The following is a 576716-nucleotide window of genomic DNA, read 5'->3' on the forward strand; positions in this document are numbered from 1 at the left end:
TCTTTGAAACAAGTACAGAGCGTAATCACTCTGACAATTGCAACCATAATCAATCATTCGCTCTCAGGAGGATTGGTTCCATATGGGGCAAAACAAGCTGTGATAAAAACAATCCTAAAAAATAAAACTGGTAGAATTGACGATTGGGACAACTATTGTCCAATATCCAATTTATCTTTTCTCTCGAAAATCCTTGAAAAAGCTGTGTTACCCCAACTGGTAAACCATTTGGAAGACCATGATATTCTATACCCAAACCAATTTGGATTTAGAAAAAAATCGCTCAACTGAGACTTTACTCATCTCTTTAATGGACTCTGTACTACGTGGGTTTGATGATGATGATGAATCTTATTTTCTTGTACTAATTAACAGCCGTCTTCGAAACTGTGGACCATACCCTATTATGTCATCAACTGAGCAAAACTGGTATTGGTGGGAGTGTTCTCAAATGGTTCTCTTCCAAGTCAAACTGGGCAACCACATATCCAATACCTTTCATATTGATACAGGTGTCCCTCAAGGTTCTGCACTCTCAGCAACACTGTTCAATATTTATGTGCTCCTTCTGTGTAAATTACTGGCGGATTTAGGAATCATCTTCTTCTTATATGCTGATGACATACAGTTTTATATCCCAGTTGCCAAATCATTTGAAAAAACAGCATCGACATTCTCAACGTACATGAACGCAATACAGCAAGAACTATCTTAACTTAAACTAGCATTGAACAGTAAAAAAACTGAAATCATTTGGCTAAGCAGAAATTCTTCCATATTTAAATCCCCGCCTATAGACCTGGGTAATAGTCACATTACTCCCACAGATCAAGTATGGGTCTTAGGTATACAGATTGATGAAAACCTTACAATGAAAAAGCACATAAATAAATTAATTATGCAGGCTATGCCAAGATGCACATTTTACATTGGTTAAAACCTTTACTAACTTTCGAGGACTTCCGCACTGTTACAAACACTAATTTTATCAAACATAGAACTACTGTAACTCCATATTACTCAGCCTTCTGAAAGGGCTTTTAAAACCATTACAGTTATTACAAAATGCATCAGCAAGACTTTTATTAGGAACAAGGAAATTTGATCAAATCACACCCTTGCTGATATTACTACACTGGCTGCCAGTACAATCCAGAATCTATTATAAAGTATTAATACTAATATTTAATATCATCCACTCCAGTAACCCCAGTCTGATAGGTGTGACACTACAACCATACACACAACAGCAAATACTAACATCTCAAAATAAAAGTCTATTGATTGTGCCTACAATACGGAGTACACATCTGACGCAAATAAAAGATTGTATGTTTTCCATAGTGGGCCCAAAACTGTGGAATTATCTACTTGAGACGTTACATTTGATACCAGAAAGAAAGAGATTTAAACGTGAGCTGAAAAATTAGCTATTCAAAAATCCATATAACCTAACTTAAAAATATCAGAATGCAGAGAACTACAATATCAAGGACAAAGATAATAACTGAAGAAAGAGCAATAAGTAACCAGAGATTTTAAGTATCTTAAGACAATTCAGGGACTATTCTGTGAAAACTGTTGAAATAGATCTGCTGTAGTACAAACCTGCTGTCCTAGACCTTTAGTTAAAATGCAGTAGAAAATCACAGTAGATTTATATTAACACCTGTAGTGTTGATCTATAGTATGAATGTTACTTTTGTAAATTCTTGTGATCTTCATTTGGAACAGCAGTATATAAAATGTATAAATAAATAAATATCCCGAATTGTAATGTGTAAGAAAAGGAGGGAAAAGACCTCAGAAATATCACATGACATACTTGCCCAAGCTTAAAGTCATGATTTGTTCAATCATTGATCTAAAAACCTCCACCCATCCACACTTATAAACGTTAATCAAAAAATTATTTTACATATTTTCTTCTGCTTTTATACTTTTCATGTTATTTTCTCAAAATAAAAACTGATCTTGACACTGTAATTATGTCTAATTCTTGTTCTTGGACAGAGGTTTTTAGACCAATGATTGAGTAGCCTAGTGGTTAGAGCAGTGGGCTATGGACCAGGGTTCAAGTCCTGCTGTCGCTCCTTGTGACCTTGGGAAAGCCACTTTATCCTCCATTGCCTCAGGTACAAACTTAGGGCTGGATTTTCCAACGGCGCAAGGCTCTGAATTTGGCGGTGGCGGGCGGGCGGGCCTGTGAAAGCCGGTGCTATCGCTGCCGGTTTTTGCACCCAATAGCGCCATCGTAAAAGGTGGTGCTATTGGGTGTGCTACTGCCGGCAATAAGAGGCCTTACCTTTTTGCCGTTAGTGATGTTTCCACGGCGTCCGTCCTGACACCGCCCCGACTCCTCCTCTTCCGGTGCTGACGCCGCCCCGATCTAGGTATCGCACGCGAAAAGTCCCTTTTTGCATGCGATAGGGTTAGAAAATAACCCCCTTAGATTGTAAGCCTGCTGGGGATAGGGAAATACCTACAGTACCTGAATGTAATCCACTTTGAAGCACTGAAAAAAGTGCAAAAAGCGGAATATAAATAAATCATGACATTAAGCTTGGGCAAGTATGTCGTGATATTTTTTAGGTCTTTTTCCTCCTTTTCTTACACATTAGAATTCAGGATAATTTTTACAGGAGATTGTTGTGGAAGATTTTTGGGGGATTATAAACAATTTTCTTTCACTAGCCTGACACAGATTTTTTTCTTTTAAATAAATAAATAAACAAATGCATAAATAAATGTTACATGTTACATTGTAACCCTCTGCAAATGCTGGATGTGTGCTGACTATAAATATTTTCAAATAAATACTTTCACCACCAGTTTAACACATGCCGGTGTGCCCTCAGTCCTTCTGGTTGTGTTAGCAACCTGCTCTTCACAGGCCTCCCAATGAACCATCTCTTCCGACTACAGTCTATTCAAAATTCAGCTGACTTATCTTCCTCCAGTGTCGCTGTGACTAGGCAATTGTTCTTTTCAAGTCATTTTGTTCCTATGCTCATCATCTGTTTTCACATTCAGGTCAAGCTTCTCCTACTCACCTGCAAGTGCCTTCACCCTACAGCTCCTCATGACCTCCCTGCTTTTCTCTCTCCTTACAGCTAGCCTCACAAACTCCATTCACTGGGCAAGCTTCCTTCCTCCATTGCCAATGTCCAACTTTGGGCTTTCCACCTTGCTGCACTATTGTGTTGGAAACAGGATACTTGGGCTCGATGGACCCTTGGTGTGACCCAGTATAGCAAGCCTTATGTTCTTGTGTTCCCTCTCCTCCCCGTGCTCCACTAGCTAATCCATACACTGACACTCTCAGCCCCCCCCCACCCCCATTTCCTCACTTCAGGGTTGACCCCCCCAGCACTCTTCGCCTGTCCCCCCTCCCTGACTGCAGCAACCTTTCCCCCCATCCCACAAGTCATAAACAGCTGCCCCACTCTGCCCTCAACGGAGTCCCAAGGGCTGGAATCGGAGACAGCTGCAGGTTGAGCAGCCCCTCCCCCTTTCTCCTTATAGGCCGCCTATTCAGCCGGGAGGGAAGGGACCAGACTGCAGCACCACAGAGCGAAAACAATTGCGCTGCTCTCCGCGCCGGGCCCTCCCCTTCTGCTGCCCACAGAGAAATGAGGGGAGGGGCTGGAGCAGTAAACAGAGGGCCCTGCTCGGCTTTCTAGGAGCGCAGGTATTTGCTACGAGTCCCCGGGGCGCAATCGGGAGAAGTTCCTGGATATGCCGCGCCGGTTTTAACCGGAGCAGGGAGAGAGGCGCTGCCAGTGCACCTGTCGTTCCCCCCCCCCCCCTCCCCAACGCGGTGACTTCCGGCTGGGAGTGAACTGCTCGGCGCGAGGATGGCGGAGAAGGACCTGAGTCAGGAGACCAACCTGGGGGCTTACTCGCCGGTGGATTACATGAGCATCACCAGTTTCCCCCGGCTGCCCGAGGAGGACGCGCTGGCCGCAGAGCCCGGGCTGCGCTGCAGAAAGGAAGAGGACGCCTTCCTGGGAGAGCAGGATGCTGGTGAGTGCGAGCCGCGCCAGCGCCATTCCTCGCAGTCGCCGCCTGCAGAGGAAGCCCGCCCTGTCATTCATTCACTGCGCCTGCAGACCCCCCCCCCCCCCCCCCCCCCCCTCCCACCCGTGTATGTGCAGACTCCTGCCCGGACTGTAGTGCACGCACCCACAGGGCATCCCATTTCTTTCGTTCGCTCCCTGTACCTGAAAAGGATGTCAGCCATCATGCAGTCCTGGCTGCCTCTGAGTAAAATTGCTCCCTCCCCTGCACAGAAATCCCCACGTTGGTTATCTGTAAAGAAAGCTACCCCATGGTTTGCTTCCTCCACTTGTAAATATCCCCACTTCTGCCTGCGTTCCCCCCTTAGCTGTGAAGACTCCCAGCCCAGTTTGCATTCTCTGTAGATCCCCGAGGTTTTATTTGCCACGAAGACCCCCTTTTTAGCGCTGGCTTATATAGAGCATTTCTTGTACTGAAAAAGAAACCCTTCCAGGCTTCGCTCATTTGGAAAGCAAAGAAAGGCACCTCTGCGTGTTCTTCTTGCACTTGCAGAGAAACTCTTGCCTGTGCAATGACCCTCTGGTCCCTGCATGTGAGCCGCTCCATCTTTGCTATCCCCCTGTACCATCTGTCATCTCCCATTTCTCTGTCCCAGACACACATGGAGACTGGGCAGCAAAACCATTTGCTGATACACTTAGGGGTTTCTGCACTAAAGTGAAACATGCACAGTAATAGGCCCATCTAATAAAAGCTAATTTTTGGCATGCATTTTCTTTTACTCGTGCTCCAAAAAAATGTGTTAACACAGAATGCAGTAAGCTAAAGGCATGCAAATGGACCATGATTAAAAAAGGAAGCTAAAAACGTTAGTAAAAGTGAAAAGTCACACTAAAAACATGAGTAATATAGAAAACACAATAAAAAAACAAGCATAATTGGAGCAGGTGCTAGAAACTGTACCTTTTCCTGTATTAGTTGGAAAGTGTGACCCACTGTAGGTGCTCACCCAAGAGAGCTTATACTTTCATCTTACTTGCCATGTGTTGCCAAAATGGTCTTGCATGTGAGATTGTGCTCAAGTTGGGATGCACAGCGCCAAAGTGCATACTGTGCCTGCCCAAGAAAGCTTATGCTTTTATTCCTTCCCCAAGTCCTGACGAATACCCGTAAAGCCGACCACATTACCCCCATTCTTAAGGAACTGCATTTGCTCCCTATCCCTGCCCGTATTATACACAAAACCCTCACCATTATTCACAAATCCTTCTACAACCATAATCTCGCCTGGCTTGACGATGCCCCCTGTTTCCACTCATCCAACCGGCCATCCAGATCAGTTCATCAAGGAACCCTCTTCACCCCCTCACTCAAAACCACACACCTCTCTTCCACTAGGGAACGAGCCATCTCCACAGCAGGCCCATCCCTCTGGAATTCTATGCCCCTTGAGCTTAGATTGGAAGTCTGTACAAAAAAATTCAAGAAAGGTTTGAAAACTTAGCTCTTCAATCAAACCTACCCGGACCTGAACCCCTCCTAGCCTCTTGTAAATTGCTACAATATTCAATTGCCTACTCTGTACACTGTATGATGCCTACTGTAAATTTGTAAATAATGCTCTTTTGTTAGCCCTTGGACAATTGTTCTCTTGTTATCTCTGTCCTTTTTTCCTCTCTTCCCTTTCTCAGAATTCTCGTTTCCCCCTGTCCCCTTCCCCCATCCCTGTTTTATTGTATTTCTCATCAGTTTTATGTAAACCGTTATGATGTCCATTTGAATAACGGTATAAAAAAAGTTAATAAATACATAAATAAGTTCCAACAATCCTAAGGCCACCACTGATGACCTGTAGTAACACAATGTTCCTCCTAACAGCAGAATTAAGCACTTATCTGGGTCAGGAGAAAGATGTCTTATTGTTTAAAGTGACCACACAGCAGCAGATATCAACAGTCAGGCTGGTGGAGTCCACTTGGTTTTCACTGCTGTCTCAGAGCTTGTCGTGGTGACTGTAGATGCCTGCCCCATAGAGATTACATTTTAATTTAACTTAAATGTTTCCTGTTACTGTATGGCTAGAGAGTGGGGGATGAGAGCAACATGGTTGCAGTCAATCATGCCCATTATGTTTGGTATTTTGGCTATATCATAAAAAGCATGCTTCATCTCCTGCCACTGTATGTACTGCTGGGAATACATCCCTGATCCTGAGGTTCATGACTGAACTGCCTTAAAACCATGACCGGTCAATTCTACCTATTACAGCCACTGTATTTTGGAAGGAACCAGTGGCAAGAACTTGCAAGGCACAGAGCAACTTGACCAAGCCTGGTATGGCATATCCATTCTCAATTAGAGGATCAATGTAATTTCTAATTGCTTTGTAGAGAGACAGAATTGCCCTGGAGCTTGCTCTATGCCTTTGGACCACATCTTTCTCTGGTAACCCCAGCAGTGTTGTTCTTTGGCAAAATATACACTGTCTGTCTGCTTGCTCCTCCTGCCTCCATTCCCCCTCTCCCAGCATCCAACATCTGCTTCTTATCTTCCTCTCCTGCCCTCCTCACCCCAGCAACCCTCCTCCTCTAACATCTGCCCCTGCTTCCTTCCCCCAGCATCCCCTCTCCTTTCTCTTAAACCCATCTCTAGCATCTTCTCTCTATCTCTTTCGTCCCCCATCCCCACTATCCAATCCCTTGTCTCTTAAACCCCTCCCGTATCTGCAGCATCTACCTCCCGCCTCTGCCATCCTCCCTTCCATCATCTCCCCCTTGCCTCCCCCACCCTTCTGCTGCCACCACATCTGCCTTTTGCTCCTGCCTTCTTTCCGGGCAAAATACCTTTTTAGTGGCAGGTACCATTCTTTCTAGTCTGAGCTGGCCATAAGAGCATGTTGATCTTGTGATACGCTGATAGGAAGGAACAGTGACAGCGGTGGCACAGGCTCCCACAGCCCTCCCACTCTCCTGTTGGGGGCCAGCCTAAGATGTGGCATGCGCAGGTGCTTAAGGAACCTTGCTTGGCCACACGTGCATGTACCACAGGGAACAGTATTGTTGGTGACCCTGGGTTGTCAGCCCCATGTTACACGGCGCCCTGGGCAAATGCCCTGCTCACCCTACCCATAAGTTGACCCTGGGCAGGAACAGCGAAAGAGAGCAAGGAAACAAGCATGATGCTGGATCTTTGCACTTTTTTCCTATGGATGCCCTTTTAAGAAGGTAATTTTGTAACATTACAGATAACTTATGTGGCACCTATATACATAAATTACACCGGTTGTTGGCTTTGAAAATTATGTGGAAGTATGCACACAAACTCCCCCACTCAAAGTTGTACCCACTCATTGCAGGACATAACTAGTGTATGTGAATGTCCACACATACTTTTGAAAATCAAAAGTAGGTGTGCAAATCCAAACTCTGCTCCCAGAACACCTCTGTTTTGTTTGCATAGAAGTATGCGCGAAATCAGGTTACATGTGTTACAAGCCCAAATCCTGTCCAGTTTTATAACAAATCCTAAACAAAACTTTTGATAGTAAGTCTTTAACTTTTTTTTACCTACTTACTACCAGATTTAGGTACATCTGTATAGATTTGGACTGTTTTTGTGTGATTGTGCCAATTTTATAATGAGCCATGTTTTATGCATATAAATGTCCTTGAACATTACCTCTTAATGTCACGATATTGATGTTTAATGAATTTTATTGACCTAGGGGGTGACTCTGAGACTACTGATATCTGATACTTTTCTTTTCCAAATGTGTTCCTTTGCTGCTAGACCTTCTTTTTGTGAGGCTCTCCCAAACAGCATGCTCAAGGGGTAATATTCAGCTTGCAGAGTTAGCCAGATGTTCAGCGGCATAGCTGCACCATTGAATATACACTACTTTCTTAAAGTTAGCTGGATAACTTTATCCAGCTAACTTTAGGACTGTTCTACATCATTACCATAGTTAGATTGATAAGTTATCCGGCTAACTCTGAATATTGGAGGTAGCTGGATAACTTATCCAGGTAACTTATCTCCACTCTGAAATGCCCTTGGAACACCACTACGTTATCGGCCTAAATTTTAGCTGGATAATTAATTCTTATTCCAGTTGTTTTCTTTGGATTTCTTGGTGATCCAATATTTGGTAGCATTCCTTGGTATAGGAGATTGAGTATTGTGATAGCTGATGTTTTGTTATGACATATATCCAGATGTGTCCAGATTTGGTGCATATAGAAACAGAGACAAAATAATACAAAAAAAGAGGTGTAACTCAATAAATACTACACAAGAGTATATGTAACATTCAGTATCAGATATTAATATGTGCTAAACAGGTGTAATTCACTGTCTCTCACCCACAATGGGCACCAAGTAGTTGTCAGACACAGTCATCAAAGTCACATCATCTACCAGATCCCCAACATAAATTTCTTAGAAAAATCTTTTCAATGCACATAAAAAATGTTGTAAAAAAAACTTGCACTTATCTTAACCAATGCCTGACGATTAAACTAGTGAAAAGCTCATAATCTTCTTGAGAAGGAACTGTATATATAAGCATCCAACACTGCCAGTGTTTCGACAGAATAGGCTGTCTTCTTCAGGGGTCAAAAAATAAATTCCTAAAAGCAAAATAAAACATTATCAAATGCCATATTAAATCTTTCACAAACGTTTAAGACTAAAGTAAATAAATAGCTCTTCTCACTCACATGGTCATGAACAGCTCAACCTTACCTTAAAATGGCAAGACATTAAAAATACTGCAGATATCTCATTTTTACATACCCACAAGCATATCGTAAAACACACTCAAATCACCAATCAAATTGCAACCTTATTGAATGTGATAGAAAACTGACCAATGGAGAAACTGCATATGTAACAAACCAATGAAAGAACATCAAAGCCATGTGTCACAAATTTAAAGGGCAAAAAAACAAAAGTTGTTATCCCAATGAATGTGAATCAATGAAAAATCTCCCACGCAATTTCTTTATTTAATCCAAAAGGATGAATGGGTTGAAGTTTAAAAATCCAATGTTTGTGTTGTCGTAACAATAAATCAAAATCACCACCATAGGTTTTTCTAGAACTGCAAATTACAAATTCTCAAAAGTGTGTTGTTAATGAGACTGTGTTCAACTACTGGAGCCTCTCGTCTTTGCAGGATATTGAACTTCTATGCTCAATCATACAAGTTCTCAACATTCTTTTAGTCTTTCCAATGTACATTAAATTACAGTAACACCACATAATATTATGTATATTACACCTGAAGACGCACAGGTAGTTCTTTGATGGAACTGAAAATCAGGCAAAAATTCAAAGGGGAAACTGTGATTGCTCTGAATTAAATCTGTGCAAACTTGCAGTCAATAAGCTGTAGTGCTACTTTAGAAACTTTGAAACTGCCTTTAACTTTCTAAATCACATAAACAATTGTTAAATCAATTAATTATATTTTAATTGATGGAACTCAATAAAATATCTGTTAGACACAAAAAAAAGGGGGAAAACTATCTCCACTAAAAGACTGCACACAAACACTACATGCATCATAGGGTTAATGCCCCACATTGCCATCTAGTGAAATTAACTACAAAATGACATATATTGCACCCTTTGCCTAGGGAAAATACAGGTAGATCTTGAAAAACTGGATGTAACTGCAATACAGACCAATGTTTTTGTATACTTTTTTTGAACTCTGAACACTTATGATAAATAGGGCAAGTTGTAATTGTGATTCCTTTTTACGAGGTTGTAATAACAATGTATGACAGGCCCACCGTTCTCTTTTTTTGATGGCTCACTTAAGGCTATATTCTGGATACCCTCTCTCCAAAAAAGTTTCATTTCAAGTGCTTTGCTCTTATATTCTTGTAACGAAGAATACAAACGGCAGAGCCGCAAAAAATGTCCACAAGGTAAATTATTACACAAAAGCAAAGGATGACAGCTAGAGTACTGCACCATTGTATTTCTATCCATTTGCTTTTTAAAAATAGAAAATGGAAACCCAGTACTGGTTAGCATAATATTATGACAAAACAACAGTACTGAAAGAAAAAGTAAATTGCAGATTCTGGTCACATTGGTTCAACCATGTGACAGAATCCTTAAACAGTGATTCTGAGCCAGACCAAAGAATGAAAATATCATCAATATAATGGCGCCACAGTACAATATAAGATCGAAAAGGACATTGTGACAGCCATATTGATTCAAAGTGGCAGTAGTTGATTTCAACATATAACTTGGCCACATCTAGTGCCATGGAAGCTTCCATGGCAACACTTTTGTTTATAGAACACACTGTTTAAACAAGAAAAAATGTTCTTTCATTGCAAGACTTACCAATGCTAATATAAATGAGTTGGGAATCTGCTCCAACCCTACGTGTGGTTCGAGAGTTTGTTGTATAATATCCAATGAGGCATCTTGTGGAACATTAGTATACGATTCAATATCTGTAGTGGACATGGATAAGGTCGTAAATGGCCCATCGTAATGTTCTAATACAATAATCAGGTCAGCAGAATCATGGTCATACGATGATATAGGAGAAACTGCTGGTCGAAAGAACTTATCAACAAAACCTGACAATGGCTCAAATAACGACTCCTTGACTGAAATAACTGGTTTGCCAGGCAGATTAATGAGAGTCTTGTGAATTTTAGGTAACATAATATATATCACAGGAGCATCGGGAAAATCAACACATACACAAAAAAATAATTTGGTTTTTTAATTCATTGTTTTTGTACAGCTTCTTCTAGCAAAAAATCAATATGTTCTTTTAAGTTCAACACCAGGGTCTCCAATAAATAATGTTTGGCCAGTTGTGAGGAGGTCCTGCGACTGGCTGCAATCCCCTCAGGACGCCACCAGTCGGCCCCAATGACATGCTTCGTGGTGCGAATGCTGTTGCTTCTGTGCATGCACATAATGGCCCTCTGGGCCATTTAAACCCTGCAGGAACCCTGTATCCTTGCCTCAGCAACATGTCCTCCTGCTCTGCAGTGCATGTTGCTATTCCCTGTTGTTGCAATCTACATCCTCCTAGTATGCAAATATATCTCATGTTTATTCAGAAGGAGATCCTGTGGAAACCAGACCTGTTTACCTACTCCTGAACCAGTACAACTGGCAGGGTTTAACTCAATGATTTAGAAGTTAAAAAAAAAATTCATGTCCTCAGACTTGGAAATGTTCCAATATATTCTGAACTGAACAATGATAATTTTCCAGTTCGTAAAAGAAAAATATTGTGAAGGTTAGTTACTTCTACATTTTTATTTTTTGGTGGTTTTGGGAGTTTAAAACTATCACACTGACTTAGATATGGGGTTGGAATGGACCCCAGAGGTCATCTAGGGCCATCCCACTGCAACATTTCACTGAATTCTCTTTTTAATTTACATTTCTACTTGCCAATTTACTCTTTGTCCCTATGTGTGCTGCTACTGGATTACTATCTAACACAGACCCTACCCCATCTGCTGTTTTATTTAACATCTATTTGTACCCATTGAGGAAGCTCATTGATTCATGTGGTATTCAATGTAAAATGTATGCAGATAATATACAACTTTATATATCTGTAGGAGCTATTTCCCAAGTCACATTATCACGATTTGCAGAGTACATTATTGTGGTAGAGAAATGGATGCACTTTAACAAAATGGCTCTCAATGTCAAAAAAATGGAAGTAGTGTGGGTCAGCTGGGATATCAGGCCTGAAAACCTGCAGGATCTGCAATTGTTAGTGTGAAAGTTGGGCTGATTGATGGTATATTACGCCACAGTCTTGTAAAAGCAAAACTTAGTTTACTAAATATGGTAAAAATTGGTAGAAAATTGTATAGTTAGGAAAGATAAACAACATCAAAGTGAATATCAGTAATAAGCAAACAATATCACAATAAGCATTACACAGATTAATCAAGGCAAAAGGTTATTTCAATAACAAAGATAGAAATAATGAAAAGAGTCTATACAGGAAATACTTTCCTCATAGGCCTTCTCTTTCTTTGAGGCAGTATCTTCTTGAAAACGAAAAGCTGTATGAGCTTGGGAATTTCACAAACCAGCTGCTCACTCTTTGTCTGTGGGCCATTCAAAGAACACTGTTAAATGCAGTTTCTTATATTCTCATTTTCTCTGGCTTTAATCCAGCACATGCAAGTGTTTTTTTGACTTACACTCATAACTTTGAAATAGCCAGCCATAGCTCATTAAGCTATGACTAATTAAAACTCACAGTTGCAATAAGTTTTATGGCCCGGCTATGGCTGTTAGGGAGACATCCTGTGCTAGACCTTGAATACTGGCTTTCACCAGCCTTATCTCTTAGAAAAACATATGTTTAAAAGAACAGAATCTCCCACTTATCTTAAGTTCATTAGTACCAAGCAGTCTAAAAAGAAAAGCAAAAGACCATGCTACAGTTTCAGGCATTCCTTATGCTTAAGCTATGTGCAATGTACATATATTGATCCACATTTATCAATTATTGGTGATTGTTTTGATCCACTCTTGACCCCACCTTTGCCTACAATAATCTTCTGGAAAACTAAGAATAACTACCTAAAATAATTCTAACATATAGATTTTTCATTTCAGAACAAGGTTTGCAGCCTAGGCTTCATTTTTGACACACCACGCTTTCTGCAGCTTCAGTTCTGTTTTAAAGTCTGTTTTTTATAATCGTTGCCTGGTGCAACATCTCAGATGTTTTTTCTACCAAAGCTTGAATTTTGCACTGTCTTATGAGAATTGGAATTAAGTACCTTGGACTACTGAAACATGATATATGAAGGTTTACCTAAATATTAGTTTCAATTTTTGCAATTAATTCAAAACAGTGCACTGCGATTGAATACTGGTTGTCGGCGTAGGGAGCATATCACACCTCTCTTAAGAGCCTATTATTATTTAAACATTTATATTCCACTCTATGCAGTAATAGTTCTAAGACAGATAAAAATAACATAATAAAAATATGATATACTACTCGGACAAAAACACAGGTAATGATAAAATGCAAATCAAATCATAAAAAGATACTTTAAAATTATGAGAAAAATATTTCTAAACAAGCAATGTGGAAACCAGCACAAGAATGCTTCCTAATTAGAAAAAGAATTCCAGATAAAATAGATTAGTTTTCACAATCTTCCTGAACTGTAATGCTTCCTCTTAAAACAAGCGGGAAGGTATTCCAAAGTATGAAAGCCAGCACGAAAAACACTCTTTTCTGGGTACCTTGCCTTCTCACTTTAAATTGATGGTGTTTTGATTTTTAAGTCATTGCAAGAAGATAGATCACTGTATTTAAAGGAGGTCCTTCAACCTTATCTTCCTCCTTGGGCCCTGTGTTCAACAGGGAAATCCCTGCTAACTATCCCTTCCTTTAAGGATATGGAATAGCTGGATACCCATAGGCGGGCTTTCTCAGTTCCACTAGAATGCTTGGTATTGGAACTTAAGGAGGAGACTGATGGAGCAGTCTTTAGAAAAAGACTGAAGACCTATTTATTTAGGCAGGCTGTTCCCTAAACTGGGTAATTAAATTGCTTTCATTAGGCCATTTTATATGAAACGTTTATGGGAAATGATCTTTGAGGTCTAAAAATTAAGATAGGCTATGTTCTTCTATTCACCTTTTTTTTTTTTTTTCTCTTTTCTCTGATTTTATTAATTCTTGTGCATTATATCTGTTTTAAATGTTTGACTATGAATGCTTACATTCAGTTGCATTCCACCTAGAGCAGCACCTAGTCAAATAAGGTGATATATAAATTTTGAAATAAATAAATAATGGGGCCTCACAGCTGTAGGTCTTTCTATATTTCTATAGGCCTGCCCTGTCTTTGACTTGCATTTACCATATACAGATCTGTATTCTGTAAGCTCACCTCACTGCCTCGGCCTAGTGATAGTTAAATAAGAAACTTTCATAGCATGTCTAGGCTAATTATCATTTCGCCTGTCTTTACATAGGTCATGCGATTTTTTTTTTTTTTTTTTTTTTTTTTCGGGTTTATGCATACAAATCATTTTTGTGCGCGTATCTTTTATGCACACAAAACATTTTTGTGCAGAAGTCATTTCCAAGAGACTCAACCCCCCCCCCCCCCCCCGAGTTAAAACGTGCATCCAATATGTGCTGAGGGCACATTGCACCTTGGGTTTCTGTGCACATTTTTTACTCCCGCTGCATTATCTTACTGTGATGGCAGTTTACATTTTTTTAGTGTGTGCAAAAGAAACTGTGCGCTGAATGTCAGCAGGGCTTGTTACACCTGTCCCTGAGTACACTGTGACCCGCTAGACCCAGTTTTCATTTTCCTACCTTTTTCGCATGTGTTGTTGCATTGAAGATTAAACTGCTGTGTTTTGGGTGTGGCTACTAGTATAAGAGTAGCGGTATGCATACGCCTGATGTAAGTTGCCTAGGAGTTCAAACATTGATGGAGATAAAGGGAGATGTTGGCACCTAGGGCCTGAATTATTCAAGGTTTATTTCTCATTCACTCTTCATTTAAAGTGTGTTTGCCTTGTTAGTCTACTTACGTGCAAGTAAAAGTAAAGGCTAACAAATAAGTAGCTGATACCTTTTTTTTTTTTTTTTTTTAATTAAACAAATACATTTGTGACTAACTTTCTTCTTAGTTATTTTATTTTGCACCAACCTGATGACGGGTCTAGAATTCTCAAAAGCTAGTCACAAGCGTTTTACAATAAATTACCCAATGAAACTTCAACTTGTCGAGCTTCATTTGTATGTTTTCAAAACTGTAAGGAGTTATAAAGTTTTTGTGAGGAGGTGGGGGATGATTTGGTAAGAGAGGTGAAAAAAGTGAGGGAGACAAATGGCAGAATGTGCGATTGTGGGGATCAATGTCTGTTAATTCCAGTCGCATGAAGCTGCACAGGTAACTAACTTAGTTAGATTCATGAAAATGCTATATTTATCATGTGAATAACGTGCATGATGAACAAAAGGGACGTGTGTATTCAAATGGGTAGCCTGCTGCCTCACCCAGAAAAAATATCTCACGCAGTGGTGCGTCTTCGCAGTGCATGTTGCGACATTATGGTGCGCGTTGTCATCGCGCAGTTCGTTGTTTTTCCCCCCATTATAAATACAGACTTCCTGCACCTCTTTCTTTGAGGGTGTGTCGGGCATTGGAGTGGGAGGAGTTTAATGCTGTGGTGTAGTTTTTTTGCGATTTCTGATTGAGTTATGCTGTTTTGTGTTGTCATCTGTTTCCCTTTAACTTTATCTTTTGTGATATTTGTTGGAGTGAAAGTGAGTAAGTCCATTTCGTCTTTTTGTGTGGAGTGGAGGAGGAGCGGAGGAGTGAGAGCAGGGGTTTGAGGAGGAGCGGAGGAGAAGTGTGTGTGTGTGTGTGTATGAGCAGTGAGAAGTGTGTTAATACTGGAGAGGTGTGTGTGTATGTGCTAAGAGCATGGAGTGTGATAGGTCTGGGAAGAGAGGAGAGAAGAGGTGTGAGGATGAGTGGGAGGAGGAGGGCAGGAGTGTCAGGGGAAGGAGGAGTAAGAGTAGGGACGGGGGAGAAGTAGAGAGAGGCAGGAAGGGATTGGAGGGTGGGGGAAGGAGTTAGGCAGGAAAAAGTGGTGGGAGGAGTAGGGCAGCATAGGCATTAGAGAGAGAGAGAGGGCAGAGAGGAATGGAGTTGGTAGGCCAGGGTGAGGTGGGGAGGGGGAGGAGGGGAGAGGAGAGCGGGATGGAGCGTGAGGGCAGGGAGGCCACCTCTCTGGGAGAGGAAGTGGCACCCCCTTCAGGCATGGTAATCACAAAGTGAGAGAGTACAAGCTCCCTACTCATCACATCACAACATACATAGGGAACCCTATGAGTTCATTTTTATAGCATTGACAGTCACAATTTACTATAATCTCATAACAATGTTGTTATGAGATTATAGTAAATTGTGACTGTCAATGCTATAAAAATGAACTCATAGGGACCCCCTTCAGGCAGCCAGACAGACAGCACCACAGCAGAGACATCTGGCCATAAAGCTCAATGTGTGGCAGAGAACGAGCTTCTCATCACTGGTGTCCTGCAGCACTATGCCATGTTATCTGGAAACTGCGCAGCCAAGATCTCAAAGGCAGCGAAAGGGCAAATATGGCGAAACATTGCCCAGGCCATCAGCCGCCACAGTGGAGTGCAGAGAAGCAGGGAGTAGGTCACCCATCGGTACCGGGGCGTGAAAGCCCAGCTAAAGGCCAAGCTTGCAGCAAGATTGGAGGAGGGGACCTCTGTCCCACTGTAGTCACCGAGAATGGAGCAGTGACTGTTCGAAAGGTTGGGACTGGACGTGTTCGAGGGCATGGATGAGCGGCTAGGACCACCTGAGCCACCGGCGGTAAGTTCACCCCACACATAAATGGGCAGACAGCAACGGGTGTAGACATGGGAGAGGCTTTTATTAGGTGTTTTTGCCATAGAAACAGAATGGGAAAAACTATTTAGTAAATAGGCCCCAGAAATTGGCATTAGACGATCACTTTGCAAAGAACCAAAGTGCACCTCTGATGCCAAAGAAATAAACCATTCTTGCTGGTGTATGTACTTATGTCTTCTTTTTTGTTTGTTCTCTGTTGCTACAGCTCTTGAACAGCAAGCTGCCAGTCCCAGCCAGGAATGCCCAGGGACCAGCTGCCCAATAGCTGTGTTCAAGAGGTCATTACAGATTGATGCAGAGACACAGTGAGAGGAGGAGGAGCAGCAGCAGCAGCAGCAGGTCGAGCAGTCACAGCCGATGTTCTTGCTCCAGCACCTAGGCTCCAGAAGCCCGCTTAATGTGGACCTTGATCTGGGCACATTAATGGAGGCAGGCAATTTGGGAGTGGCGACCTTCTGACGAGCAGTTAGGAGGAAACAGCACGTCATGGCAGCCTGCAGACTCACCATCAAGAGGCCACAGGGTGGGAATAAGCCCACCTAGAGCCCTGAGACACCACCAGCATATTCAGCACAGGCACCAACACCGCCACCATCACAGCTACTGCCAGCAGCACCGATACTGCTGCCAGGGCCAGAACCAGCAGCAGCACCAGCACCTGCAGCAGCCATCTGTAGAGGAGAAGTCAGGCAGTTGCGGGCAGAGATAAAGGTCCTGAGAAGATCTGTTCAGCGACAAAACAGGATCTTGCAGCAAAGTATGGCAGCCAGCACGCAAAATGCCAGCACAATAGCTGCAGCCATCAGCAACCTAACAAATGTAATGATGCAAATCCTTCAGGGGATGCCGGACCTTCCATCAGAATGATTTAACTTGTGTATGTATTTTGTTCACTGCCTAGGCCTTTTTAAGTGTTAGGCGGTCTATAAATTTTAATAAATGTAAAAATCCTCAGCTACATCTGTTCACTCGACACCCTGCAGCAATCCTGGAGATTCACAGCGCTTCAGGGGTAGGCCCCCCCCCCCCCCCCCCCCCCCACACACACACACAATCCATGCACCTGGTTCTCAGTACATGCAGCATGGACAACTCCATGATAGTAAGCACTCATCAGAATCTGCCCAATAGGCATAGCACTACCTACTCCTTTACAGTGCCTGTTCCATGCATCACAGCATTCACACAATCACTGGGCAGTTTCTAAAGCAGCACAACCTCCCTCTATAACTTTCCAAGGGTCTGTGCCCGGCCTAGTAGGGGGTAGGCAGCACCTCCCGTAATAACTGCATAATTCGGCCTACTCCAAATCGTTGGTGGTAAAACCTCGGTGTGGGGGGCAGGGCATGGTGAGAACAGCAGTCAAATGTTAAGTACAACATTCAAGTTGTACACCATACTAGATGTGTCACCATGCCCACCTGCACACCTTAGCACCCCTGTGAACACTACATATAAACTGTCAGTGTACTTGGGGAGAATGAGCTCTTCAAGGAGTAAGACCATTCCTAATGCTGTGCATATGCTGCCTTGTGAGAGCCACACCTTTTCCAGAGGGCAACCACTCCATAAAAGGTATGCTAAAGGTGTCAGTGCTCTATTTAGCAACACATAATCCCACTAAGGGGTATTGCAACGCAAGCCCAAGGAAGCAACCTGCGAATGCTACAGCACCCTCACACAGTGAGTGAGCAAGGCACATATAGCACGTGAGGCACGGGGGCACACGCTCACTTATGTTAGCAGTAGGGAATACATGCTGCAGTTCCTCCATGTACACATGTGCAAGGCCTATGTTGCAGCTATGTTTGCCATTAAACAACATAGAGGTGTGTGGCAGCTTGCTATAACAGCTAATGAGTCTGTGTGAGTCCTTCTTCCACAAACATGGCTGCCCACAGGTAACACATCTGTGGCAGGCATATATCACCCCTGCTTAGTGCAAGATTCTGACATGGGCCCCTGATGGGCTTAGATGGCACAAAATGCCTGTTTGTCAAAATGGCTACAACTTAAAAGTCAATCATACATTACAATGGGAATCATGAAAAACCATCATCTATATATCAACCCCACAGGTTTCAACCCACAATATACAATTATTACCAAAACATTTTTTCCCAAAAAATGTTTAAAAAAAACCAAAACAAACCCTTTTAACCACATACATCATATGTTTTTGCAAAATACAGTATCAAATTTATTGCACTTCCACCATTGTAAACATCACATATACTATTTACAAAAAATATCATTACATACATTTCATATCCAAATGATCATCACAAAATTTATTTCACACACATTAACTTAATAATGCATACCAATCAAATCTAGAGTGGATATGTCAATGTAATCATTACATAATGATTCAACACATTATATTAAACACATTGTTTTAAAAAGACTACTGGACATGTCTTAATCCATTACCCCGTACATACTACCCACATTCATACCTCATACACACTCTTAAAAAAACTAATCCTATATCTTTAACGATGTACACCCCTTCTTTAACAATGTTCATCCCTTCATTAGCTCTTTGATAATGTTCACCCCAACAAGGTGAATACAGGGAGTCGCATGATGTGTTGGTGGTAGAGATATTGACGGCTGGTGAGCTGGAATTAACCTGATGTGGAGACAGTTTTTTGTCCTGAGGGTTATCCACTAGTGAATATCTTCAACGTAAAGGAATTGTTCAACAGCTCCCCTGGTAGCTGAGATGTACGATAGTAGATGAAACATTTAGTGCCCTGGAATCGCTCTGTGAGTGGATATTGAGAAAACTAGCAAACGAATGGTGTGGACATGTTGCTGGGACTGTTTAGTTAACCTCACTCGTAGGCGAACACTTAATACTGTGATATTCAGGAGGTGGTTAGAGCTCCCCTGACAAAGCCCTGAGCGGGTGAAACAAGGCACCTTGTTGGGGTTAACATTATCAAAGAGCTAATGAAGGGGTGAACATTGTTAAAGAAGGGATGTACATCGTTAAAGATATAGGATTAGGTTTTTAAGAGTGTATATGAGATATGAATGTGGGTAGTATGTATGGGGTAATGGATTAAGACATGTCCAGTAGTCTTTTTAAAACAATGTGTTTAATATAATGTGTTGAATCATTATGTAATGATTACATTGACATATCCACTCTAGATTTGATTGGTATGCATTATTGAGTTAATGTGTGTGAAATAAATTTAGTGATGCTCATTTTGGATATGAAATGTATGTAATGATATTTTTTGTAACAAGTATATGTGATGTTTATAATGGTGGAAGTGCAATAAATTTGATACATCACATGTTTTTGCAAAATACAGTATGTGGTTAAAAGGTGGGGGTTTTTTTTGTTTTGGGAAAAAAAATGTTTTGGTAATAATTGTATATTGTGGGTTGAAACCTGTGGGGTTGATATATAGGTGATGGTTTTTCATGATTCCTATTGTGATGTATGATTGATAGTATAACTAGGGGATCTAATATTTTCTCTCTTGGTTTGGTACCATACAAATTAAAGTCATCACCAATCATGACATCTGTGGGAGTAGTAGGCCTATACAATGAGCACCTTGTGGCGGTTACTGTACAGGCAGCCAATATGCTCATAATCTGTTCAGCTGAGGACAGTAGGTGAACACAGAATGTAATACACAGAGGAGTACATGGACTGTGAATGACCACAGCAGGCCACCTCCGAAATAACAGTAGAAGTGTGTAACAACCACTTATTGCAGAGGCTACAGCATAGCAGCTGTTCAGCAGACCATGCACGTACATCAGCAATGCCCTGCAAGCATGGAAGCAGGCAAATGTGTGCACTGATGTTCCTAATGGTACTATATGCAAAGTGTTTTGGATAGGAGTGCTCAACCAATGTAATGTAAAGGGCCTCTGAGATCACACCTGCAGTGTTACAGGTGTAGGTAAACGGTGAAGAATGTGCATATGTTGAGGGTACAGACATATGTGCATACTGCTGCATCACATTAGTATCTATGATGCATAACACTGTATGCCCTTCCAGCAACCTGTCATCTGCAGATGAGTGAGCCTAGATGGGACACAGCAGTTAAAGCATGTAAATCCTTGTGAACATTTAATGAGGATAGATGTGGCTGCGGTTAGAGGACTTATAACTATACTGTGATGGTGACATGTTTGAGATCATTGGAAATTATAAGTGAAGAGTGGACAGTAGCAGATTCACAATCCTGCCTTCAGTCACCTCCAAGTGCATCCTTCCGTTGGTTTCCTAATAAGGTGACGCCACCTACATGACATCACGACAGGCAAGATTTTGCCTTTTGCACCTTATTTGTGATACATTTCCTAGCTTGCTGTAGTAGGGTGCATGCGTGTAGGGGTGCATGCAGTGTGAAAGCGGATGCTACCTTTGAAGGAGCTGTGTACATACAGCAAAATGCACCAGGCAGCACCGTCGCTTTTAGTCAGGCTGTCATGGAAGGTGATGTGTGCAGTATTGTGGACAGCTGTCCTGAATATGAAGTATGGACATGCTGCCATTTCATGACATCTCCCTAAAGGTAAAGGAAGCAACAGCAAGACTCTCTATACCTGCAGGCATGGCAGTTAGACGATGGCTAGATGTACATAGGCTGCAACGTGGTATGCTGTTATAAGTCCTACCGTTACCTCGCTCTTTAAGTGATCAAGCACTGGTGTCAGATTGGTCTGGGAATGTCCTTGTGACATAAAGCACACCCATTACAGAGGTATTACTTCACCTGCACACCTTTAACCACTTCCAAACGAGAGTGTAACAATTGCTATCTGCCAGTACAACATTTAAGTGTGCCCTTCTTACTTTGCCATGCACATTGCACCTTCAGTGTTATTTCACATTTATTGCATTACTATAGCTGTCACTCTCCAGGGTCCATGACCATATGGGCCACCAGCACATTTATGACACTATGGCATCCATATGCGAGGGGGAGAATGAGGTGCACTGGTGATGGCTCTCACCATGCTAGGTAGGCCACCAAATGCAATACCACTCGTGCATCATTTTCTGTCACTAACAAGCAGAACACATGGTGGTGGCCACATGTCTATCATGTAATGGTTACAATGAAAACTTTATTTCAAGTACACTGTTATGGTCCATCACCAACACAAAATCTGAGCAATCATTTGTGTTTCTATGCTAAACAGTGATCTACTCAGCCAAGAAGTGATAGAAAGAAAAGGGATCATGAGTAGAGAAGCAGCTAACAGGCTTCAGGCGGACCTCTCCTGGAAGGGGAATTGGTACGTAAGCCCTATCAGCCAAAGTGTGTTCAAATAAGTTTTTGCCAAATCTGGCTGCCACTCAGCGTGGTCTCCTGGGCTCATGCAGGGAGACATGAGGGATCCCATGGGAGATCTGGACTTAGGTCCATTGGTAGTCCATGACGTACAACCACATTATGGAAAATGCAGCACAGCAAGATAATATTTGCAGCTTTGGTTGGGCATATATTAAAGCTCCACCTGTCTTGTCCAAACAATGAAAGCGACTTCAGAACGCCGAAGGTGCGTTCTATAACAGAGTGGGTAGCATATAAGGCCTTGTTATATCTCACCTCTGCTGGGGTGTTTGGCATGTATGTATGGGGGTGAGAAGCCAGGGCCTGCAACCATATCCTGAGTCTCCTGCAGCAATGACAGAAGAAAGGCATGAATGTTGGCATTGTTTCTGATAGATGTGACTGGCTAACTACAACATCCAGTAAGACTGTGTAAGGTAGCCTGTACCTTTGCTGAGCCTTCAAACCTGATTAGTGTTGCCTGAGAGTGTTTAACATTGTTGTTGGCTGCTATATGTGCAGGTAAGCTGTAGCCAAAAGGAGCAGATCTGTTTATTGCTACAGCATCTGATATGCCTATTGGAAGTATTGCATGACAGGCCTTCGCAACCCAGAAAAGGCTACTGGTGTGTAGCTGCCTGCCAACCTTCGAGACGTACATAAGAGGTGAGACAACTGTGGTAGCAGCAAATGCCATACCTCATGCTGTGCAGGCAAATGTCCATGGCAGCTGTGCAGTATGTCCTGCACAGAAACCCATTAGTGAGCCCACACCTAGGGAATACGGCAGGTGTGCAACATGCTCTGCAGGCTGCTCATGGTACAGGTATGTGAGGCTGTACAGAAACTGTAGGTGACTATCTTCCTGATGCCTCAATAACGGCCCACGCATGAAGGTGCCATGCCAGCAGTGTGCGCAGTGCACGGTTCGGATTAACCTGAGACATTGTAAGAGCTCCCAAGGGGAGGATAGGAATGGAGCCTTTTAGGTTATAAATACGTGCCTCATATATACTGGATCCTTACTTTAGGTCCTGTGCCTTGTTTGCACGCACTACTTTGGCAGGCCTCTGAAACATGGGTGGAAAAAGGCATGCCCTAGGCCGATGACCTGCACAAGCCAGTTGTAATGCCACCGATTGTGTCCTCCCCCCTATTTGGGTCCCATTAACCACATACCCATAGGCAGAGATAGAATTGTGAAAGAAAAGTGTGTCTTACCTATGAGCCAAGCATCACCGTACAGGCCAGCCTCAAAATTGTCAAAGAGGCCCAATTGCCTAAGTATAAAGGAATCGTGCGCAGCTCTCGGGTACCTGGCCACCACATCTAGGATGATCATTCAAGTGTCACAGACTACTTGCACATTGAGGGAGTGCAAGAGCTTTCTGTTGCGGTATGTCTCCTCCCTCTTATGGGGTAGAATGATGGCCATGTGAGTGCAGTCGATAGCTCTGATGACATTGGGGAAAGTGTGCAAAGGCTTTGAAACCTCTCTTCAAGTCCATCAATGCCTGACAGTCGCGAGGAAATTTTATGTATCGATTAATGCTGTCAGTGACAGCTTTGATGACCTGGTCCAGACAGCGTGAGAATGTGGTTTTGGACATTTCCCTCACGACCCATACTGTGGTTTTGGAAGGAGCAGCTTGCCGTGAAATGGAGGGCAGCCAAAAGTTTGGTGAGGCCAGGGAAGGCGCGGGACCTTGTGGTGACGGGATACAGATTCCCTTGGATGTCTTCATATAATTCCAGGATAACCCGAGAGCTGAAGCGATACCTGCTAACCACAAAGTCCTCAGGCATGCCCAGCAAGGATGTTCGTGGAGGAAAGTTACACTCCTTGTATCTCCTGGCCTGTGGCAGGCCGTGTGCCCGCTGCTGGGCCAGGCCCTGAGCATGCAGCTGTGGAACCCCTGCCTGTGCGGCTGGTACTTCCTTCGGACGTCTTGGAAGTGGCCTTGGCTGTTGTTCTGGTTGTCCTCCTTCCACGTGTTGTCGTCTGCAGTGAGCCTGGTGAGGCGTGAAGTACGCTTCTACAAGTACACTTGACAGTGATAAAATGGTGTTAGGAAGATTGACCTGATAAAATCAGGCGTTTTTATTGGTCCAGGAATGCTTGGTAGGTGGTGGGGATTGTTTGTAGTGTTTATCGCGTGTGATACGCGCCGCGATAATACCGTGGACCGCAATACCTCCCGTGATCGGACCATACTGCCAAGAAAAAAGGTGTAGCTATTACCCGTGTTACTGGCCCACGATAACGTGCGATACCTATCGCATGCTGCGCTACCACCCTCTACTTTACATTAATCCTGCCCCAACTCCTTCCACTTGAATTTCCGTTTTTCTATTTGTATATGCAAATTGTGATAGGCCGTTTTAGTGCGGTTTGCGGTAGTATTGCATGCAATACCTCCTTTCCGCGCGCGCGATACCACCCTATCGCAATTTGATGAACAACCCTATTAGCTGGCTGCTCGCACCACACTGGCTTCTTCCCTCTCATGCATGTATATAGAGGGAGCTGGTATGTTGTGATGGGTTTATGTGTATCTTCGCCCCTCTCTCCTTTTGTTTTAAAATTTGTGAGAGAGACTGAAGGGCTTTCAGTGCTTCCCTAGCTCTTCTTTTGACTGTATGAGTCCTCTCTATGTCCATACTGCCTGCTCCGTGGAGGTTGGAGTGCCACACAACAATTTTGTTAAATGTAGGTGTGCCGTGGGCATGAAAAGAGTTGGGAAACACTGCTATACCCTGTGTAGCTGCAGGACAGGGATCAACTTTTTAGACTCCCTAAGTCTGATGCAGCAGTAGCAACAGTAACAAAGAAGACAGTTCTAACTGAAGTAGGAGTGGCCCTAAGAGATTCACAGGATAGGAAAGTGGAGCTTGCCCTTAAGAGATTATTCAAAGTGGCTAGTTTATCTCTCCAAGCAGTGATCAATGGGGGATTTGTGGTGCCGAGCTGGAAACTTCACAGGCCAGCGGGTCGGACATGGTAACCTTCGTGGCAGACACTGTATATGAACTGGTTAGGTCAACAGCCAAGCACATAGCAGTGATGGTGTTGGTCAGTTGTTTTGGCTGTAAAACTGGGTGGCAGACTTCATATCCAAGGCCAGGCTGAACTGGAGAAGTTGGTTAAAGACTGAGGGGAATGAAAACCCCAGAGATTGCCAGAGGTCAAAAGCAGATTGTCCATCTGAGGAGTTTTTGGTAAGATCCAGCTTAAGGACAGTAGGCAAGATGGACCAGGTAGATCTTTCAGCATACAGAAATCCAGACCACTGAGCCACATGCACTCCTTTCAAGGAAGCAGGCGAGGAGCTGGAGATAAGGATGCTAGAGGCCAGTCAACAAACAAAGGCCCATAGTGACAGTGGGCAGGGACACTCCCTGGTCCCATCAGTAGGAAGAAGCTTACAGCAGTTTTACAGGAAGTGGGTCCACATTACCCAGGGACCAGTGGGTTCTAGAAGTCATTCACTGGGGATATTATTTAGAGCTGAAATCGCTAATAAGAGATGACTTTCCACCCTTCTCCATGCAAGTTACACAAAAAGGAAGCAGTACAGGCAACAGACAGGTTACTTTGTCTGCAGGCGGTGGTGCTGGTTTCAGAAGAGGAGCGGAGAAAAGTAAGATATTCAGTCTCCTTTGTAGTTCCAAAAAAGGAAGGTACATTTTGACTGGTTTTGGATCTGAAAGGGATGAACCAGTCGCTGAGGGTTCCACACTTTCGTATGGAGACTTTGAAGAAGGTGATAGTAATAATAAGAAAAGGAGAGTATCTGACAGCCTTGATCCTATCAGCGACATACCGCCACATCCCAATCAGAAGTCAACATCAAGCTACCTACGCTTTGCAATACTGGGAAAACATTATCAGTTCAAGGCCTTGCCCTTTGGATTAGCCACTGATCTCAGGACCTTGCTGAATGCGGTGTCAAGATTCCATCTGAAACAGGTAATCTCATTGCCAGGATTCAGGTAGGAAAAATGCCAAGGTCAAAGGAGGGACCTCGGGTTTGTGTGGAGTTTTCTCTTGAGGTACCTGGAAGTTGCAAATGATTTCCAGAAGTCAGATGCTTGTGTTATTTTCAGGGGCCTGCAAAGGGGAAGTGACCTTGAAGGCTTTGATTGCATGATGGATTAAAGAAATAATAGTGACAGCATACATACTAGAAGAGAAGCAGGTACCAACAGGTTGTAAGGTACCTCAGGCAGCATCCTGGGCAGAACACAGGCTGGTGATGACAGCAGAAATCTGCAGAGCAGCTACATGGGCATCTCTGCAATTGTTTACAACACATTACAGATTGAACCTTCAGGAGAAGGACACAGCCTTTGCCATGGGAATCCTGGAAGCAGCTCTAGAGTACTCCCTCCTAGAATTGGTATTGCTTAGGTATATTCCACTTGTCTGGCAGAATGATGAGGAAGGTTCAGTTAAGTTCTTACCTGTTAATTGTCTTTCCTTGAGTCCTGACACACCAGTCCAGAGCCCACCCGAAGAAAAAGATAGTGGTTATATTAAAAAAAAAAAAAAAAGGAAGAGAGAGAAAATATATACAGAATATAGTCTGTTATGAAACGAAGGAAAGTAAGGGCCCTTTTTTTCCAGAAAGGAAATGCAGCCAAGGGAGAAGTGAGCAGAGATAATGCTCAATCTTGCAGTTTCTTTGACTATTATCAAAAAAACATTTTTTTTCTTTTTAATTTTTCTTTCCTTCGTTTCTTTTGCTAGATACTACATTTCGTTTCAGTTCCGGGAAAATCTTTCTTCTGCTGCTTTCCCTGCTGCATATAGGGAGGGCGTCATCCAAAATCAGTTTGTCTAGACTGGTCTGTCAGGACTCAAGGAAAGACAATTAGCAGTTAAATGGACCATAATCAAACAATTTGAACCAAATATATGTCCAAGAATGGCTGAATGTCTTACGTTAGAGCTACACAATAAGCTTTATCAGAGATAGGGCTGGGATGGTGATATTGTGTCCAGTTAGGCTATATGTGTTCTATGTCCATGCCATGAGTTATAAGTGGGGAAAACATGCCAACAGCTATGGACTCAGAGGGTTGAACCCCAGAGCTGTTTCAAAAAGAAAATGAATATTACTTTTTTAGTAGAACATTTTGTTGAGTGGAATTGATTTTTTTTTCCTTTTTTTGGGGGGCGGGGAAGGGGGTGGGGTGGGGTGGGATTGAACAGGGTGCTATTGGCCCTAGCAAGAGACACAGATGAGTTGTTAAAACAGCATGAACACAGATGGAACTCACTGCTTTTATACCAGAGAGACCAAATAGTAAGCCAGATCTCACTTTTTTTGTAAAGGTTGATAATGTGTGAAATTGACCTTCTGAGGTAGATTATTTTGAATGTAAGATCGGAACCCCTTCTCCATGGTTTGAGCATCTGCACTCAATTACTTTTGTTCTAGTTTTGTTCTGTATGCTAATGCTTGTTTATGATGGGCTCCAAGTGAATGGATGATGTTTCATGTCTATCTTTGAATCAGTGTTTCCGAGCACAGGAAGACCTGTGGGTGTCGTAGTGGCGCTCAGCCTATCATGGTCCGAAGAGAACAGGCAGGGGCAGCGGTGAAGCTCATCCCACCACTGCCTGAATTTAATCCTTATTAGTTTTAATTATTGGGTGTAATTTGATGTTTCTGTTTTGAAATATTTTGTTTTTGTTGGAAAATATTAGAACATATTTTTCATTATTGATTCTTGCTGTGAAAATGATGGCACATTATCACTGGCTTTTACAGCATTATGGTCTCATCTCTTCCTCATTTCGATTTTAAAGAGAAGTTTGCTTTTTATTAATTTCGTCAGAGACAGGATATGGGGGGTTTGATGGACCTTTGGTCTGACCCAGCATGGCATTTCTTATGTTCTTATGGAAACCTAGGTTTTAATGCTGGGCCTGACTTCTGTTCCTCAGGCCAGTCGGCACAGCATTCACAGTCCTAGGAATGTGTCTGTCATCCCCCAGTGGTGATGCTGGAGTACACCCTGGCAAGTAAGTCATGAAGAAATTGTTTGAATCCTATACATTTTATATGCTTTAGCTAGGACTTACATGTGTGAATTCGGGACTTACCTGTAATTTTGAAAAGTATGTGTGCAATTTTTCTTCGAAAAACTACCTGCTGGTAGTTTTCCTCAATTTTCAAAGTGAAAGTACATATGAAATTACCCCATGGGGGCAATTTTTGGATTGGTCACAGGGCTTGCAGAACCACTAGCTCATTTTCAAACCCTTTGAAAACTGGGCTGGCTGCAGGAACAGGGCTCAATTTTCAGCGTGTACATTTGCTTCCGCTTTGAAGTTCATACTTTGTCTTCTGCTACTGCACTCCTCTCCACCCTTCCCCTACACACACGGCCCACCCCCACAGAGCAACTACAAGACAGATGCACACATCCGAAGCCTCTGGAACGCACACATGCAAGCGTAATTTGCTTAGCGAGACTTCTGCTGTTAAATGAGCATAGGTAAAAAAATCAATAAAGCAGGTCACGGACTCATAAAACATGCTTTGTGAAGATTTGCCATGCAGTTCTAGATTTGATTTGTTTATTTTTTCTTTTTTTTCTTTTTGTCTTTGTTCTCACTTTAGCCTCTCTGCCCTCCACCCCCCCTATCTCCCTCAAGCCTCATTGCCTCTCTCCATGGCTCGGGCAGGGCATGACAGTAGTAGTAGTAGTAGTAGTAGTGTCTTTCGCTTGTCCCAGGCTTGGATGCAATAGTGGTAGTAGTGTCTGATATGGGTGCTGGATATCTTGCATGCTTATCTTCCCAAGAAGGTAGGCCTGGATTGGCCACTGTTGGAAACAGGATGCTGAGTTTGATGGACCCTCGGTCTGACTCAGTATGACAACTTATGTTCTTATGAGTGCAAAGATGAAAGAGATCAAATAGTGTCTTAGATAAGGAATGATATCCTACAGTGTTCACACTAGGATATATGGAAAGGAATAACTAGACAGACTGGATGGGACAGTTTTATCTTTTTCTGCCGCCATCTGTTATATTTCGCCAGTGCTGGGTCAGCCGCAGTAGCAGCCTCTCTCCTCTGAGTCTAGGCTGGTAGTGGCAGAACCTGTTGGGGTCAGGATAGCTTCAGACCACAAATTTTAGGCTTCTAGGTAATCTAGCAGCTGGGATTTTCCCAACTCTGACAGACTGCCCTCTCCTGGGACCTGCCAGCATACCTGGGAATGTTTTGAGTTTTCTGCAATATTTCCAAGTAACTTGCATGGACTTGATAATCATAGAGGGTGACATTTCAGAAGATACATCTGTATGCTTAACCTGTAAAATATATTTGAAGTCCAAGGGAGAAATTAGACCCCATTTCATTACCGTTCTGAAACGTCTTCCCTGTCACAGAGCCAGTCCCTTAAAAGACCTCATCAAACTGGCCATATTGTAAAATATAATCTTGGGAAATCTTAAATCCTTGGCTCCTCTTTAGGTACTATTAATTTTCCTAGAGTGAATCTTGCATTTTTACCATTGCAAATAAATTTAGAGCACAAAGAATAGGCCAGCCTGATATCCTTCTTAAGTAAGAGCAATGGCAGCATTTGCAGAACATATAATAATTTTCGGAGCAAGATCATTTTTATCAATACCACTCTCCCCGTGAGAAAAACTGGAAATAACATCCAGCTTTGCAGTCTTTTCTCACATTTAAATGATACCAAAGAGAGGGGTTTCTATGAATTTGTAAACCTAAATGCCTATAGAATCAGCTGCCCATTTTAGTGGAAATTAATTCAGTCCTGTTGCAGTTTTCCTTGAAGATCTGATTTTTGTCAAATTCAATTTAAAACCAGAAAAACTACTGAAATAGTTGAAGAACAAGTGGGAAATCACGTTTAAGCCCTGTTATAAATAACAGTATAACATCTGCAAGAAGAAAGGATTTAAAAATGATTGTGCTAGAGGATTCTTAGAGTTTTCTAAATCCTTTTCCAATTTAATTATTAACGGTTCTAAAGTGATTAAAAAAGATAAGGGAGATAGTGGACAACTTTGTCTTGCCCTCCATTGCAGATGAAAAAGATGCAGAAAGAATACCACTCACCCACACAGGGGCTGCGGATTAGAATATAAAACTTTATTTGCTTTTGTGTTTTAATCATTATTATGTGTAATGTTTTGCCGGTTGTGGGACGGTCCCTTGACTAGCAGCATTCACCCCCAAGATGCCATCTGCTGATGGCTGCCATCTATGGCCTGTCTTAGGCGCGTGGTCACACATCGGGCTGCATCTTAAAGGCCATGCGGAGGGAAAGCTGGAGTGGCACCTGCTGATGATGTCAGCACTGCCGGGGATATAAGCCTGACTCATGTTCCAGCCGGTGCCTCAGCAACAGGTCCTCTGCGCTGCAGTATGTGTTGCTATTCACTGTGCCCCTGCCTTTCATCGCTTTCTTGCCTCTCTTCCTTGTTGCCTCCTTGGCTTGCCTCATTGTCTCTTTGCCTTGCCGTACCCTGTCCTACCTTGCCTTGTCTGTCCACCCTACCTGTGTCTTGGTCCTCTTTGTCTTGACTGATCCGTCCATCTCTTGCCTGCCTCCTGGTATTGACCTCTGCTATGGACCTCAACCCTCTCTTGCCTGCCACCTGGTATTGATTGACCTCTGCTATGGACCTCGACCCTCTCTTGCCTGCCTCCTGGTATTGACCTCTGCTATGGACCTCGACCCTCTCTTGCCTGCCACCTGGTATTGATTGACCTCTGCTATGGACCTCGACCCTCTCTTGCCTGCCACCTGGTATTGATTGACCTCTGCTATGGACCTCGACCCTCTCTTGCCTGCCACCTGCCCCGATTTCAGATGGCACCTGGACCCTGCTTCTTTGCTGCCAGCCCTGACTACTGCTTGTTCCTGGACTCCCTCTGGCCCCCCTTCTTGGGAACCTTGCCCAAGTCCTGCTGGCCCCCGGAAACCATAGGCTCAACCTGTGGGGAAAGGGGCTGGTAAAGGTGAAGCCCAGCTCCAGTCTACAAAGGACCAGGAAAGGCTTTCTCTGTATCATTGTTTATTAGCAAGGGATCTTCCAGTAAACCACCTACGGATATTCATACTTGACTGTCTCCCCTTAACATATCCAGCCTGCCCACGAGATACCAATGAAGGTATAATATCTTTAAAGCAATTAGCCAGAATTTTTGCAAAAATCTTAATGTCTTGTTTTAAAAGGGAGCTCAGGCAATAGGAACCGCAAGACAATAAGGTCCACTCCGATTTAGGGAACAATATTATATTAGCTAATTTAAAGGTGTTTGTCACCTTCCCAGCAGTCACCGAGGAGTTAAAAGGCAAACAAAGACTCTCCATAATATGGGACCTAAGCATTTTGTAAAAGCAGGTATTCGACCTCTCTGTTCCTAGTGTTTTAAAATGTTGGAGCTCTGAAATAGCGCATTCACTAATTCCAGCTGTGAACAAGACATCAGCCATAAATCTATCTCTTTTGTCTAAATCTTCCTCAGCAGAGTACAGCTCCTGAAAGAATTGTCTAAAATTATCACAAATTATTCTATTTATTTATTTGTTTGTTTGTTTATTTGTTTGTCGGTTTTTATATACCGTTGTTTGGAACAAACCTTCACAACGGTTTACAGACGTAACAACTTATTACATATAACAGAGCAAAAATTGAATACATTATAACAAATAACTTAGGTGAGGGGGGAGGGAGGAATTTTTCACAACTGTTAACTGGTATTATAACTGATTACATAAAAACAGAACATAACAGGGAACATTGTAACAAAAAATCTTGGGGATGATTTTTGGGATGATGGGATGATTTTGGGATGATGTAGTGACCATACCATGTTTTCTTGCAAGGCAAGAATGAATTTTGAACACAAATGATTTTTAACTAGCTTTGCAAGCAGTCTGCCAGCTTTATATCTAAATAACAAGAAAACAAACAAAAAACCTATGTTTAAGCAAAGCCATGGAAATTGTAACTCTCTGTTGTAATTTGTTATTCAATAGTTTCTGGATATGTACAAAGTTATAAGTCATTTTTAGTGTTTGATCCAGGCATCCCTTTTTTAAATATTTTAAATGTATTACTCAGTTGCAATATATCTGCATCCAATTCCCATTTTTTAGCTATAACATATCTAATAATGTCTCCCCTCCAGAACCTTTTTTGCGGTTTCCCAGGGCTAGACTGATGTTGCATATTAATGGATTCATAATCTGACCATTTTCTTTCCAAATACTCTTTGAAATCCTTATCCTGAATAAGCCAAACTGGCATTCACCATTAACCAACTGATTGCCCCTGCATCTCCGTGCCAAATGTGCATGTCACCGGACAGTGATCAGAAGCAACTATAGATTCTATACATGCAGATTGCACCTTTATAGAAACATAGAAATGACGGCAGAAGAAGACCAAACAGCCCATCCAGTCTGCCCAGCAAGCTTTCACACTTTTTTTTTTTCTCATACTTATCTGTTACTCTTGGTCCCCATCAGCAACCCCATGGTTCCAGTTTCCCTACACCCCCGATGCAGAGAGCAGCGCTGGAGATGCATCCAAGCAAAGCATCCAGCTCAATTGGACAGGGGTAGCAACTGCTGCAGTAAGAAAGTTACTCCCACACTTATTTGTTTACCCAGCCTGTGCCATTCAGTCCCTGTTGTTGTCTGAATATAATTCCTCTTCTCTTTATTCCCCCTGCCATTGAAGCAGTGCGCTGCGCTAGATATGTATTCCCAGTGAAGTATCAGGCTCAGTTGATTCAGGGTAGTAACCGCCATATCAAGCAAGCTACTCCCATAATTATTTGTTTGCCCAGACTATGTAATTCATTTCTTATTGGTTATTGCCTGAATATAAATCCTCTTTTCCTCTTTCCCCCCTGCCATTGAAGCAGAGAGCTATGCTGGATATGCACTGAAAGTGAAATATCAGTCTTTCCCCCCTGCCGTTGAAGCAGAGAGCTATGCTAGATATGCATTGAAGTGAAGTATCAGACTTATTTGGTTTGGGTAGTAACCGCCGCAACAAGCAAGCTACTCCCTAGTTGTTTTGTGAATGCAAATCTTTTTTTTCCACATTTCCTCTTGCCGTTGAAGCATTTTATTTTATTTATTTAGTACTTTTTTATACCGACATTCATGATACAGATCATATCATATTGGTTTACAAAGAACAGGGGTTATAACATTAACCTTAACATATACGATATTGCAAAAGTTACAATAAAACAAGGGTAATGGAACTGGGGAAAAGAAGAAGCCAGAAGTAGGAAGGTAACTCAGTAACTATTGCAAAACAATTACAATGTCTGAGATGTCGTGAACTGAATAGAAGGCCTTAGAATGTGCATCTGTGGACTAGCTGAGGCAGGCCTAGTCCACAGAGCAATGCTGGAGTCGCATTGACAGTGAGTATGTTTATTGAAAAAGGGTATTAATCTCCAGGTAGTAGCCGTAACTCCCGCAAACTACCCCCATGCCTCTTCTCTTCATTCACATCCTTTAGACTTTATGGATCCACAGTATTTATCCCACGCCCCTTTGAAGTCCTTCACAGTTTTGGTCTTCACCACTTCCTCCGGAAGGGCGTTCCAGGCATCCACCACCCTCTCAGTGAAGAAATACTTCCTGACATTGGTTCTGAGTCTTCCTCCCTGGAGTTTCAAATCGTGACCCCTGGTTCTGCTGATTTTTTTTTCCAATGGAAGAGGTTTGTCATTGTCTTTAGATCATTAAAACCTTTCAAGTATCTGAAAGTCTGAATCATATCACCTCTGCTCCTCCTTTCCTCCAGGGGATACATATTTAGATTCTTCAATCTCTCCTCGTAAGTCATTCGATGAAGGCCCTCCACCTTTTTGGTCGCCCTTCTCTGGACTGCCTCCATCCTGTCTCTGTCCCTTCGGAGATACGGTCTCCAGAACTGAGCACAGTACTCCAGGTGAGGCCTTACCAATGACCTGCACAAGGGGACAATCACTTCCCTTTCCTTACTTGATATTCCTCTCTCTATGCAGCCCAGCATTCTTCTGGTTTTAGCTATCACCTTATCACATTGTTTTGCTGACTACAGATCGTTAGACACTATCACCCCAAGGTCTCTCTCCTGCTCCGTGCACACCAGCCCTTCCCCCCCCCCCCCCCCCCCCCATCGAATACTGTTCCTTCGGATTTCCACACCCCAAATGCATGACTCTGCACTTCTTGGCATTGAATGTCAGCTGCCATATCTTCGACCACTCTTCCAGCTTCCTTAAATCCCGTCTCATTCTCTCCACTCCTTCCGGCGTGTCCACTCTGTTGCAGATCTTAGTGTCATCCGCAAAAGGACACACCTTACCTTCTATCCCTTCCGCAATGTCACGCACAAAGATATTGAACAGGACCGGTCCCAACACTGATCCTTGCGGCACTCCACTTAACACTGCTCTCTTTAGAGTAAGTTCCATTTACCATCACACATTGTCATCTGTCCATCAACCAGTTTGCAATCCAGGCCACCACCTTGGCACTCACGCCTAAGCTTCTCATTTTATTCACCAGCCTCCTGTACGGGACCGTATCAAAAGCTTTGCTAAAATCCAAGTAGATGACATCGAGCGCTCTTCCTTGATCCAATTCCTTAGTCACCCAATCAAAAAAGTCGATCAGATTTGTCTGACAGGACCTTCCCTTGGTTAAACCATGCTGCCTCTGGTCCATCAATTCTGCTGCTTGTACATAGTTCACAATTCTTTCCTTCAGCAGTGACTCCAATATCTTTCCTACCACCGAGGTGAGGCTAACCGGCCTGTAGTTTCCAGCCTCTTGTCTACTCCCGCTCTTGTGAAGTGGGACCACCGTCATTCTTCTCCAATCACTCGGCACCACTCCCGTTTCGAGGGAGCTATTGAACAGGTCACACAGCAGAGCCGCCAGCACATCTCTGAGCTCCCTCAGTATCCTGCGATGAACCTCATCAGGCCCCATGGCTTTGTCCACCTTCAGTTTTCCTAGCTCTTCCCATACATTCTCTTCTGTAAACTGAGTTTCTTCCATTCCGCTTCCCTCCAGTTTCTTGTTGACTTGTGTCGGTCCTTCTCCGGGGTCTTCTTTAGTGAATACCGAACTGAAGTATTTGTTTAATAATTCTGCCATTTCTTCATCTGTCTCCACCCATTGATCCTTTTCACCTTTCAATTTCAGTATACCACTTTGGACTTTTCTCCTTTCACTGATGTGTCTGAAAAATGTTTTGTCACCTTGCTTTACTTCTTTGGCAATCCTTTCTTCTGTTTGAATTTTCACTTTCTTGATTGCTTTCTTCGTCTCCCTCAGTTCCACTAGATATTCTTCCTTGTGTTCTTCTCTTTGGTATCCTTTATATTTCTTAAATGCTGTACTTTTAGCTTTTATTTTGACAGCCACATCCTTTGAGAACCAGATAGGTCTAATTTTTCTCTTGCTTTTCTTTACTTTTCTAACATATAGATTAGTTGCCTTGGTAATTGCTCCTTTTAGTTTGGTCCACTGTTCCACATCTCTCTCTTTCTCCCAGCCTTCCAGTTCTTCCTCCAGGTACTTCCCCATTTCATCAAAGTCCGTGTTTTTGAACTGTAAAACTTGAGTCTTCGTGCTACTTCTCCGATTCCTATTTGTAATATGAAACCATACTGTATGATGATCACTGGTGCTGAGGTGGGCACCCACCTGGACATTAGAGACATTATCTCCATTAGTGAGCACTAAGTCGAGTATAGCTCCCTCCCTCGTGAGTTCCATTACCATTTGTTTGAACAGAGCCCCTTGCAGGGCATCCACTATCTCTCTACTTCTGTTAGATTCTGCAGAAGGGATTCTCCAGTCTACATCTGGCAGATTAAAATCTCCAACAATCACCACTTCCCCCTTCTTTCCCATCTTTTGTATGTCTTCAGCTAGAGTTTTGTCAAGCTCTTCCATTTGATTTGGAAAGAAAGAGTCAGAAATCCGCACAAAATGTGTTCTGGTTTTAGTTTCTTTAGCTTTGGAATAGTGAGTGAAATCTCTAGGGCTTAATTTGTAGTCAAATAGGAAGTGGAACTCTGGAGGGGGGTGGGCGGGGCCGGGGCCAGGAGTGAGCACTCTCTCATACAGACACATATACCCGAATCAACGCCATACGGCTGCCCTCGTCTCAGGGTAAGCAGCTCCAACACTCTCTGTTCTCTGCTTTTTCCAGGGGCTGGGCGGCCATAAATAATCCATGCAACTACTGGCTCTTTCTGTTTCCTGTTCTGCTCCCCTTTCTCAGGTCCCAGAAAAAAGGTGGCAGAACACCACTCTGGGTTGTTTTGTCAAAAACTAAGTCTTCGGGGCTGAATTAGCACAAGTTTAAAAGTTATGAGCAGCAGTGCCATTCATCAAGCTTTGACAACTGGCACTCCTACTCACAAGTTTCAAACTTGTGCTGACTCAAACCTTTTTTGTGTGTCATTTCTTTGCTCTGCAGCAGCACCTGCTTCAATATCACCCCTTCCCCTTCTGTTCTCTGCCCTAGGGAAGGAGAGCTGGGTGGGGGGGGGGGGGGGAGACAGTGGATTGGGGAGCAGGGTAAGGCTCTTTTCTTTTCTTTTTGCTCCAGGCTTCCACCCTCCCTTTCTCTTCCTTGCAGCCTGGAGGGGAGAAGCTGGAGCAGAATATCTTGCTGCTCTGCCTCTTAAGCCTAAAAAGTGCCGGAACTGCGTTCCAAGCCATTCCTCCAAAACTTAAGCCCTGGAAATCTCTATCTGAAGTACGTAAAGTTCTCCATGTGCCAGTGAGATGAAAAGATATTCCTTTAGTACCACCTAGTGGCTTAACCATCACTGAAGAATGCCTATCCATTAATGGGCCTACTACACAATTTAGATCTCTCCCGAAACTAATCAGCATTGGACCCTAAGAAATAACTTGGGCTGCCACTTTTGTGAAAAGGAATGATCATATTGGTTCAGGGCATAAACTGAAGCCAAAATGATTGACTTGCCAAATAGTTTCCCCAAAACAATAACATATCTCCCCACAGAGTCTTCTATTTCTTTTTCCAACTGAAATGAAACATTCAACTATTAAAAGTACCTGAAGCTGCATATACCTGTGCTACCCATTTTTGCCTCAACTTAGTGTGTTCTCTTGTATTCATATGCATTTCTTGTAAAAATACCATATTAGTACGAAGTCTCTTTAAATGTACCAAAACTTTTCCCCTCTTGATGGGAGTACGCAAACCACTACACTCCGCGTAGCACATTTAATGCGGGTCCCCATCCCATATGTCATGAGCATAAAAGAATAAATGTGTACCCCATAATCGCAGGGAACCACCCAGCACAAGTAGTGGCCTCCGCTTTACTCAAGTGCCTGTGGACCAAAGATTAACTTGCCGGCAAAATGATTTCTCCCACCTCCAAGTTGCCACTTGAATATTACCAGAACCCTTCACTTTACCCCCCTCAATCCCAACAACCCCAAAACACGTGAACATAAAATTAAAAGGCATGTTACGGCCCCGGTCGCCGCGTTGGCAACCGGGTCCTTACCTCCTCAGCGGGGTCCGGGGTCCTGCCGCGGGATCCGGGGCCGGCCTGGCCGCATGGCGACGGTCTTGCCTCGTGGGAGACGCCGAGTCCCGCAGATGACTCCTCCCCCGGAGGGGAACGCGCGCGCGAGGGCCGGCCTTTTGACAGTCCAGCACCTGGATGTGCTGAACCGCCCCCTGGATGATGTCAGCACAGGCGGGGAATTTAAGTCGGCCCCAGCCCTTCCTGCTTTGCCTTGCAACGAGGTCACTTCTGTGAGTTAGTTGCTGTTCCAGGTTCTCCTGTTCCTGCTTGCCAGTTTCAGCGTTCCTGTTCTGATTCCTGCTGCTTGCCTCGACCACGGATTGTCCCTCGCTTCTGATTCCTGCTGCCTGCCTCGACCACGGATTGACTCTCGCTTCTGATTCCTGCTGCCTGCCTCGACCACGGATTGACTCTCGCTTCTGATTCCTGCTGCCTGCCTCGACCACGGATTGACTCTCGCTTCTGATTCCAGCTGCCTGCCTTGATCACGGTTTGTCTTCACCTTCTCTCCTGCCTTCACTCCTGTTCCAGTTCCGGTCCGGGTTTCCTTCCACGCCAGCCTCTCTCCTAAGTCCCAGCGGTCCGGGTCCCTACGGGCTCCTCCTGGGGGGACCTCGGACTTCCAGGGTGAAGTCACCTAAGTCCTAGCGACCCGGGCGTTCACAGCTCCTCTGGGGGCGTCACGGGTTTCCAGGCGAAGCTCTTTCCACGGCTGTGCGTGTCTGCCTCCCGACCGCTTCCCAACGACGGTCGGCCTAAGGATCCACTTCCGGATTATAACAGGCAAGTTTAATAAGTTCAGTCATTTGGATGGATAACTGAAGGCCCTCACTAAAGGGCATGGGTCAAGGAATTATACCTTCGGGTGCCACCCCCCATTATTCAACAATGTCCGTAGTCCCTATTGCATGCCGGTTAACTGTGTACAAAGAGATCATTTGTACTGGAATACTGTCTTTAGAACTGTGGTGAACAGAAACATTTTATTCTCCAAAAATACCTCCCTGAAAAAAACAAAAGATTCAGATTTATCGGGTATGGTGCAAAAGTGATTTCGAAAACAAATACCCGAACTGAGATCAGAAAGAGACAAAATAACGAGAAAAAGTTTAGGAAGCCAACATGATTTTTCTCAACAGTCCGACAAGTCCATAAAAGTGAACTGCAGAGATATGTGTCCGATTCTGGCAGCAAATAAAATAGAGTCTCCGCCGCCATCATGAGTGTAGGCTGGTGTTAACATGCAAGTGTAACAAATTTATGCCAGAACAAGGAGCAGTGCGCCATCTTAATAATAGGTTCCTCTGCAGACAAAACCATCTTCAGTGCTGAAAAAAGAAAAAAAAACCCAAATAAACCAACTACTGGAATAAAGCAAACCGGCGCAGTGAGGCATCACCATTTTGTGACTGTTCCAGGAAATTCTTAACCGCCGCCAGTCTCAAAAGATGTTGTGCCAAATCCACACTCTGGCTGGGTATTGTAAAACAAATTGAATATTCATTTTTGCCAATGCAGAGCACACTGGTGCAAATCCTTTGAGCAACGCTTAAGCTTTAGTAGAAAAGTCATGATGCTGAATTTCTCTTTTCTTGCAGTATGCCTGCAAAATCCACTGCCTTATAAGCAAAATTTAACAGTTTGGCGATGACTACTTGTGGTCTTGATCAAGTATCTGATTTGGATCCAAGCCAGTGGGCACATTCAATCATTATTTTCCCTGCAAATCGGATAGGCCCAGTTCATTAAATAACCAGGATTTCAAAAGACGTCTTAGATCCTGGTCTGCCACATTCTCAGTTATTGCCTGGAAAGCAGAGATTGCTCCACAATGAGCGATTTTCTAAGTCATCTACTTTTGCGTTACGCTCATTTGTAGCTTTCTCCAGCAAGTGAATTCTGTCAGATAGCAATTTACATTCATCTTCTGCTACACTTATACACAATTCAGCACTTTCCAGTTGGTTCCCAGTCAGAGTTTGTATTGTTAATGTCCGCTACTTGATAAGAGATACGATCAAACCTCCTTTCCAAGGCCTCGACTACAGCTTGCTTTTGTCAAATCTACCACTGCCGCCTCATCCAAGACTCATGCAGGCCCTTCCTCTGCTGTGTCGGCCCTCTTGTTATTCACCATCTTGTTCTTGTCTCTGTCTTTTTGTTGTGATTTGGTGGACATAACATCACTATTTTCTAATACAAACTTGTCCATAGACTGTACTTACAGAAGTGTTCAGCCACAAAAATATAAGATACTATCGAAAAAAAGTCAGTGGAGTAATTAGATATTCCAAGGAGTGGCACTCAGAGCTCAGAAGCTTACATCTTCCTTAGCTTATCACATCTTTTTAGTTTTGCTTAAATATGAGTTTGTTAGGGAATGGAAGGGGAGTTTGTTAGTGTTTTCTGCAACGAGGTGGTGCTAAAAGTCATTAGACACTGGCGCTTCTTATCTGATAGAGACAACCACTACCAAGGCAGGGGGTTCAAAATTGCCATAAACCTGCTGCTTTGGCAGGTCTGTTCAGTTTTTCTTATTATCCTGTGGGTAAAGAGCATTTGTGGCTACAGTGTGATTTCTAGCACTTTCATGTCCACCAAAGAATGCTGAGTGAAGCCACTAGGACCACACTTTAACTATTATTGCTATAGTTCATTTCCTTTTACATGTATAAAAGATACTAATTTAAGGGGCTGAAAGCATAAGTTCAGTCATTTGGATGGATATCAGATAATTTTATTTATTTAATTATTTTATATACTGTCGTTCCAAGTGAAGATCACAGCAGTTTACAAAAGTAACTTCGTCTTTGGGTCATTACATGAATTGGTGTAACACAATTTGGTGTAGCAATTTGGAGTAACACAATTTGATAAAACACATACATTGGTACTATACAATATAGTATATATCTACCTTGACATGAAACATATTTGGTAAGATGTATACATTGCAGTCTACAGTTCTTTTACTTCTCGACTGAGGAGGGCTACAAGGGTTACTAGGGTTGGGATTTTGTTTGGTCGAAGGAGTAGTCAAAAGCTGCTTAGTTCTCTCATTACTTGGTATTGATTTTGTTGTTGATACTGTTGCTTCTTCAGTCAGTTAGCATTTAAGTTAGATTATAAGAGTTTTGAAACAGCCATGTTTTTCATTCACGTTTGAATGTCTTGTTTTCTGGGATCAGTCGAATTGTCTCCGGTAGTGAGTTCCATAGTTTAGGTCCTGCTATGGAAAACCTGCGATCAGTTATTTGCTGTAGGTGTGTGCTCCAGGATGTAGGTACAGTTAATAGTCCTTTGTTTTGTGACCTAAGGGTTTATTGCAGTGCATATGTTTGAAGCTTCATGCCAATTAGTCCTGTGTTATTGTTGTAGATGATATTAAAGATTAAGGTTAAAACCTTGAAATAGATTCGGTATTGTATCGGCAGCCAGTGCAGTGCTATAAGCAAGGGTGTGATGTGATCAGATTTCCTGGATCCAATTAAGGGTCTTGCTGCTGCATTTTGTAGTAGTTGCAGTTTTTTTTATTAGATAGGTTGGGAGTCCTAGTAGTAGGGAGTTACAGTAATCTATATTTGAGAAAATTAGAGATTGTAGACCTGTACGGAAATCTTTGGTAGGTAGTTATGGTTTTAGTCTACGTAGGATGCGCATTTTTGCATATCCTGCTGTGATTTTTTTATTTATGTGTCTATTCACAGTAACATTTTTGTCTATCTGGATTCCTAAGTCCCGAACTTGATCCAAGTGTGTGATATTAAAATTATCAAGGTTTATAGACTGAGGATTAACTATGGAGGAGTTTCTCCTTAACCAGATAACATAGGGTTTTGTTTTTTTTTTGTGTTTAGTGTTAGTATTAGATTAGAGAGTTCTGGCTGTATTGTCTTCATGTGTTTTGAGAGTGTTGATGTTGTATTTTAAAATGATGAGTCAAATGGAATGTAGAACTGAATGTCGTCAGTGTATAGGAAGAAGGTTAATCCTAGATCTGTCAGTAATGTGCACAGTGGGAGCATGTATATGTTGAATAGGGTTGCAGATAGTGCTGATCCCTGGGGAACATCTGTATTGATGGGGAAATGAGTCAGATATGTTGTTTCCCAATTTTATTGAAATGTCCTGTTAGGAATGAAGAGAACCATTTGTGAACTCTGCCGTCAATTCCAGTTTTCCTTAGTTGGTGGCATAGAAGGGTGTGATCTACAGTGTCAAAGGCTGCTGTTAGGTCTATTAGCACCAGGATATAGGATTCATTGTCATTAAACCCATGTAGGACAGGGTCAGTTAATGATAAGACTAAGATCTCGGTTGAGCGATTTCTTTTTTTTCTGAAACTGAATTGGTTTGGATGTAGAATATCATGGTCTTTAAGTGGTTTTCCAGTTGGTATAATACTGCTTTTTCGAGGATTTTAGAGAGGAAAGATAGGTTGGATATTGGGCAATAATTGTCCCAATCATCTGTTCTACCAGATTTATTTATTTATGATTTCAATTTTAGCATGTCATGTTGTGATATTTGAAAATATGCTCGATTTTTCATATGTCAATTTCATAGATGCATTTCTGTAGATTTACACATTTTTTTGCAGCCTTTTGAAAATGTGGCTCTTTGTGCAGGTCTTGGACCTTCCCCTTTGGTGGTACTGTTGCTTCAGATCTAAAACTTTAGGACAAATCATTTCCTTATAGGAAGCATAAGGTATGCAGTTCATCCACATTTGGGATTTAGAAACATGTCTAGGAGAGAAAAATTTTCCGAGTTTTGTGAATAAAAGTAATTGTATCCTATATTTAAATACTTGCAGCTTGGAGGAGCTGCATATCTTGAACGGATTGCTTAAACACCCTCTAAGTGGCATTTTAGGATGACCCCTGCTCCACTGTGCAATACATTCTTATTTCATGAGCCCCATTTCAACATGCATCCTTTCCAGATTAATTGAAGGCTTTACCAGTAAACACAGGAAAGATGACAGTAACAGGATGATTTAACATAGTTACAGCAGGGGGAATATTACAGAGTAATGGAGGGTTTTAGGGGGAAAGGTTCAGGGGGAGATGTATTGCAGGAGGTAGTTCGAGCATATTTACAGAGGGGTTTTGACATGTTGATATTTGCAAGCTTAATTGCAAAGGAGAATTGACAAGAGGGTGAATTTCAGCAGAGAGAGGAGGTGCAAGCACTGGGAGGAGGGAGCATAGACTGCTTAGTTCAGGTGAAGGCTTGTTTAAAAAGTCAGGTCTTGAGGTTCTGTTTGAATTTTTTTGGACATGGTTCCTGGCGAAGGCTGGAAGCCAGTCTCCTATCTCATGCTGCTAGAAAGAGGATGAGGGTGACAGAAGGAAATTGGAATGTCATCCCCCATATCTCAAAGAAATGAGTGAAGGGGATAACAAAAGCTGAATAAGGCACCAAAAAAGTCCAAGAAGAGCAGTAACCTGAAGGAGAAAGCTGGAAAGCTATGAGCACAAATGCTCGTAGTCTGGGAACTAAAATCTCAGACCTGCAGGCTCTAATGATGGAAGCAGATTTAGACATTGCTGCTGTTACAGAAACATGGTTTACAGAGTCACATGACTTGGATATAGCCATCCCTGGCGATAACTTACTAAGGGGCCAATGCAATAAAGGCTCGTAGAAAGCGGGTGCTGAACAGTCAGTTTTCGTGACCGCCGTATGGGTCAGGGAAACTGACGCCGATAAACCAGGCGTTCGTCTCACCATGTCCTACTACCAGACCTGGGAGGAGTTCACGCGGGCCGCCGAGAGAAGCTGTACCAGACGGACCCCATGAAGGTGAGGGGGCAGATGTGAAGCCAAAGCCCCGAAACCTGCTCTTTCCTCCTCCCCCCCCCCCCCCCTGCGCTTTCCTGCCCGGCACAGGTCTTTCCATTCTAGCCTTCACACCTTGAATTATTTTTGCTGTTAGCCCTCTTCCCTTCTCCAGAAACTGTCAAGAGAAGACATAGAGGGCAGGCACTGCTGCTCTGGAAGGAGCGAGGTAGGAGGAAGTGACGATTGGGCCCATCACAAAAACTGACGTCGAGTTTATCAGTGTCGGTTTTCCTTAGCAGCGGTCAGCCACAAAAACCAATGCTGATAAACTTGGCGTCTGTTTTTGTGATGGGCCTAATCGTCAAATTTTTTTTTATTTTATTTTTCTTCTTTTTTCGATGCGCACATCTATTAACGCCTGCTCCTGACAGGTGTTAATAGATGACAGTTAAATGTGCATCAGAGACGCACATTTTTCTTTTTGCATCGGGAGTGAATGCCTAATAGCCTCATTCACATGTATTTGCATGTGAAGAGCACTATTGCATTTACTCCGTGTTAGACGCATGTTAAATAGGCGCTAATCCCCTTATTGCATTAAGGGATTGATTAGCTCCTATTTTACCCACGTCTAACTTCACGTTAACAGTGCCCTGGGCTCAGTGCACCATATTGCATCGGCCCCTAAGGAAGGACAGAGAGGCCAGGAAATCGGGAGGAGTAGCGCTTTATGTCAGAAGCAATATCCAAGCAATTGAAATGAAGGGGAGGGTAAGGAAGAAGCATTATGGACTAGCATAAAAAAAAGATGAGGATTCCAGTTACATTGGAGTGGTCTATAGGAATACATTTCAGACAGAAGAGCTGGACAGAGATCTGATCAAAGACATCATAAAAGATTGGAAAGAAGGGAGAAGTGTTGCTTGTTGAAGATTTTAATCTGCTGGATGGAGTATCTCTTCGGTGGAATCTACGAGAAGTAGAGAGATATTGGATGCACTCCAAGGGGCCATGCTCAAACAAAAGGTAATGGATTCCACGAAGGACGGTGTAATCCTGGACCTAGTGCTCATAAATGGGGATAAGGTCTTTAATGTCTGAACAGGTGCGCACCTGAGTACAAGTGATCATCAGACGATATGGTTTGACATTGCAAATAAGATACCAAGAAGTAACATGAAGATGCAAGTTTTGAATTTCAAATATACGGACTTTGACAAAATAGAGATGTACCTTGAAGATGAACTATAAGACTGGGAGAAAATGGGAGAGGTGGAACAACAGTCGGCTAAATTAAAAGGAGCTATTACAAAGGCCACAAATTTATATGTTAGAAAAGTAAACAAAGTTCAAGGAAAAAGAAACCAATTTGGTTCTCAAAGGACGTGGCTGCAAAAATAAAGGCAAAAAGATCAGCATTCAAGAAGTGTAAAGGATCCCAAAAAGTGGAACACAGGGATCAATAATTAGTAGAAATAAGGAAAACGAAGAAAGAAATCAGAAAAGCAAAAGATCAAGTGGAAGAAAAGATTGTTCAGGAGTTAAAGAGAGGTGACAAAATATTTTTCGGATATATAAGAGAAAGAAGGAAAGCCCAAAGTGGTATAGTGAACTTGAAAGGTGACGAGGAGTAATATGCCGAGACAAATAAGGAAATGGCAGAAATATTAAACAAATTCTTCATTCTGTGTTCAATAAAGAAGACCCTGGAGAAGGACCATTGCTGGTTGACAAGACCGTAAAAGGGAATGGGCTAGATACACCTCCTTTTACAGAGGAGAAAGTATGGGAAGAGCTAGGAAAACTGAAAATGGACAAGGCCATAGAGCCAGATGACATTCATCCCAGCATACTGAGGGAGCTCAGAGATGTGCTGGTAGGTCTGCCGCACAACCTGTTCAATAGATCCCTGGAAATGGAAGTAGTGCCGAGTGATTGGAGAAGAGCGGTGGTGGTCCCGCTTCACAAGAGTGGTAGCAGAGAGGAAGCTGGAAACTACAGGCTGGTTTGCCTCACTTCAGTGGTGGGAAAATAAATGGAGACCCTGCTGAAGGAAAGGATAGTGAACTATCTACAGTTGGGAGGATTGCTGGTCCCAAGGCAACATGGATTCATTAGGGGGAGGTCCTGTCAGACAAACCTGATTGATTTTTTTGATTGAGTGACTAAAGAATTGGATCGAGGAAAAGCGCTCAATGTCATCTACTTGGATTTCAGCAAAGCTTTTGATACAGTCCCGCATAGAAGGCTTGTGAATAAAATGAGAAGCTAGGAAGAGAGTGCCAAGGTGGTGGCGTGGATCACAAACTGGTTGATGAATAGAAGACAATGTATGATGGTAAATGGAACCTTCTCTGAAGAGAGAATGGTGCTAAGCGGAGTGCCACAAGGATCAGTGTTGGGATCGGTTCGGTTCAATATCTTTGTGAGCGACATTGCAGAAGGGATAGAAGGAAAAGTTTGTGTTGGGAATCCCAGCTGCAGGCGGCCACGGCCAGGTCCCCCCTTACCTTCAGGCTCACTTCCCTCACCGCGACCTGTTCTGACCTGGCTCGGGCCGCGTCGGGGCCTTCTCACGGTGTCCTCCCCACGAGAGGGACACCGCGGGCATCTTCGGGCTGCTCCACCCCCCCTAGGTGCATGTGCACCTGTCTGGGATTTAAAGGGGCTGTGGCGGGAAACCTCGGCTCGGCCCCAAATCCCATGTCATCACCAGAGGCCTATTTAAGGCTGCCTCAGACCTTGGCAACAGGTCGACTCCTTTAGTAGTTAGATGCTGATCCTGCTTGTTCCTGCCTCCGTTCCAGTGTCCTGCTTGTTCCTGTCTCCGTTCCAGTATCCTGCTTGTTCCTGACTCTGTTCCAGCCTTCCTGCCTGCTCCAGTTCCATTCCTGCTCCCGTGTTCCGGTTCCTGTAAGAGCCAAAGATGATGTTGCTCATTCCCAAAGTGAAAAACTTAACAAGCTTAACTGTATTCAAGGTGTGAGGCTGCTAGGTGCATACTTGTATGATGTGTCTAAATTAACAGGATTAATGGGCCTGCTCCCTGGAATTCATGCTGATGGCTTAGTAAAAGGTATCCTTCCTTCTGGGTCATGACTGAACTAATGCTCCAGCATTGTAAGGGGTCTCTATATGCACAATTTTCAAACAAAGCTGAGTGCCCAACCTAGGTGTCTCAAGTTAGAAATTGTTTTAGCCAAATTTAGGAGCCTATCTATTTTGGCTGAAAATTTGTCTGTATATCTCCCACTGCCTCAAGAATTATTTAGATTGTAAGATATTTGCGGCAGAGGCTTGCACCTGTATAAAATATGTTGTACAGTGCCTGGTTCAAGGTATTATATAAATGCTGAAATTTAACAAAACAGAACTTAAATGTGAACAACCAGTATGGTAAATCTCTAAGAGGCATTACATAAGGTTTTTTGTTTCAAGCACCTCTGGAATAGGAATATTCTTATTCGGCCTTCCATCCCTGGCCAATCAGACAGGACTGATTTGACCGAGCTGCTTGCAATAATGTTGGTGCCATCTCAGAGACCTCCAGCCAGTTGCCCGGACCAGTTAGATTCAGAGGGTGTGTTTTAAAATATCTTTCAAAACAATATAGTGTTTGCTAATGACATTAGCCATGTTAATATTAATAGAAATCCCTTCTCTCATTTATGATCTCCCTCACCTTTATTTCATGTGCAGCTGTTGTATATTATCTGCTTATTGTTTTTATTTCCTTGATAGGGTTATGTTCTTACGTCAAGAGTTAGTAGCAAAGCCAGGTCAATAGGTGGCTCATAAGAACAAGTGACTCAGGCAGTGGTGGAATTTTTCTGTGTGATTAAGCAAATAATATTAGCCAATCACCTAGCACCTTCCCAAGACAATAATGTGTCATTCTAAACCCAGGGTAAACTGAGAAGGCAAAATGAGAGATTAAGAGCTAATATCAAACAAAATCCAAAGCACATTATAATTTTCTTCTAAACTGTTAAGCCTAAGGAAATAGAATATCCCAGATTGTGACCCTTTTGGGCTTCTTACAAGGGCAAAAAGGAGATGTATTTTAAAAGAGAGAGCATGCAAAGAAGTCACTAGAAATCAAACTGTGACACACAACAGACCGCATCTGCTACTCCTGTGGAGACAATAATCTGGAACTGGTACTGGGGATAACGCTCGTATTGTACTTCCCTGGAAGAAAAGGCAGCACAAGTTTGTGCAATCTTTAAAGTGTTGTCTTTTCTTTCTCCTCCCTCCTGCGTTTGGATGAAGATCCCGATTCCTTCCTGAAGTCTGCTCGTCTCCAGCGCCTGCCGTCATCCTCATCAGAGATGGGGAGTCAGGATGTATCGCCATTGAGGGAGACCACCAAGGATCCTTTCACGGCTGATTGCAGCTGCCGTCAAGATGGCCTCACAGTCATCATCACTGCATGTTTGACTTTTGCGACGGGGGTCACTATAGCTCTGATTATGCAAGTGTATTTTGGGGACCCACAGGTAAGAGCTGTTGGATTGTATTTAATTTCTGGAAATTAGGTTGTTTGTTTTTTTTAATATAGTAAAAAAGGACTTTCTTCCAGTGTCCCCTGCTTCCTGGAGTTCCTTATACAGATTTTAGGTGGTCATTGTCCCATGTGGTCCTTTGACAAATTCAGGGATACCTTAGCTCTCGAGGCCTATAGGCTGATGCTGGGAGGTCCTGGTTTCTAGAGACCATGGCTCCCAATATATCTGTCAGGACTCGTTTCTCAGGCAGATCTGTAGAGAAATATCGGGCCTTTGTCAATAAAGATGTTTTTCCATTGGCACAGAATGATATAATGTTCTTTCTGAATAAGATTCAATGTGAGGTCATGGCTATGAGGGGAATAATATGAGGTCATAGTTTTCAGGGAGGGTTTGTAGAAGGGCAACATGGCATCCTGTATCCCAAAGGGATCTAATGAAAGATGTTTTTAGGTCACAGTACCTAGGGACTCTGTAGAATGATTGCATGAAGTTTAATTTCCCAGGGCTCTGTACAGAGACACTGTGACATCATGGGATTCAGTAGACAGGTTCTAGAGGTCTTTATATGTGCATTCAAAGGAATCAACAATGAAGACGTATCAGCAGAGTAAGAAAGCAAGTTTTTTGTGGCATTTGATTTTTTTCCCTTGATGTTCTCTGTTTAAAAAAAAAAAAGCCTTAAAAAGGTTATACTGGGAAAACTAGCAAGTGTGATGAGGTTTTTATAGAGCTGTACTTTTAACAGGGAAAAATAAATGGTCAAAACACAATTTACACATTTTTAACTAACAATACTTTATGAAATTTTTGGTATGTATCTTCTCATTGCTCTACTTCAGGTAGCTTTTATAGTTTTCAATATTTTTGGAATACTTAGGGGCGGATTTTCAGAGCCCTGCTCGCGTAAATCCGCCCAAAACCGGGCGGATTTACGCGAGCAGGGCCCTGCGCGCCGGGAAGCCTATTTTACATAGGCCTCCCGGCGCGCGCAGAGCCCCGGGACTCGCGTACGTCCCGGGGTTTTCGGAGGGGGGCGTGTCGGGGGGCGGGCCCGGTCGACGCGGCGTTTCGGGGGCGTGTCGGCCGCGTTTTGGGGGCGGGTACGGGGCGTGGCTACGGCCCGGGGGCGTGGCCGCGCCCTCCGTACCCGCCCCCAGGTCGCGGCCCGGCGCGCAGCAGGCCCGCTGGCGCGCGGGGATTTACGTCTCCCTCCGGGAGGCGTAAATCCCCCGACAACGGTAAGGGGGGGGTGTAGACAGGGCCGGGTGGGTGGGTTAGGTAGGGGAAGGGAGGGTAAGGTGAGGGGAGGGCAAAGGAAAGTTCCCTCCGAGGCCGCTCCGATTTCGGAGCGGCCTTGGAGGGAACGGGGGGAGGCAGCGCGGCTCGGCGCGCGCAGGCTATACAAAATCGATAGCCTTGCGCGCGCCGATCCAGGATTTTAGTGGATACGCGCGGCTCCGCGCGTATCTACTAAAATCCAGCGTACTTTTGCTTGAGTCTGATGCGCAAGCAAAAGTAGGCTGTTCGCGCGCCTCTTAAAATCTACCCCATATAGAATAATAAAAGACTTATTTACCACACTTACCTTATTTTAGACTCCTTGCTTTGCCATTTATAAAACCATTTCTCTACTGCTCATCTTAAACCAAAAGAAGCCTTTTGATTTCCTTTCAATATTTGTATTCTCCTAGATCTTCCATCAAGGTGCCGTGGTCACGGAGTCCTCACATTGTACTGCGCTGGGTATTGAAGTGCTCAACAAACAGGGCTCCTCTGTAGATGCAGCCATTGTATCGACCCTCTGCTTAGGTATTCTGAATCCTCACACATCAGGCATTGGAGGGTAAGTAGCCACATTTCCTGCCCCAAGCTGAGCAATGCACAGTATTGCAGCCCGTTTTCCTATCTGGAGAAATTGGGAGTCAAACTTGAAGCCTTCATGCCTCAAGGCAAGGATTCTTATCTCTGAGCTAAGGAAGTAGTTCTGCTATTTAGCTTGTAGAATGGAAGTGTGCAGCCAGAATATTTTTCTTTTATCTTTTTATGTTCAGTTTTGGGTTTTTTGCATTCGTTTTGTCTGATTTTTAAATTTTCATTTCTATATAGGGTGCACTATCTAAGATTTAGTGTGCAGTAAAAAAAATCTGAATGCATATCCCTATGGCAGAAGATTCCTGTCTGCATTAGTTTGATTGTTCTTTTCTGTCTCTGCTTAAGAGAAAATAACTTTCCAGGGTTTACTGTTAGTTTATACTCTGGCTAGGGTCAAATTCATGATCCTTCCACTATCCCAAGATGGGTTAGTTTATCCCTGTGATAGGCAGCTTTGGTCCTGGAATATCATAAACAGATCTGTTTTTTAGGATATCCACAATGAATATGCATTACATATATTTGCATGCAATGGTGGCAGTGCATGCAAATCCTCCTCATACTGCTTGCCTGACACAGTGCTATTTCAGGGACTGATATAATAAGCCCTGCTTTAAGACTGTATGCTGAAAATTCAGTGCAGAGTTTCTTAACACATGCACTAAAAACACGTAACTGCTGATGCAGTGTGAGCAGATGGTATGCTAATGCATGGGGAGTTTAAAAAAAAATCACACAAATCCGAGTTAAAATGTGTGCTCAGTCTTTTGCACAGGCTAAATGCACATTTCAGATGTGGCGGGGAAAAAGGAGTCTGTTAGATTCCTGATTTATGAGCAGAACGCATGCTTGGTGCTTGTTCTGTGCACATAAATCATGAGGCAGGAGAAAGAAGGAAGCACAGAGACCACGGGATGGAGATTGCGAGGATGCACAACTCAAGGCCCTGTAGGGTTGCTTCTACTTAAACATTGCAGGCAGCTTCCTCCTGAAAAGTAGGATTTCTCCCCAGTCCTGTCCAATGAAGGCCTTGTTCTTATTTAGACGGGGGATCCCTGATGTCACTGCCCATTTTGGGAGGAAGCTGAGGCTGGAATCTTTTTTTTTTTTTTGAAGATGATAGGGAAAGAGAGGCTGAAATTATTTGGAAGGTGGGAGAAGAGAGAGTAGCCACAGGGGAGGGGACATTTTACAAATGTTTATGGCGAGAGGGAGAGGAAAGAAAGATTTAAGCATGGAAATCATGTTTTGTCTGCATATTTATTTATTTTATTTATTTATAGGTTTTTATATACCGACAACCGTTTGCACATCATGTCGGTTTACAGATAACTTAAAACTTTTTGGCAGTGTATATATCTGGCATTTGACACAATAGAACAAACAATCAACTGTGTAATTATGATGTATGTAGTAATACTTAGTACAGAAAGAACATCATAAATAATAGCTGTTTTTTTAGATTGTGATACTTCATAAGGTGTGGAGCCTCTCTATATTTGTCAGAGGGTGCTCGCTTCAGAAAAAGTCAAATATCAAACGTTAACCATAATTCACAAGTTTGGTTTAACGCCATAAGACTTTTTTTGTGTATAATCACTGGTATCAACAATCGGATTTTTTTAAAGGTGCTTTGCAAGTTTTTTACATTTTTGTGAAAATTGAGATGGATATAACAGATCACTTATCATTATGTGCTTGGCGTGAAGAGGTGACAGCTTTTTAAACACCGGCTTGAAAGCCGGTGTTTAAATCTGTTATATCTGTTATATCCATCTGTTATATCCATCTCAATTTTCACAAAAATGTAAAAAACTTGCAAAGCACCTTTAAAAAAATCCTATTGTTGATACCAGTGATTATACACAAAAAAAAGTCTTATGGCGTTAAACCAAACTTGTGAATTATGGTTAACGTTTGATATTTGACTTTTTCTGAAGCGAGCACCCTCTGACAAATATAGAGAGGCTCCACACCTTATGAGGTATCACAATCTAAAAAAACAGCTATTATTTATGATGTTCTTTCTGTACTAAGTATATCTGGCATTTGGCATATATCTGGAGTACAGGTCCCCTGCAGCAAAACTCCTGATCAGCCCCACACTAACATTAGCGCCAGAAGCTTTAAATCATGGCTGACCAGGGCTAAAACCTCCAGAAAGAACAGAGCACAAGTTAAGCCATTGCGGGGAGGGGGTAATAATTTATGCCACCGTTAACATGAGATTTGCAATGAGAGGGCGCTAACCTGTACGCACATTGGGGTAGATTTTCAAATACCGTGAATAGGCATACTTTTGTTGGCGCTCCAGGCGCCAACAAAAGTACGCTGGATTTTAGTAGATATGCGCGGAGCCGCGCGTATCCGCTAAAATCCGGGATCGGCGCGCGCAAGGCTATCGATTTTGTATAGCCGGCGCGCGCCGAGCCGCGCAGCCTACCCCCGTTCCCTCCGAGGCCGCTCCGAAATCGGAGCGGCCTCGGAGGGAATCCTCTAACGCCCTCCCCTCACCTTCCCCTCCCTTCCTCTACCTAACCCACCTGCCCCGCCCTGTCTACACCCCCCCTTACCTTTCTCCAGGGATTTACGCCTCCCGGAGGGAGAAGTAAATTCCCGCGCGCCAGCTGGCCTGTTGCGCGCCGGGACGCGACCTGGGGGCGGGTACAGAGGGCGCGGCCACGCCCCCGGACCGCCCCGGGCCGTAGCCACGCCCCCGTACCCGCCCCCAAAACGCTGCCGACACGCCCCCTAAACGCCGCGATGACCGGGCCCGCCCCCGACACGCCCCCCCTCGGAGAACCCCGGGACTTACGCGAGTCCCGGGGCTCTGCGCGCGCCGGTAGGCCTATGTAAAATAGGCTCACTGGCGCGCAGGGCCCAGCTCGCCTAAATCCGCCCGGTTTTGGGCGGATTTAGGCGAGCAGGGCTCTGAAAATCCGCCCCATTGTTGTGAGCATATATGTTTGTGTGCAAAAAACTCCTTCCTGCATCGGCTGTAAAATCTGGACCCGAAAAATACACATTAAACCATGCGCTCTGCCGAGCACCCCGTATTACATCAGCCCCTCAGTGTATCTTACACCTGGAAATAAGGTGTGGCACATCCATTAGAGGGGAAACAAAACTAACTAAATTTGGATGATGTCACTGAAAAATCGCCTTTTGCATGGTCTTTCTAGTGCATGTTGCAGTCAGTGAGAAAGTAAGACATTGTGTGCATGGCCACCTCCTTCCACCTTCTGCATTGTCATATTGGATGAGAGCTTATGTATGTCACGGTTTGTTACATAACCTTAATAGCTGGTGAATAGATCAGGTTTAGTTTGGTGAAAGTCCCTTCCCAAGATGACACAAATACCATTAGCTAGGTATGTAGGCTGTAAAAAAAAAACCACCCATGTACTATTCAAACAGGCTTTCAAAATCTCATAATATTTTGCTCTCCAATGTTAAAGTATCAAATAAACAAACCATTTAAATACAGAATGCAGTAAATAGACTTGTACAGTCAGCCCATTTTACCTTCAAAACTGCTTTGTTACTTAAGTACCACCTAGGATACTGACAGATTATCTCTTTGGCAAAGGTAGCCAAAGAAAGATTAAAATGGATTGCTCTCCCCTAGAGATCTCCGCCTGGGTGCTTCATGCTCTTAATAAGATTTGTCTAATCTCTCTTATTCCTTACAATCTTGGCATACAAGAAGCGGATTGTTGTTACTGAGTTGTACTGCCAGTTCCCGTCTTGCATTGTATCTGAGTGTTCCTCTTGATGCTGTGGAGTGGGTAAGATATGTCGTTATGGACTTCCTTCACCACCACCAGGCTGGTCTTTCGGGACCTTTTGGGTCCTTACAACACTTTGGCTGTCCATTAGGGATGTGAATCGTCAGATAATTTTAAAATCGTCCAAAATCGTTAGAGTGCACGATACAATACAAATGCCGAGAAATCTCTCCCCGAGGCCCCCCTGGATCTCTCCTCTCCCCGAGGCCCCCCTGGATCTCTCCCCGAGGCCCCCCTGGACCACCAGGTAATTTTAAAAGATTTTGGGGGGGGTCGGGAGGGGGGGGGTCGATTTAACGGGTCGGGTGGTTTTTTGGGTTTTTTTAGCGGCGCGGGCCTCCCTAGCGATGTGAATTGGAATCGGAAACGATTCCAATTCACATATCTTAACGATCAGATTCCCCCACCCCCCCAGCCGAATCTGATCGTTAAGACGATCTGGCACACGATTCACATCTCTACTGTCCATTATCTTACTGTGCCTCTTGCCTACATGCATCCAAAAGAATAATGGGCTTCCTAATCCTCCTTTTTTTCTATTGAAAAAATAAAAAATACCATTAGGAATTAAAACTAGGATTGGGTAAAATTATTTAGGTGGCCATTTTGATATTATTGTTCTTCCAGGAGTGTTGATGCTGTACACAGCATCGTTAAAGAAAATGACTATTTCAAATGGACACAATCCAAGTATTTCATTCATTTTTCCTCCTTTCTACCCTCCCTTTCTGTCTCTCAAACAGGCCGATAAAATAAAGTGCGCGCAAAAAAACGTGCATCCAAACTGGGCGCCCGTTTTCATGCATGTTCACCTCTCTTGGGCACCCGATGCAATATGTAAATGAGCTGCCACGCTGAAACGGACACGCTAGAGATAAAATGTGCATCCCTAGCGCATCCTTGGCTGTATGCGGGTTACCAAAATGGATGCTTAATTTACAAGCATCCATTTTATCCCGCAGCAGCGAATTTGCCGGCACAATATACATGCACAGTATACACGGCCTGGAGCATGTATATTGTGCATGTTAATTGCATGCCCGGAATTTTTATTTTTTCCATCAAGCCTTTTTATTTTTTCAGGATGCTGCTTTCTGTGGTTCTTCCTACTTGTGTTACAATGGTACTAGGCAATTTTGTTTGCATCACAGAATAATAGCTAATAGCCTCATCTACATACCATTTACATATGGGTAAGTGCTATTAGCAACACCTTTGTTTGGACATGCATTTTGGAGACGCTGATCCCCTTACTGCATTGGGAGTTATGGATGTGCATTCAAAACTCGCGTCCAACTGCTTGTTAACCTGTGTGCCAGGCTGGGTGCATTTTATTGCATAGTTTCCTCCCTATAGGTATAAAATAGTACTGCAGATTCAGTCTTTTCAAAGCTACTTCCATTATATTTTCTGGCCAGGCACTACATAAGACCAATGTTTGAATTTCTTTCCACTCCAAGAGCTATGAGTGCCACTTCAGCAGCACCCCCAACCCCACCCATCCCAAGCAACAGGAGTCCCAGCTGATATTAAACCTCCCGCAAAGCAGGCTGGCACACCAAGAGAGTCCAGTCCATCTCACATTTCACTTCCTCCAAGGGATTTTTTTAAATCAGGGCCTTGGAGTGAATGATACAATGGAATTAAAATTCCTTATCCTGGACTCTTTTTTGTTTGTTTGTTTTTTTGTGTGCTGGTCTGCTTTTTCAATAGGACTTTATATTTTGCACTATTTATACCATTGCCTTTGTGGGTTTAGGGCCATGGAATGATAGTGGTTAATGTGCTGGACATTTAAACTGTGGTTATGAGGCGCAGTACAGAGCACATATCTCACTAGGCCTCATTCTGAGAGTAAGATGGCCACGTGTTTTTCCCTCCACAGAGGCGGAGTCATGCTGATCCACAACATCAGGAACAACCAGAGTCATGTAATCGATTTCCGTGAAACAGCACCTTCTGGAATCCTGGAGGAGAGCCTGAGAAAGGACTGGGAGACTCAGGTCAGGGAACCTGCTGTGGTGTTTTTGTTATAAAATGTCTTTCTGATTCTTGCCCTTCTGTCTTTTGGCATAGCCAGCATCCAAATTCTGTTCCACCAAGATGTTTTGGCGCATACGTGGGGAGAGGAGGGGCATATTGTAAAGCCCCAGTAAATGTTCTAGACTGGATGATAAATGTAATCCAAAAAATGAGGACCTTCCTTTTCAATTCAGATCATTCAAACATTGTATTTCCCTTTCAGAGTTTCTGTGATGAAAGAAGGATCCATTGCTATCAATCTGTGGACCATCCATAACTCCCTTCCCTCTAGAATGATATTCCTTCTTTGTTGTATTCTTTGCCTATGTTATTTGGCTCCATAGACTTTAATGGCATAATCCTTGTCAATATCAGAGGACTAAATGTTTATTTGTAAAGGCGGTATGCAAACATTTTTAAATAAATAAATGTAATAAAACATGTATGAAAAATATGCACTAAACTTCAGCACTCATTTTCTTTACTCCTGATGCACTAAAGCTAATGAATGCCAATGCATCATGAGTTAAAAAAATGTGCTAACCTGAAATGTGCATCAAAAAAAATGCTTAGTGCGCAGAAAAACATGGTTTATGTGCACAAATAATGTTTTCTGTGCATCAAATATGATTTGTGTGTACAAAAACATTTTTCTGCACATGAATCCTGAGAACAGGATCTCAGCTCCATAGACTGACACTGGCTGCAGGAACTTTACGCCACTTCTGAGCAGGAGTTAAGTTTCCAGTGCTAAGAAAGCACAAGTTAGGCCTATGTGCTTCTCTGCATTGGCGGGAGGGAGTAGGTTGTAGCTAAAGCCTTCATTAGCATGGAATTTCCATGCGAGAGCACTAACCAATATGTGCATTTGTACGCTCATATCTTGTGTGCATAAAACTCTGTGCACATTATTACATTGGACTCAGAGTTAGCTCCTCTGTGACCATCAAACATGATTTTTTTTTTTTACTAAAAATATCACAAGACCCACACTGTGTTGAATCAGCTGGATGGTAAAGAGTAAGTCTTCAACACTTGTGATTACAGTTTATCTTCAGAATGATCTTATTTATTTATTTATTTATTTATTTATTTATTTATTTATTTAAAAGCTTTTTTTATACCGGCAATCACATCATGCTGGTTGTTTACAGGAAACAGTGGGAGTGATAACTTTGAACAATAAACAGGTGTTGAGAGGCAAAGAAGAAAGTTACAATAAAACAGGGGAAGTTGGAACTAGGAGAAGAAGAAGAGTAGACGGGATAGTTTGGGCAGTAACAATGAGAGGAATAAATTATTTACATAGTGTTGACAGGAAACTTACAAGTGGTTGTAGTCTTTCTGGTGAGAAAGTTAGGCGAATCAGTTGTGATCAGGAAAGGCTTGTCTAAAAAACCATGTCTTTAGCCTTTTTCTGAATGTTGGTAAGCAAACGTACAACATCTTCATGTTGTACGTTTGATAGAACTGATTTGTTATTAAACTTACTAAGAACATAAGAACCTAAGAACATGCCATATTGGGTCAGACCAAGGGTCCATCAAGCCCAGCTTCCTGTTTCCAAATGTGGCCAATCCAGGCCATAAGAACCTGGCAAGTACCCAAAAACTAAGTCTATTCCATGTTACTGTTGCTAGTAATAGCAGTGGCTATTTTCTAAGTCAACTTAATTAATAGCAGGTAATGGAGTTCTCCTCCAAGAACTTATCCAAACCTTTTTTAAACACAGCTATACTAACTGCACTAACCACATCCTCTGGCAAAAAATTTGAGTTTAATTGTGCGTTGAGTAAAAAAGAACTTTCTCCGATTAGTTTTAAATGTGCCCCATGCTAACTTCATGGAGTGCCCCCTAGTCTTTCTATTATCTGAAAGAATAAATAACCGATTCACATCTACCCGTTCTAGACCTCTCATGATTTTAAACACCTCTATCATCTCCCCCCTCAGCCGTCTCTTCTCCAAGCTGAAAAGTCCTAACCTCTTTAGTCTTTCCTCACAGGGGAGCTGTTCCATTCTCCTTAACATTTTGGTAGCCCTTCTCTGTTCCTTCTCCATCGCAATTATATCTTTTTTGAGATGCGGCGACCAAAATTGTACACAGTATTCAAGGTGCGATCTCACCATGGAGCGATACAGAGGCATTATGACATTTTCCGTTTTATTCACCTTCACGGAGCGGAAGGATGGAGGGCTGTCATCTCCCAATTAAATAAATAATAAAAAAACCCAGGGATGGGATCCATCAGTTCTAGAGGACGCATATAAAGAGCAGGTAGTAAAACACTGCATGGAGCGGCAGTAGCCACAGAGGCATTAACGGAGCGGGATGCCAGTGGCCGGTGGTAGGTGTCCACCTTCACAGAGTAGAAGGATGAAGGGCATCCATCTCCCAATTAAAAAAAGAAAAGAAAAAAAGAAAAAAAACAGGGATGGGTTCATGGGCTTATAGGTATTACCAATTATTAGGCTTTTCAATATTTGATGATAGTTAATGTGACTTTCAAGGCATTCTTCACTTTCGGTGCATGTCCGGCATGACTCCTTGCTTCAATGACAGGGGAAAAGAAAAACTGATACTTCACACATTTCCAGCATTGCCCTCTGCTTCATGGCAGAGAGCTATGCTGCCGCTTACCCAACTAATCAAACTTAATATTTCACTTGGAAGCAGCTCCAGCACTGCTCTCTACATTAATGGTGGGGGTGAAAAGGGAATTAGAACATAAGGTTACTAAGAGCCAAGAGAAACAGTTAAGTATGAGAACAAATGTGTGAAGCTTGCTGGGCAGACTGGATGGACCGGTTGGTCTTCTTCTGCCGTCATTTCTATGTTTCTATGTTTCTATATTCACCATTCCCTTTCTAATAATTCCCAACATTCTGTTTGCTTTTTTGACTGCCGCAGCACACTGAACCAACGATTTCAATGTGTTATCCACTATGACGCCTAGTTCTCTTTCTTGGGTTGTAGCACCTAATATGGAACCTAACATTGTGTAACTATAGCATGGGTTATTTTTCCCTATATGCATCACCTTGCACTTATCCACATTAAATTTCATCTGCCATTTGGATGCCCAATTTTCCAGTCTCACAAGGTCTTCCTGCAATTTATCACAATCTGCTTGTGATTTAACTACTCTGAACAATTTTGTATCATCTGCAAATTTGATTATCTCACTCGTCGTATTTCTTTCCAGATCATTTATCCCAATACAGATCCCTGAGGCCCTCCACTGCCCACTCCCTTCCACTGAGAAAACTGTCCATTTAATCCCACTGTCTGTTTCCTGTCTTTTAGCCAGTTTGCAATCCACGAAAGCACATTGCCACCTATCCCATGACTTTTTACTTTTCCTAGAAGCCTCTCATGAGGAACTTTGTCAAATGCTTTCTGAAAATCCAAGTCCACTACATCTACTGGTTCACCTTTATCCACCTGTGTATATTAACTCCTTCAAACAAGTGAAGCAGATTTGTGAGGCAAGTCTTGCCTTGGGTAAAGCCATGCTGACTTTGTTCCATTAAACTAGTCTTTCTATATGTTCTGTGATTTTGATATTTAGAACACTTTCCACTATTTTTCTGGCACTGAAGTCAGGCTAACCGGTCTGTAGTTTCCAGGATCGCCCCTGGATCCATTTTTAAATATTGGGGTTACATTAGCTATCCTCCAGTCTTCAGGTACAATGGATGATTTTAATGATAGGTTACAAATTTTTACTAATAGGTCTGAAATTTCATTTTTTAGCTCCTTCAGAACTCTGGGGTGTATACCATCCGGTCCAGGTGATTTACTACTCTTCAGTTTGTCAATCAGGCCTACCACATCTTCTAGGTTCACCATGATTTGATTCAGTCCATCTGAATCATTACCCATGAAAACCTTCTCCAGTACGGGTACCTCCCCAACATCCTCTTCAGTAAACACCGAAGCAAAGAAATCATTTAATCTTTCCACGATGGCCTTATCTTCTCTAAGTGCCCCTTTAACCCCTCGATCATCTAACAGTCCAACTGATTCCCTCACAGGCCTTCTGCTTCGGATATATTTTTAAAAGTTTTTACTGTGAGTTTTTGCCTCTACGGCCAACTTCTTTTCAAATTCTCTCTTAGCCTGTCTTATCAATGTCTTACATTTAACTTGCCAAGGTTTATGCATTATCCTATTTTCTTCTGTTGGATCCTTCTTCCAATTTTTGAATGAAGATCTTTTGGCTAAAATAGCTTCTTTCACCTCCCCTTTAACTAGGCAGAAAGATACTTTGAGATCAGTTTTCAAAACAAAGATGAGGCCGATACAGTACAGTGCAGGTTACCAGTGCGCTCCGATGGAGCGCACTGGTAACCTGCCATTGGACGCGCGTTTTCCCTTACCCCTTATTCAGTAAGGGGCGGAAAACGTGCATCCAACCCGCCGAACCTAAAAGCGCCCTCAACATGCAAATGCTTGTTGATGGCCCTATTAGGTATTCGCGCGCGATTCGGAAAGTAAAATGTGCAGCCAAGCCGCACATTTTACTTTCAGAAATTAGCGCCTACCCAAAGGTAGGCGCTAATTTCTTCCGGCACCTGGAAAGTGCACAGAAAAGCAGTAAAAACTGCTTTTCTGTGCACCCTCCGATTTAATATCATGGCGATATTAAGTCGGAGGTCCCGAAGAGTAAAAAAAAAGTTTAAAAAAATTAATTAATTAATTAAAAAATTGAAGTCAGCCAGCAGCTGTCGGGTCGAAAACCGGACGCTCAATTTTGCCGGCGTCCGGTTTCCGAGCCCGTGGCTGTCAGCGGCCTCGAGAACCGACGCCGGCAAAATTGAGCGTCGGCTGTCAAACCCGCTGACAGCTGCCGCTCCTGTCAAAAAGGAGGCGCTAGGGACGCGCTAGTGTCCCTAGCGCCTCCTTTTGTTCGTTTCTACCGCCGGGCCTCATTTGAATACTGTATCGCACGCACAGGCGAGTGGCCTGTGCGCTCTCCCGCGGACTTTACTGAATCGGCCTGTAAGTCAGCCAAATTAAGCTGATTTTCAGTTGACTCTAGCCAGCTTAGATTATCCTGAAAGTCAGCCCAGATCTAGCAGGCTGAAAGACAGCTGGCTAGAAATTGAGTACACTGCCTAAAGTTAGCCATTTTTCACTGACAATCAGCGCTAATGGGCAAAGTCCTTTTAACCAGTCCCCCTAAGCCTCTCTCCCACCCAATGACCCAACTGACAGCAGTCTCGAATCTCCTGTATCCCTCTTCCTCCTTCCCATTTGATCAGTGACAGCAGGCCAAGACCCCTCCCCTTCGCATCCCCTTCTTCCTACCAGCGGGGCCCGACTTCCACTTCCAATCTCCAAAACTTTCCCAAGTCATTTGCCCCAATCCTATAACTCCTGCCTAAGTTTCCCCAGTGCTGAGCTGGCAGAAGGATGCACCCTTACATCCTGCTGGCTCTTTGATTTCTTTGGGGGGAGGAGCTTCTGGAGAATGGTGGTAGGGGTTTCAAAAAAGCTGTTGCTGCTATGGGTTCTCTAGGCTTTGGGAGAAAGGGATGGAGGAGCTGTTGCCAGTCAGTGCTGAATTTTGGGCCCAATGTAATTATAAGCTGCAATCTTACTGTATGAGGACATTAGTATTACTACTCCCTGAGGATGTGAACAGTAGAAACTGGCTTGCATGTCACATAACACATCTCAGCCAGCCAGTGGCCAGGAAATAAAGCAATCATGTAATTACAGTGGCAGTACTGTGAGGAATTTAGAGAGCAGAGCAACTCTATCACTGTAGGGCATTAAATGCCAGCAAATGCCCTCGCTGATCGTTATTATTAAATTTCGAGTGGTTACTTTTTACTGTACATGACTCTGTTCCTCAGATGTATGTGTGACTATTGTCTCCTTGGACCTTTATGAAAAAAGCTGCCAAATCTTCCACCGTGATCCCATGAAGTCAGCAGAAAGCTCCGAGTCGTTACTTGCACGTTAAAGGGCATTCCTCATTTTCAAAAGAACATTTTTGTTATCTGTAGTGTACTTGACCTTATGAGTGGGCAAATATACATGTAACCTTAGACCTCTGACCATCTCTTCAGTCTTAGTTTTTGGGTACTTATAGCTTGGATTGGCCACTGTTGAAAACAGGATGCTGGGCTTGATGGACCCTTGGTCTGACCCAGTATGGCATGTTCTTATGTTCTTAACTCTGCTGTCTCACTGTTATTACAAAGAAATCATTAATTCTGAATTGTGTAACCAGTGGGTACATTACTGAAAGGATTTCTGCCTTGCTTTTTGTGTCTTGTGACCAGTCTGGCCTGTTGGTTGGGATCCCTGGGATGCTGCGAGGGATGCACCAGGCACATCAACTGCATGGCAGGTAGGAAAATCTTGTTGGCTTGAGCCCTTCCTGCAAGCATTTTTCTCTGAAAGCCGCAAAAAGAAAAAAATAAAGTAATTTCAATCACATTGTTAACAAATGCTTTAGTGCTGTATTCTGTTTCCCCCTATGACAAAGGAGCTTCAGGCACTATATTTAGTGTCAAAGACTCTGCTTGTGAAAAATACTGTGTATGAGACTATTCAGAAATGAACAGCACTATAATATCACAGGGTAAGGTTTTTCACAGTATCCCTTCCTGCTAGGCCATGACCAGGAGGCCTGTGGATGGTGCAGCAGCACAAGGCCCAGGCATAGGCTGTGTTACCAGGCACTGTATGCAGAATTGCTCATGCTGCCCACTTCGTGAAAAGGGGTGGGGGGGGGGACCCTTCCCACTTTTTCCGCACAGGGTGCTTTCTCTAGATAAGGCACTGCCTTAGCACCTGAGTGGAGAAACTCAGCATTGGCTTTTCACCAGACTTTTCAGGAAGTAAGGCCTGGACCCCTGCGCTGCTGCCTTTCACTACCAAGCACAGAGAGTATTGAGGGCACACTGTGGGACGGTCACCTCCACTCCGCGGCGCAGGTAGGGAGGGTGTTGAGAGCGAGGTGCTACCGACGTCCTGCACTGAATGAGTGAAGAAGCAAACCAAAGCCCTATGTGACTGAAGCCCCAGTTTTGAGGAATGCAGTGCAGGCACGGTGTCTGCATTAGTCACAGGGTAAGATAAATAAGGATCACTGGTTTGCCTTACAAAAAGAAGGCCACCATAATTTTCCTACATTTTCTCACGGTTTGCTCTCCTTCTACCACTTAGTCAAGAGCCAGAAGAGAAACTTAATCATTCAAAGTCGCCTTCAGTGAGCAGTGGTTGCTGCTGCAGTGTGTGGCAGTTGTCTTTCCTTCCCCTCCCTTCAATACCTTAGTGCAGGAGTCCCCAAACTAGGTCCACAGGCTACATCTGGCTCACTAGGCAACTTTTTCCAACCCACTAAACTTTCCCTGCCTGTGGCCGAATCAGCTTGCGAAGCAACTCCTATCTTATTTTATTTTTTGTGCTCATGCTCAGCGACGAAGGCTTCATTACTAATGGGATTCCCAACGCTCCCCAGCAGAAGATGAGTTCCATGCAGTGAAGCCCAGAAGTCCCGTGTGGCAGTGCGGTGAAGGCCGCAATGCTAGCAGGGTCTCCAATCCCTGCCAGCAGAAGAGGAAAGTGTGAGTGAGAGGGAAGGGAGTGAGTGAGGGGAAAGAAGGGGAAGGCAGTGTGGGTGAGAAGGGGAGGGGAAGAGGATGAGAAAGGGAATGTATGGAGGAGAGGAGAGAAAGAGAATATAAATGAGAGGAGAGGGTGTAAGTGAGAGAAGAGTGAGAGGAAAAGAGGGGAAAATAGAGGGGATGGAGGAAAAAGGTGAGAAACAGGAAGACAGCAGAAAGATAGCAAAACTGAAGAGAGGGTGCGAGTGGGAGAGAGACCACCAGAAATACACCCATCCCCACTCCCCCAGTGGGAAGATGCTGAGAAAGAGGGGAGGCAGGTGGTAGGGTTTCTGGGGGTGGGGAAGAATTGCCTGCTTGTTCAGAATAGTTTCACTTTCACCCTATCTGCCATACCCCTGTGGGAATCCTGACCCCTGCCTCCCTACTTCTCCAGCATTTCAAACTTCAGCATTTCAGACTACCAAAAGGATTCCTCTTGGTTATCAAAACTCTAAGGGGGGACGGGACTCCCTGCCTCCAGCCTTCTTTGAAATGTCCCATGTGGCCCTTTGCTTAAAAAGTTTGGGAGCCCTTCCTTGGTGCCTGCCACTTAATGTGAACCTGAATCCCGAATCCTGATAAACAAGATCAGGCAGCACCTCACACACCAATACTGTCCAGTGATTGGCCAGGCTGGGATTACCGTGTTGTCTTGTTTGTCCTTCATTGTATGAGGTCATGGAGTAGACTCCAAGGCTGTAGCTTTTGTTGTTCCATGGTAATTAGTGAAGTACAGTGATTGCTAACTGCTGAGAAGGCTGGCTTGCTGTCTCAGGGTGAAACAAGTAGTGAGTTTAAATGCTTTCCTCTGAATGGCAATTAGCTTTTACTGTAACCTGTTGATAACACCCTGGAGGCAGTAAATCATGCTGAGGCCTGAGATTTTGTGGCCAAACAGACAAATGCAATGTCATTTTTACATAAGACAGAACAATGTTATTTCAGTAAAAAACAATGGACGCTTTCCTTGCTGCATGTATTGCAGAAGTACATTCTTTCCCCCTGCCCCAATGCTGAAGGTGGATATAGCCAGAGGACCCCAGGTCATGAAGGCCAACCTGAGCCACTCCTGACTTTATTCCACTGCATGAAGGTCCTTATTTATTTATTTATTTATTTAGTTCATTCAAACTTCTGTTCTTGTACTTCCTCAATGTTCAAAAGTGGATTACATAACACACACACACACACTTATTAAAACAGAACAATAAAAACATAAAGAAAGCATAAAGAATAATACAATGCACTAAATTATAAAGAAGCTATTCATTTCGGAGGACGTTAATCAAACAGAAAATACCTGTGCAAATAGTCTTGCCTTCAATTGTTCCCTGAAGCGCCAATATTCATGCTCATTGCAGAGCGATAAAGGAAGGGAATTCCATAAATAAAAGCAGCAGTGTTAAAAATGTTTTTCCTTGGTTATAGATTTTACCCTAGAAAAGCAAGACTATAAGTCTATTTACGCGATGGCGGCTTAACTAGAAATGGTTCCGTCTTTCACGGACAACCCAACGTTATCTATGGGGAGGGGATGGCCTGGTTAGTAAGAGTAGTGGGCTGGGAACCTTGAGACCAGGATTCAAATCTTTGCTTCTGCTACTGACACTTTTCATGCCCTTGGCCAAGTCATTTTATTTCCCATTGCCTCAGGTAAGATCTTTGGGGGTGGGAACTTATTGTACCTATAGGCGATTTTGTTGTACAGCAAAATAACAAATATTTATTTATTTAAAGATTCTTGTATACCGTCGTTCATAATATACATCACAACGGTTTACATGTTACAAAATCATAAAATCATACTAACATATCTAAAAGGTACAATAAAATATGATAGAAAATAAAATTGTTAATCAATTATTAATAAAAGAACATAAAACAAAAGTAAAAATACTGTTTCTTTAAACCAATTAGTCCTTTTTTTCAAGATAATCAATATAAGCCTGTTCGAAAAGCCATGTTTTTAGAGCTTTTTTTAAAAGCTTTAAACTCTGACTCTAAACGCAATGCTACAGGCATAGTGTTCCAAATGCATGGACCGGCAATCGAAATGGATTGCTCTCGGATTAATATAAGATGGGCAGAGTTCACAGATGGAATTTGAAGCAGTCCTTTATTTGCCAATCTTAAGGATCTCTGCGGGACATGTAACCGGATTAGGAAATTCAGCCAGTCTGTTTTTTGTCCATAAATTGCTTTGTGTAGTATACAACAAGTTTTGTACTGTATTCTTTGTGTTATTGGCAGCCAATGCAGATTGATTAAAACAGGGGTGATATGTTCACATTTTTTACAATTTGTTAAAACCCTTGCTGCAGAGTTCTGAAGCACCTGTAAAGGGCGCAAAGTAGATTGTGGAAGGCCTAAGAGAAGGGAATTACAATAGTCTAAGGATGAAAATATCAAAGCTTGCAGCACCAATCGGAAATCATTAACATCTAAAAGCAGTTTCAACTTTCGCAACACCAACAATTTATAATATCCTTCTCGTAATTTAAGAGAAATATGTTTTTTAAAATTTAGCTGACAATCGATGGTAATTCCTAAGTCTTTGACTGATTCAGATAATACTAGTTTAATATTATTGGGTAATAAATGTTGCAGTTGGGTGCTGCAGGCAGGATAGTGGACCCTTGGGCCGGTCTACGCAGGGTGACAGGGTAGGCCGGGAGGCGGAGCCACAGGCCGGTGGTGTTCACCCGGGAACCAGGAGCCCCCCAGGAGGAGCTCGTAGGGTCCTGGAACCTTGGGACTTGGGATATCAGCTCAGAGTCAAATAGCAGATAAAGCCTGGGCAGGGAGTGTAGTAAGAAAAGTCCAAAGAGTGAAAGATAGTCTGTAGGCCGGCAGTGCAGGTCAGGGGCCAGCTGATGACAGGACAGCGGGCGGCAGCGGTACCTGTAGTAAGCTGGACCGTGAGGCAGGGTTTGGAGAATACTGGACCGGGAACAGGCTGAAGGCTGAGGTAGAATCGATAGCAGGCTGTGAACTGGAGCAGGCTGTAGCCTGGAATGGAGTCTGTAGCTGGCTGTGGATAGGAGCAGGCTGTAGCCTGGAATGGAGTCTGTAGCTGGCTGTGAACTGGAGCAGGCTGTAGACTGGAATGGAGTCTGTAGCTGGCTGTAGAACTGGAGCAGGCTGTAGACTGGAACGGAGTCTGTAGCTGGCTGTGGATAGGAGCAGGCTGTAGCCTGGAATGGAGTCTGTAGCTGGCTGTGGATAGGAGCAGGCTGTAGCCTGGAACGGAGTCTGTAGCTGGCTGTGAACTGGAGCAGGCTGTAGACTGGAATGGAGTCTGTGGCTGGCTGTAGAACTGGAGCAGGCTGTAGACTGGAACGGAGTCTGTAGCTGGCTGTGAACTGAAGCAGGCTGTAGCGGAGTCGGGAACGGACCAAGGTCGGAGGCAGGCGGCAGGCAAAAGCGAAGTCAGGAATGGACCAAGGTTGGAGGCAGACGGCAGGCAGAAGCGAAGTCAAAGGCAATCCAAAGGTCAAGTCAGGAACGAGGAACAGATGAAGCGCAACTCAGAACTACAAGGCAGTAGTGAACCTCGTTGCAAGGCAAAGAGAAGGCGTCCGGACGCCGGTTATATCAGGCTTAGGGCGTGACGTCATTAGCATAGGCGGGGCCAGACTTCCGGGAGCTGTGCGCACATAGTGTGCGTCCTCATGCGCGCACGAGGCAGCGGGGAGACGGGCAAGCAATGGCGGCCGCCACGTGGAACCGGCAGAGCCGCAGGAGTCCCGGGCATGCGGAACGCAGCGTTTCCAGCAGTGGAGGTGAGCCCCGTTCAGAGCTAAAGAAGGGGAAGCGGTGGAGACCGCAACAATAAAAGGGTATTATTTGTACTAGCGAAGCTATCTTTTATTTTTCTGTCAAGGAGAATCATTTCCGTTTTTTCCATATTTAGGGCTAATTTCATATGGCATCGTAATTGGTTGAGGGCTCCGAGATAGATGTTTGTTAATAAACCCTATCAAGAGCTGCATACCTCCTAGTCCATACAGAATAGCCAAAATAATCTGTTGTGAACTGTGTTGCTGAATAACAGCCTGGCTGGTGTGTGTGAATAATTATTTATTTAAAATATTTATTACTCACACCCTCCAAAGTTCACGGTGGGGAAGAAAATGTACATACTCCATAAAACATAAAAAAAAAAGAATATCATAAATTCACTTCACTTTCAAATCACCATACTTTTAAACGCAACCGATTTGAAAGTGAAGCGCACAATAATCTTTAAGACGAATGCCGTAGAATACGGATTCTAGATCGCGAGCACAGTAAACAACAAGCTTTAAGGAAATGCCGTATAACATGGACTCCGGACTGTGAGCTCATGTATGAATACAATCAAAAATTTGTAAACATAAGTCCCTGAGGAAGCCCCTAACAATAGGGGCGAAACGAAGATATCTTTTGTCGGACCCAGTGAACATATGATCTTGATCAAATGAACGTGGATACATTATAGACAGTGTGATGATTGATAATCATGACACATGTAATTAAGGGAAATGATATGTATTGATAATTGTGTATGTGATAGTTTATAAGGTTTACACTTTGTATTGTTGAACAATTTGGTTAATAAGTGTATTTATTACGAAAAGAAGACATGACAATTTCAATTTAACATCTCAAACTACATGTGGTGTTTTTACTTTGGTGTATGAATGTGTGAATGTGCTAGCTTAGTTTTAAATGTCTATGTAGGGATATACGTGGGTATTTCAAATAAATAAAATATTGGTTAAAATTGGTGTCTCTCTAAAATTTGTGGTTTTGTTTATGACAGTGAGATAGGGAGTGGTACCCTAAAGATTACCCTTTGTGTTGTAATACCTAGATGTTTTCCTATATGACATTGGCTGCTGTGGAATTGTTTGTTATATGTTAAACTCAATCAACATTAAGTTTTAAAAAAAAAGGTTAGCAATAAAAATAGGAAAGGTCTATAAGTAAAAATGTTTAGCAGGAGCTAGCAACTCTGCAAATACCCACTCATACAAACTAGCAAGGATTTACAAAGTGCCTTTCATACAAACTAGTTCACAGAGCATTTTATATTTTGGGGTAATTTTGTAACATTGCACATAAAAAGAAAATTGGCAAATATGTGCATGAGTGACACCAATTTTCAAAGCAGACGTACATGCATAAGTCTGGTTTGAAAATTATCCTGCCAGATCTGCAGGGTGCACACAGTACACCCACTAAATCATCCCCACCAATTTTTCATGAAAATTGAGGTGCATAATTTTAAAATTCAAAAGTAGGCATACAAGTCCAAACCTCTCCCCCAGTCCTGCCCCCAGGAATGCCTCCGATCACTCCAGGTAAATTTACATGTGAATGTGATGTAGCTGCTTAAGCTTTCACGCAATTTTGTAAAAGGTAATTTCTGCAGGTAAAACACCGCTTTACCTGCAGAAATCCCTTTTGAAAAATGACCCTGCCTATACAAAAAAAAACCCCCCCACACACAGTCAGATCTGAGGTAAAGATGGTTTGGAAACATTTCTGGTGCCTGGATTGTGTAACAGCTTCTAAAGGAGAGGGGCAACAATAACAATTGATTGCTCAGTTGCAATTGGGTAAACTTAAGTACATGGAGATAAATAGCTTGTCCAAGGTCACTCAAAGAGAATCCTGGTGACAAGAATTTGAACTTGGATACCCAGAGATCTCATGACTCGTAGTTCTTGCTCCAACCTGTACACAGCACCTCCTCCCCCAGTGCAGCAAGGCATTGACCCGAGGACGAAATGGACATATTTGTCTATGCTGTTGTTTCTTCTTCCTCAGACTACCATGGGCAAAGATGATGGCTTTGGTTGCGGATGTTGCCCGGAATGGATTCAATGTCACACACAGCTTGGGTGAGTATAGGACTCCTACACTACCTAACAACACCCTTTTTGTAGAAGGTGTACGAGAAGCCATGCTTCTGTGCTACATAGCTGGATCAAGCTTCTGAGGCAAGGAGGGCGATCTGTTATGAAACAACTCAAACTACATAATCATGCAGCTGTCATTTCTGCACCATATATTGTTCGTAAAGGCTAATCAGAGTGAGAAGAAGAAAGAGCTGACCACTGCCCTTCATTAGCAGGGAGAGGGCCTCACTTTGCAGAAAAATGCGTCATTTTTCCACAGTGTCCTTTCTCTACTCCTGTTCCTTCCAGTTGGAGGTTAATGTTTATCCCTCAAGCAACATATGTCTCATCAGTCACTCTGAGACAAAATGGACCAGAAGATAGAAGCAGTATTTGCAGCAATATGGCAGACACAAGAGCTTTAGACAGGGAGCAGCATAGTGGTTTGAATAACTTAACTGAGAATCAGCAGATAGGAGTTCAAGTCCTGCTTCTGACACTTACTTTTTTCCTCTTGTCTTAGGTATTCATTTGGGGGTAATTTTCAAACTCTCTGCTTACTTGCAGAGTACTTTCCCTTTTTGAAACTGTTCACAGGCACAAAGAACATGCAGCCTTTGCACCTGATTTTTGTGTGGGTGAAATTTCAATAATAAAAAATAACATGTACAGATTTGAAAATGCAATCTACACACAGAGGATAACTTTCAAGCAAATGCATGCAGTGGCATCTACGCGAGCAGATCTACGCTACTATTTTATAACCTGAGCGTATCATCTTTGTGTATTTCATAACATACGTGACCATCTTTACCCCACAACATATGCGGGTATATAGGCTTACGCATGAATATATGCAGTGCATTGAAAGAACATATATCATGGGTGGCCAGCTCCAGTCCTTGAGAGACACAAACAGGCCTGGTTTTCAGAATATCCACAATGAGTATGCATGAGAGAGATTAGCATATAATGAAGGCACTGCATGCAAATCTATCTCATGTATATTCATTGTGGACATCCTGAAAACCTGACCTGTTTGTGGCTTTTGAGGACTGGAGTTGGCTGATGTATATCAATGTATTGAATGCGTGTACTTTTCCTACATATTTAAATGTACGTGCATATATTTTATGCATGAAAATAAAGTAGGACTTAGGTAAATCAGGATTTACACATGGAAGTTGGTGCATTTTACAACATGCACACATCATGGAAATTGCCAGTTTTTCCAATTAGTCCACCAGTTTGCCCAGTCTTTCTCCAGGTCATCAAGACCCAGACCGCCCACCCAGTCAGAAGTACACAGTAAACCCGTGTAATATCACTTACACCAGATAATAAGCAGGTGTAAAATGACATGAATAAGCTAGCAAATCCACTTGCGTAAGTGTCTTTAAAAATAACAACTTATACGCGTATATGTTGGCCCTGATGCAGAACACCCTTGGCTACCTTTTTTAATGCAAATATATCTGCACTTGAAAGTTAAAATAAATGCATATTTTGGACTTTTATAAAAATGCAGACTACATGAGTAGAGGCTACGAACATGTGTACATGCTAATTTTTATGCGCGCAATGTTTTAAAACTCACCCCACATTATTGCCCCAGGAATGGCTCTCCTAAATGTGGGTAAAATCCTGTGCAAGGTGAAATGATGCATGTCCTTTCAGCCAGGTTGAGGGAGAGCAATTTTCAGCCAGGCCAGTTCACTCAGGGTTGCCCTTTTAGACTGCTAACCTTTCAGGACAGGGGTTCATTGTACTGTATGTAATCTGCTTTAAAGTGCCATAAATTGTCCTTTAGAGGAAGTTAAAGGCAATGAGATCATTATGCAAAAGATTTGTCCAGCTAACTTTGGGAGTTAACCAGACAAATCTTAGATTTTCAATTTCATTGTACGCACAAAATTTAGCTGGATAAAAAAGAGGCATGCTGGGGTCTTTCCTAGTGCACAGTTTAACTTTAGCTGGCCACTGTTACCTGACTAACTCTAGCCAGCCAGATAACTTTATCCAGACATATTCAGATGGATAACTTTTATCTGGATCAATGCCATTGGATATCCAGATAACTTTATCCGGATATATTATCCACTCAGCAGGTTATGGACTTCAGTGTTTATTTGAAGAACTAGTACATCCTATCTTACTTTAATTTGGCTGATGTGATTGGGGGGAAGGGGAAGACACAATCAAGGAATGAGTCTTGTAAATTGTAGACTGAATACTGCACATTTTGATAAAAATTTAATTTTCTACCTTTAAAGGTTTATGTAGACCTGCTACATTATTTAGTATCTAGTAGCTCTCTAGATTCACTGTAGGGCACTTTAAGAAGCAAAACCTTTGTCCAACACCAGTTCTTTTGAACTGCTGCTTTCGGTTATAGTTGCAGAGCCTTTATACTACAATAGGTAAAAATGGGCTGAGAAATATTCAAGGTGATATGGAGCAAATATTAATGTTTAGTGACCATGCGGACTTCTAGATGACCTTAGATTTTCATAATACTGTCCCTATATATACTGGTTTTTAGCTCAGGCTATTGATGAAGTCAAGGACCAGAATATGTCAGACAAGTTCCGAGAGACATTTCTTCCAGACGGTCAACCACTGTCAGCAGGAAAGTATGTAAGACGCCTGGACCTGGCAGCCATCTTTGAGTCTGTTGGCTTAGAAGGGATTTCAGCTTTTTACAACAGTAACCTGACGCAGGAGATGATATCAGAGGTGAGAAATGTCTTTATTGTTCTCTTTTCTGATGTTCAATAGGACTAGCAGTATGGTATGTGGGCTGGGCACAAATAGACAGGTCGATCCAGTAAGGCCGCGGTAGAAACAGTGCGGTAGTGTCAGGTGCACCCTTCCTCCCCGCACGCACAGTTCTCTTCACTAACTCCCCGATACTCTCCTCTAATCGCATGCAAATGCATGCCGCGGCTTTAAAGCGGTAGGGAAGGGTTATGGCCGCGTAACCCATTTTACTGTATAGGTGCTTAATACAGCGCCTATACAGTAACCAGGGTGCGCTGGTACCTGTCATTTCAAATGACATTTGAAATGACAGGTACCAGGAAGTGTAAAAATCAAAATTTTTAAATACCTGTCGGAGGGCCGCGTGGGTCCAGGCGGCCGGGGGGGCCGGTGGTCGCGTGTTAAATCTAGGCCGCGGGCGGGTGGGCGCCTGTTCCGGGCGGCGGGGGGTGGACGCGCGTTAGTTTCAGACGGCCGCGTGGGTCCAGGCGGCCGGCGGCGGCAGGAGCCGGGTGGTCGCGTGTTAAATCTAGGCCGCGGGCGGGTGGGTGCCTGTTCCGGGCGGCGGCAGCGGCGGCGGGGGGACACGCGTTAGTTTGAGACGGCCGGCGGGTGGTCGCGTGTTAAATCTAGGCCGGGTCCGCACAGGCGCGCATTCACTGCCGGTGGGGGCTGCCTCTCCCGGCAGTGAATGAATTCATTCATCCAGGCGGAGGAGCCGGTGGCGAAAGCAGCCGGCTCCTCCGCCTGGATGAATGAATTCATTCACTGCCGGTGGGGGCTGCCTCTCCCGGCAGCCCCCACCGGCAGTGAATGAATGCGCGCCTGTGCGACCCCTGCGATTCGGCGCTCAAGGCAGTCACATGCCGTGACGTCACGCCTTGAGCGCCGAATCGCAGGGGTTGCACAGGCGCGCATTCATTCATCCAGGCGGAGGAGCCGGTGGCGAAAGCAGCCGGCTCCTCCGCCTGGATGAATGAATTCATTCACTGCCGGTGGGGGCTGCCTCTCCCGGCAGCCCCCACCGGCAGTGAATGAATGCGCGCCTGTGCGACCCCTGCGATTCGGCGCTCAAGGCAGTCACATGCCGTGACGTCACGCCTTGAGCGCCCAATCGCAGGGGTCGCACAGGCGCGCATTCATTCATTCACTGCCGGTGGGGGCTGCCGGGAGAGGCAGCCCCCACCGGCAGTGAATGCGCGCCTGTGCGGACCCGGCCTAGATTTAACACGCGATCGCCCGCCGGCCGTCTCGAACTAACGCATGTCCCCCCGCTGCCGCCGCCGCCCAGAACAGGCGCCCACCCGCCCGCGGCCTAGATTTAACACGCGACCACCCGGCTCCCGCCGCCTGGACCCACGTCGGCCGCCTGGACCCACGCGGCCCTCCGACAGGTATTTAAAAATTTTTATTTTTTCTTCTGACAGGTTTTATGTGTCCCATCATTACATTTTCTCGATCATCTCTGTATCGCTTTTTTTTTAAATTGTGTTTTATTGTTTTTGAGTATCTTAAGCGGTGTCGATGGATTTATTACTAGACTCACAGTCCTAACTCCTACTAGGGGGAGGCGGTAAACTAACACGTTACGGCCGCGGCAAAACAGTGCGTTACTAATGAGAGAACCTGAGCGCGCGTTACGGTATCGGAGGGGAATAGCTAATTCCTTCATTATACAGCTAATTCGTTCATTTACATGCCGGGTGCGGGAAGGGTTACGCGTCTGTTTTAAGAAGCACTACGGATGCGCAAAATTGGAGACTGTATCGCTGGTTTGCCTTACGCGTCCGAATTGTGCGCAGCGAGCTCGTTACAGACGAGAAATCTTCAACTGAACTTTACTGGATCGAGCTGAGAGTGACCAGCTGGTTCCATTGTTTCAGGACAGGTTAATCTGGTCCTGGTTTTGTCTAGCTGCATACATGAATTTGTAATTTCTGCTTTTCTTATGGAAATCAGAGCTATAAGTTCATGCATGCAGTGAAGATAAAACCAGGACTGGATCAATCTGACATGAAAAAAATGAAGCCAGAATTATTTGTAGTATCCATAATGCTGTCAGTTGGCCAGGAGAAATAGAAAACTACAAAACTTTGTGAAGTCTGGTGCTCTTGGAAGCCATTGTGCTATTCTCATGTGGTCTGATATTTGATTGGTTACAGAGATCATGTGACCAGCAATCAGACTCTTCAGAATATGTGTTGAGGAAAGTGGCACAAAAGCATTTATCGAAATGTCTGAAGACTTCCAAATGCAGCACTCCTATTCTCTAACAAACCATATTCAAGCAAACTGCAAAGTAGTATTTAAATAGTTAAAATCTAAGCTGTGTAAGAAATACTAAGTGCTGTATCCTAGTAGATGTCCTATTGCTTTTGCTTTCCACTCCCTCAACACCATCCCTCCCTGCTAATCTATGGAAGAAATAAAAAGATGCAGCTCCAAATACAGGATTGATGTTAATTATAGGATTGGTTCCCTCAGGGCACTGAATAACAAAGTGGACAGCTTAAACCTAATCATAAAATTGTTCCTTATGTCTGGAAGACTTTTGTATAAATGGAACAAATGTCATTTGATATTACATGTGTACAGTATTTTCTACCTGATCCCATTTATTGAAAGCCTGATCATGAGAACTGCTGAGGACAGAGCAGGATGGCCAGGACCCATAATATAGAAACATAGAAATGACGGCAGAAGAAGACCAAACGGCCCATCCAGTCTGCCCAGCAAGCTTTCGCACTTTTTTTCTTTCACATACTTATCTGTTTCTCTTGGCTCTTAGTAACTTTTTTATTCTATTTCCCTTCCACCCCCGCCATTAATGTAGAGAGCAGTGTTGGACCTGCATCTAAGTAAAATAGCTTAATTTAGTTAGGGGTATTAACCACCGCAATAAGCAAGCTACACCCATGCTTATCTGTTTATTCAGACTATGTAATTCAGTCCTTGTTGATTGTTGCCTGAATATAGATCCACCTTTCTTCATTCCCTCCTGCCGTTGAAGCAGAGAGCCATGCTGGCTATGCATTGAAAGTGAAGTATCAGTCTTGCTCCCCTGCCGTTGAAGCAGAGGGCTATGCTGGATATGCGTGAATTGTCAAACTTCCTCTCCTGCTGTTGAAGCAGAGAGCTATGCTGGCTTTGCTTTGAAAGTGAAATATCAGACTTGCTCCCCTGCCATTGAAGCAGAGGGCTAAGCTGGATATGCGTGAATTGACAGAATTTCCTCCCCTGCCATTGAAGCAGAGGGCTATGCTGGATATGCGTGAATTATCAAAATTTTCTCCCCTGCCGTTGAAGCAGAGGGCTATGCTGGATATGCGTAAATTGACAAATTTCCTCCCCTGCCGTTGAAGCAGAGGGCTATGCTGGATATGCGTGAATTGACAAAAATGTTGCCATAAGACTGACAACATTCCCTGCCCCCTCCTCCCTACCCCATCAGGGCCATAAGAGAGAGCAAAGCAGGAAGGAGGTGAAATAGAGAGCGTCTGGAATCCAGATACCTCCTTTAACAGGAGAGCAGTTGAAAAGGAAGTGATAATTCTGGAGATGTTGACTCTCAGAGTCCTAGAAAGGATTTCCTAATAGCACTGGCTGGGAGAGGGGAACCAGAAGCTTTCTTGATTGAGTTCTGCTGAATTTTGGGTGGAAAATTAAATTAAAAAAAAATATTGCCTTAATCGCAGTTCATGGCAGTTTGCTGGTATATTCTTTATCATTGAGAGGGGGGTCTATGAATGTAGGAGAAGAACAGGATGGGGATTATTATACCTGTGGGATGCATTCTGTTAGCCCTAGATATGCCTACAGCTGCAACCAATCAAACTATTCCAGGCACAATATTTTTGGGGGAAATGGTGTTGGTGAAAATGTTCTTTATTTAGAAGCGGAAAGAAACTGGTAAGTGGGGGGAGGGGGAGGGGCAAAAGTCAAACTGCCTGCATTGGTGCAAATACTGCATATACTTTTTGTACTAAAATCAAAGCAAAAGTGCATGCATAGCTGTGCTTTGACTATTGCTGTGAGTACGAAGTATGTGCAGTTATTTGCACTTGATTTCTCTGTGGGAAGAATTTGGCTGGAAAATTACGTTCGTAAACTTTAAAAATGTAATTTACTTGCCCCTGAGAACTCCTCCACTCAAAGTGGGTAAAGCAGGGTTTCTCAACCCAGTCCTTTGGCTATCCACAATGAATATGCATGAGATAGATTTGCATACAATGGAAGCAGTGCATGCAAATCTACCTCATGCATATTCATTGTGGATATGCTGAAAACCTGACTGGGAAGGTGTGTCCCGAGGACAGGGTTGAGAATCCCGGTTATAATGACTTTGTTTTATTATGATCTGTGTTTTATAATCTCACTAGGTCCAGTTTGATATATTGTTGTTTACTTACATAATTTGTAATTTTTTAAATGTAGTACTATGCTCAGAGATTAATTTAGTAGTGTGCAATAAAGTAAACTCTTAAAAAAAAAACACCAAACTGTTGAATATGTTCCAGTATTAGTTTGTTGAGCGTCTGATGTAAGATTTAATGAATAAACAAAAAGTTAAGTCTTCCCATACTTCTGCCGACTTTATACTCTTTTTTTTTTTTTTTTCCCTTTCCCAGGTTCATGGCTATGGAGGGGTGTTAACTGAAGAAGATTTCAGCAACTACAGTGTCCTGGTAGAGAAGCCGCTTGAAGGAGTATATCAAGGTAAGGCAGAGTGTCTGCCATGCAGCTCTAGCTCTGCCTGCCCAAGGCCCCCACCAGATTGCTTTTCTTTGCTGGGGGAATGCCATCTGCAAAACTGTTTCACCAGCCACAAGACTCTGCCTTATGGGGGTAATTTCAAACAGCCTGGGCAGCACCAGCAAAGAGGAGTGGAGATTCGAATCCCCAGTCCTCTTTGCTGCTGCCGCTCGCACCTTCTAATGGTCGGCACCTTAGGCCCAGGCCTAGCTCACCTAGTGCTTCCACCGGCCCTGTCCACACACCAGACGTCTGCGCAGAAGTTGCACCCTGCTCGGTATAACTTTATCCTGCGCGTGAAAAAAACGGGGGTTACGCGCGTGGCCGGGCCTTGCGTGCGCCACGCGCATCGTCAAAGCAGCCCGGCCACGCTTGTAACTGCCGTTACGCACCAAAGTGCCGAGCCCAGATAAAGGGGCGGTCCGGAGGGGTGGGGAGGGACTGTCTGGGGGGGCGGGGAGGGGTGGGGCTGGAGGCGGCTGGTACAGCGGCTATTTGCCACTGTACTGGGAAAGGGACTGCCGGCGCGCACAAGTCGCTACTGCTCCAATGGAGCAGTAAGAAACGAAATAAAATTAAAAAAAGGTAGGAGAAAGGGTTTAGGGGGTGGGAAGGGAAGGGAAGGGAGGTTAGGGCAGGGGTAGGGAAGTTCCCTTTTAGTCCGCTCCTTAATTGGAGCAGACTGCGAGGGAATGCGGGAAGACCGGGATGGGTTGCCGTGTGAAATTTGCTTAAGTCTACCCCACCTTGTATGCACCGCCGCCCGCACATATGCACGCGGATTACAAAATCTGGTATGCATGTGTGCGCGCGCATGTTTTAAAATTGGCGCGTCCTTTTCTTTAAAAATCTACCTCTAAATGTGTAGATTTAGGTGCACACTTTTCAAAATCAAAAGTAGGCTCGTAGATCCTTTCCTCACTCTGTCCCCTCTCCCCTACTTGCCGTGTGGGTAAAAGTATGTATGAAATGGCATTCCCGGCATATGTGACCGGTCTCACAAGGAACCCTTTTGTTTTTTTCACCGAGAAGACCCCTGGAGAGGATTATCTGGGGTGGGGAGACTCTTCTGTTTGGATGCTAGTGTTAATTTTTGTGGAATGAAGGAGGTGTGGACAATAATGTAGCAGAGCAGAAGCTATCGGTTACATCTTAGTCACTGTTATGCAAAGAGTGGTATCCTGAATAGCCACGAGAGCATCATATATATGGGAAAATTATATTACCGGTGTGCATGTGGACTAAGGAAAATATGAGAAGAGGGTCATTTGCCTCTATGGAGAGAGAGCCTCTAGGAGGAGTGTACTAGGACTATGAAAGTCTGAGTTCAAGGTTTGGTGGGAGAAATTGGAGCAGGGTTTCCTCAGCTTTTATCCAATCTGACCCCATATTAACCCTTGAAAATTCACATGACCCAGACCAAAACAAATTAGCAGGGGTGCAGTCTCCTTACCACAGTCACTCTACTCTTACCCTCCCTATACACCAGCTGAACCCCTTCTCAACCTCCATCCCCTCCAGAGGACCTCCTCTCTAACCCTCCTCCCCTCCAGCTGAACCCCCTCCTGTCTCCCAGCTATTCTCACCTTCCCAGATCATCCCCTCTCTCTCTCATCCCCTCTAGTCCTTTTTGTATCCTCTCAGTTGGTCCTTTCTCATTTTCAACTCCCAATTGAACCTCTGTCTTCCCCTCCCTTTCACCTTAACTCCCAGCTTCACTTTTACATCCCCCAGTTGATCTGCTATTTCACTCCATTCACTCCCCCACACCTTCTCTCTTCAGCCGATCCAGCCCTCAAATCCATGCTGCATTTTATGCCCCCCTTCAAACAGCCCCTCTTACAAACATTCCTCTGGCCAGGATCAGTGGCAACATTTTCTGTTGGGTCCCAGGCCAAAGTTACTGGAGAAATTACTTAACTGATAATTTTGTTTTCCTTAGTGTAGAGAGATGGACTCAGGACCAGTGGGTTTATGCTCCCCTGCCAGCAGATGGAGATTGAGCAATCTGATGTCTCAGTATACATAACCCTATAGTGACCCCAGCCTGCCAGTATTCTATTCAAAAGCAACTCTGGACAGACTAGCAAAAAACTTGATTAAAACCATGATTAAAAACAGGTAACCAGAACTGTACTCAATCAACCATAAACACTGAACTCATATAAGATTCTAGGTACCCCAAGCTAGGGACTGGATGAACACTTACCAGTAATCCCTTGGGACCCAGAGCTTCACAGGAGGACTATTGACACACTCATGCGGCAGCTGAGGGTGGGAAGCTGAGTCCATCTGTCTACACTAAGGAAAACAAAATTATCAGGTAAGTAATTTCTCTTATTTCCTAGTGGTAGACAGATGGATTCAGGACCAGTGGGATGTACCAAAGCTACTCCCTAACAGGGTGGGAGGCTGCCCGCGGTCCAGTCAAAACTGCATGTGCAAAGGCTGCATCCTCCCGGGCCTGCACATCCAGACGATAAAACCTGGAAAAAGTGTGTAAGGAGGACCACGTCGCAGCTCAGCAGATATCGACAGGAGACAACAGACTAACCTCCGCCCATGACACTGCCTGAGCCCTAGTGGAATGAGCCCTAACCTGAGTAGGCAACAGCTTTCCAGCATCCACATACACGGCTGTTACCACCTCCTTAATCCAACGAACTATGATAGCCCGCGAAGCTGGAGTGCCCTGCTTACTGCCATGCTTAGTGCCCTGCCATGGAAAACATCCATCTTTCGAAAAGACTTGGAGACCTCCAGATACCGCACAACAAGACGCTTAACATCCAGGGAGCGCAAAAGGCGAAACTCATGCACATCCCTGACCTTATCCAGGGATGGCAAAGAGATGGAATGATTCAAATGAAAGTCCGAGACTACCTTGGGCAAGAAGGATGGAACAGTAAGCAGCTGTAACACCCCCGAAGTCACCTGAAGGAGCGGCTCCCGGCAAGACAATGCCTCAGCTCAGACTCACAGAACATATAGCCACCAGGAACACAGTCTTCACAGTCAACAACCGTAAGGAAAGGCTACCCAGTGGCTGGAACGTAGGGCCCACCAAAAAGTCCAGCACCAAATTAAGTCACCACAATGGAACTGGTAACCTCAAAAGAGGGCTAAAGTGCTTCACTCCCTTCAAAAAACGGGCCACATCAGGATGAGATGTCAAGGAGACAACATTCACCAGGCCTCTGAAACAGGCAAGTGCTGCAACCTGCACCTTCAAGGAACCAAGGACCAAGCCTTTATTCAGTCCATCCTGCAAAAAATCCAGAATGAGAGGGATCTTAACTGAATGAGTGTTATGACTTTGATGGAAATTGTGAACCCTGGGCCGAGATGAGAGATGTCTCCGCTCACAGGGAGGAGCCCTGTGAGCCTCACCATCGGTGGGCATGGTCTCCGCGACGAAGGACACAGCTGTAAAAGAGCTTTTATTAGGGAGAAAAGATAATGCATAACCCGAGGAGCGGGTTATGCATTATCTGTTGTAGATACCTCTGAGTGCAAATCTGGTAGTGGCCCGCAGAGTGGGGTATGCCAAGGATAGCTGTACAGTAGGTGACAAAGTAGCAGAGGTCCGGAGATACAGGAACCAGGTAGAGGATCACGAGTCGTGGTAACGATACCCTGTAGCTCAGGTTGGTAGAAAGGATATGCTGAAGAATGGTAGTGGCCCGAGGAACGGGGCACACCGTGGAAAACTCCAGCAATGAAGACAGCGTAGGAAGCTGAAGTAGATACTCACATAAGGAAGTTCCAGGAGAGAAATCCAAGGGTTGGGTTAGGAGAAGTCTAAGGCAGAAAGGCCCTCCAAGGAGCGGATAGCCAAGACGCGGAAGGGCCCCTGAGGAGCGGGTACCCAGAGCATCCCTAATGCTATGAGTAGATACTGGAACAGAAGATCCCAATGTGGAGCGGATTTAACAACGAGAGAATTCCTTGCTAACTCGCCTTAGCAGTGGGCCGGTCAGCTTAAGTACACCAGCAGGTTGATGTCATTGGAAGGGGATGCCCCCGAATTTCCCGCCATGACGTAGACAAAAAGAGACCCTGCACATGCGCGCCTAGGTGATTCCAGAAGTAAGATGGCAGTCAGTAGCACCCACGCCATCCCGTGGATGGCGTGGGTGCTACTGACTGCCATCTTACTGCCTACTGGAGGTTGGTGTTGGTTGGCGGAGGTCGCCACTCTTCCAATGATTGATGGTGCAGGGAAAAAAGAGGTGAGCATGAGAGGTCACAGCCATCTGCGACCGGGCGCAACAATGAGGAAGAACACCCTGCTCCTCACACCAGGCCTCAAAAACTCTCCAAACCAACACATAAGCCAAGGAAGTGGAGAACTTGCGAGCGCAGAGTAAAGTGGCAATCACCACAGAAGCATAATTATACTTTAATAGGCGAGCCCTCTCAAGGGCCAAACCATAAAACAGAATCGAGTTGGATCCTCGTGAAGTACCGGTCCCTGCTGAAACAGATCCATGTGCGGCAGAAGACAAGGGGCGGGGGGGGGGGAGGCTTCCACCAGGAGTTGTTGCAAATCCGCTTACCATGGACGCCTGGGCCAGTCCAGTACCACCAGCGGTACTAACCCCCTGTGGCCTTCGATCTTGCAAATTATCCTGCCCAGCAAGGGCCACGGAGGAAAGGCATAAAGTAATATGTCTTCCGGCCAGACCTGTACAAAAGCGTCTATTCCCTGGGACCATGGATCTCTCCTGCGATTGTAGAAGCGAGGAACTGTCGCATTTTGAGAAGTCGCCAGCAGGTCTAGGAATGGAAGGCACTAGCGATCCACAATCAACTGAAATGCCTTAGCTGACAACACCCTCTTTCCTGGGGTCAGACCCTCCTTGCTTAGAAAGTCTGCTTTTACATTGTCTTTTCCTGCAATGTGAGAGGCTGAGATCATCTGCAGATGACCTTCCACCCATTCCATCATCTGGTCTATTTCCTGCAACACTTGCTGGCTCTTGTTTCCTCCCTGGTGATTGATATAGGCCACCATCACTGCGTTGTCCAGCATCACATGAATTACTTGATTCCGCAGCCTATAGCTGAATTGCAAGCATGCCAGCTGTACTGCTCTGGCCTCTAGGTGACTGATGTTCCAGCTGGACTCTTCGGCATTCCAGCACCCTTGGGCTGTTTACTCCAGACAGTGAGCCCCCTCAACAGTGGAGACTTGCATCTGTTGTGCGTACCAACCAGGTCGGAGAGGACAAGGGTACTCCCTTTCTCATATGATCCTCATGCAATCACCACTGGAGGCGGGAGCAGATTTCCATCGGCCAATGGAGCTGAACTACATAATCCAGAGACTGCAGGTTCCAATGAGATAGCAGAGAGCACTGAAGAGGATGCATATGCATCCTTGCCCAAGGCACCACTTCCAGGGTAGCTGACAACAAACCGAGTACTTGTAGGTAGGACCACACCATCGGGCATATGGTATTCATCAGCTGATGTGCTTGAAACATCAATCTCTGGATCCAAAGTTCCGGTAGGAAATTCTGTTCTGTCCCATATCGAACCGGATCCCCAGATACTCCAACAACTGGGATGGTTGAAGATCGCTCTTGGCAGGTTCATCACCCAACCTAGCCAACACAAATAGGAAGACGCTTAGACTTCTTGCTTACTGACACCATCGCTGTGGTAAACGTGCATCGGAACTGCTCACTCTCAAAAATGAAATGCGCCCAAAAAATAAACGCCTAGAAGAAGTGTGGCAAGGCACATGCACAGCTTAAGCGCATAAAAAAGTTTGTGTGAGTAAAAAGCACGCCCAAAAACTGAGCACACAACGCATGCGCAGAGCTGACACACTGCGCACACCGATGGCCTATAGAGGGCAGAAGAACACGCACAAGAGCATACGAAAACGGCCGCCGTGGTCTACTATGCAGCGTGCAAGAAAAAATCCTAAATGCAGGGCCTAGCCCACTGGGGGCCGCTCAACCCACCAGGCTGCCTAGTTCCCCAATCCCAACAGTAGCGGTAAAAAAACGCCTGCACTGTGTGCCGAGATTGGAGACCAGAGGAAGTCCTGAAACCCCTCTAACTGTCTTTGATCCAGGTAAAACTTTCTCCTTTTTTTTTTAAACCTTACCTAAGCTTAGCACTTAGTGGCTGAGTAGAGTTGGTTTCCAGTTGCGGGGGGAGAGGGCATCTGCCATCACCACCACACTTGGTCTCCTGCACCTGCTGCCTTTCAGCTGACCTAGCAACTAAGTCTGTGCCAGGAAACCCAGCTACCCAAGGTACACCTCTGAGGGACCACAGAAATCGCCTTAGGAATTCTTAACTGGGGGAGGGACCTTTAGGTATCACTGCAGGAGAGCATGGCTTTCTTTTCCTGAATTTAGAATTTCAAATTTCTCCTTTCAAAAAGCTCAAAGCAATCCCCATAGGGAGATGCATGTCCACCATCTGCTGGAGACGGAGAATACTGGCAGGCTGGGGTCACTGCAGGGTTAAGTATACTGTGATGTTAGCTTGCTCCGTCTCTATCTGCTGGCAGGGGAGCATAAACCTACTGGTCCTGAGTCCATCTGTCTACACGCTAGGAATTTATTTATTTATATTATTTCCATACTGTCATTCTGTGACCAACCATAATGGTTTACAAAGAAATAAAATAAAAATAAAAAAACAATAAATCACCAGTATAAATTAATATTAATACATTAACAGATAAAATAGCTCTAATATAAAATTTATAACATTAATTAAAAAAACCTCCCATAAGCATAAAAATAAAATAAAATATTGCCTTAAATTGATCCTACAGAGGCCTGATTTCAAGGGTTTTTTTTTAAAGCCAGAAAATCTCTTTGTAACCTTAAATCTGGGAGTAGAGAGTTCCACAGTTTAGGTCCGGCAATAGAAATAGCTCTCACTCTAACCTCACTCAGATGGGCAGTTCACACTGAAGGGATCACTAAAAGGCCTTTATTAGTGGATGTAAGATTTCTTTGGGGAGTAAACAGATGTAAAGCTGCATTAAGCCATTCGGATTTATCATTGTTAATGATTTTGTGCAATAAACAGAGAACCTTGAAATCAATTCTAAATTTTACTGGAAGCCAATATAAGGCGCGCACACATGGACGAGCTGAAGTAAGTTGTGCATGTCAGCAGCCGGGTCTTTGGGACAGCAAACAATGGCGCTGTCCCGGCCTGCCCCTTCGAAGAAGCCCGGCACCTGTGCACGTACCAGGCTTTACATGCATGGCCGGGTCCGCCACGCGCATAAAGCCCGGATTTTATGCACACAGGGCGTTTAAAATCCGGGCTTTATTGTGCTTGCAGATAAGCCAAGTAGGAGTGCATTGCGATTGTCCAAATTTGAGAAAATCAATGTTTGCAGAACTGTACAAAAATCTTCATAATTTAGGAGAGGTTTTAGGTGCTTGAAAATGTGTAATTTATTGTAGCCTTCTCTGATTTTATGATTAATATGTTTCTTCATGCTAAGCTCACTATCAATTATTACTCCCAAATCTCAGGCATTACAGATCAGTTCAATACAGATCAGTCTGTTTTAAGGTAAATTGGCTTGGTTGGTGATAACTTTCTATTTAATAGTATAATTTCATTTTTTGATGATTTAACACCAGTTTCATATGTCTCAATAACTGTTGAATTGCTGAGAAATACATCTGAACCAATGTCAGAGTATTTTCTATTGAATCCTTAATAGGAACTAAAAGTTGTACATCATCTGCATGTATGTAGTGTGTGATACTTTATCCAGAAAGTACAGGCATAAAGGTAACATACAGATGTTAACAAGTGTAGCAGAGAGGGAAGATCCCTGTGGGACCCCAGCATCCAGATTCATTTTCTCAGATAAGGAATGGCCAGTCCTTACCTGGAAATAATTATTTGTTAAATACGAGGTAAACCATCGGAACACACATCTAATGCTAATAAGAGACCGAATGTTTGCAACAGCAGGCCCTGAGCTGTGGAACTCTGTTCCAGAGGCATTACGTCATATAACGGGAAAAAAACCTTCAAGCGTGAACTGAAAACATGGCTGTTTAGAAAGGCTTACGATTTAATGTAAACATCTATACTGCTATTAATCAAGTTGACTTAGAAAATAGCCACTGCTATTACTAGCATCAGTAGCTGTGGGATGTATTTAGTTTTGGGGTACTTGCCAGGTTCTTATGGCCTGGATTGGCCACTGTTGGAAACAGGATGCTGGGCTTGATGGACCCTTGATCTGACCCAGTATGGCAATTTCTTATGCTCTTATGCTGATAATTGCATTAACAATACAAGAGACAATGCTAGTTGAGCAATCATTATATAGTAAATGACATAAAGGGATTACCAGTAGGATTAGAATCTATTTTCATTGCTATGTAGACCTAGAATGAATGAATATGAACTACATTAGATAGGAACTACTGGGATAGCCATGATGATGTGTAATTATGAACTAGAATATGTATTCTCTGTGGTGTTGAATTCAAAAAATGAACATTAACATAAAGCATATGATTGTTGACCTTGAATAAGAACCCTAATAATATAAACCGTTGTGAACTTCTTTTTTGGAATGATGGTATATAAAATACTTAAATAAATAATAGACCCAATGCCAATTTCAGATAAAATCACGTGATCTACAGTATCAGATGATGCTGATAGATCAAGAAGGACCAATATGTATGACTGGCCAGAGTCAAATCCCCTTAACACAGTGTCTGTTAAAGCCAGCAATAAAGATTCTCTGTTAAAAAAAAAATTCCTAAAACCGAATTGAGATGGGAAGAGAATATTATTTGCATCTAGATGCTCTACCAGTTGCTTTTGTACTATTTTTTCAATTATTTTAGCAATCAGTGGTAGATTAGAGATAGGTCTAAAATTATTTAAAATATTAATATCTGACTTTTTGTCTTTTAAAATTGGTCTTATTGAAGCACATTTTAAAGGGAATGGAGTCTTTTCTTCAGCTTATGACAATTTCACAATATTAGAAATTGGAGTGGAAGTTAGGTGAGTGACGGATTTTAATGATTTTACAGGAATTACATCTAAAGGATGCGTTGCCAAATTCATATTTTTTAAAACAGATTCAATTTCTAGGGTGGATGTGCTCTCAAAAGAAGTCCAAGGGTTTACATCACATGAATTTAATGTTATTTCTTGGCCTGGAAAAATGGAGAAAGTATTTAGCAGATTTTGAATCTTTTCCTTGAAGAAAAAGCAAACTTATTGCATTTATTCTCTGACATTTCAGTAATTACTTCTGCATTTCCTACAGTTGATGACGACTGGTGGGAAGAGAGGGCAGGCTGATGACAGGGGCAACATTTTTTTCTTGGGTAGCTTCAGTGTTGGGTGAGGAAAGAGAGGAGTAGAGGTCACCTCACTGACCCATTCACTCTCAGCCCACACATCCCGTTATGGCTGATCCAAAGCCCATCGGTGATCTGCAAGTGTCCATAGCATTAATGATGCAAGTCAGTGCGTAGCTTCTTAGCCAGTGCAAGCTCACAAGGCCTGCAGCAGCTCTGATCCTTCCTTGCATAGAGCTTCTTCTTTACTGCATACATTCAGCAAAGGCAGTATCACCTTAGGGTCTTATGAGCATGTGCTGATTCACATGTCCCATGCTGACTTCCATTGCTGATGCTGTTGCCTAAAGAGCACTGCTCTTTGAGGCACTTGTGACCTCAGCAGAATGTTATGTGGCTCTGTTTAGGGTTGTCAGGATCAATGGGATTTGAACCTGCGGGCTTGGGGATTCCAAGCTGCAGACCTGCTGCAGAGTTGTGGAGGTTGCTGGCTCTCCAAGAAGTCATGGCATTTGTATCTTGCGTTCCTGGGAGAGTCAGACATGCCTTTGCAACATTCTGCTTGGACTAACACTAGATGTGTCCCAAATTGATGTCATTATATAAGGCATATTCAGAAGGCACACAGTGCTGGGCAAAAGACTTCTCAACATCTGCCCCTCAGAAGTGCTATGTTTCCAGCCTCTGATTTCCTTTCCATGTTCCTTTCATGTAATTGTGTTCCAGTGATCCTGTCTAGTAATCCTGCTTTAGCATTCCTGCCTTGTAATCGTGCTCCAGTATTCCTGTTGTATAAACTTCCTGTCTTACTGTCCAGTGTTCTGCTGTGTGTCCAGTTCCAGTACTCCTGCTCCTCATATTCCCCTGGCTCTTCTCCAGCCCCTGAGCTCCACCAATGTATCTTGGCTTTGCATCTCCAGGCATGCACCTTCCCTCTGGGGCTGCCCTGATTGCCAAGCCCAGATCTCTCTGACAGGGGTCCCAAACTTCAATTTGGGAATCCACTTAGAGAATAAGGTGGCCCAGTCAGAGTGCCTCTCCAAAGGGAGAGGGCTCAGCAGGGGCTTTTCCCTCTCAAGAGGAAAGGCCCAAGCCTGGAAGGTATTTTCTGTCACCGGAAAATAACCAAAGGAGCTCATCCAGGGTCCTAAAGGAGAAGAAGCAGTGGAAGATCTCACCAGCGGTGGAATATCAGGGAAGGAGGAGGTCCAGCAGAGTCTTGCAGTTGGGGAATCAGGCGAAAACACCTTCCAAGGTTTGAAAGAATATGTCTGCAGCTGTCCTGGTAAGAAAGGAGTCCCCAGGCTAATAAGAGGAGGTTATCTGTGGGTCCAGGAAAAGGGTATTAAGGTGCTCACTAAGGGAAATTGTGATGTTGTTTTCATCAGGGAATAGCATGGAGTAATGGGAGGAGTGGTACTGGTAACACTGTGTGCAGCACTATTATTTGGAAGTTAAATTGAGAAGGGTGAAATACATCAACCTATTGGGTTGAGAGCTAAAGTTGTTGCCACCTGGCTGCAAAAGCCTGAGAACTCCTGAGACCGTTTGTGAATTCTGAGCTCATTTGTGACATTTGACTGCTGGTAACCCCAGACAATTAAAAGGCTGTTTGATTATCCTTTGGAACGAATACCTGCTTTTTATCTACTTGTGTGAATTTCTAGGGAACAGGAGTTGAAGGAGCAGTCAGAAGGAGTCATAGAGGAGAGACCTAGCCAAGAAAAACGAAAATGCCATTTTTTTGTATCTGGGCCTGGGTTCACTATTTTTATTTATTTATTTATTTTAAAAGGTTTGCAACCTGTGCCCTCCAAAGATTGGGGTGAGGTACATTTAAACGTACATAAGAACTCAAACAATACAACATTAATCCAAATTGTAATAGAACCCTACCGAGAGACTGGTAGTAGGGTTACACACGCAACCCCTGGTTGATTTTCAAAGCATCACTAATGCAGAGGAAACGGTTTTTATGCACGTAAAGAGCTTTGAAAACTTGTCCAAGCTGCTAGCAGAATGTGAACATGTTAACTGATGGGTGCACAGGGAGTGTGCCGAAAAGAAAAAGGCCTTTGGTCTCTTTCAAAGTGCACCATTGGGCCTCTTTTTTTTCCCCTTTTTGCTTCTGGAAAAAGAGAGGCTACAGCAGGGAGAGGCATACTTTGAGACAGGGTTATTAATGGCTTTCTCCCATACGGGTCTCAAACTTCAGTCCTCAAGAGCTGCATACAGGCCAGGATTTTAGGACGATCAAAATAAGCAAGCTGCTCATAAACTAGAACCACTATATGTGAATAAATATTATGAATATTCATTGAGGATATGCTGATAAGTAGGCCTGTTTGTGACCTGGGACAAAAATATATCACCTTTCCTTCTAAGCGACACCTTGTACATTGCTTTGATTTGAGAACCAGGAAGCTGGAATTCTCATGACTTGGGATCAGTGGGAGCACCCTCATCAGCTGGCAAGAGAAGGTCTCACCTGTCTCCATTCATATTTTCTAACTGAGGGAAAAGTAAAAGTGAAGCAAAAATGTCAATGGTTTGAGAATTTAGACATTTTTCCCATCGTTCACATCAGACAGCAAAATCTATGTCTTGACATGGGCAACAACTAAGGTATTTTTTATTTCAAAAATAGTTTATTAATTTAATTGTTATACTCTATAATTATTTGATGTTTTGTGAACCATTTTGGTCAATATTCATTGTGAAAGACTGTATAGAAATGCTTTTAAATAAATAAACAAAAATAAATAAATAAGTATCTGATTGACTGATGACTTTCTTATGCTTTGATTTTATTTATTTATTTACAATAATTTATATTCTGCCTATTGCCAGAGCCTGTTCTAGGCGGATTAAATAAGATAAAACATAAAAACACAACAAAATAATACAATGTATTAAAACAAAGGCATACAATACTTCAAATAAAATCAAATTCAAACATCAAGGCATCATTAGTCATGATGTTATAAAGGTGGATCATAAGTTTTGAAATAATTACATTTAAATTCAAACATTTAAATTTACATTTAAATTTAAACTCAACAGTCTAAATCTTGTGCTCAATGCTTCGAAAACAGAATTCCTGCTCATATCACCGGAAAACAATAACATACTTCCAAAACCACCCTCACTCCTTCAAACAGCCCATGTAAGAGATCTAGGAGCCATACTAGACAATCGTCTCAACCTCAAACCATTCATTAATCAAACCACAAAGGATTGCTTCTACAAATTGCATATTCTGAAAAGAATTAAACCACTCTTCCACGCTCAGGACTTTAGAACAATCTTGCAAGCAATAATCTTTTCCAAACTAGATTATTGCAACTCGTTACTACTAGGCCTCCCAGCCTCTCATACTAAACCTCTACAAATGGTTCAGAACTCTGCAGCCAGAGTCCTCACAAATTCCAGGAAAATCGACCACATTTCCCCTATCCTCAAAAACCTCTATTGGCTACCAATCCATTATAGAATCATGTACAAAACCATCAATATCATATACAAAACTATCAACCAACACACGCAAATCGACCTACAAATACCACTTAAAAAATACACTTCCGTCAGACCCATCAGGGAATACTACAAAGAGTCACTCCAAATTCCAAAGGCCAAAACCTTCCAACATAAATCCTTGAGTCTCAGAGCCTTCTCTTCAGCAGGTCCAGCTCTCTGGAACTCTATCCCACCAGATTTGAGACAGGAGCCATGCTCTCTAACATTTAGGAAAAGACTAAAAACTTGGCTTTTCAAAAAAGCATTTCCAAGCCCTGAATAAAACCTTCACGCAACAGCACAATTGGATCTAAATTCTGTGTCATATTTATTCATATTCTGTGTCATACTTAACCTTCTGGTTACGTATGTTCCATCTCACAGTGATGTACAGCCACATTTATTCGCATAGTCTTATTTACTCATCTTGTTACTTTTTTACTTTAATTGGCTGAAATGTAAATATTGCTCTGTTCTTTTCTCTCCCCTCTTCCAGTTCCAAGTTAATTTTTCCCTGTTTTATTGTAACTTTCTCACATCCTTTTTCTGATTCCCTGTATTTAAAGTTCAAGGTTTTTATTGAGAATATTGTTTACTACGCTACGTTATGCTTTCACACTTTGTTAATTGTAAACCGGGTTGATGTGATGCCTGTCATGAAACTCGGTATAACAAAAACAATAAATAAATAAATAAATAAATAAATAAATAAATAAAATTCCTCACAGTACATTGGAAAATACATGTGAGAACTGTGTAGCTCTTTACCTATGGATCTAATGAGGTAATATCTCTTTTTTGTTCTCCCCTCTGCCTTCCATTTCCTTCAGGTCACCTTGTCTTCACTCCCCCGCCTCCACACGCAGGCCCTGCACTAATTGCAGCTCTCAACATCCTGGAGGGGTTTAACATCACCAGCCAGCTCTCCCGGGAAAGCCTCCACTGGATAACCGAGGTGAGGTGGGTGGAGATCCTCCTGGACCAGTTAGAAAGAGACCAAATTGGCACACTCAATACCGGGACTAAGTGTCTAGTATAAATTTCTAATCCCCAGTTGAAAGGCCCTCTGTAGTGGGGAAGGGCCCTTCAACTTGCTTCTTGAGTCTGGAGTAATCCCAGAGGACTGGAAAAGGGCGCAACCCTTTGAAAATGTACCCCATAATTTCCCTAACTTACTTTTGTAATTTTACACTTGCAAATTATCTGGCATAAGTGATATTCAATTATTTATTGTGTAGTACTGACTGGGTGGGAGGACTGGGTGAACTGGGGGCAATTCAAGCTGAAGAACCAGTCAAGTCTTGATGACCTGAAGAAAGACTGAACAAATTGCTGTTTAAAATTGGCTGACATATGTGCGTAAATCCTACTTTAATATTTTGTATAAAATATACACAAGTATATTTTTAAAATAGGAAAATTTCATGCATTCAATGCACTGATATACGTTCTTTCAATGCATTGCATATATTTGTGCGTAAGCATACAACATATACATGCACATGTATGTTGCAGGATACAAATAATCATATTTATTCATTTTATTTAACTTGACTTTTAACCTGCTCAATCCAATGTATTTGGAAGGTTACAGTAAAAACATTTAGAAATATATATAAAAATAGCAGCAAAATAAATAAATAACAGATTAACTCACTACCATAAAAAGATTCAACCAAATAAAATCTTAAAACAAAATCATAAAAGATAAAATAATAGTAAAATAAAAGCTCAGTTAAAACAGAGAATAAAGCACCATTTTACCCCAGATGTTCCTTTGAAAATTTCTGTTAAGTTTTACACATACATAGAAACATAGAAATGACGGCAGAAGAAGACCAAATGGCCCATCCAGTCTACCCAGCAAGCTATGTACTTTTTTTTTTTTTTCCACATACTTGTTATTCTTGGCTTTTAGTACCCTTTAGTTCCATTTCCCCTCCACCCCACCACCAATGCAGAGAGCACTGCTGGAACTGCATCCAAGTGAATATCCAGCTTAATTAGGGGTAGTAACCGCCGCAATAAGCAAGCTACACCCATGCCTCTGTCCACCCAGACCATGCAATTCGGACCTTGTTGGCTGTTGTCCATATACAGATCCTCCTCTCTACACTCCCCCTGCCGTTGTATCAGAGAGCTATGCGTTGAAAGAGAAGTGTTAGACTTTCTCCCCTGCCGTTGAAGCAGAGTGCCATGCTGGATATGTATTGAAAGCAAAGTATCGGCTTATGTGGTTTTGGGGAAGCAACCGCCGTAACAAGCAAGCCACATCTCGCTTGCTTGTTACTTCATGAGGGTAATTTTATAGCTCATTTTGGCGGGTAAAACAGTATTAATGGTCTTTAGAAAATTTCCCACCCTATATGCAGGATAAAGTACACCTAGAAGTCCACTATGTGCACACTTTTACCTGCAGTAGGGGGAGGCATTCCTGGTGGTGGGGTTTACACTTATGCATGCACTTTTGAATTTACAATGGTATGCGCAGAATTTTCTTAGGAAAATAATCTGCACAAAGTAACAGGCGTAAACGTGTGCAAGTAGTTTTCCAGGGATAATTGTCAAAGAGAAATTAGATGCACAATGTCACTTTGAAAATAAGTGTAAAGTAGTCCACGAGTTAAAGATACCTGCAGACTTTGCAGCAATGCAGGCAGTTGGAGGATTCCGCTCCCCACCCCCACCTCCAACTGGGTAGACTGAAACACAGACAAGTAGTACAGCTCATTTGGGAGCCCCATAAAGGGGCTGATTCACCGAGGGTTTTCTGTGCAGCAGGCCCAGACTGAAGTTAAAAATGAAGTTTAAAATCTCCTTAATACACCTGCTGGTGGCTATCTTGCTAGCTTTTCTGTTAAAAGGCTATTTGAGGGGGGGTTCTTGTCAAGTTCCTTCTGTGTGTTTTGTCGTTGCATTGTTTAGACCCTGAAAATAGCACTATCTATGGCGAGCAGCCTCGGGGATCCCATCTTCAACTCAACAGTGTCTGACTCTGTGGAGACAATGCTGAGGTAAGTTTGAGGAGTCATCAGAGAGTTAATCGTCTGTGCATGAGGAAAGCAAGGATGGGATGGGAGTGCGATAGAAAATGGCAAGTGTTTGACAGGCTTTCATAGTGTGCAGAAGGTGAAATCTTCCATGGTCAGGACATTCAAGGCTTATGATATAAAGTTGTAGGGAGGAAAGCACAGTTGCTGAAATAGGGTGTTGGTTGCCTGGATTAGCTTACTGGCAGAGGCAGTGACAAGTGAAACCATGGTAAAAGCAGGTAACTGACAATACAGGGGTGTGTGGGGGGGGAGAAATGAAGGAGAGGGCTTGAGTGTTTTCTCAGGCATAGAAATGTGGAGGGCCAAAGAAGAGAAAACATAGGCCAATGGTCTGAGAGTGGAGGTGCAAATACATCAGACTTGGTTTAACCCTAACAGCTGTGGTAGAGCTGAATGAGGCTACCTTGGTTAACCCTAACTAAGCTAGGGTAGCCTGCACAGAATGGAGGTTACAACTCTAACATTAGAACATGCCATACTGGGTCAGACCAAGGGTCCATCAAGCCCAGCATCCTGTTTCCAACAGTGGCCAATCTAGGCCATAAGAACCTGGCAAGTACCCAAAACAGTGGTGGTATGGCTGCATCAGGCTCCCAAGAAGACTGCAGGAAGAGACCATGGTCAGAGCATGGGGGGGATCAGTCGTTTTTGGAGAATGACCTCGCAAGTTTTGATGGTGGTATGGATGTTGCAGAACTTGGTGGTAAAAAATGGACCTGGATGTTGAATTATATATTAGACTTCTAAGAATCAAAAAGAAAGATGACAAAGCCTGGAAGAGCCTTCCAGCAGAGGTGGTGGAAGCCAGCATTTGGTTACAGAAAGTTTTTTTTTGACCCAGCAGTTTCCTCCTGCTTCTGTGGGATTCCAGCTCAGTTGGAACCAGGAGCCTTCATTCTCAACTACCCAAGGATTTTTTTTTTCCTGTTTTTATTTTGCTTCCCACCTTAATCCAGTCATTGCAGTAACAATCCTCAGCCAGGCATCATGCACCAGGGTTCCTTCCAGAGCGCTGCATTGATGGTCATCATTGCGATATTCCATTGGCTATGAATACTGCCTCTGGAGCATCCACAGCCTCAGCTGACCCAGAGAGCAGAAAACTTGAACTGGGAATCAAACCCAAGTCTCTGCATCACTGAACCACTGGGCTGGCCCCAGGTCAATACCTGGAACTGAATTTGAACATGCTTGGGTCAGATATGAAAGGCAGTGTTAGGTACAAGGTTTAGAGTTCAAGTGAACCTAGGGTCATAGCATGGAGTGGCTGAGTTGGCATTGGCAGGCTAAAACACTCCAGAAACTAAACATGTCCCCGGGGAATTATTACAGATCCCATGAAGTTAGGAATGCCCTGTTCTGCTTAAAAACTATTCTGAATTCAAAGGTTAGTCCAGTGGCAAGTGCAGTGCACTGCTATGTGGAAGGTCTGCCATTTGATTCCTGAATCAAGGCTTTCTCTCCCCAGGTCAATTCAGGATGCTGTGGTGGGAGTCATGATGACTGACCTGGTCATTTGTGTTTAGAATTATGGAAACATTTTGGTTCTCAAACCAATTTATCAACTGAATTAGACTCCCAGTCAGGATTTCTACCAATCCCCCCCAGGTCAACCAAACAAGCTGATCCAGTTCTGGGTTTGTCCTGTGGATGTAAGGATTTGTAGTTCTGATTTTCTTAGGGAAATCAATGGACAAATCAGAACTACAAAATTCATGCATCTAAATGCTGCTCTGTGCAGGTTACTCCACTTAACACAAGTTACCCCTTTACTCCATTTCTATCCTTTAGCTACTACAGATCTTCTGTGTTTATCTCATGCCCTTTTGAATTCCATTACTGTTCTTGTCTTCACCATCTTTTCTGGGAGGGCATTCAATGCATCCATCATCCTTTCCGTGAAGAAATATTTCCTGACATTGTTCCTGAGTCTACCCCTAAGAGTTGTATATCATGACCTCTAATTCTACAACTTTCTTTCCATTCTTGTGTCTGTTTTCATATCTCTCCTGTCTATCCTCTCCTCCAGGGTTTACATATTTATGGTCCTTCAGTCTTATCTCATAAGTTCTCCATTGCAGACCCTACACCATTTTCATTGCCTTTCTCTAAACCGCTTCCATCCTGTATCTGTATTTTTTAAGATATGGTCTCCAGAAATGAAAACAGTACTTCTGGTGGAAACTTTTGCAGTGCTGCACAGTATTAGACAGATGGATGGGGAGAACAAAACTAATAATCCAGTGCTGTGATCCACTAAAAAGATTTGTCCAGAAGTACACAGAGCAAAAAGATCTGTCAGTAGCAGCACTAATCTGGAAGAATCCAAGTCTGAAAATAAATGGTAAAAGTTTCTTTTGGAAAGTGTGGGATCAATTGGGAATCTGTTATATCCATCAGCTTTTTCAGGAAAAGGTCCTGAAATCATTTTTGGCGTGGCAAACAGAGTATAGCCTACGTAAAAACAATTGTTGGAAGTATTTACAATTTAAGAGATTATTTTGAGACACAGAGGCCTATTGTCTGGGGATATTTGGAGGAAAACTGAATTGGATAAATTTACATCCTATGAGAAGATATCTTGGTCTAATGCCACTGGAGGCCATGGTATCTTGAGGAATGCTATGCCAATTAATTTAAATATTTTATGGGAAAAATAGGAAAAAGTTTGAGGTTAGGGCTGTTCAGCTTGGAGAAGAGATATGATGGGGGTCACAAAATCATGAGAGGACTAGAATGGGTAAATGGAAATCGGTTATTTACTCTTTCAGATAATAGCAGGACTAGGGGGCACGCCATGAAGTTAGTAATTAGCACATTCAAAACAAATCGGAGAAAATTCTTTTCACTCAATGCACAGTTAAGCTCTGCAATTCATTGCCAGAGGATGTGGTTAGGAAGTTAGTGTAGCTAGGTTTAAAAAAGGTTTGGATAAATTCCTGGAGGAGAAGTTCATATACCGCTATTAATTAAATTGACTTAGAGAATAGCCACTTGTATTACTGGCATTAGTAGCATGGGATCTATTTAATATTTGGGTACTTGCCAGGTACTTGTAACCTGGATTGGCCACTGTTGGAAACAGGATGCTGGGCTTGATGAACCCTCGGTCTGACCCAGTATGGCAACTTCTTATGTTCTTAGCTTCTTAAGATCAAGTGATTCCCTTATCAGATGAGTCTTGGGGGAAAGTCTGTATTATATGGGGAAAAAAAACACTTGGAGATTCAGATATCAGAGAAATTCTCTAGTTTTCTACATATAATTTATTGGAACCCAATTCAACTTTGTAAAATAATAAGATGAAGAATTCTTGACTTTTCTTGGAGAGATTGTAAACAGAGGCACACTTTTTTCTCATGATTTGACTCTGCCCTCCTGTGCAAAGTTTCTAGCAAAGATTTTGGAGTTTGTGATTCAGATGGTAGAATTTCAGTGTCATAGAGAGCCCTGTTGGGTTTTATTAGGTATAGACGAGATTCAGTTCAGGCTCTATCCATGGAGCAAAATTGTGTGTTAAGAGTCATCTTAGAAAAACGAGAAGATGTTTAAGGATTAGATGGATCTGATGTCTTATGTCATATGAAGAGTCGACTGCCAAATTTCAGGAGACATCCACAAATTTTCACAAAGTACGGGGCAGATTTTAAGGGGTTGATATTCAGCTGCTGAGCACCTAGTTAAGTTAGCTGGATACACCTCTCTGGCTAACATAACCAGGATATTCAGCATCATGGTTGCACTGCTGAATATACCCAGGAATTTTAAAGTTAGCTGGCTAGGTATATCCGGCTAATTTTAGACTTGCCCTACAGCATGGCCAAAGTTAGCTGCTAATTCTGCTCTTCCTAGAAATGCCTATTGCTCGCCCTTGGAACGCCCCTGACTTACCTGGCTATATTCTAGCTGGATAACTTGTAATTTGGCTAGAGTATAGCCGGGTAAGAGTTTTAAATTTGCAGGTTGGCCTTGTAGACGGATAACTAAAACGTTTTCACTTATCCATCTAAATGGCTTTTGAATATCTACCCCTAAATGTTTTAGAAAGGTTAGAGTTTCCTTGGTGTTATGGAGGTAATAATGAAGGTACATATGTCAAGATAGGTTAATCAATGTTACAATAAAAGGGTTTTCCCTGAAGGTTGGGTAGGTAAACGGAAAGGGGGGGGGGGAGAGAGAGAGGGTTTAAAAAATGAAAAAAGAGATTTCCTCTATTAATTGAAGCCTGGTGGCTGAATTCTGGACCCATGATTTCAGGGTTCTGTCCCCCAGCTGAGAGCTCACTGTAGTCACCAGACTGGATACTTTGGGGGGAGGGAGAAAAAAAAATCCTTGACACCAGGGACTGAGCTGGAAGAACAAAGGAGCAGGAGGTAACTGCTGGGTCATAATAACATTCAGATATAAGGTTTATTGATTTTCAACAACAATAAACATTGTTAAACTTGATACAATGTTTTGATTCTTACACGCCATATCAAAAACAAAGTTATATGTAAATGGTCTTTGTGTAACAATCCTATCTGGCCAACTCCCCCAGAGCATAACAAAACCTGCGTCCACTCATCTTCATCTAACAATGTATGAAAATCAGCAACATAAGAGGGTGCCAAACCCAGCCAAAGATCATTCAAAATCTGGATTCTCATTCTGTGAGATAAGGAGTCCAGATATGTAAAGTCATGTTTTTTCTTTAAAGAGTTCATGTAAATTGTGTAGATTTGTGATAAGCAGTATAGAAACTAAACCAAATAAAAATAAATAAATGAATGCTAGTGCCCAACTTCTCCATAATGAGATGATGTAATGCATTCCTCCTTCTGTCCAAAAATGTAAAATAGTCTTCTTCCCAAGTAAAAAAAAAAAATCTTTTTTCAACCAAAGTTCAATATATTCATTACCAAGGGGCAGAGAAGAAAGATCTCCAAAATAGTCATAGGATTACAAGGTATGTCAAAGTCCACAATTCGTAGAGCATAACAACCATTTAATTATTGTAGAAGACCAAAAAAGAATGCCCCCACTTCAGTTTAACATTTTACACAAGTCTCATGATATGCTCACTAAAAAGTAGATTTAAAAAAAAAAAATGTGCATGCGTCCATGTGCGAGTGATTCCCAGCGTGCGCACATGGTCATGGCTATTTTATAACATGTGCATGTCAGTGTGTGCATGTTATAAAACACAGGTCCTGCGCGCACATGTGTACCGGATTTTCATGTCCGCATGTGCGGGTGGATGGCCTGCTCCATGCGCAGGAGGAGGGATTTTAGAAAAATACATGTGGCGATGCAATCAGGCCTCCCCCAGTTCCCTCCCAGTCCGCTCCAATTAAGGAGCGGCCTGGGAGAGAACTTTCCTATCTCTAACCCTACCCTTCCTACCGCTTCCCCATTTCTTTTATTTTTATACTTACTGCTCCTCGGGAGCAGAAGTAAACTCCACGTGCCTGCCGGCTGCCGGCGCATGCTTTTCCAAGACAGTGGCTAATGGCCCTGTCCCAGCTTGCCCCTCCCCGCTCTTGGCTTGCCCTGTTGCAGAGCCCAGCACTTCTGTGCGTAATGGGGACTACATGTGTGGCCGGGCCTCTTCTAAAATGTGCGCGGTGCGTGCAAGACTCAACCACACACGTAACCTCCCATTTTTACGCGTGTGGCCCTTTTAAAATCGGGCCTTTAGCTAAGAAGGCCCTGTGCTGTGAAATATAAAAATGAACCAAAAATTTATATTCAACCTCTTGCAGAATTATATTATTAGAAATAGAATTAATTATCATAAAGCAATGAGAAAATTGCTTAACCATTAAAGGCAAATGCAAATCCTATTTCCATTTATTTAATAAAGATTGAAAATCCACCGAAGAATCAGTTTACTCTGGTTCAACCAGATCCAAAAACTGTAAAACTGGTGACCATTTTTACATAGTAAGAGGAAGCATCCCTGCCTCGAATATAGTGTCTAATTTGCAAATAGGCATAAAAGTTTCTCTGACCCAATCCAAAAGACCTTTGCATTTCCTGAGGAGAGAATTTTACCATAAGAGACAGAAATTGAAATATCATTGAAAAACCTTTCTGATGTCACAGAATAATCCAGGAAGAAAGTCCTGATTATCCAATAAAGACAAAAAGGGAGATTGCATACAAGGAAGGCAAAGATGTTCATAGAGCCATGTCCCAATATAGGTTGGACTAAAATACTATCTTTAAACTGATCCAGCAATTTCTGGGATGCAGGGCGAAATGCAAATTCAAAGGAAGTATCAAAGATATCTCTATAATCAATGATAATAAAGTAGTTATTAGACATAAGCCAGTTGCTCACAAGGCTCAAATTAGCTTCCAAATTATAATACTATAAATTAGGTAGCTCTAGGCATTCTTGAGAACAAGGTTTCATTGTAAAATGTAAGGGTATTTGTACTTTCCTGCCAGACCAAAGATACTTCCTCTATAGTCTGTTGACAAATAGTTCAACTGATCTCACTAAATACACTGGAAGCAAACTAAACATATATATCCATTTAGGGAATAAAATAATTTGAATAACTGGATTTTCCTGTTACATCCAGCGGTCGCAGACGGCTGCGACCTCTCATGCTCACCTCTTTTTTCCCCGCACCGTCAATCCTAGGATGAATGGCGGCCTCTGCTAACCACCGCCGACTTCCCCGGTGTTCCCGGGACAGCATGGGCGCTGCCGATCGCCATCTTGTTTCCGGAATCACCTAGGCACGCGCGCAAGAGCCTCCTTTGTATACGTTATGGCGGGAACCTCGGGGGTGTCCTCTCCCGAAGACATCAACCCGCTGCTGTACTTAAGCTGACCGGCCCTCTGCTACTACGAGTTAGCAAGGACTTTTCTCTTGTTGCTGAATCCGCTCCATTCTTGGATCTCCAGTTCCAATGTCTCCTCTTGGTGTTCAGACGCTCTGGATACCCGCTCTTCAGGGGCCCTTCCGCATTCCCGGCTATCCGCTCCTCGGAGGGCCTTTCTGCCTGGAACTTCCTCTTGTGAGTACCTTCTACGATATCAGCCTTACTGAAGCTTACTACGGTGTACAGCGTGACTCGGGCCACTACCGCTCCTCTTCAGTAATCATTATTTCCAGCATATCCTGTGCTGCTGGGTATTGCTGCATTTACAAGATCCACATCCGGGTTCCTACACCTCAGACCTCAACACCTTCATCATCAGTACAGTCATCCTCGGCGTACCCCGCGCTGCGGGCCACTACTGGATCTACACTTCTGAGGTATTTCCACCCGTCTGTAGGAATCTCCTGGTGTACCCCGCGCTGCGGGCCACTACCAGACCTTCACCCCAGCGGTACCACCCTGGTCATAACCTATTGCTCAAGAACTGTGTTTATTTACATTCCCCGCTCTGCGGGCTATGCCTTGTCTTTCCTCTCAATAAAATCTCTACTGCAGCTGTGTCCTATGTCGCTGAGACCACGCCCACCAATGGTGAGGCTCACGGGGCTCCTCCCTGTGGGTAGAGACATCTCTCATCTCGGCCCAGGGTTCACATTCTCACAAAACCATAACATTTCCCAGTTAAAGGAAAGGAAAGCCAATCTTCCAAAGCCTTTTCTGATGCACCCAGCAGATAAGCCACATTGTCTTGCAATAAGTTTAGGTTCCTAATCACCTCTACATATTTGAAAGAATCTCCTGCCCATTTAAGAGGAAATGGCCCCATCCATTTCTGTGGAGTAAATAACCCAATTGAATGACTTCAGATTTGTACAAATTTAATTTTACTCCTGACAACTCCAAGTCTGTGGGCTCTTTCAAGCCTCAAGGGGCCATGTTTATCGAATAGAGGCACTGTTTTTGGAAAGTCAGTTTTCCAAAATCTTCCGAATTTTTTCTTCTGCAAAGGAATCTGGAAATCCTACAAAAGGAAGATTATTTTGCATGTAGTGATTCTCTAGGTCTCCCAGTTTGTCTGACACAGCAACTTTAAACTTTTGCAATTTAGTGAGTTCCGATTCAGATTTACTCACGATATCCTGTGTCCCTGATATTCTGTGTTCAACTTTCTAAAGTTGCCTCTTGATATCGGTGAGTTGCATCATTATGTTTACATTTCTTTTTATTAATTTTCAGCAATATCACAAGAAGAATATACACATACAAAATATGACCGGGTGCACTGGTTGGCTCTTCCCAGTGCCCTGTATGTATTGTATGTGTGTGGTATTGTGCATTGCCACAAAAACAATTCCCATCTCAGCAGATCCCCTCTATCCCCCTCCCCTCCTTCCCCTAGAGCACATTGTGCCATGAAGTTTGTATGTATTCCCCATCATTTTGACAATAGTCATTCAAAATTAAACTTCTCACCCTATGATGCGGCAAAGATTGAATATATGGATATCAGACCTGTAAAAAAAAAATCTCCTTTTCCTATTCAGATCGGTTTGTTCCACATATTTCTCACACAGACACATATTATGAATCTGATTCCTCCATTGTGTAATTGTCAGTGGGTTTTCTCTCAACCAACATTGCAATCTAACCTTTTTTTTTTTTTTTTTTTTGCCACTACCAAGACCTTATGTATCCAAAGTTTTATAAAATTTTTATCTAATTGCTATTCCATGCAGGTTATCAACAAGGAGCACCTTAGGCTGGAAGGGTAATATCACATTCATTATCTGTTAAATATAACTGACAATAGACTTCCAGTATTGACATATCTCAGGACATACCCAAAATTAATGATCACGGGGTTCCTGGCATTGGATTATATTTAGTACAGATATCTGACAGTGTTATTTTCATAACAATAGCCAATTTTTGAGGGAAGTAATATTGCTTGAGAAATTTATATTGTACCTCACGCAGTTCTATATTACATATTCTTTTGAAACATTATGCATATTGATGTTCGGTCAAATCTAGTTCAGGTTCTGATTTCCAAGCTCGCAGAGTCTTCTCATACTCTGTATTGGGCTTTTTTCTCATCAAAGTGTGATAAAGAGAAGATACAGTGTTACGGACTGGATTTTCCACATCAAACATATCCAAAAGAAATTCCCTGCTTTCACTTGCCCAATCTTGTACCTTAAGGGATTGAATGTAGTGCTTAAGTGGCAAATATGCATAAAAATGTTTTTTATCTTAATCAAACTCTGTGGACATATCTTGGAAAGATTTTACAGTTCCCTCCTCATTCAGAAATTGAGATATCACTCTGAAACCCTGATGAGCCCATTCTGCAAAAATCTGATTTTGGATCCCAGGCTTAAATTAGTCATTGCCTCTTATCGGCAACAGCTGTGAAATAGAGCTCTTTAAATGAAGCAGTGAACATAAATATCTCCAAGCACAGATCAATGGATTTAACAATAGACTACCTGTCCGATTACTAGACAGAGTCTCTGGCGAGGAATGTAAGATATAACTGAGATCGAAAGAAGTAAAGAAGCTGTTTCATTTTTATGGGAGTATGAAATTGGGTTTCAAGTAGCCAATGAGGTACATGCTTCAAATTACATGCCACATTATACATCTTCAGGACTTCCATTCCCACAATCCCCCCCCCAACCCCAGTTTTGGGTCTATTTAGCCAATGCTATACTTGGTTTTGCCTGTTTCCACAAATAGCTATGCAGCAGTCTTTGAAACTGGCCTATATCCCTTCTAGACATAAAGCACAGAATCATCTGAAGCATATAATGCCATTTTGGCAACATAATCATCTGAAAGAGATTTACTCCAATAGCCAAAGATAAAGGGAAATCTCCCCAATTTCATAATGTCTTTTTTGTTAACTCCATCAACATCTGAAAATTTACTTTGTATAATTGTGCAGGATCGACATGTGTTAGTGTTTGGGTAATTGCCAGGTTCTTGTGGCCTGGTTCAGCCTCTGTTGGAAACAGGATGCTGGGCTTGATGGACCCAGCATGGCAATTTCTTATGTTCTTAAGGTTATCCCCAAATATGTAAATGAATCACTCACCCACCTCATTGGAAATCCCTTCCCACATTCTTCTCTTACTTGATTCAAAGTAGGTAGTGCTTACTGCTTCGCATTTATTCATACTGAATTAAAATCCCGCTAGCTTACCATAAATAGCAAATTCACTTAGGAGAAACTTTAAAGAATCTCTTGGGTCCACCATATGTAACAAAATATCATCCGGAAAACCCACCAGTTTAAAAACGTGCGTCACACTTTCCCCTTTCCGAATACCCAAAATTGATGTATTCCCCAAAATGTTCAAAAGAAGTGGCTCAAAAGATAAAATAAATAACAATGCAGACAACGGGCACACCTGTCTGTTGCCTCTACTCAAATGTATATCTGAGTTGTAACCATTGATCATGACATAGGTGTGTGGGTCTGAACAAAAAAACCTGAATATCAAATGCTTGTAGCGCTTGAAACATAAAAGTCCATTCCAGCCTATCAAATCCTTTTTCTGCATCAAGCCTTAGCAACAAAGATGGTATCTGCTGCCATTTGCTTCTTTCCAAAGAGGCTAGAATCTTACGAATATTCACTATCGAATGACGACCCTGAACAAAGCCTACTTGGTCATCTCCGATAATAGCCAGCAACACCTTCGCCAAATGGTTCACCATTATCTTTGGCAATAACTTGATATCAAAATTTAATAACGATATTGGATGGTACAATGCTGGAGAAGTTGAGTCTTTACCTACTTTTGGCAGCACCGTAATCACTGTTCTATTGGGCGCCAGAGGGACATATCCTAATTTAATTAATTGCTCAAATATTTTTCTCATTGGGACTATGATTTGCTGGGTTGTTAATTTGTAGAATTTGGTAGAAAAACTGTCTGGACCTGTGGCCTTCAATAATTTAGCCTCCTTAATTCCTTGCATGATCTCCTGCAATGGCACTGGTTAGTTTAAAGACATTAATTGGTCTTCCATGATTTGAGGGAGGTGAGCTAAATTAAGCTAGCTTTTTATATCTTGGAGTGGCCATGTACAGGGATGATAATGCTCTCTAAAAACCAAGCTAATATCCTTTCCCGACTTCACCAGATACCCTGCTCCATTTCGCAGCGCTGTAACTACCTAGTACATTCCCAATTTTTTGTGATATTAGCAAGGGATTTACAAAATTTATTACCAAGCTGGTAGAACTTAACACTTATAATACATAATTCCTTTTTCTCCCTCTGATGAAGCAGCTTGTTTAAAGCCAACTGCATAGCAATAAATGTATTCTTATTTGTTCTGCTTGGATCTTGTTCATATCTTCCTTTATCTGAATACAATTTTTTTCCAAGATTTACTATATTTGTTGTCATAGCCTTCCTCCTGGCTACAGTGAAAGAGATTATATCCCCTCGTAGCATCACCTTGGCAGTTTTCCAAAACAGTATTGATGAATCTTGAAGTGCACAGTTATTAACCACAAAATTATGTCACCGCTTAATTAAATAGTCCCGAAACGCCTGATTATTATAAAATGCTTTGGGAACCACCAAGCCGGACCAGAACTAGTAGGACAGAAACCCTCCAGATCCATCCACACTGGCATATATTCTGAAATGATAAGAGGACCAATTTTTGAAGCCATTACATTTCACAAGAAGATAATAAAAATTATTTGACATTAAATTCGGGACTGTGTATTGTGGACTGTTACAAGTGTAAACCCTTTTTGTAAAGGATGAAGTGTCCGCCATGCATCCATTAGGTCTAAATTGTGGCACAAATAGTTTGCTTTCTTCCTGGCAGATCTCAGTGGGCCGACAGTTGTGGTAGAACGATCCAGCTGATTATTCAAGATATAATTAAAATCTCCTCCCACCGGTATGGTATCATTGCTATAAGATATAAGTAGCTTGGCCAAATGTACAAAAATGGAATGCTCATCGTTATTTGGGACATAAACATTACAAAACAGTATGGACTTCCCAAATAAAATACCTTCCACCATGAGATATCGCCCCTCATTGTAGGCAATTACCTTCGTGTCCCGAAAAGGCACCGCTTTCCCCATGAGAAGAGCCATTCCTGCCTTTCTTGTGCCTGACTGCAACAAATACACTTTCCCTACCCACTATGACGGTAATTTTAAAACAGCCGCGCGGGCATATGCTGGCTTGCACCCTTGGATGCGGCCATTTTATTTATTATTATTCAACCAAGCTTTCCCATAACATCAACTTGCGGAATATCCCTGCCAATGATCCCCTCCGTGGTAACACGCTAGAGAACTATATAGACCTTCTCTAGAAATTCACATTTTCTTTGGCAGTCTAATATCTAATAACATTATACTACCACCTGTTTATCTAGACTACATTAGGCACCGTATCTTTTAATTATGTTATTAACCCCATATATCTTAATCCAAGTTAATTCGACCTGTTCATTGTAAGACATTTACTTGTCATTGTTATTGTTATTGTTTAGAATGTAAACCGAATTGATCAATAATTCTGTTATTGGAAAGTCGGTATAGAAAAATGCTAAATAAATAAATAAATAAATGTATATGTGCGCATCTTTTAAAATTGCCTGGATGCGCGTAAATGTGCGCACCATTTTATATGGCTGCGCGCATGTGCCGCTTCTACCACGTAAGTGAGGGAATTAGACCTACATAAATTATATATGTGGTATATAAAAGATTTTAAATAAATAAAATAATAAATAACGCATTTTAATATACATGCTCACCGATGCAATTACCAGTTAAACCTGTTTGTTCCCACTTTGACAAGTTACAGGATAAGACTTCATAACCCCCCCTAGCTAACTAACCTCTCTTTTACCCTACCTGCCCTGACTAACCTAGTTTTTTTGTTTTATAATTTACACGCCATCTATAGCAGAAGTAAAGTTACGCAGTAGGGGACCCCGGCGCACGCTTCTGCACGTAAATACTTACGCGCTGGATTCCATTTAAATTCCTGGAATCCCCATGCCCGTGCCCTGCCCAGATCATGTCCATGCCTCCTTTTTTGGATTTTTTCTTTTGTGCGCATACTGGGAGATATGCACCTCCATGGACGCTTCTTAAAAAATGCACCCTGTGCACCGGCCTGAGAGATGTGCGTATCTCCCTGACTTGGCACATGTAGGGCTTTTAAAATCTATTCCATCTTTGCAATTTCTGTTGTTCATCTGCATCTAAGTGTCTCCTCCAACTGCACCTCCCATCTTTGCAAAGCTTGTAAAACTTTATATCATTTAGTTACTGAACCAATACTCCCCACATTCCAAGTCACAAATCTGACGCTAGCCAAAATCCCTGGCCCATTGCTTAACAAAATGCATCAAGTACCTTCCACATACCATAAATTATGGCCTCCCAACCTAGACCTCAACCTCTTGAATGGACCAGTTCTCTGGTGAAATTTAAACTGTTTATATACCAACTTCCTTACTATGAAATTTTTCCCCTGGTGCTCCCCAAACCTATGCTTTCCCCCCTTCCTACCCCTTTCCCTCCAACCCCCTCGCTCCCTGACCCTATTTCCAACAAAGTCATTTACACTTGCTCAGACATGAGCTAAAGAATGCGAGCTTCGTTTGTGTTGGAGCCCCACACCCCGCCATCATCCGCACTCCCATCTGAAGCACAGAACAGAATATCACTTCCCTGTTGGCAACAATTAAGGCTGATACATGGACTAACTCTTGCCAGCCTTTAGCCACACTGTACTTGTTTATAAGAGAAAGAAAGAGAAAGAAAAAAACCTCTCACAGTCATAAGAGTCAAGCTGTTAAAAGGTACTTCAGCGCATGAAACAGAAATGACTTCCTGACTTGGACACTGCATCCATCTTAGTGTTCTCGCTTCAGTGCCTTTACATGGCTTCCTGTCCAAGCCATGGTTTACCTTTCTTGTGCTTGTAGGTGTGCATTCAAAATTTCCTGCGCTTCCGTCACTGTTTCAAAAAGACAAGTAATGTTATTATATGTTACCTTCAATCTTGCCAGAAACTGAAGCACAAATCGCACCTGACGCTGCACAGGCAAAAGCTTTTCACCTGGCAGAAACTGCAGCTGAATAATCAGCAAACATCAAGATCTTCTATCCCCTCATTTTCCAATGATCTAGTTTGCTGGTAGTACCTTAAGATTTCTTCTTTGTAGCAAAAATGTTTAAATTTCACAATCACTGATCTGTCTCCCTGGCCAGTGCTGTGCATTCCCAAATGATGTGCCCTTTCTATTTTAAGGACGCCAAGTGTTTCAGTAAGGACAATTGCTATTGGCAGCCAGGATTCCAGTGTCTCCCGCAGGTCACGGTTGCTGATGCTTTCTGGGAAACCTGTGAATCTCATATTGCTCCTACACGAGCAGTTCTCTAGGTCTCCTAAATTTAGCTCAGTCTTCGCTACCTCTGCTTGAACTGCCGCCATGTCCCATTCTAGGGCCTGCACTAACTCATCCACCTCTGACAGGTGCATCTCAGCCTCTGTTAAACACTCTGAGTTATCTTTTAGCAGAATATGCAATTCATCAAAGTGGGAATGTATTTTTTTCTAATTTAACATCCATCACATTAAGAATTAGAGACGCTACCTCTCCTGTTCCTCCCCGTCTGTTGCCGATGATGGAGGATTGCTGAGATTATCCGCCATCTTGTTTACCACTGCCTTGCTCTTCTCTTTGCGAATTGCTTTGCTGCCATCGAGACTTCCAACACTGCCCAAGATCACTCCATATAAGTCTCTTCCACTTTACTGCCAACAGAGATATTTATAATCCTGTCCTTTACAGCCTGAAGGTCAGATGTGCTGTGATACAGGCAGTGGGGCCCCAGAGCGACTGAGGTTCACGTCCTCGTGCTCTCACCACATCGCATGACCTCCGTGTTGCATCATTAATGTTTCAGTCTTTTGGTACCAATTGTCATATTTTTCTTCCAATGCAGTCTCTACCACCGCAGCAACCTCACCAACCTCTGAGTCGCTCACTCCAGAAATAAGGCCCTCCTCAGCCGCGTTGGTCATCTTGCCTGAGAGGGTGCTAACCTTATCCTTTCTCGTCATTTTAGGTGGCATCCTGGCATACACAGAATGAGCGAAGAAAAACTGAAGGAAAGTCCACAAAACAATAGAAATGAGCAGAGAGCATTTTCCCAAAAAAACAGCATTGTTTATTTTAAAGTGGGGAAAAGAGGCCTCCAAAGAGACTAAAAACGTGACTAGCCTTCACATTGCACCACATGACCTCCTTTCCTGTTCTTTTAAAATTGAAACATTTCCTGGTTGAAATCCCTTTTAGTGCACTCCTGCCAGCCAGCACAAGGACACAGGTGGGAGAGAGACTGTCAGCGAGTAAGTGAGCAGACAGAAGGAAGCTGTGCGTGGCAGGGGGTTTAAGATGTGAATGGCCACACTTGCAGGGGGCATAGCAGGAACATTGTCCGTGATGGAGCTCAGCGGTATGAGAAGAGGTCTGCTTGTAACAGAGCGCCTTGAGTTGGTAAAGTTTCTTCTTGTACTTGCAGTAAATCGGAGGCCAGCTTCCTACGTCAACTGATCAATGACTCTCAGTCCTTCACTTCCGGTCGCTATCTGCCCTTCTATTCCCTGGAGAACGGCCCTGCGGCCAGCCAGGTTCTCGTTATGGGGCCCGATGACTTCCTGGTTGCAGTCGTAAGGTAAAGGGACGCTCCAGTTTGTTGTAGCAGGTGGGGAAAGAGAAGACAGGAGATGCGTTTCAGGGAAGGCAGAGAGAGCATGGAGCTCAGAGCTGGGAGAAACTGTGCAATAAGAAATTTAAACATTAAAGAATGGCTCGGGGGTGCCCACCCATCCCCACCCTCCCTCCACACTGGCACTCCTGCATCCACCCTACCAGCCCCCTGGCCCTCCTCAAACCCCTCAGGCCAGTAGTGTCTGTACTGTGCTCCCAGCGGCGACCTCCATTGCTCTAACAGTGCAGCGCACGCTTTAACACACTTACTAAACGTATATTCTAACTCTCAATGCAGGAAGCTAATGGTATGCTAAGGCATCAGGAGTTTAAAAGTGTGTGCTAACCAGTACAAAGTGCCCACAAACCAGAGTTAAAATGTGCGCTCCGCCTTTAGCACAGGCGGAGCGCACTTTACACCGAGTAGAATCTCCACAGTGCACACAAGTTTAAAATTAAACAAGCACAAATCATGTTTCGTGCGCATAAGAATCTTTGTGCAAATTTTGTACCACCTGGAAGGGCACCGGCAAGCTGACACATGGAGGGGGGGGCCAGCAAAGATGACCACAAGATGTGGCTGCAAGTCACAGAAGAGCCTCAATCAGGCAACCTGTGGCTTTTGAATTTTACAGTGGCTTTTATGGCTAGAGGCACCCGCCTGAAGGATGGCCCAGCCCTTACATATAACGCCTTCAGTACTGTCATGGGGCTCAGAGCTTTGTGCACCCAGCACCTCACCACGCTGCTATCTTGCGCACGTGGCGTGCCAGGAGTCCAGTCACAGTTAATTTTATTGCTTTGTGTGTATTTATTTACCTGCTTCGCTTTGGTGCCCAGAACAGTCTTCTCCTATCAGGGTGGTTTCTTAACCGTTTGGGGATTGTATGCTGTGCTGCGACGAGAAATGAGCAACAGGTTGGAAGTGCAGTTCCAGTAATGTTTGTATCTCTTTGTAGCTCCTTGAATCGCCCCTTTGGGAGCGGAATAATAACACCCTTGGGTGTCCTCCTGAACAGTCAGATGATGGACTTTTCTTGGCCAAATAAAACCAACCACTCTGTTCCTTGTCCAGTAAGTCCCTTTCTTATCAACCAGCATGACAAGAACATCAACCAGGCTGATCCTTTTCTTAGCTTGCCTGTGAACCTTTCTTATTTTATGGGGAGATATTAAGAGTATTGTTTGTGTCCTGCATATACTGCCTTTTTTTTTTATAAAGATTTGAGAGGATGGAGTTATTGACAACTTTCCAAATGTAGTTTATAGAACGATGTAAGGAAGTTGGGGCTGTCTAAGAAGGAGATAATGCCATATGATGATTTTTCTTTGTCTTTATTGTAATTATAATAACGTATTTTAGACTAATTTAACTGATCACAGCAAAAGAGATCATCTGCTCTGTTTTTAACAGTTTATTAACTGGTGTAGGTTTTAGCTTGGCTCCAGTTGCCCAAAAGAGGGCTCATGGCCACCTGCACTGGTGTTTGAGATGTTTGCTTGTTTGTTTGTTTATTTATCATTTTATTTTATGTTCTTATATTTGTAAAACCACTTATCTCGTCCGAAGCTCCAGATGAGCTACACCACACTAATAATTGCTTTCCTGGAGCATGCACCTATACGCTTCCTGTCCCAGTCTCTGCTTTCTCTATGGCTATAGCTCAGGATAAGGAACTACACCCCCCGATTTTGGGGTACCTGAGTGTATAGCTGAAGGCTTTGCTCTACCTGAGGACAGAATCCTGCCTCTTATGTCTGGACCAGTCTACCTGAACAGCTATAAACACATTTCTGGATAGCAGCCCCTCCAATTTGGGCCCTCGGATTAACCAAGATCCTATTTGTGAGCTCTTGTGAGGCCATTATATTATGCTAGGTATCTTATTTGAAGTTTATTTTATATTTTTATTTTGTACTGGCTATATGCCATGCTCTGAGATTTATTTAGTAGTGGGTAATAAAATAAACTGTTAATTAAATGTAGCATATTGTCCAGACGGCAGGCAAGGTTTGGAATAGGGCAGACCTGTTCTGGTTAAAGGAGTCCTTTGCTTGGGGGAGATGCTCATTTGGACTTGGAAGTTGAATGTGTTGGTCTGCTGACGATTGTACTCTCTCGCCTCTCATTACAGAGGAACAACATCCAGCCTGGGAAGAGGCCCATGTCCTTCCTGCTGCCCACCATCGTACGACCAGCGCAAGGGCTGTGCGGGACCTACCTCTCCCTGGGGGGCTCCAGTGGAGACAGAGCCTTGAGCAGTATCACACAGGTCAGGCATAGGATGTGACAGTGCCGATGCCTACGTTGACAGCCCGTATTCCTTTAGGAAATCCCAGTTCCTAATCATTTTAATGAGGCTTTTTGGATAACTTTGGTTAACCAGAAATGAGAAGTGTGTGTTTCTCAGAAGGCTGCTATTAATGTATGGTACCAAACTTATGGTTTAGCTAAAAAGGATGACATAGTAAAATTATCCAGATAGAAGAAAGTTATTTTATGTAAAAATGCTGTGCTGTGTCTGTATTGTGCAGTGCTACACAGTCTGTACCCTGCTCTGATTACAAATGTTAGTGCCAGCTCATTATTCTTTCATGCACAACCATCTGGGAATTTTTTTACCTTGTTTTATAATCCCTCTTCCCTGTACCTTCCAACATGCCTAGTCTTGTCATTGCAGTGATAGTCCTTTTCCAAGGGCCATGCACCAGTGCATCCTCTAATCTAGAACCCCTTAATCTTGGGCCCAGAATTTGGCCACTAGGTGTCACCCTCGAGCGATGACTGCAGCTCTCCCTCCACCCTCGCTAGGTGCTGTGACATAGCATTGTCATTGAGCCAACATACTTAGTATGTCAGAAATTGTCATGTACACTGATCTCTTGTTGGTTCATGTACTGTGTAATAACAGGGCCCCCAGATTTCTGTTGCAGCCGGAAGGTCAATTATGTGATCTATATGCAGTGTAAATAGAGTACATATACTGCCATCAAGATAATGAAAAATCACTTTAGATAGATGGAAAATCTCTTAGTAATTTAGCCCCCCTCCCGTGTCCCTGAAGCAATAAGGAAGGTCACTGCAGAGCTCTTGGGGTCCAAAGCAACCCAGTGCAGCTCCCAGGTTTGTTCTGATCATGGGGGAAGAACTCCCTTCAAGATCCTTGGGCATGTGATATAAGAAATTACCATACTGGATCAGACGAAGGGTCCATCAAGCCCAGCATCCTGTTTCCTGCTAACAGTCCCAAATAAGCGCTGCAGTGAGTGGTTTTCCAACAGAGAAATATATTTACTGAAAATAAAAGTCCTTCATACTGACTAGTCAGTGCAAAGTACACCTCCTGTAAATCCTCTGTTCAGATACAAGGTAGCAATTGTTCTTAGGTATTGCTTGGGAGACTCAATCCTGTCAACGGAAATGTTTGTTGTCATGACCTCAGGTTCTCGCTGTGGGTGCCACTTTTCTGTTCTGTTATCCCTGTAAGTGCATTGTAAATTACCAGCAGAAAGTTTTTGGGTTTTTTGTTTCAGCCAGACCAGTTGCTGATTTTGTGAATAATCGTAGCAAAGGTCTAGGGAGAGCTGTTTGGATCTTTATCATTTTTAGAAGACTGAGCATTTTCCTTTATATTTTTTTATACTCTGGTTTGCCATACTGGCATTTTTCCTAGGTTCCTTTTTTTTTTTTTTTCCCTTTTAATTTTGCATCTTGGGTCCCTTACATGATGGATTTAATTTGCTGAAAATAACGCAATACTTGTTTCTACTGCTTTCTTTTTCTCTTGCTTTTTGTTTTCTTATGCAAATTTTAATATAATATATAAAACGCTTAATACAAAAAAAATGTAGCAATCACCCTTACCATTTGCAAAGTCCCTTCCTCTGGTTCAGTCCTTGGTACCTGTACTCCAAAGGTAATGATCTGGCTGTCCTTTTTCTATCCCCCTTGGTGTACCTGAAGGACACTCTCCTTCCTGACCTCCTCGACTATTCTTGCTATCAGTACTATCTCATCTGACTCTCAAAAATGATTTCTGGCACTTGGTACAAGAAAGAACTGAATTAGATTTTGTAAAACTCCTTCTCGTTCACAAAAATTCTCCAGTAAGGCCCTGTGGTTTCCAAACGCTGCTATGGAAAACTTACCCCAGCCAAAATTGTAAAGTACAAAGGTGAAGAGGAAAAATGGAATTGGAAGCTTCTGACTCACTTCCCAACTCTAGATCTGTCACAGCAGGGACTAGAGAGTCCAAAACCTGTAAGCCTTGAGTCTGCAGGCCCTGCCCAACACTCAGCAATGCCATTCTGCTGGTGTGCTCTCCACTCTCCCCCAAAGTCTTCTCTGTGGGCTAGTATATTAAAACCCCAAAATGCACCACTATAGCGCACCCTGTGGGGTATGCTTTGAATATGTATCTTCCCATTGCCTACTCTACAAGATTTTACAGCTACAGCTTGAAAGCAGGAAATAGTTCTGGTTAAACATCTGACGAGGCAGATCACCACTGATTCTGGGAAGGGCAATATCGCCTCTGACTTGTCCCATAGGGGGTCATTTTCCAAAGCGATCGCACGCGAATAGGGGTTTTTCGCACGCGATCACTAAATGGGGGCGGAGTCGGGGCGGCGTCAAGACCGGAACAGGAGGAGTCGGGGTGGCACCGGGGCGGACGCCGCAAAGACATCGCGGACAGCGAAAAGTTAAGAACTCTTTTCGCTGCCTATTTCGCGCCCAATAGCACCACCTTTTATGATTGCACCGCAGAGGTGCGATCACTGCCAGCTTTTGCAGGCCCGCCACCCACTTCACCCCCCCCCCCCCCCGCCCCCCTGTACCGCGCGATTCAAAGAGCCCGGCGGTATTAGAGAATCCCGGCCATAGTGCCAAGACTTGACAGCACCACCATTATTTTCTTACCTGATTGGGCAGCTGGTGGGAGCCCCCCTTTATGGTTGTTCAGGGCCCCTTAGAGGCCTGCTTTCCTGTTTGCTCATCCCTGAATTAGACATTAAAAACACCCTATATATCAAACACACAAATATATCAAATATTTGTATTTATTTATTTATTTTTTTACTAAAGATGGTTCAGAAAATCATAACCTTGATGTAAATCCAAGCTCCACCTGTAATTCAGTATGCTCCATTGGCATCAAATTCAAAATTCTTAAAAAGTTTGAATATAAAGAACTAAGGGGGTCATTTATCAAAGTGCTTTATGGTGTTTTTGCATGTGTTAAGCACCTTTAATGCATGCGAAAATGCCTTAATGCATGGTGTGATGCAAATCAGAGAAAGGGGAGGAGTTTGGGGCAGGCTTCATAATTTTGTGAAGCCATATTGCACGGCTTTAACTACACCTTTTTCATTTGCATTGAACTGTGTGATATGGCTCTATCACACTTTGTGATGTTTTTGCAAATAGTATTTTAAGCTGCTGGAGAGACAGTGTAGCTATTAGAGAGAGAGCCTAGCCATAATGCCCTCATACTAGGTAGGTATTTATACCTCTATATGAGGCCCACCTTAGTTACTCGCAGTGAGGTTTAGGTATTAGTGTAGGGGATAGGGGCCACTTTGACATTCAGAGTGAGACATACGAACAGAACAGTGCTCTCTTGTGAAGATTTAATGACCTTCAGAGTGAGGAAACTCACCCAAAGATGAGATTTGTGCAGTGTTCTCTCAACCTAGCTTGATGGATTCTCTACCTGGGTAACATCAAGCTAGGTTGAGAGAACATTGCACAAATCTCATCTTTGGATGAGTTTCCTCACTCCGAAGGTCATCAAATCTTCACAAGAGCCCCCAGTGGTTCTAGGTTGGAATTACAACAATTCTGACACAGCAAAGTGCGAAAAAGTTATTGCAATTTGCGGTAATACATAGGCGAAACGCTAAGATAGCGCACTTTGCGATAAACGGCCTATTACCAAAAAACACACCCCTTTTCCTATCGCATGTGATATTTAGTGCATTTTGATAAATCCAGGCCTATGCTTCTGATACAGTCAATCTAAAAAGAAAATAATCTTACTGTTTTACACTACTGGTTACATATTATTTCTAAGGAGGGAATGTAACCCTACCCTGAGAATGGTCCATTATCTCTTAAGCATTTGATCAGGGGTTTAAGGACTCACGGGCCTTGCTTTTCTCATTAAGAGTTCTTGCTTAGATGTTGAAATATGAAGAGACTTTGTTTGTGTTTTCTTAGGTTTTAATGAATATTTTAACATTTAACAAGAACCTGAATGACAGTCTGTCCCTGGGTCGGCTGCATCCTGAGCTTGAGTCGAACATTCTGCAAGTGGACAGTAAGTATAGAGAACACCAGTCACGAAGGCTTTCTGGGCAGGGTAATGTTCTGCCAGGACACAGTAATGCCAGTTAAATATCTGCAGCAACCTGTAAGTATAGCGAGGGCGGGGGTGGAAAGGGAGCTGCACGCAGGTAGAAGGCGAGAAGAGGGTGTTATTTGAAATGTCTGCTATTTCTGTAAACTTAAGAATTTTTACAAGGAGGATAGTGGTAGTGGTGGAAAAGGGAGTGTGTGTGTGGGAGGCAACAGAAATGTATTGGCCCCCAGGTGCCAGAGACCCTTGCTATGTCACTGCTGCACATTTACCCCACGCATGCCTGTTTCTTCTCAATGATTGGGATCGAAGCCAATGCAGTTTCAGTTGATCTCCATTTGAAAATATTTTACTTTCTCCAAAAATATGTAAGAACTTCAGAACGAGCTGGACAGGATCTTAACATTTATGTACCTTTTGTGTGTTGTGTTTTATTTGTAGGAAACTAATAAAGATTACATATTTAAATTAAAAGCAAAAAACATGTAAAAGGGTACAACCAGACCGACTTTGGTTGACTCAGCGCTGGCTGCGTGGCAGAAATTTGGTAGTTTTCATGAGTGAACTTTCATGGAAAGACATTCACACTGCATAGGCCTGTTGGAAGGAGCAAGTGAGGTGGGTGACTGCCCAGGGCATCAAGCATGTGGGGTGCTGATGTGCCTTCGACAGGATGCCATTGCTCCATAACTACGCTGTAATGGAAGTAGTTTTTCTGAAGTCTTTTGTAGCCACTAGTTTGCACCTACATCATGTGAGGGGAACCTGGCCCTCCCCCTTTACCATGACCAGCTCCACCACCCTGGACTGCCCAGAACACCGGTTGGCCTGGTGACAGGCCTGACCTTGCCAGTTTTGATCCAGCAGACCCTGGCCCAATGTTTTAATTCTTCCTGGGGAAAACATGTGGAAAGTTTCCTCTTTTCAGCATGTTCTCTGGTCAACATGCTTCCACCACACTGGCCCAGAGTGCATGCACTCGCATACCATAGGACCATCCAGCAGTAGAGGGACAGAACAAAGAGAGAGAATCTTTTTTTCTGGAGGCACTGTAAGATGAGGCTTTTGCCCTCCCATCCTGAAGATCACTGGCTGCCTCTATTTCTATTTAACATTTTACACTGCCCTTTCAATCCCCAAGGATTGCCCAGAGCATCTTACATATGTAACCCCTCCTTAGGGTACAAGTTGTGTATGGAGGAGGGCATAAAGTTATTTGTAAGTTCTTTGGGGCAGGGACCCTGGCTAGCTTTTACTTCTCCTCCCATCCCAAAGTGTAGGTCCTTCGGACTAGGGGTGGAAAGGAGCCCTCTCCGGTCCCAGTATGAGGCGACTAGTGAGCTGTGATGGAGCTCCCTCGTTCTGCTGTGAGCTGTGTGCCAAACAAACCACACTCAAACCACGTAGACAGTATCCAAAATAATGCTTTACTGATACAGTTTCATTGAGTAGCACAATGAATTACAGATCTTTTCTCCTCTATCTGTGCATTAGTCTTTATTGGACCAGGAATCCATCTCCACTCCTGGATTAGGTTGTGCAGTAGTCCCCTTGGGCTAGGCCCGCTTTGATGGTTAGGAAACCCCTCCCAGAGGGCACAAAAATCTATCTTGGCACAGAGTTAATGCCTCTATCCCTCCGGGCTCCTTGAATGTAGATCTTTTACTCACAGTTAGTAGATGAATCTTCTGGTGGGATCCCTGGTGGTAGGAATCCTTGTGGACTGCAGTTCTTGCCAGTCCCCTTGATGGGCAGGAAGAGGGGCAGATAAACACTTCCTTCCAGATGTTGGAAAACAAATCTTCTTCCCCACCTTAAATAACTGCAAGAATCTGCTGCAATGGGTCACCACCTTTGTTGAGCAGATCGTCCATAAACTTTGGGCGTCTTCAGCCCAGGGGTCCCCATTCCCTGGGCTTCGGAAAGGCCTAGGCCTTCAGCAGGGCTCCTCTAAATGAACATTCAAAATCTCAAAATTAGTCCCAGAACAGCCACTCTGCACCTCATATGCAGAGTACAGCAGTGGATCCTAGAAGGGTCTCGGAGGATTTCTGAGGCTCCAGATAGGACCAAAATCCAACTTAGGAAAATGCAACCTTTTACTCTCACCTTAGAGTGACTCCAGAGCCTATTGCAGAGCTCTGCTATAAAACCTCAGGACCAAGGGAATCCATTACAGCTCCGCCAGTGGGAGGGCTGTCTGTGAATGGAGACTCCCTAATTATTTCCCTAACTGCACTAGACTGTGGCACGACCTATTAGTAACCCAAAAAGTGGTCTTGATTACACATAAATATAAACTACAATGCAGTTCATAAAATACAATTCATACAAATAAGAAACAGTAAATTCAGAACTGACGGGTTGTGCATGTGTCTCATGCAGCCATGCTGTGTAAGGAGTGATTAAAAAGAAAAAAAAAGATTTAAAAATGTATCTCTTTATATAACTGTAAAACCATTATTTATACAATAATTTAGGTAGTTTCCATTGTAAATTCCCTAAAAACTTTAAGGAATAGACATGTTAGTGGAGGAGTGGCCTAGTGGTTAGAGCAGCAGGCTGAGAACCAGGATTGAAATCCTAGTGATGCTTCTTGTGACCGTGGGCAAGTCACTTTGCCCTCCATCGCCTCAGATTATGGTGAATTTTCAAAGGAGTTATGCATGTAAAGGTATCATACTATCATAGCAAATTTCAAAAGCCACTTACTCATGTTAAGAATACTTAACACAGGTAAAGCCTATTGACAAATCAATGGCATATATTATAGCAATTTTCAAAAGTTCACTTGCATGGGTAGAGTATATTTACATGGGTAAAACCTAGTTTTAAGCATGTAAATGCTTTTGAAAATCAGGACCTTACAGTGCAAGCTTGCTGGGGCAGGGAAATACATAACTGTACTTGAATGTAGCCAAGGCCAGTCAAGGGTATTAGGCGCCCTAGATGAAATTTATAGCCTTACGCCTGCCCTCTTCCTGTCTCTATCGTCCCCCTAGTCTTCTCAAAACACATTTTAATTAATTAATTAATTGATTCATTAATTTATTTGTTTTTAAAAAATTGTTAATCCACACTCATCATTTTAGCCAAGGCAGCTTACATAATTAAAAACTTACATAATACGGGAGCAAACAAACAAATATGAGGTTATACATCATGATAAAGAAAGAGAATAATTATAAATTATGCATTTATAATAATAGATTTTACATGAAAAGGGATATTCAAAGTACAGTCTTCTGAGGTAAAAATCACTTACAACAACATGCATATTATATCTAAATGTGCTGCTGTTCTGCCAGCAAGAAAACCCTGCAAAAAGCAAAAAAGAAAACCATATGGCATTAAGGCTATTGCAATGCATGTTGGGTGTAGGGTTGCCACTTGGCTCAATGTCCTAAGCAACAGGCTAATCCAGTCTTGGTTTCAGGGCCAGTTCTAGGGCAAATGATGCCCTGGGTGAAAATTGTTGATGGTGCTCCCCTCTTCCATAGATTTTCTCTCTCCTCTGAAAATAAGCAAAGCATTTGAATGCGGAGGTATCCTCGGAGATGTTGGCCTGATCGCAAGTCATTTTGAATGTTGCAGGGTAAAAATACATGTTTAGTAGGAGAGAGAATATGTGAAGTAATCCCATCTAAGGACTTTCCTTTTTGACGTCCTTTGAAAATAAACTCCTATGAAGGACAATTGTTCTGCTTTTTGGAGCAATTTTGGCAGAGATATGTGCAGTTTTTGAAAAATTTGAAATGTATTCACCAGCATTTTTTTATATATATATATATGTGTGAAGCATATATATAAAAATAAAGCAGAGTTGCTTACCTGTAACAGGAATTCTCCGAGGACTGCAGGATGTTAGTCCTCACACATGGGTGACACCATCAGATGGAGCCTGGCATGGAAAACGTTTTAGAAACTTTGACCAGCACACTGAGAATGCCCAGCATGCCACCGTTCACACGTGCACGCGGGTCCCTTCTTCAGTCTTACAACATAGAATTTGCAAAAAAATAAAATAACAAACCTAAGAGAAACCAACTCTGCGGGGTGGCGGATACATTTTGTGAGGACTACCATCCTGCTGTCCTAGCAGAACACCACCTGTTATAGGTAAGCAACTCTCCTTTCTCCTAGGACAAACAGGATGGTAGTCCTCACACATGGGTGTTATAGTTAGTGAGGTTTGGGTGGACACTTGGACACTGTGGCAGCTGACCACGCCCATGGGGGGATGTCCCGTGAGGGGCCACAGGTCAGGCTCTGCTCTGGACACACAAACACAGATAGTTCTTTATTTAGACAGTTTGAGAAAGCACCAGAGGTGGCAGTAGTGAGTAGAAGATGTAGCCCGACTGGGCTAGTATTCCCCAAGGCGCTGGAACAGCGGTTTCTCCGGTAGCAGTGCTGTAGTGGAGAGAACTGAGAAAGTGAGTACAATAGAACATTCACAGAGTCCCAAATATGGAGGAGCCCCGAGATAGGGAGAGCTGGCCCTCGAGGAGCGAGTACCAGATCCCTGGGAGCAGAGAGATTTGTTGACAAAGTACTCACACAGCAGTTCCACGTAAGAGATGGCACTGGCGCTGGAACGGAGGCAGGCCCTCGAGGAGCGAGTACCTGGTTCCAGGGAGATAGCTCTGAGGAGTGGATGATAGTAGTACTCACTGATGGTGTCTGTAGCGAATTCTTCCAAGTAGAAGAGGAGATAGATGCAGGCAGCAGGTCAGGGAACATGGGTCCTCGAGGAGCGCGTACCGGTTACCTGATAGCGACCTGAAAGAAGCAAAGAGGCCCCCGAGGAGCGGGTACCCCGTTAGCAGAAAGAGTCCAATGGAAGTTGGAAAGCAGAGTAGCTGGGTACGGAGAGTGAATCCCATCCATAAGAACACCCTTGCTAACTCAACGGCTAGCAATAAACAGTAGGCTTAAATATCCAGGCAGCATGACGTCATCACAGGGGGACACCCCTGAGGTACATGCCAATGAGGAAATAAGAATGAGGGCCACGCGGCGTGCACACCCTAAGGTACCTGAAGAGCATGGCGGGAGGCACTGCCCAAGCTGGTCCGGGGACGCCGGACAGGGCAGCAGGCAGACGCTGCGGCAGCCAGGCATCTATGAAGAGCAGGAGGAGTCGCAAAAAAGGAAAGGTAGGCGCAGTGAAGCCATCGGGGAGCGACAGTCGCAACAATGGGTGAATACATAGCTACAGGTTGCTCCCGAACAACAAACAAGACTGACAGGCATCCAGCCAGGTGCCAACGGGCACAACAAGCCCAGTGCTGTCGGCAACAGAGGGAGACAGCCTGAACCTGAAAATAGGGCCCAAGGTAGGGAAAATTGGTTTTCACAACTGAAAAAGATAACGGAGGACCGACTGACCGAAACTGCTGTCACATCGACCATCTTTGTTTAGACAGTAATGTGAGACGAAGGTGTGGATGGAACTCCAAGTCGCCGTTCTGCAGATCTCATCCACGGGTACCTCATGCAAGTGAGCCACCGAAGTTGACATGGCTTGTACAGAATGAGCTTTGACATGGCCCTCGAGCTGCAGTGCCGCCTGCGTATAGCAGAATGAAATATAATCTGCCAGCCATTTTGACAAGGTCTGTTTGGACACTGTGACTCCCAATCTGTTCTTATCAAAAGAGAAAAAGAGTTACGTGGACTGCCTATGGGCCACTGTTCGATCCAGGTAAAAGGCTAGGGTATGCAGGACTTGTTCACCCTGGTGGGAATATGGCCGTGGAAAGAAGGTGGGAAGGACAATAGACTGATTGAGATGGAATTCCGTCACCACCTTCGGCAGGAACTTAGGATGCGTGCACAAAACCAACTGACCCTGCATGTTGAGGTGACCGCAACTAGGAAGATGACCTTCCAGTATAGGTTCTTCAGGTCACAAGATCTCAGGGGCTCAAATGGGGCCCTCATGAGATGGGCCAAGACCACGTTGAGGTCCCAGGATACTGCTGGGGGTCGGATCGGAGACTTGAGCTGGAGCAAGCCCTGCATGAAAGGTTGGGTTGAAATGGAAGAGCCATCCACCCCCTGGTGATATGCTCCAATGGCATTGAGGTGAGTTGGTCTTCAAGCCAGTCTTGGACAGATGCAACAGGTAGTCCAGAAGTCTCAGGGTGGAGCAGGAGAATGGATCCAAACCATGTTTCTCGCATCAGGCCGAGAACCTCTTCCACTTGAGATTGTAAAACTTCGAAGTTGAATGCTTCCTGGACTCCAGCAGGACCCGATTACATGCTCTCCAAGAGGCCCAGAGTCTGCAGGGTTATCCGGTCAATATCCACGCCATGAGGGACAAGGTCTGGAGGTTGGGATGGCGCAGCCTGCCTTGATCCTGCGTGATCAGGTCCAGAGAGGTCCCCAGACAGATCAGAGCCCCTGAGGATAGATCCTGCAGAAACGGGAACCAGATCTGCCATGGCCAGTAAGGCGCGATCAGAATTATGGTCCATCGGTCCTGTTGAAGCTTCAGGAGAGTCCTCAACACTAGTGGAGGCGAAGGGTATGCATATAGGAGGCCGGTGCCCAAGTGATGAGCGAAGGCATCTGAAACTGGCTGGCCATCCACCCTGACTAGGGAGCAGAACTGATCGATTTTCCTGTTGCACAGGGAGGCAAATAGATCTATGTCTGGGGTACCCCAAAGGCAGAAGATCTGATCTGCAACCTCTTGTTTCAGGGACCATTCATGGGGGCGGAAGGCCTGATTCATAGCATCCACCGTCATATTTTCGGTCCCTGACAGTACAATCCCGTTCTCCCCTGCTTGTTCAGGTACTACATTGCCACTTGGTTATCGGTTTGCACCAGAACTACCTTGTTGGGTAGGGGATCTGAAATGCCCATAGAGCGCACTGGATCACCTGGAGCTCCAGAAACTTGATCTGAAGGCGCTGCTTCTGTGAGGACCATTGACCCTGGGTGCTGAGGCCCGCAATATGGGCTCCCCAACCCATGTGGGACGCATCCATAGTGAGAATAACTTGAGGTAGAGAAACCTGGAAAGGCATTCCCACCTCTAGTTTGGACAGGGTCTCCCACCACAAAAGGGGACTACAGGAGTGACGTGGTGACTACGATGCAAGCCCAAAGGTCCTGGGTGCCCTGACACCACTGAGAGCGCAATGTCCACTGCACTCTGCACATGTGCAGTTGAGCAAAAGGCGTGACATGAACCTTCACCACCATGTGCCCCAAGAGATGCAGGATCTTGTGTGCAGAGGCCCGATGGCTGCAAGAGATTGACCTTGCTAGGGTTAGCGCTTGTTCTGTGGAAAAAAAGCCTTCCCCTGGACTGTATTGAACTTGACCCCTATGAAATTCAGTTGTAGCGATGGGACTAGCCGTGACTTAGGGTAGTTGATTAGGATGGTGTAATGGATAGACTGTAATGCTCCCTGCCTAGTGTCGCTCTTGACGAACTCATTGTCTAGGTAGGGGAAGACATGCACGAATTGTTTCCTGAGATAAGCTCCCACTACCACCAGACATTTTGTGAAAACACAGGGTGCGAATGCGAGGCTGAAAGGCAGCACCCGATACTGGTAGTGCTTCTCTCCCACCAGAAAACAGAGGTATTTCTGATGGCTGGGAGAGATCGCAAGCATAGGCATCTTTGAGATTGAGGGAGCAAAGCCTGTCCCCAGTCCTTAGAAGAGGAATTAGGACACCCAATGAAACCATTTTGAACTTTTCTCTTATGAGAAGCCTGTTCAGTGCCCTTAGGTCTATGATAGGATGAAGGCCTCCAGTTTTCTTGGGAATCAGGAAATACCTGGAGTAAAACCCGTCCCTCTGCTGATTTAGTGGAACAGGCTCGATTGCTCGAGCCATTAAGAGGGCGGAGAGCTCCATTTGAAGTATTTGTTGGTTCGCTGCAAACCTCCATGAGGGACATGGAGGAGAGTGGGGAGAGGGTTGTTGGAAGTTCAGTCTGTACCCCTGCCGAATGATGGATAGGACCCATTGGTCCAAGGTGACTGAGAGCTACCAGTCGGCAAAGATTTGTAGACGGTCCCCCACTGGAGGGTCATTCTGCGGGGGAACAGACTGCTAGCTTAAACTCCCTTGCAGCCAGTCAAAACCCCATGGAGGGGCTCTGCTACGGGGCTGGTTGCAGTCGAGGGGCATGAGGCTGCCTTATTTCTGTCCTAGCTGGCATCTGTTAAGGCTTTGCCCTACCAACTGGAGGATAATACTTCCAGGCCGGTAGAAGGGGTGCCTTGAGGTTTGCCATAATGACTTTTTGCCAGAGGACTGAGGGTCCGAGGTGCTGGCAGACAGATGCTGGAGGGTTTCATGGTAGTCCTTCAGCTGTGCTACCGCTTTCTTGATCTTATCACCAAAGAGATTTTCCTTGCTACAGAGCAAGTTCCCAAGATGCTCTTGTATTTGGGCCGGAGGTCCGAAGCCCAAAGCCAGGCCATGCGCTGAGCCCCAGTGCCTGCCGCAGCCACCCTCACCACTGTTTCAAAAACATCATAAGCTGACCAGACCTTATGCTTGTCACATTCCAGGCCTGGTTGGATCACCTTCAGGAAATCCTCTTGAAATTGCTGTGGGAGGCGCTCCACCAGATCCTGAACTTGTTTCCAGAGGTTTCTGCAGTATTGACTCATATAGAGCTGGTAAAATGCAATCCAGGCTACCAACATGGACTCCTGGAAGATTCTCCTTCCCAGAGTATCCAGGGCCCTGTGTTCACCTGGAGGAGCCGAAGCAAGGTTCTGCGACCTCTTTGCTTTCTTTAAGGCAGATTCCACCTCTACTGACTGGTGTGGAAGCTGGCGGCGTTCAAACTCCGTGGTGGGCTGTACTAGATAGACCGCATCAGTCTTTTGGTTTACTGGTGAGATGGAAATGGGATGCTCTCATAGCTGAACTAACAGATTTTTTAAAATGTTGGCTATTGGCACTGTGACTACCTCTTTCGGAGTGTCTACAAATTGCAGGACTTCTAGCATCTTATGCCTGGAATCCTGCTTAGTCAGGAACTGAAAAGACAGATTTTGCCAGCCCTCACAAAGCTGGCAAAAGTTAAGTCTTCCGGTGGAGACTAATACCACTCCTCAGGAGGAAAGGGCTTGAAGGATAAGTCCTTGGAGTCGTCTGTCGAGAACGGAGAAGCCTCACCTTCCCAAGGATCATAGGGGGCATCCTCCTCACTCTGTGCCAGGGGACACCCGAGGTAGAACCCCTAGTGAACTTTTATGCCGAGACCCCGACAGTCTCAGGAACACCAGAGGCACCAGTGCGGGCACTGAGGGCCCCACTAGAACCGGAGGATGCACTGACACTGAAGGCCCTGCAAGCACCAAGAGCACCGAGGGAATTGGCAGATCCAGAGTCACCAACCCCAAAGAACCCAGGAGGGGTAACAGCAGTCGGGATGCCTTACGCGAGAGCTGCGCCATCAACCCTGACAGTTTTTCCTTGTCGGAGGAATCACTCACTGGGATAGTCACCAGTGGAGGCCACACTGACATCCCCTGTGTGTGCAAGGAGGCCGGGGCATCAGGATAGACTGTGTCAGCAAGACACCGAGTAGTAGGTCCAGCTGCTCTAGTAAAGGTGCAAGCACCAAATGAGTGAGCTCCAGTGGCGGCAGAGGTCCCAGTGGGACCGATGGCTCGATGCCCTGCAGGGCCCAGCTGATCGCCAGCCGCACACGGCGCTCCAGCTCCTCTTCGAATGATTATGAGGACAGGACAGCTTGAGGAGGCAAAACCAGATCCCCCACAGAACCGCCAGGGTGATCGGTGCCTTCCACTGGAATCGGTGGGAAGCACCGCGGTCCCTCAGGTTCAACGGAAGGCGAAGCTTCCTTGGCCTGGGGCTGCTTTGGGAGCAGCACGACCAGTTCCAGTGCCCTCCTGAGGTCAGAGGTATGCGACGATGAGGATCGATGGCAGTGCTGTCTTAATTTCCCTCGATGCTTGGCCCGGTCTTTTCCCAGAGCCGAGGGAGATGGCGAGGAACCAAACCTGGAATGAGAAGAAACCAACATTGGATGGTCCCTGCTCCCAGCTCCCAGCTCTTCCCATGGGGATCTGTGATGGACATGGTCTGGGGGCACTGGGGGCCACAGTGGAAGCCGGATGACGCCATGAGAGAGAGAGCGTGGTGCACGGTTGATGTCTGGCAGCTGCTGGGAAGTGGCACTATCTGTAATCAACCGCGATCAATGAATGACTTACCACAGTGCCTGATAACTAACCCCCAAAGCACAGAGAGACCTGATGGGACTTGTACAGAACAAAACAGTTTTCCACCAAAAAAGAGCGCAAGCTCCACAGTCATGAGGCACTAGCATCACAGAAAAAGAGAGACTGAAGAGGGAGCCTTGGACGTGTGGATGGTGGCTGGCTGGGCATGTTCAGTGTGCCGATCAAAGTCTCTAGAAAAGTTTTCTGTGCCAGGCTCTATTTGATGATGTCACCCATTGAGAGGACTACCATCCTGCTTGTCCAAGGAGAAGCTATAGTATGCAAAACATGTTGCAGGAAGATTTTTTATTTTTTTTATCTGAGAAAGATTTTGTGTATGTGTGGTGGTTTTATGAGTTTAATGTGCATTTTTTATAATTGTTGGAACTTTGGTTGGCTGATACAATTTTGTAGGTAGATATATTTGATATCTTTGATATTTTGTATGAATAAAATTTTATGTAAGTTATTTCATGTATATCAGTTTTTTGTATATGCTAGAGTTATATGATAAACAATGTATTTATTGTCATTTTTTTAACATATTCTTATGACATGTAGTCAAGTGGCAACCCTAGGCCTTAGCCTTCAGAAAGCCATAGGTAGGCTGAATTACAATAATAATACAGTCAACCTCCCATACCAAAACAGCACTAACTGCCAGCACTCAAAAAATAACAGCCTTCTCTATGAAAAGGCAACACTGAAAATATTATACCAGGCCCTAAAACACCAATACAACTCCTATTAAGCAAGCAGAACAAGCCTGGCTGCAATAGATCCCTACATAGAACTACACCCTGTTAAAATCCTCACTTCTGTCACACATGCAGAAAATGGACAGACCCTCACCAAATAGCAGAATAAAAAAAACATAAAGTATGAGTTGACATCCTCTTATGGCCTTGCTCAGGCAGGGAGATGAAGGAGACGCAATCATTGAGGACCTGCTACTGCCACACTGCCCCCAAAACTGTGGCACTCCAGGTGGCTGCCTAGCCCACCTAGTGCTTCCACAGGCCCTGAATGTAACTCATTTTGAGTTACCAATGAAAATGGGTGAGCTAAGATAAAATTAAATAAGTAAAATAGTGAGTTCACAAATTATTTCATAATCACTGGATTTGATTGGACTATACTGGCTGTGATCTCACAAATACACTGCCTGAGCCATTCAAGTACCATTCTACATGAGGTAACGTATGACCATGTTCCAAACATGGCTGCTGACAGTGACTCAGAAATTTGCAAACTGTAATCTCTTTCTACATAAAAACATAGAAGTGATGGCAGAAAAGGACCAATGGTCCATCCAATCTGCCCAGCAAGCTTCCCACGCGCCGTACAGGTTACCCCCATGTATCGGTCAGTTTTGCTTGATGTGCTTTCTTATGGACTTAGCCGTAGAAGCAGTCCTGAGTTTTTTTCATTACTATCTGAGCATCAGTACCCCAGACTGTAAAAAAGTTCTAATGTTAATAACAACGTGAGCTTTATGTTTCTGTCATTTCTCTGAGGGGAAGGTGTTTATAAGGAACTGCATATTATGGAAAACAGACACTAACCAGGCATTGTAATGTTATGTCATCATATAGGTAAGTTCCTTGCTGAAGACATTCAATTCCTTGAATCCAGAGGTCACCTAGTAAAAAAAGTAGATGTACTTTCATTGGTCCATGGAGCACGGAGAAGCAACGACCTCATTATTGGAGTCAAAGATCCAAGAAGCCCTGATGCAGCTGCTTTAACCATATTATAGCATTTCACAGTTCCAATGTGTTCACCGAATAATGCTTACCACAAAATAGAGAGATGTATGATTTACCTGTTCACAACAGCACTTTCTAGTCAAGAGTGTGCAAGCAGTGGGTGCTGTGACTGTATTGCACCTCTCGCTTGTGGCTGTCCCCATTTGATGTTCAAAAGCAACAACAATGCAAACTTTCTAAAAGAAAGACATACATTTAGTGGCTACAGGTGAGGCAACTGCACAAGCTAGAGATAAGCTGAGTTCAAAACGAGGGAGAACAGCATTGTACATTGTGTTCAGATGGAAACAGCAAGGGGGCACTGCATGTAGATTCTATATAGTGTACACGTTAGTGTTTTACTGACATTTCAATTGTCATTAATACAACCAGCATAGTTGCCTGGACTCGAGGCATCTGTGGACCTTTTCTGTAAGCAACTTTTTTTGATAACTGATTACAAGCATGGATGGATGATTCTGCTTTCTTTACTCAGACACTGGCGCAAGGATGGAATTTTCTCAGGGTGGTTTGACATCAAAATACAGTGGGTGGGGGGAGTCTGGACTGTGTCGGGTCTTCGGCACCCTGAGTCAGACGAGACTGGAGCTGTTGCAGACTGCAGAGGTAACATTCACAGCCCTTGGTGGGAGGGGAGTCCTCTTCATTGGTGGGAGGGGAGTCCTCTTCATTGGTAAGGATTTAGAGCCTGTAATACAGAGTTCTGGAATGGGCATGGTGGGAGGGGAGTCCTCTTCATTGGTGGGAGGGGAGTCCTCTTCATTGGTAAGGATTTAGAGCCTGTAATACAGAGTTCTGGAATGGGCATGGCTCTCGACCTCAGGACCATTACCAAAATGACCAGACTGGAAACAGTGGAAGGATGGATCTATTTAAAATAGGAGAAAAATCCCTGGGCTGATGTGAATGAAGGCTCATGGCATCAGAATCTCAGTACTGGTTCTGAGTGAGGTGGAAGAAAAGGAGCAAGGAGGAACGACTGGGCCAAAATAAAATTTATACAATGGGAATGTTTTGTATAAAAATCATAGGGGGGAAAAAAAGACAATTTTAGAACCTTTAAAAGAACATTTACTGTGAGAAGCAGGTAGAACTCTTTGGAAAACAGTAGGGATCATTTTATTCCAGTTTATGTATGTTTTGAGCTTAGGCACGTCTCAATAGTAAAAATCAAGAGCTTTGCTGATTAAGCACAGAAGAGAGGCTGGGATGGTTCAAACAGGAACCTTAAAATATGAAATCACACAAACCAGTTTAGAGCAAATGGATTTTAATGATGGTATCCCATAGAGCATCTCACACATTGGATGTTAATCTCTGTGCTAAACATTTTTCCCATTGATACAAAATGGAAGTAAACTTTAGTGCATACATTTCAGCAAGAGTGTTATCTGCAGTAGAGATGGTGTTTCCTTTGAAACAAAATTGGAAATATTGAGAATTCCTATTTCGTTTTCTTTCATTTTGAAAACAAAAGAAAAACAAACAATATTTTTTTTCAAAGCTATAAAAAAAAGGGGCATAGCAACCAATCCTGAGGTCCCCCGTCCCGTCCCCACGCGCCACTAAAAATTCTGTGCCATTAAAAATTCTAAAACTATTCCCTCCAGGCCAGCTTCCCTCTCTCCCCCAGGCCCTTTCCTCAATATTTTCCCCCATCTGTGGAGTCACAATTGGACAGGAATGATCTCAAGTTGCTTCTGCCTTGCTGCTGCATAAATACGAAACATCAGGCACATTTTGGCTTTCTTTTATATTATATTATATTTATATTATATTATTTTATATTTATATTATATTATTTTATATTTATATAAAAGAAAGCCAATATAAAAGAAAGCACTAGCCAGCCCCACTTTGAAGTATGGCAGAAAATCCAAATGGCACTAACCTCAGTTCAGCCTGTGCCATTTTGTATTTCTGCGGCAGTGGTCAAGAGTTCCTGCCCAATTTCAACCCAACCAATGGGATGAAATACTGCAAAGAGGAAGGGCCCGGGGCAGGAGTGGGGGAAGAGGAAATAAAGTATATAGATGTCATTTTTACATGTTTTGTGGCGGGGTTGAGAGAGGGAGAGGGGCAGCACATTTGCAGGAGACACGGGTCAGGACTTTTTGTGTTGCAAAGTTATGGAATGTCCTACCTGAGTCTGGACGGGCCTGTAGCAATATTAAAATATTTAGAAAGCAAATTAAGAGACTGTTGTTTAGGCAGGCTTTTGATCCTTAATGTTAAGGAAGTGCACTTCTAAGTGATTAACAGGCCGATTCAGTAAAAACACGGGAGAGCGGACATTCGTCCGCTCTCCCGGCGCGCGCACCGGCCACTCGCCGCTGCGCGCGATTCAGTATGCAAATGAGGTGGTGCGGTAGAATCGGGCAAAAGGAGACGCTAGGGACACTAGCACGTCCATAGCACCTCCTTTTAGCCCGGAGCGGGTTTGACAGCCAACGCTCAATTTTGCTGGCATCGGTTCTCGAGCCCGCTGACAGCCGGCTTGGCTGCACATTTTACTTTCTGTATCCCGCGCGCATACCTAATAGGGCCATCAACATGCATTTGCATGTTGAGGGCGCTATTAGGTGCCGCGGGTTGGACGCGCGTTTTCCTCCCCTTACTGAATAAGGGGTAAGGGAAAACGCACGTCCAAGAGCAGGCTGACAGTGCGCTCTGTTGGCCTGAGAGTCAGGAAATTTCTTCTTTGTTTTTATTGTTTTAATAAGTGAATGTATTTTAAAAGTTAAACATTTTATGTTTTTGTAATCTGCCTAGCATGCATTAGTCAATATAGGTGGAATATAAACATTTTTAGATAAATAAAATAAATAGGATCTGTCAGTTTTTAAATTTCAGTTTGGGTTTTTTTTTATTTTGTTTATTTCAAACAAAAACCCCCCACAATATAAAAAATGTGCAGTGTAGTCTCTCCCCACTTCACTAAAAAATACAATGGCACTGGTAGGACTGACAGCCAAATGAGACAGACACAGCAGCTTCCGCAGGAAGTGGATCCACTTTGCCCTTTTTTTTCTCCTGGTTTAGTACCCACCTTGCCTTTGGAAATTCAAACATGACCCTCTTAGTATTAAAAAAGCAGTCAGATGCAGATCCTTGAGAGAGATCGAAACTCCGAAGATATCTCCCGTGCAGACCAGCAATATTTAAAAACAGCCCTATGCTGAAGGATAGAGTTTTCCGCTGTGGCAGCTAAACAATATCTCCATGCTCTGGTAAAACAGTTATAATTCTAAGCAGCCATCGAGAAAGCAGTATTAAACTTGAATAAATAATATTAAGTGTTGAAAGAGGGCATCGGCTTTGTCCACTTTCACGCAATCAGGCTTTCTAGGGAAGGTGAGTCCTCCAGATGCATGGGTTATGCTTGTTGTAGAGTGATCAGGGAAGGCTCCCTTAATGCTTGTTAGTTTAAAAGCATTTGAATAAGGTATTTTTGAAGTTCACCTATACAAGTGGCAGTGTAGTTGGTATCCCTTTTTCTTAAATTTTGTTTGCATCATGGGGTCTAGTCAGGCCCGGATTTAAGCATAGGCAACTGCCTGGGGGGGGGGGGGGGGGGGCCAAATTTTGAAGACTCCAAATATTAAGGCCAAAGAGGAGCCTGCTTTCTTTAGGGCAGTGTGCCAGCATAGCTTGGAAGGAGTACTACAGTGGCACTCTGCCTATGGTGCCAAAACCATAAACCCAGCCCTGCGACTGGTACGATGCATTAGTAGGGATGTGAATCGTTTTTTAACGAAGTAAAATATCGTACGATATTTCTAAATTCATTAATATATCGGGTAAAAAAAGAAACGATCACTTTTCCCCCCGAATTTTTGTAAAAATTGTTTTTCGGGGTAGTACACGCTAACCAGAAAAATGATTTTTCACTAAAAAAAAACCAAAAACGGGGATCTGCAGGAAAACGAGATTTTCCCACGGCCAGATGAACCCGAAAACGGGAATGATCGGGCACCTGATTCACATCCCTATGCATTAACACTGCTTCCGAATCTGAAGCCCTACACACCTTTCTGTTTGCTTTCTGTAGACCTGCATAGGAGATTCTACTTTCATTTTATCCTATATTTTTTTCACTAAACATGCTTCCTTGTTCATTCTGCCATCAAATCATATTTTTACCTTAAAAAATGATAAAAATGGCTCTATCAAGATTCCGTAAAATATTATATCCATGCAAAATTTTTTTTTTTGACTTGGCAGTTTCTTGAGCTTCCAGTTCAGTCAGAACCAAGGCAGGGATCTGGCCCCATGAACCTTCATTCACATCTACCTGTGGCTTTCTCCCCCCAATCCCTATTTTATATCCCCTTCCAATTCACTCTGGGCCAGTCATCGCAGTGACTACTCCGCTGAGGGCCAAGCGCCAGGGCTGCTGCTGGAACCCTACAATCATAGGTCCTAAATCCGGCCACTAGGTGTTGCCATTGCACGATAGCTGTGACTTCACCTCTCCCCCTCCTGGGCTGCAAATGCTCCATCTGCAGCATCCTCTCCATGCAATATTTTGCTTCACATTCACAAATGTACAACATATCAAAGTACAAAACTATAAGGGGATATAGTAATAGCATTGTTCCATCTCCCCTCACCCTTTTAGAAAATGCCGTGTGCATCCTGGGTATTAGGAATATGCCAACGAGCTTCGAGGAGGGTGCATATAGATTTCTGAAGTATATTATTTGAGATTGTTTTGTTGGAAACCACTTTAAACAGATACATCCTGTTTACTGCTATCATCAGAAAACAAAACTCAGAGAGAAAGGTTTAACAGCTCGGTTGTGATTTTTTTTTTGTTTTTTTTGATGATTTTTCTTCCAGGGGATTCCCTTTTGCCGGTCCTAAAACAGCAGGTTCTGAAAAGGAGAAAGGATGGGGTTTGAGAGGCGCAGATATTGATCAGTGAGCCCTCACCCTTCTCCAGGCAAAATGATGCTTGAGTTTTCCCAGCAACAGCTTTTATTTTCTGGCTTTTCATATTCCAGAAACTGAAATGTCAAACTACTACATAACTGTTTACCATTAACTAGTGCATACCAGTGACAGGTGTTACCAAAAGCAGTGCCAAACAGAAACATGACAAGAGTTTGTGCTGTTTCATTAAATAATTGTCATTTTTCAAATATGTGTTGAATATATCAAAATATTAAGGGGAAACTGTAAAAGTAAATTGAAAAGATAGAAAGAAAAATCAGGAACATTTTTGTTGAGCAGATCAACTCCCAAATACATTTTAGAATAAACCCTAATTAAAGATGAATCTTACCACGTCTAACTCCGAAGTTGTATACACTGAAATATTCTCCCCTGATCACAAGTATGTGACATTAAGATATAGGACTATGCACCCTTTAAAGGAAAAGCACACCACAGAACAATTCTAGAGTGCTGTACTTGAGTTCCTTAAAAACTTGATTTAAATTTGCTGTGGATCAGATATTATCCTTCAGGTTGTAGTGTCAACCCTTATTATATAAAGAAAATATTTTATTTCCCCAATGTGGCTTCTCTCTACCCTTTAAACTTGAAGTGCAGGAAGTCAGACTGCAGCTGTAGATGGAGTGATTCAATGCCGGACCTTCCAGCTTTCTTCTCCTGGATCCAGGACTGTTACAAGAAGCGGGCAAGAAGGATGGACTGCAATGGGTGCCAAGCCAAGGGGAGGCTCTGCATCAAGTCTGTGAGCATAGGAGCTTGAAAGGAAAGTAAGGGGGAGGGCCAAAAGCAAATCTCACCTGGGCCATTTTGTCCAGCAACTGCCCTGCCTGGATTGGTCTTGCAGAAAGTAGCACAGGCTCATAAGACTGCCGTACTGGGTCAGATCAAAGGTCCATGAAGCCCAGCAGCCTGTCTCTGAAGTAGCCAATCCAGATCACAAGTACCTGGTAGGTTCCCAAAGAAAAGATCCAATCCTTCCTTATAACCTGGGATAAGAGTGGCTTTCCCGAGTTTACATAACTAATAAATTATGGATTTTTCCTCCACGACCACCCAGCTACGTTAACAATTTTCATCACATCCTCTGGCAACGTCTTAGCAAAGGCTGTGAAGGGGAGAAAGATTCTAGTGCACAGGAATAAAAAATACCAAAGTGTATTTAAGTTTGTAGCACTAAAGAATAACTACATAGGATTGTACCAAACTGTTGAAATCTGCTATTTTGACAGTTGTAGAATTGTTTAAAAGGCCTGATCTTCAGAACATTCTACCATAGGCCAAGTCCAATCTCACAAGGCACAGCGTGGATGTCTCTTCTGTTTTCTTTGATTCCAGCTGGTTGCATTTTAAAGTACTTGGCATTTTCCCTCATATAGAAATATATGTTCTTATTAGTTAGTTAATCATAAAACGCTGATATTAAGTGCAATGAAGGGTTTAGTGGCTGCACCCTCAGAATCACAGAGCCATCCAGAGAGGTCATATTCTCATCTTAAATATATTTATGAATATACACTAAATTGTGGGAAAGGGGAGGGATGGAGATGTTAAAATAGTTTGTTCTTGGATAAAGTATTTTGCAGAAGGTTATATATTGGAAATCAATAAACAAGTTTTAAAAAAAATATATTTATGAAAATGGGAAAATCAACTGGGATTTGTGGTCTTTTATAGAGAAAACCGAAAGCTCTAGAAAATTGTCTAAAATTCATATCATCAATTTTCAGATTATGTTAAATCTAAGCCAAAAAGAGTCTTAACAAATGTATATTCTGCAACAAAGTTTTATGAAAAGATTTTTTTTTAATTTATGTGTGTGCATATAAGAATAAAGAATTGGTTCAAAACACACTCACTTCACATGTCCCACAGAGCATACGAACCACCCCACAGGTAATCATCAATACACCAGTTCTCCAAAATGAAATTAAAAGTCCACACTAAGGATCTGATTTACTAAACTGTTTTCCCATAGACACAGAATGGGGGAAAAAATCCTTAGTGAAACTGGATCCTTAATCTAAAAAGTAAACATAAGCCTGACATTGTTGTGTATGGCAGCTGGCTTGGTAGTGGATATTACCATAATTTATAAAATGTCTGACTATTTCTGTAGGGAAGAATATTTTATTTGAAGATGTAGAAACTCCAGTCCATTTTGCCCAGCCATACTGTGATGGTTGCTATGAAGACGAATCTAACAGTTCATGTTCCCCTTGTCTTCAGTATAGCACTCCTTAATTGCAACCCCTAATATAGGTTCTCTTGTACCCTGGCACATCTACAGCTGGTTTGTCCTGATTTTTTTTCTCTACACTTAATAACTAGCTGCAGATAAAATCAGTACTTGATGCATTTCTGCCATTGTACTATTTCAAGTTGCTTCTTGCTGCAGCTGTATTGAATATTATACAATTGACCTGTTTCCTAATAGGACAGTTGTTTAACGCAAAAAAAGAGGAAGAGGTGGCTTCATTTAAATCCTTATTTGTGTGATTCAAAGGTACTGTATTTGTTATTGTAATGAAACTGTCTGATCTTTGTCCCTTATGAACACTACTAAGTTTTTTGTACTAAAATTGAGTCTGGAAAAATAGAATTGGTCTTATGTGCTATTTTAAGAACAGGGAAAGGGCAGCATTGTTCTACACTTGCTTCCAATCTGCATGAATTGTGGTTGTCCTTGCATTTACTGCATGTTTTACAGTTTGCCCTCATGAACAGTGACAATCCATCAGGTTGGTTAAACAACGCACAGCTGTGCTCTGGCAAAGTTTCTGTTCCATTTTGTTTCACTAACGCAACAAGGCCTGACCCTCATTACACTCTAGAATTCCCTAATCTTAAACTGCAAATGCTGGCAGCAAACACATTGATGTCAGCACTGGGAGTCATTTTGATTCCAATTCATTTAATTCAACAGAAATTAATATAGGATTTAGTTATATACAGAGGTGCCAACCCATTTAAATTCTTTACTGCTGGTCTGTCCAGTTTATTCAGACAGCCTAATTTGTTTCAGTATGTGTTGTATTTAATGTAAAAATATGCAAAACAAACAACCTGCACACTGAAAGTTTAGCACATTGTATCATCACCATACACACATGTGCAGCTCAAGGTGACATCCTTCCCTCTCCCATTCTCCCTCCCTCCCAGCAAGAGGGAACAGCAAGAGGGAACAGCCCAAGGCAGTGCAGTGTATCAGGATGAGTTATCAAATGGAAACTCATGTTACAAAAGGTCTCTGTGTTTATTTTTTTTGTATGATGTGTACATAATCTCTACCATTTATTTTATAGGTATGGAATTTTTGCAGTATAGGGCTGTAATAGTGTAATTCTAAGAGAGTAGGATGTAATAGGAAAACTCCAGGGGGTGTAGAACACTTGAGTTCCTGGTAGGAGGAAGCCTTTTGAGGTTTTTTTTTTAATCTCCTTTATTGACCATGAAAGGTTAATTTGGTGGCTTCAGGAGACTGAAACTGAAGGAATTACATTAACTTGGTTTGTATTGTATCTTAAAAATTGTGGTTACCAAGTTAATTGGGCTAACAGATTGTCAGGAGTTAAACTGTTATCATGTAGAGACCCACAGCCTCCATGCTTGCACCATTTTTTATTTAATGTGTACTTGGCTCTATGAGGAATGGCTGAGCAGTAATCTTGGTTGGAGCAGTTAGCACGCTGATTTCAGCCTTTTCTTATACAATTTCTCTTTATTAATTCAAACAGAAAACAGTAGTCACAGTAACTGCCTTACTTCGCAGTCCTCTGCTCAACTTAAACTTCCCAGGAGCGCCTATTCCTGGAGACACGGGACCTGGTCTAACCCACCTGCCTCCCAATTCTTATTCCTCCCCTGCTGGGTCCCGCCCACAGAGCTCTCTCTCTCTCCTGGGGAATTAAGGTGGGCCTGGTCCTGCACAGGTTTAAGTGGGAAGATAGGGACACTCCATCACAAGCTCCTCTTGCAAGTTGCAACTGTATTTCAAGATTTGGGTTACATAGAAATGTGATGGCAGAAGAAGACCATATAACCTATCTAGTTTCCCCATCCACACCAACTAATTCAGCTTTACAATCCCTACCACTGCCTCAGAGTTCCCCTGTGTTTAACCCATGCTTTATTGAATTCAGATACTGTTCTAGTCTATCATCTCCTTGGGGAGCTGTTCCATACATCCACTACCATCTGTAAAGAAATATTTTCTTAGGTTACTCCTGAGTCTCCTCCTTTTGCCCTCATCCCATGACCATTTGTTCTAGAGCCTCTTTCTCCTTAAAAGAGGCCCGTCTCCTGTGCATGGAAACCTTGGAGATATTTAAAAATCTCTACCATATCTCCTCTGTCTCGCCTTTCCTCTAGGGAATGCATGTTTAGATCTTTGAGTCTTTCTCTACATACTTTAGAACAAAGATTATAATTGCTTCCTATATACAGATTATATTGAGGTCATTGCCTTACTTAAACCTACTCTGCCAGGATAAGGTGCAGAGGTTTAATCAATGCTTTGTCATGGGCTAGGGGGTGGACCCTGAGGATGCTGACTGACAGACCAAGGGGCAGCACTGGATCGTGAGGCATAAACGAAGTTGTGCAAGTTGTGGACTCAGCCCAAGGAATGGGATGTTCACTAATCTCTTAACCCATCTCATATTATTTATATGTTGTTAATTTCCGATCTGCCTACTTCCTGGCTACTATAGCCCCCAAGTTCTAGGTCCCTGTTATATGTAACTTTGCTTGCTTCGGCCTTCTTGTTTGGTTACACTTGTTAATCCCAAGTTCCATGTAAACCGGCCTGATGTGAATTTTATTCATGAAGTCCGGTATAGAAATATATATTAAATAAATAAATAAATAAAGAGTCAAGGCAAGTGGAATTCAAGCAGAGGAGGAGATCAGGCAAAAGTCAAGGCAGGCAGCAGACAGAAGCAGAGTCAAGGTCAGGTAGGGTCAAAACCAGGAAACCGCAACTGGAACAAATACTATTGCAGGAACACGAGTAGGGAATCTTTTGCTCAGGTGCTGGCCCAGAGGATTGGGCCTCCTTTTATGCTGCAACAGAAGTGATATTAGCCCGCACCACCAAGAGGCAGAACTACTGAGTCTATAAAACTGGTGAGTTAGTGCAGGGCCTACCTAGAGCAGCTGGATAATGTGGAGGGGCAGGAATGCAGGAGCCTCGCCAGGCGAGTTTGGCAGATTGCAGGACACCATGCTGGACCCAGGACCAAGAGATTCAGGACACTGACTGCGGAGCAGCAGCCCATGGTCGATGGCACATTACATACTTAACTCATGTTGCAAATTGATTGTAGTTAGATAAGATGAAAGTTCATCTTCAAAAATTGGAGGCACTGTGGGTGATTGTAACAGGGGCAGCCATCTGGCCACTCCATGAGCCCTTTTGGACTGCTCGGAGTGGCCACATGAACCCTTGAGGCTGGGGCCAGGAGGAGAGGGTCCAATCTGCAAACAGAGAAGCATCGATCAAGTGACAGGCCAGGACAAGGCCAGAGAGGACAAAGTCCACAGAGCAGGCAGGGGTCGAGGCAGGCAGCAGGCAAAGCAAGGTCTGGTAACAGGCTGAGATCAAGGTGGGCATCAGACAAGGCAAGATCCAATGAACGGGCAAAGGTCAAGACAAGGATCCAAAGCTCAAAAACTTGGGACACACAGGGAATAGAATCTGTTGCTCAGGCATCACCCAACAGATAAGCAAACATGTGCAGGAAGAGTGATGGCATCCTCAAAGTGAGCCACAGTATGTAGAATATGGAGGCAAAGAAGACACTTCAGGCAGCTTTCATCGCAGGCAGAAAGAGAAGGGCTGAGCACACCTCAGAGCCCTCTTTTATTGTACATTCATACAAAAGCAGATGATGTGTCATTACATGATTGGCTACTTTCCACATAGCAACAGACGTATCACCACACTATTGGCTTGGCTCAGGGGGGGTGTATGGATCATTTCATTGGCTGCTGAAATCTATACCTCCTGACTTTGTCCTGCCTCTGACTAGGGAACACCCAGCCCTTATTTCAGGCAATCAGGATTAATTATAAGCTAGAGAAATACATGACAGTCAGGTATCCTTTCCTAGGCAGAGAGGCTTAAGCACAGGTGATGCTTTTATTCAGCGCAAAGGTCAGGGAGAAGGGAAGATAGTGTTTAAACCCTGATGAAATGGCTTGTTGGCAAGCGCATATTTCCCACACAGTAAGTTCAGGGTGCTGGGCCTATAAAACTAAGCAGTGAAAAGAGGCTAAAGCCAACTGGAAGACGAGGCCAAGGCCAGAGACTATGCCATAACTTTCAGATGTGCTAGAGGTAAGTCACAGTGAGTAGACGAAGCACTATATCTACAATTCTCTCTCTCTCTCTCTCTCCCTATATTTACAGCAATTTGATAAATCTAGCTATAGGCTTGATGCTATGCTCAGTGTGGGCCAGCAAATCTCTTCTCTTATACAGTCTTCTTTTTACTTTCTGTAGTTCATCAGGCACCATCAACATTTTTTGTAAAAAGTAAGACTTGCAATTGTTAATGCATGCCCTGATTAAATTATAGAAGTCAATTTATCAAGATTTGATGCTTGTTCAGTAAAAGAACACAACCTCTCCAAAATACAATAGCCATATTGATGTTTGAATCATGTAAATATGATCATGTTACAAGAATTACATTGGTTGCCTATTTTATCTAGAATAAGATTTAAGATTCCCTGGTATTTGAACAGTCAAAACAAGCCAACCTTTATAATTGTCAAAAATGATTGACCCTTTATCAGCTTCAGAGATTACTTAATTTCTTTCAACAAGAACTCTTGAGAATTCTTTGATTTGCAGAGATCAGATTGGAAGTAAATCCCCACACATCACTAAATTACCAGGCACCTTATTTATAGAAAACGCTATCATTAGATATTCAACTGGAAGTAAATTATGTTAAATTGAGGAAATTAGTTAAGGCATGATTATTCTCTTTTGCCTTTGACTATTAGTTTGTCAAATCCTTTGGTTTGAATTTCAAATTTTTTAAAATTATTTATAGTTTAAAAATTATAACATAAACATTAAAGCTCAGAAGAAATTCTCAAGAAATAAAAATAAAAATTACACTTCAGCAATAACCAGGAAATATTACAATACTTTATAAATCTTGAACATTAGACCACTTTCTGACCACACGCAGCAGTTATGAATTATGTCCTCAGCATTCTCCTGGAAAGGTCTTTCTATTTTGCAATCCAAAGGGCTAAGCATTATCTGCTGTTTCGTTTAACATGTATCTGACGCTCTTTTGTAGATTACACGCCAGATTGGGGGTATTTTATAAATTGTATGCTGATGACATTCAGTTCTTCATGCCAAAAGTGTCTGGTCTGTTCAACACGCTTTCTGTGAAGAAATATTTCCTGAAATCGTTCCCAAGTCTACTCCCTTGAAGTTTCACTCCTAGTTCTACAGCTTCAGTTCCATTGGGAAAAGGTTTGATTCTTGTGCATCATTTCTCACTTTAAGGCATTGAGTGTTATGGTTTTGAGGTGTTGGAGTGGATACTTGGGTACTATGGAGATGGCCACTCCCATGGGGAGGAGCCCCGCGAGGAACCGCAGTACTAGCCTAGACTCTATACACGCAGACACAGAGAATTTGTATTTATTATACAGCTTGATGGTACTGTCTGGGGAGTGGACAGCAGTGAAGGTAACCCAGTATAAGTAGTCCAGGGGTCCTCAGCAGAGGAGACTAGTCTCACACTCGAGTAGATGATAGGCAGCGCAGGGTAATAGAGGATGGTCCTGGATGAAGGTTCTAAGCGCTGAAGCTGAAGGCGAGACAGACTGAAAGGGTTAGTACTCATTGAAGTAGATAGCTGTATTGATGAAGATCCTGGAAGTAGTTCAGGTGCAGGCACCAGAGTAGGGAGAGCAGGCCCTCGAGGAGCGAGTACCCCGGTATCCCAGATAGGTACCTGAAAGAGAGCATAAAGGCCCCTGAGGAGAGGGTACCCAGGTTAGCGATGAATTACCCCAAAGGGCAGAGAGAGAGCTTCCTGTGGCAGCTAGGAAGCGGCAGAGCAGCTTAGATTCCAATCCTTACTAACTCAGGGCCTCATTTTCTAAAGTATCGCAGGCCTGCCCTTCGTTAGCAAACGAAGGGCAGGCTAAATACCAGGATATGATGACATCACTCGGAGGGGACGCCCCCGAGGTTCCCGCCATGACGTGGATAAAGACGTGGGTGGCGTGTGCGCACGCACCCTAGGAGGCTCTCAGGATAATCATGGCAAACACCATCGCTGTTGCCGTTCCGGGGACGCCAGAGAGAGCGGCATGAAGACGCGGCAGCAGCCATCTTCCCAAGGCTTGAGGAGAGAGAAGGAAGAAAGGTGAGGCACAGAGTTCGAAGCCGTCTGAGACCGACGGACGCAACATTTAGATGTCAGTATCATATCATCCCATACCTTCTCGCCTCCAGGGGATACATATTTAGGAATTTAAATGCCAATATCATATCTCCCCTATTCCTTCTCTCCTCCAGGATATACATATTTAGGTCCTTTGGTCTCATTTCATAAGTGTTCTGGTGCAGACCCCACACCATTTTGGTTGCCTTTCTCTAGACTGCTTCCTTTCAGTCTTTATCCTTTTTGAAACGCGGTCTCCAAAACTGAACACAATACGTCAGATGAGGTCTCACCAAAGACTTGTACAGAGATATTATCGCCTCCTTTTTCCTGCTGATTATGCATTTCTCTTTGCAGCCCAACACCCCTCTGGTCTTAGTTTACTCTGGTTCTCAGCCTATTGTGCTAAGCACTAAGCCACTCCTCCTACACATATTTTATTCTCCCAGCTGTAGTTTTGAAGCACATCAGAACCACCATTTGCTTGGAATCCTAATAAAAGAAGACTAGTTGTTTGGAAAGTGCAGAAAGTGCAGAATATCTGTATCTATAGTATATATATATATATATATATATATATATATATATATATATATATATACGTTTTTACTGTATCTATAGTATATATATATATATATATATATATATACTATAGATACAGTAAAAACGGGAATGCTAAACAAAATAACAAGATAATGGAAATATAATATTTATTGGGTTTTTTTACTAACTTATTCAATGTTTAATTATATGGGAAATAATATGAGTAAAGCTAACTGGTGCCATGAAATGAAAAACAAGAAATGCCAAAGTATTTATGTTAGAATTTGTCAGTAATTCAAAGTCCTTATGAAAATCCTGTAAAAGTAGAAACCTGCTTCAGGTTGCTGAAAAGGTAGTTGCTTAGAGGAAAACTCAGTAAAATTGTTCCTTGAATTAGCTGCTCCAACAGGAATCTGTATGAGTTGAAGTGTTCACAACTCAGCACATCCTACTCCAGCAAGAGTCTGTAAAGATTGGAATGCTCACAACTAATAGTCCTGTGGGAATTCTGTGCTACTGAGGAGCGCGGAATTCCCGAAGAATTCCCCTCCTGCGCAGAATTTGGCAGGCCCCGGTGTGCCGTGAATGGGATGGCCTCCGCTCATGGTGATGATGGAACAGGCCCTAGTGTGCCTTGAGTGGAAACCATCATGCTCGTGGCGAAGGAGGAGCAGGGCCTGGCATGCTACATGTGGAGGCCATCCCAATCACGGCAAAGAAGGGGCAGGCCTCAGCATGCCGCAAGTGGAGGCCATCTTGCTTGCGGCGAAAGAGCAGGCCCCAGTGTGCCACAAGCGGAGGCCGTCCTGCTCGAGGTGAAGATGGAGCAGGCCCCGATGAATGTGTGTGTAAGACTGCGAGCCTGGGAGATGAGAGAGAGCATGTGTGAGGGTGTGGGTGCCAGAGAGAGGGAGCCTATGTGAGGAGCTTGAGAAGGAGCGTGTATATGTGTGAAACTGGGAGCTGGTGTGTGTGTGAAAAAGGGATTGTATATATGTGAGGGTGCTTGTTTTTGAGAGAGGGAGCCTGTGTGAGGGTGTGTGTATGTGTAAGAAAGAGAGCCTGTGTGAGGGGATGTGTGTGTGTGTATGTGAGTGAGTGAGAGAGATAGAGAGAGGGGAAGCCTATGTATAGGGGGGATGAGCAAGAGAGAGAGCCAGTATGCAGGGATATGTGAGAGACAGACGGGTAGCCTGTGTGAAGGTGTATGTGTGAGAGAGAAAGGGCTTGTGTGTGCAGGAGAGAGAGGGAGCCTGTTTGAGGGTGTATGTGTGTGTGTGAGAGAGAGAAGCAGCCTGTATGAGGGGGTATGTGGTGTGAGAGAGAGAGAGGGAGCCTGTATGAGGGGATGTGTGTGCGAGAATTTAAAATCTTTTTGTACAGAATTCCCCCAGGAGAAAACTAAGCGTACCACAGATGTTCACAGCTGAGCACACACCACCACAAAAAGGCCTTAAGATGTTTCACCAATGCTGGCTTCCTCAGGGTATGTCCACTAACTTATCGTGAAAGTCCTCTCTAATTGCACTTGCTCTCAACCACGCCATCCATCTTGCCGCTATAGCCGTAGCCGAGGATCTTGCGGAAGACTCAAAGGACTCATAGACAGACCGAAGTAGATGGCGAAGCCCTTCTTCCATGTCAGTAAAAGTGGTAGAGTATTTTCAGAGGTTAAACATGAGGGACGTAACCTCTGAAGACATTCAAATAAATACTGGATTACATAAAACTGATGATGTTGAATTTTTGTTGCTAACATGGAAGAATGGTATACCTTACGGCCAAAGTCGTCCATAGACTTATGGTCTTTCCCTGGTGGTGAATTTGAATGTAGTTTTGACCTTTTTGCTTTTGATAGAGGTGATTCCACTACTATTGAATTGTGTGGCAGCAGTGTGGAATTGTAAATTGTGGAAATACGCATACGGTACTTTAAGTCAGTTTTCCTTGATGAGGCTGTGGTAGTAAAGGGTTTGACCCACATTTTACGAAGCACTGTATCTAGCACTGTATGTGGTGGTAGAGCTGTTGGTTCTGGAGACATTTCAAATATTTTCAGTATTCCTAATACCTCTGACCTAGGATCAGGGATCTTTCCCATCTCGATATTTAATAGAGAGCCCACTTTCTTGATGAACTTTGCGTAGGACAAGTCTTCGGGAGGGGAATAAGGTTCCAGAAGACCTTCTGGAGGATCAGATGGGAACCCTGTAGATGAACCAGGCGACGATGTCCATGGTGAGTCTGGAGTATCTGGTCGATCTGGAATTGGAGATGGTGCCGACGGCTGAGATGGAAGTAATGGAGTTGGTGAAGGCTGAGAAGGTGCAAGCGGAGGCTGAGGATGTGCCATGTTTAGATCTTGGAAAAAAGTATTCAATGCCTGCGAAATTTACAACATCGCCTTAAATGCGATAGGTTGTGAAGGTCCTGGAAACTGACCTCTTCCTGAAGGCATTGCTGATATGAGCTTGTCTTGAGGAGGCAGGCCTGAGTTATGGAGAAGCTGAGGGAATTGTGGTCTCTAAAAGAAGATCCATCAGAATCAGAACCCTCGCTAGATGTGGCAGTGTCATGGATGGAGACTAGTTCCACCTGTTGGTCAGAATCTGTCTCACAAGAGAAAGACTAAATGAATTCTTTGCCTCCGTGTTTACTAATGAGGATGTTGTGGAGATACCAGTTCCGGAGATGGTTTTCAGGGGTGATGAGTCAGACGAACTGAACGAAATCACTGTGAACCTGGAAGATGTAATAGGCCAGACTGACAAACTAAAGAGTAGCAAATCACCTGGACCGGATGGTATGTATCCTAGGGTACTGAAGGAACTCAAAAATGAAATTTCTGATCTATTAGTTAAAATTTGTAACCTATCATTAAAATCATCCATTGTACCTGAAGACTGGAGGGTGGCCAATGTAACCCCAATATTTAAAAAAGGCTCCAGGGGCGATCCAGGTAACTATAGGCCAGTGAGCCTGACTTCAGTGCCTGGAAAAATAGTGGAAACTATTCTCAAGATCAAAATCATAGAGCATATAGAAAGACATGATTTAATGGAACACAGTCAACATGGATTTACCCAAGGGAAGTCTTGCCTAACAAATCTGCTTCATTTTTTTGAAGGGGTTAATAAACATGTGGATAAAGGTGAACCGGTAGATGTAGTGTATTTGGATTTTCATAAGGCGTTTGACAAAGTCCCTCATGAGAGGCTTCTACAAACACTAAAAAGTCATGGGATAGGAGGCAATGTCCTTTCGTGGATTATAAACTGGTTAAAAGACAGGAAACAGAGAGTAGGATTAAATGGTCAATTTTCTCAGTGGAAAAGGGTAAACGGTGGAGTGCCTCAGGGATTTGTACTTGGAACGGTGCTTTTCAATATATATATAAATGATCTGGAAAGGAATACGACGAGTGAGGTTATCAAATTTGTGGATGATACAAAATTATTCAGAGTAGTTAAATCACAAGCAGACTATGATACATTACAGGAGGACCTTGCAAGACTGGAAGATTGGGCATCCAAATGGCAGATGAAATTTAATGTGGACAAGTGCAAGGTCTTGCATATAGGGAAAAATAACCCTTGCTGTAGTTACACGATGTTAGGTTCCATATTAGGAGCTACCACCCAGGAAAAAGATCTAGGCATCATAGTGGATAATACTTTAAAATCGTCGGCTCAGTGTGCTGCAGCAGTCAAAAAAGCAAATAGAATGTTAGGAATTATTAGGAAGGGAATGGTTAATAGAACAGAAAATGTCATAATGCCTCTATTTCGCTCCATGGTGAGACCGCACCTTGAATATTGTTTACAATTCTGGTCGCCGCATCTCAAAACAGATATAGTTGCGATGGAGAAGGTACAGAGAAGAGCAACCAAAATGATAAAGGGGATAGAACAGCTCACCTATGAGGAAAGGCTGAAGAGGTTAGGGCTGTTCAGCTTGGAGAAGAGACGGCTGAGGGGGGATATGATAGAGGTCTTTAAGATCATGAGAAGTCTTGAATGAGTAGATGTGAATCGGTTATTTACATTTTCAAATAATAGAAGGCCTAGGGGGCATTTCATGAAGTTAGCAAGTAGCACATTTAAGACTAATTGGAAAAAATTCTTTTTCACTCAATGCACAATAAAGCTCTGGAATTTGTTGCCAGAGTATGTGGTTAGTGCAGTTAGTGTAGCTGCGTTCAAAAAAGGTTTGGATAAGTTCTTGGAGAAGTCCATTAATGGCTATTAATCAAGTTTACTTAGGGAATAGCCACTGCTATAAATTGCATCAGTAGCATGGGATCTTCTTAGTGTTTGGGTAATTGCCAGGTTCTTGTGGCCTGGTTTTGGCCTCTGTTGGAAACAGGATGCTGGGCTTGATGGACCCTTGGTCTGACCCAGCATGTCAATTTCTTATGTTCTTAAGGTTTTGAAGATGTTACATGCTTAGGGGCGGATTTTAAGAGCCCTGCTCGCCTAAATCCGCCCAAATTCGGGCAGATTTAGGCGAGCAGGGCCCTGCGCGCCGGTAAGCCTATTTTACATAGGCCTACTGGCGCGCGCAGAGCCCCGGGACTCGCGTAAGTCCCGGGGTTTTCGGAGGGGGCGTGTCGGGGGCGTGTCGGGGGGCGGGCCCGAACCGCGCGGCGTTTTCGGGGCGTGTCGGGAGCGTTCCGGGGGCGGGCCCGGGGGCATGGCTATGGCCCGGGGCGGCCCGGGGGCGTGGCCGCGCCCTCCGGACCCGCCCCCAGATCGCGTCCCGGCGCGCTAGCGGCCCGCTGGCGCGCGGGGATTTACTTCTCCCTCCGGGAGGCGTAAATCCCCCAACAAAGGTAAGGGGGGGGGTTTAGACAGGGCCGGGCGGGTGGGTTAGGTAGGGGAAGGGAGGGGAAGGTGAGGGGAGGGCAAAAGAAAGTTCCCTCCGAGGCCGCTCCGATTTCGGAGCGGCCTCGGAGGGAACGGGGGTAGGCTGCATGGCTCGGCGCGCGCCGGCTATACGAAATCGATAGCCTTGCGCGTGCCGATCCCAGATTTCAGCGGATACGCGCGGCTACGCACGTATCTACTGAAATCCAGCGTACTTTTGTTGGCGCCTGGAGCGCCAACAAAAGTACGCCTATTCGCGGTTTTTGAAAATCTACCCCTTAGTTTTTTGTGACTTTTTAAGATGTTCCTGACTTAGTAGTGAAGACTGCGTCAAGAGTGGTGTCAAATGCATCGCACTTTGAGGTTGAATTGATAGTTTCGCACGTTTTGAGTCATGTTGCTTTGATGCATCGTGTGGTATCGGCGCTGAGCGCTTAGATGCGCCTTTGTGCGCCGATCCGTGTGTCGATGTTTTTTGCCCACCGCTGTGCGCCGATGCGTCATTGGAGCTGTGCGCTGATGTTTTGTGTGCACCAATGTGCGCCGATGCATCGTCAGAGCTGTGCGCTGATGTTTTGTGCGCGTAGCTGTGCGTCGATTTCTGCTCAGAGCTTTGCGCTGCTGTCTTGTGCGCCTATCTGTGCGCCAATGTCTTGTTCGCGTAGTTGTGTGCCAAGGCCTCGGGCGCCAATCTGTGCGCTGATAAGTTATGCGCCGGGCTATGCGCCGATGCTCCGTGAGCACATCTCTGCTCCGATGCACCGTTCTGCTTCGGCCGATTTGATTTTTTGGTTCCTGACTTTTTTGGTGTCGAGGAGCAAGAGCGAATGGGTTTAGTAAACTGAAACCCGAGCGGCTCATGAGGGGATTTTCGTGAAAGAGGAGTTGCGGCCTCAACTCCCTTCACTGGCTCTGGTGGTATAACCGACCTGGCCGAGGTACCCTCTAGCGAATCAGGCCTTTTAGATGGCTTCTTCTTTGGTCTTTTCAATGGTCCCTGTTGCAGTTGGGTGCTGCAGGCAGGATAGTGGACCCTTGGGCCGGTCTACCCAGGGTGACAGGGTAGGCCGGGAGGCGGAGCCACAGGCTGGCGGTGTTCACCCGGGAACCAGGAGCCCCCCAGGAGGAGCCCGTAGGGTCCTGGAACCTTGGGGCTTGGGATATCAGCTCAGAGTCAAATAGCAGATAAAGCCTGGGCAGGGAGTGTAGTAAGAAAAGTCCAAAGAGTGAAAGATAGTCTGTAGGCCGGCAGTGCAGGTCGAGGGCCAGCTGATGACAGGACAGTGGGCAGTAGCGGTACCTGTAGTAAGCCGGACCGTGAGGCAGGGTGTGTAGAATACTGGACCGGGAACAGGCTGAAGGCTGAGGTAGAATCGATAGCAGACTGTGGATTGGAACAGGCTGTAGACTGGGAGGGAGTCTGCAGCTGGCTGTGGATAGGAGCAGGCTGTAGCCTGGAATGGAGTCTGTAGCTGGCTGTGGATAGGAGCAGGCTGTAGACTGGGAGGGAGTCTGCAGCTGGCTGTGGATAGGAGCAGGCTGTAGACTGGAACGGAATCTGTAACTGGCTGTGAACTGAAGCAGGCTGTAGACTGGAATGAAGTCTGTAGCTGGCTGTTGAACTGGAGCAGGCTGTAGACTGGAACGGAGTCTGTAGCTGGCTGTGAACCGAAGCAGGCTGTAGCGGAACCGGGAACGGACCAAGGTCAGAGGCAGGCGGCAGGCCGAAGCGAAGTCAGGAACGGACCAAGGTCGGAGGCAGGCGGCAGGCTGAAGCGAAGTCAAAGGCAATCCAAAGGTCAAGTCAGGAACGAGGAACAGACGAAGCGCAACTCAGAACTACTAGGCAGTAGTGAACCTTGTTGCAAGGCAAAGAGAAGGCGTCCGGATGCCGGTTATATCAGGCTTAGGGCGTGGCGTCATTAGCACAGGCGGGGCCAGACTTCCGGGAGCTGTGCGCACATAGTGTGCGTCCTCACGCGCGCGCGAGGCAGCGGGGAGACGGGCAAGCAATGGCGGCCTCCACGTGGAACCGACAGAGCCGCAGGAGTCCCGGGCATGCGGAACGCGGCGTTTCCAGCAGCGGAGGTGAGCCCTGTTCAGAGCTAAAGAAGGGGAAGCGGTAGAGACCGCAACAGTCCCGGCGAAGACTGTGTGGAGGATGTCTTTAGCTGCACGCTTTTTTCTGCGCTCTTCATCTTGGCTCAGTGGGATATACGACCACAGTCCCAGCATGAGACTTGGTCATGTTCCGGACCCAAGCATATGTAGCAGTAATTATGTCCATCAGTAATGGACATAATTTTACCGCATTGGCAGTACTTAAATCCGGATGGCTTAGGAGCCATCACTGCCCAGAAGAAATGAAGATAAAACAAAATTTGAGAAAAAGTCTCTTCAGAGACGAGGAGGAGAAAAAACCCCGCATGCAGACTGCTCGCGGAAAAAAAGAGACTGAGGTAACAAGGCAATTGCGCGGGAAGCTCACCGCGCAGCTGTACAGAGTTCAAAACTCTGTACCAACTGAGAAAACTCCACCTACTGACCTGTCACAAGACGCTCCCAGACAGCATGGCTAATTCAGCCCTGCTATCGACGGGAAAACAAACATATAATGAAAACATATTGCTAAAACACTATTTTTTAACATGATTGAATGACATTTAATTATACAGAAAGGTAAAATACACATAACATGATGTATTGGTTGTTCAACCAAGCATTCTCTTAATTTCAAACTTAATACCTAAGCTTTGATCTCCAGGAAGGTCCACTACTTTGTATATTATTACCCTTAAGTTATTATTTTTATTTTCTCCAAGTTCTATTTATCCTGTTCATTGTAAGACATTATTCTAAATACTGTCAATCTATTGTTGTAATGTAAACCGAAGTGATTAGTAACTTTGTTACCAGAACTTCGGTATATAAAACTGTTAAATAAATAAATAAATAAATATTACTGCAATAAAGAACCTATAGGGTCATTCATCAAAATGCATTATGGCGTTAATGCCTGTGATAACGCCATAATGCATGAGATATTAATGGTATCGCATGGCATGAATGCAAATGTTTGAAGGGGTGGGATTGGGGAGGGGTTTGGTTGGGATTAATGAAAATGAGGGGCAATATCGCACCGTGTGATAGCATAACGCATGCTATCACATATTTTTAACGCCAGAAATAACTACACCTTTTTTCCTGGCGTTAAGCTGTGTGATATGCCCAAAATGGCCATAACGCAATTTACAATAAAGATTTCAAATTGCATTTCGGCCATTTCTGTGCTTGGGGAGAGGGGAGGAGAGTGAGATGAACAAACAGCACAGTACACCTCAGTGAAGATTTGACATCATTTGGAGTGAGGAAAGTCTCCCAAAGATGAGATTTCTACAATGTTCTCTCGCCCTAGCTTAATGGACTCTATAACAGGGTACTATCAAGCTAGGAAAACAGAATAAGCCAAGCTGCTACAGATCCCCACACAGAAATAATTGTAAAACTATACTAATAAATGCTGATAAACAGAATAACATCCAACAAATAAAAACTCATAAAAATTATTAAAAATTGTCCAAATATCAATAAAATATTTCAAAACAGCAGACATCACATAATACCCAATAATTAAAATGGCAGTCAATCAAGAAAAATAAACTTAAAAAGCCACCTTTACTTATCCTCTCCAGCAACACTCCTACTCCTTTCCCTTGCAGGCCAATTGCACACACCAGAAGCTGCTGAAGCTCTCTACTCTCGGTCCTCTTCCTTAGGGCCCACAACTAGTCACTCACACACAGTCTCTGTCTCACACAGACCAGAAACCTCCCTAACCAGTCGGTCTTCCTCACACACACACACACCAGTCACCTCCTTGACCAGTTTCTGTCTCTCTCACACACACCAGTCACCTCCCTGACCAGTCTCTGTCTCACACACACCAGTCATCTTCCTTTCCAGTCTGTCTCTCTCTCACAGAAACATATCACTTCCAACCAGTCTCTCTCAATCACACACATGCTCTCTCACTTACATACAAGCTCTCAATCACACACAAATGCTCTTGCTCCCATTCTACCACACACCCACAAAGCTGCCACTCATGCATCCATTCTACCACACACACAAGCTGCCACTCATGCACCCAGGCACCTATTCTACCACACACTCACAAAGCTGTCACTCACTCACTCAGGCACCCATTCTACCACACACACACATACAAGCTCTCACTCACGCACCCATTCTACCACACACACAAGCTGCCACTCATGCACCCAGGCACCCATTCTACCACAGGCACACACAAAGCTGCCATTCACGCACCCAGGCACCCATTCTACCACAGGCTCACAAAGCTGTCACTCACTCACATACACACACACACATGCTCAGCCTCTTCTCATTGTTTGGCCCAAAAAGCCTGGCCTCTGTTCTTCAGCCACCGCTGGCCTGGCTTCCGGTGGTGGCATGCAGCATCTCTCCACTCTTTGGCCCTTCCGGCCTGGCCTACGGCAGGGTCTCTCTGCACTTCAGCTGCCGCTGGCCTGGCCTCCGGCGGCAGCACTCCTCTACCAACTGCATCGGCCAGTCTGCCCCTGGGGTGAAGGGAAGCACAAGTGGGGCTGTGAGAGAGGGGAGGGTGAGCAGGAGGGTGTGAGAGAGAGCATGGGAGGTGAGAGAGTGGGGTGGGGTGGGGTGCAGATGGAGGAGCAGGCACCAATGGCGGCTCTAGGCCGCGAAGAAAGACGGACCTGGAGGCGGCTTCCTGCCACATAAGATGTCCCGGCAGCGGCATCTGCAGTGGTGGCACTAGGCCGTGAAGAAGCGGATCCTGGCAGCGGCTCCCTGCCATGAGGAGACTTTGCGGTGGCGGCTCAGCCCACCGCGAAGATGGAACATCGAAACCTGCGCGGAAAGAAGCTATGGCGGTGACAGCCTCCGGACCGTCCCAGGGACGGCGTCGGAGCGGCAGCGGCCTCCCCTGCCACGAAGGAACAGCGTCAGCGGCCTGGATGGCGGTGGAGGTAAGAGGCCTGCTCGCGCGATGAACTTCACAAGCAGGATTGTAACAAAATCTCATCTTTGTGTACCTTTCCTCATTCCAGATCAAATCTGTGCTGTTCACTTATGGCAGCCACACTATTTTATATTTCCTGGTAATGTTATCTTTTGCTCATTTGAATTCTAACCTGAAGAAGAGAGTATTAGTTTGCAAAAACTAGTCACGAAATGTATTGTTAGTCCAATGAAAATTTATCAATTTATATATATTTTGTTTTTTATGTTAATCTTTTGTGTTTTCCTAATAGGTAGAGTAGGCCATTCGTATGAGAGGAGGAGGAGAAGGGGGCAGCAGCTTTGCCCGCACAGGGCCAGGCCATTGTGTGTGTGTTGGGGGGGAGGGGGGAGGAGGGAGGGAGAAGTGAAAATAGCGATGCTACTGCATTCCCTAGAAGGAAGCTCCAGCTCTTGTGTGGCCGTACCATTGGCGTGGGAAAATGTCTCTATCCAGCCAGGTTCACAACTTCTGAAACTGGGGAAGAGAGTGGGGAGGGGGTAAATAAATCCACTATGCTTATGACATACTAACAATTACCAGTTGTAAGTTTTTTTTTATTATACTATGTATTCTCCATTGTCAAGCTGGATAAGACAACCACACAATTCGGCGACATCATCCAACAGTGCCAGGTTGAGTGCTGGTCTCGCCAAGCTCAGGATTTTACGAGAGCTTTCCTAAAGTATGCACACCTCCTTCCTGCGTCAACATCATTGTGTAAGCTACCTCAGTCTAAAGTTGTCCACTTTGCATACAGTTGGTTTTTCATGGACAAGCTGGACAAGAGAGCCACACAATTGGGTGATGTCATCCGATAGCACTGAGTTGGGTGCTAGTCTCTCCAAGCTCAGGATTTTACAAGTCCATTTGAGTGTTATATCTACATGCCATCATCAAGAAAATGAAAATGTGTAGATTCTCTTCCTCTGAATTTTTATTTGGCTTCATGTAGACAGAAGCGTAATGTCCTGGTTAATGTGGAACTGAGGCACCACTTTCAGTAGGAATTTCAGGTGCATTCTAAGAAGCACTATGTCTTCAAATATTTATATATAAGGAGGATAACAACTAACACTTGCAATTCAATTATTCTTCTTGCAGAAGTTACTGCTAAAAGGAATAATATCCTCCATGATGCAAATCCTAAGTCTGTTGTAGTCAATGGCTTAAATGGGGGTTGTATTAACTGGTTTAAAACTACATTTAAATCCTACTGGACAGGTGCTGTTTTTCTTTGGGAAATGAAATTTAACAGGCAGTTCATAAATCGTACCATTAAAGCATTTAAAAAAATATGTTTAGACTGTAGAAGAGCTCTCTTGTTATATTTAGAAAGAACCAAACCATACTGATCTTCACACAAATTTCTATCTTATGATGTTAATACAAGACGATTTCCAGTATATAAGCAAACCTTATCACGGTGGCTTATTCAACGTCTAGCATAATGCTATAAGCAACTACCGGTATATAGAATAAAGCTAGAACATATCAAAGCCACCAGGTTAGGGCAATAGCAGCATAAACAGCTGCTATAACAGATATCTATCTGCAAGGCAGCAACATGGTCTTCCTTACACACTTTTACTAAACACCGTTGATTATACCAGGAAACCAAATCACATATTAACTTTGGTCAGGCAGTATTAACAAAATGTTATAAAATAATAAAAAAAAAACTTTCTAAAAAAAAGGGAGAAACTTAAGAATAAATAACCATGAATTGATTGTTTACTCCTTTAAAAAGTACAGATACTAGGGGACATTCGATGAAGTTACTAGGTGATACATTTGAGACAAATAGGGTGATATTTTTTTACTCAACTCATAATTAAACTCTGGAATTTATTGCTAGAGGATGTGGTAAAAGCTGTTAGTGTATCTGGGTTTAAAAAAGGTTTGGACAAGTTCCCAGAAGAAAAGTTCATAAATCATTATTAAGGTGGACTTTGGGAATCTATCAAACTTTTAGGATCTTGCCAGGTACTTGTGACCTGGATTAGCCATGCTGGAAACAGAATACTGGGCTTGATAGACCTTGGGTCTGACCCAGTATGGTAAATCTTATGTTCTTATAAAATTGTGTAGCTGCCTTGTCCGATTTGTCCACAGGAATAGCAAAGTTGCTTACCTATAACAGGTGTTCTCCATGGACAGCAGGACAAATAGTCACACAAACCCACCCTCCTCCCCTGAAAGAAGGTACGCTAGGAGATTAGACTGAGGTAGCCTTTGTGACAAAAGGGTGCCATAGTGCCGCCATGTGCCAGCGAGAGCAGTGCGGCTGGCAGGGCCTTAGTAAGAGAAAAAGCAGTGTGGCTGTGTCGAAATTGACAGTGTGATCGTCGGACCTTGTTAAGTGGAAATGCACTGTGGCCCTGCTGCTGATTCCAGTGGGGCCACGCTGCTTTGAAGGAAGAGGAGGAGGAGCACACCCTGTCTTACCCTGCTAGAAGGAATCCAAGGACAGAGCTGGATCGGCCCCTGTGACCGGAAGTCATTCTCTTGGCCATGGGGGCTGAAGGAGACTGCTGTTGCCTGCTGCTTCAAGGGAGGAGTGAGTATGTGTGTGGAAGAGAGAGAGCGAGCATATGTGTATGTATGGGAGCATGTGTGCGGGAGAGAGATGTGTCTATACTCTATATGTGGGGGAGAGAGCATGTGGGTATGTGTGAGAGTGACAGCATGTGTTAGGGAAATGTGTCTATTTATGTGGGGGAGAGAGCATGTGGGTATGTGTGAGTGACAGCATGTGTGTGAGAGAGCATGTGTATGTATGAAGGAGAGCATATGGGTATGTGAGAGTGAGACTGAGAGAGCATGTGTATGTGTGTGGGAGAGAATATGTGTGAGTGAGCATGTTTGTGGGAGAGAGCCTGTGTGTATGTATGTTAGTGGGAGAGTATATGTGTATATGAGAGGATGTGTGAGCAAGAGCATGTGTGTGAGAGAGCGAGTATGGGAGCGAGCATCTGTGTGTACAACAACCCCACTTATTGTCTAATTTATGACAATTTCAGGACATCTGGAAATCAAAAGTTCTCATGTATGGATAATAGGGAATGTTTAAAATCCTTATTAGTTTTAATTGTTGGGTGCTATTTAATGTGTCTGTTTTGAAATATAGTATTGGTGTTTGGAAACATTTTTATAGGAGTTTTTAATTATTGAATGTTATTCTATTCATTAGTTTTGACTTATTCCTTTTATTAATAAGGTTTTACTAATTTTGTTTTCTTAGGAATGGTAATGCTTCTGGTTTTCCATTGTTGCAGTGCATACAGAATTTAGCTTATTGCAATTTCCAGTTGTTTTTGTTTGTGCATTTCTGTTTATAGTTCATGGTCTCTTTATTTTGTATTTGAGGTCTATCTGTGTTTTGCATATGTGACTGAAGTAAGGTATTCCAATAGTGTGTATTTTCTATGTAGGATTCTATAGCAGTTTGGCTTGTTCTGTTTTCCTAATAGGGGGTGTATTACTGTTTTAGGCCTGGTGTAATATTTGCAGTGTTAACTTTCGAAAGTAGAATTGTTGCTGTTTGATTGCTGGAAGTTAGTGTTCTTTTGATATAGAAATTTTACTCCATTGTAATTCTGTTTTTTTCGTGGCTCTCAGAGGGTCATGCCGCTCATGCCCAAGATGCATTACAATAGGCCTAGTACCATATGGGTTCAAAGTGTTTCTTGCTTTTTATGCAGGGTTTTCTGGTTGCCAATTTTTACCTCAGAAGGTTGTGCTCACTGTCCCTTTTCATGTAAAAACTATTATAAATACATAATTTTTAATTGGGGGGGGGGGGGGAGGGGGCAAGGTTTTCCTAGGGCACCTAATACCCTTGCATCAGCTGTCATATGTTGTGCAATGGGTGAGGGCAGTTTTTCACTCAGCCAAAGGCCACAGTGCCTGGGCATAGCGTTGGTGACAATACTGTCACAGGAAGGGGCCTCAAGGCACAGGAAAGCTCTGGTAAAATCCTGGACTTGGAGACCAACGGCAGACTCAGCGCCATTAGAAAACGTCACTTAATTGTGTGGCTATCCTGCTGTCCGCGGAAAGCACCTGTTACAAGCTAGCAATTTTGCTTTCCACATTCTTGCAAGCCACCAAGGTACGGTTATGCTGTTTTCCAGAAAGACGCCACCGAATATCTGGCGGCCTCGAACGCATGACTAGTCTACGTTGAATTGCGCTTTCTAAATAATTTTTTTTTTAAATCGGTCACGGACCAGGACACAACAGACACACTCAGCACCAGAACGCCCAGCGTATAACTGTAACGTAGCTCGAAACGTTGCGGAGCAGGCTGAGCGTGCGCCGTGGGACGCCCCGCCTTCTACCATATAGTTCCGCTGCTTGGTTCGCATGATGTCATGAGTCACGTGTCGCCGTGAGTTGTTAGTGAGGTGGATTTTTTTTTTTAAATATTTTTATTTTGTTTATTTTTTGGAATTAGTGTTATTACTGTTGAATTTGTCGCGTGTCCGCGCGCCCGTCTTCTTCAGCCGCGCAGCCTGTGCGTGAGAGACTGCGACGTAAGCCGATCTCGCGCACTCGAGCAGCAGCTACTGTCTTCCCTTTCCCCTCACAGGCCTGGGGCGTCGGGCCCCTCGCCCTTCACCGGTTGTCGTCGGTACGGAGAGGGCCGGGCCGGGCCCCGCCGCAGGTGAGTACTCAGCGCCTCCTTCTGGCACGCCTTGTTTTCCGCCGGCTGGGGCTTTCGAGGTGTAATCTTCCTGTCAGGCCCACCCGGGCTCCGTACATTCTGCAGCTTCCTTGGTCGGTAACGGGGAACGCAGGAGCCTCGGTTAGGCACAGTCTGCGAGCGGAGGGGAAAAATGGCGACAGAGAACAGATGAAATGGCAGGGAGAGGGGGGCAGCCAGGAGAAACACTTCCTACTGAGGAAAGCAAAAGCCTAGATAAAGAGTCTCTTTGGGGAGACGTTGTTGGTTGAAGCCGGGAGAAAGTTTCCCTAGGGGTAGAGGGGGCTGAAGCTCGGAGAAAGCTTTTATAGAGACGAGAATAGTCGGTCATCAGTTCTCTGTACAACATATAGCTGCACCCGCTGGATAAATAGGGGATGGTGAAGCAGTTATGATAAATCTGCTGAACGCTACTGAACTATACAAACGTATCGCCCCATTTTAATTATTCAAACTTAAGACTATGAATGTTCTGTTTTTAGTAACATGGGTCTCATTTTCTGTATTTAAATATTTTCTAATTTAAAGTGATATTTCTATAATTAACCTATTGTTTTGATTTATTCATAATTTTTATTTTCTAGGTTATTTTAGTGTGACATGAAAATATGACTTTCGTTGTATTCCCTGCTATTTGCAAAGTTCTGATATATTCTGAGTTTACAATCTGTTTTCCTCCTTGAATAAACTAGGTTACAATGAATTGACAGCCCTTATGCTTTGGAAAAAGAAAGGGGATTATTTTGGGGCTATAGAAAAATGTTTGCTGTACAGAATCTAAGATGCTAAGAGGTAGATCTTAAAAAAGTATGCGCACATACTTTTGTTCGCACAACCGGCGCAAACAAAAATTCGGGGTCAGTGCGAGCAAGGCTGTGCAAAATCGGCAGCCTGCACGCGCCGAGCCACGCAGCCTGCCTCCGTTCCCTCCGAGGCCGCTCCGAAATCGGAGTGGCCTCAGAGGGAACTTTCCTTCTGTATCCCCCCCCAACCTTTGTTGCCGGGGGGGGGGGACTCAGGACCGCGCCCCCGGCCTGCCAACACGCCCCCTGACACGCCACCCTCTCGCCCCTTTTACGAAGCCCCGGGACTTATGCGTGTCCCGGGGCTTTGTGCGCGCTGGCGGCCTATGCAAAATAGGCGCGCGGCGCGTGTGTGCCCTGTGCGCGTAAATCCACTAGGATTTATGTGCGCAGGGCTTTTAAAATCTACCTCTAAGTATCTCCAGTAGGTTTTATCTGCCAAGGAAAAGAGGGACCTGTTCTAGTTTCATTAGGTATCTTGCTGCTGGCATTACTAGAGCGCAGATTTCGTGGTAGAGTGTTGGATTGGTTGAGTGTGAAAGAATTTTCTTGGATTTGTTTTAAATGAGCAAGTAGCTCATTTAAAACAAATAGAAGAATATTATTTTTCATTCAGCACTTAGTTAAGCTCTGGAATTCATTGCCAGAGGATGTGGTTACGGCAGTTAGTGCAACTGGGTTTAAAAAAGGTTTGGATAAGTTCATAGAGGAAAAATCAATAAACTGCTATTAATCAGTAAGGAATAGTAGATTGAGATCTATTTAATATTTGGATACATGCCAGGTGCTTTTGACTTGATTTGGCCATTGTTGGAAACAAGATGCTGGACTTGATGGACCATTGTTCTGTCCCAGTATGGCATATCTTATGTTCTTATGTTCTCTTCTATTTAGTCGTTCTCAGAGTTTTAGTGGTTAATAATAATTCAGAGTCTTGGCCTTCAAGTTTGTCATGACCCTCAAGGGACTTGGTTTTTACCAATCTTTTTAAATAACTGTCTAGCCCTTTTGAGACAGTTATTACAGATAGTGGGATGGCTTCAGTGGTTCTCAACTGGGGGAGGGGGAATGTCTTAGAATTTGAGAACTTGAATAATTTTATTTATTTATTTATTTAGAGATTTTATATACCGAAGGTCGTTGGGAACATCTCATCGGTTTACTTGAAAACGGAATGCAACAAACATGCTTTACATAAAACGATGAACTGAAGTGATAAAAACAGGGAACATTAAGTGGAAAATTTAGGGCTAACAGGGCACCGTGATGGAGAAGAACTGAAATTTTATATAAAAAGAGAACTAAGTAAACTAAGAATGTTATTACATACAGGGTAAATGCAAGCTGGGTAAATGACTGCATAGAAAAGTATACATATAAAGATCTAAGTTGCGAACAACTGGATCAGGATCAGGTCATTATGGGTGGCAGTAGAGGAAGCTAGGTAGGGAGAAAGAATGCAGGAGGATCAGATCAAAGAGGGTAGCAGCAGGGGGAGGCAAGGCAGAGGGGAACTGCAACGGATTGCTTATTGTACCTAGATCTTCAGCCAGACCAGACTTGACTCAAATCATGTTTTATTCTTCTCGTTAATCATTTTCATTATTCCCCCTTTTATCTGATCCAAGTTCTACGCCCTGTTCAATGTAATTCGCATTCTTACATGCTTGTTTTTTTTCCGTTTTAATGTAAACCGAGATATGTAATTTTTTACATGAATCCCGGTATATAAAAATGTTTAATTAATAATTGTTAATTAATTTATTAATATTAGATTAAAGATGAATATAGGACAATCTGAGATATGGATAAGCAAGCCTCTATCTCTATCATCTTTTTGATTTGACTTCCTTTCCTTCTTTGAAGGATCAAGTATGTAGTCATATTGTTATCGTTGATTCTAATGTTGGAAACACATAACTTTGGCAAATGCTTTTTAAAAAAAATAATTTGTAATTCAATACTTGGGTCCTTTTTTGAAACCAGATGATGTAAAACTCTGCAAGAATTAGGTTCACTTTTAAATTATTGTAACAGTCTCTTACAGTATTTGGGCCTGTCAGATAAATTTCTCAAAAAGCTGCAGTTAGTATAGAATTGTGCAGCTAGATTAGTAATGTGCATAAAGAGAAGGTATATTATTTTAAAGAACTCTGCTGCCAACTAAATTTAGCTGGCACTTTTTTTGCATTGGTGAGAGAGTGTAGACCAGGTTACTTGTTGCAGTGGTTGATTGGTATGTACTTTTGCACTTGTTAAGGTCAGCGCACAAAGCACTACTACAGTTGGCTAGTTTTTCTGATTTTTCACCTAAGAACCTTTTCTTAGCTCTGAAATTGAGTGAAATGCCATGTAATTTGTGTTAGGAGCTGATTATCTGCTTTTCCAATGAAAATTGAAGTCTTGCTTTTTTTTTTTTTTTAACCTTAGGTTTTAAATCATGATTTAGATTTGCTGTGATGAATGCCATTGTATTTTAGTTCTTGTTATGAGTTATATTTGGGAGCATATGTGTAAATATAATGTGTGTATGCATATGTGTATACATACTCATGAATGCTCTTCTCACAAAATTCTAAGTGAGCTATTTGTCGTGAAAAACAATAGGTGAAAGTAAAAGACTAAAGTACCTCTATTTACCAATAATGTTGACCCAAAACAAAAAACAAATTTTTGTTGTTTTAATGACTTCATACCAGGCTTAATAGTGCAATTTCTGCACAGTCATTGGCCATTGTGTGCGGGATAGCATATATTGGTTGCTTTCACCACGCTATATTTAATCATCGGTGATTAAAGTATTTTTTTCATGCTGTTATAATGCACCATATTATGTGAATAAAATCATTTTGTGAAATTATTGCATAGTCCCTTTTCATATCAGTTACCTTCATTGGGGTCTACATTCTCAGTGGGGTCAGATGACTTATCCACTGTTGACTATGGTATGAATTATAGCAGACAGGAAGCGAGAGTTGCAGTGTTGGTTACAACCCCAAGTTCTCTGGGTAGGAGCTTCCTGTTCGCACTCTTCCACATCAAGTAACACTGGCGATAGAAGCTTCCATCAAAGGATGGGATGCTCACACAGGGTCCTTTCGAACCCGGGGCAGTTATCTGGACAATATGGTTTCTCTACTTCAAGGTGATGGAATCGGTAACCTATCTCTTTTCACCCTGTGGTACCTTGCATTTATAAAAATCTAAAGTTCTTCTATTTGTAGTGTTATATTTGGTGGCTAGTGGGACACTCCTGCAAGCTGCTTCAATCAACCCAACCCTGCTGGCCATATAGGCTTCTCTCTTCTGCAGTGAGCGCTGCAGACCTCCGTCACAGCCACCACCTCTAGTGCTCACTCTTGGGCATGTGTAGGCATGCACCTGACAGCAGCAAATTTTAAAGGGGCCGCAGTGGGAATGGGCAGTGGTGCCCTTTCATAAACTCACTACCTTGAGCCTTTTGTAAGGGCTCCTCTGAAGCAGTGGGTATTTTGCACAGCTTGTGCTGTGTGTTGCTGCTTCTTTTGTTCCTGTGTTTCCGGTCCTTGCCTCGTTTCTTCAGTCCAGCTCAGCCTCCTTGTTTCCTCTCTGACTGACTTCTGGGATATGATCTTTGTCTGAGCACTGACCATTTTCGTTTGTTGCCTGCCTCTGACCCTAGCTTCACCCTGGAATGACATCTATGTCACTGCCATGGAGACTCTTGCCTAAGACATGCCAGCTCTCAGAACCCAAGGGGAAAGTGGTTTGTATAGGTGAATCTCCTAAACACACTCTCCTGTGTCACTCCGCCAGCTGTCCGTGAGGGCCTACGGCTGAGCTAATCTCACCACAGCAGCAAGAGCCCACAGATCTTACATGTAGAACATACCCATTGCTGCAAATGGTTAAAAAAGCTTGGCAATATTTATCTTTTTCGAGGGGTATTCATAGATGATATCATCATTTCTTCCCTTGGTGGGAATGAAGAGTATATACCAAGCCTTCAGAATAAGGTCTTCCAAGTGTGGTTTAACAGAGGAGTAAGAAACTTTTCAAATTTGTTTTGTTGTACTCAGGTAACTATTCTTTTGAAGAATTACAGGAGGTCTTTAAGATTCCTTCTAATCAGTTTTATGCTTACCTTCAGGTTAGGTATTACATCCTTGGTTTACTCAGACAGTCTCTGGATTTATTTTCTCCCAATTTCCTTACTCAACTTTTAGAAATAATGGACTAAAAGTAATAAAATCTTGCATTGGTACAGACTTAGAGGGGAGAAGCTTATTGATGTTACCTTGTTGAAGTTGGTATTACCCCAGAACCATGAAATGGGGACTACTCTATGTAAAGTCAATGATCATATTTTTTAACAAATTATTCTCATCAACAGTTAATGCTAAATTACAGGAAATGCAATTTAAGATACTGCATAAATGCCATTACTCTTCTGAATGTTTATTTAAAATGGGATTAATAATATTTCCCTTATGTGTTAAATGTAAATTGTAGAGGGTTCTTTAATCCATGCTTTTATGCTCAGTGTTATATGATTTTTGGGATGGTGTTTTGACTGCCCTTGAAAAAATTATTCTCCTTAAGAACATAAGAAATTTTCATGCTGGGTCAGACCAAGGGTCCATCAAGCCCAGCATCCTGTTTCCAACAGAGGCCAAACCAGGCCACAAGAACCTGGCAATTACCCAAACACTAAGAAGATCCCATGCTACTGATGCAATTAATAGCAGTGGCTATTCCCTAAGTAAAATTGATTAATAGCTGTTAATGGACTTCTCCTCCAAGAACTTATCCAAACCATTTTTTAACCCAGCTACACCAACTGCGCTAACCACATCCTCTGTAGGAGAAATCTTTGTACTGGGTTGTATGAGTTGGATATCTGAATTATCCAAGGATTATATTAAATTTGCTCAGCTGGCCCTTTTGTTAGCCAAATTTTGTATATTGCAAGTATGGATTCAGAAAGCTGCTTCTACTTTGAAAATGTGGCATTTGCATATGCTAATTGGAACGTAATTGAGAAGCTTGATTCTAAATTCAACACCAATGGGTCCGATGCAAAACAGTGTGCTCAGAAGAGCGCACTGTTTAACCTGTGGTTGGACGCACAATTTGGACGCGAATCCACAACCCCTTATGCTATAAGGGGATTAGCATGTCCAAAATGCGCTTCGAACCCCTGGCGAAACTAATAGCGCCCAGAGCAGGTGTTACTTTCTGAGCAGCCCAAAAAGTTGTACTTAATATAGTGGTGATATTAAGCCAGAGGACCCAAAAGGTTTTAAAGGCTTAAAAAAGAAAATTAAAGTGCCGGCGGTCAGGTTAGGGAAATGGATGCTCATAAAATTGAGTGTCCGTTTTCCTAACCTGCTGACAGTCGATCTCTCCTGGGCGCCCGTTGCCAAGGAGGTGCTAGGGGCACACAGTTGTCCTTGGCAGCTCAACCCTTCAATTAAATACTGAATTGCGCACCCAGGAGAGTTGCCTGGGCATGAATTAGGAAAGCGAGCGCTCAACAGTAAGCGCCCGTTTTCCGTGCTCATTTATTGCATCGGCCCCATTGTTTGAATAAGGATTACTTGAGGGCTTGGGATGCTTTTTAGGAGGTAACACCTCTCTTATAAAGCTGAACTGATTTGATGTACTTGTTTTTTTTTTTTTTTTGTTTTTTTTTAGCCTCTTGAAGATTTTGATTTGTATTTTTTATATAAATCTTAGTTGAAAGATTGTGTGTAGTTTGTGAAGGGCTGTTGTCTCTTTTGTGTGTGTTGCTTTTTGTTAGGCAGCCTTTCTCCAAGGACAAGCAGGATGGCAGTCCTCACACATGGGTGTAAATTGATGCAACAGAAGTGACATTTTTTGTTTGGCTAGTCGTTTTTCTTTTGCCTGCAATTTTCAATTGCATTTGATAAATGTTTAAAAAAAACCAAAACCAAAACAAACGGTAGTATGATGTGATGGAACTTGTGATTGAGTCAATTTCTTTGCATGAAATAAATAACAACATGAATGGTTAGCTCTTTATTGAAATTGGCTGAGAAATGGCATGCAGTAACTGTTCAGTAGTCATTATTTTCCTGTTTTCTTTTTGTTTTAGATCTGAACTTTTAGTGTTGCACTAAAATATCAGTTTCTATAAATGTCTGTTGGCTTGTGGGAATCGAAGACTATTTCGTTAAATATGTATATCGAGGAAAACCAGCATCATCCAGGTATGTGGGAATTTGTAAATATTGTAGGAGCTGTCATTCAAGCTCATTTAATTAGCCAGGTCCAACATAGCACATGTTCCAAGACACACTATAGTCTGCATAGATCCCATTCGTCTATAAAATATAATAATTCAGAAGTTTGTGTGAGACAAAGGCTTTGATCTAGAGAAGGGCCTCAATGCATAGCTCCCTCTCTTACTGTGCTCCACTTATCACACAATGAATTTCCAGTAAAACACTGGTCCTGGGGCTGACCAAATGGCGCTATGGCAAAACAGGGTGATCTAGGTTTCATTTAAGTCTTGGGTCTTCTGCTTTCTGGAGTGGAGAAGTAGCCTAGTGATTAGAACAGCAGGCTGTATACCATGGAGGCCAGGATTCAAATCTGCTGCTGCTGCTACTTGTGACCTTAAGTAAGTCGCAACCTCTATCACCTGCGGTACAACTTTACAGCTAGATTTACAAAGCCACGATATTGCATGATAAATAGCATTTTACGCATGTCAAATGCTGTTTATCATGTAATACCTTCATATCACGGCAGTATCGCGTGATATGCCCGAAGACTTCATCCCCCCCTATAGAAATTAGCTGCTTTGCATGCATAAAATTGCCAAATGTATGCAAAGCAGCTAATGCATAGGCAATTTTGTGGTAATAAATAAACATGGTTATCTTTTGAAAAAATTCAGCCATGTTGTTTTGCGTTTCAGGAAGGTGTAGTTAGTATCCTGATCTTCCTGGGAAACAACTAATGTACATTCTGATGTTCCCAGGAGGCCTGCTAAGGTACAGGCTTCCAAAAAAACTACATTTGCCTACTGTGGGGAAAACCCTCCAGGGTCTGATTTAGTGGCCCCCCACCCCCATACACCCATTTTGGAAACAGCGCCAACTGGCCTTTGCCCCTAACACATAGTGCCAGTTGGCAAAGGCCTGTCAGCACCATTTTGAAAACTGGCATTGACTGGGCCCAGAGCTAGGGGTGCTCCTGACCCCCTATTAGCCCATCAATGTGACTTCTGATATATTAGGGGTGGGGGCCCTGGATCACCAGATATTTATTTTATGGGATGGGGACCTAACCTAAACCACCAGGGTTTTTATTTTGGAGAAGGGAAAGGGGATTGAGCCACCTGGGTGGGAGGGGTTCTTTGAGGGCAGGGGGATATTTCAAGAAAAAGAGGAGGGGTTAGAGGAGGAGTTGTTGCCACACTTTTTTTTTTACAGTATTTTTTTATTTTGGTTGTGAGGGCCACGTTTTGATAGATGGCTCTGGGATGGGTGGGGAGATCTGACAAGACCCCGGAGAATATTTAAAAAATGTGTTTTTTTTTTTTTTTTTTTTGGAGGGGGGAATTTGGACCACTTGGCCCTTTTTATGATGCCAGGGCCCTGTTCTCCTATGTATCTCAATTTACTAAACCCTCTGCCCCTACCATCTCAGATGAACAGGCTCAATCCAAAGCGAATGAGCTAGCACTCTTCTTTCAGGATAAAATTACAAACACTCTTGCACTTCTCCCCACCAACTCAATACCCCCTGCCCTAAACTACAACACTACACCTCACACTGGAGCCAAACTCGACTCCTTTGAGCCCACTACCCCTCTGGAGATTGAATCCATCCTCAAGAAACTGAATCCATCCAGCCACCCCACGGATCACATTCCGACTAAACTGCTGCTCTTCATCCCAGGCACTATCTCCAGAGCTCTGAATAACATCATAACCTGCTCCCTAACTCAAGGAATCTACCCGGATGAGCTAAAATTGGCGTCCCTCAAACAGCTCTTGAAGAAACCCAACCTGGACACAAAAGAACTCTCCAGTTTCAGACCTATATCCAACCTCCCTTTCCTAGTGAAACTTACAGAGAAAGTAGTGAACACACAACTCTCAGACTTCCTGGAGGAACATAAAATCCTATACCCTTCCCAGTACGGCTTCCGTAAATCATCCAGTACAGAAACCCTCCTCATCTCCCTATCAGACCACATCCTTATGGGCCTAGACAAAGGGCTTTCTTACCTACTTATCCTCCTAGACATCTCTGCGGCTTTCGACACCGTGAACCACGCCATCCTTCTAAACCGCCTCTCAGACATTGGAATAACTGGACTTGCAGTCAGATGGTTCAACTCCTTCCTCAACAACAGAAGTTTCAAGGTTAGAATCAATAATAAAGAATCCCCAAATTTCAAATCAACGCTAGGCGTCCCACAAGGCTCCTCACTATCTCCTACCCTCTTCAATATCTACTTACTGCCCCTTTGTCAGCTGCTCACTAACCTTAACTTAATACACTACCTTTATGCAGATGATGTTCAGATATTGATCCCCATAAAAGAATCCCTCCCAAAAACGCTTACCTACTGGGAAAACTGCCTTAAGTTTATTATCAGCCTCCTCACTAGCCTGAACCTGGTTCTTAATGCAGCCAAAACAGAAATCCTACTGATGATCAGTGCTAATCAACCACTCCCCAACACCCAGATCACTCAAGCAAGGGACTTAGGAATAATCATAGATAATCATCTGAATTTAAAGAAATCAATCAGCAATATCACTAAGGACTGTTTCTATAAGCTTCAAGTTCTGAAAAGACTCAAACCCTTGCTCCACTTCCAGGACTTCAGAACGGTCCTCCAGTCGACGCTTTTCTCTAAAACTGACTACTGTAACACCTTACTCCTGGGGCTCCCCATCTCCGCCACCAAACCCCTACAGATGCTCCAGAACGCAGCAGCCAGAATTTTAACCAACACCAACCGACGTACACATATCACCCCCATACTCCGAAACCTTCACTGGCTGCCAATAAAATACAGAATCCTGCACAAAGCAATCACCATAATCCACAAAACCATCCACAATCAACTCCCACTAGACCTTCATATCCCTCTCAAGCTCTACTCATCCGCAAGACCCATCAGAGAAGCATATAAAGGTACCCTACAAGTCCCACCAACTAAATCCACCCGCCTAACTTCAACCAAAGAACGTGCATTCTCCACCGCAGGCCCCGTCATTTGGAAAAATCTGCCGATAGACCTTAGACTGGAACCCTGCCTTCTTACCTTACGAAGAAAACTTAAGACCTGGCTATTCCTACAAGCCTTCCCCTAAAATCTACAAGGTCAATCCGGACTCAGCCCAACTGAAAAGAGATGCTCTCACCAGGCCCAGTATGCTTCATATGTATTTAATTTATAGTTTTTTTTCCACTGTCTTTCTACTTCCTGGCTACCCTAGCCCCCCAAGTTCTATCTCATCTTTTAGTGGACTTCTGAACTCTCTCTTCACAGCCCCTTAGGACATTCTCTAGTTTTAGATAATGTACTATATATATTGTCCCTTTATTCATTTTATTTTATTTTATTATTTAAACACAATTTAAATCTTGGGTGGGTGCGCACCTTGGGCAAAATATCTTGGGTGCGTGCCCCCGTGATATTGTGTCCCATCTCAACAGAATACTGCAGCGATATCATGGCATGATTTTCATCATGGGAGAAACCCGCAATAAAATCGTGCCACAAAATGGGGCAATTCGGCCAGGACCACCATCAATTTATTTATTTAATATTTTTCTATACCGATCTTCATGAAAAGGATACATATCAAACCGGTTTACATGGAACTAGGGGTCTAAGTAAGTAATAAATAAGCGAATAATAATTATATAATTAGGTAATCAAATAACAAGTAGGTCAACGCAAGCAAAGTTACATATAACAAGGAGATTTATTTATTTATTTATTTATTTTGAATTTTTATATACCGATGTTGAACAATGAACATTAACAATTGAACATTTGAAACAATTGGAATCAAGGAACAAAAGAAAACCGAGAGCGAAAATAAAATAAAACACAATTTTATTTTATTTTCGCTCTCGGTTTTCTTTTGTTCCTTGATTCCAATTGTTTCAAATGTTCAATTGTTAATGTTCATTGTTCAATGTATCGCCTCCTAGCGAAAGTTTTTGTTCCATTGTAAACCGGTGTGATCTATATTCTTTATAGGAACATCGGTATATAAAAATTCAAAATAAATAAATAAATAAATCTCCTTGTTATATGTAACTTTGCTTGCGTTGACCTACTTGTTATTTGATTACCTAATTATATAATTATTATTCGCTTATTTATTACTTACTTAGACCCCTAGTTCCATGTAAACCGGTTTGATATGTATCCTTTTCATGAAGATCGGTATAGAAAAATATTAAATAAATAAATTGGTGGTGGTCCTGGCCGAATTGCCCCATTTTGTGGCACGATTTTATTGCGGGTTTCTCCCATGATGAAAATCATGCCATGATATCGCTGCAGTATTCTGTTGAGATGGGACACAATATCACGGGGGCACGCACCCAAGATATTTTGCCCCCTCCTGCCACAAAATATCGTGGCTTAGTAAATGACCCTGTTAGATTGTATGCCCTCAGTGAGGAAATACCTACAGTACTTAAATGTAATCTGCTTTGAAGTGGCTGACCGGGGATTCAGCTTTAACATGGGATTGCATAGGATGGCTTGGCTCAGAGCCTTAGGGCTCTTTGTAGATGTACATGATAAGTTGGCCAATCCTGCGTCTCTTGGGCAGATGGCGACGGTTCATGCCATGCCTTTTGTCTGACAGCACATGCGCAGAGCACAGTGAACATTGCTCTCTCAGTGGTGTCAGGCCACCCAGGGCCTTGGGCTTGTATCGTAGTCACCACATCACTCCAGCAGTCCCTCTTGTGGGAGACCCTGTTCAACCTAGAGGTTGGAATGCCTTTCCAGGTTTCTCTGCCTCAAGTTATTCTCACTACAGATGCATCCCACATAGCTTGGGGGGCCCATGTTGCGGGCCTCAGCACCCAGATCAATGGTCCTCACAGGAGCAGCACCTTCAGATCAACTTTCTGGAGCTCCGGGCATTTTGGGATCACTTAGCCAACAAGGTAGTTCTGGTGCAAACCGACAGCTAAGTGGCAATGTGGTACATGAATAAGTAGGGGGCAACGAGATCATTCCTCCTCTGCCAAGAGGCGGTACAGATCTGGTCCTGGGCCCTCTCGCACGCCATCCTCCTTCGAGCCATGTACCTGCCAGGGACCGAAAACATGACAGCGTACGATTTGAGACAGGCCTTCTGCCCACATGAATGGTCCCTGAAACAAGAGGTTGTGGATCGGATCTTCCGCCTTTGGGGGACCTCAGATAGAGATCTGTTTGCCTCCCCGTGCAACAGGAAAGTGGATCGGTTCTGGTGCCTAGTCAGGGCGGATGGCCAACCTGTTCCGGATGCCTTTGCTCATCATTGGGGCACGGCCTTCTATATGCATACCCTTCACTTCCACTAGTGTCGAGGACTCTCCTGAAGCTTCAACAGGAAAGAGGGACCGTGATTCTGATTGCGCCTTATTGACCATGACAGATCTGGTCCCCGCTTCTGCAGTATATATCCTCACGCGCACCGATCCATCTGGGGACCGCTCCAGACTTGATCACACATCCAGGTCTTGTCCCTCACGGCGTGGATGTTGACCGGTGACCCTGCAGACCCCTGGGCCTCTCGGACAGCGTGTAACTGGTCTTGCTGGAGTCCAGGAAGCCTTCGACTAGGATGTCTTACAATCTCAAGTGGAAGAGGTTCTCAGCCTGGTGCGAGGGACACGGTTTGGATCTGTTCTGCTCCACCCTGAGACTTCTGGACTACCTGTTGCACCTGTCCAAGGATGGCTTGAAGACCACCTCTGTGAGAATTCACCTCCGTGCCATTGGAGCATATCACTAGGGGGTAGATGGCTTGTCCATCTGAACCCAACCTCTCGTGGGGTGTTTCATGAGGGGCTTGCTTCAGCTCAAGCCTCCAATCTGACCCCCCCAGCATTATCCTGAGACCTCAACGTGGTCTTGGCCCATCTCAAGAAGGCCCCGTTTGGGCCCCTGAGATCTTATGTCCTGAAGTACCTATCCTGGAAGGTCATCTTCCTAGTTGTGGTCACCTCAGCACGCAGGGTCAGTGTGCTTCAGGCTTTCGTGTCATAACCTCCTTATACAAAATTTTTTCATAAGGTGGTTTTGCGCCCGCATCCCAAGTTCCTGCTGAAAGTGGTGACTGAATTCCATCTCATTCAGTCTATTGTCCTGCCCACCTTCTTTCCATGACCGCATTCTCACCAGGGTGAACTGGTCCTGCACACCCTAGATTGTAAGAGAACCCTAGCCTTTTGCCTGAACTGGACAGTGGCCCATAGGCAGTCCATGCAACTCTGTCTCCTTTGATAAGAACAGATTGGGAGTTGCAGTGTCCAAACAAACCATATCGAACTGGCTGGAAGATTGTATTTTGTTCTGTTACGTGCAGGCAGGACTGCAGCTTGAGGGCCACGTCAAAGCTCATTCTGTATGAGCCGTATGGACTTTGGTGGCTCACTTGTATACAATACCCCAGGATGAGATCTTCAGGGTGGCAACTTGGAGTTTCCTCTACACCTTTGCCTCTCATTAATGTCTGGACAAAGATCGTCAATGTGACAGCAGTTTCGGTCAAGTCGGCCCTCCGTAATCTTTTTCAGCTGTGAAAACCAAATTTTCCTACCTTAGGCCCTATTTTCAGGTTCAGGCCGCATCCCTCTGTTGCTGAAAGCACCGGGGTTATTGTGCCCGTTGGCATCTGGTTGGGTGCCTGTCGGTCTTGTTTGTTGTTGAGGAGCAGCCTGTAGCTATGTATTCACCCATGTGTGAGGACTACCATCCTGCTTGTCCTAGGAGAAAGCAGATTTGCTTACCGGTAATAGGTGGTGGTCTCCTAGGACAGCAGGATGGTAGTCCTCACAAAACCCATCCGCCACCCTGCGGAGTTAGTTTCTTTTGTGTTTTATTTTTTTCATAAATTCTATGTTATAAGACTGAAGAGGGATCCCATGTGGATGGTAGCATGCTGGGCATGCTCACTGTGCCAGGCAAAGTTTCTAGGAACTTTGACTAAAGTTTTCTGTGCCAGGCTCCATCGGATGTCGCCAGCCATATGTGAGGACTAAGATTCTGCTCTCCTAGGAGAACACCTGTTACAGGTAAGCAACTCTGCTTTCTCCAAGCTGAACAGCCCTAACCTCATTAGCCTTTCCTCATAGGGGAGCTGTTCCATCCCCTTTATCATTTTGGTTGCCCTTCTCTGTACCTTCTCCAGTGCAACTACTTCTTTTTGGAGATGCGGCAATCAGAATTGTACACAGTACTCAAAGTGCAGTCTCATCATGGAGCGATATAGAAGCATTATGAAATTTTCCTTTTTATTCACCATTCCCTTCCTAATAATTCCGAACATTCTGATTGCTTATTTGACTGCTGCAGCACACTGAACTGACAATTTTAATGTATAAACTACTATGTCGCCTAGATCTTTTCCCTGGGTGGTAGCTCCTAATATGGAACCTAGCATCGTGTAACTACAGCATGGATTATTTTTCCCTATATGCAACACCTTGCGTTTGTCCAATTAAATTTCATCTGCCATTTGGATGCCCAATCTTCCAATCTCGCAAGGACCTCCTGCAATTTTATAACAATCCGCTGGTGATTTAACTACTCTGAATAATTTTGAATCATCTGCAAATTTGATTACCTCACTCATCGATTTCCTTTCCAGATCATTTATAAATATATTGAAAACCACCGGTCAAAGTTCCAATCCTTGAGGCACTCCACTGTTTACCCTTTTCCACTGAGAAAATTAACCATTTAATCCTATTCTCTGATTCCTGTCTTTTAACCAGTTTGTAATCCACGAAAGGACATTTCCTCCCATCCCATGATTTTTTAGTTTTCTTAGAAGCCTCTCATGAGGGACTTTGTCAAATGCCTTCTTAAAATCCAAATACACTACATCTACCAATTCACCTTTATCTACCTATTTATTAACCCCCTTCAAAAAAATGAAGCAGATTTGTGAGGCAAGACTTCCCTTGGGTAAATCCATGCTGACTGTTCTTTTAAGCCATATCTTTCTGTATGCTTTGTGATTTTTTTTTCATCTTTAGAATCGTTTCCACTATTGTTCCCAGCACTGAAGTTTCCCAGATAGCCCCTGGAGCCCTTTTTTGGGGTTACATTGGCTCCAGTATTCAGGAACAATGGTTGATTTTAATGATAGGTTATAAATTTAACTACTAGATCTGAAATTTCATTTTTGAGTTCCTTCAGAACCCTGGGGTGCATATCATCCACACCAGGTGATTTGCTACTCTTTAGTTTCCCAGTCTGGCCTACTACATCTTCCAGGTTCACAGTGATTTGATTTATTTCATTCATTTCATCTGAATCATCACCCTTGAAAACCATCTCTGGAACTGGTATATCTTCCAACATCCTCATTAGTAAACACATAAGAACATGCCATACTGGGTCAGACCAAGGGTCCATCAAGCCCAGCATCCTGTTTCCAACAGTGGCCAATCCAGGCCATAAGAACCTGGCAAGTACCCAAAAACTAAGTCTATCCCATGCTACTGATGCTAGTAATAGCAGTGGCTATTTTCTAAGTCAACTTAATAGCAGGTAATGGACTTCTCCAAGAACTTATCCAATCCTTTTTTTTAAACATAGCTATACTAACTGCACTAACCATATCCTCTGGCAACAAATTCCCTAATTTCTCCAGACAGAGAAATTAGGGAAGCTAACCAAATTGGTAGTGTGGTAATAATGGGAGACTTCAATTACCCCAATATTGACTGGGTAAATGTATCATCGGGTCACGCTAGAGAGATAACGTTCCTGGATGGAATAAATGATAGCTTTATGGAGCAATTGGTTCAGGAACCGACGAGAGAGGGAGCAATTTTAGATCTAATTCTCAGTGGAGCACAGGACTTGGTGAGAGAGGTAACTGGTGGGGCCGCTTGGCAATAGTGATCATAATATGATCAAATTTGATTTAATGACTGGAAGAGGAACAGTGTGCAAATCCACAGGTCTCGTGCTAAACTTTCAAAAGGGAAACTTTGATAAAATGAGAAAAATTGTTAGAAAAAACTGAAAGGAGCAGCTACAAAAGTAAAAAATGTCCAAGAGGTGTGGTCATTGTTAAAAAATACCATTCTAGAAGCACAGTCCAGATGTATTCCATACATTAAGAAAGGTGGAAAGAAGGCAAAACGATTACCGGCATGGTTAAAAGGGGAGGTGAAAGAAGCTATTTTAGCCAAAAGATCTTCATTCAAAAATTGGAAGAAGGATCCAACAGAAGAAAATAGGATAAAGCATAAACATTGGCAAGTTAAATGTAAAACATTGATAAGACAGGCTAAGAGAGAATTTGAAAAGAAGTTGGCTGTAGAGGCAAAAACTCACAGTAAAAACGTTTTTAAATATATCCGAAGCAGAAAGCCTGTGAGGGAGTCAGTTGGACAGTTAGATGATCGAGGGGGTTAAAGGGGCACTTAGAGAAGATAAGGCCATCGCGGAAAGATTAAATGATTTCTTTGCTTCGGTGTTTACTGAAGAGGATGTTGGGGAGGTACCCGTAGTGGAGAATGTTTTCATGGGTAATGATTCAGATGGACGGCGGTTACTACCCCAAACCAAATGTGTCTGATACTTCACTTTCGATGCATATCCAGCATGGCTCTCTGCTTCAACGGGCATGGAGAGAAGACTGATACATCACGCATTTCCAGCATAGCTCCCTGCTTCAACAGCAGGAGAGAAGAAAAACAACCAATAAGGACTGTATAACATAGTCTGGGTAAAACAAATAAGCATGGGTGTAGCTTGCTTATTGTGGCGGTTACTACCCCTACTACCCCTAACTAATCAAGCTAGATATTTCAATGGTGGGGGTGGAAGGTAAATAGAACCAAGAGCTAAGAGAAACAGATAAGTATGAGAGAAAAAATGTGGTGAAGCTTGCTGGCAGACTGGATGGGCCGTTTGGTCGTCTTCTGCCGTCATTTCTATGTTTCTATGTTTCTACTCAAATCACGGTGAACCTAGAAGACGTGGTAGGCCCTGATTGACAAACTGAAGAGTAGTAAATCACCCGGACCGGGATGGTATACACCCCAGAGTTCTGAAGAACTAAAAAATGAATTTCAGACCTATTAGTAAAATTTTGTAACATCATTAAAATCATCCATTGTACCTGAAGACTGGAGGATAGCAAATGTAACCCCAATATTTAAGAAGGGCTCCAGGGGTGATCCGGGAAACTACAGACCGGTTAGCCTGACTTCAGTTGCCAGGAAAAATAGTAGAAAGTGTTCTAAACATCAAAATCACAGAACATATAGAAAGACATGGTTGTAATGGAACAAAGTCAGCATGGGCTTTACCCAGGGCAAGTCTTGCGTCACAAATCTGCTCACTTTTTTGAAGGAGTTAATAAACATGTGGATAAAGGTTGAACCGGTGGGGTTTTAAGATATAGTATACTTGGATTTTCAGAAGGCATTTGACAAGTTCCTCATGAGAGGCTTCTAGGAAAGTAAAAAGTCATGGGATAGGTGGCAATGTCCTTTCATGGATTGCAAACTGGCTAAAAGACAGGAAAACAGAGAATAGGATTAAATGGACAATTTTCTCAGTGGAAGGGAGGTGGGCAGTGGAGTGCCTCAGGGATCTGTATTAGGACCCTTACTTTTCAATATATTTATAAATGATCTGGAAAGAAATACGACGAGTGAGATAATCAAATTTGCAGATGACACAAAATTGTTCAGAGTAGTTAAATCACAAGCAGATTGTGATAAATTGCAGGAAGACCTTGTGAGACTGGAAAATTGGGCATCCAAATGGCAGATGAAATTTAATGTGGATAAGTGCAAAATAGGGAAAAATAACCCATGCTATAATTACACAATGTTGGGTTCCATATTAGGTGCTACAACCCAAGAAAGAGATTTAGGCTTCATAGTGGATAACACATTGAAATCGTTGGTTCAGTGTGCTGCGGCAGTCAAAAAAGCAAACAGAATGTTGGGAATTATTAGAAAGGGAATGGTGAATAAAATGGAAAATGTCATAATGCCTCTGTATCGCTCCATGGTGAGACCGCACCTTGAATACTGTGTACAATTCTGGTTGCCGCATTTCAAAAAAGATATAATTGCGATGGAGAAGGTATAGAGAAGGGCTACCAAAATGATAAGGGGAATGGAACAACTTCCCTACGAGGAAAGACTAAAGAGGTTAGGACTTTTCAGCTTGGAGAAGAGACGACTGAGGGGGGATATGATAGAGATGTTTAAAATCATGAGAGGTCTAGAATGGGTAGATGTGAATCGGTTATTTACTCTTTCGGACAGTAGAAAGACTAGGGGGCACTCCATGAAGTTAGCATGGGGCACATTTAAAACTAATCGGAGAAAGTTCTTTTTTTACTCAACGCACAATTAAACTCTGGAATTTGTTACCAGAGGATGTGGTCAGTGCAGTTAGTATAGCTGTGTTTAAAAAAGGATTGGATAAGTTCTTGGAGGAGAAGTCCATTACCTGCTATTAAGTTCACTTACAGGTCGATACAGTAACGTGCGGTTAAAGATTCCCCGTCTGTAACGTGCTGGGAGCGCACAATACAGACGAGTAAGGCGATCCAGCGATACAGTCTCCAGTTTCACGCGTCCTTAGCGCTTCGTAAAATAGACACATAACCCTTTCCGCACGCAGCATGTATATGATGTGTAAATGAACGAATTAGCTGTATAATGAAGGAATTAGCTATTCCCCTCCGATACTGTAACGGGCGCTGATATTATCTCCTTAGTAACCCGCTGTTTTGCCGCGGCCTTAACGTGTTAGTTTACCGCCTCCCCCTAGTAGGTGTTAGGACTGTGAGTCTAGTAACAAATCCATCGACACCGCTTAAGATACTCAAAAACAATAAAACACAATTAAAAAAAAGCGATACAGAGATGATCGAGAAAATGTAATGCTGTGGGACACACAAAACCTGTCAGAAAAAAAAATAAAAATTTTTAAATACCTGTCGGAGGGCCGCGTGGGTCCAGGCGGCAGGCGGCCGGCGGCGGGGGGCGGGTGGTCGCGTGTTAAATCTAGGCCGCTGGCGGGTGGGCGCCTGTTCCAGGCGGCGGCAGGGGCGGGTGGACGCGTGTTAAATCTAGGCCGGGTCGCACAGACACGTATTCATCCAGGCGGAGGAGCCGGTGGCGAAAGCAGCCGGCTCCTCCGCCTGGATGAATGAATGCGCGCCTATGCGACCCCCTGCGATTCGGCGCTCAAGGCGTGACGTCACGACGCCCGACGTCATGGCATGTGACTGCCTTGAGCACCGAATCGCAGGGGTCGCACAGGCGCGCATTCATTCACTGCCGGTGGGGGCTGCCAGAGGCAGCCCCCACCGGCAGTGAGTGAATGCCGGCGGCAGCCTTCACCGGCAGTGAATGAATTCATTCATCCAGGCGGAGGAGCCGGCGGTGATGAATGCGCGTCTAGGTCTGTGCGACCCGGCCTAGATTTAACACGCGACCACCCGCCCCCCGGCTCCCGCCGCCGGCCGTCTGAAACTAACGCGCGTCCCCCTGCCCCCGCCGCCGCCTGGAACAGGCGCCCACCCGCCCGCAGCCTAGATTTAACACGCGACCACCCGCCCCCCGGATCCCGCCGCCCGCCGGCTGCCTGGCCCCACGCGGCCCTCCGACAGGTATTTAAAAATTTTGTTTTTTACACTTCCTGGTGCCTGTCATTTGAAATGACATTTGAAATGACAGGTACCAGCGCACCCAGGTTACTGTATAGGCGCTGTATTAAGCGCCTATACAGTAAAATGGGTTGCGCGGGCATAACCCTTCCCTAACGCTTCACAGCCGCGGCATGCATTTGCATGCAATTAGAAGAGAGTATCAGGCGCTAGGTCAAGAGAACTGTGCGTGCGGGGAGGAAGGGTGCGCCTGACACTGCCACACTGTTTCTACCGCGGCCTTACAGTATCGAGCTGTTAGAGAATAGCCACTGACATTAGCAATGGTAACATGGAATAGACTTAGTTTTTGGGTACTTGCCAGGTTCTTATGGCCTGGATTGGCCACTGTTGGAAACAGGATGCTGGGCTTGATGGACCCTTGTTCTGTCCCAGTATGGCATGTTCTTATTCCAGAGTTTAATTGTGCGTTGAGTGAAAAAGAACTTTCTCCGATTAGTTTTAAATGTGCCATATGCTAACTTCATGGATTGCCCCCTAGTCTTTCTATTATCTGAAAGAATAAATAACCGATTCACATCTACCCGTTCTAGACCTCTCATGATTTTAAACATCTCTATCATATCCCCCCTCAGCTGTCTCTTCTCCAAGCTGAAAAGTCCTAACCTCTTTAGTCTTTCCTCATAGGGGAGTTGTTCCATTCCCCTTATCATTTTGGTCGCCCTCCTCTGTACCTTCTCAATCGCAATTATATCTTTTTTGAGATGCGGCGACCAGAATTATACACAGTATTCAAAGTGCGGTCTCACCATGGAGCGATACAGAGGCATTATGACATTTTCCATTTTATTCCCCTTCTAATAATTCCCAGCATTCTTTTTGGTTTTTGACTGCCGCAGCACACTGAACAGACGATTTCAATGTGTTATCCACTATGACACCTAGATCTCTTTCTTGGGTGGTAGCATAGAATTTATTTATTCTTTCTGCAATGGTCTTATCTTCCCTCAGAGCCCCTTTAACTTCTTGGTCATCTAACAGTCCAACTCCCTCACAAGTTTCTTGCTTTGGATATATTTCAAAAAGTTTTTATTATGAGTTTTTGCTTCTACGGCCAACTTAATTTCAAATTCTCTCTGCCTTTTCAGTGTTTTACACTTAACTTGACAATGCTTATGCTTTTTTCTATTTTCTTCAGATGGATCCTTCTTCAAAATTTTGAAGGATGTTTTTTTTTGGCTAAAATAGCCTTTTTCACCTCACCTTTTAACCATGCTGGTAGTTGTTTTGCCTTCCTTCCACCTTTCTTAATGCGTGGAATACATCTGGATTGTGCTTCTAAGAATGTATTTTTAAACAATGTCCATGCCTGTTGTACACTTAACTTTTGCAGCCGCACCTTTCAGTTTATTTCTGTTTTCCTCATTTTACTAAAGTTTCTCTTTTGAAAGTTTAATGTTAGAGCTGTAGGTTTACATATTGTCCCCCTGCCAGTCATCAGTTCAAATGTGATCATGTTGTTATAACTATTGCCAAGTGGCCCACCACCGTTAGCTCTCTCACCAAATCCTGTGTTCCAATAAGAATTAAATCTAAAATAGCTCCCTCTCTCGTTGGGTCCTGAACCAATTTGCTCCATATGTCATCAGCAACTAGGGCAGCTGGGGTGTAAGGAAGAAGTTGGTTTATTTGGCCCACCTAATCAAAAATGTTGGTCTGCGGCCCCCAGGTATATTGTGGTAATGTGGCAGCACTGCAAGGGAATCCTGATACAAAGGGCTGCAGACAGGAAATGTCTTTTCTGCTGCCTATTTATGATAGACCTATGCAAATATAGAAGAGAGCCTGTTTTTTGGGAGTGTGTTTTTAATGTTGCATCATGTAGAACAATTAATTAAATTGATGTAGGAGTTCGTAAATATTCTTGTAATATGTTGCTTTTGTTTATAATACATTAGTGACTGGTCTGTTCAAGGCCATTGATTATTTTCACATCTTGTTTGGCTTGCTTTTGTGTGCTGTTCATATGATCGGGATGAAGATTTATTGCAGGTAGCATACCATGGACATTTCTTCTTTTCCCCAATTTGATGTGCATTTCAATAATAAACCATCAAAGTAGCCCTGAATTTAGCATGGGGAAAGTTCAGAAAGAGCAACTAGGGTCAGAGATGATATGATAGAGGTTTATAAAATCCTTAGTCATATAGAACAGGTTATTTTAGCATTTCAAGTAGCTGTAAAATTAGGGGACCCTCCATGAAACAGCTTGGATAACATGTTTAACAAGTGAGATATTAAGAACAATAAATGAAATGAAAACAGTGTGTAGGTTACCCTTTCAGCACAGCTTTGACAGAAGTTGCATTGGAGCTCGCCAGGAACAAATAAGTTCAAACCCCACTTATGGCAGGGATTTTTAAAGTGCAGGGGATTGGAGGGAGAGGCCGGGGGTGGCGGGGGGAGGTTGGGATTGTGTGGCGGCGGCAGCAGCAGAGGATTGTATTTAAAAAAAAAAAAAAAAAATCAGGGAAAGGGGTGGGTAGAGGGGGCACCACAGACCTAGGAACACTTTTTGGGTGGTGGGTGCACATCCCGAAAGGGCTAGATAAAGATTTTTGTGGGAGAGTACAGAGAAATGAGCCGTAGTCCCTGTACTACTTTATTTTTTTATTTTACAATGCCATTTAACCAGTACCTTCAAAAGATATCCAGTTAATTAAGTGGGAAGTTATTGAGCCACAGAAGGCCAGATAACTAATAAATCTAATCAGCTATATTCTAACATAGCTGGTTTATTTTTTTTTAACTTTTTAACTTTAGCCGAGTATATTCAGCCAGACGTTTATCCTGCTGAATATCTGGGTAAAGATATAACTTGTCCAGTTAACTTATTCACTAACTGGCTTACTGAATATGGATCTGGAAATAAATAACATTTTGTAGCATAGTAGTTTTTCAGCTCCTTCAGCATCTGGCCTTGCCACTCTTATTCTCTGTGCGGCCAGGTGGCAAGGGCAGTATTTCTGCTATCTAAGCAGTGGCCTCTGCTTGGCATGACTCCAGCCACCTAATGTTTTGATCTGCATGAGGCCCTGTAGTCTTGTGGGACCTGCCAGCCCCCCCATATGCTTCAAACTGCAGATGACTGGAATGATGCCAGGGAAAGGACCCTGTTCAGATTAGTGAGAATATTGGTTAGGGTGCTGCCCAAGGAACCTAGCTCCTCATTAGTGCAGCCTGGTAGCAACAGTCTAGTGTAAAATTTTAGGTGACCTGTTGCCTGATAATTTTCCAGGCTTGTTTCAATAGATTGTGGAAGTAAGCTACCACTAGACATAAATGTGGCTGATATTTAGTGCTACTTAGCCAGCTAAATAGGGACTTATCCGGCTATGTTCATTGTCTGCCACTTAGCTGAATATATTGGGGGCAGGCAATGGGCCGAACAGGGTGGTGCTCCTTATCTAGATAAGTGCTGATATTTTGACTTATCTGGTTAAGTTAACCAAATAAGTTAGACCTGCCTGATAGCAGATCTAAAGTTAGCCAGATTTAACTTATTTGGGTATATTCAGCAGCATAGCCGTTCCGCAGAATATCCCTTCTAAGTTAGCCAGACAAGTTTTATCTGGTTGACTTAGATAGCTGGCTATCTTTGGCTATTGGGCCCAAATATAATTAGTTGCAGGGTTACATGGGGCCTTCATATTGCAGTCTCTCTTTTTTTTTTTTTTTTTTTTTTTTTAAATTTAACAAATTTAAACTATTATGTACTCTGTTATTTTTACAAGTTAAGGTAGTTATTAATTGTTTAATTTCTTTTTCTTCTGAGGTCTCCTAACTGCTTGACTGTCTTGAGTTCCTGGACAGCACAGCTATGGTTTCAGCTGATGGTCATAACACAAATGAAATTTACACATCATTGTGCTCTTCAGCCATGGAAGATGTGGAGGCAGATCTTGATTCCACCATTTTTGTTGCTTTCAAAGGAGATATAAAAGACAAAGATTTTAAATGGAAATTAAACAACATATTGGAGAATGTACCTAACCTTTTACACATAGGTAAATCAGTTTCCTACTGTTTTCCAAGGCAATATGTCCAGTTTGTTGTTCCACTACTCTGAGGTACATATGTCAATGACTAATAAGTGTTGAAATGGTGACTGCTGCTAATGGTCCATTTCAGCTACTAGTAGACAGTTCACTGCCTCCTTCAGTATACTGATATATTTGGGGAAGGATTACTCAAAAGTGCTCATCTGTCTGGTTGTGGCTTATTCTCTCCACTCAAATATTTTTAAGACCATTGTTTGAAATCTTGGTTCCTGAACATACCCAGATCAGCCCGGAAAAGTGGGTTGTGTATCCCTACCAGCAGGTGGAGTCAGAGAACAATTAGAACTTTGAGCACTGCTACATAACGAGAATGCCACCTGCAGTCACTCAGTATTTCTTTGACCCCAGCGGGGGTGGTACAGATGCAGTCCTGGTGAGGGAAAACCTCACCGGGGGAACTGATGATATCACCCCAGCCGACTCTCCAGTGGGGGAGGGGGACCCAGAGGGGTTTCCCCCAGAATTTGTCCTCCTTATGCACCAGGCTTTCCTGGCAAGGAAACGCTCAGCGGTAAAGCGGCCCAGTCTCTTGGGGGCAGATTCGGACCCGCCTGAGAAAAGAGGTCGGGGTATGGACCCTCGTCAGCGCATCTTTGATCAGGCTCACCCCACAGGGGATTCTCCCCAGGGTATACGAGATCCGATCCCAGGGTCTGGGGCGACTCCGGCTTTTGGGGTAGTAGGGGCGGCTGACCCGGATCCGTGGCCGGATCTGGCTGATGTGGATACTGATGATCTGGATTTATACTATTTATACTCATTGTAAAGCTTGTTGCTATGTTATGTTACACTGTGAACCGAGGTGATGTTATTTACGTGCCCCGGTATATAAAAATTCTTTAAATAAAATAAAATAAATAAATGAGCCCAATGACCCCAGCATGGTGCGTTTGTTCAAGTGGGATGAGTTAAGACCTCTTATTCCCCAGGTCCTTGAAGTTCTGGGACAAGATTTCTCAAGAAGAGTCTGAGAATGAGGGCACCAATCCAGTCCTCGACGGCATTAGGGGTCCCACAACATCTTTTCCTCTGCCTCAGAAGGTTCACAAACTAGTGACCCAGGAGTGGGAGCCTCTGGATTCCGGCTTGACAGTGGGCAGAGCTATGGCGAGACTGTACCCGTTATCTTCTGAAGTTTTGGATTTACTGAAGATTCCAAAGGTGGATGCCGCGGTCTTGGCAGTCACAAAAAAGACCACTATCCCGGTTGCTGGGGCGGCTGCCCTTAAGGATATGCAGGACTGCAATCTGGAGATCCAGTTGAAGCGAGCATTCAAGGTTGTCGTGCTAAGCCTTTGGGTGGTGGTTTGCGCTAGCCTCATGTCTGTGTTGGATCCAGGAGTCGGCTGCTGGGGCCGGTACGGGCGACAGTGGGGCTCTGCAGTCCGCCCGCCTAGAAGCAGGCATCGCTTATGTTGCAGATGCTTTGTATGATCTGGTGAGGACCTCAGCGAGAGGTATGGTGTCCTTGGTGTCAGCACGGTGTCTCCTCTGGCTGCGAAATTGGGCAGCAGATTTGTCCTCCAAGTCTCAGCTTTGTAATATACCCTTTAAGGGCAAGCTCCTGTTTGGAGAGGATCTGGATCATCTAGTAAAGCTGCTTGCCGAATCCAAGGGCAATCGGTTGCCGGAAGATAAAAGATCTTCTAAGACAGTCTTCCCTCCTCGAGCTAGGTTTCGGGACTCTCGCCACTTCAGATCGGGTAGATACTCCGCACCTTCTGCTTCTAAACCAGCTTCAGGGCGCCAGCAGTCCTGTCGAGGGGGTTGCCAGCCCGGAAGAGATCCGGGACATCTTGGTGCAGGAAGTAATAAAAACCCCCTATGAAGCCACGAGCATCCATTCTGTTGTCGAAGCTGTCTGAGGCAGATTATCCAACTTGTACACGGAATGGGCAAGAATTACTTCAGACCTCTGGGTCTTATAAGTGATCAAAGATGGGTATGCACTGGAGTTCTCGTGCCCGGTCCGGGAGGTTTTTGTGGAGTCCCAAGTGGCCTCAGGTGTCAAGCGAGAGGCGGTCCGGGTGACTCCACAACGACTTCTTGAGCTCAAAGCTATTGTCCCAGTTCCAGAGGCTCAACAGGGACGAGGTCAGTATTCCATGTACTTTGTGTTCCCCAAGAAGGAGGGCACGTTTCGGCCCATCCTCTATCTGCAGAAGGTGAACCGTTGCCTTCGGGTTCCTTGCTTTCGTATAGAAACCCTGAGGACAGTGATGGCCGCAGTTCGAAAAGGGGAGTTTCTCGCTTCTCTGGACCTCACAGAGGCGTATTTACACATTCCGATCCGGCTGAATCACCAGAGGTTTCTGCGGTTCAAGGTTTGGAATGACACTTCCAATTTCGAGCCCTCCCCTTTGGTCTCACAACAGCTCCTCGCACGTTCATCAAGGTGATGGTGGTGGTGGCAGCGGCCTTCCTTCGTCAGAAGGGAATCTTGGTCCACCCGTACCTGGATGATTCGCACGAAGTCTTGGGTGGACTGCAAGAGATCAATGCACATGGTGATGTTCACATTGCGATCCCTAGGTTGGGTAATCAATGTACAGAAGAGTCACTTGGAACCCACTCAGAAGTTGATTTATCTTGGAGCATGATTCGATACCTTGCTGGGTAAAGTGTTTCCAGTGGTAGACCGAATAGGGAAGTCGCAGGAACAAATACATTCCCTTTTTTGAAGGAACAATCCCACAGTGTGGCATCATCTTCAGGTCCTGGGCTCCATGGCTTCAACCTTGGACTTGGTTCCTTGGCGTTCGCTCACTAAAGACCTTTACAGCGTAAGCTTTTGTCTCGCTGGAGCCCGGTGTCGGAGCAATTCCATCTACCAATGCCTCTACTTCCAGAATCCAGAGCCAGTCTGTCATGGTGGCTGTCACTGGACAATCAGGAACGGGGGGTGGATTTGGACACTCCGAATTGGCTGATAATCTCCACCAATGCCAGCCTCTCAGGTTGGGGGGTGGTGTGTGCAGACAGGTCTGCCCAAGGGCTCTGGTCAGCGATGGAAAGATCCTGGTCCATAAACTGGCTCAAGACCAGGGCTGTACATCTGGCCCTGCGGGCGTTTCTTCCCTGGATCTAGGGCAGAATGGTGTGAGTCTTCTCAGACAATATGACAACGGTGGCGTACATCAACCGGCAAGGCGGGACTCAAGTCCCGCCGTAGCATTGGAGGCACGTCTTCTGTTCACCTGGGCAGAGCGCCATCTTGAGGGCGAACGCAAAAACAGTTCGTTCTTTCAGCTGTTGCCGAGAACAGGGCTCAGTGGGCATAGATGCACTTGTGTGTCCTTGGCCCACGGGGATTCTGCTGTATGCTTTCCCGCCCTGGCCCCTTATAGGTCGGCTTCTCCGTCACATAGAGCGGCACCCGGGAAGAGTGATTCTGGTGGCGCCGGAGTGGCCACATCGTCCGCGGTTCACAGATCTGGTACGCTTGGCTCTAGAGGGTCCACTTCAGCTGGCTCATTTAACGCATCTGCTCCGTCAGGGGCCCATATTTTTGGATCGGGAGGATCGCTTCTTTGTCGTGGCTTGGCTTTTGAGAGGCGACGTTTACACTTGAGGGGTTATTCAGAACAAGTCATTTCCACCCTCCTGCAGGTGAGACGTCCAGCCATTTCTATGGCCTATGTGAGAGTTTGGAAGCTTTTTGAGACGTGGTGTCATCAGCGTTCCTGCGACCCTTTAGCGGTGCATGTTCCTCGGGTGCTTGACTTTCTGCAACAGGGCCTCACTAAGGGCTTGGCATTCAATTCCCTTCGTGTACAAGTTGCAGGTCTAGGTACCTTTCGGGGAAACTTTGACGGCTGTTCGCTGGCAGCTCATCCGGATATTGCTCGATTTCTTAAGGGGTCAAACATTTGCGCCCTCTCATCCCTTCGGTGTGTCCGGATTGGAGTTTGAATTTAGTCTTGCGAGTCTATGTGGCACTCCTTTCGAGCCTCTTTGTGGAGCTTCCCTGAAAGATCTGACTTTGAAAACGGTGTTTTTGGTGGCCATTTGCTCGGCCCATCGGATCTCGGAGTTGCAGGCGCTGTCTTGTCGGGATCCTTTTCTTCGGATTTACTACGATTGGGTATCTTTACGTACGGTTCCATCTTTTGTCCTTAAGGTGGCTTCAGCCTTTCACGTCAATCAGACTGTGGAGCTTCCGGGGTTCCCCAGCTGGCACTGGGAGTTTTCTCAGAACAGAGACCTTCATCTTTTGGATGTGCGGCACGTCTTATTGCGTTATCTGGAGGTTACCAGTCACTTCAGACGTTCTGATCATTTGTTCGTTCTCTTTGGTGGCCCAAAGAAGGGGGACAGAGCGTCAAAGGCGACCAAATCTCGGTGGATTAAGGAAGCCATTTGCTCGGCATACATAGCCCGAGGGCGTTGGGTGCCTTTGGGTCTCAGAGCTCATTCCACTAGGGCTCAGGCTACCTCCTGGGCAGAGTGTCAGTTACTGTCGCCTCAGGAGATCTGTAGGGTGGCGGTGTGGTCATCTATTCACACTTTTACGAAACATTACTGATTGGACATTAAGGCTTCAGATGAACCGTCCTTCGGGGAGAGTGTGCTTCGTGCGGGTCTTTCGGGTTCCTGCCCAGTGTAGGGTATGCACATCCGGTCTCGCCAGGCCTGGTGCCAAGTAGGAGCCATATGGCATTGTAGAAGGATGCATTCCAACTGTGCTGCAGTGATTTAATCCCAAAGCTCATAAAGGCTTTACAGAAGTCTTCTGAGACTGGCTTTAGGGTATGTGTTGCCCGAGACTTCAGCTCCACTCTTATTTTTTGGATCTGACTTTAATCTCTGACCTTGGACTTTTGTCCTGTTAGATTTGCATAGTCTAATTCGATGCATTACATACTGCAAGGGTCACAGAAGTTCCGAGTTTTTCTGTCCGGAGAAACAAGAGGAGTTTTCACCTAATGAACCCAAGTGGAAAGCATAAAGAGCCTCTGCCATGGCTATTGACACTTGTGGGCTCTCGTGGTTGTAAGTGTCAGGGCTTAAAAGAAAACATGCAGGACAGACTTGTATGCTTGCTGTGCAGTGGAAAGAATTTTTTTGGAGTTAGTCAAGGAGGCAGTGGATTTGATCAAATATCATTGTTTGTTCTAGACGCACTCTTAGCTACCACTTCAAAACCAGCCTCCACCTCAAGGAGATAGTAGTTGGGGTTTTTTTTTGTTTTGTTTTCCTCCAAGATAGCCTTCATCCACTTGTTTATATCAACAACAGAGCTGAAGGCCTCACCTATTTGACTGCAGAACCTCTGAGCCCTGCATGACAGTACAGTTAAAACCAGGATTTCCTAGCGTGTAGCAGATGGACTCAGGACCAATGGGTATAGTGTACTCCTGTTAGCAGTGCAGCTCCTCAGTATTTTCCGTCTCCATAGCAGTTAGGGACTATCTGCACGCTCTCAGAGCGTTAGACCAAAAATTTAAAGAACAAAACCGAAATTTAAAGAAGAAACCTACAGAAGACGAGCCCCACACTCCTGCGGTGATACCCTCGGGTCCCTCCCCCAGTTGAGTTTCCCGAGGTGATTTCTGTGGTCCCTCGGAGGTGAGCCTCGGTCCGGTGGCCGATTCGCGGCAGGGACTTAGCCCCCGAATCCTCGGGCGCGTCGTAGAGGCAGCCTCGGTCCGTCGGCCGAATCGCAGCAAGGACTTAGCCCCTGATCTCGGGCATGGCTGACAGGCAGTGGGTGCACCCCCTCGAGTGCGGCGGTGAAGGTATTTGCCCTCTCCCCCCGCAGCAGGAGACCGCCCGGAGCAAAACCGGGAAGCGCCGAAGATAAGGTAAGGTGTAAATCTTCTACTTAATCCAGTCTCCTAAGATCGAGGAGGAGCACAGATCGGCGATCGGAATCTGTGCCACCGGGTTGATCCGCCCTAGCAGGGCCAGGCCCCGGCTGTTCCTGGGTCTGCCCACGTGGAGACCCTCCAAGGAGCTCGCCATATTGCCCGCACGCTCGCCATCGCCATCTTGGCCTTGTTCGCCGCGCCGTCCGATCCGAGCGCACAAATTAAGCTAAGCGCACAAAATGATTTGTGCGCATATTCTTAGGCGCACATAAAACCTTACGCGCATAAGTTACGCGCACAGTACAAGGCGCACATCTACGGCTAGGCGCACATATCAGACGCAATGGAGCGCATAAGAGCTTACGCGGCCACAGAAATGGCACCTCCAAAAATAGGAATAAAAGCTCAAGGCCTCTGCCCAGCATGCCACATCACAGCCGCACAGAGCGAGGAAGCAGACGCCCTATGCGCACACTGTGAGGAGGCCCTGGGAGATCCAGGTCAGGGCCAGTCCCACCCAGGGCCCAGTGCTAGCTCCACAGGGGGCACTCTGGACCTAATAGGCCCCAGTGAGTCCATCCCACAGACGGGGACCCCCAGGGATCCGGCGCCCCTCAACTTAGACCCAGCATCGATTTCCTGGGTAGAGTTATTTAAGGGGATTCACGCCTTTGTCAAGATGCAGACTGAACCATATGTGACACTGGAAGACCCTCATGCCCCAGGACCCTCGAGGCCTAGGCACAGGCTCCCACCACCCAGAAGCCCCACCTACGGGGACACGGATTTCTCCGAGGAAGAAGTCGAGCCCCTTGAGGAGGGAGAACTTCCCTCGGGGACAGAGCCACACCGAACCATGAGACGCTTCTTCTCAAAGGACGAGCTTCCGGACCTGGTATCCCAATGACTATCGGAACTCGCTATCCCGGGCCAAGGCACCCCGGGGGAACCTAGAATGAACCCCCTGCTGGAGGGCCTTCGACAGACGTCTCACCATTTTCCTCTCTTACAGGCGGCACAACAGCTAATTGACCTGGAGTGGAATGCGCCGGAGTCCTCATTCAAAGGGGGTTGAGCCTTATCGGCCATGTACCCCCTGGACCCAGCAACCAAGGAGCTGCTGGCGTGCCCTAGAGTGGATGCCATAGTTTGCGTGGTTGCTAAGCGCACTACCATCCCAGTGGAAGGAGGAGCGGCGCTCAAGGATGCACACGACTGGCGCCTGGAAGCCATACTAAAACAAGCATTTGAGGTGGCAGCCATGTCCCTGCAAATTGTGACCTGCTGCACCGTGGTGACACGTTCCTGTTTATCCCAAGCCAGGAACAACACCCCAGGAGAAGACATGGAATCAGCACTATCATTCCTCACTGACGCGGCTTCCGATCTAGTGCGCACAGCAGCCAGAGGAGTGGCAGCCACAGTGGCAGCCAGGAGACAACTCTGGCTTCGAAATTGGTCGGCCGACGCCTCCTCCAAGACACGCCTCACGAGAATGCCCTTCAAAGGATCCCTCCTGTTCGGCAGCGAACTAGAGAAACTGGCTAACAAATGGGGCGACTCCCCATTACCTCGTCTGCCGGAAGACAAGACGAAGAGAAACCAGCATTCCTTTCCCAGGGCCACCAGAGGCAGAAGCTCACAGCGCTTCAACCCTTACAAGAATAATTATTAAGCGCCCCGCCCTACGGGCAGGAACCAGTCCTTTTGGAACAAACACAACAAGAGGGGAACCAGCTCAGGTCCAGGCCCCAGCCGCACCCCACAATGAGATTCAGCCGACCCATCCAAGGGAAGAAGCCATAGGGGGCAGGCTTAACCCTATTCTACCGCAGATGGGTCGAGATAACTTCGGACAAGTGGGTCCTAGCCATCATCCGAGAAGGGTACTACCTGGACTTCCTTCGAACCCCCTCCGGACAAGTTCGTGGAATCTCCCTGCCACGACCCCCGCAAGAGGGCGGCAGTGGAAGCTACACTGACCAGACTTCTGGACCTCAAGGCCATAACCCCGGTGCCTACTGAATCGTGTGCACAGGAGAGTGGCCTATGCGCTCACCTGCTCTCCCACGACTTTTACTGAATCGGCTTGTTAGGTGGCAGGGCTTCTGTATGTATACCCTCCAATTACCCTTATTACAAAAATCTTAAAATTTGAGAAACCACAGAACTGATACTCGTGTTACCTTCTTGGCCTGAGATAAATTTAGTTTCCTCTCCTTTGGAAGTCATGTATCTATCTGGAAATCAATCAAATTGGGCAGTTCCCATGCAAAAATCAGAGACTGCTGTTTTATCCCAAATTCCAGTCTCAGGCCTTTTCAGCTTGAATGTTGAGAGCAAAGTGATTTGTTCCTTTTAGATTCTTAAGGATATCTTTGGTCCTTCTGCCTTTTAGAATGGAATCAATCAGAGCATTCTGTGGATTTAAATGGAGGAGGTTTCTCTGTTCCACACATTTGAATACTTTCTGCATCTCTGTCTAACTTAAAATCAGCTTTGTTACGGTATACCTCTGTGCAGCGAGCTCTTAACCACTAACCTGTGGAAGGAAACCAATCTCTGTTAAGCCTTTAGTTGTCAGATTTATCCAATGCTGCCTGCTGTAATACTTCTGCCTAAGCTGGTGTTTGATTTCAACCTTAACCAATATTGGATAAAGTGTTGTGATTGCTTTAATAGTCAACCTGAATATATGGAAAAAGCACTCCCCTTCCTCAGGTCAATTAATTTTTTTTTTGATTATTGAGATTTATCTCCTGAAAGCTAATCAAGAAATGTATTAATCCAATAAAATGTATCTTATGTAACTTTTCTTTTTTTTTTTTTTTTTTTTTTTTTTACTTTTTTCTGCATTTTAAACAGTCATCCTACCAGAATTCTTTTCTAGGCCATATATTCATAGAGGTGAATAAATTCTGCACATTTTCTACCTGGAGTGAACTAAAGCCTTTCAGAGATGTCCAACTCTTGATCTCAAGGGCTGCAAATCAGTCAAGATGTTCAGGGTATCTACCTTATAAATGGGCCATGACCGACGGCCCGCAAATGCGCAGTAGAGCACAGCTCTACTGCGCATGTGCGGGCAATGACGTCGGTCCTAGCCAGCGTAAAAAAAAAAAAAAACATGGTGGCGTCGGGTGGCAGCGGCAGCGGCGATGGCGGCGTCGGGTGGCAGCGGCAGCGGCGATGGCGGCGTCGGGGGGCAGCGGCAGCGGCGATGGCGGTGTCGGGGGGCAGCGGCAGCGGCGATGGCGGCGTCGGGCGGCAGCGGCAGCGGCGATGGCGGCGTCGGGCGGCAGCGGCAGCGGCGATGGCGGCGTCGGGCGGCAGCGGCGATGGCGGCGTCGGGCGGCAGCGGCAGCTGCGATGGCGGCGTCGGGCGGCAGCGGCAGCTGCGATGGCGGCGTCGGGCGGCAGCTGCGACGGCGGCGTCGGGCGGCAGCTGCGACGGCGGCGTCGGGCGGCAGCTGCGACGGCGGCGTCGGGCGGCAGGGGCGACGGCGGCGTCGGGCGGCGGCGGCGGCGACCGGCGGCAGCAGCGACCGACGAGGAGCAGCGGCGGCCAGTAGCGAGGGAGGAGAGAGAGAGAGCGAGCGAGGGAGGGAGGGACTGAGAGGGAGGGAGGGAGGGACTGAGAGGGAGGGAGAGGGAGGGAGGGGGTGGGGAAGAGTGAGGGGAGAGGGAGAATGAGGGAGAGGTGAGAGACAGGGATGTGAGTAAGTGGAAGGGTAAGAAGTTGTGGAGCAGAGAAAAAGGGAGTGGAGGAGGGCTGAGGGAGAGGGGATGGAATTGAGACAGGGTGGGGAGTGACTGAGGGAAGGGGAGGGAGGTGAGAGTGAGGGGAAGGAGCCAGTGGGAGACAGAGAGTGAGTAAGACTGAGGGGTGGGAAGGGGGTGAGTGACTGAGGGGAAGGGGGAATGAGGGAGAAAAAGTGTAGGAGGGTGCTGTTTTAGAAAATGGACCGAAAACAAAAATGTAGCCCGTTGTGACGGGCTTAACGGCTTGTCTCTAATAAATATACATATAAAAGATTTGCTTGCACACTATCTCAATAACATGCATATAGGTCATGTATATTCATTAGGGATATCCTGAAAGTCTGTCTGAGGTCCTCGAGGGCCAGAGTTGGAGACTTCTGATTTGGTAAATTCTACTTTTTGTTTCCTTTGCCTTCAGCAGAACTGGTATTGCTGCTGAAAGCAAATACATCATCTATAATTGGATAGCTGATTGTATCTTCATTTGTTATGCCCAACTAGATCTGACTTTTTAGAAGAGCATGTCAAGGCTCATAATATTAGAGCCATAGTGGCATCAGTGACTTATCTTAAAATGGCCTCCATTGAGAAGGTTTACAAAGCTGCAACATGAAGTTTGGTCCACATTTATTTGCTTTGCTGTTCAGACATGAACTGCTGATGGAACAGTAGATTTGGCTAGTCTGTTCTCCAAGGTCTTTTTGAGAATAGACCCAAATCATCCTACCTAGGGGACTTTATTTCATTTCAGCTTGCCTCCTAAAACTAAACAAAAAATGTCTCGCCCAAGAAAAATGGCTTTATCTGCCTGTTAACATCTTTTTTTTTTTTTTTTTTTGTTTTCCTTTGCTTTTTATTTTGGAAGGCTTCCCTAAGGGATTCACAACTGTGTGGTTGATTCATCCTTCTTGACCTTGAAAAAAAGCAAAGTTGCCCATCTGTATAAACTGTTTTTTCTGAACAGCAGGAAAATTGGTCATATTTACCTGCTCTCTCTTTATGCAGTTTGATTCCTTGAAGATGTTATATAGGATTGAGGGTGCCCCACATAGTGGCAACTAGGCGGGAAGTCCTGTGCATGCCAAAATAAATCTTTCAAGGCTTTTCCAAAGCACTATAGGAAATGATCTTTGGGCAGTTGGACATGGGAGATTGATTATTCTGCTGTCCACAAAGAACACTTGTTATAGGTGAACAGCTTTTGTTGTCTGGGAAAACATTCTGGTTGTATTTGCCCAATAGATCCTGGAGTAAAACTAGCTTTATGGTAGTCTTATAGTAGACAGGAACCAGAAAACAATGTATTCCTTTTGATGTAGATCTCTCCCATGCTGTGTTTATCTATCTCTAGCAAGGTTATATGATGTGCATTTTTGGGCCTCAAAGAACTCAAGTGAATATTTGTGCTAAAAAATGCATAGATGGCTTATAGTTTTGCCTGGCAGATCTGTGCCTGATTCTCTTTCCCAGAAGAGCTGGTAAAAGCAGTTCTTGAATGAATGCTGCTCCAGTGTGCGGAGTGCGGCTTCAATGACATTTTTGTATATCCAGAACTGAGAGCAGAAGCTTGGAATCAACACAGCGGTGCTAGCCATTGAGCTGACACCTAATCAAACATCTGTTAACCCTGAGTGCATGTTTTAAGAGAAAGCTATTTCATTTGATCTAAGCCTGGACAACAATATGTTGCCTGAGTTATCAGAGTCCATGTTATAATTTGGTTTTCCATGTACATTGAGCTGTCTGGTTCCTTGAGGATTAGCTAGGAAGCAATGATATAGCTGTAGTTTTTACAATACTGTACAGTGAGGCGAGGGAGGAGGAGATAATTTTATAGTCTGTTTACTTGTACCACCAACAGATGAACTTGGTGACTCATGCTACGTAGGTATATGTAGGAATTTACAAGTGTTGACTTAGAGTTTTATCTCACAGAATCCTCTTATGTGCTTTTTTCTTTTTCCACATAAGAACTGGAGAAGCTAAAACTGCAGAAGGTGGAACCTTGGAACAGTGTGCGGGTTACTTTCAATATACCCAGGGAAGCTGCAGAACGGTTGCGTATTCTGGCTCAAAACAACAACCAGCAGCTTAGGGATCTGGGAATTCTCTCTGTTCAAATTGAAGGTATTCATCTGCTCTTTTCCATGATGAGATATTTTTACAAGGCATGTGTTGAGGAAGGTGTTCTATAACCATGAACTCTTAAAGTACCTGTAGTTACTATGGTATGATGTCTTTCATCGTTACTCTGTATCATTTGTTTATTGCAACATTCCAATTCCAGAGTGGAGCTTAAAGCCTTACAAGAATAGAGTTTATGTAATTCTTTATGAAATTGCATTCAGTTATTGCTCAAAGAATATTTATTTGAATACCCATATGTGGTATAAATGTATACATTGCCTTTGTAAAGGAAAGGGGACCCACAGCATGGTTCCATTTTGAATAATAGCTTTATATGGTATATGAAGCTGGCGTTAGAACTTTGTCATTTTGAAGCAACTGGCTTTATTAATAGTTTTATGTAGACTTCTCCCTATCTAGGGGAGAACTTCCATAAATATAATATCATTTATAACAAGCAGAAGTTTAGTGGCCCTCTGGGGCAATTTTAAAGCAGCACTTTGATCAAATAACTTCAATTTTAAATTTAGGTCCATTGACCACATACAGTATTGAGTCCTCAAATCAGTTTGGTTAATTGATTTATGTGGGCTTTCCAGATGTTTTAAAGTATACAATATAATCAGTTTGTGAGTAGATATTTAGATATAAATTGGGCTTTTTCTTTTCCTATAGATATAATATGGTGCCACCCTGTCATGAATTTCTAAGAAATTTTGACAAAGTTGTAGAGTTCCCCCCCCCAACTCTACAACCAAATAACTTTTATACTAACACTAAAACTTATACTAATTATGTGTGCATATAAAATACTTATTTTATTGCATGTTATTTTAATAGTTAAACATTTGATTGAGTGATTTTATATTTATCTGCCATGCCAATTAAAAATGCTCAAGGCAGAGTATAATCAATAAATAAAATAATTAAATATATAAAAGATGACAACATTAAAACATGAAACAAAAAAGTTTCAAGTGTACTAATGCATATTTACAAAGTTTGATTTCAAACAATTGTATATAATTGTTTTTAAAGTTATAGGACTATAAAAATCCTGTTCCTTCTCCTTGGACTAAGATCAGGGGCACATCCAACAGCTACTATGAGAATTCAGCCTCATCCCTTTTTCTTTTTGCCCTTGTTTTACTGAAAGAGACCAGACACAACCAGGTGCTAAGTCCTATATAAAATTACTGAGGTCAATTTTCTAAAGCTATTTACCCAAGTAAAAATGGCTTTTTGAAAATTACCCACCCTCCTGGTGGTAAAAGTCTGTGTGTTATAGAACAATTGTATACTTTTATCCACATTGAGTGTAGGCATTCTCAGGGGCAGGATTATGGTGGGGAATGTAATGAAGCACCCAACTTTGCATTTTCAAAACTACATGCCTTTTGAAAGTGAAAAGTGTCTATTAAAAAAAAAAAAAGTGAGATGCAAATCTCTGTAAAGTATATTTTCTTGGGTAATTTTCAAAAGGAAAATATGCATGTACTTTCCATTTGCGAACTGAGGAAAAGTACCTGTGGACTTTGCAGTTACCCACAGATATTTGAAAATCCCCCCTAAATGAATTTGTCATACATTTGTAGTTTACCAGTATTTAGCAGTTTCAAAGATTTACTCTGATCCACTAGAACCATTGTAGCCCACCACATTAATTAAGGCCAAAATGCATTATTAGTATTAAAGTTTAATGGTATTTGGTAATGCTAAATACCACATTTTATTTGGGCCCAGTAGCTTTTTTTTTTTTTTCTGTTCCTTTTTTTGGCCTTCATTTCATTTACTTTTGGGCTCCGCTGCCATGTACCTTCATTCACAACTTTTTTTTTTTTTTCAGTTAACTATCGCTTCTGCTATTGCAGGGACAGTCCTTGACCCAGAGGCCACAAACTGCAGCTCCTTCTGAAACCAGGCCAACATGCACCCTAAATCTGGCCTCTAGATCTTGCCATTGAATGATGGCTGAGACTGTCTCCACAGGAGCTGTGAACACTGTATTCCTGACCAACCCAGGGAGTAGTGCTTTTCACTGAGCCACTGGACTGGTGCAGTTATCATAATCTACTAAGGCTTCAGTTTTCTCCAGGATCAATGCAAGTGCTAGAGTGCATGTCTTTCTTCGTTAATTGGTATTTAGCTCATTTGTGTATGTTTAATTTCCAGGGGAAGGGGCTATTAACTTAGCTTTAACTCAGAATCGAGGCCAAGATGTCAGAATTAATGGACCCTTGGGAGGAAACAACGCAGTAAGATTAGAGGCAGGATTCCCTATACAGGCGCCACCAGGTATGTTTCTGTGTTTGTTATTGAGTAGGCAGAGCTATATATGGTGTCATTTAGGCTATATATGCAAGGATCTGATTTTGTCATAGTCCTGGAAAATTACAACACAACATGAAAAACCAGTTCTGTCTCAAGTGCAGGTCTCTCTCCTGATCCTGACTCTCTCGCCCTCTCTGGGCCAGCCTGCCTCTCTATCTGTCTCCCCAGCCAGCAGGAGGAGTGTGTGCTTACCTGTGTCTGCCTCTGCAAAATAGCCTCAGTTTTGCATAGTTTCATGGATCTGCTGGCAGTGCATTTCAAATTACTAGACTGAAGCTGGCCAGCAGAGAAGGCAAGTGCAGGTAAGCATCTGCCCTGCCTGTTGGCCAGGGGTTGATTGGGGAGAGAGGCTGTTGTTGGGGAGGAAACAGCAGCAAATGAAAAATGCCTTCTTCCCCCAGTTGAAATTACAGCAGTGACATTTCACTGCTGTAATTTCTGCTTGTCCTGGGATTACTGCTGTAATCCCAGGACAAGCAGGACTAGCATCCTGCTTGTCCTGGGATAATTGCACACCGCAGTTATCCCAGGACAAGCAGGATGCTAGTCCTCACATATGGGTGACATCATTGATGGAGCCCTATTGCGGAAAACTTTCTGTCAAAGTTTCTAGAAACTTTTGACTGGCCCTGTGAGGCCACTGAGCATGCCCAGCATGCCATGATATTCTCTGCCACAGGGGTCTCTCTTCAGTCTTCGTTTTTCCGCGCTGCTGTAGGCATCGCGGAGCAGGAGCCTTGTGAGTTTTTTCTCACAGTGTTTTGCTGACTAAAGTCACTTTTTCTCATATATATATATTCTCCCACACGGGATTTCTCAGGTTTCCACCGGCTGGTGAGTAATCGTTGTCTCGTTTTACTCTCCGAGTAAAAAATTTTTTATCTCACACTTTCTCCTCATTTCATAAGCTGTCGACATTAAAATGGCTACAGGATTTAAAAAATGTTCCATCTGTAATCGGACAATGTCCATTACAGACCCACACCTTGAGTGTGTTCTTTGTTGGGGGAAAAACATGATGTCACAACCTGCATTAAATGTGCAGAAATGACTCCGAAGGGACGAAAGGCCCGCCAAGAGAAGATGGTGCATCTATTCCATCTACAACTTTTGCTATCTCCCTCTACATAGACTAAATCGTCTCCGGCCGGAGTCTCAAAACGAATAATTTTGAAAAAAGGTTGTCCGGAAGGGTCGGGGGACCATCCATCGCCAATGTCATCGATAGCGACGCAGGAATTGTCGGATTTCATCTGTCAAGCTCCAGGCCTTAAAAGAACAGATGTCGATTCCGGTGCCTTTGCCGACGCCAGTTCCTGAACCGATGCTGGTACCAGTACCGAAGCCGCTGCCCGCACCGATGCTGACAACCCCGTCGATGCCAGTGCCTGCACCGATGCCGGCACCGCAACCTAAGTCGATGCCGAGATGACCCTCGATGCCAGCGCTGATTCTGTCTTCGATACCAGACCCGATGCTGATGTTACCTGGGGCTCCAGGACATCCTGAGCTTGCGCTGTACCAACTTCTCATGAAAAGATTTGATGAAGTAGTCAGTGCTCTTCCATCCATACCACAAGAAGAGGTTCCTGGACAGATTCCCCTCGATGATCCGCAACCAGGTCCCTCAGGACTTCCTCGTCCACCAAGATCCTCTCCGATATCTCCTCATCAAGACGATCCATACGATACTTGGGATGATGGACATACAGACACTTCCTCTGAAGAATTTGTCGGATCCTTCACCTCCAGACCAAAGGAAAAAATCTCCACCAGAGGATTTATCCTTTACGAATTTTGTCCATGATATGGCGGACACCATACCCTTCACCTTGGTGACTGAGGAAGATTCTAGGTAGCAAACATTGGAGGTTCTCCAATTTGTGGATCCTCCAAAACAAGTAGTAGCCCATACCTGTTCATGAAGTCCTCCTGGCCATACAGCATCGGCTTTGGGAGCACCCATGCTCAGTACCTGCTGTCAATAAAAGAATGGACACTACTTATTTGGTACAGTCTGTTCCTGGCTACCAAAAGGCACAGCTTCCACACCAATCAGTGGTTGTGGAATCCACACACAAGAAGTCAAAAGGGATAAGGCCGCATTCCTCCACTCCCCCAGGAAAGGATCATAGATTCTTGGATTCTCTGGGAAGAAAGATTTACCAAGGAGCCATGTTAAATACCAGAATTTCATCTTATCAATTATACATGACTCAATATCAAAGAAATCTGTGGTAACAGATGCACGACTTTACAACATCATTACCACAGCAATATCAAGAAGCAGCCCAAGCAATTATTCACAAAGGACTTGAAGCTGGCAAGCATGAAGTCCGAGCTGCTTATGATGGATTTGAAACAGCCTCTAGAGTAGCGGCCTCTGGGATAAGTGCAAGACGTTGGGCATGGCTTAAAGCCTCGGACCTCAGGCCTGAAGTCCAGGAAAAATTAGTAGACTTACCCATGTCTAGGTGACAACCTCTTTGGTTCCAAGGTGCAAGATGCAGTTGCACAATTAAAAAATCCATACAGAAACCCTGCGACAACATTCATTAATTCCGCAGGATTCAGCTACCCAGTCATCTTGTCGGCCTCCAAGAAAAGAATCTAGACGACCCTTCTATTGACAGAGGCATTATTACCCTCCAGTATCAAGGGGCAGATCTACTAGGTCGCAGCAAAGAGCTCAGCCCAGACAACCTAGGGTGGCTGGTCCTCAACCTCCACCACAGACAGGACCGGCTGCAGGCTTCTGAGGTTTTTCCCAGAGACCAAGGCCATCTCTTCAATTCTCAACCACATCTTCCGATAGGAGGCAGAGTATCCTCCTTCTACAACCATTGGTTACAAATAACAACAGACCAATGGGTACTTGCAATAATATCTCGAGGTTACCAACTCAATTTGCTCTCAATTCCAAGAGATTCTCCTCCGAGACCTCTTCCTCTAAGCAAAAATCAAATAATCCAATTGCAAGTAGAATTATCCACTCTTCTGAGAGCCAGGGCTGTAGAGCTGGTGCCCCGGACTCAGCAGGGCAGAGGATTCTATTCCCGTTATTTCCTCATTCCAAAGAAAACCGGAGGCCTACCTCCCATCCTAGACCTCAGAAATTTCAACAAATTTCTGAAGAAAGAAAAGTTCAGGATGGTCTCTCTAGGCACCATGCTTCCACTTCTTCAAACAGGAGATTGGCTTTGTTCTCTGGATCTTCAAGACGCTTACGCTCATATTCCAATCTTCCCTCATCGCAAGTATCTGCGCTTCATGGTGGGTCATCAACATTTATAGTATAGAGTACTACCATTCGGACTTGCCTTTGCTCCCAGAGTATTCACCAAATGTCTGGCAGTAATAGCAGCATACTTGCACAAGGAAAGTGTCCATGTCTTTCCCTATTTAGACGACTGGCTCATCAGAAGTCAATCTCAACAAAGAGCTCTGACTTCTCTCAGTCGAACAATTACTCTACTTCACTCCATGGGCTTTCTCATCAATTATCAAAAGTCCCATCTCACTCTGTCTCACCTGCTTCAATTCATAGGAGTAGAATTGAACACCATATTTTCAAAAGCTTTCCTACCCGGGGATCGGGCAGACACTTTCCCTACTGGCAAACTCGATTCACTCAAAAGAAACAAGCAACAGCTCATCAGTTTCTAACCTTACTAGGCTCATGGCATCCACAGTTCATGTCACTCCTAAGGCAAGGTTAGCCATGAGGGTAACTCAATGGACTTTAAGATCACAATGGATCCAAGCTATTCAACCACTGTCCTCTCCAATTCAAGTAACCCACCAGCTACGTTCCTCTCTACTTTGGTGGGCGAACAAGGACAATTTGCGCAAGGGCCTACCCTTCCAACAACCAGCCCCACAGATAACTTTAACTACAGATGCATCCACCTTGGGTTGGGGAGTTCACATAAACAATCTCCAAACCCAAGGTACTTGGACAAAACTCGAAGCAACATTTCAAATCCATTTCCTAGAACTTCGAGCTATTCGTTATGCACTGCATGCGTTCAAGGACTACCTTTCACACGACTGTTCTGATCCAAACGGACAACACAGTAGCCATGTGGTACATCAACAAACAGGGAGGTACAGGCTCGTATCTCCTTTGTCAAGAAGCTGCACAGATTTGGCACTGGGCCCTGACACACTCAATGTTTCTCCGGGCCATTTATCTGGCAGACATTCACAATGTAGTGGCGGATCGACTCAGTCGTCAGTTCCAACCACATGAATGGTCCCTGGATCCCTTAGTAGCGACCAGGATATTTCAACATTGGGGGCAACCAACAATAGACAAATTCTGCACTCTACACAGACAGAATCGCCAACTAGCCAAGGACGCCTTTGCTCGCCCTTGGAACTCAGGCCTTCTATACGCGTATCCTCCAATACCGCTCATAACCAAAACTCTAGTGAAGCTACAGCAGGACAAGGGGTCCATGATACTCTTAGCCCTGTATTGGCCTCGACAAGTATGGTTTCCAACACTTCTAGACCTCTCGATCAGAGAACCAATTCGCCTGGGTGTAGCTCCCATTCTCATAACTCAGGATCAGGGTCGGTTTATTTATTTATTTATTTGAAGCTTTTATATACCGAGGTTTAGCACATGCCTTCACCCCGGTTTACATTGGAACGAAACAATGATACATAGAACAATTTGAGAAACAAAAGTATATGCAACTAGCATATGGAGAAGGAAGTAACAGGAATAACTAAAAAATAATATAATTCAAATAACGAAAAAGAAAATAGAAACGAAAAACGAGGAAGGTATGTACAAACTCGTGCTCTGAATACAAGAAAGTCTGAATGGGAAAAGTAGGAAATGAGGGGGGGATGGGGTAGGTAATGGAAGGAGGAAGGGGTAGGTAAGCGGAGAAGAGAAGAGGGGAGAAGGATGGGAAGCATGAGGCATCACAATTGTGGATTGCTTAAATCATTATTGAAAGTCTGGCTGAAGATCCAGGTTTTCAGTTCTTTTTTGAATGATTTATTTTCGATGATAGTGGTGAGGTAGCATGGTAGGGCGTTCCAGAGTTTAGGCCCCGCTATGGAGAGAGCTCTATTTCTGGTGTTAGTAAGCTTAGCCATGGGATATGTGGGTATTTCGAGTAGACGTTTTTCAGAAGTTCTGGTGTTCCGTTGAGGTTTGTGGGGGTGGAACATTTTACTGACTGCGGAGTTAACTGAATTGTGTAAAGCGTCATGGATGATCGTCAGGGTTTTGTATTCAATTCTTTGAATGATTGGTAGCCAGTGTAGGCTTTTTAGTATTGGGGTGATGTGATCCGATTTTTTATTTCCGGTCAGTACTCTTGCAGCGGCATTCTGCAGTAACTGCAGCGGTTTTAAGGTGGATTTGGGGAGACCTAATAACATTGAGTTGCAGTAGTCTAAGCTGCTGAAGATCAGGGATTGTAGAACAGTTCGGAATTCCTGATGGTGGAGGAGCGGCTTTAGGTGTTTTAGTACATGAAGTTTATAGAAACCTTCCTTGGTTTTGGCTGCTATGTGTGTTTTTAGGTTGAGATCTTTATCGATCCATACGCCGAGGTCCTTTGTTGAGCTTTTTAGAGGTATGGATATGTTGTTGATTAGAAGAGAGTTGTGGGCAATGGTTTGGTCTGAGACGTTTCTTCCAATGAGGATACATTCAGTTTTATTCATGTTTAGGCATAATTTTAACTTGTTGAGCATGTTTCTAATTGTGGTTAGGTGTTTGGCAGCTGTGCGAAGAGCGTCTTCTATTGAGTTGGTGACAGGTATGATGAACTGAATGTCGTCGGCGTACAGAAAGAAAGTTATTCCAAGACTGGAGATGAGGTGGCAGAGAGGAATTAGATAGATGTTAAAGAGGGTGGCCGAAAGGGCAGAACCTTGTGGTACACCGGTGTCTAGAGGGAGGGGTTTTGATGAGATGTTATTCATAGTGACCTTGAAGGATCTGTTATTTAGGAAGGAGGTGAACCATTTGAGGGTGAAGCCGGAGAGGCCGATGTTTGAAAGGCTAGATAGAAGGATTTTGTGATCTACAGTATCGAATGCCGCGGAGAGGTCTAGGAGTATTAGGAGGTGGTTAATCTTGATGTCGGCACTTCTTAGAATTTCATTAGATAGGTTGGCGAGAAGTGTTTCCGTGCTGTGATTTTTTCTAAATCCGTGTTGATTCGGGTGAAGTATGTTGTATGAATCAAGATGTTCGTTTAGTTGGGATAAAACAGCTTTTTCTGTCAATTTGGCTAGTAGGGGTAGATTGGATATGGGGCGGTAGTTATTTGGGTCTGACGGATCTAGGTTCTTCTTTTTTAGAATGGGAGTGATGGTTGCAGATTTTAGTTCGGTTGGGAGTTCGCCTTCTTCTAGTGATTTGTTTAAGATGGCGGCTAAGGTGGGGGCGATGATATGTGCCAAATCTTTGAGGTTCCGCGTCGGGATTGAGTCCAGTTCATGACGCGCAGGATTTATTTTATTTAGCATTTTTTCGGCTTCAGTGATGGAGACAGGGTTGAAATGTGACCACTGGGGTATATTCTTAGATTCTAACCAGTCTTCTGTGGTAGTAGAATTGTTGAGAGAGCTTATTAATCTGTTGATTTTGTCATTGAAGAACGTGGCGAGGTTTTGAGATAAGTTGGTATCAATGTTTGAGTGGGTAGTAGAGTTTTTGTCCTCTGTGAGGTTTTTTACGATGTTGAATAAGGCATTTGAGTTGTTAGAAGAGTTTTTAATCTTTTGGCTGTAGTAGTATCTTTTCGTGTTTGAAATCGTGCTTTTATAGATGGCAAGGTGAGTGCGGTATCTTTGTTGGTTAGTTGGGGACATCGATTTTCTCCATTCTTTTTCCAATTTTCTGAGGTTAGATTTCATTGATCTTAGGTTGGAGTCAAACCACGGGTTATTTTTGTCGTTTTTTAGTTTTCGCTGTCTAGTTTTCACTGGGTTTATATTGTTGGCTGTTATTTTGGTTAGATGGTGCCAAGACTGAGTTGCTCTCTTGGAGCTGGAGAGGTCGAGGTTAGAGATTTGTTTTCCTAGTTCTTTTTGTAGTTTGTCTGGATGAAACTGTGGTCTGAATTTGAAGGAAGAGGAGATGTTTTCATTAGTTGAGATACTGGGTTGTAGTTGAGATTTACAGTGGATAAGGAAGTGATCAGACCAGGGGACTGGGTTGACTGAGGTGTAAGTATTTAAGAAGTGGTGGCTAGTGAAAATTAGGTCAAGAGTATGACCCGCTTTATGAGTATGGGTGTTCACTTGTTGAGTCATGTTGAAACTAGATAGCATGTCCAGAAGGGTTTGGCAGCTATGAGTTTTTTTGTTGAGGTCTGTGTGGAGGTTGAAGTCGCCCAGTATAATGGTAGGTTTTTTTGTGCTGATGTTTGAAGATAGGTATTCCAGAAGGGGGGATGGGTCATCTTCTAAAAGGTTTGGAGGGCAATAGACTAGGCATATTTGAAGGTGTTCTGAGTCAAAGAGGGCGATTTCGTATTTCTTTGGTAGGTTGTTGGAGATTTGTTTGATTGCGAGCTCTTTTTTTATTATTAGTAAGAGGCCACCTCCTCTTCGGGCTTTACGAGGAATGGAGAACAGGTCGTAGTTGTTGTTAAGTAGTTGGTTTACGAGAACTTGGTCGGTGGATTTGAACCAGGTTTCTGTAATAGCTATGAAGTCTGGATTATTGTCTTGAATTAGGTCATTTATTAGGATATATTTTTTGGTTAGGGATTGAGCGTTTATTAAGAAGAAGGTCAAATAGGTTAGGTTTCTGAGGTTGTTCTTTAGGGGGATGTTGATGAGATGGTTGGATTTTCGTTGCATATGGTTCATGTTTGAGTTGCTTGGTGGTGTGATAGGCTTCCTGTTTTGAATGCTTGTTGTCGTAGTTTGTGGGTGTTTAAATTGAGTTCTTGAATGAGAGACGAGGTTATTGTCTTCATAGGATTGATGAATGTATGATGGGGTAGCTAGATAGCGTTGGTAAGAGGCGTCATGGAGGGGTCTGGAGAGATAGAAGGTGGAAGAGGAGACGTTTTGGGTGGGAGACATTGGGAGTGTGAAGAGAATGGGAGCACGAATGGGTAGGTTCCTATTGCATGCGACGCCAGGCACGTGATGATTATGTACGAGCTGTGATTTAAATTGCCCTTTTAGGCGCGGCAATTCCGAAGTCATCGGTGGTGCTGATGCATATGGGTAGACCTAGACCGGCACCAGTAGGTGAATTGCTTATAAGGCCTCGTGACTAGCGGAGGGCTGTTGGAGGTATGGCAAGACTGAAAGCCTTACCCCGATGGATCATAGAACCGGATGCGCGGCTCTGTCTCCAGTTTGGGTGGATGAGGAAAAGACTAGACGGACGGTGATGAGGTACGAGTGAATGCTGGAAAGGCTGTATGTGAGGATGATTGAAGGATATTTATGTTTCGGACGGTAGACTCCTATATCACTGTATCTTTACGGTCAGCAATACTTATTAAGGATATCACATTAGATACTTCTGTGTATAATGGTCGGGGCTTCCTTGGGGCTGTACGAAGGGGCGAAACAAAGGGGCAGGCCCCTTTGTCGCGCTCCTTCGGCGCGCGACGCTGGCGCGCGGCGCCGTAGGGAGAGGATTTTTAAACTTCCCTCTGCTGCTGTCTGATTGGCCGGAACGGGCTGGTGGGCGGGACTTCGCGCCGTGGGGCTGCTGCTCTGTGAGGTCGGCGATCAGGCCCGTCGGGGGGAAGGGAAAATTTAACAGGCCTTACCCCGATGGGTCTGGGCGCCGATCGCGCAGGCCTCCCTCCTCCGAAGAAAGCAGGTGTCAGCTTCAGGCTTGTATGGAAGGGCGGCTGGCAGGCAGACAGACGCAGCGCCGGAGGGAGAGGATTTTTAAACTTCCCTCTGCTGCTGTCTGATTGGCCGGAACGGGCTGGTGGGCGGGACTTCGCGCCGTGGGGCTGCTGCTCTGTGAGGTCGGCGATCAGGCCCGTCGGGGGGAAGGGAAAATTTAACAGGCCTTACCCCGATGGGTCTGGGCGCCGATCGCGCAGGCCTCCCTCCTCCGAAGAAAGCAGGTGTCAGCTTCAGGCTTGTATGGAAGGGCGGCTGGCAGGCAGACAGACGCAGCGCCGGAGGGAGAGGATTTTTAAACTTCCCTCTGCTGCTGTCTGATTGGCCGGAACGGGCTGGTGGGCGGGACTTCGCGCCGTGGGGCTGCTGCTCTGTGAGGTCGGTTGTGCCATCCCAACCTTAAATCCCTATCCCTGACAGCATGGATGTTGAAAGCTTGATTTTACAACCACTCAGTCTTTCAACCAATGTATCTCAAGTGCTTATAGCTTCACGCAAACCTTCAACACGAAAGAACTATTCTTCGAAATGGAAAAGGTTTGCCTTGTGGTGCATGCAAAAGAGTATTGACCCTTTCTCCTGCCCCACAACTTCTCTACTAGACTACTTATGCCATCATTCAGATTCTGGTCTCCAGACATCATCTGTAAGAGTACATTTAAGTGCAATCTCAGCTTACCATAACAAGGTGGGAGATGCACCAATATCCATTCAACCTCTTGTCAGCAGGTTTATGAGAGGTTTAACTCAACTTAAACCACCAATTCGGCCACCAGTCACAGAATGGGACCTGAATCGAGTCTTAACAAGACTCATGCGTTCTCCTTTCGAACCCATGAATTCCTGTGATGTTAAATTTCTCACATGGAAGACTATCTTCCTCATAGCCATTACATCGGCTAGAAGAGTTAGTGAGTTACAAGCACTTGTCACGTACTCACCCTATACAAAACTCCTATATGACAGAGTGGTTCTCAGTACACATCCAAAATTCCTTCCCAAAGTAGTTACAGAATTCCACTTGAACCAATCTATAGTTTTGCCCACATTCTTTCCAAGGCCTCATTCTCACCAAGGAGAACAGGCCTTACATACCTTGAACTGTAAGCGAGCGCTAGCCTTTTACTTAGATCGCACTGCAGTCCACAGTATCTTATGATCCAAACAAACCGGGTAAAGCAGTGGATAAACATACTCTATCCAATTGGCTAGCAGATTGCATACAGTTTTGCTATGAAAAAGCAGGCCTTCCTCTCCAAGGGCGAGTAATGGCGCATTCAGTAAGAGCAATATCAACCTCAGTAGCACACTATCGTTCAGTGCCAATTCTTGACATATGTAAAGCAGCAACATGGAGTTCTCTTCACACCTTTGCAGCTCATTACTGTTTGGACAAACAGGGACGACAAGATTCAGCATATGGACAATCTGTCTTAAAAAAACTTGTTTCCAGTTTAATCCCAACTCCTTCTACATCCAATCTTCTGTGATCTTCGGCTGCCTCATTTTCACCAACAATACTTCAGTGTTGCTTCACTTCGAAATGACTCAGCCTCTAGCTTGCTAATCACCCATATGTGAGGACTAGGATCCTGCTTGTCCTGGGATAAAGCAAAATTGCTTACCTTGTAATAGGTGTTATCCCAGGACAACAGGATGTAGTCCTCACGAAACCCACCCGCCACCCCGCAGAGTTGGGTCCGATACGTTTTATTATTTTATTTGGTTGGCTTTCATAAATAGCCACGTTTTGAGTCTTTTCCTAAATGTAGGAAGGCAGGGTTCCTGTCGCAAATCTGGTGGGATGGAGTTCCATAGTGTCGGTCCTGCAGTGGAGAAAGCCCTGTCTCTGGCGGTTATGTGCTGAGTGGTTTTGGAGTGTGGTACTTGTAGGGATTCTCTGTAGGACTCTCTGATGGGTCTAGAGGATGTATATTTTCTGAATGGAATTTGAAGGCTAAGCGGAGAGTATTGATGGATGGCTTTGTAAATAGTAGTTATGGACTTATATATGATTCTGTAATGAATTGGCAGCCAGTGAAGGTCTTTGAGGATTGGTGATATGTGGTCTCTTCTCCGTGCGTTTGTTAATATTCTCGCTGCCGTGTTTTGAACCATCTGAAGGGGTTTAGTGTGAGATGAAGGGAGACCTAAAAGTATAGAGTTGCAATAATCTAATTTAGCGAAGATTATTGATTGCAATGTAGTTCTGTAGTCGTGAAAGTGGAAAAGTGGTTTTATTCTTTTTAAGACTTGGAGTTTATGGAAGCAGTCCTTGGTAGTTTGATTTATGAATGATTTTAGGTTTAGCCTGTTATCAATGATAGCTCCTAGGTCTCTTACTTGTGGAGTTTGTAAGTTGGGTGGTGGATTTGTGTAGATGTTACTGTTTTCAGTGGAAATTATGAGGAGTTCGCTTTTTGAAGAATTTAGTATTAGGTTTAGACTGGAGAGGAGTCCGTCGATTTTTTGAAGACAAGTTTCCCAGAATTCTAGAGTTTTTGTGTAGGATTCTTTGAGGGGGATGACGATCTGGACATCATCTGCATATAGAAAGTGTTTAAGGTTTAATTTGGTTAGCAGTTGGCAGAGGGGGAGCAGGTAAATATTAAAGAGCGTTGGATATTGGACGGAAGTTGGTAGGATCTTTAGGATTTAAGTTGGGGTTTTTTAAGAGCGTTTTGATGGAGGCAATTTTCAGGTCATCTGGGTAGATTCCTTGGGCTAAGGAACAGTTGATAATGTCTGTCAGAGCTTTGGAGATGGTATCTGGTATTAGCAGGAGAAGTTTGGATGGGATGTGGTCTCATGGGTGTGACGATGGTTTCATTTTCTTCAATACAGATTGTATCTCTGAAGAAGTGATGGGTTCAAAGGATTGTAGAGTAATGTCTTTGTTGGGATGGAAGTATGTGTTGAATGGCGCTAAAGTATTGGACCTCAGCTGTGTTAGAAGGTTGGAGATTTTGTTGCTGAAGAAGAGGGCCAACTCCTCTGCTTTTTCTTGTGCTTGGTTGAAAGGAATGTCAGGTGTAATGGTTTGCGTTAAATTTGATACGTAAGCAAAAAGGGCTTTTGAATCAAAAATAAGATGATGGATCTTGTGCGTGTAGAAGTCCCTTTTTGTTTTTAATGTGGAGCTCTTGTATTGGTGGAGGGCGAGTTTGTAAGCGGAGATGGAGGTCGGTGAGGGTGCTTTCCGCCATTTGCTTTCTTTCTGTCAAAGGGAGTGTTTGAGTTTTTGAAGTTCTTCGTTAAACCAAGGTTGTCTTTTGGAGGTGTTGTGTTTGAGTTTTTTTGTTGCCAGTGGACAGAGTTTGTTTGCTGCCGTTTCTGTTATCTTGGACCAGGAGTGGAGGGCTGAGTTAGGCGTGGAGATGTCTATGAGTGGGAGTTCTGGGACAAGGTGATTGTGTAATTCCTCGTCGGAGCAAGATTTCCTGTATGTAAATTCAGGTTGAGGGACAAGTTTATTGCTAGTTTGTACTAGCGAAAAGGTGGAAGATATTAATGCATGGTCAGACCAGGGGACAGGTTTGCATATGGGTGGAGTTGAGTGGGAGATGCCTGAGTTTACAAAGATGAGGTCCAAGGTGTGACCTGCTCTATGGGTAGGTTTGTTTATGATCTGCTTGAAGCCCATGGCAGACATGGCGGTTAGGAAAGATTCACAATTGGTTGAGAGAATGGGGTCGTCGACGTGTAAGTTAAAATCTCCCAATATTATGGCAGGGTGCTCCAGATTTAGGTAAGAGGCTGTTAATTCTAGCATGGGTGATGCGTCTTGAGTCCAGAAGGCCTGGGGGGGCATAGACTAGAAGGATTTGCAGATGGTCTGATTTGAATAGGCTTGTTTCAATTTTTGTAGGTGAATTAATTGGGAATTGAGTAATTTTTAGATCTTTTTTGGCTGCTAGGAGAATACCCCCACCCCTTTTTTTCTTTCGAGGGATGGAGAAGATATCGTAGGTTTGAGTTGGAAGTTGGTTTATTAGTGCGGTGTCCGTGTGTTTAAGCCATGTTTCAGTTATGGCGCAGAAGTCAGGATTAGTGTCCAGGAGAAGGTCATTCAGTATTAGTGTTTTCTTGGTGAGCGATTGTGCGTTGAATAGAATCAGTGTGAAAAGACCTAGGCCTAAAATCTGAGTAAAAGGGGAAATCATGATGGGGATGAGGGATTTGTAGGTGAGTGGACGTGAGATCAAGGAAGGTTTTCCTGTGAGTATGGGCCTGTGATGGAGAATTGGAATTGGGAGACCAGTAGGCATTGTGGCCTGTTGTAACTGGTGAGCTGTATCTCTTCCTTGTCCTCAAAGATAGAGGCCATGAGACCATAAACCAAAGAAACAAGGTTTGACTACTAATCTTTGTAGAGACAATTGCCAGTGTCTAGCTGTGGGTGTGGGGCACTTAACCCTCTTTGCAGACTGTTGGCTACAAATAACCACAGGCCATATAATCAAGAAGTGATACAGGCTCCTGAACATTTGTCCAAAAAATTAAATAAAAAATAATAAAAATAAATAAGATCAAGATATATTAAACAAGGAAATAACTTCCCTATTCAAAGCTAGAGCTATAGAGTATGCCCCACACTATCAAGAGGAAATGGTTTTGTTCCAAAGACTTCCTAATCCCAAAGAAAACTTGGAGGCCTTTGTCCTATTCTGAACTTTGGAATGCTAAATAAATTCCTTATCAAGATTAAAATTGAGGATGGTCATATTGTCTATGGTATTGCTTCTGTTAGGCAAGGGAAAATGACTTTCCTCTGTAGACAGTCTGTACACAGATATGATGCATATAGACCAGTGACACTTCCTTATTCATGTTCAGAACTCTATACTTGTAATAGTTTTCTGCCTTTTACTCTTGTCAGCTCCATGTGTCTTCAAAAGGTGGCTAGCTATAGTTTTGATGCACCTCTGACAACATAGAATTCATCTGTTCCCATGTTTGATTGCCTCATCAAGAGCAGGTCACACTTTATAACACTGGAAACATTAAAGCTGTCAGTTTAACTCATAAACTATCCCAAACCCAATCTGAACACAACACTGCAGTTGGAATTCATAGGACCCCTGCTTGCTTCACAGCCAGCTCATATTCTCCTAGGACAAGCAGGATGGTAGTCCTCACAAGTGGGTAACATCATCCGATGGAGCCTGGCACGGAATACTTTTGTCAAAGTTTCTAGAAGCTTTTACCAGCAGACTGAGCATGCCCAGCCTGCTGCTATCAGCGCATCCATCCGAGGTCTCCCTTCAGTCTCTTCTTTTCAGCAGTGCACTTGCCTTGCGGTCCGTGGAGCACTAACTTTTTCGAGTTTTCATCGATTGTTTTTCGATCTCTTTTTGATCCTCATTGGGTCCCCCTTTGTGGTCGGTGGCCCCCTCGGTACAGTAAGATTTTTCATCCGTTTTTTTGCTCCAATTCGCGGTCGATTCCCGACTCCCCACCTTGCGGGGAGTTGTCGGTCATCGACCATGCGCCATACATTTTTCATGGCATTGACCGGTTTTCATCGGTGCCCCCAGTGCCCGTGGACCATGTCCAACACGGATCCGCATGAGGCTTGCATCCTCTGCTTGGAGACCTTGCATGACGTCCGTGGGTGCTGTCTGTGCGATCAGATGACATCCAAAGGACGTCAGGCATGCCTCGACAAAATGGAGAAACTTTTCGGGACCCCAAAATCCTCCACACCTACGTTGATCTCTTCGACGCCCAAGGATTGCGGAGAGTCGTCTGTCGCTCCCTCTCGCGACCCCTCTAGCTAGGACCCCAAGGATTGGGGAGAAGGAGATCGATCCTCTGTAGTCTCTCCACTCCGCCAGACCTCGGGGTCATCAACTTCCTCGGTGCTGGGGAAAGACCGGGCCGAGTACCGGAAGCAGTAGGCACCGATCATCGTCCAGGCATGGTTCCGGTTCCAGAGCAGCATCGGCCACCACTGAGCTGCCATTGAAGTGGCACCAGCCATCAGAGGTTCCATCTTCCGGTGCTCCTGGTAGCCCGAGGCATTCGCCACCGATACTGGTACAGGGCGCTGTGCCACTTCAGGGACTAGAGGATGAACTGGTGACGTCTCGTCCCCCTCCATCAGTCTTGATCACCCAGGACCTCCAGGAGGAGTTGGACCGCAGGGTGCAATTGGTGTTGCTCAAGGTGCTGCAGAGTATTGAGCTGCCATTGCCTCCGGCCCCCAAACCGGTGCCCGAGCTTCCGCCATCGGTGTTAGCACTTCTGCTGGAGCATCTGGATGTAGTTCTTGGTGTCCTACCGATGCAGCCAGTGCCTGAGGGCCCCTCGATGCCTCGTTGGCCACCAATGCCCTCCACTGGAGTGATCCCCATTCCTGGGTCCTCTGAGGAGGAAGAAGCAGCTGGGACTGTGTGCCCTCACCCATGGTTCCCCGAGCCGTTGCCGATCCCTCAGGCTTACCACGACTGATGATCCCCTCGATGCCAGGGGACCCATCGGTGCCATTGGGGCCCCTACAGCCTCTGAAGCCCTCAGAGCCTAGGGTTGATGTCCCTCACGGCCCTTGCCCTCGACGCCCCAGCTCAAGTGAGGAAGAGGGTCCCTATGACCCTTGAGGTGATAACTCCACAGATTCGGCCTCTGAATACTCTGACCCCCCTCCAGAAGAGTGGTGCCGGTCACCGCCCGAGGATCTGTCGTTTTGCAGGATTTGTCAGGGCTATGGCAGAAGCCATCCCCTTTCATCTCCTTACGGAGGAGGATGCACGTCACAAGATGCTGGAAGTCCTCCAGTTCATTGATGCTCCTAAGCAGATTGTGGCAGTTCCGATCCACTATATTTTTAAGGAACTCCTTCTCCGCATGTTGGGAACACCCCATCTCCGTCTCCCCATAAGAACATAAGAAATTGCCATGCTGGGTCAGACCAAGGGTCCATCAAGCCCAGCATCCTGTTTCCAACAGAGGCCAAACCAGGCCACAAGAACCTGGCAATTACCCAAACACTAAGAAGATCCCATGCTACTGATGCAATTAATAGCAGTGGCTATTCCCTAAGTAAACTTGATTAATAGCCATTAATGAACTTCTCCTCCAAGAACTTATCCAAACCTTTTTTGAACCCAACTACACTTAACTGCACTAACCACATCCTCTGGCAACAAATTCCAGAGCTTTATTGTGTGTTGAGTGAAAAATAATGTTCTCCGATTAGTCTTAAATGTGCTTCTTGCTAACAGAAAGGGAATGCCACCTACTTGGTCCAACAGGCCCTGCCCCCACCAGTTGGTGCTTGTGGAGTCCGCCTTAAAAAAGGCCCGGCGTTCCCGTACTCATGCCTCCGTCCCTCCGGGACGCGAGCATAGGGAACTCGACACCATAGGGAGAACAATTTTTCAAAGTGCCATGCTGGTTGCCCGCATGGCAGCCTACCAACTTTACATGACTCAGTACAACCGCAATCTCTGGAAGCGAGTCCAGGATTTTGCAGAGGGCCTTATCCAGCAACAGCAGGAAGCTCTTGCAGCCATTGCCTCACTGGGTCTGGAAGCAGGAAAAGACTAGGTCCTTTCCATCTACAATATTTTTGAAATTGCAGCCTGCTTAGCTGCCATGGGCATCGGCGCCAGAAGGATGGCTTGGCTTTGGGCCTTGGACCTCCAGCCAGAGGTCCAGGATAGGCTCGCCAACCTCCCCTGTACAGGCGAGAATCTGTTTGGGATAATGTCCAGGATATGATGGCGCAGCTGAAGGACCATCATGATACCCTCCAGCAGCTATCTGCTAGTGCCTCAGAAGGGCCATCTTCAGCCAGGAAAGCCTCCAGGGAAGGTTCTTGTAAACCCTTCTACCAGCAGAGGAAGTATTACCCTCCGGCTGCTCGAACTCACAAACCCCGCACTGGCGCCCTGGCCACGGGCTTTTGACTGGCAGCAACGGAGCATAAGTCAGCTTGCAGTTCCCCTTGTGCCCGATCCCCCAGTCGGCGGCAGGCTCCTCAGCTTCGCTTGGCGCTGAGAAGAGATCACATCGGACTGCTGGGTCCTCTCCATTGTCCGCCAGGGGTACCGTCTGCACTTCAGTCGGCTCCCAGAGACGTCTCCCCCATGTCTGTCATGGGGGTTCATCTGCCCATTTGGTCATTCTTCAAATGGAGCTCTCCGCCCTCCTTGCAGCCGGCGCAGTGGAACTGGTCCCTCGCAAACAACAGGACTAAGGGTTCTACTTGAGGTATTTCCTCATTCCGAAAAGGAATGGCGGCCTGGCCAAGGTGCTTCCCTTTCACTTTGCTTCCCCTGGTGAGTTTCTGTAGCAGCTTGCTGCCTCGCTCAGCATCTTGGCATAGGGTTCCTTGGGGAGGAGTAGCCCTTCATGCCTTAGCACTCAAGTTTTTATCCCATCTGACCTTGGAGGTCTGATCTTGTACTTGTAGTAGCCCAGCAGGTGAGGTCTGCTGCAGACTCTGATACTTCTTCCTGCTACTTCTCTGGGTGGGCATTTGGTTTCCATGCCTCCTGTTTTTTTTGTCATAAAAAAAAATGGAGGTAAACCAATGACTATTATACCATATTTAGATCCATTTGAATCAACTTCTTTATTAACCATTTACAATGGACCTATGTGAAACATTAAAACACATACCATACACACAACTCTTTTGCTACTCACACATTCATTCTCATACTACACATACATGCCTTACCCCCACATTACCATACTCACTTCCATACTAAACCATACTTTATATATCCATAAAAATAAGGCTTTCACATGTTCACATATGAGGTACAATACCTTATAACTTCCACTTAATGCCTTATAACCAATACATTGAATCAGTATATTTTTGCAGACAAGTATTCCCTTGTTTTAAATCCAATATTGTACAATGTCTTACATAGATTTTTCAAACCAAGTCCAATCTATCTTTGATGTAATCTTGAAAACAATCCGACGAGAGCCTCGTTTTCCCCCTGTGCTCCAGGGCTTCTTCAGGGACTTATCTTGCACAAATGTTTAATTCAACATACAGATTCCCATGTCCATAGGTCCTGCTGTATTCTATAAAATCATCAAAGATATTTTTTTACTTGCATGCAAAGTTTTACAGAAAACTATTCAAAGGAGACTTTGTCACATCTCCCATCAAATAACAATGCTGGAACCTTTATACCAAAATTCCAAATACTCCCATGAATACAGTAATGTTTATTATTTACCATTTATGTGAATTTTACCCGTCCTTCTTTCATCCAAAACATTTAAATCAAACAGCACTCTTCACATACTGTGTCTTCATACTCTGTGACGCAGCTGTAACTAGCTGCCAGTGCCCGTTCACGACGTTCCCCAGTTCACAGCGTTCCCCACACGGTTAGTAGAATTCTACAAATGCAGTACAAACTGATTAAAAATCCAACAGAGCAATGTTAAACATTATGGAAAAGAGATCATTATTCAAATAGTACCTACCAAATCATTGTATTAACTTTCATCATGTATCGTACCAAGAAAACCTTGTCATCAAAATGCTGTCTTTCCCTGCACTACTATACCACGGGCTTTTGAATCCCCTTCAGCCAATGAGATACAACACTCAAATCTGACGTAATACATCCTGGCATTTTGAATCAACTTTGTTTGCTTACATCCAGGCTCTAACATGCTACATCCAGGTATTTTGGATAAACTTTATCACCTACCTACAATTACATCCGGGCATTTAGAATCAACTTTATATGTATGTATGTATTTATTTATTTATTTATTTATTTGCTTTTATATACCGACATTCGTTGGTGTACATCACATCGGTTCACATTATAACAGGGTAATAGTATGACGGAGGGGTCGTACTATTTTTACATTGTAACATTAACTTATACGTAGGAACATTTTTACATTGGAACATAGAGACATTACTTTGACATTGCAACAATTATGCATTACTTTATACATAGTAACCTTTATACATTGAGGCTTTCTTGTAGTATCTGTGAGACAGAGGAGAGGGTGGGGGGGGGGGGGGAGGAGGAGTTAGGTCGCAAGTTGGTAGGCTTTCTGGAACAGCCATGTTTTCAGTTGTTTTTTGAATGTTTGGTGGGAAGGTTCCAGTCTGAGGTGAGAGGGTAGCTGGTTCCAGAGGGTTGGACCAGCTACTGAGAAGGTGCATTGTCTGGTAGAAGTCAGGTGAGCAAGTTTTGTATGTGGAATGATCAGGAGGCCTGAGTTTTGGGAGCGCAGGTTTTTTTGGCTATGTTGTAGTGATTTTTTGATTGTTGATGGTTTTGTGTAGTATGGTGAGGATTTTGAATTGAGATCTGTGTGATATGGGGAGCCAGTGTAGAGCTTTTAGAGTAGGGGTGATGTGTGAGGTTCGGTTGGTGTTTGTGAGGGATCTGGCTGCGGCATTTTGGAGTAGCTGAAGTGGTTTTGTGGTGGTGGCGGGCAGACCGAGGAGGAGGGAATTACAGTAGTCTAGCTTGGATAGTATGAGGGTTTGGAGTACTGTGCGGTAGTCGTGGTGGAATAGAAGTGGTTTGAGTTTCTTGAGGATTTTTAGTTTGTAGAAACCTTCTTTGATTGTCAGGTTGATGTGTTTCTTCAAGTTGAGGTTTGAGTAAAGGTGGATGCCTAGGTCTCTGACCTCATTGGAAAGGGTGGTGAGTGGCTGGTTGGAGGTGCTGTCTTTGCTAGAGTTGGATGTGTTTTTGTTTGATAAGTAAAGGATTTTGTTTTTTTTTGTGGGTGAGGGTGAGGGATATCTGCGTGAGGAGATTTGATATTTGGGTGGAGATAGAGGTCCAGAAGGCGATGGTGTTAGGTATACTTTCTTTGACTGGGAGAAGAATCTGGACGTCGTCTGCATAGATGAAGAATGTGAGGTCCAGACTGGAGAGGAGTTTACAGAGAGGGAGCATGTATATGTTGAATAGAGTAGATGAGAGGGAGGAACCTTGAGGGACTCCGTGAAGGAGCGGAAATTGTTCAGATTCGCTGTTGTTGATGTGAACTTTGAAGGATCTGTTGGATAGGTAAGATCGAAACCAGTTGAGGGTTGTTTCGCTGAGGCCAATCTCCATCAGTCGTGTCGTGAGTATGTTATGGTTTACGGTATCGAAGCAGCAGAGATGTCCAGTAAGATGAGTAGGAAGGATTGACCGGCATCAAAGCCTCTTAAGACAGTGTCTGTGAGTGATAGAAGGAGGGTCTCTGTGCTGAGGGATTTTCTGAAGCCATGTTGGGTGGGGTAGAGGATGTTATGAGTTTCAAGGTGTTCAGAGAGTTGGAGGTTGACGTGTTTCTCTATGATCTTGGATATGAATGAGAGATTTGAGATAGGTTTGTAGTTGGAGAGGTCGGAGGGGTCGAGATGTGGTTTTTTGAGGATTGGTTTGATAATGGCGCATTTCAGGGCTTCTGGGAAGATGCCTTGCTCAAGTGAAGTATTTATTATGTCCGTGATGGGTTTGGCGATGGTGTCAGGAATGAGCTTGAGAGACTTAACTGGGATGGAATCGATGGGGTGTAAGGCTGGATTGATTTTCTGGATGGTCTTTTTTACTTCAGTTGAGGCGATGAGATCAAAGTTGGACCAGATAGATGGTGCTTCGTTGCGCGGGGAAGTTGTTTCTTCTGATGTGTGAAGGTTAGGATTTATGAGATTGCTGACTTTATCAGAGAAGAATCGGGCAAGATCTCTGTTTACATCCAAAATCTAACATGCTGCATGCAGGTCCTTCGAATAAACCTTATTCCCTACCTGCAAAATGTCACTGCTTTACAAGCCATTATTTATAAAAGGATTGCTAAAAAACAAAACATAATCAAAAAGGCTTATTTGTCAATATGATGATATATGTGAATTTTTAAATTGCCTGTAAACCTTTTGACTATTTAATCTGATACATCCAAGAATTTCAATAAACACCATGGATATCTGCATCCAAATGATGCCAAATACTTACTAACCCTTATTCCACTGACCATCAATAAACTAAATGATGTATACTACCAAAATGTTCCCTACTAACTTTCCCTATAATGCATCTTAATACCACAATATGTTTTTATGAGCCATAGAATACATCCCATTCAACAGCATCGTTTAACCCATGGGGAACTACAGTCTTCCAATTATATATATATTTCTGCTCAATCCTTTTAAGGCATTTCATTTCACCCTGATGTACCTGACTGTAACATTGTTGGACAATAAAAAACTTTAATTGCTCAACATTATGTTGTGCTTCCTGCCAATGGGCTACAAGGGGAGCTCCTATTTTTTCTGTGCGTAATCTACTTTTGTGTTCGATAATTCTTAACTTAATCTGCCTTTTCGTATGACCAATATAAACAAGATTGCAGGGACAAACTGGCATATATCACCATGCTGGTGTTACAAGTGTATCTACCTCTGATAATATAAGGGTACTTCAAAGCAGCACATTGATAGGATTTTACAGGGAGTATATTGTTGCACACTACACATTCTCCACACGGTTGATTTCCCCATGTACCATCATCCTCTCTATTATTCTTATGAGCAAGCATGGATTTTAAATTCATATGTATCGCTGTCTTTTGTTTTCATTGTTTTCAATGACTATTTTATCACTCTTCAGTTGTTATCGTTTTAAAATATTTTTCCTGTCCTCCAGCTCCCATGTTTTTCGCTCCCTGTTTGATGTAACTTTTTACTTTCTATATAGTTGTTAATTGGTTTCCCCTGTTCTATTGTAAACCGGTACGACAAGACCGCGTCTTGAGTATCGGTATAGCAAAAGAATTGAAAATAAATAAATAAATACCTTTCTTCATAGCAAAGATGGGGTTTCCTCAAAACCAGGTAACTTTGCAACTACCTTCCAATGCTTCATGATGATGTTTTTAATACCTTCAGATTTGGATGAAAATGGTAAAGTGCAAATGGGTCTTGATATGGTATTCTTAGGAGTAATTCCTAATAAATTCTCCCTGTTCGCGTATAGGGCTCGTTTATAAGCTCTTCGTATACACTTGTTAGGATAACCTCTTCGCCTAAATTTCTCCATAAGCGTGGCTGTAGTTCTTTTATACTCCTCAATGGATGAACATATACGTCTATATCGCAAAAACTGACTGATGGGAATGCTTTCTTTAAGCTTTCTGGGGTGAAAGCTGGCAAAGTGAAGAGTAGTATTCATATCCGTAGGCTTCACATAAATTGATGAATGTAACTTATTACACTGTAACTGTACATTAACATCCAAATAAGATATTTGTGTACAACTTGATTGAAGTGTGAATTTTAAATTCACATCACATGAATTAATGTAAAGATCAAACTCATGCAATTTCTTATGGTCACCGTACCATATCCAAAACAAATCGTCTATATATCTGATATAGAACCTTATACAGGAAAAAAATTCAGATGAATATAGAAACTTGTTTTCATATTCATTGACATACAGACATGCTACGGAAGGTGCAAGAGGGGATCCCATGGGGATCCCCTTAACCTGTTTAAACAATGTATCCTGAAAAGTGAAATAAAATTGACTTATTATTTCTGCCAGGTGTAAAACAAATGTTCTCTTACGATCACTCATGGAAAGCTTAGTAAGAGACATATTGATGATTTCCAAAGCTGCTTTTTGTGGAATGTTAGTATATAACGATGTTATGTCTGCTGTCACCAATATGCTTCCATCCGCTAAATCCCCTAGTTCTCCAATCTTTCTGTCTTGTTACTTGGTTAATAATAAACCACAGTTTGTTCTTTTGAGCTCTCTAGCCCCAACTGATTTCAAGTTGTCTTGTACATTTGCGTATACAGTCTGGTTCTTAGGCCTACTGGTGCTAGTCAGGTTTCACTATTCGGAAGTATCTGACTGTTGGTTTTTGTATGGCTCAGTGGGCTTCTCGCTCTGTGCTTGCATTATTTCCTGTCTTCAGACTCCTTGCTGTGTAATGGGGTTTCTGTCTGTCTGTTTTATCAGTCTCTTTGAGGTGAAAAATCCAACTTTTTCCCCTCCTAGAGCCCTTATAGGTCGGCTGCCTCATCAAAAGTGGGGGGGGGGGGAGAGGAAAGGGAGAATGGTGGTGCTTCTGTATTAGTTTCCCCATTTTTCCTTTTTTCAGTAGCTTCTAGCTTGGGATTCACCCAAGTGTGAGGACTGCCATCCTTCCTGCTTATCTTCTGAGAAAGAGTTGCTTACCTGTATCAAGTGTTCTTTGAGGACAGCAGGAGGTCAGTCCTCACAATATCCTCCCACTTCCCCTGGGAGGTTTTTTATTTTCTTTTTTCTTTCATGTATTTGCTATATCATGGACTTGAGGGACTCTGCCTGAGAGACAGGGAGGTGGCTACATCTGCACATGCTCAGTAGAGCATGCTGTAAGTTCTAGATTCTTTGAGATCAAAGTTCCATGACTGGTTCCATTGGATGTCATCACCCATGGACTAACATCCTGCTGTCCTTGGAGAACACCTATTACAGGTAAGCAACTCTGCTTTCATCCTGTGTCTGTGGAAAACAGTGTTTTTGCGGTAAACAACTTGCTTTACCCACATTTAGACTCGTTCACAGGGCTGTGTTTACAGCGGGTAAGAAATTAATATATGTAGATTGTGCTGTTTTCCATAAACAAAATGATTGAACACAAATCAGGTGCAAATGTTTATGGGTACTTTTATACAAATGACAAATTTAAAAACAAAAATAAGCAAATACTTCAGCTTTGAAAGCAGTATAAAGTCCGGGTATAAAAAGTACTCACAAATTTTATCCTAGTGCAGAACACTTTAAAATTTGCTCCCCCTCCTTTCAAGCAGTATTGGTGGTTAAAGTTTTTGAAAGTAGTTCCTAGCTGCTACTTTTATTATGAATCTGAGTCAGTTGGGATATCACTTTGTAATTTATCTCTTATAGGGGATACTAATGGTTATAGTGAACTCACCAGGGTTGAGGAAGGAGATTTTGTTTTAGTAATGATTGAAATAAACTTTGTGTATCCTTTTTATTTCCATAGTGTAAAAATGTAATAACTAGGGCATTAGATGGGTGGGATCAAATGACCCAGGACTAAGTCTCAAAGAGGAAGAAATTTGGGGGTGCTATACTGCCGCGCTGAGGGATGGATGCGTGATTTCAGGGCTCTGTCCCCACCTCACTAAAAACAAGCCCTAAAACGCTTTAAGTTTGCATAAGTTTGTGCCGAAAGCTGACTATCGACTTCTTAACACATAAGGATGGCAACTTGGAAACTTTTAATGTGGCATTTCCAGCAGATCATCAGTCGGACCTTTTTACCCCGGAAGACAGCGGGGATCTTAAGTATTGGTCATTTATTCTGACATGGAAGCTGTATGTCACAGGACTCACTAGCACAAACCTATGATATAGGGCTTCCTCATTTTCTTGCATATGCCCAAATTAAGCATTTTTTGGATTCAGCAAGGTATTCCCACTCCATATGAGATGGTAGATCCCTGTTTGAAACTTTCTTTTCACACACTGATATATTGCAGGCATAATCTCAGATATATAAACTACTTAATAAGCGTGGTCAGCAACCATATACACATGTACTTAAATAGGAGGAAGACCTGGGGCACCCTCTTGGTGCCAAGCATGGGACTATATTTATGCTGCTCCATATCGGCGTGCTTACAAGAGAACTGTTACAAAATGCTCTTTTGGTGGTACCTTACACTGGAAAAGATGCATAAACTGTATCCAAATCAATCCCCTTTGTGCTGGAGACTGGCCAACCCGGGATGTTTCTCCATATTTGGTGGCAATGTACTAGGATCATACCTTTTTGGCAAACAGTATTTAACTGGTTAGGTAACATACTTCGTGTGAAGTGCCCCTTACTTGTGGAATACGCTTTACTTAATATGCCTATACCAGGACTGAACAAACACCAGCAAATGCTCTGCATACAAGTGTTCATTGCTGCTAGAAATGTTATTGCTATTAATTGGAAAATGAAACAGACATGTACTTTCTCCAAAGTGCTAAAGAATCTGCATGATTACTGTCACTTGGCCTCTTTGACAGCTGCCAAAAATAATTACCTACCTTCCTATCAAATGGTGTGGAAACCTTTTCTTACTTTATATTCCTGATCTATTTTCATGATGAATGTATATCAGCATATTATATAGGTCACATGCCACATCAGTGCTGCCTATATAACTCTATGCATGTTGGGGGATATGTTCTATCTTATGTTATCTAGAGATCTCCAGTCATGATTATTGATAGAGACATTGCTATTCTTTTAAGGCTCTTTATTTTTATCTTTCATATTATTGTAATGCAGACCTTCATTATACTTACCTGACATGCATGTATATTTCTAGATTGTTGTTGCTCTGTTTTCACTTTTCTGAAAATCAATAAAATATTCAAAAAAAAAGGAAGAAATTTACAAGATGAATGTTGGGACAGTTGAACTGCTATTACCTCTTTAATTGCTGAATATTATTGAACACATTTTTTCCAAAACAAAATCTTGGGGTGTGGGGTTTTTTTTTCTTTTTTCTTTTTTTTTTAGTTGCAGCAGCAAATGCGGCCTGTAATGGAGCAGATATATTTAGAATATTTCTCAGATACAAAGTGGAAGAAAAAACTAAGTACACCTGATCTAATGACTATCACATTATTTGTAGGCCTTATTCGCATGAACAATCCTGCAGCTGTTATGATGTCGCAGAGTGGGAATGTACCATCCTCCATGATGACCAGTGGAACAAATGCAGAGCTGCCACCCAGGGCACCTCGACCATCTTCACAGCCAGGTACTGGTTCAGAAAGCACAATGACCAGGATTTGACATCTTAGACCAGCAGTGCTATCTCCTTGCTGCAGAACTGGAGCTTGCAAGAACTAGGAGAATTGAAAATATCAAGGGGAAAAGTATCACCTGATCTGTTGCAAACTACAGTTCAAAATAGCTTAAACATTTTGCATATGCATAAATATAAAATTTACCTCAGTCTCTGTGACCCTTGCCACATTGATTTAATCTGAGCAGACCTACTAACAACGTGGTGTTCCAAAAGACCATTTCCTTTTTTTTTTCCCCCACAACTTGGGGATGATGAGATGTTCCCAGAGATCTAAGAAAATAAACTTTTAAATAGCTTTCTTCTGTTTAAGTTGTTATTCCCAATTTTTGAATCTTACTCAGTGAAACATTATCATCTTTGGTCATGTAAGCCTCCACTCACTGCTTTAAAGTGGAATGATAAGGAATGCACAGTGTGTGGTTGAGAGAATGCTGAGAATATGATTTCTGGTCATTGCAGTGCAGAAGATATATTTTCAGGAGTCATTTCCCTTTCCTTTCTTGCACCTAAGTGCAAAGGTCACTGTAGTCATGGATAGGCACCTATGGGTCAAATGGGCTAGTATCAGAAAAGATTTTGTTAGCCCAATCATGTGCACATGTAACTTTAGATTTGCTATATGCAGATAAATTTTGTATATAGTGAGATTGACCAATTAGGGACATTCAAGAACCTGCTTTCCATATGACTGTTGTAAGCCAATAACATTCAGAAGTATCCTGCCATTTCCTTTTTCTCTTGGTTTAATGCAACAGTTGACTAATCTGCCCTGGTCTTTCACAATAAATACTTGCACACTTCCTAGTGAGGCATCCAGCATTTATGAGTTTATTCTTCTAAGGCTTGCCATTGTATCTCTGTGGCAGATCTTTAAATGTCTCCTATTGTCATGTTTAACTTTTTTCTTAAGTGAGGTGAGCTAGCGTTCCAAATCTTGATCATGTCAGCCATTTTGAAAGGGGAAGGAAATAGGCTTGCTAAGATCTGACTTTGAAGAAAAACTGTATCTGGCATAAATTGCAGCAGAGAATATGTAGTAAGATTTAACCTCGTGCACGAAATAATCAAGCAGGTTGACATAATTAATGTGGAACCAAATAAATGATTCTTAAGTGTGTCTGGCCAAGTTCCCACCCTTTCTCTTTTAAAGGAGTTCCTGACATCTTTTTGAAGTTTAAAATAAGTTAGTTTTTTTTTCTGCTTCATAATTTCATTGTTTTCTTACCCAAGCTTTGAGTAAAATTTAGACAGAGAACATAATGTTTTTAGTATTTCCTTTGTGGATATGTGGGCTCTTGGGAGCAGATTTAGTTAAAATCTGTTGACTAGAGTCTGACATTTGAAATGGAGATTTGCCTCCTGATATTATTGGGCTGTTTTTCTCTATTAGAGGAAAGGGTTGGCTCTGTCTCAGGCTTCAGACTCCCAGATTGTAAACAAATTTATTTTTAGAAGTCAGCATTGCCTCTGAAGATAGACTACAAATACATTTTAATTTATTAAATATTTATAGGCCATGTTATCCACAATTCTAAGTAGCTTACAATTCCATAATCATAATAAAGATCAAACAAACCTAAATAAAGTTAAAGAACACTGCTAAAACAAACACTATAAACCTAAAACTTGAACTGCTAAAAACATTCCAAAAGGAAAAAATAAAGGTCAGCATCAATAAGAGAGGGTGTTGTTGGAAAGCCTGGCCAAAGATATGTTTTTTCAGCTTCCTCTTAAAGGTCAAGAAGCAAACCATGTTCTGTAGCATGGTTCCTGACATGGCAAAACAGTTTCTTGACTCAGCCAGTTTACTCTCCGTATAGAAGGAACATCCAACAAACATTATCCAGAGGATCTTAAGTTTCTAGATGGCTTATATATCCTAAGCAATGAGCTAATACAAGAAGGGGCATCATTGTTTAATGCCCTGTAAATGAGACATGTTGAAAATTATCTTCCTTTTAGTTAGTAACCAATGCAAAGAGAATAAAACAGGAGTATATGATCGAAATGACAAGAACCTATGAAGATACAGACTGCTGAGTTCTGAATTGCTTGAAGAGAATGGATAGTAGTCTAGTAGGCCTAGAATAAATGGAGTTACAGTAATCTAGACTAGTTAAGATTAGAGCCAGGACCACCATGCGAAAGTCACCTGGTTTAAAAAATGGCTTCAAATTGTGAAGCATTCGCAATTTAAAAAAGGAGCCTCTCACTAAAGATTTTTACACCCTGTCAGAGCCAGCGGCCCTTCCAGTCCAAAACATTTTATTTATTTAAAATATTTACATGCTGCTCAGTATATACAGCTCTGACTGGCTTACAGAGTAAACATTTGTAAGATTAAAACAAATTACAGCAGATAAATTACAGCTTTGCAGGATGACATAATATCTTTGAACAAGTGACTAACTCGAAAATAATAGGGAAAAGCCTGCAGAAATAAAGTTTTTCAGCTGCTTTTTGAAAGTTTTCATACACATATTTAGTCATAATGCTGGTGGCAAGGTTTCCATAGGTTGGGAGCAGCTAGAGAGAACATCCTCAACATTTTGCAAATGAGAATGTGGGGAAACGTCTGAATTCACTCAAAATTGCTTCTAGAAAAAGATCATAGAATATTTATTTGGCAATTTTGGCAAGAAAGTAGTTTAAAGTTCCATGCAATCCACTTGCATCGCTATCCATATGGTGCAGTACATTCATGACTGTATCCAGAAGCTAAAGCCTTTTTTCAAACATACAAAAGGTGGTACTTATTATCCTTAACTGCTTCTAGATGCAGAAGAGGACATCCATCAACTGCTTGGATTTGTGTATGGGTCGTTTGACTCTGTTTCACGTATCTCTTTGGCTTCATTTGAGGGCTTGATGTATGGCATGGTTTAGAGCGAGCAATATATACATGAAGATGTTTACGAGAAGTTGGCTAACCTCTCTCTATGCTTCTGAACAACCGTCTACTTTGAGAAACTCCTTAACCTACAATTGACCATTCTTGCGCAGAAAGCCTTAGCAATATTTTCAACACTACGGTCTGCTGTCAATTCCAACCCAGCAGCCACTTCTGGGCAGACCTCAACACCAAGAATCTCATCAACCAAAAACTACACAGCAGACCCAACTCAAACCTGGGCCCAGATTTCATCCCTTCGAACAATCTTCACCATTATGTTCTGGTGAGGAGAAGAAGCCAGACTTTCCTAGAAATGTGCTGTCCGATAACAAAGAACATCTGGGTCCCCAAAATCGAGCAGTATGTCCCAACATGGACAAGGCTTCTACTCCTGATATTTCCTCATCCCCAAGAAGTCAGGAATATTGAGGCCATTCTGGACTTAACACATGAACACACATCTACTCTGAGAACAATTGAAAATGAATTCCTTCAGCACGAGTGTCCTGTACATACAGAAGGACAAATGCATGCGTGCCCTGGATCTAAAGGATGCATATGCTTGCAAACCCATCCACCCTTCCCATTAGTGCTGTTCACTTATAGGTGGATTCTTCCCACTTCTGTTTGGTCTATCGGCAGTTCCAAGAATCTTTTACGAAATGCCTTGCACTGGTAATGGTACATCTGCATCATCAAGAATCCAAGTTTTCTTGTACCTGGATAACTAGCTAGTCACAGCAAGTTTTTGGGAGGAAGTACTCCATTTCCTCCCCAAGACAATTTATTTTGCAACAATTGAGTTTCCTAGTTAATTTTGAGAAATAGTCCTCACTTAGAGGCTCAAGTTCATTGGAGTGTGGATAGACTCCCTACAAGAGAGAACATTCCTGCCTTCAGAAAGAGCGAACATCATGAGATTACTCGTCCACAAGCTAAGCTATTCTCTCCAAACTTGACAGCCAGAGCATTGTTGGTGGTCTTAGGAAATATGTTCCGCTGACCTGCCTCCATATCTGGTACTTATTTATTTGTTCATTTTTATATACCGACCTTCCTCAAAAGATATCAAGTCGGAACCTATGTTCTCGGTGAGATCAGCTAACTCAAACCACTATTGACTGTGGTACAGGTCACAAAGAACATGAAGTGAGAGTTGCAGTGGTGGTTACCACCCTCCCCCCAGTTCGCAAAGGAGAAGCCCCTCTTCAAGCGCTCCCTCATGAAGTAACACTAAATTCCTCCACTAAAGGATGGGGTGCTCACACAGGATCCTTTCAAATCCAAGGTACTTGGTCTTTCGAGGAAAATGGTTTATAATCAACCTACTACAGTGTTCGTGCATCATCTTCAGGGAAGATTCACCTTGATTCACACTGACAACCAAATTGCCATGTTTTATATGAACAAACAGGCACAGGGTCATGTCCTCTCTGCCAGGAAATGCTAAAAATTTGGGATTGGGCAACCAAGAATTGAGTTGTCCTACAAACCACCTATCTGTCAGGGGCCATCTCAGCAGAGTGTTTTTTCTATATGAATGGTCACTATAGCAATCAGTAGCAGACTATTTTGACTTATTTTTGGGGGGGGGGAGGTCTGCTGCCTTTGGGGGATTAGCTTTTTCTCTACATGGACCTATGGTTAGTGATAGGGATGTTCCCAAGCAGGGGTATTGCATTCCCTGTAGAAAATGATCCGTCTTCTTTAGTCACTGGAATTCATTGTGAACTTCTCAAAATCAAATTTTGTGCTGACACAAAGAATCAAGTTCATAGGGTCATGGATAGACTCTCTGGAAGAGAGAGAGTTTCTGCTGGTGGAGCAAGTATGCTGTCTTCGAAACTTAATCCAGAGCTTTCTCCAGAAGGATCAAGTCCTTGCCAGGAAATGTTGATTGTCCTCGGTCACATTGTGGCAGAGATACGTGTGGGTTCCCCTGATTCATCTCAACGTGTGGATTCTTCAGTGGGGCCTCTGCACTCTGTGGTATCTGTTACTTCAGTGCTTGTCATCTTCAGTAAGGGTCACAGCCTAAATAAAGGTGGCACTCCAGTGGTGGTTAGATCCAGATGTCCTATAGTTGTGGGCTCTCCTTTGGCTTTTACCCCATCAAATAACACTGATGACAGATGCATCGATCGAAGAATGGGGTGCACAAATCGGTCCTTTCAGAATGGTCATCAACAAAAGGCTGTTTTAGGATCAGTCTTCTAGAGCTTTGAACAATTATACATGCATTAAGAGCTTTTTCACATCTCCTTCAGGGAAAGAGAATTCTAATGCAAACTGTCAATCAAATAGCAATGTTCTTTGTCAACAAGCAAGGAAGCACAGGGTCGTAGACCCTTTACCAAGAATCCCTAAGAATTTAGGAGTGGGCTTGGAATTTCCAACACATTGGTAGATCGCCTCAGTAGAGTGTTGTGTCTTCATGAGTGGTCTCTAGATCAAACCATGGCAGACCTGTTATTCGATCTTTGGGGTTGCCTTTTGATTTTGTTTGCATCAGAGATCAACAGGAAGGTGGAAATATTCTGTTCCATTCTTTAAAGCAAGTTTAGGTCCCCACCAGATGTTTTTTCTGCTCAGTTAGGTTGCAGATTAACTTTTCTGCCACTTCCACTGGTGGCAAGAATAGTGCAGAAAACATTCAAGGATTGAGCATGCTGGATCCTCCATTGCTTCAGGGTATTCCAGACAACTCTTGTTCTCGTACCTCCTCCTGTTGTCAATTTGCCCTCTGATCCCTCTGGTATCTGATCCAACTTTAACTCACGAGGAGGATTATCTAAATCATCTGAACCTTTCCTCTCTCAGCTTGATAGTTAGATGTTGAGCACTTGCTAATTGCTTTGCTATCATTGCCTGAGGAAGTTGAGGACATTATGGTTTCTGCTGGGAAGTTTTCAACCAGAAGATCTACAAATTTAAATGGAAACTATTTTCTTCTTGGTGTCAAAAGTTCCTTGGACCTGTTTGCTTGTGAACCAAGGGAATTGCTTCAGTACTTATTCCTTTACTATCACCACCACCACTACCACTACTCTTTCTGTACCGCTACACAACATAAGCAGCACTCTAAAAACACAGTCCTTGCTCAATAGAATTTATAATCTAATAAGACAAACAAACATACAGGTCAAGAGACTTGGGGTCTCAGTACATCATCTGTCAAAGTGCATTTCAGTGCCCTAGCAACTTACCATATTCAAGTGGATGGTAAACCAATATCCATACATCCTTTAGTGTCAGATTTCATGAAAGGCTTATGGCATACAAGACCTCTGGTAGCCATGTCATGGTGGATCTCAGTGTGGTATTGGCGCAGCAAATGGAGCCTCCTTACAAAACCATTAGTCAGCTTCTTGAAGATCCTCATGTGGAAAGTAATATTTCTAGTTGTGATTACGTTGGCTAGAAGAGTCGGAGAGCTTTAGGTATTTATGCATTACTCACCATATATATAGGTATATATAGTGGTTTGTTTTTTTTCACAACAGAGAGTGGTGCATTGCACTCACCCCAACTTTCTGCCAAAAGTAGTTTCAGCTTTTCATCTGAATCAGGCCATTATGTTGCTCATGTGCTTTCCAAAGCCACTTGCAAATGAGGGGGAGAAGGCCCTACATTCATTGGACTGCAAGAGAGCTGTAGTTTATCTGACGAGAACTCTTGTCACATCATTGGACTTCAAACTTTGTCTGTTATGATCCTAATAGACTGGGCATAGTAGTTGCCAAATGCACATTGTCCAACTGGCTAGCAAATTGTATTGCACTCTGCTATGCTTTAACTAGCCTCTAGATCACAGAGACGGTCAAAGCTCTCATCAGGTGAAAGCCATGGCTACTTCTGTAGCTTATCTGTGAGCTGTGCCTATATAAGACATTTGCAAAGTTTTATATGTCAGTTCACACCTTCACATTCCATTACTCTCTGGACAATATCTCAAGAAGTGACAGTAAATTTGCATAAGCAGTTTTGCACAGACTGTTTCCCCAGTAGTCCACTCTCTATGTTGTTTAATCAGTAAGTGCTCTGCTGCAACTCTCAGCTTTGTATTCCCTTTTATCATGGTTAATTCAGCTCTGCTTGTCGACAGAGAAAGCAAGTTTGCTTACCATAAATGATGGTCTCCATTCGTAGCAGGATGAATTAGCTATGCTTCTTAATATCCTCCTGTCTTCCTGGAGAGTTGACTACCAAGCTAGTATCTCATGTTCGTGACTTAGGGGTAACCATTGACTGTGAATTAAATTTTAAAAAACACATTTCACTGAGATTAAAAGGATATCACAAAATTCAAAAGTTAAAAATATTAAAACCGCTCTTAAACCCATCAGACTTTATAATGGTACTGCAGTTACTTATTTTCACCAGTATCTATTATTGTAATTCACTCCTACTTGGTTTGCCATCATCCGCTATTCGGCCTTTACAAATTCGACAGAACACTGCAGCTCGAATTCTAACTGGAACTAAGAAACATGACCATATAATCCCAACTCTAATTTCATTGCATTGGCTACCAGTAAAGTATCGAATAGAATTTAAAAGTTTATGCATTGTACATAAAATCATATATGGGGACCAAACTGACTGGCTTAATGCTAAATTCGACTTCACACCGCCCCTAAAGAAATCTTCACTCTGCCAATAAAGGTTTCCTCTCTATCCCTTCCATACATGCTGCTCATCTAAGTCAAGTACGAGAATGCGCACTGTCACTGGCCAGACCTAAAATCTGGAACTCTCTCCCAACAGAGTTATGTCTTCAGTGTGAGCTAAAAACTTTTAGAAAAGAGGTAAAAACATGGTTATTTAGGAAGGCCTATCAGGATGCAACATAATTTATAATTTTATAATTTTTATTCTCTAAATGCTCTTCCCTTACCCTCCAGTCTGCCTTAATTTTCCTTTCAACTCTACATGCCTTCGGCTCTTTTATTTATATAATCACCCTCACTTTTACAGATTTATTTGATAACATTGTTTTAATATTAACAGAATAACACAGTTTTATCTCTGTTAGTATTTTTATCTAATTGTAATGTATTTTTGTTTTTATTCTCCTTGTTTTACAAATTTATGTAAACCATTGTGATGGTCCCCGAACGACTTTTATAAAAACTATTAAATAAATAAGTAATGAATACGCTCTATAATCAACTGAGGGGCTCATGAGGTAGTGTTTGTGGGAACACAAATGCATGCTGAGTAGAGCAAAAGCTCTGTGAGCTAAGGATCTGTTTGGCACAGTCTGATGATGTTACTCATGTGTCATTGCTACTTCATCCTTCTGTCTGTAGAAAACTCATTTTCACGTAGATAAGCAGCTGAATTAGCCATGCTGTCTGGAATGTCCTCCCGTCCTGTAGGTGGCGGAGCTCTCAAAGTAAAGTTCTAAGTCTTGCTGTAGTGTGTGCCTGCTTGGCACCTCCCCCTCCCCTCTGCAGAGTCTCCTCAGTCCGTTTTTTGCCGCGAGCCTGACAGCATGCGGAGCTCTTGGTCTCCTCGAGCTTTTCTCTGAGAGAAAAGTTTGTTTTCAAAAAGAAGATTTCTGATCTTTCAATCACTTAGTAGTTAGGCTTAACTACTTTCAAGAAATCTGTTGAAATTACTTCAAAAATGCCTCGTCCAGGATTCAAATTCTGTGACTGTGGTAAAATGTCTGTCACAGACAGGCATTTAAAATGTTATATATGTCTGGGGCCCCAGCATGAACAAAGTACTTGTGCTGACTGTGGACAGATGTCCCCCAGAGCACAACATCAGAGGAAAGCTAAAATGGAGGAGTTGAGAAAGCTAATGGTAGGCTCTCATGCCCCCTCGGAGGAGTCAACAACACCCTCCCCAGGGCCGCAGCGTGTGCTGAAGGAGTCGGTGTGGCCGCGGGCAGTGTCGATGGGACGTTCGGCGTCAACTGTGTCGACCACAAAGGTGATCACTGGAGCCAGTGACGCATCAAGTGTGCCGAAACAATCAAGTGCGTTGACAGGGACCGGCGCATCGACACACTCACATCGCTTCGAAGCACCCGACGCATCGACGCACCCAGCACAGCTAAGTCAGACCATGCTTCGGGCTCGAAGCATGGTCACTCCATCTCGACGCACCGACGCTTTATGGAGCAGGTGCATCACAAAAGGCATTCAGACTCGACTCCATCCACACATGAGAGTCTAAAACCACCTAAAAAACATGTCTCAGGACATAAAAAAAGGAGAGAACCATCTCCATTACTCATAGTGGATGATGACCCGAGTTCATCTCCTCCTGGGCCCTTGTCACCATCTCTACATTCTGAACAAGAGGAGCCACTACCAAAACGACCATGCAAGTCTTTAGAAGAGAAACACAGACCTGCGGAGCATCCTCTTCCTGGCCCGGCGGACACTACGCCAGTTAGCCTTAGCAAGTTCGGGCATCTCAAGCGATGTCCCAAATTTCTCTGCTCTTGGCGAACTTTTTAGCTTCCATGTCAGATTTGGAACAGCCTGCTGAACAACCACCATCGCAGGAACCCCAGTCGCCTCCGGGGAGCCCTATTCCGGGGACAAAGCCAACCGTACCTTCTCCACCAGCACCAGACACTTCGCCAATAACATCCTCTCCTGGTTCTTCTACGGAATACCCATCTGACCCGCCAGAAGACCAGCCAGAACAGATTTCACCACCTGAGGAATTAACATATTCAAAGTTCCTGGAAAAGATGGGTGAGACCCTTAATATAGAAACCAGGAAGTTACCAGATCCTAGGGCAGATATCCTAGGACTACTCAAAGTTTTCGAAATGCCATCGGAGCTGGTAACTTTACCTTCACATGAGGTACTTGACACCCTCATGAAGAGAGCCTGGGAAACACCTCTCACAGGACCGGCTACCTCCAGGAAATCTGAGCTAAAATACAGGATGCGCAAATCATCATATTATTCTCATTTACAACTGCCACACGCATCAGTGGTAGTGGAATCCGCAAAAAGTGCACAAATCATGGCTTCATTCCAACACGCCTCCTGGCTGAGATAATATGTATATGGATGATTTTGGAAAATGGGCATTTCAGTCTGGAATGTTAAATGCCAGAATACAACAACATCAATTTGGGATAACGCAATATCTATTTGAATGTTTACAAGCCCTAAAGCCAAAACTACAAGATGCAGTACCGGACAAGCAACTTTCAGAGGAGTTCCATAATATGGAAGAGGGAATGCCTCACCTCATCCGCACAGTGTATGAAGGCTTTGAGACTTCAGCAAAGTCTACCGTGAATGCTATTGCAGCCAGAAGATTAGCATGGCTTCATGCAAGTGCTATTCGTGAAGATTTGCAAGAAAAACTAGCAAATCTTCCGTGTCTACCTGACAATTTATTTGGAGATCGTTTTAAAGAGACAGCACAATTAAAGGAGCAAAAGCTAGCGGTACAGTCTCTGACTACTCCACCCTCTTTCTCTTACTACAGAGGTTACTATCCGTCCTACCGACGACCACAATATCCAAGGCGCTCCTTTAGACCTTACGCACCTTCTCGGCCTTTTTATTATTCTCCACGCCCTCAAATGATGCAAACTCAAACCTCTCGTCAATGTCAAAGACCTCCGAGGCAAGCTAAAGCACCTCAAGAACAGTCCCAACCTAAAACTTCCCAAAGTTTTTAGACCATCAGATACCACCTCTTAGTCGGGGGCAGATTGACTCAATTCTTATCTGCCTGGACCAACATAACAGCTGGGTATTAAGCATTATAAAAAACGGATATGCATTAAATTTCCAAACCCTCCTAGTTATACCACATTTAGCATATGTTGCGTTAGTGCCTGTTCTTGCCTTCGCACCACCCTCTCTACCTCTGAGGTGACTCCCTTCGGGTCTGATGGACAGTTGCTGCCGCGATTCTCCTTGCCATTTCTTCCAGGAGTCCCCGGGCTGGCCTGACGCTGCGGATCAGCCATGTTCCTGATGACGTAGGGCACGCGCGCTCAGAAGTTTGTACCAGCAAGGGCGCGAACCTCAGGGGCGTTCCCCCGCAGTGACGTCATCCACTTCCAACATAAAAGGTCTTTGCTTACGCTTACGAATCGAGTTAGCAAGGGCTTGATTGCGGGGATCATCTCGACCCGCTTAATTCTCCGCTGCTCTGCCTCTTCGAACTTACCAGGGATACCCACTCCTCGGGGGCCCCGCTCTCTCCTCTTGTTTTCAGATTGTTAAGACTGGATCCGGTACTCGCTCCTTGAGGGCCTACGTCCCTGAACGCTCAGGAGACTCCCTACTGCCTGGAAGCGATCGCAGACGTGAACATTGTGAGTTTCTTTTCCAGTTGCCTATAGGAACCGGTACTCTCTCCTCGAGGGCCCATGTTCCTAGAACTCTGAAGATTCTTTTCTGTCTAAGACGCTATTGCAGGTATGGAGATCGTGAGTTATTACAGATTGCAGATAGGAACCGGTACTTGCTCCTCGAGGGCCTATGTTCTTAAAACCTTCCGAAGACTCCCTTCTACTTTCAGAAGTTATTTCATATACAGATATTGTGAGTTCTTGTTACAGTTTGCCTAGAAACCATTATTTATTTATTTATTTATTTATTTGTAGTTTTTTATATACCGCGGCACGTGATGCACATCACCTTGGTTTACAGCAAACAGTAATTCAGCCAAAGGCTTTACAATGAACATAAGTGGAAAAAGCAAAATGCTTATTTAACAGAAAAAACTAGGAGTATACATATCAAATACATATGTGTAACAATATTAACTAGAGTCTGTCTTGAAGAGAGATATTTCTAAGGAAAAAAGCGGGTAAGGGAAAAGGGGAAAATCATAGGGGGGGAATGGAGTCAGACCCGCCCCACAGGTCTGACTCCCCTATTCCCCCCCCCCCAATGTCAGAGAGGGAGGGGGGGAAGGGAAAGGCAAGGTAGAGTAGAGGAATCAGGAATAGGTTGAGCAGCGAAGAATGTAATTTGCATGAGTCCCATCCTTATTTATTTATTTAACATTTTTATATACCGACCTTCATGAAAAAATTCATATCAGATCGGTTTACATGTAACAAGGGGTATAACTTAATCAACCATATAACAAGAGGCGAAAGATACATATAACAAGGAGGTTTTAACTTGGAGGGCTAGGAGGGCTAGCATAACTGAATAAATTAGATAATACAATAATATAAAGAAGAGAGGCATAAATATGATGCCTAAACTTGGAGGGGGGTTTAGTTAGGAGTCCGTGTCCAGTCTGGTGGAGAAAAATTGTTGGATATGCAAGTTAGGGGAAGGCTTGGAGGAAGAGCCATGTCTTGAGTTCAACTCAAGAACTCATGTCTTGAGTTGACCTAAAAACAGCCATGTTTTTAGGTCATGTTTAAATTTTCAGTAGCAGGGTTCCTGGCGCAGTTCCGCAGGCATACTGTTCCACATTTTGGTTCCTGCTATGATGAGCGAACGTTCTTTAGTGGAAGCAAGTTTAGTTTAGGAGAAGGGATCGGCAGTTTGGCCTGATGTTGGGATCTGATTGGACGGTTTGTTTTTTTGAAATACAGGTGTTCAGAGAACCATTGCATGTTTTGGTTATAGATGGCCTTATGTATCAGCGTAATCGATTTGTATATGATCCTGGATGCTACGGGTAGCCAGTGAAGGGATTGAAGCACAGGAGTGATGTGATTGTGGCGGTGTGTGTTGGTGATGATGCGCGCCGCTGCATTTTGAAGCATTTGTAATGGTTGCAACTTGTTTTTTGGTAGGCCTAATAGCAAAGGGTTGCAGTAGTCAAGCTTTGATAGAATTGTAGCTTGTAGTACTGTGCGGAAGTCGTGTGGGTGTAATAGAGGTCTGATACGCTTTAGAGTGTGTAGCTTAAAAAATCCGTTTTTTACAATGTCAGCGATGAATTTTTTAAACGTAAAATTGTTGTCTAATATAACGCCAAGGCTGCGGACTTGTTGTGCAGTCGGAGGGTAGCCTTGGGATAGGACTGTTGTGTTCAGTGTGGAGTTGTTTGTAGGTGATATGAAGAGAAGTTCAGTCTTGTTGGTATTGATAGCTAGAAAGTTGTCGGTGAGAAGTTTTTTTTTATTTCAGTGAGGGCTGCATTCCAAGTGTTCAGGGCATTTGAGAGAGAGTTGTTTATAGGTATGAGAATCTGCACATCATCTGCGTAAATGAAGTGTTGGAAACCCAGTTTTGATAGTAGGCGGCATAGCGGTGTGAGATAAATATTAAACAGCGTTGACGAAAGTGCAGATCCTTGGGGTACTCCTTGTGTGAGGCTTCTAGGTTTAGATTCACATCGTCCACTTTTAACACTGTAAGTCCTGTTGCTCAGGTAGGATTGGAACCAGAGTAGTGCAGTGCTGGAAATACCTATTTCAGAGAGGCGTGTGATGAGTGTGTTGTGATTTACAGTGTCAAAGGCGGCAGATATATCTAGAAGGGCGAGTATGTATGCATGGCCAGAGTCGAGAGCTTTTAGGAGTGATTCTGATAGTGATAGGAGGAGAGTTTCCGTGCTGTGGTGCTTTCTGAATCCATATTGTGATGGGAAGAGTAATTGATGTTCGTCAAGGTATTCAGAGAGTTGTTTATTGATGATTCTTTCCATAATTTTGGATAGGAAGGGGAGGTTTGAAACTGGCCGATAGTTCGCTGGGTCAGAGGTGTCTAGGTTTGATTTTTTAAGAGTCGGTTTTATGATGGCATGTTTAAGTTGAGAAGGAACTGTGCCCAGTGTGATCGATTTGTTGAGGATCTTTGCTATGGGTTTCGCTATGGTGGTGCGTAAAGATAGAAGTGTTTTAGTGGGCATAGTGTCTGCGGGGTGCAGAGCTGGTTTAATTTTCTTTAGTATTGATTCTACTTCTATCTGAGATGTATTTTCAAGAATTGTAAGCCTTGCTTCAATATTTTTTCCTCTATGGGTGGTTGGTGATGGTTGTATGGTGGAGGTAGATAGAGTAGTTGGAGATCGTTTGTTGTTGCGGGTGCAGTTGGTCATTGCTGATGAATTGGGTAGAATTTGTGAATTAAAGCGAGACATAATAGATTGTATTTTGTTGTTGAAGTAAGCGGCAAGTTCCTCACATTTTGATTCGTCCTTGTTGTTTGAGTTTGTATTGACTGGAGCAATAACGAGGCTTTTTACGTATTGGAATAGTGCACGTGGATTAAATTGATATTGGTGGATTTTCGCTGCGTAATAGTCCTTCTTTACTTTGTCAGTGGTTTGGCAGTAGCGGTGTAGTAAAGCCTTGAATTTTTGAAGAGGAGTTGTATTTTGGTTTCTGCGCCACTCCTTTTCAGATTTGCGGAGCTCCATTTTTATTGACTTTAATTCCGTGGTATACCATGGTTTTTTGTTTATCTTTTCTGTGTTGATTTCTTTGGTTTGTATGGGGCAGAGCTTATCTGCTATATTGCTTGTAATTTGGAACCAAGATGAGGAGGCGGTGTCGGCATCAGTGAGGTCTAATTCTTTTAGGTCTTCAGATAGTGCATTCATAATGTCTTCCATTTGCCCCTATTTTCGGAAGGAGATCATTTTCTTGCTGAGAGATATAGGTGGAGGGTGTTTAATAGTGCAACATGTATCAATTCGGTAGTGGTCTGACCAAGGTATTGGTGTACAGCCGGGCAGGTCTGTTTGAATGATCGAATTGGTAAATATAACATCAAGTGTATGGCCAGCTTTGTGTGTGGGACTTGTCACTGCTTGTTGAAATCCTAGTGCATTTAGTGACGTCATGAATGCTTCACAGGCTGGAGATTGTGGGATGCGGTCGATGTGAAGGTTCAGGTCCCCCAGGATAATGGCTGGTAAATGGATTTTGATGTGTTTGGCAATGAATTCTGTGAGTAGAGATGGATTATTTTCAAGAATGTTTGGGGAAGCGTAGATTAGGCAGATTTGAAGCGTCTTGGATTTAAATAGGCCAATCTCGAGTTTGTGAGGGGGAGGAATGGCTTGTAAAGAGAGGTTAAATTTCTTTTTGGCAGCAAGGAGGAGGCCTCCACCTTTTTTTTTTTTTTTGTTTCATTACAGAGATAATTAACTGTGCGTTACCATCGCTCTCTCAGAGCTGTTCCTGGAACCAGGTACTCGCTCCTCGAGGGCCTAACTCTCTCCAGCTACTGAGCCTTATTATAATCTATGTGAGTGTATCATCTACTTCTGGTTATGTATCCAGCATACCCTGTCTACTCACTATCTATGAGTCTCTCTCTACAGCTCAGCAAACCCAGAGATTGCAGTTCCAGGATCTGAGGGACTTCAGCCCTGCTGGGCACATCAGCTCACTACTGCCACCTCTGTGTCTGTCTCCATACTCCAGCCTAGTCGGTGGTCCCTCTTTTGATATCCTCTTGAGGGCGCTGTCATCTGCCATCGACCCAAGGATTCACCATTCTACATTAGAGTGCTCATCTCTCACACTTCAAGAGCTGAGTACAACGTCTAACCTCAACTGTTGCTAACACCATCTTCCTCAGGAATTGTATCATAACTAATTGCTACTTCTTAGCAGGAACCATACAGAGGGCCAACACCTCCCTTCAGGGGAACTCTCGTATATCAGGTTGCCACTCTGTGCGGAGATCCATAACAGATACTATTTCCTCCTCTCTGGAAGAACAGATCTTAGATGGTTGCTGACCTCTCCTCTCTGGGGAGCAACTCCATAGCAGCTTCCTCTACAGATTACTACGCAGCAGTCCTAACCTATAACAGACTGTTAACCCTAGCAGACACTCTAACAGATTGATAATTCCGCCTTCTGACGGGGTGATTGACAACAGACTGCTAATTCCTCCCTTCTTGATGAGTGAAGCATGACAGATTGCTAACTCCGCCCTCCTGGCGGGGTAAGCCACAACAGATTGCTAACTCCACCCCCCTGGCGGGGTGATCGATAACAGCATCCAAAAGAGAACAAAATATGCATTCACAATTTTTACACCTGGAGATCAACAACCTCCTGCAACAACATTTACTGCCCCTGTCCAGGGCATTTCTACATGCGGTCTGGACTTTCTGCAGCACCTTCCAGAGTTGACGACAGTTCAATGTACGCCCCTGAGTTCATTCATAATTATTATTATTTGTTTGCCATTATTATCCATTAATTTATTGTTATTATTCTGATGTTATTACTATGGTGATGCTATTCTTGAATGTTATTTTAGCAATTTGTATTAAACCCAGATATTTATCTTCATGGACCCCAGTTACATTTTAACCCCTGTTCCATGTAATGCTCTTATGCAACTTCTGTTTTAATGTAAACCGATGTGATATGTACTTGTTACATGAATGCTGGTATAGAAAAATTCAAAATAAAATAACATTGCATTCAGGAACTACCAGTTTCTCAACACCAAACAGGTTTCTATTCCCCATACTTCCTCGTTCCAAAAATATCAGGAGGATTCTGACCTATCCTGGATCTCAGGGCACTCAACAAATATCTAAAAATGGAGAAGTTCAAGATGACTTCTCTCAAATCCATCCTACCCTTCATCCAACCCAGGGACTGGATGTGTTCCATCGATCTCAAGGAAGCATATTCCCACATACCGATACACAAGGCCTCCTGGCGGTACCTTCGCTTTACAGTAATGAATCGTCACTTCCAGTACAAGGTTCTTCCATTTTGTCTTTCATCAGCCCCCAGAGTTTTTACAAAATGCCTAGTGGTAGCGGTGGCTCATCTACATCGCCAGGGTATCCAGATATTTCCGTACCTGGACGACTGGCTACTAGTAGCACCCAGCCCTTCCATTCTACAGAACAATTTCCTTACGACTCTCCAGTGTTTGGACTCATTGGGTCTACTAGTCAATTACGAAAAATCCAATCTGCATCCCACTCAAGTATTGCAGTTCATAGGGGCCACTATCGACACTTTAAGAGACAATGCTTTTCTTCCCCAACCAAGAGCTATAGCTCTGAAGACTCTAGCTCAGACTTTGAGTCACTTAAACTACACTCCAGCCCGTCAAATCCTAACCATACTCGGCCATATGGCGGCATCTATATATGTAGCCCCATACACTCGTCTACACATGAGGCGTCTGCAATATGGGTTAAAGGCCCAATGGAAACAATTCTCCGACCGCCTCTCCACTCCGATTTCAGTGACGAACAGCATGAAACTGGATTTGGATTGGTGGCTGCACTCAACAGCCCTCACCATAGGATCTCCTCTACGACCTCCGGTGCATCAGATCATACTCACCACGGATGCCTCTCCAAAGGGCTGGGGAGCTCATCTAATCCGCCTTCAAACTCAAAGCCTCTGGAATGCCTGGGAGAAAACACAACAAATAAACCTCTTAGAACTCCGAGCCATCCAGAATGCTCTTCAAGCCTTCTGTCTGCAACTACAAGGAAAAACAGTAATGATACATACGGACAACCAAGTGGCAATGTTCTATATAAACAAAGAAGGAGGGTCCGGTTCTTTGACACTGTGCAAAGAGGCGGTATCCATTTGAGAGTGGGCAACAACCAACTCCATTGTACTTCAGACGACATACTTACCAGGCATAGACAATACCAGAATGGACAAACTCCGCAGGATCTTCCATCCCCATGAATGGGAACTTCAAAACAGTGTAGCACTAAGGATCTTCCACACCTGGGGTGGCCTCACATCGATCTGTTTGCCACAGAACACAATCGCAAAGTGCCGCAGTTTTGTTCAATTTATTTCAGCCACGAGAGACTGACCCAAGATGCATTCCTCATGGATTGGTCTCAACACCTCCTTTACGCGTTCCCTTCAATGCCCTTTATTTCACACACAGTGCAGAAATGTATCAGGGACAAAGCGAATCTCATCTTGATAGCTCCGGCATGGCCCAGACAATCATGGTACGCAAAACTAATCTGACTGTCAGTGGACAATCCAATACCACTGGGAGCCAACCCTCTTTTACTCACACAAGATGGGGGCACACTTCTACATCCGCTCCACTCCTCTCTCAACCTCATGGCGTGGAGGTTGAAAGGATGCTATTTCAAAACCTAAACCTCTCGCCTCAATTAGAAGATATTCTACTTTCCTTTAGAAAACCTTCAACCAGACAAAACTACAGAAGAAAATGGATCAACTATACCTCATGGTGCTCCGACTTGGACATTGACCCATTCAACTGTCCAGCGGAAACATTACTATCTTATCTCCATACACTTGCACCCATTACTTTAAAGAAGAGGAAGGATCTGCAATCTGTGACTGCCTTTTTGCGCAGGGAGAATGTATGCTATTGCTGGCTATTCCTTTGCGGTCTGATTTTCACTATCAGTGGAGTTACTTCTCAGATTTATTCAGAAGAGGAAGTGATCCCAGTGCTGACCCCGCTTGGATTTTTTTTTTTAAAATGTAAAGTTTTATTCACAAAAAATAGCACAACATTGTTATACAAAGAAAACATGTAAGTCAAGAAGATTATCATAGAATAAACCCCCCCATAATCCCCCCTCCCCCTCTCGACTCTTCCGAAAACAGATGCATCACAGATACAAATACATAAAGGTAACGTCAAGGTGGAAAGTAGGCAAATTGTTCAAGACAGTATGGCAACAGCATACAATACAAGGTTTAATATCAGGAGTATAGAATTTGTAATAAATCTCATGAGATAACAAAAATGACTCTGAGTAATCCTTTCTACTCTTCCAAATTTAGGCAAGTTCGAAAAGGTGCATAAGCAAGGGATAAGGTAAAATGAAGTTGGAGCAGGTTACTCATGTGCGCCCTGGCTTGAAATGAGTAGCAAGCCACTTGATAAAGGGATCCCAAGTACGGCAATGAGCAGGCATCCGATCTCTCCATAGAGCGGTTAAATGAGCCATCCTATAGCACGAATGAAGTCTGTAGATCACAGCAGGCAATGATGGTAGGTGGGGTAATTTCCATGCTTTGGCAAGTTCACAACGGGCTGCAATATAAACTTGTGATATAAAAGATTGCATAGGCTTAGTCAAATCCTCATTGGGAAGGAGAAGCAAAACTTGGGTAGAGCGCAGGGGAATACCCATATCAGTAATGACTCGCAGCCACTTCTGCAAATTGTCCCAAAAAGGAAACACAAAAGGGCACGTCCACCAGATATGGAGATATTTATTTATTTATTTATTTAAAATTTTTATATACCGGCATTCATGTTGCAAACACATCATGCCGGTTTACATATAACAGGGGTGTACAGTGAACAATTCAATAACCTATTTGTGTAGAAGGAAGCAGTTACAAATAACAAGGTAATAGAACTGGGAGGAGAGAAGAAAAGGGAGAGAATAACATTAGGTATAGGTATTTACATTAGTAATAACATTTTTACATGTGGAAGTGGTAGAATCTGGCTGAATAGAATTAATCGGTGTCCGGGAAAGCTTTTTTAAACAGCCAGGTCTTAAGTCTCTTCCTGAAGGTTGGGAGGCTGGGCTCCTGTCTAAGGTCCGGTGGGATGGAGTTCCATAGAAGGGGGCCGGCTGTTGAAAAGGCCCGATCTCTCAAGGTAATGTGTTTGGAAGTTTTGGCTGGGGGCACTTGAAGAGATCCTCTGAGTGTGTCTCTTGTTGGTCTGGAGGAGTTATAAATTTGGAATGGGACTTGTAAGTCGAGTGCGGTGTGTTGATGGATGGTTTTGTATATTATGGAAAGAGATTTGTAGAGGATTCTAAAGTGAACAGGCAACCAGTGGAGATCTTTTAGGATTGGAGATATATGGTCCCTCCTCCTGGAGTTTGTCAGTAATCTTGCCGCAGCGTTTTGTAACATCTGGAGGGGTCTAGTATAGGAGGAAGGTAGGCCCAGAAGGATAGAGTTACCGTAATCGATCTTAGAAAAAATGATAGCTTGTAGAATGGTTCTGAAGTCCTGAGTGTGGAAGAGTGGTCTAATTCTTTTCAGAACTTGGAGTTTGTGGAAACAGTCCTTGGTGGTTCTGTTGATGTAAGCTTTAAGGTTCATCCGGTTATCAATTAATACTCCTAGATCTCTCACCTGTGTAGTAGTTGGGATAGTTGGAGGATTAGAGATGGCATTGTTATCTGGGGAGATGACAATGCCATCTCTAATGTCCCCACTTGCCCGCAGTTCCTCCAACACTGATCAGAAACATGTGGGTACATACCATGCAGTCGAACTGGAGTCAAGTGCCATCTATACAATAACTTATAGCAATGCTCTTGGATGGCGGAAGATATTGAGCTTTTAGCAGTTTGCTGAAACACAATATCCCAGTTATCCTCATCTAATATATACCCAAGGTCAGCAGTCCATGCCCGTATATGGGGAAAAGAAGTAAGGAGATTGCGTGTTCAAAAGGGTATAGAGTTTGGAGATAACCCCTGTAACCTTATCAGCATGTGCACAATATGTCTCAAACAAAGAGTTAGTAGGGCGAACCGCCTGAGTTACCAATAAATTGTGCAGAAAATGCCTAACCTGAGCCATCCCCAGGAAGTCCTGTAGATCCCCGCCAAAGCTATCTTGAAGATCTTGAGGTGACATTAAGGTACCCTCTTTCCAAAAATGACAAATATTAACTATGCCCTGGGTCATCCATTTGTGGAATAGGCGGGACGTGAGACCTGCTGGAAAACTAGTGTTGTGGAAAAGATAAGAGGATTGGTGATATGGAAAGGAACCCACCACGGTAGCTTTCCACTGGTACCAATTAGCAAGCGTGGCCTGTAGAGCAGCTGGCATAAAATCAATAGGTCTCCAGGTATGTTTGGGTTGCCAAAACAAAGCTTGTAATGGCATTACCCCAATCATTGCCTGCTCTAAACGTACCCATTGCTTTAAGTCATGGGTATGATAGGTATCAACAATTGACCTCATGTGTGCTGCCCCATGATACCAGGAAAGATTCGGGACCCCCATGCTTACGAGGAAGGAAAGGAACAGCCCGCGAAACCCTGGGTGGCCGCCTTTTCCAGATGTAATCAAAAAAACTTCTTTTGCCAGACTTTAAGTATCGCTTTCGGAACTAATATTGGCAAAGTGGAAAACAGATATAATAATCGAGGGAGGACATTCATTTTTAAAATCGCTATGCGACCCAGCCATGAGAAAAGTTCCCGCCCCAGCTATGAAGGTCCCGGTCAATTTTCCGCCACAATAGGGTATAATTATAATCATAAAGCTCCGACAGTTTAGCCCCTATCTGCACCCCTAAATATTTAATAGATTTTTTTCCCAGCAAAAAAGGAAATGCAGATATGCAATCCACTTCTAGTGAGGGAAGGGTAAGATTTAACAGTTCAGATTTATCATGATTGACTCGGAACCCAGCCACGTTATGAAAAGCCTCAAGCTCCCCCACTACCGCTATGAGAGAATCATAGGGATTAGTCAAAGTGAAAAGAACTTTGTCCGCAAAAAGCGACATTTTGCAATGTATTCCTTCAAGTTCCACACCAGTTACTCCAGAGGATTGACGCACCTTGGAGGCCAAAGGCTCTAGGAAAAGTGCAAATAACATAGGCGAGAGAGGACAGCCTTGCCTGGTACCTCTCTGGATATCAAAACAGGAACTGTAGCCTCCATTCACCTTCACCCGAGCCTTCGGGGAATCATAGAGTGCCCGCACCCAGTGTTGAAAGTATGTACTAAATCCCATTTTTTGTAAGACATGGAAGAGAAAAGGCCAGTGAACAAGGTCAAAGGCCTTTTCTGCATCAATAGCTAACAGTACTGCAGGAATTTGTTTGCCCTGTACCCATTCAATGATATCAACGACCTTCCGAATATTGTCACTAGCTATCCTAGATAGAATGAAGCCAACTTGATCATTATGAATCAAGCCCGGCAGAATAGATTTGAGGCGCTCAGCTAAAACTCGCGCTAAAATCTTAAGGTCGAGATTTATCAAAGATATTGGACGGTAGGATCCGCAAAGCTCGGGATCCCGCCCAGATTTGGCTAAGACTGTGATGCCGGCCACATTAGCATGATTTGCCAAACCTACAGGACCCCTTAGGGAATTAAACATGTTTGTCAAAGGGCCAACTAGAGTGGTCACTAGTTTTTTATAGTAGGCCCCTGTGAGACCATCAAGGCCCGGTGCCTTCCCGGCCTTCAGCATTTTGATAGCATATTGGACTTCCATGTCCGTTATGGGCTCATCCAGCCGCGTTTGTTGGTCTGCCGTCAAAACTGGTATTACAACCTGTGCCAAATAGCTATCAATATCCCCATCCCTGATAGTTTGGCCCACCCCATAGAGATCTGAGTAAAACTCGGCAAAGCATTGGCATATGTTATCAGAGGTCGTAAAGACCTTCCCCCCCAGCACTTTTAATTTTAATTTGAGCTACGTTATTTTGGGCTAAGACTTCCTTAAGGCATCTAGCCAGAAGGCGACCCGCCTTATTGCCTTCTTCATAAAATTGTTGCTTAGTAATCTCCAAGGCTAAAGCGGTAGTGTCAGCGTCTAATGTTTGCAACTCTGCCCTAGCCTTGTCTAGCTGCTGGTAGACCTTAGGACACTGGGTAGCCTGATGTTGACTCAAAAGTCGGGCAATGTGGGCATGCAGTAAAGCTCTCTGTTCTCCCTTCTGCTTCTTGCAATAGGTAGCTTGCGAAATAAACAGCCCTCTGGTGACAGCCTTAGAGCATTCCCACACCAATGGAGGCGAGCAGTCAGGTGATGTATTAAATTGAAAGTAGGACTGCAAGCCAGTCTCTAGCTTTACAAGAAAACCTTGTCAGTTAAGGACTCATTCAATCTCCAGAATCTTTTCCCAGATGAGATGTTGGAACTCTAATGGCTAGATTGATGGGCGCATGATCTGTCCAGGTGATCGGGTCTATCCCTGCTTCCACTACTCTATTCTGCACCTGAGAGTCAGCTACAAAAAAATCAATCCGAGAATATGAATGATGGACAGAGGAATAATACATGAATGAATGGGAAGTGGGATATCTATGCCGCCAGACATCATGGAGATCCCATTTGTCTAGCAAGGACTTCAGAGAGGACCTAGCAGTTCTGGAGGCATAAGATACCTGAGCAGAATTATCAATAGTGGGGTTATGAGTAATATTGATGTCCCCGCCAAGCAGAAGAGAGCTGGCAGCATGTTGCAATAACAGATTACCTAATACCTTGAAAAAAGGACCTTGTTCCGTGTTCAGGGCATAGATAGAAACCAGGGTCCAAACCTCATTGCCTGCGCATATCTTAAGTAAAACATATCGCCCTTGGGGGTCAGCCAAAAATGAAAGGACCTCATGAGTGAAATCCCTGGCTAACAGTATACCCACCCCAGCATACTTAGTCTTTAGTGCAGGCCGCCAGAAATTTATGAGGGAATTGCTGGTACGCCAAGAGGCGCTCAAATCTTTTTCGTAAGTGGGTTTACTGAATAAACCCTATAGAAGCGCCGCTAGCAGCTAACTCCTGCTCCAAAAGCGAGCGCTTATTGGGATGATTGAGACCCTTAACATTAAGGGAAATAGCTCTCATTATTCCGGCCATAATCCTAGATGAAAGGATCCACCACAAAAGTGAAGCCTTCATTCCCCCAAATCTAGAAAATATGTACCATGAGATAGGATGAAATATATAAGCACAGAGAAGAGAACAACCCCCCACCCATCCATCAAATAGGATGGCCGGCACCATGGTTAGGGGTGATCACCGTGCAAACGAAAACAGACTACCAACAGTGCCCCCCCCCCCCCCCCCCCCCAGATCAATGCAAAAAATAACAGATAATAATGTCAACCTGCAACTTTTTTGGAAATACAGAAACAGAAAGAAGCATCCTTCGCGCCTCAGTTACCAGTGTAAAAAGAAAATACAAGGCAAGTGAAAGTCAGAAACAGAGCCCTTCAAGGAAGCTCAAGTAGCAGTAGTGAAACCTGGTGTTCTCGTCAGGGGATCAGCCTTGATCGGATAGGGTCACTTGCGAATCTTCAGAATGCCTCCAAAGCCTCCTGCCCCCCTTGCCCACTCTATGCCAGCGTGGGGGGTCTACCAGACGCTGAGCCTTCGGTGGGAGTTTAGCAGGAAGGATATTAATGCTAAAGCCAGCTTTTTCCAGAGCTACCACGGCTTCGCTTTGCGTTTTGACGCGGAAAGTGGTGCCTTTTATAAGAAACTGTAATCCAAAAGGAAAAGTCCATCGATACCTGACTATTTCCTTGCGAAGAAAGGCAGTAATGTCCCTCAGCTCAAACCGCTCCCGAAATGTAGAGGAGGCGAGAACTTAATAGATGGTGTTAGTTACCTTCCCACATCCATACGTTTTGCTTCTTCGCAGCATACAGGACAGTAGCTTTTTGAGTGAACTGTGGAAGCATAATACTATATCCTGCGGTTTAGCATCAGTTGTAAAGCCAAGAGCCCTATGCGCCCTTTCAAGCTTAATGTCCAAATTATGGTCAGCAGTGTCCCCATCTGGTGTAGTACCTCCTAGTAATATAAAACAGCATATCCGCACTGCCATCTCAGAAGCATTGATATAAGCAGGGGACTCCGGGACACCCCAAATACGAATATTACACCTCCTGGTGCGATTTTCTAAGTCCTCCAGCTTATCTTCCAGCGTAGTAATTATAGTATCCATGTGATCTTGTTTTTGGTGAAGCGTGTGAATGGCCTCTGCGTGACTTTCTGTCCGAAGGTCCACCTCATCCACCTGCTGCCCAAGCGCCACAAAGTCCTCCTTTTTATGAGATTTAAGGTCCGCTCTAAATTCAACGAACCAGCCCCGGATTTCATCCCGGAGCTGCGAGACAAGCGCGGGGGGGCTCGAGTTCCGCAGTGCTGCAAGCATCACCAAAATTTACCTCTGAGCTCTCCAGTGCGGCCTGTTCAGGCCCATCAGCAGGGACGTCCACGGGTTCCGCCGGGACTTTAGAGAAGGAGAACTGCTTTAAATCCGTTTTCCTTTTTGCTGCCATCGTAGTGTAGTCTGAGGGGAATTTGCCTAGTCAGAGCTAGAATCACAATGTTGCAGGCTGATTTTTCAGAGTAAATAACAGATCTGGGAGGGAGAGCCCGGGACTACACGTCCATCTCCGTTGCATCACTGTGGTGTTTGTGGATATGGTATGATAGGGAGGGTAAGGGAGGAGGGGTGGAACGCCATAAGATTAGTAGAGGGCACACTACGTGATGGGTAACTGCTATACAGTTCCGAATATATTATGAACCTTGGTTTAGGAGTTCTTGTCTGTCACAAAGGTTGAGCGCACATACGGTCTTTTCATGGCTACTATTAAATTTGTTTCGTTAAATGTTAAAAGTTTAAACTCTCCTTATAAAAGGAATGTGCTGTTCAAGGAATTGCTTTCCCTGAAGACCTCGATTGCCTTTATTCAGTAAACTCATCTGCATAAAAGGGATGCGAGACTATTGTTTTCTCCTCACTTTAGTCATATTATCCTTGCAGCTAACTCTCCTACCCATAAATATACTGGGGTTGGGATTTTTTTATATCCAAGGATCTGAGGGTACAACTAGACTCGGTGATTAGAGACTCCCAGGGACGGTACCTGATTGTGCATCTCCGCATTCAAAAGGAGCTATTTGTACTGGTGAACATCTACTGTCCCAATGTGTCCCTGAGAGAGCTCTTCCAGGAATTAGAGAATTTGTTGTTAAAATCTGAGAGTGGGAAAATAATAATGGGGGTGATTTTAATCTAGTACATGATCCCCTGTTGGATTGTTCAGAACATAGCCAACATCACTCCTCAGTAGACAGGAAAGCACTACACAACCTACTCTCTCAGTGGAATTTAGTGGATGTCTGGAGAGACAAACACTATTCTAGTCAAGAATTGATTTTTTTCTCATTGATCGATCCCTGGTCTTGATAACTAAAGAGGCTGGGATAGGGAACATCTCCTGGTCAGACCATGTCCCGGTGTATTGGGAAATGAGGAGTGCTCCATTGACTGATGGGTTTCTGGAAATTAAATGATTCCTTGATAAAGGATAAAGATATAGAGGCAGTGGGAGCACTGAGAGGAGAGGATCACCTTTGCTGGTGGCTGAAAGGAATCAGTACGTTTTTGCTTGGGACATTTTCTTTTTTAAAAGTATTGGGACAAAGTTAACTATTTGGGAATATTATTTAGTGTGTTTCTGTGCTTGTGCTTTTAATAGTCTGTAAGGCAGCTAGTAAGCAGAAGGTAGTGTTTGTATATTAAAAAAAACAAAAACACACCAAACACACAAGTAGCCAGAAGCTAGAAATAAGCTAGGAGCAGTGTATACCTAAGTAAAAAGGTTGAAAATTTCAGTTCAGTTACTCACCTTGGAAAGGTGTTGAGGTAGTGTGATTTGGTTTGATTAGGTACCAACATTTGTTAATCAAGAGAGCAATGAGTCACTCTGGCTGACTAACTGAGGGGTTAAAGGGGCACTTAGAGAAGATAAGGCCATCGTGGAAAGATTAAATGATTTCTTTGCTTTGGTGTTTACTGAAGAGGATGTTGGGGAGGTACCCATACTGGAGAAGGTTTTCATGGGTAATGATTCAGATGGACTGAACCAAATCACGTTGAACCTAGAAGATGTGGTAGGCCTGATTGACAAACTGAAAAGTAGTAAATCACCTGGACTGGATGGTATACACCCTAGGGTTCTGAAAGAACTCAAAAATGAAATTTCAGACCTATTAGTAAAAATTTTTAACCTATCATTAAAATCATCCATTGTACCTGAAGACTGGAGGATAGCTAATGTAACACCAATATTTAAAAAGGGCTCCAGGGGCTATCCGGGAAACTACACACCGGTTAGCCTGATTTCAATGCCAGGAAAAATAGTGGAAAGTGTTCTAAATATCAAAATCACAGAACATATAGAAAGACATGGTTTAATGGAACAAAGTCAGCATGGCTTTACCCAAGGCAAGTCTTGCCTCATTAATCTGCTTCACTTTTTTGAAGGAGTTAATAAACATGTGGATAAAGGTGAACTGGTAGATGTAGTGTACTTGGATTTTCAGAAGGCGTTTGACAAAGTTCCTCATGAGAGGCTTCTAGGAAAAGTAAAAAGTCATGGAATAGGTGGTGATGTCCTTTCGTGGATTACAAACTGGCTAAAAGACAGGAAACAGAGAGTAGGATTAAATGGACAATTTTCTCAGTGGAAGGGAGTGGGCAGTGGAGTGCCTCAGGGATCTGTATTGGGACCCTTACTTTTCAATATATTTATAAATGATCTGGAAAGAAATACGACGAGTGAGGTAATCAAATTTGCAGATGATATAAAATTGTTCAGAGTAGTTAAATCACAAGCAGATTGTGATAAATTGCAGGAACACTTGTAAGACTGGAAAATTGGGCATCCAAATGGCAGATGAAATTTAATGTGGTTAAGTGCAAGGTGATGCATATAGGGAAAAATAACCCATGCTATGGTTACACAATGTTAGGTTCCATATTAGGTGCTATCACCCAAGAAATAGAGATCTAGGCGTCATAGTGGATAACACATTGAAATCGTTGGTTCAGTGTGCTGCGGCATTCAAAAAAGCAAACAGAATGTTTGGAATTATTAGAAAGGGAATGGTGAATAAAACGGAAAATGTTATAATGCCTCTGTATCGCTCCATGCTTGAGACCGCACCTTGAATTCTGTGTACAATTCTGGCGCCGCATCTCAAAAAAGATATAGTTGCGATGGAGAAGGTACAGAGAAGGGTGACCAAAATGATAAGGGGAATGGGACAGCTCCCCTATGAGGAAAGACTAAAGAGGTTAGGACTTTTTAGCTTGGAGAAGAGTCGGCTGAGGGGGGATATGAGAGAGGTGTTTAAAATCATGAGAGATCTAGAACGGATAGATGTGAATCGGTTATTTACTCTTTCAGATAATAGACTAGGGGGCACTCCATGAAGTTAGCATGTGGTACATTTAAAACTAATCGGAGAAAGTTCTTTTTCACTCAACGCACAATTAAACTCTGGAATTTGTTGCCAGAGGATGTGGTTAGTGCAGTTAGTGTAGCTGGGTTTAAAAAAGGATTGGATAAGTTCTTGGAGGAGAAGTCCATTACCTGCTATTAATTAAGTTGACTTAGAAAATAGCCACTGCTATTACTAGCAACAGTAACATGGAATAGACTTAGTTTTTGGGTGCTTGCCAGTTTCTTATGGCCTGGATTGGCCACTGTTGGAAACAGGATGCTGGGCTTTGATGACCCTTGGTCTGACCCAGTATGGCATGTTCTTATGTTCTTAAATTAGATCTGCAATCTTGGAGTACATTCAACTTAACAAAACTCTAGAGGGGAACCCGGTTGTACTCTGGGACTGCATGAAAAAAAAGCTGAACAAGCTAATAAACAGGACCATTCCCAGCGGGTACTACAGGAATTAAGGGATATTCGCTATAAATTGAGGATAGTGGAGATGGATGAATTGGTATACAAAATGGATCTGTTAAAACAGACACATTATGAGCATGGTAATAAAGCAAGTAGGCTTTTGGCGCATGCATTAGAGGCTAAAATGATGCAATCTCAAACAAAAATAATAGATGAAAGGGGAATACTGATGGAAGAGGAGGATAAAATTAGCAGATTTAACCAATTTTATGCTTCGCTATACACCAGGGATATTAATATTCTGGACTCCAGTATTGACCCCTTTTTGGCAACCATTCCTTTACCTTGTTTAGATTGGGAGACTGCTCAAAAGTTAAGAGATCCAATCACATCTGGCGAGGAGTTAGAAGTGATAGGGGATATGAAAATGGGAAAGGCCCCAGGCCTCGACGGCTTTACTTCTTTATTTTATAAGAAATTTAAGGAAGTGCTAGTAGGCCCATTGGTTGAGATGTTTAATTATCTCAGAGCAGATGTTTCTCTGTCATCCACTTCTAACACTGCAGGAATTACTATTCTCCCCAAACCGGGAAAGGATGAGACAGTATGCAGTTCGTACAGACCTATATCTCTTATAGACCTGAAACTGTTAGCTAAGATCCTTGCTAAATGTCTAAGTTTTGTTATTACGATGCTGGTACAAGAGGACCAAGGGGGTTTTATAGCTGGCGATAATGTCCGCAAGATTGTCAATCTCACACATTACGCTAAATATACCAAGACTTCTTCAGTTTTGTTTGGTGTAGATGCTGAGAAGGCATTCGACCATGTGCATTGGCCATTTCTCTTTCAGGTTATGGGGAAAAATGGGACTTGGAGATTACTTCCTCAATTGGGTCAAAGTATTATATAAGAACCCTTTGTATTAAGATCAACGGGGGGTATTCTAAGACTTTTGAGGTGCAGTGCGGCACGAGACAGTGTTGCCCACTGTCACTACTGCTATTTGCAATTTGCATTGAACCACTGGCCGAAAGGATTAGATGACAACCGGATATTAAAGGGATTACTGTTGGGGGGGCAAGCAATACAAAATTTCCCTATATGCCGATGATATTTTGTTTACATTGTCTGAACCTGTATCATCCTTAAAAGCAGTGGTGCAGGAGCTTGAAGACTATCCGAAGGTATCCAGATTTAAAATTAATATTGCTAAGTCGGAGCTGCTACCCATTTATTTAGCGGGGGATAAATTAGGTAGCCTTAAAAAAAAAAAAAAAAAAAAAAAAAAAAAGGTTCCCCTGGCAGTGAAATATTTGGGAGTTATGATTGTAGCAGATTTCCCTAAGTTGCTCCAATTAAATTATGGTCCGTTAATTAGGAAGCTAGAGCAGGATCTGGCGCACTGGGACAGGTTAACTATATCCTAGTTTGGGCGGATAGCAGCGGTCAAAATGTCCCTGTTACCGAAGATAAGGTATTTGTTTCAAACTTTGCCTTGCAATGTCCCAGTGGGATATCTGAAATCTCTTCAACAAAAGATCTTTTCCTTTATATGGAAATGTCGGCCACCTCGAATTTCGAGAATGGTATTGTTCCAACCAAAACTAAATGGTGGCCTGGGAGTCCCTAATATTTTCAAATATCATGCTGCCACCCACATAAAGGCCATTGTTTACTTCCACAATCAGACAAAATGTAAACAGTGGGTGGTCATAGAAGACGACATGATGGGAGAGGGGAAAATTTGGGATCGTTTTTGGATGAAGGGGAGAATTATATATAACTTACTAAATATATCACCATGCACAGCGACCACTATGCTGGTATGGAAATCTTGGCATACTAAAATTGTGGGTCCTCAGCATTATACATTCTCCATAGCCATCTGGCAGTGTGACGCATTCCCAGCAGGCAGGGAGGGTAAACCCTTTCGACAATGGGCAGATAAGGGTCTATGTACCATTGGATAGGTTTGGCAAGGGCAGTCTGTAATACCTTTTGAGGTACTTAAGGAAAAATTTCTCTTGACACAGGTAGACTACTTTGCCTACCTTCAGTTGCGGCACTTTCTTCTCACTAAACAAGTACGGGATGATCTCTAAAGGGAAATCATTATTTGATGGGATGTGTGATAATGCCCACAAGATAAAAGGGGTGATTTTGAAGCTTATATATATTACTAAATAAGCCTAGTGGAGGCAAAGCCAACTATATGAGGGTGTGGGAACGAGACTTTGCACTAGAGTTCTTTGAGGATGACTGGGATCTTTGTTTCAAGCAAACCTGCAGCAGCTCTATCTCGTCTTCTCTGTTGGAAAAGAACTATAAAGTGCTGTTTCAGTGGTACACAACCCCTGTTAAGCTTCATAAAATGTTTCCCAATATCAGTAATAGGTGTTGGAAGAATTGTAGAATTGTGGGGGATTATATGCATATGTGGTGGTCCTGCCCAGCTGTACGGGCTCTTTGATCGAAAGTGTAAAGTTGGTCGAACCAGTTGATGGGTAGGGCCGTTATGTTGACTCCTGCAAATGTACTTTTGCAGTTCCCTATGGTATCCGTGTCTAGGATACAGTATATTTTTATCAGAGCGGTGATTCAAGCTGCAAGGGGAGCCCTGGCAAAGGTGTGGAGGAATGCTGTAGCTCCTACTTTTGATATTGTCCTTATCTGCCTAAAATGGATTTACTATATGGAAAAATTGACAGCACTAAAAACAGACAAAATGATTGTTTGAAGAAACCTGGCACTCTTACTTGACCTGGCAAGATACCAGAGCACACTAACTCCAGCTAAAATGGGAGAGTGAAGTTTAAACTTTCAGGATGGTTGGAGTAATTTGGATGAGACACTCATGTTAATTGTGTTACGTGAGGGTTCCCATGTAACATTATGATTGGAGTCACCTAATTATCTGTGTGTGTGTGTGGGGGGGGGGGGGGGGGGGGGTAGAGATACTGCAATAAAAAATTACTGTTGACATTGAAAGATTAGCAGATTGTATACAGCAGCTTTTGGTGACTTTTTCATTTGTTATATGATAATTGTACATACAAGAGAAGTGCAGGTAAACTTGTAGGTCCAGAAATGTATCATCAAATTTATTAGTATTTCATATAATGGCAGCTCCACTGGGTTTATAATAATTCACAGAGTCCCCTGACACGGACTCTGTGTTTCGCCGACAGGCTGCGTCGGGAGGGACAGACGTCTTGATGACAGCATTCGTATTTGTAGCAAATCAGAGTTTCCAGGGAATCTGTGTGTGTTATTTATGAAGATTGGATGATAACACCTGTTGATCTTCTATTATTATATTGTATTATGTATAGTATGAATAAAAACTGTTTACAAAAAAAAAATCTTCACTGATGTCTACTGTGCTGGTTGTACCTCTGACTATCCATTTAAAACTGCCCCCAAAATCTAGACCACCAACACCTCACCTCGTGTTGCTAGTTGCCCCTCCTACAGTGGTACAAATAGTTTACTTATATGAGAGCCTTATAAACAGTCACTCTCTCTTGGCACTCAGCTCGCGATGTCAAAAATATCATGGGTGTAATAAATTTAATGCGCATTGCAATAAAATAATGCTCACCCCCTTTTTATCATGGGCACTATTTGTGTGAAATTTATAGCAAAATGATGAATCTAGGTCTAACTTTGAATCTGTTTTGTCATTAAAAAAAATACTGGCAACTTGTACTGTAGCATATTAATATCTGGGCATTGTCACTCGAAAATTTATATTCTGTGTGTCCACTTGCTGGCAAAGAGGCATAAACCCTACATGTCTGGACTGGTCTAACAGGATAAGGAAAGGACATTAATGGGTAAATTTCTCCTTTAAATACTTGGTTTATAAATAGTTTAAATATACTGTTTGACCTTATTACGTAAGGCTTTTTCATATGCAAAATGAGACAAATGGTACTTTTAATGAGTGATCTAATGGTAATTTTGATGGATTCTAGTTTTTGTTTGATCTGTTTTTGATCTGTTTTACTATGTGTTTGCTTTTCTGAGGACTGGCAGTTCACTTGTTATGCAAGTAGGTGAAGTCATCCTGATGGCTCCAAACTGGACATCCTCTTCTAGAACTGTAGGCAATTTTTTCAGCTCCACTGGGCATGTGCAGACGTTTTTGCACAGCCATGTGTCCCCAGCATGCCTCAGTCTATCTATTTATTTATTTGTACGTTTTTTTTTTTTATTACCATTGCACAGTCAATTCCATCGCTACGGTTTACAATAAAAATCAGAAATAAATACATAACAATTTTTAGATAAAAGCTTATAACATTATTACAATTAGCTAGTGTTTTCCACAGTGTTTGTCGAACTTTCTCCTTAGACTAACCTGCTGAAAAAAAGCATATTTTCATAGCTCCTCACAACTCCTGCGTTGGCGATCCTATTTTTTTCTCTCTCCCAACTTGCTTTCCTTCATGGCAATAATTTTTCCATTTTGATTTTGTAGCTATTATTTTTATGACAAATGGCATAAATTGACATGAAGCTTCAAAACAAATGCCCAGACTGCTGTCAAAATATGTCCTTCATGGACCTCCACATGATATGCTACAAGTGTCTTTGAGAAGACCACAATATCATCAGTGGTAGTATTTATACAGTGATATCACTGAGGATCATCAGGTACTGAAAGGAGAAGCTTCAGGCCCATTTTCTGCTGAAGAAGAATCCCAGATCCATTCAGCTGGCATCGAGACCATCAAAGGAGTAGTGTCACAGAGCAGTGTCAACTACTGGACGTAAGGAGTTCATAAGGATACCTCAATTCCTTTGATGTCAAAGTTTAGTGCAAGGTCCAAAGAGCAAGTTTATTTTTACTCACTCAGTTTGCACTGACTAGAGGACTCTCAAGCACAAAGGTGAGATCCAGCACAGAGGTGCCATGAAAAGGCAAGAACTGCTGGTGCAGATCTCCTTTACATGGCTCTGAGAACAAGAAGTTGTAAAATGCACAATTCAGTTGAAGTGAATGCATTTGGAGGATGGCACTTCTTTCCATCATGAGCAGTTGCTGCCACTGTCTCCACAAATCCAAGTTGTATGTGTAGAGGTTGTTTGCATAGGGGCATTATGGAATGTGCTTTTATGGGTATGTATGCGTAGATAGGTTATTTTGGTGGCAGTCACTTTAGCATGCAAATGGAGAGCTGTAGGACTTGGTAACTTATCCACTCTATACCAAATTTCATCACAGATGGCGCTTTGCACATACCTGACGTTTCTGCCCAAGGTGGTGTATGATTTCCACCTTAATCGTCTTACCAATATTTTTACTAACATCCAATGCCAACAAAGTCTAGTGTGCCATTCACATTTAGAATGCAAGAGAGCTGTCATCTTCTACCTGGAATAGACTGAAGACCTTAGAAAGTTCACCCAGTCCCTGACGAGACTGGGATAGCAATATTAAAAAGAACGTGTATCTACTTGGATAGATTGTATATCCTTCTTATGCCCTGGTCACTGATGGCTCCTGTGCCCTCTCCACTTACCTTGTCATCGGGAGGAGATACACTGTTCCGCATCCCTCCATCGGGGGTCCTACCGATGCCTCAGCCGCCGATGCGTCCGGCACTACCGATCCATCCATCGATGCCTTCATCGGTGCCTCCAGTTCTTCCTTTGATTCCTTCGGAGCCTAGACCTGGCCCTTCAGGAATTCCACCGCCCTGTCCCAAATTGGTTCCTAGGGGGGCAGGTGCTGATCCCTATGATACCTGGACTGATGATTCTTCACCAGACACCGATGACTTGCCTTCACCACCTTCTCCTACTGAAAACAGGAAGCGTTCTTCTCCGGAGGACCTTTCCTTCATAAATTTTGTGAAGGAGATGTCTGAGTTGGTTCCTTTCCAATTACAGACCGAACAAGATGACAGGCATCAAATGATGGAGCTGTTGCAATTCCTGGATGCTCCCAAGGAAATAACCTCCATCCCTGTTCACCAGGTTCTTCTGGATCTCCTCAAAAGGAACTGGGAACATCCTGGCTCTATTACTCCAGTCAACAGGAAGGCTGACACCACTTATTTGGTACAGTCCACCCCAGGTTTTCAAAAACCTCAGTTGGATCACCAAACTGTGGTTGTAGAATCGGCCCAAAAGAGGGCAAGGAGAGCAAAACCCCACTCTTCTTTCCCACAGGCAAAGAGCAGAAATTTCTAGATGCCATTGGTCACCGTGTCTTCCAGGGCTCAATGCTCATCTCCCGAATCGCCTCTTATCAGCTCTATATGACCCAATACAATAGGGTCTTATTTAAGCAGATACAAGAGTTGACAGACTCCCTGCCTCAACAATTCCAAGAACAACTTCAAACCTTAGTAAGCAAGGGCTTTCAGGAAGGCAAATATGAGATAAGATCATCTTATGATATCTTTGACACTGCTACCAGGGTATCTGCAGCTGCTATTTCGGCAAGAAGATGGGCCTGGCTCAAGTCTTCGGAGCTTCGCCCTGAAGTACAGGACAGATTGTCCGACCTGCCCTGTGTAGGAGACAATCTGTTTGGCGAGCATATTCAACGGACGGTGGCGGAACTCAAGGACCAACATGAGACCCTGAGACAGCTCTCTGATGCCTTCTGAGTATTCCTCAAAACAACCTCTCCGAAAGGACACTAAGAAGTCATTCTTCCATCCGAAGAAATCCTACCCGCCACCGTCTAGAGCTCGTTCTACGAGACCTTTCCAAAAAACACAGTCTCGTCAGCTACGAAAACAAAAGCCTCAAACAGCTCCTCAGCCGGGCCCTGCTTCCGCTTCCGGTTTTTGACTCCTGCATAAAGAGCAGCAGCCAGCTTCCACTGCCTTACATACCAGTGGGAGGTCGATTATGCCATTTCAACAACAGGTGGCACTCAATCACCTCAGACCAGTGGGTCCTAGCAATAATCGCTCAAGGTTATCATTTGAACTTTCTCTCCATCCCACCAGACTCCTCACCTCTACCGACATGGAGAACATCCGACCACTCTATCCTCCTGGAACAGGAGGTCTCCCTCCTCCTCCAGTCCAAAGCAATAGAACCAGTGCCCTACTCTCAACACGGCCTAGGGTTCTATTCCCGGTACTTTCTATTCCCCAAAAAATCGGGAGGTGTTCGTCCAATTCTGCATCTCCATGCCCTCAACAAGTACCTCCATCGAGGAAAAATTCAAAATGGTAACCTTGGGTTCTCTTCCTCTTTTCCAAAGAGGAGACTGGCTCTGCTCTCTAAACCTCCAGGACGCATGCACACATACTGCGATAACTCCATCTCATCGCAGATTCCTGAGATTTCTGGTAGGCCCCAAGCACTATCAGTACCGAGTGCTTCCATTCGGCCTCGCATCTGCACCACGAGTCTTCACAAAATGCCTCGTAGTAGTTGCAGCCTTCCTCAGGACTCAAGGTGTTCACGTCTACCCATATCTAGACGATTGGTTGATCAGGGCTCCCACTCAGCAAACTGCTCTGTCGTCCCTACATCTTAACTTACACACTCTGATTTCGCTAGGATTTCTCGTCAACTACGACAAATCCTACTTAGTCCCATCTCAAACTTTCTCATTCATAGGGGCAGACTTGGACACCTTGCAGGCAAAAGCATTTCTGCCTCGTCGGAGAGCTTTCACTCTCGTGTCTCTCGCACATCAGCTGCAGTCTCAACACCGCACGACTGCTCGCTACTTCCTCATCCTGCTGGACACATGGCGTCATCAGTTCAGGTTTCCCCAATGGCCCGCTTGGCCATGAGAGTCTTGCAGTGGACTCTAAGATCACAGTGGACTCAATCTATTCAGCCCCTGTCGACCATTGTCCATGTCACTGACTCACTCTGTCAGTCTCTAGCCTGGTGGAAAAATCAGATCAATCTCCTCCAAGGCTTGCCCTTCCAGGCTCCAGATCCTCAAATAATTCTCACCACCGATGCTTCCAACCTCGGCTGGGGAGCCCATGTGGCCAAACTACACACACAAGGATTTTGGTCTCCAGAGGAAGCCAAACACCAAATCAATTTCCTGGAGCTTCGAGCAATCAGATATGCTCTCAGGGTATTTCAGGATCGCCTGTCCAATCAAGTCATCCTGATTCAGACTGACAACCAGGTGGCCATGTGGTACATCAACAAGCAGGGAGGGACGGGCTCCTACCTTCTGTGTCAGGAAGCTGCGCAGATATGTGCGGAGGCCCTCTCCCACTCGATGTACCTCAGGGTCACCTACTTGCCGGGAGTGGAAAATGTATTGGCAGACAAACTAAGTTGCACCTTTCAGCCACACGAGTGGTCTCTCAACCCCTCAGTGGTGGACTCGATCTTCCAGCAATGGGGTTACCCTCATATAGATCTCTTTGCATCACATCAAAACCGCAAAGTAGAGAACCTTTGCTCTCTCACTCGCAGCCAACACTATCAGCCACGAGATGCGTTCTCCCTCTCATGGGCGACTGGTCTCCTATATGCATTCCCTCCACTTTCACTTCTCTCAAAGACTCTCTTGAAGTTACATCAGGACAAGGGAACCATGATTCTGATAGCACCTCATTGGCCACGCCAAATGTGTTTTCCAATACTTCAGGATCTCTCCATTCGCAGGCACATTCCCTTGGGAAAGGACCTGCTTCTGACCACTCAAAACGATGGATGCCTACGCCACCCCAATCTTCAAGCCTTGTTCCTGACAGCCTGGATGTTGAAAGGTTAATTCTTCAGCCACTTAACCTTTCGGAACCGGTTTCCTGTGTCATGATCGCTTCACGGAAGCCTTCCATGAGAAACTCCTACCATTACAAATGGAACAGGTTTAAGTCATGCTGCTCTTCTCAATCCCTTGTCCCCTTTACCTGTCCTACCACGAAGTTTCTAGACTATCTCTGACACTTGTCAGAATCCGGTCTAAAAATTTCTTCCATCAGAATGCACGTCAGTGCGGTAGCCGCCTTCCATAAACGTATTGGGGACATTCCTATTTCAGTACAGCCCCTTGTAACATGTTTTCTGAAGGGTTTGCTTCACCTCAAGCCTCCATGCATCCTCCAGCCCCTTCTTGGGACCTCAACCTGGTTTTGGGTCAGCTCATGAAACCACCTTTCGAGCCTCTCCAATCCTGTGATCTTCGCTATCTCACATGGAAAGTGATCTTCCTTTTGGCAATCACTTCGGCTCACAGAGTTAGTGAGTTACAGGCTCTAGTCACCTATCCGCCTTACACTAAACTTCTGCAGGACCAGGCAGTACTCCGCACTCACCCTAAGTTCTTACCTAAGGTAGTATCGGAGTTTCATCTCAATCGATCCATTATACTACCTACCTTTTTTCCCAGGCCCCATTCCAGTCCATGAGAACAGGCTTTGCATACCTTTGACTGTAAACGGGCTCTATCATTCTACCTAGACCGTACAGCTGCACACAGAAAGAGCACTCAATTGTTTGTTTCTTTCCACTCCATCAAATTGGGGCAGCCTGTGGGTAAGCAGACGTTCTCCTTCTGGTTAGCGGACTGCATATCCTTTTGCTAATAGCAAGCGGGCATTCCACTTCAAGACCGTATTAAAGCACACTCTGTGAGGGCCATGGCGACTTCAGTAGCACACCTACACTCGGTGCCGCTTCCTGACATTTGCAGGGCTGCCACCTGGAGTTCTCACCATACCTTTACAGCCCATTATTGCTTAGACAAAACCGTAAGACAAGATTCCATCTTCGGCCAGTCTGTCTTGCGCAACCTATTTACAACTTGACATACCAACACCCTTCCGTCTGCCCGGTAGGGTTCAGGATGCCCTCTGCCAAATTCCACCCCAGTCCTAGTGCCTTTGCACACCTGGGTACATTTGGTACATACTCGGACATCCTCAGCTCTGTACTCACCCATATGTGAGGACTACCATCCTGCCTGTCCTGTGAGAAAGCAAGTGTTGCTTACCTGTTGCAGGTAAGCAAATGTTGCTTACAGCAGGATGTTAGTCCTCACGAAAACCACCCGCCACCCCGTGGTGTTGGGTTCGTTACGTTTCTTATTTTATTTTTTGGCACTTCCTGTAGCTTTTAAACAAGACTGAAGGGGGACCCCTGCTGGCTGCAGGGTTAGTGCCATGCTGGGCATGCCCAGTAGGTGCCAGTCAAAGTTCTAGAAACTTTGACAAAAGTGTTCCGTGATTGGGCTCCATCCTGTGATGTCACCCATATGTGAGGACTAACATCCTGCTGTCCTTTGAGAACACCTGTTACAGGTAAGCAACATTTGCTATACATTCACATCACATTATTGTTTAGACAATGATTCCTGATGTGACAGCAGATATGAGCATTTAGTTCTTCAGAGTTGTTCTAAGGGTTAGTTCCCACCCCTTCTAGGGCCCATTTTTATTAATTTGTATTGTCTTTCTGTTTTCATCTTTGGAATGGGGCACTAGTCAATATTCTGCAGTCCCTGATTCCTGCAGAAAGCCATGGGGATTTCTTTTGGTGGCCCAGTTTTCCAAAAATACTGACCTGATATCTTTTTTTTTTTTAAACTCGACTGAGAGATTCATATGTTATTCCTGCATGCTAAATTTGGTGAAATATCAATCCATTCCTTTTCTGGAGAGTTATTGTGTCTACAGAAAGATGAACAAGTGGACATTGATCTTTTTTTTTATATAATTCTTTCCAGCATTCCTTATATTTGAAAGTATGAGTTCTCACTGCCAAAAATAGTTTACCTGCTATGTTGGCTGGGCTGGCTGAGTCCTCCTTGTGTGATTGGTGAACTGCTTTTCCTCAGAGAAAACAGTTACTTACCTGTAATAGGTGTTCTCTGTGGGCAGTAGATCACCAGTCTCACAAACCTACCCTCCTATGCTTCTAGGGTTGAGCTCACTAACTTAATGACAGACACAGCTCGTGTGTAGCTACATGGAACTGCTGTGCATGCCCAATGGAGCTAAAGAATCTCCTAGAAAACTGTGGAAGAGAATGTGTCCAGCTTGGCACTCTCAGGATGTCATTTACTTATGTGACTGGTGAATCACTATCTTCAGAAAACACTTATTACAGGTAAGTAATTTTGTTTTCTTATGTGATAATTATTCTTTTATTTTAAATGTGAAAACTCATGAAGAGTACTGATTACATTTATTTATTTGTTTGCTTGGTGATTTTAAATAGATGCAGTAGATCCACTCCTGTCTGGCATTGCAGTTCAGCAGCAAAGTCATCCGTCTGGGTCATTAACACCTCAACTCCATCCCATGCAGTCAGTTTCTGGTTCCAGGCAAATGAACTCTAACTTGCAGCAACTTCAGCATCAACAGCCACAACTACAAACACGTTTACCCCAGCAACAACAGCCGCCGCCGCCACCTCCTCAAGGGATTCGACCTTCATTTGCTACTCCATCTCAGGTTCCAGTCCCTCCAGGTTGGAATCAGCTGTCTTCAGGAGTACTTCAGCCTCCACCTGCTCAAGGAACAATGGGTACATTGACATCAAACCAAGGGTGGAAAAAGGCACCATTGCCTGGACCAATGCAGCAGCAATTTCAGGCAAGACCATCCTTGGCAACTGTTCAAACTCCATCCCATCCTCCACCTCCTTATCCATTTGGTAGCCAGCAAACTTCTCAAGCTCACTCGAACTTCCCTCAGATGAGCAGTGCAGGTCAGTTCACTGCTCCTCAGCTGAAGACCCTTCAAGGAGGGCCATCAAGAGTCCCCACACCTCTTCAGCAGCCCCACCTGACCAGCAAGTCTCCTGCCTCCTCTCCTTCTTTTCAGCAAGGACCTTCTCCTGCATCATCTCCAACAGTTAACCAAGCACAGCAGCAGATGGGACCAAGGCCATCACAGGCTAATGCCCTTTCCCAAGGCTTTCAACCACCTGTTAGTTCTCCTGGTAGGAATCCTGTGGCACAGCAAGGGAATATTCCCCCTAACTTCATGGTGATGCAGCAGCAAAGTCAGGGGCCACAGGGTTTGCATTCCAGTCTTGGAGGTAAGATGGGCTGTAGAAATATTTCTCCTTTGTCTTTTTTTTTTTTTTTTTGTAACCCAGCAGTTTCCTCTTGTTCCTTTGTACTTCCATCTCAGTTGGAACTAGGGCTGGGATCTGGCATTGTGAGACTTCATTCACAACTATCTGGAGGATTTTTCTCATATTTTGTATCTCCCATCACTCCAAAGAAATATCTTGTAGTGTTTACTCCTGAAACCACTCCCTTAGTGCCCTATATTACATATATGTCTTAGCAAAGCACAGATTTCCATTGAAATAGAGATGGGGCGGGGGGGTAAGACAGACCAGCGGCAGTGCAGCACTACCATACAGAAGGTCCCCAGTTTGATTCTTGAGTTGAATCTTCTGCTCCCTGGAAAGACTGGGGAAGGGGATGCTGCAAAGACAGGGTTCACAAACCTTGGTGGGGGTGTGGGAAATAGTGGTGGCCATTGTTTAATGGTGATACCTACTGGCCAGATTCAAGGCCTATGATTGGTGGGTTCCTTGGTGCATGGCCCTGGCCACCTACTATTACTGTAGTGACCAGACTATTAGGGGGAAGAAGGAGGATATAAAATAGGGAAAAATCCCCAGGTAGTTTCAGATACTGCCAGATCTCAGCCCTCGCTCCAATTCAGCTGGAAATACAAAGGAGCAGGAGGAAAATACCTAGTGAAAAAAATAAATAGTGGGAGGAAAGGTAATGGATAGGAAATTGTACTTATTTAATCATTTTTATACATTGTGAGAAATACTGAAGCAGTGAACGATAGATTTTCACCAGTGTTGGAGAAATGTAAAAGAATTTTACTTCCCTAATGGATTCTTATTGTGTCTTAAGGCATGCCCAAACGCCTTCCACCTGGATTCTCTGCAGGCCAGACTAATCCGAGCTATATGCAAGGTCAGGTGCCTTCTACAGTACCAGGAACACCTGTGAATGGAGGAGCCCCTCAGCTACAGGCAAATCAAAATGTGCAGCACCCAGGTCAGTGTTAACAAACATCTTAGGATTCCTACTCTTCATGTTTTGTTTTATAATTCACTTTGGAATTTCACTTTTAACCTCCATTCTGCAAAATCCCTGAACAGAATAAATTACTGAATATCCAGAAGTATTTGGCCCTTCACCCCCCCCCCCTTTTTTTTTTTCTTTTTCTCTCAACTTGCAAAAAAAAAAAAAATTTGGACCTGCATGGACTGGCTTGACCTCATCATATTTTGGTATAGATCTTTGTGATTTTGCTCTCATTTACTTGCAAAGGTCATGGCAACAAAGTTGAAATATTTTTGCTTTCATATTATGGAGCAGAAATGGTTTGTCCGCCTGATTTTGAGTTTGATAGTCTACAGTAAAGTCTGGAACTGTTTCACACAATGAAACAAATAGATTACTGTTAAAGATAAGAATGAAGTTATCAGTACCAAGAGCTAGTAAATAGTAAGCATCTTTTCCAGATTTCTTTGACAAAAACTATAAGTAGAAATTATTAGCACGTAGTCTATATACCATACATTTTCCCGCAGATAAGCAGACTGAATTAGCCGTGCTTTCTGAGGATGTCTTCTGGGACGGGCGAGGCAGAGCTTTCTTAGCTGACAGAGCTTTGCTCTGTGTGAGGTTGCGCGTGCTTTCCCACGCGGCACCATCTTCCTCTGTCATCTTCTTCTGTGCTGCAAGCCACATGCGGAGCTTTTCATCTTCTCTCGCGTTTCAATTTTTTCAACAGTCTTCAGGATTCATCCGGGCCACTGGAATTTTAAATTTTGCTAGTGCGGCAAAATTATGTTGGTAACAGATGGGCACAACTATTGCTATTTATGCTTAGGACCGGAGCACGACATGTCAAGCTGTCGGGACTGCAGCTGCACGTGCCCCGGGCCCAGCGGCAGCACGCCGCCAAAATAGCGCACCTTAAGGAGGACAACGGTTCTTATGCTCCGGTATCGGAGCGCTTGTCAGCCCACTCTTCCCCGGGGTCCAGATCAGACCAACCCAAGAAGTCGAAGAGGGCCTCCTCTTTGGGACCCCCGGCGCAGCTTCGGGGCTCAGGGGGCAAGAAGCCCAACCCCCAGTGTCTTCACCGGCACAAAGGGCATTGGGAGATGCGCTGATCAACACATGACAACCGACGCACTTGGCTGAGGCGTCGTGCCATTGGCATGCGTCTTCTGGGATCTGGCGAAAATAGCACTCCACGCATGCGTCGGAGCCGAAGCATAAGATGGGCTTGACACCTGACTCGCCCACACACTGACGCAGCAAACCGAAGCACAAGGACACCTCGACTCAACAGGACATGCCAGCAGGACCGTCGACACAGGCAATAATGCATCTCGATGCAGGACCCCCTGTCCCACCATAAGGAGAGCTCCTCCAAGGAGTTGGCCCCGAAGCCAGAATTTCAAGGGGGCATCCTTCAAAAATTGGACCTAGGCTTCTCTGACGAGGAACATGTTTCCATCATTGGTTCCTGCTCGTCCCGATCTTCCGGTCCAGTCTTCTCCGACCTGTTGTCAGTGTCCAGACGTAGACTGGAATCGCCAAACCTTCATAAACCTCTCCAGAAGTGCCACAAGCACATGGAGGAACATGTCCCGACCTGACTCTGACATACTCCTGGCGGCAGTACCACCCAGTTGCCCCTGCAGAGATAGCCAAGGAACCCTGGCATCCCAAGCCATGTCCCAGATCTCAGTCATCTTATCCAAATTCCTCTCCTCTGTGGAGGACCAACACAAGGCTGCACCTCATCCATCTCCACAGGATGCCTCCCTTGCCCAGGGGAAAGGTCAGGCCAGACCATCGTTCCAGCAGTTCAGATAGGGCTCTATCTCCTTCTCCGCCTTTGTCCCCCGGTTCTTCGGGAGCATCCGCAGCAGACCTCCCCCCCCCCCCACCCCATCCCAAGAAGATCTCTCATACTCCAAATTTGTGGCGAAGTTTGCCCAGACTTTGCTTACTGGGTTAGGCTTACCCCCAGCATGAGATCTGACCTGGACTGGTGGCTCCGCCCCATGACCCTATCAGTGGGAGAGTTGCTGCGCCCCCTGGCTCATCAGCTGATTCTCACCACGGATGCCTCGAGCATGGGGTAGGTGGCTTACTTGGGTCATGTACGCACGCAAGGACTCTGATTCCGCTGGGAGAAGACCCAGGAGATAAACCTCTTGGAGCTCAGAGCAATTGGCAATGCGTTTAGCATGTTCGACCTTCATGGAAAGGTCGTCATGGTCTACACGGACAATCAGGTCACAGTGCTTTATGTAAACAAGGAAGAGAGGGTCTGGTTCCTGGATTTTATGCAGGGAAGCGGTACGCATTCTGGAATGGGCGGAGGAACGCTCCATTGTACTGCAGGCCACCTACCTGCCCAGAGTGAAAAACGCCTTTGGGACAAGTTAAGCAGGATCTTCCATCCGCATAGACCACTTCGCGACGGAAAGCAACAGGAAGGTACAAGCGCTCTTCTTAGTGTACCCCAGCCGGGATTGCCTGGCACCGGACACATTCATCATACCAAGGACTGGAGAGCTCCTGTATGCTCATCTCCTGAACCGTGCAGAAATGTATGCTAGACTCAGCGGATCTTATTCTGATCGCCCCGGCGTGGCGCAGACAACCGTGGTATGCCTATCTTGTACGTCTCTCCACAGAACCTCCCATCCCGCTGGGACACTGCAATCTTGTTATCGCAGGACAGGAGCACACTACTACCCGCTACACTCCTCCCTTCAAGTCACGGAGTGGAGATTGAAAGGACAGTGTTAAGTCACCTACGGCTGCTCACCGAGGTCCAGGATGTTCTCATTTCATCTCGAAAGCCCTCCACTAGATGCAACTATCAGGGAAAATGGCTATGATATGCAGCTTGGTGCGACACAATGGACAAAGACCCTTTCTCATGCTCCCCGGAGCGCCTCTTGGAGTACCTTCACTCCCTATTTCAGTCTGAACTGGTGACCACATCAGTGAAGGCTCATGTCAGTGTGATTGCAGCTTATCACCACCTGCACCGGGGACTGCCTATTTCCAACTATCCCCTGGTCTCCCGCTTCATGAGGGGCATCCTACTCCTTCGGCCACCTTTCCACAAGCCACCGGTCACATGGGACCTTAATGTCGTTCTGGAGCAGCTGACGCTGCCACCCTTTGAGCCCTTGAACTCAGTACATCTGATATACCTCTTCTGTAAAGTGTTATTCCTGGTTGCCCTCACCTCTGCAAGGAAAATGAGCTCCAGGCACTAGTCCACTATTCACCGTACCTGGATTTCCGTCATGACAAGGTGACCCTACAGACCCATCCTTCTTTTCTGCCAAAAGTAGTCTGTTTTCCACATAAACCAGATGATCACTCTGCCAACCTTCTTCCCGAAGCCTCATAACAATGAGGGGGAGAGGTGGCTGCATACATTAGACTGCAAGTCTAATGTATGCAGCGGAGAACGCACGCCGAATCCAGAGCCTCGCAGCTGTTTGTCTCCTTCAACCCAAATGCTCCGGGTCAGTCTGTTACCAAGAGAACCCTCTCCACTTGGATTTCGCAATGCATTCAGTACTGCTATGCCAGGCGATCAGAGACTCTTACCAGGTCGCCAAAAGCACATCAAGTCTGAGCAATGGCAGCATCGGTTGCCCATCTCCGAAAGGTCTCAATCTGGGACATTTGCAAGGCAGCCACGTGGTCCTCCCTGTGCACATTCACGGCGCACTACTGCATAGACCAGCAGGCTGCGGCAGATACAGTGAAGGGAAGAGCCATACTCTGTCACCAAATAAGGAGACTGTCCGCTGTTATGAGCGAAGGTGAGTTCAGCTCGTTGGACTCACTCTTGCAGTTGTCCAGTTATCTCCAAGTACCTCTTCTGGTTGCGCTCTTCCCTTGTCAGCTGGGGACTCCCAGACAGCATGGCTAATTTAGCCTGCTTATCTGGGGGGGGGGGGGGGGGGGGGGAAAGCAATTTTGCTTACCATAAATGGTGTTTTCCTTAGATAGCAGGATGAATTAGCCATGCTGGCCCACCCTCCTCCCTGATCCGCCTCTGTAAAAAATCGCTTTGCTTAATAGCTTGAATATCAACTGAAGAGAAGATGGATTTGTGTGGGAAACCACATCACATGAGCACAGAGCAAAGCTCTGTACGCGAAGAGAAAGCTCCACTCCATGCCACCAGAGGGCATCACTCAGAAAGCATGGCCAATTCATCCTGCTATCTATGGAAAACCATTTACAGTAAGCAAACTTGCTTTTGTCTGAATACTAGTGCTCAGGTGGGCACTTTTCTCACAGGACAAGCAGGATGGTAGTCCTCACATATGGGTGACATCATAGGATGGAGCCCAATCACAGAACACTTTTGTCAAAGTTTCTAGAACTTTGGCACCTACTGGGCATGCCCAGTATGGCACTAAACCTGCAGCCAGCAGGGGTCCCCCTTCAGTCTTCTTTTTTCCGCGCAGCAGTAGCCAAGCGGGTTAAGGAGCTCCACAGAGATTCCTGACAGGAATTTTCCTCACGGAATTACTACAAACTTTCATACCCCACTGGGGTCCCCCTCTCGAATTTTTGCTTCTGCGGTACTCTGGTAAGTTTTTTCCCTGGTTCCGGTCGATTCCCGTCGAGTTTGGCCCTCGCGGCCTACTGGCCATCGACCATACCATGGCTCAATTTTTCAAAGGCCATGGCGTCTGGGTTCCGTCGGTGCCCTGTCTGCGCTTGCACCATGTCCATAACAGACCCCCATAAAGTCTGTGTAATATGCCTCAGATGTGAGCATGGTGTCCTGACTTGCACCAAATGTGCCTTAATGACACCAAAAGGTCGTAAAGCCAGAATGGAGAAAATGGAACTTCTCTTCCATTCTCAAACTGATGCCGTCTATTGTTTTGATGTCGTCCGAACCGGCGCCGTCTACTTCGCGCCAGCATCGGGCACCGACCGGTGACCGTTCGGTGTCGACAACCTCCCGGCTATAGACTACCTCTTCTCTCCTTCAGGACCGAGGGGATCATAGAGAGAAACATCGGCATCGACACCGAAAGCCTCGGACCATCGATGAAGGAAAGTCATTGACCTCGCCATCGTCCGAGCCGCCATCGAAGAAACTCCGTCCAGAAAAAGCATCGACCCTTTCTGAGACCGGGTCACCAAGGCAGCCCTCACCCGACGGGTGTTGGGAGCCATGACTCCGCCTTTAACGGTGGTCCCTCTGGCTATGCCTCTGCCTCCTTCTTCTCTTCCGGAGCCGGGGCTGATTGCTCCAGGTCTCCGTGAAGAGCTGGACCGGATGGTTCAGGAGGCCATCGATAAGGCGATGCACAGGTTCCAGGTTCCTCCGACGCCGAAACTGGTGCTGATTCTGGAACCGACCACCGATCTCATTCCGGCAGCATTGGCACCACTGCTGTCGAAGATGGAAGCGCTTCTAGCCGCTTTTCCACAGATGGATCTGGGGTCCCCAATGGCTCCGGTGCCTTCTCCGCTTGCTCTGTCATCGGGAGGAGAAACACGGTTCCGTCTTCCCCCATCGGGAGTCCTGCTGATGCCTCAACCATCTATGCCGATGCGGCCATCGGCTCCACCGATTCATCCATCGATGCCCTCGATGCCTTCATCGGTGCCTCCAGTACTTCCCTCGATGCCTTCAGAGCCTAGACTGGGACCTTCAGGAATACCTTTGTCCCATCCCTCTCAGATTCCTAGAGGGACAGGTGCTGATCCCTATGACACCTGGACTGACTATTCCTCCCCAGACACCGATGATTTATCATCACCACCCTCTCCTACTGAAAGCAGGAAGTGTTCTCTTCCGGAGGACTTGTCCTTCATAAATTTTGTGAAGGAAATGTCTGAGATGGTTCCCTTCCAATTACAGACTGAGCAAGATGATAGACACCAGATGATGGAGCTGTTACAATTCCTGGATACTCCCAAGGAAATCACCTCCATCCCTATCCATCAGGTTCTTTTGGATCTTCTCAAAAAGAATTGGGAACACCCTGGTTCGGTAGCTCCAGTCAACCGAAAAGCTGACACCACTTACTTGGTCCAGTCAGCTCCAGGGTTCCAAAAACCTCAACTGGATCACCAATCCATGGTGGTAGTGTCTGCCCAAAAGAGGGCACGATGCTCAAAGCCACACTCTTCCTTCCCTCCAGGCAAGGAGCAGAAATTCCTGGATGCCATTGGCCGACGTGTCTTCCAGGAATCCATGTTCATCTTTCGGATCGCCTCTTACCAGCTTTATATGATTCAGTATAATAGGGTCTTATTCAAGCAGATACAGGACTTTGCAGCGTCCCTGCCTCAGCAATTCTAGGAACAGCTATGAACCCTGGTTCACAAAGGTTTTGAAGTGGGGAAACATGAAATAAGCTCCTCTTATGACATCTTTGACACCGCTTCCAGGGTTTCGGCAGCTGCCATTTCTGCAAGAAGATGGGCCTGGCTTAAGTCTTCGGACTTGCGCCCTGAAGTACAAGACAGATTGTCCGATCTGCCTTGCATCTGAGGCAATCTGTTTGGTGAACAGATCCAGCGGACAGTGGCGTAACTCAAGAAGCATCATGAGACCCTTCGCCAACTCTCTCTGATGCCTTCTGAATATTCGACTAAACAACCATTTAGGAAGGACACCAAAATGTTATTCTTCCGTCCAAAGAAGTCCTATCCACCACCATCTAGAGGCCGTTTTACGAGGCCTTTCCAAAAGGCCCAGTCTCGTCAACCCCGTAAACAAAGCCGCAAGCAGCTCCTCAGCTGGGCCCTGCTTCCGGTTTTTGACTCCTGCATAGAGAACAGCAGCCAGCTTCCGCTGCCACAGGTACCGGTAGGAGGGTGATTGTGCCATTTCAACAACATATGACATACAATCACCTCGAACCAGTGGGTCCTTGCCATAATCTCTCAAGGTTATCACCTGAACTTTCACTCCATCCCACCAGACTCCCCACCTCGGCTGATGTGGGGAACATCAGACCATTCACTACTCCTGAATCAGGAAGTCTCCCTCCTTCAATCCAGAGCAATCGAACCAGTGCCCAACTCCCAACAGGGCCTCGGGTTCTATTCCCAGTACTTTCTAATTAGGTGGCGTTCGTCCAATTCTGGACCTGCTTGCCCTCAACAAGTACCTCAAACGAGAAAAGTTCAAGATGGTAACCTTGGGTTCCCTCCTTCCTCTTCTGCAAAGAGGAGACTGGCTCTGCTCTCTAGACCTCCAGGACACCTACACACACGTTGCGATAACTCCATCTCATTGCAGATTCCTGAGATTTCTGGTAGGCCGCAAGCACTATCAGTACCGTGTGCTCCCGTTCGGCCTAGCATCTGCTCCACGAGTTTTCACCAAGTGTCTCGTAGTAGTAGCAGCCTTCCTCAGGACTCAAGGTGTCCATGTCTACTCCTACCTCGATGATTGGCTGATCAGGGCTCCCACTCAGCAGGCTACTCTGTCGTCCCTACATCTTACCTTACACACTCTGATTTCGCTAGGATTTCTCGTCAACTACGTGAAATCCTGCTCAGTCCCATCTCAAACTTTATCCTTCATAGGGGGCTTTTCTGCCTCGACAGCGAGCTCTCGCTGTCATTTCTCTCGCACACCAGCTACAGTCTCAACACCATTCGACTGCACGAAACTTCCTCATCCTGCTGGGACACATGGCATCCTCGGTGCAGGTTACCCCAATGGCTCACATGGCCATGAGAGTCATGCAGTGGACTCTAAGGTCACAATGGACTCAATCCGTTCAACCACTATCGACCATTGTCCACATCACCGACCCACTTACTCAGTCTCTAGCTTGGTGGAAAAATCAGATCAATCTTCTCCATTTCCTGCCCTTCCAGGCCCCAAATCCTCAAATAACTCTTACCACCGATGCTTCCAACCTCGACTGGGGAGCACATATCGCCAATTTGCAAACCCAAGGAGCTTGGTCTCCAGAGGAAGCCAAACACCAAATACATTTTCTGGAGCTACGAGCAATCGGATATGCTCTCAGGGTGTTTCGGGATCACCTGTCCAATCAGGTCATCCTGAACCAGACGGACAACCAGGTGGCCATGTGGTACATCAACAAGCTCCTACCTACTGTGTCAGGAAGCGGCACAGATATGGGCAGAGGCCCTTTCCCATTCGATGTAACTCAGGGCCACCTACTAGCTGGGAGTGGACAATGTGTTGGCAGACAAGCTGAGTCGCACCTTTCAGCCGCCCGAGTGGTCTCTCAACCCCTCAGTTGCGAACTCAATATTCCAATGTTGGTGTTATTCTCAAGTAGACCTCTTTGCGTCACCTCAAAACCGCAAAGTAGAGAAACTTTGCTCTCTCACTTGCAGTCAACACACACAGCCAAGAGATGCATTCTCCCTCATATGGGCCATCGGTCTCCTATATGCATTCCTTCCACTTCTACTTCTCTCGAAGACTCTCGTGAAGTTACGTCAGGACAAGGGAACCATGATCCTCAAAGCTCCTCACTGGACACGCCAAGTGTGGTTTCCGATTCTTCAGGACCTCTCCATTTGCTGGCCCGGGGGCGTGGTCCAGGCCTTCAGACCAGCCCCCGGGTCGGAGCACGGCGCGCCAGCACTCCGCTGGCGCGCGTAGATTTACGTCTGCTTCTCGCAGGCGTAAATCTACGGACAAAAGTAAGGGGGGGTTTAGATAGGGCCGGGGGGGTGGGTTAGGTAGAGGAAGGGAAGGGAAGGTGACGGGAGGGCGAAAGAGAGTTCCCTCCGTGGCCGCTCCGATTTCGGAGCGGCCTCGGAGGGAACGGAGACAGGCTGCGCGGCTCGGCGCGCGCCGGCTGCCCAAAATCGGCAGCCTTGCGCTCGCCGATCCAGGATTTTAGAAGATACGTGCGGCTACGCGCGTATCTTATAAAATCCAGCGTACTTTTGTTTGCTCCTGGTGCGCAAACAAAAGTACGCGAACGCGCTTTTTAAAAAAAATCTACCCCTTGGTGCATACTCGGACATCCTCAGCTCTGTTCTCACCCATATGTGAGGACTACCATCCTGCTTGTCCTGTGAGAAAGCAAATGTTGCTTACCTGTAACAGGTGTTCTCACAGGACAGCAGGATGAGTCCTCATGAAACCTCATGAAACCCGCCCTCATGAAACCCGCCCGCCACCCTGCGGTGTTGGATTCGTTACATTTTCTTATTTTATTTTTTGACACTTCCTGTAGCTTTAAAAAAGACTGAAGGGGGACCCCTGCTGGCTGCAGGTTTAGTGCCATGCTGGGCATGCCCAGTAGGTGCCGGTCAAAGTTCTAGAAACTCTGACAAAAGTGTTCTGTGATTGGGCTCCATCCTGTGATGTCACCCAGGTAAGCGTCACCCAGGTAAGCAACATTTGCTATCTGAGCATTATTTTTACTTATTTGGGTGTTTTATATACTGTCATTCCAAAAGTAGATCACAACGGTTTACAAGATCTGCATAAATAGTCATGGTTAATGATCACACATTGTGGGCTAGCAATCACCTTTTAGTTTAACACCGCAAAGTAAACATGCTCTCATTTAAAATCTTAGGTATTTTAGGTAATTACACTAGTTACTGTGAGCTCTAGTTCGTTTGTGCATTTTCTATTCTAGTTCATATTTGTGCATATTCATGGTCAACTCCTATTAGAATACAAGCTCTAATCCTACTAACAGAGATGCTATCTTAATTTGTGTGCAATAGGTCCAGTATTGTCCCTCTCCTTGTGGGTTCCACATCTCTGTAATAACCATATCCAAATCTGCCTCCAGCATTAGGGCCTGCAGACCTGGAACTTTATAGGCAAGACTAAAAGCATTTGTGCACTGTTTTTCAAGTTTTTCTCCTCTGCTTGTTATTTCTGGGCACCTTTTTTTCTATTATGCTCAAGAGTGGGCCAGTTTTGTGCTTTTCTCCACTCACATTTTTGTGTGTTTATGCACTGGAGGTGACATTCCATTTCCATTTATTTATTTATTTAAGGTTTTTTTATACCGGCATTCATGAAGCGCTCCATCATGTCGGTTTACATAAAAAACAGGGGTGCAATGAATACAACAAAGAACATAGATAAACGTGAGGAAGAGATGCAGTTACAATTAACAAGGACTATTGAACTGGGGTGGAGGAAATAAAGAGAGATAGAAGAAGTTAATTATATACAAGTATACAATATATACAGCTGCCATGTAGGATATTTTGCTGGTGAGGCGTATTAGTTGGAGTTCGGGAAAACTTGCTTTCCCGAACTCCAACTAATTTCTTTCTGCTACCCATGTCTCTTTCTGCTTTCCTCTGGTGACTTTGCCCTGATCAGCCAGTCGTCCAAGTAAGGATGTACGAGGACTCCTTCCTTCCGCAGTATTGCCGCCACTACCAATATCACCTTGGTGAATGTCCGTGGTGCTGTGGCTAGCCCGAAGGGTAGGGCTCGGAACTGGTAGTGATGGCCCAGGATCTTGAAGCGTAGGTAACGCTGGTGTTCCTGATGAATTGGGATGTGGAGGTACGCCTCTGACAGGTCCAGGGAGGTGAGGAACTCTACCTCTTTCTGCTACCCATGTCTCTAGTTAAATGCCTGATGACCACTGTTCTCTCTAAGCTGTGCATGTGTGTGCTTGCATACAGGTCATGAACCCCCATGCTTATGGCAAAACATAGTGTGCGCAAGAAATCCTGATGATATTTGCATTATACTGGTTTGTAGTGCACAAATTTGAACTTAGCTTATAAAAAAAAAAAAATTGCACAAAAGACATTTTCGCCATAGATGGGCTGAGTTAGCCATGATTTGTGGGTGATGTCATCTGGTGGCATCAAATGGACTTGTCTCACCAAGCTAGTAGAGCTTAGAGTTCTACTGAGCATGTGCAGGAGTTTCTGCGAGAGCAGCTTCAGTCTGCTTTTGTCTGAGCACAGCCCAGATTGTACTCCGTCTCTCCAGATATTTTTTCCAGAATCCTTTACATTTTTTCTATTTCTTCAGTTTCTTCACTTTTAGTTAATTTGCTGCTCTGCAGCACCCATGACAGCACTTTTCCATGCTACAAAAAAATTAAAAGCCAGGGGTCAGGTGTTACAGTTGCCTTGCATTGAACTGGCACCTGCATTAAATCTAGGTCAGCATCGGCACAGTCAGCGCAAAGTGCTGCAGTGTGCACGGCGCACTGATGGATTTGCTCAATGCATGGTGCACTGATGGATGCACTGGATGCAAAGAGTGCATGGAGGCACCGGGAATAGCTGTATACAGGCCACTCTAGCTCAGCTGCTGAAGGTCTCATCTTATCTACACCTTTCAGTTACCCCAGCAGTCATTCATTCTAGGCTAATAGAGACCTCTTCTGATTAGAGAGCTTGCATAGGGAGATCCAAGATGATGTCTGAATGGAAGGACGTGTGAGAGGAGTGCTCCTGAACTTGAAAGAATTACCCCAAAATAATGCCACATACTAAAAGGAAGGGGAGAATCAGAGTGGAGACCCCAACTACTCTGACTCCCACCTCAACTCATCCTTTAATCGGGGGTTTCTTCTCACCGCGTAGCGCTGTAACCCCGGGAGTAGTGTCCGATGTCGGGGTGGAGCAAATGTGGACCCCGCTGGACCTACACATCTCGTTAAGCCCCGGGGCTCCCGTGATGCTTCTGCCGCCTCATCTCGCACAGACCCCGGATTTGGGTACGACTGGCCGACCAGAGCAGTCGGAGGTACCTGAACCCCATCGGGGTGGGGGACCTGAAGGAAGAAGGAGTGAGTTCTAATGTCAGAGGAGATGGTGGTAGGAATGGTGGAGATCCTCTGACCTCTACCCCCGAGGAGCAGTATGACCAGGTGGTGGCCCCAGTCCTGAGGCAAGAACGCCGTTTGCAAGGAACAGTGAGTGCAATTGCTATTTCAAGCGAATCTTACACCAACGATCACATTGGAGAATATATGGTCTGTATTGATGGACTTAAAAGCATCCATTGTGAGTTTAAATATAACTTTGTTGGACACACAGAATCGTGTGTTACAGATAGATCCAATGGTGGCAGTACATAATGAGAAACTACAAGGCCTTGAAAATCGGGTCAGTCAGGTGGAAAAAGTCCAGGTTGGATTGATTCAAAGTGAATCGGTGAACAGTAGGAAAATTGAGACTATAGAAAATCAAGCAAGATATAATAATTTAAGAATGCTTAACTTCCCCAGTGTTAAGCTTATATCTCCATATGAGCAGTATAAGAAATTAAACTCTGGAATTTGTTGCCAGAGGATGTGGTTAGTGCAGTTAGTATAGCTGTGTTTAAAAAAGGATTGGATAAGTTCTTGGAGGAGAAGTACATTACCTGCTATTAAGTTCACTTACAGAATAGCCACTGCCATTAGCAATGGTAACATGGAATAGACTTAGTTTTTGGGTACTTGCCAGGTTCTTATGGCCTGGATTGGCCACTGTTGGAAACAGGATGCTGGGTTTGATGGACCCTTGGTCTGACCCAGTATGGCATTTTCTTATGTTCCTATGTTCTTATGATAGAAAATTTACAGCTATCCCCGGATGATATCCCCCCAGTAGCGAAAATTTTCTTTGTGACTCTGGGTAAGAAAAAGAATGAGATTCAAAAAAGTGATTTACAACAAAATTATTTGAGTAACATCGCAGCCTTTCTGGAACAAACAATGGCTGAGCAAGTGGATCACCGAGGAACTTTGTGTATAAGATTTGTTCGTGCAACAGATAGACAAAATATTAAAAATGTCTCTTAGAAACAGAGACAGACTATATTTAGGGCAGAAAACTTGGACTTTCCCTGATGTAACAAGAGCTACACAAGTACGCAGGAGAAATTTTCTTCAGATGAGCCAAGAGGCTAAAAACCTTGGTGCTCAGATTACAACTTATTATCCTAGTAAATGTGTAGTGAAATTTAAAAGTGAAAGGTTTGTGTTCTTTGAGCCGCTTGAATTGTGCAAATTTCTTGATGCAAGATTACCCAAAGATATCACTGTATCCTGATCATGGGAATGTAAATGAGCGTTAACTACCTTCTAGTTGCACTATATGTTTTCTTGTATTTGCTCAATTGTTTTGCATTTTAGATCTCCCAATTACTTTATATCGGGGTATTACTTTTGATTAGGAATGGCTGTAAATTGGATAATATTATTTTTGAACATTTTCTTTCTGTAGAATTACATGTGGATCATCCATTAGTTATTGCCTATGTTTATTGTATAATTTTACCCATTCAGTGACAAGCTGTAATTGCTGTCTATTTTGTTTAAAATGCATGCATGCATGCATAAATAAATAAATAAATAAATAGAGCTTGCATTTCCCCCCCCCCCCCCCCCCCTCGGGGAAAAAAAAAAAAAAAAAGCAAGCACCTATTCTTGGGAGAGTATATTCCACCACCTGCGCCAGTTCAGAGGCATGTGAGTCGCTAGACCAGACTGGAGGTCTAGTTTGAAATTTCTTTGCCTCATAATTTAAAGAGTCACATTAATCCAACCATTCCATGTCAGCGTTTTGGCAGCGATTCCTTAGACTGGAGTCCCAATATCACCCATCGTGTTGAACATTTCCTCAGAACCCTTGATGTGTGGTTCTTGATATTCACACTCAATGACAGCTAAACCAAGCTGTTCAAATGTGGTTGACCAGGGATTTTCCCCCGCTCTAAAGCAATTGGAAGAGCCCCCTGGTTTACCTTTATCATCATTGGAGTCCTAGTTTAATAACCTTCACTTTCAGGAGAGGGTATTAAAAATTCATCTCTGAACCCATTTCTAGATATGACTGACATTGCACAGGAACACCTGTCAAATGCCAGAGTTCATTGAACAGGTGGGGATGAGGCATAGGTCCTAATTTTCATAGAATTTACGTGTTTTGAACTGGGTTTTTCATGTGTACAGATTTTCAGAAGGCTTTTGACAAAGTTCCTCATGAGAGGCTTCTAGAAAAAGTAAAAAGTCATGGGATAGGTGACGATGTCCTTTTGTGGATTGCAAACTGGCTAAAAGACAGGAAACAGAGAGTAGGATTAAATGGACAATTTTCTCAGTGGAAGGGAGTGGACAGTGGAGTGCCTCAGGGATCCTTACTTTTCAATATATTTATGAATGATCTGGAAAGAAATACGACGAGTGAGATAATCAAATTTTCAGATGACACAAAATTGTTCAGAGTAGTTAAATCGCAAGCAGATTGTGATAAATTGCAGGAAGACCTTGTGAGACTGGATAATTGGGCATCCAAATGGCAGATGAAATTTAATGTGGATAAGTGCAAGGTGATGCATATAGGGAAAAATAACCCAAGCTATAATTACACAATGTTGGGTTCCATATTAGGTGCTACAACCCAAGAAAGAGATCTAGGTGTCATAGTAGATAACACATTGAAATCGTCGGTTCAGTGTGCTGCAGCAGTCAAAACAGCAAACAGAATGTTGGGAATTATTAGAAAGGGAATGGTGAATAAAACGGAAAATGTCATAATGCCTCTGTATCGCTCCATGGTGAGACCGCACCTTGAATACTGTGTACAATTCTGGTCGCCGCATCTCAAAAAAGATATAATTGCGATGGAGAAGGTACAGAGAAGGGCTACCAAAATGATAAGGGGAATGGAACAGCTCCCCTATGAGGAAAGACTAAAGAGGTTAAGACTTTTCAGCTTGGAGAAGAGACGGCTGAGGGGGGATATGATAGAGATGTTTAAAATCAGGAGAGGTGCGGATGACTTACTGGTGCTCGTGACAGACCCACAGGCTTCCTTACCCCCCTTGATGCGCCTGCTGTGGGAATTTGGGGTGTTCTCGGGGTTGAAGTTGAATGAAGCCAAGTCCTCTGCTCTGCTATATCCGTCGGCCTTGCGAGCGGCCTGGCAAGATACTTTTGCATTGCACTGGGTGGAGGACTCTTTACCCTACTTGGGGATACGTCTCCCGGCGGACCCGAGCCACTTGTACCGGGTGAATATCCCTGACCGGCTTAGGGCTACCCAGGACAGCTTGGCTCGGTGGGCAAATTTGCCCCTTTCTTTGAGTGGGCGGGTTAATTTATTCAAAATGGTCATTCTGCCTCAGTGGCTCTATTTATTTCAGACTCTGCCGATTCTGTTATGCTCGTATGACGCTCAGCGATTAGAGGGTGGTTTGTGGCGGTTTCTTTGGCGAGGAGGGAAATTGCGGGTCCCGCTGCGCTGGTTGCAATTGCGGTGGGGACGAGGTGGATTGGGAGTCTCGGATTTGCTGGATTATAACTTGGCCAGCCTTTTACGGACTGTTAGAGACTGGTTGCTGGGTTCCTCTGTGTTTTCCCCATTGTCTGTCGACCGGGCCTTAATGGCTCCCTATGACCCTGCGTGTGTACTTCAAGTCCCCTCTAGTAAGTTACCACCCGTGTTGCATACGGACGGCTTGATACGTCCTTTTAGACAGGGCTGGCGGAGATTGACTAAGTTGTTGCAGTTGCCAGCCCAGTGTGCCAGCCTTTTGCCAGTGCGTGGCAATGTGGATTTTACACCTGGATACCAGTCTGCTAGCTTTTTGGGCTGGGAATCCAAGGGGATAACTCGTCTGGGTCACCTGCTCAATACGGATGGAGTGCTCCTATCCCTTAAAGAGTTAGGGGATCTATACGGGTTAGGTGCTACGCAAGTTTTTGCCTATATTCAGGTTAGACATTATCTCAGAGCGATCCCAGAAGCTTGCAAGGCACCCACGGTGGTACATGCATTAGATGGGGTGTTTCACTTTGGGAAATCCCAGGTCCCGTCTTTATCCATGTTCTATAAGGTGATCTGTAAATGTCAGGAGGTGGATTACCTGGATGTTTTGGTATCCCGGTGGAACAAGGATGGGGACTTTACTGTGACTACATGCATATTACGTGCTGGTTTTCGCCGTGCAGCCAGGATCTCGAATAACTATTATTATCGGGAGATGCAGTTTAAATTTCTCAGCCGGGCCTATATTGCGCCAAATGTGGCCTGTCATTTTCGTGCGGGTTTTGCAAGGGGCTGCCAACGATGTGGTGCGGCCTTGAGTACTTTGTCCCACGCTTTTTGGTCCTGTCCTCCAGTTCAGCGGTTTTGGTGAAAGGTGGGAGACTATCTGGCAGACCTGCTAGACGTGGCCATTCCGGTGACGCCACACTGGATGCTTTTTGGCTGCGTGTCCCCGGTTCGTGTTTGAGATCCTGGCTCGCGAATGTTATTACTAAAGGCTTGTCTTGTAGGTAAGAAGATACTCCTTTCTGGTTGGCGTTCAACGGATAACCCTTCCTTTTGGGCTTGGAGGAATGGCTTCCATTTTATGATGACCATGGAAAATCTGGCAGCTCGGACTTCTCCGAAACAACGGTGACGATTTCTAGTTAATTGGCAGAATTACATTCAGTCTCTCCCGCATCGTGCGAGAAGCTATGTGCTTAATGATTAAGGACATGCGATTGTGTGTTCCCCTTGTTCTTGTCTTTACCAAGGAGTAACTCAACTATACATTTGTGGTGTTCATGTAATCCCGGGGCGGGGGGATGGGGGAGGGAGGGTTTATCTGATACGTATGGTTCTTGCTGTCCAGAGGGGTGCAGGAATCACTCCCCTCTGGTTGTTGAATTGTGTTATTTTTGGAAAATCCAATAAAAATGTTTAACCATAAAAAAAAAAAAATCATGAGAAGTCTAGAACGGGTAGATGCGAATCGGTTATTTACTCTTTCGGATAGTAGAAAGACTAGGGGGAGCTCCATGAAGTTAGCATGGGGCACATTTAAAACTAATCGGAGAAAGTTCTTTTTCACTCAACGCACAATTAAACTCTGGAATTTGTTGCCAGAGGATGTGGTTAATGCTGTTAGTGAAGCTGGGTTTAACAAAGATTTGGATAATTTCTTGGAGGAGAAGGCCATTACCTGCTATTAATCAAATTGACTTAGAAAATATCCACTGCTATTACTAGCATCAGTAGCATGGGATATACTTAGTTTTTGGGTACTTGCCAGATACTTGTAGCCTGAATTGCCCACTGTTGGAAAGAGGGTGCTAGGCTTGATGGACCCTTGATCTGACCCAGTATGGCATGTTCTTATGTTCTAAAACAATATTTTCCATAAATAACAGGATGAATTAGCCATGAGAAGCCTGCCAGACTTCCTGGTTAGTCGATTACCTAACTATATATTTAGCTATGATATAGACTGAAGAGGCTCTCGAAGCAGTGCCTGAGCGGAAACTGCTACATATACTAGATAGAACTCAAATCTTTACTAGCTTGCAGGTCAATACAGTAAAGTGCGGCTGCGGTTACCCTGCTTCTAACCCGCTTTCTACTCACAATTTGAGCGTGATATTCCAACCCGCGATTCACTAACCCTTTTAACCCATCCTTACTGCCTCTTTAAATCAACGGGAAACCCCTTCCGCCCGTGGCATGTATATGAGATGTAAACGATCGGATTAGCTATTCCCTCCCATACAGTAACGTGCGCCCCGATTATCACTTTTTAAACCTGCAGTTTTGCCGCGCGTTTAACCTGCTAACTTACCGCCTACCCTTACCCCTGTGTTAGAGGCAGGGGTAAGGGTAGGCGGCAAACTTTCCCCCAGCCCTCGCTCACCTGCCCTGGCCGATGAGCGAAAAAGGGGCAGCCCAGTCCTCTCTACCCTCTTCCCGAAGCAACGAAAGTGAAAAAGGAGAACAACGACATGTGAACTGTAACGTACTTTTCTTGCAGCCCTCCTCCGGAGATGCACCGTGGCTCCCCTGCCTCCCGGGGGCTGCCCCCTGCCTCCCGGGGACAGCCGCTGGCGAAAAGACAGCTGGCGGCGAAAGACAGCACGGGCCCTCTGACATGATCGCTCCAGCTGTGGCCACTTCTCTTGCGTGCATTCAGCCTGTGCGTGCAGTTTGGCCGCTCAAGGCGTGACATCACTACATTTGGCATCATGGCGTGTGACGTCGGCGGTCGCTGATGCACTGCCTTGAGCGCCGGCGGGCTCAACCTTTCTGAAAAGAAATCTTCCTTAGATTACTCCTCAGTCTACCCACTTTCACCTTCATCCCATGACCCCCTTCTTATAGAGTCTCCTTTCCATGGAAAGAGAACTTCCTCCTGTGCATTGATACCTCTGAGGTATTTAAAATCTCTATCATATCTTGCCTTTCCTGCAGGGAATACATGTTTAGATCTTGAAATCTGGCCCCATATACTTTACAGTGAAGATCACCAAGCATTTTAGTAGCCATGCTCTGAACTGACTCCATCTCATTTATATCCTTTTGAAGGTGTGATATGCAGAACTGTACACAATATTTCAAATGAGGTCTCACCAGGAATATAAATGGGCAAATATCTCAATTTGTTTTGGCTGTTTTTTTACTGAGCATTTATCTCCCTATGTACCCAAACATTTTTCTGGCTTTTGCCATCACCTTATCCCTGTGTTTGTCCAGGAGCAAAGGATAAAGAAGAGGAACTAGAGTTGGGGGAAAAAAGAGTTAGGATGTGTAATGGGAGGGGAAATGGGGGAAAGACTAAGTGAGTGAAAGGAGAACATAGAAGAGTAATTGAGGAGGAGACCTTTTTTTTTCTCTAATTTGCAAGGCAAGTCCTTAATCTTCCCTGTACCACTGTCTAGTAGTCCACATGAGACTGATCATCAGTGGTCCATGATGGCCAAGCAAGGCTCCCAAGAATTTGGCCTGAAAACTACATTGGAGCAAAATTTCAGCAGCTGAGGTCATGGACCAGCAGAAATCTGTTTGTACCTGGTTACCATAATTTTTATTCTGGTTTTTTTTTCTTGTTCATATTGGGGTAGATTTTAAAAATTTGCGCAATCGCGTACTTTTGTTCGCGCACCAGGCGCGTATCTTATAAAATCCAGGGTCGGCGCGCGCAAGAGGGTGCACATTTGTGCAACCTGTGCGCGCCGAGCCCAGCGCGCGCTGCCTGTTCCCTTCCCTTCCCCTACCTAACCCACCCCCCCCGGCCCTAACTAAACCCCCCCTATCTATGTCGGCAAAGTTACGCCTGCTTTTAGCAGGCGTAACTTTGCGCGCGGCAGCCCCGCTCCGTGTTCCAGTCCCGGGGGCTAGTCCGGAGGCTGCGGCCATGCCCCCGGGCCGAAACCACGCCTGCGTCGCCGCCCCCGAAACGCTGCGTCACACGCGACACGCCCTCAAAACGCCGCGTCGCTTCGGGCACGCCCCCCGACACGCCCCTTTTACAAAGCCCCGGTGCTTACGTGCGTCCCGGGGCTCTGCGCGCGCCGGCGTTTAAAATCCGCCCCATTGGTTCTAGCTATTAATTGATAACCTTTGAAATGAATAGAGTATAGTCCTAAGTACTAATGATTTTAGAGATGTGCACTGTGACCTTGTTCTTAAAGTTTAATTTTCCTCTTGATTGAGTTGCCATGTTTTAAATACATTCATAGTCAAAATACAGTTCTTGGTTCATGCTATAAATGTACTTTTTCTTTCTGTCAGGTGGTCAAGCAGCAGGCCCTCCTCCGAATCAAATGCATGGTGCATCAAACATGATGCAGACCAGTCTTATGGGGCTTCATGGAAACATAAACAACCAGCAAGCTGGTACTGGTGGAGTTCCCCAGGTAAACATGAGCAGTATACAGGGACAACCTCAGCAAGGACCACAGTCCCAGCTAATGGGAATACACCAGCAAATTGTTTCCTCTCAAGGGCAAATGGTGAACATTCAGGCACAGGGAGGCCTGACAGCTCAAAATCAGCTGATACTTTCTCGTGGTCAGCTCATGCCGCAAGGCCAAATGATGGTAACATCTCAAAACCAAAACCTTGGTCCTGCACAGCAACGGATTACTCCACCAAAGCAGATGATTCCTCAACAGAGTCAGCAGATGATGGCACAACATAATCAAATGATTGGACCTCAAGGGCAGGTCATGATGCAGCAAAACCCAATGATAGAGCAGATGATGGCCAACCAAATGCAAGGAAATAAACAAACATTTAGTGCTCAGAGCCAGTCCAGTGTCATGGCAGGTCCAACTCAGATAATGAGGGGACCAACTCCAAACATGCAAGGAAACATGGTACAGTTCACTGGACAGATGATGGCCCCGCAAGGTGCTGGGAACAGTAATCCTCAAGGAGTGGGAATTCAGGGTCAGATTCTGAGGCCAGCAGGTTCTGGCCCACACTTACAGCAGCAACATAGTGATACCACCGCTGCATCAAACAATGATGTAAACCTTACACAGATGCTGCCAGATGTGCCCATTCAGCAAGGAAATATGGTGCCATCACATTTGCATGCAATGCAAGGAAATAATGTTCCTGGGAATCATTTTTCTGGACATGGACTGCCCTATAATACCCCCTTCAGTGGAGCACCTAATGGGAACCAGATCTCCTGTGGTCAAAATCCTGGGTTTCCTGTAAATAAAGATGTCACTCTAACCAGTCCACTGCTGGTAAACTTGCTACAGAGTGACATATCCACAGGACATTTTGGTGTAAACAGTAAACAAAACAATCAGAATGCCACAAAGCCCAAAAAGAAGAAGCCTCCAAGAAAGAAGAAAAACCAACAAGTAGAAGAGCAACTTAAGTAGGTGTAAAGTTCTTATGTTTTTTTAAAAGCTTATTGGTGTTAGCTATTTATAAATTGGGATTGGTTAAGGCAAAGGGAGACATAGTGACGGGATGAAGACTGAATAAATATATGTGATTTTATGCTCATGTGAAACACTATATTTTCTAGGGCTGTTTCTGTGAAGGACTAGTTTGTCATGAGCTGTAACAAAGCTGAGTTTATTTAATTTGGTTTGTTTTTTGTTCTTAATTCATTTTATCTCTTGAATTTTTTTTTTTTTTTTTTGCCACTTTTATAACTCCTCCTTCTATACGTCAATCATTACAGTGACAGTTTTTTGGCCAGGGAACTACAAATCATGCATCCCAAGTCTTCAACATTAAGAAATGTTATTGTGTTAAGCCTAGAAAGTCCTCACTCTTGAGGATTGTGATCACTACATTTATGAAAGGTGTTTTCTGAGGTCAATATTTTATATGGCTGACCTGAAGTTATTCAGCTGTTAGCCATGCAACACTGAAAATCACCATTTTATCTGAGGTAGAGTCTGCTAGATAGCAGATTCTACTCCAGAACACCTCCCAGCCATGCCTCAGGGTTAGTCAGATAACATTTTAGCTAGCTAAAAATTTATCAGACTATGGCCTAGAACCACTAAACTATGAAGTTTTTATCGTGAGAGGGGTCTTGCTATTGTAGTGGTGTTGCCATAATACTGGGGCCTCTCCTTCAATAAAACTTTGTGGCTGAATGATGCATTATTTTATCTCGCAGCCAAACACCATGGGGCAAAAGAACACGTCTAGCAGCCCTTTAATACAATAGCAGCCCTAACCTCATGAGACCGCCATGGCCTTAAAGGGTCACTGGGCCCCCCCCCAAAAAAAATGTGCTGCCAAAATAGGGAGGTTCAGCGGGGGTCATTGTTGAACCCCATCTCATCCCAGGGCCATCACTCAAGGTGGCCCAAACACCCCCAAAAATTAAAAAAAGTTAAAATGCAGGCATGTGGTGACAGCCCCTGCACCCCCCCCCCCCAAGACCCTGAATCATAATAGTGACCCGGTTCCCTGACACCCCCCTTCCCCCCCAAAGACTGATAAACAAATGTTTTAGGATCCCAGCCCCCCTTCCCATACCTACCCATGCCTAAAGGCAAAAAAGAAATTAGGGTCCAGGCCTGCACCCACTGAACCTTAAATTTTCGGTAGAGGCTCCCACATTGGGGCCAGGTTGCCCCTTAGCACCCTACCTGGTAGGCATCATTCTTCAAAATGGTACCATCTTGACCTTGCCTCAGCCATGTGACTGGGGCAAATTCAGGTGTAGGGACCCAGGCCACATGCCCTATTGCAGGAGTCTCTACTATAATTTAAGGTTTCAGGGGGGCATGGCCCCCCCCCAAATTTTTTTTTTCGCTTTTGGGAAGGGGAGCCGGGATTCTCTTTGTGACTTTGGGAGTGGGTATGGGAGGAAAGATGGGATCCTAAAACATTTGATTATTGGTCTTTTGGTGGGGAGGGAGGTGTTGGGGGACTGGGACACTATTAGGATTTGTTTTTTGGGGGGGAAGGTTGGGGCTGTTGCCACGAGTCTACATTTAAATTTTTTTGTTTTTGTTTTTTGTTCTACTTTGGGGGAGTCGGGACCACCTCGAGTGGCGGCCCTGGATTGAGACTGGAGTCAGCATTGACCCCTGCTCAACCTCCCCATGTGGGCAGGGGACTTTTTTTTTTTTCCCCTTTTGGAGGCCCAGAAAATGTTATGCGGGAGCCTAGGGACCTGTGTTAGGGTTGCGGGGCTCTAATACTACATTTGCTGAAAATTGAAAAGGTGTTATTTTATTTATTTTATTTATTTAAGTTTTTTATATACCAACATTCAAGACGGGAGTCCCATCATGCTGGTTCACAAGAAACAGGGGTGCAATAAACTTTACAATTTGAACAATGGTGCAGAAAAGCAGTTACATGTAACAGGGAATCAATAACTTGGAGTAAGAAGGAAAATGAAGATCAGATAATTATATATATATATATAATAACATTATAAGAGGTGGCTATTAATGCTATTACTAGCGAAGTATGTTGATTGAAGGGAGTTAAGTAATGTTGGAGTTAGGAAAGGCCTGCGTGAACGACTGAACACTTTCTTGGTTTTTATCACGACTGAACACTTTCTTGGTTGTCCACAATAAAATATTTGCATCATATTGCCTAGTAATGACTTTCTCTGCAGGCATTTGCATTATTCATGTATGCAAATTGCATATAAAGGAGGTCAAAATAGGGGAGGGAACCTGGGTGGGGGAGATGCAAAGTATCACGTCTATTGCGCAATATCGCCTGACTAGACACTGTTTAATGTGCTTTTAGAGCACTACCGAGGTTTGATACTTCTCCCAGAAACTTGGAGCCAGTCAGCTTGGTTGAATTTTCATCTCTGACAACTGGCATTGAAATCAATCTCATAGTTTAGACTGGTATTTTATTTTTATTTATTACATGCTTGATTACAAGATGCTTTGAGCCATGATACAATATAAAGACTTCCTCTTCAGGAATTGCAAAAACAAAAATTAAGACAATGCCAAACACACAAAAAACATAAATATAAAAATGCATTCACATATGGAAAAAGAAACTACTTGGCTGAAAAAAATTCAGCCTGCCCAAGACCAGCCAGCATGTTAAACCATGATGTTTTTGTGATTTTTACAAACAAAATAAGTGATGTTGCAGGGAATTTGAGAGTAATAATTTAAAAAAAAAAAAAAAGTTTTTTTTTTAAAAATTCTTCAGCAAGCAGCCACAAATGAGCATAATACATGGGTGACATCATCCAATGCTTCTAACAAGGATCCAGCTCTTGGAGCTCAGTAAAGATCTTACTGAACAATTGTGGAAGTTCTGCATATGCATGCTGCCTAGTGAGTCCCTCATTCATCTGAGCTATTGCATGGACATGTCAGTCTCTCTAATTATTTTTTTTTATCCATTGGCCTTGCATTTTTTTTCTGCCTGCCTCATTGCTTTTTCAAAAATTTTTAGTTATTGCATCAGCAACCCCTCAGAACATTCTTTTTTTTAAATAACTTAAAACAGAAAGCAAAAGGAAATGTCAGAGTATAGAGAAGACCAAGGCCAAGAAGTCTGAAGTTAAGTGGGTTTATGGCCTGTATCTGTGAGTGTTAGATGTCATTCATGGATACACATTCCTCCTGCTATCAATACTTAGGCCTGGACTACAACTTCAATTGCTACAGCTGTGGTCTTATGTCCCCCAGTATGCAGTAGTAATGTGTTTTGAAAGATGGAGGCCTTAAGGGAAGGTACTGGTTGTTGAGAACACCAAGCCTTGGCACAAGACTGAGCAGCAGAGGCACTGTTTATCAGAGTGAAGCATCACCTCCTGGTGCAAGAAGTTGAGATAGGATGCTTCTCCCTCTCACAAGCATGGAAAGATTTCCTCTTCATTCCCTCTCCCTGTGGTGCTTCTCCAGATTCACCTCAGGTCAGGGGTTTAGTGTGTGCAGAAGTCTGTGGCACTGAGAGAATAATGAGAAAAATGTCTGAGTGGCACAGGGAACCCACTTTGGAGTCATTCCTCTTGGAGGCGAAAAGAAGACTGGTGCTGTTAGCGCAGGGCTCTGCTGGAGTGGGTCCCTCTTTGATGATGAGGTGGCACATAGCCTCAGTAGTGCAGGTTAGTTATCTTTTATGGTACAGAAGATCCCCATGGCACTAAACCATCTGTTTTATCCAGACTTGGGGGCGACTAGAGTGACATCTGTGCCATTGGCATGGAATTTGCATTCCATACTTTGCACAGCACATCATGTTGTCATTAGTGATGATGAAGTGGTCATTGTGGCAAGGGATCCATTGGGAAATGGGTGAAGTCAGTGGAGGAGTAGTCTAGTGGTTAGAGCAGAGGGTTAAGCCGGGGTTCAAATCCCATGGCTGCTCCTTGTGACCTTAGGCAAATCACTTCATCTATTGCCTCTGGTCCTGTCAGGTGCGAAATAAAAATAAATGGAAAGGAGCTAGTGGTGCCATCTATGGAGTAGGGTGCCGGTCGAGAGTTTTTGATGCAGCCAGCGCCTCAGAGCTGGACGCTATTACAACAAGAGCATCGGTGATGCCGAATTCTACTTCAGCTTTACCAGCAGCCTTGAATGAAGGCAAACCAATCTGTGTTTTCTGAAAAGAATGTCTCCAACTCCAGCCTAGAGTTTCCCCTAACTAGTAGGAGCACAGTTATTGGAGCAAGTGAAGAATTCCTTTGCTGACAGAAGAGAGAAATTAGAACCTCTCCTACATAGTGGGGACTACTCTACTGCAAAAGCTTCCAGTATTGGGAGTCAGTCATCACTGTGAGAGTCCATTCACAAATATGAGGTTGAGGAAGTGCATTGAGTTCTGCTCTGAGTTCCCCTTGGATATTTCCCCTCTGGACCAGCAGAGATTTCCACCTCAGTTCCTTCAATTATCAGAGTCATGACTTAGTATTCCTCTAAGGTCAGGAGATGAGGAGGATTCCATGGGGATTCCATCTGATCCTCTTTCAAACTCAAGTCTTTTCAGACAATTCAAGTCTGTGAATTTGAAGTTTTTTCACCTGGAAAGCGTTTTCTTGTAGTTGCACTTCAACATAAAGAGTAAGTGAATTGCATGCACTGGTTTCATATTCACCATACCTTCGGTTTTTTTCAGATTAAGGAGTGTCAGTCAACTCACCCTAAGTTCTTTCCAAAAGTGTAAGCTTCCTTCCCCACATTAGGGAAGCTAATGTGTAACCTATATAATGTGCTCTTCACGTGTTGGATTGTGAGAACCCTGTCGTATTACCGAAAGAGGACTCAACCTCACCGTTGAGCTTTTCAACTGTTCATGTCCAATAGATTGTGAAGGGCGTTGCCAAATGAAGTTTGTCCAATCCGCTAGCAGACTGCAACATTCTTGCTGGTTTACAGATTATAGACTTCAAGGTTCATTAAGCAAGAGCCATGGCGAATTCAGTGTCTTATTTCATTGCGTCATCTATTAGATATTTGCAAAGCTGCTATGTGGCTGACTGTGTACACCTTTGTCCCATTACTGCCTGGACAGCATGTCCCAAAGAGACAGTAACTTTGGGCAAGCAGTTCTACACAGCCTGTTCACCCAGTAGTCCACTGTCCGCTTGGTAGGATGCTCATTGTCTTAAGTATTGCTCTACAATGCAACCCTAGTTTGGGACTCCCATACATTATGGCTAATTCATGCTTGCTTATTGACCGAGTAAGGAAGTTTGTTTACCTGTAAACAGGCTTTCTCAGCATTCAGACAGGTTAATCCATGACCAGTGGATTATGCATCTCTACCAGCAGATGGAGACAAAGCAAATCTGATGTCACGGTTATATACCCCAGCACTGACATCAACCCACCAGTATTCTCCATCGCCAGCAGATGGTGGGCATGCATCTCCCTACTAAGGCTTGATAATTTAAAAAAAAAAAAAAAAAAGAGGAAGGAGATTAATTACACACCTTTTCTCCTGAGGTGATACCTTGTGGTCCTTCCCTTCTCCTGAGGTGATATCTGATCTCTATCTCAGTCAAGTGCCTCGGTCTGGTAGCTAGTTTTCTGGCATGGATTTAGCTGCCAGGAGAGAATCAGCTGAGGAGCAGAGTGTGGCGGTGAAGGCATTAGCCCTCTTCCCCGCAGCTGGAGACTGACTCTGTATTCAGCTGGGATGGGCTGAGCTTAGGAAGGGGGGGGGGGGTGAAAAAATAAATACATAAGAGAATTTTAGGGATTCCTTTCCCTATCTTTTAGCCTGATCTCAGAGCCTCGGTGCGCCGATCTGACGTTGGCTTCCATCTCTTTGAGGAGATTGGGGAGTCACGGTAGTTTTGGCGGGTTCAGCGGCCTTTTGGCTAGGCCTCGCTCTCAGGCTTCCCTGAGATGCCACGTGGTAGACTGCGGCAGTGTTTGCACGCCGCCTTCTATGCAAGTCTGCTGCGAAACAGTGACTGACCTCTGTTCACACTTACGTGTTCAGGTTGGGCATTTATCTGGACCATGCGGATTGGGCGTCCGTAGTTCCAGCGTTCATTGGATTCTAGTGCCTTAGCTCTTCATCCTTGTAAGCGTACGCACTTATGGGACATTCTGTCTCAAATATAGGCGCCCTAATTTTGGGCATCCTAATTTGGGACATCCTGTCCGAGCTTGCCTTGTATGGACAAACAGATGCTTGTTTGTAAGCATGCTGCTAGTGGACGGCTTTTCAATGGCTCCGGTAACAATGAAGCCTTGAGCATCTTGAGATCTGCACTACTTGCTATATTCAGGCATCACAGCAGGGTGTCCTCTCTAATCTGGGTAGCACTGCCTGGAAGTTCAGGGAGCGTTGTCTCCTTCTGATTTGGCTGAACCTAGCCTTTCCCAGCAGAATGTGGGAATGGGACTGGAGGGGGGTCTGTCAGATGTTTCTCCTGGTTTTGAGGCTCCCTTAACTGGTTTTTCAGCAGGAGAGGATTGCTCAGGTGGTGCCACTCTGATGCCCCCTGGTTTTGGTATGGATTCTTCTGCCCTTCATGGGTCGAATTTTTTTCAAGGGCTGCAGTCCCTTCGGCAGGCATGTGCGGCGGAGCCAGCCAAACCTGGAAGGTCAGGATCGCAGGCTGTGGAATCCCGCAAGTCTGGTGCCACGGATAAGTGTTTGCGTACATCTCAGCCTGCTACAGTTTCCGCTGATGGGGACCCCGGTGGCTTGAATGACTGGCAATTCTTGCTCCCTGGAGGATGGGAAAATCCCTCTGGGTTTGGAGCCTTTTAGTTGGGTTGCCGGCTCTGATCTCCCAGGTACTGACAATGCTGGGAGTGCCAGGTGTTCCATGTCTGAGCCTAAGAAGAATCCTATTTTAGTTACCTTGATTGGCCTTAAAATGGGGTGCTCTGGAAGCTAATTTTAAAGGGGGATGAGCCTTGGAAGGGCTGTGCCCCTTGGATCCAGCAGCAAGAGAGCAATTGCGTTTTCTGAAAGTGGATGCACTGGTATGTGCAGTCTCCAATTGGCCGACCTTTCCTGTAGAAGGGGGAGTGGCATTGAAGGATAGGAGAACTGAGGCTGTCCTATTGCAGGTCTTTCAGGTGGTGGTAATGAATTTCAGTTAGCCTCTTGCTGCTCCCTATTAGCTTGTGCTTGCTTGCTTCTATTTCAGGAAGTTGATGAGACTGGTTTGAATACCAGGGCAGTGATGGAACTGGCAGCCATCTTTTTGGTGGATGCAGGCTGTGCCTTGTTCCGTCCCTCTGCAAGAGGGGTGACTTCAGTGTTAGCGGCCAGGCGTCAGCTGTGGCTGAGAATTTGTTGGGCTGATTCAATTTCAAAGTCTAATCTTATGAAATTGCCTTTTAAAGGATCACTTTTGTTCTGGGAGTGAGTTGTAGTTAAATGGCCAATTGGTGGGATGAGTTCCAGGTTCCTCAATTACTGGAGGATAAAAAGCAGGCGCCATACTTTTCAGCATGTGGGGCCATGCTAGGGGAGCGACTTCTCAGAGGTCTTGACCTCTGAATAGGTCTTAGTCCTTTCGGCCCAGACAAGGCACAGGCTTGGGTGGCAATGCCTCCCAACCCCCTCAATGAAGGTATGCCAACCTACCTCCAAAAACAGGAGATAGGGGGTTGCCGGTCTCCTTTTATCGTAGATGAGTCAAGATCACGTCAGACCAGTGGGTTCTGGAGGTAATAATGGACGGCCATGCTGTGGAGCTTCTGCATTTCTCAGGACATCTTCTTGGCTTCTCCCTGTGACTCTCCGGAAAAGAGGCTGGCAGTGGAGGTTACATTGTCAGGGCCCCTGAGCTGGTGGGATGTGATTCCAGTGCTTAAATCACAAGAAAATACAGACCGTTATTCTATTTATTTCATTGTACCCAAGATGGTGGGTTCCCTTTCATCCCATTGTGAGTGTACCATTTAAGCATTGAAACCTTTCAATCGAGAATAATGGCAGTTCAGTCAAGGGAGATCCTTGCGTCTCTGGATTGTCAGAGGCATATCTACATATTCCCATTCGGTTGGAGCAGCAACAGTTTCTGTGGTTTGCTATTTTGGAGTGACATCAATTTTGAGTGCTACTTTTTGGTTTGGCCACCGTGCCCAGGACCACCTTCTAGGTCCTGGTGATGGTTGCGGGAATGTCAAGACAGGATGGCATTCTAGTCCACCCGTACCTAGATGTTTGGCTAATTTGGCCCAAGAGCATGGAAGAGAGTCTTTAGGCCTCGTGCAGTAACTAGGTTACTTGCTGCAGTAACTTGGTTGGGTGGTGAACTTGACCAAGAGCAATGTACAGCCATCTCAGATGCTGGAGTGCCTCGATGTTTGTTTTCGACAGGAAGCAAGTCAGGGTGTTCCTGCCAGAGGTTGTATTCAAAAACTTACAGCACAGGTGCGGCTATTGACAGAAGCAGCTCACCCTGCGGTATGGTCTTACCTGCAGGTGTTCGGTTGATGGCAGCCACCCTAGAAGTGGCTCCATGGACAAGGGCGCATATCTGTCATTCTCAGCACACACTGCTTGCATGATGGAGTCCACAGTTTCGGAACTTCTTGTTTTGGCTTCAGTTACCAGTGGAGATGAGCATTTAAATGCAGCAGTGATTGAAAGTGGTTCATCCAGGGAAGGATGTTTTCTTATGAACACCGGACTGACTGGTACTCACAACGGATGTGAGCTCTAGGGTTGGAGGGCTAACTCTCAGGAGTTGATGGTAAAGGGGCGCTGGAGTGCAGAGGAGTCTTTCTGGAGCATCAGTCATCTGGAAGCATGTGCCATTCAGTTGGCATTCTTGCGGTTCGTTGACTGCTTTGCAGGGTCAAGTGCTTCGAGTAATGTAAGACAATGTGATGACAGTGACCCTATATCAATTGCCAGGAAGGCACCAAGAGCCAGCAAGTGTTGCAGGAAATAATCCAGCTCTTGGAATGGGCAGAAGTACATCTTTAGGAGTTCTCTGCCTCCCCCATTGCAAGAAAAGACATTGTAAGAGTCTCTTTTTTTTTTTTTTTTCTCAGCAGACAAATTCTGGATCCAGGAGAATGGGAAATGTCAGACTAAGCATTCCGCTCATAGTGGGCCGCTAGCGCCTATTGTTTTTAGACTTCTGGCAGCATAACACAATGCATAGGTTTCTCCTCCTTTTCTCAGGCGCAGAGGAGATTTGAAGTCCTTGGGCATCGATGCTCTAGAGCAAAAGTGGCCGGAAGAAAAGCTTCTCTATGCTTTTCCCCGTGGCCCATGATCGGCAGAATGATTTGGAAGACACATGGGGCTGGTGACTGCAGATTGTCCCAGGATGCTGTGATATGCAGATCTGTGAAGGTGCCTGGCGGACTCTCCCTCACGGTTACCAGTCTGCAGGGACCTATTCTTCGTGTAGATCTGTCTTGATTTTGTTTTGAGGTATGGTGCTTGAAAGGGCTTGGAAGCTGAAATGTGGGTAACATAAGAACATAACATAAGATATGCCATACTGAGTCAGACCAAGGGTCTATCAAGCCCAGTATCCTATTTCCAACAGTGGCCAATCCAAGTCACAAGTACCTGGCAAGTACCCAAACATTAGATAGATCACAAGCTACTATTGCTTATTAATTACCGTCATAGCAGTTTATGGATTTATCCTCTAGGAACTTATTCAAACCTTTTTTTAAACCCAGTTACTCTAACTACTGTAACCTCATCCTCTGGCAATGAATTCCAGTGCTTAACTATGCACTGAGTGAAAAATAATTTTCTTTGATTTGTTTTAAATGAGCTACTTGCTAACGTCATGGAGTGCTCCCGGTCCTTCTATTATCTGAGAGAGTAAATAACTGATTTACATTAACTTGTTCAAGTCCTTTTATTATTTTGTATCATATCCCCCCCTCAGTCATCATCTTCTCCAAACTGAACAGCCCTAACTTAGCCTTTCCTCATAGGGCAACCATTCCATGCCCCTTATCATTTTGGTCGCCCTTCTCTGCACTTTCTCCAGTGCAGCTATATCCTTTTTGAGATGCGGTGACCAGAATTGCACACAGTATTCAAGGTCCTGTCTCACCATGGAGCGATACAGAGGCATTATGATATCCTCCATTTTATTTTCCATTCCCTTCTTAATATTCCTAACATTCTGTTTGCTTTTTTGATTGCCACAGCACACTGGGCCGACTATTTCAATGTATTCTCCTAGGACAAGCAGGATGGTAGTCCTCACATATGGGTGACATCATCCAATTGAGCCTGGCACAGAAAACTTTTGCCAAAGTTTCTAGAAGCCAGCCAACTCATTCAACCTTTGACAACCTAAGTGCAGATTTCAAAAGGAATGAAACAGCAATAACGCAAGGAGCACTACTGCAGCTACCTCCTTACTAAGTAATGTTGGCAACGTATGTCTCGAGGAAAGGATGGGGAGCCCACACAGGCCCCTTTTGAACCAAACTGACTTGGTCATTTATCGAAAAACAATTCAGGGGAATTTATCGTAAAGAATAAGCTGTATTGGGTGTTTTGTTTGACTCAATAAAACTTTAATTCCAAAAAAAAAAATTCGGAATGAACCTCCTAGAATTGACAGCAATTGGATATGCTCTGATAACCTTTACTCATTTCCTCCAGTGCAGCAGAGGTGGTCAACTACAGTCCTCGAGAGTCACAAACAGGTCTGGTTTTCAGGATATCCATCATGAATATGCATGAGATACATTTGCATGCACTGCTTCTATTGTATGCAAATCTCTCTCAAGCATATTCATTGTGGATATCCTGAAAAAACGGCCTGGTTTTGGCTCTGGTGAACCGGAGTTGGCCACCCTTGCTCTAGGCGAAGAGCATTCTCATTCAAACAGACAACCAGGTAGCCATGTTCTGTGTAAACAAACAAGGCACTGAGTCATGGACTCTTTGCCAAGAAGCGATTTAAAAAAAAAAAAAAAAAAATGGGAGTGAGCGTTCAGACATCAAGCTGTCCTAACTACCAGGGATCAGACATCAGATCAGACATCAAGCTTGACCTTCTTACCAGGGATCTCCAACACATTGGCAGACATAGTATTTTCACCACAAAATGGTCTCTACAGGAGTCAATGGCCAAAAAACTATTCAGTCACTGGGGACTTTCTAGCCATTAACCTGTTTGTGCCAGAGCAAAAACAGAAAACTGGAAAACCTTTGTTCCATTCTTTCCAGGAGACTGCTCCGCTCAGGATGCTTTTCTGCTTGAGTGGAATGCAGATCTCATGTACACTTTCACTGATACTGCTGATAGCCAGATAAGTGCAAAAAATTATGAAAGACCAGGCCTGACTGATCCTCATAGCTCTAGCATGGTTCAGAAAAATTTGGTTTGCATCTCTGCAATCTTTCGATCTTCTCGGATCAGACATTCTTATTGACTCAAGAAGGATGTCTGTTTCATTCGACCCTCTCTTCCCTCAGCTTGACAACTTGGATGTTGAGCACTCAATAAATGCCACATTTTCTCTACCTAAAGAGGTTGTGCTTCTCGCAGAGAGGTTTACTTGATGTTCCTTCGATACATCATACTAGACTGGTCAACACTAGAGAGTGGGCATTTTCTGTTGCCCCAGATCTCTGGAATACTTTGCCACAAGAGCTCGGCTTATGGACTGTCAAAACATTTAAAAAAATGATCAAACATTTTTTTTCTTCTCTTGGCATTTTTATAGGCCAATCTTAAACTTTAAGATCCAGCAGTAACATCTCAGGTGCTGACCTTGGCACATTTAGTTAATTTTTTTTCAGCTTGCTGTGAAGGATTGTGTCTGCTTTCTATGTTCTGAAGTTTTTTTCTGTTTGAAGTTGCATATGTTAATTTGTACACCACCTAGGGCCTTTGGTTTAGGAGACTTATAAATAATAAAATACAAACACAAATATATAGTGTTTTCCAGAAAAATCGACTGTTTTAAATGGAAAAGATTCTTCACATGGTGTTATCACAATACCTTGGATCCATTCACATGCGAACCCAAAGAATTACTGAACTATTTACTTGCTCTTTCTGCTTCAGGTTTTATCACCTTATCTGTGAAAGTACATCCCTGTGCCGTAGCAACTTACCATACCCAAACTGAGTATAAGCCAATCTCCATTATCCCTTAGCATCCAAGTTCATGAAAAGATTATGGAATACTAAACCACCTGTACCATGGGTGTAGCACAACCAATAAAGCCGCCAAATGAACCATTGAAGTTGTCTTTGCTCAAGTTTCTAACCTTGAAAAACTATATTGCTTGTAGCAGTCATGTCAGCCAGAAGAGTCGGCGAACATCAGGCCTTGATTCATTATTCTCCTTATATGCAATTCTTCCACAATAGTGTATTTATTTATTTATTTAAGGGTTTTTATATACCGCGGCACGTTTGAACATAACCTCGGTTTACAATGGAACATAATGCAGCAACAGGCTTTACATGTAACACTAACGGATAATTCATACATGGTAACAGGGGTAGAACTAACATTTGGTATAAACTTAAACTTCATAATTATAACACTTCATAATTAATCAACGTCAGAAAATGAGGGCATAATTACAGTACATCGGGTTACAGTCCATTACGGTCATGATGCAGAGGGGAAAGAATGGGATTCTGAATAGTAGGGTCAAAGGAAGTTGGCATGAGTTAGGTAATGTTGGGAGATGGTCAGGAATGTGCTTGTTTGAAAAGCCAGGTTTTGAGGTTTTGTTTAAATTTCTTGGGGCATTGTTCCTGGCGTAGACTAATTGGCATGTTGTTTCAAAGGGTTGTGCCTGCGATGATAAATGATCGTTCTCTGGTGGAAACATGTTTAGTTTGGGCGATGGTGTCTGTAGTTTTGCCTGGTGTTGTGTTCTGGTTGGTCTGTTTGGCTTACGGAAAATGAGTTGCTCAGAGAACCATTGCATGTTTTTGTTGTGTATAGACTTATGTATGAGAGTGAGTGATTTATATATTAGCCTGGAGGTGACAGGAAGCCAGTGAAGGAACTGGAGGACAGGAGTAATGTGGTTGTGACGGTGCGTGTTGGTGAGTATGCGAGCAGCAGCGTTTTGTAGCATCTGCAGTGGTTGTATTGAATTTTTTGATAGGCCTAGAAGGATGGAGTGGCTTGTAGTACTGTGCGGAAGTCGTTAGGGTGTAGGAGTGGCTTAATTCTTTTTAGTTTGTGCAGTTTGAAGAAGCTGTTTTTTATGGTGGTGGAGATGAATTTTTTTAGATTGAGGTGGTTATCAATCACAACATCGAGGCTGCGAACATGTGAGTCGGTGGAAGTGTTTGAGAAGAGTTGGGGGGTTGGGAGGTGTTGGAGGGTTTATTATGGGGCGATATAATGAGGAGCTCAGTTTTGCTGGTGTTAAGAGCCAAATTTTTAATGCATTTGGAAGTGAATCAGTTATGGGAATGAGGATCTGCACATCATCCGCGTAGATGTAGTGTAGGAGACCAAGTTTAGATAGGAGTTGACAGAGTAGGAGAAGGTAAATGTTGAATAGTGTGGATGAAAGAGAAGAGCCTAGAGGTACTCCTTGTGATAGTTTGATCGGTTTTGATTCGCTGTGTCTGATTTTTACACTGTATTGCCTGTCTTTAAGGTATGATTGAAACCAGAGTAGGGGTGTGCCAGAAATGCCAATTTCTTTGAGGCGCATTAGGAGTGTGTTGTGATTGACCGTGTCAAAAGCGGATGAGATGTCCAGGAGTGCAAGTATGTAGGATTGCCCTTTGTCCAGAGCTTTTAGTATGTGTTTGGAGAGGGAGATGAGGAGGGTTTTGGTGCTGTGAAGTCTACGAAATCCATATTGGGATGGGAAGAGTATGTGATATTCATCGAGGTATTCAGTGAGCTGCCGGTTAATGATTTTTTTCCAGGATTTTGGAGAGGAAGGGGAGGTTCGAGACTGGGCGATAATTTGCAGGCTCGGCGGGGTCAAGGTTGGGTTTTTTAAGGGTGGGTTTTATGATGGCGTGTTTGTTGTTTTGGAACATCGCCAAGGGAAATTGATTTGTTGATAATAATTGTTACGGGTTTAGCTATTAGATTAGGGATAGTAAGGAGTGTCTTAGTGGGAATAGTGACTGAGGGATGCATTGCAGGTTTGATTTTTTGAGGTGAGGTGAGTTTAGTACTCCACACTCACCCTAACTTTCTACCGAAAGTAGTATCGGTTTTTCATATTAACAATCCATTGTGTTGGCTGTGTTCATCCCTTGGCCACACACTCATGAAGGTGAAAAAGCCTTTCAAACCTTTAGACTGTAAAAGGCATTGGCTTGCTGCTAGAGAAGAACTGTCTCATCATCTGGATTCTCAGCTCTTTATCTTATACGATCCTAACAGACTAGGTATAACAGTGGCCAAACGTACATTGTCCAATTGGCTAGCAAACTGTATCATGCACTGCTACACGCTAGCAGTCTTACAGATCACAGATACCATCAAGTCTCATCAAGTCAGAGCCATGGCTGCTTTGGTAGCTCATTTATGAGCAGTACCACTTGACTATATCTGCAAAGCTGCAACATGGTCATCAGTATACACCTTTGCGTCCCATTACTGTCTGGACAATCTCTTAGACTGACAGATTTGGACAAGCAGTTTGCATAGCCTGTTCACCCAGTAGTCTACTCTCCATTGTGGGATCCAGGTTGCTTACTCAGTAAATGCTCCGCTGCAACCCTTAGCTTGGGATTGTCCACGTCATGGGTAATTCTACCCTGCTTATTGATTTAAAAGAAAAAAAAGCAAATTTGCTTACTGTAAATGATTTCCATAAAGAGCAGGATGTTGGCCATGCTAAATATCAATCTCACTGGGTGGGTATTTAGTATGGCTCTAAAATCGACTGAGGGGGCTAATAAGAATGTTCATGCGGGAATTCCTGTACATGCCCAGTAGAGCAAAAGCTCTACTAGCTAAGAGGGAGATCTGTTCAGTGCCACCGGATATTGTCGCCCACGTCATGGCGCATTCATTCTGCTACGGTAAAATTACTTTACTGGCCTTTTCTTCTTTCCAGCTTGTTGCAAGCTTCCAAGTTCTCGCCCCCTGTTGATTGTAACTTTGACTTATTCCTGCTTTGGTTATCTTTCGTTTACGTGAATTTGTTACTCTAGTTTTTTTCCCTTTGTTAAACTGTAAACCGATCCGATATGGTAATCTACTATGAAGGTCGGTATATAAAATTGTTAAATAAATAAAATAATAAATATCTATGGAAAACACAGTTTATGGTAAGCAAATTTGCTGTATTGCACCAAGAACTAACACAATATGTTGAATGCTCTGGAGGTCCAAATACCAAAACTATAGATTAGGTACCTGGAAAATCTGTGGTGTGTGCGGTTAAGAAATGATTTTAAATAAATAAGTAAAATATGCTTTACCCTGTACTGGTGTTTAAAAACAAAAAAAACCCCCTGTAACTCTGATTGGCCTGCCACAAAGTTAAATCCATGCAGCCTTAGCAAACGTGTTTTGTTTTAAGATGAGTAGGAAGTACTACATGCTCTACATTAAGAATAAAATACATCCCTAATGGAAAGGTTAACCTCTCTTCAAACTCTTTGGGAACGAGACATACCAACTATTCAATCTGTAAGATGTCTAAACAGACCAGCCATATTATCTTTCTAAGACAGGAAGATCTAAACCCACATAGTTACTTGGCAAATAACTTTTATATAGGAGTGTGCTCTTCTGTGTTTTTTTTTTTTTTTATGGGGGGGGATTTCTGTTCCCTGACGAGTCCACTTTTATTTTAACTAATTACTTTCATTGAACCAAAAAGTCTTTCTCTGTCATCAGTCAACCGTTCTGTCCAGACACTACTAGAACTCAAATTATCACAAGTTTTTAAAAGAAAAATAAATAAAAAAAAACTTGAATTGTAGCAAGTAAATTTGCTGGAAAGAAATATGTAGAATTAAGGGTCAACAAACAAGTTGTAGGTGATACCTTTTTATTGGACTGACTTAAGACATCTGTGACTAGCTTTTGAGAGGTTCTGTTTCTCTGGAAAGAAACAAACTCAGTTCCACATTGCACTTCTGCAACATAGAATTCTAATGAAAACTTCTAACCTCTTAAGTTGTATGCAAATATTTTTAGGCACCCCAGGTCAAATTATGTTTCAATGAATATTTTAAGTGAACAGAAGCTGACATGAGCTATTCATGGCGCAAAGTTAAATATCACCACAATGAATGGAAAAATGCATATAGCATACACAAGTAGCAAACAAAGGTGAAAGGTGCACTGCGAGAAACTTCAGGTCTGGATTTTCAATACAATAGCTTTAATCAAGAGTTATTGTAGGAATTATATTGAACAACCAAAGTCAGTAAATGGAAGTGTTTTAAACACCAGTTATTTAACCAATATGAATACAAAGCTCTGTCCTCCGACACGGGACCATGTTTGGCAGGAGCTGCATCAGTAGGAACACATTCTAAGAATAGTCAGACAGGTCAAAGTCAAAATAAGTAAACAGTATTATTCAACTTATTGTGCACAACAAACCAGTACAAAGACTCTGTTTACTTCTCCAGTTTTGACCTGAATGATACTGTTTACTACCTCAGCAGTACCAGGAGGCAGCTCAGGCTATAATACACAAGGGACTTGAAGCTGGCAAGCATGAAGTCCGGGCCGCCTACGACAACTTTGAAACAGCTTCAAGCGTGACAGCCTCAAGAATCAGTGCACGTCGCTGGGCATGGTTAAAAGCCTCTGACCTTAGGCCTGAGGTACAAGAGAAGCTGGTGGATCTTCCCTGCGTAGGTGACAACCTATTTAGGTCAAAAGTTCCAAGATGCAGTGGCCCAACTAAAAGAACACACGGAGACATTGCGCCAACTGTCGTCAGTTCCGCAAGACTCTTCTTCATCAATGTCTCGTCGTCCACCAAGGAAAGAAACTAGAAAACCTTTCTACAGGCAGAGACGATATTATCCACCAGCATCCAGGGGTAGATCTTCTCGTCCGCAACAAAGATATCAACCCAGACAGCCTAGAGCCGCTAGGCCTCATCCGCCACCACAGACGGGACCGGCTGCAGGATTTTGAGGCCACCACCAGAGACCAAAGCCATCTCCACAATCCAAAACCGAACCTACCAGTAGGAGGCTGAGTTTCCTCCTTCTACAATCATTGGTTACAGATAACAGACCAATGGGTACTCTCAATAATCTCGAGGTTACCAACTCAGTTTTCTCTCAACTCGACTCTCCCCCAAAGCCTCTTTCGTTACACGAAACTCACATAATTCATCAAGCAGAATTATCCAACCTTCTGAGAGCCAGAGCTGTGGAACCGGTGCCCCGGACTCAGCAGGGCAGAGGATTCTACTCCCGTTATTTCCTCATTCCAAAGAAAACCGGAGTCCTACGTCCCATCCTAGACCTCAGGAATCTCAACAAATTTCTAAAGAAAGAAAAGTTCAGGATGGTTTCTCTGGGCACCATGCTGCCCCTTCTTCAAACAGGAGAATTGGCTTTGTTCTCTGGATCTACAAGACGCTTACGCTCACATTCCAATATTCACTCCTTATCGCAAGTATCTGCGCTTCCTGGTAGATCATCAACATTTCCAGTACAGAGTCCTACCATTCAGACTAGCCTCAGCTCCCAGAGTATTCACAAAATGCCTGGCAGTAATAGCAGCATAATTACACAAGGAAAGTGTCCATGTTTTTCCCTATCTAGAATGCTGACTCATCAGAAGTCAATCTCCACAAGGAGCTCTAACTTCTCTCAACCGAACAATTACTCTACTTCACTCGATGGGGTTTCTCATCAGTTATCAAAAGTCCCATCTCATTCCATCTCACCTGCTTCAATTCATCGGAGCAGAATTGAACACCATCCTCTCGAGAGCCTTTCTACCCGAGGATCAGGCAGACACACTCTCCCTATTAGCAAACTCGCTACACTCGAGGAAACAAGCGACAGCTCATCAGTTTCTAACTTTACTGGGCCACATGGCCTCCATAGTTCATGTCACTCCTATGGCGAGATTAGCCATGAGAATAATCCAATGGACATTAAGATCACAATGGATCCAAGCCATTCAATCACTGTCTTCTCCAATTCACTTAACCCACCAGCTACGTTCATCTCTACTGTGGTGGGCGAACAAGGACAACTTGCGCAAGGGCCTGCCCTTCAAACAACCAGTCCCGCAGATAACTTTAACTACAGATGCATCCACCTTCGGTCGGGGAGCTCACATAGACAATTTCCAAACCCAGGGTACTTGGACAAAACTCGAAGCAACATTCCAAATCAATTTCCTGGAACTTCGAGCTATACGTTATGCTCTGCATGCGTTCAAGGACTGCCTTTCACACAAGACTGTTCTGATTCAAACGGACAATACAGTAGCCAAGTGGTACCTGACAAACAGGGAGGTACGGGCTTGTATCTCCTTTGTCAAGAAGCCGCACAGATTTGGGACTGGGCCCTGACACATTCCATATTTCTCCGGGCAACTTATCTAGCGGGCATCCACAACGTAGTTGCAGATCGCCTCAGTCGCAGGTTCCAACCACATGAGTGGTCCCTGGATCCCTTAATAGTGACCAGGATATTCCAACATTGGGGACAACCAACAATAGACCTCTTTGCATCACACCTTAATCACAGAGTGGACAGATTCTGCTCTCTGCACAAGCAGAAACACCAGCCAGCCAAGGACTCCTTTGCTCGCCCTTGGAACTCAGGCCTTCTATACGCGTATCCTCCAATACTGCTCATAACCAAAACTCTAGTGAAGCTACAACAGGACAAGGGGTCCATGATACTCATAGCCCCATATTTGCCTCGACAAGTATGGTTTCCCATACTTCTAGACCTCTCGATCAGAGAACCAATTCGCCTGTGTGTAGCTCCCACTCTCATAACTCAGGATCAGGGTCGGTTACACCATCCCAACCTTCAATCCCTATCCCTGACAGCATGGATGTTGAAAGCTTGATCTTACAACCGCTCAATCTTTCAACCAATGTCTCTCAAGTGCTTATAGCTTCACGTAAACTTTCAACACAAAAGAACTATTCTTCGAAATGGAAAAGGTTTACTTTTGTGGTGCACGTAAAAGAACATAGACCCTTTCTCTTGCCCCACACCTTCTTTACTAGACTATTTATGCCATCTTTCAGACTCTGGTCTCCAGACCTCATCTGGAAGAGTACACTTAAGTGCAATCTCAGCTTACCATAGCAAGATGGGAGATGAACCAATATCCATACAACCTCTTGTCAGCAGGTTTGAGAGGTTTTAACTCATCTTAAACCAGCAATTCCACCACCTATCACAGAATGGGACCTGAATTTGGTCTTAACAAGGCTCATGCATTCTCCTTTTGAACCCATCACTTCCTGTGATCCTAAATTTCTCACATGGAAGACTATCTTCCTTATAGCTATTACATCAGCTAGAAGGGTTAGTGAGTTACAAGCACTTGTCACGTACTCACCCTATACAAAATTCCTACATGACAGAGTGGTTCTCCGTACACATCCAAAATTCCTCCCCAAAGTAGTTACGGAATTCCACTTGAACCAATCCATAGTTTTGCCCACATTCTTTCCAAGGCCTCATTCTCACCAAGGGGAATGGGTCTTACATACCTTGGACTGTAAACATGCGCTAGCATATTACTTAGATCGCACTGCAGTCCACAGGAAATCCACTCAACTCTTTGTATCTGTTGATCCAAACAAACCTGGTAATCCAGTGGGCAAACACACTCTCTCCAACTGGCTAGTAGATTGCAAAGAGTTCTGCTATGAAAAAGCAGGCCTTCCTCTCCAAGAGCGAGTAAAGGCACATTCAGTAAGAGCAATGTCAACCTTAGTAGCACACTATCGTTCAGTGCCAATTCTTGACATATGTAAAGCAGCAACATGGAGTTCTCTTCACACCTTTGCAACTCACTATTGTTTGGACAAGGAAGGAAGAAAAGATTCAGCCTACGGACAATCTGTCTTAAAAAACTTGTTTCCAGTATAATCCCAACTCCTTCTACATCCAACCTGCTGTGATTTTTGGCTGCCTCATTTTTACCAACAATACTGCAATGTTGCTTCACTACAAAATGACTCTGCCTATAGCATGCTAATCTCCCGTATGTGAGGACTAGCAACCTGCTTGTCCTGGGATAAAGCAAGATTGCTTACCTTGTAATAGGTGTTATCCCAGGACAGCAGAATGTGTAGTCCTCACGAAACCCACCCGCCACCCCGTGGAGTTGGGTCCGATATGTTTTATTATTTTATTTTTGCTAAAGCTTATTGCTACATACGAGACTGAAGGGAGACCCCTGTGGCTGAGATTATCATGGCATGCTCAGAGTGCCAGTCAGAGGTTTCTAGAAACTTTGACAGAAAGTTTTCCGCAATAGGGCTCCGTCAATGACGTCGCCCATATGTGAGGACTACATCCTGCTGTCCTGGGGTAACACCTATTACAAGGTAAGCAATTTTGCTTTATACGAAAGTGTAAATAACCGATTCACATCTACTCGTTCAAGAACTCTCATGATCCTAAAGACCTCTATCATATCCCCCCTCAGCCATCTCTTCTCCAAGCTGAACAGCCCTAACTTCTTCAGCCTTTCCTCATAGGAGAGCTGTTCCATCCCCTTTATCATTTTGGTTGCCCTTCTCTGTACCTTCTCCATCGCAACTATATCTTTTTTGAGATGCGGCGACCAGAATTGTACACAGAATTCAAGGTGTGGTCTCACCATGGAGCGATATAGAGGCATTATGACCGTTTCTGTTTTATTAACCATTCCCTTCCTAATAATTCCTAACATTCTGTTTGCTTTTTTGACTGCTGCAGCACACTGAGCCGACTAATTTAAAGTATTATCCACTATGATGCCTAGATCTTTTTCCTGGGTGGTAGCTCCTAATATGGAACCTAACATCGTGTAATTACAGCAAGGGTTATTTTTCCCTATATGCAACACCTTGCACTTGTCCACATTTAAATTTCATATGCCATTTCAATGCCCCATCTTCCAGTCTTGTAAGGTTCTCCTGTAATGTATCACAATCCGGGTGTGATTTAACTTCTCTGAATAATTTTGTATCATCCGCAAATTTGATAAGCTCACTCGTCTTATTCCTTTCCAGATCATTTATATATATATATTGAAAAGCACTGGTCCAAGTACAGATCCCTGAGGCACTCCACTGTTTACCCTTTTCCACTGAGAAAATTGACCATTTAATCCTACTCTCTGTTTCCTGTCTTTTAACCAGTTTGTAATCCACGAAAGGACATCGCCTCCTATCCCATGACTTTTTAGTTTTCTTAGAAGCCTCTCATGAGGGACTTTGTCAAACGCCTTCTGAAAATCCAAATACACTACATCTACCGGTTCACCTTTATCCACATGTTTATTAACCCCTTCAAAAAAAATGAAGCAGATTTGATAGGCAATACTTCCCTTGGGTAAATCCGTGTTGACTGTGTTCCATTAAATCATGTTTTTCTATATGCTCTACAATTTTGATCTTGAGAATAGTTTCCACTATTTTTCCAGGCACTGAAGTCAGGCTCACTGGTCTATAGTTTCCCAGATCGCCCCTGGAGCCTTTTTTAAATATCGGGGTTACATTGGCCACCCTCCAGTCTTCAGGTACAATGGATGATTTTAATGATAGGCTACACATTTTAACTAATAGATCAGAAATTTCGTTTTTGGGTCTTTCAGTACTCTAGGATGCATACCATCCAGTTCAGGTGATTTGCTACTCTTTAGTTTGCCAATCTGGCCTACTACATCTTCCAGGTTCACAGTGATTTCATTCAGTTCGTCTGACTCATCACCCCTGAAAACCGTCTCCGGAACTGGTATCTCCCAACATCCTCATTAGTAAACATGGAAGCAAAGAATTAATTTAGTCTTTGCAATGGCCTTATCTTCCCTAAGAGCCCCTTTAACCCCTCTGTCATCTAATGGTCCAACCGACTCCCTCACAGGTTTCTTGCTTCGGATATATTTAAAAAAGATTTTATTATGAGATTTTGCCTCTATGGCCAACTTCATTTCAAATTCTCTCTTCGCCTGTTTTATCAATGTTTTACACTTAACTTGACAATCCTTATGTTTTATCCTATTTTCTTCAGATGGATCCTTCTTCTAATTTTTGAAGGATGTTTTTTGGCTAAAATAGCCTTTTTCACCTCACCTTTTAACCATGACGGTAATCGTTTTGCCTTCCTTCCACCTTTCTTAATGTGTACGATATGTATGGACTGCAGCTCTAGGATTGTATTTTTAAACAATGTCCATGCCTGTTGAACACTTTTAACCTTTGCAGCTATACCTTTCAGTTTTTTTCTAACTATTTTCCTCATTTTATCAAAGTTTCCCTTTTGAAAGTTTAGTGTTAGAGCTGCAGATTTACTTATAGTCCCCCTTCCAGTTATTAGTTTAAATTTGATCGTTATTATCACTGTTGCCAAGTGGCTCCAGCACCGTTATCTCTCTCACCAAATCCTGCGTTCCACTAAGAATTAAATCTAAAATAGCTCCCTCTCTTGTTGGTTCCTGAACCAATTGCTCCATGAAGCAGTCATTTATTACATCCAGGAACTTTGTCTCTAACAAGTCCTAATGTTACATTTACCCCGTCAATATTGGGGTAATTTAAATCTCTCATTATTATTGCATTGCCAAATTGGTTAGCTTCCCTGATTTCTTTTAGTATTTCATCATCTGTCTGACCATTTTGTCCAGGTGGACGGTAGTATACGCCTATCACTATACTCTTACCCAACACACATGGGATTTCTACCCATATAGATTCTACTGAGCATTTAGTCTCTTGTATGATCTTTATCCTGTTGGACTCTATACCCTCCCGGACATAAAGTACCACACCCCCCACCAAGTTGATCCTCCCTATCGTGATATAATTTGTACCCTGATATAGCACTGTCCCATTGGTTATCCTCCTTCCACCAAGTCTCTGTGATGCCAATTATGTCAATCTCATCATTTGCTGCTATACACTCTAACTCTCCCATCTTACTTCTTAGTCTTCTGGCATTGGCATACAGACATTTCAAAGTGTGTTTTTTGTTTGTATTAACAACCTGCTTTTCAGTTTTTAGGGCTAATTCGGAAATCATTAGCTTCGGTGATTTTTTTACATATAGGCACATGGACTACGTTTGCTTTTATTGGAACCTCTCTGTTGGGATGCCCTAACTCTCTTGTTTCATTAGTATCCTTCAAGGATACATTTCTCCGAACCATGCACTGATGAGTGACTGTCTGCTTTCCCCCTTGTTCTCGTTTAAAAGCTGCTCTATCTCCTTTTTGAAAGTTAGTGCCAGCAGCTTGGTTCCACTCTGGTTAAGGTGGAGCCCATCCTTTCGGAAAAGTCTCCTCCTTCTCCAAAAGTTTCCCCAGTTCCTTACAAAACTGAATCCCTCTTCCCTGCACCATTGTCTCATCCACGCATTGAAACTCTGGAGCTCTACCTGCTTCTGGGGACCTGCACGTGGAACAGGAAGCATTTCAGAGAATGCCACCCTGGAGGTTCTGGATTTCAGCTTCCTTCCTAAAATCTTAAATTTGGCTTCCAGAACCTCTCTCTCACATTTTCCTATGTCGTTGGTGCCCACATGTACCACGAAGCAGGCTCCTCCCCAGCACTGTCTATGATTCTATCTAGGTGATGCGTGAGGTCTGCCACCTTCGCATCAGGCAGGCAAGTTACCAGGCGGTCCTCACGTCCACCAGCCTCCCTGCTATCTACATTTCTAATAATTGAATCACCAACTATGTTGGCCTTCCCTCCTGAGCAGTAACCCTGGGAGACTTGACCTCAGTGCGAGAGAACAATACATCACCTGGAGAGCAGGTCCTTACTACAGGATCACTTCCTGCTACACCAGGGTGATGTTCTCCTACTGATAGACCTTTCTGATCCAAGGCAGCATTGGAGCTGCCAGACTGGATTTGAGACTTGGCTACTATGTCCCTGAAGGTCTCATCAATGTACCTCTCTGTCTGCCTCAGCTCCTCCAAGTCTGCTACTCTAGCCTCCAGACATCGAACTCGTTCCCTGAGAGCCAGGAGCTCTTTGCACTGAGTGCACACATACAATCTCTCATCGGCGGGTAAAAAATCAAACATGTGACACTCAATGTGAAAGACTGAAAAGCCCCCTTCTTGCTGCTGGACTGCTGCCTTCATCTTAGTTTTATTGAGTTCCTAGTTAAGTTTAGGATGCTAAGGGAGTTGGAATGAGAGTACTTTAAATTTACAGCTGAATTTACTAATTAATCTGCTAGTGTCCTACAAGGCGATGATTAAACTTTCAATAAGGGTTGGTAGAGTAGTATGATTTAGATAAGACCCTGATTGATTTTTAATGAGAGAGTGTCTCGTGCCTAAAAATCAAGGGTTGAGTGGGTGGGAAAGACTGACACTAGAATTAACTATCTCTGGCTTGCTTATTACCTTAGTCACACACAAACTCTAAAGAATATTTCCCTCAATTTCACCTTTCACCAAACTTGTATAAGTCCAAACATTTCTGAAAGCTATACTTACTAATCCTCTTTAACCACCTTTAAATTAATCTTCACTTATTTAATTGAAGGGTTTGAGACGGTCCTCCTCTGCTGCAAAGGGTGCGGGGCCTCTGGAAGCTGGGGCTGGTGAAGTCCATCCCTGGATCGCTTGCGGTGATCTCTGGACTCCTCTCCCGGGGATGCTGGGAGCAGTATGCAGATGATCCTTCCGGTCCTCCTCTACTGCCAATATTGCACTGGAGTAAGGAAATCTTTGCAGCAGCATATGTGGCTAAAGAGTAAGGCATTACCCAAGCACATTTGGGCTCATTCCATAAGGGTTCAAGCTATTTCTTTGGCAGAGCTATGGTTGATTTTGCCAAAAGAGATCTGTAGAACGGCAACATGAACTTCGTTCTATTCTTTTGAAAGCATTACTGGTTGTAGCCTTCAGGAAGGAAGATTCATTTGCCTCCAAGGTGGGTTGGCTGGTTTGGTGGGATCCTGCCTCGTTCAGAAGTAGCTTGGGTATATCCCATTCATCTGGATTGGTCTGATGGATGATGAGGAAGGTTGACATTAAGTAAAAACATAATAAATTGCCATGTTGGGTCAGACCAAGGGTCCATCAAGCCCAGCATCCTGTTTCCAAAAGAGGCCAAACCAGGCCACAAGAACCTGGCAATAACCCAAATACTAAGAAGATCCCATGCTACTGATGCAATTAATAGCAGTGGCTATTCCCTAAGTAAACTTGATTAATAGCTGTTAATGGACTTCTCCTCCAAGAACTTATCCAAACCTTTTTTGAACCCAGCTACACTAACTGCACAAACCACATCCTTTGGCAACAAATTCCAGAGCTTTATTGTGCGTTGAGTGAAAAAGAATTTTCTCTGATTAGTCTTAAATGTGCTACTTGCTAACTTCATGGAATGCCCCCTAGTCCTTCTATTATTTGAAAGTGTGAATAACCGAGTCACATCTACTCGTTCAAGACCTCTCAAGATCTTAAAGAACTCTATCATATCCCCCCTCAGCCGTCTCTTCTCCAAGCTGAACAGCCCTAACCTCTTCAGCCTTTCCTCATAGGGGAGCTGTTCCATCCCCTTTATCATTTTGGTTGCCCTTCTCTGTACCTTCTCCATCGCAACTATATCTTTTTTTGAGATGCGGCGACCAGAATTGTACACAGTATTCAAGGTGCGGTCTTACCATGGAGCGATTATAGAGGCATTATGACACTTTTCGTTCTATTAACCTTTCCCTTCCTAATAATTCCTAACATTCTGTTTGCTTTTTTTGACTGCTGCAGCACACTGAGCCGACTATTTTAAAGTATTATCCACTATAATGCCTAGATCTTTTTCCTGGGTGGTAGTTCTTTCGTGATGATAATTTCCTTGAATTCAGTCAGACCAGTCCAGGACCATCCCTTTCAGATGGAAGGAAGGTGAAAGAAGTTTTGATTAATCTTTGTGCAAGACAAGTATGTGTTAGTTCCCGATTCTCTGTTGATGGCTTAAAGCCACTAATTTATTATAAAAAAAAACAGAGGAGAATTTTTTCTTTTCTTCTTTTTTTTTTTTTCCTTTTTTAGAATTTTCTATAGTTCGCTTTTTATAGGTAATATTGGCAGTGATGTGGTTCAAGAAATGCATAGAATCAGCAGCTGTGGAGAAAATCCTTTTTTGTTTTTTAATCAAATGTTACAAGTAATATAATAGTGTGTATGTGTACCGTGTTTCCCCGAAAATAAGACAGTGTCTTATATTAATTTTTGCTACCAAAGATGCACTAGGCCTTATTTTCAGGGGATGTCTTATTTTTCCATGAAGAAGAATTCACATATATTGTTGAACAAAAAAATGAACATTTATCATATTCTGAATAGTCTGGTTATGCTGGTTTGTGATGACAACTAACTGTGAATCCTGCAGGGTAAAAAATCACAGCTGCATGCTCTGGTGTTCTGTGCGACGGGCATGCTCTCAAATAAAAACTTTGCTAGGTCTTACTTTCGGGGGAGGTCTTATAATTTAGCAATTCAGCAAAACCTCTACTAGGTCTTATTTTCGGGGGATGTCTTATTTTCGGGGAAACAGGGTATATATATATATATATTATGAAGAGAGAGTGACAGATGATTTTACTGATAATTAGGCATTATAACAGGGTTTATACTTCACATCTCTAACACCTAAACCAATAACTGAGGTACACAATTGTCAAAATATTTATATGACTGGTTATTTAATTTAAACAATCCAAATGGCTGTTTGCAAATTTACTGTTGCTCAGTATGCAAACACTATTTATTAGTTTGCAGTTAGGCTGGTTTCTCATCATGGCCTTGATGTATTCTAAACATAACTCTTAACACTGTGGCCTAGTAACATTCTAGCTTGTGCATCATTTTTAACTAGCATCTTCTCTTTTGTGGGGTCGGTCTGTCTAGCAAAAGCAAAGCGCAAAACTTAAGCATAAATGCTATAGAGCAGTGGTTCTCAACCTTTTTCCCATCATGACACACCTTACGGACCACGCTCACATCTGTGACACACTGCTCATTACAATTCATGGCGAAAATAAAAAAATAAATAAAGGCCCAGTATTATTTGTATTGTTAAGAATGACACAAGGGAAAGATAAGTACTCTGTTTGAACAGAAATTGCATAAATAGTAAACATCTTATACCTGAACAGCACCAGTTTCCAGCACTCAAAACAGTAACCACCTTGCAAGGCAAAACTCAAAATATTACTCCAGGCCTTAAAACTCCAATTCTCCTCCTATTAGGAAAACGGACCAAGCCAGGCTTCTAAAGAGCCCTACACAGAAACTACATGCAGCAGAATACTTCATCTCAATCACATGTGCAGACTCTCACCTAACAAATAATAGAGACTGTAAAGCAAATATAGAAACAATGCTGACAAAAACTGGAAACCACAACAAGCCAGAGAGACTGTATGCAGTGTAACAAAGGAAAAAGAGAAACATCACCAATCCTCATAAAACAAATCAAGAAATATTAATCAATAGCAGTAAAACCATAATAAAAAGAACAGATTATTTCAAAACAGCTGATGAATGGAATATCCAAAAATTAAAAACTCGTATCAAAAATTTCTAGAGACCAATAAAATATTTCAAATAGGCACAAAGACCCAATAATGAAACATAAAAAGAATAAAAAATGCTCTGCTCTGCATACCTGGAAACGTTTGATATCCAGGTGCCCTGCAATTGTTTTGAATTAGCAAGAGAGATGCTTTGCTTACAACTTTCTCCTCTCTCTGTCACACTGGCTTTCCAGTCACACACACACACACATACACATGCTCTCTCTCTCACTTACATAGACTCTCGATAACGCACCATATACACATGCTTTTTCTCTCACTTATATACGCTCTTAATCACGCATTTACACACATGCTGTCTTCACACATACACACACAGGCTTTCAATCACATACTTACGTGCTCTCTCTCTTTCTCTCACACACAGGCTCTCAATCACACACAGACACACATGCTCTCTTCTCTCTTACTTATACACACATGTTCTTAATCATACATACACATGATCTCTCTCCTTTAAACATACAGGTTCTCAGTCATACACTTACATTCATGCTATCTCTCTCACATACAAGAATCTCAATCACACACACAGACTTTCACACACACAGGTTTCAATCACACACTTACACATACAGGCTCTCAATCACTCACTTACATATATGGTGTCTTTCTTTCACATCCACACACAGGATCTCAAACACATATGCTCACTCATTCACTCTCTCTCCCCCCCCCCCCCCCCCCCCCCCCACCGAACAATTAGCAGCAGCAACAGCCTCCTCCATTTTTTTGCCTTAGTGGCAGCAGCAGCCTCCTCCACTTCCAGCCCTCACAGCCTTGAGAAAGGACTCCCATCTGCTGCGGGGCTGACGTTGCTCCTCTTGTGCTCCACGTCGCGCCTCTCTTCTTTGGGCCATACTGCTCACACCAGCATGGCCTCTTCTTCCTGTGCATGCAGCCACTGTACTCCATTTCCTCTTCCGGGCCGCGGGGGGGGCAGGAAGAAATGACCATGCCGGTGCCACTGGCTCCAGCTCTCCTGCCACGTTCTGCCCGGGTTATTGGCATTTGAAGCCGGGGCGGAAGATAAGTTCCTACCTTGCTGGGGCAGGGGGAGCAGCTGGGTTAGCAGGGGACCGGAAAGTGTGGCGACACACATGCTTGTGCTTGGTGACTCGCTGGTGTGTCGCAACACACTGTTGAGAATCGCTACTGTAGAATACTTATGAGTAATTATAAAGCTACTTATGATCACAAATTTTAAAAAACTTAGAACAAGAATAACGACTCTGTGTGACATGCCAAAAAGTATTTTATTGACTCTTCACTGATCTCCATCACAAGTTATGACTGTAATATGGCCCTTAGCACCTACATTAGAAGGCTGAGGTCAGCATGGATGCATATACAGGGTGATGTCAGCAACCCTGTTTATCTGTCTGTCTGCTGGTCAGTGGGTATAACCCATTCATTTGCACTGATCTGACTGGACTCAAGCAAAGGAAATTATCATGTGAGACCTAATTGCATCTTATAGAAATATTCCAAAAGTAAATAAAAAATCAAGATTTTTTTTTTAATGTCTTTGCATTCTTTCTCATTGCAAACTAAAATGGACTTCAGTTTAAAAAATTGCCTTAAAGCCTTTAACAAGCTAAGTAGAATCCACCTGGGTCCAATGACAGTAGTTGAATAGATTCAAATACTCCTGGATGACAACTCAAGCTGTTGTATGAAGTGAATTTGAAGCAAAGGTTAAAACATACCGCACTAAAGCTGCCAGAACAACTCTGGGACAACTTTAGTCAAAGATACAGATTGGGGAATGGCTACTGGGTATATTTAAAAAAAAAAAAAAAAAAAGTCAATGTGTGGGAATATCCCTTGGAGCACTGTCAGGTTCATTATAGTAAAGGGGAAACAGATTGGCACCTCCAAGACACTGCCACAACCAGGCTGTCCCTTGGACATCAGTGGCTGTGGATGGTCACTGTGAGGCTCAAGACTACTTTACTTTAAATAACTACCAAGGTCTTTGGCAGAGTCTGGGGAAAATAGAGAGGGTGTCAAAGAAGAAGTGGATGCACTGCATGTCTTTGAAAAGAATCACTTAAGGGTCACTGCATGCAATTGAGAGTAGGTTTTTGTGGTCTGAGGAGACCAAAGTGTAACTTTTTGTTGGTTCTAAGCAATAGTATGGCATAAAACAAATACAGCACATCATCCTGCTAATACCATCCCTACAGTAAAGCATGAAAGCAGTAGTATTTGTGGGGATGCTTTGCAGCCATTGGGACAGGGAGGTTTATGAAGATCAAGGGAAAGATGGTTGGTACAGGCAGATCCTGGAGAAGAATGTTCCATTTTCTATAGACCTAGCAGATTGGAGAGAAGATTCACCTTTCAGCAGGACAATGATCCAAAACAAAAGAACAATGAAGTGGCTAAACAAGAAGAAAGCAAATGTCAAATGACCAGTGAAAGCCCAGACTTGAATCCAATATAAAATCTGTGGCAAGACTTGAAGACTGCAGTCCAAAGATGATCCACAGTCAACTTGAAAAAGCTTGAACCCTTTGGCCAAAAAGAATCATCAAAAATTGCACAATCCTGCAGTGTAAAGCTGATGGACACTTATGCTTAACGACTCATAGCTGTTGTTGCTGCAAAAGGGGTTTCCACCATGTATTGCTTCAAGGGGCGTGAAGACCTATGCAGTCAGTACTTTTGTTTTTTTTTATTCTTAGTTACTTTTGGAATATTTCTGAAACTGTTCACAATGAAAGTGCAGAGTGTATTGTATAAATCTGTGGAACAAACTCTTATTTTAATGAATTTGATTTATATTTTGGACAGCAGAAAGTGAAAAACATACAAGTGTATGAAGACTTTTACAAGGCACTGCATGCATACAAATTGAGCAGATTGAAACTTTGGTTGAGCTGCACTAAAGGAAGTGGAGAGTTGTATAACACAATTTGCAATCTTGCAGGTGAAATTGTTCAGCAGAATATGCACATACTAGTTTTAATTACAATTTAAAAAAATTGTTTCAGTGCTCCAGATTCCCGTCCAGCTGGCCTGGAGGAAACTGATCAACAACCACTATTAGGCGAGCAAGGAATAAACTTGGACAGCACAGGTCCTAAACTTTCCGACTTTGCAAGCAGGCCACCAGGTAAATACTGGCTTTTTTTTGTTTTGTAAGAATCATTTTTTGCCTGACAGTTTTTCTGCTTCTTTGGGCTTCCAGCTAAATCTGAACAAAACTCTATTGAGATACATTGCTGTGAGCCTTAATTGACAATTATGCTATAGTTTTTTTTTCTCCTTTTATATATAGTTTTTCCATCTTGGCTATCACAATTATAGTCCTTAGCCAGGGCCACAACACAACTCCCCTGGATCCTTTGCCTACTAGGTGTTGCCATTGGGCAATAATTGAGATTCCTTTCCCTCTCTTGATATGCAGTCATTTTGAAATAAAATGGGGAAATGTTTAACAAAATTTCCCATTTTGTTTCAATTTATTTCAAAATATAAAAGAGAACATTTTGTGTAGCATTTAAAAAAAAAATACCACAACCTGCTGCCAAAACAAAAACTAAATAAAACAAAAAAACCTTGCGGGCCATCCCTTCTGATTCACCCCCAAGATCCTCTTACCCTGTTGAGAAATTTTTGCAGGGCAGGAATGATCCACGATTGTTCATGCTCTGCTTGTGCTGCAGTTACAGATGGCTCCTAAAGACCAAGGCTAGAGCCATTTCTAATTTATTCTGTAGAAAATGACAAAGACCCGGGTCACCCCCATTTTTATATGGAAGAAATTAACAATGAGGCCAGCCCTGGTCTGCCAGTGCCATATCTAAGCATATCGCCATCAGGGCTAGAATAACGTGATCGCACCTGCCTCATGAATAAAGAAATATATAATAAGAGAGTTCAAGTGGGGTTTAGAGGAGAGGCCTGAGAAGGTACCGTATTTTTCGCTCCATAAGACGCACTTTTTTCCCCCCAAAAGATGGGGGGAAATGTCTGTGCGTCTTATGGAGCGAATATAAAAACAAAACAAAAAACCCTATCCCAACCCTTTAAAGTTAATTAACTACAACCCCCAACCCTCCTGACCCCCCACCCCCCTCCAAGATTTGCCAAAAGTCCCTGGTAGTCCAGCGGGGGTGTGGGAGTGTTCACCTTGTGGACAGCCCACAAGATGGCTGGTGCCATCTTGTCGGCTGTCCATTGCTCCTACCATGTGACAGGGGCCGACCAATGGCACCGGTAGCCCCTGTGACATAGTAAGGGCAAAGACTATGGGCGCCTTTTTGAATACTGGCAGCCGACGGCCCTAGTGCAGGAGATCACTCCCGCACCCCCTGCTGGACCACCAGGGACTTTTGGCAAGTCTGGGGTGGGGTGGGGGGGGGGGTCAGGAGGGGGGGGGTTTGTAGTTAATTAACTTTAAAGCGATGGGATGGGGTTTTTTGTTTTGCTTTGTTTTGTTTTCCCAACAAAGAGAAAGATAAAGGTTTTCTGATCCAGGGAGTGGACAGAAATGGCCCTCCCCAGACCCAAAAATGAAATGGGGACCAAAAAAAATTTTATGCCCTCCCCTTATTTGCTCCATAAGACTCACAGATGCCCAGGAACAGAGCTGGTTTAGCACACCATTATTATTATTATTTTATTTTTTTTTTTAATTTTCCTGCTCTGAATCCTAGGTGCGTCTTATGGTCAGGTACGTCTTATGGAGCAAAAAATACGGTATGTTTTTTTTTTTCTTTCTCGATCATGGCCCAACATGGTTTTTCTGTTTTGTTTTCATTTTCATTTTCTTCACTTTTTAAAATTTAATATACTTTTTTTTGTCATTTTAAAGAAACTAGAAAAATAAACTTCACCTTTTCCCCAAAATGAAAAACAAAAAAAAAGTCTTTGTGCACCCCTGCTTTCCACAACTTCTCCAGTCTTAACTGTCCCAAATAGTGCACGAGCTCTGATTTTTAAGAACATTTAAGGAAACTTCTAGCGCTCCCTCAGAAGCTTCAGGAATGAATGCTTAAATATTTTATATGTTGCTATATTTCTTGTAATGAACTTATTACCATCACCATCATCATACCAATGGCACCATATATGTAAGTTCAGAAAGTATGCTTCCTTTTTGTCTTAAATGAAGACTAAACTTAAGCAGATTATGTGTTGCTATTTTGTTGAGCAGATTATAGTGACCTGCTCTGGATCTAAGCTGAGCTTAAAATGCTATCATAAGACACTTTAGAGTTAAAGATCCTATTGGTATTAATTTATTTAAGCAATCATTTGTCCTTACTATGTGACAGAGGCTTCTTTTTTGGGCAGTTAGGCTTCAGTGATGCCAGGTGCATTTTATTTAAAATGTAAATAGAATTTTAGATCTGTGAGGATTAAGTAACCAAAACATTGTTTTGTGAAAAAGCTTTCTTGAGCCCCTTCAAACCCTCTAGTGTGGCTGCCAAGAAATCTTAGCACCTGTGCCACTCATTCCTACTTTTGGGGCACCGGTTTGCTTTCTCCTATTGAGTCCAAACGAGCTTGAAAATGAGTCCAGAGCAGCAGCCTGCTGCACAAAATGGTGACTTGGAAGGAATGGGATGAGCAAGAAGACGTGAAAGGGTTTGTGATGTTGTGGCAACATTGCATTAGAAGAGATGTCTAGTTTAACTCTTCCAGACTTCGTAATATTTTAAAATTCTTACTGTTTGGTAGTTCACTGTATATGTATGTGTGTGATTAATAAACTCAACGGATGTAGTGTGGAAGGCAGGAGACTAGACTAAAGAACTAAAAGTCTCCTTTTTCTAGAGTGAGATCTATGGTAAAGGAAAATTATACTTTTCTATAGAGTTAAAAGGCTTTTTGCCTTTTCTGTTAAACATTTTTCATGTTAAAGATTTTACAAGGTACATATTCTATAGCCTTGAAAAATTCTTATTTTATAAACTAATAAAAAGGCCACAAAATCCATTCCATAATTATTATAGTGGAGTGCTGCTTAATTTACTCTTAATGTATGAAATGACCAAGTTATAAAACAGAAGAGATGAATTGTGTGTTGATGATGTCCTTAAATTCAGTCCTGAATGAATAAATGAAAATTGTATAATGAACAATTAATTTGTTCCTTCTGCTTTCTCATTAACATTTTTTCGACAGGATGATCTAAGGATACTGATTTGCATTTAATTTCTGGAGCTGATCTACAATTCTGCAGTACTGAAATAATTTACTAATGTTGATTTGTTTCTGATTTCCTTTTGCCATATATGAATGCCGTGGCATTTGCAAATTCGAGCATTAAGTCTATTTCTGATGCAGTTTTCTAAGATTAATCAAAAACTTGGCTCATGGTCTGTCCTAATGGCTTAATATAGTACTGCTCACTGCCATGAGGAGGGACCTGGTTTTGATTCTGTCTCAAGTCTTTTACTCCCCAGCTTGGTTGGAGCTGGGAATCCTGCAAAAGCAGTGTTCACAGCCATGAGAGATGGTGGAATCCGTCGTCACACATAGGCTATACCTAATGACCAGATTTAGGGCCCATGATTGCAGAGTTCTGGAAGGAGCCCTGGTGTATGACCCCTGGTTGAAAACTGTTACTGCAACAATGGAACAAGTTGGGAGGGGATATATAAATAGTACAAAAACACTTGGGTAGTTGCGAATGAAGGTTCATTACTTATTTATTTTAATTTGATTAATCAATACCATGTCATCAAAGCGGTTTACAATATTTATTTTATTTTTTATTTATTCATGTTATGCTTTTTGGCACTTCAGAGGGAATTACATTCAGATGCTATGGGTATTTCTCTATTTCTTAGCATGCAGACAAGTGAATCCAAAACCAGTGAATATGCACCTCTACCAGCAGATGAAAATGGAGCAAAGCTGACATCACAGTGTATATACCCCTGCAATTACATCAGCCCACCAGTATTCTCCATTTCCAGCAGATGGTGGACGTGCATCTCCCTACTGGGGATTGCTTTAAGTTTTAAAAGGAGAAAAGAACAACGATTTAATTCGCCCTGCTCTTTTATGGTGATATCATATGGTCCCTCCCTCAGTCGAGAATTCCTAAGGTGATATCCTTGGATCCCTCCCTCAGATAAGTGCCTTGGTCTGGTAGCTGGTTTTCAGCTGGTGTAGGCTTAGCTGTTTAAAAAAATTAAAAAAAAAACAGCTGAAAGGTAGCAGGTGCAGGAAGCTGAGTACAGCGCCGAAGGTATATGCCCTCTCCCTCCACAACCGGAGACAGATTCTGTTCTCAGCTGGGACGGGCTTAGCTCAGATAAAGAATTTAAAAAAAAAAAAATTATAATCAGACTGAGTTTTTTTTAGGGGTTCCTCTCTCCTTCTGTCTCTGTGTTCGGCACAACGATCCAATGTTCATTCCTGCCTCCATATGAGTTTGGGGGATGTGGCAGCCTGGTTGATTGAGGGGCCTTTTGGCTAGGCCCTGTTCTCAGGCTTTTTCCTTGTTCACCGTGTCGTAGGCCTCAGTGATGTTTCATGTGCTTTATTTCCTACGCATTAGGCTGCCCTCATCAGTTCCATCGGATTGTGCTAGTGTGTCCAGGTGTGCGCCTAGTTGGACGATTGATTTGGGTGCCTGGTTGGATGGAGGCGTCAGTCTGTGCGCCCATTAACACATACTTAAAAAAATCTGTGCACGCAAGTGGTGCAGCCTAGTGGGAGCCCAGTTGTGGGAGCCCATCGAGGTACAGAGTTGAGCCCCTAAATTTTGTATGTCTAGTCTTTTGCAGCGCGGTTACAGCTGGACGCACATTCCTCGGATGCTTATTTCAGAGTACTGGTAGACTGATGGCACCTATAGCTAAGAAACCTAAGCGCCTTACCCTCTGTGCTGCTTCTCATATTCGGGCATCTCAGCCTTGCGTTCTCTCGAACTTGTGTCAGTGTTGCTTGGAGGCTCAGGGGGACTTACCTCCGTTTTGATTTTACTAAGCCCAGTTCTTCCCAGCCTGATGTGGAACTGGGAAAAGAGTTGCCAGAAGGGTTGCCTAACTTTGGAGCTTCCCTAACTGGTTTGTCAGTGGGGGACAGTAGCTCACTAGGCTCAGGACAGGTGCTCCCTGGTTTTGGCATGTATCCCTCTGCCTTTTCTTGGATGGAATTTTTTCAAGGACTATAGTTGGCGCAGTCCTCTGGCCTCAACCACTGTTACCAGTTCTGAGTCACAGGCGGTGAAACCCCACATGCCTGGTGCGGCAGGTATGTATTAGGGTATGCCTAGATTGGCTGCTGGTTTTCCCGATTGGGACCCAGATGGCATAGATGATGAAACCATTCCTTATTCTGTGGAGGATGGAGAAATTCCTCCTGGATTAGATCCGTATAGACTATGTTGCGGTTCTTTCATAAAGACATTGAAGATGCTGGGAAATCTGGGGCTGAATCCATGTCTGAGCCACAGAAAGATCCCATTTTTATTTCTTTGCGTAAAGCCTCACGTTTCTTTCTTATTATGGAGGCTATTCAAGAATTAATTGATCTTGAGTGGGGCACCCTGGAAGCTAATTTCAAAGGGGGACAAGTCTTGGAAAGCCTGTACCCCCTGGATCCAGCTGCGCGAGAGCAATTACGTTTTCTGAAGTTGGATGCGCTTGTGTGTGCTGTTATCAAGCAGACAACTATTCCCGTAGAAGGGGAAACAGCCTTAAAGGATGCTCAGGATAGGAGAATTGAAGCTGGTATTAAGTAGGCCTTTGAAGCAATGGCAACACATTTTCAGATAGCTTCCTGTTCCCTGGTTGCTCGCTTTTGTTTACTGCTCTCTCAGATCATCAATGAATCTGGTGTAAATTCCAGGGCAGTGATGGAACCAGTGCCACCTTTTTGGCAGATATGGGCTGTGATTTGGTATGCACTTTGGCCAGAGGGGTGGCTTTGGTAATAGCGGCTAGGTGTCAGCTATGGCTGAGAAATTAATCGTGAAACACACAACAACACAACAAGGTAACTGGTATTTCCTCTATCACCAATACACATACAGAACCTTCAACACAATTACTATTCCATATTTCTTATGTATATGTAGGACCTCTAAACTGAATCAGCCTGTCAGACATACAGACTCATTTTTTAGTGTATAGGTCCAAATTACTTTATTAATCAAAAGGTCCAATTTTTTAAATTTTTTAAATTTATTTGTTTCTCTTAAAATTTTTAGACCCAAACCTATAATTGTCAATGAATTACACAAACTAGTGACTCCATATGCTGAATGAGACCGGAGGTAATAAACACGTTGCAACAATTTTGTGAACTCAAAGTGCTCATCTGTTATAAATGTTCCGAAGGAATACTCATCTGTTGTAAGTGTCCCGACACGATCGTGTTTCGGACCGTCCTGGTCCTGCTTCAGGGGCAACGGCACATCCAAAAAAGATGGGGTCTCCAAACCAACATTTTTAAGGTTGAAAGGAGAAATTAATCGGCCAATACAACCTCATAGTCTAACCTTACAAAGTTGCCTTTTAAAGGCTCACTCTTATTTGGGAGAGAGTTGGAGAAGATGGCCAATAAGTGGGGTGAGTCCCCAGTTCCTCGATTGCCAGATGATAAGAAACAGGTGCCGTGATGCTTCAGCACAAGAGTTCGTACTAGGAGGTTTAGATGTTTTCGACCCTACCGAGGAGCAGTTTTTCAGAGGACTCAGCTTTTAAGTAGATCTCAGTCCTTTCGTCCCAGGCAGCCCAGACATGGCACAGGCTCAGGTAGTGGAACACCCTGAGCTTCCCACTGAACATGTGCCGACCCTCCTCCGGGATCAGGAGATAGAAGGTTCTCTCTCTCTCTCTCTTTCTTTCTTTCTTTCTCTTTTTTTTTTTTTTTTTTTTTTTATCGGAGGTGGGTTGAGAATCACGACAGAATAGAGGGTACTGGAAGTAATTCGGGATGGCTGTGCGCTGGAGTTTCGCAGTGTTCTTCGGAACGTGTTCATGGTGTCTCCTTGCAACTCCACAGAAGAGATAGGCAGTGGGAGTGTACGTTGTCTAAACCAGTGGTTCTCGACCTTTTTTTGGCCGGGACACACCTGACAGATGGTTCTCACATACGTGACACACTGAACATATGACCATGACAGGGCTAAATGTAAACATGCACTCTGCATCCACAGGAATCCCCTCAACCCCCAGCAATGAGTACAGAGCAAATCTAGGGCATTACCCTGTGCAACTCACCATACAAAAAAGATATTCTGGTTCTGATGACATCCCAGTAAAGCAAAACAAACTCATTTTACTACCAGGCAAAATAGCCTTCCTTATGAAAAGACAGTAATTTACCACTAATGCATATCCTATTGAGAAAACACAACAAATAAGATTGATACAAATGCCTACATGCTAGTTAAATACCTCACCTCAGACACACACCTTTCACCAAGTATAGAAAAACCACAAATTATAAATATGGAGACAGAAACTGGAATGGAAAACCAAAAAAGCCACTCTGTATGCAGTGCGAACCTGGAGAAATGGAAAGAGAAATATAGCACCTAACAGACTCTCAGGATTTGCAATAATGCACACAAACTAACCTGCACAAAGTTACACCTGTATTATGGAAAACATTCAACAGTAATAATCCTATCTAAGAAATACAACTATTAAACCAGGCCCTAAACACTAACACATTTCCTATTGGGAAAACAGAATAAGCCAAGCTGCTATAGAGCCCCACACAGAAATAATTGTAAAGCTATACTAAAAAATGTTACAAAACAGCTGCTGAACAGAATAATATCCAACAATTAAAAACTCATAAAAATTATTAAAACATGTCCAAATATCAATAAAATATTTCAAAACAGCAGACATCGCATAATACCCAATAATTAAAATGGCAGTCAATCAAGAAAAATAAATTTAAAAAGCCACCTTTACTTACCCTCTCCAGAAACTCTCCTACTCCTTTCCCTTCCAGGCCAATAGCACTCACCAGAAGCAGCAAAGGCTGCTGAAGCTCTGTCCTCACAGTCCTCTTCCTTAGCGCCCACAACCAGTCACTCACACACACCCAATCAGACCCCATGACCAGTCTCGGTCTCTTTCACATCGGTCATCTTCCTGACCAGTCTCGCTCTCTCACACAGAAACACATCACCATCCTGACCAGTTTCTCTCTCAATCACACTCATGTCTCTTATATACAAGCTCTCAATCACACACAAATGCTCTCACACCCATTCTCACCAGCTCTCACCAATGCATCCATTCACATCCACAGACACAAGCTCTCACCCAGGCATCCATTCACACCCGCACACACAAGCTCTTGCCCAGGCTTCCATTCACACCCACCCGCACACACAAGCCCTCGCCCAGGCTTCCATTCACACCCACCCGCACACACAAGCTCTCGCTCAGGCTTCCATTCACACCCACCCGCCACACACAAGCTCTCGCCCAGGCTTCCATTCACACCCACCCGCACACACATGCTCTCGCCCAGGCTTCCATTCACACCCACCCGCACACACAAGCTCTCGCCAAAAATGTCTTCTTCCTTCACTGCAGGGATGGGCTCCAGTTCCGTTGCAGCTTTACTCCGGCGGGCCTTCTTTTTTCGCCACCACGGGAATGGGCTCACGTGGTGGCCTCGGTCGGGGTCGGGTTTCCTCTTTGCCACCACGGTCCCATGGTGGCCTTGCTTTGTCGACGTTCAACACTTGTATTCCTCTCACCCCACCCCCGGGCATTCTGATGCCTGCCTCACCAGCCAATCAAAGGCTTCCTCCTTTCTTCCTACTCCCACTGGTAGGTAGAAGGGAGGAGGCTTCCGATTGGCCTGCGTGGGGGCAGGCAGAATGAAGGAGGCTTCTCATTGGGCAATGGGGTAGGAAGAAAGGAGGCCTTCAGTTGGCCCGCGGGGGCTGGAAAAAGGGAGAAGGAAAGTAGAACAGGGTAGTTGGTCACCGGGAGACGCGACACACCTGCCGGTGTTTGGCGACCCACTAGTGTGTCACCACACACCGGTTGAGAAGCGCTGGTCTAGACTCATCTGTCTGCGGGCAAGGTTCCAGTGCCCACGTCTCAAGAAAATATGGACCATTAGTCCATTTATTTCATTGTTCCCAAGAAGGAGGGAGCCTCTCGTCCTATTCTGGATCAGTGCTCAGTGGTAATGGCAGTGCAGTCAGGGAAGTTCCTGCAGTCTCTGGATCTGTCCGAGGTGTATCTGTATATTCCCATCCAACTAGAGCATCAATTTCTGCGTTTTGCAGTTTTGAGACATCATCGGTTTCAAGTGCTACCTTTTGGTTTGGCTTTCGCGCCCAGAGCTTTTTCCAAAGTTATGGTGGTGGTGGCAGTGGAGTTGAGAAAAGATGTGATCCTGGTACACCTGTACTTGGATGACTGGCTGATTCAGGCCAAGAGTCTGAAAGAGAGCCTCCGGGTCTCGCGCAAAGTGATGATCTTGTTGCCGGAACTCGGTTGGGTCGTGAACCTGGCCAAGAACAATCTTCAAAATAAACTAACTGGTGTTACTGATAAATTGATGTTGCTAGTATTTAAATTCTTAAAATGTTAATTTGTATTCAATCAATTTTATTTAATTTGTGCATATATTTATTTATGAGAAAGAAAAAGACCTCAGCACTGGTTATAAGTATTTCATCAAGTCTAACACCAGTTGTTGCAATCATAGGTCAAGAAAAACCTCCCTCCTCTCTTAAATTTTAAGTAAAATCTTTTTTTTAATTGAATCCTTAAAAAGTCTTCAAGAATCTATGTTCTTCTCAATATGTAGCCAAATGTATCTTATTTTATCTAATGGCTATAACAGTCCTCGTAATCACTTGTTGTATTCAATTTAATTCTAGCAACAATTCGCCCAATGGAAGACAAGAATTTTTTATACTTATCTCTCAGAGGTTTTCACAAAAATCTTCTTAACGCAATGAATTTCAAATACTGTTAATGCTGTTCCAATAGCACCTGGAAACGGCTGCTGCAAAGACGCCGATGTTGACAACGTTTCGCCAATGTTGTGTCAGGGCGATATAATCTTAAATTTTTTGATGTGTCAAATTTTCTTCCAAGGACTGTTATGTCTGTATGAGGTCTCTCCTTTCTCATAAATAAATATATGCACAAATTAAATAAAAATATGATTGAATACAAGTTAACATTATAAGAATTTAAATACTAGCAACATTAATTTATTAGTAACACCAGCTAGTTTATTATGATTGTTGTTTGATACTTGTGTCTCCCTGATTTTCAGATACAAGAACAATCTTCAGCCAGCACAGTCGCTAGAGTATTTTGGTGTTCAGTTCAACACGAAACAGGGCAGGATGTTCCTGCCAGAGGGTCATAGTCAGAAGCTGATGGCGCAGGTGCGGCTATTGACAAACAGAATTCGCCTAACAGGGCGGTCCTATCTTCAGGTGTTTGGATTGATGGTGGTGACTCTGGAGGTGGTGCCGTGGCGAGGGTGCATATGCATCCTCTTCAGAGCACTCTACTGTCTCGTTGGAGCCCACAGTCTCAAGACTATTCGATTCGGCTCCACCTGCTGATGGAGGTCTGCTCTCAACTACAGTGGTAGTTAAAAGCAGGTCATCTAAGGAAAGGGGTTTCCCTAAGGTCTGGAACTCACAACAGATGCGAGCCTCCAGGGTTGGGGAGCTAATTGTCAGGAACTGACAGCGCAAGGGTACTGAAATGCAGAAGAGTCTCTCTGGAACTCAATTGGCTGGAAGCCTGTGTGGTTGAGTTAGCATGCTTGCGATTCTGCAACAGATTGCAGGATCAAGTGGTTTGGATAATGTCAGACAATGCTACGACAGTGGCGTACATCAATTGGCAGGGAGGAACCAAGAGCCAGCAATTGTCGCAGGAAATAGCCCAACTTATGAAATGGGTGAAAGTGCATCTTAAGGAGATCTTAGCCTTTCACATTGCAGGAAAAGACAATGTAAGAGCTGATTTTTCTCAGCAGACAGTCTGTATCCAGGAGAATGGAAATTATCAAACGAGATCTTTCAGCTAATAGTGGATCACTGGGGCTTTCTGATTCTGGACCTGCTGGCGACTTCTCACAATGCAAATGTTCCTCGATTCTTCAGTTGCAGGAGAGATCCAAAGTCCTTGGGCATCGAAGCTCTCATGCAGGAGTGGCTGGAGGGCATGCTGCTGTATAGTTTCCCCCTATGGCCCATGTTGGGCAGAATGATTTGGAGGATTGAGAGTCACAGGGAGATGGTGCTTTTGGTGGCACTAGATTGGCCCAGGAGACCATGGTATGCGAATCTGCGAAGGCTCCTGGTGGAATCTCCCCTCCAGTTTCCAGCACAAAGGGATCTGCTTCGGCAGAGGCCTGTTCTTCACAAACATCCAGATCAATTTTGTCTTGTATGACTCTTGAGAAGGCTTGGTTGCTGAAGTGTGGATATTCTGCTGTGATGGTTGCCACCTTGCGATGAGTGAGAAAGTTCTCAAATTCCTTAACCAATGTGTGGGTTTGGCAAGTGTTTGAGGCTTGGTGTGAATATTGAGGGGTTCTTCCTTATTCGGTTAAGATCCTCCTCATTTTGGAATTTTTTCAGAATGGATTGAGTAAAGGTTGCCCTTAATTCCTTAAAGGTACATGTGGTGGCTTTTGCCTGTTTACAAGGTCAGGTGAATGGTGGGCCCTTGTCGGCTCATCCAGTTGTGGCCCGTTTCTTGAAAGGAGTGAAGCATCTTCGTCCTCCCTTGCGGTTACGGTGCCCCTGTAGATTCTTAATCTGATTTTGGATTTTTAGCAGGATTTACTTTTCGATCTATGCATAACTTTTCCTTGAAGTTACTGACCTTAAAATCGGTATTTCTTGTGGCAATTTGTTCAGCTCGTCTGGTATCTGAACTACAGGCCTTGTCTTGCTGGGAGCTGTTTCTACAAGTGACTCCAGGGGCGATACAGCTGCGTACTGTTCCTTCCTTTTTGCCAAAAGTGGTCTTGGATTTTCACTTGAATCAGTCTATTTCCCTGCCGTCTCTGAACAGGGAAAGAGATGTGGAGGAATATCATCTGTTATGACCCTAGGTTGTCAAGAGGCATATCTTGAGGTCTTTAGAGGTTTCTGAAACTCTCAGGAAGATGGACTGGCTGTTTATACTCCATGGTGGGAGATAAAACAGGGTGAGCCAGCATTGCGGGCTACAGTAGTCCATTGGATTAAAGAGGTAGCCACGGCCATATATGTGGATGCTGAGCAGCCATTGTCTAATCAGGTTAGGACTCAAGCATTGTCATGGGTGGAAGTTAGATAGTTGTCTCCCGTCGACATTTCCCAAGCTGCGACGTGGTCCTCATTACACACCTTTTCCAGGCATTATCGTTTGGATGTGCAGGCCCAGGAGGATGCAGCCTTCACACATGCATTTTTGACTGGACTGCGGGCAGCCTCCTGCCCTGTTCAGGCGTAGCTTTGGTACCTCCCACTGGTTTTGGATTCACCTGTTTATATGCTAAGAAAAGAAAAATTACTACTTACCTGATATTTTCCTTTTCCTTGGTACAGACAGGTAATCCAACTTCCCACCCTTGGCTGCTGAATAGTTGTGCTAAGGTCCTCCTGCGTGGCTGTGTGTGCTCCAGGGAGTGCTGGTAAGTGTCAATCCAGTCCCCAGATTAGTGTTATTATACTCTTTGTCTGAACTCAGTGTTTCCTGTTGCCTGAGTGCTGAAATGGTTATCTGTTAATAATCTAGTTTTGTTAGTTTGTCCACAGTTCGCTTTTATAGAGAATACTGGCAGGCTGATGTCACTGCAGGGGTATATAAACTGTGATGTCAGCTTTGCTTCATCTCCATCTGCTGGTAGAGGTGCATAAACCACTTGTTCTGCATCTACCTGTCTGTACTAAAGAAAAGGAAATTTTCAGGTAAGTAGTAATTTCTCCTTCCCCGAGGACTTACAACTTAAAAGGTGAATTTTAAGAGTTGCATGTGTAAAACATTAACGTGCACAAATAGCACATATTTGCGTAATTGCTATTTTATAAACCTCAAACATACATGTACAAGTAATAGTGTGCAAATAAATTTGCTTATATAAGCTAGGGACGAGCCGGGGGGTGTTCTGGGGCGGGACCAACCTTTTCGCATTTAAAGTGCTATTTTAAAACTTGTGACACATGTACAGCTATTATCTGCACATATTTATAGTTGCTAATTATCAGGTGTAAGTCAGAATATTTTTAATAGGCAAATACTAACTCGGGGTGAGGTGTCTGGGTCTACTGGGTAGCAGGCTGAAGAACAGCCTGATGAACTAGAGAGAGACTGGGCAAACTGGTGGAATAATGGGTTTAACTGATAATTTTCATCACACGTGTATGTTATAAAAATTGATAATTTACATATATAAAAGCCAGCAAGTGTTAAGGATATGTGAGTTAAAATTCCTTATATAAACGATTAAAATTAGAAGCACAAATAAGCACTCATAACAGATATCTGCCACTTAGCTGGATAATTCTTAAAAAGCACTACATAGCTGGATAAGTAAGGTAGCCAGATAAGTCCATCTATCTTACTTACCGCCTATGTAGCACTTTCCTTTTACTTAGCTGGCTATCTTATTTATCTGAATAAGTCTTAAATAGCTTTACCAAGCTGGATGAGTCACCATAGCGCTACTTAGCTGGAAGTTTGTTGCCATTAGCCGGATAAGTCAAAATGTATGCAGCTCTGTTTAAAATATATGCTGCGTATTTTTTGATATGCAGACATGTTGGGTAGATTTACACTTATTTCATATAGTGTGTGCACATTTGCGCTCATGATATAAAATAATTGTGCCATGTGAGCATGTGTTCATATAGCTGCATATATGGGTGCACTTGTGCATGTTTTAGAGTTATTCTCCCTGGTTGTACCTAAGGCAACAAAACGTTAATTATTTAAACAATTTATATTTCATATATTCCACTATGCATGTTTTGGCTTTTCTCCAAGCTTGTACTAGTGGCAACAAACAATTAAACATCTGTTATGGCTGCATAGCTTTACAAAGAATTTTTCTTCATTGAAGGATTTGAGTTGCTTTATAACTGTGGCTGTTTGTCTCTTTGAAGACAAATGTTTTTAAAACTGCATGGTTGAACCTGTCTTTGTTTGGGTATGTTGTGTTTTTTGTGTTCGGGTCTGGCAGTTTTCTCTTGCTGCTTTGGGCTTTCAGATCAATCAGAACTGGACCTAGGATCCATTGCCAAGTGCTTGCCTTCACATCTACCCAGGGATTTTTTTTCTGCTATTTTAATTTAATTTAATTAAATTAACTTATGCCTTTTCCAGTATAACTTGTGCAAAGTTGTGAAGCTCAGCAATTCCTTAGTTACATGTGGGTGATGCCATCCTTATAGTACTGATCGAAACACGACATCCAGAGTTTTCTAGGAAAAGTCCTGGGCCTCCACTGAACATATGCAGTGATTCCACACACCCACTATACATGTGGCATGCCTCGAAATTTTCATTTTCCATGCTGAACATTGGACCCATCTTTTCACTCAAACACCATGGAATTGTTCTTTTTAGAAAATGCAGAATCCCCATGTATGTTCTTACTTTTAGCATGCCTTTATAAATTGTTGCTTTTCTCCTATGTTTTGCAAGGATTTTTAAATTTTCCTTTATTTTTGACATCTCTTTCTCTGGCATGATTTTTTTTTTCAATGGCTTTGAATAGCCTCTTGGTTGTCTCCATCTCTCTTCAGTAGCCTTTCTTAAGACAGTTATTTTCTCTTTGATTTTCACCTTGATTATTTTTGGGCAGTGTGAGAAAAGATGATCAACAGAGTCAAGAAGTGACCGGACTGCAGACTGAAGATATTGTCATGGCTTATCAAAAGACCTGATGAGTGAGGATCAAAATATCACTGAGGGCTATTAGGATCAGCAAGAGGAGACTACTATTTAACTTTTAAATTTACTTTTTATTGTTTCACTTTTAAATTTACTTTTTATTAAGCAATATATAAGAGCAAATAACCTTCATATAAGTGTCCAAAAAATAAAAAAGATTCTTAACATCAAACATTGAGTCAAAAACAAAGGGACAATGCCCCATATATCATTGGAAACAAGTCACTAATTTCAGTTTTCAACCTACCCAACCCAAACAGAATCCCCATGTTGCTCCCCCCACCACCTCCTGTTACAGTTCCCCACCTCAAATCATATAGAACAGTCAGGTCAATACAGTAAAGTGCGGCCGCGGTTAACCCGCTCCTAACCCGCTTTCTACTCACTTTCCGGCTGCGTTAGCCCTTCCTGCGATACACAATCCCCTTTAACCGATTCTTACCGCCTCTTTAAATCACCGGGTAACCCCTTCCGCCCGAGGCATGTATATTAGATATAAACAATCGAATTAGCTATTCCCTCCCATACAGTAACGCGCGCCCCGACTATCGCTATTTTACCCTGCCGTTTTGCCGCGCGTTTAACCTGCTAACTTACCGCCTACCCTTACCCCTGCGTTAGAGGCAGGGGTAACGGTAGACGGCAAACTTTCCTCCAAAAGGAAACCTAAAAACCTAAAATCCCCTCCTCCCCTCCTCTCGAAGCGACTCGACATTTACTTTTTGTTGCTTTCTTACTTTTTGTGCTTTCAGCCCCTTCCCTTCTCTGCCGTCCTCCGGAGGGGGCAGCCGGCGGTGAAAGCGGCTTGCAGCGGTCCCCCCCGCGCAGGTCCCGGTTCTCCTGGCTCGGCCCTCATAAGAAAAATTGTGAAGTCAGGTGAGAGCCCACTGTTCTGTGCCCTCTCCAGTCACGGCGCGAGCGGCACGAAACATACTTTCATTGGCCTGAGTGCCCGTCAATTTGGGCGCTCCAGACAATGAAAGCACATAGACGGGTGTGCGTGACACACGCCGTGACGTCACGCACACCCGTCCATGTGCGCCCAAATTGACGAGCGCTCCAGCACATAGACGGGCGTGCTTTCATTGGCTGGAGCGCCCAAATTGACAGGCACTCAGGCCAATGAAAGTACGCTTTGCTCCGCTCGCGCCGTGACTGGAGAGGGCACAGAACAGTGGGCTCTTACCTGACTTCACAATCTTCCTTAAGCAGATGAGGGCTGAGCCAGGAGAACCGGGACCTGCGCAGGCGAGACCGCTGCAAGCCACTTTCGCCGCCGGCTGCTCCCTCCCCTCCGGAGGACACAGAGAAGGTTGAAAGGGCTGAAAAGCAACAAAAGGTAAGCTGGCACATGTCGAGCCGCTTCGGGAGGAGGGGATTTTAGGTTTTTAGGTTTTCATGGGTTAAAGTTGGGATCCACTTCCTGGTGCCTGTCATTTCAAATGTCATTTGAAATGACAGGTACCAGCGCACCCAGGATACTGTATAGGCGCTGTATTAAGCGCCTATACAGTAAAATGGGTTGCGTGGGCCTAACGCTTCACAGACGCTTCTTGGACGCGGCTTGCATTTGCAGGCTATTTAAATACAGTATCGAGCGGTAGGTGAGCAGGACTGTGAATGCGGCAAACGCGGGTGCACCTGGCACTAACGCAGCTCTTTCTACCGCTCCTTACTGTACCGGCCCGAGTGTGAGTGTAAACTACAAACAAACAGGTCAGTACAGTAAAGTGCGGCCGCAGTTACCCTGCTCCTAACCTGCTTTCTACCCATTTTTCGGCCACGTTAGTCCAACCCGCGATACACTATCCCCTTTAACCTACTCTTACCGCGTCCTTAAATCGCCGGGTAACCCCTTCTGCCCGCGGCATGTATATTACATGTAAACGATCGAATTAGCTATTCCCTCCCATACAGTAACGCGCGCCCCGACTATCACTTTTTTACCCTGCCATTTTGCCGCGCGTTTAACCTGCTAACTTACCACCTACCCTTACCCCTGCGTTAAAGGCAGGGGTAAGGATAGGCGGCAAACTTTCCCCCAGCCCCCGCTCACCTGCCTTGGCCGCGTCCATGGGTGCTGGTCTCCGGGGCAGCACCAGTCCTCTCCCCTCCTCCTGAAGCAACGAAAGCGGAAAAAATCGAAAAAGTGAAAAAAAAAAAAAGCGAAAAAAAAAGTTGCAAGAGAGAGAGGGGAGAGAGGACGGGCAATCCTACGCTCGGGATTGCCAGCCCTCTCTCCCCTCCTCCCGAAGCAAGGCGCGAAAAGCAGCCTTGCTTCGGGAGGAGGGGAGAGAGGACTGGCAGTGTAAAGCATCGAAGCGACTTACTTTTTTTGCAGCCCCCCTCCAGAGACGGACATCGGTGACGACGGGCCGCGGCTCCCCTGCCTCCAGCTGCCGACGAAGACGGACACATCACACGGGCGAAAGCGGCTCCTGTGCGTGCAATTGGGCCGCTCAAGGCGTGATGTCACGACATTTGGCGTCACGGCATGACGTCACATCTTGAGCGGCCCAATTGCACGCACAGGGGCCACTTTCGCCCTTGCGGATGCGTCCGTCTTCACGGGCAGCTGGAGGCAGGGGAGCCGCGGCCCGTCGTCGCCGATGTCCGTCTCCGGAGGGGGGCTGCAAAAAAAGTAAGTTGCTTCATTGCTTTACACTGCCAGTCCTCTCTCCCCTCTCTCTCTTGCTACTTTTTGTTTTTTCGTTTTTTCGATTTTTTCGGCTTTCGTTGCTTGCTTCATGAGGAGGGGAGAGAGGACTGGCAGTCCCGAGCGTAGGAGAACTGTCCACTTCCTGGTATCTGTCATTTCAAATGTCATTTGAAATGACAGATACCAGCATGTCCGTGAAGCGTTAGACCAGCGCACCCAGGATACTGTATAGCGCTCTATACAGTAAAATGGGTTGCGCGGGCTTAACGCTTCACGGACGCTTCTTAGACGCAGCTTGCATTTGCAAGCTATTTACATACAGTATCGAGCAGTAGGTGAGCTGGGCTGTGCGTGCGGCAACCGCGGGTGCGCCCGGCAATAACACAGCTCTTCCTACCGCTCCTTACTGTATCGGCCTGTTTATAAGACAACACTCTGGGCAAAACCAGCAACTAATGCATTGGGGTCTATTACAAAATTGGAGAACATGGAACCACCTGCTTTTAGCTGAGAAAAAATTCCCCCTGGCCTTGACTGCTAAGTTTCATTTTAATCCAGTTATTCAGCTCTGCACCCCAGTCCTTCACTGTTAGCCGAGTGACTCTTCTCCACAACCTTAACAAAACACAGTGCCCAGCAGCATATAATTTCTTGACAGAAAGCAACTTTGACTCCATGCCCAAATCTGGAGGGGAAAAAAAAAAGCACATAAACTCTAGGGTCTACAGGCATTGAGAACCCAAATATATCCTGGATTATATCTGTAATAGATTAGTATGGATGTTCAGGCTCATAGCCACAGCAGTGTAGATGTTTCCCATGACATCACCACTTGAGATGCACCCAGTAGACCTTAATTTCCTTGTACAGTCAAGCCACTTAAGAACATGAAGTTCATAAACATACCAAAAAAGCTCAGAAGTGCCCTGTCCTGGTGGCTTTCACAGTCAAGACATTCTCTTCCAAGTTCATCCTTTTTTGAATTCTTCTAACTGCAGATGCATCCACCCTGGTCTGGGGAGCCTGTCTGGATGGTTTTCACACCCAAGGTCCCCTGGTCTCTAGGAAAAGAGATTATGGAATTAAGAATAATTTTTTTTTATGGCCCTAAGGTTTTCAGAAACCAGGTTACCAACCAAAATGGACTAGCTTAGACACTAGATGACAATGTTTTGTTGGAACAAAAAGGGAGGGACTAGTTCTTTCCTGTCGGGTCAAGAAGCTGGCATATTGTGGCTTATGGCTTTCCCTTTAGGCGATCTATAAGAGCTTCATCTGGCAGGAAAAGAAAATGTTCTTTCAGAAATGCTGTCACCAAATGGATACCTATGAGTGAGCCCTGACCTAGAAAATAGCAGTCTCTTCTCTTTGTAAATTGCAAATCCCTGAATCTGTGGTTCAACCTGGAAGGTCTCTTCTCTTAGATATCACAAGGGAAAAGCGTTTTTCTAGACTAATTAGTTTGTACTTTACTGTTAGAAATGTATTAGTTACTGCAAATTGTAAAATGAAAGTTAGATGGCAAAAGCAGACATTGTTGTCTGCGTTCCTGCGCTGGGAAGAGAATGAAATCGCCATCTATGCAGATTTAGCTGCTACTACCCTTCGAAAGAGACTGGCTTTTAAACCTATTACTACCACTTTGGCAGCTGCGAAGGTTCGATACTGCTGGCTCTTCCCCTTTGGGCTGTGGTTCCAGATGGAAGGGCAATCGTACAGGACCCGCACGATGGACGAAGCAGCGCAGGCCTTGAAGGAGGCAGAGCTAGTGGTGGAGATCCCGGCCCCCAACAACACCACATCTACAGGTTCCAGACCCGAGATGCCACGATGGCAACTCATCCCTAAAGGTGGCCGTAGACTTCGGAGGAACACTAGTGAAGGACCGAGGGATGATGCCCCTACTTGAACTGCTTGGCATATAAATGTTTAATTCAACAATTTCCAGGATTCTTCCTATGGCAGCGCTACTTCCTGTTTATAGTGTTTTCTTACTCTCTTCCCTGGAAGTTTATATGCAGTTATTTCTTTAGTTAATATGTTAGTTATTTCTTTAGCTGTTCCGTGGATGGGAGGGTCTGTTTATCAGCATGGGTTCTTCCTCCCGTAGACACTGGGAATGATTGGATCTTTCCCAGGTGGTTAAGAGGGGAGGGGGGGATGGGTACTTAGCCTCTATATATGTACAACTGTACCAAAATGGGGAGTAAATGGAGAACTATCAAACACCTGCACCAATCCTTACAATGGTCAGAAAGGTTCTGATACTTTCATAAATACCGGCTTTGGAACCCACATAGCCTATACATACTGCTGAGGGCCTTTATGGTGGTACACATTGAGCATATGAAGGGGTGACACAACGGTCTCAATGACTTCAGTTAAATTTGTTTCCCTTAATGTTAAGGGTTTAAACTCGGGCCGTAAAAGAAGGCTTCTATTCCAAGAGATGGGCTGCTTAAATGCCGATGTGATCTATCTTCAAGAGATGCATCTTAGAAAACGATATGAGGGACTTATGAGATCTAATAAATACCCACACCAATACTGGGCGGCAGCAACGATAGCTGCTAAATACACCGGGGTGGGAATTTTAATTCATAAAGACCTGTACTTTGAACTTGTGAATCCTTACCGTGACCTTCAGGGCCGCTACCTCCTACTCAATGTGAAATTAGGGGGTGAATTATTAACAATTCTTGCTATCTATGGTCCGACGTCCCAAAAGGAGTTTTTTATACTGCCCTTTATTCCACTATAGCTGATAAGGCGGAGGGGAGTATGATCCTAGGTGGAGATTTTAATGTAACGCTTAATCCCCGCATAGACAACTCTACGGGGAGTAGCACTGACTCTAGCCTCAATAGAAAAGCCTTCAAAAACATAATTACACTCATCTCAGGGATAGACATCTGGTGATCCCGCTTTCCAACATCCAGATGTTATTCCTTTTACTCACACCCCCACAATTGCTATTCTTGTTTAGACATGTTCCTGATAGCTAAAACAAGAATAAATGCGGTTCGAGCAGTGGAAATTGAATCAATATTGTGGTCAAACCATGCACCAATTTGGTTTCATTTGCAACTACAAAATTATGATAGGGGTCAGTGTTATTGGCAACTTAATGACTCATTGTTGGAAGATAGTGAGTTTCAGAGTCAGATAACTAGGGAAATACAGGAATATTTACGTTTTAATGACACAGGGGATACTGACCTGGGGAACGTGTGGGAATGTTTGAAAAGTGTTTTATGGGGCTCTTTTATTGCTAGAGCCTCATTTGTTAAAAAACAGAGAGTGAGGGAACGGCATTGCTTGATGACTCACCTACACCACATAGAAATTGCCCACATGCGGGATAATACTCGACATCAATTGCGACAGGATATTCAGGAGACGCAGGACATGATAGCAGCACTTGACTCTGCGCTAATTGTGCATCACCTAGAACTGGTGCAGCAGAGGTTTTTCGAAGGAGGGAATAAAGCTGGGAGGTTTCTGGCTCAAACACTTAAGCATAGGCAAGCGCAAGCTACTATCACCAAAATTAAAAGCTCAGAGGGTACCCTCTTAATTGATAATACCTTCATTAGACAACGGTTCCATCAGTTTTATACTCAGCTTTATAGTATGGACCCGACTATTCTAGCAGGGGAAATAATTAACTATTTGTCAGATATACCCCTTCCGGAGCTGACTTACCTCCCAGCGGCAATTTTTAGATAAAGACATCACATTGGAGGAAATCCACAAAGCCATTAAGACCCTAAAACCTGGTAAATCACCGGGCCTCGATGGCTACACACCCAGATTTTACAAACAATATTCTACTGTGCTGGCGCCAGTACTTTTGAATTTCTTTAATTCTTTGAGGACAGGGACTAACCTGTCGACGCAAGCTAATACAGCGGGGATCACTATTCTAGTGAAACCAGGTAGGGATCCTGCCCTTTGCGGATCCTACAGGCCCATATCTCTCCTGAATATTGATGTTAAAATAATAGCGCAAATTCTAGCAAACCGTTTAAATTGTTTTATATCTCAGTTGGTGCATTCTGACCAGGTGGGGTTTATACCTGGGAGGACAATGGCAGATAACGTTCATAAAATGTTTGATAATATTTGGTATGCGAAAAAACACAATGTACCCACTATAGCGCTATCTATCGATGCTGAAAAGGCATTCGATATGGTGCACTGGCCATATCTTTTTTCCACTATGGAGAGAATGGGATTTGGGGCCCCTTACCTGCATTGGCTACGTCAGTTATACAACGCTTCCAAAGCATGCCTTAAGATTAACGGTGGCTATTCACCCACTTTTACGGTGGGCAGGGGAACTAGGCAGGGCTGCCCCTTATCACCATTATAGTTTGCCCTTTTCTTGGAACCCTTTGCGATTTAAAAAAAAAAAATAGCTGACGAAATAAACCCTATCAAATCAATACGGAAAAGAGAAACAATACAAAATAACCCCTGGCATAATGAAAAAGTAAAAGATGCAAAAAGGACTCTCAAATCAATGGAAAAAAGATGGAGAAAACACAAAACAACCGATACCCTAACCAAATACAGAAAACACCTAGCTTATTACAAACAACTAATTCTCAATGTTAAAAAAGAATACTTCAGCAATAAAATTGGAAAATTTGCTAACAATCCAAGAACCCTATTCTCAATAGTATCAAACCTAACCAATGACAAACAAGAATCACCACAAAATCTACCAGAATCAAAATGCAACAAAATCACCAAATTTTTTAGTGACAAAATTACTAACTTACGAAACAAACTTCCAAAATCTACCAAACAAGAAATTAAAATGCAAAAAAGAGATGTCAACCAGTGGTCATCATTTTCTGAGATATCCGAGCTGGAGGTGGAACACATGATAAAAAACATAAACCCAGCCCCACACACAATCGACCCAATACCAACTTTCGAACTTAAGAAAGCAGCAAACACAGTCTCCCATACATTAGCTAATATCATAAACCTATCCCTAGAAGAAGGAGCCATGCCAGATATACTGAAAGGAGCAATTATAAAACCAATAATAAAGAAAAAAAACAGTGACCCCCTGATCCTGAATAACTACCGCCCAGTATCAAATCTTCCCTTAATAGCTAAACTAATAGAAAAAACAGTACAGAAACAACTGGCTGAACACCTGGATGACAATAACATATTATATCCATCTCAACATGGTTTTAGAAAGTATTACAGCAGCGAGACACTACTTCTCTTGCTAACAGATAACATTCTAAGAGGTTTTGATAGCGGTAAACACTACATTCTAATAATGCTAGACTTATCAGCAGCCTTCGATACAGTAAACCATAAAATACTACTAAATAGACTAAAAGAAATCGGATTACACGGCAAAACAATAAACTGGTTCAGTTCATACCTAAATAACAGGTTTTTCCAAGTTCAGATCAACAATACATTATCAGAAAAAATCAATCTCAAAACAGGAGTACCGCAGGGATCAGCCCTGTCTGCAACACTCTTTAACTTATACATGCTGCCCTTATGCCATCTGCATGCAGGACTAGGAATCACACACTACATATATGCGGACGATATTCAACTAATTCTACCTATAGAAGACACATTAGAAAATACACTAAACCTGGCTAACATGTACCTAGACATTATAAGGTCCAATAAAGCAAATCGGAAGGCGGTCCCACGTAGCCAAGGCAAAAAAACAACAAAGGGACTACCTTACACCGTGGAAGATTTTATTAGAGGTGCCCGACTTGAACTGAGTTTCGCCAACAAGGCTGCATCAGGGGCTAAAAAAGTTAAAAACCAATATTTTTTATATAAAAGGATTATTAAAACACTTCTGGTAACCCAAAATCTATATCATAAAAAACACTTTTTGCAAAAAGCATAAAGAAATACTTATTTCTATATTAAGCATTTTTCATAAAATGAACCATCATAAAAATGTAAAAGCATCCATTCATGACAAGCATAACCAAACATTTTTATATTATCTAGCAAAATCTTAAAGATGTGCTTATCAATTTCTCATACATATGCAAACCAGCAAATCGTATATAATGGTAAAAAAGCGGGAATAATTACCTTTATGCTGTAAACATCAATCTAAAACAGCACATATCACTGAAAGTAAGGGAAGGCTATGCTAAACTCATGGTACTGAGAAAACTAAAACCGCTACTAACACTAATTTCCGAACAGTTCTACAGGCACTAATTTTCTCAAGCACGGACTACTGTAATGCCCTTCTATTAGGACTCCCAACCACAACATTAAGACCACTCCAAATACTTCAAAACACAGCAGCTAGAATACTAACCGGAAAAAGGAGGGACCATATAACTGAAACCCTAGCGGAACTACATTGGTTACCTATCAAACACAGAATTAAATACAAAACCCTATGTACCATACATAAACTAATACATGATGAGAAATTGGACTGGCTAAACACAGCATTAAGAGTACACGTCCCACACAGAAACCTTCGATCTGCAAATAAAGCACTCTTAACCATTCCTTCAGTAAAAACGGCAAGATTAACCCAAGTGAGAGAGAGAGCATTAACACTAGCAGGCCCCATACTTTGGAATACAATGCCTTTAGAGATCAGATTGCAAAGAGATCTCAAAGCATTTAAGAAAAGTTTAAAAACATGGCTTTTCAAACAAGCATTTTATAAAGAGACGGGAGAATAGGAAATATTTAGAAACAGGCAGAAGAACACCGGCACAGCATCTAGGATTGTACAGTAGAGTGGTCCACGAACTCTACATCACTATAAACATAATTATAACACTATGAATAGTGAATTTTACATGTGAACAGTACCTCACAGGTACAATTGGTCATGACCTACCCCACTAAACAATTGATTGTCTTTAATGATATATTGTAACCGAACCTTTAGCGGCACCTGTTAGAATGTATTATTGTACGTCCTCACCTACATTAATTTATGTGCCTACATGTAAACAGTTGCGATGATATATGACTTAGCGACGGTATAGAAAAGATTTTAAATAAAATTAATTAATTAATGTTCGACGCAATGCTGACATCACAAGGTTGACTGTGGGAAGGATCTCCTCCAAACTTTCCCTTTATGGAGATGATATTTTGCTCATGCTTACTAACCCAGAATCTTCCCTTACAAATATGACTAATGAAATGGAGGCATTCAGTAGGGTCTCGGGATTTAGAGTCAATTGGGAGAAGTCCGAGATACTTAATATTAATCTCCCACCTCCCGAAGCCTCTCACAGGGGATGTTTAAATTCAAATGGGCACTGTCCCAAATAAAATACTTAGGAGTGCAATTTAGTGCCACCCAGGATTTATTTTCCATAAATTATATTCCTTTATGGATTAAATTAACCAAACATATGGAGGAATGGAGCCGATACCACATTTCATGGATGGGTCAAATGGCGGTCTTAAAAATGATACTCCTACCAAAGCTTCTGTATCTATTTCAAATGCTGCCCACCAAGATCTCCACCTCACAGTTACTGCTGTGGCAGAGGAAATGCATGGCTTTTATTTGGGCAGGGTGGAGGCCGAGGGTGGCTCGGCGAGTTCTTTTCCAACCTAAGAACCAGGGAGGACTTAATGTTCCAGATATCTCTAGGTACCATTGGATGGCTCAGTTCAAGAAACTGGTAGATTGGCACGAAACATGACCGCCCAAACAATGGGTACAAATTAATCAGGAAATAATTGGACATGTCCAGCTTCGTAGTCTCCTTTGGCAACCCAGGGGAACTTTGGCTTGTAGAGCTGGGGTCCAAACTTCCCCATCTATCCTCAACTCTCTAGAACTGTGGCACCGACATGGGACTCAACTCCTGGGACAGAGGGAATATAATGCTAGCACTAGTCTTTATGTAAATAAGGCATTTCTGCCTGGCTATGAGAACCCAGCATTTCAAATATGGAGGCACCAGGGAATTCGGACATGGGAACACGTATGGGGACCACAGGGATTATGCTCCTTCTCGGACTTACAACAGTTTGCATTACCTGATTAGGCATCTTTTCTTTATGCGCAATTAGCCCATTTTGCCCATGCCATTATGATTGATACTCATCTGAAATTAGGCATGTCTGAATTTGAAAAGCTATGCAGGAAAGAAGATATATCCAAACAGGGACTCTCTGTGATATACCATCTGCTAGTGCTGCCTGTTGTGTCTAAATCAGCCTTTCAGAAGGCCTGGGAAAGAGATCTTCAGTTAGAATGGTCATCCCAGGAATGGAAGAGTATCTTTCAGAATTTAGGAAAAGGATACATTGCCACATCCTTGATAGAAAACTCCTACAAACTGTTATACCGATGGTATACGTACCCTCAAAAATTACATAAAATGACGCCACAAATATCAGATAAATGTTGGCGGGCTTGTGCGGTGGCAGGTACATTCTTCCATATGTGGTGGGACTGCCCCATAATACAGGAGTTGTGGCAGGGGATGTTCCAGTGGCTGGGGGATATGATCCCAGGTATAGCCGCTCTTACACCGGGCCAGGCTTTATTAGGTATTAAAATTCCAGGAATTTTGGAAGAACATAAGATTAGTTCATTATATTCTGACAGCCATTCATTGTGAAATAGCAAAACTATGGAAATCTCCTGGGGCACCAACAAAAGCAGTCATACAACATAAGGTGGACAAAATATATTTATTGTCTAAAATAACAGCCTATCAGCACAAATGTACCCTTAAATTTGATAAGACATGGCAGGTTTATCTGACATGGAAATCTTTGCAGGACTCATGTTCTCCATTATTGCCAACTGTTTGAACTAACACTTAGTGATACCTTAAACTACAGATGTTTAGGGATATGGACTGGTTAATGATTTCACTCCATATTTTCCGACTCTACTGTTTCTAATTCAGACTATGTTGCATGATTAGGAGCCGGGGGGGGGGGGGACTAGGGATAGAAAAGTTACCGGGGATAAGGTGTTGACGAGTGAACCACCTGATCGATCCCTTTTCTGATATTTTTGGGGTATTCTGTTATCTTTGCTCAGATATCTGTTCTGGTATCTTGACACTGTACTATACTTCTTTTGTCTCATCAATACCTGTTCTGGTTAATAAAAACTTTAAATATAAAAAAAAAAAAACCCAAGAAGGTGACAACAATCAAGTTGGAATTTTTCCAACTTTTAGCATTGCAGAGTAAGAATGTTACTTTGAAGGATGGAGTAATCTCTTGCCCTCATGGCTTGGATTTTGAGAGTGAAATAATTTGTCCATACAATTTCTCTGATTCAGTATCTTGGATTTTTCTGGCTTCTAGGAAGGAATCCACTAGAAGGTTAAATTTATAAATGGAAGAGATTTGCTGTCTGTGAGGGCAAGACCGTAGACCACTTTTTATTTTGGATTTAACTCATGCTTTATCATTGGTAGCTTAAGGCAAGTTACATTTAGGTACAGTAGGCGATGAAGCAATGTGATAAGATGGTAGCTAAAGCCAGAAAGATTCTAGGCTGCATAGAGAGAAGAGGTATAATTAGCAGGAAAAGGAACGTGATAATTCCTTTGTACAGATCCTTGGTGAGGCCTCACCTGGAGTACTGTGTTCAGTTCTGGAGACTGTATTCAAAAAGGATAGAGACAGGATGGAAACTGTCAAATGGTGTGGGATCTATTTCATAAGACCTACGAGGAGAGGCTGAAGATCTAAATATGTATACCCTGGAGGAGAGGAGGTGCAGGGGGAGATTTGATACAGACCTTCATATATCTGACAGGTATCAACAATGCACAAACTACAAACCTTTTCTGCTGGAAAGGAAAGAGTAGTACTAGGAGTCATGATTTGAAACTCCTTGGGGGACTATTAATAACCAATATCAGGAAATATTTCTTCACAGAGAGGGTGGTGGATGCCTGGAATGCCATCTCAGAAGAGAGATTGAAGACTAGAACAAGTAACTAATTCAAATGAGCATGGGACAAGCACAGCTGATCCCCAAAGACTTAAAGAACGGGATGGTATAACATTTCTGCATGGGGGTAACCTGCATGGAGTGGCAGTTACTACCATAAACAAATTGCTGGGCAGACTTGATGGACCATTTGATCTTTTTCTGCTGTCAGTACTGTGTTACATTAAAGTTCATCTGCCATATACCGGTAGATGCCCAGTTCCCCTTTCTCAAATGATACTTTTATTCCACACAGTCTCCTTGTTTTTTGACCACTTTGAGTAGTTTTATGTCACTTGCAAAACTGACTGCCTCATTCTTTGCTCCTTTTCCCAGGTCATTAATGAATGTTAAACAGCATTGGGCTCAACAAATATTCCCGAGGCACACCACTATTTAATTGTAATTATAATTTTTTACTTGATATATCACAGCTTATTACATCAGTAAATCAGAGCAATGTACAATTAAAAAAAAATTGTAATCTATCAAAAACTTTCTAAAATTTATTTCTTTATGAATAACTGAGAATTTAATCCTACTGTTTCCCATCTTTTAATCAGTTCCCATTTCACAATAGGTCATTGTTTCCTCTCCCCATGTCCTTCAAATTTCCTCAGAAATCCCTCTCATGAGGGATTTTATCAAATGCTTTCTGAAAATCTAGATATACTATATCAACCAGCTCTCCTCCATAACGTTTATTTACATCTTCAAAACATTCTAGCAGATTGGGAAGACATGACTTTCATTTGCTAAATCCATTTTGATTCTTCCTCATTAATGCATGTCTAGCCATATGTTCAGTGATTTATTCTTAATAGCTTCCACCATTTTGCCAGCCAGATCAGATCACCTTGGAGCCCTTTTTTAAAAAAATTGACATATTTGTTACCCTCCAGTCTTCAGGCACAATTCTATATTTTAGTGAGAGATACTGATTACTCGTTTCATATTTGAATTTTTCAGAACTGTGGATGAATACTATATGGTTTTGGTGGTTTGCTGTTCTTAAGCTTGCCAGTTTGCTCTTATGCAACTTCAGTTTTACCGTGATTTGCTTTACTTTTATTTTAAAATTTTATAAACCACAAATTACAAATCTGTTTTAAGTAGTGAACATAATATCAAAATCAATTTAAAACGCAAACTGACAATACACAAGCTAAAACAAAACTGTGCACAATAAATAACTTAATTATCCAAGGCTTGCTTAGGTCCAAATGCTTCAATAAAAAGATGGGCCTTCAACTGCTTGCGAAAAAATGTAGTAATATCAATCATTTGGAGATACCGTGGAAGGGCATTCCATAACACCAGGGGAATATTAGAGAACGCTTGCTTATGTGTTTCTTCTCTGTGTACTTCCTTTACTGAAGGCAGAGACAGTAAACAGTCAACTCTAGAATGTAGAGACCGTTAGTTTCATATTTGGTTACCAATACTGACAGATAAGATGGACCACTATTTTTTTTTAATATGGTAAAAAAAAAAAAATGTTTAATGTAATTCTTTGATCAATTGGTAACCAATGTAACTTATGTAATAGGGTAACATGATCTCTTAATTTATTGCATAGTAGTATCTTGTGGCTGAGTTCTGCAAAGTTGAATGGCCTGTATTCAATATTTAGGTAAACCCACTAAAATGGGCTTAAAAATACCGTATTTTCGCGTGTATAGGCCACACACGAGTATAAGCCGCACCCGTGTATAAGCCGCGGAAATCCGGTGTCTATGTCAGCAAGTTGTTGTATAGGCCGCACCCATACATTGGCCGCACCCTTGTATACCGTACTATGCCTAAGCGTCATTCTTACACGGCAGATTTTAAACTGGCAGCAATAGAATACGCAAAAACACACGGAAATCGAGAATCGGGTCGTCAATTTTCTGTGGACGAAAAGTGTATTTGAAGGTGGAGAAAAGAAGAAGCCGAACTGGAAAATATGAATCCAAAGAAGCGTGCCCGTCGAGGTATGCCTGCCAAATGGCCAGTTCTTGAAGCCATTAGCATTAAACATAAGGCTAAAGCATTGGCTGCTGAACTTGAAAATTGGTGATTTCTCTGGAGGAGTGAATTGGGTGTACAAATTCATGCGTAGGAACGAGTTGTCAAGGTCTAGGACCACTGTAGGTCAAAAGCCCGAGAACTGGCAAGAACTAAGTACAAGTTTTCGTGATTTTGTGCGGAAAGAGTGTATTGAGGGTAATTTAGGGCCCAGTAATATAGTAAACATGGATGAGATACCGATGTGGTTTGATATTCCTGCTACTCGAACAGTTGCTCCACGTGGCACTAAAACAGTACCCATTACAACAACAGGACATGAACGCACCAGTTTCACTGTGGTTTTGGCGTGCATTGCCGATGGCAAGAAATTAAAGCCAATGGTTATTTTTAAGCGCATAACTATGCTACGGGAAAAATTTGCTAAGGGTCTAAGCGTCATGCAATAAAAAGGGCTGGATGAATGAAGACGTTATGATGAAGTGGACGGAGCAGTGCTTTCGCGCATGGCCTGGCGCATTCTTTTCACCCAAATCTCTTTTGATCTTTGACGCAATGGCTGCCCATAAGCAGGAATCTGTTCAGAAAGCTCTAAATAAAGCAGGCGCTCATATTGCAGTTATTCCAGGAGGTTTAACTTGCAAATTACAACCTTTGGATATTGCGGTTAATTACCCTTTTAAGTGCCTGCTGCGGAAGGAATGGGAGAAGTGGATGTCAGATGGGGTGCACTCATTCACTCCTTCGGGGAAGCAGCGGCGAGCTACCTATTCAGAAGTGTGCTTATGGGTTCTGAGATCTTGGGAGGCTGTAAAGTCAATGACAATAATTAATGGCTTCAAGAAGGCAGGCTTACTGGAGACACAGATGGCGCTAATTCATCGGCTTCGGAATCAGCTTCAGATGATGACTACGAATTTAACGACGACGAAGCAGAAGCCTTTGCAGCTGAACACTTTGCTGATTCTGATTGCTTGACAGACTTTGAGGGATTTTCATCATATGACGAGGTATGGTGTAAATATCATAACTAACTGAGATTACACTGCTGCCTATAACAAACTGAGATTCTTATTTCCCCGTTAAAATATAGACTGAAGTTTACATGTTTTTGCCGAATTCTTTGTGTTTTATGTGTAACTGGTTCCAAATGGAAATACAGTACTTGGAAATATTTATATGCTTTTGTGTTCTAAATTTTCATATGTGACAATTCGAAATTACTGGTAAATTAAAGGTACTGTATCGATATATACACTTAATTAAAATAACATCTCAATCTGGTTTTGAATTGTCTGCAGTGCATTCTTCTTTAATAACAATACTGTTATATACAGTAATTTGAAGTGTGCTCATTACTGCTCCTACTTTCAGTGGTAAACATTCCGGTATTACTTTCCCCAAGCAAACTAAAAAAAATATATAAAGAATACCGGTAGGTATTATATAGATTATCCTAGTCTATCCTATGTAAACACAGATTTAGATAAGCTGCACCTTTGTATAGGCCGCGGCCTATACACGCGAAAATACGGTAATCAATTGAAGTCAATAAAAATGCCTGTACTAAAATTATAAAATCCGAAGCTATTAAGACATATCTAAGGTGTCTTAATAAACTAAGCTTATAAAATCCAACTTTTAACACTTTTTTCAGGTGATCAGTTTAAGGGAGGAATCCATTTCAAAACTAAGGTTCTGAACTTGTCTTTAAATGGTATCAATGTGTCATTTTATATTATCCCAGGAGATGGATAGCTTTCAGGTAATCTAGAAACTACCATTGCTTCAGTTTTTGTTTTTTTTAAATTCAAGACTGATGCGCATACATCTAATTTTGCACATTAAACAGTTGGGGCCGGATTTTAAAAGGGGTACGTGCGCCAGGCCTATTTTAAAAAGGCCTGGCGACACACGAAAAGCCCCGGGCCGCGTGTAAATAATGGGGCTTGCAAAAAGGGGAGGGGGAAGAGCGGTCCAGGGGTGGAGTCAGGCTCCCAGCACAGCGGCCATATTTGCCAGCGCGCGCAACTTACTTCAGCCCCAGGGCTGAAGTAAGTTTTGTGATAAAAGAAATCATCAAAGGTAGGGGGAAAAGGGAAGGGGGAGGTAGGGGAAGAGAAGTTCCCTCAGAGGCCGCTCCGATTTCGGAGCAGCGTGGCTCGGAGCGAGCTTGGTGTGCACTGCACCCCCTTGTGCGCGCGCATGTTATAAAATTGGGCGTACATGTGTGCGCGCTGGGTAGTGCACACGTACGCCTGCGCGCAAGCTTTTAAAATCTACCCCTCGGTCACTTTCTGCATTGTGGAACTCATGTTAACATCCAGTGGAAAGAGAAGGTGGATATCATTTGCATATACCTTTATAAAATGAAGCCATGGTATCCAATATGTGAGACGAAGATAAGTAAATATTAAAGTGTTGCAGATAATATGCTCGCCTAAGGAATTCCTGCTTTCAAATGACGCCAGTGTGAGGTATCATTCAAACTGGCTATCTGAAACATTCTTCCCCTTAAATATGAGGCAAACCATGAATATACTTTCCAGCAATCCCAAGCTCAGCCAAACAGCTTAAAATCAGATTGTGATTCACTATATCAAACGCCTCAGAGATGTGTAAAAATACAGCTATTACTTGTTTATTAACATCTACTTGATGAAGAAGATTAGAGACCGAAACAAGTAGAGTTTTGGTGGTGTGGACTCAACACAGCATTCAAATCTAAAAAAAATAACTAATTGTTGATGCACTGAGAGTTTGATAATTTTGGCAAAAGATGATACACTCGAAATAGGCCTATAGCTAGTACATTGGTTGACTGGAAGAGACTCTTCTTTGAGTTCCAGTTAAATGTATCACTTTTGAAGATTACTCCAGAATGGGCATATCCCCACCATCCTCCTTTTCAGTAAAGATTGAAGCAAAGAAATCATTTACTTTTCTGCTTTTTCCTTGTTCTCTCTGAGTACCATTTTTATTCTCTGGTTATTTAGTTGTCCAGTTGACTCTTCTGCAAGCTTCCTGCTTCTAATATATCTGAAAAGGTTTCATTGTTTGTTTTTTGCCTTTTTGGCAATCTTCAAATTCTCTCTTGGTTTGCTTTATTACTGGTTTAAAACTAGCTTGCCATTATCTAGGCTGTTCCTTATTCTCCTCATTAGGCTTGCTTTTCTTTTTTTAAAAGATGTCTTTTTGGCTATAATATTTTTTTTGCTCCATTTTTTAACCATGCAGGCAGTCATTTGGTCTTCCTTCAACTTTTTTATGCTTTCCAACTTAAGAATATTGGAAAAATTATATAAAGGGATCAATGTTTGTCTTTATGTCCATAGACACAGTATGCCTCCCAAAAGGGTTAGAAATTCACTAAATTTGGTATGCATGAAGAAAAATGTGACACTCATATGAGTTAGAAAATCAGAAATATCGAGTCAATATTTTCAGAGAACTGAGCCTTCAGAAAAGAATCGCCATTGCTTTCTGTGAGAAACTGTTAGAATGCTGACCAGTGCTGCATTCCAAATGCCAGGCAGACAGACTGAGATAAATAAGCAGCTGACAAATATAGCACCAAAAGGTGCTTTCAAAGCCGCCATCTCGATGCTTCCAAAGTCAACTCTCACACACAGCTACACACACACACACCTACCCCAACTCTGATCTTTTGATAGTATTTTTAAACACTCTCTATCTCATAAGAACATAAGAAAATGCCATACTGAGTCAGACCAAGGGTCCATCAAGCCCAGCATCCTGTTTCCAACAGTGGCCAATCCAGGCCATAAGAACCTGGCAAGTACCCAAAAACTAAGTCTATTCCATGTAACCATTGCTAATGGCAGTGGCTATTCTCTAAGTGAACTTAATAGCAGGTAATGGACTTCTCCTCCAAGAACTTATCCAATCCTTTTTTAAACACAGCTATACTAACTGCACGAACCACATTCTCTGGCAACAAATTCCAGAGTTTAATTGTGCGTTGAGTAAAAAAGAACTTTCTCCGATTAGTTTTAAATGTGCCCCATGCTAACTTCATGGAGTGCCCCCTAGTCTTTCTACTATCCGAAAGAGTAATAACCGATTCACATCTACCCGTTCTAGACCTCCCATGATTTTAAACACCTCTATCATATCCCCCCTCAGTCGTCTCTTCTCCAAGCTGAAAAGTCCTAACCTCTTTAGTCTTTCCTCATAGGGGAGTTGTTCCATTCCCCTTATCATTTTGGTAGCCCTTCTCTGTACCTTCTCCATCGCAATTATATCTTTTTTGAGATGCGGTGACCAGAATTGTACACAGTATTCAAGGTGCGGTCTCACCATGGAGCGATACAGAGGCATTATGACATTTTCCGTTTTATTCATCATTCCTTTTCTAATAATTCCCAACATTCTGTTTGCTTTTTTGACTGCCACAGCACACTGCACCGACGATTTCAATGTGTTATCCACTATGACACCTAGATCTCTTTCATGGGTTGTAGCACCTAATATGGAACCCAACATTGTGTAATTATAGCATGGGTTATTTTTCCCTATATGCATCACCTTGCACTTATCCACATTAAATTTCATCTGCCATTTGGATGCCCAATTTTCCAGTCTCACAAGGTCTTCCTGCGATTTATCACAATCTGCTTGTGATTTAACTACTCTGAACAATTTTGTGTCATCTGCAAATTTGATTCTCACTCTTCGTATTTCTTTCCAGATCATTTATAAATATATTGAACAGTAAGGGTCCCAATACAGATCCCTGAGGCACTCCACTGTCCACTCCCTTCCACTGAGAAAATTGCCCATTTAATCCTACTCTCTGTTTCCTGTCTTTTAGCCAGTTTGCAATCCACGAAAGGACATCGCCACCTATCCCATGACTTTTTACTTTTCCTAGAAGCCTCTCATGAGGAACTTTGTCAAACGCCTTCTGAAAATCCAAGTATACTATATCTACCGGTTCACCTTTATCCACATGTTTATTAACTCCTTCAAAAAAGTGAAGCAGATTTGTGAGGCAAAACTTGCCCTGGGTAAAGCCATGCTGACTTTGTTCCATTAAACCATGTCTTTCTATATGTTCTGTGATTTTGATGTTTAGAACACTTTCCACTATTTTTCCTGGCACTGAAGTCAGGCTAACCGGTCTGTAGTTTCCCGGATCACCCCTGGAGCCCTTTTTAAATATTGGGGTTACATTTGCTATCCTCCAGTCTTCAGGTACAATGGATGATTTTAATGATAAGTTACAAATTTTTACTAATAGGTCTGAAATTTCATTTTTTAGTTCCTTCAGTACTCTGGGGTGTATACCATCCGGTCCAGGTGATTTACTACTCTTCAGTTTGTCAATCAGGCCTACCACATCTTCTAGGTTCACAGTGATTTGATTCAGTCCATCTGAATCATTACCCATGAAAACCTTCTCCATTACGGGTACCTCCCCAACATCCTCTTCAGTAAACACCGAAGCAAAGAAATCATTTAATCTTTCCGCGATGGCCTTATCTTCTCTAAGTGCCCCTTTAACCCCTCGATCATCTAACGGTCCAACTGACTCCCTCACAGGCTTTCTGCTTCGGATATATTTTAAAAAGTTTTTACTGTGAGACTTCTTTTCAAATTCTCTCTTAGCCTGTCTTATCAATGTCTTACATTTAACTTGCCAATGTTTATGCTTTATCCTATTTTCTTCTGTTGGATCCTTCTTCCAATTTTTGAATGAAGATCTTTTGGCTAAAATAGCGTCTTTCACCTCCCCTTTTAACCATGCCGGTAATCGTTTTGCCTTCTTTCCACCTTTCTTAATGTGTGGAATACATCTGGACTGTGCTTCTAGAATGGTATTTTTTAACAATGACCACACCTCTTGGACATTTTTTACTTTTGTAGCTGCTCGTTTCAGTTTTTTTCTAACAATTTTTCTCATTTTATCAAAGTTTCCCTTTTGAAAGTTTAGCACGAGAGCCTTGGATTTGCACACTGTTCCTTTTCCAGTCATTAAATCAAATTTGATCATATTATGATCACTATTGCCAAGCGGCCCCACCACCGTTACCTCTCTCACCAAGTCCTGTGCTCCACTGAGAATTAGATCTAAAATTGCTCCCTCTCTCGTCGGTTCCTGAACCAATTGCTCCATAAAGCTATCATTTATTCCATCCAGGAACGTTATCTCTCTAGTGTGACCCGATGATACATTTACCCAGTCTATATTGGGGTAATTGAAGTCTCCCATTATTACTGCACTACCAATTTGGTTAGCTTCCCTAATTTCTCTTAGCATTTCACTGTCCATCTCACCATCTTGACCAGGTGGACAGTAGTATACCCCTATCACTGTAGTCTTCCCTGACACACAAGGGATTTCTACCCATAAAGATTCAATTTTGTATTTAGTCTCATGCAGGATGTTTATCCTGTTGGACTCTATGCCATCCCGGACATAAAGCACCACACCTCCTCCCGACTGCTCCTCTCTGTCATTGCGATATAATTTGTACCCCGGTATAGCACTGTCCCATTGGTTATCCTCTTTCCACCATGTCTCTGAGATGCCAATTAAGTCTATGTCATCATTTACTGCTATGTAAACCTCAAAACAAATCCTTCATGATACTTGTATAGCTGTTCTTTGTTCAACTCCAAAATCCTCATATAAGAGTGCAAAAGGTTGACTATTAACAGGCCAATTTAACAGAAAAACTTTTGTTGGAAGGAGTGGAACGTTTCATATACATTATCACAAATCCCCACCAGGGGTAATATGACTGTTGATTATAATCATAAACGTCCCACCTCCGACCAATATATGTGATGAATGTGCAAAATGTGCTACAATCCACAAGCTTTTTGTTAAATCATTTTTTATTTTTTATCTATAACTATAAAACATTATGCATAATTGATTGTGGTGAAACAAATCACTTCAGTTTTAAGTGCAGTCAAACGCTACTCATTAGCCTTGTGTATTAATCCCAACGAAGGGTAAAAAATCTCAACAGCCACAGATGGCACAACCTAGAACGGCTTAACCGGCAGTCTCTTATGGCTTAAAAATAAGCTCATAACAAACATAGTTAGCCTTGGATAGAGTCCCCAGACTCACGCCAGGAACCTAGCAGGCATGGCCCAACACTGACCGACGATACATCGCAAGAGGACAAACTCCCTGATGAAAGGTCTCAATGTGGACCTGAAACGTGGCTACGTCGGTGACCCTCTCAACCACCAGATAAGTCGGGGTGTTGTTATGAGCTTATTTTTAAGCCATAAGAGACTGCCGGTTAAGCCGTTCTAGGTTGTGCCATCTGCGGCTGTTGAGATTTTTTACCCTTCGTTGGGATTAATACACAAGGCTAATGAGTAGCGTTTGACTGCACTTAAAACTGAAGTGATTTGTTTCACCACAATCAATTATGCATAATGTTTTATAGTTATAGATAAAAAAATAAAAAAATGATTTAACAAAAAGCTTGTGGATTGTAGCACATTTTGCACATTCATCACATATATTGGTCGGAGGTGGGACGTTTATGATTATAATCAACAGTCATATTACCCCTGGTGGGGATTTGTGATAATGTATATGAAACGTTCCACTCCTTCCAACAAAAATTTTTCTGTTAAATTGGCCTGTTAATAGTCAACCTTTTGCACTCTTATATGAGGATTTTGGAGTTGAACAAAGAACAGCTATACAAGTATCATGAAGGATTTGTTTTGAGGTTTACATAGTATTGTAAGGATCCTTCTCAAATTACATTGGTGCCCATTGATAAGAAATCATTTACTGCTATACATTCTAATTCTCCCATCTTACTTCTTAGACTTCTGGCATTAGCATACAAACATTTCAAAGTTTGTTTTTTGTTTGTATTTTTATTCTGCTTTTTAATTGATAGGGATACAAACAGTCTAACTTCAGTTAGTCAGCCTGAGTGACTCCCTGCTCCCTTGATTAACAAATGTTGGTCCCTATTCAAACCCAATCACACTACCTCAACACCTTTCCAATGTGAGTAACTGAGCTGAACTATTCAACTTTTTTACTTTGGTATATACTGCTCCTAGCTTATTTCTAGCTTCTGGCTACTTTTTTGTGGGGGGGGGTTGTGGGTTATTTTTTTTTTTTCAATACAATGCTCTCAGTTAGTATTAAAAACAAACAGTCAGCTCTTTAAAAGTCTGGAGAACACTCAGTTCTGCAGACTTTTAAAAATAAACACACTATCTACTGCTACCTTATTGACTGACTAAAAATACAAACAGTTTATTCACTGCCTACCTACTGCTACCTTATTGACTGACTATTTAAAAATGCAAACAGGGGGGAGAGAGAGAGCTGGGACCGTGCTGAGAGGGAGAAATCCTGGTTTGCATTTATTACCTGAAAGAACTTCTTCCTGCCTTGAATCTCCAGTGACGCCTTTCAGCTGGTGTTCCTTCCCTGCTGTCTGCTGCTGATGTCATCGAGGGGAGGGACCGGTAAGTACAAAACCGGCCCCCCCCTGCAGCGAGTAGACGGGCAGAGAGAGAGCTGGGACTGTGCTGAGAGGGAGAAATCCTGGTTTGCATTTATTACCTGAAAGAACTTCTTCCTGCCTTGAATCTCCAGTGACGCCTTTCAGCTGGTGTTCCTTCCCTGCTGTCTGCTGCTGATGTCATCGAGGGGAGGGACCAGTAAGCATAAAACTGGTCCCCCCTGGATTTGATTTTGAACTTACTTGAAACTTTTTAATGAAATATTACAACGAAGGGAAATAAGTACAATCATTTGATCTCTCTCTCTCGACCTCATTAGTTTACCGTTGGAAAAGAAAGACTTAAGAGATTGACACACAAAGAAAAAAAAAGTTTATTCAATTTTATAATGCCACATACTAAGCGTAAGGCCCGTGTACGGGAGATTATATCATCATCTCCAGTACCGGGCCTAACCCAGTCTAATATTTCTTCTTTCTTTGTGCCAACAACAATAACTAATCCGGAGGACAAGGCCGCATTAGAAACAGATTTGGAGCGAGAATCTGCTTCTCTGGCCGAAGCTATCTCTCTGAGCCCCGGAGATCCCAATATCCCATCCCCACCAGGGATGGGAAACATTGAAGCAGGGGGAAGTGATACGGGGCAGTCTGTAGATAATATAATTGTTACTCCAACATCAGAGATAACAATGGATATACTCTGGACTGCAGTTAAATCTCTCGAAAATGCTATATTAAAATTGACCAAGACACATGTAGAGGTACAAAGAAAAGCATTAGAGGTAGAAAAAGTAGCTACAACACATCAGGTTAAATTGGATATGCAAGAACAACGTTTAAGTAAAGTAGAAAATATACAAAGTCATTTGGTTAAAAGTGAAATCTCAAATGCAAGGAAATTAGAACTCATGGAAAATAATTTTAGATATTCCAACATTAGACTGTTTAATTTTCCATATTTGAGACTGACTTCCCCTAAAGATATGCTTAAAGAATATTTTTTGCATGTATTAAAGATACCTGAACAAGCGATACCAACTATTGCAAAAATTTATTATATCTTTAAAAAATCCTCTATAAGAGAAGAACAACCAGAGCAATCCATTGATATATCAGATGTCTTAGAAACTACTTTAGACACTGTTATAACTTCTAGGGAAACTCTTTTTGTCTCCTTTACATTTCCACAAGAAAGAGATACAATATTACGTTTATTTCTACGTAATAGATTGTTAAACTTCCATGGTCAACAGATCTGGATTTATCCAGATCTATCTAGACCAACTCAGGTAAGGAGACAAGAGTTTCTTAAATTGAAGTCTGCCACCCTGGCTAGGGGTGCCAGATTTCTTTTAAGATACCCTTGCAAGTGTGAAATTTGGTTTAAAGATCAAAAGTATGTTTACTTTGAAGTTTCAGCATTACAGGCTTTCCTGGACTCACACCTCCAAAGTGCAGAAAATGGTTGAGAGCAAAAAAAATAATAAATTATTTAAATTGTTGTTTTCTCTTATTGCCTAGTATTATGGGTGAAACCATATTTACCTTATATTTTTCGCTCTGTTTAATTTTCCAACGGTCCACTTTTTCTTTAAATATTACTATTATCTGATTATATGGGTAAAGATTGAGATTTAGTTTCCACAGGAAATGTATAATAAATGGATACAATACATATATGATATGTATTGTATCCATTTGCCTGTTATAATTAAGAAAAGTAAAATAAAGAATTAAAAATGCAAACAGTCTAACTTGTTTATTCACTGCCTTTCTGACTATTAACGGCACAAACGCACAAACACACTAAATAATATTCCCAAATAGTTAACTTTGCCCCAATACTTTTAAAAAAACTCAATGTCCCAAGCAAAAACTTACTGATTCCTTTCAGCCACCAGCAAGGTGATCCTCTCCTCTCAGTGTTTCCACTGGAATGTCCTCATTCAAACTGTTAACACTTGTATCAGTTCCTTTCATTTTCTTTCTAACTTCTTCATTTTATCATAATCTTTTTTAAATTTAATGCTGCTGTAGTAGATTTTAAAAATATATTCCTCCTGGTGATTGTCAAATCTGATTGTATTACGATCCCTATTACCAAGCGGCCATTCCATCACTACTTCTTGCACCAGGTCCTGCAATCCACTGAAAACCAGGTCTAATGTAGCTACCATTGTCTTTATACAGCTGTCCATGAACCAAGTCATTTATAGCAACCAGAAACAATGAGACATTTTCCCAATCAAATTGGGGTAATTGAAATCTCTTATTACTATTGTGTTGTCAATTTTATTATCCTTTCTAATCTGTTAGCAATTCATAGTCTCTTCCTCATCCTGGTAAGGCAGATGGTACTATACTCCCACTGCTGTACATTTCCCTTTTCACATGCACAGAGGTTCCAAAGTGCGTTTTTTGTATTCTGCATAATTTTTATCCTATTTATCCTATTTTGCAGTTCGATCTGCCCTGTCATTTTGATACATTTTTTACCATAGTGTTGGTGTCCCATTGGTTATCTTCTTTCCACTAGGTTTCTGAGAAGCCTGTTATGTCTTTTGACTTTAGTTCATGCCATATATTATAATTATCCAATCTTCAATATATATCAGATTTTGATTGAAAACCAACTTGGTTGGAGTATGCCTTGAGAAATTCACCCAGCTTTTTTTTTTTTTTTGCCCAGGTAAACCTGGGATCGCCATGTCCAAAAGGACATTGTCTAATTGGATAACAGTCTGCATATACTTTGCTTACCTCAAGTAAGTTTGGCCTTGGAGGGGTATATTAATTTCATAATGTTAGAGCCATGGCTGTGTTGGTAGCCCAATTCTGGTCAATCTCTGTTGAAAAGAGATGTGCGACATGGGAGTTTAGTCCACACATTCACATCCCATTATTGTTTAGACAATCACTCATGAAGCAAAAACAGGTTTGGGCAGTGCCCCCCTCCCCCCCTTCTGGAGTTGAGTTCAATAGCTTGATTACAGAACTGAGGCGCTCATTGTGCTTGCGGATATGTGGGAACTACCATGCGTATTCAATAGAGCCTTAGGACTTTGCCTAGAAAGCTCTGAAAGTCGTGTTCCATTTGGCACCATTGGGATGATGTCACCCACATGTATGACTGGTGAACTGCTGTCTTCAGAGAATGCATGTCACAGGTAAGCATCTTCACTTTATATTCCTTCCTAATTAACCTAGCCCTTTTATTGCAATGACAGTGCTCAGCTAGGGGATATGCATAAGGGCTTCTTCCAGAATCCCAGAATCATGGGCCCTAAATCCAGCCACTAGGTGTCACTGCTGTGCGAGAACTGGGTCTCCCACTCCCAGGTACTATGAATGCTGCTTTCACAGTATTTCCAGGACCAGGTAAGAGGGGTAGTGGCAGAAGACCTGTTCTGAACCTGGTTTAAATTATTTGGTGCCCCTAATGCAAACTTGGTGAAGAGCCAAAACATACATTGAACTGTATGTTTGTTTGGTTTTTAGACTTTTACTTTAATTTCTTAATAAAGTGTTAAGATTTTTGGAATGAGCCTCTCACTTTATTTTACATTTTTGGGTAGAGCACTGGTTCTCAATCCAGTCCTCGGGACACACCAAGCTAGTCAAGTTTTCAGGATATCCACAATGAATATACATAAGAATTTGTGTGCTCTGCCTCCACTGTATGCATATTTATCTCATGCATATTCATTGTGGATATCCTGAAAACCAGACTGGTCTGGTGTCCTGAGGACTGAGTTGAGAGCCCCTGGTGTAGAGTGCTCATCTAACATTTTTTTAAATACATTTTTGTATTTGTAGGATATGCATTTTGTCAGGAAACTGCATCCATAGAGTTCATGCCCTCTATATTTTTATATTAACATTATAAGAAGTCAATGTTCAGAGAGCCAGTGAGTGACAAATTTATCCAGGTAAAGTTATGTGCATAATTTTATCTGGATATTCAGCAGGACTTACTCAAATAAGTCTGCCATGGAATATATGTGAATAAAGCTATGTGTGTAACTTTACCCTGAAGTTAGAATAGCTGGTTTTCTGATCAGATTTGTGCATGTAACTTTAGCTGGAGAGCACTCAGTATGTACAGCTAAACTTAACCCTGTCCCCAGAAGACCTCCATTGATGCTTTTTTTTCCCCGCATACGATTTGTGTGCTCAAAATGTATGTGCTTGTCAGGGGAAAATATGTGAACATTAGGTTTTATGCAGGAAAAAGTTAATCTTAGAGTGAAGCAGGCTGTATGAAATTACTTGTGATTGCATAGCAGTCCTATATTTTGATGCATGTTACAAACAACTTTAAATTTTATTTTTCTGAGGATGATGGTAGTTGTGTTCACTTTTTAGGGTATCCGTCTCAAGCTGTTGAACAGAGGCCTCTGCAACCAATTCCTCCTCAGCTTATGCAACATGGACAGCAGCAGCAAGTTGCATCTACTCAAGCCCAGTCCCAGCAGCAACAGCAGATGATGATGATGCTGATGATGCAGCAGGATCCAAAATCAGTAAGACTTCCTGTGTCACAAGGTGTTCATCCACAGAGAGGTGCTCTAAATCCCGACTCTCAAAGAATGCCCATGCAGCAGAGTGGCAACATGTCAGTCATGGTCAGCTTACAAGGTCCTGGTTCAGTACCTCCTTCTCCTGATAAACAAAGAATGCCTTTGTCAGTCAATCAATCTTTGGGAAATAATGGAAGAAAAATGGTTTACCAAGATAATTTACAGAATTCTTCCAGTTCACCCCCAGGAGATGGATCCTCTGTATCTTCTCTTACAGAAGGAAATGGAGCCGAAGTGCCTCCAGTTTCAGGAGCTCCAAATAACATGACGCCTCACTTAGTTATCTCACAAAACCAATTAATGATGTCTGGCCCAAAGCCTGGGCCTTCTCCACAAGGTGCAAGCCCACAGCAGCAGCAAGTTAATTCTTTGGCTGGTTCTCATATTCATCATTTCCCAAACGTTGGTACCCCATCACAGACCTCAAGACCAAAAACACCAAACAGGGCAAGTCCAAGACCATACTATCCTCAGACCCCAAATAACCGTCCACCTAGTACAGAGCCTTCAGAAATAAGTTTGTCACCAGAGAGACTCAATGCTTCTATAGCAGGTCTCTTTCCTCCTCAGATAAATATTCCCTTGCCTCCTAGACCAAACCTTAATAGAGGATTTGATCAACAGGGTCTCAATCCAACTACTTTGAAGGCCATTGGGCAAGCCCCATCAAATCTCTCAATCAGTAATCCATCTGGCTTTTCTGCTTCTCAGATAAACAAACTAGATACTATGCCAGTCAATTCAGGGAAGCAACCAAACTCTGGAGGAACCAAGCGTGCAAGCCCAAGCAACAGCAGAAGGTCCAGTCCAGGGTCTAGCCGAAAAACTGCTCCAAGTCCTGGCAGACAAAATTCTAAAGCAGCTAAATTAGCACTGGCAGCCCAACAGAACTCTGTACTCTTGCAAAACATGGAGTTGCAGAGAAATATTTTAGTTGGATCTACTTCTTTGCAGACCTCTGTATCTGGGAATTTTCCAAATACTGGAGCGATGGGTGGCCAGATTTCTGCTGTCTCAGTAGCTATTATGAGTGGTGGGCCGGAGGACAACAAAGAGGGCCCTAATGCACCACAAGATAGTGAAGGTCAGATTTCACAAGTTGTCCAGGGAGGAGCAGAGCAGGCTACCATTGAGTTGAAAAGCATTCCTAGCAAAGAAATGAAAATGTTATTCTCTGAAGATCAACAAAAGAAAAATACCACCAAACTTCCCACCATAGAGGAAGGTAAAAGTTTGATGTCTCCAGCTATGAGAGAAGCACCAACATCCTTAAGTCAACTTCTTGATCATTCTGGCGCTCCTAATGTGACCATTAAACCCTCTGGCATTAATCTTGATGCATCAACAGTGATAACCTCAGGGGAGGAACTAAAAAAGATGGACCCCATTCTTCCATTACCAGATCTGTCCTCTGGAAAGGAGTTGCCTAACCCTTTAAACCTGCCTCCTCACAACACAGAAGCCTGTACAACTCAAGTGCGGCCAGAACTAGGAGAGCTAAATCCCATGCTTTCACAAAATGTCCCTGCAGTAATTCAAAGGCCAGTTAGCGCCTCTTCTGTTCCTACTCCTTTACCGCCTAACCAGATAACAGTCTTTGTCACATCCAACCCCATTACATCTTCTGCCAATACTTCAGCTTCTTTGCCATCTCATTTACAGCCTACATTGGTTTCTACAGTAGTCACAATGCCAAATGTAGGTAACAAAGTTATGGTTTCTGAAGGACAGTCATCTGTTCAGTCCAATCCTCGACCTCAGTTCATTACACCAGTTTTTATCAATTCCTCTTCAATAATCCAGGTAATGAAAGGATCACAATCAAGTACAGTTCCTGCATCCCCAGTGACTTCTAACACTAATATAATGCCTCAGTCAGTTGCAGTGGTTGGTTCTTTGCATATACCACAGAATATTAAGTTCTCATCAGGGCCTACTCCCACTAGCACTTCATCTAGTAATATTTCTAGTATACCTACAAGTAGGTCACTAGTTATTAATTCCCTAGCAGCTCCCATTCAGCCGCCTCCTTGCTCATCTATAGCTTCTGTAAATGCTTCCCCACATCCCCATCCTCATCTTCAGAAAACCAAAGATTTTATTTCAGATGAGGTAAACTCTCAAGCTAATATAATTGCTGAAGAATGCTCTTCAGCAACTTCACAAGCCACACCTTTGCCATCACCTCCCCACTCTAGCAGCCCTGGATCCTCCAGCAACAGACGAAGTCCAATTTCATCTGGTAAAGGAAAGGGGAAACTAGATAAAATTGGTCAGATTTTACTAACCAAGGCATGCAAGAAGGTTACAAACTCTCCTGAAAAAGGGGAAGAACAGTATGCTTTAGATTCGGAAAGTGAAAGTCAGGTGCTGGAAATGTCCATGCAAGAAAACTTGGGAACTGGGCAGTTTTCTTTAGAAACAGATAATAAACCTTCAACCCCTCTGACATCCAGCCTTTCAAAATTGGGCACACCTGGGCCTGTCCTTTTGAGTGATAGTAAACCTGCTGCTACAGTTTCAGCCTCTGTTTCTTCTAGTTTATCAGGCAACACTCCACTCTCGAGTATACTTTCAGCAGCCACTCCAGTCACCCCTGAGTTGCTTCCCATATCTCCAAGTACTACAGGTAACCATAGTGGCCTAGCAGCTGAGCCAAGTAACAGCCCAGCGGAGGATAAAATAGAAGTCCATCCAGAGCAGCTACACAATAAAGGTATGTACTGTATGTCCCCTGATCATTGTTTTTAACTATTTCCTCCCCAACTTATTCTTGGCACAAAATTAGGAGGGTCTATTGAAATATATGGTTGTCAACTGGCTCCTCCTGCCTCCAGCACGGGCTGATCATGGTTTTACCCCATTGTACATTTGGACAAAGTTCTAATTTCCCTAAGAAAAGCAAGACTACAAGTCAATATGTGTAATGGAGTGAAAACCAGACTTGACCCAGTATCTTGAAATGTTAACTATGCAATGGACAGCATTTTAGCGTTTATAGGAGGTGTGTATGTATATATACATATATGTATATATATATATACATATGTATGTATATATGTACATACGTGTATATATATATGTGTATATGTATATATATTCATTCTATTTTTCAACACTTCAAAGCAGATTACATTCAGGTACTTATTCCGTATCTACAAAGGGCTTTCAGTCTGTTTGTACCTGTAGCAGTGGAGGGTAAAGAAACTTGCCCAAGGTCACAAGGAGCAGCAGTAGAATTTGAACCTTGGCTTCCCTGGTTCGTAGCCTGCTTCTCTCACCAGTAGGTTACTCCTCCATTCAGCCTGCTTATCATTACATGTAACTAATCCATTATTTCTGAAATACTTAAAGCAGGTAGGCATCTGAACATGTTTATCACAATATACATATATGAATGAGATGATTTAAATGATAATGACAACATTTCACACACATTGTTGCTGCTTGGGGCAATTTGACAAGTGTGCTCAATAGTATACTAGTCTGAAAAGAGCAACAATTTAGCATTTTGTATTCCTTATCAGGACTCATAAGCCAGCTTTGCTGTCATAAGATGGGGAGCAGGAACTGAACTAACAAGGGGACCACCAAAGAGTCTAGTTAGGAATATAAGAAATTGCCATACTGAGTCAGACCAATTGTCCATCAAGCTCAGCATTCTGTTTCCAACAGTGGCCAATCCAGGATAAAAATATCTGGCAAGTACCCAAACTTTAAATAAATCCCGTGCTTCTAATACTGGTAATAAGCAGTGGCGCTTCCCTAAGTCAGCTTGATTAATGGCTGTTCATGGACTTCTCCAAGAACTTGTCCAAACCTTTTTTTAGACTCAGCTATACTAACTGCCTTAACCACATCCTCTGGCAACAAATTCCAGAGTTTAATTGTGCGTTGAGTGAAAAAGAACTTTCTCCGATTAGTTTTAAATGTGCCACATGCAAACTTCATGGAGTGCCCCAGAGTCTTTCTATTGAGATGCTCTATTTTATTCACTATTCCCTTCCTAATCATTCCTAACATTGTTTGCTTTTTTTTTTTTTAATTGCCGCAGCACACTGAGCATATGAACATATGATATGCCATACTGGGTCAGACCAAGGGTCCATCAAGCCCAGCATCCTGTGTCCAACAGTGGCCAATCCAAGTCAGAAGTACCTGGCAACTACCCAAGCATTAGATATTAAGTCAGGCCAATAAAAAGGTATTACCTAAAACTTCAGCTTTTCTTTCTAGTCCATATTCATAATAGTTCATATCATTCAAATGTAAGGTATGGACAATAAGATCTCCATTAATGTTAAGAAGATGTAAATGATATAATTAATAAAGAGAACATTTAAAAAAAAGAGGAACCATAAGTGCCATGCTGGGTCAGACCAAGGTCCATCGAGCCCAGCGTCCGGTCTCCAAGTGGCCAATCCAGGTCACAAGTACTCAGCAGATCCCCCAACAATTGACCTATTTCTTATATTTCACTCCAAGAGAAGTGCCATCTTTGCCAAGTCTGCCTGGCTAATAACTAAGAACATAAGAAAATGCCATACTGGGTCAGACCAAGGGTCCATCAAGCCCAGCATCCTGTTTCCAACAGTGGCCAATCCAGGCCATAAGAACCTGGCAAGTACCCAAAAACTAAGTCTCTTCCAAGTTACCATTGCTAATGGCAGTGGCTATTCTCTAAGTGAACTTAATAGCAGGTAATGGACTTCTCCTCCAAGAACTTATCCAATCCTTTTTTTTTTTTTTTTTTTTTAATTCTTTACTTATCATCTTTTAAACAATATACAAACAAAAAATTTGTATCAGAAATTACAGAGACATTTAGGAAATAAAAAGTAAATTTCCAGGATACTCCTGATATTATACTCTTTTTTTTTTTTTTTTTTTTTTTTTTTTTTTACGATAGAAATAACTGTTATCAACACTCTTAATACATAGGAAATATTGGAGAGAAAGGAAATATGCAAGGAGTACACACGACATCTGTCACAATTTATGCCCTACTTCGCACCTAATTTTCTATTGTCCCAACATTCTCATCGGGTGGTCTCCTGCCAGACAAGAAAGCCCTCAGTTGATCTGGTAAAAAGAAAATATATATATTCCTGGCCAGTTTGATGATGCACTTGCAAGGGTACCTCAGTTTAAAACTGGCCCCCAGTGCTATAGTCTCAGGTCTCATCTGCAGAAAATCTTTTCTACGCTGCTGAGTAGATTTTGCCAAATCCGGGTATACACGAATGAGTCCACCGCAGAATAATGCTGAAATATTTTTAAAGTAATTTCTCATTATCTTGGAGACATCACTTTCTTCATAGAAAGAAACAAAAAGAACAGCACGGTCTATTATTTCTATGTTTGAGTTTTCAAGGTAATCGGTCAGATTTTGAAAATCTGACCATTGTTGTGGAACCGTTAAAGGAGTGCTTGTTCTTTTCGGGAGAAAAAATATTTTTTTAACCGGTGGTATCTCCTGTTGAGGAATCTTCAAGGCTTCCGAGATATATTTCTTAAATGATAGTAAAGGGATTTCCCCCATTATAATCGGAAAATTCAGAAATCTCAAATTTAAATGTCTCACATAATTCTCAATGGATTCTAGCCTTCTTAATGTAGACATCCTTTCTGATATTATTGAGGCATTTGTATTCTGAAGGCTTTTAATATCATCAGTTATTTGTTTAATAGAGTTACCTTGTTCAATAAATTTCTGCCGTGTATCTCTTTCAAGAAAACCAAATTTGGTCGAAATATCTTCAAGTTGTAGAGCTTGGTTGTCTAGTTTAACCAACATCCCATTCATGAGGTCCCAGATGTTATCAAGGGTAATTTTCGCCGGCTTAACAAATTGCTGGGTGAAAGATTTTCTTACCCTGCTTCCTGCTCCTTCGCTTAGCTCCCCCGTTGTCCTGGAGGTAGACGCCATCGTTTCCCCCTCACTTCCTGGCGTCTCAGCCACGCGAGTTTGCAGGGCTCCTCCGGGATCACCAGCCTTTGGGGCGTCTTCTGGGCCACCCTGCTGAGATATCCTCACCTCTTGGGTATGTATCTCAGCACCTCCGGCGCCCGCCAGGGGCAAAGCTCGAGCCGGCGTTTTGGGATCCGGGGGGGTTAGTGAGAGTTCCCCGGGAGAATATGGCTCTCCTCTCGCCAAAACTCCAATGGGGCTAGCCTCCCCCACTTCTGGTGTGATCGCGGCGAACTCTGTAATTAGCCGTTGTCCGGTTGCAAGGTCTGGGTCGGGTGGATATACCCGGACCTTGCCCTTTCTTTTATGAGGCATTTTCGAAGAAAAATATCGCTGCGAAGCTTAGTGTAGGAAATAAAAAATACGGAGCTCCCGGCTATGTTCCCGCTCAGGGCGCCATCTTGTTTTCTCTCCATCCAATCCTTTTTTAAACACAGCTTTACTAACTGCACTAACCACATCCTCTGGCAACAAATTCCAGAGTTTAATTGTGCGTTGAGTAAAAAAGAATTTTCTCCGATTAGTTTTAAATGTGCCCCATGCTAACTTCATGGAGTGCCCCCTAGTCTTTCTACTATCCGAAAGAGTAAATAACCAATTCACATCTACCCGTTCTAGACCTCTCATGATTTTAAACACCTCTATCATATCCCCCCTCAGTCGTCTCTTCTCCAAGCTGAAAAGTCCTAACCTCTTTAGTCTTTCCTCATAGGGGAGTTGTTCCATTCCCCTTATCATTTTGGTAGCCCTTCTCTGTACCTTCTCCATCGCAATTATATCTTTTTTGAGATGCGGAGACCAGAATTGTACACAGTATTCAAGGTGCGGTCTCACCATGGAGCGATAAAGAGGCATTATGACATTTTCCGTATAATTCCCAACATTGTTTGCTTTTTTGACTGCCGCAGCACACTGTACCGACGATTTCAATGTGTTATCCACTATGACACCTAGATCTCTTTCTTGGGTTGTAGCACCTAATATGGAACCCAACATTGTGTAATTATAGCATGGGTTATTTTCCCTATATGCATCACCTTGCACTTATCCACATTAAATTTCATCTGCCATTTGGATGCCCAATTTTCCAGTCTCACAAGGTCTTCCTGCAATTTATCACAATCTGCTTGTGATTTAACTACTCTGAACAATTTTGTGTCATCTGCAAATTTGATTATCTCACTCGTCGTATTTCTTTCCAGATCATTTATAAATATATTGAAAAGTAAGGGTCCCAATACAGATTCCTGAGGCACTCCACTGTCCACTCCCTTCCACTGAGAAAATTGCCCATTTAATCCTACTCTCTGTTTCCTGTCTTTTAGCCAGTTTGCAATCCACGAAAGGACATCGCCACCTATCCCATGACTTTTTACTTTTCCTAGAAGCCTCTCATGAGGAACTTTGTCAAACGCCTTCTGAAAATCCATGTATACTATATCTACCGGTTCACCTTTATCCACATGTTTATTAACTCCTTCAAAAAAGTGAAGCAGATTTGTGACGCAAGACTTGCCCTGGGTAAAGCCATGCTGACTTTGTTCCATTAAACTGGTACTGGTTTTCTCCTTCATCAAATTGTTCAATCCTCTTTTGAACCCCTTCTGTTAAGTTGCCTTGACCAAGTCCACCGGCAACAAGATTCCATAGATTAATTGCACTGAGTGAGAAAATACTTCCGACTATTTGTTTTAAATTTGCTGGTTGCTAGTTTCCTGGAGCATGCCCTAGTCCTAGTGTTTGAAAAGGTAAAATAACCACTCTCTGTTTACCCATTCCACCCGACTCATGATTTCATAAATGTCAATCATATCCCATTCTTTTTCCAAGCTAAAGAGCAAATCTGTTTAGCCTTTCTCCTTAAGGGAGCTTTTCCACCCCCTTTATCATTTTTGTTGCCCTTCTCTGTACCTTTTCTTGTCTGCTATACCTTTTAAGATTGGGCAACCAGAACTGCATACAATACTGAAGATATAGTCGCATAATGATATTCTCATTTTTGGACTCCATTCCTTTCCAAATAATTCCTAACATTCTAGCTGCATTTTTGACAGCCACTGCATACAAGCTAAAGATGTCATGGCATTGTCCACAAGGATTCAAAGATTTCATTTAGTTTTTCTGGGTGGTGACTCCTAACACAGAATCCAGCATCGTGGTCCTGCAGTTGGACTTATTTTTTCCTACATGCATTACTTTGCAATTCTCCACATTAAATTCTCCACATCTGCCATTTAGATGTCCAATCTCCTAGTCTCACAATGTCCTCTGCATTTCTTCACAATCTGCTGCTGTTTTAATAACTCAAACAATTTTGTATTGTCTGCAAATTTGGTCACCTCACTCATTATTCCTTTCTTCAGATCATTTATGAATATGCTAAATAGCACAGGTCCCAATACAGACCCCTGGGGCACTCCATTAACAATCTTTCTCCATTCATTAGTCCTCCCACCCCCCCCCCCTGTTTCCCTGTCTTTTATCCATCAACCAATCCACAATAGGCAGATGGATAAAATCCACTGTCTCAATCCTATACCCCAAGACCTGAGCAGACTGTTTCAATGTATTATCTACTGTGATGCCTAGATCTTATTCCTGGGTGGTACTCTTAACATGAAACCTAACATCATGTAACTACGGCATGGGTTAATTTTCTGTGTACGCATCACCTTGCTCATGTCCACATTAAATTTAATCTGCCAATTGGACACCCAATCTTCCAGTCTTTGCAAAGTCCTCCTGCAATTTATCACTATTTGCTTGTGATTAACTACTCTGAATAATTTTGTGTCATCTGCAAATTTGATCACCTCACTCATTGTGCCTCTTTCCAGATCATTTATAAATAAAGATTCCTGAGGCACTTCACTATTTACCTCTCTCCACTGAGAAAACTGACCATTTAATCCTACTTTTTTTTCCTGTCTTTTAATCAGTGGGCAATCCATAAAAGTAGATTGTCTCGTATCCCATGATACAATATAAAAAAATTATATTTAGGAGTGTTTTGTGGGATTTTGTCAAACGCCTTCTGAAAATCCAAATATACTACATCTGCATGCTCACCTGTATCCGCTTAAATTGTAAATAGGTGGTTAATACATATTTTAAATAAATTAACCCCTTTAAAAAAAAATGTTGATTTGTGAAGCAAGATTTCCCTTGAGCAGATTCATGCTGGCAGTGTCCCCTTAAACCATATCGGTCTATATGTTCTGAGATTTTGTTCTTTAGAATAGTTTCCATGATTTTTCGGGGCACTGAAGTCTGGCTCACCAGTCGATAGATTCCTGGATCACCCCAGGAGCCCTTTTTAAATGTTGGGGTTACATTGGCCACCTTCCAGTCTTGAGGTATAATGGCCGATTTTAATGAGAGGTTACAAATTACTAGTAATAGATTTGAAATTTCATTTTTGAGTTCTTTCAGAACGCTGGGGTGTATACCATCTAGTCCAGGTTATTTGCTTCTCGAAAGTTTGCCAATCTGGCCTACTTATATCTTCCAGGTTCACAGTGATTTGGTTCAGTTTATCTGAATCATCATCCTTGAAAACAGTCTCTGGAGTGGTTATCTCCCCAACATCTTCATTTGTAAACAACAAAGCAAAGAATTTATTAAGGCCCAATTTTAAAAGGCCTGCGTATATAAAAAAAAAAAACAAAACGGGGGTTATGCGCGTGGCCGGACCTTGTGTGTGCCGTGTGCATTTTAGAACAGGCCCAGCCACGCACATAACCCCCGTTATCCCAGGACAAGCAGGATGCTAGTCCTCACATATGGGTGACATCGGTAATGGAGCCTTATGTACGGAAAAACTTCTTTAAAAGTTTCCATGAAACTTTTGAATGGCACCGGAGTGCCTACTGAGCATGCTCAGCATGCCATGATATTCCCTGCCACAGGGGTCTCCCTTCAGTCTTCTTTTTTCCGCGAAGCCGTTAGCATCGCGGGCTATTGGAGTCCTGAGGTGATTTTCACCTATTTCAAAAGTTAATATTTTTCGAAAAAATTACTTCCATCGCAGGGGTTTCCCTCAGTTATCGCCAGCAGTAACTTTTTTCCGTTTTCGGTTTCCAGCCGGGACCGATATTTTCAGGTCATCGCCGTCGACGGCTGTCCGGCGAAATGGCCTCCGGGTTTAAAAAATGCCCAAACTGTACGCGGACGATGTCTATCACCGATCCGCATTTTGAATGTGTTCTTTGCCTAGGCAAAGACCACAATATTCAAACTTGTAAATCCTGTGCGGAGATGACTTCCAAGGGCCGTCGTCTCCGGGCCGAGAAAATGGAACAATTGTTTAATATACAGTTGCTTCCAAGGGCTTCGACTTCACGACAGTCATCGCCATCGGGATCAGTCCGTCAAGCTCTTCTGAAAAAGACTCGTCCGGAAGCGGGAGATGCCTCAACTCCATCCCCTTCAATGTCATCGAAAGCATCGACTTCCGGTAGCGAGAAACAAAAAGAAAAACATCGACACCGGCATCGAAGACGCCAAGCACCGATGACCGAGGACCCATCGTCAGGTACGGCCTCACCCGCAAAGAAACCCCGGACGGGGGCGGAGGCTTCGAGGCCTAGTGATCCAGGGCGATCCCCACCGATATCGGTGCCGGGCTCCGTACCTCCTCAGGGCTCTGAGGAGGTACCGCCATCGCCAACACCGCCTCCCTCCATAGCTGCTCTGATATCACCAGCTATGAGAGTGGAACTTGACACGTTCATACGTCAAGCGGTGCAACAGGCTCTGCGCGATGCGATTCCGCCTCAGCCATCGACACCCCCATCGATGCTGATTCCAACCCCGAGGGATCCATCGCCATCGATGCCGCCGACACCGATGCCATGGGAACCGGTCCCGATGCCCATTCCGGTACCTTCACCGGTGCCTACACCGATGCCCAAGGAGGATGTGTCGATACGCCATCCGGTCATCTCCAAATTGGACATACTCCTGGATATTCTGTCCAGCAAGGTACCAGAGGAGCCCGTTCCAGGTCCATCTGGAATACCAAGACCTCCAAGGCCTTGTTCTCCTCTTCTGCCATCAAGGCCTAAGGAGCCACTTACTCTCCACACTCCACGGGAGGTGCCTGTGGACACCAGTTCTGAATATTCTTCGGATGAAGAAATCTTTTCAGAACCATCTCCACCAGACGACCACAGGAAGTCACCTCCTGAGGACCTCTCCTTCACAAATTTCGTGAAAGATATGTCTGAAACCATCCCCTTTCCTTTACAAACAGAGGTGGATGCAAGACAAAAAACGTTGGAGGTTCTGCAGTTCGTGGACCCTCCTAAGGAAATGCTAGCAGTCCCTGTCCATGAGGTTTTCCAGGAACTGCAATACAGAATTTGGGAACATCCAGGATCAGTATCAGCTGTGAATAAGAGATCAGAGGCAACGTACTTAGTGCAGCCTATTCCAGGATTTCAGAAAGCACGGTTGCCTCACCAATCAGTTGTCGTTGAATCCGCCCAAAAGAAGGCGAAGCGACAAAAATCCCATTCCTCTATGCCACCTGGAAAGGAGAGTAGGTTTCTTGACAACCTAGGACGTAAAATATTTCAAGGATCTATGCTGGTGTCTAAGATATCTTCCTACCAGTTATATATGAACCAGTACCAAAGGAACCTTTGGAAGCAGGTTCAAGAAATGGCTCTCTCTCTTCCAGAACAGTATCAGGAACCATTACAGAATATCATTCACAAGGGCCTCGAATCAGGGAAGCATAAGGTCAGAGCCACTTATGACTGTTTCGAGACGGCGGCAAGACTTTCAGCATCTGGTATAGCTGCAAGGAGGTGGGCATGGCTCAAGGCCTCTGATCTACGCCCAGAGGTACAAGAACATTTAGCTGATCTTCCTTGCTTGGGGGATAACCTCTTTGGAGAGAAGGTAAAAGAAGCTGTGGCAACCATAAAGGACCACACAGAAACACTAAAGCAGTTGTCCTCACTACCACAGGATACTCAGCCTTCCGCAAGGAAGCTTCCAAGACGTGTGATACTAGACGTCCTTATTATCGTCCACGTAGATATTACCCCCCAGCAAGTAGGCCCAGAACGGCCCGGCCATCTCAACGCCAACAGCCTAGACAAAGGCCTGCAAGGGCGCAACCACCACCACAAACGGCCACTACATCTGGTTTTTGAAAAGCCCCAGAGAGCAGCAGCCAGATCAACCCATTCCCAAATATGCCAGTGGGGGGTCGAATAAAATACTTCCACAGCATTTGGACCTTCATCACCACCGACCAGTGGGTGTTATCCATCACAGCCCACGGTTACAAACTGGATTTTCTTACTGTTCCAAAAGAAAACCCACCACTTCCATCTTGGACAATAAATCATCATTCCATAATTCTTCAAACAGAATTATCCACCCTTCTGAGAGCCAGGGCCATAGAACCAGTTCCTGGACCTCAAAAGGGCAGAGGATTCTACTCCAGATATTTCCTCATTCCAAAGAAAACAGGAGGCCTTCGACCCATTCTAGACCTCAGAAATCTCAACAAATTTCTCAAAAAAGAAAAATTCAGGATGGTATCCCTAGGCACCATTCTGCCTCTTCTTCAAAGGGGAGATTGGCTCTGCTCTCTGGATCTTCAAGATGCCTACGCTCACATCCCCATCTTTCCTCCTCATCGCCAATACCTGCGATTTCGGGTAATGGATCAACACTTTCAATACAGAGTGCTGCCATTCGGCCTTGCATCAGCACCAAGAGTATTCACAAAGTGTATGGCGGCAGCAGTGGCACACCTCCACAAACAAAGAGTGCACGTGTTCCCTTACCTGGACGATTGGCTCATCAAGAGTCAATCAAAAGAAGGAGCTCTCACTTCTCTCAAGCTCACTATCCATGTGCTTCACTCCTTGGGATTTCTCATCAACTATCAGAAATCCCATCTGTCACCAAATCATCTTATACAGTTCATAGGTGCAGACCTGAACACTACGATAGCAAAAGCTTTTCTTCCAAGAGATCGAGCTCAAACACTTGTCCTTTTGACTCACAATCTTCGCAACCAAATCCAGGTAACAGCTCATCAGTGCCTAATTCTTCTAGGGCACATGGCTTCCACAGTTCATGTAACTCCCATGGCCAGATTGACCATGCGGCTACTGCAATGGACACTCAAAGCACAGTGGATACAGGCCACTCAATCAATGTCCACTCCCATTCATATCACACCAGAGCTCAGATCTGCACTCATCTGGTGGACATCAATGAACAACCTACCTTTCCAGCAACCAGTTCCACAAGTGACTTTAACTACAGATGCATCCACCTTAGGGTGGGGAGTACACATTGGTCATCTAAAGACACAGGACAAGTGGACAAAGCTCGAAGCCTCCTTTCAAATAAACTTCCTGGAGCTTCGAGCTATACGCTATGCGCTACATGCGTTCAAGGACTGCCTTTCACACAAGACTGTTCTGATGGTACATCAACAAACAAGGGGGGACAGGCTCTTATCTCCTTTGTCAAGAAGCAGCACAAATTTGGGACTGGGCCCTGACACACTCAATTCTTCTTCGGGCCACTTACCTAGCAGGCATCCACAACATAGTAGCGGATCGCCTCAGTCGTCAGTTCCAACCGCACGAATGGTCCTTGGATCCAACAATAGCATCCAAGATCTTTCAACGCTGGGGTCAACCGACGATAGATCTCTTTGCATCCCAGCTCAACTACAAAGTGAACAATTACTGCTCTCCGACAGCAGAACAGCCTACCAAGGGACGCATTTGCTCGCCATTGGAATTCAGGCCTGTTATACGCGTATCCACCGATACCACTCATAACCAAAACACTAGTGAAGCTACAACAGGACAAGGGGACTATGATACTCATAGCCCCATACTGGCCTCGACAGGTATGGTTCCCCACACTGCTAGATCTCTCAGTCAGGGATCCAATTCACCTGGGAGTAACTCCCAATCTCATAACTCAGGAACAGAGTCAGTTGCGCCATCCCAACCTTCAATCCCTGTCCCTGACAGCATGGATGTTGAAAGCTTGATCTTACAACCTCTCAACCTTCCATCCTCTATATCTCAAGTACTTATAGCTGCACGTAAACCTTCCACTAGAAAGAATTATTCCTACAAATGGAAACGGTTTACTTTGTGGTGCACTCAGAAAGGTTTAGATCCTTTCACTTGCTCCACTACCTCGCTACTCGATTACCTTTACCATCTCTCAGACTCTGGTCTTAAGACGTCTTCTGTAAGGGTACACTTAACTGCAATCTCAGCTTACCATAACAAGCTGGGAGATGCATCTATTTCAACACAACCTCTCGTCAGTAAATTCATGAGAGGCCTAACTCATATTAAACCTCCAGTTCATTCCCCAAGCATACAATGGGACCTGAACGTAGTCTTAACCAGGCTTATGCGTTCTCCATTTGAACCCATAAATACCTGTGACCTTAAATTTCTCACTTGGAAAACAGTTTTCCTTATAGCCATTACATCAGCTAGAAGGGTCAGTGAACTACAAGCTCTAGTCACATACGAACCTTTTACAAAGTTCTTACATGACAGAGTAGTACTCCGTACACATCCAAAATTCCTTCCTAAGGTTGTCACGGAATTTCACTTGAACCAATCCATAGTTTTACCAACATTTTTTCCAAGGCCTCAATCCCATCAGGGTGAAAGAGCCTTACACACTTTGGACTGTAAGCGTGCGTTATCCTTCTATTTAAACCGCACAACAGCCCAAAGGAAATCCAGTCAACTGTTTGTATCCTATGATCCAAACAAACCAGGTAAAGCAGTGGGTAAGCATACTCTGTCAAACTGGTTAGCAGATTGCATACAATTTTGTTATGAAAAAGCAGGCCTTACTCTTCAAGGGCGAGTAAAAGCACACTCAGTCAGAGCAATGTCAACTTCAGTAGCACACCTTCGCTCTTTACCTATTCTGGACATTTGTAAAGCAGCAACATGGAGTTCTCTTCACACCTTTGCAGCTCACTACTGTTTAGACAAAGAAGTAAGACAAGATTCAGCATATGGACAATCTGTCTTAAAGAACTTGTTTCCAGTATAATCCCAACTCCTTCTACATCCAACCTGCTGTGATCTTCGGCTGATTCATTTCAACAACAATACTTCACTGTTGCTTCACTACAAAATGACTCAGCCTCTAGCTTGCTAATCACCCATATGTGAGGACTAGCATCCTGCTTGTCCTGGGATAAAGCAAAATTGCTTACCTTGTAATAGGTGTTATCCCAGGACAGCAGGATGTAGTCCTCACGAAACCCACCCGCCACCCCGCGGAGTTAGGTACGGTACGTTTTATTATTTTATTTTTGGCTAACGCTTATTGCTACAAAACAAGACTGAAGGGAGACCCCTGTGGCAGGGAATATCATGGCATGCTGAGCATGCTCAGTAGGCACTCCGGTGCCATTCAAAAGTTTCATGGAAACTTTAAAAGAAGTTTTTCCGTACATAGGGCTCCATTACCGATGTCACCCATATGTGAGGACTACATCCTGCTGTCCTGGGATAACACCTATTACAAGGTAAGCAATTTTGCTTTTTCTTCACTACTATCTAGATACCTACTCCTATCAGATAGTAAGTATGGACAGTCAATAATAAAGATTGTTTAAAAAACATTGAGTGTTTTTCTTCAACTCCTTTCTGTGAAATACCTGGTTTTTTTTTAGTGCAGATTGTTTTGAGGAGGATATGGGAGTTTCACATGGATAATTTAAACCTTTGAGGCTACTTAGGTTTTGTTTTTTTTGTCTAATTATAATTTTTGCAGTGTTGTACATGCACTATTACCCACCATGGATTACTGCAATTCCTTAATTGGCATTCCAGAAAATGCCTTGCAAGCTGTGCAAGTACTGCAAAACTCCGCCGCCTGGCTCACCTGTGTCGTAAATAGAACTGCCCATATGACACCAGCTCTTAAAGAAATTCACTGGCTCTCAGTAGAACAAAGGATCCATTTTAAAACAGCACTTTTGATCCATAAAATGCTTCAGATAGACTCCCTACCATGGACTAACCAAATGCTCCACATTTATAACCCAATGCAGCAATTGTGCTCCTCTCAAAGAGATCTGCTGGATGCATCTGTCTGTTTGGTAAAACTGGCAGAATCACATGAAAGAATCTTCTCCATGCCGGGACCCATGCTGTGGCGCTTGCTGCATTACAACATATGAATTATGACGTGCACAAACCTTTAAAAAAAAAAAGTAAAAAGTTGACTCATTTATTCTGGCAAGCATTTGAAATATAAGGCTATGGCTGGAACGTCTGTTGATTATTGGTCTATGAGGCATTTGATGGATGTTTATTTTAAAAATTACAAACCTCCCACAATACGCTACCCATCCTCTCCAAATTATTCAGAATTCTGCAGCACATCTACTAACCAGCATCCCAATTTGTGAACACATTATCTCCATATTGTAGTCTCTCCATTGGCTCCCGATAATTTATAGGATACAATACAAACTAATCACTATTATATGTACTCTTATTAACAATTTACACTCTCCTTGAACCATCGCAATTATGAAAGTCCATGCTCCATCAAGAACATTCTCCCATAAAGAATATTGCACTCCTCATGTCAGAATTTGACATCCCTTCACAGAGAGCAGCACACCTTGATGATATCAGAGAACACGCCTTTTCACTTGCCGGTCCGATTCTGTGGAACTCTATCCCACAAGAAATCAGAAATTTAAAGGACCCTAAGTTCTTTAAGAAAGCGCTAAAGATCTATCTATTTCAGAAAGCATATGAATGCTAAAATTCTAGCTCCCCCTCCATCCCTCCTGGAATAATTTTTATTTTTGTTTTATTCCTCTGTTCAAACATGTTTGATTATGTATGTAATAATGTACCCTGCCCAGAATGCTGGAAGGGTGGGTAAGAAATGCTTTAAAATAAATATGCTGCTTCATCTAAAATTCTGAGTGGCTTACAATAATATACACATTTTTTAAAAGCCAAGTACAAAAACATAAAGTAAAAAAAAGTTATCTCCCTGGTTAAAGATTCCTGCTGATCAAGGATGTTGTCTTTGAGTTATTTTTGTTTTTTATGCTATGTATATTTTATGATTTTATGGATGTTTTTGTGAACTGCCTAGTGCTGTGTATAGGCGGCATATAAATATTGGAAATAAACATGTGGGACTGACTTTCCTGATTGTCAACAAAGAATCAGTTGCTTACCTGTAACTGGTGTTTTCTGTAGACAAGAGGCTAAGTCAGTCACAACCTCCCACTCCTTCTTGGAGGCTTTCTCTTAAGCTATACTATATGACTGAAGGGGTCTTGCAGCTTTTTTAGCTGTAGCTTTGGTACCAACCATAATGTGCCTCATGGGTAACTGACTTATCCTGCTGTCCATGGACAACAATTAATGGTAAGCAACTTTTACTACAGTGTAAATGACTACCATTAACTATTAAGGCTCATTAATATTACTACTTCTGAGATGAACTTTTTAAATGCTTTCAACTAAAACAAAAAACAATTATAAGGCCTGGATAGCTTGTGATTGATCAGTCCAGGCTTCCCAAAGCCATGGCCTATTCCTTATTTCTATAGCCTAGTAACAATTTAATTGAATTTTGATTTATATTCTGCCTTTTGTGGCTGGTCAGTAGATGGCAGAAAAAGACCAACTAGTCCATCCAGTATGCCCAGTTATTCACATTGCAGAGGATATATCTGGGGGTTCTGTTTAAGTTTTTTCCCGTCGATAGCAGGGCTGAATTAGCCTGTGTGCATAAGTCATCATATGCGCACAACCTACAGAAAACATCGGCGCACATGGCGCCGAAGACATTGTACCACACAGCAACAAAGAAATCGAAGCACAGTGGACTACAACAGTCCAAACACCCATATCCTTCAATACCACGTGGGTTAAAACGAAAACATCAGTCTCCAGATGTACCTCATTCCACCTCTTCAGATTCCAGTTCCACAGAGGTGAAATCAAAATGTATAAGATGATCGCCGTCAGGAAGTGGAATCCACACAGGATCATCAACACGCCATCACCATAGGCGATCACGTCACTCACATCAAAAGGCTATGAAGACGGACACATGGGACGTGAGCCTGTCTACTTCTAGGTCATCTCATGCACGGAGTGCAGACACCTTATCTCGTAGAGAAATAATACAAATCACTTCCTCTGCTGCATCTTCATCCTCAGATAAGTCTGTTAGGACCACGGAGGGCAGGATGGGGAAGAAGTATGATATGCCAAGTGCTTCCCTTCAAATTCCTCCAGTGCAGCCTAAAGTATGTGAGTTACCAAAACAATCTGGTCATCCAACAATGCCTCCTCAAACAAAAGAGGCATTTTTTCAGTTATCCCAATCGTTGGCAGGGTTTTACGAAACTCTTGAATCATCCTTTAAGATGTCTAACGAACTATCTGTGAGATCCCCGGAACATAGTATACATACCTCTAGAGAACTGTCGGTGGAGCCTCCGGCATCCCCAATAGCAAAACGACCAATTTCACCAATTCAACAACAAGATACACCTATTGATTCTCTGTCTCCGCAAACATCCCCATCGTCATCTACCAGATTCCCATCGGATCTGTATTCCCCTCCAGAGGACCTGACATACCCAACATTTTTAGAAAAATTGGGCACGATATTACATCTGGAGGTACAAAAGGAGACAGACCCTAGATCAGAAACCTTTGGTCTCCTAAAGATTTTTGATGCACTAGGAGAACCAACATCTCTTCCACCACAGGAACTATTACATACCGTCTTACAGAAATCTTGGGAAACACCTTACTCTCTGTCAGCGGTTTCAAAGAAAACGGATATAAAATTTCTTATGCGAAAAACATCCCCTTACTCTATGCCGCAACTACCACATATTTCAATTGTGGTAAAGTCTGCAATGCAAAGATTCAAAAAAGCAAAGTCGCATACCTCATATCCACCGGGCAAAGACAACCGATATTTAGATGAGTTTGGCAGAAAGATGTACCACTACTCAATGTTGAATGCCCGCATTATGCACCATCAATTCTACATGGTACAATACCTATATGAGTGCATACAAGCCACAAAAGGTATGCTTTCCTCGACGGCAGATCAGATACCACCGCCTCTTCATGACATGGAGGAGAGTTCTCGATACCTTCTGCGGTCGATATATGAAGGATTTGAAACATCTTCTAGGGCGCCTGCAACAGCCATCGCAGCCTGTAGGATGGCATGGTTACATTCTAGTACGATACAAGTAGATTTACACGAGAAACTGAAGAACCTCCCGTGTGTACAGGAAGACAACCTGTTCGGACAGCGATTTCAAGACATAGTCGGAAAATTAAGAGGAAGCTCTAGCAGTCCAGTCTTTAACATCACAACCTCACTACTCGACCACACATAATTATGTGGGATCTACTCGTAGACAATCTTATACCCGAAGACCTTACAGGTCTTATCGATCCTTTCGTACACAAACGTATCCATCTTACCAGCGTCCTCTTCCGCAACAACACAACCCAACTCAACGTAGGGGTAAACCACGTAACCAGAGGCAGCAGACACAACAACCAGCTGCTGCAGTAAAATCAACGCCATCTTTTTAATAACCCAGCCACCACACCACTACATCAAGCATCACCTGGCAGAATTCATTCTTGCCTGGCAGCATGGGAGAGAATAACATTCGATCAGTGGGTTTTAGAGAGAGTACGACATGGCTACCAACTCCAATTTACCACAAAACCCATACTACCTCACTGTTCCACTCTAAAGAGTCAAAGCTTCCAACCACAACTGGGGGAGGAAATTGCTTTGCTTCGCAAACAGCACGCCATTCGACGGATTTTCCCGAAGACCCGACAGACAGGGTTTTATTCCCCATACTTCCTCATACCCAAAAATCGGGTGGCCTTCGCCCCATATTAGATCTACGGGAATTGAACAAATTCCTGACCAAAGAGAAATTCAAGATGGTATCGTTGAAATCGATTCTACCTCTGATTCAACCCAACGACTAGATGTGTTCCATCGATCTGAAGGATGCTTACACACATATTCCAATCCATCCATCCTCTTAGCGTTACCTATGCTTTCGGTACGGCCATCAACACTACTAGTACAAGGTTCTTCCCTTTGGACTATCGGCTGCACCCAGGGTTTTCACCAAATGCATGGTTGTGGTGGTGGCTCATCTCAGACAACAGGGTATGACCATCTTTCCATACCTGGACGAATGGCTAATAATAGCCTCGACCCCGGACATCTTACTCTATCACCTGCGACGGGTGATACAATGTTTACAGGAATTGGGACTAGTGATCAATTTTCAGAAATCACATCTCCAACCAACACAAAGACTACAGTTTATAGGAGCAGGCCTAGATACTGTTCGCAACCGGGCATATCTCCCAACAGAAAGAATAACACAACTACGTCAACTTCTCTACTCGTTGAACAACACTCAAAGGCCGTCGGCGAGACAGATTTTGGTGGTTTTCGGCCACATGGCGGCAGCTATTTTCACGGTTCCCAACACCAGGCTACACATGAGACGCCTGCAGTGGGGACTAAAACGTCAATGGAAACAACACTCACAACCGTTGACACAGAAGTTATCGTTGACCTCCGAGATGAAACAGGACATAACATGGTGGCTCCTAGACTCCACCCTGTCCAAAGGAGCATTATTCAGTCCTCCTCCTCACAATGCAGTCTTAACCACAGATGCGTCTTGCAAGGGATGGGGAGCACATCTCGAGATTTACGAAATCCAAGGGCTATGGACAATCTCCGAGCAGACCCTGCAGATAAATTTATTGGAGCTCAGAGCAATTCGAAATGAGTTACAAGTGTTTCAAGATCACTTAAAAGGCCGCAGGGTCATGATCTATACAGACAATCAAGTGGCAATGTTTTATATCAACAAGCAAGGAGGGTCCGGTTCATGGACCCTTTGCAAGGAGACCCTGACAATCTTCAAACATGCTCACCAACATTGCATACATCTGCAAGCAACTTACCTACCAGGAGTAGCAAATACAAGAGCGGACAGGCTAAGTCGCATCTTTCATCCTCACGAATGGGCACTCAATTTGGAGGTAGCCCAAGACATCTTCATGCAGTGGGGGATGCCCTCGATCGATCTCTTTGCAACGGAAATCAACGCTCAAGTTCCCAACTTCTGCTTGATAAGACCAAGTCAGTTCAGGATCGCCCAGAATGCCTTCCTCATTCCGTGGACGACAGGCCTCCTGAATGCCTTTCCTCCCATACCACTCATAACAAGGACAATTCAAAAGTGCATAGCAGACAAGGCTCAACTGATACTCGTAGCTCCAGCCTGGCCAAGGCAACTGTGGTACCGTTTCCTTCTCAGACTGTCCATCATGGACCCAATTCGGTTACCAAATTGCCCAGATCTTCTCTTCCAAGATCAAGGAACGCTTCTACACCCGCTACACTTATCTCTCCATTTGACAGCATGGAGATTGAGAGGCTCCTTTTAACAGAACAGGGAGTTTCCACTTCGGCACAGTCCATTTTGTTAGAATCCAGAAAATTCTCAACAAGGAAAAACTATAGCTATAAATGGAAACGATACTTGACCTGGTGCACGTCTAACGGTGTACCACCATTAGACCTGAGCTACCACCATTAGTTCACCTGAGCTACTCATGGATTATCTACATACACTGTTCACAGCTGGTCTTGCAACATCATCCATTAGGGTTCATCTCAGTGCCATAGCAGCATATCACAGACCACTTAACAATATTCCTATTTCCAATCACCCCTTACTATCTCATTTCATCAAGGGGTTAACTCACCTTCGTCCTCCAATCTCTAAACCTCCAGTTCCATGGAACCTCAACATAGTTCTTGAACAGCTTATGCTTCCCCCATTTGAGCCCATGGACTCAACACATATTAAATACCTCACATGGAAGGTGGTGTTTCTGGTCGCAGTAACATCAGCACGACGAGTCAGTGAATTACAGGCCTTGGTCCATTATTCTCCGTATTTACAGTTTCTTCACCAAAAGGTGGTTCTCCGAACTCACCCGTCCTTCCTACCAAAAGTGGTTTCTCAATTCCATCTCAATCAGACCATAGAACTTACCCATCTTTTTCCCTAAACCTCATGCAAATGACAGGGAAAAATTACTGCATACACTAGATTGCAAAAGAGCTTTAGCTTACTACAAAGAAAGAACAAACTCGGACTCCCGTGTTTCTCAACTCTTTGTCTCTTTCAACCCGAAGGCGCCTGGACTACCGGTGGCTAAACGCACCATCTCCAGCTGGATAGCACAGTGCATCAAGTTTTGTTACAACAAACAGAAGCTACAGCTACATTCTGTTCCCAAAGCTCATCAAGTTAGAGCAGTGGCGGCCTCCTTGGCACACCTTAAACATGTACAACCCATAGACATTTGTAAGGCAGCTACATGGTCATCGCTCCATACCTTCACATCGCACTACTGCCTTGATCAACAAGCAGCCACTGATGCGAAGATAGGGCACGCAATCTTCCAATCTCTATCTTCTTCAACACAGTGACTGCCACACTGTTCATGATCACGTACAAACATACATAGCATAAACAACATGATCGGGAGCTTGGGACTCCCATGACAGCATGGCTAATTCAGCCCTGCTATCGACGGGAAAAAGCAAGTTTGCTTACCGTAAACGGTGTTTCCGTAGATAGCAGGATGAATTAGCCATGCTGACCCACCCTCTTCCCTGGCAGTAACAGTCTTTTCGACTACATTACAGCTTAATCACAGACTGAGGAGAATCTGTTACTTTCCTGCTCGGGAACACATGCGTAGCCGCAGAGAGCTAAAATCTAAATCTCTGCTTGGTAAAGCTCCACCTCCCAGACCTGATTGACAGATCCCATGACAGCATGGTTAATTCATCCTGCTAGCTACGGAAACACCGTTTACGGTAAGCAAACTTGCTTTAACAAGCAAAACACTGCCAATGAAAAATAAAATGAAATCCATGTTTATTGATAAACACCAGAAAAACACTGTTCCCTTTCCTTTTTTCCCCCTCCCCCAGTACTATCTTAAGTCTGCCCCTTTCTAGGTTGGGCTGAGGAATTGAGGACTGTATTAAATTGCAGAAATCAAAGCTATTGTGTACCTTTTTTTTTTTTTTTAAACACAAATATGGAAAATCTTTAGAGTAAATTAAATTACATAAAATGTTGCATGTTACAACATTACAGAATGCTTGAATTACCATTAAAAGTACCCAATACTAGTGTCTGTACTGTGAAAACAACGGTAAAGATATTTTTTTAGTACCCTTAAAGCAAAAAGGAGTGGAGGAATATCCTAGTTGTTAGTGCAGCAGGCTGAGAACTAGGGAAGTTGGGTTCAAATCCCACTGTCACTTCTGGTGACCTTGAGCAAGTCACTTCACCTTCTGTTGACTCAGGTACAAAGTTAGATTGAATCCCTTTGAGGACAGAGAATTAACTACAGTTTCTGAATGTAATTTGCCTTGAACTACCAAAGAAAAGGTATAAACTAAACAAATATAAACAAACATCTACATTTGAAATTTATAACACTCTAAATACAGAATCCTTAAATAGATTTTAGCTGCTAGATTTTAACTACAAGTTTTTGTCATCTTTCTTCATGACCTTGGGCAAGTCACTTTACCCTCCGTTACAGACTTAGATTGTAAGCTCTCTGGGGATGGGGAAATACCTACTGTACCTGAATGTATTCTGCTTTGAAGTGCCAGAAGCGAAATATAAATCAAATAAATTTAACTCCTCCATCCTGGGTCACTGAGCATGCAAGGCCCTCTCCTCCTTTTTACTTCACATCCAGCACCACTTCCCTAGTACTTTTATATTAAGGAGGTATTTGCTTTGCTGAAGTTTTTGAATTTGTAAGTTGCATAATTCAGATTGATTGCCCTCCTGACACAGCCCTGTCGGGGGACCTTATACTGAGCACTTTATGCAGTCATCATGATGCAATAAAGCTTTTTTCAGTTTATGCTATGTTTTGAGGATGGTCCTTGAATTGAAATGTACATCATCTTCATTTGGCTGACTAGTTCATTATTCCAAAATCTGCTGATAGAAATGAATGTATTAAGCTAAGGAAAATTGATTTATTAGCTTGATTACTGGGTGCATCTGATTATAAACATATATAATTAGTTGCTAAGTACATCATAATCACTGTACTGTTTTGGTTTATTTTCTCTTCATAACAACTTCTGTAATAGACTAATAACTAAAATCAAAATACTTCTACTTAAAGAAAATTTACAGAGAAGGGCGACTAAAATAATAAAGGGCCTGGAACAATTCCCCTGTGAGGAAAGGCTAAAGAGATGGCTGAGGGGGAGATATGATAAAGGTCCATAAAATGAGTGGAATGGACGGGTAAACATGAATCAGTTGTTTACTGTTTCGAAAAATACAAAGACTAAGGTACATTCAATGAAGTTACTAGGTGATTTAAGACAAATAGGATACATTTTTTTTACTCAAGACAAATAGACATTTTTTTACTCAATGCAAAATTAAACTTTGGAATTTGATGCCAAAGGATGTGAACGCTTTTAGTGTGGCTGGGTTTGAAAAAGATTTGGGAAAATTCCTGGAAGAAAAGTCCATAAACCATTATTAAGGTGGACTTGGGGAAATCCATGGAATCTATCTACTGTTTGGAATCCTGCTAGGTACTTGCGACCTGATTAGCCACTATTGGAACAAGATGCTGGGCTTGATGGACCTTTGGGCTGATCCATTATGGCAAATTTTCTTTTCTTATGTTAAAACCTGATCAAGGGCTGGGGCTACCTATTGTTGCTTTCCACATGCCTTTTACATATTTCCCTTTATGGGGTCACTTGCCATCCATAATCTCCAAGCATTGACATGCAACGGACTTCTGAGCAAACTTATTAAATAGGCCAGAAAGGAAATCCGTGAAAGCAGTCGCTCAAAAAGAAAGAAAAATGTTGCAATACTTTATTTACAATTCATTTGGTAAAAATTCTGTTTCTATGTGCTTTAATCTCCTGGTTTCAAATTTTCATCCAGTATGCACACTCAATATTGGAGGGTGAAATTAGAAGTAATGGAGATAATAGTGGTGGGTAGTGGATCACAGAGTTGCAAATCCACTGCTTAGTGGGTGACCTTGGTCAAGTCATTTATACTCCTTCACTCATACTTGGCTTACTGGACTTTTTGGAAAAGCACATGTTACCATACACATTTTTCTTAATAGGATTGTGTTCCTTAATGCCACTATATAAATAGTATTAAGTAGCAGAAACCAAAATAATATAGTTCACCAGAACTGTTGAATATTTACTTTTACATAGGTGGTCCATAGTGAGAAGGGGCACAGATTTAAAGAAAAAATGAATCTTGTATATACATTTTAAGATTCATTATAGCCTTGTATGTGATTGTACCTGTAGACTTTTAGATAAATCATGCATGAATCATCCAGGTTAAAATTTTATCTGGGGCCTGATTTTGTGTATTAAAAAAAATCAATTTAAAAGTCTTATTCTACTGTTTCTAGCATCTGCGCAGAATGTAACCCAGATGGAAGCTCTGATGGCATCACAGCAAAGTGCTGGTGTTGAAAGACCAGGTAAAAGTGAATTCTGATATACTGAGCAGTAGTGTATGTGTTTGTGTGTATTTCTGTGTTTAGTTATGTTTATTGGACAGTGTTTGTCTTGGTGTTATGTCCAGCTTTGTTAGATTTACCCACAGCAATTGCACCATTTTTGAGTCACAAATAATAGCAGAAAGAGAGAAGCAATAGTTAACGTCAACCAAAGAGTAAAACTATAATAGACAAAAGTATATAGGATATGCAGGAGTCTGTTGCCTGGCTGTATTTTAATATGCTACCTTTTGTAGCTTGTGCAAAACAGTATAGCTTTTGGTTATCTGTTGATGTGGTAACATTTGTGAAGTGGATTATTTGCAGACCAGCTTTTGTGTTTCATCATCTCACTAACTTAAAGAAGGCTGGGAGTATTTGGTCAAAATGTTTACTCTCCTATGTATTTTCCTTCTGGTAGAGACCATTGATTAGAAGAATTGCATAGAAAATCTTGCTTTACTTTGTATAGGTTGCATTGTTAAGGTTATTAGTCTTCATCTTTGGTCTTTAGTAAGTTTCTGTTTTTATGAAATATTTAAAAGATTTTCACCGACTAATATTTACTTACATGAAAAGCAAAGTTTTGAGGTTAACTAGCTTTCTTTTGTTGCTATGAATGTCTATTCCTGTGGTTTATTTTAATGATGAGGTACAATTATAGAAGTTGTTTCTGAATGATTCTTTTGCAGTTGGGGCATATGGGCCACTGTAGAATCTAAAGTAGTAAATGGCTAAGTCAGCATAGTTAAGTTTTTAAACCTTAAAAGCCAGTTAGAAATGATGTGAGCTAGAACTAGACTTTGAATGTGACTTAGCAGAAAGTCTAGGAATTTTTGAACAAGCGTATATATATACAGTGATGTGGTGACCATTTCAGGGTAAAATGGTATCTGTTCTTCCAAGTATTCTACTCCTCAGGAAAACACAAAAGATACTGTTATTTTATCTAGGGAAGCTTTTAATATTCAATGAAAAATCAACTGCATGATTTCACTATCACTGTTTGCCTGTTTTATACAAGTGATGACAACATGGGACCAAGGCTCCTCACCCATTATTGCTCAAGACATTTCCACCAGTTGACTCTAACACAGTGACATTGGGTAATCACGACTTCGCACGCTGTTTTGCTATGGTCTCCATGGTAATGGGCAGGGGTGGAAACATTTTTTAAAACCTCTGCACCAGTTAGTCTGGTGACTCAGTAACAGTGTTGCATGCACATAGAGGCCTTACACTAGTGGGGTGAGGGTAAACATGGGAGCAACATCTGAAAGTATTTCTTCATGTAGAGTTTGATGAATGCATGGAATGGACTCCAGAGAAGATGATGGTGACAAAAATGGAAACAAAATTTAAAAAAGTATGGGGATAAGCACAGAGGATCCCTAGTGGAAATGAACAGTGTTTCTTCTAAGTTGTGCTTGTATGCATGCACATACAGGTCATGAGCCTGGCATATACTGCAAAACATACACAAGAAATCCAAGTATTTAATAGGGATGTGTAGCAGGGACGGATACGTTCGATTCGGTCTTCGTATTCGTCAGGACCCAAATCCGTTACATCCGTTTTCGGGGGACCCCCGATCCATCCATTAGTTACGTATGGTATTCATTTCCCATTAAAGTTTAAAAAAAAAAAAAAATCCCAACCCTTTAAATCTAATTAACTACAACACCCCACCCTCCTGACCCTCCCAAGACTTGCCAAAAGTCCCTGGTGGTCCAGCGGGGGTCCTGGAGCATTCTCCTGCACTCGGGCCGTCGGCTGCCGGTATTCAAAATGGCGCCGATAGCCTTTGCCCTTACTATGTCACAGGGGCTACCGGTGCCATTGGTCGGCCCCTGTCACATGGTAGGAGCAATGGACGGCCGGCGCCATCTTGTGCTCCTACCATGTGATGGGGGCCGACCAATGGCACCAGTAGCCCCTGTGACATAGTAAGAGCAAAGGCTATCGGTGCCATTTTGAATAATGGCAGCAGACGGCTCGAGTGCATGAGATCGCTCCAGGACCCCCCGCTGGACCACCAGGGACTTTTGGCAAGTCTTGGGGGGGGGTCAGGAGGGTGAGGGGTTTTATTTGTTAGTGATACGTTGCATTCGTGGGGGTTCGCCATACGTTTCGGAAACCCACGAATGCAACAAATAGGGACCTATAAGTTGCGGATTGCGCATTTGTTCAAAACGAATGCACATCCCTAGTATTTAATGTAGCACACAAATTTGATCTCAGTTTATAAAGTTGCACAAAATTATTTTTTGCACACACAGCCTGTCAAAGATTAGAGGGAACATTGGTAATGAAGCACTGGGTAACTTGCACAGAGTGGATTACAGTCCTAAACAGCAGTGATATTTCATTAGACCTTCAAGAAACGTTGAGGTAATCTGTATTACCTTAAATGTTATAACAGCATCAGGTTTACAAGGAGGTTAGCTTGACCTGCATGGAGGGAGGGACCATGAATCAAATTCAATTTCAGTGAGCAAGGGAGGCTGAATTGTAATGTTTTAATTACATGTTATTTTTGTAACAGTCTCATTAATTTTGCTGGCTGTCGGGATTATAAAGCTTGGTAGTATACTTTGTTGCATTCAGCTACATAAAATGAATAGTTGATATTCTTTGGAACTTTCTGGATTTGGATTTCATTACTCACTTTTTCAAACCTGAGCTCAAGGCAAGTTACATTCAGGTAAAGTTGGTATTTTCTTGTCCCATAGAACTTACACTCAAAGGGCCTGATACACTAAAGTTTTTTCCCACTCTGTGTCTGTGGGAAAATGTTTAGTAAATCAGGTCCTGAATTTGTAGCTAAAGCAGTAGAAGGTGAAGTGACTTGCCCAACGAAGCAAAGAGCGTCTGTGGGATTTGAATTCAGGCTTCCCAGGTTCTAGGCCCACTGCTCTAACCACTAAGCTACTTCTCCAAGACCATACCACTGGCAGAGTATTCTAGGTAGGTAGTCCTGTTCAACCCAGTATCACTGGCCAGCCATTCTTGAGTCAACGTGTGGGAAACCCTGTAAATGTAGGAGCCTTGGCCTCATTACTGTACATAATCTTTAGTACAGATAGTGTGAAAGCTAATGAATTAGTAATTCATGCTAAAACAAAATTATTATTGCATCTCTTCTGAATGTTTCATTTGATTTGGTGAGTCTTTATAACTGAGACCATTTTATATGTAGCGCATATACCTCCTCTGGCGTAATAGGCAATTCTTTATTAAATCTGATTATTTCTTGTTACATAAATGTTATTTTGAACTAGGAAAAGGTGAATAGTGGATTTATGTTTTGCAAGTCACATTCCTGAAGGTCTAGAAGGATAGCAATGGCAGTATTATTGTTTGCCCAGTTAGTGTGCTATCAATTTAATGGCTGACACCTCAGCTTAACATGTACCTTCAAAAACCACCACACAGGGAGACAATGATTTAGATTTGGGTTGTTGATGATTTTCCTGACACAGACTGAGACTTGTTCAGGGAGATGGCCTCTCTTTCTTTAGAATAGTTCCAGTATGCATAACTGTGTAGTAGACTGACCTCATAATAATAGAGGGAGAGCTGTTGCTGCCTTTGCTGTCATTTCTTGCACTCTGAGACATAAAAGCACATGAAATAGGACTGTGTCCTCACCCGATCAACCCGAACAAGATGATCCAGTTCTGGGTTTGTTCCATTATCTGCATGGAAATGTAGTTCTGCTTCTTTTAAGTAAATCAGAACTACAAAGGCATGCATGCATGTAGTGGGGCGAAAACAGGACTGGAACAGCCTGTTTGGGTTGACCTGGGAGAGGTTGCAACTCTAGTTTGCAGATTGCATGGGCAAAGAGCCAGCGGGGAATAAAAGAATAGATGAAATATAAACTTTAGAAACTCTTCTGAGCAGCCAAGATTTTTAGCTTTTGATAGAAAATTGTGATATGCCCTGCAATGGTGGCAGAAATCCATTGGTCAAATGACCAGTGAAAACCATAACATGACTGAAGAAAAATCATCATCCTTTTATCACCAATCTATTGGTGGCTCTTAATTATTTGGTTGCCAGTTTTCATCACTGGGTGCCCATCAGGCCAGAATTTTATGGAGGAATTTTTGATTCCATGTTCAAAGTTGGACATGGAGAGAAATTGCAACTTACATTAAGATGCAGATCTTATTCTGTCATTTTGCAGTTTTATCATGTCATGTGACTTAAAATGCCTGAATGAATGAAAGATGTAAAAATATATATTTTTTTATCTATACTTCAAAAACCTTTTTCCTCCCCTCTTCCAGTGGTGGCAAAGGTGTTTTTGTAGTGGTAGATGCTGCCCATGATTCTGTTTGTTTCAATGCAGAAGGCATAGCATCCTCTATTGTGGACAAAAAAGGAGTTTGGCTAAGATCATGGGGCGCACACTGTTGCAGACATAAAGGTACATTTAATGAAAACTTATGTTTATAGGATCCCTTTCATAAGGAAAGTAAGCTGTTTATATTGCCTTTCATAAAAGCTGTATCTGAGTGCTTTAGAAATAGATTACATAGGTCCATATCTAAATTGGAACTGTAGCAAAAGTTATTTACAAACCTAAAGCACAATGAAAGAATCTAAGAGGGACATGAAGCAAAGGTTAAACAGATTGTGTGGCATGTTTAAGGTCAAATGAGCAACAGTGGTAATGGGATTTGCACGTTATCCTTGGTCTCTGGGTTTCTTAGTTTCATGGTCTAACTAATAAAGTTGTTAGAACATTTGGCCTAGATTTCAAAACATTGAATGCTATTTTAATTGCAAAATTAGCAGTGTCTACATTCCCTATTGGTGTTACTAACATAATGGCATGTGGCTGGAATGCAGGGATGGGAATTCTATTTCTCATTTACTGAGCAACCAAGAAAACAGGTCATTAATGACCAGAAAATTGTTACTCCATGTTGCCTATAATCCTTTTCCTTAAAATCACAGGGACAGAAACAATATTTATTTATTTTGGAATCTTTTCTTATTGCCAGTGATGGGACACTACTTACAAAGAAATGTCCAATTACCGCTGCTTTTTTGCTCCTGTTATTTATAAGCCAAATTTTTTTTTATAAGACTGGCTTCTCTTGGCTCTATTATGCAGGAGATTCTAATTCAAGTCTCCTATCTTTTGGAACTCTGGCACTACACAGTTTCGGGGGGGGGGGGGGGGGGGATGGAAGGAATATGACTAATGTAGATACCTCCGCTGGTAAAAAAAAAGGACATTGCAGGATTCAGTCTGTGGGACTTCCCTTATAGTTATTGGCTAGCAAGGAAATTAGTTGCCTGGGCCTGCCATCTGAGAACCAGGGAGTGTGTGTATGAGGGAAAAAATGGGGAGTAAAAAAGGGTAGGTTTCAATATGTAATGTTTTTAGTATGCTGGAAGTGGGATTGTTATGCTTTATCAGACTAAGAACATTGAGGAGCAGTTTTCAAACTGTTCACATTAGGCGAAAGTCCATGGCACTTTTTATTTGCAGATTTTGCACCCACATAAATAGCTTTGAAAATTGTCCTCTGAATACATAGAAGAAAACATGAACAGTGCAGTGTTTTGGGCCTCTGTAGTAGAAAGTTTCAGAAATTTTTTTTTTACCAAAGGAAACTGGAACAGGTGGTTGTTAGAAGGGACACTGGCGCAAACATGGGTAGGGAGACTTATAAAATACGAAAGCAAATAGTAAAATTAAAAAAAACAAAAACACTTAAAGCAACAATTTCAGCATAATCTGTCAACAGTTGTGAATCAAACCAGATAAAGGTTATATTTAGGAACCCAAGGACGATAGTTGGCTATAATATTTTCAAGGAAGAAATTCTTGCCTGCTAGTTTCCTTTCCTTGAGTCCAGCCACCAATCCAGATGCATGGTTTATACTCTTCTACCAGCAGATGAAGACAAAGAATTGTTTTTCCAACGTTACCACTTATAGACCAGGCCCCCAGTCTCCTGTGTTGCTGTGGTAAGGACTGAAAAATTAGGCCTGGCTGCAGGAGACTGAGGGCCCAGTCCTACCCAGAAGAAAGCTGGCATTGACAGCAGTGGGTCATGGCGCATTCCTCTTCTTCCAATCCAGCCAACCCGAAAAAGAAGCAGCATTGGTGGCAATGGGACAGCACACTAATTCCCTTCCAGAACTGGCCCACCCTTGCCGCTGCCTTTACCCCGATTCCCTCACTCACCCTCCTATTGGAAAAGAGGAGGACTGCGACTGCTGCCAGGGCCTGAATCATGCCTTGAATCACTTGGTTCAAAGTGCAACTCAGGTCCCCGCAGTGGAGGAAGTGAAGTATGTGGCCCAAGGTGATGCCAGGCTGCCATCGTCCTCTTTCCCGACAGGAGGGTGAGTGAGGGGAGCATGGGTGGAGAAGACGGTGAGTGAAGGTATCATGGGGGACAAGGAGTGAATGAGAGTGAGTTGGGGGGATAGGGTGAGTGGGAAGATCATAAGGGGAAGGGAGGGGTGAAGGGATCATATAGGGGAGTGAATGAGAGTGAGTTTGGGATTGAAGGAGGGTGAGTGAGGAGATTAAGGGGAGGGAATGAATGAGTGAGCCAGGAGGATTTTGGGGGAGGGAAGTAGGGTGAGTGAGGGAGGAACAATGAACAAGGGAGAATGAAGAGATGGAGGTAATAGAAGTAAACCAAGAAGGATAAGGGGACTTGGGGAGGATGAGTAATGGACAAAGAGATGATGGAGAAGGGATGTGAAAAAGGAAGTGTGAGTGAGGGGATCAGGATGGAAGGGGAGAAGGTGAATGTGGGGAGTTAGAAAAAAGTAAATGAGGGATAGTGAGGGGATCTTGAGACTGGGTGGAAGAATTAATGAGGGAAAGTGTGAGTGAGAAAAGAACGGGACAGATTTGTGGGGACATGGGAGAGAGTGCCATTGTGAAAGTAAGGTAGGATATGGCAAAGAGAGTGAAGAGATTGAAGTGGATGAGGTGAGCACCATGTGTGAAAGTGACGCAAGGAGATTGGAGAGAGGTGTAGGATGTGAATGAGAAAATTGGAGGGGGCTATTAAGCTGTGAGGGGATTAAAGAGGCTTCAGAGGGGGTATAAGGAGATGGTGTGATTTGGGGCGTTGGCTTCCTTTCTTCCCCACCCCATCACAATCTTTCCCCCTCCTTCACGCCATTCCCCAAGTCTCCTCCTCTTCATCCTATCTTCCCTCCTCTTTCACCCCTATCCACAATACTCCCTTTCCTCTCACCTCCTCATCCCCATTTAATTCCTCACCCTCTCACCTCCTCTTTCCCTTATCCTCCTCGATTCCCCCATACTCTCCTCCCTCTTTGCTTCTGTCCGCCTCATCCTTTATTCCTCTACCCTTCCTGCCTGATTCCTTCTTCGTTTCTGACCTCTAAGATATCCTCTCTCCCCATTCCCAAATCCCTTCCCCTCCTTCCTCCCCAGCCCTCATCTGTAATAAAGAACCAAATAAATTCACTGGACAGAGAAATGTCGGAAAATGACTTTTTTTTTTTTTTTTTTAATAAATAAATAAATTAAAAAAAAAAAGAATTACAAATGTATGCAAAATTATGCAAATTAGCCACAATTGCCACAAAATCTTGAAAAATCTGCCACAAGAAACTGGGGTTCTGCTTATAACATTCCATGCCAACTTCAGCCTGCCAATAGTCATTATAACAAGCTAAAAACAATCCAACCTCTCCTTATACTCCTACTAACCAGGGATTTCCAAGGGAGAATTGAATTAAGCCACCTCAGTTAGAGAAGGCCAATGAAAAAAACACATTATCTGAATTATGGATTTCAAGAATTTGCTCTGAAATACTTGAATCAGAAAGAAGCGGCAAATTTGAGCAGTCCGGGAAGGTCCTGATCTAATCTGGCTAAATGCCTAGAAAGGAAATTAGCAGCTAAGACTTAAAATTCTTCTTACTCTTCAGCCAGATAAGCCCAGATGCATGTGATGCGCCCAAGCCAACCCCTCATCTCTGAGGGACGCTGCTAGTCCCACTCTTCCCTGGCTTGGACATTCAGAGATGATATTGCATGGAAGCCCACATAGCCGCTCTACAAATCTCCACTGGAGAAACCAAATGGAGCTTCACCCACAAGGTCTGTGCATGGGTAGAATGTGCCTTAAGGCCCTTGGCAGAGGTATATTCTTGGATATGTATGTGGAGTGTCCTTCGTCCACCTTGCTATGGAGATCTTCAAAGTCACTTCACCCTTTCTGGAGCCCCTGAAGAGTAAAGAGATGAACTGATCTTCTAAAGGCATTTGACACCTTCATATATTGAAGAAGAACTCTTGAGAACTTCCAAATGGTCAAGTTAATAGTCCTCCAGGAACAATTCCCTCTTTAAGGAGGGAAGAAACACTGGCTGTGACACCACTTTAGGAATGGAGGAACTGTGTGAATAAATGCACAGACTCCTCTGAGAACCTCAAGATAGGTTCTCTATATGACAAGGCTTGCAACTCCGAAAATCTGCCTGGTCGAACACATCACCACTAAAAATAGCATCGTAAGATCTTTTAACAGATGCTTGCCTGAGCAGCTCAGAAATGATGCCACCCAGGGATTTTAAAACCATTTAGATCCCAGAAAAGAGCCACCACCTCCTTAGGTGGACAAATATACTTAACTCCCCTTAGAAAACAAACACATCTAGGTGAGTCACCAATGTTCTCATAGGGCAAGCAGGATGGTAGTCCTCACATATGGGTGACATCATCAGGATGGAGCCCAATCACGGAACACTTTTGTCAAAGTTTCTAGAACTTTGATTGGCACCTACTGGGCATGCCCAGCAATGCACCAACCCTGCATCCAGCAGGGGTCCCCCTTCAGTCTTCTTTTTTCTGCGCAGCAGTAGCCACGCAGGTTAAGGAGCTCTCTTGAGATTCCTGACAGGAATTTTCCTCATGGGACTTCTTTCAAAATTTCAAAAAAATTCTACCCATAGGGGTCCCCCTATCGATATCCATACTCCGCGGTCGAAAGGTAAGGTTTTACCCTTGTTGCAGTCTATTCCCATTGAGTTATCCCTTCGGGGCCTATTGGCCATAGACTGCACCGCGGCTAAATTTTTGTCTGAGTCATGGCGTCGGGTTTTCCAATTTCTCCAGTAAAAAGGACAGAATGGATACTACTAAAGCTTTTGTTACTTCCAATCTCGTTTGCACACCATGCCTCAAATATTCTCCATGCTCTCTCATATGCCAAAGACATGGAGATCTTCTTAGACTGAAAAAAGGTAGATGCTACTCCGAGTAGTCCTTCCTACTCAAATGCATCCTTTCAAAGACTAACCATAAGACAAAACCAAAATGGGTCCTCATGAACTACAGGACTCTGAAACAGTTCCTGGACTGGGGCATTATTAAAGATTCTTTGTTCAGCATTCTTACCAAGTCCACATACTAAGGCTAATCAGGAGCTACCAAGATTACCAGATCTTGATGCCAGTCATGAATCAGAGCATCCAGACCAACTGAGCCCTTTTTCTTCCTGCAGTTAACAACAAAAAAAGCTTCCAAGTCTTGGTTTTCCTGCCAGTGGCTATCAAGTCCATCTCCAGTTCTCCCCATCTGTTTATTATTGATGCGAAAGTTGCTCCCACTCTCATGGGTTCAGTTTGTTTAGGCTTAAGAAATCCACTTCAACATTTTCCATTCCTGCTATATGAACTGGGGAGAGAACTAATATGCTTTTCTGCTCATTTTAACAGCAGATCTAACTCTCCTGCTACCTTAGGGCTCTTGGTCCCTCCTGCTGATTCACATTTGTTTTTGCTGTAGCATTGTCTGAGAGAATTCGGACCAACTGACCCCAAAGAAGAGGGGCAAATCCTAAAAATGCATTTATCACTCTTTTCTAGCCATTTGATGAAACATTTGGCCCCCGTAGGCTCCAAGCCCCCTGAGTCACTTGTCCCTGATAGTGTGCTTCCCAGCCGAAGAGACTGGCTTCAGTCATCACCATAATCCAAGTGGGAGAAGCTAATTCTACTCCCACTTCCAGATTCTTGACAACTAGCCAGCAGCCCAAACTGGCTCTGGTCTCTATCAGTGGCGGTAGCCTCATAGAATAAACCTGAGACTGAGCAGATTACCTTGACAGCAAGGCCCTCTGCAAGGTTCTCATATGAGCTTTCGGCCATGATACCAAATCTAAAGCCACCACCATGGAATCTCAAGATCTGAAGATAATCCCATACCTTGGGTTTCCAGACTAATAGACCTCATACTTGACTCTGAAGCTTCTGGATCCTTTCCTACATCATGTGCTCACAATCCCTTTTTTTATCGAAATGAGCCTCCATGTACTGTATGCTCTGGATGGGAAAGAATTTGCTCTTGGCAAAATTGGCAACCCAGTTCAATGCCCATAATAGCTGCACCACTCTGGCAGTGGCTGGCTTTACTCAGATGAATCAGTTGTCCAGATATAGGTAAACCAAAATTCCTTCTCGATGTAGTATTGCCACTACCATTATTATCACTTTAGAAAAGGTTTTTGGAGCATTTTCAAGGCCATAATGAAGAGAATAAAACTGGAAATGATTTCCTACAATTGTGAACCCAGATACTACTGATGCTCTTCCCTTATAGGAATATGAAGATAGGCCTCCATCAGATTCAAAGAAATTTAAAAAGTCTCCCTGTCTTATTGCTATCCTGAACAACCTCAGCTTTCATTCTGAGACAAGAACCCTTCAGGGCTTTATTGACTTCTTTCAATCCATTCTGTACTTGAAACATGCTGTTTTTCTTGGGAAAAACAAAGTACATTTATTTACTTTATGTACATAAATGTAATTTATATAACCATAATAATCAGCTTAACACAACTGATTTGTTATAAGTGGGCGATAAATATTTTAAAATAAATAAATGGAATACCTTACTTGTCCCCATTTCAACATCAGAACCTAGGACTACTGTCCCTGTGTGCTGAAGATGATTCAGTATTATATGCATGGCTGCCTTTTATAGGGAACAGGAGGGGAACACCTGTCCAATTTTAGGACTGGAAAATTTCCAAAGCATAAACTTCTCTTAAAACCTCCAAGACCCACTAGCCTATAGTGATCTGGACCCATCTCCAGTAAAATGCTGATAGCCAACCACCTGTTTGGGTCCCTAAACCTTCATTGACAGTTTAAAGTACCTTAGGTATCTCTCAGGTTCCCAACCCTGCCGCCTTTCTTAGTTCCTCTAAAAGATTGAAACCTGCTAAAGGGATAGCCCCCGTTCTGCAGTCAGTCTTCCCGGCCTGTAACAGAATCCTGAAAACAACTTCTAGCTGAAAGCCTCCCTACTAGGCTTATCCTTAGGAAGCTGGGAAGAAGCTTGGAAGACTTGCTCTCCCAATTCCTTAACTAGCTTTTTGAGATCTTCCCCAAAGAGAAAAGAAGCTTTATTAACTGTTTGTTGGGTGTGGCATCCACTGTCCAGTTTTTCAACTAAAGCATACACAAAGCCATTACATTTAAGGCCATACTCTGAGCTGAAGCCCAAACAAGGTTATATGAGGCATCAGCCTAAAAGGCAGCTGCAGGCCCCATCTGAGCTACCAACTCCAACTGCACTCCAGAACTCTCCAAGAAGCTCTTCTGGAGATGCTGAGACAAATACAAGCCTGCTCTTTCTGCAATGCCCTTACAAACATCAGCTTGCAGAGCCAGCCTGGAGGCTTCAAAAGCCTACTTGAGCTCTTTATGCTGGAAGTCTGTCTTATGATTGCACAAACCAGCACATCCACTCTTGATATCCTTAATTTCTCTCCCTCCTTCACCAGCATAGGATAGCTTCCCAATAGTCTTTCCCACCTTAAAACTGGCATCATGTGAGTCCCACTCAAAAGAGATCAACTCCTCAATTGCCTTATTTATTTATTTAACAGTTTTATATACCGGCATTCATTGGGGATATCACATCGGTTTACATTAAACGAGAACTACTCTTAAATGGCATTTGACAGATAACATGAAATAATAATTCCTTATGCAGAGGAAATGCTTTCATAGGTCTTCTCATGTCTGCCATAATAGCAGACGTAGCTTCTTCTTTTTCTGCAATATTCAAAATCTGCAAGTGTTGAACAATTAAGAAAGCTCCTCCTTTCTAAATAAACAAATAAATGAGGAATACTTTTGAGAAATATTCCCCATCCTCCAATACTTCCATACTCAAATATCAATACAGACTTGCTAGATTTAAAGGATTTCTCCTACTCTGGATCCCAGCCTCTTTTCCCCAAACCCTTTTTCTCAATGATCCCACAGGAACCCCTCCCTGAGGAGGAGAAAGACTGGAGGGAAACCATGTACCCACATTCTGCCCTAAATAGGCTGGTGCAACAAAAGGAGAATTTGTGGGAAAGGTAAGAAGTTACCACTTAAGGAAAAAGGCTGCTGCAAGCCTCAAGGAAGACCCAGGAAATCCAGCCTTTCCCCAAAGCAGAGGAAGTCCCATATTCTGATTTCTCTGCATTACATGGTTCCAGTATGGCCACTGTTCCCACTATGGCTGCCAGCATGCCAGGGGGAACAATTTTCATACCTGGCCCTGTCTTTGCTGAACCCTCCTTAGTAGCAGTTTTCTGCCACTCACTTCTCTCTCTTCCAGGCACTGCCTGCAAAAAGAGCCTTTACAGGATCCAGTATGGCAGACTGCACATGTGTTCCACAGGTTGCCTCAGTTGGCCCTGCAGGACCTCATAGCCAAAACTTGCCTCAGGGACTCCTACATGCTCCACTATTGCTCTGCTGGTTTCTTCTCCCTTACTATGGTTGCACCAATGACTTGTGGCTGGCTTTTTTTTTTTTTTTTTTTACACCCAATTTTATTTACAAAGCTCTGAGAGAGGGAGCAGCCATGCAGGTCTAAAGACCAAAATCCAAGGGGAAGGATTATTTATTTATTTATTTTTAATCTATATTCCACCTTTTGAAGCAATTCAAAGCAGATTACATTCCGGTACTTGTAGGTATTTCCTTATTCTCAGAGGGCTTACTATCCTAGTTTATACCTGAGGCGTTGGAGGGTGAAGTGATTTGCCCAAAATCACAAGGAGTGTCAGCAGGATTTAAATCCTGGCTTTCCTGATTTGCAGCCTGCTGTATTAACCACTAGGCTACTGGAAGACAAGAAGAAAATGGAGAAAAGGCAGACTTCACTGATCAGATAAATTCCATAGCTGGATAACCTCAATCCAGATGTACCTAAATGTCCCCAGGGCACCACCACTTCTCCCCTCCCCCAGCCCCCCCCCCCCTCCGCTCAATTGAGGGTGGATCAGCTGCAAAGACTGTCACCCTAGGAGCAGCTAAATTCCTTTCCAGAATTCCTCATCACCCAGCCTAGACCAGCTTCAGCTGTCTGCACCTTATGCTTGGCTATCATCTGGTTGAGACAGAAAATACTGGCAAGCTGAAGTCAGCATGGAACTCTATGATGTCGGCAAACCTATTCTGTCTCCATCTGCTGGTGGGAGCATAACCCTTTCATCTGAACTAGTCTGGCTGGATGAAGCGGAAAGAAGTCTATGCCAGTGTAGTAGTCCTAGGTTTGCAGCAGATTTTTTACTCTTTTTATTTTATTTAGCCATAGCATGCTTAGTTTTGTTATGTTGCTTGGGCTTCTCTTCCCAAGTTCCATCATAAATTCCTTTGTTGAAATTTGCACAGTGATATCTAAGATGAGCTTTTAAGAGTCTGGTTTATACCTTGCTTAGAATCAGTATAGTTCCATAATAGTTTCTTCAGACAACATCTTTACTTAAGTATTTTCTCTTGCAGAACTTGATGTGAACGACACATTGAGCAATGGTCAAAGGTAAGGAATTGGTTCACTTATTTTACAAGTTATTGCGTAAATTTACCCTCCATCTATATGGTTCCCCTGGCACTGGAAGACTATGTCCAAGTTGCTCGTTTTTCATTAAAACTTCCTTTGGCTTCAGCCTTGATTTGATCCCTGTTGTGTATAGAGCAGGGATTCTCAACCCAGTCCTCGGGACAGTCTAGCCAGTCAAGTTTTCAGAATATCCACAATTAATATGCATGAGAGAGTTTTCATGCACTGTCTCCACACAAGTGCAGATCTCTTGCATATTTATTGTGAATATCCTGAAAACCTGAGTGGCTAGGTGCATCCTGAGAATTTGGTTGAGAACCCTGGTATAGAGCAGGGGTGGGCAATTCCGGTCCTCGGGGGCCACAAACAGTTCAGTTTTCAGGATATCCCTGATGAATATGCATGAAATAGATTTGTACACAACTGAGGCAGAGTGCTTACAAATCTCTCTCACGTGTTTATTCATTAGAGATATCCTGAAAACCTGAATGGTTTGTGACCATCGAGAACCAGAATTACCAACCCCTGGTATAGAGGAATCTGCCTTGGGAATCACTCTTCTGCTGCTGCTCTCTGCTTCATACTAACCACTCCCAGCTCTCTTTTAACATAGGCAGCTAACCCTTCAGATGTTCTTCCTCCCTCCAATCCTCACCACTGGCATACTCCTGCTTGTTTTCTACTCTCAACTTCTCATCATGCATGGCTGAATTGTCTCTCTCCCATCCCGTCAGTTCCTTGCCAGAAACACACTTCCACCCGTGTAGGAGAAAATAGAAATCCCTGTGGTGTGGACTGCTGGCTTGTTTAGTTACCTTGGCTATTGCATGTCTCAGTCAGAGCTGCTCCACTACTGCTGCTCCCACCAACAGTCAGAGTGAATCACATCTGGTGCTCAGTTCATGCTCTTCCTGTCTCACTCAGCTTGCAGATAAGGCAAAGGCTGTCAGAACTCAGATGAAGGGAGATGAGAAGGAGAATGCTGTGTGCAGTGTCGGTGTTGCACAAAGCAGAGTGTGGCTATCAGTGCTGCTTATTAGTTCCTATATTCCATGGCTCATGCTGTAGTTGGAAAAGCGAGGCATGAGTGACTACATGTACTCAGAAAGGATGATCACATTTAAGAGCACCCCCTGTCTCTTATTGTGCAAGATGCTGAGAAGTATGGAGCTCGCATGCTAAGAGGCAGAGCCAAGGTGCTGGTCTGGACCTGAGTATCAGGCAGTGGTGACTTTTTTCTCATGGCATACTTGGAAAACGGAAGTAAATGTAGCTATTCAGCAGATACACAGCTATTCAGCAGCACATATCCAGATAGCTGTGTGGGTAACTTTTGGAAAGGTATTTTTTCAACCAGACTTAGCTAATTTTAGCTTGGTATCACTGAATATTGGCACTCAGCTAAAATATAAACACACCTATAGAACACCTCCATCACCACTTCTTTTTATTCAGGTTGATTTTGGGTGGTTAATGAGTTACCATGACAAAATTTAGCCAGGGAGCAGAGGGATATTTTCAATAATTGCTTTTGTTTGGGTAACTCCAAAAGTTACCTGGACAGAAGCTTTCAGTACTAACCTCACTGTAGCAGACAACCAGAAGACTAAACTCGGTAGTTGTTGATAGGTCTTGTTATCTTAAAACTCTCTATAGATATTTTTTGTTGCCTTTAACTTTTACTAAACTTTTATAGTATTGGGCTTTGCATGCAAGGTACTAATGTGCAGGAAAGCAGTCATCCAATTGACTAGTGACTCTTTTCAGATTTATGGTTTTATCAGATTAGCTAGTAACGTGTCAAGAATTGCAAAAGACAGTTCTAAAAGCTGGCATCTTAATATTTTCTATCCTATGGGTAGACAACTTCAGTCCTTGAGTGCCATAAGCCAATCTGGTTTCCAAGATAGCCACACTGAATATTTGAGATGCATTTGCATGAACTGCCTCCTTTGAATCAAATATAAATCAAATGCATGTTGATGGCCCTATTAGGTATGCCCGCGTGATACAGAAAGTAAAATGTGCAGCCAAGCCGCACATTTTACTTTAAGAAATTAGCGCCTACCCAAAGGTAGGCACTAGTTTCTGCCGGCACCGGGAAAGTGCACAGAAAAGCAGTAAAAATTGCTTTTCTGTGCACCCTCCGACTTAATATTATGGCGATATTAAGTCGGAGGTCCCGAAGAGTAAAAAAAAAAAAAAAAAAATTAAAAATGGGCCGACAGCTGTCGGGCCGAAAACCGGACGCTCAATTTTGCCGGCGTCCGGTTTCCGAGCCCGTGGCTGTCAGTGGGCTCGAGAACCGACTGAGTCCTCCTCAGTGGGCTCGAGAACCGACTGAGTCCTCCTCAGTGGGCTCGAGAACCGACTGAGTCCTCCTCAGAGAACTCTGATGGTCTTCCATCACTCTTCTACTCCAGATGAACGAAGGACGTCTCCGCCTGAGGATTTAACCTTTGCAGAGTTTGTGAGGGAGATGGCAGAGGCCATCCTTTTTCAACTTTTGACAGAGGAGGATGCCAGGCACAAAATGCTTGAGATCCTCCAGTTCATGGAGCCTCCTAAGGAGTTCATGGCAGTTTCGGTACTCAAGATCCTTACGAAGTTGCTGCTGAGGATATGGGAACACCCCCTCACAGTGCCTCCCATTAACAAGAAGGTGGGCGGGGTCTACCTTGTCCAGAAGGCTGCCGGATTCGATAAGTGTCTGCTGACTCACCAGTCGATGGTGGTCGAATCCGCTCTCAAGAGGGCCAGGCACTCTTGGACCCATTCCTTGGCACCCTCAGGGAAAGACCACAGAGTGATGAATGCTCTTGGGAGGAAGGTGTTCCAGGGTGCCATGCTTATTGCCCGCATCACTGTCTACCCAGCTCTACATGAGCCAGTCCTCACGGGATATCTGGAAGCAGGTGCAGGAGGTGGTTGAGCAGCTGCCTCAAGACACACTTATGTCACTGGTGCACAAAGGTCTGGAGTGCGAAAAACACAAGGTCCATGTGACCTAAGATGTTTTTGAGACTGCATTGAGAGTGTCTGCATTGGGAATCCGCGCCTGCAGAATGGCATGGCTGCAGGCCTCTGATCTCCGACCGGAGGTACAGGAAAGACTCTCTGATGTGCCGTGCACTGGAGAGAATCTCTTCAGAGATAGGGTGAGGGACCACCATGAAACTCTCCAACAACGCTCCGCTAGTATTCCGGACCCATCGTCCTCATCCAGGAGGCCATCGAAATCAGGGCCGAGGAAGTACTAGCCTCCGCCGCCTCAATTCCTTCAATACCATCAGAGCTACCGTGGCCATTCCAGGCAGCAGAAAGCTCCAAAACCGCAGCCAACTCCTTAGTCAACTCCAGGGACTTGGTTTTGACTGGGCCATAGGGAGCATAAGCCAAGAAACAAAGAGGTAGGAGATCTATGATAGCCGTCAGGTAAACACAGAAGAATAGATGCCTGGATCTTTTCCAATACTTTATTGATGCAGAGACGTATCCATAAAAGTGCCCGACTCAGGCCGAGTTTCGCAGCTCTACAGCCGCTGCCTCAGGGGCTCCACTATTCCAGTCAGTGATGTTGTTTCTTCCAATAAACAGTAATTGTATGTCAGCAATACAAGAACAACTTAAACCTAAAGGTTCCTGTTGTAAATCAGCATGTCAAACTGCAGTCTCTGCTCTTATCAGTGTCCCAGTGTAAACTCAGACCAGTGAGTTCTGTCCATCGTCCATCAGGGGAACCAATTAAATCTATTGGATATCCTGCCAAATTGCCCTCCATGCCCACATTAGGGGCCGGTAGCACATCAGGTGGTACTAGAAGTGGATCTCTCCTCCCTCTTAACGGCCAGGGTGTCGAGCCCATACCACCAGGGCAAAGGAGGTGGGGATTCTACTCCAGGTACTTCCTGATTCCAAAGAGAACAGGAGGATTTTGTCCCATCCTAGACCTAAGGGCTTTGAACAAGTTTCTAAATAAGAAAAGTTCAAGTTGGTATTCCTGGGCACCTTGATCCCCCTTTTGTAAAAAGAGGACTGGCTATGCTCCCTCGACCTAAGAGGTGTATACACATATTGAGATCTTCCCCAGCACACACAGCCGCCAGGATTGCATCCGAGTCACCCTGTCTCTTAGGGACTCATTGTCCCGGTGGCAGATACTTTCCAATCTGGAACAGGGGATCTAGTTTTGGAGTCTCCACACTCAAATTGTTCTACCCACAGATGCATCTACCCTGGGGTGGGGAGCTCATGTAGATGGGCTCGGTACCCAGGGTCTTTGGTTCGCTCAGGAACGTTCTTTTGAAATCATTGTTTCCCTGTACGTACCAGGATCAGTCCAGACGGTGGGTTATGTCCCCCGTCCAGCAGATGGAGTCAGAACAGAAGACTTCTGGGGGAGGTCCTATATTACCTCACCACCATGGTCTCTATCTTCAGTATCTTTCTGACTCCAGCAGATGCGAGCAGGGGAACCAGGGTTCCCCACTATTGTAGCTTAGTTTTCTAGGCTTCTTCTACTTTTTGAGGGATCAAGTATTAAAAAAAAAAAAAAGAAGAAAGTAAGTTAAATTAATTACTAGAGGAGCTTAATTAGGAGAGCTATTGACCGGGAGGGATTGAGTGTTTCCCCTCCACCGGGGCTTGCTGACAGGCCTGCCTTCTCTCCTCTATTCCATTTTCTCTCCTCCTCTTCGGCTTTATTTGTGCTGGGGTAAGTGTTTTACTTTTCAGGCTTACCTCAGTCAGCGTTTTCTTCACTGTTAAGTCGACATTTGACCGTCGGGGTGCACGCTGGTGGTTCCAGTCTCTCCCCCCCATCGACGCTATCGATCCGAACCGCGGTCCCGCGACGATCAATTCCCCGGGGCCGCCAGCTGCCAGGAGAGGAGATTCCTCGGTGGCTCTCCGGGTTGGCAGGGGGTCTCCGGTTACAGAGCAGAGGCTCCAGTGCGAGGGGACTTTGCCGCGCTCGCCGCCCCTCCCCCCTCCTCGTGTCAGATGCCGCGTTCAGTGGCCTGCGTTTCCTGCGGCCGGCAGGAAGGGAAGCTCTCCAGGGAGGGGCATTGCTCCGGCTGCCTTCCCGATGGGGAAGCCAGCCCTTCAGGGGGGGACGTAGAGGGCGGCCCGGACCGCGAACCGAGAAAGCGGCAGGCTCCGTTCCCGCTGAGTGCGGGAACGGTGGCCATTTTGATGTCTGATTCAGAAGGGGGAATGTCGGAGGAGGACTCCCCGAACACAACTGCGCCACTTCTGAGGGCACCTTTGGCCAAATCGGAGCCTGGACATCAGGAGGGGGAGGCCCCGGGGGGTCCCTCCCGGGGGGGGGTGTTTCTTCCTTTTCTCCCGAGTTTATTATTTTAATGCACAAAGCATTTTTACAGTATAAGGATGCGCCGCTGGATTTCCCGGGCCCCACTCCGACGAAGCTGGTCTGCGTGTCAGCGCCGCTGGGGGGACCTTCCTCTCAGGGCAATGCTCAACCGTCGGGGGTCAGTCCTGTACCCTCCAAGCACCCTTCCCTGCCCCCTCGAGCGCCGCTTGGGAGTCCAGGGGGGGTCTCTCCGGGGGACCCATCGGGGGATGATCCCACCTTGGCAGCCCAGGTGGAAGGAGATGACCCGAGAGTCCTCCGCATTTTTCAACCAGAGGAATTAGACAACCTCATTCCCCATATTCTGAGAGGAGATGGACATCGACCCCCCCCGGAACCGGTCGGACCGGATCCTAACGTCAGGAAGGGAGACCCGCTGCTAGCGGGCCTTCGGCCCTTGGCCAAAGCTTTTCCCACTCATCCTTCCTTTCTCCAACTTATTTCCCAGGAGTGGGATACCCCTGAGGCGACCCTCAGGGTCAGTAGGGCTATGGAGAAGCTCTATCCCCTGCCACAGGACTTCCTGGACATTCTCAAAGTCCCTACCGTGGATTCGGCGGTATCGGCTGTTACCAAACATACTACCATCCCCGTCACAGGTGGCACCGCTCTGAAGGATATTCAGGACAGAAAGCTGGAAGTTTACCTCAAGAGAGTCTTTGAGGTTTCGGCGTTGGGGATGCGGGTGGCTATTTGTAGCGCCTTGGCACAGAGAGCGGGACTACGATGGATCCAACAGCTTCTCACCTCGCAGGAATTGCCAGAAGCGGAAGCTCAACAGGCAGATCGGCTGGAAGCCGTTATTGCTTACGGGGCGGATGCCTTTTATGACCTTCTCAGGGTGCTTGCTCGCTCCATGGTTGCGGCGGTCTCGGCTCGGCGTCTCCTGTGGCTTCGGAACTGGTCTGCGGATGCCTCTTCTAAGACCCACCTAGGGTCCCTTCCCTTCAAGGGTAAGTTCCTTTTTGGGGAGGACCTGGATCAAATTATTAAGTCTCTCAACGAAAACGCAGTTCATAAGCTCCCGGAGGACCGACCGCGGACTTCGAGGTCTTTCTCTTCTTCCTCAATATGGTACTTGCTCAGCTAATGAAAGCTCCTTTTGAGCCACTCACACATGTGACCTGAAGTATTTGACCTGTAAGATCATATTTTTGGGGCAGTCACTTGAGTGCGTAGTATCAGCAAACTCCAGGCCTTAGTGATTTATCCACCTTATACAAAATTTTATCACGATAGAGTGGTCTTGCATAAGTTCCTGCCTAAGGTGGTAACTGATTTCCATCTCAACCAGTCAGTCATCCTGCCAACATTCTTCCCGGGCTCCATTTGCACCAAGGTGAATGAGCACTGCACAGTTTGGGCTGCAACAGAGTTTTAGCCTTCTATCCGAAGCAGAGAGAAGTCCATAGACTGTCCGCCCAACTTTTTATTTCTTTTGATAAGAATAGCTTTGATGTTGCCATTGCCAAACAGACAATATCCAGTTGGCTAGAAGATTGCATCTCCTTCTGTTATTCCCAAGCAGGACTGCATCTTGGGCAAGGCTCACTCTGTGAGAGCCATGACAGCATCAGTGGCCCACTTGCGAGCAATTCCTGTGGAGGAAGTCTATAAGGCTGCGATGTGGAGTTCTCTCCACACATTCACATCACATTACTGTATGGATAGGGATGGTCAACGTGACAGTAGGTTCGGCCAGTCTGTCCTTCGTTACCTGTTTAAGGTGTAGAACCCAACTCTTCCAACCTAGGGCCTGTTGTTTGGGTTCAGGCTGTCTCCCCCTCTGTTATCAACAGCACTGGTGGCACCTGGTTAAGTGTCTTTGGTCCCCTTTTGTGTTAGGGAGTAGCCTGTAGCTAGGTATTCACCTATGTGTGAGGACCTCCATCCTGCTTGTCTTCAGAGAAAGCAGAGTTGCTTACCTGTAGCAGGTGTTCTCCGAAGGCAGTAGGATGTTAGTCCTCACAAAACCCATCCACCACCCTGCGGCGTTTCTCCCATTTTTTTTTAATTTTAATCGTAATTCTATGTTACAATTTACATTTATTAAAAATTTATGAATCGCCTAACTCTAAAAGGCTTAGGTGATGTACAAGATAATATTCATAAAAACATTTCCAATATATAATAAACTTTAAAAATAACAAATCTTAAAATTAATAAAAATCAAATTAAAAGAAATTTCATAAGTCAAAACTGTTAGAAACAATAAATAATACTTAAAAATGAAATGAGGCAAGGTAAATTAACTAAAATAAGCAAAGTTAAAGTTTTAATTGATTTTCTGAAAATCATGAGAGAATCGCACTGCCTGATGTCTATTGGAAATGAATTCCAAAGGGTAGGTCCTGCAACGGAGAAAGCACATTCACAAGTGATATGAAGATTCGCTATTTTAGGAGATGGGATTTCCAGACGACCTCGTTGAATAGAACGTAATGGATGGGTTGGTAAAATTTCAAGATGGCATTTGCCCAGTGACGAGTGATTATTAAGTTTAAAAATCAGCATTCCTAATTTATACAGTCCAATAGAGAGCCAGTGCACATCTATCAAAGTAGCAGTGATATGATCTTTACACCTCAGGCCTGCAAGTATGCGAGCCGCTGAGTTAAAAAGTACCTGAAGAGGTCGAATGGTGGTTTTGGGTAAACCTTTATATAAACTATTGCAATAATTCAATATGGGGGAGATTGAAGCTTGAAGTGCAGTACAGAACTCAGGAGGATGTAACAGTTTTTGGAGACCGGACAACACCTGTAGTCTATAAAAACCATGTGAGATAACTTGTTGAATCTGTGGATGAAAGGAAAGAGTGTTATCAAGAAGAACACCTAGACTTTTGATTTGAGATTGAAGTGAAACTGCTGACCATTGAAAGAGATGAACTTTTCATGAAAAATAGTATAAGGACTGTGTATGATAATGAACTCAGTTTTGGTCATATTTAAAGACAATTTATTTTGTTTCAACTAGCTAGTGATGGTAGAGAGACAAATGTGTAGATGTTCAACAGTATCTTGCCATGAGGAATGTAAATGAATAGCAAACTGAATATCATTAGCGTATAATTTGTAGCAGTCAGAGATATATACCTTGGTGTAATCGGAGAGAGAGATGAAAAGATATTCCCATATTTTGTGTTGTGAACGTTCAGAAAGGTACGATTTGAACCACTTTAGAACATTGCCTGAGAGACCTTATTCTTGGAGATGAAAGAGTAAGATATTGTGGTCGACAGTGTCAAAGGCAGACGATATGTCCAAGGAGACAAGAAGCAACTGATGACCAGAGTCAATCCCCCCACCTCAATGAATCAGTAAGAGATAGCAAAAGGAGTTCCGTAGTAAGAAAATGTCTAAAACCATATTGGTGAGGATCCAAAAGCTCAAATTTCTCAAGATGTTCATAAAGTTGTCTCAAAGCAGCAGATTCAAGTATTTTTTAAAAGAAGGGAAGGTTAGAAATAGGCCTATAATTACCGGGATCAGATGGGTCAAGATTGTTCTTCTTAAGAAGAGGCCAAACCACAGCTTTTTTTTAGTGAAAAAGGAATGAAACCTTCACTGAAGGACAGATTAATCAGTTTAGAAAAAATAGGAGTAAGAACATTTCTGGAGGCCTTAAAGATGAAACAAGGGCACTAACTGGAAGGACATAAAGTATTATTGGAATTGGAGATTAAAGCTTCACCCTCCGTTGAAAAGACGTATTCGAAATTATCCCAGGAAGCTGAAATAAGGGGTTCTGGATTTGTGTACCAAAAAGGGATCAAAATAAGAGTGATTAAGTTTTTTCAATCCTGAAAAGGGACTCTGCATGGTATAAGGCATGCTTTTTGTGCCTAGTCAAAGTTCTAGAAACTTTGACATAAGTTTTCCACAGTGGGGCTCCATCTGATGATGTCACCCATGTGTGAGGACTAACATCCTGCTGTCCTTGGAAAACACCTGTTACAGGTAAGCAACTCTGCTTTCTCTGAGGATGATAAACTAAATAATTGGATGTTGTCATCCAATGGCTACACTCATGGATCATTTCCAAAGCTATCTGGAAATGTGTAGATAGCTTTTCTGGTCATGTGTGATAGGACCCCTCCATCTTTTTTTTTTTTTTCTTTTTGTCATCTTTGGAGATGAGAGATATTTTGCTACAGTGGAACTGCAGTTCTATCAGTGATTTTCTAAACAAATTTTCTTTTGTTTTTATGATGTGTTGGGAACCCTACTTGAGCTATCCCAGTTTTTCCCTTGTTAGGTTTGATAACACTTTTAAGTTTCTTTTTCCATTACAGGTTGTTGGCATCAAAGTATATTTTTCTTTACTTCAGGGTGCTGCTCTTGTAGCCTCAGGTGTAATTTTTGTTACAGAATTTAATTTTGCCTTACTGATTTTCTTCACTATGGATGAAAAGAAATCTGTACCTTCAAGCATTTATTCTGTTACAACTTCAAGATGTCCCTCATAGATCATAAATTTTATATGCATTGTCTAGGGCTAGTGGGCGATGTTCTTGCATTTGACATTAGCTCAAAGATGTCTCCCAGAACCATCAGGTTCTGGAACTTGAGGATGCAGTACATTACCACAAAAGAGAAGTTTGGTCCATTGACATCGGAGTCGGAGGCATCAACTTCTGAGGACCCAGAATCTGCACCTACTGCAGGAGATGTTTTGGCATCAAAGGTGCCGTGAGAACCTCAACCTTGGCACAGAAGCAAAATAAGCCTAAGAATAAAGGAGCCCTCTCACTCACACCACTTGCTACCTGAGAAGAATTTCTCCAGTTCAAGTTTGGGTTAAGAGACATGCTTCAAAATATTCTCTGTTAAACCCTTCAAGAAGCTCATTCTCCAGTACTCCAAATGGTGAACACCCTTTGAATCCCCTACATCATCAATTTCTTAAAATCCATTATGTAGCCATGTCACATAGTAGACTTTGTTAGAACTTACCTGGACACCACAAAAGGGAAAATGTTCCTTCCTCCTCTAGCAGAGAATACTTGAACTGACCAAAATAATCTAAACACTATTTGGTTCAGAAGCTGTCTGTTTCTTCATGAAAACTCTGGATCACATGGCAACAATCTATTACCCCTTTTACACATATTGGTATGAGATGGGATCATCAGCAACCTAAGGGCCAGATATTAAGAGTTATGCGCGGGCAGGCGTAGGTTGCTCGTAGGTTGTGCGCGTCTGCTGACAGCCGGCCCGCGATCCCAGGCACAGCGGCAAATGGCCGCTGTGCCTCGAGGCTCCAGCCCCGCCCCCTTTTTCAAGCCCCGGGACATACACGCGTCCCAGGGCTTGCTTGCGTCGCCGGGCCTATGCAAAATAGGCTCGGCGTACGCAGGAGCGGATTCTCGGGGTTACGCGCATATAACCCTTTGAAAATCCGCCCCTAAGGTTTCAGTGGAACCAATACCTACAACCATTTATTGCACAAAGTACCCACATCTAACACATTCATCCATTCTGTGGCATGGTGGCTGGATCATTCAAATCTGGTAAGTGGTCAGTTTTTCACCAACCTCAGTTTCAAATTTCAATAACAATAGATGCCTCCAGTCAACAATGGGGCAATCATCTGAACAACTTTTGCTCTCAAAGAACTTGGTGTCCACAAGAAAGATTACTCTGCATAAATCTAGAGCTGATAACAATCTTGAGTGCTTTTAAAGTATTCAGTTCTTAGTTAAAGAAGAAAGTGGTGATCCAAAAAGACAATCAAGTAATGATATTCTCTATCAACAAACAAGGAGGAGCAGGCCTTTCAGTATTTGTCAAGAGGCAAGGTGTGGAAATTTCCCAAAATATATACCTGATGGCTATCAATATCCCCAGAAAAAATCAGATAGCAAATGCACTAAGTCACTAACTATGACCAATCAAAGTTCCCATCTATTTCTCCAGGAAACCAGCAAGGAACAGTCTAGCGACTAATGCTTTTTCAATCCCATACAATCAAGGGCTTTTCGTGCATCCTTTTTCCCCACTTCCCCTCCTTCCTGATTCCAGTTATAGCCTAAACAATTCAAAAATTGAGAGAGAATAAATGTTCCACAGACTGTAAAATTGAGAATATTCCTATCCTTGATCATGCAGTGCAGCAGGAATCTTCTTACTCCTAACCTTCAATCTTTGGCTCTGATGGCATAGATATGGAAAATTAACTAGTCTTTTCTAAGTAGTAGCCTGCTGAAGTGAGTAAGGTTATTCTAGCATCAAGAAAATATGGTACCAAAAGATCTTCGATTTGAAATGGAAAAGATTTTCCATCTTGTGTTCACAGGTCAATTGGGACCTCTTTAAGTGTCCTGTTCTCTTACTTCACTCTGTCTTGAGCCTATCTGACTCAAACCAATTCAGTGAGCATTCATTTTAGCACTATAGGGATATACCATGAGAAGATCCTCCTCTTTACGGGGATCTAAATTTAGTTCTGGTTCAACTCCTGAAATCACCATTTAAGCCTTTAGTAACAGCTGAACTAAAATTCCTTTCTTGGTAGGGTTTTGTGTTGTTAGTAGTAACTTCTGCACAAAGATTAAGCAAGTTGCAAGCACTAGCTTCATACTCTGCACAGTTGTAGTTTTGAAAACCCATCCTACATTTCTATTAAAAGTAGTTTCTCAATTCTATTTAAATAAATCCATTGTATTGCTATTTATTTTTATTTATTTATTTATTTATTTGCTTTTATATACCGACATTCATTGGTGTACATCACATTGGTTCACATAACAATTGGAATAGTATGACAAGAGGTCGTACTATTTTACATTTAACAAAAACTGGTTGGAACTAAGTATACAATGAAACGAGAAATTAGGAACGAACTTTAATAAACGAGTGGCAGTAAGCCTTGAGGGGGCACATGTATCCAGTATAAACATTTAAGCAGGAGAGACGGTGGGTGATAAGGGGGGGTGGGTTAGGTGGGGTGTTGGTAGGCGTTTAGGAATAACCAGGTTTTCAATTTCTTTTTGAAAGAGTGGATGGAGGGTTCCAGTCTGAGTTGGGGGGGAAGCTTGTTCCAGAGGGTGGGGCCAGCTACAGAGAAAGTGCGTTGTCTGGTGGAGGAGAGGTGTGCTAGTTTGGGGGGAGGGATGATAAGAAGGCCCGTGTTTTGAGATCGCAGATTTTTCTGGCTGTGGAGTAGTTGGGGAGGGTCGTTGGTCCACTTGATGTTTTGGTTGTTGATGGTTTTATGAAGTAAGGTGAGAATTTTGTATTGTGACCGGTGTGGAATGGGGAGCCAGTGGAGTTCTTTTAGTATTAGAGTGATGTGTGCAGAGTGGTTGATGTTTGTGAGTGATCTGTCTGCTGCGTTTTGCAGCAGCTGGAGGGGTTTTAATGTGGAGGCAGGCAATCCAGTGAGGAGGGAGTTACAGTAGTCTAACTTGGAAAGTATGAGGGATTGTAGGACAGTGCAGTATTCGTGGTGGAAGAGGAGAGGTTTGAGTTTTTTGAGGACTTGTAGCTTGTAGAAGCCCTCTTTGATTGTCCTGCTGATGTGTTTTTTCATATTGAGATCCGAGTCGAGGGTGAAGCTGAGATCTCTGACCTCATTGGTGAGGGGGGGGGGGTGTGGTTGGCTAGAGGAGGAGTCACTGTCGATTCTAGTAGAGGGTTTGTTAGTTATGTGTAGTATTTCAGTTTTTTTGTGGTTGAGGCTGAGGGAGATCTGCGAGAGGAGGTTCTTTATTTGGGTGGCAAGGGTGTCCCAGAGTGCGATGGTGTTGGTTAAGCTTTCTTTGATGGGGAGGAGAATCTGGACGTTATCTGCGTAGATGTAGAAAATGAGGTTCAGGCTGGTGAGGAATTTACAGAGCGGGAGCATGTATATATTGAACAGGGTTGATGAGAGGGAGGATCCTTGGGGAACTCCATGAGGAAGTGGGTATTGGTTAGATTCGCAGCTGTTAAGTTGAACTTTGTAGGAACAGTTGGAGAGGTAAGATTGAAACCAGTTGAGGGTGTTTTCTCTTAGGCCGATTTCCTCCAGTCGTGTCATGAGAATGTCATGGTTTACGGTGTCAGAGGCGGCAGAGATGTCCAGTAGGTTGAGTAAGTAGGAGCGACCGGCATCTATGCCTCTCAGGGCTGTGTCTGTGAGAGATAATAGGAGGGTCTCGGTGCTTAGAGATTTTCAGAAGCCGTGTTGGTTGTGGAACATGAGGTTGTGATTTTCTAGGTACTCAGAGTTGGAGGTTCACGTGTTTCTCGATGATCTTGGATATGAAGGAGAGATTTGAGATAGGTCTATAGTTGGAGAGGTCGGAGGGGTTGAGCTGTGTTTTTTTGAGGATTGGTTTAATTATGGCACATTTCAGAGCTTCAGGGAAGATGCCTTGTTCAAGTGAGGTATTGATTATGTCTGTGATGGGTTTGGCGATGATATCGGGGATGAGTTTGAGAGTCTTGACTGGGATTGTGTCGATGGGGTGTAATGCTGGGTTTATTTTCTGGATGATCTTCTTTACTTCGGTAGAGGCGATGGGCTCGAAGTTGGACCAGATGATTGGTGTTTCGGTGGGTGGGGTTGGTGATTCTTCGTTTGTGGGGAGATTGGGAGGTATGAGATTGGAGATTTTCTCAGAGAAGAAGCGGGCAAGTTCATTGCAGGTCTTTGCGTTGCTGCCTGATGCTGGGGAGAGATGGTTGGCTTGTGTGAGTTTGGCGACGAATTCGAATAGTGCTCTGGGGTTATGTTGGTGCTGATGAATTTTTTTTCCATAGAATTGACGCTTGGCTTTGTCGGTGTCGGTTCTGTAAATGTAGTGGAGTGTTCTGTATCTGTCGAGGTGAGGAGGGGTGGGATTTCTTCTAAATACCAATAAGGGCAAACAGGCTCTCTGTACATTGATTGCAGAAGAGCTTGTTTTATTTGGGGAAAAAGTCTTACAATAAGTTCTCACAAATATTCATAATTTTCAATCCAAACAGGGGTTTCAGTTACAAAACACTTTACACATGGATTTCTGATTGCATCTTATTGTTATATTTAGTCAGGACAACAACTCCAAAGTAAGGTGAAAGCCCATCAAGCCAAAGCCACAACAGCTTCTTTAGTCCATCTTTGCTCCACATCCATAAAGGAAATCTGCAAAGCTGCTACCTGCCTTTATGTTCATACCTTCACTTCTCATTGCCTAGAAAATGTTTCACGTCAAGACAGGCGTTTTGGCCAAGCAGTTCTCAAAACCTTATTTTATTTCTTCAACTCTCTCCCCACAACCTCTATCAACATACAGGTTGCATTTTACTACAATATAACAAATGTTTTCATGCAGTCTTCAGCTTGGAGGTCCCTGCTTTTGTGGGGTGATTATTGCCCTGCCAGTCCATGGAGAAAGCAAAATTGATTACCTGTAACAGTTGTTCTTCATAGACAGCAGGACAAATCAATCACACAATCCCAACCTCCTCCTCTTAGGAATTCCTTAGCCTCCTACAAAGACTGGGGAGGCTCGCCCAGCAGTGGCTACTATACAGCAACACCTGCACATGCTCAGAAAACCACCGCTCTGAGATAGATTTTCCATCTTTGCTCCACTGGATGATAATATCCACTTGTGTGGTTGATTTGTCCTGCTGTCTACAGAAAGCACCTGTTACAAGTAAGCAACTTTACTTTTTCACTGAATGCATAATAAAGCTGAAAAATGTGTTTCTGGAGGATGTAAGGCATCCAGTATAGCTGCGTTTAAAAGAGGTTTGGACAAGTTCCTAGAGGAAAGTCTATAAATATTTATTTATTTATCATGTTTTATATACTGTCGTTCGGTTTCGCCATCACAACGGTTTACAAAGTTTCGATGTTTAACAGAGTGTTCAGAAATTCACTATCTATTCCTTATCATCCATGCCAGGCCAAACAAGTGGGTTATATCTTCCCTGCAAGCAGATGGAGACAGAAAAAAAAAAGCTCAAAGCTGACTTGATTCCCCCTATAAGGGTTTGGTGCTACCTTCAGCTCTTCTATATTTCTCTGTCTTCAGCAGATTGTGCAGACATGGACTGGTGCTGTAGCTACAAGTAGGCCACTTCTGTAAAGGCTTTAGACCTAGGTTCCAGGTAGAGCATAGGCCGATCTTGGGGGTACGCTGGGTGATGGTCTTGGTGGGACTTATTTGCCCTTGGGAACAGACTCACTTGGGAGTCTGAGTTCCCACACTAATGTGTCAAGCACCAGATGGTCCTGTAAGACTTTGTTCCCTTGGTGGGTCCGGCCTCAAGAGCTACTGACAGCGCATTCTTCCTTTATGCTGGGAGAACAACAGGGAGGCAATACGTTTACTTACCAAAAAAAAAAAAAAAAAAGTTTGCAACATAGCTTTTTCCCTGAACTTCCTCCCAGTCGCCTATGGTGGTATATCAGATTTGGACACCCTGCAAAAGGTAAAAGGCTGTTAGTTTCTCCTTTAGGAAAACCATGAACTTGAAACACTGATGGACACAAGGGTGTAAGGTGTATGGAAAACAGTTGATCAGGTTGAGCTATGATACTGAAATGGCATTGAGAGCTTTTGCCGTATGAAATTGCACCTGCAGGCTGTGGATTTCAGACCTCAGATTAGATGTATAAGATAAGCTTGCTGGTGTGCCTGGTATGGGAGAAAATCTCTTCAACAATAAGGCCAAAGAAGTGTTGGATCAAAGAAAGGGCCACTTTGTTACTCTTCAGAGCCTCATTGAAGGCCCACCCTCCTCATCCTCTAGGTGGTATTTCAATGAGACACCAAGAAGGCATTATCCTCTGCTCCCTTGCTCCTGTCAACAGCAACAAGGACCTTGCTTTCATCCCAGATAGCAGAAGTCCTCAGAGTCACAGAGAGCACCTCAGACAAAATCCTGGAATAGGGTTTAGACTGGATCCAGGAAAAAATAGCCAGTATTCCTGTGTATGTCTGAGAGCCTCTCTGTAGGAAAAGACTGAATTTTTATGTAAACCATTGTCTCAATGTAACCTCAACTGTGTTCTCAGTATAGTATGGAACAGAAATGGTCTTCATCACCTTTCTGGTGGCTGAAAGCAATCAGTAAGTTTTTGCTTGGGACATTGTCTTTCTTAAAAGTATTGGGGCAAAGTTAACTATTTGGGAATATTATTTAGTGTGTTTGTGCTTTTAATAGTCAGTAAGACAGTGAATAAACAAGTTAGACTGTATTTTTAAATAGTCAATAAGGCAGCTAGTAAGCAGTAGGTAGTGTGTTTATTTTGAAAAGTCTGTAAGGCAGCTAGTAAGCAGAACTGAGTTTGTATTTAAAAAAAAAAAACAAAAAAAAAGTAGCCAGAAGCTAGAAATAAGCTAGGAGCAGTGTATACTTAAGTAAAAAGGTTGAAAAGTTCAGTCCAGTTACTCACCTTGGAAAGGTGTTGAGGTAGTGTGACTTGGTTTGAATAGGTACCAACATATGTTAATCAAGAGAGCAGTGAGTCACTCTAGCTGACTAACTGAAGTTAGACTGTTTGGTGATTTGGTGAGAGAGGTAACGGTGGTGGGGCCGCTTGGCAATAGTGATCATAATATGATCAAATTTGAATTAACGACTGGAAGGGGGACAGTAAGCAAATCCACGGCTTTCGTGCTAAACTTTCAAAAGGGAAACTTTGATAAAATGAGAAAAATAGTTAGAAAAAAACTGAAAGGAGCAGCTACAAAAGTAAAAAGTGTGCAAGAGGCATGGTCATTGTTAAAAAATACCATCCTAGAAGCACAATTCAGATGTATTCCACACATTAAGAAAGATGGAAAGCAGGCAAAATGATTACCGGCATGGTTAAAAGGGGAGGTGAAAGAAGCTATTTTAGCCAAAAGATCTTCATTCAAAAATTGGAAGAAGGATCCAACAGAGGAAAATGCATAAACGTTGGCAAGTTAAATGTAAGACATTGATAAGACAAGCTAAGAGAGAATTTGAAAAGAAGTTGGCCATAGAGGCAAAAACTCACAGTAAGGGAGTGAGGGAGTCAGTTGGACCGTTAGATGATCGAGGGGTTAAAGGGGCACTTAGAGAAGATAAGGCCATCGCGGAAAGATTAACTGATTTCTTTTCTTCGGTGTTGACTGAAGAGGATGTTGGGGAGGTACCCGTACTGGAGAAGGTTTTCATGGGTAATGATTCAGATGGACTGAACCAAATCACGGTGAACCTAGAAGATGTGCTAGACCTCATTGATAAACAGTAGTAAATCACCTGAACCGGATGGTATACACCCCAGAGTTATGAAGGAACTAAAAAATGAAATTTCAGACCTATTAGTAAAAATTTGTAACCTATCATTAAAATCATCCATTGTACCTGAAGACTGGAAGATAGCTAATGTAACCCCCATATTTAAAAAGGGCTCCAGGGGAGATCTGGGAAATTACAGATTTGTTAGCCTGACTTCAGTGCCAGGAAAAATAGTGGAAAATGTTCTAAACGTCAAAATCACAGAACATATAGAAAGACATGGTTTAATGGAACAAAGTCAGCATGGCTTTACCCAAGGCAAGTCTTGCCTCACAAATCTGCTTCACTTTTTTGAAGGAGTTAATAAACATGTGGATAAAGGTGAACCAGTACATGTAGTGTACTTGGATTTTTGAAGGCATTTGACAAAGCTCCTCATGAGAGGCTTCTAGGAAAAGTAAAAAGTCATGGGATAGGTGGCGATGTCCTTTCGTGGATTGCAAACTGGCTAAAAGACAGGAAACAGAGAGTAGGATTAAATGGACAATTTTCTCAGTGGAAGGGAGTGGGCAGTGGAGTGCCTCAGGGATCTGTATTGGGACCCGTACTTTTCAATATATTTATAAATGATCCGGAAAGAAATACAAGTGAGGTAATCAAATTTGCAGATGATACAAAATTGTTCAGAGTAGTTAAATCACAAGCAGATTGTGATAAATTGCAGGGAGACCTTCTGAGATTGGAAAATTGGACATCCAAATGGCAGATGAAATTTAATGTGGATAAGTGCAAGGTGATGCATATAGTTACACAATGTTAGGTTCCATATTAGGAGCTACCACCCAAGAAAGAGATCTAGGCTTCATAGTGGATAACACATTGAAATCATCGGTTCAGTATGCTGCAGCAGTCAAAAAAGCAAACAGAATGTTGGGAACTATTAGAAAGGGAATGGTGAATAAAACAGAAAATGTCATAATGCCTCTGTATCGCTCCATAGTGAGACTGCACCTTGAATATTGTGTACAATTCTGGTCACCGCATCTCAAAAAAGATATAGTTGTGATGGAGAAGGTACAGAGAAAGGTGACCAAAATGATAAAGGGGATGGAACAGCTCCCCTATGAGGAAAGACTAAAGAAGTTAGGACTTTTTAGCTCGGAGAAGAGACAGCTGAGGGGGGATATGATAGAGGTGTTTAAAATCATGAGAGGTCTAGAATGGGTTAACGTGAATCAGTTATTTACTGTTTCGGATAATAGAAAAACTAGGGGGCACTCCATGAAGTTAGCATGTGGCACATTTAAAACTAATCGGAGAAAGTTCTTTTTCACTCAACGCACAATTAAACTCTGGAATTTGTTACCAGAGGATGTGGTTAGTGCAGTTAGTGTAGCTGTGTTTAAAAAAAGGATTGGATAAGTTCTTGGAGGAGAAGTCCATTACCTGCTTTTAATTAAGTTGACTTATAAAATAGCCACTGCTATTACTAGCAACAGTAACATGGGATAGTCTTAGTTTTTGGGTACTTGCCAGGTTCTTATGGCCTGGATTGGCCACTGTTGGAAACAGGATGCTGGGCTTGATGGACCCTTGGTCTGACCCAGTATGGCATGTTCTTATGTTCTTCTTATGTTCTTAGCTACTCAAACACCAATAAATGTGTGGATATTCCCATCTCTCATCATCCAGTGCACTGGGAATTTTCTGCATCCCAACCTCCAGGTTCTAGCTCTGATAGTTTGGACATTGAAAGTCAACTAATGTCATCCATGAAGAAAGGGAAATTATTGCTTCAAGAAAGTACTCTGTCAGATCTTACAACTTTAAATGGAAAAGATTTACTATCTGGTGTTCAAGATTCAGATATCCTGTTCCACATTTAGTTGAATATCTACTAAATCTTTCCAGCTCTGGTATGAAAACTGTCAGAGTTCACGTTAGTACCATAACAGCATACCATGAGAATTTGGAATCCTATTTGTCGTCATCTTGCAGTTGTCAAATTTATGAAAGGTCTCATATGAAACCTCCAATAAAAGAGCCCACATGTACTTTGGTATCTGAATGTAGTCCTTGCTTGGCTCATGAAATCGCAGTTTGAACCTGTAGCAATGGGAGAACTAAAATTTATTTTTTGGAAAGTTTTATTCTTGATAAGTTACTTCTGCTGGAAGAATAAACGTCTTGCAAGCTGTAGTCTCATACTCTCCTTATATTCAGCTCTTTCACAACAGAGTAGATGTGAAAATGACTCCTCAATTTCTCCCAATAGTGGTTTCTCATTTTCATTTAATTGTCTTGTCAACCTTCTTTCCAAGACGACATGCCTATAAAAGTGAGTAGTTTTTCATAAATTGAACTACAGAAGAGTTACTTTTCTATTTGCGAAGGATGCAGTTTCACACAAAATCCTCAGTTCTTTCTTTTAATCCAATCAAATGAGATTGATTTCTAGTTACAAAGTGAGCTCTTTCTACTTGGATCTCTGATCGCAACATTTACAGCTACAGTCAGGCAGGACTGCATCCTGAAAGTAAAGATCCATCAAGTCAGGTTTACAGCAGCAACATTCTGTTTCCATAGATGGTATCTGTAAAGCTGTGAAATGGTATTCTATCCATATCTTTGCTGCTTATTGTTGCCTAAAGTTTGCTGCGCATCAAGACAGTAGTTTTGGCTAGGTGGTTCTTTAAAGCTTATTAAATCCTTCAGTGCTACTCTCCATCATCTGGTAGGATAGACAAGCTGCAATGATCTGCTACTAATATATTTATTTTATTTATTTATTTGTGGCTTTTTTTATACCGATAACCGTTTGCACATCATATCTGTTTACATGGAACAGGATGATTAAATAATGTAGGATAACATTTACTTGGAACGGTTTGTAACATAAAATAAGATAAGGTACATAACTATAAACCTAATAATAAATATACAAAAATAACAAGATAATCATATGCAACTCTCAACTTGGGAATCCCCATTTAAGTGGCTGGGCTTATTCTGCTTGACCATGAAGAAAGCTAAGATGCTTACCTATAACAGATGTTCTCTGTAGGTAGGATAAATCAGCAACACAGTCTCTATCTTCCCTTAAGAGTTGAAGCTTGTCTTGCCATTAAGACTGAGGAAACTTGCATGGTGGGCAGCTGCATGGGAAGGTCTGCACATGCTCAGAAAGATCTTTAGTCTTTCTGAGCTCTTGATTTTTGTCTGTCTCAGCACTGTCAGATGACACCAACCACTTGTGTGACTTACCTTAGCTTTCTGTTCCTTGGGTTTTAAGGGCTTTTATGTTTCATTTTTCATGTAATGTACTTTAAAAGTTTAGATAATGTATTTACTCACATTTTGTTATGCCACATCTGTGTTTCAGGTAATGTTCTTTTATTGATGCTTTTGAAGTTTTATCTTTTTATTGTAAGCCGCTTTGAGCCTTTGGGAAAAACAACTCATAATTGTTAAATTGATATTAAATTAAAATTTAGTTCTGTTTTCTACATACAGTATATATGCCTAAAATATGCTGTATACTCTTTTTGGTACTTTTTTTTTATTTAGGGAGAAGTGAAATGGGTAGGTCAGTGTTCATTTGAAATATTCTTTTCTCTCTCCAACCTGGAGTGAGCAAAAGTATACTTGAACTGCCTGGCACTCCATCCCTCCACCACAGTTTTATCCATTCCTCTCCCAAGCTTCAAACTGGCACCAATTTGTCAGGAAAAAAGAATAAAACATCATAATAAATGTGCCTTCCAGCTATCTCACCATTGGCTCCACTGCACCAATGTCACTTCTGCTGATTTGGTTTTTTTTTGTTTGTTTTTTTTTAATGTTGTTTAGGTTTTCCAATAATTAAACAAGAGTTTCAGGATTTTTTTTCCCCATAATACAATACACTTATATATCCATCCTTACTTCCAAGAAAACATATTGCTTTACACAATATACCAAAAGGATTTCAACAACAAACTCCTGCAATCATTACAATAAAATTATTAAGGAATGTAAGGAGGAGATCCAAGAAATTATACAAGAGCATTATTTCCATCATCTAAATTATAAGAAATCAAAAAGGAGAGTTATGCATAATCATTACTGCCCTTACTCTAGGATTCAGCTCACTCAGCTCCAAAATTATCTATATAAGAACGCAATTGTAAAGGATCGTAATACACATATCTGTTGTTATTAATATACATTAGACATTTGCAAGGATATCTAATTGTTATTTTTGCCCCCAGTTGTCTGGCGTCTTGGCACATCTGTAGCATCTGTTTTCTATGTAACTGTGTACTTCTTGCAATATCCGGATATATTCTAATTTTTTCATCAAAAAACAACTTTTCTCTATTACGAAGAAAACACTTTAAAACTGAATCTCGATCTCCAGAAAAGACAAAGGTACACATTACTGTTCCACGATACTCCAACTGTTCCACTGTGGAAGATTCAAGGATTGCCATCAAATCGTCCCCTATATTAATAGGGGGATTCTGTTCCTGTTGAGGCGATTCAGTTGTTCTCTTAACAAAGTAAATACTTGAAACAGGTGGTATAGCCTCTGTTGGAAATAAAAGGACTTCCATCAAGTATTTTTTGAACATATCTCGCAATGATATATATTTTATAGAAGGAAAGTTGAGTATCCTAAGATTTAAATATCTTTGCGAATTTTCTAAATCTTCCAACTTTCTCGTTGTAGTCGCCTCACTTTGTATTAACTTTACTTGAACTTCTTGAATTTTAGTTACATTCTCTTCAATTTCTTTAAGTTTCTTCTTGTGAGAATCCAAAACAGGTTTCATTTTACTATCTTTTTGTTGTAAATTTGTTACTGCCACAGTTAAGGTCGAAATTGCCTTTTCCAAAGCAATCAGGGCATTCCATACAATGTCTAAAGTTATGACTTGTGGCCTTGATAATTTAAAGCTGGGTTCAAGGCTTACCTCCTGCCTCCGGCAGACCTCCGAAATCCTAAGCATTTCCTCTGCCGGCTCCTCTCCCCCAACGATGGTTCTCGCAGCATTGCTCTCAACCGCCCCGACCTGCATGGCGGATCCTAGTTGTTTAATCTGCTCTCCTCAAGCGACCATAAGCGCCGCTGCACCAACGGTTTCAGGCCCAATCGCAGCCGCATCCGCCTGTACTACTGCTGGCCCCTTGGACCGCGTAGTCCAGGCCTGCTCGAGGGACTCGCCGTGGATAGGGGGAGAGGGAATATTGGGCGCCCCAGGACTTAGCGATGTTGACGTGTCCAATGGCGTCTGGGTTTGCTCTATGCCCGGCGCCTCCGCGGACCCTCTCTCTGGGGTTGAAGTTATTGCCGCGCCGAAGAAGCCCTCGATCGTCGGCTGAAGGGGACCCGGTAAGGCGGTGGGTGTGGGAACCAGCCTCACCTTCCCCTTCCTCTTGGTGTGAGGCATTCTTTTCAAGGAATAAAGTAAAATTTAACAGAGTGTGGAGCTCCTTCAGCGCGTCCTCTCCTTACGACGCCATCTTGGATCTTCCTGCTGATTTGGTTTGAATTCAGCAATAGTGGTGACTGTTTGTATGTGCTTGTTGTTTGCAGTTAGATGCCAATTGAAAAATAAGCACACTTATCACATCACAATGTATATATAACATTTTCTGTGAATTTTGAATTTTTGTGATCTTGGAAGTACATAAGACATCTCAGAATCTTTTTAAAAGGGGTATAATAGTCATGAAAGGTTGCAAGCTACTGCTGTAGAAGTAGATACCTCTTACTGTTACTTTGTACAATTTTGCAGCTTATAACACCTTTTACTTACCTTGGTCTGATTCCTAAACTTGCACATAGGTAATAAACTCATAATTGGGATATTACTCCTGAGGGAATTCTGTGCAAAATAATTTTTAAAAATCTGTGCAGAAAAATGTAAGAAATTCTGCAAACTTCTGCATACTTTATATTAATCAAAGTAACAGTATAAATCAGAATTTTAGCAATTAATACTTTTAAAAATGTAATACAGACTCAGTTTTAAATATGTTTGTGAGGTTTTAAATATGTTTGTGCAGGAGTACATTGTAAGAGCCAATAATAAAGCTGCCCTTTCCCCACCCTCTTTCTCTTGGCCTTGCCCCTTTCACTCTGCCCTCCTCAGGCCCCAATCCCTTGTGCCTTTCACTCTCTATGCTCTCCACCTTCAGCCCTAGGTTCAAACCCTTCTACTCTGTCTCCCCCCCTGCACTCTACCTCCTGACCTTGACTCCCTTTGTACTCTTTCCCCCTACCCCCTCCTCTGCTCACAACTTTCTCTGAGGTCTGTCCTCTCCAGGCCCAACTATACTTTTACTCTTTCCCTACATCACGTCCAAGCTCTTATTAGTACCCTGTCCCGTTCATGCTCTTACTGGTTCCCTTCTCGACTCTGTTCTCCACTCCTCCTCCACCCAGCCCTGACACCCTTATTGCCAAGCCTATTGCTTTCTTCTGAGCCACTGTCACTGCCTACCTCCCTCTGGGCCTATGCAGGGCAAACAATAACATGGTCTGCTATCTTGCCTGTGCCACCAAAGCTGATTCCATCTGCTTTTGTATTGGGCCACACGGGCTGTGATATTGCCTACCTTTCAGCCATGCAGGATGAACATGTCCTGTCACTCACCTGTGTGGCTGAAGCTGATACCTTCTGCCTCTTCACCGGGCTGTGTTAGCTGACATGCATGCTCCAGCCTTTCACTGCCCCCACAGCTAACACAGATGCTGGCTGCACAGAGTCAATGCTGAAATTGCCTATCTGTGTCCTGAATGGTCCTTAAATGCTGGGATTGTTTTGCCACAAGTAGGTAAGAAGCCAAATTCTTCACAAAATATGAAAAATCTGTGCAAAATTGCCTCAGGGGTAATATAGTGGCAATTCACTTGATTTTTAGCCAAGTAAAAGTCATGTTGCTGTATATAGCTACAACCTTATACCATTTGGAGATGAAAATGTCTTTTTTTTTTTTTTTTTTTTTTTTACATACTCCATGGTTTCCTGCTGTTTTCTCTGAGAAAAATCTCTCCACAAAGCTAGGATTGGGGGGGAGGGGAGCAGGTGGAACTTTGTGTCCCACCATTCCTAAAAATAAACCACTGAAGTGGCAGGAATCATCACAGGTTCTTTAAATAATTTTGTAAAACCTGTGTTGGTGCCACAGTTAAGATGCACCAACAAAGGTTTTAAAAAATTATTTAAGCTTTGACATGGACTAGAGACATTCGGTCTGATGGGAAGCTGAATAGAAGTCCCTGATGAGTACCAGGCAAAAAAAATCAAGAATAATAATTTGAAAAGTTGATTTATTTCCAAAGAAAGCACAATTCAATAAAATACACTGTCTGGGGCTGTGTGTTTCAGTATAATACTTTTTTGAGATGCTACTTTAACTTAAAATGATGACTTCAATTTAATCATCCATTCTGAATCAAATCATAATGCTTAGAAATCATTTGGATATTAATGTAATTCTTTCAAGGCATCTGGTTTCTCCCTACTTCAAAAATAATCTTTTTTTTCCTGTTCCAAACAGTAGTGAGATGAAAGAAGCCTCTGAAAAGTCCAAAACTCCAAGTAGAAGAAATTCGAGAACAGAAGAGTCTGCTGTTTCCCAGGAGATGGTAGAGAATGGGCAACGCAAGAGATCATCCAGGCCAAGCTCTGCATCCAACACAGCTAAAGGTAAAAGTGCCCATAGAGCAATATAAAAAGCCAAAAACATCCTCTTCTAAAACTCTCAACTAAGGTGGATAGATCAGATGGAATTCTGATGTAGGCATCTAGGTACAAGTCTCATCCAAGGAAAGCCTGCTGAGATCCAAATGTGTGGGTTTTTATCTGATATTGCTTCAGCTTGGAAGATTAGTGATTTGAAGCTGTAGTACAGACCACTTAAAAAATCAAGCTTGGCCTAAAGACTTTACAGGAATCTGGAATTTTTTTCAGCATTCTGCAATATATATATATATATATTGTAAATATTAGATGTCTGTTGCAGTGTATCTGGGGATCTCTAATTTCCTTGAAATATTAAACAAGCTATTTATAATTGTTATAGAGCATCTTTTACTTTCTCTACTCTACTAACTTTGTAGTGTGGACACTACAATGAAATGTGAAACACCCAAAAGACTCCAAAAAGTATTTCTTACAAATACCACTACCCATGCACATCCCCCACGATGATTTTCTAAGATAAATTGGATGCCAAAAGGCTGGAAGGGAAGTCGTCTGTTTTTGGGTAGTTGCAAGGTACTTGTAGCCTGGATTGGCCACTGTTGGAAACAGGATGCTGGGCTTGATGGACCCTTGGTCTGACCCAGTATGGCATGTTCTTATCACATCCTTTGTTATTTCTCAAGTTGCCCGCAGAAATTGCCCCCAAAATAAGCAATTATTTATACTCTTGCAACAGGTTGGATGATTGATTTTAAAACATTTTTTAAAATCTTTTTTTACTTAAATCAGATTTTTTTTATTTAAAAACAACAAAATATTAAATTTATTTAAAATAGTTACACTTAAATCTCATCAAATATACTCTAATACCTTCACACATAAGTCTCATAAAAATGACAATGGTTCTATCATGCTCATGTACATTGAGTTACCTACCAATCAAATATGTGTTCTTTTCCATTTTTCATGTTGTGAACATGATTCTAGTCCATCCAGCTCTTGCTTCTGGAAACCCCTGGGCTTTCCATTTGTTTCTAAGCCAACTAAAGTCATGTGTAAATGATGCAAGATAGGATAATTGTTTTTGGAGTTTATGTGGTGTTGGAGCTGTGCCAGGCAAGGCAAATGAATTAATTATTGCAGAGAAACTATATAGGACAGGATGGAGACAGAGTAGAAAGTAACAGTGGAGGGGACTGGAAAAAAAAGGGAAGACATTATTTAGTACACATACAGCTTCCTATATTTTCTCTCACTTTGCTATGGACAGCTGTCATGGCCTCAGGGCATAAGAAACATCCTATCTAAGAATATTTTGAAGACATTCCTTCCCTGAATAAAATGAGAAAATGCATCAAGTGTGTAAGTAGTGCAAGGAGGAGATGCAGGGACTAGTTGCAAGAATAAAATACCATAATAAAAACTGCTTATATGATATGGATGGAGATAGAAACATAGAAATGACGGCAGAAAAGGACCAAATGGTCCATCCAGTTTGCTGATTAGTAAATTAAAGAATTCACTTTGCAGTGCATCATTCTTCAATACTCTTTCCATGCCTTTTATTATAAGTGATTTATGTATTATTTGTTTCTATTTTATTTAATCAAATTTAAACATGCCCTTCCAAACTCAAGGTACAGTTCCAAGTTTACACAAAAAACAAAAATGTTTATTCATCAAATAAACATACCGTTTCAACCAATTGTATCCAAAAGACTCCCAGTAAGAACCTGCTTTGTAGCAAATGACTCTCTGACTAAGCTTTTGCAAGAGCGAGATATGCTGTGACCTTGGACAAATCATTTCACCCTTCATTGCCTCAGGTACAAACAGATTGTAAGCATTCTGGAGACAGGGAAATACCAACAGTACCTGAATGTAACTCGCTTTGAGCTACTAAGGAAGATGTGAGATAAATTTAAATAAATTATCATTGAAAATGCATATTGGTAGGCAGCACTGAAATTATGGCCATCAAACCATTTGCCCAGCAGATATTCTGAGGTTGAATTTGAGCATGTACTGCAGTCTTAGCCAAAAAATATCAATGAAGCATTGCCTTACGGTATTTACAGATTGGTGGACAAATATACAGGGACAAGGAATCGTAAACTTTGTGATAGCATCTCAACCAGAAGAGAACAGACATACTGCAGAGTATATCAGTAATATATGTGAAGCCCTATGCAATATTGGCAACAGTACAATGCTTACTTTGGTGACTGATAGCATAAATTAATATGAAGGCCGCATGGAATGTCATAATGGGTAAATATCTTCATATTACTGCAATAAGGTATGCTTTGCATGGCCTACTGAAAAGCAGAATATAACGATCTAAATAAATGTATTTTAAGTTAGACACACTAGACAACATTTTATAAAAGAGTAAAAGGTTATAAAATATGTAAAAATAGACTCGTAGCTGCAGCGTTTAAGAAGAAGCAGGAAGAAAAATATGAGAAGAAGAAATTGATCACACTGAAACTTCGCAGTAAAATGAGATGAGGTAGTGTGGTTATCTCATTTGAAAACTTACTTAACTGCTCCCCCTCCCCCCCCCCCCCCCCACCACTAAAAAAAAATACAAAACCCAAAGAACCTCTTCAAGAAACTGTTAAAAATTATTATTTAAAAATAGGAGTGTAAGAAACTGCATTTGATGAGGATGTCTTCTGGGTTCAGTCGCAGAACAGCCTGAAGATTCTACAGCCAGTTTCTTCAGCAATCACTGTATCTGAATCAGTACACTTCTGTCATGCATGCCTTATCTTACAGCCCACATAAAATCAATTGTGTCTGATAATTTTAACTGCATCTCTACTGTTGCTGCTACATGATAGGATTCTGCAGGGATTGGGGAGTTCCACAGGAAGTCTCAGATTATGCAGCTCTTGCTACAGAATCATAGAAGACCAGGAGCCCTGTTGGTAATTCATACTATTGACATTGTTAGATCCAATGTGGAACAGTAATTTTAGCAATCGTAGTGGCATTGATACTGGATTTGACTGGATTACTAAGCAAGAAACAGTCTTAGGACTTGATGTTATTAAAGTTCTTTCATATTTCGCAGACTACAGAAGTACATCTGCAAGTATTTGGTCCAGGAATGTACACTAGAGCTGTGTCAAGCACAATGTTCTTGTAGCATGGTAGCTGGCCCTTTGCACAGCATAGCTTCTGGACCCTCTTACTTCTTGATGCTTTATATTCTTCCATCTTCTGCTGCATGTGAAAGAAAATGGAGAAATTATCTGATAATTTGTTTCCTTAGTGTAGACAGATGGACTCAGAACCAATGGATTGTGCTCCCCTGGCAGCAGATGGAGTGGAGTCAGGTTTCACAACTGATGTCACCCTAGATATATCCCTGCAGTGACCTCAGTCCTCCAGTATTCTCTTCAAAAGCCACTGTGGACATACTATCGAAAAAACTTGATTAAAAAACTTGATTAAAAACGGATAACCGTAACTGTACTCAACCAAACATAAATACTGAACCCCAATTAGATTATAGAGGCCCTGATCTAGGGACTGGTTGACAGCTTACCTGTAATCTCTTGGAATCGATATCCACTCCACAGGTGAATCCTTGGCCCCGTTCTTGGGCAGCCAGGTGTGGGATGCTGAGTCCATCTGTCTACACTAAGGAAAACAAAATTATCAGTAAGTAATTTCTCCATTTCCTAGTGTGTAGCCAGATGGACTCAGGACTAATGGGATGTAGAATAGCTACTCCCGATCAGGTTGGGAGGCTGCCCGCAATCCAGTTAATACCACCCTTGCAAAGGCTGCGTCTTCTCTGGCCTGTACGTCCAGGCGATAGAACCTGGAGAAGGTGTGCAAGGAGGACCACGTCGCCACTCGGCAGATATTGATGGGGGACAGCCGTCTAATTTCCACCCATAAGACTGCCTGAGCCCTGGTGGAATGAGTTTTAACCTGAGAAGGTAATGGCTTTCCTGTCTCCAAATAGGCACCTGAGACTACCTCCTTAATCCAATGAGCTATGGTAGCCCGCAAAGCTGGTTCACCCTGCTTCTTCCACCATGAAGGACGAACAGGCAGTCCGTCTTTCAGACAGGTTCTGAAACTTCCAGATACCACACCAAAAGTCTACTGACATTCAAATAAAACTCTGAGTCTACCTTGGGCAAGAAGGATGGAAAGATACGAAGCTGTAACACTCGTGGAGTCATCCGGAGCAATGGTTCCTGACAAGACAATGCCTGCAGTTCTGAGATGCGACATGCCAAGCATATAGCCACCAGGAACACCATTTTCTAGGTTAATGAATGCAAGGAAAGACTGTGCAGTGGCCGAAAGGAGGGCCCTGCCAAAAATTCCAATACTAGATTAAAATTCCGCAAGGGAACTGGTCACCGTAGGGGTGGCCGAAGGTGCTTCACCCCTTTCAGAAAACGATTCCAAATCAGGTTGAGCCGACAGGGAGGTTCCGTTCACCTTGCCCCTGAAACAGGAGAGAGCCGCTACCTGCACCTTTAAGGAGCAAACCTTTATTCAAGCCATCCTGCAAAAATTCCAGAATAAGTGGGATTTTAACCACCCGAGGGGGAGCACCATGTTCCTTGCATCAGGCCTCAAATACTCTCCAGACCCGCATGTATGCTAGGTACATAGAGAACGTCCGAGTGCAGAGTAAGGTGGCAATTACCACCGCATAATATCCTCACTTCATCAGGCGAGTCCTCTCGAGGGCCAGACTGTAAGACAGAATCGAGTCAGATCCTTGTGAAGGGACCCGGTCCCTCCTGAAGCAGGTCCCTGTGTGGTGGGAGGCACAAGGGGAGTCTCCACATGTCTGCATACCACAGATGCCTGGGCCAATCTGGAGCTACTAGTAGGACTAATCCCTTAAGGTGTTAGATTCTGTGAATGATCCTGCCCAGCAGGAGCCACCGAGGGAAGGCATATAGCAACTCTTCTTCCCGCCAGGTCTGAGCGAGAGTGTCAATCCCCAGGGATCTCTTCTGCGACTGAAGAATCGGGGAACCTTTGCATTGTGAGATGTGGCCAGCAGGTCGATGGACGGGAGGCCCCAGCGATCTACTATTGGTTGAAAGGCTTCAGCTAACACTACCCACTCTCCTGGATCCAGACTCTCCCTGCTTAAAAAATCTGCTCTGACAACGTCTTTTCCTGCGATGTGTGAAGCTGAGATCGTCTGTAGATGTATTTCCACCCATTCCATAAGGAGGTCTATCTCCTGAGACACCTGCTGGCTCTTGATTCCTCCCTGGTGGTTGATATAGGCTACCGTCGTTGCGTTGTCCGACATTATGCAGACCGCTTGACCCTGGAACCTGTGGCTGACTTGCAAGCATGCTAGCCTCACTGCCCGGGCTTCCAGGCTGGATTGATGTTCCAGAGGGCCTCTTTCTCCATCCATTGTCCCAAAATTAAAATCATGATTCCAAAATATAAAATTCATAGGGAAAAAGTGGAAAAAAGTAATTACTTTATAGTCTACATAGCAAATTGACTTTTTTTTCCCCCTGCTCTTTTACCTGTTTAAGCCAGTCTAGATAAGGAATATTATGGCAGGGATGAGTTCTGCTATAGTAGACAGATGGTTTAATTAGTTACCTGCTGGATGATAAGGAAGGTAGCTAATGCTTGGCAGGATATCTGCTTTGAAGTTTTCCTGTCCTTATAGATATTCTGAGTTGATGACAAGTTTATATCCAATGACAAGGGATTAAAACGATTGTTACATTGTTATACCATTGGATTTAGATTTAATTACTCACCTTTTACAAACCCCCAGCTCAAGGCAAGTTAAATTCAGGTGCAATAGGTATTTTCCTGCTGGAAGGGCTTACAGTCTAAGGGCCTAATTTACTAAGGCTTCTTCCCCCCCCCCCCCCCCCCATTCTCTATTTATGGGAAAAAGGCTTAGTAAATGAGGCCCTAAGTTGGTAATAGGATACAGTGGTTCCTGGTGGTAAAAGCAACTGGGACAGATAGGGAACATTTTTAGTAATTGGTGGGGTGGGAATGATGTCGTGTTTGTTATTCCTGCCCCTTATGAGGTGGGTGGGGTGGGAAGGGATTGTTAATTTGCTTGTGTTTTTATGCTATTTGAATTATTGTATGTTCTAATGTAATGTTAGATTATATTATGATGTGACCCATTGGCCCTTTTTGGAGGAGAGTGGCATATAAATTGAAAATATAATGTAAAAGTGACTGCTATTAAATATATTCTCCAGGGATAAGCAGGATGTGGCAGCCACACAAGTGAATGATATCATCCAAAGGTGTCAATGTGTAGAGTTCTGCACAATTCTATAAAAGCCCATCTAGGCTTTTCCGAGTATGCATAGAATTTCCTGCACACATGCCACCTCAATGGCAATTGAATATATTTTCTTAAGAAAAAATGTTTTGCAGTTTTGGACTCCTCAACTTTTCTTTCCACTTCTACATCTTATAGCATTTGTAGTTTTTGTTGGCTCTTTTTAAGTTTTAGATGTTTTTGATGTGGTCCCTTGGTATTTTTACTCCTCTGGGCAGCATCAGCTGTCCTTTTTCAGTCAAAAAATTTTATCCTTTGATTTTGTGCTGGCTGTTTTTCTCACTGTCTCATAAAATAGGATCAGTGGCTTCAAACACTGCCCACAATGCAACTTCAATCTCTCCACATTATGAAGTTTTCATGTGCTACTTGGGGCTAAAGCATAATGGTCCATATATGTGGCATCTGCTCAAAGATGTCACCCAGGACCATCAGGCTCTGAAGATTGAGACTTCAGGACATCTTTGCCTCAATGTTAAAGTCTAGTGCAATCTCACTGGCACTGAAGGCATTGAAATCAAGATCATGGAGCTGTATTGGCAATGCATGAGCACCAAGGAACCTCAATCAACCTCTGCTCAAAGATCAAAGCATAAGTCCAAGAGCAGAAAGCATTCCTACTCCTGCTTAGCACTGAAGAAGAGTTCCTCCAGTTTGGATTTGGATCCCAAAAGATTCAGCAGAGTATTGAGTGAAGACTTCAAGCATAAAAACTAATTTCCTTCAGTGCAGGAATCCAAGAGCAGAGTTGGGTGTTAGTAGTTGATGCTATCCACTTCCCAAGTGGCTGTGTCAAGAGGTGAAGTCTGCTTCCCAAACTGAGGGTCATCTATATCACAATTTGTTGGACTTGTATCTGTTACTATGGTTTGCCATAAATTACCCAGAATTCAATTTAAGCTCATCACCTCTGTTGAATCTCATAGGGGCTGTTAGGCTTTTGCTTGAGTTATGTCTGTCTCCCCATCAAAAGATTTTCTGACTTAATATCCACAGTGAAGGCAGTACTGTCAGCAGCTACTGTGTCTGCATGGGAAATGCTGAGAATGTTAGGTCATATGACTTCAAAAGTTTATTACTCCCATATTAGGTGTCTATATCAGACAAGCACAATGAACCTTAAAGTCCCAGTGGGGTCAAGCTACTCAAGGACTGATCAAGAAGCATATCTGTGTCATGGGATAGTTCACACTCCTTGTCTTAGTAACTCTTCCATGCTAATCTGGCCTTGGGGGTTACCATTTCAAATTCCATGTCATCTGGTTGTTCCGACAATGGATGCCTCCAACCTTGAATGGGGAGTTCATATTTGGAGGTGGCTCATCCCTGGCTCCTAGTCTGTCCAAGAAAATAGATTGCATAATCTTTTTTGGAACTATGGCTGTATAACATTTCTAAGGATTTTCATAGATTAGGTGGCCAACAAAATTGTCCTAATTCAAACATACAACTAGGTAGTCATGCTCTACCTAAACAGACATGGAGGAACAGGTATTGGGAGATTGTCATGGTATAGAACTGGGCTATCTCAAACAGGACAACCTTAATAGAGACACAGCTGGTAGAAAAAGACAATATCCTGATAGATTAACTCAGTTGAATCCTGAACCCTCATAAGTGGTTCCTGGATCAGGTGAATACTTGAGCGATATTTGTTTGCATCTTCAAATGAACAGAAATATTAAGAATTTCAGTTTCAAGAGAAGGTCATAGAAACATAACAGCAGAAAAAGACTAATCTACCAATCCTCTTCCATCCCTATCACTCTCTCAGAGATCCCCTGTATGTTTCAGGGGGCAGACTAGCATTTCATTCTTTCTCACTTCACTAGAGGAGAGGTGTTCTGTCTGCGTATCTTCTATACCCTTGTTTACAAATAAATTTCAGAAAAGACCAATGTAAGCAAATGGATTAATGCCTGTTAAACACCTTCATTATCAGTGGAAGCAGTTAATGTGTAAACTATTTGCATTAATGTTAATGCAAAATCTATGCTAATGAGGTAATAAGATGCAAAAATATGCAAAATAGCTTGTTAACCTGTTAGCCATTGAAAATTACATGCATTAAAACATGCAAAATGTAATGCAGATGCATTAATACAAAAATCTTAACTATAACTTGGAAGTGTTTGCGTTACCATCTACAGTAACATGCCTCATATCTCATTTACATTGCCCATTAATACACACTTAAAACATTGCCAATGCCATCAATTAATGTCTGATGGTAGTGCAGTTCAATACATTGTTTCCTTTGATTCTCATAACTTCTCCTTGGCCAAGACAGATTTGGTTTCCTCACCATTAAACGTTATCCATCAGGAAACCTATCAAGTTGGGCAGTTTCCCCACCTGTAATCATGCAGAATTGTGGCATATTATTTCATTCCAATATCTAATCAATAACTCTCCCAGCCTGGATGTTGACTGGAGGTTAGATTCTCTGACAGTGTCTCATATCCTTCTGGCTTCTAGGAAGGAATACACTACAAGACTATGGGCATAAATGAAATTTAAGAGTATTTTTTCAGTCAGTGCACAGGTAAGCTATGGAACTTGTTGCCAGAAAATGTGGTTAAAGCTAATAGTATAACTAAGTTTTAAAAAAGGGTTGGAAAACTTTCTGGAGGACAGGTCCATAAATGTAGATTTTGGTTTCACCACCTCAATTCTTGGGGATACTAACATGAGTCTTATATTGAGATTTGCTGGGTATTTCCAGGTGCTGGTTTGGAAGGACCCTTGCTCTGATCAAATACATCCGAAGCAGAAAGCCTATGAGGGAGTCAGTTGGACTGTTAGATGATAAAGGGGTTAAAGGGGCACTTAGAGAAGATAAGGCCATCGTGGAAAGATTAAATGATTTCTTTGCTTCGGTGTTTACTGAAGAGGAAGTTGGAGAGATACCCGTTCCTGAGAAGGTTCATGGGTAATGATTCAGATGGACTGAACCAAATCACAGTGAACCTAGAAGATGTGTTAGGCCTGAGTGACAAACTGAAGAGTAGTAAATCAAGTCATCTGGACCGGATGGTATATACCCGCAGTTCTGAAGGAACTCAAAAATGAAATTTCAGACCTATTAGTAAAAATTTGTAACCTATCATTAAAATCATCCATTGTACCTAAGACCCCAATATTTAAAAAGGGCTCCAGGGGCGATCCGGGAAACTATAGACCAGTTAGCGTGACTTCAGTGCCAGGAAAAATAGTGGAAAGTGTTTTAAATATCAAAATTACAGAACATATAGAAAGACATGGTTTAATGGAACAAAGTCAGCATGGCTTTACCCAAGGCAAGTCTTGCCTCACAAATCTGCTTCACTTTTTTGAAGGAGTTAATAAATATGTAGATAAAGGTGAACCGGTAGATGTAGTGTATTTGGATTTTCAGAAGATGTTTGACAAAGTTCCTAATGAGAACCTTCTAGGAAAAGTAAAAAGTCATGAGATAGGTGGTGATGTCCTTTTGTGGATTACAAACTGGCTAAAAGACAGGAAACAGAGTAGGATTAAATGGACAATTTTCTCAGTGGAAGGGAGTGGGCAGTGGAGTGCCTCAGGGATCTGTATTGGGACCCGTACTTTTCAATATATTTATAAATGATCTGGAAAGGAATACGACGAGTGAGGAAATCAAATTTGCAGATGATACAAAATTATTCAGAATAGTTAAATCACAAGCTGATTGTGATAAATTGCAGGAAGACCTTGTGAGACTGGAAAATTGGGCATCCAAATGGCATATGAAATTTAATATGGATAAGTGCAAGGTGATGCATGTAGGGAAAAATAACCCATGCTATAGTTACACAATGTTAGGTTCCATATTAGAAGCTACCACCCAAGAAAGAGATCTGGGTATCATAGTGGATAACACATTGAAATCGTCGGTTCAGTGTGCTACGGCAGTCAAACAAGCAAACAGAATTTTGGGAATTATTAGAAAGGGAATGGTGAATAAAACAGAAAATGTTGTAATGCCTCTATCGCTCCACGGTGAGACCGCACCTTGAATACTGTGTACAGTTCTGGTTGCCACATCTCAAAAAAGATATAATTGCGATGGAGAAGGAACAGAGAAGGGCAACCAAAATGATAAAGGGAATGAAACAGCTCTCCTATGAGGAAAGGCTAAAGAGATTAGGACTTTACAGCTTGGAGAAGAGACAGCTGAGGGGGGATATGATAGAGGTGTAAAAAAATCATGAGAGGTCTAGAACGGGTAAATGTGTAGTGGTTATTTACTCTTTCGGATAATAGAAGGACTAGGGGCACTCCATGAAGTTCGCATGTGGCACATTTAAAACTAATCGGAGAAAGTTCTTTTTCACTCAACGCACAATTAAACTCTGGAATTTGTTGCCAGGGGATGTGGTTAGTGCAGTTGTGTTTAAAAAAGGATAAGTTCTTGGAGAAGAAGTCCATTACCTGCTATTAATTGAGTTGACTTAGAAAATAGCCACTGCTATTACTAGCAACAGTAACATGGGATAGACTTAGTTTTTGGGAACTTGCCAGGTTCTTATGGCCTGGATTGGCCACTGTTGGAGACAGGATGCTGGCTTGATGGACCCTTGATCTGACCCTGTAAGGCATGTTCTTATGAAGAGGCAGAAGTGATACCTGACAGATTGCAAACATGGAAAGTTTTTCTGCCAACCTGGAACCTTTTTAAACTATTTTCTTTCCCTCTTTGTGGCTATAATGGAAGGTGAAGGACACTGCTGGCCCTGACCTGGTACTTACTTTATTTCTAAGAACATTATCACTGGAAAGAGGGTTTGCCATTTGCTGTGAGGGCAAAGCCCTAGATCCATTTTCTTGCTCCACTGAGACTATTTAAATACTTTCTATATCTCTTTGGCCTCAAAACACCTTATAGAATGAAGTTGACATTTACCAGTAACATGTAGAAAAACTCCATCTCTGTATTGTACCTTTCATTAGAACATAAGAACATGCCATACTGGGTCAGACCAAGGGTCCATCAAGCCCAGCATCCTGTTTCCAACAGTGGCCAATCCAAGTGCCCAAAAACTAAGTGTATTCCATGTTACTGTTGCTAGTAATAGCAGTGGCTATTTTCTAAGTCAACTCAATTAATAGCAGGTAATGGACTTCTCCTCCAAGAACTTATCAATTCTTTTTTAAAAACAGCTATACTAACTGCACTAACCACATCCTCTGGCAACAAATTCCAGAGTTTAATTGTACGTTGAGTGAAAAAGAACTTTCTCAGATTAGTTTTAAATGTGAGGTTTGCTTCAACTGAAAATTCTCATTAAGCCACATGCTGTGTCAGGGCACCTCAACAAGCTATTAGCTCAGCTGATGAAAGCTGCTATTGTAGGGTGGCACTACCTCTATCTCATACATATTCATTATGTATATCCTGAAAACCACGCCTGTTTGTAGCTCTTGAAGACCAGAGTTGGCCATACCTACTGTTGCGCTCGGGGGTGGACCCTTGTCCTGTGGTAGTACTGTGACTGTCCACAGGGGGCAGAGCATGGAAGGAGACAGAGGCAGTGTAGAGCTTCACCACTGGAAACCTGAGGTCCCCCCGGGAGGAGCCCATAGGGACCCAGGCCACTTGGACTTAGGTGGGCTTCGAAGGGTCTCCTGCAAGAGTGTAAGTCCAGCGTGCCCACAGATGATAGAGGAGCGCTATCAGGTTGGAGGCTGGAAACAGGTTGGAGGAGAGCGAACCAGAATAGAAATGGCGATGACAAGGTTAGGGACAGCGCCAGAATCAGGCAAGGTCAGAGTCCAGAAGTCAGTCCAAGGAATGGTCAACGAAGCAAGGGTTAAGATCCAGAGGTCAGGCAAGGTCGAAGAGCAAGCTGAGGTCTTTGGCAAGCAGGCAGGACAGGAACAAGCTGAGGTCTTGGGCAGGCGGCAGGCAGGCACATTAGGAACAAGCTGAGGTCTTGGGCAGGCGGCAGGCAGGCAGGTCAGGAACAAGCTGAGGTCTTTACCAGAAGGACAGTTCGAGGTAAGACTGGGGAGACGAATAACGAACACTGGAACAATGAGGGCTAGGAAGCAGCAACGGAACTGGAGCAGAAGGATCCTGGAACGAGACTAGGAACAAGCAAGCAGGAACACAAGCAAGGGCAATCTCAGGAACAAACCGACCCGAGCCAAAGCAAAGGAAGTGAGGCAAGGAACTTCCTTTTAACACGAGTTCAATCAGGGTGCGCTGCGGAACTAGGCCCCACCCTGGAACCTTCATCAGGGCAGCTGGTCCGTGTGTGTGCATAGGGGTGTGGCTAGCTGCTGCGACGCCGCAGCCCGGCATGAGGCCTGGTATGCAGCCGAAGGCCCAGCGACCGCTGGCGCGGGACACCGGGGCCTAGCTGGACTTGCAAAGGCCGCGAGGGAGACAGGACCAGGACCCGCTTTGGAACCCCGAAGATGAGCAGTCCCGTGTGCGGGATGACCGCGGGTGGGGTGTGTAAATAGTAACCTCCCCCTACGTGGCTGGGGTTTCTCAGAATTCTGTCTATGGAAGGTCTTCAAGAGATTCTTGTCAAGGATATTCTGAGAGGGTTCCCATGAGTTCTCCTCAGCCCCATAGCCCTCCCAAGTTAGGAGATACTCCCATTTGCCTTGATATCATCGGACATCAAGGACTTCTCTTACCTGCAGAGAAGTATCAGGTTCTGCCGAGACACATGGAGCTGGAGGGTCTTTACGAGAGGGCCAAGACAAGACAAGAGACTTCAACAAAGACACGTGGAACATGTTGTGTATGCCCATGGACCGGGATAGCTGGAGCTGATAGGAAACAGCTCCCACTCTTCTGAGTACTGGAAAAGGACAGATATACTTCGGGGCCAGCCGATGAGACGGACGTCAGAGACGGATGTGTCTGGCACTCAATCAGACCTTCTGGCCAGGTCAGAAGAGTGGAGCAGGTCATCGATGGAGATCCGAGGTGCGTTTAGCACGTTCAGCAGCCTGAGGGAGGCGTTCTCTTCTCGAGTCCACACTTGGCGGGTGGTTTGAGCCATGGATTGTGCTGCAGGAGATGGAACCATAACAGGAAGAGGCAGACGGGGCTGCCTTCCAAAGACCACTGAAAAAGACACTTTGGTGGCTGCTGTGAGATGAGTATTATGTGACAGCTCGGCCCAAGGGAGAAGGTCTGACCAGTCATTCTGTTGGTCATTGACGTATGAACGTAGAAACGTTTTCAAGGTCCGATTAGTTCTCTCAGCCTGCCCATTGGCCTGATGGTGATAGGCCAAGGTATAATTCAAGGAAATACTGAATTTCTGACATAGGGGAGCGCCAGTACTTGGCGGCAGACTGTGGTCCCTGATCGGAGACAATCTCCTTGGGGAGTCCGTGAAGTCGAAAGATGTTTCTCAAGAAGAGTTTTGCTAATTCCGGGGCTTACGGAAGACCCGGCAACAGGATGAAGTCCCCCATCTTCGAGAAGCGGTCGATTACGACCCAAATCACCATGTTGCCTTGCGATGGGGGAAGATCCGTGATGAAATCTATTGAAATACTGGACCAAGGTTCATTAGGCGCTGGGAGTGGCTGTAGCAAGCCCCAAGGCTTTCCTGTTGGCGGCTTTTGTTGTGCGCAAGTGGGACAGGAGTCCTGTACCATGGTGGGCCACCAATAATGTTGGCGCAGCATCTCCAGCATTCTGGCACGGCCAGGGTGACCTGCCAGCTTTGAATCATGGGCCCACCTTAAGACCCGCTCTCGTAGTTGGCGAGGGATGACAGTCTTCCCGACTGGAACAATAGTGTTTGCTGCTATTGATATACAGGCAGGATCGATGATATAACTAGGAACTTCCGAAAGATCCTCTGGCTCAAAGGATCGAGACAGCGCGTCAGCTTGCTGATTCTTGAAACCAGGACGGAAACAGAGATTAAAGTCTGATCTCTCAAAAAACAAGGCCTAGCGGGCCTGACGGGGATTTAGAAGCTGAGCCTCTTTGAGGTGCTCTAAGTTCTTGTGATCTGTGAATATCGTGAATTTGTACTGCGCCCCCTCCAACCAGGGGCGTCATTCCTGAAGAGCTAACTTCACTGCTAGTAGTTCACGATCGCCAACTGTGTAGCGTTGCTCTGTCGGGGTGAACTTGTGTGAATAGAAAGAACAAGGAATTAACTTGCCCGTGGGAGAGTGTTGATTTAGGACAGCCCCGGCTCCAATTGCTGAGGCGTCTACCTCCACTACAAATGGACATTTGGGATCCAGGTGATGGAGACACGGACCGGAGCTGTGAAGGCATCCTTGAGCCTCTGGAAGGCCGCGATGGCTCTAGGTGTCCAGACTCTGGTATTGGCCCCATTCTTAGTCATCGCTGTAAGTGGGGCGACCATGGAGGAGTAGTTGGCAATGAAGCTTCGATAATAGTTAATGAAGCCTAGGAACCGTTGCAAGGCTCGAAGCCTGACTGGCTGGGGCCAGCCACGGATTCCTTGGACTTTCTCCGGGTCCATGGAAAAGCCACGGTCAGATATTATATATCCTAGGAAAGGTAGACGAGTGCGTTCAAACAAACATTTCTCTAATTTAGTGTAAGGTGATTCTCTCTTAATCGTTGGAGGACAGTATGAACATGTTCACGGTGGCTTTCGATGTCCTTGGAGAATATCAGAATGTCGTCAAAGTAGATGACAACAAACTTGTACAGGAGGTCCCTCAAGATCTCATTCATGAGATGCTGAAAGACGGCTGGGGCGTTACATAACCCAAAGGGCATGACTACGTATTCAAAATGGCCATCCCTAGTATTAAATGCTTCTTCCAGATGTCATCAGGTTGGATACATACTAAATTGTACGCACCTCTTAAATCCAACTTGGAAAATACTCTGGCGCCTTCAAGGCGGTCAAATAATTCACTGATATGGGGTAGTGGGTAACGGTCCTTGCGTGTTATAGCGTTGAGACCCCGATAATCAATGCAAGGACAAAGTCCACCATCTTTTTTCTTCACAAAGCTCCTGCGGGCAAATCGGATGGTCTAATAAACCCCTTCTCCAAGTTTTCTTTTATGTACTCCGACATAGCCTGAGACTCAGGCTGTGACAAGGGATAGGTTCTGCCTTTGGGAGGCGTCGTGCCTGGCAGAAGTTCAAAGGGACAGTTGAATTTACGTAATGGAGGCAAAGTGTCTGCTTTCTGTTTTGAGAATACATCACTGAATTCTGCACACTGTGGAGGCAGACCAGGAAGCGTTGTAGACTTCAAAACCAGTATCATGGGAGACACCGGCCAGAGACAAGTAACTTGGCATTTCGGACCCCACTGTACCAGCTGCAGGGATTGCCAATCGAACTGGGGTTCGTGAGTCTGGAACCAAGGCAACCCCAGAATTACCGGATGCGTTGAGCGTTTCAACACGTAGAAGGATGTTTCTTCTTTATGAAGGGTACCCACTGAAATGTGAATAGCCACGGTCCGATGGGTAATTAGACCGGGAAGATGTTCTCCTTGAATGGAGGCAATACGAAGACTCACCTCCAACGGTTGAAGGGGTATTCCCAGGAGTTTGATGATATCGCCCATAATGAAACTGCCACTCGCTCCGGTATCTATGAGAGCAGTGGTGGCGAATGTGTGGGCCTTGATGCCCAGGGATACTGGAAGCAAAAGTTGAGGGCCAGAAACAGTTGCGCCCAAGCTCAGGACTCCCGCCGGGCTCAGGTGTTGCAGTTTCCCGGACGGACCAGGCAGAACTATAGATAATGTCCAGAGGTGCCACAGTAAAGGCAAAGCCCTTCTTTTCTACAGCGGAGATGTTCTGTGGGAGACAACCATCCCCGGTTCACCTCCATAGGTTCCACCGTGGAGGAAGGTGGTGGTGCTACGTTCCTTGCAGGAGTGCAGGGTGCACTGGAGAAGAGCGTGGAGCCTTTACTTCTAGGCGTCTTTGCCGGAGACTATGATCGATCGTTCCAGCAAGGGAGATCAGGTCCTCTAGAGACGTGGGAGTCTCACAGATGGAGAGCTCATCCTTTAGAGCAGATGAGAGTCCATCTAGGAAGATGGCTTGCAGGCAATCCTCTTGCCACCCAAGTTCTGTGCCTAAGGTTTGGAACTCCACCGTGTATTCAGAGAGGGTCCTAGACCCTTGACGAAGATGGAGTAGTTTATGACTGGCGATAGCCATCCGACCAGGATCTCCAAAGGTCTGCTTGAAGAGAGCAATGAAGTCAGACATCTTGGAGAGGATGGGATCAGAACGTTCCCATAAGGGAGAGGCCCATGCCAGAGCCTTCCCTTCCAACTGGGAAAGGATGAAGGTGACCTTAGTGATCTCCTTCAAAAACAAGGAGGGTTGGAGAGCAAATTGCATAAAGCACCGATTAAGGAAGCCACGGCAGGAGTGTGGATCCCCATTGTGTCTAGGAGGTGCCAGAGTTGCTCTAGGAAGCATAGTGGCCGGGAGGCCCACAGGGTTGGCCATAGCAGTCTCTTGTAGCTGGGAGCGTAGCTCCTCTACTAAAGAAGCCAGCATCTCCAGCACTTGGTGATGTTGCTTTACTGTAGCAACCAGTCCTGGTAGGGCCCTGGAGGCGGGAGACTCCGCCGAGTCCATGGCCTTGGCAACCTGTTGCGCTCAGGGGTGGACCCTTGTCCTGTGGTAGTACAGGGACTGTCCACAGGGGGCGGAGCACAGAAGGAGACAGAGGCAGTGTAGAGCTTCACCACTGGAAGCCGGAGGTCCCCTGGGAGGAGCCCGTAGGGACCCGGGCCGCTTGGACTTAGGTGGGCCTCGCAGGGTCTCCTGGGAGAGTGTAAGTCCTGCGTGCCCACAGATGCTAGAGGAGCGCTATCTGGTTTGAGGCTGAAAACAGGTTGGAGGAGAGCGAACCAGAATAGAGATGGCGATGACAAGGCTAGGGACAGTGCCAGAATCAAGCAAGGTCAGAGTCCAGAAGTCAGTCCGAGGAATGGTCAACGAAGCAAGGGTCAAGATCCAGAGGTCAGGCAAGGTCGAAGAGCAAGCTGAGGTCTTTGGCAGGCAGGCAGGTCAGGAACAAGCTGAGGTCTTGAGCAGGCAGATAGGGCAGGAACAAGCTGAGGTCTTGGGCAGGCAGCAAGCAGGACAAGAACAAGCTGAGGTCTTGGGCAGGCAGGCAGGTCAGGAACAAGCTGAGGTCTTTACCAGAAGGACAGTCCGAGGTAAGACCGGGGAGATAAACAACGAACACTGGAACAAGCAGGACTAGGAAGCAGGAACAGAACTGGAGCAGAAGGATCCTGGAACGAGACTAGGAACAAGCAAGCAGGAGCACAAGCAAGGGCAATCTCAGGACAAACCGACCCAAGCCAAGGCAAAGAAGTGAGGCCAGGAACTTCCTTTTAACATGAGTTCAATCACGGTGCGCCGCGCAACTAGGCCCCACCCTGGAGCCTACATCATCGCTGCTGGTCTGCGCGCGCGTAGGGGCGTGGCTAGCTGCTGGAACGCCGAGGCCCGGCGTGAGGCCTGGCGTGCAGCCGAGGCCCGGCAACTGCCGCCATGGGACACCGGAGCCTAGCTGGACTTGCAAGGGCCATGAGGGAGACAGGACCGGGACCCGCTGTGGAACCCTGAAGGTGAGCAGTCCCGTGCGCAGGACGACCGTGGGTGGGGCGCATAACACCTACCCTATTGAGTCTCTAGAACCTAATGTGCTGAAGTACCTGACCTGGATGAACATATTTTTATTAACAGTCACTTCAGCCCACAGATTTAGTAAGCTTCAGGCCCTAATGACTTATCCTCTTTTCTAAGAAGGGTGGTACTGCATTACCATCTCAACTTCTTGCTAAACTGGTGCGTGGATTCTGCCTTATATAGTTAATTGTATTCCCAACAATTTTCCCCAAACTACATGTTTGGATTGCAAAAGAGCTGATGTCTTTGCTCTGGAGCAAATAAAGGCCTTTAAAAAGTCTACCCAGCTTTTGGTTTCATTTGATCTACACCAAATGAACTGTCTTTAATTGGATAGCAGATTGCATCTCTTTCTCTTAATCCCAGGTAGGTCTGAATATAAATTGGCAACATCAGCAACCTATCTAAGAGCTACTTCCATTGAGGAAATTTGCAAGATTGTGAGACAGAGTTCACTATTTACAACCCATTACTATTTGAACAATGACTCTGACATGAGAGTAGATCTCTGTTAATCAATCCTTCAAGGTTTTTTTTAAAGTATGGAGCCAACTCCCATCACCCTTTTGGCCCATCATTTTTAAATCTGGTTGTCTTCTTTTAAAAAAAAAAGTCTTTCTCAGCAAAAGATGTGTCCCCACCCTTTGGCAGCCTTGTTTTAATATTTTCCCTTTTTTATTTAAAGGCAACTCTTAGCAAGGATTCCCACTTGTGTGGCTGATATATCCTGCTTGTCCTTGGAGAAAGCAGTTGTTTACCTGAAACAAGAGTTTTCAGAGGACAGCAGGATAATCAGCCTACTCTTATGGAGTTGTTCAGGTAAACTACATTATAAGCCTGAGGGGAGCCCTGCAAGATGGTCTGTGTTCGTGTGTGTGTGTGTGTAAATTACATGTTTGCTCAGAAACCGACCTGATTTGATATTTGTATCGAGAATGTCGGTATATAAAAATCCTAAATAAATAAATAAATACAATTCTAGAAAACTGTGAAGCTGTCCGTGTTAGTGCCATCAGATGGCATCATTCACTTGTGTGACTGATGATCCTGCTACCCTTGCAGAACACATGTTACGTGCAAACCTTTTTTTCTGAACCCAAGGAAAACCAGAATCTGGCTCTGAGGTGAGCAAAATAGTAAAAACCCTTAACCACACTGAGAGAACTGTATGACATCTTATGGTGCCAGTGATTTTCTCTGAGTCTTAATTGCATTTCCCCAAGACAGCAAATGTTACCATGATGCACCAAATACCTTTGATGTGTTTCTTATATACCTGGAATGTTAACTTGATTCTGCAGAGGCTAGCAGATTCCTCAGCAAGGGTTGAATTTTGCAAACCTTTCAGTCTATGAATAAAATAGGAAACAGCAAATTTAAAACTAGCATGCCAAAATTGTATACACCGTTCCTATAGCAAATGGTTCCTTTTCCATCAACAGACAGAACACATTTAGTTCGACTTTTCTTGGCACAGCTGATCAGTTAGATGTTCATGTTTGTAGAAAGATGTGTGTATATCTACATTTATTTATATATATATATATTTTTTTTTTGTATTGCAGAAACTGGTGCCAGTCCAACCCAGTCTAAAAGAAGAAAGTCAAAATAGATTACTATCTGGCAATGTGTGACTTGTAAATGTGTGAATTTTTATCCATAGAATCTTTTTGAGCTGTGATTTTTTTTTTAATACTGTACAGATTTAACCTTTTTTAATGTTCCAGTCCCAAGAAATTATTTCTCTGCTTTACTTCATTTTTTTAAATGAGGTTGTTGCTAGATGGATTGCTATTGCAAAATAAATTTTTCCAAATTAGGTATTCTAAAAAAATAAAATAAAATAAAAATATATATATATATTGTATAATTCAGAATTTTCACTTTTTTCACAAATGAATTAGAGAACAGCGTTATCATTTTAGTAGGGATTTCAATAATGTATTGTGCAGTTTTCCCTTAAGTACTGTATGTGAATAGCAGGGTTTATTTATACCCTATCTTATTTTGACATGTACATAAATCTTATACTGTAGTATATCTGATGTATTTGTTGTAGAAATGGAACAGTAAAAGGATTAAAATTCAAGGGTTTGTATAATGTGACATTGCAACACTCAAAAGACTAAATGTGGTGGTTCTGTCATTTGATGTGTGGTGGTTTTTTTTTTCTTTTTACCTATTTCTATTATTACTAAAAACATTGGTAGAGGTTTTGTATTCAATGAGATTACTTCCTGACTGAGCTGTGTTTCTGATGGGAAATGGGATGGGCTATCACTTCAATGCCTGTGCATACATGTATTCAGGGTTGTTGCCAGGCCTAAGAGGTGGTTGGTGAGGGAGAGGTCGTCCTTTGGATACTGTGGCTCAGGCTTGTTACCCCACTCCAGTGTTGTGGCCGGCTGGGCTGAAGGCCAAAGAGCAAGGAGGAGGCTGCCAGTCCCTTTCTACTAGCAAGCAGCAAGGTACATAGAAAATCAAGAAACAATACATAGCCAGTGTACATTTACATATTTTCTCAGAAATTTACAAAGCATTTATAAACAAAACCTATGTCATACCAAGTTGTCATGGTTTTTTTTTATCCCTCCCTCACCACCCAAACACCCCTTCCCAAAAATCCAAGTGTGAATCCCTTTCTAATGATGTGATCTTATAGGAGTTCAGGGGAAAAGGTGAATGCCCCAACCACACACTGTCTAGAATCAAAAAACGATGGGGTAGAGAATCTCAAATGTCCAATATATTTGTCCTCAAGAAGTCTTTATTTGTAGTCTCACAGATATATCACAAGATATTGCAGGCTTTATTGTGAGTTACATGGTCCCCCGACACGGACCGTGTTTTGTACAACCGCATCTGGATGGACCAATAATCTAAATACAACAGACAATATATCATTTTATTAAAGGAACAAAAAGTATCAAATGCATAAAGGAATGCAAAAAGAATATCTTACTGCAATTTTGCAAATGTTTGCAACAAACATAGCATTTATATAATAGACTTTTGAGTAATAGATTGCTTACAAACATTAAGACTCACCCAAAGGTTAATAATACCATGGACTGGATATATCAGGGAAAAAGCACTTCTTTCTATAAATTATTTTACATCCAGTTTCTATCACATTCTAAGAAAAGAAATAAAAGCTTGTTATATTATGTATGTTGTATTTACAAGTATGCACACTGTCTCACTATCAGGCCGATACAGTTCAGCGCACTAGCTTTACCCCTTATTCAGTAAGGGCTAATAGCGCGTCGAAAACGAGCGTCCAAACCTAATAGCATCCGCAACATGCAAATGCATGTTGATGGCCCTATTAGGTATGCCCGCGTGATACAGTAAGTAAAATGTGCAGCCAAGCCGCACATTTTACTTTAAGAAATTAGCACCTACCCAAAGGTAGGCGTTAATTTCTGCCGGCGCCGGGGAAAGTGTACAGAAAAGCAGTAAAAACTGCTATTCTGTGCACCCTCCGACTTAATATCATGGCAATATAAGTAGGAGGCCCCAAAAGTTTAAAAAAAAAAAATTTTTAAATGGGCACGTCCCTAGCGCCTCTTTTGGACAGGAGCGGCGGCTGTCAGCGGGTTGAAAACCGGATGCTCAATTTTGCCGGCCTCCGGTTTCCGAACCCATGGCTGTCAGCGGCTCGAGAACCGATGCCGGCAAAATTGAGCGTCTGCTGTCAAACCCACTGACAGCCGCCGCTCCTGTCCAAAAAGAGGCTCTAGGGACGTGCTAGTGTCCCTAGCGCCTCTTTTTGCCGCAGACCCTAATTTAAATAAATTAATTTACTGTATCGTGCGCACAGGAGAGTGTCCTGTGCGCGCGCCGGGAGTATCAGCCCATATGTAATTTTGTTTTTAGCTCAGTTGTCAGAGACTCTCTGCCCTTAACAATCAAACATTTGTAAAATTGCAGTAAGATTATTTTTTGCAATCCTTTATGCATTTAATGCCATCTTTTTGTTCCTTTACTAAAACAATATATTGTCTGTTGTATTTAGATTATTGATCCATCCTGACACAGTTGTTCAAAACACAGTCCGTGTCGGGGGACTGTATAACTCCCAATAAGCCTGCAGTATCTTGTGATACATCTGTGAGACTACAAATAAAGACTTCTCAAGGACAAATATATTGGACATTTGAGATTTCTCTGCCCCTTCATGTTTTTTTTTATTCTAGACCTTACATCTGCCACTGCTGTAGTGAAAACGGGCGGCAGCAGCATCACACTCCAACAGCTCTCCATCTCACCACTGTCTTCATACTTTTGGTTTCCTGAGCAGTTCTTGTTTTTGACTTGGACCTGTGAACTCTGACTTACTGGCATGAGCCATCAGTTACTCCAAGTTTTCACAGAACAGTAACCCTGGGTGCTTCATTTGCTGAAAATGCAGGCAAAAGCGGTAGAATGTTTCTTTGCAATTAGTCGTGTCCTATTCTGCTGCTTATAAAGCTGCTGAAAGAGAAGAGATGCTCAGGTCTTCCTTAGAGAAACTGCTGCAATTTCTAGCAAGGAGGTTCTTAAATCATTTCATATAGCTAAACTGCTGTGAATTGATTTATATATCAAGGAAATGAATAAAAAAAATTAATTGGAAAGGGAGGGTTCTCATGGAAGATTAAGGCCCTGAAGGATGACAACATGATCATAATGCTTAAGGGTATTGTTTTGCTGTGAAAGTCCTGTCCCATTTTGGAATAATGATTTTCCTCTTATGCCTTATTTAGCTCTAGCTACTGGATAAGTAATTTAATGGAATTTGTTGCTAGAGGATGTGGTCAATGCACATAGAACAGCTGGGTTTAAAAAAAGGTTTGGACAGTTTTCTAGAGGGTAAGTTACGTAGATCTGAGGTTCACTGGCTGTTACTGCTGGAGATGAGTAACAGGCAATGAAATCTCCCTCTTAGGTTGTGCAGGGTACTTACTGGACTGGCTAGTCTGAGACAAGATGCCTGGCTTGATGGACCGCTAAGCTGCCCCATCATTTCTTGATTTATGTAAATGAACTCAGATATTGTCAATGAACAAACTGTCTCCTACTGGATAGCATACACTACAGAATATCAAATTACTGTATTGGGGAGATTTTTTTTTTTTAACCCAGCTGTTTCCTTCTTTTCCTTTGGATTTCCAACTCAGGTTTTGATGGCATGAGCCTTCATTTGCAACTACAGGTGCATTTTCCCCCCTATTTATTCCTCTCCTAATTTACTTTTCATTAAAGCAAGTCATCAGGGGCCATGTACTAGTGCTCCTTCCAGAACCCTGCTGGAAGGAGCACTAGTACAAGGGCCCTAAATTCAGCTACTAGATGTTGCTATTACAGAATGACTGGCATCTTCTGCCAGGGGTTGCGAGCGCTATGTCTGCAGCTTCCCAAACAACCCAGGAAGCAGAAGATCTGTGCCAGGACTCAAATTCAGGTCCTTTACATGGCAGCGGACAGTACTGCTGTTGATCCACATTATTCACCTACCTTTTTGCGGCTGTTTTTAAATCTTAACTTCTGATTATCCTGCTCACCGCCTTCTTGTTTTTAACTATTTTCTTAATAGGGCAAAATTGGAAATTTCATTTGTCATCTTGATTGATAAAGCTGTTAAGGAGGGACTGTGTATATATGGCATAGTGCAATATAAGTGATTAGGAGTAGTGTTGTTATGCAGCCAGACATACAGGCCGATACAGTAAAACCCGCAGGAGAGCCGGCGCTCCGAGGTGAGCGCCCGCTCTCCCGAAGCGCGCCCAGGCCACTCTCCTGGGCGTGCGATCAAGTATTTAAATGAGGGCCCGCGGTAAAAGGAGGCGCTAGGGATACTAGTGCATCCCTAGCACCTCCTTTTTGACAGAAGCGGCGGCTGTCAGTGGGTTTGACAGCCGACGCTCAATTTTACTGGCGTCAGTTCTCAAACCCGCTGACAGCCACGGGTTTGGAAAACGGACGCCGGCTAAATTGAGCATCCGGCTTCCGACCCGTGGGCCGATTTTTAATTTTTAATTTTTTTTTTTTTTACTTTTGGGGCCTTCGGCTTAATATCGCTATGATATTAAGTTGGAGGGTGTACACTTTCCCGGTGCCGGCATAAATTAATGCCTGCCTTTGGGCAGGCGTTCATTTCTTTTTTTTTATTATTTACTTTTTATTAATTTTGAACATATACAAAGCATTCATATCTTTGCACAGAAACACAGCAATTTGCCAATATTACATCCATTTATTAAACTCAGAAATTTAATTTAAATAATATTTAACCACTAACTTCTTGTGAGGAGGCAGAAGAGTTTATGGGAGGATACACAATACTAAAACAAGAGGTAATAGGCTTCACAGGGATTAATATCATTTATCCATCACTTCTATTGTCTGAAATATTCACAGTATTATCTCTAGGGGAAGATGTTAATAAACTCCTTTTTCTTGTATCAAGAAACATTCTTAATTGCTCTGGGGCAAAAAAAATGAAAACATCTTTATTATATGTTACTACGCATTTGCACGGATATCTTAGAAGAAACTTAGCCCCAATAGCCATACATTCCTGCCTCATCAACAAAAAAGCTTTCCTCCTCTCCTGTGTTATTTTGGCCATATCAGGGAAAATTTGTACAGGATATCCCAGAAAACTTTCACCCATATGTTGAAAATAATATCTCATAAGCAGGATTACATCACTCTGTTATTAAAGAAACAAGTAAAGTACATCTTTCTACTATTTCACATGAGGACTCTAGAAACTGTCAGGTTTCCAATGTCTAGCTGTTGTTGATTAACTTCCCCACCTCTCTTAAAAGGAAGAAAGTACACCTTATTAAACGATGGTAAGGTTTCATTAGTACTGTTAAGTACTTTTTTAGAGTTACCCGAGGCATTTCACCAATAACTCTTGGGAAGTTTAGAATTCTCAGATTTAGTCTCCTCATCTTATTCTCCATGATTTCCAGCTTTCTAGTCACAGTTTGTTTGTCCTGAATTAACTTTGCACAAACATTCTGCGTTTCCTTTACTGAATCTTCTAGAACACCAATCTTGTCTGCATATTCCTTAAAGCGGTTATCTTGTTCTGATGAGATTCTGTCCATTTTCCCAGATAGAAATAATTGTTGAGAATAGCCCTTAAACATGGGGCAATATGAGGCATGTAACTCCCACAGGGAGTCTAGAGTTACCGTTGTTGGTTTAGGTACGTCTTTCACTTCCAGGAGCTTTTGGAGCTCTAGTTGATCTTCTGACAGGCCTCCATTCGCTTCTTCTCCCTCAGGGGAAGATACCTCTCCACTCCTACGGCCTGTTTCTGCTCCCACCACAGCTCCTTCTAAACCACACTCCCCGAGCGCCATTGTTGGTCCGGGGCCTTCTGGCTCAGAGGCTGCTCCCTCCACATTGCAAGTTTCACTCTTCGGTGTTTGCTCGCTCCGTGGCAGCACAGGGAGCTGACAGGAATCCGGCGCTATCGGCATTCTCAGATCTGGGGGGCTTAATGATGTCTCCCCAGATAGATTTGCTGCTCCCAACAGCTTTCCATCAGCGGGGTCCGCTCCCCCATTTGGATAAATTGCGGCAAATTCAGGGATCGTTTTCTGGCCAGGCAGAGTTGAAGGCATTGAGGGATATACCCTCACTCTGCCCTTCCTTTTTGGAGGCATTTTAACAGCGTTTTTTCAGAAAAACAAAGAAACAGGAGCGGCCAGCACCTCCCTACCGCTACTCTCCTGCCGCCATCTGACTCCGCCCCCCAGGTGTTCATTTCTGAAAGTAAAATGTGCGGCTTGGCTGCACATTTTACTTTCTGAATCGCGCGGAAATAACTAATAGGCCTATCAACATGCATTTGCATGTTGTGGGCGCTATTAGTTGGGGGGGGGGGGGGGGTTTGCCATGCGTTTTCGACGTGCTATTACCTCTTACTGTATAAGGGGTAAAAAATAGCGCGTCGAAAATGCATGGCAAAACCCCATATTGTATCTGCCTGATTGTCATTAAAAGGCAACAATTTTATTACTCTGAGGGTCTTGGAAGTTTGGTAGTACTTCAAAATATAAGTAGGCATTTAAGAGTTGGGGAGTATGCGGAGTGGAGTGGGGTGAGTGGAGTGGGATGTTCTAGGGTTCAAGTAATTAGTTTTGCATGTTATCTGCCTGTAAATATTTCCATTAATAACATTTTAATTATCTACACCAAAGCCATTTTTTTTTAATAATGGAAATAAAGAGCTAGTGCTCCTGAGACAAAAATTGAAATGTTATTGAATAAATAGAAGTGAGCATATGAGCAGTCTGCATTTTTTTTTTTTTTTTACAAAAAAAGAAGTAGGATATTCTAAATCACTTAACGTCGTGACCACCGATGCTCGGGCCGTACTCCGTTCGCTATCTCTCATTATTTCATAGATACAATAACAAACAATACGAGATAGACACTTCTTGTGTGGTAATAAAGGACGCAGCTTTATTATATATAGTTAACAACCTTGAGATGCACGATTTTCCCATCATATCACATCAGTAGCAAACTAGCAAGCCAGGGTGCCACCCGCCGTGCTCCGAGCAAGGCGGCCCCCCATCATGCTCCTCCTAGCAAGGGGGACCCCCTCTCTTGCCTACTAAATTCGGCCATGACTCATGCACCCGCCACCAGCATGAGGTAGTGACTACTTGCCTCATGCCCTGCCCCCCCCCAAGCTGCGGCCTTTTCAACTTAAGAATAGATCGATAGCTTCCTATATGGAATTATTGAATAAACACTGCCAATATCTGACAGGTGTATCTTATCTGACCAGTAGAAACCTTCACATATGTCTTCTGCCCATTCGTGGCATATGTGCAGCCCTCCAAGCCTTCTAGCCCAACGACCAACCTGTCCGGTTAACCTTCTTTTGCCCTCTTGTCCATAACCTGCTTTCGTGCCATTTCAGTTGCAGTATAATCTCAGACCAAATCATGCAGGTATTAGGAAACATAGCTACGAATTTGCTCCAATCTTGTTTGATGCGTTTAATTAATGCCTTGCATGATATAGTTCCCAGGTCATTGCCACTAAGGTGAATGACCATGGCATCTGGTTCGGCTAACGTATCTTTACGATGTTGTAATCTCTGTAGCAGTTTATCCCAGGTCATTCCTCTATGACCCATCCAGATTATTCTTACGTTTCTTGGTGCTAGACCCAAGTGAGTCCCATAAGAGCAAAACTGTGCCCTCTTGGCTGCCCAGTGAACAAAGGAGTGTCCGATAACCCAGACAGACCTTTGCTGTTGTGGAGTCTCTGTAAAAAAAAAAAAAAAAAAGAGGGGTTCGCAAATAAAGATATGAGGTCACAGTACACCAGGCCTGATGTATGTGTAGACAGCATCAGACTTCCATCTCCCAATTTTTTGGATTGTGGAAATGTTTAGCCCGGCTTGTGCTGTGCTGGTGGCCGCACCCAACCTGAAGGAGTGGGTCCCGAAGTCCTTAGGGTTATGCCCTATTTGTTGGCGTGTAAATCTGAAAACTGCAGCAAACTGATATCTTGTAAGTAGGGTATGATCGTTGTGTATAAGCAATTGTGTGCCGCCTGCTGGGTGAGCTGATAGGTATGCCCTAAGATTTTTTATGGGGCAAGTGTTAACGTTCTCAATGGTCCTTAAATACAATTTGGATCTTCTAGCAGCTTGGTCTGTTTTTGAACTCTGTATTCACCTGTACCACATGCTCGGATAATGTGATGTTATGGAATAAAATACCTCCGAGGCCCACTTTCTTTTTAGATGCGGCCACCAGCTCGCAGATTCACAGTGCTCCAAAAAAGCTGGTGAAAATGCAGTTCTAAATAATTTAACTTCAACAGGTGACATGCATACTGATGGTAACGCCGCCCACAGCTGCAACAGCAACTTGTGAGTAATAGGCTTACGTGAATCAATGACTGGTCTGGATTTTTTGGCCCATCCTGCCATAATCTTCCTGACTAGAAAGACTTTGATGGGTCGCCCCAACCTCTTGCCTTTGAGAAAAAGGCAAAGCCCGCTAAATGACTTATAACCACGCTCCTTGATATACTGCTCTCCTTTGAGCTCACAATAAATTTGACCAATAGATCTTGTTGAACTGATCCTGCATTCCAACCTCTCTCTTTAAGGAAGTCTGATACGGTTTCATATGCTGTGCTGTATGCTCTCCAGGTGGAGGGGGCGGCTGATCTCTTCAGGTGGTCTCTCGTGGCGTTGTCCCAAAGTTCCACAATCTCTTGGGTACTGCTGTGCCTTCCTTGTCGGCTCTGGGAACCTGTTTGTGAAATAAATCCCATTTAGCTCTGATAATGCATCAGCAACAGTATTATGGACACCCATGACATGATGTGCTTTTATGGTCATGTTTAGAGGTAAAGTGGTCAATATTACCTCTCTCAGTAACTCTGCCACTCTTGGACATTTGGCCAATTGTTTGTTGAGAACTTGCACAACTGCCATGTCGCACCAAAAAATTATGTATTTATTTTGTAGTTTATGATTAGTGTATTTATTTTGTATTATATGATTAGTGCCCCCAAAAATGGGAAACAACTCAAGGAAGGTGATGTTACATTGCTCAGCAGCCCAAGAGCCCTGCCAGTATACCCCGAAACCCCATCCACCAGATGCGTCTGAATATATAGCGAGGTCTTGGTTTGATATAGGAGGGTCTTGCCAAACGGATATTCTGTTGAACTTGTCGAGGAAGTAGGACCATAAATACAAATCTTCCTTCATCGCCTGAGTGACCTTGATGCGATGTTTTGGGTGAAACTCCGATTGTGCTTATGATTAACCTCCTCAGGAAGACTCTCCCCATTGGTATGATATGACATGCGAAATTCAGCTGCCTATTAGTGACTGCATTTCGACCAGCATCATCTTTTTGGCTGTCATTGCGTGATTCAACTTATGGATGTCATGAAGTTTTTCTTGGGGCAATCTGGACTTTATCTTCTTAGAGTCGAGTTCTTTTCTCATTGACATGGTGGGCCCTTCGGTCTTGTCATGTGCTATTGGGACTCCAAAGTCAGATGCAATTGTATGGAACGTTCTTAGCAGTCTTGAGCAGGCAGTAATGTTTTAGGGTCCAACGAAGAGGAAATTGCTGAGATAATGCACAATGTTGTTTGTTCTGGCTTGTTGCGCTGCAACCCAATGGAGGAATGAACTGAATGCCTTGAAGGTAACGCATCACACTGCACCCCCATAGGCATATATTTGTCAAAGTAATAAGCTCCCTCGAAGCAAAATCCAAGCAATGGGAAATTGCTCGGGTGCACAGGGAGAAGGCGGAAGGCCGATTCAATGTCTGTTTTCGCCATAAGCGCTTCTCTCCCACATCTACGCAATATATCTATAGCACTGTCGAAGGAGGCATCCTATACTGTGCATTCTCCGCTGGTAAGTGGTCGTTAACTGAGGAACTCTGTGGATTTGACAGGTTTTGAATCAGCCTGAATTTTCCTGCTCTTTTTTTCAGGATGCCGGCCAATGGAGATATTTTTTGTACAGATGTCTGCTCCTTTAGATGCTGTCCAATGATGCATACAGCACCACTCCCATGCTGCCAGCTGTGTTTCCTAGCAAGGCAGCCCTTGTGCCCGGCCCCATGCCCTGTTTTCCAAGCAAGGGGGGGCCCCCACACAGGCCGACACTGGCTCGTTCGCCTTCATATTTCCGGCTCCAAACTGGTGCCCACTCCTGGGCTTCCAGCTGTATTTTCTAGCAAGGAAACTCCTTATGCTACTTTTTCGGTACCAATTCGCCGTGTGACCTCCCCCCCCCCCCCCCCCCGCCTTGACTTCTGAGCAAGGGGACCCCCACCAGGTCACATAATGCTAGATCTGGCTGCATCCATGGTTTCCTCCATATTCACTATGCTTGCCTCTTGGCTCTCCTATTTATTTATTTTTTTTGGCCTGCAAAGGCAGCCACATCTATTGCTGTGACCAGTTGTGTTGATCAGCACTCATTGCCCTTGTTCCATATTCCCGCCTCTGGTCAATGGCCACCAGGGCTGCTACTTCTCATAGGTGAAGTCAATAAATCTTTTCTTGCTCGACATGGGGTATAAATCCATGAGCCAGAAACCAAACTTCTCACGCTTTACCACTTGAGATACCTAGGCCTGTGTTTGCCTAGGGAACCAGGCGTTAGTAGCTATCAAAGAGCAGCCATGTACAATACAATTAAATCTTGTGTGATCCATGAGCCAGAGATTAAAAGTCTCATTTTTTACCATTTGAGCAACGCTGGCGGCTGTGACTGAATTTATATGTGAACCCTGCTTCTTGCCCCCAGCACCATGTGTACAAATGCCTCCCACACGTCTGCAAGCTAACCGGTCCCCCCCCCCCCCTTTTAACCCCCCTCACCCACACGCTACTGTTTAACTTTTTCCACTGTGACAACAGACCTTTTAATACTATTCTATGTTTCCTGTCTTTTAACCAACTTGCAATCCACCAAAGGACATCACCTCCTATTCCATGATTTTTTAGTTTTCTTTTTTTTTTTATTTTCTTTTTATTCATTTTCATCTACATATAAGTAATTCTCTTACTTTCAGAAAAATCAGAGATACATGAGCATATGTTTAACACATAATTCCAAAACAAAGAAAATATTCAGCATACATCTTTAAATCAATCATTTACCCATGCCCCCTACAATAAAGGTAATAAGGAAACGGAGGGGGATGAAACTTGGGAGTTTAACAAGGAAAATTAATTTAAAGAAACAGATTTACATATCCAGACCTTATAAATATGTACTTTCAGAGACTAGATTGTAACTAAGGATTGGGTAGTTATGTTTCTAGCATTTATGAACGACTTTAATTGCTCTGGTATGAAAAAAATGAAGGATTCATCATGCGCTCTAACCAAACATTTGCATGGATATCTTAATAAAAAAATTATAACCAAGAGCTATTACTTGAGGCTTTAACACTAGAAATTCACGACGTCTCTCCTGTGTAACACGAGTAAAGTCAGGATAAATCCTGACTTGCTGGGAAAAGAAACTAGCTGAGATATTTTTAAAATCTCTCTGCATTATTAGGCTCGGATCAGCCTCATTAAAAAATGTTATTAACAGGGTTCCTCGTTCGTAAACTTCTTCTGCAGAACTTTCTAAGAACTGGGTTAAATTCTCTAAAGCCTCTGGCTGATTCTGATTATTTCTCACATTAGATGTTATAGGCAAAAAAAAAATCAACTTATTCACTACAGGAGTTTTTTGTTCTTCAAAATTTCTACCATATACCTTTTCAAGGTTATAAGGAAATCTTGACCTAAAACTTTAGGAAAATTTAACAAACGTAAGTTTAATCTCCTGTTATAATTTTCTAGTTGTTCTAGCCTCCTGTTAGTATTATTAATGTCCTTTATAAGTTTTATTGCACAGTCAGAATTTTTGGACATTGAAGATTCCACTTTCCCAATTTGTTCTTTTAATCCAGAGGACTGCACCTCCACTTTTTCTTCCAGTACTTCAATTTTATTCTTCAAGCGCTTCAATTCTGTTCCTTGTGGCACCCCCCTAAGCCGACCATTAAGTCCCATAACGCTTCAAGCGTTACCACCTCAGGCCTAGATGGAATATGGAAAGACTCACCCAGGTCTTCCAAATGGTCTGAGCCTCCTTCCTCCGTTGCTGTCCCGGGCATTCCCACCACTCTAGCCAGCACTCCGGTTTCACCATCCGGCGTTGAAGTCAGGAAACAAGCCCCAGCTCCAGCATTGTTCAGGTTCTCCGGCTGCGGCTGTGCGGAGCTTTGTCCGGGCAAAACCTCTCTCAAGCCCCCACCGTCCGGAGTCGCTCGACCGACATCATCTTTCGGCTCCCCGGGCGAGGGAGAGGAACCAGACAATCTCGGGGCCTGAGGAGGTTGAAGGTATGGAGGGCTTACCTCCCCTGGTGGTTCCCTCGCTCCCTCGAGATTGACCACAGCGGGGAATTCACCCTCCTTTTCCAAGGTTGGAGTAGACTGGTAGGATATTATCAGTCTCTGAGAAGAGGGCATAGCGGCTTCGGTAGGGTACGAGCACACTTTACCCTTTCTTTTAGCAGGCATCTTGCAGGAAATCTATGCACAGAGAGAGAGCGTTCCTCCGGCCTAACTTATGCAGCCGATTTTTTTTTTTTTTTTTTTTAGTTTTCTTAGAAGCCTCTCATGCAGTCCTTTGTCCAATGCCCTCTGAAAATCCAAATACACAACATTGAAAGGTTTGTCTTTGTCCACATGTTTATTCATCTCTTCCTAAAAACTTTAGGATATATGTGAGGCATGGACATCTTAAAAGTGCAGTCCAGATGTATTCTACTCGTCAAAAAAGATGCAAAGATTGACAAACAACCACTAGCATGGCTAAACAGTAAAGAAAAAGAGGCCATTCCAGCCCATATTTATTCATCAAAATTGAAAGAAGGATTCATGCGAAGAAAACAGGAAAAAGCACCGTCACTGCCAAACCAAATGCAAAACATCGCCAAGATAGGCTAACAGAACCCGAAAAGAAATTGGCCATAGAAATTGGCCATAGAAGCAAAAACTACACAAAGTTTTTCCAAATACATCCAAATCAGGAAACCAGGAAGCCTGCCTGTGAGCCAGCCGGACCACAAAATGATCGAGGGGCCCAAGGGGGCACCCAGAGAAAACAAAGCCACCCTGTCCACAGATGAGGAATGCCGGGGAGACACCCATTCCAGACAAAGTCTCAAGGGTAACCATTCAGACGTGACGCGACCAAACTAATGGCTAAGCTCAGTGGTGCTCTTGCCCGAGCCAGGCCACGACCCCGAGGACTGAGTGATGCGACAATAGGTCCTGTCCCCATTGCACTTCTGAAGTTGTAGGTGACGGATCCGAGACATGACGGGGGCACAGTAGGCCCTGGGACCGGCCCGGCCTCTCACGGCTGACTAGTATCCATTTTAACTTCCCTCTCTGTTTCCTAAAGCTGGATTCAAACTCACAGCCCTTGGTACTCCACGCACACACACCTCACCGGCCAGCCAGGCCAAGATGTGATTCAGCTAAGTCAGCAAAAGCCACACGGGCTCCAAACCTCTCCAACCTCACATGGGCAGTAGGCTCAGCAACCCCAATGGCCTGGATGTTGAAGGCGGCTGGGTAGAGGCTGAGGGCGGTGATGAGTTGAGTTTTGGCCTCCTGCACCAGCTCCTGGGCCTGTTTCACCTGGAACTCGCAGTCACCCTGTGCCGCCATCACCGGTCTACCGAACCCCCTCCGGCCAGCGCGTTTTATGCCATTGTAAGAAATGTTGATATATTAACGCTGTGGGGAAGGGGAAGAATCACGTGTATGCCACGTGTTCTGGCTGCCGCTGGGCCATTTTTGTCTGCTAAGGGCAGACTGTTGGTGTTTTTGTCCCCCCCCCCCCCCCCTTTTTTTTTTTTTTTTTTATAGATAGGGCTTTGCCCTTTTTAACTCAGTGGGTGTTCCAAGTTACCCCCCTGTGCTGTAAATACTTGCGGTCCTGCAGAGCATGTGGTCAGGGCCGATTAGCTTGCTGTTTTTTGCCTGGCCTTGCCGTTGCAGGAAAAAAGGCTGTGATGGCGGCGAGGCAGGCTTATATCTGTGCCGCAACCGTGCCAATGGAGCGTGTCGCAGTCCGACGACGTGGGCATGTGGGGGGGGGGGGGGGGGGACGGCGCACTTTCGCAAGTGCCCCGCCCCCCGACTTGGCCAGAAGACAAAAATCGCACCGGAGAACGTCGCCAACAGTCCCGGCGGCGCACCATTAAGGGTGGGCGCGTAATGTACGCTAGCCCTTCCATGTAGCTCTGTCTGCTGTGAACAGAAAGTTGCTTATCCTCTTACTAGCTCTTTGCTGTTAATCTGCAGCATTGAATAGGCTGTCCCTAAATTTGGTGATCAGAGTTGTACCACCTCTGATTACTTTGGAAGCTCAAAGTGCAACGGTCTGATCTCCCTCCAAGTACCTACAGTTCCTCTGAGGTGTGGAAACTACACCCAAGCTATTGCAGAAAAATAAGAGGACACACCCATTCTTCACAGTACAGAGTCCCAAGCCTCTCTTCAGCTAGTATTGAAGCTACTAACATAGGTCAACTAGCCCCAGCTGTTCTGCTATTTACAGGACTAGTTGCAGAATGGAGAGCTGGATGATTTGACAGCAGTGTACATTGATGGCATAAGCAACCTATTAGCTTGGGTTCTACATAGGTGTTGTACACTGGTGTGTTACAAATCATTGTGTGATCAACAAGGGCAGCTCAAGGCAATCTGCTGCCTGAGGTGAGGGATGAGCTGGTGCCCACCCCCTTGCCTTGCAGTTGGCCTGCAGTAATGTCCCACCTGTCTTCATGCACCACCATCCTGGCCTCTGGCAGCAATGGCCCACAGCAGCATCCTATCTGTCTTCACCTACCTGTGGCAGCAGTAGCCCGCAGTATCCCTCAGCTGTGGTAGGGGTAGGCAGGGTGAGGTGGATGCCAAGGTGGCATTCTGAAAAAGGCAATTTTTGCCACCTTGAATTGTGCCTGCCTCATTATAGAACTGCCCCTGCTGATTAAACTGCATTGTACACAGGGTGCAGTTCACCTTTTAAAAATGATCTGCATGTAAGTAAAGAATTACTGTAGAGACTATTCTTAAGGAAAAGGGAGTATAGATGTGTAAATAACTGAGGCACATTTTGTTATGTAGTAGCTGTAGTAGTAACATGGGTTGAATTTGTGAAGGGATACCCATAGGCAACAGGGACAGTGGAACCTCCTGCCCCCCCCCCCCCCCCCCCCCCCCCCAAAAAAAAAAAATCATCAGAGGTTTGGAGATCCCAGATCCTCACTTCAGTTGGCTCCACTCCACCGCAAGTTCAGTTTGGCATCTGAGAGCCCTTGGGTGCTGACAGGCCTGCAGAGCCTTGTCCTCCCCTCATGCTTGAGTTTTCCATTACCATGGAAATCCATGCAGGGGACAGGTTGCTGCTTGGTGAGACAGCTCCTGAGGGCTTCCAGGCCCCATACTGAATTTGGTGCTGCTGCTACAGAACTGACTGCTCTACAGGAAAAGTAGCATCACCACTGAGTACAAGCCCTGGAAGCCAAGATGTGTAACACCACCACCTTGAAAATGTTGGCAGCAGAGGCAATTGCATATGCTTAGGGACCTTTGTTTTCAGTTTATGGTTCCTGGCAATAATGTTCTAATAAAAAAAAAAAAAGACTGTTCCTTTGAGTTTTCCACTGATTTATTTTTGTTATAACATTGAAATTCTCAAAAGAAAATAAACAAAAGTTTGACCTTTTGAGAAATGAAGGGGTCATGGTCCATCCTTATCTGGACACTTAGCTGAGGGCCAAGATTTATTAAGGAGATGTTAAAGCCTGCAAAAAGGATATTGAACTACCAAACAGGACAGTGACTGAGGTGCTGAGAAACAACCAAGTAGGTGTTGGAAATAGAAGAGGTGAGCTCTAAGGTGTAGACAAAATGGGGAAAAAAATCCAATACCCACAGATTGCTTTATTTTATTGAGTGGTTTACAAAAGAAACATATTTATAAAACAATTTGATTTTTCAGAAAGTAGTATAAGTCATTTACTAAACTAAAAAAAAAATTCTGGAAAAACTGAAGTAAGTGATCACCTGTCTCTGGCATCAGTGTGCAAAACCACTACACTTCAGTCCAGGGTGCCACCAAAACCTGAAGAGCTAGATTTAACAGGCCTTGTTTTTTGGAGCTCCTTTAGGTTTGAAGAAATAATGGAAGACTGGTTGCTGAACCTGTAATGCCATGAGTCCTGAAGACTGACCATGATCCTGGCCAGGACAACAAAGCATGACTCAACTAAATGCTCCAGTTGTTCCCCAAATAGGAGCTACCCTTCAAAGAACAGCTAGCCCAGCCGAGACTCAGACCACAAATCTGTCTTCGTGCCGAGCCAGAGAAGCCTCCTGATCACTACTGCTAAGCCATAGAACTACAAGGCCTCACTCAGGAACATGGCAGCTGATACCCCATTAACTGCATTTTCCCCTTCCAGAAACTGCTGAACCCAATGCCAATGACCAGGAACCAAACCATTACAAATAGAAATTTGGCCAGCAAGAGCTCTTGCAGTAAACAGAGGCCTCAAAGGCAGCTGAATCCTGTCCCAAGAATCCTGAAGAAAATTAACACCAAATCTTCTCTACTATAAGCATCGGTTGTTTCAATTTGGTAATAAGACAGGGAAATTATTAGCTGGATTAGTAAAGTCATGGGAAGGAAAATCATATGTTAAAGTATTAAGGGATTCAACAGGACAAATAAAGATATCCACTAAAGATATTGGGAAAATATTTACAGATTACTATCAAAAATTATATTCAGTGGATACAGACTATCACCCAGACATTCAGAAGTACCTTTCTAAGATAAAACTCCCCCAGGTAAGTAAAAAGGACCTATCATTAATTAATGCTCCTATGGGAAAAACAGAATTAGAATTGATCATTAAGGATTCTGCTCTAGGTAAATCTCCAGGTCCAGATGGATTTACGTATGAGTTTACAAAGTCATGTGTGATTTAATTAGTACTCCTATTCAAAAAGTATATGATAGGCTTTCTTCGGATGAATTACAAACTTGGCAGGCGAATAAAGCAACTATAGTAGTACATCCTAAATCTAATCAAAACCCAGAGTTACCTGGTTCTTATAGACCTATATCCCTTATTAACTGTGATCTTAAATTAATAGCTAAAGTAATGGCAGATAGACTTGCAACGATCATTACTAAACTTATTTCTCCTTCTCAAGTGGGGTTTGTCAGAGGTAGGCAGGCAGTAACAAATGTCCGCAGAGTTCTGGCATCTATAGCCTTCTCAGAAAAATTACATTTGAATTCTCTTATAGTGAGCTTTGATGCTGAGAAGGCTTTTGCTCGAGTGAACTGGGTCTTTTTATTTGAAACCTTGAACCATTATGGATTTCAAGGCTCCTTTATTTCAGTGATCAGTGACGTAATCTAAGTGAATTGGGTGTGTCTCAGGCCTTGAGGAAGGTAATCAGAGTAGGAGAAGCCATTGTCCTGTGCACACGCTGGAGTGATTTCCCTTGGAGGACGTTATATTCATTGTGCAACCTGCATTGTGGCTTAAGTAATTCTGCTTATTGCTTTGAACCTGCATCGTGGCTAAGTATTCTGATTATTCTTGAAGTTGTGTAGAAAGCTTCTGTGCCTATTTATAGTGTGTTTCATTTCTTTATAGTAAGAAATTATTCCAGTAAGTTCATTTGCTGTTTGCTTGCACAGGGCTTACTGCTTTGTATTTGTGCAGAAAGCCTCTGTGCCTAATTCCTGCCTGTTTTAATTTTCTTTATAGTAAGATAATAATTTTCTAGTAAGTTAAATTGCTGTTTGTTGCACAAAGTTAGAACCCCCCCCCCCACCCAACAAAAACTCTCTCCAGCTTGTAAACTGTTATAATCTCTCTGTTTTGGGGTTAGCTGGCAGAAATAATCTATTCAAACTAAAATATTGGGGCATAAAGACTGTTTTTTAAAACAATTGACCAAAAAGCAAAGATAACCGTCCAGAAGTGCCCTGCTTTACCCAGCTTGTCCCAGGCTTAACTGTTTAACTCCCACCCACCCCTGGGGCTTGTTTTCTAATAAAGACTGCCTAACTTGCCATTGGCAGCGACATAAATTAGTACATTGGTAACAGTCAAGGACATACAAATCATAAATTACCAGGATGAGGACTATCCAATGTAACTGCTGTGGAGCCTTTATTTTGAGGGAAAGCATCTGGAAACTTAGAGCTTGCCCAATTTGTGCACAACTCTCTTCCCTGAAAAAGGAGTTGACTGACATTAAAAATCAATTAGCTTCAATTAAAAATAATACACCCACATTGCATTACTCAGAATATAATTCCCCAATATCACAGAAAAACCAGGAGTCAAGAAAGGAAATTCATTAGGCTCAGGAAGGACCCACAGTCACCCATTCTTGACAGAAGAGCAGTCAACAGGTATACCCCCCCCACTCAAACAGGTCATTAAGAAACTCTTTAAAATCCAGGAATACAGTGGGCTCTGGTAGAATTAGACCTGTGATGAGGAGACACACCATGTACCAAATGCAAAAAGAACAAGCCTTCTCTATATTAAAAACTGAAGAAGTTCATGAGAAAAACATTGAAGTGTTACCAGAAAAGAGGGAAAAAACACAATGCATGCAGTATTTCAGGATCCATAACCAAAAGAAAAATCTAATTGAGAGGAATAACTCTGTCAACAGTGGCACAACTACAAAAAGAAAGAGTGAAGTGAATAACAAATCTCAACTAATATCTTATAAGGAGTCCAGGAAATGCAATAACCTTAAAGAGAGTACCTGGAAGGTAATGACCACAAATGCTCATAGTTTGGGAAATAAAATCCCAGATCTGCAGGCCCTAATGGCTGAGGCAGAATTAGACATTGTTGCTATAACAGAAACATGGTTCACAGAATCTCATGAATGGGATACAACAATACCAGGCTACAACTTGTTAAGGAAGGACAGAAAGGATAGAAAAGGGGGAGGTGTGGCTCTTTATGTCAGACAAAACATCCAAGCAACTGAGCTACAAGGAAGTTGGGGTAAGGAAGAAGCTCTATGGCTCGACCTAAAAAAAGATGACGGAGCATCCATTTATATTGGAGTGGTTTACAGGCCTCCAAACCAAAAGGAAGAGCTGGACAGAGAGCTGGTTGAAGACATCCATAAGATAGGTAAGAAGGGAGAAGTGGTGATCGTGGGTGACTTTAATATGCCAGATGTAGACTGGAAAATCCCATCTGCAGAAACTAAAAATAGTAGAGCGATAGTGGATGCCATGCAAGTATCTTTGTTCAAACAAATGGTGTTGGAACCCACGAGAGAAGGAGCTATACTCGACTTAGTGCTCACTAATGCAGATAATGTCTCAGATGTCCAGGTGGGAGCCCACCTCAGCAGCAGTGACCATCAAACGGTATGGTTTAATATCAATAAAAGAATAGGGAAAAGAACCACAAAGACCCAAGTTTTACAGTTCAAAAACACAGACTTTGAGGAAATGGGTAAGTACCTGGAGGAAGAACTAAAAGGATGGGAGAACGAGAGAGATGTGGATCAGCAGTGGACCAATCTAAAAGGAGCAATCACCAAGGCAACTGCTCTATATGTTAGAAATGTAAAGAAAAGCGGAAACTGAAACCTATCTGGTTCTCAAAGGAGGTGGCTGACAAAATTAAAGCTAAAAGAACAGCATTCAAGATATATAAAAGATCCCAAAGGGAGGAGCACAAAGAAGCATATTTGAATCAACTGAGGGAGACAAAGAAATTAATCAAGTTGGCAAAAAGTCAAGCGGAAGAGAGGATTGCCAAGGAGATAAAAAATGGTGACAAAACATTTTTCAGATACATCAGCGAAAAGAGAAAGGTCCAAAGTGGTATAGCAAAATTGAAAGGTGGTAATGATCAATGTGTGGAGAGTGACGAAGAAATGGCAGAAATATTAAACGAATACTTCAGCTCTGTGTTCACTAAAGAAGACCCTGGAGAAGGACCATCTCTACACAACAAGAAACTGGAGGGAAGTGGAATAGATGAAAATCCTTTCACAGTAGAAAATGTGTGGGAAGAGCTAAAGAACCTGAAAGTGGACAAAGCCATGGGGCCTGATGGTATTCATCCAAAGATATTGAGGGAGCTCAGAGATGTTCTGGCGGCTCCACTGTGTGACCTGTTCAATAGATCCCTAGAAACGGGAGTGGTGCCGAGTGATTGGAGAAGAGCGGTGGTGGTCCCGCTTCACAAGAGTGGCAACAGGGAGGAGGCTGGAAACTACAGACCAGTTAGCCTCACTTCGGTGGTGGGAAAAGTAATGGAGTCACTGCTGAAAGAGAGAATAGTGAACAATCTACAGTCCGGAGAATCGATGGACCAGAGGCAACATGGATTCACCAGGGGAAGATCCTGTCAGACAAATCTGATTGACTTTTTTGACGGGGTAACCAAGGAATTGGATCAAGGAAGAGCACTCGATATCATATACTTGGATTTCAGCAAAGCTTTTGATACGGTTCCGCACAGGAAACTGGTGAATAAAACGAGAAGCTTGGGAGTGAGTGCCGATGTGGTGACCTGGATTGCAAATTGGTTGACGGACAGAAGACAATGTGTGATGGTAAATGGAACCTTCTCTGAGGAGAGAGCGGTTATAAGTGGTGTACCGCAAGGATCGGTGTTGGGACCGGTCCTGTTCAATATCTTTGTGAGCGACATTGCGGACGGGATTGAAGGTAAGGTTTGTCTTTTTGCGGATGACACTAAGATCTGCAACAGAGTGGACACGCCGGAAGGAGTGGAGAGAATGAGACGGGATCTAAGGAAACTGGAAGAGTGGTCGAAGACATGGCAGCTGAGATTCAATGCAAAGAAATGCAAAGTCATGCATATGGGGAGTGGAAATCCGAATGAAATGTATTCGATGGGGGGGGGAAGGCTGATGTGCACGGAGCAGGAGAGGGACCTTGGGGTGATAGTATCTAATGATATGAAGTCTGCGAAACAATGCGACAAGGCGATAGCAAAAGCCAGAAGAATGCTGGGCTGCATAGAGAGAGGAATATCGAGTAAGAAAAGGGAAGTGATTATTCCCCTGTACAGGTCCTTGCTGAGGCCTCACCTGGAGTACTGTGTTCAGTTCTGGAGACCGTATCTTCAAAAAGACAAAGACAAGATGGAAGCGGTACAGAGAAGGGCGACCAGGAAGGTGGAGGATCTTCATCAGATGACGTACGAGGAGAGATTGAAGAATCTAAATATGTACACCCTGGAGGAGAGGAGGAGCAGAGGTGATATGATACAGACTTTCAGATACTTGAAAGGTTTTAATGATCCAAAGACAACGACAAACCTTTTCCGTAGGAAGAAAATCAGCAGAACCAGGGGTCACGATTTGAAGCTCCAGGGAGGAAGATTCAGAACCAATGTCAGGAAGTATTTCTTCACGGAGAGGGTGGTGGATGCCTGGAATGCCCTTCCGGAGGAAGTGGTGAAGACCAGAACTGTGAGGGACTTCAAAGGGGCGTGGGATAAACACTGTGGATCCATAAAGTCAAGAGACCGCCAATGTAGAGTGGGTGGTTCACCAGAAAGATGGCTACTGCCCAGAGACAATACCCTTATTAAATAAACATACAGATGCTTACTGTGACTCCAACATCGCTCTAAGCTTCAACGGCAAGAGGAAATGTGGAAAAAAGGATTTGCTATCACAAAGAGGGGAGTAGCTGGCTTGTTACGGCGGTTACTACCCCAAACCAAATAAGCCTAATACTTCACTTTCCAAGCATATACAGCATAGTTCTCTGCTTCAACGGCAGGGGAAAAGAAAAGAGGGTTCGCACTCACAAAGCGGGGAGTAGCTGGCTTATTACGGCGGTTACTACCCCAAACCAAATGTGCCTGATACTTCGCTTTCGATGCATATCCAGCATGGCTCTCTGCTTCATGGCATGGGAGAGGCTGATACATCAAGCATTTCCAGCATAGCTCTCTGCTTCAACAGCAGGGGAATAAGAAAAGCTGAGGCTTCACGCATATCCAGAATAGCTTCAACTGCAGGGGAGAAGGAAAAAAAAAAGGATTCGCACTCACAAAGCAGGGAGTAGCTGGCTTGTTACGGCGGTTACTACCCTAAACCAAAAGGGCCTGATACTTCACTTTCAATGCATAACCAGCATGGCTCTCCGCTTCAACGGCAGGAGAGAAGAAAAACAACCAATAGGGGCTGTATGACAGTCTGGGTAAAGGGAATAAACATGGGTGTGGCTTGCTTGTTGCAGCAGTTGCTACCCCTACTACCCCTAACTAATCAAGCTGGGTATTTCACTTGGATGCAGCTCCATCGCTGCTCTCTACATTGATGGTGGGGGTGGAAGGGAAATAGAACCAAGAGTTAAGAGAAAATGATAAGTATGAGAGAAAAAAATGTGTGGGGCTTGCTGGGCAGACTGGATGGGCCGTTTGGTCTTCTTCTGCCGTCATTTCTGTGTTTCTGTGTATTTCTAAAAAAATCTATATAATCAACCAAAAGCTAATATTTGGGTAAATGGGGAACTTTCATCAGACTTTACATTGGCTCGGGGTACTAGGCAGAGTTGCCCCTTGTCCCCTTTATTATTTGTATTATCTTTGGATCCTTTATTACGTATCTTGGAGGATAATAAGAACATAGAAGGGATTAAAATGGGATCAGCAAAATTCAAATTAGCTGCATTTGCGGATGATCTCGTTGCATTTGACAAACCCCACCAAATCTCTTCCAGTTACTCTTCATGTGATTGAAGAACACCGAGTGCCTGCACACAGGGATGCCACACACCATCACCACCGGGCTCCCTGAAATAACTAACAGTGATGAGAAAGACAGAAAGAAAGAAAAAAAAAGGTGAAAGAATCCATCTCGAACTGAGAGGGGAGGAGCGGTGTGTGATCCTTGATTGAGAGACTCGCCCCCCCTCTGATGTCACTGAGGACTGTGACGGACGTTAAACGGTGCCAGAACACCAGGCGTCGCGCGCTGAAGGGGCACTCCTCTTTGTGCATCCCTTCGTGCATCCCGTAGTGTTAGCCATTCCCCATGTTCTTTTATATCCCTTGTTAACAATCCCCATATTTAAATGTTTAATGTATTTGACAAAGGTAACGCATAAGTTCCTGCAAATTTTGTTTAAATGTAAACCGATGTGATATGTAAAATCGAACACCGGTATATAAAAGTAAATAAATAAAATTAAATAAATAAATAAATATGGTCTTCATGCAGGTTTTAGTTTAAACCTCGATAAATCTGAGGCCATGGTAATAGGTCCTGATGCATCTATACCTTGGTATGGGAAATTCCCCTTAAAATGGACAAATGATAAATTAAAATATCTAGGTATTTGGATTCCAAAAAGTCTTTCCAAGCTATATGACTTAAATATAGCTCCATTGCAACAGAAAACTGACAGCTTTCTAAATGTTTGGCACTGTTTCCCACTCTCTCTTATTGGAAGAATACACTTATTGAAAATGACATTATTACCACGTTGGCTGTATGTACTCAGTGTTCTACCTCTTTTACCAACTCAGATGACTATTAGCAAATATCAGAGAGTAGTGACCAAATTTTTATGGCAGGGGAAAAAACCAAGAATTAAACTATCTATCCTAATGAAACCACTATCCATGGGAGGTATGGGTCTTCCAGATTTGAAACTCTATAATCATGCAATTAATTTACGATATATAGGGGACTGGTTGATGGGCACACAATACTTTTCAGACACCTACATTGAAGCACAATTACTTATTCCAATATCGCTTCGTTATGCTTTACATGCTCCTAACGCTTCTTTATCTCGCACAATCAAATCAGATCTGCTTTTACAACCTTTAAGAAGAACATGGATATGGCTAATGCGGAAGAATTCGTTATCTGACAATATATCACCATTTCTTCCATTTTGTGGTAATCCAAAGTTCTTTTCAGGATTGGATGCATCACGATTTCGACTTTGGGACCGTGCGGGACTCAGATGCATTGGACAATTAATACATATGGATGGATCTTTTCTTACTTTTAAAGAACTTCGTTCTTTTTATAAACTCTCAGCTATTGACTACTATCAGTACCTTAAAGCTCGACATTATATACAATCGCTTGGTTCACCAACCTTCATGGACACTAATTGGCAATTTCTAAGTAACTGGTTTGATCTAGAAAACCCCCAGAAACGTTCTATATCATATTTGTACAAACAATTAGAGTCTGCATATAAGATTTGGTACTTGGAGAAGGTGCAACTTAAATGGCAATTAGAACTTGAGCATCCGATATCAGTTGCAGTATTGAAATCTGCATTTGTTAGTACGCGTAAAATTACAATCAATATGCTGTTGCAGGAAACTAGATATAAAATTATATATAGAATGTACATTTCCCAGTATCAAGCATTCAAAGCAGGTTTCACTAACTCTGATATATGTATCAGGTGCAAAGGAGGACCAACACACTTGGGTCATTCCTTTTGGAGTTGTCCAACAATTCAAATATTTTGGAAGAAAGTTTATCATTCTGCAAATAGAGTTGTGGGTTATAAAATTCCATTTTCTTCATTGGTGGCACTTTTTGGAATCTTTCCTAACTCATTCAAAAGAAATAAAGTCTCGATTCTCTGGATTACAAAAGTTTTTTTGTTAGCTTGCAAAGCCATACTAACAGCCTGGAGAACTTCAGAAGGACCTATATTATTATGGCGTTCTTCTATAATAAATCTACTAACCATGGAAACCTTGGCTATTAATCACCTGTCTATCAAGACTAGAAGAGCAATAAATGCAGTCTGGCTTCCCTTTATTCTAATCTTACCACATGAATCTAAAAGTCTCTTTTTAAATCGTATAGATATCTGATATGTGATCCTTGTGCTTCTTCAATGCAGGGAGGGAAAGAGGGATAAGAAAATGGGTAGGGGTAAGAAAATATTTATTTAATAGTATGTAATAGAATATATATAATGTACCAAATGTTATGCTTTGGTAATGTTCATTGTTATATATAATAAAAACAGATTTAACATAAACAGCAGTGACAAGAGCATCCAACTGAAATATTGGGAATAGGCAGTAACCACTACTTAAGAAATGGAATACAGCCTCTTAGGGATGTGAAAGATAAGGCTGCACACCTAGGGAACTCCTCTTCAGGCAGCATCATGTCCTTCGAGGGGAAAAGGAGATGCTCTGGTGGACCTATGACCTCCAATAATGGGGTGCCAAGCAAGAACCTCCTCAACCTTAAAAACCCATATTTGTAATGAAGAAGCTACTTGAACAAAGAAGACCTTTAAGTTTGTCACCATGAAACAACTATCAAAGGGGCATTCACCTTCTGCCACCAAGACATTACTAGCAGAACCTGGTGGATCTGCCAGCTTTTCCTGTGCCTCCTCTGGGATGGAGAAGACAACTCTATTTCCCCTCTTGAAACTTTCTGAGGATAGAGTCATCATGCTGAGACACAGCACTAAGTGCATTCAAGCTACTTCCTACAGCAGGCTCCTGAATTGTGCAGGAGACATGAGGCAAGGCTCTGAAAAATTCAAGCCTCCTTAGACTAACAAAAAGGAGCCTTCTCAATCCAATCCCCTCAGGAACTGGAACCGGGAGAGCCCAAAGTCCACCCTAGTAGCAGAAGGCAGCTGTGGAACTGAAATGACATCTGTATGTGAAATAGTTAATATGGTGGTCATTCCAGTCGAAATTGCTATGCTGAAAAACCACCCTAAGTGTGATTCAATCAGGCGGTAAAGGAAGGACTCTCCCCTGCAGTAACCAAAACAGGGTTGCCTTCAATACATCACCAGAATCTTTCACCTGACCACACCAAAAAAGCCCCATGGCAGAAACAGAGCATCTGCAGTCACAGGCTCTACAGCTGTGGTCCTGCTTAAAATCAACCCGAGTGGGCCCAGCACCTCTCCCCAAGGCTGCACCAAGTGGGAGACTGCGCAAGCTCTAAACCACCCCCACGTGACAAGAGCCATTAGTCTTTTGCCTTTTCTCCTAGCACAACTGTGTCTGGGGTGTTTTTTTGTTTGTTTGGTTTTTTTTGTTGTTTTTTTTAAATAAATGTCAGAACAAGGGGAGAGCATAGGAGGGGATCCTCATAAACCCAGTCAAGAACAGAGGTGGGGTGGAGGGAAGAGAAGAAAAGTTGTCATCATTAAAAAACAAACAAAAAAAAAAACCCCAACTTGGTAGAGCTCGGGGCAGAGGTTCTCTTTTTCTTTTCCAGCAAGGCTTTGAATCCCTTCAGGAACTGGGAGCCTCCAAGAGACTCACTACACTTGTTGAAACCAGAGACCTGGCCCTAGAACAAAACTGAGCCTGGGGCAATGTTGCATCTAAGGTTTGGGTTGCTGTGTGCAAAACTTTTGGCTTGTAAGCAAAACTTTTTGGTTTCATTATTCTGTGAGCTCCATTTTCTTTGATGCAAATAGCCTCTCAATTTTATGTTCACAGCAACCCAATCCTTAGCATGAACATTGGTAGCAGCATCCACACAAACTCTCACATACACATACGCTGTCCTTTCATTCACTTCCCAGACTCTCATGCACACTCACTCAGTTCTCCTCTTCCACACACACATCTCTGTAACTGCAAACCCTTCACTGCCAAACACTTTGAGAAGTAATTGAAACCCCTGCAAAAACAAGACAACTAGAATCTTGCCATATCATACTATACCAGCACCATCTTCAGGCCTCAAACAACAGAGCCTTATTTATGATACACCAGCAATACAAATATTATACTAAGCCCTAGGACACTAATACATCACCTACTAGGGTTAACAGAACAAGCTGTTCTGCTACAACACCCTAAACAAAAACCGCATGCCAGTAGAAATACTGCATCTCAGTTACACATGCAGAACACAGACAGACCCTTACCTAACGCAGAAAAAGAGATACAAATTAGAAACAGAAGAAAGGGCAAAATACAATGCAAATTCCCAAAGCTAATGTATGCCAATCATTAAAAATAAAAAATAATTTTTTTTACCTTATTTGTCCGATCTTATTTTTCTAATCGGTTGGTCCCTTTCCCAATTCCCTCCCCCCCCCCCCCGCCTTGTTTCTTCTCTCTCCACCTACCTTCTTCCCTTCCTCCTTCAAAACACTCTCACATGCTGTCATACAAACACACACGCTCTCCCACATGCAGGTTCTCAACTCTTTCTCTCTCTCTCTCACACACACACACAGAGCTTAAAGGGAACAGTGACAAAGTACTCATTACTCTGGCTGAAATCACATCTTTTCTAGTGTCATGAAAATAATGCAATGTTCCTGTTTATTCATGTATATGACATATGCAAAAGGAATTGTAAACAAAAGCTGTCTTCTAGGACTTTGTGAGTAATTATACTAACCAGTGACCCAAGGTCTAATGAGAACAATTTGGAAAATATTGTGGAGTAAGGAAAAGGTTTAATGTGTGCAAATAAGAGCGAAAACCAATAGGAGGAAATTGGTTGAATTCTGGAAATAAGAATAGATATGCATGGCAGGAATGGATGCGGGAGAGTGGAGCTCCACTCAAGATGAAAATTTCAGCTTTATAGATTCAAGTGCTTCTGGACCCAAAAGCATACCTGAACCTGGTGAACTGCCAGTTTAAGAATGGAGTGGGCTGCAGGCACGATTGGGTGACTTGAAAAACTTTTTCTAATGCTCTGTCAAAGGAAATGTGAGAAAGCCAAAGGAGTCTGTTCCCCAAGAGTGAAGAGAGCCATATAGGGGAGGAGGGCCCAGTGAATTCGGCCTTAATCAGGACAGAAATCTGCAGTGGCACTGCCACAGATGCTGCTCCTCTTCTGCATGCAGGCAGACACTCCTCCTACCTGTGGAGCTCCAACAACTTTTTTCTTCAGAGGGCACATGGGCAGGAAGGAGGAGCAGCACCAGGACTTTTGGGGGTCTCTGCTTTGGGCCAAGATGGGATGAGCTCCACCACAGCCCTGATCTTTCTGCATGGGGGCGGGAAAAGCTTTGCACAGCCGTGAGAAGAGTTGTGTGCGCCTGCACACACGTCCAGCTTAGAGGGAACAGTGCCAAGGAGCTCATTACTCTGGCTGAAACCAGGTGCTGACCCTAGAGCAAAGGTTAGGCCCTGGTAAGCCTTAGTTCATACTTAGGCCTACCTTCCATTGGGGGGCATTAACAGAATTCTGCTGCACTGCCAGTGTCCTACCATCTGCTGGAGGCTGAGAATACTGAGTTAGTCCTGTGCTGCACCACCTCTAAAGTAGAGATGATGATGTTACCAAGGAAAGCTCTATTCTCTAGGGATGTGCATCATTTTTATGACGAATTAAAATACCGTATGATATTTCATAATTCATCATGTATTGAAGGTCCCCGACAATGATAAAACCACACAAAATTTCATGGGGTTTCCTATCATTTTAGGGGGGGGGGGGAGAAAGGGCACACAGAAAAAAACCCCACCCCTTCAGATCTAATTATTTACAATCCCCCCCCCCCCCAAACTTTCCTAAATTCCCTGGTCCAGTGGGGGTCCCGGGAGCGATGTCCCCCTCTCAGGCTGTCGGCTGCCACTAATCAAAATGGCGCCAATGGCCCTTTGCCCTTACCATGTCACAGGGGCTATCGGTGCCATTGGCTGGCCCCTGTCACATGGTAGGAGCAATGGGTGGCCCACACCATTTTTTTTTTTTTTAAGATGCGCCTGCCGTCCATTGCTCCTAGCATGCAACAGCTGCTGGCCAATGGCACCGATAGCCCCTGTCACATGGTAAGGGCAAAGGGCCACTGGCACCAGATTGCTCCCAGGACCCCCACTGGACCACCAGGGACTTTAGGCAAGTTGTTTTTTTTTTGGGGGGGGGGGGGGGGGAGGTCAGGAGGGTGGGGGATTGTAAATAATTAAATCTGAAGGATCGGGGTGGTTTGTTTTTTTTTCCGGATCGGGACAGCCGAAAAAAAACCCCAAACCAGTCAGAACATTTCCCTCGGTTCTACAAACACGAAACGGGAAACGGATTGTCGGTACGATACACATCTCTACTATTCTCTGCCCCCATCTGCTGGTAGGGGGCAACACACTTGTTTCAACTGGACTGATGTAGCAGAATAAAATGGAATGAATTGTTTGTATATCACTGTGACTTTAAGAAATAGGGTTTATTTTGAAAAACTCTCACAGACCATGTGACTCAATATAGAATAAAGGCAAACAAATAAAGAAAATGCTTTAAATAGAATTTTTTTTATTTATGGAGTTTTTTTCCCATTTTATATTAGATTTTTTTCTCAGTCAAGGACAACATTTACAGTCTAAACAAAATCATGTTACATACACAGGCACACTATGACAATCCAGGCACTACGTGTCCTTCAGTCTGCCTCTGCAATGAAGTTTTAAACAGAAGCAGTGTAAACTGCCCAGCTACTATTCTTGCTTACGTTGCTCTAACACAAAAACACAGTTTTGTAATATTTAAAATTATTTTTAAAGACAAAGCTAACCAGGTTTCAACTTATCAGCAAGTGATATAAAAAATATGCTTGTCTGCTTAATTTTGTCTTTTTGTTTTTAAACGGTGTACTGCTTTTGTAAGGCATACAATAATTTCAAAGGCTTATAATCACCCAGTTGCCCCAATCCACTGCAAAAAAAAAAAAAAAAGTAAAAATACTGTTTAGGCAATTTACTCTGTTATTTGTATAGCAGAGACACACCATACTCTTAGTTAAAAATGCACACACAAATATGTCTCACACATTCACCAGTGCTCACAAAATGGAGGTGGAATGAAAGGGCAGGGAGAGGCAACCTAGTAACGTATTGCAAAAATGCTCCAGAAATGTATTTTGAGAAGGGTTTCACATGAAAGTATCTTTCAGTGCAGGCCTTGGAGAGAGCCGTTTAAAGACAGTCAGTCAGTTTTGGCAAAGTTCTGGTAGTTCCAATACATATCTTTGCTCACTGACTAATTCAGCACGGGTTGATGACTTGACCATTGACGCAACAAGCTCACAAGTTTCAAACTTGTGTGGTTTCAGCCTGTTTTTCTATCCATTAGCATACGTCCAATATATGCACGTGCATTTTATGAGTACTTCATGCAGATTTTCCCCCAAGCTACTGGTCTTAATTTTGCATAGGACTTCATTTAACTAAAGTTATTCAAATTCTACAGGGTTAAGAGACAGCAAACCATGCAAAAACAGATGAAAGGCACATACAAAGTCAATACAGCATGACAAGATAAAATATAGATATGAACAGTACAAACAAGATACTTAGCTTCTTGTAAATTTTTATATATATATATAGAGAGAGAGAGAGAGAGAGAGAGAGAGAGAGAGTGTATGTGTATAAATTAAATTCTGTGCTATATGTTGTACAAATGAATAATCTAGTCTGGGTCAGTTGTGATGGTAGACCTCTAGGTGAAAACATGAATGAATGTGAATATATAACTATCTTTTTAAAATTATTTTCCAGATGTTGTTGAGTTCAGTTGAACTTCCCCCTTCACAATTGCAAAGATACTTGAAGCCCTTGTTCATTACGGTCTTGCTCTCTTTTTGCGTTGGTACCAAAACAAGTCTTTACTCTTTTCTTCACACCTGTCTCAGCTGGCACCTAGGGGGCAATTCTGAGTAGCGCATGTAGTTGCATAGTGTGCTGGTACTATAGCTATGTGTACTTCGTAGCTAATTTTCAAACAGAAGTTACTTCCATGGTTTCTCTTTGAAAATTAATGAGCGTAAAGGTATGGCCAGTACAAATGCCTACGTTCTTTGCACCTATTTGTGCAGAGAGCAGAAAGGGGTAAAATAGTGCATATATTTTTGAAATTCAAATATACCTGTGCTGTTTTACTACCCTGACCCAAACACCCACAGGAATGTCTTTCTTTTTAATCCAACTAAAAGTACATGTGCTATGGGAGCCTACATCTACCTTTAGGCAGATGGCGCAAGGCCATATTCAACCAGCCAGTCTACCTTGGTAAATACTACTCTACCCAATTAAGTGGCTTTAAAAGTTGTCTGCAGCTTCCGCAGAGACCCTCAAGCTGCAGGAAGAGTGAACCCAACACTAGGAAATGCAGCTTTTGCTGCACACAGCTCCCCGTTTAAGTGAATTAATTATGCCATTAAGTTGGCTCTGGGGCAGGGGAGGGGAGCATCTGGAAAAGTCCTTCTTTGCTGATTTTATTTTCCTAGGAAGGAATTTACATGCCTGGCCAATCTGATTGGTTTTATTATCCAGGTACTTAAATCCATTCCATGTAGAAAAGGCTTCAGGAAAAGTCCTGTGAAGTGACCTCGTTTGTGATTAGGGCCTTAGGCATTATACAGCATTTCTGTATTAAATGCAATAGGGAGGCGGCCATCACCATAAAGTGACTGCAAGAGGATAAAATGCCCCAGTAATTATTCACTGATAAACAAAAAACCAAAAAAAAAAAAAGTGCAGATGTCCACATGCGTGCGTTCAATTCCCGGCCTGTGCCGATGCGCAGGTTAGCGCCCGATTCTGTATCGGCACGCACCTGTGTGCGTAGGTGCCCCACTCGCACACGGGGGGAGGGGGGTGTTTAAATACACATGGTGACACGATTCAACTTTTTCCCAGTTCCCTCCCAGTCCGCTCCAATTAAAGAGTAGACTGTAACTTTCCTGTTACCCTAACTACCCTTCCTACCTTTTCCCCTTGCCTCCCTGACCCCTAACCCCTACCTACTTACCCTAATATTTATTTATTTATTTTTTATAACTTTTTATTATTATTTTATGCGCACTGGCTCCCTGCCAGCACGTGCTTCCCTGGGACAGGGCCCAATGGCCACCGTCCCCCCGCAGCCTGCCCCTTTGAGACAGGCTGGCACTTCTGCGCGTATCAGGGGATAAGCGCATGGCCGGGCTGTTTTTAAAAATCGCGCTTGGCGCGCACACGGCCCGGCCATGCGCATATCCCTCCGTTTTAGCACGCACAGCACTTTGAAAATTTGGGCGCAAGCAAACTTTACACCAATTGTCCTCTAACCAACCATCAACTTAAAGAGGAATGAATTTCACTATAGCATTAAGGAAGCTGTTTTTTTTCTATTTTAATCTGAGAAAGGACAGTTAAAGATAACTGTTAAGGATAACAAACCTGATATTAATAATCTCCCATCCAAATGGGCATTTTGTATGATCAGATTACAGTTGGACCAAATGAAGAGATGGAAATTTAGGATTAGAACCCAGAAATCCCCGACTGAAGGTCCCAGATCCTAATTACTTGGTGTTTATTTTGTGCCTCACATTAATTGCACATTTCATTCTTACATGAGTACATACCCAGGACACTTTCAAACCTGTGTTAAAACAGACTAGCAATGCTGGAGCAGGGCAGTACGGTCCAACATCTGCCGATGGGAAGGCCATGGCTTCCATGGTGTAGTGCAGGAGGCCAAAATCTGAGGCTAAATTCAGATGGTGTTACAAGATGATTTCAGAGCATTGGGAACAGGGTAATTAGTCCTAGGTTTGTTTGATTATATATCTTATGCTTTGTAATCCTGCTTCTGTTTGGGAAGACAGACCAAAAAAGCAGGATGGACTCAGCTTGTCCTTGATAACCTGAATCTGTCTGGCAACCCTAATGCCTTTCAGTCTTTCGTGTACTAGTTCGCAGCTGAGTCACAGATGTAGCCCTAGAGTACTTACAGATCATTTGTAGTCCATAGCTAGTCAGCGCTCTAGGCTCATGTTAACTCCACCTACATGAGGAACCCTATATTGTGACAGATGGGAAAGGATTAAATAAAACAAAAGACTGAAATCCACACCAACCCCACTAGGAACATAACCATTTGGCACCTGACCAAACTGGGCATATTAAACCTCCAGTAAAAAAAAAAAATATTTCACATTGGCTCCAGGAAAGTCAGCCTTGCTTCACAGAGTTTTAAACCTTTGCATTATAGCTCCCTCTCTGCCAATTCAGAAACTGCAGAGAAAAGGGCAGCAGGAGAATCTCTCTCCCCAAACGATTGGGATGTGTACCATTTGAGTGTTGCCCTGCCTGGTCACACTCCCCTAAGGCTGGTCCCGACAGTAAGCACAGCATTAACCTCTGGGCTTAACAGAAGACCTCATTAACACCCCATGTTTTTGCTGAGCAGCAGCAGGTTTGAAAATATTCTGCATCTCCCCTTCCTTCCGGCGGTGGGCAGACCCCTTTGCCCTCTGGCTAAGCCTGCTTACAGCAAGGACAGCTTTTGGAAGCTAGAGTAAGCCATTATAATGCTGGCATTTTTATAGTTTTTCCCTTTCACTGTAGGCTGCTTTAATAAATTGTGTCATGTTCAGTATCTTAAATTTAAAAATCAGCATTTTTATTTTTTGTAATATTGTTGAATATTGAACAAAAAAAAAAAGGATCGGTTTGTTATAAAGCATTATTGATGTATATAGTCCTGCTCTTACTACTGGCAGATACTTAGACAGCTGGGGGTCTTTTTGGAGGAGAATTGTTCTAGTTTATCATCAAGTTTTGCATCACTTTGACCATGCTAGGACATCCTGATGTTTAGGTACTTTATAAAGGATTCTGGGATGTATATTAGCATCAACACAAAGAAAACCATCATCATTTCCCCCACCCAATCACTGAATGTAATCTAATACTACAGGACTAGATCAGGCCCCTCCTCTGCTGCCTACAGCTATGCAGACGTCACTTAGTGAACAATTTTGTCACTGCCACCCCCGGGAAAATCCACTGATACCCAATTCAAATAGAGAAATCTGGCAACAAAGTGGAACAGTACAGTGAGTAGAAGTGAGTTTGGCCATGATCAACTCATTTAGGCTTTCCCCAACTGCTGAAGAAAAAGTACCTTTACCAAAAGCAGAAGAATTCAGTTCTAATCATGCTCTGGTAAACTGAGCAGAAAAAAAAAAAAGTCATTACTGAAGACCAGAGAATAAGTATGGAAAGAGCCAAGTACAAAAGGACAGCCGTAAGCTGTGTCACATTTTCATATGGAATAATGTAAAACAAAGGCATTGGGCTAGCACAAAAAATAAATGGATGGAAATGGATTATAAAACTGCAGATCATACATCATATTCCTTCCCTTGTCCTGGGCTGATTTCAGACTAGTGTCCTTTTCTTTCTCTCTCTCCTCAACAGCAGCAATTAGTACAGCAAATTCTTGAAATGTTATGCAAAACTAAATCTAAGCAAAGTCATTTCCATCATGCAAACTCACATCAACAGCCTCACATAGCACTTTCAGAACCCAGAGATTCTGAACTCTGCACCATAGGATACCGACGCTCATTATAGTCCCTGAGTCCATGCTGTGGTTTCTCCTAGAACAAGTATTTAAAAAAGAAAGCTAAAAACAAGAAACCTTCATTTTACTCATGAAATGACACCAGCACAACATTCGTACATCCAGAATTCGTTGATAGCATCTGTTAAAAACCTCCACTCATGAATACACCACACAGCTACTCACAAGTGGTATATACTATATGCAAATTGACATCCACGCTAAAATATTTACAAAAAACGTGTTTTGTTTTTCCATTTGAGCACCTTGTGATTTTGGATATATATATATATATATATATTTCGTTATACTGAAAGAGAGCTGCGAGAGCAGGAAACTTCTATGGAAGGGATATCAATCAAACAGAATGATCTAGGACAGTGATTTGGTATCAATGCTTCTGCCTACAGAAGCCCTCAAAAACTCTTCATATTTGTACCGTGCAAGTATCCTGAAAACACAGCTTTAAGCAAGAGATTTGCACTCTGACCTGTGATTTTAGCCTGTGCTTCCTGTTAACAATGCAGAGTAGGGCGCTGCTGGGTCTCTCTCTGTCTTCCGGCTAAACTCTGTAAAACGAAGGACAGCCTGGGCCAGTCCTGGCTTTACCCTATTACATCCATAGACTTCCAAGCCCTGCTTCTTTGAAAGAAATTGGAATGACGAGCCTAAAAAAAAATGCAATTGTGGATAAAACCAGGACTGGCTCAGCCTGTCTCTGTGCCATGGAGCTATCTGGTCACTCTATGCTTGAACAATGAGAGGAAGCTGAGCAGTTCTGAAAACAGAAAGATGACAAACAATGCTTCTTACAAGAAAGCCCAACAGCATTATTCATCATTTTCCCTAGCCTGAAGAGGTTAACGTCAGAAAATATAGAACATGTTTCTTTGTGACATTACATGTTTGTTAATGAGATACTAAGGTGGTCTTGCATGCAAGAAAATAAAGACCTTTAGTTGGTTGGTGTCTTCATCATGATGTGTATTTAAATTAAAAATAGGGTAATGACATAATTGAGACCATATTGCACAGAGGTGACATTTGTCGTGAACCAAAAAAAGTGAAATAGTTTTTCCATATTTAATAGAATGTCACCATCATGTTAGAGCTTTAAAAAAAAAAAAAAAAAAAAAAGGGGACAATTAAAAAAAACAAAAACAAAAAAACAGAAACCACTAACTTTTTTGAGTTCATCTGAATGTTGCTTGGTGACAGCTAAATATCAGACCCTCTTACTGAAATAAAAGGTGTCACGCATAAGGGCAAGGTAGGTCCCTAAACAACCAATACCTTCATCATGATCTATAATCAATTATATGAAAATAGATGTACAGAAAGTGCAAAGAAAGAACAATTAGCTTCTCTTTAATTTAAAAAAAGCAATATTTTAACAAATAAAGCAGTAGTACCAACATTATGTTTTATTAAATTCAGCTAGCAGAACAAACCTTTAACCCTTTTTAAAAAAATTTTTTAATCATTCTATAAGTGCTATTTAGTTCATATTTAAAAAAAAAAGATCTTATCAGCCCTGTTTCAGATCCAGACAAAAAAGTTGTCACTGTACTGTTCATTATCAGAAACATGCCAAACCTCTACCGCCATATGAAAAGGTAGGGGGGGTTAGGAGTTAAGTAGGATTAGGTGAACAATTTAATAGAAGGAAAGAAAACAAAAACTGCAGGGAATGCCTTCTACAAATACCCCACAAAAAAAAAAGAATTTAAGGATATTGGGATCCTACTACTTGTATACAAAAAGGGCAGATGAATTTGTTATGCCAACGCACTGGTACTTCTGCTTTAAAAGAACATTCTATTTGCTGTGCACAGAAGTATTCATGGCAGGTAGAAAAAAAATATATATTACCTTCATGTTATTAAACTCCTAAATCAGTTTCCACTAGTGCAACCATTTGACAAAGGTGTCAAATTACATCACTTACAGATGACCAATTACTGACAAGAGTCACTAGTGGCTGCCTGAACCAATTGGATTTTAGCTTGTGGGTGATATTTACCACAGCTGTGAAGACAGCATGATGCTTAAAAGAATTTCAAAAAGGACGACATTAGATGTCTGACTGCACAGGCTACTTAGTACATGAACCTTTGACACGTCATCTGGTGCACGGTACAGGGGACTTGCTTGTAGGCTGCCGTGTTGCTTTAACATGCCAAGATCCCACAGTGACACACTGGGACCTGGTGCTGTGGTAAGAACTGCACTTTCTGATTCTTGCTGGTCCAGGCAACGGAGGGAGACAGAGGATTCGTAAGTTTTGGCTTCAAAGCCATTTTATGCAATATGGAGTCTATACAAAACGTGTCTGAAACAGTTTCCAAACAAACAGTGGGAGAGAACAGCAGAATGGCCCAATGACATCAAATGCCTATTTGTTTTTAGTACAAGAAGTCAGATTAACCTGGCACCAATCTCTAGGCCCCTCAGAAATGTATTTGCATTCCCACATTGTGCGGTTAAGTTTGTTTAAAACAAAGCCTTGTTGACCATCCATGTCAAGGATTATTTCAAAAAAGGCATTTTGATGTGAAAACAAAAAAAATGCACTGCATGCAAACTTCTCACAGCCGCAGAGACCATCTCCAGTGAAGGCTCACCATGAACAAAAAAAAAAAACTGTTATCCAAAGACAGATGTGGTGCCAGCTGCGCTGAGACCTGGAGATTCCATTTCCAAGCACGTCCCCTCGCCATGATGCAAAATGTGGTAGAACCAGGAGTACAGACTACAGCAGATTCCCCATCACCTATTTAATGGCTTGGACTCTACAGTTGGATCAGCCCCAGCTACACTAGTGCTGACTAGAAAGCAGAGGTGCAGTACTGAACCAAGTTAGATGAGCAATCACTAAGCAGAGCAAAGCAAAAGACTCCTATGGGAATTATTCCTTTAAGCATCCACCAGACTTGGGGTGGACTCGCTAAGCTCCCCCAAAGAGAATAGAAGAAATGTCTTAAGTAAATTAAGCCCTTAATTAGCAATCATAAAAATATTAGAACTACTTTTCATTTTTCAGGTGAACTTGCTGCTCAGAAGTGTCATCATACAATTCCTTGGTGTTAACCACTAGAGGACTGAAGCAGTGGGCAAGCGATGAAAGAAAAAATAAAAAACAGAGCATATAAGCAATGTCAGAAATGCCAGAAGTGAGCCAGTGCGATACCTTAAAATGTTTACACTAAGGCACCAGGGTGCCTTCAACCCTTTCCCCACTACCTTGCCTTTAATTCTGGTTCAGGGTCAGGCAGTTGGACCCTTCCACTGTGATCCATGTGGGAACATTTCCGTCTAGTTAAAAACCACCCTTTCATTTATTATTATGAAGCATCTCCTAATGTACAGTTGCTAGGGCCTTTATAAGAAGCTAACACATGCTGCTAGCAGAATGAGGTCCCTCTTATGCGTGTCACTGTTCACGTTTGGCTGCCAGGCCATCTGCATGACAACACATTTACCCACAGCATATAGTGTATCTCCTACTATTCAAAGACCTGTAAGCTTTTTTGACCAAGCCTAGAATATCTTCTCCAAACTGCTTCGTTACAAGTTAGTAGTTAAACTATTCATTAACCACTGGATAGCAGCCACAGATGTTTGCTAATGAAAAAATACTGCATTTGCCTGCCCAGTAGTACTAGTGAAGGATTCAGGCCATATTTTCCTACAACATCTCATGGGGGAGACCAGCAAGTGGCATGCTGTGCCTTCTAGATCTAAGTGTGATTAGATTAATAGCTGCCCTCCCGGACCTAGCCCCAAGAGATGCTTGGCAAGATCAAACTGCTGCTTTCCGGGGGTTTGACCTCATCTGACAATTAGCAACAGATTCTCCGAAGATGTCAAGCGTTACCAGCCCAGACATGGAAGCATAAGAAAGGGATTTTTCAGGACACATGGACCGGAAGCCTTGGGGAGAACCGCAAGGTCTCACTTTTAGTGTAACATTTCACCCATCAGAACCGCTTTAGAGGGCATGCAAGTTTACCTCATGGTCTAGCACCTCCTGAGGACCTTTAATATTCATCTTTCATCTTTCATCTACTTTTCTTCCTTGTCTCTCTCTTTCTTCCTTCTATTCTTTTCTGTCTCTCTCAACTTTTTCCTGCTACACACTTCTTCATTACCATCTTCAACATTCCATGCCCCCTTATTAAAATACATAGGTTTTCTCTTTATTCATTCCTCACTGAGAATACCTGACCTAAAAAACAACCACATTGCTAGTGCTATAACCCATTGCTCTTTGTGATTCGGATACCAGATGTCAGAAAGTCCTTCTCTAGTCGCAGGACTAGGCAATACGTTTCGGGCCAAAGCGGGTGGCGAATACGATCGGGCCTGATCCACCCTCATTTTGGCACAGAACCTCTACAGACTTGTCCTGCTGCCCTTAGGGAATTGGAACTGCGAGTCCGCAGAGGCACCGGCGTGAAAGCAGGGCCAGGAGCCATCTGGTAACTCTAAGCCTGCACATCTTCCTTAGAAAACAGGCTCCTTATTGCCACCAACAGCTTTCAGTCAATCGGCTCTTGCTCTGTAGGACAGGGAACAGGGGAAGGGTTGAGCCACTGTCAATAAGTGACTGTCCTCAAAAAGAGATTTGGTGGGGGGGGGGGGGGGGGATTTACTGCTGTCCCTGAGCAAAGCAAAGATGGCAACTAGAGCTAGTGCTGGGGGAACAGTCTGTCAGTATAAAGAGAAATAGGGAAGAGGAAGTCAAAAAGTAGGGCGCATTGGTTGTAGTAGTGGAGAGGGTGGGGGTGGGAGGGAAGCCAGCTAAGCAAAAAAAAATGGAGAAGAATGGAAACTGAGGCCAAGCAAATTAGTGAAGCTGCTAAAGATGTCTGCATGCTTGGACAGAAAGGGAGACCAGAGCTCTGCAGGGAGACTACGGAATAAAGCACAGTAAACTCAACCAACACCGATGATGTTAAAGTGAGGAGAGGTCCCTGTTAAGCCAACTCATTTGCCTGAACATCTTTCTCTCGCCACCTATCCCCTACCTTAAAAAAAAAAAAGTGGCCTCTTCTTTGGTTACTTGAATCCAATTCATAATACTGAATGCAGTTTGTGTGTGTGTTGAATAAGGCAACTGTGTATTTACAGCGTTACAACTCTGCAGTTCATGTACGGCTCTCATAAATCTCATTACCAATCTGCAGGTCAGGGGGGGCGATTTCCAAATCATCCACACTGGGACAAGGATCCCTTGTGTACATTTCTCCTGCAGGCTTTGCACCGATTTTTGCAGCAGAAGATTTGCACGGCCTCGTGCTTTGCACGGTCACTCACACCCACTTCCTTCTGCTGATAGAAGCTTACTTGAAAAAGTGTGCACAAAAATTGTGAACACAAATCCATGCGCATGCTTTTCCTCCCCAAAGCTAAGCACGAAGTACACCCCGGGGAGCCCCTCTTCTCGATGCAGCTAGGAGCAGGCGCCCTGCGAAACACGTCGGGAGAGAAATTTTCAGCCAGCCGGTCAACGCGGGTAAAAACATTCACCACCTGCACAAAATTCGCTTGAAAAAGATTGGTCTCCCTTGTCTTGTTTGTAACCTGCAGGTACACTAAAGAGGCTGAACGCAACAGTTTGCATTCGGATCTTAAGCGGAACTGTGATTAGTGTTGTAGAGGGGGTTAAAACGATACCTGCTCCACATAAACCCTTACTGCTGGATCTCTCTCAGGACCAACAGGACACCGCTGAACACAGTTCTCTGCCAGGCAATAAACAATAATTAGTCAATCTTTGGATCTAAATCCTCCATTGTGGATCAGGCTTTAAAGGAACTGCAAGATTGTACCAAAAACTGTAGGTTCAACCTACTGGCACATATAATGAATCTGAATGCTCCAAAATGGGATCTGGTCCCTTGTGATATCACAGATGGTTTCATGACAAAACCACTGTGATATCATAAAGAAGATATGAAGACACACACCCTGAGCTGGGGCAAATTCAGGCCTTTATCCCTATTCGGAATACAAGGTGAACCTGCAGGTGTTATCATGAAAACTTAAGCATCCATCATTAAGCTCCCCTCAGCCTTTCCTAGTCAATGGGAGAACTCAGCAGAGTATGCAATGGGGAGGAAGGTAACCCATGCCCCGAGAAGGAGCAGTAGCGGAGACTCCACAAAATCCGCAGCATAAAGCCAGAGCTACGGGGAGAGAACGTCTGACTTAGAGAACCCTGCAAGATATACACACAAAAGACTTTCCTGCAGGCACCGGATGGGACCAATCCCCTCACCACACACGACCTTTAACCTTCCTCCCAGTCCAAGTTTTATTTTTCTCAGTATTCACTGCTAAGATCTCCACTTACCTAAACCTTCCTGTAATAAATGCTGGCAAAAAACAAAGTAAATGCAGATAATTCAATTTCTGTTCTCTTTGAGCAGCGAGAAAGGAGCCATCTGAGACGGGCAGAACTCACGACAGGAACTGGGGGGAAAGCAACCAATCAACCAACAGTCTCTTTCAATCTGATGGGAGTTGAGCACAATGGGATAAGGCACTGACTTTATCCTTCACCTATATTAAAACCCTACAGCTCAGGATGCTCATTGGATTTCATCCCAGCTGCTCTACCAGAGATTGCCACACTGCTGCTTGGAGGAACTGAAATTCTACGCAATTTGCAGAGAGGGAGTGAACAGACAGCGCTAGAGAGAAACGGATTCAAAGAACCAGAATCCTTCGGAAAGATCAAATGCAACGATTTAGTCAGACTGGTGCCCTGCTCGTTACACCTTTGGGTCCTTTCTCCCACTTCTAGCAGATTCTGCACGTTAAGTAGATCAGCCCTGAAAACCAGCTCTGATGCTTTTGTACTTGAGCAGAGACTACAAAGACAGAGTCTCCGACAGGACAGCATTCCAGTCACAAATATGCACTTACAACACCAAAAGTTCAAAAAAACCAAAAAAAAACCCAGGGAATAGCAGCTGAAATAGATTCTCCAAAATTAATGAACCCCTCCTCCCCCCCCCCCCAAAAAAAATACCACCTCATGCAATCTTTAAAGTCTCTCCCACCTTCTACCCCTCCCAAAAATATATTCCTTAGTGCAGTGCTGACACCTCTATTAATCTTTGCTCTTGTGTAAAAGGGGCTGAAGCCTGGGGGAAAGCATAATAATAATAAAAAAAACATATTAATCTCTGCTGCCCGCCATGGCTGTTCTTATAGAAGCAAAAATCTATAAGAAAGGAAGAATTTTAGAGGGCTTCTTGCACGGGGACCTGTTTATTGATGAAGAGAAACTAAAAAACCCCAGTAAAGTTGAAAACCGCACCAGAAAGGGTAGAGGCCGAAGCTCAGAGTGAAAAGGGTAAGATTAATGCCCCCTGATGTAAACTCCCTGAAGCAGGTCAGTAGTTGTACTGGCGCTGGCATGGTTGGTAGACAAAGCTGCCATGCTGTTTGGCCCACCGGGGGCAGCGCTCTCTGGCGCAGTTCTGCTGCTGGATGGATTTTCGGCTAAGTTTCCGCCTCTCTATCAGCTCTTTTGCTCGCTGGATCCGACGGACATGGCCAACTTTCTCCAGGATGGTAGCTTTGGCAGTGATGGAGGTAGGATGATGGGGAACGTGGCGCTCCACCCTAGTGTGAGTCACAGCCCTAGAGAGAGGAAAAAAAAAAAGAGAGAAAATAATTATCTTTGTCGTCTAAGAGACCATAATTCTAGGAGGTCTGGCCTCATGGAAGAGCCCACTGCATATTCCTGCTGCAATGGTTCTTACTGACTGGGTCACAAAGAGTTCCCCCCATCTGAGTTAGAAGATGAAGCACCACCAGCAAAGAATTGATATTTATGTTATTTTTTCCTCTGGATAAATGATGGTGATATTATAATAGCTGACTCTTATCACCAAGTTTAACTTTTATTTGTTGTACTTATTTGTAAAGCAATAAATAAAGAAGATGAAGCACCATTAAAATAACTGAATACTGCTGACTGACGGGGAGGGTAGTTCCTGACATTATTGCCTGCTGGGAGCAGATTTGAGTCTTTGGACACAAGTTAAGAGTCCTTATTCCAGCAGGAAATTCCCAGCTTCTAGATCTATCACACTGTACTTTTTCAAACTTTGAATAAAGCAAAAAAAAAAAAAAAAGTCAAATGTTTACTTTGCCACACCGATTCTAAATTTTCAGACCAGTCTAAACATGCAGTTTACTTGTCTTCAAATGTCTCTTCCACAGGGGGCTATGAACCACAGAAATAAAGAGAATGGTGGTCAGCAGACTCTCTAGGCCATGCCCCTGAGATTGCTACAAGTAAAAAAAAGGGCAGATTGTGTGGTCAGACTTCCAACATCCCCAGTATAAAACTGTGGAAAACACAAAGAGAAAAAAAAAATCTTCTGAAGCCGGGTAAGACCAGAAACTTCCAAAACTAACATTTCATTTCTCTCTGAATACCACAGGCCTCCATTTACCCAATAATAATTGGAGTTAATGGTCAGATATGGACAGAACTGATGCATGATTTCTAGGGTGGATAAATTGTTTTAAAAAAAAAACCAAAACCCTCTCTTTATAGTGTATCTTCTGACTGGCAAGGCTTTATGACCCTGTGGATTTTCGTGTTTGCCATTCTCTCTCTCTACATTTTCTTCTTGGGTTATGTGCTGTTTAAAATAAAATAAAGAAAAAATGATTATTTCTTATGTAGCTCCAGTTCTGCTGAGAGGTGGATCATGTTACAGAGCCAGTGACTTGGACTGGTTTTTCTTTAGGTTGGCATTCTGCATGTGGATGTAACTTAGGATTTGTCAATTTAAAACAAAACACAAACATTTCCATAATTTGTTAATAATACTGTATGGACTCGTGAGGCCCTGCAGGAAAACACGATTGTCAGTATTCCTGTTCAAGCAGGCTAGGGTGAGTACTGAGCACCCGTATGCCAGCCAAAAATGTTCTAGAAACTCACTCACTCTCCTTAGATTGGAAAAGGGCTAACATTTTCTAATACTCTGTTTTCCCATTATAAGACGTTCCCCCTTCTTTCCATGCCTTGCCTGGCTTGCGCTGCTCACATTCGGTGACCCCTGAAGAAAGGAAGGACGTGTGCATTGCAGGTGAAGGCCATGCTCAGCATTGAGAAATTATCTTTTTATGTCGGGGGGGGGGGGGGGGCCTTCCCCCTCCCCCATTTTAGGATGTCACCACTCCACCTGGCCAGTGGTGGCGCTGCGGCTGAGAGGCGTGGACCATTGCTCCCTCTGGGACATGGTGCAAGAGTGCCCACCACGGCAAGCGGCAGGTGCAGAGTGAAAGTCGGGACGCCCTCCCTGGGGCTGTGAATGCTGCCTCTGCCACCCGCGTGACTGATTTTTTTCAACCGAGGTGGCTTCAAATCGCAGGCAGCTCACTGCAGCATTGCATGACAAACCAAGTTTCACAGTCATCAACCTTGCCTTTCCTACTTAGAACCGCACTCAGCTGTGCCAAGACAGAAAGGCTCTGCTGCGAGTCGCACCCTAATCGCCTGCTGAAATATACTGAGCCTGGGCAATTTATTTTGACAGGGACACTGCAGAAAAGCAGTCCTTTTTAAATTCAACACCAGGGATTGTTCTGTTCATGTCCCCCCCCTAATTATGGACTTTGGGTAGCTCTGTCTTTGAAATTGTTACCCAGAATCTGATTTCCAGTCATGTCAAGCCTTAACCTGCTACCAAACAAATCACCATTGGAACACATTTGCCTGCGGTCACCCTCCAACCCAAAGCCCAGCTGTGCAATAGTGTTTTCAGTAATTATGGCTGGACAACCTACGACTTAAGGGCCACTGCAGTGCACGCACTGAGCATGTTCTGTCTCCAAAGAATGCCGTCTTCTGTAATCCACATCTATCAACTCACCCTCACTATCATGATGGCAACGTCGCACCAAGGGGGGTCACCATCTTTCCTACATCATTTGGCTCGATGCTGTCATTTACACAGTTACCAGTATTTCTCCATTATAACCATTAACTAATCCTGGGGGAATTCTGTGCTACTGCGGAGCGCAGAATTCCCCCACCCCCCCCACGCAGAAAATAGCAGAGGAGACCCCGGCATGCCGCGAACGGAGCTCCATTTGCGGCAAAGATGAAGGCCCCCAGTGAGAGAGAATGTGTGTGAGAGAGAGGAGAGGGGGAGGGAAGGGTGAGAGAGAGCAGGAGGGTGTGAGAGAAAGCATGGGAAGTAAGAACCTGGGTGGGGGGGGAATGCTTGAGTGTGGGTTTCAGAGAGAGGGAGCCTATATGAGGAGATTGTGAAGTGTCTGTGTGGGTGTGCGCTCATGTGTATGTGAGGGTGCTAGCCTGTGTGAAGGGATTGTGTAAGGGTGAGACACAGCCTGTGTGAATGGGTGCGGGAGAGGGAGCCTGTGTGAGGATGTATGTGTGAGAGAGAAAGGGAGCTTATGTGGGTGTGTATGCAAGAAAGAGGGCCCTGTATGAGGGGGATGCGTGTGTGCGAGAGAGTGAGGGAACCTGTATGAGGATGTGTGTATGTGTACTAGAGAGAGGGAGCATGTGTGAGAGAGGGAGGGACAGAGGGAGCCTGTGTGAGGGGCAGTACTGAGAATGGGATAAAACTCTGGGACTGGCAATAGAGTGGAAGGGGTTGAGCCTAGAGGTGGAGGGGAGAGATACTGGCAGGTGGAGGAGTTGGGGCCTGAGAGGGCAAAGTGGCCAGGGGAGTAGGGAGAGCGAGTGGAAGGGACACTCTTACAGTGAATTTCTAGGGAGATTCTGCATCTTTAAGTAATAACTTTTTTCTGTATTCATTTAAAATGTAATTACTTAAAGACTTGTAGGTATGCACTGTCTTTCTGACACCTCTTAGTGCTGAATTCCTGTATACCAGTGTTAGACACAGAATGCAGAGGACCCTGACTACGGGCTGGAATGCAGCCAGCCAACACCCCAGACCCATTAGCTGATTGGTCTAATACATTCTCAAATGAAATGCACTACACTAATCTAGAATCAACACTCGGCATATACTCTGATTGGTCAGTATGAAAGGTATAAAATATTATCCACATTATTGGAACTTTGGGGTGGCTGGGTGATTGTATATAGTTGTATGGACCTGTCGCCCCCCAGAACAAAACTATTTCCTCGTGCTTTGTTCTGTTCCTTGTCCCTATCCCTTTGTCTCTGTCTTTCCCTAATAAGTCTCAAGTTACCTATTGCAGCTGCACTTTCTTTAGAATAAACAGACTGTCATGTAAATTGTGTTATTTTGACCAATATAAAGTTTGCAGAATTTTAAAGTTTTTGTGCACAGAATTCCCCCAGGAGTAATTAACATCTCAGTCTCTCCACTGCTGCCATAGGCTGAGATGCATAATCATCTATAAAGTTACATCAGAAGTCCAGGGAGCAGGTGGTCAATGACCCAACATGGAAACTGATTAGGCCACAGGTTTTTAATTTCAGTTGGTAGCCACAAATGACCACAAGCTTCAATGGGACTGCTGCCACTCTGAGCTGAACAGAGCTGAGTTGCAGAGAATGTTTCAGTGGGGCATTAAAAAACAAAACAAAACAAAAAAAATTGGTATGTAAAAGAATCCAAATCATTGAAATAGTAATAAAAACAATTAGCTATTAAAATCCAGAGTGGGGAGGGGGGTGCTAATGACCCTTCTTGTCCTCTCCCCATGGAGCATACTTAAAAGAGCTCAATACATTATAGAGTCCAAGACCAAAGGCCTGGTCACTGCTTGTGCTCTCCACACGGTTGTTCTTACCCATCACGGATCTGCTCATCAGGACTCTCCCCCTCCATCACGATGCTGCTGGTGACATAGACAGACATGCTGGGGTGCTCGATCAGCAGATCCTCCAACGGGCTACTCTCCACAGACACCGGGCCCGGGCCTTCTGCAGTAAAACAGGGGGGAGGGGTAACAAACCAACTCTCGTCCATCGAGCAGGGGTCGGGCAAAGGGGACACGGATCTACCACCACAGTCATGGAAGGAACAGGGCGAAGAAGCAGGAGAAGCGGAGGGCCCCCGAGGAAGGCGAGACATACGAGAGGGGCCCCGCTCCTCTACCTTCTGTCCTTCGCCGGAGGCTGAAGCATAGCTATCTGATGAGAGAGAAAAGCCAACAGCCACGGGATGTGAGGAGCCCGACAAGACAGCAATAGTTTCAAGCCATGCAGGGGGTGTGGAAGACAAAGAAGCAGAGAGGAACACACACACATTCAGTATATGATGGGGTAGGAGGGAGGAAGAAGGGAGGGAGGAAAAACGGGGCAAGATTAGTAAATCAAGACACCCCCCCAACATCATTATTTTCACTTTATTGAAGTACACAACTTTGCATAAACCACCAGCTAGAAAGCTCAGAGCAATGCTTTTAAAAGGCCACCCAAATGCTACAGCGGCCATTAAAGTGAGGTGGGGGATGCACAGCTGGCGTGCTTTCCTTGGACACACTGCTGTCTTTATGCACACTGGCTTGCCCCATCAAATCAACTATGACACCTCTCACTTACTGCCCTCAACATGTCCACTGTCAGCTCCTTACACGGGATATGGTCATCTGCTACCCCATAGAGACCCTGCCATCTTGCCCTCAAGGACTAGCAGACAGCCTACAAAATGCCCAAGCAATGAAGAACTGTAACTGTTGAAAAGTATAGGAACAAAAAGGTCAGTGAACAAGCTGTACCCAAGACCTTTTTATTGGACTTACTCAAACACCTGGGATGAGCTTACCAGAACGCAGCTCCCTTCATGAGATTACACCGGGTTTAAGCAGTACGGAATCAGCTAGTCATGAGGTGGTCTGTGTATGTTAGGAAGCCGCAGGCTGCATTATAATTACAGCTCAGTAAGGGGATGGGATGGGTTTGGCAGAGGGCAGCGAGAGTTTCAAGGACCCAATTGGCAAGAAAGTCAGTGTCTTTAATGAATTTATTAACCTGCAACTTCCCAACATATGCGGGTAATCTAAAGCCTAGCTGAGACTATGACAAACCCAGCATTAATGGCACAGTCCCTTCACTGACCTGATGAAGGGAGCCCAGATCTCCAATACTAGTCGCAGGTGTATCCAGTGAAATCCAATTAAAAAAAAAAAGGCTTAACAACTCAACTCTTTCAATGCCCCTTATTTCTACATATTCACATGGGCTTATATGGCAAGCACAATCCTTTGCTCATGATGAGAAAGGAAACCTGAAACAATATTTAAAGGGTAGTGTGAATGATGTGACAGGACAAATAAGGAAAGGTAAAGTATAATTCCTTTACAATCCTCAAAAGCACAAATGTTTCACAAAAGGCACTGCAATGTCTATGCAGGGAGAAGAAAGCAGGCTTTCATAATGTTTATAGCTGCATGGATTGTGAAATTACCCATAGCATGTTAGCTTGCGTCTTAGCATGACAGATTCTTTTGATCTTATGCCTAGCTCTTTATTTTTTTGTTCTAAATAAATACAAAGAAATTTGAAGATACAAGAGAATTTATTTATAAAATTTGTATTTTACTGATCTATAAATCTCAGCAGATAAAAAAAAATACATAATATAAACCATTACAATACATAAACAGAAAACAAATATAAATCAATAAACTAAAAAACAATGTCTTCTAAAAATCACACAAACCTACAACTGTTCTTAGACTGCAATAATGCAGCAGCAACAACCCCAAGCCACTGGTGAAGAGCTCAAGAAATAGAATGACAATTTGGAAAGGCCAAAACAAACAAATGAGCCTTTTAACAATTTTCTAAAGTGCAACACATCTGGAAGATTATTTCACAGAACTGGGCTTGCAACGGATTCGTGAGTGGGATATCTGTAGCCCAACTTTCTTTAGAGAAGGAACAACTAACAAATACTTGGAAGAAGAGAATAAACTATGCCAAGAGATGGGAAACCAATGCAACTTAGCTAAGACTGGGAAACTATATACATGAAAAGAGCTCCTTGAGACTAACCAAGCTGCAGAATTTTGTGCGAGTTGCAACGCTTGCAGAGAGGATTGAGGTAGACCAAGGAGTAGGGAACTACAATAGTCTAATAAGCAAAAAATTAATGATTGTACTACGGTAAAAAAAAAAAAAAACAACGCATGTTTAAGGATCCCCCTTGATTTAAAGAAATCTCCTTCACAAAATCCATTCTTCAGCTGCCCATGCAGCTTTACGTGCACTGGCAGAACGCCTGTGGGGGTGGATGGGGCCTGATAATGATCAGCACCCTAATGCACTCTGAATCATAATGGCGTGAGTAGGTAAGCAGGATCAGTTATCAAAAGACTTCACACCAATGTCTGATCGGAAGGATGAAGGGACTAATGGGGCCAGAGCAAAATATGAACTTATGCATTACACAGGGCTTTATTTACTAAGATTTTCTCCCATGTCTGTGTCTATGGGAAAAATGCTTAGCAGAGTTGTTCGTTAGGTCTCTCTCGTGCTCCACGTCAAAAGAAGCCGGCTGAGGCAATCCCGGTTTAACCACCTTTCCATGCATCAACTGCATTCACGCAGGAAGACAAGTTCATAGACGCAACAGTGTAAAAGCAGGACCAATTTAGCTCCTTGTCAGAAGGAACAGGCTATCTGGTCACCCTGTTGAACCGAGCAGCATATGGCGTGATCAGTATCCTAGAATGGGCTCGGCTGTGTGAGAAGGGAGAACAGTGCCAGTGGTACAGTAAATATACAGCTCCAAGAACTGGGTGAAGTATGGTGTCGCATAATTAAAGGCCTCCCTGCAAGGAAGACATCTAGCACATAATGTCCAGGCCTCCCTCTGCTTCTCTTGGCCCTAGGACAGCTTCAGCAGAAATATTTCCCACCATAGGGGCCACAGTCATCCTGGACAGAATTGTTTAAAAGAAACTTCGGCTGAGGTCAGTGGTCTCTTCACGATGAGCACGGAAGCACCATTCTGGCACCACAGATCCCTGCCTCATTTATTGCCAATCCCCATGAGAAAGAACATCCCCACCGTCATCCTCTTACGCTGCTTACCAAAGTTCGTCAGCTGCAGGCTTAGAGCAGGAGCTACAGTGATGGTAGCAATCTCCGGGGCAGCAAGTTCAGCGCCAGTAATTCCTGCTAACGAGCGCTGGACGTTAAGAGGCAGTCTGATGGAATCATAATCCAGCAGAACTTCTCCCCACCTACAAGCATGCCCCCAAGCAGCATTAGGACTGGAGAAACAGCAAGGAAGGCTGTCTAAAAGCCGTGAGGGCAGCAATACAGGATTAGCAGCCAGGTGTCCAATCTGGATTCCTTTATTGAGTAGTAACACGAATATGTAAACAAGCCCAACTCAGGCCGAGTTTCGCCCTCTTGCACTGGGGCTACATCAGGGGCTACAACATACAATAAATAACACATACTCATAAATAATAAAATCATAAAAACATGACTAAAACATACAAATAAAATGGTAACAAATATATGTGGTGTAACATAAAATACAGAATGTAATCAGCTTACATTAAAAAATACATGTGGCACATCTTTGGATCATATCACAAAATATATTGCCTTTACCTCAACTTATGTCGTGTCGGTAATGAATATCCAGGTCTTAAATAAGACTGTGCAACAAATAGTCTGTAATTTAAAAAAAAAATTAATTCATTTATTAAAATGCTGTGATAAAACTAGTGTTGCAAAATGTCTGATAGCTGACTGGCATGTCAAAAGATTCAAATAAAAAATATAAAAAAATATTTTTAAATTAAAATAAAAAAGAGAGCACTATGGAAAAATATAACTCAACAACATTGCCTATGGCAATAAACAAATATCCCAATATTGAGAAAAACTAAGACACACTGTGGGTGGTAATGAAAAACAGAATACCACAGGTTTGGCATATGTATCACGGAAGCACTTTCTGCCACAATTTAATCTAACCTGCATACTATTATGCCTACAACTTATGACGTAAACGAGTATAACTGAAAGAACAATATAAATTTCAGAGTCCAAAAAATAATACACTATGAAAATTCCATGTATTACACACCAAATAAACCATAAAATTGTTAGAACTCACATATAATTAAATATAACTAAAACAACTGCTTGGTGTGGCGCTAAAAAAACTCATATCTTCTTCATACGATGAAATGAATACTCACTATTAAACAGGCCATTTAATATAAATGATTTTCTAAGCCTCATTTACTCGTTTACGTTATAAGTTGTAGGCATAATAGTATGCAGGTTAGATTAAATTGTGGCAGAAAGTGCTGCCGTGATACATATGCCAAACCTGTGATATTCTGTTTTTCATTACCACTCACAGTGTGTCTTAGTTTTTCTCAATATTGGGATATTTGTTTATTGCCATAGGCAATGTTGTTGAGTTATATTTTTTCATAGTGCTCTCTTTTTATTTTAATTTAAAAATGTTTTATATTTTTTATTTTTTTATTTGAATCTTTTGACATGCCAGTCAGCTATTAGACATTTTGCAACACTAGTTTTATCACAGCATTTTAATAAATGAATTAATTTATTTTTTTTTTTAAATACAGACTATTTGTTGCACAGTCTTATTTAAGACCTGGATATTCATTACCGACACGACATAAGTTGAGGTAAAGGCAATATATTTTGTGATATGATCCAAAGATGTGCCACATGTATTTTTTAATGTAAGCTGATTACATTCTGTATTTTATATGTTACACCACATATATTTATGTTACCATTTTATTTGTATGTTTTAGTCATGTTTTTATGATTTTATTATTTATGAGTATGTGTTATTTATTGTATGTTGTAGCCCCTGATGTAGCCCCAGTGTAAGAGGGCGAAACTCGGCCTGAGTTGGGCTTGTTTACATATTCGTGTTACTACTCAATAAAGGAATCCAGATTGGACACCTGGCTGCTAATCCTGTATTGCTGCCCCAGCAGCATTAGGGCACATTAGACCCAGACGCAGCCTCTCCAACAGAACCTGGCCGCTGAACCCATCCTTCTCACTATAGCTGGGCCACCGACAAGACAATCATTAGACCCTAGTCTGAATGTAGTGGCAGTAAATCAATGGATGGAGCCTCTTTTATATCCTTTGGCTCACAACCTTCATGGGCTTAGCAGCCAATGGCATGGGACAAGAAGATTCATGGGTCTTGGCCAGCCCTTTGTCAATGGATGTAACTTGATGAAAAGCCTTACCAGTCTTAACCTATGGAAGACCCTCAACCATACATTGGGCAGGCCACAGGGTAGTAATACAGTCCATTTGCCCAAATGATGCCTCAGCCCACTACATTTTACCTGGACTACAGCCTCTGATGGCCCCCAACTGCAGTGCCTCTTTCCCTATCAGGCATCCTGGATAGCACCAGCTCTCACACCATTCATCGGGTACTACATGATGTAGATGCCCCACACACATAGGACTAAGGAAACAGGGCACATGAGCTGCATGGCATCAACAAGCCCAGGAATAATTATTGCAGGCTGTGAATCTTTGCAAGACGTATCAGGAAAGAACATTATGAATGTTGAGAATGCAACACCAGTCTCAGCGTAAATGCTAAGATGAGGTGAGGGAAAAAAAAAAAAAATACAGCCCAGGCTGCCTTATCCAACATCAGATAAAAAGCTAGAAATAGACCTAAGGCTCTTAAGAGGAGCCAGAAATTGGAGTCTAGCTCAAGTGAGTCCTCCAGCATCCAATAGCTCGTCTGCTGATAGCATGGATAGGGTCAGGAAATGAAGAGACCAGGAGTCAGGAAGCACCTGAGAAAGTGTGCCAAGGCATTTAGGTACTGAAATGTAAGCATGTGGATATTTTCAGACTATTAAGAGTGGCGCTACAAGAAAAGTAAGAAAAGGATCAAGATTTTCAGTAAAGATAAGAGTGTGCTAGGATATATTGTCAACTGGCTGTGAGGCATTTAAAAGGATGATGGGCTTTACTGGTCAGGATAACCCCACTCAGTATGTGCCCCAACACCATATTTGAGACTTTCTGGGAATTTGATGGATGCGCATGGCTTTGTTACAATGAGCACATTAGGGACAAGACCGAGGAAAATCCTTGTCAAGAGGAATGCAAGACAACAGCCTGCGGTTAAGACGTATAGCTATCAAAGCACAAGACAGAGGTGGTCTGAGTGGGCACAATAGAAATAAAATCCGAATTCTCAGAGGAAATAATGCATTCCCTGCCCAGAGACTAACTGCTGCAGGACAAGAAGTGTGCTGAGCCATCAGTAACACACGCTCCTTTCATGACTGTTTCAAGCAAATCTGTTCTCTCTATGCCATCCGTCCAGTCACAAGGTGCGCCAAAAGACACACAGGAAAACCTCCTGGGCAAGACAAGTAACGTATCACAGCCAGGTTTAGCTCTGTCCCCTGGGCTCATGGATAAGACAGAGCCATGGTGGAAAGGGTTCCTAAGCAGTGCGAAGCTCAGGCTTTGCGAGAGCGCCTTACAGCTGGTTTTCAGATCTCGTATTATGGGACCCAAGCAAATTTAAATGCATGCAATCATTTCCACGGTCTGTGATAAAATTAAACAAAATCTTGATTTTAAAAAACCCATCAGCCTTGGGCAAACAGCAGAACTTTTCACCGACCCACCATTCAAGAGAACTACTATTAATATGAATGAACCAGGAGCATTCAAGACCATCTCCCATCCCCCAGGGATCTCCGTCAATGATGTTCAATCTGCAGTGCAATGTTCTGAACAATCTGCCTCTTTTGACTCTGCCATGGCTTTAGTCAGAGACTGTAGCTGCAAGGCTCATGGCCAAGGTAGCCAAAGTCCACATTTAGACTCCTTCCTATTCACCTCGAAAGCTTTCATGTTGAGTGTTCATGTTAAAACCATCAATTCTATTTAGTCAAATGCAATGGGGTGTGCCACGTGCCAGCTGTTTAATCTCACTGGTGACTGGGCCCAAGAATATTGTGCACTACTTGGACAATGTTCTTTTTGTGGCCCCTGGGACATTCCTGACATACACACAGATGCTGCGGGGTTTTCAACTAGTGGCCAATAGTCTAGGGACTTCCATTAGTGTAGGAGAGAATGGAAGGTCCATCAACAGCACTCACATTGCTAAGGATAAAGCTCAACTCAATAGAGACATTATATTGGCTGCCTGAACCCAAGTTAGCAAAAGTAAGGCAGCAAGTTAGTTATATGAAGTTCCCCATGCAGTCCCTGATTGGCAGCTCTAACTTTGCATGCTATGTGGTACCTAATAGGAACAGAGAAAAATAAGCCATATAGTCTTTCTTAAATAATGTTTCTGACTAGTTTGCCCATCCACACGAATACTTAGCTCTACAATCTTTAATACTCCCCTCAGAGATTCACTGTGCTTGTCCTATGGTTTCTTGAATTCAGATACTATCCTTGTCTCCACCTCCCAGTGGATACGAATGATGCCAGAAAAATTGGCTGTGGGCAGCTATTCAGTAAACAATTGAAGGAATACATGAAAAGGTAGAAAAGCTTGGAGTCCAGCTACCATCAATATCGGGGCGGCAACCACAATGGAGGTTGCATGAAGTGAATAAAAATTCTCCTGATGAAGCCAAGTTGTTGGGTGAAACGATTTATTTGCACTTTTTGGGATATTGGGATGCAACATTTAGATGGTTCAGATGTGGACAATTTCAAAGGATGAAGATTTAAAATGCTCATGGATTGGAATCTGCTAAGGTCTTTGAGGGTTGATTCAGAAGTTATCACGTGGACTTACTCTGCATGTAAATTAGTTTCTAAAAAAAACCAAACCCCGCTATGCAACAGGACTAAAAAACAGTTGACTCTTAAGGTGACTACAACTGAAGAAGGATTGTTAACTTCAGGACTGTGGTGTGGCAGGATCTAACAAGATTTTCTGGAATTTGCTTTTATGTAAAGGAAACCAAGGAAGTGTTTAAAAAAAAAACACGCATCTGTTTTCAAGTCACTTAGAAATGTAATGATGATTTAACACTTTAAGGATTGTGGGAACTGGTAAAAGGGATCATTGTAAAGGTATGATTGAATGCAGAGTCTACTAAATTTAGCTTTTTCATTTTAGAGGAATATATGGAAGGGTTTTATTGTATGGTTGCACGTAATTGTGGTGCACGTGTATAAATGGTAAGGATTTAACAATATTTAGAAAGTCTACCAATATTTGACATAGAATAAGTGCTTTTGGGGTAGATAGAGAGAGAAGAAAGAAAAGAGAATGCTAGACAACGGTTGAGGGAGATAAAAAAAAGCTTGGTAATAGGAAAAAGAGAGAGGACACCAAAGGAGGCTGTGCTGTTCTGGTTCTGCCTCCGATATGTCAAGGGGTGAGTGTTGTAATTCTGAATATCTGCCCCAGACACAAAAAAGACACAGTCCCTGGCACGGAGTTTGGCAGAAGAGCTGCTCCAGTGATCTTTTAATGTGCAAGGTGTGTATTGCTAGTGACAAACACACATCAAGAGGGAATGGGACAAACATCTTAAAAGCAGTTGACAAAAGGTCACATGCTGTGTGTAAAATGCTAGGGCATATCAATTTATCACCCCAACTCACTATTCAGGTGTTCCTTAGAAAAGTTGGCTTTCATCCAAATGTTTGGTACACATTCCTTTCAAATAAGAGTGGAACCCAGGCTGGGTTGCCCAACACTATAATTCAGAAAACATGGGGGCTGGCAGTCAGCTGAAGTTGCATCTTATGTTCCAACAGAATGCGAACTTGCGCAGGGTGCTAAATTTCCACAGACTTTCAGCTACACCACATTGACGAAGGATTGCTTGGATTGTCGGGCATGCCTTTATCTATGGGGCAGAAGGAAGGGTACACGTGTGCAGTGTACACCCATACAGGAGTCACTCGGGCCTTGATGCGAGGGCACACAATTCTAACGGATAGGCAGATGTGGCAGCAGTTGAAGCCCTTCATAAAACATAACAACTCTGCATCCTGGCAGGTCACAATGCCTCATAATACACCTGGGAGGCAACAACTTTAAGCCAATTACAAGCTGCCAGCTGATTACAAAAGCAAAACATGGCCTGGAGAAAGTGATACTTCATCTTCCAGGAACCATTACATTCTGGTTGCAGATTCCAAAAAATAAATAAAAGTTTGGATAAGTCCATAAACTGCTATTAATGAATAGGAAATAGCCACTGCTTGTTGCCAGCATTAGTAGCATGGGATCTATTTAATGTTTGGGTAGCTGCCAGGTACCGTGACTTGGATTGGCCTCTGTTGGAAACAGGATGCTGGGCTTGATGGACCCTTGGTCTGACCCAGTATGGCATATCTTATGCTCTTATTACTCCTTGGCAATGTTGGGCAGAGGCAATCCTATGGAAAAATTAGGGATGTGATTGGGTTCCATTTTACACAATAATGTCCTTCAGCTGATTGTCCCAGGTTTTAAAAGACAATGTACACTTATGACACTGGACAGGATCTCTTTAATGACTACATTCAAGAAGCTCTAGAGATCTACTTCTTGGGAAGGCTGCAGCTTGATTCTTGGTGGGGGAAGGGGTGGGAGGAGAAGCATTGTGCGAGTTGTTACCTAATCCAGGCACTGGTGGGTGGGGGGGTTACCTGTGCCAAGTGACTTGGCTGCAGTGGCATCAGCCACACACTACACCTCTTGGTGAGGAAGAGAGTGTCTGTACCCAGGTAGGAGCAGGGACACCCTCCTTATCAGACGATCTGTACGCAAGCACATTTTGTGGTGAGGCGGTGCTGTGACTGACCACTCGGCACGTCGCATCAAAAAGCCTTGGAATGGTGCACAGTGTAAACTCAGGCACAGCAGCACAGAGGGCTCCTTGCTGGGAGATCTTCGATGGAGACCATGGGAACCAGCCTAGCTTGGTACAAGGAGGCCTACTATGCACAGACCGCTTGCCCACCAGCTCATGGTGGGCAAGCGGGTACAAGATGAATGCTTGGCTCAGGGTAGATGCAATGTGGTAATGTGTGATAACTTGGTTGCAGTAAGGCTGCAGCCTGTTGTATTCCAGAATGCCTCAGGCTTGATTTATTACACTTAGGGAAAGGGAGGTGGGGACAGCCAATGTTATATGCGACTCAGCTTCTAGACATAATTGCTTTGTGATGCATCACGTTGGGCTGTAGAAATATCGGGTGACGCAACTCCTAATGCAAAGCAAGCTCTGGGTCACGTTGCATCAGGGGACAGAACAGATGCATGCTTGTTTTCCTCCGGAGGGCAGCTTGCTCCTTACTGCTTCAGCGGTCTTAGTCCTGGCTGTCATGTGTGCTCTTCTCTTCATCTCTCTCTCTCTCTCTTTTATCCTATTTAATCCTTACCTTTTAGAGGCAATTTTTAAAATCTTAGTGGGGATCTACACAGGAACATGTGCTTTAGTGGAAGTCTGTGCATCCTTTGAAGAAAAAAAAAAGGCACGAGCATGGGCACCTGAGGAGTGTCAAGAGCGTGGCTCATGTGTTTGTGCACTTATTTAGCTGCATTAACTTGATTTTCAGACCGTGTGCACAGGTAGCTTGCGCTTATCTTATGCAGGTTTAAAAATGCACATTTCTATTCAGACTTTTATTCCTTTGGCTGTTCTGATTGTTCTGTTTTTAATCGTTTTATTTATTTATTTTACTTTTATTGTAATTTCATTTAATTTTGTTTTTACGGTTAACCGCTTTGAAATTTTTTTGAAAAATCGGTATGTTACACAAAGATTCCCATTGCACAGAGCTTTGCAGTCAACCACACAATTGAAGACTTAGCCCTTTAGATGCTGGATTTCGGTTCTTATGCCTGCCTTCTCTTGTTGTGATAGCATTTTATCTTCCTAAGGTCATGCAGCCCAGGGGACAGTTCACAGCATGAAACTCCAGCACCAGCAGTAGCAGGAACTGGCCAAGAACCGAATGAGTAAGGAGCAGGGCTGAGAATTCAGGAAAATGCTTTATTACTGACAACCAAATTTATTTATTTATTTATGGCCATACTGTTTAACCAATTCAATGTTGTGCAGAGCTGGACTTGCTATGCTGATAACCTCCTTTCTGCTCCAAGATGCAGTCCCCAACTCCCAAGTATTATAACCTCGCAGAGCCCTAGCCCACAGCAGCAGAGACAGAGGCCGAACAGGTTGGGTGGGGGAGGGGAGGTGGTTGTTCCCCATACAGAAAAGCACAAACTCTCCCTTGGATCTGTGCCATCGCTTCTGGATTTCTGGCAGAAGAGCACAGCAGCAGCCAGAAATAAACCAAGAGATGGAATTTAAAATTGAGCAAGCTCTGCCTGGGATTCTTCTAACATAGCCTTGTGGGTTACCACGCTTGGAGTTACCAATAAGCATACTAGGCCCAAGTCTAGGGCAGCAAGCTAGCTGAAGATTTACTGCCTCCCAGTTGCTCTAAATCTCACTCAGCAGATGACAGCCCTCCACATCTAGAGCCAGCCTCTCCCAGGCAGCAACAGATAACAGTGATGCTGGAGCAAACAAAGCAGAGCAAAATAAAAAAAGCTGCTCTGCTCCTTAATCCAAGCTCCTCCCCCTTCCTGTCCTCTGCAGGGAGAGGAAGTGGGAAGCACTAAAGGTGCCTAGAAGCCACAAAAAAAAAAAAAAGTAATCTCATATAGCAGAGAACAGCTCTTTGATCCTTCCTGCTCTAGCCCCACCTCTCCCAGGCAACTGCAGAGAACAGAAGGGAAGGTGAAGAAGATGAAAACTGGAGCATTGGGAGCAATGAAAAGCTGCTCTGCTCCCTAATCCAGCCTCTCCCTCCTCGCCTGCGCAGGGAGGGGGTGATAGTACCAGCAGTGCCTTGGGATGGCAAATACCTAAATCCATCATTGCGGCTTACGCTAAACAGATACAGGAGAGTTGAGTCTGAAAGTACTTTTTTTTTTTTTATTATTATTAAAGTGCAGATTTTGTCATAAACAGATGTGCTCCTCCATCTCCCAAAGTGCAAGAGAAACAATTAAGCAACGGATCACAGTCCAAATGCTGAGACCGGCGTCACGTACTCACACTAGCGTCAGACTTCCATGCAGCACTCAACCCCAGCCATGTGGCACACACTGCAAAACCAGGGACTGCCAAGTGCAACTGTTCATTCAAAAAAAAAAAAAAATTAAAAAAAAAAAAAGCACGAGCCTGGGCTTACCCCGTCGCACGTACTCTGACAAGTTCCTTCCCGCACGCCAGTCAGAACGCCAGGGGACGGCAGCTTCCATCATGATGCCAGAGGTTTGCAGAGGCCTGGGTTTTTTTTTGTTTTTAATTGTTTTTTTCATCCTGCAGTTCGCCCCGGCTCCTTCTGTATTTCCACCTCAAATCAAAACCAAGGCTGGGATCTGGGATTTTCCCCCCAATTTAATACTCCCAGCTGCTGGCTGGGGGGAGCGGCAAAGCTCTAAATCTTGCCACTACGTGATAACAGACCCCCCCCCCCCCCCCGGCCACAAAGCCGAAGACCTGAGCAAGGGATTAATCTCAGCTCCATCCATCTGGCATTGCCCAGCACTGCAGCCTGTTTCACGATGGAGCTTTATATCCAGGAACACTCCTGGGATTTGTATACATTGCTAGTCTTTGGGAGAATGTGAGAAAGCTTCAGGTGTCGTGCTGGCAACAACAGTGGCAGAGAATCAGGTGAACAGATGAAGGGGTTGGGCTTGGAGGAAGGAACAGCAAGCAAAAAAAAAAAAGTAGTAGCATTCTGGGGAGGGACCAAAAAGACTGTGGAAGGGCATGGACTAGCTGGCCTCTCCCAGTAATCAGTGCTCTGTGCCCTCCAGGCTGCCAGGGAGGGGGACTAACAACAGGAGTGGACAGGCTGGATTAGCGAGCAGAGCAGTTCTTCCTTTCTTTGCTCTGCTCATTCCAAACTCGCACCCTCCCCCTTTCCCTGCAGAACAGAAGGGGGGAGAGAACCAGAAGAAGAGAGGCTAGAGTAGGGAGCAGAGTTGTTTTTAGTCTGTTCAATAAGCTCCTATCTCAGCCCCACCACCTCCCCTACACCCTAGGAGGGTTGGAAAAGAAAGTAGTGGCCTAGAAACAGCTCTGCGTGCCTAAGCAGGGGTAAAGCATGCAGAGCTCAGGGATGAGGAGGAGTGCTGGGGTCATCCATGCAGGGAGGAAGAGAGAGGAAAAAGAATGTGTGTGGGAGTCTTCCTTGCATGCGTGCGCCAGAGAGAGATTTGTGTGTGCCTACGTAACAACGCTCCCCTCCGTGCCAGCTGGGAGCCCTAAGAACATAAGAAAATGCCATACTGGGTCAGACCAAGGGGCCATCAAGCCCAGCATCCTGTTTCCAACAGTGGCCAATCCAGGCCATAAGAACCTGGCAAGTACCCAAAAACTAAGTCTATTCCATGTTACTGTTGCTAATGTCAGTGGCTATTCTCTAAGTGAACTTAATAGCAGGTAATGGACTTCTCCTCCAAGAACTTATCCAATCCTTTTTTAAACACTGCTATACTAACTGCACTGACCACATCCTCTGGTAAATTCCAGAGTTTAATTGTGCATTGAGTAAAAAAGAACTTTCTCCGATTAGTTTTAAATGTGCCCCATGCTAACTTCATGGAGTGCCCCCTAGTCTTTCTACTATCCGAAAGAGTAAATAACCGATTCACATCTACCCGTTCTAGACCTCTCATGATTTTAAACACCTCTATCATATCCCCCCTCAGTAGTCTCTTCTCCAAGCTGAAAAGTCCTAACCTCTTTAGTCTTTCCTCGTAGGGAAGTTGTTCCATTCCCCTTATCATTTTGGTAGCCCTTCTCTGTACCTTCTCCATCGCAATTATATCTTTTTTGAGTTGCGGCGACCAGAATTGTACACAGTATTCAAGGTGCGGTCTCACCATGGAGCGATACAGAGGCATTATGACATTTTCCGTTTTATTCACCATTCCCTTTCTAATAATTCCCAACATTCTGTTTGCTTTTTTGACCGCCGTGTGTAAAGGCAGAGCCCTGCTGTGACGCAAAACCCTGCAGCAAAGGTTTTGATAAAGACTGAGGAGAGAGAACATGCTCCCCCCATTCTAAGAAGGTTGCACTGACTGCCTATTCACCCTGGGTGTTGTTTAAAGCTTTAGCTAGGACTTAAGGCTCGAAATAGCATGGGCCTACCTTGCATGGCACATCACCTGTTGTGGTGCCAACCAATTCGTGCATGCCAGTCGCAATCGGCAGGTTATCTGGAAACTTCATCAGTGTGAGCTATACCACAGGCAAGAGTTTGAGCCCATGTGATCTGCTTGAGCTTCACGGTTGCAGAATGCTTAGCCTGCAGGATGTATTGACAGGGAGTGTTGAGACAGATGAGATGAGATCTTAAAACAGATTTTATTTGCTGGTGGAGGGGAGATGCAAGTTTTTTGTATGTTGCAATGTATGGGTTATTATGAACGGCCTTATTGTGATCTGTTCTAGGCATTTGTAATAGGATAGACATAAGAACATAAGAAGTTGCCATACTGTGTCAGACTAAGAGTCCATCAAGCCCAGCATCCTGTTTCCAACAGTGGCCAATCCAGGCCACAACTACCTGGCAGGTACCCAAACATTAAATAGATCCCATGCTACTAATGCCAGTAATAAGCCGTAGCTATTTCTTAAGTCAATTTGAGTAATAGCAATTTATGGACTTCTCCAGCAACTTGTCCAAACCTTTTTTAAACCCAGGTAAGCTAACTTTCTTAATCACATCCTCTGGCAACAAATTCCAGAGCTTAATTATGCACTGAGTGAAATAATTTTGATTTGTTTTAAATGTGCTGCTGGCTAACTTTATGGCATGCTGCTACCTGTATCTTTGTAGGTACAGGTAGCAGAAATTTGTTTTAGGGGAAGTATAAAGAGTTTATATCTTCCCATAAGGATGTTTCACATTTTCTCCAGGGAATTAAACGTCTTCATTCTCCACTAAAAACAGATGGTTCTGCAATGGAATTTAAATTTAGTATTACATACCCTAACACAGGCACCTAAAGGATTTAAAATTGAAAACTGTCTTCCTGGTATCAATTAATTCCACAAGATGTATTTCAGAATTGCAGTCCTTGGCGTCAAGCACTATATCTGAGATTCAATAAGGCCAGTTCCATCCTTCTTACCAAAGATGATTTGGTAAAATTGTTTTAAATTGTTCAGCAAGAATAAGTATAAGGGAACAAATTGTCATTGCTCCCTATGGGCTGTGTGTTGAGATTGTAATTATTATACATTCCAGCATCTGGTAATGACATCTGTGCATTTTTTTTTTTTTTTTGTTATTCACTTCTTAGAACATCCAACATTCATTAAGAAAATAAACTACATAAAAAAAATAAGTGCTCCCCTAAATAGTTCCAGCTATCTCAGGAGGTTTGGGTGAAACAGGACATATGGCCTACAAAAGCACAGAATGTTTGGCCTTCTATTCTTCCATCTAATTCCTTCCAGCCCTTGCGCCTCTCCTGCTTATTTAAAAAGAAAAGCTGACATGGCACCTCGGCTGAGCTCCCCTCCTCTCTCTCTCTCCCTTAATCTGACGGGCCAGGCCTGAACCTGGTGATACAGCAGGACATGTTCTGTTGTGGATAAATATGGGGCAGCCAAGAACTTCTGGGTGTGGCCTTACATGTTTTAGGACAGCACAGATGTCACATAAATCAAACATGTTTAACAATATACATACTACAACAGCAAGGCAGAGCTCCGGGACATAAGTCAGTTTTCAGCAGGCTCCAGCCACTTTGCTTCCAACCTGTTTCTTCATAGCTGCACACCCAGCCACGCTTTATTGCTAGCTAATACTGGAGATTAAAAAGAAGCCAGGGTTCAAATCTCATTTCTCTCACCAAACACTTCTAGGGGCCTTGAGCGAGTGACTTTGCCCTCCATGACTCTGCTCTCTGGGGAAGGGACCTACCTACTATAGCTGAACTGTACCACCACACCACACCCTGAGCATGGGTTTGGAACAACAAGTAATTACATCCAAATCCCAAGTTCAGAAGATCCTAAAAATGTCATGCACGAGAAATGCTACATGCTATACATCAGAGCTCAGCAAGCCAGAAAATTCAAAGGTTAAGCCAAACAGACAAGAGGATCTGGCTAAGGGCCAAGAATGAGTTTCACTGGAGCAACCATAAAGTGACTGCATCCCTCCACTACAGGCCGATGCAATATCAAGTAAAAAAAAACGTGCATCCAAACTGGGCACCCCTTTTTTTTTTTTTTTTTTTTTTAAACACGCGCACATCCACCTCTCCTGAGCGCTCTATGTAATAGGAAAATAAGCTGCCGCGCTAAAAGGGATGCATAATGGGTAATTTGTGTGTCTAGCGCTCTGCATCGGGCGCCCAGGAGACGTGGCTGTGCACCCACAATAGCCTGGCCAGAGTTCCCTCCCCACCTCTGGCAAGGCTGTTCCCGATTGGTCCTTTGCACTGAAAGGGGACTGATCCTCTCACTGATTAACAGCAAATGAACCAATCAGCGGTAAGTGGAGTGAATATTAAGTGCCCTACTCTTTAATATCAAATGTATTCACTCACTGCTGGCAGGTGTTCCAATTAGGCCAGAGCTTGGGGATGCTGCTTTCTGTGGTTCCTTCTACTTAGTATGGCGATGATACTAATAAAAGGGGGGGGGGGGGGTGAGCCTTTCAGTGCGGCATGCTTTAATTTGCCATGTTAATTGGGTGCCTTGGCCATGCAACAATTTTCAGCATCACGTGGTAATAGTTAATAGCCTCATCTACATGGAATTTACATGTAATGAGCGCTATTAAGAACATAAGAAATTGCCATGCTGGGTCAGACCAAGGGTCCATCAAGCCCAGCATCCTGTTTCCAACAGAGGCCAAAACCAGGCTACAAGAACCTGGCAATTACCCAAACACTAAGAAGATCCCATGCTACTGATGCAATTAATAGCAGTGGCTATTCCCTAAGTAAAATTGATTAATAGCCATTAATGGACTTCTCCTCCAAGAACTTATCCAAACCTTTTTTGAACCCAGCTACACTAACTGCACTAACCACATCCTCTGGCAACAAATTCCAGAGCTTTATTGTGCGTTGAGTGATAAAGAATTTTCTCCGATTAGTCTTAAATGTGCTACTTGCTAACTTCATGGAATGCCCCCTAGTCCTTCTATTATTCGAAGTGTAAATAACCGAGTCACATCTACTGGTTCAAGACCTCTCATGATTTTAAAGACCTCTATCATATCCCCCCCTCAGCCATCTCTTCTCCAAGCTGAACAGCCCTAACCTCTTCAGCCTTTCCTCATAGGGGAGCTGTTCCATCTCCTTTATCATTTTGGTTGCCCTTCTCTGTACCTTCTCCATCACAATTATATCTTTTTTGAGATGCGGCGACCAGAATTGTACACAGTATTCAAGGTGCGGTCTCACCATGGAGCGATACAGAGGCATTATGACATTTTCCATTCTATTAACCATTCCCTTCTTAATAATTCCTAACATTCTATTTACTTTTTTGACTGCTGCAGCACACTGAACTGATGATTTTAAAGTATTATCCACTATGACGCCTATATCTTTTTCCTGGGTGGTAGCTCCTAATATGGAACCTAACATCGTGTAACTACAGCTATAGCTCATTAGCTATGCGTTCGATTGGAAGCACGTATCCTCTTATTGCATCGGGGGGGTATTTTAGCCTGTCACCTGGTGCGCTAGCCTGAGTGCACTATATTCATTGGCTTTAAGTTCCCTCAGCATTCGCTGCAGCTCTCTCAAAAACTGAGCCAAACCAAGCTAACACCAAGGACTCAATTTCCCCCAGAGTGTTTTGCTCAAAATCACAGAGGGAGAAGTCCTTTTATCACGATTACAGCTCTATACAATGGGCAAACTGTAGCCTCACTGCACTCACTACAGCTTTTCCAGGAAACATTAGACGACTCTCTCCATCCAATGGAGATAACTAAAATCCCACAGCTTTCCCAGGAATTCTGACAAGCAAGCTGAACCTTTGCACCAACTCAATTCCTGCCTGGCTTGTACTGTTTTACAGGACCAGAGATCGGCCAGAACTCAGGTCTAGTTAGTACAAGATTTGTGCTTTTCCTACCACGCATTCCTCATTTCTAAACATTTGCTTCTAACTGGGTCAATGTTCAGTAAACCGCCTGTGTCCAAGGTCACTCTGACTAGGTTTTTATTTTAGTTTTATATATGACATTTCTCTAGGACTTCAGGTGTTACTTATTGTTATTTTTTTTGATGGTTTTTGTTAGGTTATGTGAGTGCACGAATTTTAGAGTTTATATTTGTTACTAGCTGTACCCGGCCACGCGTTGCTGTGGTTCAGTCTGGTTAAATGGAAAATAAAGAAAAGAGAAAGCGCACATTTCTAATATGTTTAAGCGAGCTGATCTCTGTTCAGCTCTTTGCGCTTTGGCTGCTGCAGCTGCTTGTGATCTCTTCACAGCCGCTTTCTACTGCATTTGCTCTGCTTCAGCCGTCCCAACTCCCTCCCCCCCTTCCCCGGCGGTGGACGGACTGGCTCGGCGACTCTTTTACCTTTTCCTCCTCCTGTGTGTAACTGTCCGGCAGTCCCTACTCCCTCCCCCAGCGGCGGAGGAACGGGCTGAGCCATTTCTCGGAGCGGCGACTCGTCTGCCCTTTCCTCCTCCCCTCTGTGACACCCAGCATGTAGCGCAGAGCTCTATGGTCCGCACATGCGCGGTAGAGCTGCTCTCTAATGCGCATTTGCAGTCCGTCGGTCAGAGCCCATTTATATTGTAGATAGCGTGTGCTTTTATGTCCAACAGATGGCGCTGTTTTTCCAAAAAAGCATGTTTTTATGTCACAGGTATGACATCTATATAATATAGGTATATAAAAACGCGCGCGTATTCGAATGCAACGTTGTGTCAAAATTTCAAAGCAATCGGTGAAGAAGTTTCAGAGATTTAAGATTTTGAACAAACGAATATTTACATTTTTATTTATATAGATGATTGCAACTAGTCAAGTGTTTTGTGTGCTTTTTATATGCTCTTTTGATGTAAGAGCATATAAAAGATTTTGTGGTAAATCAAGAAAAAGTCATTAAAGCACAACCTGATCCAACAATAATCAACTGTTTTACTGGCAAGTTCAACACAAGCACAGGAATTAACTTTATAAGTGCAAAAACTAGAGAGGGCCTGGATCCCACTAAAACATGCACAGCATGAACGCTGCAAACAGCAGAAGAGGGGACGCAGAAGGAGATTTTAAAAAGCAGGCATTTATTCCAAAAGAGTGAAAAAACAAGAAACAACATATTGAGATAAGAAAAGAAGCAACAAAGTCTGAACCATTTTATTTTCGGTCATTAATCATGCGTCAGACCCTTCCCTTGGCCATATGTTAAATCTTAAACCCTGGCCTTGCCTGGTCACAGCTGTCTCGATTTTGACCACATTTACAGTCCCTTGACCGGTCTGTAAGCTCCGCAGAGCAAGGCATAGCTGTAGGAGCACGGCACGTGCTAACGCACTCTACAAACGATGAGCGACAGGCGCACCTGTTTTATTACTTGCAGGACGTGAACTACCTGTTCAGGTGGGGCTAATTAAGGTCGTAGTAAGAGTGGAATGAATAAACAGACCCAGTAAGAGTCTTAAAAGTATTTCCTTCCCTCCAGGCCCTCTCAACAATCCTCTCATTCACTAGAAGGCACCCAGATTAGAGCAGATGCTTTTTCAGTTGCTTTAAAGAAATTTGCTGCTGATCATCATCTTTTACCCCTCTGCTGTGTTATCTCTCTCAATGAGTAAGGAACAAGCCCTCTTCCAGTCCTGGGTGCACACCCATATCTTTTAACCTGACTAGCCAGATGCCTAAATTCCTCAGGCCCCCTACTCTATAGTGTTTGGGGGTACTTAGCCCCCTTCATCCCTAACCAATGCTTACCATTTTCCTTGGGCCAATCCTATACAGCATCCTGAGTAGGGTACGATTTGAACAATTCTGAAGGGGGTACACTGGCTGCAGAATTAGGGAAGGATAAGTGGCTATACTGTCAAGTCTTGGTGCCATGGAGGCACTGCAAGCTCGGGGGCAGGGTGGGGAACTGCCAAAGCTTAGTGACATCACTAAGTGCGCCACGGCTTAGCCGTGCGTCTCTTTCAATAGGCCAGGGAAAGGAGCAGCTTCTGCTGCAGCGGGTCCATGAGGGGAGCTGCTTACTCTGTGACAGAACTAGACATGGAATAATTACAGTGGTGTTCCACAACCTAGGAAGAACTGCCACTTCAGGCCTCAGTCCGGGAGGAATTCCTGCTGCTGCTGGGACTCTCTCCAGGGAGAGAAATCCAAGCTGATGCCCGGCAGGGGAAAAAAGTGGTGAGATTGGGGAAAGGAATGGGCAAAGAGATCAGAGAGAATAAGGAAATGGGAGGGGGAGGGGGGAGGAAGAAAAAAAAAGGCAAAAAATGTAAAAAAAAAATAATAAATAAAATAAAAGGTGAGCAAACTAATAAAAATAAATGATGAGAAAATTAGTGAAAAAAAAAGTTAGGCAGGGTGAGATGGAGTGTTTCTCAATTACTAAATATGTATGGCCTGTATATCTGGATGTGGTGTGGAGTGTTTGGTATGTGCATGTGGTCTATGCCTGGGGTGAGCAAGTATTTTGAGCTGTGGCTCCTCTACCATTAATGCAATTGGTTGAAAACTGAATTGTGATAAACCCTTGGGCCTACACCACACAGGCCGATTCAGTAAAGTCCGCGGGAGAACGGACGAATGCCCGCTCTCCCAGCGCGCACACCGGCCACTCGCCGGTGCACGCGATTCAGTATGCAAATTAGGTGGTGCGGTAGAAACGGGCAAAAGGAGGCGCTAGGGACACTAGCGCGTCCCTAGCGCCTCCTTTTAGCCCGGAGCGACGGCTGTCAGCGGGTTTGACAGCCGACGCTCAATTTTGCCAGCGTCGGTTCTTGAGCCCGCTGACAGCCACAGGCTCGGAAACCGGACGCTGGCAAAATTGAGCGTCCGGTTTTCAGCCCGACAGCCGTCAGCCCATTAAAAAAAATTTTTTTTTAAACTTTTTTTTACACTTCAGGACCTCAGACTTAATATCGCCATGATATTAGGTCGGAGGGTGCACAGAAAAGCAGTTTTTACTGCTTTTCTGTGCACTTTCCCGGTGCCGGCAGAAACTAGCACCTACCTTTGGGTAGGCGCTAATTTCTTAAAAGTAAAATGTGTGGCTTGGCTGCACATTTTACTTACTGTATCGCGCGGGCATACCTAGTAGGGACATCAACATGCATTTGCATATTGAGGGCGCTATTAGGTGCCGCGGGTTGGACGCGCGTTTTCCTCCCCTTACTGAATAAGGGGTAAGGGAAAACGTGCATCCAAGGGCAAATTAGTGGTACTGTCCAGCTAATCCTGATCTGCAGTCTTGGATGCAGAGGCACTAAGGAGCAATAATCAAACTATCCATACTGATTTAAACTCTACAAGCAGTTTTGCTATGATTATTGCTCAGGAAACCTTATATGAAGATATTTGTGCATGCTTTTCTCTGCAAGGACTTTTTCTAGCCAAACCTAGATGTATGTTGCCTTCCCCAACCTAACCCCACCCATGGGAAAGCTTCTAAAGTACCCATGCAGAATTTTAATTTCATTACAGAGCCCATCTGCTATATTTGCAACTAACAAAAGAAGTGTGTAGAGAAAGCAATTTCTCATTTCAGCTGCTCAAAAGGTTTGAAAGTTCTCTCACCATATACCTGTGCTCTTTTTCTCTTTTAACGCCTTTAAATAAAACAAATCTGAAAAACTCGTATCAGTCGCAGAGAAATTTATTTTTGTGCTCACTTTCCATTTCCTTAAACATCCCAGCCAATAACGAGATTGCCATCATGGATTTGCCAGTGAAACCGCTTTTCGCATTTCACTGGCCAGGGAGCAGGGCAACCCCCAGAGAGCCTGCAGGCAGCGAGCAGAGGGGGGCTCCGTGAACCAAATGGCCCGCTACAGACAGGCCAGACGTCACGAGGAGCAGCAGGAATCAGTTCTCACCTCCACCCTTACCTCCGAGGCCTGCCGGCTGGAACGCAACAAAACTATTCAGTCTTCCGTTCCCCCGGCCAGCCCACAATAGCCGACGCACGAACCAATCGAGCGACGCAGCCAGTGCCTTGGGAAGACTCTAAAAATAGGGTCGTCCTCTCGCGTAAGCTGCAGAATGACGCAGATGTCGGAAGCTAATTCTGGAGCTGTCCTCGCCCTTGGCAGCCGCGGCCTTGGCTGAGTTTCCGGTCCCAGCCGCAGGACGGCCCCTCTTGATCTCTCACACCAGGAAATAAAAAATGCTCGGGACCATTTAAAGGGCAGAGTCGGCAGCCCCCCTCACTTCCGACAGCTGTGCATTGTTGGCTCTGGCCGCAGGATGGCATCTGAGCGCATTCTGGCAGAAAGAACACAGTTAACTCGGGGCTGTAATAAACTATTTTGGTTTTGATCGGGGGGCTACACACTTATTCCGCCATACTGAAAAAGTAAAGCATTTGAAGCCCAACAGCTCCCCCCCTTAATGACCTTTTTTCCCCATACAAACTTCTCCTTTCTATCCCCTCTCCCCTGACCCATCGAGAATACAACTGCGAATTGCAAACCATCCCGGCCCTAAGCCCACACTGCCCAAGTCTGGACTGCTGACTTCAGGAAGACTGGTAGGTGGGCACCAAAATATAAAGCCTGAAATAGTGCAGAAACACTTATAAACATGAATACAGCACATGTCAGTTGTACATGGAGCACAATTTTGAAAAAAATAAAACATTTCAGAATATAAAAAGAGCAAAAGAAAAAAAAAAGTTACCAAAAACTGAATTTTGAACCTGAAGCGCCATTCCCAAGGGCCCCCCTCCTTCTCCCACTACCGCAGTCCCTAAGAGGCAGGCATGACCCGGCCAGCTACTCCCTGGGTCTGCTCCCCATCACACTCCTACTCAAGTTAAGTCCCCTTTAGGGGCCACCTTAGGTAGGCACTCACGCTGACAAACCCAATGCCGAAGGGCTGTGCCAAAGGACATGTCCTTTTGTGCACCCCTTCATATACAACTTCAGTAGCAACAGAAAAAGCTTTTGATTCTCTCTCAAACATTCCTCTAGCCTCCATACTTCACCCAATTAGGTAACCATTGGACTTATCTACCTATATTTATTCACCTATATGGAACAAGCTCTCTTAGCCAGAAACCCCTACATATATATATATATATATATATATATATATATATATATATATATATATATATATATATATATATATATATATATATATATATAAAAAACAGGCTATCCTCCAGGCCAGCACCTTCACTCAATCACTAACAATAATAAGAAAGAGAATAAGAAAATAAAAATAGAAGAACAGAATAAGTTGCCATACTGGGTCAGGCCAAGGGTCCATCAAGCCCAGCAACCTGTTTCCAACACTAGCCAATCCAAGCACCTGGCAAGTACCCAAACATTAAGTAGATCCCATTCTACTAATGCCAGTAATAGTAGTGGCTATTCCCTAAGTCAACTTGGTTAATGGACTTCTCCTCCAACAACTTATCTAAACCTCTTTTAAACCCAGCTACACTGTCTTAACCACATCCTCTGGCAGCAAATTCCAGAACTTAATTATGAGCTGAGTGAAAAATAATTTTCTATGATTTGTTTTAAATGTGCTACTTTAACTTCATGGACTGCCCCCTAGTCCTTATATCCGAAAGAGTAAATAACCAATTCACATTTTCCAGTTCTAGACCTCTCATGATTTTATTTATTTAAACATTTTATACACACCCTATGTTCAGAGAGGACAGGAGAATACAGTTTATTTTTTTTTATTTTTTTTAAGAGGGGGAGTAACATAATTCTTCAGAAGAGGGAGAAACAAATAAGCACCTAGGGAGTACATTCTTTTGAGATAGCTGACTACTGCCCTCATCTCTGGCCCCTAAGTAGCACCCTCTGAGGAGGGGCATGTTGTGGGTAGTCCATTGTCATTTAGGTTTGGGAATGCTTTCTTGAAGAGGAAAGTTTTTAGGGCTTTTTTTTTTTTTTTTAAGAATGTTCTCTCTTGAAGACATCTTACTTCCTTAGGTAGACTATTCCATAGTAGTGGTCCTGTGGAGAAGAATGCTTGTTTTCTGGTTTTCTCAAGGTGGGTGAGTTTTGGAGAAGGGCATCTGGTAGCATTAGGTTTATTTATTTATTTAAAAACCTTTCTATACCGTTGCTAAGTTAAATACCGTCGCAACGGTTTACATGTAGGCACATATTTAATGTAGGTAAAAGTGTACTATAGTACATTCTAACAGGTGCCGTCAAAGGTTCGGTTACAATATATCATTAGACATAGTCATTTAGCGAAGTAGTTCATGACCAATTGTACCAAGGTACTTACACCGGTAGCTTTATTACACATAACTATAATACTATGTTTTATTGTGGTGTAGAGTTCATAGACTAATCTACTGTATAGTCCTAAGGACTGTATGTCGGTGCCTTTCTGTCTTTTCCTGAAATATTTCTCTCTATTCTCAGGTTAGATGATCTGAGTGGTCGAGAGGGGGCGTGTATATTTATTGTTGAGGAGATCCATGGGGAGTGTAAACCGTGAATCAGGGAGTGTAAGCTCATGGCAAGCTTGTATCGTACTCAGAGATAGGGAGACAGCGTACAGCTTTGAGTACAGGAGAGATGTGATCATGCATGGGAGTGCTTGTAAGGAGTCTTTCTGCTGAATTTTATATGATCTGAGAGGACATGTTGCATCTAAAGATAGACCTGTCAGGAGGGAGTTACAGTAGTCTGTCCCAGAGAATAGCAGGCATTCAAGGACCAACCTGAAGTCAGAGTATTCAAGAAGGGGCTTAAAGTGGTGGAGGAAGCATCCGCTTGCTCCGCCACCTTAGGCGGAGGAGTTTGTAATCATTCTTATCTGGTTGCACATGGAGAGAGAGAGAGAGAGGGATCAATAGTGACTCCTATATTTTGTATACTTTGGGAGATGGAGATGGAAAGGGAATAAAAAAAGAAATGGTTGGGAGTGTCAACGACAGGATGGCATGATAAAATAAGGATTTCAGTTTTAGATATGTTGAGAGCTGTGGAGCCATTTTTGGATAGTGGGAAGACAGTGGGTGAGGAAAGATTCTGTAACAGCCCATGTTTCCTTCAGAGGATAGAAGAATTGAATATCGTCAGCATAAATTTTATAGTGAACTCCAAGGTCCTCAAGGGTGCAGCATAATGAAGTTAGATAGAGGTTAAATAAAGCAGCAGAGAGCAGAACCTCGGGGCACCCCAGAGCTCAGAGGTGTCAAAGGAGGAAGTAAAAGAATAAGTTTGGACTTGTTGGGACCTATTGTTGAGGTGTGGCAAGAACCAGGCCAGCACAGAGCCAGTTATACCAAAGGAGCATAGTCTTGAGAGTAGGATGGAGTGACTGACCGTGTCAAATGCAATGGAGAAGTCGAGTAGACATAGAAGGAACGCCGAGCCTTTATCAAAACCCCATCTCACCGCATCAGAGCCTGAGAGCAGCAGTAATTCGGTGCTATGGTGCTTCCTGAATGCGAACTGATATTGGTTGAAGATATTATTAGCATCAATGAAGTTGCAGAGTTGGTGGAGAACTGCTGTTTCTAATCCTTTGGCCATGAAAGATAGGGAGGAGATTGGGCAGTAGTTGGAGATGATGGTAGGATCAGCTGAAGGTTTTTTAATTATGGGTTGGACTGAAGTTTGTTTTAGTAGGACAGAACGATGCCATGTTGTAATGATAAGTTAATGAACTTAGTGATAAATGGAGCAATATCCAGTTTGATCTCGGTTTAAAATAGTGAAGTATGGCTTGGATTAAGGGTTTTAGACAAAGATTTCAGGTTACTGATCATTTTAGTAGTGTCAAATGCTGTATTGTCGTCAAAGCGTTCCCAGGTTGGGCCATCATTCACATCATCATCAGAACCTGCAGTATAGGAATCATTTAAGGTGCTGTTGACAGTTGGTGTCTTATGGGTAAAGTGAGAGGTGAATGTCTCCGCAATGTTCATCCCCGGGAGAGTGGGAGGGAGGGTAGAGAGGGCTGAGCTGGTGTTAATTACTTTCTTTATGAAGACATAGTTCTCTGGGATTGTTTAGTGTGGCTGACAGTTTCGTGTAGATACAAGATTTCTTAGCAGAGTTGATGACCTCTTAATATAGTGCCTCTACCATTTCTTCTCCAAGCTGAACAGTCCTAACCTCTTTAGCCTTTCCTCAATGGGGAGCCATTCCATCTCCTTTATTTTGGTCACCCTTCTCTGTACCTTCTCCAGTACAACTATATCTTTTTTTGAGATGGAGGGGCCAGAATTGTACATAGTATTCAAGGTGCAGTCTCACCATTGAGTGATACAGAGGCATTATGACATCTTTCATTTTATTCACCATTCCCTTCCTAATAATTCCTAACATTCTGTTTGCTTTTTTGTCCACCACAGCACACTGAGCCGATGATTTCAATGTATTAGTCACTGAAGCCTAGATCTTTTTCCTGGGTGGTAGTCCTAATATGGAACCTATCATCATGTAACTTCAGCATGGGTTATTTTTCCCTATATGCATCACCTTGCACTTGTCCATATTAAAATTTCAGTTGCCATTTGGATGCCCAATCTTTCAGTCTCGCAAGGTCCTCCTGCAATTTATCACAATCTGCTGGTGATTTAACTACTCTGAATAATTTTGTATCATCTGCAAATTTGATTACCTCACTCGTCGTATTTTTTTCCAGATCATATATAAATATATTGAAAAGCACCAGTCCAAGTACAGATACCTGAGGCACGCCACTGTTTACCTTTTTCCACTGAGAAAATTAACCATTTAATCCTATTCTCTGTTTCCTGTCTTTTAAACAGTTTGTAATCCACGAAAGGACATCACCTCTTATCCCATGACTTTTTACTTTTCTTAGATGCCTCTCATGAGGGACTTTGTCAAATACCTTCTGAAAATCCAAATTCACTACATCTACTGGTTCACCTTTATCCATATGTTTATTAACCCTTCAAAAAAATTAAGCAGATCTGTGAGGCAAGACTTCCCTTGGGTAAATCCATGCTATCATTAAACCATGTCTTTCTATATGTTCTGTGATTTTGATCTTTAGAATAGTTTCCACTGTTTTTCCCAGCACTGAAGTCAGGTTCACCAGTCTATAGTTTCCCGGATCAGCCCTGGAGCCATTTTTTAAATAGTAGGGTTACATTGGCCACCCTCCAGTCTTCAGGTACAAATGAGTGATTTTAATGATGGGTTACAAATTTTAACTAATAAATCTGAAATTGAACTTTTTAGTTCCTTCAGAACCTTGGGGTGCATACCATCCAGTCCAGGTGATTTGCTACTCTTTAGTTTGTCAATCTGGCCTACTACATCTTCCAGGTTCACCGTGATTTTGTTCAGCTCATCTGACTCATCATCCTTGAAAACCATCTCCAGAACTGGTATCTCCCCAAAATCCTCATTAGTAAAACACGAAGCAAAGAATTCATTTAGTCTTTCTGCAATGGCCTTACCTTCTCTAAGAGCCTCTTTAACCCCTTGGTCATCTAACTGTCCAACCTACTCCCTCATATGTTTCCTGCTTTGGATATATCTTTAAAAGTTTATGATATTATCAAAGATCAAGACTAGGTGAAGCAGACTCCAATCACCTCTGAACTACCTCATAGCACCAAAATGTGCTTCAGCAAGACCTCTCCCCCAATCCAGGTGACTTTGGGTAGAAAAACCCCCTAACCATCCAAACAACTTCACACCAGACATCTCTACTTAGTCATGTTACAGCACCATAATTACATCAAGAATACCCCTCTTCTGCTCAGAGAATGGGGCTCTTTAACAACCACTCAGCAAACAATAAGTCTCCCTACATCGCTGACCTCATCAAAAAGCATAATCTTCCCATTCTCTTGACTGAGACCTGGCTTGGTGAGAGTGACATTGTCACGCTAGTCCAACTTTGCTCTACTGGCTCTCTCATACACCAACCAATGGCAATCAGCTACATGCAGATCAAGGGGGGGGGTGGGAGACTGGTGTGTAACTCCATTCTAGTCTTACTAGATCTTTCTGTAGCTTTTCACATGGTCAATTATTCTCTCTTGATTTAGCACCTGAGAAATATCAGCATCATAGAAAAGATTCAAACCATCTAAGGGCAGTACCTATCTAATAAAACTCAAATTGGTCACGTGGGCAAACGAACAGTCCATTCCAAAAAACTTCATTTGTGGAGTTCCACAGGGTTCTGTTCTTTCCCCAATTCTCTTCACTATCTACGTTTGTCGTATCTTTCAGCATGTCATCTTGCAGATGACATTCAACTTTGCATGGCTCAATCCTCTCCCTTCTCCAATCTCAACCACCATCTGACAGCAGTAGCTCAATCATAAATTCAAGCTCAATCTCTCCAAATCAGAACTTCTCTGGCTGAGCCGCTGAGGTCACCCCCCTACAATTTATACCCTCCCTATCAAGAACCTCCCTCCAACCCAAAGACACTGTATGAACTGGATCCTTTCATGATCAACCCACATCTTGAAGGTAGTGAGAGCCTCCTTCATGTACCTCCACCAGATTAGGCAGCTGTGTAACTTCCTCAGCCATTACCACCTTGCGCCGGTTATCCATTCACTAATCGCCAGCCACTTAGATTACTACTACAAAACTCTGCTGAACAGAATAACTCTGTCCTCCTGGAAATGATTTCTTCATGCAAAACATGGCAGCTAGAATCCCACCAGGAGCCAAATCATCCGGCCACATAAGGCCCATCCTTTACAAATTGCATTGGCTACGGACTGAAACCAAGATCAAATTCAAAATCCTCGGCTTCGTCTTCAAATGTGTGAATAAACAGGCTCTGGAGTATCTTTCCCATCTCCTTTCTTCTAAACTCCTGCTAGAGACCTCTGATCCTCACAAAAGGTTCTTCTTTCCTCTTCACCCCTGACCTCTGCCAAAATGAACTGCACAAGAACGAGGGCCTTCAGCTGCTGTGCTCCTAAGATCTGGAATGAGATTCCACTATCAATCCGACGGGAACCATGCTCTCTCTCTTTCTGAAAGAAAGCAAAGGCATGGTTGTACAATCAGGCCTTCCCCTGCTTAACCCATTAGAAAGATAAATGTCTCCCTACCCCTGGACTTTAGTTTTTAATATTGGGCCCATAAACATTTAAGTTAGCCGGAAAAGACTTCTCCAGTTAACTTAAATGAAATATTCAGCAGCATGGCTATGCTGTTGAATATCTGTGTACAAATTGCTACTTAACTGGATAAGTTAAATCCGGCTAAGTTAGAACTAAGGTCTAACTTATTTGGTTAACTTAACCGGATAAGTCCGAATGTTGGTACTTATCTGGTTAAGATAACCGGATAAGTAGCCCTGCCCTGATCTGCCCATTGCCCACCCCCAAGCTCTCCAGCTAAGTGGCGGCTGCTGAAGATAGCTGGATATTCAGTGGCCGCCACTTAGCTGGATATGCTGCTACTTATCTGGCTAAGTAGTACTAAATATCGGCCTCCCCGTAACTGCAATTGCACAAGTGTTAATTAGCTCTTTTCATTATTATATTGTTACATTTTGATTGTAATCCAGTTTGTGAACATCCTTGGCAAAACGTGGAATATCAAATGTTTGTAAATAAAAGGGGAGACAATAAATCATAGCAAATCATACAGATTATATTCCCCTTAAAATCACAATGCTGAAATGATTGTGTTGGTTAAATTATGGAATTATTTTCCCACATTTAAAATATGATGAATTTAAATCTTTCAAAGCCAAGTTCCGAAAAACTTCTATAATCCGATGAAGAATTGTCAGCGTTTATGCACTGGCACCTGTGTGCAAATTGTAACATCCTTCATGCAGTTTTGCCTTCACCACTGCAGCAGGCGGAAGGGGCCACAGACAGACTTCCAGACCACACCCGAGGCAGGCCCAGGAGTGCCAGAACAGGCATCTCTTACCTTTTGCATGTGGGTCATCTCTCTTTTCAATGCTGTATTCTCATTTCATTTGTGTATGTGTTGTGATTTTATAGGAGCCCGATTGTTATGGAGAATGTTTTTAATCTTTTGGGTAAATTTGGAAGTCGTTTCAAGCTGCTCTGGACAGAGGCGATATATAAATCTAAAACAAATACTTCTTACTCTTTGCATGTGGATTGTTTTTCTTTTTAGGATCATGACCTAAGGAGCCTTCCTCTATAATATTTCTACCATTGCATTTTTTATTGATGTAGGATGCAGTTTGTTCTGGACTGTGACCTCCTTTTTAGATTATGTGTTTATGTAGAAAGTGTTTATACCACAAACTATTTCAAGTAATTGGGGGTTTGGATACGTGCATTCTGCATATATTGAGATGTATATGTTTTTGGTCCCTTTAGATTTTTTTCTCAGTATCTTAGCCAATTTAACAGCTTCATAGGTTTTATATATTGAATAACATGAGATTGTGACTAATACAGTCTGTATAATTTGATATGATTTATTGAATTACCTCTTTTTGCTTTAGTTTAGAGCAATTTTCAAAAGCTATTTACCCAGTTTGATAGACTTTCTGAAAATTGCCCACAGGGATCAACGCCATGCACAATTGAACCCATTAGAAAAAGAAGGCAGGCTCAGAGAAGGCCACAGCGCACATAGGGCCGGATTTTAAAATGTACGCGTGGGCGTACATTTGTGCATGCAACCCGGCGCGCACAAATGTACTCCTGATTTTATAACATGTGCGTGCAGTCGCGTGCACATGTTATAAAATCCGGGGTCAGCACGCGCAAGGGGGTGCACACTAGTGCACCTTGTGCACGCCGAGCCCTAGGGGCGCCCCGATGGCTTTCCTCGGAGCAGCCTTGGAAGGAACTTTCCTTCCGCCCCCCAGCCCTACCTAAACCCCCCCTAACCTGTATTTTATAAGTTGCGCCTGCCTCTGGACAGGCGTAGATTGCACACGCCAGGCAATGGCCAGCCCGCGATCCCAGGCACAGCACCAAATGGCCGCTGTGCCTGGAGACTCCGGCCCCACCCCCAGACCACCCATTTTTCAAGCCCCAGGAATTACATGCGCCGCCGGGCCTTTTGAAAATAGGCCCGGCGCGCGTAAATCCACCTGGATTTACGCGCGTAGGCTCTTAAAATATGCCCCATAGTTTTATATTTTCACAACTCTACATGTTATTTTTCTCAGAATAAGCAGGGGCCAATGGCTGTAGGACTTTTCCCCTGGGGCAATTTGCACATCTCTGTGCATACTCTCTCTTTCTCTGAGATTTGGTACAAAGTCTACACTTACCAGCAGAGTTTGAAACTGGACCCCATTAAATATGACAAATATTCATACAATAAAATAAATCCCTGTACAAAAGCCCTTGGAAAGGTCACACAATATTTACATTGAATCTTTTGTTCATTGTACTGCTCTGCTTCATCCTAGCCTGTTCTTTCTTTTGTCTCTCATCCTGTCTCCAACACTTTCTCGCTTTTATCTTCCTTCTCTCCATCAGCATTTCTTTACCAAACCCTCTCTTCTCATACCTTCCATCTCTTCCCCTTTCTCACCCCTCACCCTATGAGATCTTCTTACTACTGTTTCCCCTTTGCTCTTACCCTGTTCCCCGATAATCTTCCCTCTCTCTCACCCCATCCAAGCTCCTCAGGCTCTTCCTCACTTCCATCTCTAACCCTATTGTCCTTTCCAGGTCTCCATCTCCCTTTCCACCTCTTGACCAGTTGTCCCTATCTGATCTTGGATGGACATTTCAAGTCTAATTTCAGTGGAGCTTTCTAACTTGTAGCTGCAGACGTATTGCATGGTTTGTGAAAAAAGGATACAAATCTCTCATGAATCTGGCTGTAGCCTTGGAGCCAGATGAGATGCACCCTACGATACTAAGGGAGCTCAGAAGTGTCCTGGGTGGATCTGTTGAAGGATCTTTGGAGTCGGGTGTGGTGCTGCATGACTGGGGAAGGGCGGATATGTTCCCTCTTCATAAAAGTGATAACAGAGAGGAGGTTGGAAACTACAGGCTGGTTATCCTTACCTCAGTGGTGGGAAAATTGATGGAGACTATTCTGAAGTAAAGGAGAGCGGACTATCTACAATCGTGTGGATTGCAGAACCTGAGGCAGCATGGTTACACCACAGGCAGATTGTGTCAAATGAATCTCCTTTATTTCTTTGATTAGATGACTAGAAAATTAGATCAAGAATGTGCACTGTATGTGATTTAGTTGGATTTCAGCAAAGCTTTTGATACTGTCCCACAGATGAGACTCATTAATAAACTAAAAAGCCTGGGGGTGGGTACCAAAGTAGTAGCCTGGATTAGAGAATGGTTGAGTGATAGAAGGTAGAGGGTAATGGTAAATGGAATTTACTCAGAGAAAAGAAAGGTGATAAGTGGAATGCCTAGGGCTGGTTCGGTTCAATAGCTTTGCTAGCGATATTGAGGAGTTAGTGGGAAAGTCTGCATTTGTGCAGATGACACTAAGATCTGCAACAGAGTGGACATTCCTGAAGGAGCAGACAGAATGAAAAGTGATCTAAAAAGCTTGAGAAGTGGCCTAATACTTGCAGTTAAAATTAAATTATGTCAAAAATAACCACTAGAAAAAAATGCATCAAAATAATTTGCATAGGTCTCCATGCAAATTATTAAGCTGTGGTTATTCTAGTGGTTATTTTTGACATAATTGATCATTTTGCCACTGGTTTTTTACTCTCTTTTTCAGTAGTTAAAATTCAACGCCTAAAAGTTGTAGTGTCATGCACTTAGGGTGCTGAAATCCACAGAAGTTGATCTCTTTGTCCTGTGGCAGGTGAAGAACGGATGAGTCTGACCAGGAAAGGGACCTTGGTGTGACAGTATCAGATGATCTCAAGGTAGTACATCAGGGCAATAAGGTGGGACCAGACCCGGGAAGATGCTTGGATGCATAGGGAGAGGCACAACAAGCTGAAAAGGAGGTGGTCTAAAGAAGGCAACCAAAATGGTACAGGAAGCCTTATGCGATGAAACTGAAGGAGCTTAATACATATCCCCTAGAAGAAAGGTGAGATGATGATACCTGAATGGTATTAATGTACAGGAAGCCAAGCTTTTTCATTGGAAATGAAGAAGTAGAACTTAGGGGGTCACAATATGAAGTTCTAAGGGGGTCAGCAGGTATTTTTTCACGGAGAGAATGGAGGAGGTGGCGATGACAAGGACAGTGGCAGACTTCAAGAAGGCATGGGATAAACACAAAGAAAGTACAATCTGCCATAGGTACAGAGAAGGCAGGGTCACTTGCAAGTGCTTTTTCTTTGGTAGATTTTTGCTGGAAAAGTCCACATGTTGATTTAAAGATACCATCTGTGCATGCACGTTTCCTCCCCCAACTTAGGTACGCTCCCAGAAACGCCTCCTCTCAATGTGGCTGAAAGCACACGGATTATGGAATATTGCACACGTAAAAGCATGTACATGAGGCGTCACATGCATCGTACACATAAGAGCACACGTGTCACGGAGTGTCGCACGTGAAAGTACACACGTCATGGAGCACATGTGAAAGCATGCACGTCCTGGAGCTTTAATTTTTATTTACAACTCTTATATTCTGCTTTTTCCAGTAAAGTCGTCCAACATGGACGACAGAGAAACAAACATAATATTATTTGGCATACCATATAACACAATTTAAAATACAACTCATGATACATTTAAAGTTAAAATTCTGAAACATTAAGATACAGCAAAAACATCTGTCTCTCATCCACATGCTTCTTTAAATAACAATGTGTTGCACACGTGAGAGCACGTGCATCGACAAGCGTCGCACCCGTGAGAGAGTGTGCACGTTGTGGAGCATTGCACATTCAGCCACACTGAGGGACGGCAGTTTTCTGAAAGCCTATTGGTGTGGGTGAAATACATTTCCCTTCACAGATTGCCTTCGAAATCACTTTCTCAATGTGCAAATGGTGTTTCTCATGCACTTGGCCCATTGGGGTGCAATTAAAACAGGACAAAGATCATTTTGATACTTCTCTTGCCACTTAAATCTGACCTGGTAGGTGAGGAGCCCTTTTTTTTTTCTTTGCATCCGATTTTTAGTTTCTGTAATTCCTGAGGAGACAGTGATGTTACTTTTTGGTTTGGTTTGGTTTCCTCCTGCTTCTTTTCAGTTCACTCACAACTACCCTGTGGCTCCTTCCAGAATACAGTAATGTGGCCCCAGAGCCGGATCCCCCAGGTGAGACCATCAAGCGAAGGCTGGCTTCCCTCCTCCTCCTCAAGGGCTGTGAACACCGCCTCTGCAGCACTGGGTGGGCCCAGGGAGCAGTCCTGGTCTGCTGATGGAATCCATGGGGTCCATCTTAATGCAAGGTCCTGCTGCTCCGCTTTTTCCATTGCTGTGAATCCAGCATGTGTGGAGGGCTGCTGGGCTGCTCCTCATCAGAGCCCCAAGCCGTTACTGGACCGCTACGCGGAACAAGTAACCATAGTGTGAACAGAAGACTTGGTCTTGAGGAAGGAGAGGGGTTTTGATTTTATAAATGGGGTTTGCGGCTATCACTCATTTATTCCAAAAACAAATGTAAAAATAATAAATGCATTAGTCTATGGCATGGAGAAAAAAAAAAAGAGAGACCTACAGATAAGTTCAAAAGAAGATGCGGAGCCAAGAAACTGAAAAATCTGGCTAGTACTTCTAGTGTGAATAGAATAAATGTCGGAAAGAACAGCTTTAAATTCTGAAACTCTCCTGCCTGCTCCCTCCAGCTGAGCAATAAGCTCCTCTCTCTTGCAGTGTGTTGGGACCTCGGTGATTTTATGCACGGATACTTGTTTATGTAAGCTAAGGGCTGCTTGTTTGTAACATACAAGTGTTCCCCCTGTGTAACAAACCTCCACAGGACAAACCTTGTTTATGCCAAGCTGAAGTTATTTTTTCCCAGGTCAAGTCTGGTTGCCAGTTGCACACAGACACTCTCCTCTGTGAATGGTGTAATATCTACTCTACCCATTCTCATATAGCAACTGTCAGTGGTCCTTCTCCAACCCCTTCCTCAGTGAGAACTGAACAGAAGTAGTTAAGCATTTTCTGTTTTTTCCTCATCTCTCTCCACACTCGCAGCCTCAATCTTACAATTACCAGCCCTGGCCTTCCTTCTCCTATCTTTGCTTTGCTTATCCCAATTTATTCTGTCCTGTGTTCATCTTTCAGCGATCCTTTGTACTTTTTTTTTTAATGCTGATCTTTTGGTGCTTCTTTGGAAAACTAACACTGTTTTCTGCTTACTTTTAACTTTCCTGACATAAAAATCGGGTTACCCTCCCTATAGCTCCTTCTGGTTTAGCCCAAGTTCTTCCACTTCACCCACCAACTCCAGTCTCATTTAGGTACGTCCAGAGTTAGGACTTTTTTTTTTTAATTGAGGACTTCTTTGTCCGACTTCTCTCTGCTTTGGTGGTAATATAAGAAAATTATTCCTCACCTGCTAATTTTCGTTCCTGTAGTACCAAGGATCAGTCCAGACGGTGGGTTATGTCCCCTGTCCAGCAGATGGAGTCAGAACAAAAGCTCGAGGGGGGAGGTCCTATATGACCTCACAGCTGAAGCTAGAATCCTCAGTAACAATACTTTCAGAGCCAAAAAGAGGAAAACATTGGAGGAATCAAGAAACACAACTGTTCAGAAAGTGTAATTAACAATTGAACTGTTTTAAACCAATTACAAACATGGAACTTGCAAAACAAACACACAAAATACTCGATCATTCCCTAGAGAACCAGGGAATGTCAGCGGTAGAGACAGAAAAGAGTAGTAAGGACGAGCAGAGGCGTTCCCCAAAAAATAATTCCCCCCAGACATTAGGGAGGGTGTCTGGACTGATCCTTGGTACTACAGGAACGAAAATTAGCAGGTGAGGAATAATTTTCTTTTCCCTGTACGTACCAGGATCAGTCCAGACGGTGGGATGTACCAAAGCTTCCCTACTACGGGTGGGCCTTGGAAAGCCCTGCTCGAATGACACTATCTCCGAAAGATCCGAACACGGGAGCCCGTACATCCAGACGGTAGTGCTTGGAAAAGGTATGCAGTGACTTCCAGGTAGCCGCTCTACAAATCTCTTGCGCAGATACCGACATACTCTCCGCCCAAGAGGCAGCTTGAGCCCTTACAGAATGAGCCTTAACAGCCAACGGTGGATTTCTTCCAGCCGTTATGTACGCTGAGACTATCGCACCCTTCAACCAACGGGCGATAGTAGCCTTGGAAGCCATACAACCTTTCCTAGGCCCTGACCAAAGAACAAACAAGTGGTCTGAGAGCCGAAATTCATTTGTAGATGCCAGATACTGCAAAAGACACCTCTTGACATCCAAGGAACGCAATTGTCTAGAATCCTCCGACGAGAAGGAAGGCAATTCAACCGACTGGTTGAGATGAAAAGTAGAGACTACCTTTGGTAAAAAAGAAGGTACCGTGCGTAAAGATACTCCGCAGTCCGTGAAATGGAGATAAGGTTCCCTACAGGACAGTGCCTGGAGTTCTGAAATGCGACGCGCTGAAGTAATAGCCACCAGAAAAATAGACTTAAGTGTAAGATCCTTAATGGTGGACGTCCGTAAAGGTTCGAATGGCGGGTCCCCCAGTACCTTGAGTACCAGATTGAGACTCCAGGAAGGACAGAGCGGTCTGGTCGGAGGCTTCAACTGTCGTACCCCCCGGAGGAAGCGTACAACATCCGGATGCGCCGAGAGAAGCGAACCCTTTCCATTATGGAGAAACGCTCCCAAAGCAGCCACCTGAACCCTAATGGAGTTGTACGCGAGACCCATCTCCAGGCCTGACTGCAAGAAGTCAAGAATCTGTGCTACCGAAGCACTACTCGGAATAAGAGAGCGCGATACGCACCAATCCTCAAACACCTTCCAGACTCTTACATATGTAACCGAAGTAGACGACTTACGAGCTCGAAGAAGAGTGGAAATCACGGCCTCCGGGTATCCCCGACGCCTGAATCTACGCCTCTCAAAAGCCAGGCCGCAAGACAGAAGCGATCCGCCTCCTCGAAAAATATGGGCCCTTGCCTGAGAAGTCGTGGGAGGTGACCGAGTCGAATCGGACCGTCGTGAGCGAGGTGTAGAAGATCCGCAAACCATGGACGACGAGGCCATTCCGGAGCTACCAGGATCACCGGACCCGGATGGGTCTCTATCCACCTTAACACCTTCCCCACAAGAGGCCACGGCGGGAAGACATACAGGAGAATCCGCTGCGGCCATGGAAGGACTAGCGCATCGACCCCCTCTGCACCGTGTTCCCTTCTGCGACTGTAGAAGCGAGTTGCCTTTGAGTTTGCCGCTGTGGCCATGAGATCCATGCGAGGTTTGCCCCACCGATGTTCTATCAGGGACATCGCAGCCATGGAGAGTTCCCACTCCCCGGGATCCAGTCGTTGACGGCTGAGAAAGTCTGCCTGTACGTTGTCGACGCCTGCTATGTGAGAGGCTGATATGCGGAGTAAGTTGAGCTCTGCCCAACGCATCAACTTCTCCGCTTCCCACGCTACAAGGCGACTCTTGGTGCCCCCCTGGCGATTGATGTAAGACACCGTTGTTGCATTGTCCGACAGAATCCGGACCGCCCTTTGACGAACCATCGGGAAGAAACCCTGGAGAGCAAGACGAACTGCCCTGGTCTCCAGACGATTGATGGACCACTTCCTTTGTTCCTCTGTCCAAGTTCCTTGGATGGAACTCAAGCGACAGACCGCCCCCCAACCGGTGAGGCTGGCGTCCGTGGTGATTACTACCCAGTCCGGAGTCTCCAGGGACACTCCCCGAGCTAAGTGTCGAGGGTCTAACCACCAATGGAAACTGAGACGAGTCACCGCCGGGATTGGAAGTACTGTTTGGTAATCCCCTGAAACCGGCTTCCAACGAGACAGCAAGGCCCACTGAAGAGGTCGAAGATGAGCGAAGGCCCATGGAACTAGGTCGATTGTGGACGCCATAGTCCCTAGAACCTGAAGATAATCCCAGGCTGTGGGTTCTGGGAGGGATGAGAATCGCCGAATCTGCGCACTCAACGACCGTGCCCGTTCCGGTTTCAGAAACACCTTGCCCACCTTTGTGTTGAAGTGAGCTCCCAGAAAGTTCAGCGTCTGCGAAGGTGTGAGATGACTCTTGTCTAGATTGATGATCCAGCCTAGTGATCGTAGAAGAGAAACCACACGGTTCACGGCTTGTACACCCTGCAGTTGAGACTTTGACCGAATGAGCCAGTCGTCCAGATATGGGTGAACTAAGATCCCTTCTCTGCGGAGAGCAGCCGCGACTACTACCATCACCTTCGTGAAGACACGTGGTGCCGTGGAGAGGCCGAAAGGTAAAGCCTGGAACTGAAAGTGCTGACCTAGAATCTTGAAGCGTAGATACTTCTGGAAATCTGGATGAATAGGAATATGAAGATATGCCTCCATCAGATCCAGAGATACAAAGAATTCCCCTTGATGAACCGCAGCTAAGACCGAGCGTAGGGTTTCCATACGAAAACACGGGACCCGTAGAGCTCTGTTGATGGTCTTGAGGTCCAAAATGGGACGGAAATTGCCCTCCTTCTTGGGCACTACAAAATATATTGAGTAATGACCTCGTCCCAGATTGGAGGCGGATACTGGCTTTATTGCTCCTAAGGCTAGCAGTCGATCGAGGGTCTGCCGAACAACTTCTTGTTTGTGGAACGACCCGCAAGGGGAGAAGAGGAACCTGTCCCTGGGAACGCGGACAAAATCCAATGCGTAACCGTTCTTTAGAATGTCCAGGACCCACTGATCCGATGTGATGCGGACCCACTCCTTGTAGAAAAGAGCGAGACGACCCCCTACCCTTGGGATCGGCTCGTGGGTCCATCTGGCATCATTGGGCTGGTTTGGTGGAAGAGCGAGATCCAGCTGGTTCCTTACCAGATCTACGCCCACGAAAGGACCGGTTCCAAGTCTGAGAACGCGAGGAGGGATACCGAGGAGTTTGCTGCTGTCTGGTAGTTCTTGCTCGACGCTGGTTACGAGTTCGATTTCTAGAGAAGCTGAAAGACCTGGTAGAGCGGGGTCTGTCCTCTGGAAGTTTGTGTACCGCATTCTCATTGAGAGACTTAATAATTTGGTCCAAATCTTCCCCAAAAAGGAACTTGCCTTTGAAAGGCAGGGATCCCAGTCGCGCTTTGGAAGAAGAATCAGCCGACCAGTTGCGGAGCCAAAGAAGACGACGGGCCGAGACCGCTGCTACCATAGAGCGAGACAAGACCCGGAGAAGGTCATATAGGGCATCTGCCCCATAAGCCAGCACCGATTCTAACCTGTCCGCCTGCTGAGCCTCGGAATCCGGGAGATCCTGCGAGGTGAGTAGTTGTTGTACCCAACGCAGTCCTGCTCTCTGAGCCAAGGCAGTGCAAATAGACGCTCGGACCCCAAGTGCGGAAACTTCAAAGATTCTTTTTAGATAGACCTCCAGCTTCCTATCTTGAAGATCCTTCAAGGCAGTACCACCGGTAACTGGAATGGTAGTACTCTTAGTTACTGCTGAAACCGCGGAATCCACCACTGGGACCTTAAGCAATTCAAGAAACTCCATAGGTAGAGGATAGAGCTTATTCATAGCTCTGCTGACCTTGAGAGAAGCCTCCGGAGCATCCCATTCCCTGGAAATCAACTGCAGGAAACTGGGATGGGTGGGAAAAGCCTTGGCAAGCGGCCGAAGACCTGCAAGGAGGGGATCCCCTTGTTTCACCTTAGGATCCGGAGCAGACGGTTCCGGGGGAGGATCAATGTCCATCTCTTGAAGAATATGAGGAATGAGTCCTTCCAATTCTTCCGCCTGAAAAATCCTAAGGACCCGTGGATCGTCGCCCTCCATTTGAACCGACACACTGGGATCAATCCCAGTTGGATCCTGAGAGGGGTCCACCAGTGGACTTAAAGGAGCACCGCTTGTCGGTCCCGCGGGAACCCTGGAGGGTGCCTGTGAAACCCCTAACTGCTGAGGCGGTCCTAGGGTCGAAGGTCCCCCTAAGGAAACATCCAAACGTGGAAGTTTAGCTGGGGTAGGTTGTAAGAAAGGTTTCAGGGGCTGACTGCTTTGCAGGAAAGCCCGGTGCATAAGTACCACAAACTCCGGTGAAAACCCAGGGAGTCCCGGAGGAAAACCTCCCGGAACATTAGCTGTCGACTGACTGTCAATCCTCTCAGTGCTGGGAGCCAAAACGGAGGGAGGCGGCAAACGCGAGTCCCCTGCATCCTCTTCTGAACCGTCGGCTTCCTCGTCAGAAAATAAAATGGCCACCGTTCCCGCGCTCAGCGGGAACGGGGCTTGCCGCTTTTGAAAAGTGCTCTCCTCAGAGAGGGTTCCTGTGCCATCCCCAGCTTGCTCTGCGGTTCCCTCAGCCGGAATACAGGATGAACAAAGCCCTTCAGAGGAGAGCCGACTCGTCTGCCGACTGCAGGAGGCACAAGCCGATGCGCGCGGCATAGCTGTGAGGGGAGGCAGGAACGAGCGGCGCGCCAAAAATGAAAACAAAAAACCCCCTTCTGAAAAAGGCGCCTTGAATACTCCCCAGCTCCCTGTAAAAACGAAGGAGCCGCCGGGGAATGAACCTCCCGGCAGCTAGCAGCCCCGGGGAAATGTCTTCGCGGGGCTGCAAGTCGTCGAAGGTAACCAGGAGCGGCGGGGGGGGGGGGGGGGGGGGGGGGGGGAGAAACTCTATCAGTGCCACTGATAGTCACCCCTGACTGAAACAAAAACGCTGACCTCCAGTGCCAGTCAGAAACGGCAAGAGGTGAGGTCCTGAAATAAAAAAATTGAGGAGAAAAGAACACTTACCCCCAAAACGGACCTTCGAGAAGAGAAACACAAAGAGGAGAGTAAAGACCGAAAGCAAGTCCCTCCCCTTAAAGGACCGCCACAAAGTAGCAGTCACTTGTCTTGCCAGAGAAAAATTTCTCTACTTATTCTTTAAATAATATTATATATATTTTTTTTTTTTTTTTTTTTTTTAATTTTCTTGATTCCTCAGAAACAGGAAGGCCTAAAACCTAATAACCTGTGCTGGGGACTAGCCAGTCCCCTGCTCACATCTGCTGGAGTCAGAAGATACTGAGGATTCTAGCTTCAGCTGTGAGGTCATATAGGACCTCCCCCCTCGAGCTTTTGTTCTGACTCCATCTGCTGGACAGGGGACATAACCCACCGTCTGGACTGATCCTGGTACGTACAGGGAACGCACCATACCATCTGATCGTCACTGGCGTTAAAGCGTGCACCTACCCGGCCATTAGAGACACTGTCTCTGTTTGTAAACACCAAGTCCAGTATTGCCCCTTCCCTCGTGGGTTCCATCAACATTTCTTCGAGGCTATAGCCCCTTGAAAGGAGTCCACATTCTCTTCTAACCAAGTCTGCCAAGAGGATGCTCCGATACTAGCCCCAGACTAAAAGACTGGCCACATTCTGCTCATGTTTGTTTTACAAGGTCGAGCTCTCTTGCCCTGCCCAGATTACATCTCCTGCCACAGGCCCATACAACTCACTGGGCATGCTCAGCTAAAATACTAGAAATAACCATAGATCCTCAAAAGTTATGGCGTCTGCCTTGATTTGCTTTGGCATACATTTATGTGACAAAGGGGTTTAAGAACTTTCTGCTACAATTAGGCAGGCTCCCGAGAGATTCTGCTGCCTTGAGTCCCCTAATGAAACGCTGAATCCTGCCCACATTAAGGGCAGAGAGTTTCAGTTTGCAGCCCAGTAAAAGCCTCAGTTAATTAAATTTCCTTTCCACTTCTGCTCTGGTGCTGTTTTGTTAATTGATTTCCTGGCTCCAGATGGATTGAATTTTAGCCCCTGCCCCTCCCTGATCTACAAGATTTTTCTTTTCGTATTCCCCTAGAAGAAAAGGGACGCAGCTGGAAAAGAAACTCCCACACAGTTCAGCGTGCCGCAGGTCCTTTTTTTTTTTTTTGCAAAGATTTGGTGCAATTTTCATTTTCACAAAAGTATTCACCACAGAGATTTTTAATGGGAAAGGTTTTGCAGAAAAAGCAAATAAAAAAAAAAAAAAGAAAGAAATATGAGAAAACTTCATCACTGTTCACTGCAGGCTACAATTAAAAGGGTTTGGGAACCAAAATGATCAAACTTCACACGGAAGATGGCCCCCCCCCCCCCTTCCGAAGCAGTTAATATAAGATACCACTGTACACAGCACTGCACAAAAATAATTCTCATGATACGGCATGTCAACTCAACGAGCTTTCAGTCTAGGTTTAAGGTACAGGAAGCTGTGGAGAGGTGAAGGGAGCGATCGCCATGTTGGCAGCTTTGCACTCTAAACCGCCCATGCCACAGTGCCAACTCCTGAGAGGTAAACCACTGCTGCGAGACCACCGAGAAGGCGCTGGTTTACTAAAGGAGCAAACAGTGCACTGATCAGACTGACAAAGCACTGACTTAGCACCGTTTAAGCAGGCCACTTCAATCTCATCCGTCGCATACAACCTCACAATGTTCTGAAATAACTAGGTTCTTCTGCCTTGATGCATTACAACAAGTCATGATTCCCGATGTACACTAGGTTTTCAGGAAATAAACATTTTTAGTGCCCGTGGAAAATTTGAGTAAACCTGGCTCCCTGTGGCCAGGTGACCTTGACTCCAAAACCACTTCCACCACTGCCGACAACAGCTGTCTCCATGGCTGCTTGTCTCACTAGAAGCTTAAGGACTGAGAGGGCAGCATATCTATACTCATCTAAGGAGTAATGATGGAGTAGAGCAGTTAACTAATCCTATTAAGTCCGCCATCTTTTGCCAGTGCTAAACACACACTACAATAATAATTACAAGGTTCAACACAATGGAAAAATAACCACACAGAAGGTGAAATTTAAACTTACCTGTTAATTTTCTTTCCTTTAGTCTTGCCAGTCCAGTTCACAGAAGGGAGTTATGTCCTCCTGCCAGCAGATGGAAACAGAGATAAAGAAAAAGCTCAAAGCGGACTTCACTCCCCTTATAAAGTTCTGGTGCTGCCTTCAGCTTTTCAGTATCCTATGTCAAAGCCAAGACAATCAAAGGCAATTGTTTGTTTTGATTTCCAAATCAGCATCACAACCAAAAAAAATTCACTCCATGGCTATTAACCCAGGATTAAGAATCTCTACACCAAGCTGAAATTTAGGCCAGTTGCCTTCAGAATGGGCAACAATATACCCATGGTTAGATTTCAGAACTTATCAGACTGAAAGCCCTTGAATACATGGCTTCCTGGGGGAGAGGGATCAGGGGCATTCTGGACTGGTCTGGCAGGAATAAAGAAAAGGAAATTTAACAGATAAGTTTACATTTTATCTTCTTTATTGCTATTTTGCCCAACCAATCCAAACAAACAAAGGGGACATAACAGAGCTCCACCCAGACCGGGCAGGAGGAAATCATGATAGCTCGTAGGGCTCCTGCACACCAACACTGAGCTCCTTAGAGCAGGGATGCAATAAAGGCAAGGGTGCTGCCTTGATATTATCTTCTGGAAAGACAAATTCTGACTCTGCCTACAAGACTCTTATGCTCTCATCGAGTAGGTCACTGACCCTCAGAGACCTGCAAACTCTTGTTGGAGTGGGCCAATATACTCCTTTTCTTGATTACTCCAGAAACTGATGCTTTAGAAACCACTGAGCTTTAATAGGACACATTAATAGACCAGGGACCTATCCAAGAAGAAACTGGTCACCTACAAAAATCTCAAAGGTGACCTACAACAGGCTTGAAGTGGTCATCCCTGTCCCAGCCTTCATTGCCTGACGTTCTCACCCTCATAAGTGAGAAAAGCCCAGTTCTGACAGAAGTGAAACGCTATTCTCAAAAAAAAAAAGGAGGGGAGGGGAGGGCTGGGTGCAGATTTACTCTTTTCTTAAATTTAGTAAAAAACCACTAAGGAGATGGACTTCAACAAGACTCGGAGATGCTACCCTACGAAGCTCAAGAGGAAGGAATGCTAGATTCCTAAAAAATTAAACTCGCTTCCAAGTCAAGGAAATCTCCTGCCGTGTAGGACTTGTGTTCTTGAATCCTCAGAAGAAAGTATCTAGTCTGAGAGCATAGCAAGATAACTTACATGTCCATGCCGACGTTAGGCTGCACAAACTTAATCTTGTATGAACACAAGATAGGCCTCAACAGGCAGTAGCTGACACACCATGGGAGTAGGCCTTCTGCCTTGCCAACCACCTCCCCCTTGAGTTGGGCTCACAGGTTCTGGCAGCCAGTAGGACTTTCCTGAATTAATCCAAAAGGTGGTGCCACAAACCTAGGTTAGTGGACAAGCAAAGCGAAGTCAAGATCTGATCAGAGGTCTAGGTGGGCTGAAAGCAAGGTGAAGTACAGGTCCAGTCCATGGTCAAGGAAGGCTGAGAACAAGGAGAAGTCCAGATGTGGTCCAAGATCAAAAGCAGAAGAATCAACACAGACAGAGGCAAATAGAGCCTGGAACAAAGCAAGGTACGGAGCAGTAAAGGGGACCAGGAGCAAGACAATATAGCAGAGAACCAAGCAAGGCAAAGACGGGCAGACAGAAACTGAACTAGTGACACACAGGATCACAGTAGAAAGCAGGAACAGAGAGGAACGTGGGGGCCTCCAGGACACAAGGCTGGTCCCCCGAATATTTTGCTTTCCTTCATCACTTGTGGTCTTAAAAGTTGAGGGCAACTCCCTTCCCTCAACCCATGTGATCCAATATACCCTATATTTCTATTCCCTGGGAAACTAATATAGATCCCTCAGTCAGTCCACTTTAAGGCTGGAATCCGGTGTCCCACACAAAGGAGATCCTACCTCCATCAATAAGATATAGCAGAAAGCACTTGGTGGAGGGGGGGGGGGGGGGAGGGGCTGGCCTATAAGCATCCAGGAATATGGGATCCCCTTACAAATTGTCTCCCATTGCTCCTCCTTGACCCAGAATTAAGGTTCACCATTCCTGAAGAGCCTCTTCACTGAGGCATTATCCATCCTTCCGAAGAGACACAGCTAACTCCTCCTCCTCTTGTCATGCTGAATCCCTAGGACTGTTCCAGCCAGAGGAGTTCTCTAGCACACCAAAACACTGCCAAGGCTAACCTGGGATGCTTACACATGAATAATGGCTGGGGAGCGCTCAAGGAAGAATCTAAAACTGTGTTGCCCAAACAGAACCACCCTGTAATTTTATTTTTTTTTCAAACAGGCTGCAGCCATTTTCAGTACCAGAAGCTTAATTTGGGTCGTAAAAGTCATTCTAAGAAGCCTCATTTGTGTAGAGGGGAAAAGAGCAGAGAGCATGAAAGAAGAACGCCAACATGCTTGGAGGTCACCTGCTGCAATAATAGCTCCATAGTGAGCTGGATGTGCAGAGTCTGCCACAGGGGCAGCAGAACGCCTTTTTGGTTGGGGGCAACCAAGCCCCACCCCTAGCTCTGCCCCCCACTGCTAATTTCTTATTTTATATTTACAGCTAATGTCATTCTTTTTTATGTACATTCTTTGCATAAATCAGATTAGAATTATTCATTCCAAGACCTACCAATAAAATACTTGATGCTAAAAAAACAAAACAAAACGCTAGGTTCTTCTTTCAGCTGCAGGCAGGGATGGACTGCTCCCAAGATAAAGCTGGATGGGCTAGGACCTGGGTGGCCTACTCCGTTCTGACACCTATGCAAGTGTTGCCAACTCCTTGAAAAAAAACTCACTAGGTCCACTGTTAAAATGGCTCTGGATTGCATAAAAAATAGCTAAAACCATGTTGTTGCCGAGTGGAGTCAGCATCTCTGGTGATCCTAAAACTGATGGGGAAAGAGGGGTAAACTCACGCTCACACAATCTTGCTCTCCAAAAACTGACATTCACATATTTAGCGAGTATCCCCTCTTTTGGGCTTGCTAAGAGCATGTAAAATTCCTGTCCTTGTTGCCAGCCCTTGCCCAGCCTGCAGCAGCTGCCTTTACACATCCTCCTTCCTTTTTTCAGGCACGCACTGTTTCCATTTGCTCTGATAATGACCCACTGCACTGCCATTCTCTGAGATCAACCCAGCCAGCTCACACAGGGGCTGATGCAATATGGGCGCGCTAAAAATGGATGCTCAACATGAGCACCCGTTTCCCTAACGCGCTTCATCCACCTCTCCTGGGCGCGCGATGAAACAGGGAAATGAGCTGCCGCGTTAAAAAGGAGGAGCTAGGGGAAACTGTGCGTCCATGGTGCCTCCTCGGCAATGGATACGTGGGAGAGATGACTGCAAGTGTGGGTTAGGAAACCAGACGCCCAATACGAGCATTTTTCTTTCTCTACCGTCACAATATACAGGCACAAGGTCAAGCCTTTGTTTTGATCTTCATACAGCTTTCTGATGTTCCTCCTACTTAGTATCGTGAGGATACTTTCTAGGAAGAACCACAAGAAGCATGTTTTTTGCTTTTTGTGGTGAGCCCTTAAGTGTGGAATGACTTAACGCCAGCCCTTATACAGGGGGTAATAGCGCTATTACCCCTTATACAAGGGGTAATAGCGCATGGAAAACGCGCTGCCAACCCCTCCCCCCCCCCCCCCCAAAACTAATAGAAACATAGAAACATAGAAATGACGGCAGAAGAAGACCAAACGGCCCATCCAGTCTGCCCAGCAAGCTTCACATTTTTTTTTCTCATACTTATCTGTTTCTCTTAGCTCTTTGGTTCTATTTCCCTTCCACACCCACCACAACATGCAAATGCATGTTGATGGGCCTGTTAGTCCCGCGTGATACAGAAAGTAAAATGTGCAGCCAAGCCGCACATTTTACTTTTAACGCCTGCCTTTGGCAAGCGTTAATTTCAGCCGGCACCGGGAAAGTGTACAGAAAAGCAGAAAAAAACTGGAAAACAGACACTCAATTTTGCCGGCGTCTATTTTCCGAACCCATGGCTGTCAGCAGGTTCAACAACCGACGCCGGGAAAATTAAGCGTCGGCTGTCAAACCTGCTGACAGCCGCCGCTTCTGTCAAAAAGGAGAATGGCCTGGGCGCGCGTCGGGAGAGCAGGCGCTCGCCGGCTCTCCCGTGAGGTTTACTGTATTGGCCCGAGAGCAACTTCCCCCAGTACAGCACACACACACAAAAAAAAAAAAAAAAAGGATTACTGATGATAAATCATAGCCCTCGCCTTGTCTTTTGTTCTTCTGCTGCTGTTAGTCTGTCAATAACATGATAATAAAGTTGCAGCTCCTGCTTTTTTTTTTTTCCTGGCTGTGATTTGTTCTTCTTCCAACAGAGATAGATAATCTGTTATCACAGAGGAACTAAGTTGGGGGTTGGAAAGAGAAGAGACTGAACTAGCAAAGCTTGTTCTGAGGAGGGAGGGGGCAGGACCAGCAAGCATGGCACTCTAGTCAGAGAACTCACTCTCTTGTACTCTCCTGCAGCACTCTAGCCAAAGGAGGTCTCACTCTCTTGCACTTTTCAGCTTCCAAATATGCTCGGTAAGTAGGGAGCGGTCATTGCTGGTGGTGACCTGAATGTTTTGGGGGGAGACCATGGCTCCTTGGCCCCCCTCTCCACTGCCTATGGTCTGCCGTACCCAAAGATAAATTTGTAGCCCCCATGGAACTTCTCCATTCAACTATGGGAGGGAAGAAAGCTAAAAAGCCTGGAATGCTTGATTTATTTCTATAATTATTTATTTTTTTGGCTCAAAGAGGTAGTAAAATGGCTGCTAATCCTATCTAAACAGGCAAGCTGACCAGGCCCTGTTCCATGTGCACTATAGCGCTGCCTTCCCCCATAGAGGCCAGGGTTTGAACTGAGGATCCCACCCAGTTTTGCTTTTCACTTGGTGCTGACCTTCCGCTAATCAAGCCAGGTTGAATGCACCAGCTGAAATGCTAAACCACAATGACTTACCTGTGATGCCTTATGGTCCTTTTTTTCTCCCCCACGGAGAATCCAGAAGGTAGTGGATGGAGGGAGAGGGAAGCCAAATCAGGTACAGCACCATAGGAAGCTAGGAGGCAGTCCAGGGAAGAGACTGTGGCTGTAAACCTTTTTTTCTTTTCTTCCTTTTTTTAGGATTCTGTGCAATTGGGGAAAATCAGCTTGAAGACTGAAGTCCTAAGTGCCCTATCTGTAGCTCCTGCCGCTGGACCTACCAAGGGAAAAAGTCACTGGGGATCACCCGGTGTTTGACCCATTGGTGCGGGAACTCCAACCCAAATGAGTTGGTTCCCAAGGGAGGGGGAGGGAAGGGAGAAATCAGTTCCACAGGACCACCTCCCGGAGCACCCCCAGGACTCGCCATCCGCCTTCCTGGGAGTGGCCTACCCACACATTTGCACCACTTGCTGGAGACATAGAAGTGTGGAAGAGCTGAAGGCAGAGCTGAAATTTGCACAGGGGGAATGATGTCAACTTTGAGCTTTTCTTTTTCTGTCTCCATCTGCTGCCAGGAGGACATAATCCACTTGTCTGGACTGATTTATTTATTTATTATTTATTTAATGGCCTCGATCTCAGGATCCCATTGCAGCTACATTCATCATCCCGTCCATTGAGATCTGCACAAAAAGGCTCGCTAAAAGCCCCTTCATTCAAAATATCCTCAAACAAAAGAGCCTTCTCCACAGTGGGCCCTAACCTATGGAATTCTCTCCCTTCAGACCTTAGGCTCGAACAATGCCCAATTAACTTCAAAAAAAGACTCAAGACCTGGCTTTTCACCCAAGCCTATGCCTGAATTGGACTTCACTATCACTCTCCCACCTTGGTCAACGCATTTTGTGTCCCACTACTTAATAATCCCAGAAACAAATACAATTTCCTCTTGCCAACGATTGACCACTTGTTACATGACTTATCCTAATCGCTATGTTAGATTTCAGTAATTTAAAATGTTGTTTCTCATAATGTGTTATGTAATTTTAATTATTTCCCAGTTTTCGTTTCCTTGTTCTCTGTAAGACACACGTGTTATGTCATCCCAAAGTTATATGTAAACCGAAGTGATTAGTAACATTGTTACCAGAACCTCGGTATATAAAAAATGTTAAATAAATAAATAAATATATACCGACGAACGTTGGGAACATCTCATCGGTTTACAGAGAACAAAAATTTAGCAACAGGCTTTACAATTATTGCATGATTAAATGAGGAACAGTTAAACCATTAGTTCTTACATATAACAAATTAGTCTTTACAAGTAACAAATATCTAAATATTTGTCATGGATAAGGAAAAAGGTTTGGCATTTTGGTTGCTGTTGTAGAAATTTAACACCAGCAGAAAGTGTGACCTTCTAAATAGCCTCAGGTCTTACTCCTATCCCCACCAATGCACTTCTCATGGGGAAAATGGCAATTTTGCGCCCCCCCCCCATTAAAATCATTCACCAGCTTAAAAACGTGGAGAAGTCAGTAGTTACACCCCCCCCCAAGGATCTATCTCCACACAATGCGCACCGAAACACGGATTCAGAGTCACACACCCCTCCAGCAATCAAGCCCACCTCTGAACCTCAGCCATTCTCCAGCCACCTGGCAGTCGGTAACATCCACTTCACACAGCCTGCACCCTGCCACCCTACACCCACCCCCTCTCTCTCAATCTTCATCCAAGCTCTGCTCCACGACTGACGAACACCTTCCCAACATCCTCTAGCTACCGTTCTTCTCTCTCATCAAACAGACACCTGCTCATCTCTTTCCACCAACTCCTCATCATAAAGGCACGCTCTCAATAACCACCCCGCTCCTAGCGCTCCAGCACCTGCACCTTTCTGCCCTGACTTCAACAAACCTAGCCACAACAGACGGAAGCTCATTCATCTCTCTCCAGCAACTCCCTACACACAAGCAACTCCCAACACTCTCATCCAACACCTGCAGTCATCGCCACGACCAGCTCAAGACAGAATAAAAGACCACAATCAACAGCTCCATACATACAACAACCCTCCTTTTTTACACCCTCTGAGAAGGCACTATACAAACCTATCCTATCATCGCCATTTCCACCACTCGAAGCTTTCTCGACAACCACCGATCCATACAACCAGATCACTCATCCCAATCATGACGTCACCGCTCACCCAGCTGTTAAGACTCACAGTATTCTACATAACCCTCTTCAACGCACAGTCGCTTACAAAGAAAACACACATCCTTAACGATTATCTTCTGGACTCAAAACCAGACGTCTGTGCTATTACAGAAACCTGGTTCAAAAGCTCAGACATTCCCCTGATAAACCAATTACCAATACACCTATATGACATTTTCTCAATCCCAAGACACAAAAAAAAGAGGTGGCGGTCTTCTCCTAGCCACTAAAAAAGAACTTGGGCTCAGCCAGCAACCAATCAAGACCTCCTCCAACAAACTGGAACTAGGTCTGTTCAAATCAAAACAGATTCAAATTCTTCTAGTATACGCTCCACCAGGATTACTAGACAACGAGGCCTCCCCCCTCATAGAAGCCGTTACCAAAAACATCAACAAAGACTCGCCAGCTATGATGCTGGGGGATTTCAATCTACATGTTGATGCCTCACCACCCACTCCCAATTGTGAAGCTTTCCTCACCATACTCAGAGCTATGGGCTTTGAACAAATCATCAATAAACCCACCCATAAAGCAGGACACACGCTCGACCTCATCTTCATAAACTCCAGCCTATCATACAATAACATTCCAGACTGCACCCCCGTCCCATGGTCGGACCACTCTCCGATATCAGCTACCCTCAAGACTCAAGGAAACCCTATACACCCTCAACCTCACTCTACTATCCACTTCAGAAAACCATGTGCCTCCGACACTCTCAGTGAATACCTATCCAAAGAACTCCCTAGCATGGATACCACCAACCCTAACTCAGCCCTTCTATCCTGGCGCAATATCACGGAGTCTATAGCCAATAAACTTTGCCCGAAAGCGACGAAAATTATCAACCTGACAAAAAAAAGGAAACAACCCTGGCTCTCACCAGAACTTAAGCGGATGAAGCAAGACCTCAGACACAAGGAAGGCATATGGTGTAAGGTCCCCAACCCAACAACACTATCCGACTATAAACGCACCCTCCATCTCTACAAGAACTCCATTTTACAAACAAAAAGACTTTTATGCCAGCAGAATTCACGATATACAATATGATTCTAGGGCCTTGTTCTCATATGTTTCCCAGCTCACTAAACCCCCTGCCCCTACCATCCCAGACGACCAGGCACAATCCAAAGCAAATGAGCTAGCACTCTTCTTCCAGGATAAAATTGCAAACACACTAGCGCTTCTCCCCACCGACTCAACGCCCCCCCCCCCCCCACCCACCCTAAACTCCAACGCCACATCTCACCCTGGAGCCACCCTCGACTCCTTCGAGCCCACAACCCCTCTAGAAATTGAATCCACACTCAAGAATATGAAACCTTCCAGCCATCCGGCAGACCACATCCCAACTAAACTTCTGCTCCTCATCCCAGGCACTATCTCCAGATCTCTGGCTAACTTTATAAACTGCTCGCTAGCCCAAGGAATCTACCCTGATGAGCTAAAAACGGCATCCCTCAAACCCCTTTTGAAGAAACCCAACCTGGACACAAAAGAACTCTCAAATTTCAGACCCATCTCCAACCTCCCTTTTCTCGCTAAACTCACAGAGAAAGTGGTCAACACTACTCTCAGACTACCTTGAGGACCACCAAATCCTATATCCCTTCCAATACAGCTTCCGTAAATCATCCAGCACAGAAACCCTCCTCATCTCCCTATCAGACCACATTCTTATGGGCCTAGACAAAGGGCTCTCCTTCCTTTTGGTCCTCCTAGACATCTCTGCGGCGTTCGACACTGTGAACCACGCCATCCTTCTAAATCGCCTCTCCGATATCGGACTATCAGGATTCGCTCTCAGATGGTTCAATTCCTTCCTCAGCAACCGAAGCTTCAAAGTCAGAATCAATAACAAAGAATCCCCAAACATCAAATCAACTCTAGGTGTACCCCAAGGCTCCTCCCTTTCACCTACCCTCTTCAATATCTACCTACTACCTCTGTCAGCTGCTCACAAACCTTAACTTAATACACTATCTTTATGCAGATGACGTTCAGATCTTGATCCCCATAACAGAATCCCTTCAAAAATCACTCACCTACTGGGAAAACTGCCTCAATTCCATTAACCGCCTCCTCACTAGCCTGAACCTGGTTCTCAATGAAGCCAAGACAGAAATCATTCTCATTTCCCCCGACCACTCGGCCCTTACCGATCAGACATCCCTCAACTCCCAGATCACCCAAGTAAGAGACCTAGGAGTAATCCTTGACAACCACCTGAACCTAAAGAAATCCATCAACACCACCACTAAGGACGGTTTCTTTAAGCTTCAAGTTCTAAAAAGACTCACACCCCTTCTTCATTTCCAAGACTTCAGAACAGTCCTCCAATCAACGCTGTTCTCTAAAACTGACTATTGCAAAGCTCTCCTATTGGGGCTCCCCATCTCCGCCACCAAACCGCTACCAATGCTCCAGAATTCAGTGGCTAGAATCTTAACTAACACTAACTGGGGAGCTCACATCACTCCCATACTCCGAAACTTGCACTGGCTGCCAATAAAATACAGAATCTTGCACAAGGCACTCACCATAGTCCACAAATCCATCCATAAATCAGCTACCACTAGACCTTCAGATCCCATTCAAACTCTACTCATCCTCAAGACCCAGAGAAGCATATAAAGGAACCCTACAAGTCCCACCAACTAAAGCTTCACATCTATCATCCACTAAAGAACGTGCATTCTCCATAGCGGGCCCCACCATTTGGAACAACTTGCCGACTGACCTAAGACTGGAACCTTGCCTTCTAACCTTTCGAAAAAAACTTAAGACTTGGCTTTTCTGCCAAGCCTTCCCTTAATTGCTAAAACGCCAACATTCCACTCAACCAGGCTTCGCTCAACTAGACGCTCTGCCTAGTCTCAGTAAATTTATATTATTTCTCTAGTTATGCTGTCCTTCTTATTCCTGGCTACTCTAGCCCCCAAGTTTGATCTCCTTGTTATATGTAACTTTTTTGCCTTTTTTTTTTTTTTGTCTTTTGCTTTGCTTTTTGATTTCTTGTTATATGGTTATTTTACAGTAGTTAGTCCCCAAGTTCCATGTAAACCGATTTGATATGAATATTTCTTCATGAAGGTCGGTATAGAAAAGTGTTAAATAAATAAATAAATAAATAAATAAAATGTTTGTTAGAGCTAGGTCCAGCCATTTCAAAGTTATAAGGGGGTGGGGGAAGAAACACACAACTCCACAAACTGCAAAATACAGATTTACCACCATCTGATAAGTCTCTGTACAGAACCAAAGCTAATGAGCAGTTACACAGTCTTAGTTCCACTTAAAAACGTGCCTAGTCTCCTGGCCCAGTGGCAGTACTGAGATAATATTACAAATAAAAATACCCCCGTGCTCTGCCATGCAGAAGGTCCTGGGTGGCTGGGAATGGGGACGCTGTGGAGGCAGTGTTCACAGCCCCTGCGAGAGGCAGGGAGGGTCATTGTTAAGCATGATACCCCCACAGCCGTGTTTAAGGTCCATGATGCAGGGTTCCAGAAGGAGCTCAGCTTCCTGGTTCCCGGCCTGTGAAAATAGGGGGGGGGGGAAATCCCCAGGTAGTTGTAAATGTATCCCAGCACTGCTTTCGACTGAGCTGGAAGCGAAAGGAGGAACTAGCAGGTCAAAATGTTTACCTGGCTAATGGCAGACATGATCAAATTTAATTTTCTGAGCTTTAACATCTCAAGAACGTTTTTTATTGTAATATGCGTTGTGCTGACTGCCATTTTTCAGGAGACAGCAAAGGTGTTCTGGTGACTTCTGGGGGATTAAAGGACTCCAGAGATAGGTCTACCCCCTCCCCCCCCCCTTTGGGAAGGCACTCCTCAGACGGGATTTAATTGTCCCCCTTGGGTAAGCCAGGACACTCAGTGGCAGCCTATCCCGTCCATAAATGAATCATCAGTAAGGTTAACCTCTACACTGGTTAGATTGACCAAAGTAGTCACTCCCGGGCTTTCAACTCCCACCTCAGAGCTCTTTATGTCAAGAAACTCCCAGAATCCTTTAAACAGGAGATGAAAATACGCCTGGGTCCTAATGCTGTCCCCCCACCCCCACCCCAGTTTTAAAGCAACTTTCTCACCTGGAAGGTCAATGATCAACCACCCATCGTCCTCTGTTTCGCTGAGGAAGGGCGTCGGTTCCACTAGGGCTTCTGCTGAGTCTTCGCCGAAGAAGAGGCTGGTGATTCGCTGGAACATGGTGGCGGTGGTGGAATGCTTCCAAGGTGAACCTTATTTAAAAGAAAGAGCCAAGAGGGGGCGGAGATGCTAGGAGGGCGTGGCGGCCTCGGTTGTTGTTGCGGTGCGGGCACAGGAGAGCTGGTGGCAATGTCCTCCACAGTGTAGCAGCCTCTTCTGTGGAGAGATCTTAGCTGAGACGAACTCTGTGTAGTGCAATCATGAGTTTTGTGTTCTGGTTTTTTTTTGTTGTTGTTGTTTTTTCGCTTGGCTTCAGTGCAAAAGGCCTGTGAAAGAAGGAGAGGTTAAATGAGTGCTTTTGGAGGTAAAGACGCAGCCAGCAACAATCAAACTTCTGCTAATATTAAATTCTGTACTATGGACAGAACAGTTAACATAAATGAATAATCGGGTTTGCTTCCTTGGCTGACACAGGGCTTATGTGGGAGAAGAGGCCCCCTCTGCAGTGCAGACTACGATTGGAGCAAAGAACCTCCCTCTCACTTACCTTCTCCCTCCAGGTCTCCTACCGAACCATCTCTCTCTACCATAGCAATTCTAAATTCAGCTGCACCACTTCTATTCCCTCCAGTGCTGTTACAAACAAACACACAGCCTCTTCTTAGGTCACTACCTGGGCTCCCCATCCAGTTTAATCTTCTCAACTACAAGTGCATGCTCTCTTCAGCTCCTCATTACCTCTCCTCACTTATCTCCCCCCTACACCCTCCTCACAACCTCTGTTCAGCAGGCAGGATGCTCTCTCTGTGCCTCTCCTCCTCCACTCCCAGCTCCATGCTTTCAATCTTGCTGCACTGTGGCCTGGAACGGCCTTCCTGAGCAGATGTGTCGTGTTGAAACCCTTTTTATTTAGGATGCTGGTAAAGAATTAAATGCTGGTTCTCCCTTGTTGGTTTTAACGTTTATTATAATGAGCAGAATTTTCTGAAGCCTCTTATGCATTTTGTGTGTGTCTTGACTAAACTGTAAATAAGCTCCAGGGAGCAGGGACTGTCTCCTATGCAGTATATGTCTAATAAGGCTATAGAAATAGCACGGAGGATGACGGCAGAAGCAGACAAACTGATGCTTCCAATCTGCCCACACTGCAAGGATTTACCCCAGTCCTAGAGCGTGACTACTTGTAGGACAGCGCACCTTATCCAGAACAGTTTTTGTCATCTGATTTTGGGCAGATGTGCATACAAATTCCCCACTTCGGGACAATTTTTTTTCAATTTACGCAGAGACAAAAAGCAAAGGGGTAGATTTTCAAACACGGCGCGTTCGTGTACTTTTGCTGGCGCATCAGGCACAAGCAAAAGTACGCGGGATTTTAGTAGATACGCGCGTAGTCGCGCGTATCCGCTAAAATCCTGGATCGGCGCGCGCAAGGCTATCGCTTACGTATAGCCGGCGCGCGCCGAGCCGCGCAGCCTACCCCCGTTCCCTCCAAGGCCGCTCCGAAATCGGAGCGGCCTTGGAGGGAATCCTCTAACGCCCTCCCCTCATCTTCCCCTCCCTTCCTCTACCTAACCCACCCCCCTGGCCCTGTCTAAACCCCCCCCTTACCTTTGTCAGGGGATTTACGCCTCCCGGAGGGAGACGTAAATCCCAGCGGGCCCCTAGCGCACCGGGACGCAACCTGGGGGCGGGTACGGAGGGCGCGGCCACGCCCCCGGACCACCCCAGGCCGTAACCATGCCCCCCGGGCCCGCCCCCAAAACGCTGCCGACACGCCCCGAAAACGGCGCGGCGCTCTGCCCCGCCCCCGACACGCCCCCCTCGGAGAACCCCGGGACTTACGCGAGTCCCGGGGCTCTGCGCGCGCCGGTAGGCCTATGTAAAATAGGCTCACCAGCGCGCAGGGCCCTGCTCGCCTAAATCCGCCCGGTTTTGGGCGGATTTAGGCGAGCAGGGCTCTTAAAATCCGCCCCAAAATTTTTTTATTTTTTTTTAAAGAGGGAAACCCCCTGCAGAGTTTCCCTTTGAAAATTCAAGGCCCATTGGCACCACAACTACTTCAGTCCCCATAAACTTTGAAACTACTTTACAGCAGGTGAAAAGCAGACGCCGTAAACCACGCACAGCAATTTCAAACTGTCTGCCACCTCTCCCCTCCCACCCCACCCCTTTGAGGCCCATGCAAAATGTGACACAGAAAAGAAAGGCACTTAACAACCTAAGATTTTACCCAGGAAACTGTGTACTTAGCCAGGTAAAAAAATCTTGTGTGTTCATACCCAGCTCTGTATTGATCTAAGTAGTTATCAGTGCTAGCAAGACCTCCCTCCATGAATGCCTGTCTTTTTAGTTAGGGCTTCTAACTATTACATGGACTGCATGACAATCCTGAACCTAGCCTCCCCACCCCCATCCCATTCCCACTGTTTTTCACACCAAGATTAGTACTAATCTAAACAGCTACCATAACTAGTGAGGCCATTGCCCAAACATTCAGCCTCCTAGGTACCTGTGGGCCTTGCTGGATAGTGCAGGGAAAGGGGTACTGGACGGCAGCCGGTGCAGCTGCACAGGGGGGTCCTATGGCGAAGGAGGTCTTGCCATGAGCGCCAGCTCACATTCGGAGCCCGTGGCAAGAAAGAGGAACAGCCAGGGCAGCGCAAATCAGGACCTCTCCTCTGCCACCTCGTCTTTTCTAGCTTGGGCAGGCGATGGGAGCAGGGCCGGATTAAGGCGACACGCAGTATGGGCAGTGAAGGAGAGGAGTTATCCTCTCCCTCCTTCCTGTGTGTGTGGGGGGGGAAGAATTATCCATCCTGCAAAATCCCCCTCTCTCTTCTCCCTCCTCACATCCAAATCATGGCACCATAAGATGAAAAAAATTAAATAAATAATAATGCAGGGCCTTCAGCAGCCCTTGCATGCTAACAGACCCTGCAATTCCCCACCCCTTGCATGAGTTTCCATGGTAAAAGGAAGCCCATGCAAGAGGAGTGGACAGGGGCACCGCAGGATATATGTCAGTGCGCAAGGGCTGGTGAAGGCCCCATGCTGCTTTTTCCATCATCTTATGGCGCCACTAGAGGAGAGAAACAGCGCCGTGGCGGCAGGCTCTAATTTAGGTACTGTAGGTATTTCCCTGACAGAAGTAAAAATACGGATCCAAAAGTCTGTCTACAAAGTGATCTTTGTCAACAGAGGGGCACATCATGGGCAGTGCTAGGAAATCCCATGGTACCACATTTTCCCAGGCCAGTCCAGGAGATACACCTAACCAGTCTGGTTTTCTGGATAGCCACAATGAATATAACATGGATTTGCATTTACTGTGTGCCCAATATATGCAAATCCCCCTCATACATATTTATTGCAGATATCCTGAAAACCAACTGTTAGGTGTGCCTCCAGGACATAAGTGAAGAATAAATCACACCTACCCACCTTACCGGCTGGATTCTGATATAAGCTCTTTAACAAGCCTCATTCTTTACATCTTTGCTCAATTAAAAAGCCACCCCTTCCTCAATTAAATCCCACCTATAATCCACCTAGTTTAGATGTTCCTAATCATGGCCTCACTATTTGAACTCAAAGCCTCTTATTTGGTTTTTTTTTGTCCGTCTGTCTCAATGTGCATGCCTGGTAGCGCTGCTGCTGAGGACATCGGTCTGCTGAACCTGTCACGGCGCAGGCTGCTAGGCGTTTCCAGAGAAGCAATGGTTATAAATCGCTGGAAGTCACAATCCAATCCAAAGCACCCAAGTTAAATCAGCACAAGCATGTCTTGCGATAAGAACTACAGCACAAGGTGTTCCAGACTCAAGAGAGGCTTCAAGAATAAACAGTGGACTGGCACTCGGACGCTGGGAAACCACCAAAAGCTGCATTCCCAGACCCGGCTCCTATTCCTCCAGCAGAAGGGGGCTAGCTGGCTGCAAAAGCCCAGGCAGGAGTACCAGCTACTGGCTGGCTGAGAGCACACTTAAAGCAGGGTCTGGAGGGTGCTGCAGTCTGTAATGCTCAGCTTCAGCACTGTCACTGCAACAACTCCAGGTAGCTCAGGGAAAATTTTGGTTTAGCTGCAAGTCCAAAGAAAACGAGAGGAAACTAAGATTAAAAAGGAAAAAAAAAAAGAAGTGGGGCTAGCAGTGGGCACAGAAAGAGTTCCTCCCTTTTCTGTCTTATTATTACATCAGGAGAAAAATTATCCCACGTGAATATGCAAAACAGGAAGGGGAATACTGAAACTGCCTTGTGAAAAAAAAAGAGTGCCTGCCCTATATTCCCCACCTGCTCCCTTATTACATTCTTTGAACCCCACACTTCCTTTACGAGAGTGAGTGCTGAGTCCGTGGTCTGCCACGGCGCCTCACCTCCACGCTCGGGCACAATGGGGACGAGACCCACTGTAGGTGTCCCCTGTAAAGCACAAGCAGGCGGCACACTCCTCAACCAGCAATTTGGTTTTGTTCATCTTTCTGAAAAATCTTCTGCGTTGGGATTTAAACAGAAAACCGTTTCAATTCTAAGCAGGCAAAAACTGGCAAGAGGTTCCACCCACAACTAAAACGGGGCTTTTAGTTCCAGGATGGATCAAAGAACAAAACCCCAGCCTTATCAGAATCCTCATGTGTGCGCCCCCCCCCGCCTGACACAGCCTGAAAATTGTGTGTGGAAAGGGCCCCCCCAACACAAACGTTATAAGGGACACAAGCAGATAGAGAAAGAGCCATCTCATGAGCCTTCTAAGATCAATAAACCAAATCACACATACTATTCTCTGACTAACTACTGGAAACAGGATGCTGGGCTTGATGGACCCTTCGTCTGACCCAGTATGGCATGTTCTTATGTTCTCGACTAGCTTTCAGTAATAAACACCGTTCAAGTCAAAACAAAACGAACCGATTAAAGCAACAGAAGATATTGCAAAAAGTATAATGCTTATCTCTAAAGAAGAGAACGAGGCCTTGAAGTGTTCTAGCTATAGACCCATTCCCCTTCTTAATCTGGACTTAAAAATCCTAACAAAAACAGCAGCGTAGAAGATGCAAAAAAAGTAAATTGGAGCCACAATTCGCCGACATTAAGCAGGTTTTATTGAAGGCAGACGGTCTGCAGATCATATTCAGACAGTGTCACGTTTGATATGTAAGACACGAAGGTCTCAGAGGGATGCCTGTCTCCTTTTCTTCTATACTGCCATCTAGACTCACTCTACTTTATTACAGGGAATGGTCACCGCATCTAAAAAAAATAAAAACTATAGATATATAGCGGAACTGAAAGAGCTAAGGAGAAGGGATACCAAAATGATAAAGGGGATAGAACGGTTCCCCTATGAGGAAAGGCTAAAGAGGTTAGGGCTCTTCAGCTTGGAGAAGAGGTGGCCGAGGGGAGATACGACAAAGGCGCAAAAAATCAGGCGTGGAGTGGAACGAGAAAAAGTGAACTGGCTCTTTTCTCTTTCAAAAAAACAAAACAAAAAAAACCTAGGTGACACTCCATCAAGTTACTAAGTTACAGATTTTAAACAAGTCCGAGAACATATTTTTTCACTCAATGTACAATTCATTGCTGGAAGATGCAGTCAAGGCAGTTAGCATAGTGGGGTTTAAAAAAAAAAAAAAAAAAAAAAAAAAAGTTTGGACAAGTTCCTAGAAGAAGAGTCCATAATTAGGTAACTCTTAGAGAAAGCCACTGCTTATCCCTGGGGATAAACTGCTGGAGGCTACTATTTGGGATCCTGCCAGGTACTTGTTAGCTGAGCTGGCCACTGCTGGAAACCGGATAGTGGGCTTGATCTGCCCCAGGATGGCAGTTCTGATGTTCCAGAATTGGGAGGTTCTCAGGGAAGCAGTATCGCCCAGGAGTAGCGGGGCGAGTTAGTTCAAGAAGACTATAAATGATGACTCCATGAGTCACTGGGGGTGGGAGTCGAAGGGATGGTCTGGAGTTTTGCCTGAAGGCTCCAGATATGCTTTGACCAAGCAGCCGGTGAGGGGGCGGCCTAGGGACCAGAGGCTCTCGCTGGTTTCTTCCAATCTTTGAAGAGAAGAGAAGAGGAGTCCTAGAGAGAGTGTTCAGATCTGGAAGGAAGAAAGGCAGGTCTGGCAAAGAAGCCAGTCCAGGCACCTGCTTGTAACGTCAGGAAAGGGAGGATTCTCTACCATTCTCTCGGGGGTCGGAAGAATCACAGGCTTGTGGGAAAGCACCAGGAGAAGCCAGAGTTAAGCAACATAAGGAACTGTCTCTGAATGTGTGACTTTTGAAGTTACACAACTGTTTTTCCTGCTCTGACTTTTATAGTCTGGACCCTGACTCTTTTTGTAAATCTGCTAAACTCTGATCTTTGAGTGTGGACTTCTTATTTTATTTTTTTTTGACCGTGATCCCCCTTTAGGGCCCTACAGGTTTACCCTGTTGCCATCACAGAGCCCGAATTCCCTAATCTAGTTACGAATGGGTCAGTGCTCAGCAGAGATTGGAAATTTGGTCCCCTTTCTAAGGGGTTTACCCTTGGGATGCCAAGACGACTTGACACAGTAAAATGGTGTTTCTTATTTAAAATTATGCAAAAATGTGGGTTCTCTAACCAATTTATCATTTGGATTAAAACAATTTATAAGGAGCCAACAGCAAGTGTTCGGTGTACAGAATACCATCCCAGACCTTAAGGTTAGGAAAAACATGCCCGGGAATGATGGGTGCTGTCTCTCATTACTAGAGATATAATTTTGAATTGAAGAAAAAAAAAATGGGAAAAACCCAGCAAAAGTTGTGAAGAAACGGGAAAAGTGGGAATAATTATTCTTGAATAGCAATATAGTGCATGGTTCAGTCATACATTTATTAAACTTTATGTCAAAATCTGATGCACTTTTTTTTTATAATCAAAAGCAATTTTTAAAAAATGGACATAAGGAGAGTAATTTTATAACTTTACCTTGAATTTTCAAAGCTGACAGTCCATTTGAAAATTAGTGGGTGTACACAGACAAATAACACCTTATTCTATATAAAACATATCATACCCCCTTGTAGAACGTTTCCATGTTGGCTGGGCTGTCGTGTCATATTAAACAGAACTACAGTCTAGGAATGGATACATCGCTATGTGACCCAACTGAATCACAGGGCCTGGTGAGCAGGATTAAAAAAAAAACAACAAAAAAACAAAAAAAAATAAGCCAACATGGCATATAATGGATTAAAGCTGGTTTTACAAAGAAACATGACGACACAGAAAGATCATATGGACTATCTAGTCTGTCCATCCACACGACTGCTCAGTTCTATAATCCCTACCACTCCCTCAGAGATCCTCTGTGCCTATCCCGTTTCCTTGACCTCAGATACTGTCCTTGTCTCCACCACCTCCCTAGGAGATATTTGGTGCCACTTAGCCAGATGAACGGACAGTCTGAAGAATTTCTCCCACCCTGTAGATCAGTACCTCACACACTCGGAGGGGCAGATCCATGCTTTGGATTCATCCATGAAGATGCCCCAGTATCAGGACCATACTGGATCAGTTTTTATTTATTTATTTCCATCAGTTGATATTCCGTTTTTTTTCCAAAAAAATAAAAAAACGTCACCTCAATGCACAATGCAAAAAAAAACCAAAAAAAAACAAAACCACCACAACCCCAAAAAACCACCTTGATAAACCTGCCCCAAAAGTATTTAAGTGCCAGGCAAGATCCAAAGAACATGAATGCCAGCTTGCCTTTTGCCCTCTGAAGACCCAGCCTGCATCTGTAAAGAATAGCCAGTTTCTTCTATTAAAACAGTGTACAAGAAAATATTTACATAAGGCTATCATTTGAAGATAAGATAAATAAATAAAGTCATTAGCCAGTTCATGAAACCTGCCTTTCACTGCTGAATGTGTGAGTCTGAGCTTCCTTTTACTTGAGGGGAAAACGCACTATTTTCCACTTTCTCTTTACTAGAGTTCTTTCAGTCCCAAGCACCCTGATGGAAGATAAAAGCATCTCCCCCAGGGCTTCAGACGCTGGCATGCAGCGATGAATTAGAAGATTCCAAGGTAAACAGGGGAGTGATCCTGAGGGAGACACTATTTTCAGAAGAGAATTTGGGGTGCTTCTTGATCAAGCCTCAGCGGGCACTGGAGAGGCCCAGGATAGGGCGAGACATGCTCCCGCAAGTGTAATTCTGCTCAGAAACACACGCACAGGTTCCAAGGAGTTGCTAGTTCCCAGCGGTGCCTTAAGAAGAACGCTAAGGGAGCACAAACTAGCAGGAAGCAGCAACAGAGCCAGAATTTAGCAGAAAAATTGAAAGGATATTCACTAGGCGCTCTCATGGCCTGCACACGTTCTATACTGTCAATGCAAAGACCTTATTGCACAAAATCAGCTTTCTGGCAGCACTGAGAAATTCAGAGGTCAAAACTAGCCCTGAGAGAGGACAAAGGCAGGAACAACAGTTGCAGTGTCACTGGAGAGAGGAATGGAGCAGATGGCACATGCAAAAGCAATACGCCAAGAAGTTGCATGCTTTCACCAGGATTTGCAAACCTATTTACATACCGGCCAGATCATCCTGTTTCGTCTGTGGAGCACAGACTCAGATAAAGCAGGGAGAAGCCATGCAACAGGAGCAGTGATGAAAGCAGAGCATAACACACACCCAAAAACTGCACTGCTCTTTAGTATGGTGTTTACGTTACCAAGGAAAGACCAGTATTGGATAGATTTATGAATTACAATCGGATTTTACTGATCTGCTAGATTGGGGCCTAAAATAGCCCCAATCAATAGAATCAGATCATGGATCGTAACCTGCAGAGCACCACAGTACCTGGAAAATACCCAGATTGGGCCTCAGGAAAAAAAAAGTGCTGATTTCTGCCCGGTCCTGCTCATTTTTCTACAGAGACTGACAGGAAGACCTATCTGCATGGAATTGAAAGGTTTGCATATTTTCAGTGTTGCAGCAACCCAAGTTTGTGAAAATCTGCAGGAGCCCCTGGGTGGCTGCAGAAAATCGCTGGCCTAGACAAGGGGCACACTGCATCGCTATTGATTTACCAAAGGTTTGCACACACTGCACCGATAACCTGAAAACTGTATACCACACTGGCAATGCAGTAAAAATGCTTAGTATGGATGTTAAGGGTGGCCAACTCTAGTCCTTGAGAGCCACATACAGGCCAGGTTTTCAGGATATCCACAATAAATATGCAAGAGATAGATTTGCATATAATGGAGGTGGTGCATGCAAATCTATCTCATGCATATTCATTGCGGATATCCTGAAAACCTGGCCTGTATGTGATTCTCGAGTTGGCCATCCCTGGTGTTAACATTGCCCCTGGGCAGTTTCCCAGGTACAAGCGTTTGACTTAAGAACCTATCTGCCCATCAAGTTATGCACTCATCAAGCTAGCTAGGCTTGGGTAATTACTTGTCTGTGGTCATCCAGAGGAAGCCAAAGGGCCAGGGCAAGAATTATTTCCTGGCCCTATAAATGTGACTGGCTCATCCCCAAATCTCCAGAAAGTCCAGTCACCTACAGGGAGTCATCCAGTTGAGTTTTAGAAATACATACTATTGGAGCTCCACTTCCTTTTTCTTTGGGTGCCACTCATGGGATCCTCACGAGACAGAGATAATCGGCGCTCTGATTCAGGGCTCCTGCATGCAGAGAGCTGAATGCTCAGTCAGGAATTGGGTCACCCAAAACAGAAATGTGATCTAGCAGTCTGAACCTTGGGTCAGGCTAAAATCCAAGGACATGGGTTCGAAATGAGACTCTGTGACCTGGGGAAAAGTCACTTCATCTCCTTGTGCCTCCAGGAACTGACCGAAAAGATATCCGTTTCCTAATCTAGCAGCAAGGCCTTCTACACACCAAAATAAATACAGTGTGCCGTGAACAGGACAGCCCTTACTGATGTGACGGCCGAGGATGCTGTTCCCAAACCGGTGCTGCTCAAATAAAAAAAGACCAAAGAATCACTCGTCTTTTTCTCTACTCTCCGTCAGATCACTTGGAGCATCAGTTTTTAGCTGACTTTCCGAAGTAAAATAAGGCTTAGGCGAGGTGAGAGTATTTCCAGGGCATGTCGGGGAGGGGGGGGGGGGTCATGAGGAGTAGGTCACTGGCCTTTTTTCCTGAATCCACGCATTTCGTAAATACAACGCACAGTTGTCACCCCCTAATAACGCTGTTTTTCCATCTGTTCTGCATCCGATCCACATCAAATGTTTACCACATCAGGGGGTGCATGAGGATCACAGCAAAGCTAGCTTTGAAGGAGGATTTATGCATTCTACAGATTCACAACTGGAACTGAGCCACCTAATAATGTTTTTCTTTTCCAAATTTTCAGGATATGTCAGGGAGGACATGAGGATCATAACAGTGTTTTGGGAGGGGGAAATCCACATACATAGTTATATCACCCAATGCCTCTTTTTGATTCTGCATCTGATCCACACCTAATTATCAGGATTTATCGGAGGGGTCAGACTCAGGTGACCTTTTTTTTCTGGATTCACATAGGCACATTCCAGAAAGTAGGTTTTGTTATTTCTATATGGAACACTAGTTGTCTATAACCATCATGGCCCTGGCAAATCAGTTCTTGTGCACTGGGAACACTGCCCTTAACTTCTGGCAAACTCAAACCCTCCACCTCTGGGATGACACCCATCCCCTACTTCCACCTCACTCCCATCACTTGTCTCACCTTTGTTAATGCTGAAAGAAATTAGAAATTTAAAAAAAAAAAAATTAGGAATGTTAATTTTTAATCAGCTCCAGAACAAAATAAAACCTATCATTCCTCAGGCCTGTCCGTCTAGTCACATGTCATGTGACCAATAGGCCCAAAGCGAACATCACAGACCCTATGCAGAGCAGTAAGAGTAATTCTGATTCTTAAGCATAAAACAGGATGCCGAAAGCTAACCCAAGTCCGATCTCACTGAGGAATATGTGGCTTCTGCTAGCGACAGACACACCATACTGAAATTATACCGAAGCCATTTGCACAACAGTGTCCGTCTCTCACATTACACCCACGTGTGCCAAGAGAGCAGAAAGCTAAGGCAGCCCACCACATGCTCTGCTGGAATGTAAAGCCGCAGGATTCAGAGGAGATGCCACTACGTACCAGAAACCATTCTCTCCCATACGGCCAAAGGTGAGAGGCAGCAAGCCAGAAAAATTAGAATAGCCCCCTCTAGTGCACAGCTTCTCAATGTGCGTGCTGCAGCGGTCCTCACCTTCCCCTCCCCCCTGCAGAACTGGGGCGCAGGACTCGCGTGCAGTGCAGAGAAGTCGATTTAAGGCAGAGTTGCCGCTAGAGAAAGGTCTCAGACTGCTGTTGCCCCTGCGGAAGGCAAGAAGATCCCAGGACTGCCTGCTCCCACCAGTGAAAAGAAGGCCCGGGACCTGCCAGACAGGCCGATACAGTACAGTGCACACCGGCGGAGCACACTGTTAGCCCGCGTTTTCGATGCACTAGCTTTACCCCTTATTCAGTAAGGGGTAATAGCGCGTCCAACCCCCCCGAAACTAATAGCGCCTGCAACATGCAAATGCATGTGACTGGCTCAAAGGTAGGCGTTAATTTCTGCCAGCACCGGGAAATTGCACAGAAAAGCAGTAAAAACTGTTTTTCTGTACACCCTCCGATATGGCGATATTAAGTTGGAGGTCCCAAAAGTTAAAAATAATTAAAAAAAAAAAATTAAAATTGGCCCACGACTTGAAAACTGGATGCTCAATTTTGCCTGCGTCCGGTTTCCGAACCCATGGCTGTCAGCGGGTTTGAGAACTGACGCCGGCAAAATTGAGCGTCGGCTGTCAAACTCGCTGACAGCCGCCGCTCCTGTCAAAAAAGAGGCGCTAGGGATGCACTAGTGTCCCTAGCGCCTCTTTTTACCGCGGGCCCTAATTTGAATATTTTTTTTTTTTTACTGAATCGCGCACACAGGAGAGTGGCCTGTGCGCTCGCCCGCTCTCCCACGACTTTTACTGTATCGGCCTGTATGGAAGGAAAGCCCTGGAATTCCTGCTCCTACCAGAGAAAAGGCAGCGTCGCACTGCCCCCTCCGCCGCAGAGGAAAGAAGGCCCGGCCTGGTGCGCCCGGAGGAGGAAGAGCTGGTAGAAAGCAGCCACCGATGAGCCTGCTGAGAGAAGGAGGGCCAGGCAGAGCAAAGGGGGAATAACCAGAGGGGATGAACTGGCACACGTTTTGAAACTTGTGCGCAGCAGCGCCAGTTGTCAAGGCTTCGACCCTGGCTACTGTCCATTCGCACATGTAGTCCCCGGGCAACAAAAAAGGTTTGCAAAGTGTAAACTGCAGAGGATGTACTGCGGCTTGTACGATCCCTCCCCCTCCCCGGGAAGTGTAATAAAATGGACAAGAGAGACGGGAAGGTTCCAGCCGCCACAAGGCTATCCGATGGTCAGAGGGAGTGTATGGTAACCCTTGAATGAGGTATCTGCTCAGCCCCTGGGGGTTGGGTTCTGTGAGAAGGAAATATAACCCTGCCTAGAGCAAGGGTGGGGGCCTCCCCTGAGCGTCATCCAGAACAGGAAAGGCAGAAGTCTGGACCCTCTCCGGGGGTAAGGAGGAGAAACTGGCAAAAGATCCTCCAACAGGGGAGCCGGTGTAGAGAAACCGGAACTGGATTTAAGAGTTAAAAGTACCGAAAGAGAAAGGAACTGTGAAGGGACCAGAAAGAAATTCCTGTGCCCAGTTGGATCTTGGAAGCAGGGTGGAGAGAGAGTTCTCCCATTTTCTCTTACTGCAAGGGGGGGGGGGGGGGGGGGGGGGAAGTGAATGGCTTGAACCCATCCCAGAGATAAAGTGAGTACTTTTAAGAAGAGATCTTTACAGGTCAGGTTGCACATGGACTGCAATTTAAAGTGTTTGAAGCCTTCTGGAAAGCAAATAGAAGTGGCTATCTGGAGTTTATATGAAGTCAGAAGTTTTACCTTGTTTACAGTAAACTGAAACTACCTCAATAAAACTGTCTACTCTTTTTTGGAGCACCAATTTGAATGGGTCTGGTGAAGTGCTTGTGTGGCCTGCATCCAGTGTGGCCTTGCAGCTCAGCTGCCCCCAGCCCATGACCCCACAGAGAGTTACCCCAGGCTCCCCAAGGTAGAGAAGGTGACCCCCCAATCGACAGGGGGGTTTCACACATCTTTCATAAAACGCTCATAATTCAATTTCATACTTTAAAAAATGTAAAATAAAAGTTAATTTTACATTCATTCACCTCACTCATGTTTGGGTGCACTGGCTTGGACTAAAAAACCGCCGTTAGGAAATGTAAATATCAATGAGAAGTAAAGGTCTACAGGACAATGTGGAAACATTTAAAGAAAAATTGAAAAGGGAAAAATATAGCTGGGAAACTGGCTTGGGGAACGAAGCTAAAATAACAAACATACATTTCAAGAATCCTACATTGCCACTGATTCTGCCATGATCCCCATCCTATATAAAAGTTTCTAAACTTGTCTAATTATGTTTTATAGACTACAATTTAATAAAAAAAAATACATTTCCTGGCTAGGTGGGAAATGAATATTCACCATTGTAAAATTCTGCTTGGCGTGCCCAAAATAAAGACCAAGAAGCACTACTCCAGGGATACTTCCCCCAGGAGTGACCATCAAATGACATGAAGAGAAAGGCAGGTAATATCTTTTGCATCGCCCTCAGCCAATCTGAGCTGGACACCAAACCAAGCTTCCCCATTCAACATCCCAGAGAAGCAACCAGGTGGTCTCTAGGGCTATTCCCAATCCAAGTGCTATATGGACAGAAGCTAGCCAGCCCCCCACAGCGAATGATACAAGAAAACCTCAGAACACCCTGCTGACCGAGAGACAAAACAAAAAGGGAGTCTCCTACTCAGGATACCCAAGTACTGAGACATCACATTTGGTTATTCTGGCCAGCTCTGAGCTCTCTGTAGAAATAGGGGAGGGTAAATACCCCCCCTCCAGCTCAGGCTGCCCTAATGGTTGCCTCAATCCAGCTGCTCAGAGAGTGACTAGCAAAGGCTACTAAGGGGACCACAAACCACTCAAAATGAATATTGACTTTAGATTATTAGACTGTAAGCTCTATTGAGCAGGGACTGTCTTTCTGCATGTTTGTATAGTGCTGCATATCTCCTGTAGCACTATAGAAATGTTAAGTAGTATAGATCTCATCTGTATCACTTGTACCAGCGTTTCTCAAGCTGATCCAGGAGCACCCCTTAGCCTAGTCAGTCGCATATTCATTGTAAATACCCTGAAAACCCAAGGGATAGAACTGCATACATTGGAGACAGCGCCTACAATTCTCTCTCATGCACATTCATTGTGGACATCCTGGGAAAAAACAATTAACCTAGCAATGACGGCAGAAAGACCAAGTGTTCCATTCAATCCGCCCAGCGAGTTTGTTATGGTAGTAACTGCCAATCTGTGCAGGTCACCCCTAAGTTTTATGTTAAGGGTAGCAAGCAACTGACAAACCCATAATTAAATTACTAGTGGCGACATTTTTACAGGACGAGCGGCCTTCTTGATAATTCATACAATGCTGCTGCTTGAACGTCCTTTGCTTTTGGACTTGGTCGTAGATGCAGTCCTGCGCTTTTCCCCTAAAAACTGCATATCATCAGCCTGGACTGTGAACGTCAGGGCCCAGTGTTGGCTGTCGTCTGAAACCAATTCCAGTTTTTCTACCCCCTCCCCCCCCCCCCCCCCCCCCCAAAGTAGAGAGCGATGTTACGGTTGAATGAAAATCATGAAAGCTAATTGGTTAAGGGGAGTAATCCCATGCCTTCTGTTAGGGATGCAGTAGCAGAGGACCAGCTTTAGAAAACACTGCCTGACAACCAATGCTTCAGTTTCTCCCTGAAACTTGGTCCTGCACACTCACAAAGCAATGAATGTTAAAGGACCTCATAGCCAGCCATGCCCCAACGCGTTTCCAACTTTCTATATTAAAGGTACTCATTACCATTAACACCTTTGTAATATACAGAACAAAAAAGCCAGCCACAGTGAGGAGCTCTGGCCTATTAGGGCTCATATGCAATTCACTCCTGCTAAAATAAGTCAAGATGATATAACCACAAATACCTGAAAAAAAGAAAGAGAGAGACCCGGAGTGGAAACAACTAAGAATGTTTCTTGTCAGCGTAAGAGTCGTTAGCATCAGCATAGTTAGAAGCCAATGAATGGATGCTGTATGAACTGAGCCAGGAAGCTATGCACAAGGCAGCTGGTGCAGAGCTGTCTCCTCATGGGTCCTAATTATATAATTTAGGATGTCACATCCCCGACGCTGACGGCATTTAGCTCTGGTATAGTACGCACCCGCTGGGACCGCAGTCTGTTTTACTGTCCCGCCAATTTCCACGCATTGAGGCACGTCCCATATATCATAACTTTCACAGCCCTTAAATTCCCTGAAAGCAATTTGAACCTTGATCTACATGAAGCAAAAAAAAAAAAGGACTCTCTTAAGAGAAGGTGCTATTGAAAAAGTACACTTGCAAAACCAAAACTTGGCTAGGACAAAGTGCAAAAAAAAAAAAAAAAAAAAAAAAGGACCAAGAGACCCTATCAAAGGACTTCCTCCTGTCAAAACTAATGAATATAAAATTTTGGTTTCACTACTGGACTGCGAGGCAGCAATCAATTTACGTACATTAACAGAGGATCTATTGTGATCAAAACCAGCCTGGCCAAGAGAGATCAGAGAGGGTAAAAATAAGCTTGAGCCTATTAGCTATGTTGATAAAAATGTTAATGTCTTGATTCAACAGCGATATTGGTTTGTAAGAACCTAGAGAACTTACATTTACTTATGTATTTCTTATTTTTTTTCTTTATAAACTGCTTTGGGTGAAGCTTGTTAAAATCAGGCAGTATATAAATGTTTGTACACACACAATTCATTTCTATTAAAGGTTCTTTATTAAGTAAAGAACCTTCCCTGGTTGGGAAGCAGTCTCTGAAATTATTCTGCCATGTGTAGTCCCTGTTACGTAAGGAAGAGAATCAGCAATAGAAATCCTCCCGGTACGCTTTGGGCAGGGACTTCAGAACAAGAGGACCGATGTGGTGGAATCTTTGGCTGTTCCACTCTTTGTACACAGCCATCAAAAAAAAAAAAAAAAATGCTGTCAGTCCTTATTCAGATAGTAAACAGCATGGAGTGTTCAGAGGCTCTTAAAGCAGTACCGACACGACTTCCTGGAATGTACAAAATGCTTAACCCAGGCCAAGGAGGGAAAGAATTTAGGAGTTGCAACAGAAGAAGCACACACAGTTCCACCCGCTCCTTGAAAAGGAAGCAGGACCTTGGGTGTAAACAGAGCCCTTAAGGACTGGGTGGGAGGAGATTACTTTAAAAAATGATGAACTAGGCAAGCAGGTACAAATGATCCTTTAAATATAATAGCAGGATATGACCTGGTTACCTTTAGGGCACATGCAGGTCATTTTTCTCCAAGCATAACTGAAGAACGTGGAAACTGACCCTAGTAAGGGCTATGCTGGGTTATCCTTCCCAGGGATTTTGTCCATTTGCTCCACCCTCTTTAATAAATATTTTCCACTCCTAGCTGTCATATTCACTAATGCATGCCTGTTCTGTTAGCTTCCTCTAACTCCTACGCACAAGATCCTGTGCAGACAGATTAAAAGGCACATGAGGCAAAACTTTCCATCCAGAATAAAATATTTTCTCAGTGTATTTCCATGTCAGGTTAATAACCTACAGCCATACATACCATTTTGGGTTATGATATGACAACATCTCAAACACTAAGCAGGGTTTGGCCTGGCTACTGCTTGGATGGTAAACCTTTATAAGAGAGACTAGCTAGTGCAGGAAGAGCTCGTTTACTTTTGGAGACAGGACAGAACCACTGCCCCAGCATTGCTTTGGCAGATGTTATTGGGGCAGTGGCTCTGTCCTGACTCAGAGGGATGCATGCCCACCCCTGAGACATTAAACCAGAGGCCTGGCCACTGGGTGGACATACAAGATCTACGGCACTTTTCACAAGAGTAGGAATGTTTAAAACGAGGGGGGCTTATGCCCTTGAGATGACAGAAAAAAATTGAACAGAGATTGAAAAAAATGTGCTTGCCTCAGCCGAGCTAAATTTCACTGCTGGCGAGAACCAGCAAATACCCCTGCCTTCATCAGGAGGAAGCAGCAGAGCAGGGCTGTGGAGAACATTCCCTGCTCCTGCTGAGAGGAAGTGTGAGAGAGGGGCAGTGAGGAGCACCGATGTCTCCAAAGAGGAGTGCCAGGCACCTACCAACACCCTCTGTGCCAAATAAGAGCAGGAGGACTAGAATCGGGAACCCACCCAGCCCTGAAGAGCAGCAGGAAGAATCTTAGAAGGACAGAAAGGAGGAAGAGATTGCAGTGAGAGAGACTGGAGGAGAGAAAGAGAGAGAGGGCTGCATGGGGGGAAGGAAGGCACTCACCCTGTCACCATCCCCCCACCCCCGAAAAGCAAATTATTGAGGAGAAGGGCAGGAGAAAAGGAAGGGTGCGTGTAATCTTGGGCAAATAAATTGTGGAGAAATTTTTCAAACCCTGGAAACTAAGTCTGATGCAAATAAAGTAAAAGAAATGTCTCTTCCTAGTTTACTGTGGTTTTCCCATTCAGGAATCTTTCATGCTGACAATGACAGCTGGTGAGTCAAAAAAAAAAAAAAGGCAGGTGGTGCAACAAGCACTCTGGTCATTACTCCTGCTCCCCTTCATTTTGCTCTCTTCCCCATGAGCTTTGTTGTCTCTCTGGTCTCTTCATTTATCCTTGGTGGTGCATTAGCACCACCACCATTGCATCTGCACCCAGAGTTGCTCCCTGGCTCCATGTGATAAAGAACAGGCTAGTCCAATCCTGGTTGCAGTTCATGGCATGCAGTGACTTGTAATTCCAATAGCTCAATTGATTTACATAAGAAAAATCAGAACTGCAAGTTCCTGCACGAAATAGGGTAAAACTAGGACGGAATTAGCCTTATCCATAAGTCTTGGAGCCAGGTGGCAAGCCTTTCTACACACGTCATATTACACTTACCAGCAGATCTTACAGTACTTGTATGATTTTATGCCAATCTATGCTTTTCATGGGTGATCTTAGGGTATTATAGGAACTGTCATCCTGCTATCCTAGGAGGAAAAGCAGGCCTACAAGTTCCAGGATGCTTTATGCCGACAAAATGCCGCTCAGAATCACACCAGCCCTCTGTAATCACCTGATAGGCCCCGAGGGCAGGGAAAGGGTACAGTTTAAATCTAAACAGACTGGCCAAAAGAAGTGAATCAGCACTGCCAGCAACCACCAACGGTCTAAACTGATTCACACTAAGACTTTTCAGTGACATGCTTACTGAATAAGGTCCTAAGATTTTTCTTGGTTTGTGACCAAGTCAAAAAAAAGTCTCATCCAGTTGGGACTCCAGATGTGCACAGCTTGGGCTTTCAGCATTTATCTTAATTAACCAATCATCACTTAGCTTCATTTGCACACGATTCAGACAAACATGAATTGGGCTTTTACTTAACGGACACTCTAGGTATAATTTTACATCTATCTGCTAGCACTTCACACTGAGGTCATAAATTCAGCTTCTAATGCACATTAGTTATTTCTGGCAGCAGAGGGCTATGCTTATTCTCATATCTATAACTCTACCCGTCAGCGGGAAGTCAAGATTTTGTGTGTCTCTTATTCAATGCCTGAAAGGTTATGCTGGCAGGGGCGAACATTAGATGGTTACAAAGTTGTAAGCACTGCACAGACCTTTCTGGGAGCCTCACCACATAAAAGACTGATTTTATTTTGCACTTTACTGGAGGTGGTTCAACAAAATTAAAAATTAACACCAGTAATAAAGTCTATGTCAGATTTCTGATTAAATATTTCTACTGTTAAGGTATTGACAAAAATGCAACCTCGGGACATTTCCGGGTGCCCCTTTAATGAATGCTATTTTCAAATCAGGGGGTCACCTGGACAGAAAGAGAAGCCCACCTCGTATCACCTCTGCCGCCTTCATTCTGAGATGCTGCATCCTGCTGGAAGGAGAGAAAGAAAGCTGAACGTACAGGTATGCTTTTAACTCTTGATACAAACAAGATTGTGTGTCATAACTCAAAAGATGGGCTTTGCAGCATGAATAATAATTTTTATTTATTTTTTACATTTTTTCATGCAAGTGGATTTTTAGTCTAGTTTCCTATCGGGAAACTGGCTTTATGAGATCTTTGTGTGTCTGCCACCCTTTAATAAAACTTTTAAACCGTTGAGCCCATTCTGCCGCAGTGACCTCCAGCTCACAATTTTTGTGTGCCCTTGATGCTCCTGGCAATTGAATCCCTTCTTTTTATTTCCTACAGGGAAACAAGCCAGTTCAGTTCAGTTGAAATCTCAAGAGAGTTTAGGAAACACTGCTTTCATCCAGCATTTTTTTTTTTTTTTTTTTTTTTAAATAAGCTGCCCTGCAATTGGCTGACACTGGGAATTTTTAAAGCTACATGCAATTGATTCGTGTCCACGGTCAGAAGGCACTCCATTTCTTTCCTCGCTTACCATCTAGGAAAGAAAGGTCTTTAAAGTTTAACAGAGTACCTCTCCACATAACAAAATGTTGTCATAACCATGTGCAAACTTCAGTACCAAGAAGGAAACGAAACACAAAATGTTCCCATGTCTCCTAGTTTATACAGATAGGATTACATTAGGCTTTGGACTTGATGAACACTTTGATGTACCTAAAAGCTAGATTTTATGTAATGTGTGATGGGGGGGGGGGGGGGGCAGAGTTATTTTTTTCTCTCTTCTTTCCTATGTCTATGCTACAGTACTCCACAGACTTATTCCTCTTTAACGGATTTACTAGGATTGAAATTTCAACAGGATCATTCCAGAGACAGAAAGTCACAGCCTCACTTCCCCTCTAAAGAAACACATTTTAAAGGAAGAAAGGGTGTTGGCCATAAAAGGTCTAAAAAAAACCCAAAAAAACCCAACCCATATATTTCAAGACGTTGTGCTGAAATGGAATAAAAGGGTCAGAGCTGTTCTAATATTAGCACTCTACTGAGCAACTGTTTTCATGTTTATAAAAACGTAGGAAACAGTGGCAGAACTAGTAGTTTGGGACTTGAGGCTGCCACCAAAAAAAAAAAAAAAAATGTCAATGTAATAATTTAAACGTTTTCTGTATATTCCTCCTTTGGCTAATAAATACAGGAGGAGTCAGAGAAACAATGATGCAACAATAGAAAAAGTGCAAGGGAAAGGGAGGCCATGGGCAAGTGAAGAGACAGCTCTGGGCACAGCTCTCTCCAGTGGCCCTGGGCCTAGTGGTGAACAAGCAAGAAGCAGTTCCGGACTGGCAGTCCTAGGTGGATAAGCAGCAACAGTCAGCCTGGCTTGGTCCTGCCCTCCCCCCCCCAAAAAATAGAACATCTCAGCACGTGAGCAGGAGGATCTAATGGAAAGCTGTGGCTGAGAAATGGATAAAGAGGTACAAGGAAGGAGAGATGGAGGCATGGGACGAGGGTAGGATGCAGAAACAGATGGGAAGAAGTAGATAAGACAGGAAATGCCAGGCTGTGGCAGAGTCAAAGAAGGGGAGCCAGAGGACTTTAGGTGCGGTGGGGAGAGGAGAGGAGGAATACAAAAATGAGGGAAAGGGGCAGATGAAAGTCTTTGCCCCAGGCACAATTTTGGCTAGTTTATAGCACTGGAGATGGGGGAAGAGAAGCACGGGGGTATAGAAGATGGTAGGTCAGGTTACTGTATATGTTGGTGGTATTTTGTTTTGTTATATCATTGTATGTACTGTTGCAGGCAGAGTTCACCACCTGGACTCTTAAGGGGCAGGTGGTATCATAGGTACCAGCTCTATTGAGTTTAGCACCCCCTAATTTGGCTCCCATGGGTGATGTAAAAATGTTAATATTTATGTATTTAGAGTGTGTACATTTAAAGAGTAATATGGGGAAGGTTAGGAAGGGGGAAGGGCAAATGAGGAGGAAGAAAAGGATCTGAGCATGAGTTGAAGGGAAGAGAGGTATAGAAGAAATATGGACAGAAGAGATGGTGCAGGATGGATGCAGATACAGCTGGGGACTGAAAGGGGGAGAGAGGGGACCAAGGCCAAACCCTCCACGACTTTGCTCAGAAAAATGCCTGTCTCTCTTCTGCCCACCAAGGGTTTTGAAACACACACACAAAAAAAAAATATAGAAATGATGTCTTGATAGCAAGAGTCTCACTCCCTAAAACAGACTGGCATTTTTCAAAGGTTGTGTTCCTGTGGTAGGTATATGGAAACCTCAGGTCAGAGTCTCCTAAGCAAAAAAAAAAAAACCCCCAAAAAACTAACAAAACAACTCAAATACCCATAAATAGGAAACAGCTGTTGAATACAATCCTTACTCTTTTAAAACATTAAAGGAGTGCCACAGCTACTATTGTCTGTTTCTTTCACAGCTAATGTGGCCTGTCCTAATCCCAACTGGATGCCTTCTGAAACATGACAGCTAAGCTCATTTGGCTGAGGGATGACATATCACTACTATAGAGAAACACTCATTTTTAAATTAAAATACATTTATACCTCCTTCTGCCCGTAATTATTCATTCAGTCAAATGCATTTTAAAGGGGGGGGGGGGTAGGGGAATCCTGGTACTCTACAATTTCCAGTTTAAATTCAGCCCCCTCATGCCACGCTTTGGCTGTCCCTTTTGTTTTCCCCATGTCGACATCATCGTATTCAAATTTGCTTTGCATGATAATTGCATCTACACAGTTCAACTCTAAAAAGGTAGCGCAGAAGACCTTTAGCCAATGAAGCAGTGATTCATATCTGCAATCAAGCCCACTATAGTTCGCAACATGCTCTCCTCGTCCGTTTTAACAATGCAGAGATGACCTAACAAGCTGCTCCTAGATTGCACTCAAAGAAAAGAAGACTACGACTCTTTCACGCCGAAACCCTCCACTCTGGATAGGTCACGAGAGGACAGCTTCTACAGCGTGGGGGAGGGCAGGTTGGCCTTGGTGACGTTTCAATGTCATATGCAAATAAGGTCGCGTCACACCCCACAGGAGGTGGGTCCCCAGTTGTCGTCTGACTTTGTTCATTGGCCGGAGCAGAGGCGGCCCCGCCCCCAGAGTCCACCTTAAAATAGGCAAATAAAGTCGCATCAACACAAGCTTCCTATCCAAACCAACCAATGAAAACATAGATCAGACTTCAATCTTAATTGGCTAAGACAGAAGGGAGAAATGAGGATACCGCCGCTGAATCCAGCACAAATGTAATGCAACGTAAAATAAAAACGTTCCTACGAGCCAGATTGCCCACCTGATCTGTGCGCCAGGTGCTAATATCATTGATGAGTTTAAGCAGTCGGCTTTGTTCCAAATTACATTGTCAAAGGAAACAGACTTGGCAGGGTAGGCAATTTCCTTAGAAGGACTGATATTTGAAAGACACATACCAACCCAGAGGGAAGAATGTTTTTGGGCTCAAATACTCAAGCCAATATGGTCGTCTTTTTTTTTTATGTAATACATCCCATTCGTCTCAATGCAAGTTGAATCCCACCCCATTCACACACAAAAAAACTAAACAAAACCACACAAGCATTCCCAGATCACTCAGCTGCCGAATTACGTTCAGGGAACTGAATAACTGAAATTCATGAATGCTTCTTTTCTTTCCACTGATTCCTATCCGATAAAAACAAAAACGTCGGTATAAAAATACTTTTTATTCCCTAACACTACCCCGTCACAACAAAAAAACCTGTTCTAATCTTTTCAAAAACAGAAAAAAATACACTCAGATATGCAACTAAATAATATTGTTTTTACAAAAATCTCTTCGTTACCGGTCCTTGGCTATTACAGTCTTCATTTCTCAGAAGCTATTAACACTATTTGATTCTCCAAGGTATTAATCATACAATACCAGTACCGAAACGGTTCAATTCGGACGCAGCTTCACAACAATAAAGAGAAAAAAAAAACAGAACCAAATGTGATGCAGGGGACCTAGTGGGTCTATCTGGTGTACAACAAGGCCGTTTTATGTTATTTGTGCACTGCTCGTCGAGGCGATCTTGCCTTTTTCAGGCTCTTTTAAGGTTTTTCTTTAACATACAACATAAACAAGTTGGGAATAAAGGAGATTAGATGTCAGGATAAAGGATTTGGTGCTGTCCTTTCCAGCGTAAAAGGAGCAAGGAGCCCCTGTTTGACGGGTGTCGTAAAGGCAGATTTCTAAAAATAGGGCCCGATCTATTAAAAGGGGTTTTTTTTCTTCTTAATTTTGTATCTATGACAAAATGCTTAATACATAGGCCGCAAAGCTCGGCCGGTAAAATTCATCCTCCCCATCCCATCGAAAAAGACAGGCCGACGCCATAATCAATGATCTCCTTCTTCCTTCATATTTAAGGCTTGCATATTGTTATGTAAAAGAAAAAAAAAAGCACAATAACTTACCTGCCTTTTATGTCAATTATTTGTAAACATACTGACAAAGTGAGTATCTTAAAGCACAGCTTTAGGCAGAGCCTGTGAGGTAGTTAGATTGAAAATAATAAAAGAGGAGGGTATTTGTGTCTCTTCTCAGAAGATATGCACCATTAAAAACTGCATTTAGTGTCTGTGGTTCTCTTCTCTTCCAGCCTGCAGTAACCCCTCCCCGATCTGATCCGATCTCGTTCGCTCGGAGATTATTTTGTTATTGCTGCTCCCGGCTGATCTCAGATCAGAAATTAGAACGCTCAAACAGCTGATTGCGGCGTCACAATGGAAAGCCCCGCCTTCCGTGACGTTACAACCGCTAGTTACCTATCAAAGTGGAGACCGGCTCGAGCTACGGTATGTTCCTGATACACGTGACTCTGGCGGTCAGTGGAGAACGGGGCGATTGTAGGCTCTGAGCCGCTGGGGAAGCGTCTCTTTCCGCAGGGTTTGTGTGTTCTTCCGGGGGTGGGGGGATGAGTGATCCCGGCTGCGCACGGATTCATCGTTTAAGTATAAGAGGCGAGCGTGCATTAGGGGCAGCATCGTAACACAACGGGGCTACCGTACAGCTTTCTTTCAGCTCTTTCCCATCTTTTGCGTCCTCGTGGAAATCTTTCCCCTCCCTCATTCTTCCCTCAGTTCCTTCTCACTCTTCTTTGATTTGATAGTTGATTTTCTTCTCCCATTTCTTTTTTTTTTTTTCGGCTTTCTAATAATTACTGAGATTCCAAGATCGAAAAAAATCGAGCTAAAAAGCAAGATGGAAACTGACCACTGCAGCCTGCTTCTGGCTTATTGCAGATTCAACTGGGGCTGATACTATTGCAGAGGCCTTGCGGCAGTCCTATCAGTCCCAAGTGGAGGTGCCCTTCTCTCTGTATAACAGGTTTCAGGGTGCGGGAAGGGGAGAGGGAAAGGGTACCTCATTTGCTGTATCTCTCAGAGAGGAGGCAGACTTCCGACATCCGTTATGCAGAGGACAGATGCACTGCTCTCACAGGTGGGAATGCAGGAGGCTTGCTGTCCAAATCCTATCCTGCAGAGGTGCCCTCTCTGTAGGCATCCCCTGTGGGTGGACTTCCATCAAAAACCTACCCTTAGAGGCTGGGGAGGATTACCCCCTTGCAAGCATTATTCCTTTGTGGGTGGAAAAGCAGGTGGGCCCCCAGCCAAACACCATCCCACACAGGCTGGGGTGGAGATGGGTAAGTCACCTACAGGTGTCATCTCTGGTTGCCCCCAGGCAAGGAAAAGTTGTGTGCTATCCGTGCCCAGAAGTTGACTAAGGGATGACCTGGTGCTGCTCCTGCACCTTTAGTAAGCTCAGATGCCATCCCCAGGGGTGGAACTCCAAAAGGAGGGGTGGACTCCACAAGAGAGAACAAAAGAAAGTAAATAGCCCTGTCCCCCCGGAGAGGATGGAGACTGGAGTTGTGCCAAGAAATAGGGATCCCCAGCAAAGGTCCAGGCCACACTGTCATATGCAGTGGTCATGGTAGCTGGGGCTGGCTTTCCAACCTTAGGTCTTTACTCACTCTTGAGGGAGGCAGTGACAGACTCGTACACAAGCACGAAGTTCACTGGTCTCCGATAACATCCACCTTTTTGTCTTGGCCCTGGCTCTGGTAGTTGGAGAAATGGAAGATTGCTGCTCCCAGATGTATGATTCTGTGGACACTGGCAGTGATATGCTAGAGGGGGATGTAATCGTAGAGGAGCTGTATCACCAGCTGGAGCCCCTGGATGGGCCAGGCATAAGGGTGGTTATTTCCATTGGGTCGCCCTTCATTCTGGATGCCTTGCTGAGGCTTCACCTCACTGGCCACAGAGACATTAAGTCAGCCTTAGCAAGTCCCTTAGGTACTGCAACCCAGATTTGAGGCATGTGAGCTCATTCTGGCGGCAAATGTGAGTCATCCTGCCTGAAGGGCTGGGCCACAGTCCCCTATGATGGAATCTGTATATTCAACCAAATATAGGAAAATAGGTGTTACCTGGGCTGGGGCACTCCTATCAGGGGTACTACTTTAAGGCTGAAACCCACAAGGAAGTGAAAACAGTCAAGTCAGCCCCTGCAATAAATAACCTCCTCCAGAGAAGGCAAAGCCAGGACTCTGCAAAACTTGCCACTTCTGTCATCCAGCTGAATGTTTCCTTGGACTGCAGGCCCGGTAGCTTTTACAATTTACTGCTACTTAACAGTGTCTAGAATAAAGGGCCAACATACCCAAGCCCAGAAGGGGACACCAAGTCCCCTCCCCTCTCCTCTACAGAGGCTGCTGTCTAGTCACTTTGAGCAATGGCCTGGGTGCAAACCCAGCCATTGATCAAGTGTGGGCCACTGAAAAGGCCAAAAGGTGATCTGCTGCCAGAACTGAGGCCAAGGATATATTAGGATGGGGCTCCACTTGAGATCAAAAGCCCTGCCCATTTGAGTGGGGTACAATGAAGTCCTGAATTGGATTCCTGAGACACAGCAGTTATTTAGTAAATAGGGCATGTAAGGGAGCTTAGGAACTGGAGCTGCTTCCTCTGAGAGGGAAGGACACGGAGGTGTCCCTCAATGATTATCCAGGGACCGGAGGAAGTACTGATAAAAGACACCTCTTTCCTGAAAGAGAGCAGCCCAGGAGATATGAGGGGATGGGACTTCTGCCCTTTGTGGTGGTGGCATAGAGCAGGCAACTTCAGTCCTGGAGTGCAACAAACCAGTCTGGTTTTCAGGATATCCACAATGAAAATGCATGAGTTATTGCATACAATGAAGGCAGTGCATGCAACCGCACCTCATGCATATTCATTGTGAATATCCTAAAAATCAGACTGATTTGTGGCACAGGACTGGTTTCCTACCCATAAGAACATAAGATATGCAATACTGGTTCACACCAAGGGTCCATCAAGCCTAGGATCCTGTTTCCAACAGTGTCCACTGTCCAATTCAAATCATAAGTACCTTATTAATTAATAGTTTATGGATTTTTCCTCTAGGAACTTATCCACATCTTTTTGAAACCCAGTTACACTAACTACCATAACCACATCCTCTGGCAATGAATTCCATAGCTTAACTATGCACTAAACGAAAAAGAAATCTTCGATTTGTATTATATGAGCTACTTGCTAACTTCATGGCGTGCCCCCTAGTCCTTCTATTATCTGAGAGAGTAAATAACCAATTTACATTAACCTGTTCAAGTCCTTTCATGATTCTGTAGACCTTGATCATATCCCCCCCTCAGTCATCTATTCTCCAAACTGAACAGCCCTGTCTTACTTAGCCTTTCCTCATAGGGTAGCTGTTCCATTCCCCTTATAATTTTGATCGCCCTTCTCATCACTTTCTCCAATGCAACTAAAGCTTTTTTGAGATGTGGCGAGCAGAATTGCACACAGTATTCAAGATGCAATCGTCTCACCATGGAGCAATGCAGAGGCATTATGACATCCATCGTTTTAGTTGCCATTCCCTTCCTAATAATTCCTAACATTCTGTTTGCTTTTTTGATCGCCACAGCACACTGAGCAGAAGATTTCAATGTATTATCCACTATGATGCTTTGATCTCTTTCCGGGATGGTAGCTCCTAATATGGAACCTAACATTGTGTAACTATAGCAAGGGTTATTTTTACTTATATGCATCACCTTGCACTTATCCACATTAAATTTCATCAGCCATTTGGAATCCCAATCTCTTGGTTTCACAAGGTCCTCCTGCAATTTATCACAATCTGCTTGAGATTTAACTACTCTGCATAATTTTGTGGCATCCGCAAATTTGATCACCTTGCTTGTCGTATCCCTTTCCAGATCATTTATAAATATATTAAAAAGCACCGGTCCAAGTACAGATCCCTGAGGCACTCTACTGTTTACCTCTTTCCACTGAGAAAACAGACCATTTAATCCTATTCTCTATTTCCTGTCTTTTAACCAGTTTGCAATCTACAAAAGGACATCGCCTCCTATCCCATGACTTTTTAGTTTTCTTAGAAGCCTCTCATGTGGGATTTTGTCGAACGCCTTCTGAAAATCCAAATGCACCACATCTACCAGCTCACCTTTGTCCACTTGTTTATTCACCCCTTCAAAAAATGTAGGAGATTTGAGAGGCAAGACTTCTCTTGGGTAGATCCATGCTGGCTGTGTCCCATTAAACCATGTCTATCTAAATGTTTTGTGATTTTATTCTTTATAACATTTTCCATGATTTTTCCTAGCTCTGAAGTCAAGGTCTATGGTTTCCTGGATCTTCACTGGAGCCGTTTTTAAATATCAGGCTTACATTAGCCACTTTCCAGTCTTCAGATACAATGGACACTTTTAATGATAGTTTACAAATTGAAATAGGTCTGATGTTTCATTTTTTAGTTCTTTCAGAACCCTGGGGTGTATGCCATCCAGTCCAGGTGATTTACTATTCTTCAGTTTATCAGTCTGGCCTACTACATCTTCCAGGTTCACTGTGATTTGGTTCAGTTCATCTGAATCATCACCCATGAAAACTGTCTCTGGAACAGGTATCTCCCCAACATCCTCTTCAGTAAACACCAAAGCAAAGAATTTGTTTAATCTTTCCCTGATGACCTTGTCTTCCCTAAGTGCCCCTTTAACCCCTCAATAATCTAACGGTCCAACCGACTCTCTCACAGGCTTCTGCTTCAGATATAGTTTTTATTGTGAGTTTTTGCCTCTACAGCCAATTTCTTTTCAAATTCTCTCTTAGCCTGTCTTATCAATGTCTTACATTTAACTTGCCAGTGCTTATGCTTTATCCTATTTTCTTCTAATGGATCCTCCTTCCAATTTTTGAATGAAGATCTTTTGGCTAAAATAGCCTCTCTCACCTCACCTTTTAACCATGCTGGTAGTTGTTTTGCCTTCCTTCTACTTTTCTTAATGTGTGGAATACATCTGGACTGTGCATCAAAGAAGGTATTTTTTAACAATGTCCATGCGTGTTGCACACTCTTTACCTTTGTAGCTGCACCTTTTAGGGTTTTGTTTTGTTTTGGGGTTTTCTTTTACCCTTTTCTCATTTTATCATAGTTTCACTTTTGAAAGTTTAGTACTAGAGCCGTGGATTTACTTACTGGCCCCCTTCCAGTCATTAATTCAAATTTGATCATATTATAATCACTATTGCCAAGCGGCCCCACCAACATTACCTCTCTCACCAAATCCTGTGCTCCACTGAGAATTAGATCTAAAATTGTTCCCTCTCTCGTCAGTTCCTTAACCAATTTCTCCATAAAACTGTCATTTATTCAATCCAGGAATTTATCTCTCTAGCATGTCCTGATGTTTAATTTACCCAATTAATATTGGAATAATTTAAATCTCCCATTATTACTGCACTACAGATTTGGTTAGCTTCCCTAATTTCTCTTAGCATTTCACTGTTTGACTCACCATCTTGGCCAGTTGCACGGTAGTATACTCCTATCACTATACTCTTCCCCTTCCCTAGGTTGCCCATAGAGGGAGATAGTAAGTCACCAGGGAAGGGAACACGTTCCAGGGTCCTGAGATATGGATACCTTGGGATCCCAGGGTAGGGAAACGTATGGATGCCTTGGGACCTCCAAAAAAGCAACACCAGACTGCTATCTCTGACAACTGCCCTCCTCTGGAAAGCTAAATGTATGTGTGGACTTCTGTAGCACATGCATTTTTGACTGAGTTAAGAGGCATTCATGTGTGTGTTTAGGCTGAGGGAGTGAAAATGGCACATATACATGGACTTTTCAAATATATACCTGCTATTCCCCCCTTGCCCCATCAGCCACTCACCCACACAAATAGTGAGCACAAAGTACTTGGGTACTTTTAGCACCCATACTTTGCAGCTTGTAATTTTCAGTGGGAACCAATGTCGAGGTTTCCCTTTGAACATTTGCCGCAGCATGCGCAGGCTGGAATCGTCCCTGTCCGCTGCCATCAGTGCAACCTGTTAGTGCTCAGTGTTCGCAGTTGTTGGAAGTCAGAGCTTGTTGCTGGACTGAGTGACTGAGAAACAGACTTTCCTTGCATTTTCACAACTAGGGCAACAGCCCCAAATTCTCTGAGAGGGATTTCCTTCTCCCTTTTGTGTTAAAAAAAAAAAAGCCTTTAAGGAAAGATATTTGATTAACACGGGAAGGTCCTGTAGACTAAAGCAGAAGTAGTGTGGTTGCTGTCTTTGACCATCTGAATGGACAGACATAAAAAGAATTAAGCAGGGAACCCTTTTTATGGACTAACTTCATAGATGTTACCCGTGCTATTTACCCGTGCTATTAATTGCCCTTCAGGCTGCAAGAGAAAGGGGAAGGAAAGTATACGCAGAGATTTCAGTTTGAAATTCCGCACTCATACCTTACTGCATGGATGCTGCATCTAGTGTAAATCTATGGGTACAATCCCTGCTGGCCTGCATTTTTAAAGGGAAACTCCGTGGAGCATTTCGTTTTGAAAATGTAACTTTCAGCTCCTGGTACAGAAGGTGTAGCCTAGCGCTTAAGCAATGGTCTGCAAGCCAGTGTTCAAATCCTACTTCCCTCACTGACGCTTCTCGAGCCCTTGAGTCAGTCATCTTATCTCCTGCTTAGATTGTAAGCTCTTTGGGACAGGGACTTATTGTACCTTAAGGCTGTAAGCTGCTCTAAGCATTAGTGAAAAGGAAGTCTAAAAATCCAAAATTATAATTGGTTGCTTGCTGTTGTTTGTTGTTGACCTTTATTTCCAAAGATTAAAACAGGAAAAACTGGAATGGCAGCAGGCTGACTATTGTCCCCATGGAATGATGACTAAATATAACAGAATTGGAGCTCAGTCAGTCCTCTTCCTCTGCACGTTAGTCAAGTTCACAAGCTGAAGCTCTCCTTAGGCTTTTCTGAAAGAAATCTCAAGGATTCTGTTGCAATTGGGCTGATGGCTGACATGGCACAATACTAAGTCGATAGACTTAGTTTTTGGGGACTTGCCAGGTTCTTATGACCTGGATTGGCCACTGTTGGAAACAGGATGCTGGGCTTGATGGACCCTTGGTGTGACCCAGGTTTTGCATTGATTGCTTGTTTTCAGTCATCATCCCTCACTCCTTTTGCACTGACCTATGAGAGGAGTATAACTCTCCACAGTTAGTGACAAATGTAATAAGCCAGTCTAGTAAAAAAAAAATGTTGGCACCCGCAACTTGTGTTGCCCTTTGTTTCTGTGCACTGATGAGGAAACGGATGTGCTGCCCTTAGCTCTTGCTGTCTTCCCAATTCCTTTCACCAGTTCTACTTATGCCCAGTACAAAAATCTTAATGCTTGGTCGTTTGAATGGTTTGTGACTGATGAATTTTGAAAGCAAGCAGTGATGGTTAAAATCCGACATTTTCTTGAGATTTAGACATTTTAAAGAAGATTCCATCTGAAGTAGGCCTGAGCATTCTAGAAAGCTTATCTGTGGTCTTGTCTTTTTAGTGGGTTTGGTACAAGTATTGCAGCCTTCAAAAGAGTACAGATTTTCCTAGATGGCTGTATACATGTTACTAAAATATTCAGCTGTAAAGTGTTTTAGTCTTTTTCTTTAGAGGCAAGTGAAACCAAATATCTTAAAATAAAAAAAAAATAATAATCCACAGGTGCCGATATGAAATTTGGAAACAGAGACCCATTGAACAAATCAAAATAGCCCTGCACAGATGCTAGATTATCTGGTCAATAGTGGCTCTCTACGAACAGCTGCCTAATGAAAGTTCTTAATGGGTAAAACCAGAAAACAGTAAGAGTAAGATGATTATGCATAAAAGCACTTTTCAGGGCATTATTCCTCAGGGCAGCTTTAAATTTGCTCAATAGGTTCGGACCTCCCTGGAGTTTTAAGTCAACCAAACTCGCTTGTTTCTCTGTAAGCTCTTCTTCAACTGCAGTGTGTACAAATAAGTCTTATTAAAGTGGCCTAGATAAATTTAAAGTACTTTAAAAAATGTATGCATTGTAAGACATTGTCTTCTGATCAAAGATTAATAAGCCCTGCAGGGCGAGAAATCATGCCTCCCGTACCCTGGTTCTCTATGTTTCTTCTCCCCCAGGAGAAGGGGGTGATACTTGCTAATGCTAACCAATAAAAAGCCCTGGATAAGCTGGGACTGAGTGTGCACAGCCAAGCAGCAGCAGCAGCAGCCTGATCTGGGTGCATATTGGTGTCATTCAGGGCTGGTGCTAGCATTTTTGAGGCCCTGTGCGAAAAATTGCTCTGCTGTCCTCCCATTCCCCCCCCCCCCCCCCCCCCCGGTTCTGTTTTTTTTTAACACAAAATTTTTGTTGTTTTCCCCAATAACCAATACACAATGCATCTGATGACGTTTACTAGCCTCGAAAGCTCATGCTTTAATAAATTGATTAGTCTATAAGGTGCCATCCGACTCCTGTCATTTCAGCACACAATAGAAACTGTCAGGTTTAGCGCTCTGTCCCAATCCCCCTTCCGCTGCCAAAAAAGAAAGTCCTGCTCCCTGTGGCAATCAAAACTATGAAAATTAACACACTCCCCCAAGCCTATTTTACCTCATTCACAGGTCCAAAATTTCTATATTGTGCAGGAATGATCCCCAGGTGCTCCTTCCCCACCTACCGGTACATAACATTGATGCCGGCTGAGCCCTGTAGCCGGAACCAATTTGTGGTACAGAAAAATATGCAAGCAGAAAACCCTGCAAGAAAAGACACTTGGAACCCTTTATAGTACTAAGCCTATTGTAATGCGTCATAGGTGTGGGTTTGGCCTTTGGACAGCCCAACAATATAGTATAGGACTCAAACAGGAACAACCCTATCTATGAAAAGGCAAATATTACACCAGGCCCTAACACCTCCTATTAGGAAAGCAGAACAAACCAGTCTGCTCTAAATTCCTACACAGAAACTATACATATTAGGAAAAAAACCTCACCTCGCTTACACATGCAGAACACAGGCAGAACCTGACCAAACAGAGAATAAAGAGACCATAAATATAAATAGAAGTGTGTACACAGTAACTGAACTCCAACAAGCTAGACTCTGTATATTATGAAGCAATGGAAAAACAGAAACATTACCACTCCTCATAAATCAAATAATAAAATCAAGAAATATAAATCAATCATAATAAGCCATACTAATAAAAAGAATATTGCCAAAAAGATGAGAAATAGAATAACATCCAATAATTAAGATCCAATATAAAAAGTTTTAAAAATTTCCAACGGAAATAAAATATTTCAAAATAGCAGACACATCAAACACCTAATAATTAAAACAAGAAGGGAAAAATACCTTGCTTCCCATACCTAAAAACTTTTGATTTTTCAGTCACCTTGATCTTGTTGTGGATTACTGGGGGTGGCAAAATGTTTCACTCCCTCCCCCCTTCCAAAGGCAGAATCACATTCACACACAAACACACCCATGGCCAGCAGAAGCACTAGGTAAACTGGGCGTAAGGCGCTGACCGTTAGGTAACGCGACCAGGGGGAAGGGGGGGGCACTTCTCTTTGCCTCTGTGGCACCATATGGCTTGAGCCCCCTAATGGAGGTGGCGGTGCGACGGTGGTGCGACCGGGCGAGGGTGGCGAGATGGGGGGGGGGGCAGAAAGTGCCTAGGGTGCTTAGTCCCCTTGCGCTGGCCCTGAAAACACCCATCCCCCTCCCCCCCCCCCCAAGCAGACTCCCTTTCACTTCCATCCATCCATCCCAGACAGGCTCCCATTCACACCCAACCACCCTCCCACCTCAGGCAGGCTCTCATTCACAACCAACTAACCTACCTGCCCCCTCCCCATCCATCCCAGGCAGGCTTTCATTCATGTTATGTTACGTTATACTGATCTACCCCTGTTCGATGTAAACCAACCTGATATGGTATTCAACCTTGAAGGTCGGTATAGAAAAATGTTAAATAAATAAATAAATAAATGACCAGCCCCTCCCCGCCCCCCCCCCCCCCCAATCCCAAGTAGGCTCCCATTCACAAGCACTCATTCCAGGCAGCTTTCATTTACATAATCACACATCCCCCTCAGGCAGGTTCCTATTCACTCACACACACACACATCCATCCCCCCACCAGCCAGGCTTCATTTACACAGTCTCTATGCAGGCAGGGTCCACAGGTCTTTCTTGCCGCTGCAGCCACCCGATGTTTTGTTCTTTGGAAGAGAGGAGGATTCATCACATAGCAGAGCTATAAGCGTCCTTCCTGCTGCTCCTCCATGTGTGCAGATCAGCCCCCCCCCCCCCCCCGGTACTCAACACTGGCAGTGCTAGCATTTCCTGTATATTCATCTCGTGCATCGTGAGAGGATACAGGAAGTAGTAGCACCGTGAGTATTGAGTACTGGGGGCTGGCCAGCACAAGAGGAGGGATTGCAGAGCAAGCTCCCTGTTTTCTTCTGCTGCTGCCTCCGGTGACTGCCTTTGGCTGACCCCTTTCCTGGACCCCCTTCTTTCGCAGCCGCTGCCCTACCGGGTGTGCCGCCCCATGCAATTTCATGGTTTGCACACCCGGTCGCGCCAGGCCTGTGTATATTAAATGTGGAATGGAAGCAGAGAATAAGTATTTCATCTCACTACCGTATAAGGCACTTGTCAGATCACACTTGGACTGTGGGATTCCATTTTGGACATCCATCTTCAAAATGTTCACCAAATATTAGAAAATGTACAAAGAAGGGCCATTAACCTAATAAAGGGGAGAGAAGAGCTGGTCTGTGTTAAATAGTGCCCAAACTGGTGCTTTTTACATTACAAAAAAACCCCCATTTGTTGTACAAATATATCAAAGGACCCTACAGGGATTTCTCCACCAATGCAGCTACAGTCAAAACAAGAGGAATCCTCTAAGATTAAGGGGTAAAAGATTTGGCCATCTTCAAAATGAAAAGAGAGTGGTAAACTGAAGGAATGCTTTGACAGCAGAAGTAGTTATAGCTACAACACTAAGTCAATTAGACATGTTTTCAGAGGAGAGATTGGCGAGTTTGATGATACAGTTATGTGCCAGAGGGAGAAGGACTAATCCTGAAATTCTGAGCCAATTGAGCTACGTGGAGCAGGAAGGAATTTATTTACCGCTGTTGACTTAGCTATGAATGCAGAGTGGGATTATTTGCCTTCTTCTGCAATACCACATAGACAGGGATCTTTTGTTTTCAGTTATTCTATTTATTTTTCCTAGGAATTCAGTGTTTGTTAAAACAAAAACAGGATAAATCATTGGGAAAAAGTGACATTTTTCCAGTTTGTTTTTTTTGTTCTTGTAATAAACACTGAAAAATTCCCAGGAAAAAAATAAAATATAACCAAATTCTCTTCTGTTTCTGGTCTGGCTTCCTCAATAGCTCTTCTGATTGCTGAGGAGATCAATCTCCATTCCCTTATCTCATTTTTCTCTCTTTTTGCCCAGTATCCTGTACAAGTTCTTTTGATTATAAAACATAAAAGATTATTATTTAGTGCATGCCAGAGCTGAAATTGGAACACTTTGGAAATTTTGTAGTCCTTGCAATAAATACTCCCTAAACCTTGATAATCTGTGGACGGCATTAGCCTACGAGGTTCTGTTCAGTTGTGGGCAGCTTCTTTGAAGCTCATCCCGCCACAGAAGTGGCAATGTTTATGCGCATTAGAAAGCATTCTGCTACCATAGGTTATTTCTGATTCAAGCTATAGAATAGTGCTGGTCCTGCCCATTATACGCAGGGTGACCAGATAGCTTTGTGTTATTAGGGACCGAGTGTGCCAATCCTGCTTTTACTCTGCTACATCTGTGGACTTGTCCTGTTTTTCTTTAGAACAATGGGGACTGCCAGTTCCACAGATGCAATGGGATGAAAGCAGCAATGACTCAACCTGCCCCTCATAATATGGATCTATTGTGTACCCTTTCACACCTCCCCCCATGTTTATATCCCCAGCTATCACAGTGGCAGTTCTTGGGCAGGCGTCACAAATGGTGGCTCCCTCTGGAACCCATGGTGTGATGACTTGGATGCCTTTCCTCGGAGTCTGTGAATGCTGCCTCTGCTGCAACCCCAGCACCTACCAGCCAAGGGAGCAGGAGGCAGGCCCAGTAACTGAACCCAGGACTTGTGTATGGTGGTATGAAGCACTTGCCATTTGAGCCACCAGGCCAGCCCTTGCCTTATTTATCCTTTAAATTGTGGTTTGTCACTCTTCCCATACTCTAGAAGCAATCTGTTACTCAATGCATAAACCTTTTTTTTGTTTTGTTTTACAGTGAACAATGTTATTATATAACTTCTGGCAGATACAATATGTGTTTACAAACTAATGTCTATGAGGTGTCCTTTCATGCCTGTTTGCTAACCTAGGATCTTTTTAGACTCCCTCACTATACTGCAGAGAATACAGATATATTTCCTTTGCTTTTAGACATGCAGATATCCCACAGCAGGAAACTTCTGTAGGTGAGTCAAACAGGAAAGAAGGCGGATTAGGTCTCATTAATTATACCTGTAGAGCTACACTGTTTACTCTGATCTATTTTTAGTATCCATACCTCATCCTTAAGGGTGATATTTGTTTTGATTAATATTTCATTCTATGTTATTGTCACGTACTCAGTCTTGGCTGTCCAACTGATATCTAAAGAAATTCTGTTACAATTCCTTAGCAGGAGAACAGATATTTATAATAGCTACTATTGCCATTAGCCAGTAGCAGCTGGGTATAGCAAGAGGTAAAGAGATTTGCACCTGGTCACCCTGACACGGTGCTGGAGCCAGTAATAACCATGATGGGGCTTGGTGATCTACTCCTGTTCAACCTCTGGCCACTAGCTGCCATATCTGTAATTTCCACACAGTAAAGATTTGTGTTTTTCCACTTCCCCATTGCTTTATAATGCATTTTAGGCAAACTAATAAGTTACCAAGGGAGGTAGTTAATAGACTCTTCAATAATGCTGTTGCGATACTGCCTGTGTAGAATAAGCCTTTGTTGACGTCTTCCATTGTCTTCACTCTGCACCGGGTGCTGGAGATTCCCTTACCACAGGTGCAGTCTTATTATTTCTGCATTGGGCTAGTAACCAGTTAACATTAGAAATAAGACAAAGGTTTAGGAATCTGATCTTAGGAGGCTGTAATGATTCAATGAAGAGTCTTTTACCCAACCTCTCAACCCCTGTTCATGCCCATGTTTAAATTCTGAAACAGTTTTCCACCACCTTTGCTAATAGGTTGTTCTGGGTATCTACCACATTCTCAATAAAGCATTTCCTCTGAGCCTTCCCTCCCTCCAACTGTATATCATGATCCCTTATCTTTGAATTTCTTTTTCTATGGACTCAGGAGGAAATATCAGAAAATATTTCTTCATTGAAAGGCGATGGATACATGGAATGGCCTTCTGAAGGGAGGTATTGGAGATGGAAACAGTGCCAGAATTCAAGAAAGCCTGGGGTAAGCACAGAGGATTCCTGATATGAAGATTCAAGGGAAAAAGCAAAGATCAACCAGTGTCTATATGGAATTTCAGCAGGAATGGAAATGGGTAGACTAGATGAACCTCAAAGTCCTTATCTGCCATCAGATTTTCTATGTTAATTGCACCTTCCTTTACTTTATCGAAGCTTGCTAAATATTTGAGTATTTCTACCATACCTAGGATTGCCAGCTTAAAAAAAACAGCCATATGCCCCTTCACCTTTCCCTCTACAGTTAACACCAAATTCCCTTGCCTCATGGACCTTTTCTTTTTCAGGAAGGGGCAGTTCAAAGTCCAATCATGGTGAAGGTGGCAGTGATAGCAGTTCATTTTGAGGGAGCATGGACCGGAGGCTGAACCTAGGAGTGGAGCATGTGCTGGATCTGTCTCTGGCGCGTGATTCTTCAGTATGAGCTACTGTTACTGCTGCCACCATGATCAGGCTTTGAATGTATTTATTTATTTAAAAATGTATTAACCACCGAATTGATCCCTTCAAATAGAAAAGGTGTGCAGAGCAGGCAAGGAAGTCTCTGATGGTCAACAAAAAACTAGCACATATGTTGACCAGTCCGGCTGCTGGCATTCCTTAAAAAAAAATAAAAAAATAAAAATGCTAGGCCAGCCAACTTCTGGCAACTCTATTCATAATCCCCCTTTTCCCATCTTTTTTCCAGTAAGTACATTTTCAGCATCTTAAGCTTTTCTTTGTATGGTCTGTGTTGCAGACTTTGCATCATTTAGTGACTCTTCTGTGAAATGTTTCCATCTTAATGTCTATATTATGGTATAGCCTCCAGAACCGAACATAGCAGGGGTGTGCATTCATTTTAAAGAAATGTGATTTTTGGAATGAATAGGTTGATTTTCAATTCATTGCAAATGGAATGAATTTAAAATTGACTCAGACAAAAATATCTAAACATTTTCAGATATTTTTGGTGTAGCCCCAATCCTGGGTGCAAGTTGCTTCCCAGTAAGGCCATAAAAGAATTTGTTGTAATCTTTGGAAGCAGGAACCTTCCCAGGCTAACATTGCAA

General features: G+C 43.6%; 3 protein-coding genes across 13 annotated transcripts; 2 read left to right on the forward strand and 1 right to left on the reverse strand.

Annotated features, from left to right (window-relative positions):
- Positions 1–3857: 3857 nt before the first annotated feature.
- Positions 3858–126764, forward strand: GGT7 (gamma-glutamyltransferase 7). The gene is made up of 15 exons (XM_029613700.1): positions 3858–4026; positions 47446–47672; positions 49376–49527; positions 55230–55347; positions 61664–61731; positions 68810–68883; positions 71423–71616; positions 76269–76356; positions 90068–90192; positions 92163–92251; positions 107757–107909; positions 108904–109018; positions 110080–110217; positions 114165–114264; positions 126137–126764. Exons 1-15 carry the CDS (start codon positions 3858–3860, stop codon positions 126298–126300), a joined length of 1974 nt encoding a protein of 657 aa, XP_029469560.1. The 3' UTR covers positions 126301–126764.
- Positions 126765–154534: 27770 nt separating this feature from the next.
- On the forward strand, positions 154535–438796 carry NCOA6 (nuclear receptor coactivator 6). Of its 4 annotated transcripts, none has more exons than XM_029613390.1 (16): positions 154535–154828; positions 161768–161882; positions 178372–178603; positions 190201–190356; positions 192529–192651; positions 218195–218323; positions 257750–258574; positions 259419–259565; positions 279060–280164; positions 310890–311011; positions 353248–356178; positions 379044–379115; positions 383491–383568; positions 392946–392982; positions 418117–418265; positions 427066–427134. In XM_029613390.1, exons 3-16 carry the CDS (start codon positions 178417–178419, stop codon positions 427098–427100), a joined length of 6096 nt encoding a protein of 2031 aa, XP_029469250.1. In that variant the 5' UTR covers positions 154535–154828; positions 161768–161882; positions 178372–178416; the 3' UTR covers positions 427101–427134. The 4 variants fall into 4 exon arrangements, with proteins under 4 accessions (XP_029469250.1, XP_029469251.1, XP_029469248.1 ...); XM_029613388.1 differs by lacking the exon at positions 427066–427134 and adding an exon at positions 437799–438796 and having other exon boundaries at positions 154537–154828; XM_029613389.1 differs by lacking the exons at positions 154535–154828; positions 427066–427134 and adding exons at positions 154923–154941; positions 437799–438796.
- Positions 438797–479232: 40436 nt separating this feature from the next.
- On the reverse strand, positions 479233–562516 carry TP53INP2 (tumor protein p53 inducible nuclear protein 2). Of its 8 annotated transcripts, none has more exons than XM_029611223.1 (5): positions 562186–562516; positions 557694–557737; positions 538571–538954; positions 483984–484116; positions 479233–479846 (listed from the first exon to the last, which is right to left on the reverse strand). In XM_029611223.1, exons 3-5 carry the CDS (start codon positions 538686–538688, stop codon positions 479597–479599), a joined length of 501 nt encoding a protein of 166 aa, XP_029467083.1. In that variant the 5' UTR covers positions 538689–538954; positions 557694–557737; positions 562186–562516; the 3' UTR covers positions 479233–479596. The 8 variants fall into 8 exon arrangements, with proteins under 8 accessions (XP_029467083.1, XP_029467078.1, XP_029467076.1 ...); XM_029611218.1 differs by having other exon boundaries at positions 483984–484326; positions 557694–557734; positions 562186–562511; XM_029611216.1 differs by having other exon boundaries at positions 483984–484326; positions 562186–562511.
- Between the last annotated feature and the right edge of the window lie 14200 nt (positions 562517–576716).

This window comes from Rhinatrema bivittatum, chromosome 8, assembly GCF_901001135.1.
Source record: "Rhinatrema bivittatum chromosome 8, aRhiBiv1.1, whole genome shotgun sequence".
NCBI classification, from domain to species: Eukaryota; Metazoa; Chordata; class Amphibia; order Gymnophiona; family Rhinatrematidae; genus Rhinatrema; species Rhinatrema bivittatum.

Excerpts from the sequence above, each read along its gene's own strand:
- GGT7 (XM_029613700.1), top strand. The coding sequence starts at position 3,858 with ATGGCGGAGAAGGACCTGAGTCAGGAGACCAACCTGGGGGCTTACTCG. Across the intron at positions 47,673-49,375 it reads TGTATTTTGGGGACCCACAG|ATCTTCCATCAAGGTGCCGT; the intron begins GTAAGAGCTGTT and ends GTATTCTCCTAG. Across the intron at positions 92,252-107,756 it reads TCTGTGGAGACAATGCTGAG|TAAATCGGAGGCCAGCTTCC; the intron begins GTAAGTTTGAGG and ends TTGTACTTGCAG.
- NCOA6 (XM_029613388.1), top strand. The coding sequence starts at position 178,417 with ATGGTTTCAGCTGATGGTCATAACACAAATGAAATTTACACATCATTG. Across the intron at positions 190,357-192,528 it reads TCTCTCTGTTCAAATTGAAG|GGGAAGGGGCTATTAACTTA; the intron begins GTATTCATCTGC and ends TTTAATTTCCAG. Across the intron at positions 383,569-392,945 it reads ACACTGTTGCAGACATAAAG|AACTTGATGTGAACGACACA; the intron begins GTACATTTAATG and ends TTTCTCTTGCAG.
- TP53INP2 (XM_029611220.1), bottom strand. The coding sequence starts at position 538,688 with ATGTTCCAGCGAATCACCAGCCTCTTCTTCGGCGAAGACTCAGCAGAA. Across the intron at positions 484,327-538,570 it reads GTTGATCATTGACCTTCCAG|ATAGCTATGCTTCAGCCTCC; the intron begins GTGAGAAAGTTG and ends CTCTCTCATCAG. Across the intron at positions 479,847-483,983 it reads GATGAGCAGATCCGTGATGG|GGCTGTGACTCACACTAGGG; the intron begins GTAAGAACAACC and ends TCCTCTCTCTAG.